The sequence below is a fragment of the Artemia sp. Qi Xiang Cuo genome, chromosome 3, assembly GCF_049724085.1.
Source record: "Artemia sp. Qi Xiang Cuo chromosome 3, ASM4972408v1, whole genome shotgun sequence".
Lineage (NCBI taxonomy): Eukaryota > Metazoa > Arthropoda > Branchiopoda > Anostraca > Artemiidae > Artemia > Artemia sp. Qi Xiang Cuo.
The window spans coordinates 21,058,363-21,513,362 of NC_142796.1; the positions used below are offsets into that span (position 1 = coordinate 21,058,363).

Genomic DNA, 455,000 nt, shown 5'->3' on the forward strand with positions numbered 1-455,000 from the left:
TAAAAACAGGGATAAAAAACTGCTGGCTAACATTTAAATTACACGATTGATGCGCAACCCCCCTAAAATTACTACCCCCCGAGGATATTTCCTGCCACAAATGGTCACGGTTTCTGACTTTCCCCCTCCCCCCTCATGTCTCGTTTGTCCCCTTAACCCCCTCTACGCACTCCCTCGTACACAACCCCCATATTTTTTTATTTTTAATCTCCAGACGATCCTCTGCAGACAAAACCATTGGATAATGAGTATTTCTGAAACGAGAAATAGCAAAATTAGCGATGCCAATTAGTTTAATCAATGCCTTGACCATGCACTCCCGCTCATTCAATGTTTCAAATATTTCTAACAACTGCATGGTGTTAGAACTGTCTCTGTGTGCTTGGGCTTATGACACCGCAATAGCCAGACATTCTTTGACTCGATATGAAACGTGTGGGTCAATCATCTCCACCAGCTTAGCTTCAAAGTCCCAAGATATTTTAATGCGCTGGAGAAGGGTATTCTGAAAATTTTTGAAGCGTAAAATAGCCCTATCCCCTAAAACTATTTCCACTGTCTGATATCCGTGACGGCTACAATGCCTCATATGATTTTGTAACTTTAGTTCAGTCCAAAATCTAGAGAGACATGTTGGACAGTAGAAACATACCCCCTTATGCTGACCATCCCCCCGAACTCTACGCCTGTCAGTGATCGGGTTAAAATGCCCGATTGTGTTCGGTTGACTATGTGGCGTGTAAAGCAACCAAACCCAGTGTGTAACCAAATCAACTGAGGGACCCCTTACGGGGAAGACCACCCCCTTCTTTTTAGAACGAACCCCATATTCAAATTCAGTTTCGTATTGTACCACAGTAACGCCGATATTTAAATGAGTATGAGCCATTTCAAACATGTCAATAGCACGAAGCGTCACTGGGTATTTTCCCTCTAAACATGAAAAATCTACAATGGGGAAAAGGAAACCTTCCTTCCCGTGTACGGCCCATACGTCCAAATTCTTCTTGCTAGCGTCCCGAGCTAGAGGCTCGAATGCTGATATGAGGAAAGCATATCTGAAACACTTTTGATCTGTTTCAAAACAGATCCGCTGGACACCTTGACAACCTACTAGATCTGGATTATATTTTAAAACTGTATCCCTTTCAGCCCCACCAGCCCCCCTCTTAAAATAAAATCTTTCTTAAATTTACATATATTTACGCTTAAATTTTCAACAAAAAAAACTATTGATCCACTTCCATTTTCGTTATAGTTCTCAAGATGCGTTATAATTTGATTGACCCAATCCATGAAAACACCACCAAAATTTTCTAAATTTGAATAAACCAAAACGCATCTCGGAATTTATAAAATGATAGTACACCTCGCTTTTTCCCTCATTCAAATAAAACACCTTTAAAACAATGGAGACCTTAATTGAATCCCTACCCCCCACAATTGAATTTGATTCTCCAGAAGTGCACGAATTTTTTCTACATAGGCATGCACAATTTCTACAGGGTCAAAAACAAATTTCCCCGCCATAAGTGTATTAAAGGGGTCCCCAAACGTTGCAGTGAAAACAACTATATTATTTAAAATTCTGTTGGACAGCTGAAAATCGGGGAAAGATGTACCCCCTCTTGATATTACCCCTCCCCCCAGCTGTTCAACAATCATGGGTGAATGTCTTTTGTCATTTGTTTAAAGTTGCCTCTTGATTCGATAGCATTTTTGAGGGGCAAATGTTAATTCCCGGGTAACCACGGCGATACATTTTCATGTGTTTGGCCAAAGTATCTCAGCTCAGAAACACTACTATCTAACATTAGATAGAAAACAGTTAATAAAGTCATCAATATTAGATGGAATTCAATGTAAATCGTCCCATGTTAAATTGTTGGGGGACTCCACGTGTGCCTCCTCTTCCTCCCCTTCTTCACTGGACGGCGAATATGGGACCAATGCTCGCCCAATCTATAAATGAAAACATAGCTTATTTTCAAAGTTTTCAAATCACCCTTAGTGTTAAAATTTGGATTATTATTTTTTAATAACATTTGGTTAATGCAACTGAAGATAATCTAAGATATGACATAGAAGGCAACAATTTGTTCGTTTATTTTCAGTGTTCAAAAATTTTTTTTTTTTTCGGCGCTTCCCCCAGCGCCCCTAACCTTCCCACAGCGCTTCCCGGACCCATCGTGGCTTTTCGGGCCAGCGCATCCCGTGGCGCTTCTCGGGGCCCGCATCGCTTCCCGCGATGCTTCTCGAGCCGTGGCGCTTCTTGGCCCCGGCGCTTCCCTAACCTTGCCCCACAGCACTCCCCGGACCCATCGGCGCATTCCGGGCTCCACAGCTCCCAGCCGTTTACACAATGTCCGCCAAAAACCATATTGTTAGGCGGCATAAGACCAAGTTTCTCTCTAATTCCCTTCTGCAGGCTTGGTGAACTCTTCAGTAGCTCACAATTATTGTAAGCCACCACGCTAGTGTTCCGATTTCTACGACCGAACTTCAGACAAGGAAACAGTACACACAAATGCTGTAAGCCGTTAACTCGGTATATCGTCAACAATGTTTCCCGATCACTAAAATATTGGCAAGGGTTTGTAAGATTGAACGCTATTTTAAAATATCCTTGCGCAAATTACGGGACCCATATGTGACAAATAGATAAATGTGAATAATCTCTCTCTCAGTTCCTTCTCTTGAAACTTTGTGATATTCAATTGTGAAAAATAGGGGATTTTGAGTTTCAAATGGTGAGCATTAATTGACTGTAAATTACCCATGAAAAATATTCGCTTATGAGATAACGGCGAAGAGATAGGGGTGAATGCATAGAAAATAGCAAAGATTAGAAAAAATAGCATTTTGAGTTTCAAAGGCGGTGATTATTAATAGAAATTACCTAAAAATATTCGCTTATGAGATATCGGCGAAGAGATAGCAAAGATTAGAAAAGGGTGGTTTCTTTGCAAAAAATTATATTTAGATATCCAGTAAATAGTGGGGGTTTAAGATCTCACAGAGATAAGTTTATATTGGGATTGAAAAGGACTAAAAATTGGAAGAAATAGAAAGGTAGGAAAAAATGCTTACATTTTTATAATCCCGCTGGACTTGGGTGCCAGATGGACCAGGTAGTGCGTGTTGGAGGGTGGACGGGACGGCGTCGCTATGTTCTTGCGCGACTGGGCCGGCTATTTCACGATCTTGCATAGCTATCGGCAGGGTTCACCATATTATAAGAAGCCGCCCACTCTCTCTTAACTTTCTGCCAGGCTGTATTGGAGCCGGCACTGTATGGTGGCTGGCTTGTCCTCTCTTGCTTTTTTGGAAGGAGGGGGCACATATTCTTCATAATTGGCCTTAAAAAGAAGAGAAGAAAGTTATATCAAAATAATTTCCCCCTTTTTTACAGAAAGAAAGTTAGTAACCACATCCATATAATTTTATTTAGACAAAGCATTAATCACTTTACAGTAAAGCACAACGTAAAAATTTCGCGAGAAATATATTTGGCTTAGAAATCAAACGTTTTTATTAGACAATCAGTAGTCTATAGCCATAGGATAAGAATCATTGTTTCTATTTTTACCATTTAGAAAAATATTAAATTTTCTGGTCTATAGGCTTTAAATTAGATCGTTAACCCATCGACCTGTAGGCATATATTTTGCAAACATAGGTTAAAATGCTATTCAATTTATACATAATATTAGCTTCATGCAACTCACAAAGACTTTTCTAGCCCTGCTTGCTTAATTAGTGTTTTAATTTGACAGAAAAATAGTTCCTTTGACATGACCGCGTTTGTAAACAAAACCGGAAAAAGGGTGACAGCTAATTTTAACCACGCACTGGAGTCTTGTGTCAAAACAGAACGGCATTTTCACTAAAAATTGACAGAAGTCAGCGGTCACTTTAGCTGGAAATATAGAAGGAAGGATAATTATTTCTTTTTGCGAGAATTTGATTGTAAAACAATGGGGAGGGGGGATTTAGCTGGAAATATAGAAGGAAGGAATTTATCAAAAAGTATTTCTTTTTGCGAGAATTTGGGGTTGTAAGACAATGGGGGAGGAAGGGGGATATTGTTAGACCCTAATTCGAAAATAACTTGTTTCCTACTTCCACATGTTGTGTAGGCTTTAGCTAATTATTGCATCATTGTGTTTTAATTTGACGGAAGAATAGTTCCGTTGACCACGTTTGTAAGCCAGAAAGGGTGATAGCTAATTATAGGCCTCACATGGGAGTCTTGTGTCAAAACCAGAGCGGCATTTTCATTAAAAATTTACAGCAGTCAGTGATCGCTTTAGCTGGAAATATAGAAGGAAGGATAATTATTTCTTTTGCGAGAATTTGGGATTGTAAAACAATGGTGGGGGGGGTTAGGGTAAATAGAATATATTTATGTTTTCCATTGATTATAATGATGTTTGTATGGTTTGGGGGGGGGTTTGGGGGTAAAGAAATATATTTATGTTTTAGCTGAATAGAGTTGAGGAGGTCCACGAAAAATAATAGTATGTGAAAATGTAATAAAACAGAAATTAATCTGTAAATTGTAGTTGACAAGGATTCATTTTCAAAGTTAGTTGTTTACATAGTTTTAAAATATTTTCTGATAATTGAATCACATTGCATGCCCATTATATATGAAATCACGAGGGTGAATTGTTATGTAACGGTGAAACCATATGTAACCATCCTTCTGATTGCTTGAGAAGGAGGATGTATCCGACTCGCTGATTGGCTGAGAAGGAAACACGTGATCTAACTGTTTCCGGGAAAGTCATAACATTTGGCTAGAGCAACAACAACAAATACTATTTCTGGACACCATGACATTCGCGATCGATTACGCAATCAAGTTCTCGGAAATTCACTTCCCCCTCGAGTCCTAGATCAATAACATTGTTCCCGTTAGAATTCAATGCGCATGTGCAACCTTCGTTCCGGAGTTATTACACATAGAAACATCAAATAAATCGACCTTGGAAAAAGAGGTCATTGACCGATTACGCAATCATTCTCCCTAGGGAGGCTATGCCCTTATTTGGGATGCAAAAAAGTTATAGGTGGCAGCAGGGGTGCGTGACACGATCAATAGGGGCATCTCTACTCACTTTTTATTTGTCATCGGACTAAATGTCATTGCTTTTCTATTACTAATCGTATGGATTATTGTATCATTCCTCGTTTTTGGGACACCGGTTTTGCAATTGTTGCCAAAATTCAGTAAAAAGTGTCACTTTTTATTTGTCATCGGACTAAATGTCATTGTTTTTCTATTACTACTCGTATGGGTTATTGTATCATTCCTCATTTTTGTGACACCGGTTTTGCAATTGTTGCCAAAATTCAATAAAAAGTGTCGCTTTTTGTTTGTCATCGGACTAAATTTCATTGCTTTTCTATTACTAATCGTATGGGTTATTGTATCATTCCTCGTTTTTGTGACACCGGTTTTGCAATTGTTGCCAAAATTCAATAAAAAGTGTCACTTTTTATTTGTCATCGGACTAAATGTCATTGTTTTTCTATTACTAATCGTATGGATTATCGTATCATTTCTTATTTTTGTGACACCGGTTTTGCAATTGTTGCCAAAATTCAATAAAAAGTGTCACTTTTTGTTTGCCATCGGACTAAATGTCATTGCTTTTCTATTACTAATCGTATGGATTATTGTATCATTCCTCGTTTTTGTGACACCGGTTTTGCAATTGTTGCCAAAATTCAATAAAAAGTGTCGCTTTTTATTTGACATCGGACTAAATGTCATTGCTTTTCTATTGCTGTAATAAGCGGCTAATCGCTTTTGAATGTAATGAATTTGTTTGTTGAGGTCCAATTGATTTTTATGGTTACAGGAAAATTAACCCATGAGCATTGCACCCATAGAAGATGGAATGCACCCATATTCTATGGGTGCAATGCACCATAGAATATGGGAGCATTGCACCCATAGAAGGCTATACCCATGGAACATGAAACTTGTGTAAAAATACAATCTTTCGAATCTTTCGATGCTCGTATAAACTTCAGAGGGGGCTCATTTGATTGAAAATTGAAAGTTCTAGTTCAGAGGCAACGCTATAGCGTTGCCTATAGTAAAGGCCATACGGCTCCAATGTTTAGTTATTTTTTTTTCCCAGAGGCACTTCATATGGAAGGGTTTATCGTATATACTTCAAAGGGGACTCATTCGATTGCAAATTGAGAGTTCTAGTGCCCTTTTTAAGAGTCAAAAGTGATCAGAGGGCAGCTAGCCAACCCCACGCCCTTTTCCCCCAAATCAGTTTCTAACATCGGGTTCCACCATCGGTTTGGTACGATCATCCCTGGAAAAAAAAACAGCAACAAAAACAAACAAATTAACACGCATCCGTGATCTTTTTTCTGGCCCAAACTACAAAGTTCTACATTTTTGTAGATAAGAGCTTTAATCCCATAATATAGGGCTCTCTGGTATGCTGAACCGGATGGTGTAATTATCATTGAGATCGCCTAACTTTCAGGGAGTGTTTCCCCTCTTTTTTGAAAATCAGGTATATTTTGTCAGGCTCGTAGGTTTGCATGGGTAACATTAAACTTAATTAATTTTATATGTTTGATATCAGAGGTAACGCTATAGGGTTGTCCATAGTAAAGGCAATACGGCTCCAATGTTTCATTATTTATTAATTTTTTTCCAAGAGGCACTTCATACGGAAGGGGTCGTCGTATAAATTTAAAAGGGGGCTCATTCAATTGGAAATCAAAAGTTCTAGTGCCCTTTTTAAGAGTCAATAGTGATAGGAGGGCAACTAGGCCCCCCCCTCCCGCGCCCTTTTGCTCCCCAAATACATTCGATAAAGATTTTGAGGTAGCAATTTTGTTAAAAATTGTTCAAAGATCATATAACAAAACTCCGGGTCAACACAACCCCCCAGGGCCCGGGGGCAGGTGTGTAAGTTATGCCCTGGGGGCAAACATGGTTCTTGTAGAAGGGATGCCCGTATAAATATCACAGAGGGCTCATTTGATTGGAAATTAATAGTTCTAGTTCACTTTTTCAGAGTCAAAAGAGATCGGAGGGCAACTACCCTTTCCCCCAGATGCATTAGATAAAAATTTTCTGATAGTCATTTAGTTAAAAATAGTTCAAAGATCAGATAACGAAAACTCCGGTGTTGAAACAACCCCCCGGGCCTTGGGGCTGACGTTGTAAGTTATGCCCTGGGGGCATATATGCCCTGGAAGGGATGCTCGTATAAAATTGAGAGAGGGCTCCTTTGATTGGAAATTGAAAGTTTTAATTCACTTTTAAGAATCAAAAGTGATGGTAGGGCAGCTAGCCCCCCCTCACGCCCTTTTTCTCCCAAATGCTTGAGATAGCCATTTTGTAAAAAATAATTCAAAGGTCAGATAACACCTACTCCGGTGTCGACACAACCCCCAAAGGCCCGGGGGCAGGTGTTGTAAGTTATGCCCTAAGGCATATATGGTTCTTATGGAAGTGATGCTCGTATAAACTTCAGAGAGGGCCCATTTGATTGGAGATTGAAAGTTCTAGTTCACTTTTTAAGAGTGAAAAGTGATCGGAGGGCAGCTATCCCCCCTCCCCCATGCCTTTTTTCTCATAAATGCATCAGATAAAAATTTTGAGCTAGCCATTTTGTTAAAAATAGTTCAAAGGTCAGATAACAAAAACTCTAGTGTCGACACAACCCCTCTGGCCCGGGGACAAGCGTTGTATGTTATGCCCTGGGGACACATGTAATTCTTATGGAACTCTTTAAGAGTCACTTTTTAAGAGTCAAAAGAGATCCGAGGGCAACTAGTTCCCACCCCCCACCCCCTCCCCGCTTCCTTTTTCCCCAAATGCATCAGATAAAATTTTCGAGATATCCATTTTGTTAAAAATAGTTAAAAGGTCAGATAACAAAAACTGTGGTGTCAGCAAAAGCCCCTAGGGTCCTGGGGCAGGCGTTGTACGGTGCAACGTAACTTCGGTGTACGGTGCAAGGGCTGTAAGTTATGCAAGTTGCTTATTGATATTTTAATACCTTGTTTATTTTGATGCTTTCTTTGCTTGTTTTTTTTTTTTACTTTGATATTGTTACTTTGATACCAGTTTTGATGCTTTGATGAACGTTGATGTTTAAAAAAATGGTTGATTTTGAAATAAGGAGTTTTTAAAAACTTGAAACTTTTTGCTATCAAAAACGATCAAAAATTAATTAAAACAAAAACTTTCCGAAAAAGAAGTTTTTCAAAGAAAAGTAAAGGTCATATTAAACTTGGGATCAGCAGATACAAATACCTGTTAAAATTCAAACTGAAAACGACCAGAAATTACTATTAAAGAATAAATGAAACCCAAAACAACCAGAAATTAAATAAACAATCATAGCAAAAACATACAGCAAGTAATAACATACATGAATAAATAAACCTCAAAGCGAGTAATGCTTATAGATAGATATATAGATAATTTATTCAGCCGCTAGGCCATACAAAAACATTACAATGATTATATAAGACAACATCCAGCATACACTTAAATAAATGTATAACTACTAACAACAAACAAAAACCTTAAATCCATTGTTTACATCTTTTTAAACCCTCTTTTATAAATCCATTCACTGGTATAATCGTCTCCTGGATGAAGATTTAAGGGTCACAGGAAAAAACACTTCCCCATCACCTAAATACTTCGATCTCAAATCTGAAAGCCCCTGGCACATCGTCAAAAAATGGAGTAAATTTTCTTCCCCCATACCACATAAAGAGCAAGTATAACATGATTTCGGGCCCTGAGCATTTCTTTCAAATACTTTCAATCTGCTTTTTAAGGGCAAACCATTTGCTGGGACCTGGAACCACAGACGCAAGTTTTCCGGTTACAAGTGCAGCTTAAAATAATATTCTAGGCCAAAAGAATCTTCTATCATAGAATGCTGGCACAAGGTTTAAGATTTTCAAATCTGTTCATGCCGGAGTTGGATGTCTTGATCCTCCTGAACATGTTTTAGCTTCCGATAAATTTCCTGTGGATCGCCTGTTGGACCAAGACCTTCATTCCAAGCGTATGAAAGTCCGGCTTTATCAAGGAGGGCTTTAACATGGAACGGCCAAGATCTTTTTCTACCTTGCTGGAATAATTCAAAATATGCGGCTTTCATAAGCCTCTCATCTGGTAGTTGGATAATTTCAGCCAAAATTTTACAACTTGTAGTAACCTTTCTTTATCCAGCGAAAACAAACCTAGATCTCCCTTAAGAGCCTGTGTATGAGTTGTAGCATGTACCCTAACCCATTTTTTATAATATTGTAATTGAACCATTTCTAATTGCGGGGTCACCTCATATCCCTAAAGCTCCATACCATAATGAATAGTAGGATGAATTTTCGATTGAACCAAATATTTATGCATTTTAATATTTTTAATTTCATTTAAAGCTGAATTTCTTAAAACTGCTGAAGAAACCGCTTTACCTCTACCCACTATTTCTTTCACGTGATCCTTCCAATTTCCTTTATTATTTAATACAAACCCTAAATACTTGAAAGTTGTACTTTTTTCCAACTCAATAGCCCTAAATAAAAATTTATCATTATTTTTATTTGTCCCAAAAACTACAATTTCAGTCTTTTGGATATTTAGTCTCATTTTCTTTTTTTCCAAAAAACATCTAATATGTTCAACAATATTTGCAGATCTTTGGCGCTTCTAGCTATCAGCGCCGCATCATCTGCAAATAACAACAGAGACAAAGCTAAATTTCCTAAACTCACTGTTGGCGCCAATTTTTCCTTGAAAAACTCAACAATATCATTGATAGGCTATATAAAAAATAGCCTCGTTGACAAGGTGCAACCCTGTTTAACTCCTACCTCGCAACTAAACAAATCCGAAAACCCTTCGGTGGCGTTACGACACTTCGGCGGCGTTCGACCGGGCCTCTCGTCTGCGGCGTTCGGTCGATTCGCCGGCGCGGCAAAGTCTAAAACCTACTGCGTCATTGGTGCTTTACTGAAAATGAATTATATTACAAATATTTTGTTTTGTACTTATTATTGAAAGTAAACATAAAAATTACGGCAAAATTAAATTTTGAACTGATGAGCTTTCAGCAATTAATATCATTATACATCAAATATTCAGTTTAATTTATTAGTTCTTTCTAAGATTGTTCACGGATACTGTTTTTGGATACTGCCCCTTCCTTAACTGTTAAAAATCTAAAGCCTACTGTGTCATTGGCGCTTCACTGAAAGCAAATTATATTACAAACATTTTCTTTTCCAGTTATTACAAGATTGAAAATGAAAATAAAAATTACAGTGAAATAAAATCTTGAACTATTGGTCTTTCAATAATTAATAATATATATACCAAATATTCGATTTGATTTGATTTTTACTTTCCAAGACTGTTCAAGAAATATAGTTTTAAGTAAAGCGCCAAAGTTGCAGTAGGTTATCAACTTTTACAGTTAGAAAAGGAGGCGATACCCATACTCTTTTTTATAGTTATTTTTGTTCGTTTCAAGCTTGGTTTGCATTTTCTATTTAAGTTTCACTCGTTTTAAGATTTATTTATTCATTTACATTAATATCTATTGTATGTTTGTTTGCATTGATTGCTTATTTAATTTTTGTTCTTTTTGGGTTTCATTTATACTTCAATATCAAGATATATTTTTCGTTTTAAGATTGATTTGCATATTCAATGTAAGCATTACTCGCTTTAAGATTTATTTATTCATTTATATTAGCACTTGTTGCATGTTTTTTTTTGCTTTGATTGTTTATTTAATTTCTTTTCGTCTTGTGTTTCATATATCCTTTAATAGTAATTTCTGGTCATTTTTAGTTTAAATTTTAACAGGTATTTGTATCTGCTGATCTTAAGTTTAAAATGGCCTTTGCTTTTCTTTGAAAAACTTCTTTTTTGAAAAGTTTGTTTTAATCAATCATCATAAAAAACCAATTCTTTTGATGCATTAGTTGTTACCAATCTCCCTTTTTAGAGTTTCGGTTACTACTGGCCTGATTCGTTCCTTGTTTACAGTTCGTCACCACGCACTGTTTGAAATTGTACCAAATGCTGAAACTTGAATATATTTGCTAGTAAGTTTTTATGAGGCTGAATAGCAAGGACAAAAGCTTACAATATTAAATTATGTCGACATTATACGAGACCTGAGAAAACATAGTGTATTCGGAATTCAAAATGCGTTTTTTGGAATGTACATTCAGTTTTATACTCACATATATGGAGCCCTATGCTGACTACAAGGAGTTATGCTCTCAAAGCATGTGTATTGATTATTAATAAAAGTATTTTACATATCTAAAAGCATACGAGGGCGCTTAAAAAACTAGTCGCCCTTCTGCACCGCTACAATTTATTAGCTAGGAACACTGTAGTATATTTTACAAACATAAAATTTTATTTTCTATTGACACGAGACCTGAGAAAAGTTAGCACAGAACCCTACAATGTTCAATGATGAAAGCCTTACACGAGATCTGAGAAAACAACGGGCTTTTCGGATTACACATTCCATGCTCTCTATACCTGTGTGGCATGAGTAACGCCAGGAAATATCTTAAGAGGGGGAGATAAGGGGGTAAAGCGCAGCCAGGAGCTTTGTTTTTAAGAAGATTTAAATGAGAATGTTTATCTTTTCCTAAATTTATATATTTTTTAATGTCTTCTTTTTTACCGAAGGGGGTGGGTATTGCCCTCTCCCTACTTCTTGTTGCACCCATGTGGGGCCCTTAACTGACTGCAAGGAGTTGCAGCTCGCAATGTATTTTTATTGACAATTAACAAGAATAATATTCTAAGTTCTATCAAGACCTGAACTGGGGTCCTTCAGAAAATTTAAACCTACATTTCCGCTGCGCTACAATCTATTGACTAATACCATAAAACACTGCAGCATATTTCTCAAACAAAGCATTATATTTTCCATTTAAATCCTCATGGGACAACTTTATAAGAGAAAAGTGCCACTGCTTTCAACGAAAGTCAGTATAAAAGAACTTGAGTCGAAAAAGCGTCATTCCTTATTTACTTCAACCTAACAGGTTCTTTGAACTAATTAAAGCAGAAAGCAATTTAGGAAACCAACAACTTTAGGAAAAAGCTTTCTAAGGCCTTAGAATGGTGAAGAAAATGAAACTAAAACATCTATTGACCAGGGGGGAAACGAGTTCAAATTCCACAGAGAGAGAAGGAATGAAAATTACTGGAGGTCTAGATGAGATTTTTCGTTGCGAAAGCCAAAACTGGTTGAGAGTTTGGAGAGAGAAAAAAAGGAAATTCCAGACGACAGGAAATTGTCCCTTCCAGTCCAATTTTAACAACAATTGTCTCAAAATGAAAGATTTCACTCAAAAAAGAAGAAAAAATATGTGAGTAAAATAGATATTGAAATAATCTCTCAGCAGAGACAGTTCTAGACCGGGTTCTAAATAAGATTTTCCTTGAAAACAGATATAATTCTATGAAAATCTATAATTCTATAACAAAAAGATACAAATAGGGCACTATAGGGGACAAGTAACGGTCATTTAAAACCTGGTTTGATCAGGACAGTCTATATTGACAAGCTTAGTGTAAAATACCTATCTTTAGTTTTGTAATTTGATTTCACCACATTGGGAATTTTGAAGTTATACGTTTTTGTTAGAGAACCGTATCTCCCATTGAAATGGAGTAAGAAAAAAAACGTTAAGACGTATCTAACGACACGTAGACATACAGTGTTTAGTAAAACAAATCTATATTGTGTAATGTTGCACAAAGTTGTTGCACAATCTAGCACAAAAAGTTGCACAATGATGGTCTTATCTTAACATATTCGGCGTATTCCGTTAAAGTAAGTCAAACACGTTTAAATTCTTACAAATAAAACATGAAGCAAAACTACTTGTTTCTAATTTAAACCGTGTGGTTAATAAGAAGTTCCAATTATCTCGACAAAAGAAAAATATTCAAGAATGCGTAAGAGAATCCCCAGTGGGGTACGGTAATAGAATCCCCATTACTGAAATTAAAATTTTACGTGTTGATATGCAGCATTTACACTAAGCACGGCAAAACCAAAGATTTTTACGGAAAATTTTATCACTGTTTGTGAAAATCACTGTCTTAAAAGGATTTTATCCCTATTTGAACTTTTATTTAAGAATAGCGTAAAATGATAATACATAATCCCGATTTATAAATGGTTGAACAGCAGATTGATAAATTGCAAAAACAACGAACGGAAAAATTAGTAGACAGGTATAGAAAAACTTAATGGGGGGGGAGTAGGATAATTCAATAAGACAAAAAAGGGCAAACTTTCTGGTCGATATAATTTATTTAGATGAAATCATAAAAAATTAAGATTCATGGGGGAAGGAGGAGATACAGACCCGAAGGCCCAAAACCCTGCCTACTTGCCTGTTGTCATAGCCCAACTTACGACAAGCATTGGAGGAGTAGTAGGCTAAAAAAAAAATCCAAAATTGGGTGATAGTGCTACCACGCTAAGCCATGACGATTGACTCCATGACGTTCCACGATGATATGTTCCACGTATCACGTTCCACGATGATAGGACGAGTAGTGATGTTCCATGGGGATAAGGACTTGGGTAACTGGCTTCAAGTTTCATCGATAGTACAAGACTCAGTAGAAAGCATTCCAGTTTTGTGTGTAGCATCTAAAAATTACCTGCTGAAAAGATGCGATGAATATTTAAATATACAAAAAAACAAGTTTTTTCAACTGAAAGTAAGGAGCAACATTGAAACTTAAAGCTAACAGAAATTATTCCAGATGTATGGGTGGCTCCCCCCTCCACAGCCCCTCGCTCTTTACATTAAAGTTTGACTTTTTTGTCCCAATTTTTTAAGAACGACTGCTTAAACACCAGGGAGGTTGATTTTTAATAAGAAGCTTTTTTAAGCACTAAACAACTTTAGCGTAACGAGAGAGGGGGCGAGAAATTAAGTTTAAATGCTACACCTTACTTTCAGTTAAAACAATTTTTTTTCTTTGATCGTCTTTCAATTATTTTGTTTATAGATTAGACTAATAATTTATTTGGTGTATACAATTCCGGGAAAATGCCGAAAGAACTATCGTACCATGCACATATGTTAATAATGCCAATACTGATTTTTATTTCTAAGGGTATGGAGCCCTTACAATTATCATTTAAAAGGATGCTGATCAAGACAAAACAGTTCCAAGTTTAAAAAGAATGCTGTTGCTATATTTTTTTTTAAAACGTGTAAAAAAAAACTTCGAGGAGTACACCAGCCTTACTTCTGAATATGAAAATCATATCCTGTTTAGAAATGATATATTACCGAAGAAAAAAGTATGGAGGGACTCAATAAAAAGATTATCACAAAGACTAGTTTTTTTTTTAGAAATGCCTTTTATTGTTAGAAGGGTAGAGTGTTTCCTTTTTTTTATCTTATTTCGTTTTATTAATGTTTACATTCTTGAATCAAGGATGTCTCCGAATGTCCTCGAGTGGAGTGGGGAGAGGTCATAAGAAATGATTTAACAGAAATACTTATTTATTTAAATATTATATTAACGGACATTGGAACTTTATGGGAGGGATTAAAGAGTAAAACTTTGAACAAATTCGGGAGGAGGAATAGCAAACGTAGCTCTGATGGCCTCAGGCAGAATGGTGTTGCAGTAAGTTGTAAGTAGTAGCAGTAATAGTAGTAAGGTCGTCATTGGTAATTGTCAAAATACATGGAAATTTTTAATTATGGCGAAACGGAGAAACATGCTTTTTAATTAGAGAGATGAACACTATCTTAAATAACAAATTATATCGAAAGCAGAACGAAGAGATGACACTAAAAATTTATAAATTAAGTACTAAGTAAGACTAGACAATGTAAACAAAAAACTGATACAATTTTTTTTTTAAATCTTCCCAAAATGGGTTTATACTGGTATTTTTTTTCTGCCACAAAACTCTCACGTGTTGTATGCAGGAAATATACTAAACCCTCTGCACCAAATCTTTTTTTGTTGTTGTATCTGTTAAAATGTAGGCGGCAAAAAAGGGACCATACGACTATGAATTACAACCATCTTTATATCAGTATGCAAATAAAATGATAGATACAGTATAAATATCTGGCACAGGATGCCTTCTAACAAGTGGCGTTGTTGTTGGGGGGGGGGGGGTTCAAGGGGGTAGTTTCCCTCCCCCAATAATTTGGGGAAAGCTATAATTTATTAAGTAACTTTAAAACTGTTGCTTTTTTTTAACGTCAAATTTGCTCTTTAGGCCTACTTTGAGCAGATTTTTTTTTTAATTAATCCATGCCCGTTTTTAACAAAAGGAAAACGAGAAAAATTAAGGTCCATTACACTTCATAATATGTTCCACATTAATATTTTTCCAAATTTTCTTCTATTGCAAACTTTTTATCAAGTAAAAATGTGAGCCTAGTTAATGGCAAAATTGAAAAATGTTCTATGCTTCCTGTTTCGCCACATTTGCCTCTTGTTTTAAAGGTTTCAAAAGTGGTAATGAATACACCCTGAACATCTGCAAATAGGACAGTAATAGAATCATTGAAGAATCAGAAGGTAGATATACACTGAATATAATTTCCTGAATGAAAAAGAAATCATTGAAAAGAAAATAAGACTTAGTGCTTGTTATAATGATATTTGTACTAGATAGGCCAAATCAGTTGTAGTTTGGTCATGGAATTTGGTAGAGTGGCATCCACTTCAGGAATGCTTTAATTGTTTTAATTTTTGTTTCCAGTATTTAATTGAAACTCTTATTCTTGTATTTGTCTTTGAACTGCTAGTACTTGTGTATTATACGCCACACACTCAAGTTTACGCTGGGTAAAACTCGAGAACAAACTGGTTTCTTCGTTAGTTTCTTTCAGCTTAGCGTGAGACAAGACAAATAAAAATGACAGAATAGATGGGAAATATATAACTTGGGCTATATATTTGCACATTAGGGACAGATGGAGGTGAAGTATTTGGACAGTTTGAAGTTAGAAAACAATTCTTACTTTGTAATATGCAAAATAATCGCACCTAACACATTTTGCATGCAGACCCGCTGTACTTTACCCCCACCCCCCTCATGTACAAATATACAGCCCAAATTTGTTTCTAAAGTATTAGGCCTATATCTGTATCATATTTTGTGATATTTCATTAGGATTGAGCGGCGAAGAAACAGGTCCTAATTAAATGAAGCACTTGTGTGTGTGGCGTATCATAGGCAGCGCAATATCGCTGCCTAAGTAAAGAACGATGTTAGCACAATGTAGGCCTATTATTTATTTTTATTTTTTTGGTTTCTTGGTCTAGGACCAGGGCAGATCGTGTCGAAGGAGTTGTCGTAGAAACTTCGAAAAGGGCTCATTCGATTGGCAATTGGAGTGGCTAGTGCCCTTTTTAATAGTCGAAAGTGATTGCAAGGCAACTGACACCCCTTCCACGCGCACTTTTTCCCCAAAAATATCCGATCAAAATTTTGAGATAGCTATTTTGTTCAGCGTAGTTAATTTCCAGATAGAGATTATGTATTTAAGGAGGGCACTCCCCCACAGCCCTTAGGGCAAGGGTTGTAAGTTATGCCCTGGGGGCATATCAAGTTTTTTTCTTATAGAAAACATTGTCGTAGAAACTTCAAAAAAAGCTCGTTCGATTGGAAATTCAAAGGGCTGGTACCGTTTTTAATAGTCGAAAGTGATTTGAGGGAAACCAACTCCCTTCTCACGCACACCTTTTCCCCATATATATCCAATCAAAATTTTGAGATAGCCATTTTGTTCAATGTAGTTGAATGTTCTGGAAATTAGGTCTTTGAGGATGATAACTCCCCCACAGCCCTCAGGGCAAGGGTTGCAAGTTATGCCCTGGGGGCATATAAGGTTTTTTATAGAAAGGGCATACCTCAGGGTATGCCCTGGGGGCATTTAAGGTTTATTGAAAGGTTTGTCGTAGAAACTTGAAAATGGGCTTATTCGATTGGAAATTCAAAGGGCTAGTGCCCTTTTAACAGTCGAAAGTGATTTGAGGGCAACTAACTCCCCTCTCATGCCCACCTTTTCCCCAAACACATCCAATCAAATTTTTAGATAGCCATTTTGTTCAACGTAGTTAAAGTTACAGAAATTAGGTCTTTGAGGATGATAACCCCCTCAGAGCCCTCGGGGCAAGGGTTGTAAGTTATGCCTTGGGGGTATATAAGGTTTTTATAGATAGGGATGTTGTAAAAACTTCAAAAAGGGCTCATTCGATTGGAAGTAAGAAGGGCTAGAGCCCTTTTTAATAGTCGACAGTGATTGGAGGATAACTAACACCCCTCTCACACCCACCGTTTCCCCAAACACACCCAATCAAAATTTTGAGATAGCCATTTTGTTCGACGTAGTTAAAAAGTCTGGAAATTATGTTTTTGAGCATGGCACTCCCCCCACAGCCCTCACTGCAAGGGATGTAAGTTATGCCCTGGAGGCATATAAGTTTTTTTGTATAAAAAGCGTTGTCGTAGAAACTTCAAAAAGGGCTCATTTGATTGGAAATTGGAATGGCTAGTGCCTATTTTAATAGTCAAAAGTGATCGGAGGGCAACTAACCCCCCTCTGATGCACACCTATTTGCTAAACAAAGCCAGTTATACCTTTAAGATTAAAATTTAGTTGACCTTAGTCGAAAGTTCTGCAAATTATGTCATAAAGGATGACACCCCCCCAGCCCTCAGGGTAAGGGTCTTAAGCAATGCCCTGGGGGCATATACGGTTTTTATTGAAAGCGTTGTCTAAAAGCGCATTTACACTTTACTGAAAAAAAAATACTAGTGAATGTGCATTGTCAGTTTAATATACATATACTGATATTTAGTAATCAAAATGTTAATATTATTTGATTTATTAAAGTTATAAAAGTAAATAACATTTATATTTTTCAGTAAAGTGCAAGTTATGTTCTGGCCTTGGGAAGGCATGGGGGTTTTGAGCCCTACTCAGGTTAATTTCTGCTCGTTTTGAGTTTGATTCTGTTATTTATTGTAATTTCTCTTCGTCTTGGGTTTCATTTATTTATCGATGCTGATTTGTGGTAGTTTCACGCTTGGTAGATTATTTGATTTTCTTTTTGCTCATTTTTGGTTTAATGGAGTTCTTTGCTTATCTTTGAAAAACTTATTTTGTGGAAAAAGTTTTTTAAATTAATAATACAGAAATACCGAATTGCCTAACAAGCGTTGGTAATAATAGCTAATATAAGCTCTAAATTCTAATTTTGTAAGCTCCAAATTCTGTTATTTGTAATTCAAATGCATACCAAGTGACGAGAACGTCCTACTCCTTACGTTTCGGATGCACATACAATCCATAAATGTAGAACTGCCTCTATGTATAATTAAATAAAAACACGAGTTTTTTTTTAACTGAAAGTAAGGAGCGACATTAAAACTTAAAACGAACAGAAATTATCATAGGCAGCGCGCTAGCGTTGCCTAAGTAAAGAACGATGTGGGCACAATTTGTTGTTTTTTGGTTCTCCATACCCGGGAACTTCGTATCGAAGGAGTTGTCGTGTAAACTTCTAAAATGGCACATTTTATTGGAAATTGGAGTGGCTAGTGCCATTTATAATGGCAAAAAGGGATTGGATGATAACTAGCCTCCCCCCACGCCCATCATTCCTCGAAAAATAACTAATCAAAATTTTGTGCTAGCCATCTTGTTCGGCGTAGTAGATTTCTAGATATTAAATATGTTTTTGAGGAGGACACTCCCCCATAACCCTCAGGGCAAGGGTTTTAAGTTATGCCCTGGGGGCATATAAGGGTTTCATAGAAGGAGTTGTCGTAGAAACTTCAAAACAGGCTCATTCGATTGGAAATTCAAAGGGCTAGTACCCTTTTTATAGTCAAAAGTGATTCTAGGGCAACGAGCCCCCCTCCCCCACGCCCATCCACCCCCAAATACATCCAATCATAATTTTGAGATAGCCATTTTGTTCAGCGTAGTTGATTTTCAGATAGAAAATATGTTTTTGAGGAGGAGACTCCCCCACAGCCCTCAGGGCAAGGGTTTTAAGTTATGCCCTGGGGGCTTATAAGGTTTTTACACAAGGTGTTGCCGTAGAAAGTTCAAAACAGGCTCGTTCGATGTAAAGTCGAATGGCAAGTACCCTATTTGAAAATCGAAAGTGATTGGACGGCAACTAGCCCTCCAACGCCCGTCATTCTCTCACACACATCTAATTATAATTTTGATATGGCCATTTTGTTAAGCTTAGTTAATTCCTAGATAGAAGATATGTTTTTGAGGAGAACACTCCCCCACATCCTCAGGGCAAGGTTTTTAAGTTATTTCCTTGGGGTATATAAGGTTTTCAAAGAAGGCTTTGTTGTAGAAACTTCAATAAAAGCTCATTCGAGTGAAAATTCAAAGGGCTAGTGCCGTTTTTAATAGTCGAAAGTGATTGGAGGGCAACTAGCCCCCCCTCATACGCATCATTCCCCCAAACACATCCAATAAAAATTTTGAGATAGCCATTTTGTTCAGCTTAGTTAATTTCCAGATAGAAAATATATTTTTGAGGAGGACACTCCCCCACATCCTCAGAGCAAGGGTTTTAAGTTATGCCCTGGGGGTATATAAGGTTTTTAAAGAAGGCGTTGTCGTAGAAACTTCAATAAAAGCTCATTCAACTGAAAATTCAAAGGGCTAGTGCCGTTTTTAGTAGTGGAAAGTGATTGGAGGGCAACTAGCCCTCCCCCATACCCACCATTCCCCCAAACACATCCGATACAAATTTTGAGATAGCCATTTTGTTCAGGGTAGTTGATTTCCAAATAGAAAACATATGTTTGAGGAGGACACTCCCCCACAACCCTCAGGGCAAGGGTTTTAAGTTATGCCCTGGGGGTATATAAGGTTTTTATTGAAATCTTTGTCATAGAAACTAGATAAAGGGCTCAATTGTATCAAGTTTTCTATTTCAGGTCAACTAGAGGAGGTATGAAACTAAATTAAACAGGACTATTTGTGTCTAGATTTTTAAAAGGGTGTATGCTGTTAAAAATTGCTGAAAATTTTTGTCCAGCATACAAATTGCAGGCCAATCTATAAAGTCTTAAAAAACGAAAAGATTTAATGTATTATTTTGTTTTTGCCTGAAAAGACTATGTCAATATAAACAAACATAAATTAATTAAAAAAATTTCTTTTTTTAAAGTGTGAAACTACCACAAATCAGCATCAATAAATAAATGAAACCCAAAACGAACAGAAATTACAATAATTAACCGAGTCAAACTCAAAACGAGCAGAAACTAACAGAAGTTGGGTGCAAAACCCCTATGCCTTCCTAAGGCCAGAACAAAATTTGCACTTTACTGAAAAAATACAAATGAATGTGCATTGTCAGTTTAATATACATATACTGATATTTAGTAATCAAAATGTTAATATTATTTGATTTATTAAAGTTATAAAAGTAAATAACATTTATATTTTTCAGTAAAGTGCAAGTTATGTTCTGGCCTTGGGAAGGCATAGGGGTTTTGAGCCCTTCTCAGGATAATTTCTGCTCGTTTTGAGTTTGATTCGGTTATTTATTGTAATTTCTCTTCGTCTTGGGTTTCATTTATTTATCGATGCTGATTTGTGGTAGTTTCACGCCTGGTAGATTGTTTGATTTTCTTTTTGTGGTTGGTTTAATGGAGTTCTTTACTTATCTTTGAAAAACTTATTTTGTGGAAAAAGTTTTTTAAATTAATAATACAGAAATACCGAATTGCCTAATAAGCGTTGGTAATAATAGCTAATATAAGCTCTAAATTCTAATTTTGTAAGCTCGAAATTCTGTTATTTGTAATTCAAACACCTAGCAAGCAACAAGAACATCCTATTCCTTATGTTTTGGATTCACATTCTAATCCATAATTGTAGAACTGCCTCTATGTATAATTAAATAAAAACACGAGTTTTTTTTTAACTGAAAGTAAGGAGCGACATTAAAACTTAAAACGAACAGAAATTATCATGGGCAGCGCGCTAGCTCTGCCTAAGTAAAGAACTATGTGGGCATAATGTGTTTTTTTTGGTTCTCCATACCTGGGCACTTCGTATCGAAGGAGTTGTCGTAGAAACTTCGAAAAGGGCTCATTCGATTGGAAATTAGAGTGGATAGTGCCCTTTTTAATAGTCGAAATTGATTGGAGGGGTATTAGCCTCTCCCCACGCCCTTCATTCCCCGAAACACATCCAATCAAAATTTTGAGTTAGCCATTTTGTTCAGCGCAGTTGATTTCGAGATACAAAATATATTTTTGAGGACGACACTCCGCCAAAGCCTTCAAGGCAGGGGTTTTAAGTTATGCCCAGGGGGCATGTAAGGTTTTTATAGAAGGAGTTTTCGTAGAAACTTCAAAACAGGCTCATTCGATTGGAAATTCAAAGGGCTAGTACCCTTTTTATAGTCAAAAGTGATTGGAGGGCAACTAGCCCCCCCCCCCCACGCCCATCATCCCCCCAACACATCCAATTATAATTTTGAGATAGCCATTTTTTTCAGCGTAGTTGATTTCCAAATAGAAATTATGTTCTTGAGGAAGTCACTCCCCCCAAGCCCTCAGGGTAAGGGTTTTAAGTTTTGCCCTGGGGGTATATGAGGTTTGTATACAAGGCGTTGTCGTAGAAAGTTCAAAACAGGCTCCTTCGATTGGAAATTCAAAGGGCTAGTACCATTTTTAATAATCGAAAGTGATTGGACGGCAACTAGCCCCCACGCCCTTCATCCCCCCGAATAAATCAAATCATAATTTTTATATAGCCATTTTGTTCAGCTTAGTTAATCCTCAGATAGAAAATATGTTTTTGAGGAGAACACTCCCCCACATCCTCAGGGCAAGGTTTTTAAGTTATTTCCTTGGGGTATATAAGGTTTTCAAAGAAGGCTTTGTTGTAGAAACTTCAATAAAAGCTCATTCGAGTGAAAATTCAAAGGGCTAGTGCCGTTTTTAATAGTCGAAAGTGATTAGAGGGCAACTAGCCCCCCCCATACGCATCATTCCCCCAAACACATCCAATAAAAATTTTGAGATAGCCATTTTGTTCAGCTTAGTTAATTTCCAGATAGAAAATATATTTTTGAGGAGGACACTCCCCCACATCCTCAGTGCAAGGGTTTTAAGTCATGCCCTGGGGGTATATAAGGTTTTTAAAGAAGGCGTTGTCGTAGAAACTTCAATAAAAGCTCATTCGACTGAAAATTCAAAGGGCTAGTGCCGTGTTTAATAGTGGAAAGTGATTTGAGGGCAACTAGCCTCCCCCACACCCACCATTCCCCCACACACATCCGATACAAATTTTGAGATAGCCATTTTGTTCAGGGTAGTTGATTTCCAAATAGAAAACATATGTTTGAGGAGGACACTCCCCACAACCCTCAGGGCAAGGATTATAAGTTATGCCCTGGGGGTATATAAGGTTTTTATTGAAATCTTTGTCATAGAAACTAGATAAAGGGCTCAATTGTATCAAGTTTTCTATTTCAGGTCAACTAGAGGAGGTATGAAACTAAATTAAACAGGACTATTTGTGTCTAGATTTTTAAAAGGGTGTATGCTGTTAAAAATTGCTGAAAATTTTTGTCCAGCATACAAATTGCAGGCCAATCTATAAAGTCTTAAAAAACGAAAAGATTTAATGTATTATTTTGTTTTTGCCTGAAAAGACTATGTCAATATAAAACGAACAGAAATTAATTTAAAAAACTTTCCAGAAATTAAATTTTTCAAAGAAAAGTAAAGAACTCTATTAAAAAAAAATGAGCAAAAATAAAATCAAATAATCTACCGAGTCAAACTCAAAACGAACAGAAATTAACATAAGTTGGGCGCAAAACCCCTAGGCCTTCCCAAGACCAGAACAAAATTTGCACTTTACTGAAAAAATATAACTATTTTTACTTTTATAACTTTAATAAATCAAATAATATTATCATTTTGATTACTAAATATCAGTGTATGTATATTAAACTGACAATGCACATTCATTTGTATTTTTCAGTAAAGTGCAAATTTTGTTCTGGCCTCGGGAAGGCCTAGGAGTTTTGCGCCCAACTTATGTTAATTTCTGCTCGTTTTGAGTTTGACTCGGTTATTTATTGTAATTTCTGTTCGTTTTAAATCACAAGTTAATTTGAATAGATAGCTTTTTTGAAAGTGCTAAAAAAAGCTAGCGTAGAGAGCAAGGGGGTAACATGGGGTGAGCCCCCTCATATACGTAATAATTTCTGTTCTTTTTAAGTTTTAATGTTGCTCCTTGATTTCAGTTGAAAAAACTTGTTTTTTTATTTAATTTCTGATCGTTTTTTAAATAATACTGGGAAATCTGGCGCCCCTTCATAGAAAAGTCCTTTCCCCTAAGGAAAAATCCTCTATGGAAATATTCTCCCCTGTACCCCCATATTCTGACCCCCCCCCTCTCACCAGAAAAAATCCCTCCTGAAAACATCTGTATACTTTTCAATAACCAATATTATATGTAAACAATGGGCAAAGTTCATGACTGGCAGCCCTTCCCCCGGGAACTGTGGGGGATCAAGTCATCCTCAAAGACATATTTACTAGATTTTCGACTATTGTGAACAAAATAGGTATCTCAAAATTTTGATTGAGTGACTTCGGGAAAAAATGAACGTGGGAGGGGTCCAAGTTGCCCTCCATTTTGGTGGTCACTTAAAAAGGGTACTAGAACTTTAAATTTCCGTTCGAATTAGCCCTCTCACGATATTCTAGGACCACTGGATCGATGCGATCACCCCTGAAAAAAAAAACACGCATCCGTAACCTTTCTTCTGGCTAAAATACAAAATTCTACATTTTTGCAGATAGGAGCTTGAAACTTCTATAGTAGGGTTCTCTGACACGCTGAATCTGACGGTATGAGTTTCATTAAAGTGCTATGACATTTAGGGGTTATTTCCCCCCTTTCTTCGAAAATAAGGTAAATTTTCTCAGGCACGTAACTTCTGATGCGTAAGACTAAACTTGATGAAACTTATATACTTGAAATCAGCATAAAAATTTGATTTTTAATGCATCTATTGGTATCAAAATTTCGTTTTTTAGAGTTTCGGTTACTATTGAGCCGGGTCGCTCCTTACTTACAGTTCGTTACCACGAACTGTTCGATACCATGCTGACTTCTCGCTATTATCGCTTTTCCAAATATTTCGATTAACTAGCTCCAAAAAAAAGAATTGACTTAAATGTGCTAAGAATTATGACTGAAATTAGTCGCATTTCACACAATGCCAGTACTACTTATGGGACATTTACCTCTGCATCAGCATGCTGTACGAAATGTCTGCTGTGAGAAGAATAACGTGAATTTCAACAAAATATGTATATATTGTACGCAGGTATATTTAGACATCACAATTTAGAAACTTTGTACGCACGTATAAGCGGTACCAACCCATTCGATTTTTCTATTGCCATCAGTTTTATCATGCTACGCTAGGAGACCGAACTTTGCTTTTGAAGGGGATTATAAACACAAAAACGATAGTCAGTGTAACCCCGCTCCGGAAATGTGATTTACCTGAATTTCCTGAATCTCCTGATTTACATGAGAAAAACTTTTATGTAATTTTTGTAGAATTCACTTTTTTAAAACAAATATACAAAGGGGAAGGTTCAAACTCTAGTAGTCAATTTTCCCTTCCAAACGGCATCCCTTGCAATTTTTAATTAATTTAGGGTTTCTGGCGAAAGGATTCCAAGAATTGTTCAGATTTTCTGGAAGTTCTTTGTGAATTAATGCCCAACTGATAAGTTAATAATTTTAGCTTTATTTTGCGAATACTTTCAAATTTGATATAAGGTCGCTGTTTACATGTGGGGAATATGTTACAATAAAATGTTACACCATCTGTGGTAATGCTTTGATTTATCCTTTATCTTTACTTAGACAGCGCTTTTGTGCTACCTATGATTTTTGTTTTGGCTTTATGTGGCCCACTGATACAAATGTTTTTTATTAATATAAATTGGTGAGCCCAAAAACAAATCAATTTAATAAAAAATCATAAATAATATTTCAATAAAACACGTATATTAAAAGTTTAGTACAACAAATTAAATCTTACTGAGTCATTAAATCTAATGATTTAAATCCATTCAAAATTACGAGCAAAAGAATAGCGTAATAACCGGGGCTGTTAGAATAGAACTTTGTTCAATTCTGAGGCTCAGCAACCTGTGCTGGGCATGGGGGTTGGTGGAAGTGGAGGGGGATATGTATTGTAGCATTAATGGTGACTCTGACTGAAAAAAGCCGGGTGCATACGACATTTACCTTTGCCCACCTGAAAACTTGTTTATGCTATACTACCATCGTCTGCAGCAGCTCATTGCTGGCAATTTTAGTAAAAGTCAAGCACCAGTACTTATATTTATGATTGTTTAATATGCGTTTATTGTCTATAATGTATTGCATAATGTTTTAAATTCACCAAGTAGCGTGTTTGTTAATAGTAACTTTTCTTCTCTGCTGCTTGAATAGGACCTTTTTCAACAGCACCCCTTCTTGCCCCCCCCCCCCCAATAAAAATACGGTAGCTATTCCCCTGCTTCTAACCAAAGACTTTATAATACAAGAGACCAAATAACGATACTTAAAGCAGAGTCATCGTTCGTCGTCTTTTTCGGGGTGAAACAGAACGTTGTTGATTATAAATTAAAGCAAAATTGGAACATAAAACACAGGCCCAAACTGTTTAATTGGTTTACTGTGGATGTTTGGGAAACTTGTCTTCTAAAATGTAATATAAGTAAACCGCAAGTTCGAGTCTCGCTGGCGATGGGTTGGCCGCTTTCTACTACCTGGTTTCAATATCGGAGTGTCATGTGGACAGCTCCGCCACGCTTTGTATACATTCCTCATGCTTAGCACAGACCATTTGGTGTACGTGATTTCTGAATATTAAATTCATTGTTGGAATGAAGTGCGGAGGCCAAATTCTATACTTTATGTATATTCTCGGCTCAGTTATGCTTGCAAATTATGCAGAGTTTTATGTTAATGTGTTCGTATGTAATTTTGCCTATATTTGTATTGGGTTCATGAATACCTAATACGTGTATTCAGGTTCAAATTTTGAAAGCAGTTTCTTTAATTGAAAGGGGAGGTATGGGAGCTCATATACCCCCCCCCCCCGGATTTCCTCCTCCCCTAGACTTAAAAAAATATCTTTATTTGGGTGTTTCCATTGAAAAATTCCTTTTTTGGTATTTTCATAGAAAAATCGACAGAAACAGTAAATTTGTCCCCCCCCCCCCATTTAGATTTTGAAAAATACGTTTTGCCCACCTCTGAATTTTTGTGAATTGACGCCACTTTTTAAAAGGTGTCTGCAAATTGTTTCTATGAGTAGATAACGGTCTGAAACACAAAAACGAATGTAGGTAAACATTTTTTTTTCATTTCATGACAGGAATTTCTCACATCCCCCCTCCACTGTTTAGAGTTATATATGCTGATTGATATCCAGTCCACTTAGACTCTTTATGTATCTAAAGGGCTGTTAACAGCGCAGTTTTCTTTTTTAGGAAAAAATTTCTGAAATTTTTTTTCAGAAAAATGGTGTAAAAAGGTGTTTCCGGGCGATTGTCTACTGTGGTATTCGTTTTAACTGTGTTTTAAAAATGAGGTTTCGTTTAAACTTGAATTTTAGCAGTACTAAAAACTTTGTGCGTGAATATTTCGACTCTCCAAGTTCAAAATATAGTATATTATGCAGATATAGAAAGTTTAAATATATATAGTAAGTTTAAGAAACTTTGAGAGGTTTCATTTTCCATTTGGTCAGACTAAAATTATTTTCAACTTAGATATATAGGCTAGGCTAGTAACTTCGAACTGAAGTTGCTCTAAACTTAATCTTTGCTGCGAATAGATATTTATTTTCGATGATCTTTAAACCCCGGCGGGTTGCTAAAATATAAAGTTTCTGCAATGCTATAACTATTTAATTTTATTTAAACTCCAACTTATGAGTTCACCACTTATTACCTTGGATAATAATTGAACCTATTCCAACTCGTTTTATAACTTATTTCTAACAGCTTCTTCTAGTTCCTCTTTAGTCAGCCATGCTTACTTTGTAATGAAATGTTGTTGGCTGATTTCAAAACAGATGCTGGGGACAAAACTTAAGTTTTCATTAAAGAAAGTTGCATTTCTTGAGTTTCATCTTCAATAATCGTCTTCAGCCAGGGAATTTTTATTAAGAGTTATATAACCATTAATAATGTAAAGGAAACAGGCGATGTGTTCCATCAGACTATGTTTTCTGGGATATTCTCTTCTTAAACTATAGCAATTTCTACTTAGCAATAACAATAAACCAAATTAAATTGTAAAGCAGGGACTGAACATAAGTTTACTTGAAAAAAATTGTCGGTATTGCTAGGCAATGCAGTTTTGAATTGAAATAAGGCTTAATAATAAAGAAAATGTTGCAATCTGTGTCATAACAAGATTTGTGATGCCTTGAATTCCTTAAAAATTAGTTATGAGGGTGAGCCTATGTGACACATAAGAACTCTCCAGATACACCGTTATTTCCTATGATGTGGGAATGTGGCTGTAACCTCAAAGATCTGGAGCGAGTATTCTGGCGAAGACCGTTCTAACAGGATCCTGAGATGCTTGCAATACCCTTTCTGCCCCCAGGTACCCCTTGTACAATCTCACATGGTGTCAGATCAATTTATAAGATAGAAATTTTCATCAAGACTGTCGAATGTCCAAAGAATGTATTCTTCAGGGCTAAGGGCTGTGTTAAGTGCGTCTTCAAAGGTTAAGGGCTCAAGTTTTCACAAACAGCCCTAATAAAGAACAAGTTCTATAGACGAACTTAAAAAAATGTGGACGTGTTACACTTTGTTGAAATCAGAGTCAGGCACAGGGCTTCAGGCTGTATTATTGGAGATTCTAAAGTGAAGCCCTTGGGCCTTTGCCCCCATCCACAGATCCCCCTGCATTCCCCAAAAAATTTTCGATCTGTATGATTCTCAAACTGATTTTCAATCTGTATGATCGAAAGATCCCAAAGGACATGTTACACCTGGTATTCAGTGGAAATAACACTTTAGTTTCGGGAGAGGGGGATTTGAGGGGCAGAAATGCTTCACTCGTTTATTGTGTTTATGTTTGTTTTAAGTTTGGCTTCACTGCTCGTTTTAGGCTGGACGTCTTATTTAAGACCAAATAAATGCTTTGGCTATAAAATCAGAGTCCAAGAAAGTAAATGTATTGGCTTATTTACGTTTGTCGATTTTATACAAACAGTCCTGAGATTAGAACTGGTTTGACTCTGCTGGGCTAACGAGAGTCTGGTGGGCTTGAGATAGATTTGGAATATGTTGACGTTGACTCATATCTTAAGGGAATTGAGATTTTTAAGATTTTGTTGAAAATTGGAGGTTATATGCATTGAATATCGTGTTCTTTGTATAATCCTCTTGATGATACTTTCAAGGAATCTTCATCTGTCATTGACCTCTTAAAAAGGACTTTACTTTTAGTCTTTAATAAATTTATGCCGTACCGTAAAAGACTTTTTATTTGACAAAACCAGGTTGTTTTTCCCTCTTTTCAGGTTCGATAAACTAAAAAGAAAGTATCTCTATCGAAAGTGAAGACTGAATGTATTTAAAACAAACGTTCAAATTGGACAACTTGACCTTAAAAGGTCAAATTAGCTGAAATACCGTAATCATGTGTACTTGATCCATACGTTCGAAGTTCCTGTAATTTGTTGAAAACTGCCTCCCGATAGATTTTTTTTTTTTTAAGCTGACAAAATTTTGAGTTTCTCGAGCACGGCAACGTACAACCAGAGGAAAAGATGACTGATGGTCTGTGGAAAATCAGGTCTCCAATAGATACTATTTGCCGAAATTGATTAACCACGAACAGGGACAGTTCCTTAGAATTGCTGAGCAGATGATCCCATTTGCTGTAAGATATAATCTTACACTCTATGTCTTAAACAAACCAAGTCCAATGAGACTAAAGAACTTCTCTTGACTGGAGCACAAGGTCTGGTTCCAGGGAAAGATATCGTTCAATCCAGATCTGCAGCCTAAAGGTTTAGAAACAACTGCTGTATTGCACCCCACACAGATTGTGAAAAAAGGCTCGTAACTCGTTTTTTTTACAGGTATATCACTAGCATCCAGCTACTTGAAGAGCTCTTAGTTTTAGTGATAAATGCTACAGCGACAATCATAAAGAATTGACTAGAAGGCACTATAGAGAAAAGTGAGAAAGAGCTAAAGCGCCTAGGGAGAGGCATATCATTCAGCTTCGTCAGGGAGGACAAGGCTGTTGTAGTTACACAGTGGTTTGACAATAAACTAATTTTTGCATCGAATTGCCATGCACATGAAACTGAAATGCCAGTATCGAGGTATGGCGAGTCTTTTGAGATTGCATAGATATACCTAGCTCCAACGATGATTGCGAATACAGTAAGTTGATGATAGGAGTAGACTTATGTGGTAGAATGATTAGTTATTATCATTGCAGCAGTCGTGCCAGAAAATTGAAAGTGCGCTGTCTTGCATCATTTTATTGATCTCGCTTTTTCAAACGTCTGGCTTCTTTACAGAAAGGATGCTATGAAAGCTAAGGCTAGATATGCACAGTTGATCAACTTAGGCTCCAGGTTGCGGAATACTTGACTTTCGAAGCTGATCGAATGTCACAGAACAACTTTCACAACTTTGTTGAACGAGAATGGCCTCCGATATGATGACGGGGATATAGAGAGATCTGCCAAGAGGAGGAAACGCTGTTTTGCCTTCACACCAAGAAAGAACGGTTAAGCACATGCCGAGGTTACCCTGTAAGCTTCAGTGAGATGTCGCTTACTCGGTTGTGACAAAAGAAGCAAAATTCTTCGGTGGGAAGTGCTAGTTATGTTTACAAGTTACATACTTGTGATGGGAATCATGCGTTTTTACCTCGCCCGGCATCGATTATTTTGGAGACCTCTTTGTACCATGCAGAGCGATCTTTTGCCAGCTGATCCGCAGATTCGAGCCATTGGGTTAACCATCAATGACCAAGCTTTCTGAAGCCCCGATAGGTTCAAGGTCTGACTTAGCCAATTTCCACCAGTTCCGTCTCTGTCCATCTTGGTATCTCTTCCAGGAGATCAGAGGATCGGATCTGGAAGTATTTAGCGAGGCAGTTACTCTGGCGGCTTCCTTGATTTATGGCCCAACCGTTTCTAACGGAGTTGGTAGTGACCGCAAAACCTTTCTGTATATTGCACATTTAATGTAAATCTCTGTGCTTCCTGTATTGACTTTCTCCATCTGAACTTGAATAGCAATTAGTGAGAATGGTCCTGGGTGGTTAATAGCCATGTCTTTTGTTTTCTTTGTCCGGACTTTCAAGCTGATTAGGTCTGCCCAGACCACCACTCATGTTTTGGGCTCCTTGAGGTCTCAGAAGAGGCCAACATGGTCCGCGTAATCGAGGCCAGTCAGTGAAAGATTTTGTTCGATTTGAACTCCTGGATGAGAGGACAGTGCATTTTTAAGCCCTCAATTGACGTAGTAATTGAACAGAGTCAGGGTATGGTTGCACCCTTGCTAGTTATTAAATAAAAAAAAACAAGTTTCTTTAACTGAAAGTAAGAAACGACGTTAAAACTTAAAACGAAAAGAAATTATTCCGTAAATGAAAGGGGATGCCCCCTCCTCAACGCCTTACTCTTTACGCTAAAGTTTTTATTGTTTGAAAAAATAAAGTTGTGAGAAAGTCAAACTTTAGCGTAACGAGCGAGGCGTTGAGGAGGGGACAGCCCCTTTCATTGACGGAATAATTTCTGTTCGTTTTAACTTTTAACGTCCTTCCTTACTTTCAGTTAAAAAAAACTTTTGTATTTAATTTTTGAACGTTTTTGAATTAATGCAGGTTTTGATTTTGGCTCACCGTACATGAATAATTAAAACAACATTTGAATATTAATTTTACTTTTATTTGGTTAAATGGCTTTCTCGAAACTTGTTTAATTTCATTTACGAACGCTTTTATTAGTAATAAATATACGTAACTTACGAATTAAATTACGTAACGATTTTCTATATTCATATATTTTTAATACGTATATTAGAGGGTTCGCCCCCTAGTCAATACCTTGCTTTTTAAGCTAAAGTTCGAATTTAGTTCCAATTCTTTAAAAATGACCTCTTAATCACAAATGCCGTTAATTAGAATAAATAGCTCTTATGAAAGTACAAAAAAATCTTTGGCTTAAAGAGCGAGGTATTGACAAGGGGGTGAACCCAATCATATACGTAATGTTTTCTGTCGTTTTAAGTTTTGATGTTGCTCCTTACTTTCAGTTGAAAAACTTGTTTTTTTTATATAATTTCTGATCTTTTTTTCAAGTAATGCTGGGAAATCCGGCGCCACCTTCATACCGATGTCCCTTCCCCCATGAAAACTTCCTTCATGGACAGATCCTCCCACATAACCCCCGACCCCCCCCCCCCCTCCACTGCCAAAAAAAATCCCCCCTGAAAACGTCGGTATACTTCCCAATAACCAATACTGTATGTAAACATTGGGTAAAGTTCAAAACTTTCAGCCCTCCCCCCGGGAATTTAGAGGGATTAAGTCCTCCTAAAAGACATAGTTATTATATTTTCGACCATGCTGAATAAAATGGCTATCTCAAAATTTTGATCGGGTGAGTTTGGGGAAAAATGAGCGTAGGAGGGGGCCTAGTTGCCCTCTATTTTTTTGGTCACTTAAAAAGGGCACTAGAACTTTTAATTTCTGTTCCAATTAACCCTCCCACGATATTCTAGGACCACTGGGTCGATACGATCACCCCTGAAAAAAAAATAATTAACACGCATCCGTGATCTTTCTTCTGGCAAAAAAATGCAAAATTCCACATTTTTGTAGATAGGAGCTTGAAACCTCTACAGCAAGGTTCTCTGATACGCTGAATATGATGGTGTGATTTTCATTAAGGTTATATAACTTTTAGGGGGTCTTCTCCCCTTTTTTTGAAAATCAGCCAAATTTTCTCAGACGCGTTTTGATGTAGAGTTTCGGTTACCATTGAGCCGGGTCCCTCCTTACTTACAGTTCGTTACCACGAACTGTTTGATAACTAAGCTTCTATGTTTGCAAGGATTTGGTTTGTGCAAGGGCTTCGCACTTTCCCGCAAATAAGAAACGAGCAGCAACGATGCAATGTGTAAAGCTTCATAATTTATCTTGCAACGGATGATCTGGAAATATAACCATGTTCCTGAAACTCACTGTCCAACTGGTTAAACACCCCCCCCTTCCCCACCAGGAACAAAACTCAAATTCTGTTAAGATCTTGTTAATTTTCTTTTTTTTTTGTCGGGCAATTTGAAGTTTGCCAAGATCAGTCACTGAGAAGCCCTTCGGGTATCGAGAGGATTAAACTTATAATTGTGAGACTACTTGAAACGGTTCCTAAGTGGTTCACCTGCTTTCTGAAAACACAATGCTCATCAATTTTCATGTTGTGGTATACAACATAAAAGCACTAACAAAACAGACAGGGGTTTGATCTTCCTAACTAAAGATTGACCGTAGGAGCAAGCGACTAGCGTTTCAATTAAGTTTCATTAATTTTGTTGTTTGGGTGTTTCTTTTAATTCTTTTAATTGTGTTTGTTCCAGGAATTTTTCTTTTCTTTTATTTCTGCTGCACACTAAATGCTAACCGGAGTGATCTAATTTTTGACGTTGAAAGTTCCCCTGTCATCCGATAATGAATTCTGCTGTCAAGGGGCCTCACTTCAACTTCGAAGAAAGAACAAACCTGTTTCTGAAATCTGTCAAGAAAAGTTTTCATCATCGTTTTCTGACACAAAATCCCATCGTTCTTGGAAAAAGACAATTCTTAAGCGTTCTAAAGTGGTCGATAAGAGAAACGGCACTCAAATCCTCAGTTGGGATTTTGTAACGACAAAGTCGCCTTTCAATCATCCCCACGGACGCCGGCACTCTTTGAGACGCAATCAATAATTTTTTTTCGAGAAAAGAGACCAAACGAACATCATTTTCTTGGAAGTAAAGAAACTTTTTCAGATGGAAAATTACCGGTTCGCCGCGTTTTCCTTTCCCCATGACGCAGTGAAAAGGAAGTTTCTCATCGAAAAATTAATTATTTCTTTACTGGACATGCAACGGAGAATGATTGCTAAAGCGAGACCGGAGATGAACTTGGACCATCCAAGACAAAATGAACAGGATTAGGAGGTCCTCACTCTGAAATGTTTAAAAGTCAATTCATTCGTTTAATTATGCATCTGACAACGGTTCGATGCTCTTAATCAAAAGGTGGTACCTGAGAGTGAGTAGATATGTCTTTAACTGTAAATTTATATAATTGAACTTTGATTTTTCAGTTGTGAATTTTGAATCTCTTATTTATTTCTATTTCTGGAGTTTTTGCTCTTTTTTGTGTTCTTTGTTGACGCGGGGGACCTAGAAAATAGGTTGGAAATATTTCTCGTCCGCAAAATATTAGTAAAAACATTTCATAACATGAAGTTTAAATAAAAATATCTTTTGGAAGCTTTCTATCAAGTTGGAACTTGGACCATCTAAGGCGAAATGAATAGAAATTCAGAGATTAAACCTATACGAAATCATCGTCACTAACGGGTTAATCGTCACTATCCGTTAATCTGGGTTAGTCCTTCAACTTTTCAGTCGCTTCAGATATTTGAAACATTAGAATAGTCATTTTACTTCTAAAAATTAAAAGAAAGCATATTCTTTCTAGAACGAAGATTCAGTTTTTAAGTTTTAGTGAGTAAATCTGTCTTTGATCACATCAACTATCGTTGGAGCAGTAGCTCTAACATAGTAAAGAGCGAACCACATCCCATAGTTACCGAAAATTAAAAATATGCTTTTTTCAGAGACTTTATAGTGACTAATATTTTCCGATTGACCCTAATTTAAAATATTGTCTTTTATCCACATTCAACTGAACATCAACAAACAAAAAACAAAATCAGACAGTTACAAGGCACTGATCCCCTCAAAGCATCAATGGTCCGTAAAGGAGAATTGTGATCACTGGCTTCTGTAAACGTATACAATTTCATGGAAAATAAAAGAAATTAATCTGTTATGCCTCTGAACACAAGTATTCCTCTTTTCTTAGAACGTAAACATAGGGCATCCCTGGACGGATCTAGTTAATAATTTTAATCTGTCTGCAACTAATCTCCTTACTTCTGAGTACTGTTATGAACTTTTCATGCTTCTTGCTAAATCGCCACTTTTCTAGGGCCCATTTTCAATTTGCGATTAAGGATAATACAATTTCAAAATGATCGTATTTTTTCAGGATACAGTTTCGGCATCAGCGTTTTGAAGTTTGGCAAAGCTACGTCACTCTAACATATTTTGACGTGGACCTCCCTTTCTTCTTCGCCTTCTTCTGTCTTTCTTATTTCATTACAATAAGGTTTAAAAGAGCCTGGAACGTACCTAGGACTTAGGTCTAGATTATTTCTGTTTCTTTGCAATGGCTTGTTTGTTCCACCGCACTTGACAGTTTTATTATTTAACAACATCCATTTTTTCCGCTTTTTTGTTTAAACACTTCTCTTACATCTTTGTTTGCTCCTATAAAATACACATTATCCTAAAACAAAAAACTATTTTAAGTGCAAAAAAGAAAATATCTTCACCCCTCTTATCGATTTATCTATTAAGGAGAAATTCCTTTTTTCTAAAGCGTAGTTTTTCCACCTTATCCCTTTCTAGAATTAAATGTGAAGTTTTTGATTTTTACCCAGAAGAAAAGCTATTTATCCTTGTTAAGAAAATTTATAACCTTTAGCTATGAATGACTTTAGAGTATGGATTTTCCCCCAGTTCTCCTGACTGGATAAGTGTTATAACTGACCATCGAAAAGAAAATTTCATTTAAACATTTCAGGCGCTTCAGAAAAGGATTGATTTGAATGGCAAGGCATATTGTCTCGTTTTCGCTTCATAGCCTAGGGATTTTTTTGACATTTTTTGCACATTTTTTAATGGAACAGGGTGTTCCAAAAGACTTTTAGTTCTTTTGTTTTTGCAATTTAGATGTACAAGTTTTTATATCAAATTGATACTTTAATATCGTTTTGCCATGACTGGGTTTTAGACTAACTACTATATCTCTCAATCCTCATATTTCTTTTTTTTGTAATTGTATTACAAAAGATTTTAGAATTTTAGAATTTCAAAGTGCCCTGGTCTAAACAAATACGAAATATACAATTTAGAATACAAAATGCCCTGGTCTAAACAAAAACAACATCAAAAAAATAATACATTATGCCCTCATCGATCTTTACTATAAGAATGTCACTTTCAATTATTAGCAAGGGCACTAAGCGTTTCGGTATCCATTTAAATAAGCCCTTTTTTTGAGAATCTATTGCAATGATTTCCAAAATCACCTTTTATGCCCCCAGCTTATAAAAAACAACTCTAAGCTCAAGAACGGTGAGGGTGGTTGTCATTTTCAAAGAAATAATTTCCAGAACTACGTTAAACAAAATGGCTATCTCAAAAGTTTGATTGGATGTGTCTGGGAAAATGGTGGGCGTGAGAGGGGCGTTAGTCGCTCTCCAATCACTTTCAACTACTGAAAAAGGCACTAGCCCTTTCAATTTCCAATAAATTGAGCCCATTTGAAGTTTCTACGACAACACATTCAATACAAACCTTATATGCCCCAGGACATAACTCACAACTTTTGTCCTGAGGGACGGGGGGTGGGTGGGTGGGGGTCGTCATCGTCAAAGACCTAATTTCCAGAACTTTCTGCAGCATTGAACAAAATGGCTATTTAAAAATTTTGATTGGATGGGTTTGGGGGAATGGTGGGCATGAAAGGGGGGTTAGTTACCCTCCAATCACTTTCAACTATTAAAAGGGACACTAGCCCTCTCAATTACCATTGTATGAACCCCCTTTGAAGTTTCTACGACAACGCTATCAATAAAAACCTTATATGCCCCCAGGGCATAACTTACAACCTTTGCCTTGGGGGCTCTGGGGGGTTTGTCATCCTAAAATGCATATTTTCCAAAACTTTCAACTACGATGAACGAAATGGCTATCTCTAAACTTTGATTGAATGTGTTTGGGGAAATGGTGAGCGTGTGAGGGTGGTTAATTACTCTCCACTCACCTTCGACTATTAAAAAGGGCAATTTCAATTTGCAATTAAATGAGCCCTTTTTGAAGTTTCTACAACAACTTTCTATATAAACCTTATATGCCCCCAGGGCATAACTTACAACCCTTGCACTGAGGGCTCTGATGGGGTTATCATCCCAAAAGACCTAATTTCCACAACTCTCGACTATGTTGAACAAAATTGATGTCTCAAAATTTTGATTGGATGTGTTTCGGGAAATGGTGGGCGTGAGAGGGGGGGGGGTAGTTGCCCTTCAATCACTTTCGACTATTAAAAGGGCACTAGCCCTTTTTATTTTCTATTGAATGAGCCCTTTTTGAAGTTTCTACAATATCGCTTTCTATAAAAACCTTATATGCCCCCAGAGCATAACTTACTACCCTTGCCCTGAGGGCTCTGGGGGTGGAGGGTTGTAATCCCTAAAGACCTAATTTCCAAAACTTTCAACTACTTTGAATAAAATGGCTATCTAATAATTTTGATTGGATGTGTTTGGGGAAAAGGTGGGCGTGAGAGGGGGTTAGTTGCCCTCAAATCACTTTCGAGACTATTAAAAAAGCTGGGGGCGTAATTTATAACCCTTGCCCTGAAGACTGTGGGAGGAGTGTTATAATCAAAGGTATAATTTCCTGAACTTTAAACTGCGTGGAACAAAATGGCTATCTCAAAATTTTGATTGGATGTTTTTGGGGAAATGGTGGGCGTGGAAGGGGGGTTAATTGACCTCCAATCACTTTTGACTATTAAAAAGGGCACTAGCCATTTCAATTTCCAATCGAATGAGCCATTTTTGAAGTTTCTACGACAACGCGTTTTATAAAAATCTTATACGCCCCAAGGGCATAACTTACAGCCCTTGCCCTGAAGGCTGTGGGGGGGGGGGGTTGTCACCCACAAAGACCAAATTTCCAGAACTTTCAACTACGTTGAACAAAATGGCTATCTTAAAATTTTGATTGGATGTGTTTGTGGAAAAGTGGGCGTGAGAGGGAGGTTAGTTGCCTTCCAATCACTTTCGACTATTAAAAGGGCACTAGCTCTTTGAATTTCCAATCGAATGAGCCTTTTTTGAAGTTTCTACGACAACGCTTTCTATGAAAACCTTATATGCCCCCAGGGCATAACTTACAACCGTTGAGGGTTGTGGGGGAGTATCCTCCTCGAAAACATAATTTCTATCTGGAAATCAACTACGCTGAACAAAATTGCTCTCTAAAAATTTGGATTGGATATGTTTGGGGAAAAGGTGGGCGTAAGAGGGGGGTTAGTTGCCCTCAAATCGCTTTCGACTATTAAAAAGGGTGCTAGACCTTTGAATTTCAATCAAATGAGCCTTTTTTCAAGTTTCTACGACGAAGATTTCAATAAAAACTTATATGCCCCCAGAGTCAGAACTGATATCCCTTGCCCTGAGGGCTGTGGGGGAGTGTCCTCCTCAAAAACATAATTTATATCTGGAAATCACCTACGCTGAACAAAATGGCTATCTCAAAGATTTGATTGGATGTGTTTCGGGAGATGGTGGGCGTGGATAGGGTGTTAATTGCCTTCACATCACTTTTGACTATTAAAGGACACTGGCCACTTCAATTTCCAATTGAATTAGCCCTTATTGATGTTTCTAGGACAACTTCTTTGATACGAAGTGCCCTGGTCTACAGAAAAAAAAAATTGTGCCAACATCGTTCGTATGTGCCCCCAGGGCATAACTTAAAACCCTTGCCCTGAGGGTTATGGGGGAGTGACCTCCTCAAAAACATATTTTCTATCTGGAAATCAAATACGATGAACAGAATGACTATCTCAAAATTTTGATTGGATGTGTTTTGGGAAATGGTGGGCGTGGAAGGGGTGCTAGTTGCCTTCCAATCCCTTTCGACTATTAAAAAGGGCAAAAGCCACTGCAATTTCCAATTGAATGAGTCCTTTTCAAAGTTTATACGACGAATTCTTCGATACGAAGTGCCCTGCTCTAAAGGAAAAAAATAATAAATAATACATTGTGCCAACACTGTTCTTATATGCCCCCAGGACATAGTTTAAAACCCTTGCTCTGAGGGGTTGTGTAGGAGTGACCTCCTCAAAAACATATTTTCTATCTGGAAATCAGCAACGCTGAACAAATGGCTATCTCAAAATTTTGTTTGGATGTGTTTAGGGCAATATTGGGCGTGGGGGGGGGGGGGGGGCGAGTTGCCCTCTAATCACTTTCGAATATTAAAAAGGGCACTAGCCACTCCAATTTCCAATAAAATGAACCCTTTTCGAAGTTTCCACGACAACTCCTTCGATACGAAGTGCCCTGGTGTAAGACCAATTAAAGAAAAAAAAAAATTAACAATACATTGTGCCAACATCGTTCTTTACTTAGGCTATGAATATAATTAGGCTTAGGAACTGCCTATGAATAAAAGGTCGCTATTTCTATTTCTCGTCTTTATGGAATTCTAGACCTTTAGACCTGACAATGGATTTCCCCTATTTTTCTTACTGAAATAAGTGTTAAGCTGTTCTTTGAAAAGAAACTACTGGTGCCCTTTGCAAGAAATTTCGTTTTCTAAGTTAAGTGACAGTCCTGACTTCCCCTTTAGTCCTGCCCGAAACCTATTTCATCTGAAAGATTCATTTATTTCAAACGGTTCTCACTCTTAAAACATTTAGCCAAAATAACAAGCATTTGATTCATAAGAATTAAACAACTAAAGTGTCAATTTTTGTTTATTTTCATTCTCCTGTCTTACAACACTTTCTAAATAGTTTTGCTTAAACTAGCTATTCCTTTACGAAACATGCTATGCTCTCAATAATTCTCCAGTACATACCAAATAGAAGCTCACTACACTTTTCTCGTCATTATGACAATTTATCGCCTTTAGACCTGACTATGAATTTTCCCCAGGTCTCCTGGCGAAGCAAGTGTTTAACTGGCGATTAAAAAGATAATGTTCGTATGGTTTGCAAAGAATTCCTCCTAAATCCACTTTTCAAGTTAGAATACACATCTTTTTCCCCTCCCAACATTACTGTTCGAATTTGAGTAGGTATACCCCAACACCAACCAATACTATTCAAAAGGACTTATTTCTGATTTGGGAAAGTACTGTGTAATTCTCTCCTCCGGGTAATCCTTCTTTCCAAATATTTCCCTAACCAAACAATCTCCTCCTCCTTTCAGTATAAGGTTTGGCCTGAAATCAAATTTATCCGAAAGTGAATTTTTTTTTCAATTAATTTTACTCTTAATACATTTAACCAAGGTAACAAACGATTGAATCAGAAAGATAATAGCAATGACAATATTAGTTTCCATCCAATTTTATTATTCTGTCGCATTGCATTTTCATAATATTTTCTTGAATTTACGAAACATATTATAATATCAATATTCTCCATTATACTTGGACCAGATTGGATTTTCCCCAGTTCCCTCGGCGAAACAAGTACCGTACTTCAACTCGTCGTTAAAAATAAATTACTGTTTCCCTTTCCAAGAAGTCTCTTTTCTAATTTTAGAATGCACAGGGTAACACCCCGCCGGGTAATCCCCTTATATGGGTCATCTTCCCCTCCTTTCGGGATGTGACCCTGAACGAAACCTAGTATATATGAAAGCGTCAATTGCTGTTCAGTTATTCTTTGGCATAATATATTTAACCAAAGTAACAAATAATTTAATAAAAAGGAGAAAATCCAGTGCACCAGTTGGGGCGGGTGGGGGGGGGGTGGCAGAGGCATTTGCCTCTAAATATTCTCCCCCTAGATTTCAGAAAAATAATATCTTTTGATATTTTTATTGAAGAATACCCTTTCTATGGTATTTGTGTTGACAAAAAATAAAAAAAAAGTTAAAATGCCCCTCCTTTCAACTTTTTGTAAATAGCGTCATTGATAAAAAAAAAAAAAATGTCAATTTTCGTTCAATTTTTATTCTCCTGCCACATAGCATTTCAAAAAAAAATCTTGAATTTATGAAACATCCTAAAATATCAGTATTTCTCCATTAAGCACAAAATACAAGGTCGCTATTCCTATTTCTCGTCATTATAGAAATTTATCGCCTTTAGACCTGACTATGGATTTTCCTCAGTTCTCCTGGCGAAACAAGTGTTTAACTGGTCGTTAAAAAGAAACTACTGGTACGCTTTGCAAGAAATTACGTTTCTAATTTGTCATGCGATCCTGGAATTTTCCAAGAAAAACTACCAGATTTCGTGTTGTACAAATACTAACAAAATTGACTCTAAGGCAAAATTTTTCGAAGGAAGAAAATGGAGAAATCGATTTCTTAGTGATGAAGGAACGTGGTTCCATTAGAAAATTTTTGACTGATGTGAAATGAACAGGAAACTGTGAAGTTTCTATTTGAAAAAAAAAAGTAAAATAGAAAATGTATAGCACGAAACAGTTATAAAAAGTGGAACACTTTACGTAAAGAGATAGCATGAAAAATCCCCTTTTCAATTCTTCGAATAGTTTGAACCAAAGGTTCTGAGAGTCAATTGTCTAGGTATCACTCCATTTTTTGAGGGATTTCGTACAAAAAAAAAAAAAAAAAAAAAAAAAAAAAAAAAAAAAAAAAAAACCTGGAACAAATAAACAGTGAAAAATTTTGGCGGGTGAGAACCTGAAAATAATGTAAATGTTTCGGCCGAGACCTCCGCTCAGCCGTCCTCAATGCAAAAAAAAAAAAGATAACATGAAAAGTAGAATAAAACACGCAAAACGTAATAAAAAGACACACCTGATAAAGAACAAACTTAAAAGAGCCGTCTAGTCACAACCACTGTAAAAAGGTGACTGACGAATGAATCTGTATAGCGAATGAATGATTAAACATTCTTTGAGAATGTATTTTATCTAAGGCCCTTAAAAGAGTAAGCCCCTTGGTAAGGCATGAAGTATCGGAATTTTCTGTAGGCTACAATATAATGTGTGTTCGCATCGATACGTGTAGGGTTAACTAGATAAGCACGTAATTACTGCATATTGACAAAGATAATAAATGTGGCCACATGGTGACGAGCGAAATCCTAAATCTGAGATCCTAGACACATATCTGGGCTATAGAGCTGTATACGTATCTTAAGTTCACTGAGTACTCAGCCATCTAACTGATTATGTGTGTGAATGGGAACTACTTATGCAGGGATATCTTGTAGATAACACATGTTAAGGAGTGAACATCTACGTTGATAGGCGAGTGAGTGCTACTAAAATTTTGTCTCAGTTTTTTTTACATTTCCAAAAACTAAGCTATTTGTCTTAAGCCAAAGGTGAAATATCATAATAATTGAACATGCCTTGCTAAGGCATGACGTATTGGAATTTTCTGTAGGCTACAATATAATGTGTGTTCGCATCGATACGTGTAGGGTTAACTAGATAAGCACGTAATTACTGCATATTGACAAAGATAATGAATGTAGCCACATGGTGACGTGCGAAATCCTAAATCTGAGATCCTAGACACATATCTGGGCTATAGAACTGTAGACGTGTCTTTATGTTCACTGAGTACTTGGCCATCTAACTGATTATGTGTGTGAATGGGAACTACTTATGCACGGATATCTCGTAGATGACACATGTTTTGGAGTGAACATCTACGTTGATAGGCGACTGAGTGCTACTAACATTTTGTAAATATACTAAGACTTATAACGTCTCAGTTTTTTTTTTACATTTCCAAAAACAAAGCTATTTGTCTTGAGCCAAAGGTGAAATATCATAATAATTGAACTTCTTTTTGCAGATTCTGTCGCGTCAATTCAACAAAAGAAGAAACGAAAAAGTGAGTGAAGTTTTGTTTACAGATTGAAATGAGCAAGCGCGAAAGGCTATCCGCTTGCGCAGTAAGAGTCTTTTGTAATGAGAAATTTTTCGCTTTTCCACAGTTTTTATGTTATGGCTGATGGAGGTTGCAATGAAAGAGAGGTTAAGATTGCTAGGGCTTTTCGGCTGTTCATCTGCGGTCAACCGAAATGGGGCGAGAAGAAGTTGTAAGAACGGATAAGAGAATTGAAACTTTACGGGAGGGAGTTAAGAGTTCAGCTTTGAATAGATAGGGCTGGAGGTGGCGTTATTGATCTCAGGCGGCTTAATTAAATAAGTTAGTAGCAGTAGTGCTACCACTAATGACAACCTCATTACTAGCAAATTATGTACTTATTTCTTGCGCGTCCCAAAAAATATGTATTCTGTTTTATATAAATTTGGTACTAAGTAGTTATAATTTAATGACCAATTACATTTTTCGTTTCTCATCAAAGAAGCAGATGATTTCCCTTCTTCAACTACTGTAGTACTATCAGCAAAAGCCTTTATAGAATTAGCATCACGGTTCACACAATTAGCAAGGCCATTTGTATAGACCAAGAAACAAAAAGACCGATCGAGCCTTGTGAGACTCCAATATTATTAAGAGTTAGAATGCTTGATAAAATGTTCTTGTACATATACTCTATTTTCACGGTTATGCAGATAAAATCTTAATAAATAGAGAACTTTTCTATTGGTTGCATTGTTATTCAACTTATATAATACAACACCCTGATTAGGAGAGTAACAGGCCTTCTTTATATCATAGCAATGGGTAGCATGTGATTATATTTTTGACTATTCTTTAACATTCAAAAGAAGAACTGTCACTCATTATTCTGTGGATCGACCGAATAAAACCTCAAGCTGGATATTTGAAAAAAAAAGAATTTACTAATTTCTCGAACTGTTTTGAAATTGGTCAATTAATTATTACCACACGTTTCTCTCCTTTTTTATAGAAAGAAACAAGCCGAGGATTTTTCTATTTTTCTTGTAACAAATTACAAATAAGAGTCCATATATGAATAAAAGGCACAAAGATAGCATGCAAAATATCCTATTAAATAGAATTAGATACTTCGTTTTGTCCTATAAATTTATCTCTTTAGAGGATCAAAATTATTTTTGTAGCTCATGAAAACTTATTGATTGACGAAAAAAAAAAGCTACAAGCACCAAGTTCTTTTGATTGAACAACATGATGAATTTTCTGGTTTTAGCTCTCAACATTTCCTCACTGATGTATTTAGTACATAGGAAAAGTAAAAAGTAAAAGTCTTAAAAAAAATCGCATCGGTGGGCGTCGAACTCATGAGCCCTCCTAAGCATAAGCCAAGACATACCAGGCAGCGTTTCCATAGCGTTTAATGAAATGTTAGCTGTTAAATATCGGTGATTCAATCGATCTTTTTGCTGTTGGTGCGAAATCAAGTGGTACAGGCCGGCTCTCAGGCGGTATCGCAATCCTTGCTTCAAAATCTTCAAAAAACGCGCGACAGTTTTCCAAGTATCCGATAATTTTATTGCGATCAAATTTGAACGGACAATAATCTTCTCAGTTTATTTGCGTACGGACTCAAATCATCTAGATCAGATTCCAAGTTCGATAGGGCTTGTCGGAAATTAGCAAACGCTATTGCCAATTGTCGCACCCAAGATTTGTCATACATTGTTGCCGGAGATATGAACTGTGATTTGATGAATCCGGAAAGACCTAGATCCCAAGTACTCTTGACTGCATGCTCTGATCTAAACATAATGGAAAATGATCTCGATTTCACGTATATGCATAACTCTGGAGCAACTTCATCTCTTGATTTTATAATGTGTTCACATCAACCAGTTCCTTTTTGCCAGTCACATGTGGATCAGCGTATCTGACCACTTACCAGTTGTTAATGTTTTTCCACCTAATACATCTTCGAAATCCCACCCTGATCTGCCCAGTGGAAGAAAATGGCATCTGAAAGTTATGTGGGATAAAATTAATACCCCCTTGTACCAGAATGTATATGATTATATTTTAGCAAGAATTCGCTTCCCTTACAATCTACTTCATAAATCTTCTTCAGTTGCAGCTAGTGATAAACAAGTACTGATCAATATATACTGTTGCGAAATAGTTCATGCCCTGTAGTGTGCGGAAAAGGCTGCAGTACCGATTTGTTTTCGGATTGGCTCGGAAATACCCCACTGGTCTGATAATTCGGATCTTGTAGATGCGTGTGCGGACGTGAAGTTCTGGTTACGCATGTGGATAGATAACGGCCGACCAAGGCATGGTATAGTGAACTCCATCTTAGAGAAGATTCGCAAAAACCCTCGCTACACATCGTGCTCTAATTATTTAATGTGATAGTAAATCTGTAAAGCAAGACCCCAATCGCATTTGGAAATTCCTAAAAAAGAAGAAACGTAAAAAATCAATTAATGTTCTGCCCAGTGAGAGTGAGTGGGTTAAATATTTTACGTACGAGTTGCTGATCTGGAAAATAAAAATTCTATTGAGCTCGATGCGAGTCTTGCGGAATGTGAACGGGAAGTTGGTTTTATTGTGCCTAATTCGTCAGTCAGTGAGGCACTCTCGAAACTGAAGAAGAAGTTGTCGAGGGGGGTGGATAACCTGTGCGGATTGCATCTGCAAGCGGGAAGTCAGAACCTTGTCGAGCACCTTTGTCTCCTGTATCAAATGATTTTTAGTGCTGGGATTGTTCGAGACCTATTCTGCACGGGTGTAATTACTCCTGTACTAAAAAAGGGAAAAGACGGGGGGCAGTGTTCTTCTTACCGCCCGATAGCTGTCGCGCCTGTACTGTGAAAGTTATTTGAATTGCATGTTACAAATAGACTTAGTGCTACTTGTAACGCGCCGGATAACCAATTTAGTTTCAAAAAGAAAATGAGTAGAGAACACGTGCATTATATGATTGCTAATTTGTTGATTGACGCCGAAGATTCAAACGAGACACTGTATTTTGCCGGTCACGATTCAACCGCTCGTTCGACTCCGGTGTGCATCCTCAGATATTGTTGTCTGATCGGAACCGTGGCGTGGAGTCTATTCTACGCGCACTGAGGAATATGTATAGTAAATTAAAAGCGCGTGTAAAAGTACCGTGTGTATTATGTCATCGCAAGAACCGGTTCAGTCTACATGTATCTTTAGAGGTCTCAATGTTTCGCTGATCGATTATGCCGACGACATCTGAACGCGAGTAGAACACCTGTAGGCATCGAAGAGAATTTCCGTGTTTTGAGTAAGGAGTACGGTAACATAGGTATTTCTTTCAATCCCCAGAAAAGTGAATTTCTCGTATATAATAGCCGCGTTAAAGATAGTGTACCAGTTGATGTTATTTTTGGAACTTATACGATTAAGTCTTGGTCTAAGATTACGTACCTCGACCTTCCAATATGTAGCGATCTTAAGAAAACTCACGATTGCCTTGTTTCGTTGTTTGCTGTAAAGACACACAGAGCTTTTGGAATTCTTGCTTCAATGAAGTGCCACTTTAATCGTTTTCCACTCGCAAGGGTGTATAACGCTTTTGTTTGCCGTATGTGCTAGCCCTATAATGCCTAAGTAAAGAACGATGTGGGCACAATGTGTTTTTTTTTATTTCTCCATACCTGGGCACTTCGTATCGAAAGAGTTGTCATAAAAACTTCGAAAAGGGCTCATTCGATTGGAAATTGGAGTGGCTAGTACCCTTTTTAATAGTCGAAAGTGAATGGAGGGCAACTAGCCCCCCCCCCCGCCCATCATTCCCCCAAACACATCCAATCAAAATTTTGACATAGCCATTTTGTTCAGCGTACTTGATTTCCAGATAGAAAAAATGTTTTTGAGGAGGACACTCCCCCACAACCCTCAGGGAAAGGGTTTTAAGTTATGCCCTGGGGCATATAAGGTTTTTATAGAAGGCGTTGTCGTAGAAACTTCAAAAAAGGCTCCTTCGATTGGAAATTCAAAGGGCTAGTACCCCTTTTAATAGTCGAAAGTGATTGGAGGGCAACTAGCCCCCCCCTTCCCCACGCCCATCATTCCCCCAAACACATCAAATCAAAATTTTGAGATAGCCATTTTCTTCAGCGTAGTTGATTTCCAGATAGAAAATATATTTTTGAGGAGGACACTCCCACACAACCCTCTGGGCAAGAGTATTAAGTTATGCCCTGGGGGCATATAAGGTTTTTATGGAAGGCGTTGTCGTAGAAATTTCAAAAACTGCTCATTCGATTGGAAATTCAAAGAGCTACTTCCCTTTTTAATAGTCGAAAGTGATTTGAGGGCAACTATCCCTCCCCCCCCCGCTTATCATTCCCCCAAACACATCCAATCAAAATTTGAGATAGCCAGTTTGTTCAGTGTAGTTGATTTCCAGATAGAAAATATATTTTTGAGGAGGACACTCCCCCACAGCCCTCAGGACAAGGGTTTTAAGTTATGCCCTGGGGGCATATAAGGTTTTTAAAGAAGGCGTTGTCGTAGAAACTTCAAAACAGGCTCATTTGGTTGGAAATTCAAAGGGCTAGTGTCCTTTTTAATAGTCGAAAGTGATTTGACGGCAACTAGACCCCCCCACGCCCATCATTCCCCCAAACACAGCCAATCAAAATTTTGATATAGCAATTTTGTTCAGCGTAGTTGATTTCCAAATAGAATATATGTTTTTGAGAGTGACACTCCCCCACAGCCCTCAGGGCAAGGTTTTTAAGTTATGCCCTGGGGGCATATAAGGTTTTCTTAGAAGGTGTTGTCGTAGGAACTTCAAAATAGGGCTCATTCGATTTGAAATTCAAAGGGCTAGTGCCCTTTTTAATAGTCGAAAGTGATTAGTGATATTTTACGTTGTTGTTGTTGTTTAGACCAGGGCACTTCGCATCGAAGAAGTTGTCGTGGGAACTTTGAAAGGGGCTCATTCGATTGAAAATAGAAGGGGCTGATGCCGTTTTTAATAGTCGAAAGTGATTGGAGGGCAACTAATCCCCCTTCAACTCCCAACCTCCCACGCCCCCCCTCCCAATTGCCCAATATGTTTAAAAACAAAATGTTTCCATAAGATTAAATCAAAATTCACAGTGATAATGCTAATTCCCAATAAGGCATCTCAGCAGTATCCCAAGAAAGACTGAGGGTACCATGCTTAAACTTTCGGGTCTACTTCTGCTCTTAAAATTTAACCAAATCAAAATAGCGTAAGTGTATCCAAGCTATCCAAGAACGTAAACAGATTTTTTTGCGAATGGTATCAAGTTTTCCATTTCAGGTTAAATATAAGAAATATAAAACTAATTTTAACACTACTGTGGGCGTCCAGATTTTTAAAAGGGCGATTTTGTTACAAATTGCTGAAAATTTTTTTCCAGCATACAAATAGCAGGCCAAACTATAAAGTCTTAAAAAACGAAAAGATTTAAAGTGCTATTTTCTTTTTCCCTGAAAAGAGTATGTCAATATAAACGAACAGAAATTAATTAAAAAAGCTTTTTCCACAAAATAAGTTTTACAAAGAAAAGTAAAGAACTCCATTAAACCAAAAGCGAGCAAAAATTAAACAAAACAATCTACCAAGCGCGAAACTACCACAAATCAGCATCGATAAATAAATGAAACCCAAAACGAACAGAAATTACAATAAATAACAGATTCAAACTCAAAACGAGCAGAAATTAACATAAGTTGGGCGCAAAACCCCTATGCCTTCCCAAGGCCAAAACATAATTTGCACTTTACTGAAAAAATACAAATGAATGTGCATTGTCAGTTTAATATACATACTCTGATGTTTAGTAATCAAAATGTTAATATTATTTGATTTATGAAAGTTATAAAAGTAAAAACATCTATATTTTTTTAGATGTTTTTTTATTTTTTAGATCTATCTTTTTATTATCTTTCTATATTTTTTATTTTTTAGATCTATATTTTTTATTTTTTAGCTTATTGGTTTGGTGTTTTTCTCAGAATCGGGTACATTTGTCACAAAAAAGATAAAAGATGCATTTAAATTCTTGAAATTAATAAAAAAACAGGTGTTCGAGACGGTGTCTTTGCCGTCTTTGTCCTAATGGTTCTCGTAACCCCTCTAAGTCTCCCCTTTTTTTGCGTACTTTCCTTTTTTCTTTTTATAACAAAGTGAACGGCTCCAGCAGTAATAATGAATGTGACTTTTCATAGCAGTAATGAATTTTTAATTTTTTTTACTATATCAGATAGTTGAAAGCTCTTTTGAATGAGTCTGCACAAGGCATTGAGGCTTTTATTACAGGGGAAAATATACATCATTACATTAAAGAAAAAAAAAAAATACTAGAAAAATAACTGATTTTCATAGGTTTCCTGTTGCTAGAGCATGGTTGACTTAAAGGAAATAGTGCAGAGATGTAGATGGTATAGCTGTCCATGAAAGACTTCTTAGAATTTCTCTTTAATTTATACATTCCTTAACTTTGGATCTTGGACTTGCCATAGAGAAACCAGAAAAAAAATCCAGTTAAAATGAAACACAATATACAAGCTGGCGCGAAAAAAAAAATGTAATTCTTTAGATGGGAAGACTAATATGGTTCAATTAAATAAGCTATTTGAAAGAGAAGATAATATAAAAAAAGAAATTTAAAGTTTAAATGTAGTGCCGTCTAAAATCTTTATTTTAATTCACCATTAAGAAAACAAGCTCGCGCGTGCAATGAAGGGTCGGTTGTTGGTAATGTACCCCTCGCCAACCTGTACCCCTCGTTTAATGGAGCTGGTTGTAATTAATTGGGTTGACTTGTTGAATACACGTAATTATTGTGTTTGATTGAACACGGTTTGAACAACAACATGAATTTCTTGAAAAAAAAAAAAAAAAAAAAATATTGCAAACCCATGGAACCTTCGAAATTTACCAAAAATAATTGTAATTACCTATTGAACGACAAAATTACAATATTTAACGCGAGGCTAGTTTCAGTGGCTACGGAGAGATAAAAAAGAATGTTTTTTTTTGGATGATCCTAAATAACAGCAAATGTGCCGAATTTTTCTCCTTTCGACTTTTTCTTAAAGTAGCATATCAATTCAGAAGTTTTTATTCGACAACTCTACTTCCCTTGAGAGTTGTATCATAGGGCTGAAACCAATATGTCATTTAACCCTTAAGCTTGATTCGAATTTCCAGTCTGATCGGGTTTCTCTTTCCCTGTTTTTCAGAAACATGTCATTTTAAAGACATGTGTTTTGCTAGATATCGCAGTGTACGTAATGGTGGATCCAGGATTTTGGAAGGGGATGGTGCGACATAATTTTGGACACCTACGTTAAGAATCCCTCCCCTTCTTCAATGTTCCGCTGCTTAACGCAAGTTGATGTCACGTTGCATATTTGTTGTTTAAGCAGTGTTATATTTACCTTATTTTTATTATGCACAATACTGTGTCCCCGATCTTCCAGAAATCTGTTGTGGTTTTCTTTCAGTCGAAAGTATTTTAGTTTTGTAATGTTGAAGCTATTGTCAGCAAAGATCTTCAAATTTTAAGGTAGAGGAGGTCGGGGTTTAACTGGACGTGGGTTGAGCCGGAGACCCTCAATTACTCATACACCATTTGGTGAAAAATTCTATAATAATTTGTAAGAGTGCCATTTTACCATCGAGCCGGACACCCTCAATTACTCAGACGCCATTTGGTGAAAAATTCTATAATAATTTGTAAGAGTGCCGTTTTACCATCGAACCGGACACCCTCAATTACTCAGACGCCATTTGGTGAAAAATTCTACAATAATTTGCAAGGATGCCATCTACAATAATTTGTAAGAGTGCCATCTTACCATCGAACCGGACACCCTCAATTACTCAGACACCATTTGGTGAAAAATTCCCTAATAATTTGTAAGAGTGTCATCTACAATAATTTGTAAGAGTGCCATCTTACCATTGAACCGGACACCCTCAATTACTCAGACACCATTTGGTGAAAAATTCTAAAATAATTTGTAAGAGTGCAATCTACAATAATTTGTAAGAGTGCCTTCATATCTCAGGGACGAATTCCTAGTTTGATTGAGTGATTCTTTCAAAAGTTCAACTGCAAAAGCCGTTTTAGCTTGGTCAAAATTTTTTTTCCGGCACCTTGCACATTGTTGTGCCAAGCTATAAGTATAATACCAGAAATTTTTCCGCTTGTTCCTGTAAATTCTTTCGTCATTCTAGAATCGTAAAAATTTGCGCTTCTGCTTTTTCTTTGATGCTCTTTGTCCAGATGGATTTCTCAGTCGGATTGCGAAGGAGAGGTTAATCCGGATATTTTTTTTCGGGTTGAACGGGATGATGTCTTAAAATTCAAGAAATTAGTAAAGCGTATCATCCCTATGCTGTGGATATTTATCTTAAGTGTATGTTTTGTCGTTTAACTGATTGGTTATTCTTTGTTTTAGAGAAGCTAAAAGAAACGAAGAGAAAAAAGAAGAAAGAAATTAAGGAAAAAAAACCGGCTGATAAAGAAGAGAATGATAGTAAAACCCTGATGGAGCTACTCGAGCTTGAAATGCGCGCGAAAGCTATTAAAGCTCTTCTTGAAAATGAAACAAAAAATAAAGAAATTACCGAAACTGAAAAAAATTCCAATACGGACATCAAAACAGAAGTACATGAAGAAAATGCTGAGGAGGAGGCGACGGAAGTTGGAATAGCTGATGAAGACGCTGATGAAACAATTAGTGCATCTCTAGCTGACAATAGAAAGATGGATGTTGTTAGTCATGAAAGTAGTGAAGAAGAAATTGGTGAAATTAGAACAGGAGATGCTGATAAAGGAACAATAAGGTGGATATCAAAAGAAACGAAGAAAGTGAAGCAAAAGAAGAGACGGAAGGAAAAATCCGAAAAGATTGAAAAAACAAGAAGGCAGTACAGGAGGAGAGGAGCAACATTATCTACGCCATCTTTATCATCTGAAGAAGAAGAAAGAGAGGTCTCTGAAATCAAACATACAATCCCAGTAGGCAACGAAGACCAAATAGAAAATATTGAGTCAGAAGAAGGGGAATTTTTGAGTGATGAAAATGAGGTAAAAATCGGAAGCAAATTTGAGATGCCTAAGTGTAGAACAGAGGTAGAAGAAATTGAATCTGAATCAGAAGAAACGATGGATGAAGATTATGATGTTCATGTGGAATCACCCTCATCAGACGAAAAGGAAGAATCAATTAAGGTAATAAAAAAGTTAAACAAAACGTTTTCCCTCGAAAATTTCTGTGAAGTATTTCAGTAAAAAAAAAAATTAGAAACGAACACAAAAATTCATATTTTTACTTTTACTGGTTATTGTTCTTTTCTTTTTTTTTTCTTGTCTGAAGTATTGCAAATTTGACGAAGAATCGTAAAGATGGAACATTTAAGTAAAACTTGGTTTTATATTTAAAATTTTAAAATTTCGTTAAAAGACGCTTATAAAGAAAACTATTCGTTCAAAATTGAGACCTGCGGAATCCAACTGTTTACTAATTCAATTTGGCACAAAACGTAATCGGAAACAACTGTGGCTGACATAATAACTTTTAATTTCAATTCTAGAAATTCACTATATGACTACTGCTACTATTACTAAAGCCGAGTAGTTAGCACGCCAGACGTAAAATTCTTCGTCTGTGAGACAGGTTCGAGTCTTGGTGTCCCTGGTTATTTGGTTTGTGATATGGTCACAAACAAAATACATGGTCAGCCAGAGTGGGTGATAGTGGGTGATATGATCAGTGGGTGACTCTTAAAGCTCAGCCAGAGTGGACCCAGCTCTAAATAGGTGCCTAGAGAAATCTGGGAACGTAAACAGGAAGGGTGTGCGAAAGCACTGGATGGCTGAACGGGTATGAAACGGAGAGCAGTACTGCCTGTAGGGACTGCAAAGTCCAGTTCCGTATTCTTTACCTTTTCTTTTACTAATACACACTCATTCCAGCCTTAAGTCCCCTGAGCTGCGCATACTCTTTCTCCATCCCAATCTATTCAGAGCTACACTCTTTAACCCCTCCCATGAAGTTCCAATTTCCATTAAATTCTTCCCTGTGTCTTCTTCTCACCACCTCATTCGGGGAAGACCTGTTTATTATTTTGCCTCAGATGGATGGCCAAAGAGCACATTTTCAGCCATCTGTCATCTTTCTTACACTAAACAGGGCCTATACATCTTACCCTTGTTCATCACGGTCCCAGAAATGGGGTTGAACCAAACATTTGACATATCTTCCTCAGCTTTTTCAAGGGCCAATGTTTCCAAACCAAACTTAATCTCTGTCAATACCGTGGCTGTCGATTTCTAATCCTAATTTGCAGGCCTATGCTTCACTTACAATTTCTGAATAGCTTCATAATTTTGTTGATTTAACTCTATGCTCTGGTACGGTCGGCTCTTTAAAGTTTTTCTTTCAGTCGCTTTGTTTTCCTAGCTGATTTTAATCTTAGCAAACGAAAACATAGGAATTATAATTTTTCAAGGAAATTGAGTAGCCTATCCACAAGCGAATTTGCTGATCAAACTTAAACTGTTTTGCCTGTAATTATATGTGTATTATTTAAGAAATTACACTAAATTTCCTAATGTTGTAATAGCCTAATGAGTTATCAGTCTCAAAGGCTAACCCTTTTGTTAATATTCTTGTTTATTATATGATATGCAAATATCTATCTTGTCTCACCTAAGCACTAACACCCCGTCTCCTTCTGAAAACTATTGGCTACGCCACTGGATGGATCTGGTAGTGCTTGGAAGCTGTGATTATATTTTAATTATTTTTTAATTTCTATTCTACAAAATAGTAAGGTTAAATAAGAATTTTCTGCTTTCGAACAAAACTGAAAAATTATCAGTTGTTATTTTTTTTCTTTTTTTACTAACTTTATGATTTGTTTGGTTTTGTTTTCATTGAATTTCACGCACTTTCAATAACAGTTATGTTATAAGTGCAAAAATACAGCAAATAAATAGTTATCAAAATTTAAAGCATAATTTCATTAAGTTGTGCGTAAAGTAGACTGTCATTGAAGTGTCCACTATAACCGCTTAGGTAAACAGCGATCTAGAATTCAAATTACAAGTACTTAAACATATTTTAGGACTTTTATAGGTCTAAAGTCGTTGGAAACTTTGAAGTTTGATTGAGGCTGGTCTACATGCGTAGCAGTGTTGATCTCGGGTAGCTTGATGGTGCATTGGTTTGATAGTAATAGTTTTATTAGTAGTAGATGTAGTCATGGTTGACACTTGAGTGAAATTTATTTGCAATATATGGTAATAGTTATAGATCGTCCTTTAAAAAAGAAAGAGTTTGAAAGGAATAAAAAAGAATTCTGGATAATTTTCTTATGAAAAATCTTGCCTTTTACGGGTAACCATTTGGACAAAGAGAAATTGACGAAAGTTAAAATTGACGAGTAGTTAAAAGGGAACGAAAATAAAAGCCAAACTAAACCGTTTTACTGTAGAAAAGAACAGAAAGTTTTTAAGCAAAAACATAATAATGCCATGATTGTTATTCATATGGATGGGAGAGTATTCACGCTGACCCTTACGCCCTAAGTTTCAAAATTGCACTTTTTTTCCAATTACAATTATACGTAATTTTCCTTTATGTTCATATAATATGTCAGTTTCCGATTGTTTTGATCCCCTTCTTTCCTCTGAAAATAATTTAATGAACACTTTTCTTGTTTAAATATAATAAATTGATTTTTATTTTAACTCAAACCATAGATTGTTCAAAGTCAGTAAATCTAATGCAAGACAGAGTACTAAATTTGGAATATTTCTATGTTTCTTCTTACAAAGATATAGAAAGCATTAATACTGTATATTTCGTAGAATGAATTTTTGAAATAGCATAGAACTAATGCCCGGTCGACATCGATAACTTTGAACTGTAGAAGGATTTCTTTGCTTATAGTCGGGACAGAAAAAACTTCTGTAGCGAAAATAATCAAATTTTTTCATCTATCAGTGTTCTACGTTTTTTTTTTTTTTTTTTTTTTTTTTTTTTTTTTTTTTTTTTAAATCCCACCTCCTCTCCTCTCGGTGACATAATAATCTTTTTCACTTAATTTCAAACTTTAATGTCACCTTGACTAATTTAAAAACATCTTTTATTTTTTATTTTTGGATTTGGGTGGCCAAACATAATTGACGAAGAAAAGGTATACTACAAAAAATTCAAAACCACAAAAAAAATACCATTCCCGGTTTTGCAGGGTGCCCTTCCGCCATATGGCACCCCTTTCACCGTGGAAATACACTAATAATGCACAAATATTGTTATACGGTTTCCGTACAACTGAACCCTCTTTTAACTGAATCCCGTGCAACCGAACCCATTTAACTGAGCCCTGGTGCAACTCAACCCCGTTTAACACAAATTCGATTAAGTAAATCCCCATTCAACTCAACCTCCATGCAAATCAACCCTTATTCAACTCAACCACCGTGCAAATAAATCCCATGCAACTCAAACCCCGTTTAATTCAACTCTGATTTAACTCAACCCCCATTCAACTTAACACTATAGTATCTATAAAATGTAATTCAGCCCGTTTTGTTGGAAGTGATAAAATTTGCCTCGAATGAAATGGTCTTTATTCATTGATTAATCATTATTTAAGTGTGTGTTTTATCTTTTTGATACAAAACTATTCCTCTACCCCTTTAAAAAATAACAATTTATCCTTTTGTCGTATGTATTTGAAATTAGCAAAAATTTTCATGCCCAGGGTCCGAACACACATGAATTGTGTGTTTGGTCACACACATGAACACACATGAAATACTGAGTCAAGTAGGGTTAAGTTAAAATGGGAACGAATTGCATGAGGTTGAATTAAATAGGGTTGAATTGCAGGGGGGTTGAAGAAAACGGGGGTTCAGGTACATGAAGTTGAATAACACGGAGGTTGAGTGAAATGAGGATTGAATTGCACGGGGGTTGAGTTAAGCGGGGGTTCAGTTGAACGAGGGTTAAGTTAAATTGGTTGAGTTTAACGGGGGTTAAGTTACACGCATACCGTATTCTATTATCACATTTTTACTCCTCTCCTCTGGGTACTACTGATATATTTTACTTCTATGATTAATAACTGCATGTATTTACCACTTGTACTTACAAATAAACGAGTTTGAAATCTTTACAATATTGGTTAATCCTTAAATTCGAGCAGTTAAAACCAAACAGATTTAATTTCGTGGAATTTACCCAAAAGAGCCGTTTACCATTATCAAAAATCTGCTCAGTCGCTTTTTCCTTCCGTCACAGTGCACCCCTTTGCAAAGTGGAATCAAAAGTACAAAATTCAACGAAAATGCTATCAATTTTAACAGTTTTTTTTGTCATTCTGCCAGCGATTTTGTTTTAGTGTGGATAGGTAGTTCTAATTTAAAAGAATACAAATCTTTTTACTAGGAAAAAACTTTTAAAAAAATTCCAGTGTTCCCTTCAAAAATCCAATTGTGCACAAAATTGTCTTTTTGTATGTGTAAAATTGACAATTTATCCGCTAGGTGGGTAATGTTTTTTATTATTTTTTTTTTTTAACTGAGGTAACTGTTAGAAAAACGCAGTTATAGCTTCATGAGAATACTGATTGTTTATAAGACTATTTTTGTATGTGTTAATAAAAATCGAATTTTTTTCACATATCATTTCCAATCTATCACGCACTTATCTGAAATTTACCAACTTTTTTCTTTAAGGAGATGTCTGCGTCAACTGACGAGTCTAGCCGCAAAGAAGTGGAAAAACAAAATGTTTTTATTACTAGCAAAGAGGAAATTGATGGTTCGTTATCTCCTTACATCCTACAAAAAAATGCAGAATCTGTGAAATCAGAAGAACAAATTCAACCAAATACAACCAATACTAAGACTCAACAAGCTGTAGACAAAAAGAAGTCTTCAAACGAAGACTATTTTTCTGATCAACCTAACAGCAGTGACTCAATCCCGTCCTCTACAGGTAGCACAGAAAGCTTGGACGATCGAGTGGAAGAAAAAAGTATGCAAGAAAAAGAAACTTGTGGTGAAAGAGACGAAAGTATAGATGGTAAATATTCAAAAGATCAAAGTACAAAAGAAGATACTTCGTGTAAAGGTGAAAACCAGGGTATTGAAAAAAAAGAAATATTCGATGTTAGAAATACTGAAGCTCAAAATCTGAATGAAAGTATAGCTAAAGGTAACAATCGTAAAAATGAAGATGTTTTAAAAAAAGAACAAGGTCAGTGTGCACAAAAAGAAGCTTCAATAGACAAAATAAATGAAAAAGAAAATATTCTAGATGACAAACAAGCCAATCAAGATTTTTTAGATGATCATAGGAAAGGGAGAAATAAAAATACCAAAGGGGAAAATTTAGAAAATAAAGAAGTGGTCGATGAATATAAAGACTCTGTCAATGATAAACAGCCCGAAAAAGAGAATGTAGATAATAAAAAAGACAAGAGCCGAAGTGACAAAATTTTAGAGGATAAAGAACCAGTTGAGATAAATGAAGAGAATCTAGAGGACAAACGAGCTGACAAAGAGAGTTCGGATCATAGAAAAGGGGAAGGTAATAGTCCAATGAAAGAGGTCTCACTAAAAGAAAATGAAAAAGCTGAACAAAGTGTAATAACAGTAGATGATAAACATGTAGAAACTGAGGGCAAGAAAGATAAAACTATACCAAAAGAGGAGGAGTCAAATGAGTCTGAGGCCCCAGCTGGTGATGATGGTTTTTGGAAAGGAGATTATGATGACATTGATATAGAAGAAGAGGTAAGAGAAGAAGATATTTTAAATGACTTTAACTTTAATACCGATTCAGCGCCATTGGAAGTGGAATATACAGTTGAAAGACCATTAACGAAATTTACGTTTCAGAGTGGTAAACGAACTGTCCCAACTAAAGGAAAACTTAAAAGGATCAATTTTGGTTCAAGCAGAAGTGGGTCTCTTGAGGGGCCTGTAGTAAAAAAGCCACTCTTTATTAAGGGCGCTAAAGAAAGCAAAGAGTTGTGTGTTGCAGAAGAAGGCAAAGAAATAAAGGAAATCGCTGTAGAAACTATCCAAAAATCTGTTCCTCCTCTTATCGCCAAAACTCATATAAGCCCTAAAAGGTTGGACTCTGGTAAAACAAAGATTAAAAATCCTTCAACAGAAGAAAGTTGGAAAAGTCGTTACGTTACTAGTGATAAGGTTAAAAAAATAGTCGAAACGAGTAAAATTCTTTCGAAAGTCAGGTCTAAGATTAAAGAAAAGGCAACAAAAGAAGTGGAAAATGAAGAAAAGAATTTAGAACAGGTTGAAGATAAAATAGTGGTCATCGGAACTCTTGAAGAATATGAAAGAATATCTGGCAAGAAAGTGGGAGCGACTGCTGAAATAATTGACGATAATGAGGAAGAAGATGAAGAAGAATCTGCTCTTTGGAGTGATATATTTGGGAAGTGAAATTTTCATTTTAATAAAAAAAGAATTTATTCATTCCAATTCTATAAACCCGTAGTAGATTGTTTTTTAACTCGCCAATAGGAACTCTAGGAAAGCTGATAGCTCCCACAAGCTAATATTTGTCGAAACTCTTACAAGTAAATACATATATATATATATATATATATATATATATATATATATATATATATATATATATATATATATATATATATATATATATATATATATATATATATATATATATATATATATATATATATGTATATATATATATATATATCATGATTTTGAATGTGCAAAAATCATTAAGTTTTAAGTTACCCACCAGAAATTATGAGCCTTTGAAATTTTGCTCTATTTTAGAAAGAGGCGAAACGTTCCCAACAGGGTAAGGGATCTCAGGGAAAATTACACCATCAAAGTCAGCATATCTGAGAACTTTATTGAGAAGTTTTCAAAGTCCCATCTGCAAAAAAATGGAATCTTGCATTTTTTCAAAGTAGAAAGATCACGGATGAGTTTTTATTTCTTGTTGTTTTTCCAGCTCTGGTTTCGTCGGTTTTTTCAATGTTTTTAATTTAGTTAGCTTTTGAAGCTGATACTTCTTATTATAAACCTGATATGCTCAATGGTTGAGCCTATCAACCATTGTTGTTTTGCTAGAAAGTTGTTGTTGGAATTCAACAGTTATTTTCAAGGGAGGGCCTTTCCCTCGTCATCACGATTCAGAATTCCCACTTCTATTTAGCATTTATTGCTCTCTCCCAGCTTGTTTCAGTTATTCGTTATGTGATTCTTTTATAACAGATTTTGCCTAAGTATCTTTTTTGGTAAAATAATCAATGTCTTGATTCCCCCCAAAGTTTTGATGTTCCCTCTTGTGACAAATGTGTCTACTGTGCAGGATGTCTCGGTGATTTTGTCTGTTAACAAAATCACAAAGTTTTTGTTGATACTTTTAGGAAATAACTATTTTTCCTTATAGCTATTGCCTAACATTGTATGGCAAGCGGTGTAATTTTGTAGTGCAAACATGTAACCTAAGTTATAGGAGCAAATAAGGCAAAGCAAAGATAATAAATCAAGCTATAAGGAACATAAAATTTACTATTGTGTTTGAAGAAGTATGGGACAGGGGTCTTAATCAATCGTTGTTCTTTAAATGTCCACTATTTCATATTTTAAGGGTTTTTTTTTACCAAACTGTAGTCGATAATTTCTTAAATTTCTCTACAATAGAAAATATGCTTTGATAGGAGTGTGAGTCAAGTTAAATTGTCCAAAATCAAAGTCGTTTAGTCTGATGTCGATCCTGGTGTTGAATGCGTTTATTATGTGCAAGGAAACTCTGACCATGGGAATCCGCAAAAAGTTAACATGATTTCAAAAACTATGACGCTGCAATTTATCTTGAACAACACTTGTGGAACAAACACCTAAGCCCTCTCTGTCACCAATATACAGCAACAGTCTAGGCTAAATAGCATCTCCTGTTTGAATGCCCAGAGTGAACATCAATCTCCTCTGAGCTTAAAAGAACCATCCAGAACTTGAGATTTCAGGAAGATATCAAGTTGTTGCAAGACATCCCAGCCCAATAAGAAAGATGAATTTAGGATGTGCATTGTCAGTTTAATATGCATATACTGATATTTATTAATCAAATATTAATATTATTTGATTTATTAAAGTTATAAAATTAAAATCATTTATATATTTTCAGTAAAGTGCAAATTATGTTCTGGCCTTGGGAAGGCATAGGGGTTTTGAGCCCACTTTATGTTAATTTCTGCTCGTTCTGAGTTTGACTCGGTTATTTATTGTAATTTCTGTTCGTTTTGGGTTTCATTTATTTATCGATGCTGATTTGGGATAGTTTCACGTTTGGTAGATTATTTGATTTTATTTTTGCTCATTTTTGGTTTAATGGACTTCTTTACTTTTCTTTGAAAACTTATTTTGTGGAAAAAGTTTTTTTAATCAATATTATATAAATAACTGTTGCATTGGACACTCAACAATCTCATTTATGCTATGCATGACATCATATAAGAAAATACTTATATGATGTCATAAGCAAAGCTTATATAATGTAATAACATAGTACATGACGGCATTTGCAAAAAACCAAAATTAAGGCTCTTAACGAATTTTCTCTTAACGACTTCTGACCTATCTAGATCGTTTTTTTATGCGAGAATATTCCAAGATACCAATTTTTCCGAAAAATATGGAGCCGTTTTCGAGAAACATAGGGATAGGAAGGGGCCATTGAAGACTAAAACTTCCTCAAAAAAGTCTTTTACAAAATTACAAGCAGCGCAATCGCGCTGCCTAAGTAAAGAACGATGTTGGCACAATGTATTATTTATTTATTTATTTTTTCTTTATACCAGGACACTTCGTAACAACTTTTTCCAGAAAATAAGTTTTTCAAAGAAAAGTAAAGAACTCCATTAAACCAAAAATGAAAAAAAAAAATAAAATCCAATAATCTATCAAGTGTGAAACTTCTAGAAATCAGCATGGATAAATAAATAGAACCCAAAACGGACAGAAATTACAATAAAAGACCGAGCCAAACTCAAAAAAAGAAAAAATTAACATGAGTAGGGCTCAAAACCCCTATGCCTTCCCAAGGCCAGAACACTTTACTGAAAAAAATACAAATGAATGTGAATTGTCAGTTTAATATACATCTACTGATGTTTAGTAGTCAAAGTGTTTACATTATCTTATTAATTAAAGCTATAAAAGTAAAAACATTCATATTTTTTCAGTAAAGTGTAAATTATGTTCTGGCCTTGGGAAGGCATAGGGGTTTTGAGCCCTACTCATGTTAATTTCTGCTCGTTTTGAGTTTGACTCTGTTATTTATTGTAATTTATTGTTTTTCGGAATTGGTCCTGCTCCAAAAATGCATCCCCTATAATGTTTTATATTTCCTAAACGACGGATGCTTTTATTTCACTCAATATCAATTTTCTTTTTATTTGTTGTTTTCATTCTAATTGTAAGTTTACTATACTCCCATTTCATGTTTATGAGTATTTAAATGTACAATAACTCCTGTATATAGGGCCAGGAAAGAGTTCCTTCAACGTTGGTTAGAAGAGCACCTCCTTCCTAGATACAACGTATTGACGTAAGCATATTTTTTGGGGGGAAAGGGGGGGGGAATCAATCACTATTAATAGTTTTTCAGTAATTATTGTCAATGGCAAATAAGAACAGTGTTCATTCACTGAAGCTATTAATCACAAAAACGAAAACATTTAATTTTTTCAAGTCACAACCCTCCTAATTTGAATTGAGCTCTAATAACAACTAGGCAGAAGCACTTTACACTACTTATTCAGATCTGCTATTCAGGCCTAGCCAATTCTTGTCTTCTCATGAATATCAGTGTAACAGCTTTTTGTTAGTTCTGAATATGAGACAGAAAGCCAAACTGGCTTCATTAGCCAGCTTGCAAACAACACCCGTTAGCCAATGTGTATTAGACTAGCCCCTTTTAACATGGCTTGACAGTTTGAGCATAATTTACACACATCGGTAACTTAAATCAAATCAAAAATAGCTAATACTAGCTGTATTTGGTCGACCAGACTACAAGATTCCACAATATTTAACCTGTAAACAGTTGAGTAGTAACTCTACAGACCCTCAAAATAGAAAATAACACATAAATTATTTGGAAACCTTAATATAAATAATTTTTTTTCATTTTGGTATTATCAATCTAGTTTCTCCTTTAGCATTTAATAGCACCGTTAGCATGACGTCATATTCAGTGATAAAATCATTTCAAGTTGTCTTAACACATTGTCAATGCAAATGTTATGACATCATCTTGGAATAATCTGATCGTGTGATTTTCATCAAGATTCTATGACTTTTAGGGTGTGTTTTACCCTTTTTTTGAAAATAGGACAAATTTTCCCAGGCTCGTAACTTTTGATGGATACGAGTAAACTTGATGAAACTTATAGATCTAAAATCAGCATAAAAATCCGATTCTTTTGATGTATCTATTGATATTAAAAATCCGGTTTTCGGTTACTATTGAGACGAGTCGCTCTTACAGATCGTTACCACGAACTGTTTGAACTACAACCTACGATTATGAAGTCATTGATCAATATTGTACACGAAAAATAAAGTTTTTCCAAACAAATTTATTTTATTATTTTTTTTTAGTTACAAAAGGCACTAGATCTAAAAGTTTCCTCTAAAATGAGCCATTGAACAACTCACTACTATGTTCCAGTGCCAAGCTATCTGTGGAAAAGAAGAAAAATACCATTGAGGCAGAATGCTGTAGTAGCTGCCACTTTTCTTGATTTTTTAGCCAATGTATTTCCTTTGCTGTTCAAGCCAAGGTACAGAAAGTTTGCTATGTAAGGATTTCAGACTTGGCGGTTCTAATGGTGTACTTTTTGTTTTGATCGGACTCTATTTTTAGGATTGTTATATTTCTCAACATTGGCCGTGATCGTCTCTTACTAGGTTGCTAGCTACCGCTGCAACCCGGACATGTGTTAATTTCGAAGTTGCTCGTCGTTGCTATTAGCACATGACAAATTCGTATAATTTTAGGAATAGGAAATCCTCTTAATGAGTTAAAAAAAAAAAAACTACGATGGACACTCCACTACTCTCGAATTCAAAGTGTTCGAAAACCTGAGTGCAGAGGTATTAAGACCCTATATACAAAGCTAGCTCTTTCCTGAAGGCTTAAAAATTTATATCATGGACCAGACCATGGAATCACATACGGGAAAATCAGAATTAGGGCAGGGGTAGGGCCGGATTTAAAGCTTTGACGCTTCTAGGCCCAAGCGTTTTTGCCGCTCCGTTTTCCTTCCATGGCAGGAAGGGTCCATTTTCCTTAATAAAATAATCCTTAGAATGACAATTTTTATTTTATCGCAGGATAACATTACTTATGATAACAATTTGAGGATAGAATATTCGTATGTTGGGGGTATTAAGTAAACTAAATAAACCACCAAGGCATTGAAATAAGTTTAATTCGCTGGTAAATAGCAACACATAAATACATGTGCGCATTATCTATTATTTTGTAAGTAGGGTTGTTTATCTTCAAATTCAAACGATAACGCCCTCCCCTTAACTTTGTTTCGTGCGAAGGTATCTATCATGTCATCGTACGGCATCGCTTGAGTAAGCCTTCCCTCACTAGAGAGCAGGAATAATGATCTCAATCTGTCATGCCAGATTGAGAATCTTGGGTAGTTCTTCACCCGAGAAAGGGTGGAGGAGGATCGTTCTCCTTTGCAGTCTGTGGAAGGCACACTAAGAACCATTCTTAAGGCAATGTCAATGTTTGGATTGATTTCAGCAGTATTCAAGTGACGAAAAACTTTGCAAACGTCAGTTAGAGTCATGCTTTTTTTTCTTCGTGAATATTTTGTACCAAGAAGGGTTTCAAACTTAAGTATTCATCCACAATCATAGACTCAATACCATCTGGACAAAAACTCAATAGCTCACTTGCGTGTTTCGTGATTTCTGAGGCGCGACTTATGCGGTGGCGGAGTGCACCCGGCCTTTTTAAGATAATTCACATCAGTCCCGTTTTTGCTAAGAAAACAAATTATCAGTGATAATTTATTGCACCCCTTGGCATTGTGCGTCACTAGGCCCAGGCCTATTGGTAAATCCTGGGCATGGGGTAACGTAAGTACAATATATTGCTTTAATGTTTTCAACTGACTTGAAGCGTTTACAGAGCAAACGCCCATAAAACAAAACAATAAAAATTAAACCAAAAGGATTGGGCAATTTTTTTTATAATTTTTTTTGTAGGATATAGTAGCGTTTTTTTTGTTGACCATTTAATTATAAGATTTTTGTTGACCATTTAATTATTCCTTGCATATTTAACATCATTTTTTTATTATAGCTACAACGAAAAAAAATTTGTCAGTTTTGATACGTACATCATGGTACTTCAAAAACTGCTTTGCTATTTGTATTTGAGCAACATAAAAGTGTGTCTCAACCACATATTAAGACGAACTTTGCCAAATTGGCTTCAAATTTTGTTATTTTTCTTCAATAAACGTTTTTTGGAGTTAAAGTATTTTGGAGACAGAGAAAATCTATTACAGTTTAAGTGCGGAATTCAAAAGACGTCATGGGATGTTTTTTTGTGATAGTGAGTGTTCTAGTGCACTTGCTTACATTCAACGGGCTTGATATAAATGGGCTGTACTGTCATCTTGCATTTCATTTAGTTATGAAGCCCGTAATAAGCACTTGATTTGAGCAGCGCTGTTAAGGTTGTATTTAAACAATGCAGTTGTATATCTTCCAAGTACATATTAAACTGCACTTTGTCATAATGGCTTCCATTTAATTCTTTGTTCATTGGGAAAATAACTTTTAACGAAATAACTTTTGGAAAGTTCTAGACTAATACGCATATTTCTGTAACTGAGATAGAAGTTCAGTTTAAACGTAATCCTTTACAAAATTTTACAGAAATACTTATCTATTCTACTTGGAAATAGTTACACATAGTTATAAAAACACCCAATCCAGGTGAAAAATAAGAATAAATGCTTCAATTACAGCAGTACGAATCGATTGTATATGATAGCTATAGTAGTTGAGGCACAAGCTTGGTGAAAAGTAGGCTTTATGAAGAAACGTAGAAATCGAACAACAACCTTGAATTAGACTTTAGTTCCTCAAGTGCCACCAGAGGCGCCCACTAAGAGCCATCACTCATATGTGTTGCTACCCAGAGATACAGGAAAGCAGAAACGTATTTTTCGTCTTTTTTGGTCAAACAAAAACAAATAAACAAAATTAAATATAATCTCAAAAGATCTTGGCTTTTTTATGAAAACGACGTTGCCTAAGCAGAAGGAAGGCGGATGTTTTCTGTTTACTAAGAATTTGAACTTGGAGCAAAGTTTTCCTCCTAATTTTATTTACTATTATTGCCGTTTTTTCTTAGTATTCTATACCTACCTATGTCCAGTCGAAATCTTCTGAAAGTTTGTGTGAACAGGAAAAAAAGCATCTCGTCTAAAAATAGTTTATCCCAAGAGTACATGTAGAAGTAAACATTAGTATGAGGAGGAAGAGGGGGGGGGGTTAAACGTGTAAGAAAGATGCCACTTTACCATACACACCTTATTTATACGGAACTTCAAACAATTTAGCATTCATCATGTCTTGATCTCTGAGTTATTCCCTTCTTTCTTCCACTTGTGTGACCTTGGCTAAACTTTGCATTTTTCTTAAATGGAACTGCTATACTTAAGCCAGCCTATGCCTTTTTTCTTCAAACTCATCAACAAATGAAAATAAAAAGAAGAGGTTATGTTTCCTCCTTGCGAAATTTTTTGAGTCAAGTCTTAGGCTGCTTAAAAAATTAAATTAATTAGCCACATATCTCAGACATGCTTAGGTCCTTTTTGACCAAAAGCCATGTCTTAGTGGCCAAAAAGTGCCAGTCGTGAAAAATCAAAGGAAAGCGAAGTCAACTTATACGTTCGGTCGTTCGTGTTCGTTTACTTAAATAGCTATTGTAGCAATCAAAAATAAACGCTAAATTATGCTACTGTTACAATAACAAGAGAAATAGAAAAAGAGAAAAAAAAGGCCACTTGTTAAATACGCCTACAAAATGTGACCCGAAGGATTTTACAAATCTGTTTGCACCGCTCTTAAAAGGTTGTAGTTTATTGTGATGCCCTGTAATTCCGCTGATCTGTGCAGATGGTGGAAACAGATCAGTGCTTGTGGTTTGCTAATAGTGTTTTCCCAAATTTCATTATTAAATCATGTCTTCGAGCGAAAAATGTGGGTAAGTTCAAGAGTCTGACAGCTTTCTGCAAGTAGCGAATAATGAAATAAACAGTGAAAAGCTAAGTCGGCTTCGCTTTATAGCTTGCGTTTAAGTTCCAAATATTTTTATTTAAAGAAGAATATAAACACATTAATAGATAACGTACTAAATTTGAAGGGTAAACACTAGTTGCTAAAGTGGGGTCCGAGTATTATTTTAATATTAAGTTCTTAAACCTGTTCTAATTCTGCTGACATATGAGCAGTGTTTTGAGTTTGGGGACCCCAAACGGGATAGCAATACTCGAGGATAGGCCGGATAGGTTGTATACGCTATTAGGAGTAATCTGAGAAGCCCAACCTGCGCATACGACAGGGTAGTGAAAATTTTAGCGGCTAGTCACGAATAAAGAGCAAAAAAGCGAATTTTTCAGAAAAAGACCACGCTTCCATTATCATAAGCAATTAAAAATTTTTATAGTATAAACCAGTGATAACAATCGGTCTCATCATTATCCTGCAAGTTTTTCAAAAATGTTATTTATTTCTTGAAGTAATTGATAATAGCAAGAAAAATAAGTCAAGGTTTTATTGAAGTAATGAGCATAATAATTCAAATTTAGCACCAAAAACCACTAGCCAGAATCACTTTCCACTAGAGGGCTGGAATTTCTCTCCTGATCTAGCCAATTTTTGTCTTCTCGCGAATAACAGTCTGACAGCTTTCTGCAAATAGCGAATAATGAAATAAACAGTGAAAAGCTAAGTCGGCTTCGCTTTACAGCTCGCGTTTAAGTTCCAAATATTTTTATTTAAAGAAGATATAAACACATTAATAGATAACGTACTAAATTTGAAGGGTGAACACTAAAGCCGAAAACAAAACATGAAAAGACTCAAACTAATGTCTCAAATTTAAGTTCCCTTTTGACTTTTTCACTCACATGAAAAAAAATGTAATCTTTGAGACCTAAACACGCAGTAATTCTAGAAGAGAAAAGCTCGAAGGTTTTTATTACGAAATGATTTGAACATTTTTTTTAACATTATAATCTTTTTTATTAATACAAAATTGTAGTAAACGCAAGATTTGTAGGAAATTGCTGAGTTTCTCGCCATTAATTTTATTTCTTAACCTAACATAACCTTCTTGTTGATAAAGACTTGCTAATAGACGAAGAACGAAGAAATGCGCCGACCACCATTTAGGGATTAAATTCTAAACAATTTATGTTAGTTCTTGCTATTTGACTTTAAAATAATTGCAAAAGAATAGAAGTTCTTATTTATGTCAAATACAACAATTTTATCAATCACATAAATTGTTAATTTATGTCACAATCACATAAATTTATAAATTGTCACATAAACATAAATCACATATAGGGTAAGAATAATTCAGTCATTTTTTTTTTCTAAAATAAATTCAGTGAATTCCCTTGCATAGACGCACGTTCCAAAACATACGATCTTAGAATATGCCAAGATAGAAAAGAAATGGTATGCACAACTGCAATACTCAACTGCAATACTTTGCAGTTGTCAATATACAACTGCAATACTTTGCCCAGTTCGTAAATTACTAATGTTGCAAATGCTTTATTTTTTACTTGTTTTTTAATTTTATTGTTTGAGTCAAGTAATTGACTCGGTGACCCTGTCTACTAAATAAACTAAATAATCTCATTGTCAGTTCAATCACTTTAAAATTAATTCATTTTTGCTTTATTCTCCCCATATTGGCAAGAGTCGTTCTTGTTTCTTAATTAAATAAAAGAAACAAGTTTTTTTTAACTGAAATTAAGATACGACGTTAAAACTTAAAACGAACACAAATTATTCCGTATATAAAAGGGGCTGTCCCCTCCTCAACGCCTCGCTCTTTACGCTAAAGTTTTTTATTGTTTAAAAAAATAGAGTTGTGAGAAAGAGAAACTTGAGCGTAAAGAGCGAGGCGTTGAGGAGGTGACAGCCCCTTTCATATACGGAATATTTTCTGTTCGTTTTAAGTTTTAACGTCGTTCCTTACTTTCAGTTAAAAAAACCTGTTTTTTTATTTAATTTTTAAACGTTTTTGAATTAATGCAGGTTTTGATTTTGGCTCACCGTACATGAATAATTAAAACAAAATTTGAATATTAATTTTACTTTTATTTTGTTAAATGGCTTTCTCGAAAGTTGTTTAATTTTATTAATGAACGTTTTCATTACTAATAAATATATGTAACTTACGAATTAACTTACGTAACGAACTTCTATATTCATATATTTTTAATGCGTATATTAGATGGTTCGCCCTCTAGTCAATACCTTGCTCTTTAAGCTGAAGTTCAAATTTTGTTCCAGTTCTTTAAAAATGACCTTTTAATCACAAATGCCGTCAATTAGAATAAATAGCTCTTATGAAAGTACTAAAAAAATCTTTGGCTTAAAGAGCGAGGTATTGACTAGGGGTTAACCTAATCATATACGTGATGTTTTCTGTCGTTTTAAGTTTTGATGTTGCTCCTTACTTTCAGCTGAATTTTTTTTATATATATAATTTCTGATCTTTTTTTTAAATAATGCTGGGAAATCCGGCGCCCCTTCATAGCAATGTCTTTTCCCCCATGAAAACTTCCTTCATGGAAAGGTCCTCCCACGTAACCCCCGACACCCCCACCCCACTACCACAAAAATCCCCCCTGAAAACGTCTGTATACTTCCCAATAACCAGTACTATATGTTAACATTGGGTAAAGTTCGTAACTTTCAGCCCTCCCCCGGGGACTTTGGGGGATCAAGTCATCCTAAAAGACACTTATCATATTTTCGACCATGCTGAAGAAAGTGGTTGTCTCAAAATTTTGATTGGGTGACTTTGGGAGAATAATTAGCGTGGGAGGGGGCCTAGTTGCCCTCTATTTTTTGGTCACTTAAAAAAGGCACTAGAACTTTTAATTTCCGTTCCAATGAGACCTCCCACGATATTCTAGGACCACTGGGTCGATACGACCAGTGGTCCCTGGAAAAAAAAAAAAAACAAAAAAAACAAATAAACACGCACCGTGATCTTTCTTCGTGCAAAAAATGCAAAATTCCACATTTTTGTAGATAGGAGCTTGAAACCTCTGCAGTAGGGTTCTCTGATACGCTGAATATGATGGTGTGATTTTCATTAAGGTTTTATAGCTTTTAGGGGGTCTTTCCCTCTTTATTCGAAAATCAGCCAAATTTCCTCAGGCGCTTAACTTTTGATGGTTGGGACTAAACTTGATGAAACTTATATATTTGAAATCAGCATTAAAATATGACTCTTTTGATGTATCCATCGGTATCAAAATTCCGTTTTCTAGAGTTTTGGTTACCATTGAGCCGGGTCACTCCTTACTTACAGTTCGTTACCCCAAACTGCTTGACTAACTTGACAAAAACTGCGTACTTCAACTTAAGGCAACTTTTCACTTTGCAAACGCATTTAGTTGAATTCGTGCGCGATGCTTCTGAAGATGATAGAGCGAGCTTCTCAACTTCTCAATCAGATCCGTAGGGTATTTCTAAGGTGGGAGACTGGATTTTGTTATTTCGTTATTTTTTTGGTATATTATTTTTGTTTCTTCCCTGTTCCTTCCTGGCCACGCAACCTTACGGGGGAGACTATGTTGTAGTGTTTTCGTTGAACATTTATAGTTGAATTAGCTCTGAAGATATTCAGATACAAATGAAAAGTTTATACTTATATATTACATTGTTCAAGAACTAGTCTTACAGGCAGATTTCACTAAGAGCGTCTTAACCATTGATATTTCAAGGTTCCCTTTTTAAATATCGCGCCATTTACTATAAACAGACTACCAGCTGACATTTCTGCTTTTGCGCGGTAGCAAGTATTGATCCCAGACAACCTCCACACTACCATTCCAAATTTTACAACTAACCATGTTTTTATCGTTTTAGACAAGACTGGTCTAAAAAAAGTCTTTTGGTTACATTGTTTTGGTTATGATAACATTTCTCCCTTCCCTTAGGTCACTTATTCAACACCAACTCGATTGTCTTACGTATTTTTTTTTGTCAGTTGAAATTATAGTTGGTGGTATTTTGCCTGAGGGACCCTTTACATTTGATTGAAATGAAAAATTTAATCAAAACTATTGATTAGATCTTCAGCTCTGTTTTTAACATTTTTTTAAATATCACAATTTCGTTTCTGTATTAATTTGGCAAATATGTATTTTGCGAGTTACAATCAACCGCGAGGGGTGGGGATGGGGGGATTCTCCATCCGTTTTGATTGCTCAAAGCTGCCTAGATCTTTTTGTTATTATTGCTGTAACATGAGGATAAATATCTTGTAAAGAAATAATCTATATGCTAGACCAAGAAGGAGTAACTTACGAGTTTAACTTCCAACCTATTTTGACTCGTTTGCGAATTCTAAAACTGAATTCGCAACATATTGTCAGTGGTGTTAATATGAATTATTTCATACATGCACCCTGTGGCGATAATCTACAACAACTTATTCGCTGATAATGCCCTTCTGCAGGGTAACAACAAATATAACAGCTAAGGTATGTGGAGTAGTGACCTATTTTTAAATACTGTTCTTTTATTGACAACAGACAGGACTCCGAATTGATTTCATTATTGATTTCATTAATAAGACTTAAGTGACGATTCTGATGCAGAAAAACCTGAAAAAAAATAATGTTACTGTACTTCAAACTTGAAAGCATCTGTGCTGATTTCTAACACTTCTTAGTCATTTGAATCAAAATTTGACAGAAAACAACAAATTTTTCAGCGTGAAAACTAGAATCAAATTCAAACCTTAAAATACACAGAAGTTGTCATAAATATGAGGAGAACTACCACCTCCCTCCAATCCCCCAATCCTTAGGCTAAACTCTTAACTTTTTGTAACCATGCTTAGAGGATGAAATGGGGTCAGTAAGTTGTATTTGCTTTGTACAATAAAATTTTCTGTTCTCTCTTAAACACTAGCGTGAATTAGGGTGTAGGTGGTGGGGTATTTACCCCCTCCCCTATATTTTGAAAAATACATTTTATTATATTTCCATTAAAAATTCTTTTTGTATTTTCATTGAAAAAATTGAAAGACACAACAAATACCCCCCCCCCTTAATTGTCCTGGATTGACGCTATTGATCTATATCCTCAAAATCATAAACAATATAGTTGTCTAAAGTACATAGCTCAGATTATTCGTATTTGGTCCTTACTTGAAGACATTTACTAGTTGGGTGTTACTACATATTAACTTTGAAATGAATATTATTTAATATCCTAACAAAAATCTCATACATGAAAATTTTATAATAACATAAATTGCTAAAACATAGACTATGGATGTGTTCTAGAACTCAAGTATCATAAAGAAGCACAAATCAATTACTATCATCTTCGTTCTGTGAAAAGGGATAACACCAAATTATACACATTTTTATCACCATAATTGCGGAATGGACTATGATATTAGCCTATTTAGTGTATTATAAGCATTTCAGAGGGTAAATTTGTTTTCTGCTTTCTTAGACTAGAGATAATAACAAATAATTAATGATCGTCATCCATCAATCAGTTCCAGAACACACCCTATGGCTAAGGCAGAAGCCAAATCAGCTTTTCTTACGTCCTTCTCCCTTCTTCAAGTTCTCCAACTCCTTTTTCAACTCCTCCTTAAAGGTCATTTTAAATTTGTCAACTCTTTCGGCTGCGTTCGCAGCAGTTTCTGATCGGACTAAATTTTCACCGGCTTCTTTCCCTTTAAGATAGGCGCCAACAACAATCTGTGCTGCTCTCTTCATTAATGGGGATTCTGACAGTTTATGAACTAAGTGGGGGTCATTTAAGAAACGACCCATTAGAATCCTGGTAAGAAAACGAAGTGGCATTATTGCTGTTCGTTTTGTCGCTCAAAGTTGCACAAAGATCTGTACTTAAGAAGAAGAGACCGCTTCAATTCAAGTTGCTGACGAAGATTTTCAATTTGTTTGAGTTGATCTTCAGGAGTCAAATAAATTCCTTCAATTTTCTTAACCTAGAATGACAGTTTCCAATCAAATTTCAAAACTTGGACCTCAGAGATGCCCCACTCCATAGATCAATTATTTCATGAATAAATAAACCAATTTTTACTTATGCTTGAGCAATCGGTGTGGGGGGGGGGGAATTTCATAGAATATACACTGAAGCCGTTATTTTTAAAACAGAAAAAATATTAACGGCATGGTGCCTTAATTTGAACAATTCTGATTCAAATTTTGGGTCAGCTTTAATTTTTTCTTTTCCTGATTTCAAGCATACTTAATAATATTTCCTTAAAGGCTGCTTATCAATAACTATAAGATTAGGTCACATTACCTAATCAGGTTCGGTATTGGATATTTTTCTGGTGCAACAGTTGAGGGCTGGTCCCAACCCCCTTCTTATCTGCTTCAGTGAATACTGTACTTCCAGCTTTAGACGAATTGGATCATTAAAAAACAAAGAAAGGTCTAATCATTCGTTTTTTGTTGCACAAACTGACTTACACAGTAGAATTAGCAGAGACAATTTCATAAATGATGGAAAAAATGCTGAATCCTTTATATTGAAGCCCAAAGATTATATCTTGAAAATTGTTGATTTCATTTGAAAATGGCTCAGATAAAACGTATTTAATCAGAATTTTCATATTCTTTTTAATATGCCTACTGAATAAATTATGATGAAGCTCCAAAATAATTTTGATGATTGAAATCATTATCGGGACATTTTGAAGCAAATAAAAATAGAAGGTAATTTGTTCTTCAAAACAAGGTCACTCATCGATTCCTTTGGCATTGCGTTTGTCTGATCACATGAGTCAATTTTTAAATCTGTATAGCTAGCCATGATGGATCCTTTAGGGGAGGAGGCTAACAAGAAGTAATCGAAATGGTTGCAATGAGCTGCAAAATGGTCCCTCAATAGTTAAAAGTACGTAAAACTGTAGCGCCTTGCTTTTACATGGCACATTTTAGAGAGATGACATCAAAGTTCAATAAAAGAGGAGAAACATTGGAATTTATCAGACACAACCAAAAGTAATCAAATCGACACAACAAAAAAGTTACCTGTTTTCGATGCAAGTCGGAACCCAATTTGACACGTGTCGAAATACTTGGGGAATACTTGGGGGCGGAACCTGGTGTATTCGATACGTGTCGAAATACGTGTGGAATACCTGTGGGTGGAACCTGGTGTATTCAACACGTATATTCTTGTTTCTTTGTTTTTCTTCAACTTAATTTAATGTATAAAAGTATAAAACACTATGCAAAAAGTAGAAGTAATAAAACTAACAAAATCATTTCAAGTATTATTTGGTATAACAAAATTGGTTTAACAAATTTCAATATACATTAATAAATACAAATAGTATTTAGTATAACAAAATTGTTTCACTGGTATTTCGGAAGGGATATGGTCTAGGAAAACGGGAGTGGATTTCAAGAAATTTAAGAAGTTTATTGTCATTATATTTGATTTAGTGGATTTTATTTTCAAATGCAGATTCTTGGTTTCATCCAAAACACAGCTTAGGATTCTTTTTTTTTTGGGGGGGGGGGGTAGCTTTTGATATTTCTATGACAGGGTTCTAGACGTTTGACCCCCCCCCCCCCCAGAAAATAAAATTTTCCCAATTTGATTTTTTTTTAGTTTCATAGATAAGTGCTAAGGAAAGGGAAAAATGACTTCCATGTGAACACTCTGCAATTTTTGGCAGTAGTGGGTACCCATAAATTCGACAGCTATATTTTCGTCAGTGGACCCTGGAATTTCGACATCAATTATTTCTCATTTGTTTTACATGTTCAGTGATGTTTCAACAGAGTCACCTATATTTCGACGGGGCCTGTTGCTGTCTATAAAAAATATCGACAAGGTTACTACAAGATATTCGCAAAAAAAAAATCAATTCATAGAAGCCATTATCTACGTTTGAATTTGACTGAAGGAATATTTTTAGTGCGCCTGGTATTCCACTACATTAAACAAGATTTTCGACGCATGGAACCTAGTTCCGACAATGTAAAATTTATTGCCATTCTAATTTAATTTTATCAAGAAAAAGCTAATGTGACTAGAATTCAGATAAAATCAGATGTACGTATCTTGATGCTTTGGTGCTAATCCCAAATTTCTTTTGAAATAAATAACGAAGTAACAGCAGTTTGAACAATATATACATGAAAAATTGTCGGGAGCCCCTTTTTTGTCGAAAACAGGAAACTGACTGAATTAAATGTTATTTTCTTATCTGGGTGTACTGGATATTGTGTCAACGTTTCCGATCGTTGAAATACAAAAACGGCTTAGAGATGGCGTTCCAAGTCACGGCTAAGAAGAGTTATTCCGTTTCTAAGGAAATTTCGACAGGGGTTCCAAAATTGCACTGTCGAATCATTGGTACCTTTACCCTAACACAACAAACTGAATTTGTAGAGCCTCTTTATGTCTAAGGACTTTTAATAACACATTCGGATAAAAAATAAACTTCTTGCTTTAATTCACATTTATAAGAATTCTTTAAACAATTTGATGACATTATAGATAACCAGTGACAAGTAATGGAAATTACTATTTCTGTATTTCAGTTTGCTTAACATTAAAACAGATTTTTATTTGTTATTCTTGAAAGTTACTTTCTGTTTCTACTGGGTCATTAAATCTGTATTTTGAAAGCTTTTACTTTGTTCATGTTAAAATTAGTATTCACACATTACCAATGGCCCTAGCAAAGATACAATAAAGAAAAAAATAAAATAAAAAAGACATATCGCCTAATTTCGCTTTTACAGAATCAATCCACTTGTTCGAATTTACCTCCTTACTCTGGGAGGAGGGCACATTTCTGGAGACAAAATGTCCTTTACGAGGCAAGAAATGTGGTACAAAAGATGGGATTCTATTCACTGTTGCATCCTCTTCCTCAACCCGTCGAGGAGAAGAATATGCTGGGTATATGAGTCATACGGTAAATTTTTACGGTAAATACGGTAAATGGCTTCATACGGTAAATTTTTGCATATTATAAAATTGGTCGGAAAAATTCTATTATCTTTTTTCACATCTAGGCAAATCGAACCTTCCGCATCCAATTTATGCCTTGTTACACTAGTTAAATTGGGAATATTAAAATTCTTCTGTCGCCTAATATTCGAGGGTTATTTGTTGAATACACTTGAGTTTATTATAACAATTGTCGCACGGGAATCCACCAATGCTCTAAAACGCAAAGAAAGAAAAACGAGCAAAAATGGGGTTTTTAAAGGCCAAATGAAAATATTGAAAAAACACAACAAAGCGAAAATTTTGAGAGAACAAACGCCTTTCTTCTTCAGTGCCAAACAAAATAATGTATCCAAGGAAAGTGCCAAAGAAAAAAACAAACGCGGAAAGTCAGTGGGAAAAGAACCAAAAAACCAAAGTAAAAACCAAAAACTTAAAATATGAATAACATTCAATAAAAACCAGAAATTATAAGAATTAAAAACAAATACCTAACAACCATAAAAGCGAGTTATTCGCCAATATTCGTGATTTGCACAAAATAAAAAATTATGAACCGCCATCGACGGATACTAGCTTGTTGTTCACTAGTATCCGTCGATGGTAGTTCACAATTTTTTGGATTTTGTGCAAATCACGGATATGTGCGAATAACTCGCTTTTATGGTTGTTAGGTATTTGGTCTTAATTCTTATAATTTTTGGGTTTTATTGAATTTTATTCGTCCTTTAAGTTTTTGGTTTTTTCTTTGTTTTTTTGGTTCTTTTCACATTGACTTTCGGCGTTTGTTTTTTTCTTCTGCACTGTCCTTGGATACATTATTTCGTTTTTTGCTGAAGAAGAGAGGCATTTGTCCTCTGGAAATATTCGCTTTGTTGTGTTTTTTCAGTATTTTCATTTGGCCTTGAAAAACCCCATTTTTGCTGGTTTTTCTTTCTTTATTTTATGTCAGGCCAATGTGGTTTAGGAAATTATCTTAGTGCTCTATAATAAATATTTGCCACACCAAAATCATTGGATATAGGAAACATTTTCACTAAAATTAGTGAAAATTATTATCACTAAAATACGGTACCATTATTGGATGGGACTTATAAGAAATTCTGGTTCCCTTCTACTCTTTTAGGGGGCCTGATTCCTTTCCCTGTGGGTTAATTTGGTATGTTGGTGCTTCCAATAGAGGTTCCGTAGACATTTCCCCGGCTAACTGATTGACATTTATCTGCCAAGGTTTCTATATATTGTTACGCGGGTTGGGATTTCTTGCGCCGGTGACTCGCGGTATTTGTTCATTTCGTGCCGTCAAAAAATTTGCCGACGGGAAAAATTTCAGCTATTGTTGCTCGTATTCCTTTTAAATCTAGCAGGATGTGCTGTCCTTGCACTATACTGGTATATGTTTTGCCGAGTATTTGAGTTCGGGAAACGATAGTTATTTTGTCTGTTGGGGAAAGGGTTTGTATGCACCAAGCCCTGTTGGTAGGCGTTGCGGGGTAATCCTCTAAAGCTTCCTGACCCATTGGCATTTAAAATTGTTCCCCCGAACAAACGGTTGTCATAATTTGGTGCTGTTGAGCCATAATTGTTTCGAGAACGGAACTCCCTTCCGACATGACCGGGAAGATTACACGTAAAGCATCTTATTATTGTTGAATTGTTTCCATAATTTGTTGGTTTAGTAGGCTGAAAGCGTACGGTTCTTTGCCTAACAGATTTGCTGTGATCTACTTTTATTTGGTGCTGGTGAATTATCTCTTGAAAAGAAAGCAGGAGAAACTTCACGTGACGGTTTTGTGGTTGATTCACCTACGCTATTAATTGATGATTTTTTGTGTTGTAAAACTATTGCATCAATTTATATCGCTCTTTCTATTTCTTGTACGACTTGGTCTAATTATTCAATATTTTTAGCTATCAATAAGCGATACAGTTTAGGATTAAGCCCCTGCTTGAAGGCACACAGAATAATTTTCTCATATAGTTCCCCGGACCCTTTTCCGAATTTTGCTTCAGTTTAAACCCTCACGCTGTGTAGATGTTCTCTCACAGTCTGTGTTTTGTCAAAGCATACTGTACCGTGTTTTAATTTATTTGTTGAACCTGTTTCGATAAACCTGTATCGGAACGCTGTTAGTAATTTGTCTACCGAATTTATTGGGAGATTGTTCTCTTCCCCTACAATATTTTCGATTTGCTTTGGGAAGGTTAAGGCTTGCCCTCTTAATCTTAGGAGTAACATGCTTACCAGTGGTTTTAGCTCTGTTTTAGTTATCTCTACAAATTGGGTCAATTGTATATTGAATTCGTCTATATCTGACAATCCGTCATATTGAGGAAGATATTTGATTATTTCAACATTTTTTGCGATTAGTTTTTGGGCTATTCGTAGTTCGCTTAGTTCTACTGACATATTGGCGGTTTTTTTGAAATAGTTGATCTGTTTTGTAACTTTATAAAATTACATAAAAACAATCAGTTGTCTTTTTTTACTTAGCCTACTCAGGGGGAAAAAATATTTATCTCCTATGTGAGATATTCTAAGAGGGTATTCTATTATTAGCTTAAGGGTTCTAGGGTTAGACACTTTTTCTTAAAAGTCTGTATCTCTCAGTAGATTGTAATGAGAAAAAATATATAAATATTTTTACTGTAGTATAAAAAGTTCGTGTTTACCTCAAAGAATAAAGAGGCCACACCAAATCTGCCGGGGGTATTTATTTTAGTTAATGCTTCCGGGGAAAATTTAAACAGTTATTACTAAAAAAGGATTAACTCTTGATCTTACTGTTGAAAAACTCCTAATGTAGAAGAGTAGTCATAATATCTAGAGTCAAACTCTTTACCAAGTTCCTTTAATGTTTCATGAAGATCAGATTCCTTTTGGGAGCGAGTTCTGGATACACAGAGAATAAGCTACCTACTAAAATTCGAGATACTGACATATATAGAAGAAAACACAATTGAGAAAATAATAGGTTTATTGTGACTTACATTGATACAGACAGCAGTGTACGAATATAAGACAAGAATTTCAATCTCTGACAAAAACGTACAACTTGAATGTTAGATCATACCTCAATGCTCTACATTTATCCAAACAAGTCTGATCTCCGAATGTTGCAAAAACATATTTTCATTCAGATATATCACTGATTTCGCTTTTGATCACTAAAAAACGAATTCAAGATTGGACCAACTCATTTTGGGGCATCCCCCATATCTTTATTATGTAGTCAAACTATTCTTATTATGTTGTCTCACAGTCTTATAGTTTTATCGCAATTTTCAATCATTTTAACTCTCACATTCCTAACGAACTCTGTACTTCGTTTAAAACAATGTTCTGCAATTTGTCAAGTATTTTCGCGAATATTCCTATCACTTTAATTTCTGATGTCAAAGGAATCCACTTCTTTTGTATTTTTCGCTCTTTAAAATGCGTCTAACTGATTTGGGAATATTCAGAACTTTTTTGTTTTCAGAAACAAAGAAATGTATGGCTCTTGTATAAGACAAAGTAATACACCTATTCTCGCTTAAAGTTCATCAAGCTAGTATGTGAATATTCAAATCTCTCTTTTTCTTTAGGATTGCAGGTTTTTTCTCCTCGTTAGAAATTAGACAGAAGTTTGAAATAGAATTTAAAATGAAGGATAAAATAATTCCTGAAATATTTGGGGATATTTTTATCAGCAAGGCTGTTCCTTTCTTGATAAAACTGGGGGGAAATTATCTTTTAAATTTTTTTGAAAGGAAAAGGTTTCTGTTATCTTAGAAGAGGAAAATTTAAGTTATTTTATTTTCTTCTCACGGTACACTGGGGGCTCTGGGGGGGAAGGGGGTTCTCATCCTTAAATACATAATTTCCAGAACTTTCAACCACGTTGAACAAAATGGATATCTCTAAACTTTGATTGAACGTCTTTGGGAAAATAGTGGGCGTGGGAGGGAGTCAATTACTTTTCACTCACTTTCAACTATTAAAAGGGGCAATTTCAATTTCCAAATAAATGAGCCCTTTTTTAAATTTCTACAACAATCTTCTATATAAACCTGATATGCCCCAAGGGCATAAATTACAACCCTTGCACCGAGGGCTCTGAGGGGGTTATCATCCTAAAAGACCTAATTTCCAGAATTTTCGACTAATTTGAACAAAATGGATATCTCAAAATTTTGATTGGACGTGTTTTGAAAAATAAGGGGCATGAGAGAGGGGTTAGTCGGCCTCCAATACCATTCGACTATTGAAAAAGGCACTATCCCTTTGAATTTCCAATCGAAAGAGCTCTTTTTCAAGCTTCAACGACAAATATCTCAATAAAAACTTACATGCCCCCTGGGGATACCTTATAACCCTTGCCCTGAAGACTGTGGGGGGAGTTTCCTGCTCAAAGGTATAATTTCCTGAACTTTAAACTGCGTGAAACAAAATGGCTATCGAAAAATTTTAATTGGATGTGTTTCGACTATTAAAAAGGGCACTAGCCCTCTGAATTTCGAATCGAATGAGCCCTTTTTCAAGTTTCTATGACAAAGCTTTTTTAAAAACCTTATATGCCCCCAGGGCATAACTTATAACCCTTGCCCTGAAGACTGTGGGAGGAGTGTCTGATCAACAGGTATAATTTCCTGAACTTTAAACTGCTCAAATCACTGCCCTCAAATCACTTTCGACTATTAAAAAGAGCGCTAGACCTTCGAATTTTCAATCGAATGAGACATTTTTCAATTTTCTACGACAGAGAATTGAAATCTTTTTATTGAAGATTTCAATAAAAACTTATATGCCCTCAGGGCATAACTTATAAACGTTGCCCTGAAGACTCTGGGGGGAGTGTCCTGGTCAAAGATATAATTTCCTGATCTTTAAACTACGTGGAACAAAATGGCTATCTCAAAATTTTGATTGGATGCGTTTGGGGAAATGGTGGGCGTGGAAGGGGTTTTAGTTGCCTTCCAATTACTTTCGACTATTGAAAAGGGCACTAGCCATTGTAATTTTTAATCGAATGAGACCTTTTTGAAGTTTCTACGACAACGCGTTCTATAAAAATCTTATATGCCCTTTGGGAATAACTTACAGCCCTTGCCCTGAGGGCTGTGGGGGTTGTCATCCACAAAGACCTAATTTCCAAAACCTTAAAACTACGTTGAATAAAATTGGTATCTCAAAATTTTGGGTGGATGTTTGGGGAAAAGGTGGGCGTGAGAGGGGGGGGTCAGTTGCCCTCTAATCACTTTCGACTATTAAAAAGGGCACTAGCCCTTTGCATTTCCAATCGAATGAGCCTTTTTTGAAGTTTCTACGACAACGCCTTCCCAGGGCATAACTTACAACCCTTGCCCTGAAGGCTCTGGGGGAGTTTCCTCTTTAAAAAAAATAATTTATGCTTTTGACTATTAAAAAGAGCACCAGCCACTCCAATTTCCAATCTAATGAGCCCTTTACGAAGTTTCTACGACAGCTTCTTCCATACGAAGTGTCCGGGTATGAAAAAAAGGAAAATACATTGTGCCAACGTCGTTCTTTAATTAGGCAGCGCTATTGCGCTGCCTATGACAATTTGTGTCTTAATGGCGAGAGAGTGCCAGTCGTAAAAAAATCAAAGGAAAGCAAACTTGGCCTATACTACTGGCTAGGTCAGTGAGAAGGTCAGTTATTCAAAAATTAACAATTCTTCCATTGTCATAAACAATGTTTTCCCATACTTTCTAGCTGGTGTTTAAGTTTCAAATATTTGTGTTTGAAGAAGAAGATAAACACGTTGAAAGATAAAATGCAAAATTTGAAATGTTAAGATTAAAACTGCTTAAAAAAACAGTGACAAAATTCAAACCAATATCTCAAATTTAAAGTTCGCTTTCGAATTTTCCACTCAAACGAAAAAAATCAGTCAAATCTCTGAGACCTAAATACGTAGTAATTCAAGAAGAGAAAAGTCCAAAGGATTTTATTACAGATGGATTTGAATACTTATCTATGACAAACGTGAAACTAGCCTAAGAAGTGTTGCAAATTGTAGAGCTTGTCGCCATCATTGCCATCTATTTCAGCTCTTAATCTAAAATGATCTTTAAAAAAACTGCAAAGAGATTAAAATCGAAGGAATGTGCCATCGATCTACTTCTATCAATCTACATCATCGACCGAAGCTTCTAATCGAGAACTTCAAGCTACTAATTGTGACTTCAAGTTTCTAATTGTGACTTAATCATGACTTAAAGCTTCTAATCACGACTTCAAGTTACTAGTGATAACTTCAAGCATCAAATCGTGTCTTCAAGATTCTTATCGTCAGCTTCTAATCGTGACATCAAGCTTATGGGAACTTCTAGCTTCTGATTGTGACTTCAAGCTTCTAATCAAGACTTAAAGCTTCTAATCATGACCTCAAGCTTCTAATGATGACTCCAAGCTTCTAATCATTACTTCAAGCTTCTAGTCGTGACTTCAAATTTCCAATTACGACTTAAACATTCTAATCGTGACCACAAGCTTCTAATTGCGTCTTCAAGATTCTAATCATCATTTCTAACATTTAATCGTGACCTTTAAGCTTTTGATTGCAACTTCAAATCACAACTTCAAGCTTCTAATTATGACTTCAAGCTGCTAGTTGTGACTTCAAGCTTTTAATCATGACTTCAAGTTTCGAATCATGACTTCAAACTTCTAATCACGACTTCAAGTTTCTAGTAATGGCTTCAAGCACCAAATCGTGTCTTCAAGATTCTTATCGTCAGCTTCTAATCGTGACATCAAGCTTATGGGAACTTCTAGCTTAAAATCGTGGCTTATAGCTTCTGATTGTGACTTCAAGCTTCTAATCAAGACTTAAAGCTTCTAATCATGACCTCAAGCTTCTAATCATGATTCCAAGCTTCTAATCATAACTTCAAGCTTCTAGTCGTGACTTCAAAATTCTTATCACGAGTTAAACATTCTAATCGTGACCACAAGTTTCTAATTGCGTCTTTAAGATTCCAATCATCACTTCGAAAATTTAATCGTGACCTTTAAGCTTTTGATCGCAACTTCAAATCATAACTTCAAGCTTCTAATTGTGACTTCGAGCTGCTAATTGTGACTTCAAGCTTTTAATCATGACTTAAATTTTCTAATCGTGACTTCAAACTTATAATCTTGTTTTTAAGCTTCAAATCGTGACTTCAAGCTTCTAAATGTGACTTCAAGCATCTAATTGTGACTTCAAACTTCTACTCATGACTTCAAGCTTCTAATCGTGACTCACTTCAAGCTTTTAATCGTGACTTCCAGTAATCGTAACTTCAAGCTTCTAGTCGTGACTTCAGGCTCTAATCCTAACATTAAACTTCTAATCGTGACTTCAAACTTCTGGTCGTGACATAAAAATTCTAGTCATGACATCAAACTTCTTATTGCGACTTTTTATGCTTGTAATCGTGACTTCAAGCTTCTAATCATGGCTTCAAGCTTCTAATCGTGACTTCAAGCTTCTTGTCGTGACATCAAGCTTCTAATCTTCAAGCTCTAATAGTGACTTCAAGCTTCCAATGGTGACCAAGCTCTAATCGTGACTTCAAGTTTCGACTCATGACTTCAAACTTCTAATCAAGCTTCTAATTGTGACTTCAAGCTGTTAGTTGTGACTTCAAGCTTTTAATCATGACTTCAATTTTCTAATCGTGACTTCAAGATTCTAATCTTGACTTCAAACTTCTGGTTGTGACATCAAAATTCTAGTCGTGACGTCAAACCTCTTATTGCGAGTTTTTATGCTTATAATCGTGACTTCAAGCTTCTAATCATCACTTCAAGCGTTGGATCCTGACTTCAAGGTTCTAACCTTGATTTCAAGTTTATAATCATAACTCCAAGCTTCTAATTGTTGCTTCAAGCTTCTAATCGTGGCTTCAAGCTTCTGATCGCGATTATTTCAGTTGCCAAAAATGGTGTAGGACTTTTATTGCTGTGATCTTCAAGCTACAAGAACTCTCTTGTCCTCAAAAAGGTAGAGGTTGCTTTAGTTCTCATCTTATAAAATTATACTACTAATTTCTCAATAACTTTATTGAGCTGTCGTGTTAAAGAGAAATAATTAGTTTCTTAATAACTCCTTCCAAAAATTGTCCAGTTTTTGGGGGCTCTAGTACAATTTATACATTTGGAGAGCAGTTTATTTGGTTGTTTATTTGGAGAGCAAAGACTTTTTGCTCCCATTATTGGAATTCCGGTTTTTGCGTCGGTTTTTCCAGTGGTGAATTTATTGATTTTATCTTCACAGTCCTTGTCCCCACAGAAAGGAGCAAGGACCATATTTTTGTTTTCCAAGGTTTCCTTCATCTTACTCAGACTAGAGCACTCCACAATTCGATTATCCCTTTCTTTGGTGGCTTTTTTTAGCATGGAGGATTGAATTTCCTCTAAAATAAACGCTATTTTCGAGACAGTATTAGTCCGAGATAAGGTAAACTTAAGACCTGTGTCCCTGCGTACACAGGTGACTTCATTTTTCTCTTTTTCCTTATCTCCCAGTTCCACTCTCAAAGGCACACCCTTGAGAGTCCAATGGTTATGCTTCCACCCTATTCCTAGAGTGGTGTTGTAATCGCCCTGTGTACGAATATTGTTGAATATAAGTTCTTTTTCTAATTCTATGGCGTCATGGATATTTTCACCCTTTACAGGTATTATAATAACCTGTAGAGGAGCCACTCTTGGGGGCAGAACTAAGCCCATGTCATCACCGTGGATCATGGTCATGATGCCTATGGTTCGCGTGGTTATCCCCCATGAGGTCTGCCATACGTGGCCTTTTTCCGTTTTTATGTCGTAGATTTTGGAAAACCTTTTCCCCGGCATGTGCGTGGTCGCTCCCTGAACGCCTCTGCCATTGGAGGGAACAAACGCCTCAACCGTTTCCGTGTAAACAGCACCAGCAAACGTTTCTTTTAACGTTTTTTTTCCCGATAGCACCGGGATTGCTAACATGTCTTCGTACAGCTTTTCATAAAGCTTCATAATTATGGAAATTTCAGATTTTGCTTCTTTTTCACTTGCAAAGACGCTGTGACCTTCTTGCATCAAGAACTCTTTTGTCCTTATAAAAGGGGTTGTCTGCTTGGTTTCCCACCTTACGGCACTCCCAAACTGGAAGACACGAAAGGGAAGTTTTTTTGAGGAATTAATCCTCTTTGCAAACCACGGGTAGATAATGGTTTCAGAGGTTGGGCGGACTGCCATGGGTTCTTTAAGTTCTTCTTTACCGCATTGAGTTACCCAAGCAACCTCTGGCGAGAAACCATTATTGAGCTCTTTTTCTTTCTCAAGGGCTGATTTGGTGGAAAATAGTGGAAAATAATGTTCCTTGACCTTGAGTTTCTTTAACTCCTCTGAAAGGTGCTTTTCTATAATTTTCCATGTTTCCATCCCCCACGGCAAAATTGCGTACAAACCAGGAATCTCACTGTAGTCAAACATTTCACTATTTAACAGTACTTGTCGATACCATTCATTGAAATCTTCTTTGCCTACTGTAAGACAATCTTCTGTTTTTTTATTAATTTTATTCTTCCTAGGGAAAGGTCGGGAAAGGTTAGTCTTCTCTTCAAAATCTTTACTAGGTGATGCGCAAGAAGTCTCCCTCTTGTTTTTTTCAGATGGGGCTTCTTCAGCAGGCCCAAACCACTTGCTGAACCAACTCCTAAACATCTTCCTCGTATCGATTTGATGGGATGCCAAGAATACCAATGGGAAGTATAGCATAGATTAATCCCAAACCTTGATCAGTAAAGTAAGAGGGAAGAGGTCAAAGTTCATTTTGGTTTGTGACTGTCTCTGATAATTTAGCACTGTCCTTTGTTTTGGATGCCCTTATTGGTCTTGTCATTCTTGATGGTCTAGGTTTTGATTTTCACCCATTGTGAATTTAATTTGTTCGGGCCGTTCTCTCGGTCTTATTCGGTTTGATAGTTCAGGGGGTGGTTCCGATTATCATCATTTTTAATAAATGCAAATTTTCCTTTTAGGGTCTTCCTACTGATATTACATAGTTGGTTGCGTTCAAAACTGTAAGCTTAATCACGTATCTAATAGATTTAAATCTAACGAAAAACCAAAATAATTTTTAAATTTTCAGGTGTTTTTCTAGTTTGGATTAAAACATTTAAATTGTTGTTCAGATGTCATAAATGTTTTTGCAATCTATATAATAACTGAACGCAGTAACTGAATGCAGTAATTCTGGATTTTCTAAAAGAAGCGAACAAAAGTTCAAGTTCTCTTCAGAATTTTCCCAAAAAAGAGAAAATAAGTTACAGTTAAATTCTGAATTTTTCCAAAGAAGAGAAAAAAGTTCCACTTCATTTCTGAATTTTCTCAAAGAAGAGAAAAAAATTTTTAAAGTTCTGTTCTGTATTTTTCTTCATTGTATCATTTCCCTCATAGTTCTGTCATATCTTCCTTAAAATGTATATGACTTATTATTAATTTTAACTTTATTCATAACCCAAAACTAAGCAATCCTTTTCAACCGGTAATATTCTACCATTTCCCTCACAGGGATATCATATCATTTTTTCCCCAAGAAGAGAAAACAGTTCCGCTTTAATTCTGAGTTTCTCCAAGAAGTAAAGTTCAGGGTCTCTTCTGAATTTTCTGAACAAAAAGAGAAAAAGTTACAGTTAGATTCTGAATTTTTCCAAAGAATAGAAAAGAGTTCTACTTCAGTTATGAATTTTCTCAATAAAAAGATAGAAATTTCTAGTTCTGTTCTGAATTTTTCTGTAAAAGATATAAAAAGTCATGCTTCGATTCTGAATTAAAAGAGAAGAAGTTCCGCTTTAATGAAGTGAATCAATAAAGTGAAAGAAAAGTTTAAGTTCTCTTCCGAAGTTTTCCCCGAGAAGAGAAATAGTTCCACTTTTAATTCTGAGTTTTCTCAAAGAAGTGACGAAAAGTTCAAGTTCACTTCTGAATTTTCTCAAAGAAGAGAAAAAAAAGTTATATCTCAATTCTAAATTTTTACAAGAAGAGAAAAACAGTTCCACTTCAGTTCTGAACTTTCTCTTCTGAATTCTTTCCCCAAGAAGAGAAAAGGTTCCACTCTAATTACGAGTTTTCTCAAAGAAGAGAAAAAAGTTCCATTTTAATTCTGAATTTTCTCAATGAAGTGAAGAAAAATTAAAGTTCTATTCTGGATTTTTCCTCAAGAAAACAAACAGTTTCACTTTTAATTCTGAGTTTTCTCGAAGAAGCGAAGAAAAGTTCAAGTTCACTTCTGAATTTTCTCAAAGAAGAAAAAAAAGTTATAGCTCAGTTCTAAATTTTTACAAGAAGAGAAAAACATTTCCACTTAAGTTCTGAATTTTCTCTAAGAAGAAAAAAATTTCAAGTTCTGTACTGAATTTTTTCGTCAAAGATAGAAAAAGTTCCACTTCACTCCTGAATTTTCCCCAAGAACTGAAAAAGTTCCATTTTAATTCTGAGTATTTCTCAATGTAGTGCAGAAAAGTTGAAGCTCTCTTCTGAGTATTTCCCCAAGAAGAAAAACAGTTCCACTTTTAATTGTGAGTTTTCTCAAAGAAGTGAAGAAAAGTTCAAAGAGAAAAACAGTTCCAGTTCAGTTCTAAATTTTTCCGTAGAAGATAGGAAAAGTTCCACTTCAGTTCTAAATTTTTCCCCAAGAAGAGAAAAAAGTTCCATTTAATTCTGAGTTTTCTCAAAGAAGTGAAGAAAAGTTAAATTTCTCTTCTGAATTTTTCCACAAGAAGAGAATCAGTTCCACTTTTAATTTTAAGTTTTCCCAAATAAGTGAAGAAAAGCTCAAGTTCTCTTCTGAATTTTTTCAAAGAAAAACGTTACACTTCAATTCTAATTTTTTCCAAAGAGAAAAAAGTTCCACTGCAAATCTGAATTTTCTTAAAGAAGTGAAGAAAAGTTCAAGATCTTTTCTGAATTTTTCCCAAAGAAGAGAAAAAGTTCCACTTTAATTCTAAGTTTTCTCAAAGAAGTGCAGAAAAGTTTGTTCTCTTCTGAATTTTCTCACAGAAGAGAAAAAAAGAAACAGCTCAATTCTAAATTTTTCCATAGGAGAAAAAAAAGTTCCACTTTAATTCCGAATCTATGTATTTGCTGCATTTTTGTCTCTCTCATTCACTTTGCCTGAGTGTCTGGGCGGGTGTTTACATGTCCCACTGCCTTTTTTGTCTGTTTGTATGTCTGAATCTATGTATTTGTATGTGTTTTGTCTCTCTCACTCTCTTTGCCAGTATTTCTTGGCGGGTGTCGGCCTGTCCCAGTGCTTGTCTTAGTCGGTTTGTGTGTCTGAATCTATGTATTTGTATGCGTTTTTGTATTTCTCTCACTCTCTTTGACTGAGTGTCTGGGGGGTATTTGGTTATCCCCATGCCAGTCTTTGTTAGTTTGCATGTCTGAATTTATGTGTTTGTATGAGTTTTTGTCTCTCTCACACTCTCAGCCTTTGCGTCTGAGCAGGTGTTTGCTTGCCCTAGTGTCTTTGTCAGTTTGTTTGTGTGAATCTATGTGTTTGTATGCGTTATAGCCTCTAACTTCCTTTGACTGTGCGTCCTGGTGGGTGTTTGCATGTCCCAATGCTTGTCTTTGTCAGTTTGCATGTCTGAATTTATGTGTTTGTATGCGTTTTTTTTTCTCTCACTATCTAAAGCCAATGTGTCTGGGCAGGTGTTTGCTTCTCCTAGCGCCTGTCTTTGTCGGTTTGTTTGTCTGAATCTATGTATTTGTATGTGTTTTTGTCTCTTTCACTCTCTTTGCTTATGTGTCTGGGCTGGTGTCTGCCTGTTCCAGTTCTTGTCTTTTTCAGTTTGTATGTCTGAATCTATGTGTTTGCTTGCGTTTTTGTCTCTCACTCACTCAGCCTATGCGTCTGGGCAGGTGTTTGCTCGTCCTAGTGCCTGTATTTGTCGGTCTGTTTGTCTGAATCTATTTATTTGTATGCGTTTTTGTCTCTCTCTATTTGCCTGAGTGTCAGGGCAGGTGTTTGCATGTCCCAGCCTTTGTCAGTTTGTATGTCTGAATATATGTATTTGTATGTGTTTTGTCTCTCTCACTCTCTAAGCCTGTGCGTTTGGGCGGGTGTTTGCATTTCTCAGTGTCTGTCTTTGTCGGTTTGTATATCAGAATCTATGTATTTGAGTGCCTTTTGTCTCTCTCACTCTCTAAGCCTCTGTGTCTGCGCGGGTGTTTGCATGTCCCAGTGCCAGTCTTTGTCGGTTTGTGTCTCTGGATCTATGTATTTGTATGTGTTTTTGTCTCTCTCACTCTCTAAGCCTCTGCGTCTGGGCGGGTGTTTGCATGTCCCAGTGCCTGTCTTTGTCTGTTTGTGCGTCTGAATCTATGTATTTGTACGTATTTTTGTCTCTCCCACTCTCTAGGCCTGTGCGTCTGGGTGGGTGTTTGCTTATCCCAGTGTCTATCTTTGTCGGTTTACATGTCTGAATCTATGTATGTATATGTTTTTTATCTCTCTCACTCTCTAAGCCTGTGTGTCTTGGCGGATGTTTGCTTCTCCCATTGCCTGTCTTTGTCAGTTTACAAGTCTGAATCTATGTGTTCGTATGTATTTCTATCTCTTTTATATTATTTTACTGTGTGTCTGGGCGGATGTTTGCATGTCCTAGTACATTTCTTTGTCTTTTTTTTTCATATTAATCTATTTATTCGTATGTATTTTTTTCTGTCTCACTATCTAATCCGGTGTGTCTTGGCGGTTGTTTGCATGTCCCAGTGCTTGTCTTTGTCGGTTTTTATGTCTTAATCTATGTATTTGCATAACTTTTTTTCTCTCTCACTCTCTCAACCTGTGTGTCTGGGTGGGTGTTTGCTTGTCTCAGTGCCTGTCTTTGTCGGTTTAACTGTCTGAATCTATGCGTTTGTATGCGTTTTCTGACTCTCTCAGTCTCTTTGACTGTGTGTCTGGGTGGGTGTTTGCGTGTTTCTATTTCTGACTCTGTGTGATTGTAGGTGTTTTCGTCTCTCTCTCACTGTGCCTGTGTGTCTGAGCGAGTGTTTATATGTTTCCGTGTCTGACTCTGTGCGATTGTAGGTGTTTTTTCTTTTTTGATTTATTGAAGCCAACTTTACTAAGACCATACCTGAACAGTCTGTATAAAATCAGATTTATTGAAATCAATTTTACAAAGACCTTACCAATATTTTCTAAAAAGCCAAGAAATTCCATACTTATATATGATTTTGATCTTTTCGGTTGATTGTTTCATTGGACTTGGTCTAATATGCCACTGAACTTGAAAATTAGAAATTTTACCTATATTAAATGTCCTCAATTTGTTTTATTTAATGTCTAATTAATTATAATGTCTTTGTTTTTCTCTAAGGAAAATTTAAAGTAAATTTCAAAAATGTGCTCGGGTGAATGGCTAAAACTGACTTGGAACTATCAAAAAACAATAAAATATTATTGTTCTACTGAATGTAAATAAAAAGTGTTGTTCTGAATCAGCTTCCAGTTGGCCTAAATTTAACATAAATGTACATTTTTGCAAATAAATTCACACGCAACAAAAGTCACGCTGCACTGGTTTAACTTTTCAGTTACTTAAAAAGACAGTATAGTTATTTTTAATGATAATAGCCTTATGCAGAAAAGTGTCACGCAATTTTTTTTCTGTTTAACATTTGAGTGATTTCGATGTGCTACCGCATCACTCGAAATGCGAATTTAGCTTCCCAATGACTTTCGGTAATGCTATTTTAACGTTTTAAGAACATGAAAAACGTGATGTGACACTTTGAAAACATTTTTATGTAATGTTCTTTCTTTTGTTTAGATATTCCTTATGGTCCTTTGCTATCCCTTTGTCAAACAAATGTAATAAAATTCGTCCATTCTTTCTGGTTTCTCTGCCAGTTTTGGTAGGTGATTTCTCTCCAGGATTTTTTTTTACAAAAAAGTTATTAACTCATGTTTTTAATTCTGTTGCTCTACCTCAAAACCTTCCTTATTTAGTATAGTTACCATATTTTACTGCTTTAAATCATTCAGACATTAAAACAACTTTTTTTAATTATGGAAAATTTTAATGTCGGCTTTCAAAATTTCATTCTATGTCATCAGTGATAAAACAATCCAACCGTTTGAACATGAAAAAAAAAATAATATAAACATTTTCCTATTTCCGAAAATCAATAAGATGCTTATTATATATTTATCAATCTAAAAAATCCCCACCAACATTTTAGCATAAATTTTATAACACGTTTACTACCTTTCTTGCATCTCTGCAAGTTTTGGTAGGTAATTTCTCTCCAGGGTTTTTTGACAAGAAAGTCATTAACTCATGTTTTTAATTCTGTATCTCTACCCCAAGACCTTCTTTATTTAATATGGTTACCATATTTTAGTGTTTCAAATCGTTCAGATATTAAAACAATTTTTTTTTAATTATAGAAAATTTTAATGTAGACTTTCAAAATTTCAATCTACGTCAACAGTGATAAAACAATCGAACTGTTTGAACATGAAAAAAAATAACATAAACCTTTTCCTATTTCCATATATCAAAAAGATGCTTATTATATATTTATAATTTTAAAAAATCCCCACTATAATTTTAATACATATTTTGTAACACGTTTAAGTAAAGATATTTAAATTAGATCGAAACATATTTTGGTGGAATCTGTCAAAAAATCCAAAATGCTAAACAGTTTAAAAGTCACCCTATTTCACCCTATTTCACCATATTTCATGGTCTATTGAAGTTGATACGAGGTTAGCAAGAGACAAAGTTTTGGAGAATAACAGATAAGTCAAACGGAAGTCAGTAGTTTAGAAAGCAAGTACTTGAGGATAATAGCTTAGAAAAAAAGTAATATCTAAATTAATTATATACAAACTATTTAATTATAAAAATCAACTTACATTGAAAAATTGGTTAACTCCGTTTTAATTTTCTATAATATTAATTAAATATTGTTCAATCTGAAAACCAGGCCGTCCAGAACGCATTATATTAAATACCTAACCTAAATTAATCAACTCTATGTAACATGTTTCCCCAACCGATCAGCTTTATCGCCTAAGTAGATGTTAGAGGTACTGTTTCACATGTCGGTGTTGTTTTATATTCCTCTCTATAAAGTAGATCAGATTTTTTAACCCTTTTGTCTCTTCGGAAATTTAAACAATATTATTGCTCTTACATATTTGAATTCTGGTTGCTATGAGCGATTGTTAGGGCCTCTTGTTTTTTTTTTTTTAGTCCACCTTATTTGGAGTTCTCTTAGTAACATGCGTAGATTTATCGTCACAGGCTGTTTTTAGTTATTAACTAAATAACTAACGAACAACTTATTCGCTGATAATGCCCTTCTGCAGGGTAACAACAAATATAACAGCTAAGGTATGTGGAGTAGTGACCTATATTTAAATAATGTTCTTTTATAGACAACAGATAGGACTCCGAAATTATGTTTTAACTTGATTCTCAAACTCGATTTCATTAATTAGACTTAAGTGACGATTCTGATGCAGAATAACCTGACAAAAAACAATGTTACTGTACTTCAAGCATCTGTGCTAATTTTCTAACACATCTTAGTCATTTGAATTAAAATTTGACAGAAAACAAGAAATTTTTCAGCGTGAAAACTAGAATCAAAGTCAAACCTTAAAATACACAGAAGTTGTCATAAATATGAGGAGAACTACCACCTCCCTCCAATCCCCCAATCCTTAGGCTAAACTCTTAACTTTTTGTAACCATGCTTAGAGGATGAAATGGGGTCAGTAAGTTGTATTTGCTTTGTACAATAAAATTTTCTGTTCTCTCTTAAACACTAGCGTGAATTAGGGTGTAGGTGGTGGGGTATTTACCCCCTCCCCTAGATTTTGAAAAATACATTTTATTATATTTCCATTAAAAATTCTTTTTGTATTTTCATTTAAAAAATTGAAAGAAACAACAAATACCCCCCCCCCCCCGTTAATTGTCCTGGATTGACGCTATTGATCTATATCCTCAAAATCATAAACAATATAGTTGTCTAAAGTACATAGCTCAGATTATTCTTATTTGTACTCTTACATTGGTCCTTACTTGAAGACATTTACTAGTTGGGTGTTAATACATATTAACTTTGAAATGAATATTATTTAATATCCTAACAATAATCTCATACATGAAAATTTTATAATAACATAAATTGCTAAAACATAGACTATGGATGTGTTCTAGAACTCAAGTATCATAAAGAAGCACAAATCAATTACTATCATCTTCGTTCTGCGAAAAGGGATAACACCAAATTATACACATTTTTATCACCATAATTGCACAATGGACTATGATATTAGCCTATTTAGTGTATTATAAGCATTTCAGAGGGTAAATTTGTTTTCTGCTTTCTTAGACTAGAGATAATAACAAATAATTAATGATCGTCATCCATCAATCAGTTCCAGAACACACCCTATGGCTAAGGCAGAAGCCAAATCAGCTTTTCTTACGTCCTTCTCCCTTCTTCAACTTCTCCAACTCCTTTTTCAACTCCTCCTTAAAGGTCATTTTAAATTTGTCAACTCTTTCGGCTGCGTTCGCAGCAGTTTCTGATCGGACTATATTTTCACCGGCTTCTTTCCCTTTAAGATTGGTGCCAACAACAATCTGTGTTGCTCTCTTCATTAATGGGGATTCTGACAGTTTATGAACTAAGTGGGGGTCATTTAAGAAACGACCCATTAGAATCCTGGTAAGAAAACGAAGTGGCATTATTGCTGTTCGTTTTGTCACTCAAAGTTGCACAAAGATCTGTACTTAAGAAGAAGAGACCGCTTCAATTCAAGTTGCTGACGAAGATTTTCAATTTGTTTGAGTTGATCTTCAGGAGTCAAATCAATTCCTTCAATTTTCTTAACCTAGAATGACAGTTTCCAATCAAATTTCAAAACTTGGACCTCAGAGATGCCCCACTCCATGGATCAATTATTTCATGAATAAATAAACCAATTTTTACTTATGCGCGAGCAATTGGTGTAGGGGGGGGGGGAACTTCATAGAATATACCCTGAAGCCGTTATTTTTAAAACAGAAAAAATATTAACGGCATGGTGCCTTAATTTGAACAATTCTGATTCAAATTTTGGGTCAGCTTTAATTTTTTCTTTTCCTGATTTCAAGCATACTTAATAATATTTCCTTAAAGGCTGCTTATCAATAACTATAAGATTAGGTCACATTACCTAATCAGGTTTGGTATTGGATATTTTTCTGGTGCAACAGTTGAGGGCTGGTCCCTCCCCCCCGCTTATCTGCCCCATTGAATACTGTACTTCCAGCTTTAGACGAATAGGATCATTAAAAAACAAAAAAAGGTCTAATCATTCCGTTTTTGTTGCACAAACTGACTTACACAGTAGAATTAGCAGAGACAATTTCATAAATGATGGAAAAAATGCTGGATCCTTTATATTGAAGCCCAAAGATTATATCTTGAAAATTGTTGATTTCATTTGAAAATGGCTCAGATAAAACGTATTTAATAAGAATTTTCATTTAATTTTTAATATTACCTTCTCTTTTAATATGATGAAGCTCCAAAATAATTTTGATGATTGAAATCATTATCGGGACATTTTGAAGCAAATAAAAAGAGAAGGTAATTTGTTCTTCAAAACAAGGTCACTCATCGATTCCTTTGGTATTGCGTTTGTCTGATCACATGAGTCAATTTTTAAATCTTTATAGCTAGCCATGATGGATCCTATAGGGGGGGGGGAGGCTAACAAGAAGTAATCGAAATGGTAGCAATGAGCTGCAAAATGGTCCCCCAATAGTTAAAAGTACGTAAAACTGTAGCGCCTTGCTTTTACATGGCACATTTTAGAGAGATGACATCAAAGTTCAATAAAAGAGGAGAAACATTGGAATTTATCAGACACAACCAAAAGTAATCAAATCGACACAACAAAAAAGTTACCTGTTTTCGATGCAAGTCGGAACCCAATTTGACACGTGTCGAAATACTTTGGGAATACTTGGGGGCGAAACCTGGTGTATTCGACACGTGTCGAAATACGTGAGGAATACCTGTGGGTGGAACCTGGTGTATTCAACACGTATATTCTTGTTTCTTTGTTTTTCTTCAACTTCATTTAATGTATAAAAGTATAAAACACTATGCAAAAAGTAGAAGTAATAAAACTAACAAAATCATTTCAAGTATTATTTGGTATAACAAAATTGGTTTAACAAATTTTAATATACATTAATAAATACAAATAGTATTTGGTATAAAAAATTATTTAACTAGCATTTCGGAAGGGATAGGGTCTAGGAAAACGGGAGTGGATTTCAAGAAATTTAAGAAGTTTATTGTCATTATATTTGATGTAGTGGATTTTATTTTCAAATGCAGATTCTTGGTTTCATCCAAAACACAGCTTAGGATTTTTTTTTTTTGGGGGGGGGGTCGCTTTTGATATTTCTATGACATGGTTCTAGACGTTTACCCCCCCCCCCCCAGAAAATAAAAGTTTCTCCATTTGATTTTTTTTTAGTTTCATGGATAAGTGCTAAGGAAAGGGAAAAATGACTTCCATGTGAACCTCTGCAATTTTTGGCAGTAGTGGGCACCCATAAATTCGACAGCTATATTTTCATCAGTGAACCCTGGAATTTCGACACCAATTATTTCTCATTTGTTTTACAGGTTCAGTGAAGTTTCAACAGAGTCATCTATATTTCGACGGGGCCTGTTGCTGTCTATTGAAAATATCGACAAGGTTACTACAAGATATTCGCAAAAAAAATCAATTCATAGAAGCCATTATCTACGTTTGAATTTGACTGAAGGAATATTTTTAGTGCGCCTGGTATTCCACTACATTAAACAAGAATTTTCGACGCATGGAACCTAGTTCCGACAATGTAAAATTTGTTGCCATTCTAATTGAATTTCATCAAGAAAAAGCTAATGTGACTAGAATTCAGATAAAATCAGATGTATCTTAATGCATTGCTGCTAATCCCAAATTTCTTTTGAAATAAATAACCAAGTAACAGCAGTTTGAACATTATATACATGAAAAATTGTCGGGAGCTCCTTTTTTGTCGAAAACAGGAAACTGACTGAATTAAATGTTATTTTCTTATCTGGGTGTACTGGATATTGTGTCAACGTTTCCGATCTTTGAAATACAAAAACGGCTTAGAGATGGGGTTCCAAGTCACGGCTAAGAGGAGTTATTCCGTTTCTAAGGAAATTTCGACAGGGGTTCCAAAATTGCACTGTCGAATCATTGGTACCTTTACCCTAACACAACAAACTGAATTTGTAGAGCCTATTTATGTCTAAGGACTTTTAATAACACATTCGGATAAAAAATAAATTTCTTGCTTTAATTCACATTTAGAAGAATTCTTTAAACAATTTGATGACATTATAGATAACCAGTGACAAGTAATGGAAATTACTATTCCTGTATTTCAGTTTGCTTAACATTAAAACAGATTTTTATTTGTTATTCTTGAAAGTTACTTTCTGTTTCTACTGGGTCATTAAATCTGTATTTTGAAAGCTTTTACTTTGTTCATGTTAAAATTAGTATTCACACATTACCAATGGCCCTAGCAAAGATACAATAAAGAAAAAAAATAAAATAAAAAAGACATATCGCCTAATTTTGCTTTTGAAGAATCAATCCACTTGTTCGAATTTACCTCCTTACTCTGGGAGGAGGGCACATTTCTGGGGACACAATGTCCTTTACAGGGCAAGAAATGTGGTACAAAAGATTGGATTCTATTCATTGTTGCATCCTCTTCCTCAACCCGTCGAGGAGAAGAATATGCTGGGTGTATGAGTCTGTCATTCGCTACGTCCAATAGCACTTCATTTGATGTTAGAAAATTGGCTCCAATTATGGCTTCATACGGTAAATTTTTGCATATTATAAAATTGGTCAGAAAAATTCAATTATCTTTTTTCACATCTAGGCAAATCGAACCTTCCGCATCCAATTTATGCCTTGTTACACTAGTTAAATTGGGAATTTTAAAATTCTTCTGTCGCCTAATATTCGAGGGTTATTTGTTGAATACACTTGAGTTTATTATAACAATTGTCGCACCGGAATCCACCAATGCTCTAAAACGTAAAGAAAGAAAAACGAGCAAAAATGGGGTCTTTAAAGGCCAAATGAAAATACTGAAAAAACACAACAAAGCGAAAAGTTTGAGAGAACAAACGCCTTTCTTCTTCAGTGCCAAACAAAATAATGTATCCAAGGAAAGTGCCAAAGAAAAAAACAAACGCGGAAAGTCAGTGTGAAAAGAACCAAAAAACCAAAGTAAAAACCAAAAACTTAAAATATGAATAACATTCAATAAAAATCAAAAATTATAAGAATGAAAAACAAATACCCAACAAACATAAAAGCGAGTTATTCGCCAATATTCGCGATTTGCACAAAATAAAAAATTATGAACCGCCATCGACGGATACTAGCTTGTTGTTCACTAGTATCCGTCGATGGTAGTTCACAATTTTTCGGATTTTGTGCAAATCACGGATATGTGCGAATAACTCACTTTTATGGTTGTTAGGTATTTGTTTTTCATTCTTATAATTTTTGGGTTTTATTGAATTTTATTCGTCCTTTAAGTTTTTGGTTTTTTTTTTGTTCTTTTCACAATGACTTTCGGCGTTTGTTTTTTTCTTCTGCACTTTCCTTGGATGCATTATTTCGTTTTGTGCTGTAGAAGAGAGGCATTTGTCCTCTGGAAATATTCGCTTTGTTGTGTTTTTTCAGTATTTTCATTTGGCCTTGAAAAACCCCATTTTTGCTGGTTTTTCTTTCTTTATTTTATGTCAGGCCAATATGGTTTAAGAAATTATCTTAGTGCTCTATAATAAATATTTGCCACACCAAAATCATTGGATATAGGAAACATTTTCACTAAAATTAGTGAAAATTATTATCACTAAAATACGGTACCATTATTGGATGGGACCTATAAAAAATTCTGGCTCCCTTCTTGGCCCCTTCTACTCTTCTAGGGTGCCTGATTCCTTTCGCTATGGGTTAATTTGGCATGTTGGTGCTTGCAATAGAGATTCCATAGACATCTCACTGGCCAACTGATTAACATTTATCCGTCGAGGTTGCCATGTATTGTTATGCGGGTTGAGATTTCTCTCGCCGGTGACTCGCGGTATTTGTTCATTTCGTGCCGTCAAAAAATTTGCCGACGGGAAAAATTTCAGCTATTGTTGCTCGTATTCCTTTTAAATCTAGCAGGATGTGCTGTCCTTGCACTAAACTGGTATATATTTTGCCGAGTATTTGAGTTTGGGAAACGATAGTTATTTTGTCTGTTTGGGGAAGGGTTTGTATACATCAAACCCCGTTGGTAGGCGTTGCGGGGTAATCCTCTAAAGCTTCCTGAAGCAATGGCATTTAAAATTGTTCTCCCGAACATACGGTTGTCATAATTTGGTGCTGTTGAACTATAATTGTTTCGAGAACGGCACTCCCTTGCGACATGACCGGGGCGGTTACACGCATAGCATCTTATTATTGGTGAATTGTTTTCATAATTTGTTGGTTTAGTAGGCTGAAAGCGTACCGTTCTTTGCCTAGCGGGTTCTTGTGATTTACTTTTATTTGGTACTGGGGAATTATCTCTTGAAAAAAAAGCAGGAGAAACTTCACGTGACGGTTTTGTGGTTGATTCGCCTACGCTATTAATTGATGATTTTTCTGTTGTAAAACTATTGCATCAATTTATATCGCTCTTTCTATTTCTTGTACGACTTGGTCTAATTATTCAATATTTTTAGCTATCAATAAGCGATACAGTTTAGGATTAAGCCCCTGCTTGAAGGCACACAGAATAATTTTCTCATATAGTTCCCCGGACCCTTTTCCGAATTTTTCTTCAGTTAAAACCCTCACGCTGTGTAGATATTCTCTCACATTTTGTGTTTGGTCGAAGCATACTTTCGCTTGTTTTAATTTGTTTGTTGAACTTGTTTCAATAAACCTGTCTCGGAACGCTGTTAGTAATTTGTCTACCGAATTAATTGGGAGATTGTTCTCTTCCCCTACAATATTTTCGATTTGCTTTGGGAAGGTTAAGGCTTGCCCTCTTAATCTTAAGAGCAGCATGCTTACCCGTTGTTTTAGCTCTGTTTTAGTTATCTCTACAAATTGGGTCAATTGTATATTGAATTCGTCTATATCTGACAATCCGTCATATTGAGGAAGATATTTGATTATTTCAACATTTTTTGCGATTAGTTTTTGGGCTAATCGTAGATCGCTTAGTTCTACTGACATATTGGCCGTTTTTTTTTGAAATACTTGATCTGTTTTGTAACTTTATAAAATTACATAAAAACAATCAGTTGTCTTTTTTTACTTAGCCTACTCAGGGGGTAAATAATATTTATCTCCTATGTGAGATATTCTAAGAGGGTATTCTATTATTAGCTTATGGGTTCTAGGGTTAGACACTTTTTCTTAAAAGTCTGTATCTCTTAGTAGATTGTAATGAGAAAAAATATATATATATATATATTTTTACTGTAGTATAACAAGTTCTCGTGTTTACCTCAAAGTTTAAAGAGGCCGCGCCAAATCTGCCGGGGGTATTTATTTTAGTTAATGCTTCCGGGGAAAATTTAAACAGTTATTACTAAAAAAGGATTAACTCTTGATCTTACTGTTGAAAAACTCCTAATGTAGAAGAGTAGTCATAATATCTAGAGTCAAACTCTTTACCAAGTTCCTTTAATGTTTCATGAAGATCAGATTCCTTTTGGGAGCGAGTTCTGGATACACAGAGAATAAGCTACCTACTAAAATTCGAGATACTGACATATATAGAAGAAAACACAATTGAGAAAATAATAGGTTTATTGTGACTTACATTGATACAGACAGCAGTGTACGAATATAAGACAAGAACTTCAATCTCTGACCAAAACATACAACTTGAATGTTAGCTCATACCTCAATGCTCTACATTTATCCAAACAAGTCTGATCTCCGAATGTTGCGAAAACATATTTTCATTCAGATATATCACTGATTTCGCTTTTGATCACTAAAAAACTAATTCAAAATTGGACCAACTCATTTTGGGGCATCCCCATTTCTTTATTATGTAGTCAAACTATTCTTATTATGTTGTCCCACAGTCTTATAGTTTTATCGCAATTTTCAATCATTTTAACTCTCACATTCCTAACAAACTTTGTACTTTGTTTAAAACAATGTTCTGCAATTTGTCAAGTATTTTCACGAATATTCCTATCACTTTAATTTCTGATGTCAAAGGAATCCACTTCTTTTGTATTTTTCGCTCTTTAAAATGCGTCTAACTGATTTGGGAATATTCAGAACTTTTTTGTTTTCAGAAACAAAGAAATGTATGGCTCTTGTATAAGACAAAGTAATACACCTATTCTCGCTTAAAGTTCATCAAGCTAGTATGCGAATATTCAAATCTCTCTTTTTCTTTAGGATTGCAGGTTTTTTCTCCTCGTTAGAAATTAGACAAAAGTTTGAAATAGAATTTAAAATGAAGGATAAAATAATTCCTGAAAAATTTGGGGATATTTTTATCAGCAAGACTGTTCCTTTCTTGATAAAACTGGGGGGAAATTATCTTTTAAATTTTTTTGAAAGGAAAATGTTTCTGTTATTTTAGAAGAGGAAAACTTAAGTTATTTTGTTTTCTTCTCACGGTACACTGGGGGCTCTGGGGGGGGGGGGGAAGGGGGGTTGTCATCCTTAAATACATAATTTCCAGCACTTTCAACCACGTTGAACACAATGGATATCTCTAAACTTTGATTGAACGTCTTTGGGAAAATAGAGGGCGTGGGAGGGGGTCAATTACTTTCCACTCACTTTCAACTATTAAGAGGGGCAATTTCAATTTCCAAATAAATGAGCCCTTTTTTAAATTTCTACAACAATCTTCTATATAAACCTGATATGCCCCAAGGGCATAAATTACAACCCTTGCACTGAGGGCTCTGAGGGGGTTATCATCCTAAAAGACCTAATTTCCAGAATTTTCGACTACGTTGAACAAAATGGATATCTCAAAATTTTGATTGGATGTGTTTTGGGAAATGGTGGGCATGAGAGGGGGATTAGTTGCCCTTAAATCACTTTCGACTATTAAAAGAGGCACTATCCCTTTGAATTTCCAATCGAAAGAGCTCTTTTTCAAGCTTCAACGACAAATATCTCAATAAAAACTTACATGCCCCCTGGGGATACCTTATAACCCTTGCCCTGAAGACTGTGGGGGGAGTTTGCTGCTCAAAGGTATAATTTCCTGAACTTTAAACTGCGTAAAACAAAATGGCTATCGAAAAATTTTAATTGGATGTGTTTCGACTATTAAAAAGGGCACTAGCCCTCTGAATTTCGAATCGAATGAGCCCTTTTTCAAGTTTCTATGACAAAGCTTTTTTAAAAACCTTATATGCCCCCAGGGCATAACTTATAACCCTTGCCCTGAAGACTGTGGGAGGAGTGTCTGATCAACAGGTATAATTTCCTCAACTTTAAACTGCTCAAATCACTGCCCTCAAATCACTTTCGACTATTAAAAAGGGCGCTAGACCTATGATTTTTCAATCGAATGAGACATTTTTTCAATTTTCTACGACAGAGAATTGAAATCTTTCTATTGAAGATTTCAATAAAAACTTATATGCCCTCAGGGCATAACTTATAAACGTTGCAGACTCTGGGGGGAGTGTCCTGGTCAAAGATATAATTTCCTGATCTTTAAACTACGTGGAACAAAATGGCTATCTCAAAATTTTGATTGGATGTGTTTGGGGAAATGGTGGGCGTGGAAGGGGTGTTAGTTGCCATCCAATTACGTTCGACTATTAAAAACGGCAATAGCCAGTTTAATTTTCAATCAAATGAGCCCTATTTGAAGTTTCTACGACAACGCGTTCTATAAAATCCTTATATGCCCTAGGGCATGACTTACAACCCTTGACCTTAGGGCTGTGGGGGGTTGTCTTCCTCAAAGACCTAATTTACAGAACTTAAAACTACGTTGAATAAAATGGGTATCTCAAAATTTTGATTGGATGTGTTTGGGGAAAAGAAGGGCGTGGGGGGGGGGGGGGGGGTAGTTGCCCTCTAATAACTTTCGACTATTAAAAAGGGCACTAGCCCTTTGCATTTCCAATTGAATGAGCCCTTTTTGCAGTTTCTACGACAAGGCTTTCTACAAAAACCTTATATGCCCCCAGGGCATAACTTACAACCCTTGCCCTGAAGGCTGTGGGGGAGTTTCCTCCTTAAAAAAATAATTTATACTTTTGACTATTAAAAAGAGCACCAGCCACTCCAATTTCCAATTTAATGAGCCCTTTACGAAGTTTCTACGACAGCTTCTTCCATACGAAGTGTCCGGGTATGAAAAAAAAAGAAAATACATTGTGCCAACGTCGTTCTTTAATTAGGCAACGCTATTGCGCTGCCAATGACAATTTGTGTCTTAATGGCGAGAGAGTGCCAGTCGTAAAAAAATCAAAGGAAAGCAAACTTGGCCTATACTACTGGCTAAAGAAAAAAATTCTAGCTAGTCGCGAATAGCGAGTGAGAAGGTCAGTTATTCAAAAATTAACAATGCTTCCATTGTCATAAACAATGTTTTCCCATACTTTCTGGCTGGTGTTTAAGTTTCAAATATTTATGTTTGAAGAAGAAGATAAACACGTTGAAAGATAAAATGCAAAATTTGAAATGTTAAGATTAAAACTACTTAAAAAAACAGTGACAAAATTCAAACCAATACCTCAAATATAAAGTTTGCTTTCGAATTTTTCACTCAAACGAAAAAAATCAGTCAAATCTCTGAGACCTAAATACGTAGTAATTCAAGAAGAGAAAAGTCCAAAGGATTTTATTACAGATGGATTTGAATACTTATCTATGACAAACGTGAAACTAGCCTAAGAAGTGTTGCAAATTGTAGAGCTTGTCGCCATCATTGCCATCTATTTCAGTTCTTAATCTAAAATGATCTTTAAAAAAACTGCAAAGAGATTAAAATCGAAGGAATGTGCCATCGATCTACTTCTATCAATCTACATCATCGACCGAAGCTTCTAATCGAGAACTTCAAGCTACTAATTGTGACTTCAAGTTTCTAATTGTGACTTAATCATGACTTAAAGCTTCTAATCACGACTTCAAGTTACTAGTGATAACTTCAAGCATCAAATCGTGTCTTCAAGATTCTTTTCGTCAGCTTCTAATCGTGACATCAAGCTTATGGGAACTTCTAGCTTAAAATCTTGGCTTATAGCTTCTGATTGTGACTTCAAGCTTCTAATCAAGACTTAAAGCTTCTAATCATGACCTCAAGCTTCTAATCATTACTTCAAGCTTCTAGTCGTGACTTCAAATTTCCAATTACGACTTAAACATTCTAATCGTGACCACTAGCTTCTAATTGCGTCTTCAAGATTCTAATCATCATTTCGAACAATTAATCGTGACCTTTAAGCTTTTGATCGCAACTTCAAATCACAACTTCAAGCTTCTAGTTGCTAGTTGTGACTTCAAGCTTTTAATCATGACTTCAAGTTTCGAATCATGACTTCAAACTTCTAATCACGACTTCAAGTTTCTAGTAATGGCTTCAAGCACCAAATCGTGTCTTCAAGATTCTTATCGTCAGCTTCAAATCGTGACATCAAGCTTATGGGAACTTCTAGCTTAAATCGTGGCTTATAGCTTCTGATTGTGACTTCAAGCTTCTAATCAAGACTTAAAGCTTCTAATCATGACCTCAAGCTTCTAATCATGACTCCAAGCTTCTAATCATAACTTCAAGCTTCTAGTCGTGACTTCAAATTTCTTATCACGACTTAAACATTCTAATCGTGACCACAGGTTTCTAATTGCGTCTTTAAGATTCCAATCATCACTTCGAAAATTTAATCGTGACCTTTAAGCTTTTGATCGCAACTTCAAATCATAACTTCAAGCTTCTAATTGTGACTTCGAGCTGCTAATTGTGACTTTAAGCTTTTAATCCTGACTTAAATTTTCTAATCGTGACTTCAAACCTATAATCTTGATTTTAAGCTTCAAATCGTGAGTTCAAGCTTCTAAATGTGACTTCAAGCATCTAATTGTGACTTCAAACTTCTACTCATGACTTCAAGCTTCTAATCGTGACTTCTAGCTTCTAGTTTTGACTTCATGTATCTAATCATGACTTATAACTTCTAATCACGAATTTTATAATCGCGACTTCAAGCTTCTCATTGCGTCTCCAAGATTCTAATCGTCACTTCAAGCTTTTAATCGTGACTTCCAGCAATCGTAACTTCAAGCTTCTAATCGTGACTTCAGGCTCTAATCCTAACATTAAACTTCTAATCGTGACTTCAAGCTTCTAATTGTGACTTCAAGCTTCTAGTCGTGAAATAAAAATTTTAGTCGTGACATAAAACTTCAATTTTCCATCTGTAACTTCAAGTTTTTAATCATGAATTCGATCGTCCGATTCTTAATTGAAGCTTTTAATCGTGACTTCAAGCTTCTCATCAAAATTTAAAGCTTCTAATAGTGACTTCAAGATTCTAATCGTGACTTCAAACTTCTGGTTGTGACATAAAAATTCTAGTCATGACATCAAACTTCTTATTGCGACTTTTTATGCTTGTAATCGTGACTTCAAGCTTCTAATCATGGCTTCAAGCTTCTAATCGTGACTTCAAGCTTCTTGTCGTGACATCAAGCTTCTAATCTTCAAGCTCTAAAAGTGACTTCAAGCTTCCAATGTTGACCAAGCTCTAATCGTACCTTCAAGTTTCGACTCATGACTTCAAACTTCTAATCAAGCTTCTAATTGTGACTTCAAGCTGCTAGTTGTGACTTCAAGCTTTTAATCATGACTTCAATTTTCTAATCGTGACTTCAAGATTCTAATCGTGACTTCAAACTTCTGGTTGTGACATCAAAATTCTAGTCGTGACGTCAAACTTCTTATTGCGAGTTTTTATGCTTATAATCGTGACTTCAAGCTTCTAATCATCACTTCAAGCGTTGGATCCTGACTTCAAGGTTCTAACCTTGACTTCAAGTTTATAATCATAACTCCAAACTTCTAATTGTTGCTTCAAGCTTCTAATCGTGGCTTCAAGCTTCTGATCGCGATTATTTCAGCTGCCAAAAATGGTGTAATACTTAGGACTTTTATTGCTCTGATCTTCAAGCTACAAGAACTCTCTTGTCCTCAAAAAGGTAGAGTTTGCTTAAGTTCTCATCTTATAAAATTATACTACTAATTTCTCAATAATTTCTTAATAACTCCTTCCAAAAATTGTCCAGTTTTTGGGGGCTCTAGTACAATTTATACATTTGGAGAGCAGTTTTGGTTGTTTATTTGGAGAGCAAAGACTTTTTGCTCCCATTATTGGAATTCCGGTTTCTGCGTCGGTTTTTCCGGTGGTTTTTCGGTTTATCATTTCTTCACAGTCCTTGTCCCCACAGAAAGGAGCAAGGACCATATTTTTTTCTTCCAATTTTTCCTTCATCTTACTCAGACAAGAGCACTCAACAATTCGATTATCCCTTTCTTTGGTGGCTTTTTTTAGCATGGAGGATTGAATTTCCTCTAAAATAAACGCTATTTTCGAGACAGTATTAGTCCGAGATAAGGTAAACTTAAGACCTGTGTCCCTGCGTACACAGGTGACTTCATTTTTCTCTTTTTCCTTATCTCCCAGTTCCACTCTCAAAGGCACACCCTTGAGAGTCCAATGGTTATGCTTCCACCCTATTCCTAGAGTGGTGTTGTAATCGCCCTGTGTACGAATATTGTTGAATATAAGTTCTTTTTCTAATTTTGTGGCGTCATCTATATTTTCACCCTTTACAGGTATTATAATAACCTGTAGAGGAGCCACTCTTGGGGGCAGAACTAAGCCCATGTCATCACCGTGGATCATGGTCATGATGCCTATGGTTCGCGTGGTTATCCCCCATGAGGTCTGCCATACGTGGCCTTTTTCCGTTTTTATGTCGTAGATTTTGGAAAACCTTTTCCCCAGCATGTGCGCGGTCGCTCCCTGAACGCCTCTGCCATTGGAGGGAACAAACGCCTCAACCGTTTCCGTGTAAACAGCACCAGCAAACGTTTCTTTTAACGTTTTTTTTCCCGATAGCACCGGGATTGCTAACATGTCTTCGTACAGCTTTTCATAAAGCTTCATAATTATGGAAATTTCAGATTTTGCTTCTTCTTCACTTGCAAAGACGCTGTGACCTTCTTGCATCAAGAACTCTTTTGTCCTTATAAAAGGGGTTGTCTGCTTGGTTTCCCACCTTACGGCACTCCCAAACTGGAAGACACGAAGGGGAAGTTTTTTTGAGGAATTAATCCGTCTTTGCAGCCCACGGGTAGATAATGGTTTCAGAGGTTGGGCGGACTGCCATGGGTTCTTTAAGTTCTTCTTTACCGCATTGAGTTACCCAAGCAACCTCTGGCGAGAAACCATTATTGAGCTCTTTTTCTTTCTCAAGGGCTGATTTGGTGGAAAATAGTGGAAAATAATGTTCCTTGACCTTGAGTTTCTTTAACTCCTCTGAAAGGTGCTTTTCTATAATTTTCCATGTTTCCATCCCCCACGGCAAAATTGCGTACAAACCAGGAATCTCACTGTAGTCAAACATTTCACTATTTAACAGTACTTGTCGATACCATTCATTGAAATCTTCTTTGCCTACTGTAAGACAATCTTCTGTTTTTTTATTAATTTTATTCTTCCTAGGGAAAGGTCGGGAAAGGTTAGTCTTCTCTTCAAAATCTTTACTAGGTGATGCGCAAGAAGTCTCCCTCTTGTTTTTTTCAGATGGGGCTTCTTCAGCAGGCCCAAACCACTTGCTGAACCAACTCCTAAACATCTTCCTCGTATCGATTTGATGGGATTTGTTTTTCGACTCCTTCTCACCAACAATTTTTTGTCTGTAAATGAACCACAAGCCAAGTCCAGTCAATGAGACTGGAATTCCTATTTTGATTATTGACTTCATTTTTATAATTGGTTGCAATTGCATGCAAAGCCTGTATATACCAACAAACTGACGTCATGGTATTCGAACTTTTATGATGTTTTTTTCCAAGAATGATGTCATTTTACCTGCATTGGGATGGTGTTTTGACAACTTGAAATGGTTTCATTACTGAATATGACGTCATTCTATATATACCACTATCTGAAATGCAAAAGGAGAATTAGATTGATAATACCAATATAAAAAAGAGAATAAAGATCCTCCAGAGCCATTGCTGGTACATAGGGCGTTGAATAGACGTTTTAGTTGCTGGGTTTGTATTGCAAAGAAAAGTAGCAAGCTTATTGCTCAAACTTTCTGCGTTAGGGATCGAGCCCCAGGCCCCATATTGCAAAGCAGAGCATCAATCTACTGTGCTACAGTAAGGTTACCAAAACATACGTGAGTAATCAGATTCTTTTATGCAAAACAATTTATAAAAATAATCAGCTACTTTTTTCTAGGCTTTATTCTCCATCTTCTTAGGTGTTCTTTTGGATTCTTTTTATTTAAGTATTTTGAGGTTTTAGCAGGGTGATATATCTTTACCAGGTAATTGTTGATATTTTTCCTATAATGCTGTTGCCTCCCCCCTCTTCTTTTTTTACAGGTTGGGTTGCTTTAGAAGGTCAAGCCACTTGTTAGAGAAATAACCAAACAGCTTTTTCATAACAGAAAGTCCATCCATTTTATCTGATTCTTTCTGTGACTCCTTCTCACCAACAATTTCTTCGTTCACCTTTAAACTTTCGTTACTTTTTTATCTTTTATACTTTTTAATGACCCACCAAAGTGCTAATCCACAGTGGGGTCATTTAGAGGGGGAGCTAACCCCCATCAATAATTTGGGGAAAAACTATTGTTCATTAAGTAAATTTAATTGATCCATGCTCGTTTTTAATAAAAAAAACTAAAAAACAAGGGTTTATTACACTTCCTAATATGTTCCGCATCAATATTTATCCAAATATACCGCCTTTGAAACCTGATCATCAAGTAAACATATGAAACTAGCAAATGGAAAAATTACTATTATACTTCATGTTTTTGCCATGTATGTTCAGGTCAAATATTTTCCCCTGATGGTAAAGGCTGTTTTTATTTCCTTAAATCTTTCAGTTGGAGGTTAAAATTTCTTGTTTTAAAACTTTCAAAAATAGATATGAATATACCCTCTGCATCTGCAATTAGGACAGAAATTGAATAATTGTAAATCAAGAAGGCAGGTTTACAAGAACGTATATCTACTGTCAGTGAATATAACATAAGTACCGAGAGACCGGCGGCGTTGCCGGTTTTGCACTCAGCACACGGCAGGCTTCTTATATGGATTTTCATTGTTACTTGCCTTCTAACCGCAGACAATTTGAGTCTTTTCTTCATGTCATGACGTCATCACAGGTTTGATACAACCACCCTGGGAAAAATATGAATTTTTTCTTAAAGTTGTGACCCATTTAGATCATTTTTGTGTCCAGAAATGTCAATTTGCCAGTTTTAAGAAGAAAATAAACTATGTAGCTGATTTTGAGGCCAGACCCTGTCACTGCTTCGCGACAGGCTTTTTTATATTGATTCTCATTGTCACATATCTTGGAACCGCAGGCAATGTGACCCTCTTCTTGATGTCTTGGCGTCACCATAGGTTAGATACAACCACTATGGGAAAAAGACAAATTTTTCTTAAAAGTCGTGACCTTTTTAGATCGTTTTTAGTGGCCAGAAATGTCAATATACCAGTTAAGAAAAATAATTATGTAGCCAATTTTGATACGGGCCCCGCACTCGGCAAGTGGTAAGCTTGTATACATTGATTGTTGTTGTAAATAACAACCTCCAAATGAGGGAGATCTGTTTGCTAATTCATCGTAGGGAAAATAAAGGGCTCCCCAGGGAGCAAATAGAACATTGAAGGGTCCAAATGACTTGTAATGAAGAGTTGTGCTGTTTATGGCATCTTTATCGATTTGCACTGGGTTTTGCGCCACATTTAGTTGACGTCGAAGATTATGATGGCGTTGTTCTTATATCGTAATATTTCTCTTGCTCTTCACTTTCATTTTTGACTCGGTCTGATTTTTGCTGTCTCTTTTCGTCTAACAGCACAACTTTTTGTTTTTTACTCCATTTTTGGCACGTTCTGATAATCGCTTTCTCGTGATTGTTTGTAATTATCCCTGCCGCTTATCTTTTAGCCACATCTTTTCTTGTTCTCGCTGTGGTATATTTCTTAGCCGCCTGATAGTTCAGGTGGTTCGACAGAATAGTTATTCGAACAATTGAAATTTTTCGTCTTTCTACGGGCAATTGATCAGAGGCTCATAGTCGTATCCAGGATTTTTCTATGGGCGGGGGGGGATTACAAAAGAACTTTAAAAAACGCATCAAAAATTCGTTTGTATTCATTTTGTTACGTTTTTACGAGTTGGACAAACATATCGGGGGAGGGGTGAAACCCCCTACCCCTCCCTTCCCTGGATACGGTTTTGCTTAGGCCAATTTAAAATGCTTTAATTCAATATACGCATTATACACATTATATCACACGCGTTATATGACTGGTTGCGTTGAAAACTGTTAGTTTACTGGTTTATTCTGTCGTATCTCTCTTTTTATGTTATTAGTTTAAAAAAACATTTTCTGCAAAATAAGTTTTTCAAAGAAAAGTGAAGAACTCCATTAAACAAAATATTAGCAAAAATAAAATCAAATAATGTACCAAGCGTGAAACTACCACAAATCAGCATCGATAAATAAATGAAACCCAAAACCAACAGAACTTACAATAATTAACCGAGTCAAACTCAAAACGAGCAGAAATTAACATATGTTGGGCGCAAAACCCCTATGCCTTCTCAAGGCCAGAACAAAATTTGCACTTTACTGAAAACATATAAATGTATTTACTTTTATATCTTTAATAAATCAAATAATATAAACACGTTGGTTACTAAATATTAGTATACGTATATTAAACTGACAAAGCACATTTAGGTGTATTTTTTCAGTAAAGTGCAAATTATATTCTGGCCTTGGGAAGGGATAGGGGTTTTGCGCCCAATTTAAGTTAATTTCTGCTCTTTTTGAGTTTGACTCGGTTAATTATTGTAATTTATGTTCGTTTTGGGTTTCATTTATTTGTAAATGCTGATTTTTGGTAGCTTCACGCTTGGGAGATTATTTTATTTTTGCTAATTTTTTTTTTTAATGGAGTTCTTTACTTTTCTTTGAAAAACTTATTCTGTGGGAAAAGTCTTTTAAATTCATTACTGTTCGTTTTATATTGACATAGTCTTTTCAGGGAAAAAGAAAATAATACTTTAAATCTTTTCGTTTTATAAGACTTTATAGTTTGGCCTGCAAAATTTTTATTGGATGTATTGGGGGGGCTGGTTGCCCTCCAACCACTTTCAACTATTAATTTGGGCACTAACCCTTTAAATTTCCAATCGAATGACCTTTTTTAGAAGTTTCTATGACAGCGCATTCTTTAAAACCTTATATGCCCCCGGGGCATAACTTAAAACCCTTGCTAAGAGGGCTGTGGGGGAGTATCCTCCTCAAAACATATTTTATATCAGGAAATCAACTACGCTGAACAAAATGGCTATCTCAAAACTTTGATTGGATGTGTTTGGGGAAATGATGGGCGTTGGGGGGGGGGGCTAGTTGCTCTCCAATCACTTTCAACTATTAAAAAGAGCAGTTTGACTCGGTTAATTATTGTAATTTCTGTTCGTTTTGGGTTTCATTTATTTATAAATGCTGATTTGTGGTAGCTTCACGCTTGGGAGATTATTTTATTTTTGCTAATTTTTTGTTTAATGGAGTTCTTTACTTTTCGTTGAAAAACTTATTCTGTGGGAAAACTTTTTTAAATTCATTACTGCTCGTTTTATATTGACATAGTCTTTTCAGGGAAAAAGAAAATAATACTTTAAATCTTTTTGTTTTATAAGACTTTATAGTTTGGCCTGCAAAATTTTGATTGGATGTATTGGGGGGGGGGGCTAGTTGCCCTCCAATCACTTTCAACTATTAAAACGGGCACTAACCCTTTGAATTTCCAATCGAATGACCTTTTTTAGAAGTTTCTATGACAGCGCCTTCTTTAAAACCTTATATGCCCCCGGGGCATAACTTAAAACCCTTACTGAGAGGGCTGTGGCAGAGTGTCCTTCTCAAAAACATATTTTCTACCTGGAAATCAACCACGCTGAATAAAATGGCTATCTCAAAGTATTGATTGGATGTGTTTGGGGGAATGATGGGCGGGGGGGGGAATAGTTGCCCTCTAATCACTTTCGACTATTAAAAAGGGGACTAGAACTCTCAATTTCCAATCGAATGAGCCCCTTTTGAAGTTTTTACGACGACCCCTTCCATATGAAGTGCCTTCTCTAAAGGAAAAAAAATACATAGTATAGTGTGCCAACATCGTTCTTATATGCCCTCAGGACATAACTTAAAACCCTTGTCCCGAGGGTTGTAGGGGAGTGTCCTCCTCAAAAACCTATTTTCTATCTGGAAATCAACTACGCTGAACAAAATGGCTATCTCAAAATTTGTATTGGATGTGTTTGGGGGAATGACTGGCGGGGGGGAGGGGTAGTTGCCCTCCAATCACTTAGGACTATCAAAAAGTGCACTAGCCCATTGAATTTTCAATCGAATAAGCCTTTTTTGAAGTTTCTACGACAACGCCTTCTATAAAAATCTTATATGCCCCCAGGGCATAGCTTAAAACCCTTGCTCTGAAGGCTGTGGAAGAGTGTCCTTATCAAAAACATATTTTCTACCTGGAAATCAACTGCGCTGAACCAAATGGCTATCTAAAAATTTTGATTGGATGTCTTTGGAAGAATGATGGGCATAGGGGGGGTTAGTTGCCCTCTAGTCACTTTCGACTGTTAAAAAGGGCACTAGAGCTCTCAATTTCCAATCGGATGAGCCCCTTTTGATGTTTCTACGACGACCCCTTCCATATGAAGTGCCTTTCTCTAAAGGAAGAAAGAATAATGCATAGTACATTGTGCCAACATCGTTCTTATAAACCCTCAGGGCATAACTTAAAACCCTTACCCAGAGGGTTATGGGGGAGTGGCCTCCTCAAAAACACATTTTCCATCTGGAAATAAACTACGGTTAATAAAATGACTATCTCGAAATTTTGATTGGATGTGTTTGGGGGAATGATGGGAGTGGGAGGAGGGGCTAGTTGCCCTTTAATCACTTTCGACTATTCAAAAGGGCCCTAAAACTCTCGCTTTCCGATCGAATGAGCCCCTTCTGAAGTCTCTACGACGACCACTTCCATATGAAGTGCCCTGCTCTAAAGGAAAAAATAATGAAGGGTACATTGTGCCAAGGTTGTTCTTATATGCCCCCAGGGTATAACTTAAAAGCCTTGTCCCGAAGGTTATGGGGGAATATCCTCCTCAAAAAGATATTTTCTATCTGGAAATCAACTACGCTGAACAAAGTGGCGTCAAAATTTTGTTTGGATGTGTTTGGGTGAATGAAGGACATGGGAGGGCTAGTTGCCCTCCAATAAATTTCGACTATTAAAAAGGGTACAAGCCCTTTGAATTTCCAATCGAATGACCCTGTTTTGAAGTTTCTACGACAACGCCTTCTATAAAAACCTTATATGCCTCCAGGGCATAACTTAAAGCCCGTGCCCTGAGGGTTATGGGGGAGTGCCCTCCTCAAAAACACATTTTAAATGGGGAATTCAACTACGCTGAAGAAAATGACTATCTCGAAATTTTGAATGGATGTGTTTGGGGGAGGGCTGGGGGTCGGGGGGTCTAGTTGCCCTGCAATCACTTTCAACTTTTAAAAAAACTCTGGAACTCTCGCTTTCTAATCGAATGAGCTCTTTTTGAAGTCTCTGCGACGACCCCTTCCATATGAAGTGCCCTGCTCTAAAGGAAAAAAAATAATAAAGGGTACATTGTGCCAACATTGTTCTTTTAAGCCCTAAGGGCATAACTTAAAACCCTTGCCACGAGGGTTATGGAGGAGTGTCCTCCTCAAAAGGATATTTTCTATTTAAAAATCAACTACGCTGAACAAAATGGCTATCTCAAGATTTTGATTGGATGCGTTTTGGGAAATGATTGGCGTGAGGGGGGGCTATTTGCCCTCCAATCCCTTTCGACTTTTAAAAAGGACACAAGATACTCCAATTTCAAAATGAAAGAGCCCTTTTCGAAGTTTCTACGACAACTCCTTCGATACGAAAGTGCCCGGGTTTGGAGAAAAAAAAAACAAGAAAAAACATTGTGCCCACATCGTTCTTTACTTAGGCAGCTTATGGTATTGATTGAATGTGTTTGGAGAAAAGATGGGCGTGTGAGGGAGGTTAGTTGCCTTCAAATCACTTTCGAATATTAAAAAGGGCACGAGCCCTTTGAATTTCCAATCGAATGAGCCTTTTTTGATGTTTCTACGACAACACCTTCTAAAAAACCTTATATGCCCCCAGGGCATAACTTAAAACCCTTTCCCTGAGGGTTGTGGGGGAGTTTCTTTGTCAAAAACATATTTTCTATCTAGAAATCAACTACGCTGAACAAAATGGTTATCTAAAAATTTTGATTGGATGTGGTTGGGATATGATAGACGTGAGGGGGCGGTGGTAGTTGCCCTGCAATCACTTTCGACTATTAAAAAGTGTACAAGCCCTTCAAATTTCCAATCGAATGAACCTCTTTTGAAGTTTCTATGACAACGCCTTCTATAAAACCATATATGCCTCCAGGCCATAATTTAAAACCCTTGCCCTGAGGGCTGTCGGGGAGTGTCCTCCTCAAAAACACATTTTCTATCTAGAAATAAACTACGCTGAACAAAATGGCTATCTAGAAATTTTGACTGGATATGTTTGGGGGAATGACGGGCGTGGGGGGATAGTCGCCCTCCAATGACTTTCGACTATTAAAAAGGGCCCTAGAACTCAATTTTCCAATCAAATGAGCCCCTTTCGAAGTCTTTATGAAGATCCCTTCCATATGAAGTGCCCTGCACTAAAGGAAAAAAATAATAAAGGGTACATTGTGCCTGCATTGTTTTTATATGTCCTCAGGGCAAAACTTAAAATCCTTGCCTCGAAGGTTGTGGGGGAGCGTCCTCCTCAAAAATTCTTTCTATTTGGAAAGCTACTACGCTGAACAAAATGGCTATCTCAAAATTTTGATTGGATGTTTTTGGGGGAATGGTGGGCGTGGGGGGGGGGGGTTATTTGCCCTGCAATCACTTTCGACAATAAAAAAAGGCACTAGTCCTTTGAATTTCCAATCGAATTAGCCGTTTGTTAAGTTTCTACGACAACACCTTCCATAAAAACCTTATATTCCCCCAGGGCATAACTTAAAACCCTTGCCCTGAGGGTTGTGGGGGAGTGTCCTTCTCAAAAACATATTTTCTATCTGAAAATCAACTACGCTGACCATAATGGCTGTTTGAACATTTTGATTGGATGTATTTGGAGGAATAATGGGCGTGAGGGGGGGGGGCTAGTTGCCCTCCAATCACTTTTGACTATGAAAAAAGGTACAAGCCCTTCAAATTTCCAATCGAATCAGTCTGTTTTGAAGTTTCTACGACAACACCTTCTATAAAAACCTTATATTCTCCCAGGGCATAACTTAAAACCCTTGCCCTGAGGGTTGTGGGGGAGTGTCCTCTTTAACAACACATTTTCTATCAGGAAATCAACTACGCTAAACGAAATGGCTATCTCAGAATTTTGATTGGATGTATTTGGGAGATTGATGGGCGTTGGGGGAGGGGAATAGTTGCCCTCCAATCACTTTTGACTATTAAAAAGCGCCCTAAAACCTCCGCTTTCCGATCGAATGAGCCCCTTTTGACGTTGTTCTTATATACCCCCAGGGCATAACTTAAAACGCTTGCCCCGAGGGTTATGGGGGAGTATCCTAATCAAAAAGATATTTTCTATCTGGAAATCAACTACGCTGAACAAAATGACTATCTCAAAATTTTGATTGGATGTGTTTGGGGGAATGATAGGTGGAAGGGGGGCTAGTTGCCCTCCAATCACTTTTGACTATTAAAAAGGGTACAATCCCTTTAAATTTCCAATCGAATGAGCCTGTTTTGAAATTTCTACGACAATGCCTTCTATAAAAACCTTTTGTGCCCCCAGGGCATAACTTAAAACCCTTGCCTTGAAGGTTGTGGGAGAGTGTCCTTCTCAAAAACATATTTTCTACCTCGAAATCAACTGCGCTGAACCAAATGGCTATCTAAAAATTTTGATTGGATATGTTTGGGAGAATGATGGGCGTGGGGGCGCTAGTTGCCCTCATGTCACTTTCGACTATTAAAAAAGGCACTAGAACTCTCAATTTTCAATCGAATGAGCCCCTTTTGAAGTTTCTATTACGACCCCTTCCATATGAAGTGCCCTGCTTTAAAGAAACAAAAAAATACATAGTACATTGTGCCAACATCGTTCTTATATGCCCTCAGGGCATAACTTAAAACCCATACCCAGAGGGTTGTGGGAGAGTTTCCTCCTCAAAACACATTATCTATCTGGAAATCAACTACGCTGAATAATATGGCTATCTCGAAATCTTGATTGGATGTGTTTGGGGGAATAATGGACGTTGCAGGAGGGGCTAGTTGCCTGCAATCACTTTTGACTATTAAAAAGGGTCCTAGAACTCTCGCTTTCCGATCAAATGAGCCCCTTTTGAAGTCTCTACGACGACCACTTCCATATGAAGTGCCCTGCTCTAAACGAAAAAATAATGAAGGGTACATTGTGCCAAGGTTGTTCCTATATGCCCCCAGGGCATAACTTAAAAGCCTTGCCCCAAGGGTAATGGGGGAGTGTCCTCCTCAAAAAGATATGTTCTATCTGTAAATCAACTACGCTGAACAAAGTGGCCTCAAAATTTTGATTGGATGTGTTTGGGTGAATGATTGGCGTGGGGGGGGGCGTGTTGCCCTCCAATCACTTTCGACTATTAAAAAGGGCACTAGCCCTTTGAATTTCTAATCGAATGAGCCTTTTTTGAAGTTTCTACGACAACGCCGACAACCCCAATTTCCAATTGAATTAGCCCTTTTCGAAGTTTCTACGACACCTCCTTCGATACGAAATGCCCGGGCATGGAGAAAAAAAAAACAAAAAAAAAACACATTTTACCCACATCGTTCTTTACTTAGGCAGCGCTAGCACGTTGCCTATGATATTGATTGGATGTGTCTGGAGAAAAGATGGGCGTGAGATGGGGGCTTAGTTGCCTTCAAATCACTTTCAACCATTGAAAAGGGCACTAGCCCTTTGAATTTCCAATCGAATGAGTGTTTTTTGAAGTTTCTATGACAACGCCTTCTATAAAAACCTTATATGCCCCCAGGGCGTAACTTAAAACCCTTGTCCTGAGGGTTGTGGGGGAGTGTCCTTCTCAAAAACATATTTTCTATCTGGAAATCAACTACGCCGAACAAAATGGTCATCTCACAATTTTAATTGGATGTGTTTGGGGGAATGATGGGCGTGGGGGGGGGAGCTAGTTGCCCTCCAATCACTTTCCACTATTAAAAAGGCACAAACCCTTCTAATTTCCAATCGAATGACCCTTTTTTGAAGTTTCTACGACAACTCCTTCTATAAAAACCTTATATGCCCCCAAGGCTTAACTTAAAACCCTTGCCCCGAGGGTTGTGGGGGAGTGTCCTCATCAAAAACACATTTTCTATCAGGAAATCAACTACGCTGAACAAAATGACAATCTCAAAATTTTCATTGGATGTGTTTGGGGGAATGATGGACGTAGGGGGGGGAGCTAGTTGCCCTCCAATCACTTTCCACTATTAAAAAGGGCCCTTGAACTCTTGTTTTCCAATCGAATGAGCTCCTTTTGAAGTCTCTACGACGAACCCTTCCATATGAAGTTCCCTGCTCTAAAGGAAAAAAATAATAAAGGGTACATTGTGCCAACATTGTTCTTATATGCCCTCATGGCATAACTTAAAACCCCTTCCCCGAGGGTTATGGGGGAGTGTCCTCCTCAAAAAGACATTTTCTATCTGGAAATCAACTACGCTGATCAAAATGGATATCCAAAATTTTTGATTAGATGTGTTTGGGGGAATGATGGGCATGGGGGATACTAGTTGCCCTCCAATCACTTCCAACTATTAAAAAGGACACTAGCCACTCCAATTCCAATTGAATGAGCCCTTTTCGAAATTTCCACGACAACTCCTTCGATACGAAGTGCCCAGGTATGGAGAAAAAAAAACACATTGTGCCCAGATCGTTCTTTACTTAGGAAGTGCTATCGCGCTGCCTATGATATTGATTGGATGTGTTTGGAGAAGACATGGTCGTGAGAGGGGGGTTAATTACCTTCAAATCACTTACGCCTATTAAAAAGCGCACTAGTCCTTTGAATTTCCAATTGAATGAGCCTTTTTTGAAGTTTCTACGACAACGCCTTCAATAAAAACCTTATATGCCCCCAGGACATAACTTAAAACCCTTGCCCTGAGTGTTTTGGGGGAGTTTCCTCCTCAAAAACATGTTTTCTATCTGGAAATCAACTACGTTGAACAAAATGGCTATCTAAAATATTGATTGGATGTGTTTGGAGAAAAGATGGGCGTGAGAGGGGGGTTAGTTGCCTTCAAATCACTTTCGACTATTAAAAAGGGCACTAGCCCTTTGAATTTTCAATCAAATGAGCCCTTTTTCAAGTTTCTACGACATAAATTTCAATAAAAACTTTTTATAACCCCAGGGCTTAACTTATAACCCTTACCCTGAAGACTGTGGGGGGAGAGTCCTGCTCAAAGGTATAATTCCCTGAAGTTTGAACTGGGTGGAACAAAATGGCTATCTCAAAATCTTTATTGGATGTGTTTGGGGAAATGGTGGACGTGCAAAGGGTGTTAGTTGCATTCCAATCACTTTCGACTAATAAAAAGGCCACTAGCCATTTCAATTTCCAATCAAATGAGCCCTTTTTGAAGTTTCTAAGACAACACGTTATATAAAAACCTTTTATGTCCCCTGGGCATAATTTACAACCCTTGCCTTGAGGGCATTGGGGGAGTTGTCATCCTCAAAGACCTAATTTCCAGAACTAAAAACTATGTTGAATAAAATGGTTATCTCAAAGTTTTGATTACATATATTTTGGGAAAAGGTGGGCGTTAGAGGCGGGCTAGCCTAGTTGCTCTCTGATCACTTTCAACTATTTAAAAGAGCACTAGCTCTTTGAACTTCGAATCGAAGGAGCCTTTTTTAAAGTTTCTCCGACAACACCTTCTATAAAAAACCTTACATGACCCCAGGGCACAACTTAGAACCCTTGCTCTAAGGGCTTGCCGTAAGGGGGACTGACCTCAAAAACATAATTTCTATCAAGAAATCAACTACGCTGAACAAAATGGCTATCTCAAAATTTTGATTGGATCTGTTTCTGGAAATTGTGGGCGTGGAAGGGGTGTTAGTCAACTTGCAATCACTTTCGACTATTAAAAAGGGCACAAGCCATTCCAATTGAATGAGCGGTTTTCGAATTTTCTACAACTTCTTCTATACGAAGTGCCCTGTTCTAAAGGTAAAATTAATGAATAATACATTGTGCTAACATCGTTCTTATATACCCTCAGGGCATAACTTTAAACCCTTGCCCTGAGGACTGTGGGGGAGTGTCTTCTTTTTTGGTTAGTCCCCGTTTCTTGTCTCGTTCTCGAGTTTCCCGTTCTTTACTTAGGCAGTGCGATCGCGCTACCTATGATTTATGCAGCAACTTTCTATATAAACCTTATATGCCCCCAGGGCATAACTTCCAAGCCTTGCGCTAAGGGCTCTGAGGGGTTTATCATCCTAAAAGACCCAATTTCCAGAACGTTCAACTACGCTGAATAAAATGAATATCTAAAAATTTTTATTGGATGTGTTTTGGAAAATGCTGGGCGTGAGAGGGGTGTTAGTCGCTATCAAATCACTTTCAACTATTAAAAAAGGCGCTTGTCCTTTGAATTTCCAATCAAATGAGCCTGTTTTGAATTTTCTAAGACAATGCCTTCTATGCCTGGGTATGGAGAAAAAAACAAAAAAAAAACTTTGTGCCCACATAGTTCTTTACTTAGGTAGCGCTAGCGCGCTGCCTATGATAAATGGATTTTACCTAATAGAAAATTATACTTCTTTTAAAATTTTCAGATATTTCACCAGTTTCAATTAAAAATTAAAATTTTTTATGAGACACCATAAATATTTTTGCAGTTTACATAATAGCTTTAGAGATTTGGAACTGAGAACTAAGATAAAACAACATTTAGTTAAAAACAAAATTTAACATACTTTTAATTTCAATTCAAAACTATGTCGGCACTTGACGTCAGTGCAATACTGATGAATGCAAAACTGACGTCACTGACATTGTTTTTTTTTCAAAATTCAGGCTCTTAACGAATTTTCTCTAACTTCTGACCTATCTAGCTGGTTTTTGTAGGTCAGAATTTCTCAGTGTCTTATGTTTTCCAACTACCCACTTTTTTGCTCTTCATTTTTATTTTTGATACGCTCTAATTCTCGATTTGGCATGTCTTCTAGCTGCTCGTGTCTTTGCTCTCCACTTACATTTTTGACAAGTTTCGATAACTCGCTGTTGCACATCTTCAAACCACATTTGTCTTTATTCCTAAACAACAAAGCCAAGAATACCAATGGGAAGTATAGCATAGATTAATCCCAAACCTTGATCAGTAAAGTAAGAGGGAAGAGGTCAAAGTTCATTTTGGTTTGTGATTGTCTCTGATAATTTAGCACTGTCCTTTGTTTTGGATGCCCTTATTGGTCTTGTCATTCTTGATGGTCTAGGTTTTGATTTTCACCCATTGTGAATTTAATTTGTTCGGGCCGTTCTCTCGGTCTTATTCGGTTTGATAGTTCAGGGGGTGGTTCCAATTAATCATCATTTTTAATAAATGCAAATTTTCCTTTTAGGGTCTTCCTACTGATATTACATAGTTGGTTGCGGTCAAAACTGTAAGCTTAATCACGTATCGAGTAGATTAAATCTAGCAAAAACCAAACTAATTTTTAAATTTTCAGGTGTTTTTCTAGCTTGAATTTAAACATTAAAATTGTTGTTCAGATATCATAAATGTTTTTGCAATCTATATAATAACTGAACGCAGTAACTGAATGCAGTAATTCTGGATTTTCTAAAAGAAGCGAACAAAAGTTCAAGTTCTCTTCAGAATTTTCCCAAAAAAGAGAAAAAAAGTTACAATTCAATTTTGAATTTTTCCAAAGAAGAAAAAAGTTCCACTTCATTTCTGAATTTTCTCAAAGAAGAGAAAAAATTTTTTAAAGTTCTGTTCTGTATTTTTCTTCATTGTATCATTTCCCTCATAGTTCTGTCATATCTTCCTTAAAATGTATATGACTTATTATTAATTTTAACTTTATTCATAACCCAAAACTAAGCAATCCTTTTCAACCGGTAATATTCTACCATTTCCCTCACAGGGATATCATATAATTTTTTCCCCAAGAAGAGAAAACAGTTCCGCTTTAATTCTGAGTTTCTCCAAGAAGTAAAGTTCAGGGTCTCTTCTGAATTTTCTGAAAAAAAAGAGAAAAAGTTACAGTTAGATTCTGAATTTTTCCAAAGAATAGAAAAGAGTTCTACTTCAGTTATGAATTTCCTCAATAAAAAGATAGAAATTTCTAGTTCTGTTCTGAATTTTTCTGTAGAAGATAGAAAAAGTCATGCTTCGATTCTGAATTAAAAGAGAAGAAGTTCCGCTTTAATGAAGTGAATCAATAAAGTGAAAGAAAATTTTAAGTTCTCTTCTGAATTTTTTCCCGAGAAGAGAAATAGTTCCACTTTTAATTCTGAGTTTTCTCAAAGAAGTGACGAAAAGTTCAAGTTCACTTGTGAATTTTCTCAAAGAAGAGAAAAAAAAGTTACAGCTTAATTCTAAATCTTTCCAAAGAAGAGAAAAACAGTTCCACTTCAGTTCTGAACTTTCTCTTCTGAATTTTTTCCCCAAGAAGAGAAAAGATTCCACTTTAATTACGAGTTTTCTCAATGAAGAGAAAGAAGTTCCATTTTAATTTTGAGTTTTCTCAATGAAGTGAAGAAAAGTTAAAGTTCTCTTCGGAATTTTTCCCCAAGAAGAGAAACAGTTCCACTTTTAATTCTGAGTTTTCTCAAAAAAGCGAATAAAAGTTCAAGTTCACTTCTGAATTTTCTCAAAGAAGAAAAAAAGTTATAGCTCAGTTCTAAATTTTACAAGAAGAGAAAAACATTTCCACTTAAGTTCTGAATTTTCTCTAAGAAGAAAAAAATTTCAAGGTCTGTACTGAATTTTTTCGTAAAAGATAGAAAAAATTCCACTTCACTCCTGAATTTTCCCCAAGAACTGAAAAAGTTCCATTTTAATTCTGAGTATTTCTCAATGTAGTGCAGAAAAGTTGAAGCTCTCTTCTGAGTATTTCCCCAAGAAGAAAAACAGTTCCACTTTTAATTGTGAGTTTTCTCAAAGAAGTGAAGAAAAGTTCAAAGACAAAAACAGTTCCAGTTCAGTTCTGAATTTTTCCGTAGAAGATAGGAAAAGTTCCACTTCAGTTCTAAATTTTTCCCCAAGAAGAGAAAAAAGTTCCATTTTAATTCTGAGTTTTCTCAATGAAGGGAAGAAAAAGTTAAATTTCTCCTCTGAATATTTCTTCAAGAGGAGAAACAGTTCCATTTTTAATTCTGAGTTTTCTCAAAGAAGTGAAGAAAAGTTCAAGTTCTCTTCTAAATTTTTTCAAAGAAAAACGTTACACTTCAATTCTAATTTTTTCCAAAGAGAAAAAAGTTCCACTGCCGATCTGAATTTTCTTAAAGAAGTGAAGAAAAGTTCAAGATCTTTTCTGAATTCTTCCCAAAGAAGAGAAAAAGTTCCACTTTAATTCTAAGTTTTCTCAAAGAAGTGAAGAAAAGTTTGTTCTCTTCTGAATTTTCTCACAGAAGAGAAAAAAAGAAACAGCTCAATTCTAAATTTTTCCATAGGAGAAAAAAAAGTTCCACTTTAATTCCGAATCTATGTATTTGCTGCATTTTTGTCTCTCTCATTCACTTTGCCTGAGTGTCTGGGCGGGTGTTTACATGTCCCACTGCCTTTTTTGTCTGTTTGTATGTCTGAATCTATGTATTTGTATGTGTTTTGTCTCTCTCACTCTCTTTGCCAGTATTTCTTGGCGGGTGTCGGCCTGTCCCAGTGCTTGTCTTAGTCGGTTTGTGTGTCTGAATCTATGTATTTGTATGCGTTTTTGTATTTCTCTCACTCTCTTTGTCTGAGTGTCTGGGGGGTATTTGGTTATCCCCATGCCAGTCTTTGTCAGTTTGTATGTCTGAATTTATGTGTTTGTATGAGTTTTTGTCTCTCTCACTCTCTTAGCCTATGCGTCTGAGCAGGTGTTTGCTTGCCCTAGTGTCTTTGTCAGTTTGTTTGTGTGAATCTATGTGTTTGTATGCGTTATAGCCTCTAACTTCCTTTGACTGTGCGTCCTGGTGGGCGTTTGCTTCTCCCAGTGCTTGTCCTTGTCAGTTTGCATGTCTGAATTTTTGTGTTTGTATGTGTTTTTTTTTTCTCTCACTATCTAAAGCCAATGTGTCTGGGCAGGTGTTTGCTTCTCCTAGCGCCTGTCTTTGTCGGTTTGTTTGTCTGAATCTATGTATTTGTATGTGTTTTTGTCTCTTTCACTCTCTTTGCTTATGTGTCTGGGCGGGTATCTGCCTGTTCCAGTTCTTGTCTTTTTCAGTTTGTATGTCTGAATCTATGTGTTTGTTTGCGTTTTTGTCTCTCACTCACTCAGCCTATGCGTCTGGGCAGGTGTTTGCTCGTCCTAGTGCCTGTATTTGTCGGTCTGTTTGTCTGAATCTATTTATTTGTATGCGTTTTTGTCTCTCTCTATTTGCCTGAGTGTCAGGGCAGGTGTTTGCATGTCCCAGCCTTTGTCAGTTTGTATGTCTGAATATATGTATTTGTATGTGTTTTGTCTCTCTCACTCTCTAAGCCTGTGCGTTTGGGCGGGTGTTTGCATGTCTCAGTGTCTGTCTTTGTCGGTTTGTATATCAGAATCTATGTATTTGAGTGCCTTTTGTCTCTCTCACTCTCTAAGCCTCTGTGTCTGCGCGGGTGTTTGCATGTCCCAGTGCCAGTCTTTGTCGGTTTGTGTGTCTGAATCTATGTATTTGTATGTGTTTTTGTCTGTCTCACTCTCTAAGCCTGTGTGTCTGGGTGGGTGTTTGCTTCTCCCCATGCCTGTCTTTGTCGGTTTATACGTCTGAATCTATGTATTTGTACGTATTTTTGTCTCTCCCACACTCTAGGCCTGTGCGTCTGGGAGGGTGTTTGCTTATCCCAGTGTCTGTCTTTGTCTGTCTATATGTCTAAATCTATGTGTGTGTATGTTTTTTGTCTGTCTCACTCTCTAAGCCTGAGTGTGTTGGCGGGTATCTGCTTCTCCTACTGTCTGACTTTGTTAGTTTGCATGTCTGAATATATGTGTTTGTATGTGTTTTTCTCTCTCTTATATTATTTTACTGTGTGTCTGGGCGGATGTTTGCATGTCCTAGTACATTTCTTTGTCGTTTTTTTTCATCTGAATCTATTTATTCGTATGTCTTTTTGTCTGTCTCACTCTCTAATCCTGTGTGTCTGTGCAGTTGTTTACTTCTCGCAGTGCTTGTCTTTGTCGGTTTGTATGTCTTAATCTATGTATTTGCATAACTTTTTTTCTCTCTCACTCTCTCAACCTGTGTGTCTGGGTGGGTGTTTGCTTGTCTCAGTGCCTGTCTTTGTCGGTTTAACTGTCTGAATCTATGCGTTTGTATGCGTTTTCTGACTCTCTCATTCTCTTTGACTGTGTGTCTGGGTGGGTGTTTGCGTGTTTCCATTTCTGACTCTGTGTGATTGTAGGTGTTTTCGTCTCTCTCTCACTGTGCCTGTGTGTCTGAGCGAGTGTTTATATGTTTCCGTGTCTGACTCTGTGCGATTGTAGGTGTTTTTTCTTTTTTGATTTATTGAAGCCAACTTTACTAAGACCATACCTGAACAGTCTGTATAAAATCAGATTTATTGAAATCAATTTTACAAAGACCTTACCAATATTTTCTAAAAAGCCAAGAAATTCCATACTTATATATGATTTTGATCTTTTCGGTTGATTGTTTCATTGGACTTGGTCTAATATGCCACTGAACTTGAAAATTAGAAATTTTACCTATATTAAATGTCCTCAATTTGTTTTATTTAATGTCTAATTAATTATAATGTCTTTGTTTTTCTCTAAGGAAAATTTAAAGTAAATTTCAAAAATGTGCTCGGATGAATGGCTAAAACTGACTTGGAACTATCAAAAAACAATAAAATATTATTGTTCTACTGAATGTAAATAAAAAGTGTTGTTCTGAATCAGCTTCCAGTTGGCCTAAATTTAACATAAATGTACATTTTTGCAAATAAATTCACACGCAACAAAAGTCACGCTGCACTGGTTTAACTTTTCAGTTACTTAAAAAGACAGTATAGTTATTTTTAAAGATAATAGCCTTATGCAGAAAAGTGTCACGCAATTTTTTTTCTGTTTAACATTTGAGTGATTTCGATGTGCTACCGCATCACTCGAAATGCGAATTTAGCTTCCCAATGACTTTCGGTAATGCTATTTTAACGTTTTAAGAACATGAAAAACGTGATGTGACACTTTGAAAACATTTTTATGTAATGTTCTTTCTTTTGTTTAGATATTCCTTATGGTCCTTTGCTATCCCTTTGTCAAACAAATGTAATAAAATTCGTCCATTCTTTCTGGTTTCTCTGCCAGTTTTGGTAGGTGATTTCTCTCCAGGATTTTTTTTTACAAAAAAGTTATTAACTCATGTTTTTAATTCTGTTGCTCTACCTCAAAACCTTCCTTATTTAGTATAGTTACCATATTTTACTGCTTTAAATCATTCAGACATTAAAACAACTTTTTTTTAATTATGGAAAATTTTAATGTCGGCTTTCAAAATTTCATTCTATGTCATCAGTGATAAAACAATCCAACCGTTTGAACATGAAAAAAAAATAATATAAACATTTTCCTATTTCCGAAAATCAATAAGATGCTTATTATATATTTATCAATCTAAAAAATCCCCACCAACATTTTAGCATAAATTTTATAACACGTTTACTACCTTTCTTGCATCTCTGCAAGTTTTGGTAGGTAATTTCTCTCCAGGGTTTTTGACAAGAAAGTCATTAACTCATGTTTTTAATTCTGTATCTCTACCCCAAGACCTTCTTTATTTAATATGGTTACCATATTTTAGTGTTTCAAATCGTTCAGATATTAAAACAATTTTTTTTTAATTATAGAAAATTTTAATGTAGACTTTCAAAATTTCAATCTACGTCAACAGTGATAAAACAATCGAACTGTTTTAACATGAAAAAAAATAACATAAACCTTTTTCTATTTCCATATATCAAAAGGATGCTTATTATATATTTATCATTTTAAAAAATCCCCACTATAATTATAATACATATTTTATAACACGTTTAAGTAAAGATATTTAAATTAGATCGAAACATATTTGGATGGAAACTGTCAAAAAATCCAAAATGCTAAACAGTTTAAAAGTCACCCTATTTCACCCTATTTCACCATATTTCATGGTCTATTGAAGTTGATACGAGGTTAGCAAGAGACAAAGTTTTGGAGAATAACAGATAAGTCAAACGGAAGTCAGTAGTTTAGAAAGCAAGTACTTGAGGATAATAGCTTAGAAAAAAAGTAATATCTAAATTAATTATATACAAACTATTTAATTATAAAAATCAACTTACATTGAAAAATTGGTTAACTCCGTTTTAATTTTCTATAATATTAATTAAATATTGTTCAATCTGAAAACCAGGCCGTCCAGAACGCATTATATTAAATACCTAACCTAAATTAATCAACTCTATGTAACATGTTTCCCCAACCCATCAGCTTTATCGGCTAAGTAGATGTTAGAGGTACTGTTTCACATGTCGGTGTTGTTTTATATTCCTCTCTATAAAGTAGGTCAGATTTTTTAACCCTTTTGTCTCTTCGGAAATTTAAACAATATTATTGCTCTTACATATTTGAATTCTGGTTGCTATGAGCGATTGTTAGGGCCTCTTGTTTTTTTGTTTTTTTTTAGTCCACCTTATTTGGAGTTCTCTTAGTAACATGCGTAGATTTATCGTCACAGGCTATTTTTAGTTATTAACTAAATAACTAACGAACAACTTATTCGCTGATAATGCCCTTCTGCAGGGTAACAACAAATATAACAGCTAAGGTATGTGGAGTAGTGACCTATATTTAAATAATGTTCTTTTATTGACAACAGATAGGACTCCGAAATTATGTTTTAACTTGATTCTCAAACTCGATTTCATTAATTAGACTTAAGTGACGATTCTGATGCAGAATAACCTGACAAAAAACAATGTTACTGTACTTCAAGCATCTGTGCTAATTTTCTAACACATCTTAGTCATTTGAATTCAAATTTGACAGAAAACAACAAATTTTTCAGCGTGAAAACTAGAATCAAAGTCAAACCTTAAAATACACAGAAGTTGTCATAAATATGAGGAGAACTACCACCTCCCTCCAATCCCCCAATCCTTAGGCTAAACTCTTAACTTTTTGTAACCATGCTTAGAGGATGAAATGGGGTCAGTAAGTTGTATTTGCTTTGTACAATAAAATTTTCTGTTCTCTCTTAAACACTAGTGTGAATTAGGGTGTAGGTGGTGGGGTATTTACCCCCTCCCCTAGATTTTTAAAAATAAATTTTATTATATTTCCATTAAAAATTCTTTTTGTATTTTCATTGAAAAAATTGAAAGAAACAACAAATACCCCCCCCCCGTTAATTGTCCTGGATTGACGCTATTGATCTATATCCTCAAAATCATAAACAATATAGTTGTCTAAAGTACATAGCTCAGATTATTCTTATTTGTACTCTTACATTGGTCCTTACTTGAAGACATTTACTAGTTGGGTGTTACTACATATTAACTTTGAAATGAATATTATTTAATATCCTAACAATAATCTCATACATGAAAATTTTATAATAACATAAATTGCTAAAACATGGACTATGGATGTGTTCTAGAACTCAAGTATCATAAAGAAGCACAAATCAATTACTATCATCTTCGTTCTGCGAAAAGGGATAACACCAAATTATACACATTTTTATCACCATAATTGCGCAATGGACTATTTAGTGTATTATAAGCATTTCAGAGGGTAAATTTGTTTTCTGCTTTCTTAGACTAGAGATAATAACAAATAATTAATGATCATCGTCGATCAATCAGTTCCAGAACACACCCTATGGCTAAGGCAGAAGTCAAATCAGCTTTTTTTACGTCCTTCTCCCTTCTTCAAGTTCTCCAACTCCTTTTTCAACTCCTCCTTAAAGGTCATTTTAAATTTGTCGACTCTTTCGGCTGCGTTCGCAGCAGTTTCTGATCGAACTAAATTTTCACCGGCTTCTTTCCCTTTAAGATAGGTACCAACAACACCCTGTGCTGCTCTCTTCATTAATGGGGATTCTGACAGTTTATGAACTAATTGGGGGTCATTTAAAAAACGTCCCATTAAAATCCTGGTAAGAAAACGGAGTGGCATTATTGCTGTTCGATTTGTCGCTCAAAGTTGCACAAAGATCTGTACTTAAGTAGAAGAGACCGCTTTAATTCAAGTTGCTGACGAAGATTTTCAATCTGTTTGAGTTGATCTTCAGGAGTCAAATCAATTCCTTCAATTTTCTTAACCTAGAATGACAGTTTCCAATCAAATTTCAAAACTTGGATCTGAGAGATGCCCCACACCATAAATCAATTATGTCATGAATAAATAAACCAATTTTTACTTATGCTCGAGCAATCAGAAAATATACACTGAAACGGTTTTTTTTAAAACAGAAAAAGTATTAACGGCATGGTGCCTTAATTTGAACGATTTTCATTCAAATCTTGGGTTTGCGTTATTTTTTTCTGATTACAAGCATATTTAATAATATTTCCTTAAAGGCTGCTTATCGATAACTATAAGACTAGGTCATATTACCTAATCAGGTTTGGTATTGGATATTTTTCTGGTGCAACAATTGAGGGCTGGTCCCAGCCCCCTTCTTATCTGCCTCAGTGAATACGGTGCTTACAGCTTTAGACGAATTGGATCAATAAAAAACAAAAAAAGGTCTAATCATTCGTTTTTTGTTGCACAAACTGACTTACACAGTAGAATTAGCAGATACAATTTCATAAATGATGGAAAAAATGCTAAATCCTTTATATTGAAGCCCAAAAGATTATATCTTGAAAATTGTTGATTTCATTTGAAAATGGATCAGATAAAACGTATTTAATCAGAATTTCTTATTATTTTCAATATGCCTACTGAATACGTTATGATGAAGCTCAAAAATAATTTTTATGATTGAACTATCCGCAGACAGTCCAAAAAAAAAAAAAAAAAAAAAAAACAGAAAACAAAGTTTCTAAACAGAAGGAGTTTCTAAAACTTCATTTATGGCTAGAAAAAGCTACTGCTCAAGTTTTGTGTTGTTTTTTTAGTATGAACACTAAACCAGATTTACTATTATGACACTTACTTAATTATTCTTTATCTTGTAGTAGCCCTATTACAACAGAAGGGATTGTTTTCTCTAACTCAAATAGGTGATAACACCAGAATAACAGAGACATGATGAGCAGCTTAAAAACTTAAATTACTGAAACAAAACTTAAATTACTGATGAAACTAAGCTTAAAAACTTAAATTACTGAAACAAAACTTAAATTACTGATGAAACTAAGCTTAAAAACTTAAATTACTGAAACAAAACTTAAATTACTGATGAAACTAAGCTTAAAAACTTAAATTACATCAATTCCTTTTACACAATAAATTTGTGGCATTCAAACGTTTTATGCATCCTTGGAAGTTCTTTTTTCTCTTTTACTCGTAACAGACGAAGAGGGGTTGAATTATTTTAAAATAGAGCATAAAAGATAAAAAATTGCTAAAGAGAATTCCTGTATTTAGCAAAACTTCTACAAAGCATTAGACTCAGTCTTTTGTATATCTCACACAGAATACTTAATTTGTGTTATAACATTTTTGCCTTCTTCTAAAGAATGTCAATCCACAGGAGAATTGTGCAATAAGCAACTTGTCCTAGACAATTTCAGCCTTTACAGCGGAATAGGTTGGGGGCCCCCCCCCCCCTCTGTTTTTGCCATCATTATCGGGACATTTTGAAGCAAATAAAAAGAGAAGGTAATTTGTTCTTCAAAACAAGGTCACTCATTGATTCCTTTGATATTGCGTTTGTCTGATCACATGAGTCAATTTTTAAATCTGTATAGCTAGCCATGATGGATTGTATAGGGGGGGGAGCTAACAAGAAGTAATATAAATGGTTGCGCTGAGCTGGAAAATGGTCCCCCAATAGTTAAAAGTACGCGAAACTGTAGCGCCATGCTTTTACATGGCCCATTTTAGAAAGATGACATCAAATTTCAATAAAAGAGGAGAAACATTGGAATTTATCAGACGCAACCAAAAGTAATCAAATTATTATGTTAATCAAACTTCAGTTAATCAAATTACTATATATTACGCAATCAACAGTAAAAAAAACACTAGTTTTCTCCTCTAACTAACTTTGTTAAGTCGCTTCTGAAAACCTGACAATTTATAAACAACTTAATCTTATGATATTAGAAAGGTGTAACTATTATGATATCAAGCTAGTGAAATTTGTGATACTATGCTAGTGTAAAAGTTTGGGGGCGCGATGAACCTTCAACAGTAAAGGTACCGATGATTCGACAGTTTTTGTAAAAAAAAACAAACAATTTTTCTACTCCAGACGTCTTTAATTTAAAGACTTTCGGTTTGAAAAGGGTTTCAGTATGTAGGAAAACCATCTAGGAATCTAATTGTTTGATGAGAAGTTTTATCTGAAAAGGGTAAAAAACTCCAATTTTCCAAAATTAGAGCATTTTCTCCTACAAATTCGACACAACAAAAAAGTTACCTGTTTTCGACGCAAGTTGGATCTAAATTCGACATGTGTCGAAATACTTGGGGAATATTTGGGGGCAGAACCTGGTGTATTCGACATGTGTCGAAATACTTGCGGAATACCTGTGGGCGGAACCTGGTGTATTCGACACGTATATTCTTGTTTCTTTGTTTTTCTTCAACTTAATTTAATGTATAAAAGTATAAAACACTATGCAAAAAGTAGAAGTAATAAAACTAACAAAATCGTATCAAATATGTATTACTTGGTATAACAAAATTGTTTCACTAGCATTTCGGAAGGGATAGGGTCAACGAAAACGGGAGTGGATTTTAAGAAATTTAAGAAGTTTATTGTCATTATATTTGATGTAGTGGATTTTATCTTCATATGCAAATTCTTAGTTTCATCCAAAACACAGCTTAGGATTTTTTTTTTTTGGGGGGGGGGGGTAACTTCTGATATTTCTATGACTTGGTTCTGGGCGTTTACCCCCCCCCCCCCCACAAAATAAAATTTTCTCAATTTGATTTTTTTTGGGGGGGGCGCTTTTGATATTTCTATGACATGGTTCTAGGCGTTTAGGCCCCCCCCCCAGAAAATAAAATTTTCTACATTTGATTTTTTTTTAGTTTCATAGATAAGTGCTAAGGAAAGGGAAAAGCTACTTCCATGTGAACACTCAACAATTTTTGGAAGTAGTGGGTAGCAATAAATTTAAAAGCTATATTTTCATCAGTGAATCCTGTAATTTTGAAATCAATTATTTCTCATTTATTTCACAGATTCAGTGATGTTTCTACAGAGTCATCTATTTTTCGAAGGGGCCTGTTGCTGTCTGTCGAAAATTTCAACAAGGTTACTACAAGATATTTGCAAAAGAAATAAATCAATTCATAGAAGCTATTATCTATGTTTGAATTTGACTGAAGTAACATTTTTAGTGCACCTGGTATTCCACTACATTAAACAAGAATTTTCGACATATGAAACCTAGTTTCGACAATGTAAAAATTGTTGCCATTCTAATTTAATTTATCAAGAAAAAGCTAATGTGACTAGAATTCAGATAAAATCAGATGTATCTTAATGCATTCCTGCTAATCCCAAATTTCTTTTGAAATAAATAACCAAGTAACAGCAGTTTGAACATTATATACATGAAAAATTGTCGGGAGCTCCTTTTTTGTCGAAAACAGGAAACTGACTATTAAATGTTCTTTACTTATCTGGGTGTACTAGATATTGTTTCAACGTTTCCTACCGTTGATATACAAAAACGGCTTAAGGAGATGGCGCTCCAAGTCACGGCTAAGCGGAGTTATTCCGTTTTGAAGGAAATTTCGACAGGGGTTCCAAAATTGCACTGTCGAATCATCGGTACCTTTACCCTAACACAACAAACTGAATTTGTAGAGCCTCTTTATGTCTAAGGACTTTTAATAACACATTCGGATAAAAAATAAACTTCTTGCTTTAAGTCACATTTAGAAGAATTCTTGAAACGATTTGATGACATTATAGATAACCAGTGACAAGTAATGGAAATTACTATTCTTGTAGTTCAGTTTGCTTAACATTAAAACAAATTTTTATTTGTTACTCTTCAAAGTTACTTTATGTTTCTACTGGGTCATTAATTCTATATTTTGAAAGCTTTTACTTTGTTCATGTTAAAATTAGTATTCACACATTACCAATGGCCCTAGCAAAGATACAATAAAGAAAAAAAAATACAATAAAAAAGACCCCCTCCTTTCTTCTACATTAAACACTTTTTGAAAAATATTTGTTTAAAATAGCATAATAAAATCATTAGGAGATTGTAAATAAGTTATGCAATGCTGTCTATAATTATGAACAGAAAATTAACTAAAACTTGGGTTTTCATTTCCAATATGTTACTTAATACAGGCGTTGAGTATATATGAGAAGGGGGACAGGTTCCACCTAAAATTAGTGCGAAAAAAAAACTTCTGGGTTAATTCCTGGAAACTGTTCTCCCTCAACTTAAAAGTTACACATTCGTTAAGATGGCTATCATAGTATAAATACTTGCACTCAACAGGTGTAACTCCCCTTAGATTGTTCCAAAGGACCATACCCCATCCCCCATGAGAAAATCATGACTTTAAAATGTATCTTTTCCTGTATTCAGGTACTGATCCACAAATATGCTAGCACATGAAACAGTAAGTTTTTACCACTCAAGTATACAATTTTCTTTGGAAGATAGGCCCGTCGCTCCAAAAGGCGGGAAATTTCCATGTGGGCAAGTATGGGGCCATGGGTCAACTAGAGCAGTGGTGATTGACCAGACCCCATTAATGATCCTAAGAAAAATATAGACCTTAAAGTAAACTTTTTAAGGCAGCAGGCACATAACCTTAAATAAATTCATTTAACAACTTCCCTCCCCCTGTCCCATTCCCAAGTGTATTTGGGTGAAATAACGGTCAAAATTTGAATGCAATTTACCAATTCTCGGGCTATGTCAATTTTCTTATGTAGTTCAAGTAATTTCTGTGAAGCCTCTTGGGAGTCTGCTTTCCTTTGACTAATATCAGCAGTATCTTTTTCAAATCTGTAAAACAAAACAATTTAAAGAAATCCAAATGAACAAGTAATTGTAATGATAAAATTTAAGAATATTTGATATTCTCTACACAAATTGGGAAACGTTCCCTGTAGTACATAAGTGTGTAAACATAATTTTGGCTGGTTCTTGCAGATTAGGCGAGAGGTGCAAACCTGGACATGATCTAAGTTCAAGCAAGTTCCATCAAAAAATCAATTCAGGAAGTACAAGTGAAAAAAAAATTGTCTTTTTCAAACATGGTAATTATAAATTGGCTAGAAAGTATCCTCACAACCGTGCAATTACGATTTCTAATCTTGAAAAGCGGAATGGATTTAGACCTAGAGTTTGTTCCTTTTTTTATAAGTGTGAACAAAAAAAAGTTGTTCTTTATTGTGTTTAGATTGATTTTTCCTTGTGTCAACCAGTCTTCTAAATTTAAGGACAATTTTGAACAAGCCCTTGTATCTAAATTAGCATCAAGTGGGTGTTGTATTAGTTGCAACAGCCTACATATTTGGCTCCAAATATGTAGAATCCCATGTAGCCCATGTAGAATCTAGTCATAAATCCAAAGTTGGAAAGTCTCATTTTCTTAGGCAATACTTTAAGAACAAGTTCCTCCCTTATCAAACATCCATCAATGACCACTACCTCATGTCAAGTTAATCCAGCCACCCAACCCTTGCAGGTCACTTTACTTTACTCAGACCCTTCTCTGATCTCCTCTTACTTATATTCATGATCCTTTTTTGGCTTCCCAGAAGTTGGCAACTGGTTTGAACCTTCATCCTTCATTTGCCAAAATAAACCCAGTCCCTCTCCTCTCAGACACACTCCACCCTACTTCCTTTTTCTAGAACCATCTTACTTTCTGTTCCCTCCTCTCAAGAACCCTCCAAAACTGACTTCTTCCTACCCTATCCCCATGACATCCCCTTCATTTTATCTCTTTTGGCTACTCTATCAATGTGACTCAGGTTTGAGGGATTTTACACATCGAAATTATCCTTTAATAAAAACTAATTATTCTCCCTTGCTGTCTGCTGATCACCAGTATTACCTTCCTGATTGCTCTTTGCCCTGAAGTTACCATCAATAGCCTTAACAAAGTCCTTGCTTCCATTGTCCAAAGCCTTCCCCATTTTTTACCCTTTATTTTTCCTTTGGAGATCAGAAGAGGAATTGGGAGCAGTAGCGTATCCAGGGGGGCCGGAGCGGCCCGGGCCCCTCCCGAAATTTCTTTTCTTCTTTTTTTTTAAGTGCCAATATAGTAAGTTCCGAAATATTCAAACTTTTAAGTTATTTGCAACACCCGTTCTTTTTTTCATTTCTTGTTAAATGGCTATCCATTTCTCCAGCAAGCTTATATCATTATTTTATCATCAAACGTGCAATCACCTCCTGTAATCATACAAAATGTCAAGAAATTTTTCTCACTGTTTAACCCCTGCAGCTATAAGCACTAGCTTCTCTACAATGAATGAATTGCGATAAGGAATCAGACTAAGAGGCAATAGTTCATTCAAAGTTACAAACGCTGCTATAATTCCAGTGTAAGCTAAGCATTGAAACGGAAAGGTCACACGAGAGGAAAGAAAGAAAATTACCTTAAATCGCATGTCCAGCGAGATAAGGTGGTGTTGAGCCTCCTGTAGAAATCTCGCTGGTGGTGTTTCAAGGTTATGATTTGACATCCCAGTTCAGCCTCCATTCGGCGTTGGCCGAGTCTTGATCAACTCCTTTCTTAAAGGCATCTAGAGTTTTAGATTGGACGGTGGCTTCGGATAGACTGTTCCAGAGTGGGACGGAACGGACTGAGAAGAACTGTTGGCGCTCTCGCTTGATGCAACGGGGGGTGCAGCTTCTTGGTGTGTCCTCTTGTAGTAGTTGAGAAGGACGGGGAAAAGACATGACTTAATAGGTCAATTTCTAGCAACTTACGAGTTGCTATTACGTCTCCTCTTTTCTTACGGTATACTAAGGTAGGGAGTTTGAGCAAGGTGAGATGGTCCTTGTAAGATTTGTCTGGGAATGCAGAAATAAGCTTAGTTGCTCTTATTTGGACACTCTCAATTAGTTTCACATCTGTCTTATAGTACGGAGAGGCTAGGGTCATGCCAAATTCCAGGTGAGGACCGACCATGGCTTTGTACAGTTTCGTAATCACTCCCAACTTCCTGGTGGTAAATGTTCGCTTTATGAGGCCAAGGGCTTGGTTTGCTTTTGCAATTTGAGCTTATGTGTTGCAGTGAAACTTCAGCTAATTGTGAACAATAACCCCCAGGTCCTTCTTCTCACTGACTGCCTCAGGCTGGGCATCTCCTATGTGATTAACTAAAAAAAACAAGTTTTTTTAACTGAAAGTAAGGAGCGACATTAAAACTTAAAACGAACAGAAATCATTCCGTATATGAAAAGAGTTTTCCCCTCCTCAACACCTCGCTCTTTACGCTAAAGTTTGGCTCTGTCTCACAAGTTTATTTTTTAAAACAATAAAAACATTAGTGTAAAGAGCGAGGTGTTGAGGAGGGGAAAGCCCCTTTCATATACGGAATAATTTCTGTTCATTTTAAGTTTTAATGTCGCTTCTTACTTTCAGTCAAAAAAACTTGTTTTTTTTAGTTAATTTCTGAACGTTTTTGAATTAATGTAGCTTTGATTTTGGCTCACCGTACATGAATAATTAAAAAGAAATTCGCATATTAATTTTCCTTTTTTTTGGTTAATTGGCTTTCTCAAAATTTTACTTTACTTACTTTTACTTTCGGCGGGAACCAGACGATGAACTGTCCTGCCCGGCACCAAAGGATCTTGGGATGACTTCCGAAGACCACTTGGACCTGTCGGCTGCAGCTTCTCTGGCGATCTTCAGCCAGTCTTTGTCCCATCTCCGACCGTGTCTCCTGAATCCTCCCCATGGTTCCAGATCCTACTTAAATTTTTGCCACAGTTTCTTCTTTTATCCTCCTGATTTCGTTTCCAGGAGGGGCTGGTTCACAGACAAGGACGTCTTGACACATCATGGCTTCGGGACGACGCAATGTGTGGCCGAGGAGCTTCAGGTGACGTCTTTTAATGATAAGCGATAGCTCTTCTGATTGGCCACAGCGACTCCTTACTTCACTATTAGAAATCCTGTCCCATCTCTTAATGCGGAGGATGTAACGAAGGCAGCGGTGGTTGAACACGTCCAAAGTTCTCGCATCTTCAGTCTTGATCGGCCATGTCTCGCAAGCATACAGAAGTACTGCTCGAACAGTTGCACCATAGATTCTGACTTTTGTTTTGGTTGAGATCTCCTGTCTGGTCCATAATGCTTTTTCCAGACTAGTAAACACTCCCCAGGCTTTTGCTATGCGGGCAGATATATCCCTTTCAGCTCCGCCATCAGGTGTTATGATAGAGCCAAGATACTTGAATTCCTCAACGCTTTCTATTGGCTCACCGTCGAGGGTAACTTGGCAAGGAGCAGGTTGGTTGAGAGCCAATACTTTAGTCTTTGCGCCGCTGATGGCCAGTCCGATGCGCTTTGAAACCTCATAGGTATCTTTGCTCTGACGTAACTTACGAATTAACTTACGTAACGAATTTCTATATTCGTACATTTTTATTACGTATATTAGGGACTTCGCTCCCTAGTCAATACCTTGCTCTTTACGCTAAGGTTCGAATTTTGTCCGAATCACAAACCCCTGAATCACAAAGGCCGGTAGAATAGATGGCTCTTTTGAAAGTACTAAAAAAACTGTAGCGTAAAGAGCGAGATATTGACTAAAGGGCGAACCCCCACATATAAGCAATAATTTCTGTTCGTTTTAAGTTTTAATGTTGCTTCTTACTTTCAGTTGAAAAAAAACTTGTTTTTTTATTTAATTTCTGATTGTTTTTAAATAATGCTGGGAAATCTGGCGCCCCCTTCATAGAAATTTCCCCTCCACCAAGGAAATATCCTCCATGGAAAGATCCTCCCACGTATCCCCTACTCTAAACCCGACCCCCCACCTAGAAAAAAAATCCTCCTGAAAACGCCTGTATACTTGCAGTTAACCAACACTATATGTAAACAATGGGCAAAGTTTATAACTTGCAGCCCTTCCCCTGGGAACAATGGGGGATTAAGTCATCCTCCCGTGGGAGGGGGCCAAGTTGCCCTCCGATTTTTTTGGTCACTTAAAAGGGCACTAGAACTTTCGATTTCCGTTCGAATGAGCCCTCTCACGATATTCTAGGATCACTGGGTCAATACGATTACCCCTGCGAAAAATAAAAAAAAAACAAAAAAAAACAAATAAACATGCATCTGTGATCTTTCTTCTGGCAAAAACTGAAAAATTCCACATTTTTGTATATAGAAGCTTGAAACCTCTACAGTAGCGTTCTCTGATACGTTGAATATGATGGTGTGATTTTCATTAAGGTTCTATAACTTTTAGGAAGTCTTTTCCCCTTTTTTCGAAAATAAGCCAAATTTTCCCAGGCGCGTAACTTTTGATGAGTAAGATTAAACTTGATGAAACTTATATATTTGAAATCACAATTAAAATCTGATTCTTTTGACGTATCCATTGGTATCAAAATTCCGTTTTTTAGACTTTCGGTTACCATTGAGCCGGGTCGCTCCTTACTTACAGTTCGTTACCACGAACTGTTTGATATGCAAGTTTTTAGGAGCTTGCAGTCATCAGCATATAGCGTCAAAGGATTCTTCAGGTTCGTTGTACAGTTATTGATACACATGCTGACAAGCCTAATTAGTTCTAGTTAGTTCTTGTAGTCAAATACTAATATGAAACCCGTGCTTTACTTGAAGAGCGGTTTCTTGGGTTTTCTGTTTCCGGAAATCTCACCAGCTCTGCAGTAGCGAAACAAATCATCAGCCAATGCATTACGTTTGGCTTAAAAATGGATAAATTTGTGGGGGCTGGTTTTGATTAGGCCAGCAACACGTCAGGCTGCTATTCTGGTGCACAGGCAGAAATTAGGAAAAATTATTCACATCTGATCTATACCCATTGTGCCTTGCACAGCTTAAATTTGGCTTTATGTAAAACTAGTAGGTTAGGACTTGTTAGGTCAACCTTTGCTACTATACAGCAGATTATATCATTTTTATTATCCTCACCAAAAAGAACGAATATGCTTATAGAAGCAGTCGCTGTCATTTGTCTCGATAGTCCTGTGAGGAACCTTGTGAAGTTGTGCGAAACGAGATGGGTGAAGTGTCATGATTGCATTTTAGTTTTTATTTCTTTGTATTGTGCGATTATTTCCGTACTAGAGGAAATAGTTGGTAGCATACAGTGCGATACGGAAGTTATTTCAAAAGCGAATGCGTTGGTTTCAGCAGCAAGCGAATTTAGTTCTATGTTCACAATGGCTATGCTAGAGTTTGTAAGTGCCATAATGCTCTCTGTCTCTAAGGCGCTGTAAGCCGAAGATTTAGACTTAGTTGAGTGCTGTCGGCATGTTAAGCTATGTTCTGATACTTTACTGCAGTCAAAACAAAATAATTTTGAAACCATTTTTCAGAAAGCCTATGAGCTGGCACAAGAGTTAAATGGCACTCCGACTGTTCCAAGGTCTATCCACCAAAAGTCCATCAACAATAATGAGTCCGTCAAGGTTTTTTATCGCGAGTCTTTGTTCGGACCTTACTTTGCTTCACTTATTGAAGAATTTGATCAAAGATTTTTGCGCCATCAGGAGGCATCTTTCAAAAAATCGGAAGGCTTTTGCCAGCTAACAGCAAGTCATTAAAAATTAATGAATTTGTGAACGCTGTTGCTGTTTACTAGGGATTTCACGGGGGTAGACATGCGCTCGAAAGTGAGTTAGTCCTTTGGAAACAAGTGGCTCGGAATGTCTGAGGAACCATCAACTGTTGCTTCGACTCTTGCGTCATGTGATGCAAAATTTTTCCCATGCATCTGAAGCCTTTTGACGATTTTTCAGACATTACCAGTGACTACCACTTCTGCTGAGAGGAGCTTTAGCTATCTTAAGCGATTCAAAACCTATCTGCGGAGCTCAACGGGCGAGGAGCGTCTGAACGGACTAGCTCACATGACCCTGAACCACGATATCCAGGTCGATGCTGACCAAGTTTTTGATCAATTAGCAGCCAAAAAAGACTGGCGGCTGTTACTGTGAGAGGTTAGGTCGTCTTTCGTTGCTCGTTTCTCTAAGTGCAGGTGATTCTGTTTTTTAAACTTTAATTGTGCTTCATCCTCTGTAAACAATGTTAATATCAATACATTTCTTGCTTTCATGGCTGCTATATTAGGTAGACTGAGGCCCCCACCCCTCTGAAACCAAATTCTGGGCAATTGTCTGATATAATATTATTTTTTATTTATTTGGTTCCCTAAAACAAGGGTCCTATAGGCAAATATAAGGAATAATGCACTTCGTTTTTTATATTTTCTAAATTCTGCTGCTTCGTGGCAGTTCCAAAACATCTACTCGCCCAAAATAGAAACTCTCACTGCTTCTAACTTTTTTTTTTAATTCTGACTTTGTTGGCAAAATTTTGTCATCCATTCTCAAACCAAAAAAGTCGACAACTAGAAATACTCACGACAAGTGTTTACTTTTCATTTCTTTACCTAGCTACCCCCCCCCCCATACTCCTCCGCCTGAAATCTTGCACTATGATAGATAATTTTCTTGCTCACATGACTGCTATAAAAAGGTAGACTGACGGCCCCACCCCCCTTGAAACAAAATCCTGGATACACCACTGATTGGGAGGGTAATAAAAACAAGTGTTTCCCCTATAGATATCCCTTGTCCCTTTTTTAGTACCTAAAGCTATTTCCTTTCAATATCCTTGTCTGTTCTTTTCAATGAGATTCCCAACTCTAGGCAATTTCTATAAACATGGAAGCAAAATTTCATAATCCCTTTAAGAAAAAAAAATGGAAAGACTGGTTTTGAAGGTATTTGTTCTATTTCTTAAACTTCTATATTCTTGAAACCTTATGAAGGATTCCTTGCACATGAGCTCAAGGAAAAAATCCAACCTGAGGCAATTTGGGAACTTCAAATCCACTTCAACTCCCAATTACCTTGTTCAACACCATTGGAATAACTCTTGAAGAACTGAATACTTGGCTACAATATAATTTCTATTGGTTTCGAAAAAGAATTTGATCTTGTTAATCAAAATAAATTAGTTGAAAAACTTGTCATTGAATTTAGTACTAACTCTACTTTCATTAAATTGGTTGCCTCCTTCTTATCAAATACATCAGAAGCAGTTAAATGTTCAAATCAATATTCCAATCCTTTCCCTGTACACAATGGAGTTCCTCAAGCTACTCTCCAAAGCCCCTCCTTCTCTGAGTCATGATTAACAGCCTGACTGAGGAGTCTTCTGACAGATGCAAACTCATTGATCACTCTACAGTTGTTGTAAATTGCCTTAGAAGTTTACATGAGGGTAAGCCCTTCTAAATCCATGACAATGCCAACTTGTTTTGTTAAATTACTTCACTATTTCCTGATTCTTATCCCTCCTGAAATTTCTGTGTCCTCCTCTAAATTACTTGGTCTCACAATTTGGAGTGAAAGGACTAAATGGTAGTCCATATAACCTTAGAAGCTACAAATTTTAAAATTGGAACTCTTCTAGTTTAAAGTAGGACATCCATGTTAAAAATATCATCAATATAGCTAATGCAAATATCCCCCTGCTTAAGCTTCCAAATAAACTTGGTATCCCCTTCCCCATTCTTTAAGGATATATACTCCTTTGTCCACCCTCATCTTGGATGTGCTTGTCCAGTTTGAAACTCTGGCATTTCTAGGATGTCCTATACTCTTCCACTCTAAAAAAAGGCTAGTTTAGAAATGCTTGATTTCAAGAGATGTATATTGTACCATCATTTAAAAGAATAAACAACAACAACAAACCCTTGTATAGAACACATTTTTCCAAAAAGACACTTTCCACCCAGATTGTACCCTTTCAGGTAGTTCCCCAGCCTGCTCCAACCTTATCCCCCATTTGTAGCTATACATCCAGATATGAGAAAACCTTTGTCTTTAATATAAATTAAGAAAATAGTAAACAAAACATCCTACTAGTTTCACTATTCTTATCAATTTGTACAGGCAATGCCCAAATTTTGGATTTGTTCACTTGTTTTGTTTTTCCTTCCTTTTTTTTAAATCCCTTTAATTTTTTTATTTATAGGACCTATTCTTGTTCATTGTTTTATTGACTTATAACAGTTTTTACCTTATGAGACATGCTATAATAATAAAAATAACAATAATTTATTTATTACCCACTATAAAAAAGAAGTAGAGTACATCAAGAACAAAAAAAAAAAAAAAAAAAAAAAAAAAAAAAGTAAAATTGCACACTTAACAATTATTTAAATAAAACGACGTAAATTATGGTGCGCAGTAAGACCTGCGGATAACGACAGCTTTCCCGCAAGCACAGTCACTTTTTCCCGTAAATCAGGGAGGCCGAATCGCGATATTAGATGCCGGTTCCGGAACCACGGAGGGAGGCACAAAAGGTACCGAGAAAATTTAAAATAATAAGTTCGGATAGAATTCAGATCTTTAGGCTTCAGAATTGGAAGAAAACCAGATGAAAAATAATATAATGATTGCAAAATGAATAATAATTTCCCACGCGCGTGTCTATTGTAACTCCCACTTTTTGCAAAGATTTTTGAATTTCCTACCTGATTTTTGTTGTTTTTTTTTTTTTTTTTTTCATTAGAAACTGTAAGCGCCCCAAGTGTTTTTTTATTTTTAGTAATTTGTATACCAAGCCCCTGAAAAGAAAAGACACAGGGAACAGAGGAAAAACCACAGTTAAGAGGGAGACTCGCACCCGAATTAAATGAAGTATATTCGCACTTATCAACGTTCAACGATACGATTACCCCTGCGAAAAAGAAAAAAAAAACAAAAAAAAAACCAAATAAACATGCATCTGTGATCTTTCTTCTGGCAAAAACTGAAAAATTCCACATTTTTGTAGATAGAAGCTTGAAACCTCTATAGTAGCGTTCTCTGATACGTTGAATATGATGGTGTGATTTTCATTAAGGTTCTATAACTTTTAGGAAGTCTTTTCCCCTTTTTTCGAAAATAAGCCAAATTTTCCCAGGCGCGTTACTTTTGATGAGTAAAATTAAACTTGACGAAACTTATATATTTGAAATCACAATTAAAATCTGATTCTTTTGATGTATCTATTGATATCAAAATTCCGTTTTTAGACTTGCGGTTACCATTGAGCCGGTTCGCTCCTTACTTACAGTTCGTTACCACAAACTGTTTGATATGCAAGTTTTTAGGAGCTTGCAGTCATCAGCATATAGCGTCAAAGGATTCTTCAGGTTCGTTGTACGTATCCCCTACTCTAAACCCGACCCCCCCCCTAGAAAAAAAATCCTCCTGAAAACGCCTGTATACTTGCAGTTAACCAACACTATATGTAAACAATGGGCAAAGTTTATAACTTGCAGCCCTTCCCCTGGGAACAATGGGGGATTAAGTCATCCTCCCGTGGGAGGGGGCCAAGTTGCCCTCCGATTTTTTTGGTCACTTAAAAGGGCACTAGAACTTTCGATTTCCGTTCGAATGAGCCCTCTCACGATATTCTAGGATCACTGGGTCAATACGATTACCCCTGCGAAAAAGAAAAAAAAACAAAAAAAAAACAAATAAACATGCATCTGTGATCTTTCTTCTGGCAAAAACTGAAAAATGCCACATTTTTGTAGATAGAAGCTTGAAACCTCTACAGTACCGTTCTCTGATACGTTGAATATGACGGTGTGATTTTCATTAAGGTTCTATAACTTTTAGGAAGTCTTTTCCCCTTTTTTCGAAAATAAGCCAAATTTTCCCAGGCGCGTTACTTTTGATGAGTAAAATTAAACTTGATGAAACTTATATATTTGAAATCACAATTAAAATCTGATTCTTTTGATGTATCTATTGGTATCAAAATTCCGTTTTTTAGACTTTCGGTTACCATTGAGCTGGGTCGCTCCTTACTTACAGTTCGTTACCACAAACTGTTTGATATGCAAGTTTTTAGGAGCTTGCAGTCATCAGCATATAGCGTCAAAGGATTCTTCAGGTTCGTTGTACAGTTATTGATACACATGCTGACAAGCCTAATTAGTTCTAGTTAGTTCTTGTAGTCAAATACTAATATGAAACCCGTGCTTTACTTGAAGAGCGGTTTCTTGGGTTTTCTGTTTCCGGAAATCTCACCGGCTCTGCAGTAGCGAAACAAATCATCAGCCAATGCATTACGTTTGGCTTAAAAATTGAGAAATTTGTAGGGGTTGGTTTTGATTGGGCCAGCAACATGTCAGGCTTCTATTCTGGTGCACAGGCAGAAATTAGGAAAAATTATTCGCATCTGATCTACACCCATTGTGCATCACACAGCTTAAATTTGGCTTTATGTAAAACTAGTAGGTTAGGACTTGTTAGGTCAACCTTTGCTACTATACAGCAGATTATATCATTTTTATTATCCTCACCAAAAAGAACGAATATGCTTATAGAAGCAGTCGCTGTCATTTGTCTCGATAGTCCTGTGAGGAACCTTGTGAAGTTGTGCGAAACGAGATGGGTGAAGTGTCATGATTGCATTTTAGTTTTTATTTCTTTGTATTGTGCGATTATTTCCGTACTAGAGGAAATAGTTGGTAGCATACAGTGCGATACGGAAGTTATTTCAAAAGCGAATGCGTTGGTTTCAGCAGCAAGCGAATTTAGTTCTATGTTCACAATGGCTATGCTAGAGTTTGTAAGTGCCATAATGCTCTCTGTCTCTAAGGCGCTGTAAGCCGAAGATTTAGACTTAGTTGAGTGCTGTCGGCATGTTAAGCTATGTTCTGATACTTTACTGCAGTCAAAACAAAATAATTTTGAAACCATTTTTCAGAAAGCCTATGAGCTGGCACAAGAGTTAAATGGCACTCTGACTGTTCCAAGGTCTATCCACCAAAAGTCCAGCAACAATAATGAGTCCGTCAAGGTTTTTTATCGCGAGTCATTGTTCGGACCTTACTTTGCTTCACTTATTGAAGAATTTGATCAAAGATTTTTGCGCCATCAGGAGGCATCTTTCAAAAAATCGGAAGGCTTTTGCCAGCTAACAGCGAGTCATTAAAAATTAATGAATTTGTGAACGCTGTTGCTGTTTACTAGGGATTTCATGGGGGTAGACATGCGCTCGAAAGTGAGTTAGTCCTTTGGAAACAGAAGTGGCTCGGAATGTCTGAGGAACCATCAACTGTTGCTTCGACTCTTGCGTCATGTGATGCAAAATTTTTCCCATGCATCTGAAGACTTTTGACGATTTTTCAGACATTACCAGTGACTACCACTTCTGCTGAGAGGAGCTTTAGCTATCTTAAGCGATTCAAAACCTATCTGCGGAGCTCAACGGGCGAGGAGCGTCTGAACGGACTAGCTCACATGACCCTGAACCACGATATCCAGGTCGATGCTGACCAAGTTTTTGATCAATTAGCAGCCAAAAAAGACTGGCGGCTGTTACTGTGAGAGGTTAGGTCGTCTTTCGTTGCTCCTTTCTCTAAGTGCAGGTGATTCTGTTTTTTAAACTTTAATTGTGCTTCATCCTCTGTAAACAATGTTAATATCAATACATTTCTTGCTTTCATGGCTGCTATATTAGGTAGACTGAGGCCCCCACCCCTCTGAAACCAAATTCTGGGCAATTGTCTGATATAATATTATTTTTTATTTATTTGGTTCCCTAAAACAAGGGTCCTATAGGCAAATATAAGGAATAATGCACTTCGTTTTTTATATTTTCTAAATTCTGCTGCTTCGTGGCAGTTCCAAAACATCTACTCGCCCAAAATAGAAACTCTCACTGCTTCTAACTTTTTTTTTTAATTCTGACTTTGTTGGCAAAATTTTGTCATCCATTCTCAAACCAAAAAAGTCGACAACTAGAAATACTCACGACAAGTGTTTACTTTTCATTTATTTACCTAGCTACCCCCCCCCCCCATACCCCTCCGCCTGAAATCTTGCACTATGATAGATAATTTTCTTGCTCACATGACTGCTATAAAAAGGTAGACTGACGGCCCCACCCCCCTTGAAACAAAATCCTGGATACACCACTGATTGGGAGGGTAATAAAAACAAGTGTTTCCCCTATAGATATCCCTTGTCCCCTTTTTTAGTGCCTAAAGCTATTTCCTTTCAATATCCTTGTCTGTTCTTTTCAATGAGATTCCCAACTCTAGGCAATTTCTATAAACATGGAAGCAAAATTTCATAATCCCTTTAAGAAAAAAAAATGGAAAGACTGGTTTTGAAGGTATTTGTTCTATTTCTTAAACTTCTATATTCTTGAAACCTTATGAAGGATTCCTTGCACATGGGCTCAAGGAAAAAATCCAACCTGAGGCAATTTGGGAACTTCAAATCCACTTCAACTCCCAATTACCTTGTTCAACACCATTGGAATAACTCTTGAAGAACTGAATACTTGGCTACAATATAATTTCTATTGGTTTCGAAAAAGAATTTGATCTTGTTAATCAAAATAAATTAGTTGAAAAACTTGTCATTGAATTTAGTACTAACTCTACTTTCATTAAATTGGTTGCCTCCTTCTTATCAAATACATCAGAAGCAGTTAAATGTTCAAATCAATATTCCAATCCTTTCCCTGTACACAATGGAGTTCCTCAAGCTACTCTCCAAAGCCCCTCCTTCTCTGAGTCATGATTAACAGCCTGACTGAGGAGTCTTCTGACAGATGCAAACTCATTGATCACTCTACAGTTGTTGTAAATTGCCTTAGAAGTTTACATGAGGGTAAGCCCTTCTAAATCCATGACAATGCCAACTTGTTTTGTTAAATTACTTCACTATTTCCTGATTCTTATCCCTCCTGAAATTTCTGTGTCCTCCTCTAAATTACTTGGTCTCACAATTTGGAGTGAAAGGACTAAATGGTAGTCCATATAACCTTAGAAGCTACAAATTTTAAAATTGGAACTCTTCTATTTTAAAGTAGGGCATCCATGTTAAAAATATCATCCATTTAGCTAATGCAAATATCCCCCTGCTTAAGCTTCCAAATAAACTTGGTATCCCCTTCCCCATTCTTTAAGGATATATACTCCTTTGTCCACCCTCATCTTGGATGTGCTTGTCCAGTTTGAAACTCTGGCATTTCTAGGATGTCCTATACTCTTCCACTCTAAAAAAAGGCTAGTTTAGAAATGCTTTATTTCAAGAGATTTATATTGTACCATCATTTAAAAGAATAAACAACAACAACAAACCCTTGTATAGAACACATTTTTCCAAAAAGACACTTTCCACCCAGATTGTACCCTTTCAGGTAGTTCCCCAGCCTGCTCCAACCTTATCCCCCATTTGTAGCTATACATCCAGATATGAGAAAACCTTTGTCTTTAATATAAATTAAGAAAATAGTAAACAAAACATCCTACTAGTTTCACTATTCTTATCAATTTGTACAGGCAATGCCCAAATTTTGGATTTGTTCACTTGTTTTGTTTTTCCTTCCTTTTTTTTAAATCCCTTTAATTTTTTTATTTATAGGACCTATTCTTGTTCATTGTTTTATTGACTTATAACAGTTTTTGCCTTTTTGACATGCTATAATAATAAAAATAATAATAATTTATTTATTACCCACTATAAAAAAGAAGCAGAGTACATCAAGAAAAAAAAAAAAAAAAAAAAAAAAAAAAAAAAAAGTAAACTTGCACACTTAACAATCAAACAGTTCGTGGTAACGAACTGTAAGTAAGGAGCGACCCGGCTCAATGGTAACCGAAACTCTAGAAAACGGGTTTTTGATACCAATAGATACATCAAAAGAATCAGATTTCAATGCTGATTTCAAATATATAACTTTCATCAAGTTTAGAGCTACCCATCAAAGGTTACGCGCCTGAGAAAATTAAGCTGACTGTCAAAAAAAGGGGGAAAGACCCCCTAAAAGTTATAGAACCTTAATGAAAATCACACCATCATATTCAGCATATCAGAGAACCCTACTGCAGAGTTTTCAAGCTCCTATCTACAAAAATGTGAAATTTTGCATCTTTTGCCAGAAGAAAGATCACGGATGCGTGTTTATTTGTTTGTTTGTTTGTTTGTTTGTTTATTTGTTTTTTTTTTTTTCCCAGGGGTGATCGTATCGACCCAGTGGTCCTAGAATATCGTGGGAGGGCTCATTCGAACGGAAATCAGAAGTTTTAGTGCCCTTTTTAAGTGACAAAAAATGGAGGGCAACTAGGCCCCCTCCCACGCTCATTTTTTCCCAAAGTCACCCGACCAAAATTTTGAGATAGCCATTTTGTTCAGCATGGTCGAAAATATGATAAAAATGTCTTTTAGGATGACTTGATCCCCCAAAGTCCCCAGGGGGAGGGCTGAAAGTTATGAACTTTACTCAATGTTAACATATAGTATTGGTTATTGGGAAGTATACAGACTTTTTCAGAGGAGATTTTTTCTGGTAGGTGGGGGAAGGGGAGGCTCAGGGGCGATATGGCATGATCTTTCCACGAAGGATGTTTTCATGGGGGAAGGGATATTGCTATGAAGGGGGCACCGGATGTTCCAGCATTATTAAAGAGAAAGATCCGGAATTAAATAAAAAAAAAACAAGTTTTTAAAATGATCAACTGATTGTGATTAAGAGGTAATTTTTAAATAACCGGAAAAAAAAATTAGAAATATAGTTTAAAGAGCAGCGTTATGACTAGGGGGCGAACCCCCTAATATACGTGTTAAAAATTTATGAATATAGAAGTTCGTTACGTAAGTTAATTCTAAGTTACGTATATTTATTACTAATAAAAACGTTCGTAAAAAAAATTAAACAAGTTTCGAGAAAGCCATTTAACCAAATATAATATGCCAATTTTGTTTTTATTATTCATGTACGGTGAGCCAAAATCAAAACCTGCATTAATTCAAAAACGTTCAAAAATTAAATGAAAAAAACAAGTTTTTTTAACTGAAAGTAAGGAGCGACGTTAAAACTTAAAACGAACAGAAATTATTCCGTATATGAAGGGGCTGTCCCTCCTCAACGCCTCGCTCTTTACGCTAAAGTTTGACTTTCTCACAACTCTATTTTTTTAAACAATAAAAAAACTTTAGCGTAGAGAGCGAGGCGTTGAGGAGGGGACAGCCCCCTTTATATACGGAATAATTTCTGTTCGTTTTAAGTTTTAACGTCGTTCCTTACTTTCAGTTAAAAAAACTTGTTTTTTTCATTTAATTTTTTTATTTACATAAAACGACATAAATTATGGTGCGCAGTAAGACCTGCAGATAACGACAGCTTTCCCGCAAGCACAGTCACTTTTTCCCGTACATCAGGGAGGCCGACTCGCGATATTAGATGCCGGTTCCGGAACTGCGGAGGGAGGCACAAAGGGTACCGAGAAAATTTAAAATAATAAGTTCAGATAGAATTCAGATCTTTAGGCTTCAGAATTGGAAGAAAACCAGATGAAAAAGAATAGAATGATTGCAAAATGAATAATATAATTTCCCACGCGCTTTTCTATTGTACCTCCCACTATTTGCAAATATTTTTTAATTTCATATCTGTTTTTTTTTTTTTTTTTTTTTTTGCAGTATAAAATGTCAGCGCCCAAAGTGTATTTATATTATTAGTAATGTGAAGACCAAGCCACTGAAAAGAAGAGACACAGGGAACAGAGGAAAAACCACAGTTAAGAGGGAGACTCGCACCCGAATTAAATGAAGTATATTCGCACTTATCACAATCAACATAAGCCCGATCCGTCTGAACTGGTCTAAGATCCAGCTGACAGAATGTGAGAGCCCAGCCCTAGAACGACAGACAAGGAGAACATCGTCCGCATAAGTAAGATACAAGACATCAATTCCATCAGAAATGAAAGTAGAAGGCAAAGATGAAAGGAGAGGAGCAATACAGAACTTAAAAATAGTTGTAGAAAGCACACCACCTTGACGGATCCCACGCCAAAGAAACACCTTTGAATCAGAACCTACTCCATTACATTTTACCTGAATAAAAAAATTAGAATACCAATACCGTAACAAAACAACAATAGAAAGGTTAATATTGTTGGAAAAAAGGGAATAGAGTGCATGTGAGTGGAATATGCTATCAAAAGCTTTCGAAAGATCAAGAGCACAGATATGAAGAGAGATTTATCATTAACAGATTTGCAACAGGAGGGAAGCTAGAACACAAAGGGCGTGCTGACATCCAAGGCTTTTTTGAAAACCAAATTGGTTTTCACCAAAATTAACATTTCTGAAATGAAAGGGAGAAGAATATAGTCAAAAATTTTGCTAAGAGTGCACGAAACAGTAATTGGTCGATAAGAACTACACTCTGACAAAGTTTTTCCATGCTTCAAAACCGAGTTGACTGCACCACAGAGAAAACTGTCGGGAACCATAGAAGTAGATAAACACATCTGAAAAAGTAGCTGAAGGTGATCTATCAAAGTTGGGCAAACTACTTTTAGATGATAAGAAGAAATTCCGTCTTGACCAACAGAGCTATATTGCATGTTCTTAATAGCTTGACCAACATCAACAGTAGAAACCGTTAATACATAACTCTAAGAAATACAATTAGGCAAACACGACTCAAGAAGGTTACTACAAAGCTTTTCAACTTCCAGGTTCACCTTGCCGAAAATATCATTATAATACAACACCCAAGTATGAACTGCTATAGGACTTTCAGAAAAATCACTACTAAGCTTATCAGAATTCAGAACATGAGACCACTCCTTTCTCGACGCAGGAAAAATCAAAACCAGATACCCTAGACTGCCGTAAACGTTTTTTATAAGCACGCTTGGTACTTTGCTTCAGATCAAAGACAACTCCTTGATTTGGCCGACTGCAAGACACCCATATTCATAGCCAAAAACTTAGCTTTATTCTTTACAACTTTTAATTCTGGGTCCAAAACCCACTCTGGTTTTCTAGTTTTAACTTTAATCTTTTCTAGAGGAACAGCAGTCTCCTCTGCTTGTTTTAAGCACCAAATTATTTTACCATAATATTCATTTAGAGATTGTTATCATTTGAAAAACGGTGAGTAACTTGAAGCAAATGGTAAGGAACTTTTATAGAGCCCAATAACGCGGACAACGTAGTAATATAAAGTGCAAAATTAGCTCTACTCCAGTTATTCCTGTAAAACCACTTAGAATTTTGTGTAAATGGTCTAATAGAATGGGAAGCGACTAGTGAAGCAGAGAACGAAATCGGGAGGTAGTCAATATCACGATCGTCTTCATGAACAAGAACATGTGATACATTAATATTTGGCAAGGAAACTACATGGTCAATATTAGACAAACTTCCAGATTGGTAAATATATGAATAATCAACACTTTTCTCGACTATTTTATAAGCAGAAAAAGCATCAAGGACTATATCAGATCGAACTGACTGACTTGTAATATCTGTGTTGAAGTCACCAACCAATATGAAATCATAACCAGTCGATACAACAGACGCAAGAATAGCCTTAAGATTTACTGAGGCTTTCATATACGCGTTTAAAGCGAAAATAGTTTTTTTGTTACATGGGAGATACACATTTATCAGCACAGTATTATCAAACCGAACCGCAAGGATGAATTTATCACTGTGAAAACACACTGGAGAGAGAAAACTCAGGTTATTCTTAACAATACACGCGAGGCCTACAGAAGGTCTACCAAAAGTAACCTCAGCATTAGTTGTAAAAATGGAATGATTACAACTTCTTTTTAACACGTTAATACTAGTAGAAGTCAGGATGTGTTCTTGAAGGCATACTATGTCAAACTGTGATGAATGTCAAAATTCATCAATCATATGCTCCTTTAAACGAGTACCATTTATATTAAGTGAAAAAATCAAAACAGGCACAATCATTTCTTCTTGGCAATGATATCTCTCAGCACTTTGCATCTAAGACTAAAGGAGGCATGATTTTCACCACAATTTGCACATCTTGCATCAAGCTGGCACGGAGAATTCTTGGTGGGAATTTGAGGGCCCACACAGCATGCACACTTTGCAACCAAACTTGCACAATCAGCTACTCTGTGGTCTGGAGAACGGCAAGCTTAACTGTGCCAGTGTCACCAAGCCACATAGCTTCCACCACACCTGGATATCCTTGAAAGAATGAGAGGTCTAAGTCCTCTGATATTCCTCTGACTATCCCAAAAAACGGCTAAGTCATCACCTTGGATGGAGATTCTGCTAAAATCACTGAAATAGAGTCTTTGAATTCTTCAGCAGCAGATTTTTTAACATTGATTAGCCATTTGTCACCTCGCAAACTCAGTTTGGTAACTGCATCATGACAGCTCACTTTATTGAGCACCTCTTTGCATTTTATCAGGTCATTTAGTGTTTGCAGCACTTTAGAGACAACAACAGTCTGTAGAAACTGTTCCATTCTATTCAATTTTGCATTGAAACTCGAATAAACCAAAGCAGGGATGACAGGTACATCATTTGGAGAACGAATTACAAACATTGGTAGGTCTATGTCTTCATTGTCACATTTCTCAAATATACTTAACATATCCTTCAGATGGCTTTCCAAAGCCTTTGGCCCCTGTCTTCTTGGAAGCTCAGTCCCAGGTACAGCTGCATCGTAGAGGAGTTTTTTTTTTTTTTTTAGCTTTGATTACACTCGGCAAGTCCAGAAAAAACTCCTTTACAAATTTCAGCAATCTATTTTCATTCACTCCATTATTACAGTTAAATTGCAAAAAATTTTAAAACATGCAAAAAAACAAGTCCATTATTCATTATTCCCTGTACATATCATAAGAACCAGATACCAATAAGCGAAGGCAGCCTAGTTTCCTGCTACCAGATCCCTGCAGGATCTATTCTATCTATGTCTAATTTAAATTTAAATATTGACTAATGAATGACTTTTCATGCTGATAATTCTAATTTTGGCACTTTTTGTTTGCTAGTCTTTCAGCTTTTGTTGCATTTTATGCTTTTGTGTTTGTCCTGTTTTTATTTACTAGCCCCAAATTTGAATTTGGCCATTTAGGACCTGTGATAGTAAGTTTTCGAAATAATAATATTATTGTATCCTAATTGTGTACAAACATTCTTAAAAAAGGCATCAAAGTTACCTTAATTAAAAACCAAGTTTTAAAATAAGAAAATGTCAGAATATACAGTTCTGTCAAAAGCAGAAGTAGTACAGGATGTCTAAATGCAGACAATGGATATTATAAACAAACAATTACAAGAAAAGATAAAATAAAACTCTCAAGGCTTAATGCAGTTGGCTGTTACAAAAAATTACATGGTACAAAGACTAGCTAGTTCCTTATTCACAGTAAACACAGCAAAAGTCCTGGTTTGGTGCTAAGTCCACAAACAATCAAGGTTATTTGTAGATGTAAAACCAAGCTTGGTGCTAATTTGAAGCAATGAAAAGTGAGGTCACTAGCATTTGCCTCTCTAGAGGGGTGCTTATACCCATAGGTCTTCCTGCCTTTGAGAATTAAATAATATTAGTCTAAAAATGTTCTGATTAATAATATTAATCAAATTAGATAAGTCCAGAGTTTGTACAAACAATCTAGGGGTTGACATGGCCAAAGACTAGTTAAGTCCTTGTTCACAGCAAACACAACCAAAGTCCCAGTTTGGTGCAAAAATAACTGAAGTCCAAAAATGACATAAGTCCTAACTTGATATAAAACTGACCTTGGTGCAAAGAAAAGTGAACTCGAAGCTGGAACTGACTTGGAGCAAAACAAATTAAATCTTAACCTAACCTAAAAAACCAGATAAGTCCTGATTTGATACTACATTCAGCTAAGTCCACACAAAGTGCAAAAGCAAGTCAAGTTCTGACTTAATGCAGAAGAGGATCAAAGACCAAGCTGCAGGTTTTTGCTGATGCAGTATCAGGACTTAAGGCAAATGTTAGTTAAGTCCAAGCTGTGGACTGACTTGGTACATAGAACTTTGTGCAATATTATACAAGAACAGGATAATTAGTTCCTCAATACATAATGAGCTAAATGTAGACTTGGTGCAAACAAAAGCAAAGTCCAGACTCACTGTAAAACAACTTAATTCATGTCTCTGTGTGAAAATGAGCTAATTCAACACTATGGAATTTGGGAGACCCAGTACAAAACCATGTGAAGTCCCAAATAGATGCAAAAACTAGTCGTTTCTAAATTTGGTTCAAAAACAAACTAAATTCTGCACTGGTGTAAAAATGACATGTCAAAGCTACAGGACTTTGGTGATGCTGGGCACAAGCAAGTTATTTCTGAACTTAATTTGACAACAGCTGGAATTAACATAGTTTAGATCTTGGCTAAAACATCTAGTGGTAACATGTGATGGTGCTGAGGTGAGATGGACAACATTTTATCAAAAGACATTATTAAGTGGTCATGCCTATCTTATAATAATTCAAGCCAGAGATTTTCTAATGTTTGAACATGATCTATTACTCTGTTTCCAATTATGATGGCTACTGCCTATTTATGAATACCTTCAATTTTGCCACATAAGAAGCTGATATTCTTGACAAAGGGGCCCCAAACAGGTGCATTATTTTGAGTTGTGGTGTTACATAAGTTTGAAAGTCCATTTTGCCACTGTTGCTATTGTACCTAAATCAGTGCATTGCAACAAAAGTTTGGATGGATACATTGCTGATTTTTTAAAGCTTATAAACAAACTCAATAAAAATACTATCAGACAAAAACCCAGCTCCAAGGATTTTATATGACAAAACAGTAGAAGGGGAGGGAGGAAATCAGTGCATTGCAACAAAAGTTTGGATGGATACATTGCTGATTTTTTAAAGCTTATAAACAAACTCAATAAAAATACTAATGGACAAAAACCCAGCTCCAAGGATTTTTTATGACAAAACAGAAGAAGGGGAGAAAAATCACATGTGTAGTTTTTTCCTGTGGTTGAGAGTCAATCTAAATCATCAAAGAAGGAACTTTGGAAGATATTACTGAACTATGGCTCTATAACTTGGTTAGATACTAAATACTTAAGAGCAAAATAGAGACCATCTACAAACTTGAATCACTCATCAAAACTTGTTGATACAAACTTTATCAAACATATGAAGATAAAACTGGCAAGTTTGGCCCCTTAAAAACTGTCGTGTCTTTTTTTTTTTTTTTAAGGGAGGCTAGAGACATTCCAACTTCAGACTTTGGACAAACAAGTCCCGTGTACAGAAGACTGATGACTTTTGAGGAGTGAGTGGAAAGGTTATGGTTTAATCAACCCCAGGGTTGAACTAGCACCAGCAGCAGATTTTTTAGCATGTATACTGAATTTTAGTTCATTGTCAATTGTGACTCCAAGATCTTATTTGTTATTTAAAGAGGAGATTGGGTGGCCTTAGAGAAAATAAGACCAACAAGGATTCATTTGTTGAAGAGAATGACATGGCACTTGGCAACAAGTAATTCAAGAAGCCAAGTCTCAGCCCATTAAGCAGTCCTGGATTATTTTGCAGAAATGCATGATTTGCACATTCCAAGGCTGGTCTACAAAGCTTTGAGCTATCAGCATAGAGTGTTAATTTACTACTAATAGTAGAAGAAGCATCATTAATAAAGATATTAAATAGTGTAGGACCCAAAACGCTTCTTGAGGAACCCCAATTATTTGATTCCTTATTAATATAACAGTCATTACCTTGATGATGCATCTATCCACCCTCAACAGACTCATATATAGCCCTAATAACATTTTTTGGTAGAATTCTAGTTTGGCTACTTTTTGCTATCTTGGAAATGGATTATGGTTAGGAAGATAAAACTTTTTTAATGAATCTAGGGCAAAAACCTACTCTGGGAAAGTATTGCCAAGCTTCCATGTTAACCCTTATCTGATTTCAAAGTCTTAGAAATTTGCCCACAACATTTTACCTTAATTTTCAGTTATCAGTTTCTTTTTCTCTGGTTTTAGTTCTAAAAATACAAATCCTGTTTTTGAGTAGAATTTAGGCCATATCAATGGTTTTTTTTTTCTGAATTTAGGAAATGAATTTGCAGATCTTTGAAAATTCATAAATTTAGTTTGAGCAAAGTTGTGAAGCTGAAAACAGTTTTCTTGTATTGCATTTAAGCAGTAGATCTGTTTTTGAAAATTTCAATCTTGTAACGCAACAATTATTAAAGGTAACTGTTCTCTAGAGGGAGAAGGAGATGAGCTAGGTAATTCAAAATACCCTCCCATAACATACTTTAGTCTTTATACCCATCCCTGAAAGTTTCATATCCCTAACCTAAGTCCTTTCCAAGATAGCAAAAAGTAGCTAAACTAGGATTTTACCAATTATTCCTTGTTGTAATTTTTACTATTTGATCTGTTGTACAATGGGTGTCTGCTGCATGGAGACTCAAAGATATCCACTCTAGGCTAGCCTGAGCACAATACCTAATTGAATATTGGATAAGGTGCTTTGGATTTCAGGTGCTGATTTCTAGAAAAAGAAGTATAAAAATACCATTTTAAATGAGTTTAAAATATGAGTCATAATTGAAGGAAACATGATAATTTGATTAATGTAACAGCCTAGGCTTATGCTGCATATTACAAATAGGAATAGCCTACCATTATACATTATAGCCTACATTATATATATATATATATATATATATATATATATATATATATATATATATATATATATATATATATATATATATATATATATATATACATATGATATATACATAATATATATATATATATATATATATATATATATATATATATATATATATATATATATATATATATATATATATATATATATATATATATATATATATATGTATATATATATATATATATATATATATATATATATATATATATATATATATATGACCATCTGGAGATGGGGGGGGGGATTTGACACAAACATGACTTAAGTGAGAAAAGAGCATAAAATTAGAAATCTAAAAATGGCTCTTCTTGTTCAAAGCAGGTCTCCTTCTGGAGAGCTCCTACTGTGCACCTTTACCATGTAGTGTTTCCATTAGAAGAGCCACAGCCTATACCAGGCTTACATGATACCAAGCATTGGTAAATATCTTGTGAGCCTAGCTCTAGCCTACACTCCATAAGGAAACATATTAAAACAAAAGAGTACTACCGTTTTCACTAATGAAGGAGAATCAATCTTCTCTGAGAGATGTGGAGTCACTAGTTGTGTCTTGCAGGGTAGTGTCTTAGGACCTATCCTACCCTATTCAATATCTACATAAATGACATTTTCTAGCAAACTATAAATCCTCTAACCCTCAATGCTGAGGACTCAAAGTTGTTTGGTGCAGTCAATCATGGGTCATTACACACACATCTTGACCATATAGAAAACTTGGCAACAGAAAACTATATCCAGTAGGTACAAGGCCCTTGCTAGGCCAGTGCTTGATTTTGGTATGTGCATAGCATCATCAGGGTACAGGGATGTTGTACAGCTTCTGGAAGGGGTGCAACAGAGAGCCACAAATGCAGTATCTAAGATGAGAGACAAGCCTTATGATGAATGTTTGAAGGAGAGGAAATTATATAAACTGGTTTACCCACAACAAAGAGCAATATGCTTATGACATATAAGCTTACTTCACAAGAGACCCCCTAATTCATTTGTCTATTTCCCAAAATTTTAGCATAGAAAGGAGGGGAAATTCAGAGAAGCTGTTCAAGCCCTCTGTCAAAACTCAACACTGACAACAGTTTTTCAGTAAATTTCTAGTGGGCTATATAATTAAGCTAAGATGAAAGTGAAAACATCATAAACTTACCATCATAACCTTCAGGGCCCCTTTAAGGGTTCAAGATGCAATTAGCCCTAGAAGCAATTCTTTATTTATGAAAGAACATAAAAAAAGGTGGTAAATATTTACCAAATCATATTATTGAGTTATAACCAAAATGAATATACTACTTGATGCTTTTTTTATGCTCTTATGAATATAATAATCATTTTTGTCAGAAATTAATTTTTGCCCTCCCCCCTAACCTATATATACCAATTCAGGGTATATATTTGCAGATTAGGGGTGGGGGGGGGAGTAAAGTTTAAACTTACCTCTCATTTACATCAGAAATAAAATTATCCCTATCCCCTTAATATGCAAATATATACCCTGAATTGGTATATATAGGGGTGAGGGCTAAAATTCATTTCCAACAAAAATGATTATTGTTTGTAGAGCATAAAAAAGGGCATATTCACTTTAGTCATACCTCAATAATATGATTTGGTAAATATTTACCAAAAAGGCATCCAATGACATTTTCCTTTCATCTTAGGTAAATTGGTCAAGTTCTACCAAATCATATTATTGAGTTAGAAATAAAGTGAATACACTATTTGATGCCTTTTTTTATGCTGATAACAAATATAATAATCATTTCTATTGGAAATGAATTTCAGCCCCCCCCTATATATACCTAACTTAACCCCAAATTGGCATATATAGGGGGGAGGGGGCTGAAATTCATTTCTGATAGAAATGATTAGGCCTATTATATTTGTAATCAGCATAAAAAAGGTATCAAATGGTGTATTCACTTTTGTCCTAACTCAATAATATGATTTGGTAGAACTTTACTGGTAAATTATCCTATAGCCCATTAGATATTTGCCAGTTTTTCTCCTGCAAGAAAATCACTAGGACCTAGAATAATCTCTCAAATGCAATAGTCTCAGCACCCATGACAAAGTTTTCAAGATATTCTTAGATGTCAAATGAAATGGTGTTCCCTGGAAACCCCTTCATCATTCACATCATCAAGTATGGAGCAATTAACTAATCAAGATGGATCTTAATTTGCTCCAAAGTGCAGATTAAGGTAATTAGGTTTATTAGGTATTTCCAAATATAATGGTTGCTTATCCTTAAAATTCAGTGAAAAATATCCTTGGCAAGACCAGCAGTTCAAGAGAAGTAGACTAGCCTAGCCAATTTTTTTTTCACACCAGGTAAGTAGGCTAGTCTTTCAGTTTGATAAAAGATTAATGATGAACCTTAATAGAACTTTCAAGAAGAAATCATTCCGAAGCATCACCTTACATTTTCAAGACTTCATAAATAGTTGGCAGTAAATTTAACTCTTTTTCATAAAGAAGTGACATAATTCTTTATAATTATTGCCAAATGCCAACTGCCAAATCTTACACCATCTAAAGCTGAGTTAACATTCTCCGTTTTCTGTTTAACTAGGACAGAATTTTAGAGACATATGAGGCGGCCCTATGCTAGAATTCCACCATATTAAGAAGATGAAAATGCAGCTGTGTGATATGTTTATCTGGGCTTTGCCTTAAATCAGGAGGATACGAAGCTGATTTGGACGACTTCTTAGATAGTTGTCCTCGGAGTGATTATCTTGTAACGGAGGGAGCTATATGCAAGGCCATCTCCCACCTAAAACCTAAACAATCTTTTGGGATTGACAGGATCAGTGCACTCCATCTAAAAAGTGGTGGGCCCGCTCTCATTAGTCATGTAACCCTCCAAATGCAGATTATCCTTATTCAGGGTATTGTCCCAACCACTTTCTCAATTGGAGATCTTACACTAGTTCCTAAAAAAGGAAATTTTACCGTGCAATGCTCCTCTTTCCGTTCAATCACCGTTGCTACTTCTCTCTGCAAGTCATTTGAACTTTTATTCGTAGATGAGTTTGAAAAACTGTCTTGCAGTCCACCAAGACAATTTGGTTTCCAACGTGGCATTGGTTGTGCGGAAGCGCTCCATGTCGTTGCATATGCACTCCTGGAGGCACACAAATCAGGAGAAAGTCTAGAGATCGGGGGCTTAGACCTGCAGAGAGCGTTTGATTCATTGATTCATGCGCTTACGTTGCTAAACTCAGCTAAAAGAGGAGTGAACTCAAATGTCATCCGGGCTTTCCTTGATCTTTATTCTCGCCTTCGCGTGCGACTCAAGCTCCCTCCCGATAAAGGCCTTCCGCCAGCCCCACGGTCAGCTTTGATACCAGTCGGTTAAGGTGCCCGTCAGAGAGCAGTTTTATCCCCCAATTTCTTCAATAACTACATTATTGATCCTCAAGACAGCTGTCCTTCATCATGCATTCTCAGTACCATTGACATCTCCCTAGTATGCTATGCTGATGACACGCTGAATCTCAGCCGGACGCTTAACCCCCTTTCAGAAATATTCTCATGTCTGCAGTCCAACTACGAGAAAGTCGGTCTGAGATTTAATTCCCAAAAGTCGGAAGTCTTGCTTTATAATTGGAAGAATGACCCTCCTACTAATATTACACTAGGTGATTGCTCAGTAAAACCAGTTGATAAAATAGTATTTCTGGGGCTGCCAATAGGTTCCTCATTACAGCATACGCGTTCCCTCCTGATCTCACATCTTGAACGGCGAATATCCAGCTCCTATGCTTTGATCGTTACATCCACTCTGAGATTTATCATCCACTACTGGCAAGTATTTACAGCGCTACCGCTCTGCCACATATATTATATGTGACCCTTTTCTGGAATTTATTGGCAAACCGTGAAAAGTCTAAAATCCGCTCTTTATTTTTATGTTTTACAAAGTACCAACTAAAATTGCCACCTTGGACATAAGATATTTTTCTGATTCAGCGCTACAACCTAGCGGACCCAAATCTAGCTGTTGAGACACTTATTAGCCGGCAAAAAACAAAACCAGCAATTCTAAAGCACGAGTGGGCAAGTTTGCTTGTTTAGTTTTCCCTCTTGTTTCCATTTTTTTTCTCTTTCAAAAGTCGTTGTCTTTGTCGCTATTTTTGAAGAAGTTGTTGCTTTTGTTGTTATTATTTTTTTTTCTTTAGTATATTATCCTTTTGTTTCCTCTTTTCGCATTTTTGTATACTCTGTCATTGTACATTTATTGTATATGACGGGTTTTCAATATATATTATTATTATTATAATATTATATATATATCAGTATATGTATATTAAACTGACAATTCACATTCATTCGTATTTTTTCCAGTAAAGTGCAAATTATGTTCTGGCCTTGGCAGGCATAGGGGTTTTGAGCCCAACTCATGTTAATTTCTGCTCGTTTTGAGTTTGACTCGGTTATTTATTGTAATTTCTGTCCGTTTTTGGTTTCATTTATTTATCAGTGCTGATATGTGGTAGTTTAACTCTTGTAGATTATTTTATTTTATTTTTGCTCACTTTTGGTTAAATGGAGTTCTTTACTTTTCTTTGAAAACATATTTTGTGGAAAAAGTTTTTTTTAATTAGTTTTTGCTAGTTTTATATTGACATAGTCTTTTCAGGGAAAAAGAAAATAATAGTTTAAATCTTTTCTGTTTTTCTTAAGGAATTTATAGTTTGGTCTGCTATTTGTATGCTGGAGAAAATTTTGAAAATTTTTTAACAACATACACCCTTTTAAAAATCTGGACACAAATAGTAGTGTTTAATTTAGTTTTATACCTCCTCTAGTTGACCTGAAATGGAATACTCGATACCATTTGCAAAAAAGTCTGTTTACTTTCTTTGATAGCTTGGATACACTTACGCTATTTTGATTTCATTAAATCTTAAGAGCAGAAGTAGCCCCAAAAGCTTGAAAATAATACCCTCAGTCGTTCTTGGGATACTGCTGAGATGCCTTATTGGGAATTAGCATTAATACAGTGCATTTTGATTTCATCTTAAAGCAACATTTAGTTTTTAAACATAATATGCAAATGGGAGGGTGAGCGTGGGAGGAGGATTAGTTGACCTCCAATCACTTTCGACTATCAAAAAGGGCATCAGCCCTTTCTATTTTCAATCGAATGAACCCTTTTTGAAGTTCCTACGACATCGATACGATGTGCCCTGATCTAAAAAAAAAAAAAAAAAAAATGCATTGTACACACATCGGTCTTTACTATAAAAATAACAGGCCTTCCAATCACTTTCGACTATTATCGACTATTTAAAAGGGCACATGGCCTTTCAATTTCTAATCAAATTAGCTCTTTTTGACTTTTAACGACAACGCTTTCTAAAACACCTTATATACCCTCAGGGCATAAATTACAAGCCTTACCCTAAGGGCTTTGAGAGGGGTTGTCATCCTCAAAGATCTAATTTCCAGAACTTTCAACTACGTTAAACAAAGTCACTGTCTAAATTTTGATTTGATGTGTTTGGAGAAGTGGTGGGCGTGAGAGGGGCGTTAGTTGCTCGCCAATCACTTTCAACTATTTAAAAAGTCACTAGCCCTTTCAATTTCCAATCAAATGAGCCCTTTTGAAGTTTCTACGACATCACTTTCAATAAATCCTTATATGCCCCCAGGGCATAACTTACAACCCTTGTCCTGAGGACTGGGGGGGGTTGTCATCCTGAAAGGCCTATTTTCCAGAACTTTCAACTACTTTGAACAAAATGACTATCTGAAAATTTTGATTGGATGTGTTTGGGGGAATGGTGGGCGTGAGAGGGGGGTTAGTTACCCTCCAATCACCTTTGACAATTAAAAAAGGCACTATCCCTCTGAATTTCCAATTGAATGACCCCCTTTTGAAGCTTTTACGACAGCGGTATATAAAAAAACCTTATATGTCCCCAGTGCATAACTTCCAACCTTTGCCTTGGGGGGATCTGGGGGGTTTGTCATCCTCAAATACATAATTTTCTGAACTTTCAACTACGTTCAACAGAATGGCTATCTCTAAACTTTGATTGAATGTGTTTGGGGAAATAATGGGCGTGAGAGGGGGGCTAATTAATCTCCATTAGACCCCGGCGCCGCGCCGACGGATCGACCGAACGCCGCCGACAAGAGGTCCGGTTGAACGCCGCCAAAGTGTTGCAACGCCACCGGTGTGCTGCAGGCGCGCCACCGCCGGCAAAGGCGACGGCGTTCGGTCGACTTTAAATTTTGTGGCTATTCTTTATTGCGTCAACTGCAAAGTCGGAGCTTTTCCTTCTCTTGTGGTTTAGCATTTCGATTTTCCTGATTAAAAATTAAGCAGGGCTTGCAATATCCCCAAATTTTCAAGTTTTCCCCCGAAAATCTATGCGTCACCCCGAAAAATAATTTGGTTCCCCGAATCCCGGAAAATAACGCAATCACGCTGTCACCCCTAGCACTTTATCACCAGTGACTTTCCCTGCCAAATATTACTTTGCGTACTATAGTTCTTCACTGCTCTCTGTTTCGTTAATTTTCGTCTCTTGTTACTTTGCATAAAAACCAGACAGATTCAATATGCAATTGCATTGCAAATATTGCAATATACACAGTTCTTCATATGTTGACAAAAAAAGTATCGTCTTTATGAAATGAGTTTAAATCATTTCAAATCCAGTTTCCCACTTGCAATTCCTTACATCATTCGTACTCAAGAATTTTATTTTCAAGTTGAATAGAATTATTTAACGCAACATTTACTACAGTTTGATTTGAAATTGATATCAGAAAGATCGTTTCCACAGCTGAATTGTAAGTTTGCAGAATTTTTTTCTTTTGCTGTTTTTAGATAAGATTTTCTTAATGTTTAATACTCAATTTTTGAACACCTGATAGATTAAAGAAAATACAATCTTCTGTCTAAAATTAATTTAGCCCCCCCCCACCCGAAAAAACCTATTGAGACAAAATTTAGCTATAGACTAAGCTATGTACAAGGTTGGGGAATTAAAGATGGAAACGGAAGTTACCCCAAAAATATGATTAACAAAAAATTGTAAATTGTTGCCTATAGGGGGGTATAGGGAGCTATCATTTTTAAATGATAATACCTCATTTTTTACATTGAAAGCAGGGATGCCAAAAGGATATTTAATTTTTTCATTTAAAGCGGAGATGGAAGAAAATACTATCAAATTCCCTTGGAAACCATTGAAATATTTTGATAGACCCAGGGCTTCCCATTGGGACTTGTTCATTGTCTTGGGTATTTTGCGATTTCTCATAGGCTACTGACCTAATTTGGCTTTTGTGTGTGCTCCCTTTTAATTAGATTCTTTGGATCTTATTGAAAACCACGGCGAATCTATGACTCAGTTTTCCAATAGTTTGAGGTAAATCTGAATAATTTCGCCTTTTTTCGTTGTTTTCTTTGTACCCCTTTACTCATACCCTCAATTTTTTTTCAAGGAACACTAAGCTGTTTAACGTTATTTCGCGTGTTTGTTGGAACCATATAGTGACCTAGTTAATTATTAAATAAATTATTTTTTTAATGTAAAGCTGAGACGGTATCCTAGCAAGGTGGTATCCAGAGGGGGGGGGGGTAGGGAGGTATTACATTTAAATGATAATATCACAATTTTTTTTTTATTGAAAGCAGGGATGCAAAAACGTTAATTTTTTTAATTTAAAGCAGAGACGGCATCCTATCAAGGTGGTATCCAGAGGGGTGGGGGGGTGGGGTGGGGTTGGGAGCTATCATATTTAAATGATAATACCTTGAATTTTTTTTTTGAAAGCAGGGATGCCAATAAGCTAATATTTTTTTTTACTTAAAGCAGAGACGATATCCTATCAAGATGAGGGTATCCAGAGGGAGGGCATAGTGAGTTATTATATTTAAGTGATAGTACCTTGATTTTTTTTTTTTTTTACTGAAAGCAGGGATGGCAAAAAGTTATTTTTTGAAATTAAAGTGGAGATGTTATTCTATCAAGGTGGTATCCAGCGGGGGGGTGGGGAGATATTATATTTAAATGATACCATGTCAAATTTAATTGTTTTTTTTAATTTAAAGCAGAGAAGGTTCCCTATCAAGGAGCATTATATCCAGGGAAGGGGGTTAGGGAAGTATTATATTTAAATGATAATATCTTGCAATTTTTATTCAAAGCAGGGATGCCAAAAAGCTATTTTTTTAAATTTAAAACAGAGACAGTTTCATATCAAGATGGTATCCAGAGGGGTGGCATAGGGAGCTATTATATTTAAGTGATAGTACCTTGATTTCTTTTTATTGAAAGTAGGGACGCCAAAAACCTATTTTTTTAATTTAAAGTAGAGACGGTATCCTATCAAGACGGTATCCAGAGGTGGGGAGCATAGGGAGTTATTATATTTAAGTGATAGTACTTTGATTTTTTTATTTATTGAAAGTAGGGGTGCCAAAAAAGGTATTTTTTTTTAATTTAAAGCCGATTTTTAATTTAGAGACGGTATCCTATTAAGGTGGTGTCCAAAGGGGGGGGGGCGTAGGGAATTATTATATTCAAATAAAAATGTCTTGAATTTTCTTATTGAAAGCAGCCTCAGTCCACACAAAGTGAATAAGTTGATTTTTATTCGTGACAATTATAGCCACATCCCGCAGTAAGAATAGACTTCCAAGTTTGACTGAAGGAATTTTTTTCGACCAGTTGACCGCTAGATTTTTTGTCTCTCTTCACTATTTTGAATTATGCCTTTTTTTTACACATACTAATGTTTGGACTTTTATTAGTATACCAGCTTACCCGTCGCGCGTTGCCACGATCTTAAAAGAAAGGAAATTCAATGAGAATACCCCTAAGGAAAATTTCTAAACGTTCACTGTCTTAGTTAAAAGTTTTTAACGTCATAATGCATTCATTTTAGTTTAATTATAATTGAGAAACATATTCGGATCATACATGATTACGTTGAACTGCTATGCATGTTCTTCGAAAAGCTGTTTAATTTTCTGATATCGTCCATTATATAAATTCATTTAAGTTTGACCAAGCTAATTGGTTGAGACTGACACATTGATTGGAAATTAACTTCCGTTTTCCTTCCAGTACCGAGGTGGGTCATCCACATTTAGTCATTGGGAACTGATGCTTGATTATTTTTTAAGGTGAAATTTTAAGTTATCCAATTCAAAATGATTATAAATGATTGCGGAAGAAGTTGGTAGGACAGGTTGATGTGTTTTACATATATTTTTGCTTGCAATTGTATGTTTTTTTGTGTATTGTAAATATTGCTTTATGTTTTATGCATGGTATTTTTCGACAGTTCGATAATGTTTGGAAATATGAATCAACACATGTAAACTAAAGAAGGAAGAAGCCAAGCAAAAATACTCCGTACAACATCTTTGTCCAATCTCTGTAACAATTCAAAAATTAACAAGCTTTTCATGAGTTATGCTTGATGTATTTTTTTTTAAATTGTCATCAAAACCCGTTTTTAATACAAAGAAAGCTTTTTAGCAATCTAAAACAGCAAAAAACGATCAATATCTAAGTCACCCATTTCAATTATTTTAAAGGTGACAAAGCAGATATTGGCAAAGGGCATTATGAAAAAATTAAGCTTCTAAGTTCAAACTTATATTCGAAGTTTTTACCCAGATAACTGACGAATTTTGTGATAAGGTATTTGAAGTTTTGTATGCAGTAATGCTGGATGAAAAAAACTACAAAGTTTGCTAATTATTTATGTTAAGAAAACATAGCTAATAGATACTTCAACTATTATGCAAGGGTTATGAAACGCCACAGCCATTTCGTTTCTACCAGATTTCTACATCTCTTGATGATTAACAAAGAAGACCAGTTTCCAGCCAGCGACTTGTGAAGTTTGAACTCACGAATAGGCTCGAATATGCTGTAAATTGAATCTGTGATTTGAGAAAGACTGATGAAAACATTAATGTTTGCGGTCAACATTGATCGCGCCGGCGGCGTGCCACCGACATCTTACCGGTGGCGTGGCGCGCTGTTTTTGGCCCCACCGCCATCAGTCTTCTCTCATTAGTGCGGCGCCGGGGTCTAATCTCCATTCACTTTCGACTATTAAAAAGGGCACTAGCCCTTTCAATTTCCAATCAAATCAGTCATTTTTGGAATTTGTACAACAGCTTTCTACATAAACCTTATATGCCCCCTGGGCATAACTTACAACCCTTGCACTAAGGGATCTGAGAGGATTATCATCCTAAAAGACCTAATTTCCAAAACATTTCAACTACGTTGAACAAAATGGCTATCTAAGAATTTTGATTCGATGTGTTTGGGAAAAAGGTGGGCGTGAGAAGGAGGTTAGATGCCCTTCAATCAGTTTTGACAATTCAAAAGGGCACTAGCCCTTTTAATTTCCAATCGAATGATCCCTTTTTAACTTTCTACGACAAATATTTCAATAAAAACCTCATATGCCCCAAGGCCATAACTTATAACCCTTGCCCTGAAGACTGGGGGAGGGGGGGATGCCCTGTTGAAAACTATAATTTCCGGAACTTTTCAACTGCGTGGAAAAATGGCTATCTCAAAATGTTTATTGAATTGTTTTGGGGAATTAATGGGTGTAGAAGGGGTGTAAGTTGCCTTCTAATCAATTTCGACTATTAAAAAGGGCACTAGCCATTTCAATTTCCAAACGAATGAGCCCTTTTTGAAGTTCCTACGACAATCCTTCCTACAAAAACCTTATATACCCCCTGGGTATAACTTACAACCCATGCCCTGAGGGCTGTGCGGGGGGTTGTCATCCTCAAAGACCTAATTTCCAGAAGTTTCATCTACGTTGAACAAATTGGCTATCTCAAAGTTTTGATTGGATGTGTTTGGGGAAAAGGTGGGCGTGAGAGGGGACTTAGTTGTCCTCCAGTCACTTTTGACTATTAAAAAGGGCACTAGCCCTTTGAATTTCCAATCAAACGAGCCTTTTTTGGAGTTTCTACGACAACAGTTTCTATAAAGAGCTCATTTGCCCCCAGGGCATAACTTACAACCCTTGCCCCAAGGGCTGTGGGAGAATGTCCTCCTCAAAGACATAATTTCTATTTGGAAATCAACTACGCTGAACAAAATGGCTATTTCAAAATTTTGATTGGATGTGTTTCGGGAAAGGGTGGGCGTGGAAGAGGTGTTAGTTGCCTTCGAATCACTTTCGACCATTAAAAAGTGCACAAGCCACTCCAATTTCCAATTGAATAAGCCCTTTTCGAAGTTTCTATGACAACTTCTTCGATACGAAGTGTCCTGGTCTAAAGGAAACAAAATAATAAATAATACATAGTGCCAACGTCGGTCTTATATGCCCCAGGGCATAACTTAACACCCTTGCCATGAGGGCTGTGGGTGAGTGTTTTCCTCAAAAACATAATTTCTATCTGGAAATCAACTACGTTGAACAAAATGGCTATCTCAAAATTTTGATTGGAAGTGTTTGGGGAAATGGTGGACATGGAAGGGGTGCTAGTTGCCTTCCAATCACTTTCGACTATGAAAAAGGGCACTAGCCATTCCAATTTCCAATCGAATGAGCCCTTTTCGAAGTTTCTATGACAACTCCTTCGATACAAAGTGCCCTGGTATGGAAAAAAACAAGAAAAATAAATAATACATTGTGACAACATCGTTCTTTACTTAAGCAGCGCGATTGCGCTGCCTATGAAAAGGGTGCCAGAAGTTTTAATTTTGAATCAAATTAGCTCCTTTAACAATTTCAATGATATTTCTAGCTATTATAGAGTGGTGTTTCCTATAATATTGCTTCTATGCTCCTTTGAAAACCTGCATGTACAGAGTTTTTTCTTTTAATTGAAACTCAAAGTGTTCCCTATAAGTTTCACCTTAATATCCTTAGTTTTAATAGCAGTAGTAGTAGTAGTAGCAGCAGTAAAATTAATTATAGTAGTCTGTGCTTTAGTGGCAGTAGTAGTAATTGAAGTAGCAGTAATAGTAACAGTACCAAAAGTATGAGTAGAAGCAGTAGCATTAGCATACAAATATTTTCTTTTGACTAGTTCAACATCCCTCAGAACCAGTCCTGTTAGTTTCAACTTCACACCCCAAGCTGTTCCTAAGATATTACTATTAAACCATTTTGAGAACCCGCATACAGAGGGTGTGTTCTGATTCACTTCATCTTCCCCTCTCAAAAATCTCTTGAAAATTTCACCTTCTTACCCTTAGGCATAGTTGTAATAGTAGTCACAGTAGTAGTATTGATATTAGTAGTAGAATTAGTAATATTGAATATCGGCAGTACTACTAGCAGCAGCAGTATTAACGTATTTCCTTTTGGTCAGTTGAACATCCTGTTCATCAATTTCCTGGAAGTTTCAATTTAATACAGTTAGCCATTGCTATGACATTGCTGATATGTAATTTGATAACCTGTATGTTCATATACTTCTTGAAATTATCATCTCAATGCTATATTGGCAGTAGTTTGCACATATTGCCTTTTGGTGAGATTAATTAAAAAACTTTTTCCGCAACATAAGTTTTTCAAAGAAGAGTAAAGAACTCCATTAAACAAAAAATTAGCAAAAATAAAATCAAATAATTTACCAAGCGCGAAACTACCACAAATCAGCATCGATAAATAAATGAAACCCAAAACGAACAGAAATTACAATAATTAACCGAGTCAAACTTAAAACAAGCAGAAATTATCATAAGTTGGGCGCACAACAGCAGTATGCGTCGTCTGGATTCTATAGAAGCTATAGGAAAACATTTCTATAGAAGCTCTACACCTTTTCAAAGAGAGTGAGTAGCCCCATGCATATAGGTAATACTTCTATAGAAGCTCTACACCTTTTCAAAGAGATTCAGAGCTAGGAATTCAGGTTTCTGGGCCAACCAGACAAGTCTCTAGGCCAACCAGACAGGTTTCTGGGCTAATAGGTGTATGGAAACACTGTGGGTACATATGGAATCCGGTTAATAGCCTGTAGCTTAAAGGTATCTGAAATCTCGCCCCAGTATTGCATACACTATTAGAGATATCAAAATGATATCTCATTTGCATTAAGCTAACTCAATTTGCGAAAAGAAATTCCATTTACACAACTCTGCTCTGATTGAATTGTCACCAGCATTGGGTCGAAAATGACACGTAATCACTGTTAAGCCTTTTGTTATTGCCAGAGGATTACCCAATTCACTTCTTAGTTTTAACTGACAGAGTTCCAAATACGAACATTTTGAAAAGCAGACAAGTTTTTTTTTTTGTTATTAAAAAATTGGACACTATAATCAGAATTATTTGATTGACATTTAAAAAGGGGTAATGAGATTTGCAAATTGGAGTGTAGGATTTGTCAATTTTGGAGGGAAAACCAAAAATACTCAGAATCGAAAATAAATGGGATCTGCCTCAAGGGGAAGACTCAGAGGCCCTTCGTTCCTCCATTTCTGAGGGGCAGGAGAGGGAGGGGGTCAATTTTGGAGGGAAAACCAAAAATACTGAGAATCGAAAATAAATAAGATCTGCCTCAAGGGGAAGGCTCAGCGGCCCTTCTTTTCCACATTTCTGCGGGCTGGGGAGGGGAGGGTAAATTTTGGAGGGAAAACCAAAAATACTCAGAATCGAAAATAAACGGGATCTGCCTCAAGGGAAAGGCTCAAAGGCCCTTCGTTCCCACGTTTCTGAGGGCAGGGGCGGGAGTGGGGGAGTCAATTTCAGAGGGAAAACCAAAAATACTCAAAATCCAAAATAAACAGGATCTGTCTCATGGGCAAAGCTCAGAGGTCCTTGGTTCCTCCATTTCTGAGGGCAGGAGAGGTGGGGGGTCAATTTTGGAGGGAAAATCAAAAATACTGAGAATCGAAAATAAACAGGATCTGCCTCTAGGGGAAGGCTCAGAGGCCCGTCATTCCCCCATTTCTGAGGGCAGGGGGGGTTTAATTTTGGAGGGAAACCCAAAAATACTCAGAATCAAAAATACACGGGATCTACCTGAAGGGGAAGGCCTGGGCTGATGTTTGCAAGTCGAAGAATTTGTCTTTGTTGGTTTGAATATCTAAAGTGCCAGTCTTTCTGTGAGAGGTGTGAGAGGGGCGATAGTCACTCTCCAATCACTTTCAACTATTAAAAATGGCCCTAGCCCTTTCAATTTTCAATCAAAAGACCCCTTTTGAAGTTTCTACGACAAAGCTTTCAATAAAAATCTAATACGCTCACAGGGCGTAACTTACAACACTTGCCCTGAGTGCTGGGACGGGAGGGGGTTCAGTCTGAAAGACCTAATCTCCAGAACTCTCTACTACGTTGAACAAAATGGCTATCTGAAAATTTTGATTAGATGTGTTTGGAGGAATGGTGGGTGTCAGAGGGGGGTTAGTTACCCTCCAATCACTTTCGACTATTACAAAGGGCACTAGCCCTCTCAATTTCGAAAAAAAAACCTTATTTGCCTCAAGGCCAGAACTTACAAACTTTGCCCTTGGGGCTCTGGGGGGTTTGCCATTCTCAAATACATAATTTCCAGAACTTTCAACTACGTTGAACAAAATGGCTATCTCTAAACTTTGATTGAATGTTTTTGGAGAAATGGTCGCCGTAAGAGGGTGATTAACTACTCTCCACTCACTTTCAACTACTGAAAAGGGCAATTTTAATTTCCAATAAAATGAGCCCTTTTTGAAATGTTTATAACAAGTTTCTATATAAACTTTATTTGCCCCAAGGGCACAACTTACAACCCTTGCATTGAGGGCTCTGAGGGGGTTATCATTCTAAAAAACCTAATTTCAAGAACTTTCAACTATGTTGAATAAAATGGATATCTCAAAATTGTGATTCGATGTGTTTGGGAAAATGGTGGGCGTGAGAGGAGCGTTAGTCGCTCTCCAATAACTTTCAACTATTAGAAAAGACACTAGCCCTTTCAATTTCCAATTGAACGAGCCCTTTTGAAGTTTCTACGCTTTCAATAAAAACCTTATACGTCCAGAGGGCATAACTTACAACCCTGGCCCAGCGGGGTGTGTGGGGGGGGGAGGGGTTGTCATCCTTAAAGACTTTGAAACTTTCACATCCTTAAAAACTTTCAACTACGTTCAATAAAATGGCTAAGTAAAATATTGATTGGATGTGTTCGGAGAAAAAATGGGCGTGAGAGGGGGGTTAGTTGCCTTCAAATCACTTTCGAAAATTAAAAAGGGTACGAGCCCTTTGAATTTCCAATCAAATGAGCCCTTTTTTAATTTTCTACGATGAAGATTTCAATAAAAACCTTATATACCCCCAGGGCATAACTTATAACCCTTGTCCTGAAGACTGTGGGGAGAGTGTCCTGCTCAAAGGTATAACTTCCTGAACTTTGAACTGCGAGGAACAAAATGGCTATCTCAAAACCTTTATTGGATGTGCTTGGGGAAATAGTGGGCGTGGAAGGGGTGATAGTTGCATTCCAATCACTTTCGACTATTAAAAAGGGCACTAGCCATTTCAATTTCCAATCGAGTGAGCCCTTTCTGAAGTTTCTACGACAACGCGTTATATAAAAATCTCATATGCGCCCTGGGCATATTTTACAACCCTTGCCCTGAGGGCTGTAGGGGGGCTGTCATCCTCAAAGACCTAATTTCCAGAACTTAAAACTACGTTGAATAAAATAGTTATCTTAAAGTTTTGATTAAATGTGTTTAGGGAAAAGGCGGGCGTAAGAGGCGGGTTAGTTGCCCTCTAATCACCTTCAACTATTAAAAAGGTCACTAGCCCTTTGAATTTCCAATGGAATGAGCCTTTTTTAAAGTTTCTACGACAACGCCTTTTATAAAAAACCTTATATGCCCCCAGGGCATAACTTACAACCCTTGCCCTAAGGGCTCTGGGGGACTGTCCTCATGAACATAATTTCTATCTGGAAATCAACTACGCTGAACAAAATGGCTTTCTCAAATTTTGATTGGATGTGTTTCGGGAAATAGTGGGCATGGAATAGGTGTTAGTCAACTTCCAATCACTTTCGACTATTAAAAAGGGCACAAGCCACTCCAATTTCCAATTGAATGAGCACTTTTCGAAGTTTCTACGACAACTTCTTCGATACGAAGTGCCCTACTCTAAAGGAAAAAATTAAAAGATAATACCTTGTGCCAACATTTTTCTTATATGTCCCCAAGGGCATAACTTAAAATCCTTGCCCTGAGGGTTGTGGGGGAGTGTCCTCCTCATTACTTAGTCCCCGTTTCTTGTCTCGTTATCGAGTGTCCTCGTTCTTTACGTAGGCAACGCGATCGCGGTGCCTATGATTTATAGAAAAACTTTCTATATAAACCTTATATGCCCCCAGGGCATAAATTACAACCGTTGCACTGAGGGCTCTGAGGGGGTTATCATGCTAAAAGACCTAATTTCTAGAACTTTCAACTACGTTGAACAAAATAGATATCTCAAAATTTTAATTCAATGTGATTGGGAAAATGGTGGGCCTGAGAGAGGCGTTAGTCGCTATCTAATCACTTTCAACTATTAAAAATGCACTAGCCCTTTCAATTTCCAATTGAATGAGCCCTTTTGAAGTTTCTGCGACAACGCTTTCAATAAAAACTTTATATGTCCCCAGGGCATAACTTACAATCCTTGCCCTGAGGGCTGTCGTGGGAGGGGTTTTCATCCTTAAAGACCTAATTTCCAGAACATTCAACTACGTTGAACAAAATGGATATCTTAAAATTTTGATTGGATGTGTTTTAGAAAATGATGGGCGTGAGAGGTTCGTTAGTCGCTATCCAATCAATTTGAACTATTAAAAAAGGCACTAGCACTTTCAATTTCCAATTGAATTAGCCCTTTTGAAGTTTCTACGACAACGCTTTCAATTAAAACTTTACATGTCCCTTGGCATAACTTACAACCCTTAAACTGAGGGCTCTGAGGAGGTTATCATGCTAAAAGACCTAATTTCCAGAACTTTCAACTACGTTGAACAAAATAGATATCTCAAAATTTTAATTCAATGTGTTTGGGAAAATGGTGGGCGTGAGAGGGGCGATAGTCGCTATCTAATCACTTTCAACTATTAAAAATGCACTAGCCCTTTCAATTTCCAATTGAATGAGCCCTTTTGAAGTTTCTGCGACAACGCTTTCAATAAAAACTTTATATGTCCCCAGGGCATAACTTACAATCCTTGCCCTAAGGACTGTGGTGGGAGGGGTTGTCATCCTTAAAGACCTAATTTCCAAAACTTTCAACTACGTTGAATAAAATGCCTATCTAAAAATTTTGATTGGATGTATTTTGAGAAAAGGTGGGCATGACAGGGGGGTTAGTTGCCCTCAAATCACTTTTGACTATTAAAAAGGGTACTAGCCCTTTGAATTTCAAATCGAATGAGCCCTTTTTCAAGTTTCTACGACAGAGATTTCAATAAAAACGTTATGCCCCTAGGGCATAACTTATAATCTTTGCACTGAGGGTTGTGGGGGAGTGTCCTCCTCAAAAATATATTTTCTATCTGGAAATCAACTATGCTGAACAAAATGGCAATCCCAAAATTTTTATTGGATGTGTTTGAGGGAATGATGGGCGTGGGGCTAGTCGCCCTCCAATCACTTTCGACTATCAAAAAGGGCACTAGCCCTTTGAATTTCCAATCGAATGAGTCTTTTTTGAAGTTTCTGCGACAATGCCTTCTATAAGAACCTTATATGCCCCCAGGGCATAAATTAAAACCCTTGCCCTGAGGGTTTAAGGGGGAGTGTCCTCCTCAAAACATATTTTCTATCTGGAAATCAACTACGCTGAGCAAAATGGCTATCTAAAAATTTGGATTGGATATGTTTGGGGGAATGATGGGCGTGGGGGGGGGGGGCTAGCTCCCCTCCAATCATTTGACTATTAAAAAGGGTACTAGCTCTTCGTATATCCTTCGTATTGCCCTGAGGGTTGTGGGGGACTGTCCTCCTCAAAAACATTTTTTCTGTCTGGAAATCAACTACGCTGAATAAAATGGCTATCTCAAAACTATTGATTGGATGTGTTAGCGGGAATGATGGTTGTTGGGGGGGGGGGCTAGTTGCCCTCCAATCACTTTCGACCATTAAAAAGGGCACTAGCCACTCCAATTTCCAATCGAATGAGCCCTTTTCGAAGTTTCTACGACAAATACTTCGATACGAAGGGCCCGGGTTTGGAGGAAAAAAAACACATTGTGTCCACATCGTTCTTTACTTAGAAAGTGCTAGCGTGCTGCCTATGCTGATCTTCCCCTTTAAGCATTTCTTACAGTTCCAACTTAATACTCAGATCAATTCTTGAGATACGTTTTTATGACAATGTGAATGCACATAGCATCTTTTGATTTAGTTCAAATTTCCTCTTAATGCTGTAAATGAAGTAGTGTGGTAGTAGTAGTGGTTGTAGCTTTAGTAGTAGTGGTAGCATGCGAATATTGCCTTTTTGACCGTCTCCCTTATTATTTTCCAAATTAATATACTCAGTTATTCCTGTGTTTCATCCTTTTGACATTCCGTATACAAATAACGTGTTTGATTCAGTTCAACACTCCTCTCAACATTCTCGCCTGTCAACAGTCTCGCCTGAATACCCTTCGTCTTCTTGAAAATTAAAATTCAAATATGCATACCTTTCTCAATAATATATGCAAGGCGGAAACAATGAATGAATTGCCGAACTTACAGCCCTTGTTCTGATGACTGTGGAGAGGTTGAGGTCCCAAAGATATAATTACTGGATCTTTTAACAAGGATTAACAAAATAGCTATCTTAAAATTTCGATCTGATATGTTTTGGGGAATGGAATAGGCTTGGAAGACGGGGCTGATTGCCCTCCATTTATTTTTGACTCTTAAAAAGGGCACTAAAACTTCCAACTTCCGATCAAATGAGCTCCATCCGATCCAAACTTTATGTGACTATCCGTTCCATAAAAGCCTTATATGCCCCAGGTTTAAATTACAATCCTTGCCAATGGGCTTTGGGGTATTGTGTCTACCCTAAAGAGTTTGCTATATAATTTTTTTATTATTGGTAACGAAATGGCTATCTCACTATTTCAATTGAATGCGTTCTGGAAAAAGAGGATGTCAGGGAAAGGGCTATCTGCTCTGCATCATGTTTGCTTCCTAAAAAGTAATTAGAACTATACATTTCAAATCAAATGAGCCTCTTCTAAATTTCACACGACCACGCCTCCCTTCCATGAAAACCTTATCTAAGGCATAACTTACAACCCTTACCCCCAGACTCTGGGGGATTCTTTCAACCTCAAAAGCCTTATTATAAGATCTTTGGACTATTTTTAAACAAACAGCTATCTCAAAAGTTCTATCGGATACATTTGTGGAAAATACAATGTAAGGTGGGGGGAGCGAGCGACCCTGATCACTTTGACTCTTAAAAAGGGAAGTAGAGCCTCTGATTTCCAATTCAATGAGACCCTTATGGAGTTTATACGACCACCCTTTCAAATAAAAGTCTTATATTCCCTCTGGGCATAAGTTACAACCCTTGCGCTGAGGGCTGAGAGGGTTGTCAACCTCAAAGACAGAATTTCCAGACCTTTCAACTACGCTGAATAAAATAGGTATCTCAAAATTTTTATGAGATGTGTTTTGGGAAATAATGGGCTTGTGTGGGGGAGGGAGGGCTTGTTGCCCTCCAATCACTTCCGACTATCAAAAAGGTACATTCAATTTCCAATCGAATTAGCTTTTTTTGAATTTTTCTACGACAACAAAGAGCAATAAAAAATTTAAATAAGATAAATTTCAAGGAAATACGAGTTGTGGGGTGGGGGGATCCGCCCTCCTTTCACTCTGAATATTAAAAAGTGTGCTAGAACTCTGAAGTTTATACAACCACCCTTTCTATAAAAACTTTATATATCACCGGGGCATAACTTACAACCCTTGCCCTAAGGGCTGTGGGGAGGGGGTTGTCATCCTCAAAGACATAATTTCAGGATCTTTTAACTAAGCTGAATAAAATGGCTATCTCACCCCCTCCAAAGTTTATACAACCACCTTCTCTATAAAAACTTTATGTGTCCCCAGGGCATAACTTACAACCCTTGCCATGAGGGCTATGGGGAGGGGGTTTTCATCCTCAAGGACATAATTCCAGGATCTTTCAACTACACTGAACAAAATTGCTATCTTACAATTTTGATTGGATTTGTTTGGGGAAATGGCGGGCGTGAGAAAGGGGTTATTTGCCCTATGATCACTTTCGACTATCAAAAGATACACTAGCCCCTTCAATTTCCAATCGAACGAATGTTTTTAGAAGTTTCTACGACAAAAAAATAGCTATCTCAAAACTTCTATCAGATGTATTTCAGGAAATACGAGGTGTGTGTGTGTGTGGGGGGGGGGGAGGGACTAGCCACCCTCAAATCACTTTGAATCTTAAAAAAAGGCTACTAGAACTTCTGATTATCAATCCAATGAGCCCCCTGTGAAGTTTATACGACCACCCTTTTTATAAGAACCTTATAATTATGCCCCAAGGGCATAACCTATAACCCTTGCCCTTTGGGCTGCAGGGGTTGTCATCCCCAAAGACATAATTTCCGGGAGTTCTAACTACACTGAAAAAAATAGTTATCTCAAAATTTTGACTGGATGTGTTTGGGGAAATGGTGGGGTGGTAAGGGGCTAGTTTCGACTATTAAAGGGGGCACTAGCTTCTTCAATTTTCAATCGAACGAGCCTTTTTAGAAGTTTCTACGACAACTCTTTCGATATGAAGTGCCCTGGTCTAAAAACAAAACAAAAAACAAACAAACGTCGCCCTTTACTTAGGCAACGCTATTGCGTTTCCTTTTATAGAATCGTGAAAGAAATCACACCATCAGATCTAGGGTATCAAAGAACACCATTGTAGAGATTTCAAGCTCCTACTCCAATCTGCCAAAATCTAAAATTTGTATACTTTGCCAGAAGAAAGATCACAGATTTGTATTCCTCAAAGAGTTGCATTATGCATCTCTCTGAGAAACGCACATCTGTGATCTTTCGTGACTAGCCAGAATAAAGTTTTGAAACAAAACGGGCCTAATTTAGCATTAAGATCTTACATCTAAGATCTTGAATCTTTCTGCAAAGATTATCGTTTTTTAACTCATCTTTGTTCTAAGATCTTACAGCTCACTTATGTTAGCAAAAAGTTTGAAGACCGCTATTGTTCTGCCATAAAGAAGAACAATGATGAGAGAACTTTGATGATATACTCATCATTGTTCTCACATGGCTGAGCAGAGCAGAATTATGAAAGATGTTTGCATAAACGACAAAAGATGTAAGATCGTAGTTCAAAGATTTTACTTTTAAGCGTTTTCTGACAAAAGATGTAAGATCCTAGTACACTTGATGAGTGAAAAAACAGCCCGAATCTTTTGAAATTAGTAAAGCTGGAACCATCAAACACATAAATGAATTCTACGTCCCTTTCAGCAATATTATTTTTTTGCCTATTCCAGATGGCACTAATTAGCAATGAAATTCAACCATTTTATACAATGGAAAGCAATAATTTGGTAATCAATCCCTTTTTTAGAAGTGAATCAGAGTTTGTTAGAAAATATGTTAAGAAATATGAAGAAATTTAAAAAATTGAATGCTAAATTTATTGACGAAGTATTTTTCCCTATCATTTAAAGCTGTGACTTAAGAGAATGATAGGCCTATATTTAGGCATAGAACCAGAGCCTATGTTAGCCTTTATTCTGACAAGGTGTTTCTGACATCTTATCTCTATTCAAAGCCTCTAGCCTATATCCTGAAATTTTTTTTCTGGCTCTCATATCTATTTGGATAGTTTAAACTTTACCTCTCATTTGTATCAGAAATAAATTTTACCCCCCCCCTAATATACAAATATATGCCCTGAATTGGTATAAATAGGGGAGGGGGTAGAATTTATTTGCTGCAAGAATGATTATTATATTTGGAAAGAGCATAAAAAAGGCATTAAGTAGTATGTTTACTTTATTTGTAAGTCATTAATATCAACTGCAAAAAATTTACCCAATTTTGGGTCAATATCTACCAAATCATATTATTGAGTTAGGAATAAAGTGAATACACCATTCGATGCCTTTTTTTATGCTGATTACAAATATAATAAGCATTTCTATCTGAAATGAATTTTAGCCCCCCCCCCCCCATATAGGCTATACCTAACCCAACATAACCTAACCCTGAATTGGCACATGTAGGGGGGGGGGGCTGAAATTCATTTTCAATTGAAATCTTTATTATATTCATAATCAGCATAAAAAAGGCATCAAATGGTGTATTCACTTTAGTCCTAACTCAATAATATGATTTGGTAGATATTGACCCAATTTTGTTTACTTCGTTTAAGCACAAGATCTATTTTGTAAGGTTTCACTTATATAACACACAGATTTTTAAAGGACCCTCTAGAGAGAGAAGGAGTAGAGGTAGGTATTTCAGAATACCTTCCTGGGACATACTTCAGCCTATGGACTCATACCTGAAAGTTTCTGTTCCTAACCTAACCCCTTTCCAATATAGCCAAAAGCAGCTAAAGTAGAATTTTACCCAGTTTCTTTTTTTATCTGGTTTTAATTCTGAAAAATGCAGTTCCTGTTATTTGAATAAAATTTTAAGCCATAGGCTATCAACAGGTTTTTATTTAAATTTAGAAAATATTTTTTTTTAGATCTTTGAAAACTCTTAAATTAAGATAAAGGTAGGTACTTCAGGTTAAAGTAGGTACTTCAAAATATATTCCAGCTCACATCCCTATCAGAAAGAATCACCAAGTCAACAAGCCTCCTTTCCCGGTGAATGAGGTCAGCCTGGCCCCCCTTCTCAAGAAGAAACAAACCAGAAACACTACCAGTAATTAATCCCTTAACTGACAAACAGGATGCACAACCAAACATGCAATCCCCAAATATATGCTTATTCATTCTAAACTGTAATGCAGTTCAGGCCATGAACATACATCAACCACAGAAAACAAAAATCCCTGCGGAATCGGCAAAAATCTACATCCCTGATGGTATGCTCGTTTAAGCAAATAAAGATCTTGCTTTACTTTTAACAAAGCTGAACATTGATACACAGTCATATGAAAAATAAATCAACAACACAACCCGTATCAATACTCCAATGGAACATAAGATCACTCACAGAAAATAAGCTAAATGAACTAATATGTTTTATGAATAATAATTCCATTAATATTGCTTGCCTCCAGGAAACTCATTTAACCCAAAATCAACAAATTAAGTCTCTGGGATATACTATCCTGAGAAAGGATAGATCATCAGAAAGAAAAGGAGGTGGATTAGCTTTAATAGTACAAAATAATATAAAATTTTGTGGCATCAACTTTCCAGATTTTGCAAATGATGTTGATGCAATTGGTATCAGTGTTTGGCTGAATAATACTAAAACCTACATAATAAGCTTTTATAACCCTAATAGCCAAACTACAGATGCCATGGATTTCTTTAATTATATAAATAATTGTAATATGATAAAAAATATCATTATTTGCGGAGATTTCAATGCCCACAGCCTTTTGTGGTGGAATAAACCAGCAAATATAGCTGGTAAATTGATTGAGAATATGACTTCAAATAATATTGAATTAGCTGTTGCTACCCCTCCAAACCTGAATACATATTTCAACCCCAAAAATGGTAGATTTTCTACAATTGATCTACAAATTGTGTCTTTAAATATTTTGAATAAAATTTGCATAAATAAAATTGATAGTCTATGTACTGACCACTTTGCTATAGTTTGCTCCATAAATGAACCTGCTGAAACCCAATCTCACAGTTCAAAATATATCAACACTAAAGCAAATTGGTCTATGTTCCAAAATAAGCTAAATGATGAAATTACAAGTTTCACCCAGTTTCATGCATTTCAAACACAACAGTTGACACACATGCTGAAGTCTTGGCATCTTTACTAATAAATACAGCTAATCATGCTATCCCCAGGACAACACCCAAAAAAACAACTTCCCTAAACACATTCCCAAAGCATGGTGGACAAATGAGTGCCAAAATAAATGGAGAACAAAAAAGGCAGCTAGGAGAGCATTCATAAAAAAACCATCACCTACTACATATTTAAAAAAAATTACAAGCAGAATCTAATCTAAAAAGGACTATAATAGATGCTAAATACTGGAATAATTTTGCAAATAATCTCTCCAGAGAGACACATGAGCCAATTATACATAAAGTCATAAGCCACATCTGTGGGAAAAAAGACTTCCCCCCACCCACTCCTGTATGAGCTTATACATAATAATACCCATTATGACAATAATAATGAAAAAGCCAAGCTATTTGCAACTCTATTTCTTAATAAGCTAACATCAAATAAACAAAGCAAATATCCCCACTTCCTATGAACCCAAGTTACCAACCATGCCCAGGATCTGAGTATATAACTAGTTCATTTTCAATCCAGGAAATGAATAATGCAATACATCATATTAGGACCAAGACTAGCTGCAGCTATGACGATATACACCCTACAAGGATAAAGACTCTCACCTCTTCATACAAACAGAAACTGCTAAACTGTTATAATCACGCTTGGGCATCTTCTATGTTCCCAATATATGGAAATGTTCATCCCTCCTACCAATCCTAAAGAAAAATAAACCCAAAGATAACCCTGAGTCCTATAGCATAATGATTACTCCTGTAATGGGGAAAATAATGGAGAAAATGATCTATTACAGACTCCTCTGGTTTGTTGAAAAAATAATACAATCCCTCACACTCAAACTGGATTCAGGAAACACCACTCCTCAACAGATGCTTTCATTTTGCTAACAAATGCAATAAATGAACCATTCTCAAAAAATAATGTCCTAGTGGCAGCTTTCCTAGATTTTGAAGGGGCATATGACAATGTGAACCACCAAACCCTTTCAAACAAACTTGCAAACCTTGGACTACCCCCCAAGCTAGTATCTTTTATAGAATCTTTCATAGAAGTGCAAAATTTCATTGTTTGTGTTGGTTCAGCCTCTTCACCCCAAAAGACAATAACCAAAGGCCTACCTCAGGAAGCAGTCCTCAGTTGCCTCCTTTTTGCCCTATATCTCTGGGACATGAACATCCCCCACACGAATCTACAATAAGCTGACGATCTGGTGCTATGGTCATCTGGCAACACCTTTGAGATAGCACAGTCAAATCTGCAAAAGTCACTTTTCCAATTTGAAAAATTCTCTCAACATTCAGATTTACCCATTGCACCTACCAAATCAAAAATAATCCAATTTCACCAAAAGCAAAACCATGTTAATGCAAAACTAACTCTAAATGGAACAACTATTCCAGAAGATAATCATATTAATTACCTAGGTCTCATGCTTGACCAAAAACTTAATTTCCACCTCCACATCACAAACACAATAAAAAAATGCTATAGGAAAACAAATATACTAAAAAGACTTCTTTCCACATCCTGGGGCTGTAAGGAGAAAACCTTACTCCAATTTTACACATCAAGGAGGCACACTTGTGCCTCTATAAAGAGGCGACCCATCACAATGTTAAGCGATTTCAGGTCCTAGAGGTCGCAGAGAGACGGCGGTAATCGCATTTTGTTGCCCATGCTCAAACTAAGAAACTTGCAAAACGTCATCCTCCTCCGACTTTATCTTCATGGGGTAAACTGGGCCGGAAGTTTGGACCCTCCCACCACAGCCCCCTTTAACGTTGTCCGATTGGGCTGAAATTTAGAAGTTAAGCTTTCCTAGGGCCCGGGAGCTTGTCCTCGAAATTTCAGCTCAATCCGATCACTCCTTCCCTGTTTTCAAAAAACCAAATATAGCCACTTAAAATTCATTTCTTTTTTTTTTTCTTAGCCACGCCTACAGGCCACAGTTGGCAACGGATCTGGTTGAATGAGGATTCATTTGAAGCAGAAGTTGACCTGTTAGGGCCTTTTGATATTTCACACCGAAAACATTATACACCAAATTTATAGTTATAGAAAACCTTCTTTTCACATATTAGCCCATTTTTCTTTTTCCTACCACAACCCCCCCTTTAACGTTGTCCGATCGGACTGAAATTCAAACCATGATCTTTCCTAGGACCTGGAAACTTATCCTCGAAATTTCAGCTCAATCTGATCACTCCTTCCAAAAACCAAATATCAAGTTTTTTGGGAATTTGCTTGCGTCGAAAATAGCTTACATATACTAAAAAACAATTACTTTTGTGTCTGTATAGTCTAGCGGTTACACTCCAGACTTTCAGGCGGAAAACCCGGGTTCGATTCACCATCAGAGCAATTTTTTTAATACTGAATTCAAACTTTAAAAAGAAACCCAGTTTGTTTTTTAAATTATTTGAAAAAAATTACGTTTTCTAAAGAGTTAAAGAGGCTGAGTTACAAGGAGCAATAATAAGTAATAAACTGTACAAAAACGTGCAGAAATTATTTGAAAAAAACTACGTTTTCTAAAGAGTTAAAGAGTCTGAGTTACAAGGTCGAACCTTAAAACGTACAGGGATTAGAGGCACAGTTGGGGCTGCCGCCCCCAAACTCCCGCTTTCGCAGCCTTTAAATAAAAAAAAGTTTTTTAAACTGAAAGTAAGGAGCGACATTAAATCTTAAAACGAACAGAAATTATTCCGTATATGAAAGAGGCTGTGCCCTCCTCAACGCCTCGCTCTTTACGCTAAAGTTTGACTTTCTCACAACTCTTTTTTTAAACAATAAAAACTTTAGCGTAAAGAGCGAGGCGTTGAGGAGGGCACAGCCTCTTTCATATACGGAATAATTTCTGTTCGTTTTAAGATTTAATGTCGCTCCTTACTTTCAGCTTAAAAAACTTTTTTTTTTATTTAAAGGCTGCGAAAGCGGGGTTTGGGGCGGCAGCCCCCCAACTGTGCCTCCTAATCCCTGTACGTTTTAAGGTTCGACCTTGTAACTCAGCCTCTTTAACTCTTTAGAAAACGTAGTTTTTTTCAAATAATCACATATAAGACCCCATATTGACTATGGGCTCATTGTCTATGGTGCATGTGCAAAGACCCAGATGCAAAAAATTGAAACAACACTAAATGATATAATACGTCTGATATTTGGTCTTAGAAAACCCACAAGCACCAAGTTTCTGCTTATGGAGAGTGGATTAACAACAATAAGGGAGAGATATAGCTTTTTCTTGACAAAACCTCTTACAAAAATTGAATCAAATAGCTCACACTCCCTACATAATTGGTTAAGAAATCCAGGCATGTATAGAGGCATTGCAGATGAGTATGCCAATATTCAGAAGAAGTTCCCTGTACCAGCAAAGTCTATTACACCTACTTTCCCCCAATCACCTCCATGGAATTGGTCCTTAATAAATACTGATTTCTCAAAGTGGAATAAAGATCTAACCCCCATTGCTTTTGTCCAGAAAAAATTTGCTGAACTTAATACAATTACTTATAAAAACCATTTCCAAATATTTATTGATGGGTCAAAAATGAATGAGAAGGTTGAAAGTGGTGTTTTCCTTCCTCTTCTGAAAATTGCAATGGGCAAGAGATTATATAATAATTGATCCATAATGTCTGCTTCGTTAAAAGTCTTAATCATGGCATTAGAACACCTTAAGAAAAACCAACCTTTAATTCCAAACTCAAATAATATTAGAGTATATTCCGACTCTTTATCAAGCCTTGATTTGCTGGCCTCTGCTCCTCAGTATAATTTCGACATTGACACTCATCATTGTCTCAGTATTATAGGTAGGGGAGAACGGGGCGAACTTGGACACTTTTTAGTTTTCCAAGCATAACTAGGTACTGGATTTTCATAAAACAATTTAGTGTGGGTCGTTAGAAAGGTAAAAGTCTGGCAAATAATGGTGAAATTTTTCCATATTTTAGATCACTCTAAAGCGTGAGTACCATGAAATTAGAACCCTGTCAAGTGTCCAGTTTCGCCCTGTACACAGGGTGATATGGGACAGATACGGGGCGACCTTGGACAAGACAGTTTTAAGCAATTAAACTTTATCCAAATACAGAATTTTCGTGTAAAATGATATATAATAACTCAAAATCATATGAAAACTCAAAATCGCATAAAAAAATCAGCCAGGAACATTGCACGGGCATCCGGGTTTCAACTAGAATTGTCATTTTAAAGCGTACATCGAAAGATCACAACCAAAAACAATCCCCTGAACTGCAAGACCAGTTCCACCAGCTGAAGAGGGGACAGGAAGCTTCAGTTCTATGTCGTTAATGTCTATCTCAGCAATATCGGGAAGCTGAGGAAACATGAATTTGTCCCCTTGTTTCCGAAGAAAGTTAACCCTCGCAAACTGCTTTTCTACAACATCAAGAACTTCGCCAACATAATACACAAGGGCTTTCTTCTTTCCATACTCGAACTTGACAAGAACAAAGTCTCCGGCTTGAATGTCCTTGTCTACGTCATCCTTATCAGCCTCATGAAGGTGCAGAGAATCGTCAGATGAATTGTCGTCAAGCTCAACGTCATCACCACTACTTTCCACTGGAGATTCAATTTGCTTTCTTTTCTTGGCAGTGGGCTGCTTGGCCTGCTTGGGCATAGGCTTTTTACTCTGCTTTTCCTTTCTCGCTCGTGCTTCAGCTTCTAAAGCATCTTTTTCGGGTGTGTCGGTAAGAATACGAGTTCGACCTTGATTTCTCGCATTCCTTCTGGGCTTTGTCATATCTGCTCTTGGATAGGGTCTTACTGCTTCAGGAGTCTGTTTTCCTAGCTCGCTTTGGGGACGAGAAGGTGGAGGAGGAGAGGGAGAGGGTATTGGCTCCATATCGAGTAACGAATCGTCTGGGGCTGGACGATTTGTCACCTCAGCAGGTAGAAAGTCTACCTCAGAAAATACACTTCTGTTGAGGGGCCAAATTCCAGCTTTCGTGAAACCAACCGTTATATTTTCCGGGTTGAACTTGCGAAGGACTGGTTCTTTGCAGAGCTGGGCAGTCTCGTGAATCGTAATTCGTTGACCTGGATGGATCTGCAACCAGGTGTTCAGTGATTCTCTCATCGCAAACTTGAATGGTCCGTAGACAGAGACGTCCAATGGCTGTAAGCGGTGGGAACAATGGGGAGGAAAGGTCAGGAGGTAGACCCAATTATCTTTGCACAGCCGCACTAATTCCACCGAAACATGGCTATTGTGGTTGTCAAGTAGCAGTAGCACAGGGTCTTCTTTTGATGGCTTCACCCGCTTGATGAAGTGCTCAATAGCAGCTAAATAGTAGATGAAGGTCATCCAACCACTCGGGTAAGAAGGCCCAAGACATCCTGGAGGGGCTTCTCAACAAAACTGTTCTATCATTATCGCCCGTGGGAATAAAAAAAAGAGGAGAAGAGCGTGACCTGTGGCTGAAATAAACCCAAGCCTTATAACATTTTACCCTCATTCTGCTGACACTATCTGGGAAACTTGCTTTGATCCTTTCCTTGCAATTACTTTTGGAGCTGGCAATACAGTAGGAACCCCAGTTTCATCACAGTTCCAGATGCGGTTTGGTGGGAACTTGAATTTTTTGGAGCGTTTCTGCAGGTTGTCGAAGAACAGATTCACAACCACTGAATTGAAGACAGCCGCCCTTGCCTGGCTGGTATTTTCAGGCTTGCGAATAGATAGCTCTGGGTTTCGTTTCATAAGGCCTGAGAACCATTCAACCCCAGCTATGTTGTTTCGCACCCAGCTCTCCGGCGTTTCGACGCCAATCAATTTGCCCCATTCAAGGGCAAGTTTCCTCCCTTCTTTCGGAGTGAGGCCGTGATTCATCAGCTGATATTTTAGGAGATACTCTACAAACTCTTTTTCTTGTTTGTTAGAGAAAACAGTTTTTCTCTTCAGGTTGGGCGATGGGCTTGGGCGACCTGGGGATGTAATTGGATTCGCTCGAGGTTCTTCAGTAACTCCTCGTCGATTTTTCAGAGCATAGGTGACGGTTGATTTCTTCAGTCCATAGGTTTTTGCGGCATTTCTAATAGATAGTCTACGCTCTAAGGCTGCATTCACTGCCTGCTCCATGGATTCGCCATCTGGTAGATCGTGTTTCCTGATGTATTTGCGAACCATTGTCCAACTAGAAAGAACAAACAGTAAATGCACGGGAAATAACCTGAAAATAGCTTTAAGAGGCAATGATATGAACCGGGTCCCTCCTTACTTACAGTTCGTTACCACGAATTATTTGATCATGTAAATCAAAAAAAAATTATATTATAAATTATAAAAAAAACTTTTTTTTAATTAATGGCTTTTGTGATTAAGGGGTCATTCTTAAAGCATTGGAACAAATTTTGAACTTTAGCGTGGAGTGAGGTATTGACTAGGGGGTGAACTCCCTAAAATACGTAATAAAAATATACGAATATAGTTTGTTACATGAGTGAATTCATAAGTTACGTCAGAACAAAATTTAGAGAAAGCCATTTAGCCAAAAAATAAATAAAATTGATATACAAATTTTGTGTGGATTATTCAGGTACGATGAGCCAAAATTGAAGCTGCATTAATTAAAAAACATCCTGAAAATAAATTACAAAAGACAAGTTTTTTTAACTGAAAGTAAGGAGCGTAAGTAAAATTTGAAACGGACAGAATTTATTTTGTATATGAAAGGGGTTGTCCCCCCCACAACGCCTCACTCTTTACGATAAAATTTTTTATTGTTTAAGAAAATAGAGTTGTGAGAACGAGTCAAACTTTAGCGTAGTAAAGAGCGAGGCGTTGAGGAGGGGATATACGGAATAATATCTGTTCGTTTTAAGTTTTAATGTTGCTCCTTTCATTAAGCTAATGAAACAGCCAACTTAACCTTGTTGTGTTGTGCGAAAAAAAACACATCTACACACAAGCAACACCATCTAGCATCATCGATCAAACTCCAAATATTAGTTAAGAAATTCTCTAAAAATTGCCTCCAAAGAGGCAAAGACATTCTCTAAAATGATAAACAAAAATAGCACGGGGGTGAAGCTGGACACACGGAGCGACCTTGGAAAATGACCAAATTTGCCCCCGAAGTGCTTTTCAATGTCACCCCTATCAAACCAATTTTAGATAATGGCGTCCTGAAAAAGACGTAGTCGGACTAGACAAATCAAAATCAGGGTATCGATAGAGGATGTATCTAGAAACTGTACAACATCAACAAAAGAAAAACTACCACCTTTTCTTACCGCAAATCGAGCTGATGTTGCGACTCCCAGATTTTTTTTTAGCATCAAAAAACTTTCTTACCTCTTATCCTGGTGCTAACAGTTCCGTTAGATTTCAAACTTCCCGCCAATGTAGACATACATAAGCCCTATCTACCCTATTTTTTGTTGATCGATAGAAGCAATAGGCTAGATGTCAGGTTCGACGTCCAAGTTCGCCCCTGTCCAGTTTCGCCCCGTTCTCCCCTAAACCTGCTTCAAGTGGCATAAGAACTTATTTTCAGTATATTCCTAGCCACTCTGGCATAAGTGGTAATCATCAGGTTGATGAAATAGCAAAAAATGCTATAAATATTGACCAGCCAAGTGGGAGACCAATCCCGATTAGAGATATTTACCAATGGAGGCTATCAGATATTAATTTTAATAAGAATAATCCTATCCTTTCCCCCTTTCCCAATAAGTATTTTTCTAAAATTTACCATATCTGGAACAAATGGACTAAATTTTCTTGCATTCTTGTATAACTTTTCCAATTCAAGTGGTTCAATTCCCATGTACCCTATTTGCAGGCATTGTAATATGAATAATGAAACAATTATGACCATTGCCTATTTGAATGTAATATGCTGACGTCTGCACAACATACCTTGCTTTGTAAAGTGTTAAAAGGCTTCACACACCACAAAATCTCACTATCAGCCAAGAGCCTAGCCAACTACCTGCACACAGAGCATATAAATCAACATCTACCATCTCATAATTGAACTCCTAGAGTCAAAAGATCTACTGAAAGATATCTGAAAATATCCAACAAATATGAGGCAATCAAGCCAGTAGCCCTGTAGCCCACAGAGCGAAGCAAAAGAAAAAGGGCTAAATAGTACTACTGGAAAGCCCGCCTGCTGTTAAATAGAAGAAGAAGAATTCTAGGGACATATTTTAGTCTGCAGATCCATCCCTGATAGTTTCATTTTGATAACCCAACTACTTTCCAAGCAAAAAGTAGCTTATCTAGAATTTTACCAATAATTTTTTTTCACAGTTGTGTTATTTTCACTGAGGGAAAACTAAATTTCATAAGTCAAGACTACATGAATCTGCTTCAACAAAGAACCTATGATGTATCACTAGTTTCAATTAACGCAGAATATATTATTAGGGTAATATCTACAACCATTGGGGGGGGGGTGCATTGTCAGAAGAGCAACCATGATATTTGAAAAAGCGCAAAAAATAACAAATTTAATGGTAGCAGACCTAATAAGCTACCTTTGTTTGTTTAGTGTTTTTCTTTCAGAAGTGTCTTTGCAATGTATACTTACTTGCAGTATGTCCCCTCTTCCAAAGGAAATATTCTAATCAAAAACGAATTATATGATTTGATTCCCCAGTCAAAACTCTTTCCTTATATGATGGTCACTACCATTACTAATACATACATCTCCTTCTCCCTAGTGGTGCCAAATATAGCCCAAAATGATATACTATACCTATTCATTGTTTTTTAATGTTTAAATTGTTGTAGACTATTTTTTTGTTAATGGGCTCTTATACTCTTAATACATTATCAGCATCAATCCTTGCAAAATAATTGAAAAAAGTTGGATAAATATATTACTTAAAAGTTGAAAGAATCATAAAAATCTGATTAATGGAACTATGCATATCATAAAATAAGGATTTTATTATTAATAGGTATAGTGTTCTCTTGTATTTTGTATGTAACCTAGAGCTATATCCAGCTATTAGCAGGATAAGGTCAGAATAATGACTATTATATTTGAAAATAGCATTGATTAGGAAATTAAATGGTACTACTCTTTTTTTATTGTAGTGTTTCCCTCAGAAGATCCTACATTTGGCAAAAAGATCATTTTGTCTAGTTTCAGCTTGCTTTTCTATGATTCCAGGCTTAGAAAACCAGTAGTATAAAGTATCTTGGGAAGTAGTAGAAATAGGTGAACAAAGCTTTCAGAAGCAATCTGGAACCGTAATTATGCCCCAGGAAGGTGTTTTCTTGCCCCTATCTCTTCCCCTTCCCTATTTCTAAGGCATAGAAAATTATGCGGAAAATAGGGCTTCAGGATCCAAACTTTTGTTGAAAAAAATTCAAGTAGACATGATCATAACTTTCAAATTACAGGGGTTAAGACCTATCTTAAAACATAAATATTTTTCTTCAAAACTAAAGGTTTTTATGTTACAGATAAATCAATCAATCAATTTATTAATGCTTAAAAAAACAATTAAAAACATAAAGTTTTTACATGCTCAAGAAGCTCAGTTTGTAAAGGGCCAACAAAACAAAATAAGACACCATTATAAAGCCACATAAAAAAAGACACATACATATACAAAAAAAAAAAAAACTGAATCAAGAGACATTTATGAAATCGGGGATTTAGAAGGAAACTTAACATATATCTGAAAAAAAATATTTAAAACAAAGAAAAGAGATGAAAAATTAAGATTGAATAAAAAAAAACTAAGATCATAAAAATTTATTAAATGAAGAAAGAGAGACATATAAATTAGGATGGAATTCAAAAAAAAGAAAATAGGGGAAAAAATACTTTACTGGAAAGACCCGATGAGAAACTGCCTTTGCAGAGAGAGATAGAGGGACATCAAGAGGGATGGAGTTCCATGGTAGAATTGATTGATAGACAGGAGATCTCTGACCTGCTGTTGATGATTGTCTAAGTAAAATGAATCTGTGATAAGAGCTATGTAAAAAAGAAGAGTACCTACCTGAGCCTGACAGAAAGAAAAACTGCTGCAGAGATGGTGGAAGTGTACCTAGAAAAGCAGAATGCACTAAATAAAGGTAACTTTTACCCACAATATGATCCAGTTGAGCTATTCCGGTATCATTATAAAGACCTGAGGAAGGGTAAAAACGAAGTAGAAGAAAAGAAGCCTTCACTGCCCTATTGCGGGGTCTTTGAAGTGAGCAGAGAAGAGATTTATTAGTACTACCCCAGACAGAACAGCAATAAGAAAGGTAAGCAAAAATCAAAGCATAATAACGAAAAAGCATAATATCTAGGGGAAGAAATGAGTTAACCCTGTATAACATTGAAGATTGGCAGAGGACAAGGGAACAGATATGAGTTATATGGGGTTTAAAAGAAAGAAAACAGTCAAGATACACACTAAGAAATTTCACTATAGTAGCTTGCAGTAAAATATCATTCCCATAAGTCAGGATGGTTGGCTCCCTTACGTCTCTTATGCAATAAGAGGTCCTGAAGTGTACAATGGCACTTTTTTGGCTGTTGAGAGTCATACCATTTGATTGGCACCAATCTTTTACTTTATCAAGAAGACCTTGAGCTAGGGAAGTGGCAGATGGCAGGTCCACTGCAGCAATGAAAAAGTTACTGTTGTCAGCAAAAAGAATAGGGTGCACAAGGGGATGAAGACCATCAACAAGATCATTAATATAAATTAAAAACAAAAGTGGTCCAAGCACAGAGCCCTGTGGGACACAAAAATAGGCAAGGAAGAGGAAGAAGTACCATTAACCAAAACATACTGAGATCTACCTGAGAGGTAAGACCTAAACCATTCAAGTGGGACTCCATGCACTCCAAATGAAGATAATTTAGACAAAAGAACATGTTGTGCCTGAACATGATAAAAGTTGTGCCTTTTTTGTAAAAATTAAAGGTTAGAGCACTGGGAGGTATAGATAGCTGTTTCCTATTCCTTTTCTTTAGCTTGCTATATGTTTTTCATTAAATGTTGATGGAAGTTTTGCCCAAAAAATAATTTTTTATCCAATTTTCAAAGAAAGTAAAAAGCAATTTATCTGATATTAATTAAAAAAACTTTTTCCACAAAATAAATTTTCAAAGAAAAGTAAAGAACTCGATTAAAAAAAATGAGCAAAAATAAAATGAAGTAATCTACCAAGCATAAAACTACCACAAATCAGCATCAATAAATAAATGAAACCCAAAACAAACAGAAATTACAATAAATAACCAAGTCAAACTCAAAACGAGCAGAAATTAACATAAGTTGGGCACAAAACCCCTATGCCTTCCCAAGGCCAGAACAAAATTTGCTCTTCACTAAAAAATATAAATATTTTTACTTTTGTAACTTTAACGAGTCAAGTAATTTTAATATTATGATTACCAAATATCAGTATATGTATATTAAACTGACAATGCACATTCATGGGTATTTTTTTAGTTAAGCGTAAATTATACTCTGGCCTTGAGAAGGAATAGGGGTTTTGTGCCCAACTTATGGTAATTTGTGCTTGTTTTGAGTTTGACTCGGTTATTTATTGTAACTTCTGTTCGTTTTGGGTTTCATTTATTTATTGATGCTGATTTGTGGTAGTTTCACACTTTAAAAAAAAGAAATTTTTTAAAAATTAATTTCTGTTTGTTTTATATTGACATAGTCTTTTCAGGGAAAAAGAAAATAATACTTTAAATCTTTTCGTTTTTTAAGCCTTTATAGTTTGGCCTGCTATTTGTATGCCGGAGAAAAATTTTCAGCAATTTTTAACAACATACACCCTTTTAAAAATCTGGACACAAATAGTAGTGTTTAATTTCGTTTCATACCTCCTCTAGTTGACCTGAAATGGAAAACTTGATACCATTCGCAAAAAATTCTGTTAATTTCTTTGATAGCTTGGATACACTTACGCTATTTTTATTTGGTTAAATTTTAAGAGCAGAACTGTGAGGGTCGGCCTGGGAGGGTGGGAGTGGAAGGGGAATTAGTCGCCCTCAAATCACTTTCAACTATTAAAAGGGCATGAGCCCTTTCTATTTTCAATCGAATGAGCCGTTTTTGAAGTTCCCACAACAACTCCTTTGATACAAAGTGCCCTGGTCTAAAAAACAACAACAGCAAAAAATAATTCATTATACCCGCTTCAATCTTTACTATGAAAATCTCAAGCCTTCCCATCACTTTCAACTATTAAAAAGGGCACTAGACCTTTCAATTTCCAATCAAATGAGCCCTTTTGAGGTTTATACGACAAAACTTTCAATAAAAATCTTATATGCCCTCAAGGCATAACTTACAACCATTGCCCGGAGTGCTGGGGAGGTGTCATTCTCAAAGACCTAATTTCCAGAACTTTCTACTACGTTGAACAAAATGGCTATCTGAAAATTTTGATTGGAAGTGTTTGGAGGAATGGTGGGCGTGACATGGCGGTTAGTTACCCTCCAATCACCTTTACTATTACAAAGGGCTCTAGCCCTCTCAATTCCGAATCGAATGAGCCCCTTTTCAAGTTTTACGACAACTCTATCTATAAAAACCTCATATGCCCCCAGGGAAGAACTTAAAACCTTTGCACTTGGGGTTTTGGGGGTTTGTCATCCTGAAATACGTAATTTCCAGAACTTCCAACTACGTTGAAGAAAATAGCTATCATTAAACTTTTATTTAATATTTTTGGGGAAAGGGTGGGCGTAAGAGGGGGGTTATTTACACTCCACTCACTTTCGCCTATTAAACAGGGCAATTTCAGTTTCCAGTCAAATGAGGCCCTTATGAAATTTATAGAACAACTTTCTATATAAACTCTATATGCCCCCAGGGCATAACTTACAACCCTTGCACTGAGGGCTCTGAGGGGGTTATCCTAAAAGACCTAATTTCAAGAACTTTCAACTACGTTGAACAAAATGGATATCTCAAAATTTTGATTGGATGTGTTTGGTAAAATGGTGGGCATGAGAGGGGCATTAATTGCTCTCCGATCACTTTCAACTACTAAAAAAAGGCACTATCCCTTTCAATTTCCAATTGAATGAGCCGTTTTTCAAGTTTCTACGACAAAGAATTCAATAAAAACCCTATATGCCCCCAGGGCATAGCTTATAACCCTTGCCTTGAAGACTGTGGGGAGAATGTCCTGCTCAAAGGTATAATTTCCTGAACTTTGAACTGCATGGAACAAAATGGCTATCCCAAAGGATACTAGCCATTTCAATTTCCAATCGAATGAGTCTTTTTTGAAATTTCTACAACAACGCATTAAATAAAAACCTTATATGGCCCCTGGGCATAATTTACAACCCTTGCCTTGATTGCTGTGGGGGGGGGGGGGGTTGTCATCCAAAAAGACCAAATTTCCAGAACTTAAAACTAAGTTGAATAAACTGGCAATATGAAAATTTTGATTAGATGTGTTTGGGGAAAAGGCGAGCGTGAGAGGCGGGTTAGTTGCCCTCTAATCACTTTCGACTATTAAAAAGGGCACTAGCCCTTTGAATTTCCAATCGAATGAGCCTTTTTAAAGTTTCTACGACAACGACTTCTATAAAAAACCTTATATGCCCCCAGGCCATAACTTACAACCCTTGCCCGTAGGGCTGTGGGGGACTGTCCTCAAAAACGAAATTTCTATCTGGAAATCAAATATGCTGAACAAAATGGCTATCTCAAAATTTTGATTTGATCTGTTCCGGGAAATGGTGTGTGTGGAAGGGGTGTTAGTCGCCTTCCAATCACTTTCGACTATTAAAAAGGGCGCAAGCCACTCCAATTTCCAATTGAATGAGCGCTTTTCGAAGTTTCTACAACAACTTTTTTGATACGAAGTGCCCTGCTCTAAAGGAAAAAATCAATAAATAATATATTGTGCCAACATTGTTCTTATATGACCCCAGCGCATAACTTAAACCCTTGCCCTGGGGGTTGTGGGGGTGTGTCCTCCTCTTTACTTAGTCCCCGTTTCTTGTCTCGTTCTCGAGTGTCCCCGTTCTTTACTTAGGCAGCGCAATCGCACTACCTATGATTTATACAACAATTTCCTATATAAACCTTATATGCCCCAGGGCATTGCTTACAACCCTTGCACTGAGGGCTCTGAGGGGGTTATCATCCTAAAAGACCTAATTTCCAGAACGTTCAACTACATTGAAAAAAAAAAAATGAAATTTTGAATGGATGTGTTTTGGAAAATGGTTGCCGTAAGAGGGGCATTAGTCACTATTCAATCACTTTCAACTATTAAAAAAGGCACTAGCCCTTTCAATATCCAATTGAATGAAGCCTTTTGAAGTTTCTATGCCTTTAATAAAAACTTTATACGCCCCCAGGGCATAACTTACAACCATCGCCCTGAGGGTTTGGGGGGGGGACGGGTTTTCATCCTTAAAGACCTAATTTCCAAAACTTTCAACTACGTTGAATAAAATGACTATCTAAAATAATGATTGGATGGGCTTGGAGAATCGGTGGGCTTAAGAGGTGGGTTAGTTTCACTACACTCGCTTTTGGTAATTACAAAGGGCTTTAGACTTTTAAATTTCCCATCGAAGGCGCCCCTTTTGAGATTTCTATGAAAAAAATCTCAATGTAACCCTCATATATCCTCAGGGCATGACTTATAATCCTTCCCCTGAAGACTGTGGGAGGAATGTCCTGCTCAAAGGTATAATTTCCTGAACTTTGAACTGCGTAGAGCAAAATGGCTATCTCAAAATTTGTATTAGATATGTTTGGGGAAATGGTGGGCGTGGAAGGGGTGTTAGTTGCTTTCCAATCACTTTTGACTATTAAAAAGAGCACTAGCCATTTCAATTTCCAATCGAATGAGTCCTTTTTGAAGTTTCTACGACAACGCATTCTATTAAAACCTTATATGCCCCCTGGGCATAATTTACAACGCTTGCTCTGAGGGCTGTAGAGGGGGGGGGGGTTGTCATCCTCAAAGACCTTATTTCCAGAACTTAAAACTACGTTGAATAAAATGACCATCTCAAAGTTTTGATTAGATGTATTTGGGGAAAAGAATTGCATGAGAGGCGGGTTAGTTGCCCTCTAATCACTTTCGACTATTAAAAAGGGCACTAGCCCTTTGAATTTGCAATCGAATGAGCCTTTTTATAGTTTCTACGACAACGCCCTCTATAAAAAACCTAATATGCCCCCAGAGCATAACTTACAACCCTACCTGTAGGGCTGTGGGGGACCGTCCTCGAAAACATATTTTCTATCTGGAAATCAACTACGCTGAACAAAATGGCTATCTCAAAATTTTGTTTGGATGTGTTTCGGGAAATGGTGGGCGTGGAAGGGGTGTTAGTCGCCTTCCAATCACTTTCGACTATTAAAAAGGGCACAAGCCACTCCAATTTCCAATTGAATTAGCGCTTTCGAAGTTTCTTCGACAACTACTTTGATATGAAGTGCCCTGCTCTAAAGGAAAAAATTAGTAAATAATACATTGTGCCAACATTGTTCTTATGTGCCCCAAAGGCATAACTTAAAACCCTTGCCCTGAGAGTTGTGGGGGTGTGTCCTCCTCTTTACTTAGTCCCCGTTTCTTGTCCCATTCTCGAGTGTTCCCGTTCTTTACCTAGGCAGCGCGATCGCACTGCCTATAATTTATACAACAAATGTCTATATAAACCTTATATGCCCCCAGGGCATAACTTACAACCCTTGCACTGAGGGCTCTGAGGGGGTTATCATCCTAAAAGACCTAATTTCCAGAACGTTCAACTACATCGAAGAAAATGAATATCTCAAAATTTTAATTGGAATTGCTTTGGAAAATGGTGGGCGTGAGAGGGGCATCAGTTGCTATCCAATCACTTTCAACTATTAAAAAAGGCACTAGCCCTCTCAATTTCCAATTGAATGAGTCCTTTTGAAGTTTCTAAGACAACACTTTCAATAAAAACTTTATATACCCCAGGGCATAACTTACAGCCCTTGCATTGATGGTTCTGAGGGGTTTTTCGTCCTAAAAGACCTAATTTCCAGAACTTTGAACTACGTTGAACAAAATGGATATCTCAAAATTTTAATTCGAGGTGTTTACAAAAATGGTGGGCGTGAGAGTGGCGTTAGTTGCTTTTCAATCACTTTCAACTATTAAAAAAAGGCACTAGTCCTTTCAATTTCCTATTCAATGAACCCTTTTGAAGTTTCTATGACAACGTTTTCAATAAAAACCTTTATATGCCCCCAGGGCATAACTTACAACTCTTGCTCTGAGGGCTCTGGGGGGATTGGTTGTCATCCTTAAAGACCTAATTTCCAAAACTTTCAACTACGTTGAATAAAATGGCTATCTAAAAATTTGTATTGAATGTGTTTGGGGAATAGGTGGGTGTGAGAGGGGGGTTAGTTGCCCTCAAATCGCTTTCGACTGCAAAAAAGGGTACTAACCCTTTGAATTTCAAATAAAAACCATATATGCCCCCAGGGCACGACTTATAATCCTTGCCCTGAGGGTTGTGGGAAGTGTCCTCCTCAAAAATATATTTTCTATCTGTAAATAAACTACGCTGAACCAAATGGCTATCTCAAGGTATTTATTGGATGTGTTTGGGGGAATGATGGGCGTGGGGTGGGGGCTATTTGCCCTCCAATCATTTTCGACTATTAAAAAGGGCAGTAACCCTTTGAATTTCCAATCAAATAAGCTTTTTTTGAAGTTTCTACAACAACACCTTCTTTAAAAACCTTATATGCCCTTAGGGCGTAAGGTAAAACCCTTGTCCCGAGGGTTGTGGGGGAGTGTCCTCCTCAAAATCTATATTTTCTATCTGAAAATCAACTACGCTGAACAAAATGGCTAAATCAAAATTTTGATTTTATGTGTTTGGGAAATGATTGGCGTGGGGGGGGGGCTAGTTGCCCTCCAATCATTTTCTACTATTTAAAAGGGCACTAGCCCTTTGAATTTCCAATCAAATAAGCTTTTTTTGAAGTTTCTACAACAACGCCTTCTTTAAAAACCTTATATGCCCCCAGGGCATAACTTAAAACCCTTGCCCTGAGGGCTGTGGGGGAGTGTCCTCATCAAAAACATATTTTCTATGTGGAAATCAACTACGCTGAACAAAATGGCTATCTTGAAATTTTGATGCGATGTGTTTGGGGAAATGATGGGCGTGGGGGGGGGCTAGTTGCCCTCCAATCACTTTGGTCTGTTAAAAAGGGCACTAGCCCTTTGAATTTCCAATCGAATGAGCCTTTTTTGAAGTTTCTACAACAACGCCTTCTATAAAAACCTTATATGCCCCCAGGTTATAACTTAAAACCCTTGCCCTGAGGGTTGTGGGGGATTGTCCTCCTCAAAAAAATATTTTCTATTTGGAAATCACTTACGCTGAACAAAATGGCTGTCTCAATATTTTGATTGGATGTCTTTTGGGGAATGATGGGCGTGGGGGGGGGCTTGTTGCCCTCCAATCACTTTCGACTATTAAAAAGGCCACTAGAACTCTCAATTTCCAATCAAATGATCCCCTTTTGAAGGTTCTTCGACGACCCCTTCCATATGAAGTGCCCTGCTCTAAAGGAAAAAAAAAAAAAATAGTACATTGTGCTAACATCGTTCTTATATGCCCTCAGGGCATAACTTAAAACCCTTGCCCCGAGAGATGTTGGGGAGTGTCCTCCTCAAAAACATATTTTCTATATGGAAATCAACTACTCTGAACAAAATGGCCAGCTCAAAATTTTGATAGGATGTGTTTGGGGGAATGATGGGCGTAGGGGGGGGGCTAGTTGTCCTCCAATCACTTTCGACTATTAAAAAGGGCACTAGCTACTCCGATTTCCAATCAAATAAGCCCTTTTCGAAGTTTCTACAACAACTCCTTTGATATAAAGTGCCCGGGTATGGAGAAAACAAAAAAAAAAACGCATTGTGCCCACATTGTTCTTTACTTAGGCAGCGCTATTGCGCTGCCTATGATACCCAATATTTAGGTCTGAATTTAAACAAAGTATAAATAATAGCCTACATAGGCAATGCAAAGTCAGGAATAGCATTACTAAGTGATCAAAAGTTAGTCTACTTGCAATCCTTTTATATTACAAAGGAAATTTCCTTTTTTTTTTAAGAGGATTGACAAGTATTTTGTGGTCAAACTAATATAACTTTGAGCTTGTGGAGTAACTTTAACAAATAAAGAGTGAAATTAGCCATTATTGTACAAGTACATTATTCCACAAATTTGGATACGAAGCAAAAGTGTTTTGCTGGAAGCTCTAACTAGGAGAGCCATGAAATTTTTGCTATTTAAAAAAATTGTGGTTTAAGAGAAGCAGTTTATTGTGTAAATCATAAATATTATCAGATATTGGCAGGGTATCAATGAAAATGACCAGAGCTGTTCAAAGGGGAAGGGGCAACTGCCCTGGGTGCCTTGGCTTGGGATTGCTCACTTTGATAAAATTTTTCATTTTGATTTGACTGTTTTTGCTTATATTTGAGTCAGGATAGGGGCACTGTTATTAACTTTTTCCTTGGGGCCACCAACCCTAGGAATGGTTCTGAAATTCGCATTGCTATTACAGATTATAAAGTAACTGTTGTCTCATTTGTTTCTATATCAAAGTGAGGGGTTGCAATAATAAGTCCACATTTGGAAAGTATCATCAGTGGTAATAAAAACTGGCTAAATTGTTTATTTGATCCAGGCATATCTAATAGAATAAGCAGACACTGAAGTATACAAAGACAAGCACATATTAAGGGAAAAGTATAAGACACGTAGTGTTGGGACCTTTGGCCCCTTTTGTTTCAGAAAAATTTCCCTTTTACAAATTTAACTTCATTTATGTTAAATATCTAAACCCCGGGAAAGCTTTTATTACGATGTCTGAAGAATCCACTAATTAGTGAGCGTCTGAAAAAGCCAGTTGAGCGATGACTCATAGAGCTTAAATTTACAGCTTTAAAAGCTTCAAAGGATGCTGGGACTCTAATTTGATTCGGCCATTAATCGCTTTTGGTCAGAGGTGCGCGTGCAAGCTCGCGTCTTAAAGTGTATTCGTTAATTTGTAAGAATTTTGTCTTTAATTACATTTTGAGTTCCATTTGAGTTCCGTTTAGAGTTCCTTTTGTAGCGTGTATTGAATGCAGTAAGATTTTTTATACTGTATAATCTTTGACTTTTCAGCCTAGGTAGAGTCTAGAGAGAGATAGTTAGAAATATTATCGGTAACCATTGGCCTTAAAAGTGGCCCCTGGGACCGTTCGATCACGATAGTAATCACGGAACCGTTGGAGTAACCGCAGGAATCCCGCTACTTTGGGCCGACAAGGGTTTCTCCCCCTCGAGTAAGTGGCATAGCAACCTTTTTGCGCCACTTTTGCATCAATAAGATGTGACCCCAGTACCTTACACCTCCAATAAGTGGCGGCAGCTAGAAAAGGAGCCATCAAGAGCACTGATAGCAAAGGAATTTTGCGTTTTCGAAGAGACGGGTTAATTTGGCCTAGAAAGTAGCCTATTGTGGTAACATATAAAAAGACAAAAATACGCAGTCAATTAATAGAATTTTGAAGGTCTATAATGGGCTATGTGCCTTATTAGACAAACATAAAAAAGAATAACGTGAAATTAATGAGTTGAGTTTACAGTGGGGGAATCTTCGTATTTAAAAGTATTATAGGGTTTAAGGACAGATAAGAGAACGTTGAAAGTTTGGTTATTATTTGAGTGAATTGGCGGACTTAGATATGATCTTCAGTGACGAAGGTTATAAGAGTATTGAGGACGGCAAATTAGGAGAATAAGTCAGTTTGTGCGCACATTGGATAAGGAAGGTAGGAGGCACCTGTCCTATTGAGTAATCTGCCCAGGAGGAGATTATAATTGGAATACGAGTATCCAGGGAGGATGCGTGATTTATTTTGCAGGGTAGTTCTCCTGTTTGAATTAGTCCAGCTAATTCACTAGTGGAATATTCGTGCGGGTTTTCAGTTTATTTTCTCATCCAACCCCTGTTATTTCGTCTTTCGGAGATATATTTCACTCGCGTAAAACTGCTTACTGTTAAAGAAGTCGTTATTCCCTAATGAAGTCTGGACATTCCGGCTATTTGAAAAATTGTTCAACTTGCCAAGATTGACTAATTGAATAAGAGATAATATAATTAGAAAAAAGTATACGCGGTAAAATGAGGGGGTACGAAATAAACAAGGAAGAAATAATATGTGAAAAAACAAGACGAACTCATCCCTCAGAGGCTGTGCCAAATGAAGGGGAGTTGCAGGATAGAGATAGTACAGATATGGAACAAATGAATTCAGAAAATGAATTGAGAAGAAACAATGACAAATGGAATTTTGAAATAATGTCGGACAGAGATAAGATTAACTCAAGACCGAGAAGGGCGAGTGAAGCCCATAGAAAAAGTAGGAAAACAGAAAGAAAGGCAAATAAGGAGGCCTTTGAGAGAGACCACCAAGAATAAGGAAAAAATGCAGGCTGAGAAAGATGAAATTAGAAAGAATAGAAAACAGGACGAAAGGGCTAGAGTAGCTTATAAAGAAAGAGACAATACGGATATAGAACGATTCAGAAAATGAATTAAGAAGAAATAATGATAGACGAAATCAAAGTAGTCCGAGTAGAAGGAGCAGTGTTGAATAGAGATCCAGCAGGGGCTCGCGAAAAAGTTCCCAAATAGAGATGACACAACGTATATTAGATTTCATGGAGAAAGAGAGAATAGCCAGAGAACTTCATCAGGCACATATGGAAAAAATTGAAAAAGATAGTCAAGCCAATGAAATACTTCATCAGGCCCATATAGACATAATTGGGAAAGATAGACAAGAAAGAGATAAAGATAAGAAAGCTAGAGAGCAGAGAGAAGAGAATATTAGGATAGATAGAGAACAAAAGGAAGAGGCTGATAGAACAGCCAGAGAACGAAAGGAAGAGGCTGATAGAATAGCCAGAAAACGAAGAAAGGAGAATAATAAAATAGATAGAGAGAAAGAAGAAAGACATCACCAAGAGTTTAAAAGAACCATGATAGGTGTAATAGAAGCCCGCTGGGGCGCTGGGGAATTCCAGAAAGTGAGATTTTATCACAACTAACTTCTAGGCTGTCAGATAGCCATAATAATTTGTCTAAGAATCAATCGCGAGAAAATGAAAATTACCAAACTTTAAACACTTTTACGAGAAAATATACAACTTCGCTGACTATGGGGGAAGGTGGACCGGCCCATAAAACAAATTGGGAGGCTGTGCCGCCCTATCGGAAAAAAGAAATGTTTGTTAGTCCAAATGATGATAATCTGGTAAAAAATGATTTCTCGGAGCCTTTTTCTAAAAATTGCCATAATAAAGATGAGAAAGTAACCTATAAAAGAACGAATTGGGCTATAGCACATAATCAAGGAAATATTGACGAGTTTGTGGAATCACATAAAATAGAAGGAAAATTAAACGGAAAATTGACGGAAATGGTAATTTTACTCAGGGAGTGAGCAAACTTTTGTGCGAATGGACTTAATTAAAAAGACGGAAATAGACCATAAAAATAAGATTACAACATTATGCTATTATGGAGACAAGCACCCATGCCCGTCTGCTTTGGTAAGAATAGAAATTGCAAAGAAGGACGGTATGGTCCAGAGAAAAACGATAAAAGTAAGCTTAGTACCTACTCTAGCAGTGGATGTCTTACTAGGAGGAGATTTAGGAGATATCTTTCCAGAAAATGGAAAACTTGAAAACACTTTTAATGAATATGAGACGCTAACAAGTACAGGCCAAAATAATACACAGCTTGTACAAAAGAAAAATGAGACAAAATTTATTGTACGCGCTTTTCCTTGAAATGTTCGGGAAATTTTAGTAGAATATGAAAAACAAAATGTCGGAGTTCAGTTCACATTTGATGACGGAATATTTGTATAGGTAGTAAACGAAAAGAAAACTAAAAGAGAGAAAAAAGATGCATAACGCAGATACAATAAAGAAATATAGTCGACGATAGTGGACACTGGAGTCCAATTCAGATTTTATGATAATTGTTTTAATGCTACTACAAAAGGAAAGAAAACTAAGAGAGAGAAAAGAAATATTAAGCGGAGCTACAATGAAGTAATGCAGGCAAAGATGACTGGAGTCCAAATCAGATTTAACGATGATTTAGTATTTTGCGCGAGTGGCAAAATTGAGAAAAGTAGAGATTAAAAGAGAAGTGTACAGAAGAGACAAAATTTGGAGATTCAGCTTTCAGTGGCGAAAAATAAAAAAAAATGTTGGATGGGCTGTGCCTTGATAACATAAATAATAGAGCAGACAAAGAGGTCCAAAATCCACTGGGAAGATTACGAAATTACAATAAGACGAAAAAACTTAGGAGGGAGGAGAAGACCCATGACATAGAATTGACTTGTCAACAACGAGTGACGGAAAGATTGGGAGATACTGAATTGTGGGTTGGATTGAAGAAAATTGGGAAGAAATCTGAGAATGGTTTTATTAATTCAAAAGAGGGTTTGTTCCTTTATGAGGGGGACGAATCCCTTGGGGAAGATCCCCTGTGGGAAGACGTGAAAGATTGCCCTTGTCCTCAATGCACAACTGGCCGACAAGTGGCGATCCTTTTACTGAAGCCTTGTCTTTCCAGTCTTCAATAATATTTTCATTCCTCATCGCCGAGCATTATTCACTCAATTATTTTAGGAAACAAGACCCAGAAAAAAGCGATTCAAGGTTCGCTCAAATTTTTGCTTCATTTTCCTGAAATCTTATCGTTTTCACAGGCCTGTGTATTTTCAGCCTGGGACTATTTCAAATTATGCCAAGGGGATATTTACTTTTTTGTTGAGATGTGGGGTTGTTTCCACAGATGGAAATTAAGAGGCTAGTGCAGCCAAATTTTTCATGATGGCTGGCATCATTGAAAGTGCCAGGAACTGATTCTCTGCTCCTCTCAAATGTAAATTCGTGAGAGCAAGAAAATTTTGTTCTTGATTGTGCTGCGCACAACGAATTTCTGCGAATTTTGGGAACTTCAATTTTCAAAACCAAATACGGATGCTATACGATCTAGACCATGGTGGTTCTTCGGTAGAGATGTGGGGATGACGTCGAATCCTGAGCCTAGCAGTAGAAGTACAGGCATTTGTGGAAGAAAGAAGAGAAGATAAACAAGTTTGGTGATTTTGAAGTTGATGTTATTTATTTTATGTTTCTATTTTGTGCTCTGACCCATGGCTTGATGGCGGTCATTTTTCTTAGGAGGGAGGTGTTGGGACCTTTGATCCCTTTTGTTTCATAAAAATGTCCTTTTTATAAATTTAACTTCGTTTATGTTAAATATCTAAATCCCGGAAAAGCTTTTATTACGATGTTTGAAGAATCCACTAATTAGCGAGTGTCTGAAAAAGCCAGTTGAGCGATGACTTATACAGCTTAAATTTACAGCTTTAAAAGCTTCAAAGAATGCTAGGAGTCCAATTTGATTCGGCCATTCGTCGCCTTTGGTCAGAGGTGCACGCGCACGCGCGCGTCTTAAAGTGTATTCGTTAATTTGTAAGAATTTTGTCTTTAGTTCCATTTGAGTCCCGTTTTCAGTTCCTTTTGTAGCGTGTCTTGAATACAATAAGATTTTTTATACTATATAAGTTTTGACTTTTAGCCTAGGTCGAGTCTAAAGAGATAGTTAGAAATATTACCGGTAACCCCTGGCCTTAAAAGTGGCCCCTGGGACCATTCGATGACGCTAGTAGACACGGAACTGTTGGAGTAAGCGCGGGAATCCACTAACCTTTGGGCCGACAAGAGTTTCTCCCCCTCGAGTAAGTGGCATAGCAGCCTCTTTGCGCCATTTTTGCATCAATAAGTGGGGACTCCCGTACCTTCGACCTCCAATAAGTGGTGCCAGCGGTATTTACACCTCCAATACGTAGCAATAGACAATCAAATAATGCATATTATTAAAGCAATACTATGCCTTCCACACTCTTAGAAGAATGCTGAGGCAATGATAATAACTGGAATGATTATAATAATAATAATAATAATTTATTGTTACCCTCTGTACACAACAAAAATGCTCTAAAGAGGAGTATAAGAAAATGAAAAGAAAAAAAAGGACCCAGCCAAAAATTGTGCACAATTCTTGACAACTTTATCTTTTAAACATTCATTCAGCAACCAGTTTCAGTTCCAAAATTTGTGTAAGGGTATATGGACTACCTAATTAGTCCATTCACCCCTTTGACTCCACAAAAGTGTCTTTGGATAGAAATAAAAATGTCCTCCAATCAACTAACAATGGGGATTCCTTATAAAATTACTTAATTCTAATGATGTGTTGTGGGAAGTGCGTGTAATTGAGCTGCGTGTCCCCAGCAGTTTAAGGCTTATAGGCCAGCTTGTACCTATACAGCTCAACCCACTCACTCCTGCACATTCTATAACTATTACTGAATCGATCCCTCTTCCATTGTCTTCTTCATGCTTTAGTACATGGGTCAAACATTATAAGATTTCACAACTAGCAATGCTAGGCACTTGATAGAAGGCAAGTCAGCAGAAAATTAACAAATCTGTTGCAGCGGTAGCAAATCAGTGTGACAGTTTTGACATTTTTTTTTTGACAAATCTGAAAAAAACCATACTGTTGTGAAATTGACATTACAAGTCCAAATGCGAATTGATTATTACAATTCCAAATGAGGATAATAAGAAAATACTTGCAGAACCTAAAGAACAGCAATCTGATTTGCTTTTTATCAGATGCAGCGACAAATTTCTAAAAAGGTTTCAAAAACAACACATGTGGTGCAAAAAACGCATTGTATAGCCAACCAAGGGTTCTCTTATCAAATTATCCTGGCAAGAAGACTATAAGATTTTCTTAGTTTTTCTTTCAAAGAATCAATTATAAACTGCTTATTGGATCTAATTGAAGTTCCAAATGGATGGCCTAAATACCTAAGTGAACTGGAAGATGAGATTCTGGCAGGACCAACTTGGATTGTACCATTGGAGGGAATTTTCAGTCCAAAGATAAGAAACTCTTTCAGTCCAGATTTCTTTCAGTCCAGAGGAAACAACATCAACAGCGATCTGGAGTGTCCCAAGATTATCAGCCAAGAGAAGAATGTCATCAACATATGACAAGTGACTTGCATCGATATATGGCTCAATTAAGTATGATGGAATCTTCCGAGTAACTACTCCAATATACTTATTAAATATTGCTGGACTAAGAACAGAAGCTTGCTTAACACCAGAGCGCACACGAATCCGATTACTAACAGTGCCAAACGTATGTAGATTGAGGAGTTCAAGTACCACTACCATAGGCAGGTGCAAACAAATGGATTAACTCCACTTTTAAAGAGAGTCAAAAGCCTTTGAAATATCAATGGCCCAAACATAGAGGTTGATCTTTGCCTTTTTATGCCCTTCAAGAATTGCTAGAAAAGTTGCATAGGTGATGTGCATGCCAAGTCCTTCCTGAAAACCAAGTTGGTTATTCCCATAATCACATTCCATGCTAATTTCATTATAGATAAGCTTCTACATTTTATGTATAAACAATTACATACAGTAATTGGTCTATATGTGTCATAGGATTTTGGATCTTCATTTTCTTGAAAAATACACGTTACTAGATATTTACATAGCACATCAGGAATATGCTGCTGGGTGATACAAGTTTGAAATAAAATTGCAAGATGTTCAAGCAAGTTTACTGTCCTGTATACCAGGTGTTTGGGTTGCAGGCCGTCTGAACCTGATGCTTTACCTGGTTTAAGATGGTGAATATGTTCCTGAATAGGTGCTGGCGTGATGGTGATACAGCTTTTAGCATGGTCAAACTTTGTAAAATGACCCAAAAGTATAAATTGAAATGTTGTGTCAAGAGGAGGTGAATTGTCAGAAAATAACGTGGAAAAATGACTTTTGCAAGAGCCTAAATCAATCTGATTGTCCTCAGATGAAGAATTCGAGGTAAGTTTTGACACGTGACGTCACAACAGCTGGGGAGTATTTTTAATTTCCCGCAAAAGATAGTAGATTTGACGCCGTTTCCATTGCCGCACAGTATTTCTATAAACACGCTTTGTATATTTGACGATTTGAATTAAACTACCTGATCTTTGTGTGACCAATTATGTAACTAAGTTCTCACATTATATGTTTAATGTTTCTTTTTTCAGCTAGAAGAATATATACTTGAGTCCACTAAAAGGCTACAGCAGCGGGAGGCCTTGCGAGGTATAAATCTGTCAGCTGCTAATAACAGACCAGATGAATCTGTTCTCAGTAATTTAGATTCAAACCTGAAAAAGAATACAGCATTTGTACGGAAATTGGTAAGTCCTTCTAGTTCATATCATGTATATTGGAATGTTTTTATTGTATTAAAGCATGATTCCTCACTATGCATCCAAACTGTGAAAAAATGAGTTGTTTTCTTATCATAGAAGTACATCTAAAAGACTACTGTATATGAGACCAAATGTGGTTTCATCCCACTTCCTAGGGCTTTAAGGAAAAAAAGGTTAAGGATGGCTTGGCCACATTTTATAGATGAAGGATGACAGATTGCCAGAAATTAGGCTTTTTGGCCATCCTTCTGGGTCAAGCAAAAAGCAAGTTGGCCTTCCATGAGTTGGGAAGAGGTAGTAAGATATAATTGAAAGGAAATTATATCTGCATGGGAGGGGGAAGGAAATATGAAGGTTTGAACAGATTACTGCAAAGAAGGAGTGCTTACAGATGTGTTGACTGCAGGCGGCTTGGTGCTGTCGTGGGTTGTTAGGGATAATAGTAGTAGTATAGAAGTTCAGTCATATTTTTTATGTGAATGCTTAATTATATGAAAACAAAAACAAACAATTGTCTCATATGGCAGAAATGAGTAATATTAAAGACTAAAAATATCACTAATTACGCGAGATATGAGGAGGCTGCTGCCCTCCCTAAATTCCTTTGTTCTGTTTGCTAAGTTTAAACCTGTTATCACAATGCTTCAAGAAGGAGTCAGCCCATTCAAGTTTATTTCAACTATATTGTAAATTTTAAGTTAACATTTTTTTTTAATGAATAGGCTCATAAGACAACTGCATTTGGCTATATTTTTCACGATTTGAGAAATTTCTGCAAAGCTCAAGTCAAGCTTTAGCATAAAGATAAGGGGTTAAGGAGGGAGAGAGACCAACCATCTTCTATTTAGAGTATTTATTGTTTGTTTTTAATCTCTTCAGTACAAATACAATTGCACAATGCTTTTAATGTACTTAGCACAATGCCATGTGCGCAGTAGAATTCTAAGGGAATATACCTCTTGGAAACGAACTGATTCTTATAAAGCTTTCTGAGACCTTAAGCGTTCTCGGCTTTCTCGTTAATGTTTAGCTCATGACAGTGAGGCTTAAGCTGGGAAAATATCTCCATTGTGGCAAAAAATGTTAAAACTTTATTGTATTGTCTCAATGTTTCATTGTTATTGGTTTGATACCATCACGCATGAAAGAAAGTTTATGGAGCAAGGAAGTTTTTTAAAGGTTTTCTTGTTTTCTGACCTTCTAGATTTTGGGGTGATGTCCCACTACTCTGTGCAGTTAAGTTGAAGAATGGAATCTTCCAGTTTACTCTCATAATAATTGTAGAGTTAAAGAAGGGCTATGTGCCCTCATTTTCAAAGATTCGTCTAAGTATATTGGTTTAAATGAAGGACAGTTACTGACAGATTACTCCCCCTCTAGATATGAGCTGAATAGCTTTTAATGAAAGTTGAAAAATTTGGGCCTTGAAATGCACGGGTGGATAATTATGTCAGTCTTCTCCCCACCAAAGGTCTGTAGAAAGATTAATCTGGCTGCAACTATGTAATACTATATATTTATTACTATATAATTAATCTACAGTCTCACATGAATCAACTCATTCAGATGAAGCTTTCAAAATAATGTCATGAATGAAGGTTCATTTTGTTTAGTTTATGTAAGTTTGTTTGGGGGAGAGATGTCTCTATATGTAGCCTTATATAATTGTTACTATTTGTAGTAATTTAGTAATTTACTGTAGTAATGTAGTAATTTTAGTGTAGTAATGTAGTAATATGTAGTAATTTACTATATGTAGCCTCATGTATGTTTAGGGGAGAGATGTCCCTATATGTAGCCTTATATAATTGTTACTATTTGTAGTACTGTAGTAATTTACTGTAGTAATGCAGTAATGTAGTAATATGTAGTAATTTACTATATGTAGCCTCATGTATGTATAGGAGGGAGATGTCCCTATATGTAGCCTTATATAATTGTTTCATGGCAGAAATATTCAATAACAGTATTTTGATGTAGTTTGGTTTCTTTTGTTTTTTGAAAAGTTTTTTTTTGAATTTTTTTTTCTTTCTTTATTCTACGAACATTATCTCTGGAAGAAGAATTCGGTTTTGTAGTTTTGATTACTATTGACATGGATAATGTTTTGCTTGTTGTCCAGTGAATGGTCTACTTGTCGTTAAATGTTTGATAGAAAAAACTAAACCTTCATAGGTGCGAGTTAAGGCTGGGGAATTGGGGTTGTATGTGAGCTATTTTCAGGAATAGTATTTCAAATGCATCGAAATGGGGGTTTTGAAAACAAACCTTCATAGGTGCGAGTTAAGGATGGGGAATTGGGGTTGTCTGTGAGCTATTCTCAGGAATAGTATTTCAAATACATCCAAATGTGGGTTGGGCAGTTAAGGACGGCAGGGGACTCTTCGGATTATCATCGGGGGGGGGGGGGGCTTGAACTTGATCACATCCCAGAATTGTTATTTTGGTAAAACAATCTTCAAAGAAAATTTGCAAAAAAAGTACATTGCTGATTTTAGTCATAATGTACCAGACATCTGTCAAATATTTTCTGAATTTTTTGTCTCTTTTTTTTTAAGTATAAGTGAGACCTTGTAGTACATTTCTGGCTGTTAACATTAGCTTAAAAAAAGACCAACAACCTAGTTTTCACCAACCATATGTATTTTGTCAGTCTGGGATAAGAGTTCCTAGTTTTATGGTATTTGCTTACGATCAGACAAGACTAAGACTCATTCAAGTGATTTAGCTCCAAAATATTCAAAATTTAAAAAGTTTATTCAATTAATTTGGAATCTGAGTAATACAAAAGGCGTAAGTGCTATTTTTTGGTTCTTAAACTAAGTAAATAAAAAAAAATTACCGGAATTCTTATGCATACCCTTTAGAACAAAAATTCGTTTGAAGCAATTATGAATCAATACTACATGTATGAATATTACTTTTTATGAATTTTTGCTCTTTTAAAAGCTAAAATTAAACAGAAAATAGTTAAAAAAAATGAACTGTTTTGGAATATACAATAAAACACAAAAAACTCAAATATGAATGTATATGCCCAAACATCCTTTAATATGATACGCCCTTTGCGACACAAGATGTTTAGCTTGGCAGGAACTTCTATAACATGTTTGGAGCTGTAATAGGTCAGCTATCATCATCAAGGATTTTGTAACCAGTGTAAACAAAATATTAGTCAATATACTCAAGTTTGTAGTATTTACTCAATAGTATAGTATATATATTATAGTAATAGTATAAGTATTAGTATAATATAGTATAGTATGTACTGAAGTTTGTAGTATTTGTTTTGAATATTTTTTTTTTCAGAAAAACTACACAGAGGGTCAAAGAGAGAGTATACTGAAAGACTGCGAAACGCTGAACCTTTCAAAATATATTGGCGAAATTTCTTCTGCTATCTGTGAGACGAAAATCAAGATATCTGATATTCCTGCGTTGATAGAAATTTGTTCTGTTATACATCGAAAGTATGCCGATTTTGGTCCTACATTTTTAGAAAGCTGGCAAAAAACTTTGAGTTTGAAAAAAGATTCTAAGGTAAGAAACGAAATAATATCTGTTTCTTTGTTTACGTGTCATTTTGCCAAAAATGAAAGGGTTCATCTTATTTCGGTAATAGGACAGAAATACTTCTTTACTAAATTAAGTACAATACCAACAAAATTTTTACCTTATAGGATTAACTTACCACCATTCAATATTGACCAATATTATTCATTATCACCTCCATTAAATATTTTTGTAAAAGTGCTTTGAAATGTGACTTCCTTCAGTTGCTTACAATTGGTTTTGAAGTTTTTTTTTTCAATCGTTTAAAACTTACCTAACATGATTTGTTTTTAAATTTCGTGCGAAAATATTGCGCTGGTGCTGTAAAGCCAGTCAGTTTATTCGAAATAAAAATACTGCACTCGATACAATGCTAACAAAATTCTTACAATTATAACATCCCTCCATTAAACATTGACCTCCACCCTTACCTCTCTATTAATTCCTACCTTCATTCAACATTTTTTGTGGAAGTGTTTTGAAATGTGACTGCATTTAGTGGTTTGAATTGGTTTCAAAGTTTAGTTTTTTTCATTCATTTAAAACTCACCTGACATGAGTTGTTTTTAAAAACTTGTGCGAAAATGTTGCGCCGGTGTTGTAAAGTAAGTAATTTAATTTGAACCAAAACATCCTAAACTAAGTATAATACCAACAAAATTCTTACCTTATATTATTAATTTACTTCCGTTAAACATTGACCTCTACCCTTGGCTCCAGTATTAATTCTTTCATCCATTAAGCATTTTTGTGAAAACGTTTTGAAATGAGACTTTGTTTAGTTGCTTAGAATTGGTTTCAAAGTTTAGTTTTTTTCATTCATTTAAAACTCACCTGACATGAATTGTTTTTAAAAGTCTGTGCAAAAATGTTGCGTTGGTGTTGTAATGTCAGTAATTTTATTTTCACTAGAATGTACTAAACTAAGTACAATACCAGCAAAGTTCTTGCCTTATATTATCAACTTACTTCCGTTAAACATTGACCTCCACCATTGCCTCCATTATTAATTCTATCCTCCATTAAAAATTTTTGTGAAAACATTTGAAATGAGACTTTGTTTAGTTTCTTAGAATTGGTTTCGAAGTTCACTTTTTTTTACTCGTTTGAAACTCACATAACATGATTTGTTTTTAAAATTTCGTGCGAAAATGTTGCGCCGGTGTTGTAAAGTAAATCATTTCCTTCAAACCAAAAATAATCTTTTAATAAGTACTGCTTGCAGTTGTTTGTCCCCAGAAGTTTTTCTGCCTATAAAAAACATGTCACGAAGTTATGCTGATAGAATTTTATTGCTAATCTAGCTAGTTTAGAAGGGGGGTGAGGTTTCTGTAAAATAACCTTTTTTATTATGAGCTAAATAATGAAGAAGGCGACACTGCCTTTCCATCATACAAAACATAGGAAGTTGATGAGAAATTTTCTGAAGGCAGTTAATATAGTGTAATGCATAACCTAAGCGAATATTTCGGCCAAATATCTAATCCTCAGCAGAATAAAGAATTAGAATAAAGATACAATTCAACTTACGATTAAAATCGAGAAAATTAAAACTATATAAAACAGTCCTTACATCATTACAAAAGGACTGTATTACATCATTACGTAAGGACTAAATAAGACTCTCATAGTTGGCTTTTATCCATTGTTTTATTTGCAGAGCTTTGTTTACCTCACGGTAGCTAGGAGACAAAAATGTTTCAGTACCTCTAATTCAAAGTCTATCATATATAATTTTGCGTACTATATGTCTAGTTCACGCTGTATTATTAGGTTTCATGATTAAATTCCTATAAAATCTTTATTTAACTCCTTAATTTTTTATCTTATGAAATTTCATTTAATTAAATCCTTAAAAATAAGTTCGCACTAAAAAGGTTGAAAATATTATTTTGGATCTCTTGGAAAACAATAAAAAGAGATTTGTCATTTGGTTTTGGACAGCAGTGTACTATCTTATCATGGTTGCAGTGCTAGCTGTGACCTAGTAAAGGACGAACCACAGCCCATAATAATGAAACATTTTAAAACGTGTTTTAAAAAAACTGGTTAGTGAGAAAAAAAATTCTGGCTGGTTCAGGAATGGTGACTATTATCTAAATTAGTCTTAATAGTAAAATGTTATTTGGGAAACAAATATTATTGAAACCAACAAAACAATTAGATAAGAAATGTAACTGGATGAAATGTGTTTGTTGTTCTTTCTTTTTCATGAATGTATCTCTGTATCAAAACTAGAATGTTCGCAGCCACTGAATACGAAAGAAGCCGATATGTAGAAATGCTTATGTTTTAGCAAATGTTCTTCGTTTTAGGGTCCATGTTTAACAAATTAAATAAACTTGCCAAAAAAGCTGCACTTTCTTTGAAATAGTCAATTTGTCATTCACAAGTGTACGCTTTTAAATAGCTGGACGAAAACGCTTCGTCTTTCCAGCCCTTAAAGCTGTAAATACAAGAGATGCGTTATATGGACAATAACAAATTAGACCGGAAAATAGGAGGTTATGCAGCCTGTAAATACGAATAAAGGTAGAATTTCATTCAGGATCTTGGTAAAGCTATCCTAAAAATGAAGAAAGAGAGAAAAAAAAATAAGAAAACTGAAATTACGATCAAAATATAGTAAGAGAGAAAAAAAAGAATACAATCGAAAACAAAGTTGACCCAGAGAAAGAAAGGACGCTTAGTGACTTGACGATAAAAACATCAAGGAGAAAAATAAAAATATAAGAGTAATTAAAGAATTTTCAAGCGAGGCACTGGTCAGTATTGGCACTGGTAACAAATCAGCAGTGGTCAATATCAAACTGTTCGTGGTAACGAACTATAAGCAAGGAGCGACCCTTGTTTTTTTGTTGTTTTTTTTCCCAGGGGTGATCGTATCGACCCAGTGGTCCTAGAATATCGTGGGAAGGCTCATTCGAACGGAAATTAAAAGTTCTAGTGCCCTTTTTAAGTGACCAAAAAAATGGAGGGCAACTAGGCCCCCTCCCACGCTAATTTTTTCCTAAAGGCACCCGATTAAAATTTTATATCTCTATTTTGTTCAACATTGTCGAAAATATAATAGATATGTCTTTTCGGATGACTTAATCCCCCAAAGTCTGTGGGGGGAGGGCTGAAAGTTATGAACTTTGCCCAAAGTTTACATATAGTATTGGTTATTGGAAAGTATACAGACGTTTTCAGGGGGATTTTTTCTGGTAGCGGGGGGGGGGGGTCGGGGGATATGTGGGAGGATCTTTACATGGAGGAAGTTTTCATGGAGGAAGGGAAATCGCTATGAAGGCGGCGCCGGATTTCCCAGCGTTATTTAAAAAACGACCAGAAATTAAATTAAAAAAACAAGTTTTTCAATTGAAAGTAAGGAGTTTAGTCAACATGAAAATTTAAAACGAATAGCAATTATTACGTATATGATTCGGTTCCCCCCCTAGTCAATACCTCGTTCTTTAAGCCAAAGAGTTTTTAGTACTTTCATAAGAGCTATTTATTCTAATTAACTGCCTTTTTGATTAAGAGGTCATTTTAAAGAATTGGAACAAAATTCGAACTTTAGTGTAAAGAGCGAGGTATTGACTAGGGGGCGAACTCCCTAATATAATTGACGAGAATAAACGAATATAGGAGATTTCAACGTAAGTTAATTTGCAAGTTACGTTCCTTTATTGCTAATAAAAACGTTCTTAAATAAAATTTAAAAAGTTTAGAAGAAGTCGTTGAACTAAGCGAATGAAAAATTAATATATAATTGGTGTTTTAATTATTCATGTGCGTTGAGCCAAAATCAAAACCTGCAATAATTGAAAAACGTTTCAAAAATTAAATAAAAAAACTAGTTTTTTAACTGAAAGTAAGGAGCAACATTAAAACTTAAAACGAACAGAAATTATTCCGTATAGGAAAGGGACTGTCCCCTACTCAACGCCTTGCTCTTTACGCTAAAGTTGGACTCTTTCTCACAACTCTATTTTTTAAAACAATAAAACACTTTAGCGTAAAGAGCAAGGCGTTGAGGAGGGGACAGTCCCTTTCATATACGGAATAATTTATGTTCGTTTTAAATTTTAATGTTGCTCCTTACTTTCAGCTAAAAAAAGCTTGTTTTTTTTTAATAGGTTCAATGTTTAAGTTCAATTTTGCGGTGCTTCCCTCTCTTGATCAATATGATACACAGTTGTGAATTTGCTGTACAGCGGTGGTATACGGCTAATTGTAGGCTTCAAGGGCTCCCTTTCTCCAATTTTTATAGTCCATAGTATTCTGAAACTATTAAACGGTTTAAAACTTGACAGTTTTTCAGCAAATATTCCACTTTTGCTCTTTTCTAACAACCCACAAGTAGTAAGTTACCAACATGTGTATTCTAACCTGTTCTTTTTGTACTGTGGGATTCTGAATCCTACGTTACTGAGATGCTATTCTACGTTATCCCGGATATCTCTGCTAAGCAAATTATTAGTTATTCACAACAGATCTTCCATTAAGTTGTTGATGCGGACAAACAACATAGCTTGAAAGGGAACACAGCCAAAATCAAATTTCCTTACCATTATTTTCCATAATCCACTGTTTTTGGGGGGATTTTTTTTTCTGAAATGACTATTACCACTGCAAAACTTCTCGGTGTTACAATTTTAAATGATCCCAAGGGGCGGGGGGACACATATTACTAATACTGTTAAGCAGATTAATGTAACGTTATCTTCCCTTGGGTCTTTGAGTAAATTCAAGCTCTCTAGGGCCTATTCTTTCCTGTTTTAGTATCTTTTGCACAACTAATTTAGCTAATGTTTTGAACTCCCGCGCCTGCCTTAACTCACGCCCGTTTCAAGTCACTTTTCTATATTCTTCACAGCCCTGTTGACTCCCCTTTCTCACTTAACCTCGTCAAGGTACCCATGTGTACCAGTTTGCACCCTCATCAAACAACACCTAAAAGCTTCATCTCTTTGTGACGGAGCTTCTAAATAAACAATCCTTCTTATTTCTTCCGTTCTTAGTTCATCTATCTATTTTGTTTCTTTTGGAGGTGGGGGGTGGGGCTATTACCCCCGCTTCTTCTCCTGGTTTATCAAATTCCTGTTATTGTTTATATATATATATATATATATATATATATATATATATATATATATATATATATATATATATATATATATATATATATATATATATATATATATATATATATATATATATATATATTATATATATTTATATATATATATATATATATATATATATATATATATATATATATATATATATATATATATATATGTATGTATTTCAATTTTTTCTTGTTGTTCGATTCACATTTTATCCGGTTTTATTTATTGGTTCCAATTTTGCCTTTTTAGTTTGAAGTAAACTGCAAATTTGGACTATACGTGCTATATGCCAATAATAACCATTTTAAAATGCAGTTTTATTTTTCTGTTGGCTTTCCTGTGTATCAGGCAGAAGTTGTATTTCTTGCGAAATTTCTTATAATTTTCTCACATGACTTGACGTCAGATTGTCATATATTATCTTTCTTAGATCAGGCTCTCTGTTATTCACCTCTGGCGAAAAATTATCCCATTGAAGAAGATCATAAATCTTGGGACGCGTTAAAAAAAATATGTCAGATAGTTTATCCGTATAGTTTAGTCATATTTCAGATATTCAGAGTCTAGTGTATTTAGAAATATTGGACTAAGAAAACTGAAGGATAAAATTGGATGGGGAAGAGGGAGAGAGAAAAGGGGATATGTATTTTCTTCCCTTTTTGACAAGAGAATTATTGTTGATTAGTACTAAGGCTTTTTTTTACGTGAAGAGTGCTGTTCGTGTTACCACTTACACAAAAAAGAATAGTGAGTTGGAGCTCCCACCCCCCACAAGTTTGGTCGATTTTATCCCTCCCAGTATAATCGGAAAAATTTTATTTTAAAAATGTACGAGTTTTGTTCCCTTCCCCCAGGGAATTCTCCTGAACCTCCTCTGCAGGGATTTGACTCGTGTGCAACCTGCCATATGCCAAATAAATAATAGTCCTACCATACTAGAGTCTCTCTTATTTACAGATATCAAATTTAAGCAAATTCCGTGTGGATCTTCGATTCTATGCTGAACTTATTTCTGCTGGGATTTTTACTCTAAAGGATGGATTACCCCTTCTCGGAAGTGTTCTCACAACATTAGTTCAGTCAGATAAGGAAGAACATTCAAATATATCGATACTCTTGTCTTTTTGCAAGGCTTGTGGAGACGATTTTGCTGGTAAAATTTTCTTCACTTTGTTCGTTAAAAAAATCCTTCATTTTATTCTATCTTATAAAGACGCGATTCTGTTGTGTCCGCTGTTCTGGCGTGCTTAGTGAAAAGTGCATGTCATTTTTTAATTATTTCTTACGTGTGCTGTAGTAAGCAACAACAGTTAACACTTTTAATTTAGACAATGTAATTAATTAAGAAAGCCTGAATATTTAGGTTTCACATCTGGGAATTTTTATCAAAGGAAAAAAACTACAACAAGGAGCTAAAATATATAAGAAAAAATGCAAAAGGTGGAAAGCTTTTCAAATAAAAAAAGAGGAAAAATATGAAAATAAAATCTACATCAGGAAATTTTGCACAGAAGACAGAACACTTTCTTCTGAAAAGAACACACAAACAAAGCTCAAAATGATGTTCCAATCAATAATAATGCAGAACTGTGACAAAATGGTCAATATCTACCAATATGAAATTCTAATGAAAATAATTTATTTATTTTGTAAAAAGTTCTCACATAGCCTAGTTCCTTTGTTTTGCTTCTAATTTCTATTCAAAAGTCTATTTTAAAAGAACTAAGAAGTGTCTATTTTATAATAAAAAATGAAGAAAAATGATTGAAGCAGATATCGTTACGAATAGTTATGCATTCGTAAAAAAAAAAAATTCAAGATTTTTTTTGGAGGGGGAGGGCTGTTGGTGGTGGCAAAATGAATTGTTCAACATGTAGCGGAGGGAGGCAATTACGTTTTTGTTTAATTTTCTCAGGCCCGCCCTGACCCACCCCCCATAATTTACTGCACTGATATTGAAGTACAAATATGAGACTACCGCTAAAACAGCGTGCTCAATTTGCTGTTCCCAGTTGACACAGAAAGGTACATTAAACGCTAAAGGCTAACGCTAAAGAGTCGATTGACAGAAAGGTACGCTAGTGAAAGACGCTTCAGAAAGATACAAATTAAACGCTAAATGTCGGTTGTCTGTGTCTGTCGTTATTGTAATGCTATATCTAACGCTGCTTACACTGTTCTACTAGTGCCGTAGTATCAGTAGTGCCTAGTGCCGTAGTGCCGTAGTATCAAAACAACCTATAGGTTCAGATAATAAATCAGTCTTGTTACTAACAGAAATGATGTTTGCAATAGAATTAAATGAGCATTTTGTTATTATAGAGCTTCTTTGTAGAGCTTCAAGTAATGTGTCTTGTGTCTTGTTCTTTAGACCTTGATAATTACGGTACTAAGGGAATTCTACCATGTTTTGCTGATGATGCCCATTTCACTGTAGCTGCTAGAACTGAAAATGAGCTGATGACTATGTTGAAACAAGGTATTTCTTCGATTGAAAAGTGGATGCGAGTAAATAAATTGAAACTGAATCATAATACGTCGAATTTTTTGATTTATGGTAGAATTACTGGACATTATCCATGGATTAATAAAATAGAAGTAGGGCACCATACTATTGTAAGATCTACTAGTACTAGATACCTTGGTGTTATAATTGATGAAAGCCTTAGTTTTAAAGACCATATTGCATCTGTTAACAGCAAATTGTCTCGTAATATTGGTATTATGCGTAAACTTAGGTATCTTTTTCCGTGTGAAATTCTGAGAATGTTGTATTTTTCTATGGTTCACCCATATCTCATTTACTGTTGTATGGTTTGGTCAAAAACATTCGTAACTCACCTTCATCCGCTCTGCGTAACACAGAATATGGCAATTAGAGTTCTTTATGGTAATCAATTTGACCTATCTGTATCGGTGAGGCATCTTTACAGCAAGTATAAAATTCTACCGTTGGCAGGAATATGTGTATTCTATAATGCTCTGTTTATGTTTAAATATTTAGCTTCGGAGTTACCATCATGTTTTTCAGGAATGTTTAGTCTTGCGTCTACTACTCACGATCATTTGACACGATCTTCTCAGTTGGTGCGAAGACCAGCTATGGTCACGTCTAGGTCTAGGTTTTCAATTCGCCATGTTGGTCCGTTAGTTTGGGAGAGTTTGCCAGAGGATTTGAGGAATGTTGGGGGTTTGCAGGATTTTCGTAAGTCGCTAAAGAACCATTGTTTTGATGTGTATATTTTGAATGCATTATTCCACGCCACTTAAGTTTTGTTTATTAGGAGGGCTTAGTTGCAGCTGAATATGATTATAGTTATTATAATTTTGTTGGGTGTTGTTTGGAGGTTCGTTGGTTTTCGGGTCCGGTAAGTTGAGCTCTAATTTTTTTTTTTTTTTTTTTTTTTCTTTATTTCTTTTTTTTTTGTTTTTTTGTTTTTGTTTTTTTTTTCTTTTTTTTCTTTCTTTTTTTTGGTTTCTTGGTTTTTAGATTTATTAGGAGGGTTTTCTCCCGCACAAGCATTGCTTCAGGGACTCGATGATGTATATATATTTTTTTTTAAATAAACACAATGTTACTTACTTATTCCCGTTAGCATTTAAGACGGAATTTTTATTTGAAACTATAAGTTGTTTTTGATAAAGTACACAATGGTTTATTGCAAAGTAATATAGGCTGTGTCTGATTTAGTATTGCAAAGTATAAACGAGATAGACAACCATTGACTTTTTTTTCTAATCTGAAATTCTGCGTATTCATAAAATTTTGGTTGTTTAGACGGGCTAGACTAGGCTTATAAACAAATATTGTAAGGAAACTAGTTTATCGATATGTAAGTCACCGTAAGTTCAAATAAAGGGTATATTTGGGTATAATAAAAGGTATATAAAGGGTAAACGTAGAATACAATTCTTTTTTATACTGAGTTTCTTTTATACTGCTTTTTTCTTCGTTCGTTTTGGTGAGGAAGGCCCTTGGATATAGGGTCGAAATATTCATTTAAAGTTGCGTTCCATTGTCTTATATAAAAATTTTCCTATTGTTCTACTGATTGTTTATAAGCGTTCATTTGTTTGCTAGACATTGTTCCAACGAAAAATTTAAGAGAAAAAACCTAGGACTGTACTGTCGTGACATAATTGATAATGAAAGCATGTAGGCCATTCAAATACCAACTTGATTTCGCGATCAAATAAAGTCCACAAACAACGTTGGATTTTTTTTTTTAATTCATTATATAATCGGAGAACGGCAAAGAAAGAAATGGGGCTAATTTTAAGACAGTAGAAAAAAAGAAGAAAAATCAGTTTCTGAATTCATTTAGTTTACAAGTTGGATGTATCTTCCGTCAAATTTTCCATTGAACAGTAAGTAACGATCAACATTCCCGTGTATTTTTATTGTCCCTGAAATCTAGTTTAAGTCCTATCGTTTGTTATTTAATATACATTGATATATATGATTGGCCCTATGAAGAGGCAAGCTTGTGAAATTAAGCTGAATCTGAAACTTGAACAAAATCAACCGGTAGTATGCTTTTGAGGTAATCTAACTATAAGAATTAGAAAAAATGAATCTTGTGTTTCAGATTCTACTGCCTGCCACCTATGATTTTGTGAAAAACTATATGGTAATACTAGATGCTTACAATAATTAGTGTAAGATGCACAGTGCATTGTGATCTTAAACACTCAACAGCGAAAAACTGAAGAATAGCTAAAAATTAGACATTTTCAGAAAGCTGAGATTAGAATCTATGGGTAATATTTTGTGATAAGTGTTTTTGAAGGGGTTTTTTGTTACACATTCAGCTAACTCATATTATAAGAAAAAGGAAAAGTTGTTTTATTTTATTGCTAGTTTTTGGCGTTTCGTAAGCCACTGCCCTCTGAATAGCGAAAAGGGTTGCAATTTATTTTTTTAGACGCACACAAGTTTTTATCAAGAAGGATGCTTTCCGAGTTTTCGCCCCCCTCCTATCCCTTTGGAACAGGAAGGATTAAATAAAATGGGAACTTCTCAGTTTTAATACAATAGCCTAGCCTTCCTCGGCTTTTGGCCCTCACAGATGGCTCTCGCTTCACTCGAATGAGTGCTTGGGCGTTCGGTTATTGGCTCTTTTTAGTCTTCATTTTTTTCAGGTTTTAGCCTTTTTCTGTATGCCTCTTTTTCTAATTCCTTTATTTTTTGTAAGTTGATTATAATATAGACTCTTTTAACCATGTGAATGGACGGAATTCTATCTAAAGCGAAGCAACAATATTTATTGCATATAAGCATGTGCAACATTTTTACTTAAAACAATTTTGTAATTAGTACTCCTTTTCAAAATACATGAAAATGCTTACAATATGTAACTGCCATTAAAAAAAAAAAAAAAATAGTTCTTTCCATTGCATAATTGGTATTCTCATGGTTCTAGGTTCTAGCTTGAATAGTTAGTTGCAAATCATTGAACAGATAAAAATAAACTAAATCTGTTGATATCCGTTTTATAGGCATTCAGCCAAGAAGTGCAATGGGGGGCTGGGGGCCAGCCATCCTGTGCTTTCGCACATCTTTCATGTTTTCCTTTCTCGGATTTCTCCAGGTACCCATTAAGAGCTGGGTAACTAATTTTGAAAAAGACACAAAGACTGTCAAAGTTATTCTGATAAGTCAAACGTGGCCAGAACATTTAAGATGTGGAATGAAAGGAGGAGGGGAATTGCCGGGAGTGTAAGAGAATTGTCAGGATGTGTAAGAGTTACGTTAAGCTCAATTTTATTTTTAATTTTAGGATATTAATCAAATTTCAAATTGAAATAGCGAAAGAGTAAAAAAAACACATCAAAATTTAAAGAAACATCTTTTGTTCCTTTTTGGCAAAAGCAAGTCTTTTATCTTTCGGCTCAGTGCAAAATAGAAGTAAATAGAAGAGATAAATAAGATGGTATTTTTATTTAGCTTCAGGATTTTACTGGGTAAAATCACTGGGTAAATCGGAGGCAAACTTTAGGTTCCTCTCTTCTCTTATTCCATACTCTTGCTCAAATTGTTGCCAAGAAACAGCTTTATGGTTTTTCAAGAAGATACCAAGAAAAAAAAGTATCTCTGTGACAAAAGTAGCTTAAATATCTGACAGACATGGCTTCCTAAAACTTCCCAAAGTATCTTGATTGCCAAAGTATCTTGAAAATTCTTGAAATTTGGTTAAAAAGATATTTCCTAAAGGAGAATCCGTGTTTAAATCTAAATTAGTACTTGCACATCTAGCGTGAAAAATTCCTTACAAATCATGCTTTATTTCAATTGTCTTTAATCGCACTATTTATGAAAAATTTCCTCTCTTCTCTCCCTGCATTGTTTATATTCATGACCAACAAAGCCCTAAAAATATTTATTTCCTTTGCTAGAATAGCTCAAGTTTTTCGTCAGGCGAAGTATGCACGCGATGATTGTGATATGTGCTTTCTCCTTTCCTGCAGCCGAAGGGTTAAAAATATTTATTTCCTTTTCTAGAATATTCCAAGTTTTTTGTCAGGTGAAGTATGCACGCGATGACAGTGATATGCGCTTTTTCCTTTCCTGCAGCCGCAGGGTTAAAAATGTTTATTTCCCTTTCTATAATATTTCAAGTTTTTCGCCAGGCGAAGTATGCACGCGATGACTGTGATATGCGCTTTTTCCTTTCCCGCAGCCGAAGGGTTAAAAATGTTTATTTCCTTTGCTAGAATAGTTCAAGTTTTTCGTCAGACGAAGTATGCACGCGATGACCGTGATATGCGCTTTTTCCGTTCCTGCAGCCGAAGGGTTAAAAATATTTATTTCCTTTTGTAGAATAGTCCAAGTTTTTTATCAGGTGAAGTATGGACGCGATGACCGTGATATGAGCTTTTTCCTTTCCTACAGCCGAAGGGTTAAAAATATTTATTTCCTTTGCTAGAATAGTTCAAGTTTTTCATCGGGCGAAGAATGCATGCGATGACCGTGATATGCGCTTTTTCCTTTCCTGCGGCCGAAGAGTTAAAAATATTTTTTTCTTTGCTAGAATAGTACAAGTTTTTCGTCAGGCGAAGCATGCACGCGATGACAGTGATATGTGCTTTTTCCTTTCCTGCAGCCGAAGGGTTAAAAATATTTATTTCCTTTGCTAGAATAGTCCAAGTTTTTCGCCAGGCGAAGTATGCACGCGATGATTGTGATATGCGCTTTTTCCTTTCCTGCATCCCATGGGTTAAAAAATATTTATTTCCTTTGCTAGAATAGTTCAAGATTTCATCAGGCGAAGTATGCACGCGATGACCGTGATATGCGCTTTTTCCTTTCCTGCAGCCGAAGGGTTAAAAATATTTATTTCCTTTGCTAGAATAGTCCAAGTTTTTCGTCAGGCGAAGTATGCACGCGATGTCTGTGATATGCGCTTTTTACTTTCCTGCAGCCGAAGGGTTAAAAATATTTATTTCCTTTGCTAGTATAGTTCAAGTTTTTCGTCAGGCGAAGTATGCAAGCGATGTGCGTGATATGCGCTTTTTCCTGTCCCACAGCCAAAGGGTCAATAATGTTTATTTCCAGTGCTAGAATAGTCCACTTTTTTCATCGGGCGAAGTAAGCACGCGATGACCGTGATATGCGCTTTTTTCCTTCCTGTAGCCGAAGGGTTAAAAATATTTATTTCCTTTGCTAGAATAGTCCAAGTTTTTCGTCTGGCGAAGTATGCATGCGATGACTGTGATATGCGCTTTTTCCTTTCCTGCAGCCGAAGGGTTAAAAATATTTATTTCCTTTGCTATAATAGTCCAAGTTTTTCGTCAGGTGAAGTATGCACGCGATGACTATGCGTTTTTTTCTTTCCTGCAGCCGAAGGGTTAAAAATATTTATTTCCTTTTGTAGAATATTTCATGTTGTTTACCAGATGAAGTAAGGTTGGGATGTGCGTGATATGTGCTATCGCCCGTCCAGTAGCCGCAGGGTTAAAATATTTATTTCTTGTTCTAGACTATGCCAAGATTTTCATATGGCGAAGCAAGCGAGGGATGTGCGTGAGATGCGCTTTTTCCTTTCCTGCAGCCAAAGGTTCAATAATGTTTATTTCCTTTGCTAGAATAGTTCAATTTTTTCGTCAGGCGAAGTATGCACGCGATGACCGTGATATGCGCTTTTTCCCTTCCTGCAGCCGAAGGGTTAAAAATATTTATTTCCTTTGCTAGAATAGTCCAAGTTTTTCGTCAGGCGAAGTATGCACCTGATGACCGTGATATGCGCTTTTTCCTTTCCTGCAGCCGAAGGTTTAAAAATATTTATTTCCTTTGCTAGAATAGTCCAAGTTTTTCGTTAAGCGAAGTATGCACGCGATGGCTGTGATATGCGTTTTTCTCTTTCCTGCAGCCGAAGAGTTAGCCTATTTCTGTGTTAGTGCCTCCGCTTGAATTAGCCTATTTCTGCTTACTGATTATGTTCTTTTAGGTCTCGTACCATATAAAGTCCATGTTTTGGCAGAAGAGAGGAAAGCTCCACTTCCGCAGAGTGACTTACTCCCTCTTGACAAAAAGAAGAATGTTCGACAACTTTTGAAAGATTATTATGCTTCCGTTGTTGCTCATATTATGAAGGTAAGAAATATCCTATTTTTCTCATACGTACATAGGACGGTCCTCTCCCTTCCTCAGGATTAGGCAAAGGGACCCAGGAAATTGAAACATTTGGGAGTAAATATTCCCTTTTTGAGTCTCCAAAGCCCCTTTCTCCTCCAAAGAGAACTTTAGCTTAAAGTTGGAGTCTGTATGTAATTATATATGTACCTGATTGCTCAGAGATTGTGTTAGCTTTATCGGGTTTCGCTATGACTGCATTCCGAAAATTGTGAGATGTGTTTAGTGCACTTTGAGAAGTTTGGGAAATACTGCTATGCCTAGACCCCCCAAAGTGTCATGAGTATTACATTTTCCTCGTTTTTTCACTTTAATTTTGCTATTATTCTGCTTTTTTAGGTTTTAAAAATATTTAGTTTCACAATTATTGGATTCTAAAGCTATGGGTGTTAGTTTGGGTTTTGGACTTTGGGATGTTTGAACATACTGTCTTTCCCAGATTTTTTTTTAGAAGCCACAGGTTTTATATTCACCTATAATTAAGCTTTGGTTTTCATGCAGTTTGCATTTATATTAATTTACCTGTTGTTTTAACAAATATAGAGAGGGGGGATGAGCAAAAGAAGGCAAATGTTATGAGGAATATGGGAAATTGGGTGGCAAATTGCATAAGTTTTTGCATACCATGGGGCTTTTTGTTATAACTGGATCCTAAGAGAGTATCAGCGAGGTTTGGGACACGCTGTCATTTCAGGCCGAAAAGATTCTCCTGATTTTTTTTTTTTTTTTTTTTTTTTTTTTTTTTTTTTTTTTTTTTAAGTCTAGAAACCAGTTAGTACTAGTCCTGAATAAAAAATGTATAAATTGAATAGAAAATGAATATCACTTATAAATTAGGCATTGAGTTTGAAGGTCCCGAGAAGTGTTTCAGCAACTTTGACCTAGGGGATCATTGTCGAAAAGCAACAAAAGCGACAATGTATGTGGGATTAGCCTCGAACCCTCGGTAAGACAGAAGTTAGAATTTTTACCTGATAAATGTGGGATGAGTTGCAGACATTTCAAGGGCGCCATAATGAACGTAGTTTTAACCTCTAATTAAACTTGGTTTTGATCTCGTGCTCCTTTCTTGTAGAAGGGGTTATAACAAGTATTTATGAACAGCCATTTGCACAGTTCCACAGAGTTCGATCGATTTGGTTGAGTTTTTCCGACAATCCTTTATGATTCATATATCCTGGTGACAAGAGATTAGGGACTCCCCATCTACATATAGGCTGGATCGGTCACAAACTCCAGACAGACAGAACCAGGGTACTTACTTTTACTTCCCACTAAATTTAGTTTAGACCCAACTGCTAGTCCTGATAAATTATATAATGACAAGAATTTAGGGATCCGCACTAGCCAAAAGGATAAAATGGATACGGACTCCCAATAGGCCCAACTAGGACAGTTACTCTTACTCCGACCCGGGTATGAGGAATATACGTGGTCTCACTTATTAGAATTTATTCGAGAGGGTCACTGTAACCCGTAGAGCTTTTTCATCCACTAAGTTTGAAATGTTTAGGCATCAACGCGGTATATCATTATAGATAAATTTTCACACCTCTTATGCTGTATGTGGTCCCAAGGCCGTACCCAGAGGGGGAGTTAGGGGTGTTTGACCCCCCCCCCCGCGAAATGTTTGTCTGACTCGTAAAAACGTAACAAAAATAGATATAAACAGATTTTGTATGCGTTTTTTGAGTTTTTTTTTAACTCCTCCCCCCCCCCCTCGAATTTTTTTTGAGTAAAATCCCCTCCGAAAAAAAATCCTGGGTACGGCCTTGTGTGGTCCCTCACTTTGCTCACAGCCCTGCCTGTAGACCCAGTATCCGTATATGGCTTCCTCACGGCTATGTATTTTTTTGCTAAGATCGGTCTCAGTAATGTGCTTAAAGTTGGTTTCACGGAGTAGACCAAATATAGAAACTGGTCAAACCCAATTCTGAAATCCTGTACATTGCAATGTGCTACCGTAAGCAGGTCTGATTCGATTGTCAGTGGGTGCTCCTAAGATCTTCTACGGGAGAGTAGTCTTATCCGAGGCTTGTTCTGGTGAATTGTAAACAGGTGAAAGACGATCTGCTCGGCAGTCAGCCTGATAGATCCTATAATTCCATCCTCAACGCACTTCTTGGACCGGGAACAACGTCAAAGCACCTTTATCTATCTTCAGCAGTTGAGGTGGGACCATTTAATAGGCTATGATGTGGAATAGTGAAGTACTTGTACTTGAGATGAAATACAGACTGTTCAGCCCACCTTCGTGCCGACAATTGGCCACGTTGTATTTGCCTAGTTGTTTTTATAGTGGCAGGTAACAAGTCTGTCGCCCAATTCTGCGGCTGCTGGGACAGAGCCATGGGCCCCGAATTGCTGAGCAAAGATTGATGTTATTGTGACTATGATGAGTGATGGAGACTGGATTTGTTATTAATATTTTTGCAAGATTTGTCTAATTATTTGATCTGTCAGGTAAGTAGTTATGTAGACTTTTATGCGACAGCAAACCCTCATAGGTTTATCTAGAGCGCGAAAGTGTGATTTTTTTGTTTATTCATGATTGTTGAAAATAAAATTTTAAATTGAATACACTGTGCAACCACAAGGATAATAACAAAATACCCCATGTTTTATTGCCCTTTATATAGCCTATAATTACTCACTAAATTGAACGCACTTTAAATAGGTGCGTCATATTGCTTCAATAAGATAGTCAAGGCCCGGGATCCATGAGGTTTGTTTTTAAAGGGCTTAATATGGGATATCAGCCAGAAAGAACACTGTAAACTTGTGGTTTTTGTGACAAATAGTATAGGTAGATGACCTCGCTTGTGGTGAAACTATTTTACATAAAAAAAAGAAAGTGTTTGATTAAAATGAAAGAGTGATGTGAAAAATTAAAATGAGAAAATAAAAAGCTCTGAACATCGAGGGAGGCTTCCGTCACTCTTAACTCCTCCGTTCTTAGAACTAATTTGTTGCGTGCGTTTTCCTGAGAACATACTACGGTATGTAGCGCATGACATGTTATCAATTATTTTTTTTTATTTTCAAAACAATACGATTATTTTCTTGTTCTTCTACGAAATGATGTTGTTCTCGGTAAAGTAAAACTAGCACTAAATCATTGAGTGGTGGACTGGATGAACGGTAGCCCCCCCCCCCCCCTCTCGGGGTATTTTTTGCTTATTTTCCACTCTCTTTGTTTTATTTGTGAAACTTGTTTTTTCTTTTGTTTTGTCTAATCATAAATGAAGATGTCTAATTTAGCCTACACTGCCATGACGCCATACTGCAAAATACTAAAAACGTAGCTACTACGATTTCTCGGGCATGTGAGGGCTACTTAGATGGAACTAAACCAAGTGGAAAACCGAAAAAGAAAATGGACGAAGAGGTTCTTTTGTAGATACCTTACTTCTGCCATGAAATGCAGCTAATAATGAACTTATCGAACACCAGTGTAATAACTGGCAAGAAGAGAAAGGCCAACACAACCGACTTGAACAGATGGAACATAATTGAGCTAGGATGTTATAAGAGGTGCTCGAGTTTCTCGTTAACTATGTGGGAGATTGAAGATCGTAACCTTGTTACAATAAAATCAATTGAGGGCTTCATGGGAGCAAAGGCTGAAAAAAATTGAGGTTTTCTGGTTGCTGGCTCCTGGGATAGTAGTGCATAAAAATTTGTTGGATAGCCTTTGTCCAATTATTGTCCAAGGAAGCCTTTGTCCAAGGAAGCCTAAGCCTTTGTCCAAGGAAGTCCAATTATTTTCTCTATTTAGGCTTATAAAATTGAGGTTTTCTGGTTGCTGGTTCCTGGGATAGTAGTGCATAAAAATTTGTTGGATAGCCTTTGTCCAATTATTGTCCAAGGAAGCCTTTGTGCTAAAGGAAGTCCAATTATTTTCTCTATTTAGGCTTATTTGGCTTTCTTTTTATGAAAGAAATTGGCATTTGCAAATGTGACTTGTTGAACTTGCTTCATAACCAATTGAACCGCTCTTTAGTTGAATTGGAACCACTGTTTAGTTCAAGGTGCGACAAAATATAGTAGAACCCGCTATTGGAAGGTATATGTGTATGTAAATTGGTGTTTTTCTGAGTGGCTATTGTAGCTTTATTTTTTTTTCCAAGTTTGTCCGAAAGCTTGGCCTATTCAGCTTTGCTTCAGACAAAGGAAATGAAAAAACCTGTGGTTATATTAGAATTTTGAAAAGTTGGCGCTATTTCCACAATTCCAAAAATTTCCACAGCATTCCCATTTAAACTTTACCTGTTTTTGCATATTCATTTAGTTTTAATTGTATGTTAAATCCAAATGGATTTATGTACTTTGGGAGAACAATTCTTAGATAAATGTACGTGCAGTGCTAAATCCGCTATTAATTAGGCATAATTTAAACCTTCCAAATGTATTTCTAGGAATATCGTGAACTGCATTTGCTAGAACGGCAGGCTAGGAAAATCCTAAATTCTCGGGGCGAATTAAGTCCAGAACGGAAGGAGGCACTGGACGCGAAGAAAGAAGCATTTGACCGCCTGTTTGGCATGGCTCTTCAGTTCTCAGAAGCGATTGAACAGCCACCTATAGTGCTGCCTGAAAGTGGTAACTAAATATTAGCTGTGTTCTCTTTGTACCAATTCTACATACTGAAGCTGTAAGATTTTGATACCCCCTAGTAGCTGTCTTCATTTTTTCATTTCAAAAATCTTCACATTTTTTTCGTAATTATAAATTATTCTTATGTTAAAACAGTATAATAGTCACTATTTTCGAATTACCGTCGATTGATAATTTTTTTTTCACTCGACAGTTTCTTTGAGGGTGTTTTTAAAATTTTGGTTAACATGAGCAGCTGTTCGCTCTTTACTACGTTACTGCTACTGCTGCAACCATGATGGGAGACCATAAACCTCGAGTGAAAGGTTTTGAACAATGGTGAAGTCACTAGTAAAGCAAAAAGTTTTGTTGACATAAGGCACTCATATCTGGCGCTGTCAAGAAAAATTCATTAATAACATGTACATGGATAGATAGATATAGATAGATATTTATTGCAAAACAAAAGCCTCTTTGGGCCATGGCAATAACAAACCCAGTTGCATATATAGTTAGAACACATGATAATAACATATATAACAATAACTAAACATAGCCCATAGCAAATAAAAATGAAATAACATAACAATTACAGCACAAAAGCACACATAATACTATAAAACTAACTCACATAATCACACACAATGTCACACACATAATAATAATAATAATATGAGCATACATATGAGCATTAGCTTTCAAGTGAGCCGTTAGTCTTCTCTCTACGGTATTCCATTAACATGCTAGCGCTCGAGAGTAAAAAGACACGCAAGAATGCTTCCCAGGTGTTACAAAAATGGGATTTTCGCTCTTTTTCAAGACAGGATACAGTAAATACCACGTTACAGGTTTTTCATGATGGTAATATCAATGGTGTACTTTTTACACCATTTTTAGGCTTTTAACTACGTCAAATTTTAACTATGTCAAATAAACTACATCAGGTTTTAACACCTTCGTTGGTTAAGCACAAAGCAATATTCGTTTTGTATTTTTACACAATTTTGCATTTATTTTGTTTTATTACTTCTTCAATGGTGCAATATCAATGGTCGTTTTATTGTTTAAATAATATATTAATGATCAGTAGAAATAATATAAAGCGAAAATAAGGAGAGTTTGTGTGAACAAACGTAATTGATGCTTAGACAGGATTTGTCGTTCAGAGACCTTACATTCGGTTTTGCCCTGATATTCAATAACCTATATTAGGAATTGAACCATGACATATTATAGGAAAAACAAATGGTATGTTGTATCAGCAGCGGATAAGCAATCTGATAAGCAGGATTATTCACATTCACCCTTTCTCTTTTAAAAGAACTTTTAAGAACAAAAATTGAGATTACTCGCTTCATGTGTAGCTTGAAGGATAGACAGTTTATTCTTTTGAGTTAATTTGGAAAAGGAAATCTTGTCGAAAGAATCCAAGATACGTGCTAGTGCTTTATACGTAGAAAATATAAAAAGATGAATACTTAAAATTTAAAAGTTAAGAAAAGGAACACATCAATGCTTCGTATACAAAAATGAGATTGTTGCTCTTTTTCAAGACCGGGGAAAGTAAATATCACGTTGAAAGTTTTCAAGGATGGCAATGTCAGTGTTGTACCTTATTATTTCGATTTTACATCATGTTTGAGAGTGTTTCAAGCAATTTTTTGAAATTCCTCCAAAAATGTCCATAATCAAAAATTACCATTCGAACCGAATAATTTTTGATTAATTTATGTTGAACTGAATAATTTTTACCATTACAGAATCAATATTAACTACCTAACAAATTAGAAGAGTAGGAGATTAGGTAGAAGATTTTCTTAACAAACAGTTTGTTGGAAAATGGGTTTTTCAGCTTCCGGTTTCTATGGGTTGTGGTTTACTCTTTAATTGGTTGCAGCTATTGCTTCAACCACGCAATAACATAGTTAAAGAAAATAGTGAAACTGTTTCAAAAAATTAATATACTCATAAAAAAATAATTAAACATTAAATCAATTTTCATTACACGCCTAGGGAGCAATCAATAAACGCAAAGACACAAATTACAAGCATTCTAGAAAACGCAATAAAACAAAAGGAACGCGAAATTTAGTAAAAATAGAAAACAAATATTGGTTTTTACTTTACCGACGAAGGTGTTAAAATCAACATGGTTTATTTGACATAGTTAAAAATTGACATAACTAAAAATAGACATAGTTTATTCGACATAGTTAAATGTTGACATAATTTTTTTTGAATAGTTAAAAACTGACACAGTTGATTTGACATGATTAAAAAATTGACATAAGCATTTTGGTTGCGAAAGTTTCGCAAATTTTGAAAAATTGTCTGCAATAAGCGATAGTGGAATAAATTGTAATTGTATGGTATAATATTGCAATCTGTCGTACTTGGCTAATTTGGCCTGATTTCCAGTAGGTAATCTGTACAGATTACCTACATAACATTAGCTATATCAATTCTATTAACTCTAAAAAGTCATCCCTTTGCTGTTTCTTGCTGCTGTCAAAAGTCAGAGTTTTAATACTTTTATTTTCGTGTACTACTACTAGCATATACTACTAGCAACTCACTGCCACCAAGTCTTCTGAGAGTAACACAGCTGTGCACGCTCTTTTCCCACCCCAATCTATTCACTCTTTACCTCCTCTCAAGTAGTTTTAATTTTCTTTTAATTCTCTCTTATGACCTTTTGTCTCTCAATTCGGGGCAACCTATTCTTCGTTTTGTTACAGATGGATGGCCAAAAAGCACAATCTTTGGCAATATGTCACCCTCCATGTAAAACCTTTTTAACCATAGCCCTAGAAAGTGGGCTTTCGTAATAGCGTACATTTTTTCTACAGTTTACTGTTTGATAAACGGTTATTCTTGACCACTGTCATGACAACGGCTTCCAGTATTCTAATCTTGATTGATAGACTTATCTTCTTAATCCTCCAATTTTTTTTTTCAACTAGGAACAAATATCTTGCGCCTTGGTCATCTGCTTGTTACATCTTCACTTCCAAAATTTCAATACTATGCTTGTATATCAATTTGACATGTTTGAGAGGTTTTCAGGCTCTTTTTCTAAACTCAATTTTTTTACTTTGTAAAGATTTTAGTGGGTTAGTCTCTTATTTTTCTATCTTGGCTATGGAAATTATCTCTCTTAAACTGGAATTCTAAGAAAAATTTCAAGCCAATTATTATATTTGATTTAATTTCAACAATGTGAAAGTAGCATGCTAGTCATAAAATACATGCTATTTTTATATTTTCTGTACGATACGATGCACGATATACGATACGATGCGCAATATACGATATATGATACGATGCACGTATCTTGGATTTTATTGACAGTATTTCCTTTTTTGGATGAACTCAATTATATAAACAATCAGGAAGCGAGTATTCTGGATTTTTGGTATCGATATGCTCTTGTAAAGGTGAAGAGTGAATACTACTGCTACTACTACTAACAACTCAACCCGGCACCAAGCCGTCCAAGGCCAACACAGCTACGGAAGCTCCTCCTCCATCCCAATCTTTTCAAAGCCTCCCTCTTTATACCCTCCCACGAAGTTCCGATTTCCGTTAAATCTATCTTCATGACGTTCTCCCACCCTAGAACAGGGCGACCTGCTTTCCCTTTAGCTCTAGACGGTTAGTCAACAAGGAGAATCTTCGGCAATCTGTCATCCTTCATCCGCCCAACGTGCCCTAGCCATCTCAATCCTTCTTTCATTATAGCCCTAGAGCGTGATATTGAACCACATTTTTCGTACAACCTATTGTTTGAAATACGGTCAGTCAGCCGGATACCCAGAACAATCTGTAAGCAATTTCTATGGAAAACATCTAGCAAATCTTCATCTGCTTTTCGGAACGCCCATGCTTCAGAGCCATATTTGACCTCTGTCATCACTGTAGCGTCTAATATTCTAATCTTTGTTTGCAGACTTATCTTCCTATTTTTCCAAACTTTTTTTAACTGTGAAAAAACACCCTGAGCCTTGGCTATTCTACTTTTAACATCTTCACTGCTCCCAACATCTTTACTAATAATGCTACCAAGGTAAGTGAAGCTGCCCATCTGATCAAACTTTTCGTTACCCAACGTCACTTTTTCTTCTTCATTTACTCCTAGCACTGACGATTTAATCTTCGTGATCTTAATTTTCAAATCTGTGCTGGAATATTAGGTCCATAAAGTCTTTAAGAGTTAATTAACTTTGCTCGGACTTTCACCAAGGACACCTCGGTCACCAGCGTAATCTAATTCCGGGAAAGTTTTTCCTCCCCATTTGATTCCGTGTCTCCCATTGCCTTTTCTGTGCTCCTTAAGACAAAGTCCATCAAAATAATCTATATAAAGGGGGATAGAAGACAACCCTGCTCCTGATTTAATGCAAAACCAGCTGCTAACCTCATTTCTTACCTTAACCGCAGCAGTGTTATTCTCGTACATAGCCCTAATCACTTTAATGTATTCGTCTGGTATACTATAAAAGGTCTGGTATACTATAACCTTTACTAAAGCTCTTCTATCAACAGAATCGAACGCTTGCTCATAATCTATAAAACTGAGGACCAAAGGTGTTTGAAAACTCAGGCACTTCTCAATTATTAATCTAAGAGTGAAAATTTGGTCGACACATCCTCTACCTTCTCTAAAACCGCACTGTTCTTCTCTTAAAACTTTGTTTTCGGTATCTCTCAGTCTAAAAAGTATCATATTGCTTAGTAATTTGCTACCTACAGTGACCAGACTAAGGCCTCGATAATTACCACACTCACTTTTATCACCTGTCTTATAAAGTGGCTTAATTAAGGTTTTCCTAAAATCGTTAGGTACTTTCCCTTTTCAAAAATCCTATTCATAATCTTCGGTAACTTATTCTGACCTCATAGCCACCATATTTAAGAAACTCATTTACCACACTATCAGCACCTGGAGCCTTATTATTTTTAATCATTTTAGTTCTGTCGCTAGTTCTTCCTCACAAATCAGATATTCCTTCATATCCAATGTATCACAAACTTTTTCATTTACCTGTATATCTTTTCCTGCAACTCTATCTCGATTTAGAAAATTCTCAAAATGTTCTACCGATCTCTCTTTAACCCTTTCCTTATCGCTAATTGTGGCCCCATTCCTGAATATATGTAAGTATATTCAGATACCGTTATATTACCGCAGTAGCAGGTTATATTCAGGTATCTTTTCAGATAGCTGATCCATTGCTGATGCAACAGACTATTTTTTTTTTCCTTGTTCTGTCATGGTTCAATCCGAATATAGACGTTTGAATAAGAGGTCAAAACCGAATGTAAAGTTTTTGAACATCAAGTCTTGCTTAAAACTCAAATATATTTGTTCACACAAGCTCATTATTTTTGCTTTATATGTTCTTAATGAATACTATTTTTTGCAAATTTGATTTTCTAGATCTGTCAAAAGAGTCTGAGATGTCTGATCAAGGCTCAGTTTATGTTGAATCCAAACTGAATAAAGATGATGAAATGTCATCAAAAATGATGTTGCACTCTATTTGGGATGATGAAGAAACGCGCCAATTTTATGAATCCCTTCCAGATTTGAAAGGATATATACCACACTTACAGAGAAAAATTCCTCCTGATGAAGTATCTAAAACGGTAAGAGACTCCAAGATTCGTTTCATGTTTGCGCTAAGATCCTTGAGCTGACAAAGTAAAGATCATAATGGGCTAATCATAATGTGATGTTAATCTTAATAGGCTGCTTCTGGGTAAAATTAAGATGGCTAATTATAAAGGGCTATTTTGGACAAAATTAAAATGGGCTACTTGGTTTGTCAATTTCAAGGAGACTGGGAGTTATTCTAAGTTATTATAAAGACAATTATTTCGTTTCTTTCAAGAGGGGGGGGGGGGAAGAGGCTTCTGCTTCAAAAAAGCAAGCTTCTTTGATGGTTCACTGAAACTCGAAAATGCAATTTCGACCCCTTGCTTCAGCTTTGATGCTATCTCTTTTTATATTCCCCGTATGCACAGTATTTTATTGACAAGCAGTGGCGGAGGTGGGAAGGGGGGGGGGTCAGGGGAAAGGCTATCCTTGACGCAGCCTCTGATGGAGAGGGGGGCATATTGAGTTTTTTTTATCGTCAATACTATGGTCTTTGTGAGTGGCGACGAGGGGGGAAGGGAGTCGGACGTTAAAACCGACATTGTCCCCGGGCGCTCAACACCCTAGCTACCCTACCGTCGACAAGATTTCCTTTTTTGAATCTTTTGATCTAACTCGAAATTAGGAACTTATATAAATTTCATACATATTCTCATTTTTTGATCTTGATACGTCGTTATAAAAGAGGAAGTGTAAAAATAATACAATTTACAATTCCGAAGGTAATGCAATTATTATTTTCTCAGTTAATTTATTGAACGGATTCGTACAAATGCTTAAAATTCTTCAAAGTACTGTCCTTAGGCTCTGCACATTTTTTTTTCAGCGATTCTGCTATGGATGGTACACGCCCTGGAAGGCATCTTCTTGGAACTCTTCCAAGGTCTGGTCTTCATCATGACTGATTGGATCTTTTCAATTGACAAAAACAGATTCTTTTTAGAGCCACCTTATCCCCATGGGAAAAAACGAAGTCTGCTGGGATGACATAACAACTATATGTGGTTGGGGGGGGGGGTTTAGTGCTGGCACCTGGTGTTTGGTCAGAAACTCTTGGTCTTGTCGTGCTTTGTGGCAAGGCGCGTTGTTGTGGTGGAGTTGCCGCTTATAAACTGCATCTCTTTTTGTGTCCTCTGGATTGGTTAGTTTGCCACTCGGAACTTTGACGTTTTTCTTTTAAGTCGTATTCAAAAACCTAGGTTTATCACTGATGATAACGTAATTCAAATAATTAGCTTCATTTTCAACACATTGTAAAAGCTCAGTTGAAATTTCAGCTTGGTCGGTCTTATGGTCGTCTGACAACACCTTGGGCAAGAGCTTTGCGCATACTGTCCTCATCCCTAAAATCTTCAGTAACAATACAAAACACATCAATAGACGACAAGTTCTGTTCATTGGCAGAATGAAGTCCAATTCGACACGAGCCAATTCTTTCGAGAGTCCAATAATTGTCAGACACGAGCAACATTATTGTCAGTTTTTACTACTAACAACTCACCACATCACCAAGCCGCCTGAGGCCAACACAGCTATGCACGCTCCTCCTCCATTCCAATCTATTAAAAACCTTCCTTTTTACACCCGCCCAAGAAGTTCACATTTCCTTTAGATCTTTCTTTATGACGTCCTCACACCCCAGACCTGGGCGACCTGCTTTCCTTTTAGCCCTAGACGGTTGGCCGAAAAGAACAATCTTCGGAAATCTGTCATCCTTCATCCGCACAATGTGCCCTAGCCACCTCAACCTTTATTTCATTATAGCCCTAGAGAGCGGTATTGAACCACCGTTGATCGCTTCATGCTGATTTTCATCCAAAACAAAACACCTTTGATCTGAAAAAGAAATGGAAACTTAAGTGAATCAGTTCATCTTAGAGCATAGATTGACAGCAAGATCTCTTCCCCACCAAGCTTGTACTTACTACAGGAATTAAATATCTTTTGTGCCTATGCTGAAGGCTTTCATCTATGACGAAAAGAAAACCTCTGAAACATCTGGAAATGTGGCTGCTTAATGTTTGCGTTGCAATTATGAATGTATTACTAAGTATGATTTCAAAATTGTTTTGGAAAAATCGCAAAGCTGAATACCCAAAAAACCTACGGGAGAAACATTCTACTAGAAGTAGGGTATTGCGGGAAAACTTTTCCATAGAGGAGGGGATTTCCGGCATGATTTTGAAAACGAACAGAAATTGAAGTCTCCCAAATGAAAGTGCGCTAAGAAAAAAATTCAGCTGAAATCATTCGCAAGAAAACTTCCTTAGGGAATTTTCAGCTAGAATAGAATTTTTTTTGGTGGGATTTTCCCGGTTGGGGGGGGGGGTATTTTACGTGTGAAGAACGTTTCATGGAGGGATTTTCCGTGGGGAGGGGGAGGAATTTCCATGGAGGTGGAGCTGTATTTCCCGGTATTATCTAAAAACAATCAGAAATTGAATAAAAAAAAGCTTTTTTCAACTGAAAGTAAGGAGCAACATCAAAACTTAAAACAAAATTTTTTACGTATATGAGGGGGGGATTACCTACTCCTCAATGCCTAGCTCTTTGAGCTAATTTTTTACTTTTTGTCCTAAATCTTTAAGAACGACTACTGAAACATAAAGGCTGTTTAATTAGAATAATTCTAAAAGTTGCCTTTCTAAAAGTTCTAAAAAACTCTAGTGCAAAGAGCGAGGTATTGAAGAGGGGCAACCCCTCTCATATACAAAATAATTTCTGTTCATTTTAAGTTTTGATGTTGATCCTTGCTTTTAGTTGAGGAAAACTTGTTTTTTTATATTTAATTTAAAAGCATAGATACATGGACAGCAGGAAATACGGCTGCCAAGACGCTGAGGCCGTTAAATTGGAACATGAAGTTTTTTTAAAGCACTAAAAAGCTTCAGCAGGACGGTTGAGGGATTGAGGATGGCCCCCCCCCCCTCCTCAAATACGCAATTATTTAGTTCGTTTTAAGATTCAATGTTGCTCCTTACTTTCCACTGAAATAATTTCTTTTTTATATTTAATCAAACAGATCGTGGTAACCAACTATAAGTAAGGAGCGACCCGGCTCAATAGCAATTAAAATTCTAAAACCGGAATTTTTATATCTATAGATATATCAAAAGAATTGGCTTGTTATGCTAACTCCAAATACATAAGGTTCATTACGTTTAGTGCTATATATCAAAATTCAATTCAATTCAAACTTTTTATTTCCTCCGAATACGAAGAGTAAAAAAAGAAATAAATAAAAATAATAACCGCTAATCAACAGGCCATAAAATTATCTTAAACTATATAACAACAAATACGCAAAGGCCTTCAATCAAAATTATCACACAAATTAACACTTCATTCAATAGATAATAAATTAACACTCAACAAATTAAAACTTCATTCAAAAATTAAATCAAATAAAATAAACTAAGCTTCGTGTGCAGCTCTATATAAATTATGAGAAAAAACATTTAATTTTGATAAAAAATTCTTTTGCTTTTTCTCAAAAACATCAAGAGTGTTTTTTATTTTGTATTCATTAATTAAAAAAAGTATTTGATTAAGATTTAGAAAAACGTCGAATTAACTTAGCAAAATTAAAAAACTGGTTTTTTACCTGCGTAATTTTACTCTTTCTAAAAAACTAAAGAAGCTATGTAAAACCACACATCTTAAGCAACGTGCCTGTATTATATCCACAAGCTAGTGATTTCCAAGAAAAGAGATCGCGAAGACAAATTACAGCCTCGAAACTAGACGCTATTCTACTTTTAACTGCTTTAGAAACAGAAGCACGGCATAGAGCTAAAGTTGGTCCATAAGGTACACCAAGATATAAAAAATATTCCAAATTTTTTAAAATACTATCATAAATACGAACATAAATTTCTGAATTAACGAGATCATTAGCCTTAGGACCAAAAATTAAAAACTGACACTTTTCAGGGTGAAAACGAAGTCCATGGTCGCTAAAACCCTCTTATAAAAAATCTTCATTTTGTTGAAGTGACTGAAGTGATCAACACAAAAGGAGCAAATCATCTGCATAAGCAATCCACGTTAGAACATAACGTTTACCAGTAATAAAAGTTAACTGAATTTGATCAATTAGCCCCAAACCAGTAATATTGAAAATCAAAGGAGAAATAATGCTTCCTTGTCACACTCTCCTACATAACTTAACATTATAATCACTGAACCGATTATTCCACTTAATACGAATGCGAGAGAAGCCACACCACTTTATTAAAATCCAAACTACTGGAAGTGGGGTATTATACTTCAGAAGTGCAGTCAAAGCTCAAGAATGAATAATTGAATCATACGTAACTACAAAATCTAACGCAAGTGTATAATCTCTATCCTATTACTTACAAAAGGATATTATTCTTGAAAGGAGGGTATGAGCAACATCCATGCTTAGACCCTTACGGAACCCAGTTTGATTCAGGCCTTGGTTACAAGACTCCAAATACTTTAATAAAACTAACTCAAAAACTTTGCTAATCTGGCACGAAACAGTAATTGGCCTGTAATCAGAACATCGATTCGTATTCTCTCCTTTTTTTGAAAGGGGTGAAGTGGTAGCACGAGAAAAGCTAGTTGGAAGAACTCCAGAAGAAAGAATAGTAGTAAAAAGAGTAGCGAGGAGAATGATTGCTTTGGGGGATGCCCATTTTATATGGTTTGAATGTATACCATCATGATCAAAAGAATGCTTACTTTTTAGAGCTTTAATTGCTACCGTTACATCATCAACAGAAACAGATATTTTACTATTTGGGCGGGGCTTTGAAATTTCTTCCGATAATAAAGAGTTAAGCCGTGATTCAACTGCCGCATCACCGGGTGAAAAAACTTGATTATAATGAGTTATCCAATCATCTAGTTTCAGAGAACTATTAGAATCTGGTGAATAATTATTATTACGACGTCTAGAATTAACCAAACTCCAAAGCTCATTCTTATCACCAGTAATCCTTGAACCAATTTCATCTTTTATAATTTCATTATGCAAACGCAACTCAGCCCGAAAAACGCGTTTAGTTAATTTCATACCATCATAAAATGGTCCAGATCGCGGTTTTCTCGCGCAATTCCAAAGGTAACAAGCTTGAGATGCATTCATTTGGCTTTGCTTTAAAATCGGGTTAAGGTTCCAACCTAAAACACGAGATCCACGACGGAAAGAATCAGTTCTAAATGCTTTATTAGCCCCGAATTTTAAACTATGAACAATTTCAAGGTAAAATATATCAATATCAATTTGATAAACATCCTTAGAATAATTTACAATTATTCTAGCTACAAGTGCATCTGATTCTTCATATTTGCACATTTTTTCCCGATCCCAGATCATTTTATTTACAATTTGACTAGAACGATGGATAATTTTAAAAGATGGAATTTGAATATTTAAATGAAAAGAAAGGTAAAAATGGTCACTAATAGGCATATCCAACCCAATATGAACAGGCTGTGGTAATAACGCTGCATTTGAAACCAGCACATGGTCTAGATTAGAGCAAGAACCAGAATTATGGACATACGTAAAATCCGCATCTTTTGAAACTATAGTAAAAACCGAAAACAAAGATAAAAGAGCGGAGGAGCGGACATCAGAGATAGCAATGTTGCAGTTAAAATCCCCGCAAATAAGCCAATGGAAATCTGATGGAACTTTCGCCACACATCGCGATAATTCTAAAAATGCAAAATTGAAATAAAAATTCGAATCAATATTATTATAGTTTTTTTTTAATTAGCACTAGAAAACGATACAACCTGGGATTCGGACAGCAAAAAAATAATGAATAACGGCAAACACTGAAACTGGACTATTCTCTCGAATAAAAATGCAAACGCCTCCAGATGGGCGTCCACCCGTAGGTGTTGCTGGAGATAAAAAACACTTAAACTGGTGCGACAGGCTCGAAAGAAGACTAGTAGAGTGGTCCAGAAGATGATGCTCTTGCAGACACAAAATATCCAGATCGCGCAGCATAGACTGCAATACATGTTGTTTATCACCAAAACCATTCAGATTCAGAGATATAGTCTTTGCACTAATCATTTTTTATTCTTTACAACTTTTTCGGTTAACTGTTTGCAGCGAAAGCTAAATCCAGTATGCTCATGAGATCCACAATGGAAGCAACAAGGTTCATTCTGGCAAGGGTTGTTCCTAGAATGAGAGTGTCCACTACCAAGGCACTTGAGACAACGTTCCACGCTAGAGCAGGCTGACGATATATGCTCTAGCGACCCGCATTTGTAGCACATTCGCGGTAAAAACTTATATTCAGTAAGCCAGAAATGTTCGTAGCCAATGTGAATCCCATGACGCAAATAATGAGACTTGGCCGTCACCGAACGGAAGTATACAAGATATGATTTCGAAACACCGATGCACTGTATCTCTTCGATACCATGGTTAGAAGCACACAAACTCTCTGGGTTGATCGGGAAGTCCACTCGTGATAATAAACCGACAATTCTCGATTTGCGAACCTCAGTTTTACCGAGCTTTTCATTCAAACAGGCTTTCAAGTTTTCGGCGTTTTGTCTTTTCGTATGAATGACCCATTTCTGTTGCTGGGATCCTGATTCCTTAGAAAGTGAAATCCGCACTATACCATCAGCTCCATCCAACGATTTCAGAAAAGCTTCACGCTTTAAGGGATCATCACAATCTTGTGGTGGAGAATCTACTACAAGACCCACTGTTTCTGACTCGTTATTCAGCGGAGGCCAGGATTTATTATTAAGTTTTTCTTTATTTATACAGCTCAAAACATCGCTCTGTACTCCGTCACAACACTCTTTCACCAAAGCAGGAGTCTCTGCTACCTTACTTGTGACGTAATCAAGTTTATCAATTATGCTAAAAAGATGCCGGTCCCAGGTTTGAATGGCACGGCTAAAGTGAGCATTTTAATCCGTATCTATCGCAGGTATCGCACCACTTGCAGTCATAACGAATTTCAGATTTGGCAAGCAAGGGGTTGCATCTTCAGAAATAAGGATGTCTAAAATATCCTCTGACAGGCTTTGCTTAGCAGAGGGGCCGTGACTTGCAAGGAGTTTATGCGTGGGGTTTACTAGAGATGTTAGGAGGCTTCTAGCTTGATCAAGATGATCATAAGAATAGAAGTTTGTACACGAAGATATACAGGAGGTGGACGAAATTCCTGACTGTAGACAGTGCCGGAAAAAACTTAAAACTGGTGAATAAACAAGAGTCTCTGAAGGAGGCGGGATCTGCAGGGAAGCAGGTTTATCAGAAAATTTCTCCCAGCAGTCAGAGCACTGATATATTATAATACTGTCTTTCTCAATACTCTGAAGAATTTCACAGCGGTTATGGCAGAGGCGACCACAACCCTCAGCAGATGTGTTGCAAATAACTGTTCCTCTGGTTGCGAGGCTGAGGCTCTCTTTGCAAACTTTGCATCCTGTCTTGTACAACTTTTCAGAAGCCACGGCAGCCATTTATCAATTAGTAATGATAACATGTAAATATTGACTTGGTACTATGTGCTATGGGAATGGAAGGGGACTATCCCAAACTACTACCCCACCTTCGCTTGAGTAGAATTATTACCAGATAAAATCTCTGCTTACGGAAGGTGTTCTCCTCGGTGATCTTATATCCAAAACAAAACAGTTCGTAAACGCTTACAATCTATCACCGTGGATTGCACCAAATTTCATTTTATTTCACATAGCACCCTCCTTCGCGCAATTTAATTTACTGAAATTTATTTCAAACTTAATCCTTATTCCAAACTAAGTCACTGAATTAAATTCAAGCTCAAGCAGTGAATTAATGAATATCAATAATCTAGGTTAAGTTCAGGTCAATTCACCAAAAGCTACGAATTTGAGAAAATTTGCCTGACTTTCGAACATAGGGGGGGGGGGGGCACTCCTAAAAATTAAAGAATCTTAATGAAAATCGAACCATCAGATTCAGCGTATCCGATAACTTTATTGTAGAAGTTTCAACAACATGATTGGAGGGCAACTAGCCCCCTCCCCCTCCTTTCTTCCTCAAAGTCTTCCGATCGAAATTTTGAGATAGCCATTTTGTTCGGCATAATTCAATTGCCCAGTAACTGTGCCTTTGGGGATAACATGACCCTACACAGTCCCTGGGGAAAGATCCGCAAGTCATGAAAGTTACCCACTGTTTACACATTGTATTTGTTATTTGGAAATAAAAAGATATTTTTTTTTTTTTGGGGGGGGGGGGGTTCTGCTTGAGGAATTTTCTACGGGGATAATTTTCCGCGGGGAGGGAGGTTTCCGGGGGGGGATGAACTTTCTGAGGGAAATTTTACACTGGCGGTGTCTGCCAGAATACCTCAAGGAAATTCTTTTTACTCGTCTTACTTTCTCTTTGCCGATTCAGTTTTACATGTGGAGATGTTCAGGGAAATTGTCCAGAGGAAATTTTTACCGGGTTGGAATTGTCTAAAGTATAAGCATCTTTCCGTAGGGGGGAGGGGATTTTTCACCGGATAAATTCTTGATAGGAAATTTTTTGTGGCAGACACTTTCTTCTAGGGGGGGGGGGGGAGTAGAAAGGCCTTATTGAATCGTGACGGGCACCACTGCTGCCATCTACAATTTAGTCTAACTCTGTACGAACACCAAATATGGGCATAGAGTCCCTAGGGAGAATGATTGCGTAATCGGTCAATGACCCCTTTTTCCCAGGTCGATTTATTTGTTGTTTTGGCCAAGTGCACGCTCGGGGCGAATGTCAATAATTCCCCTTAGAAACAACAAATTAATTCCCCTTTCTTGACAAATCAATCAACCATGACATCATCTGTCAGACATTAAAAAACTTCACCCAGAAACAATTCACCTTGACATCACCTGTCAGATATTAATAAACTTTGCCCCGGAAACAATTCTGGTCGAACTCCAAAGATATTAATAAACTTCGCCCACGGAAACAATTCTCCAAGAAACTACGGCGAATGTTTTGATCTTAGAGATTAAGATATTAACGTGGGAAAGGGCTTCTTAGTAATTTCAAATGTGACAGCGCAGGGATGCCAAAAACAAAAGGAACATGCAGAAATTAAGTTTAGGGATTATTTGGGCGAAATCGTTATAGACATTTTATGGAATTATTTTGGCGAAACAGTTAGAGACATTTTAAAAGATGATTTTAGAAGATGTTTTAGAAGAGGTTTTGAGTGTGGTCGTTATAATACACAAGTTCCATCTGAACAGTGTCGTGAGGTCCCCTACCCCAACCCCAAAGGGCTCCGATCCCCCTACCCCAACCTCGAAGGAAGCCCCCGGCCCCCAAAGGCTCCCCCGGGCTCCCAAAGGGTTCCCCCGGGACCCCCAAAGGGCCCCCGGCGCCCCAAAGGCCCCTGAACCCTCATTTTTAATATTTTTTTAAGGCTACATTATATCTTTTAAGAACAAGTTCCTTTCTTAATGTCCTTCCTAAACCATTTTTACAAGTTGAAGTACCAATCCTTTCACCACAACTTTACTTTACAGCTTTTTGGATACCTCAACACCAAGAAATACTTTTCAAAAGACATTTCAGAGCAACTTCTTTTCTTAATGTTCCCTTCTCCCATTTTCCAAGTTGAAGTACCCATCTTTTTCAACCACAACTATACTTTAGAGCTTTTTGGATACCTCAACACCAAGAAATACCTTTCAAAAGGCATTTCAGAGCAACATCCTTTCTTAATGTCCCTTCTAAACCCATTTTCCAACTTGAAGCATTCATCCTTTTCACCCAGAACTATACTTTACAGCTTTTTTGGATACCTCAACACCAAGAAATACTTTTCGAAAGACATTTCGGAGCAAGTTCCTTTGTTAATGTCCCTTCTAAACCCATTTTACAAGTTGAAGTACCCATCCTTTTCACCCACAACTATACTTTACAGCTTTTTGGATACCTTAACACCAAGAAATATCTTTCAAAAGCCATTTCAGAGCAAGTTCCTTTCTTAATGTCCATTTTAAACCCATTTTCCAACTTGAAGTACCCATCCTTTTCACCCACAACTTTACTTTACAGCTTTTTGGATACCTCAACACCAAGAAATACTTTTCAAAAGGCATTTCAGAGCAAGTTCCTTTCTTAATGTCACTCCTAAACCCATTTTACAATTTGAAGTACCCATCCTTTTCACCCACAACTTTACTTTACAGCTTTTTGGATACCTCAACACCAAGAAATACTTTTCAAAAGGCACTTCAGAGCAAGTTCCTTTCTTACTGTCACTCCTAAACCCATTTTACAAGTTTAAGTACCCATCATTTTCACCCACAACTTTACTTTACAGCTTTTTGGATACCTCAACACCAAGAAATACTTTTCAAAAGACATTTCAGAGCAAGTTCCTCTCTTAATGTCCCTTCTTAACTCATTTTACAAGTTGAAGAACCCATCCTTTTCACCCACAACTTTACTTTACAGCTTTTTGGATACCTCAACACCAAGAAATACTTTTCAAAAGACATTTCAGAGCAAGTTCTTTTCTTAATGTCCCTCCTAAACCCATTTTCCAACTTGAAGCACCCATCCTTTTCACCCACAACTTTACTTTACAGCTTTTTGGATACCCCAACACCAAGAAATACTTTTCAAAAGACATTTCAGAGCAAGTTCTTTTCTTAGTGTCCCTCCTAAACCCATTTTACAAGTTAAAGCACCCATCCTTTTCACCCAGAACTTTACAGCTTCTTGGATACCTCAACACCAAGAAATACCTTTCAAAAGACATTTCAGAGCAAGTTCCTTTCTTAGTGTCCCTCCTAAACCGATTTTCCAACTTGAAGCACCCATCCTTTTCACCCACAACTACACTTTACACCTCTTTGGATACCTCACCACCAAGAAATACCTTTCAAAAGGCATTTCAGAGCAATTTCCTTTCTTAATGTCCCTTCTAAACCCATTTTCCAACTTGAAGCATCCATCCTTTTCACCCACAACTTTACTTTACAGCTCTTTGGATACCTCAACACCAAGCAATACTTTTCAAAGGCTTTTCAGAACAAGTTCTTTACGTAATGTCCTTCCTAAACCAATTTTACAAGTTGAAGCATCCATCCTTTTCACCCACAACTTTAAATTACTGCTTTTTGGATACCTCAACACCAAGAAATACTTTTCAAAAGGCATTTCAGAGCAAGTTCCTTTCTTAATGTACCTTCTAAACCCATTTTACAACTTGAAGTACCTATCCACTTCACCCACAGCTTTACTTTACAGCTTTTTGGTTACCTCAACACCAAGAAATATCTTTCAAAGGCATTTCAGAGCAATTTCCTTTCTTAATGTCCCTTCTAAACCCATTTTCCAACTTGAAGCATCCATCCTATTCACCCACAACTTTACTTTACAGCTCTTTGGATACCTCAACACCAAGCAATACTTTTCAAAGGCTTTTCAGTACAAGTTCTTTACGTAATATCCTTCCTAAACCAATTTTACAAGTTGAAGCATCCATCCTTTTCACCCACAACTTTAAATTACAGCTTTTTGGATACCTCAACACCAAGAAATACTTTTAAAAAGGCATTTCAGAGCAAGTTCCTTTCTTAATGTCCCTTCTAAACCCATTTTACAACTTGAAGTACCCATCCATTTCACCCGCAACTTTACTTTACAGCTTTTTGTTTACCTCAACACCAAGAAATACCTTTCAAAAGGCATTTCAGAGCAATTTCCTTTCTTAATGTCCCTTCTAAACCCATTTTCCAACTTGAAGTACCCATCCATTTCACCCACAACTTTACTTTACAGCTTTTTGGATGCCTCAACACCATGAAATACCTTTCAAAAGGCATTTCAGAACAAGTTCCTTTCTTAATATCCTTCTTAAACCAATTTTATAAATTCTAAATTTTTTCTTAGGAATATTTCAGTAGTGTTTTGTTATGGTTTACCTTGTCACAGTTACATTCTCTTGATTTTTCAAAATTAATTTTGGTTTTCTATCATTGAAATGCAAGAGTTGGGATATTTCAATAGTGTTTTGTCATTGTTTTCCTTGTCATACTTACATTCTCTTAATTTTTTAAAGCTCATTTTGGAATTGTCTCGATGAAATGCAAGAGTTGGAATATTTCAATAGTGTTTTGTCGTGGTTTACCTTGTCACAGTTACATTCTCTTAATTTTTCAAAGTTCATTTTGAATTTCTTTCATTGAAATGTAAGAGTTGGAATATTTCAGTACTGTTTTGTCGTGGTTTACCATATCACACTTATATTCTTTTGATTTTTAATAGCTCATTTTGAATTTCTTTCGTTGAAATGCAAGAGTTGGATTATTTAAGTAGTGTTTTGTCGTGGTTTACCTTGTCACAGTTACATTCTCTTAATTTTTTAAAGTTCATTTTGGTTTTCATTCTTTGAAATGCATGAGTTGGAATATTTCAGTAGTGTTTTGTTGTGGTTTACCTCGTCACAGTTACATTTTCTTGATTTTTCTAAGTTCATTTTGGTTTTCTTTCGATGAAATGCAAGACTTGGAATATTTCAATAGTGTTTTGTCGTGGTTTACCTAGTCAAAGTTACATTCCTTTATTTTTCAAAGTCCATTTTGAATTACTTTCATTGAAATGCAAGAGTTGGAATATTTCAGTAGTGTTTTGTCGTGGTTTACCTTATCGCAGTTACATTTTCTTGATTTTTCAAAGTTCATTTTGGTTTTATTTCGTTGAAATGTAAGAGTTGGAATATTTCAGTAGTGTTTTGTTGTTGTTTACCTTGTCACAATTACATTCTCTTAATTTTTCAAAGTTCATTTTGGATTTCTTTCGATGAAATGCAATAGTCGGAATATTTCAATAGTGTTTTGTCGTGGTTTACCTAATCATAGTTACATTCTCTTAATTTTTGAAAGTTCATTTTGGATTTCTTTTGTTGAAATGCATGAGTTGGAATATTTCAGTAGTGTTTTGTTGAGGTTTACCTTGTCACAGTTACATTCCCTTGATTTTTCAAAGTTCATTTTCAATTTCTTTCGTTGAAATGCAAGAGTTGGAATATTTCAGTAGTGTCTTGTCGTGGTTTACCTTGTCACAGTTACATTTTCTTGATTTTTCAAAGTTCATTTGGATTTCCTTCCTTGAAATGCCAGACATTAAGTTTTTTAATGTCTGGCAGATGATGTCATGGTTGATTGATTTGTCAAGGAAGGGGAATTAATTTGTTGTTTCTAAGGGGAATTATTGACATTCGCCCCGAGCGTGCACTTGGCCAAAACAACAAATAAATCGACCTGGGAAAAAGGGGTCATTGACCGATTACGCAATCATTCTCCCTAGGGACTCTATGCCCATATTTGGTGTTCGTACAGAGTTAGACTAAATTGTAGATGGCAGCAGTGGTGCCCGTCACGATTCAATAAGGCCTTTCTACTGGGGGGGGGGTATTTGCGGGAATAATTTTTGACTGAGGGGAGGATTTCCGGCGTAATTTAAAAAAAAAAATCAGAAATAAGTCTTTTTCAAATGATTAATAAAAATAACTTTTTCCACAAAATAAGTTTTTCAAAGAAAAGTAAAGAACTCCATTAAACCAAAATGAGCAAAAATAAAATCAAATAATCTACCAAGCGTGAAACTACCACTAATGAGCATCGATAAATAAATGAAACCCAAAACGAACAGAAATTACAATAAATAACCGAGTCAAACATAAAACGAGCAGAAATTGACATGAGTAGGGCTCAAAACCCCTATGCCTTCCCAAGGCCAGAACATAATTTGTACTTTACTGAAAAAATGTAAATGTTTTTAATTTTATAACTTTAATAAATAAAAAAATATCATCATTTTTATTACTAAATATCAGCATATGCATATTAAACTGGCAATGCACATTCATTTGTATTTTTTTCAGTAAAGTGCAAATTATGTTCTGGCCTTGGGAAGGCATAGGGGTTTTGAGCCCTAGGAGGGGCTCAGTCTGGATTAAAATACGCCTGGAAAGCTCAGCGTCCCACTTACTTCTTCCAAGCGGTCCGATCCCGCTTTGACTAATAAGAGCGATACGAGAAATTTAATTTAATTCCGAAATGCACCTCGTCTACAGCTCAAACTATCTTTCAGGAACATATTTATAAGCTTTTCCATCATATCCATCCTTGCTTGTAAAGCTTGAAAGGTCCAAAGAACCCACAATGAGAACCTGATAGTTTATTTCTAAATATATTTTTTCAAGGTGTAAGACCAGGGAAATAATCCGATCCCCACCACACGGCCACGGAATAAATTCAAAGAAAAGAAGAAAAACACAAAAACTAATACGTCACCCTATTTAAAAAAGAGGAAAAGAGGGCTCAAAACTTTTTATGAGTTTATAACATAATCTGAATTTTGTACAGGAGCAACCTCTTCTGAAATGTGAAAAATTACACAGATAACCTAGAAAAGTGCATTATTTTGCACCCAATCGGGTGTATCTTACGCATTTCATGTCTAGAATAACCATTAGAGTGTCTATAATGTTTAGAGTAGACACAATAAGATTCGACATCCACCTTGCTAAACACATTTCTGAGCTGCTGAAAAAGCCACTAGCTCTGCTCTTTAGCTTTTAATCAATTATTTAAGGGCTGTTGTAATTTATCGACAAAAATTAAATTGACATTTTATTGGCAAAAGTCTGCAGCTACTTCTATTCAGGGACTCATGAAAAAGGATTGATGGTTGTAAATTGTTGAAACTTAAAATATTCTATGCCTCGAAAGTTTTGTCTATGTAACAGTGGTGATGACTAGAAGAAGGATTTGCAAGTATAGGAGTGAGTAGCACTCCTCTGTTTTTACTAATCTAATTAAGGCCCATTAAATCACCTAATCTAATTAAGGCCCATTTCTTCTTCTTTTTTGTCTTTTTTTTTAAGAAAAAGGGTTTTATTAAAAGAAACAAACACATTAACAGCAAACCCGAAGTCTTAATGATTAAGTCAGATGCAATTTTGCATACTGATCTGACGTCTAAGGAGATAGGCCAACTGATTTTCTAATTTAATGGTTGGGGAGGGGGATCTATAAGAAAAAGGTGATTACAAGAAAAAGATTAATCATCATGAAAGGTGAATTGATTTTTGGTGTTGAGCAGAACCTCGTTTAGGGGATCTGTTTTACCTAAATCATGGAAAGTTTTCAGTTGTTTTGACTAGAGAACCAAATTGCCCTCCCCCACTACCAAAGAAAAACCTTAGCTTCAACCAAATTTATTTGTTTTTTTTATCTAGAAGGAAGAACCCCTTGCAAATGAAACTGAAGAGGATAAAGTTGAAGCAGAGATTGTACCTGAAGTTGAAGATTTGGCCTTTGAGAAAGGAGATTCAGGACCTGCAGCAGCGGATGATATACCAGAAGACATACCGGTACCAGCATTAGACGGTAAGTAATTTTTTTCTATTTGTATATACAGAGGTTTAACATCCTATAATACCACGGCTTAGAGTGTTACGGTTTAGTTCGAATTCATGGTTGAGTCAGACCATCCTTAATTGTAGAAATATGTTCGTAACGAACGAAGGGCGACTTGTATATCTGTGCTTTTTATAGCAAAGACTGCGGCGCCAGCTCTTCAACGATATACGGTCTCTGTTAGTTGTCCGATATTATCGTATGAACTAGGTGAAACTGGTTCTCAATGACTTTAAAGAAGAAAATTTCTGACGGGATTGTTTCTGCTATGAGAACGTATTACACTGCAATCGATCGCTTGATCCTGATGAATGGTATAGCACATGTTTGTAGAATTCCTACTGCTGCTACGCCAAAACGTGTTTGAAATTACTAAATTGTTGGAAAAAAATTACAAGAAACCTTCGAACTTATTGAAACCCTTTAGCCAAGCTCTGACAAAAGACAGTAAATTTTGTCAAGCGGAAACGAAGAATTAGCGTCCTTGAATTCTGGCCGTTATTTCTGATTGAAAGTAATAGCTAGTCAGAGGCAACGTTATAGCGTTGTATATGGTAAAGAGCCATTAGGCTTCAGTGTTTTATCATTATTATTTTTTCGGGGGTACTTCACATGGAAGGGTGGTCGTATAAACTTTGGACGTGGCTCATTCGATTGACAATTGGAAGTTCTAGTGCAATTTTTAAGAGTCAAAAGTGATCAAAGGGCAACTAGCCCCCCCCACGTCATCTTTCTCCAAATACATCCGATCAAAATTTAAGAAAGCTTTCTTGTTTAAAGTGACAGAAGGGCAACCAGCCACCCCCCCCCCTCCACACCTTTTCCCCCAAATGGATCTAATCAAAATTTTAACATAGCCATTTTGTTCAAAATAGTCCAAAGGCAAAATAACTGTGTTTTCGGGGTTGAAGACCCATAGCCCCCAGGACAAAGGCTATAAGTTATGCTAATTGCCCATTTTAACATATAAGGTTAACTTTGGAAGGGGGTCATTCCATTGGAAATCGAAAGTTCTAGGGTCCTTATTAAGAGTCAAAAGTGATTGATAGGCAACCAGCCCCTCCCCCCCCCCCCCCCCCTCACCCTTTTCTCACCAAATGCATCCGATCAAAATTTTGAGATAGCTCTTTTGTTCAAAATGGTACACAAGTCAAATAACTATGAATCAGGGGCCGACAAAAACCCCTACAGCCCTTAGGCAAGGGCTGTTAGTTATTCAAGTTGTCCATTGTTAGGACATAAAGATTTTTATTGGAAAAGAGGGTATATTTGATCCCGGGTCTCTAAAAAGGCTTAGAATATTAAGGTGAAATTTTAGAGAAACGTCAAGAAGGATGCCGAACAGATCAAAACACACTATGTGCTTGCGGGTTGTGAAAAAGAAATATCAGCACTATCTAAAGAACGACTGATGGTATTAAGTTGAATCTTTCAAGATATCAGTTAATCACTCAATCTATATGTTGAAAAGATGTTCAAGAGAGATTCGAGGGCAACTACCCCCCTTCCTTTCCCTTTTTAGTTGCCCCCTCTGCTCAAAACTAATCGAAATTTTGAAATTGTCATTTTGTTCAAACTAGTCAAAAGGTAAAATAGCTACACCTACGGGATACAATCCCCCCCCCCCCATAGCCCTGGGGCAAGGGTGATAAATTATGCAACTTGCCCATTGTTTACATGCAGGATTTATCGTTAGTAAAAGGGAAAGTATTTGATTCGTGGTGTATCCGAAAAGGCCAAAGGTGAAACTTCGTAGTATGTTAAGAGGTATGTTAAACTAAATCAAAAGGCTCTTTTGTATCCAGTTTATCAAAAAGGAAAATCTGCAATATTTTTAGCGTGGCTTATTGTATTAAATTATTACTTTCAGGACATGTTGAGGGGGATATTGAAAAATGGCTAGAGGGCTGCCAGCCATTTTTCATATCCTTTTTAGTTGCTATTCATCCAAAAACATTCGATCCAAATTTTGAAATAACCTCTTGTTTAAAATAATCTAAAGGTCAAATAGATATTTGCATGGGAATGGCATAACCTCCCACAGCTTTTGAGAGGAATGCCGAACACATTAAAGCACAGTATGTGCGTGCTGGTTGTCAGAAGGGCGTATCAGCAATGTCTAAGGGACGGTCAAGAGCATTGAATTAAAAATTTCAGGGGATATCGGATAACAACAACAAGAGCTATCGGATAACAACCAGCCCCTCTTGCCCTTTTTAGATTTTCTCTCGTTACCGATCAAAATTTTCAAAAAGCGATTTTGTTTAAAACAGTCAAAAGTTATAATAATTATGCCTCATTGCCCTCTCCCCCCACAGTCCCCAGGGCAAGGATTGTAAATATGCACTTTGTCCTTTCTTACATGCAGGATTGATCATTAGGAAAAGGGAAAGTTTGATTCTGGGTGTATTAGCCGGAAAAGCTAAGGGTATTAAGGTGGAAATTTGGGGAATATTGAGTGGCATGTTAAACTAAATTAAAAGATATTGTGTGCATCCGGTTTATCAAAGAGGCGAATCTGCAATATTTCAAGAACAGGTGAGGTTATTAAGTTGGAATTTTCAGGTCTTGTTGAGGAGGATGTTAAAAAGAAGATGGGAGGATAACCAGTCCCCCTCCCATTCCCTTTTTAGCTACCCTCCTGTCAAAGATATCTGATCAAATTTTGAAATAGCTATCTTGTTGGAAACAGTCGAAAAGTCAGTTAACTATACCTACGGTGATGACGTACCCTTCCCCTGGGGTAAGTGCTGTAAGTTATATACAAGGGTGGTTATTGGGAAAAGGGGGCCTTTTTGATCTTGAGTCTCCAAAAAGGCTAAGGGTATCAAGGTAAAACTTTTAGAAAATGTTGAGGGGGATATAACCCTCTTCTGTCTTTATAATTTAACAACCCTACTAGAGCCTTATCTTAATGATCAAGTCAGATACGTTTTTGCATACTGGTATGACCTCTAGGGAGATAGGCCAGCTGATTTTCCAATTTAATGATTGGCGAAGGGGATAGAAAACTTGATGTCTTAAAAAATTTCTCTTTAGGTTGAAATTTTAGAATTTCCCAGAATCCACTGCAGAAATTTTTTAACGGGCGGTGGGAGTAATTTAGATTTCTCTACACCCATCGGTGTACAAGTACGACTGTGCAATATTTTACATAAATTAGTATTTCAAATTACAGGTAACACCTTCCTTTCGTTTGGCCTCCATTTCAATCATCAGGGGCAAAAATCTGTAATAACATGGCAGCATGTCAATCAAGTAACGAGTAACGTGTAAAATTTTTCAGTTCTACAGTTATTTAAGACCATGGCGTTTTTTTTAGAGAATGGTCATTAACAAGCAGAACATGAGGTTTTCTTACATGCCTTACCGTATCGTATGAGTTTAATCGAGATTAGACCGCATCCTCTTCGAGGTTTTCCCTATGCAACTGCTTTGCTTGTTCCTTTATCAGACTTTCGATTGAAAATTTGCTGCTCTCTTTTTCCTATTTGCTCATCTTCATTGACGCCCTGATAAATGAAGCTGACTTTCTTCAGCAAACATCTTCTCTAGTTAATTCCTATCTAGGTGAAGGTTATGTGTTTGGATCACAATAAAGAGTGCATTTGTATTACCATGCAATGCTGGTCTCTTTTAATACTCTATCCCACAATAGTGTTGACAAGCATACTTACAACTTAATCCATACTTATACTTCTGAAAATATTGCACTCAAATCCCAAAGTTTTGTCGTCCAAAAAAAAATGTTTTTTTTTTGTCGTCTCAGCGTCCTTCAGAGTAAATCAATTTATCTTATTTTTCTGTTTTGGTAAATTATTTTCATTGGTGGTGGCTTATGTTCTTTGAAACTGAGTGATTTTTAATTTTTGGCTTCCAGTTTTGGCTGTAATTTGAAATTGACTAGTTCTAACTTCGAGCCGGCCTAGATATACTGTGAAGGACTTTTTGAAGTATCCTTTGCAGTTTAATTGATGCCTGAATTTTCCAGAGCTAGAGGTGAATAATGGTGTCAATTCACGAAACGGCAGGGGGGTGGAGCAAAATGTATTTTTCAACTTAGGGGGGGGGGGAATTTCGTTTCCTTTTTCAATTCTTTCAATCATAATACCCTCTAAAGGGTATTTTTCAAAGTTTGGAGGGTCCCTCCCAATTGACGCCACCGCAGATGAGCTCAAAACTTTTTCCATTAAAAATGCTAATTGCTCTTTGCCAGGTGTTCAGGAACGCGAACACCATGAGACAAATAGTATATCATTCCCGTATAAGAGCTCTCAAAAGATTGAGGTAATAGTAATGGACCTCCTTTACCTCTGACAAGGTTTGACATACAGAGTTAGTGTGTCACGGGAATATTTTGTATTTAATTTGGTATTTCATTTGTCTATGCATGCATCTGCGCATACTTGTCTTCATTATTTTTTTAGGCACTTTAAAAAGATATTCTTAGTGTTTTATGTTCGTCACATGTGCTGTATGGATTCTACAAGGTCATATAGCACAATACAAGCACTATACAAGCGCGATTCTGCCATCAGTAATCCCTGGCTTGTTTATTTTAATTTTTATTTTATTTTGCTTAGTTCAATTTTGACAATCTGTTTTCTGTTTGACTTTCTTTTAATTATTTTTCTTCGTCTTTGTCCAAATTTTGTATTTGGTCTCAGAGTCTCCTTTGCACCTTCTAATTTATTTATTATTCCAGTTTCCTCTCTGTAGCAGCTAAAGAACTTACTAATATTCCTTGACCTAACACAAGAAAGTTCTTTCCAGAGGAAGAGCTTGACCCTGGTGACAAAGCAACGACAAATAAAATTTTGTTGGATTCCTTTCTCAGTAGTCTCCCCAATTGTGTAAGTCGAGAAAAAATCGATAGCGCAGCGGTTGAATTTGCTATGGCCTTAAATACACGCTATAATAGAAAAAGATTGGTCAGGTAGGTTCAATTTAATTCTTCTGCTTGTTTCTATTAATTTACTCCTCGAACTAAAAATAAATATATCAGTACAACTGTGGTCTTTTTTTTTGCCTATTTTCTACCTATTTATAATTGCTACTATGCTAAATTAGTAACTTTCAATCGCTATCAAATCTTATATAATAAAGATTTTGTCAGGGTACTATTTCCCAATTGTGTAAGTCGTGAAAAGATTGATGTTGCAGCAGTTGCAATAGCTATGACCTTGAATACGCGCTGTAACAGAAAAAGATTTGTCACGTAGCTTCAGTTTCATTCTTCTTAATTTTTTTTTTTAAATAACTTAAAAGTCAACGCTGGTGCTCATTGATTTGAAAATAGACATTTATTAACAATATTTGCCTTATTCGTCTTTTCGACGACTGTAATTGCTATTGCTTTTATGCTAAATTAACATTTTATAATCTTTATTCAATCTTTTTGGTATCTTTTATACTTGTATATAATTGCTATTATGCTAAATTAGTAATTTTCAACCACTATCAACCCTTAGAAAATAAAATGTTGCCGTGAAAATATTTCCCGATTGTGTAGGTTGTGATTGATGATGCAGCAGATGAATTTTCTATAGCCTTGAATATCCGGCTGTTGTACAAAAAGATTTGTCATGGACGTTTAGTTTTATTCTGCTATCTCTTCGATTAATTTTGAAATGACTTCTAAGGCAACGCCGTAACTTAGTTTGTTAGTAACTTTTTTTTTTTTTCAACTATTAAAAAAAATATTATCCTGTGTTGTCTTGAAAATATTCCTTTATACAGCATTAACAGTGTTGACTAATAATTTTTATTTACTCTCATTTTGATTGTGGGTTTTTATCATAAGTTTCTTAAATTGGCTCTGATATCGTTAGAGGATCTTTTTCCCCCATAATTGAAGTGATATTATTGTGAAATTCTGTAATTCTGTCTAACCGAAGGAACTAGATTTCTAGATATACTTGATCTAAAAAGACTTTTATTGGGCTAATGGCGTGACGTGTTGATGGACTGTAGGGTGGCCAATTTTTGTGGCTTAGATCCCTGATTAATAAAAATCAGGTCTTTTTTTGATTAGTCCGAAAGCCTGCCGAGGTGGATTGGTTTGAAAATCCCCTCTAACTTGTGTCCAAGCTTTCCATAGCAGTTTCTGTTTTTTGCTTCTTATAGTGATTTCTAGTTTTTTTTTTTTTTTTTTTTTTTTTTTTTTTTTTTTTTTTTTTTTTTTTTAATTATCCCATTTTTTCCTGAAGACTGTTTTACTTTTGTCTTTACGTCATTTTATTTATTCCTAAATGCACTGTGAGGAATCAAGAGTGAATAATTGATTTAAGCCTTTTTTTTAGATCCATGTTCACTATTCATCGAACAAGGCTGGACCTATTGCCTTTTTACGGACGTTTTGTCGCGACTCTTTACCCTTACGTTCCGGATGTTGCTCTTGAGCTGGTTCAACTTCTAAAGCATGATTTTAAATATCATGTTAAGAAAAAGGTATGATACGTTTTTACTTTCAAGAATTCATGAACAAAACATTTTTCTGTAAAGAAAGATAGCGCTGCAAAATTTTTCAAAACCTTTAAATACTAGACTTTTTAATCTTCACTTTACCTTAAGTCTCTCGCAGTGAATTATACGTTTTTGAAGATGTAGAACAGGATTACCGCCTCGGGAAATGATTACCGCCTCGGGTAGAACAGGACTACTTCCCTGCGTGGACGTTGGATTCAAACGCCCTTCTCAAATAAAATAAAAACATGTCAAAGAGTACTTTGAGAAGCTATAAGAAATTCAAAAGCAAACTAATTGATTATATTAAATCTTTGAAAATCAAAGATTGCCTTTCTCTCTAAATTGAAGGATGGACATTTTCAAAGTAAGGATAAATAATGTAAGAGATATATCCAAGAGATGAAATGTAACGCTAGAAGAGAAGTTAGGTTCATTATTTATTGTTTACTTGAAATTTATGGCGTTAGTAGACACGTATCTAAAGGAGCAGGGGGGTAAAAGGTGGGACTATGAAATCTCACAATTTTGTGAGATCTCACAAAATTTTCATGTAACTTGCTGATCTGTGATCATTTTGACGAATATAAAGCATATACTTTCGCGATAGGTATATGTTTACCTATTGGTATATTTGTATATTGAAATATTTTACCTGTTGTAATGTATACCTATCGGCATATTTTTACCAGCACGGAGTTGAACACAACCCGTGTCTAACTCTGTGCTGGATGTGGGGTGGCATGAAAACTGGGGAGTTTGAAATTATTGAATTGAAAAAAAATATTCCATGATATTTGAATTATCTAAAAATGTGGATCTGATTGAGAAAACTGATTTCATTTTTAGATTCAGTATTGCAGGTATAGCTAGAATCCGTTGTAAAATACTAGACACCTGAAATATTTTTGTAGGCCTGATTGATAAAAGAAACTCCAATTTAAACGGGAAATATAATTCCCTGTGCATATATTTGTTATTCATAATTGAAAACAGCTAGTTGCGTGAATATTAACTTCCAAACATGCTCAGAATGCAATTGGAGATTTCTGTTATGTTGGGATAGATATGTTGAATCTTAATTCTAAAAATATACATGAATCCATTACTGACACAGTGACAAGATGAACAAACTACTCGATGTCTTTTTTGTGGTTTTTCCAAATATAAAATATTTTTACTCTCAAATGCGTCCTCCCCCTTGATGGTCTCATATATCCCTTAGGATATAGGTTTGTACAAAACTAAAAAACACTTATACAACTCTTACTTTATAATATACAGCATGTTTCTATTAATCGCATTATCATGTTTACTTCCATTGCTATCCATATTCGTAGGTCTAAATCATTTATAAATAATATTCTATATCCAACGTCTGAAATTCTTTTAGAAACAGACATAGGCCTAATGGTTTTGACGGGTTAAAGAACCCATCAACCAAGAAATCAAAGCCTTGACAGATGCAGGATGACTGAGAAATGTATTCTTTAGGGCTATATAGGACCTTCAGGGGTGGGTGGGGGGATGGTGCATTTGCGAGTGAAACAGGTATTATATCTAGAAGGAGCATGAAGAAGGCATCGAGTGGTGTGTTCACCTTCTCCCTCCCTACTTCAGTAATGGAGTCCTGTATGTATCCTGTAATATATATGTATATATTACAATTAAAAGCGCTTTATATTTTTATAAAGCACTTTAAATTGGATTATTAACAACTTTGTTCAAAAGTTATATCTAAGGCCACGTGGGCCATATAATTCTCTGCCAGACAACATTGCAGGGAGTTAGTCTTGAAGTCGTATTAAAATAATTTGTTCGCTCTATACAATATAATGCCATTTTAACTACTTCAAAGATCTTGAAGCTTTCAGTCCCGGTACAACAGTCCTTTCTAACAAAAAGGAGATAGAGGGTCAAGTCTGTTTTAAGCTTTCTGTTCGGGTACAACAATCCCCTCTTACAAAAAGGACATAGAGGGTCAAGTCTGTTTTAAGCAATTCATTATCCTTTTCCGTTTCCATAGATATATTGTTAAGTAGCTTATCCAGATATAAAATCATACTCTTATCGTTCTACTTGGCATGAAGTCGGGGCTTTCCTGTCATCCTTGAAGTCTTTCATATAGAGCTCTTGGTTCAGGTGTGATAACAATGATAAGTATTGATTTAGAATTATATCCTGGTAACTGAGTCTACTTAAATGATAAGAAACAATACTTAGTATTTGAAGTATAGGTAAAGCTCCATTTCAGGAAAAAAGTAATATAGGTAGTCTAGACCTAAAGGACAGTATTTTGAAGTTTATACTTTTTGTCCAATATATTATATACTTTTATAGTTTTTGTTAAGTATCTATTATTTTTGCGGCTTCCTCTGTGTGTTCTTTTGGAAATAGATTTTATTGTAAAAAATGAAAAATAAAAAGTAAACATATTTCAAAAAACGACCTGGCTGTGAACACTTCTTTTCCCTGCTATCCATTTGTTGGGCTAAAGGGCTGAATTCCTTCCTAGAATATTATAGGCCTACATTATAGTGTTGAAATGTTTCAGAAAACCATGGTATTTTTCTAAAATCAGTATTTTATTTCCCTTAGAAAATTGTTAGTTGGTTATTTAAAACTGAGCATACTATGATTTTCTTCCCTCAACAGAGTTATAAAATTTGGTGATACTGTATCCCCCCCCCGCCACCTCTCGACTGAAATATTAGGTACGCACAAAATTAAAAAAATATATGTCAGAATTGATTAATAAATAAGAAAATAGATTCTACTGCACAAGTCTCTTTATCGTTGTTATAATAAAATTTTTGGTCCTGCCAAGTTCGTTAGTAATATCTTTTCAGCAAAATCGCTTCTATTTGTACTTAGTCCGTGCATTTTAAAAGCCTTTTTATTGCTAGAAAACTAGACAAGTCTTAAGTAAATACTAATATTTGTCCAATATATTGAGCTTTCTGTGCATTATTCCATAGCATAAGCAAACAAAACCAGAATGGTATTTTAAACAGTAACATGTTTTCAATTTTGGGAAGTTTTCATATAAGAAAAGTTTTTTTAATGATCCTGCTAGGTAGTCTTAACTTTTATATAATCAATGAGTTCTGAAGCAATCTTTGACTGTTGTGTTGAATACGCTTAGTTGTCATTCAACATTTTGTGTATTCTAACATTTTGTAGAAGACTGGTAGGAGGTGCCACTGGTCGAGCTTGGCTACTCGGCCATACAAATTGAAAATACTTGCGTGATTCTGGCTCAAAATGGAGTAATATGTCCATCTTTTTTACCGAAAATCAGGATGAAGGAATGACGGGGGTTGTTGCGGCTGAGGGTTTATAGGCCTATTTTGCTTCCTCCACTTGTTTTTGCAACAAATCAGGTCTCAGCTTTTCAGCTGCGTATCATCCTTTTTTTCAGTGTGTACCACTACAATTAAATTGTTAGCCCCACGAAATTCTCAAAATGTATCTCGTGGACGAATTTTTCTACCAAAATACCGATAAATCTAAATTCATCGGTTCTTCAAGGAGCATCAGTCAGTGTTAAAGACTCGCACAATTTGAGAAATAGGGAATATATAATATTAAAGAATGTTAAATGTTTTATTGAAAATTGAATATTAAAGAATATTTCACTCATACAATGAGAGAAATATTAAAGTTTAGAAGACGCACGCCATACCGATCTTTACCCTATGGCCCATCAATAACAAGATTTTATTAATACCATTTAGCCAGCGCTAATTTGAGCCATTCAGAATTTTTTCATAGCTTTTTTTCGCCAATCACAAAGTTGTATGAAAAATATGAATGGCTCAAAATAGTGCTAGTTAAATCTTGGCATTAGTCAAATTCATTGTGAATGGGTATTTAGTCTATAACAGTGTATTCAATATATGATGAATACACTTTGTCTTAATGAAGCAGATCACTTCTATTCTAAGAACTTGTTTCTGAGCCACTTTTCCCACTAGTTTTAAGGTCCGCAGAATTTTATCAACTTTGATTTAAGAAACTAAACAAAAATAATAAGGGAAAGACAAGAATAATAAATAAATAAATCATGTCTAAGCCCAATTTTGAAAGTTTTATTGTGCATATCACAACTCGTAAATGATTTAAGCCCTTAGACATGCCACGCTAAACTTGCTTCAAATGAACAAATAATTGAAAACTTGAATGGAAATTGAGATCATTTAAGCTATACAAAATCCCCAGTTAAATTAATTAAAAACAACTGGTAGAAGACAACCTGCTATAAATGCAAAACTGATTATTTTCATCAACAAATTAATGCGTTGTAATTTACAACGCCTGCATAAGTTTTTCCTGAAGCTTAGGACTTGAACTGTATATGTAGCTCAATTAGTGCAGTATCGTATTGCCATTCTGCTGCATAAGATTGTAAAATGGTCTATGAATGGTCAGCTAAAATAATCAACCAATCAAAATCAAGTTTTGCAATCTAAGGACAGTGGCGTAATTTTGTCAAAATCCTGGAGATTAGGGGTGGGGGGGGCAGGATAAGTTGGAGCTTATTTTCCCAAACCAAGTGAAAATGACAGTGAAGACTGAAAAATCAGTCATATATTACCATAAAGGCAAAGATATCAGAGGCAATGCAGTTGCGTTGCCTGTAGTAAAGGCCATATGGCTCAAATGTTTTTTTTTTTTTTTTTTTTCCAGAGGCACGTCATATGGAAAGGGTCATCGTAGAAGCTTCAAAGGGGGCTCATTAGATTGGAAATCGAGAGTTCTAGTGCGCTTTTGAATAGTCGAAAATGATTGGAGGGCAACTAGCCCCCAGAAATTAAATAAACAATCATAGCAAAAAACATACAACAAATAATAATATAAATGAATAAATAGCGCCAATGACGCAGTAGGTTTTAGGCTTTTGCAGTGAGACGATACCCAAACTCTTGTTTGTAGTTATATTTATTCGATTCAAACTTGGTTTGCATATTCAATTGAGTTTCACTCGTTTTAAGATTTATTTATTCATTTACATTAATATATATTGTATGTTTGTTCGCATTGATTGTTTATTTAATTTCTGTTCGTTTTAAGTTTCATTTATACTTTATTAGCAAAATATTGTTTTCGTTTTAAGCTTGATTTTCATATTCAATCTAAGCATTACTCGCTTTAAGATATATTTATTCATTTATATTATTACTTGTTGTGTGTTTTTTACTATGATTGTTTATTTAGTTTCTGTTCGTTTTGGGCCTCATTTATTCTTTAATAGTAATTTCTGGTCGTGTTGAGGTTGAATTTTAACAGGTATTTGTATCTGCTGAGCTTAAGTTTAAAATGGCCTTTACTTTTCTTTGAAAAACTTATTTTTTGGAAAGTTTGTTTTAATTAATTCTAAAAAACCTGCCATGTTTCTCTGGATACTCGAATTACGCAGGCTTACCTTAATTTTGACAAGATATTTTGCAGAAACTAAATTTCAACTGGGGATGGGGGCAACCTGAGGCCTGGGGGGGAACTTGGGTCTAGAGGGGCCCCCCCTTGCCGCATAACAAATTACGCCCCTGTCCAAGGACCTTACGTGACCCAGAGTAAAAGACCTATTGAGCTAATATGAATTTGGCATAATTCTAGTCAGTTTCTGGATTCGACGGGCGTAAATATTGTGTATTCGCTATATTTTATTTGTAATTCTTTTTACTTAATTCGAATTTTCCTTTTAATTTTCCGTTCTTATTTTCTTGATTTCTTATTCTTCCCCTTGAATTTTCATTGGTCTTGGTTTTTATTGTCTTAATTGTATTTTTTTTTTCTACAGCCACGGCAAGGATGCTTTGCTGCTTCTGCAAGCGAAATAATCGTGTTTTTTTACTTTGAATTCCACTGTTTTTTTTCTCTACTCTGACATTTTTTTCTAGTTTGGCTTTAAATCTTTTGTAGATTACAAATGATTACCAAATTTACTCAAGCCTATCCAGGTTTTTGACATACGAAGCCTCTTCATTTCCAATTCAAAGTTCTTTGCTGATTTTGTACATGAAATAACCCTGGTAGTTTTTTTTTTTACTTTGTATTTCCCTGTGTTTTTTATCTACTGTTTGAGATTTTTTCTAGTTTGGCTTTAAATCTTTTATAGATTCCAAATAATTACCAAATTTATGACAATCCTATCCAGTTTTTTGACATTTGAAGCTTCTTGATTTCCAATTCAAAATTCCGTTGGATTTCTCACCCTTTTGGTATTTTTGATTTGTTGATTTTAATGCTAATTCGCCTCTATCTCTGAATGCCACCGCGTTTTCCAAGCAGTCTTTTGATATAAAAATAACTTTGTTTTTTTGTAGATTTCATGTACGTAATGTATTTTGGATCGAATACGCAATATAAGTAATCCGATTGCCTTTCCAAACTTTTGAATTTGTTCCAAGTATTCTCTGAAGGGGAATGTATGCCCTCCCAAAAATCAAATTATTATCTCTCTCTACAGAAAATAAGCATAAGAAAGACTATGTCTGGTCCAGTGCTTGGTTTCTAAGATATTGAATTGTCACGCTTTACACTTATTGATGAGTCCTAAACGTTCTTATCGTCCTAAACGTTCTTATCGTCCCTTTTACGGTGTTTTTATTAACCATAGTTCAAGTCGGAACGAAAATCATTTTAACCATTTTATATGACCAACGCCTATATTAGGCTTTCTCTCTATAGTTTCCCTTTCCCGGCCTCAATAGTCACTGTTCCTGATTTCAGTAATTTGATTTCCTGTCTCATATCCTGTCTAGAGTGTAAGCCAAGTGTAAAAGTTTGATGAATGATACATCTTAAGAAGAATTGGCCAACCATGACAAAAAACAATAAGCAACAACTACGCGCGTCATCCGTCTTCATTAATTGTGTACATAATGTGGCGCGTGCCACATGTCATGGAAGTTTGCCTTGCGTACTGTGGTGTGACGCAACATGGGAGAAGTTTGCCAATGCGCAGCACGGAGTGTGCCACACATAAACGGTACTACAAGATGTACACCCTATGGCCGAGAGCGGGCTAACCCCTGCTACTAAGAGACTGGACTTAAGGTTAAGCTCAATAGATGAAAACTACATCGCGACTATTTGACTTGTATAAGCAGTAACGTGTTTTCAGGTCAAATAAAATGCGAAAGTTTAGCCCAGAAGAAATAAAAAACAACACAAACTTAAGACAAAGCATATTTAAAAAGAATAAAGCCAAGAGAAGGAAAAGAAAAAAAAGTAGCAACGAATTAAAATAAGGGTAAGACGAAGATGAAAATAAGAAGAAAAACAAAATGAAGGGAAAAAGGGGGTGGTCTGATTACGCTACAAATGCTTTGAGTAGACGATCGAAACTGAAGCGGAATTCAGATATTTTATTTCAATCTCTTGTTTTCAAGAAAAGAAGAATTAGCATGCTTCTTGAACCCGGAGTGGTTCCCAATGATTTTCACGTCAAACCTATTGTTATAGAAAGCTAGGGGTAAGGGGAGGTGTAATTCATATGCTGCCAAACTTGTCACGCAAGAGAGCGATCTGATCCAAAAAGAAATTTTAGCCATTTGAGTAAAATCTGATACCTGGAATTTTTCTTTTTTATGCTCTTTGGGGAAAGTGGGCCTAAAGTGACCCAATAAGTGCTGCAGCCGCGTCGGATCTTTTTTATTCTTCTCAACTCCTGTTACCTTTGTGCGACAATGAGTTTGGCACGGTTGGCTAGGGGAAATTCCCTTGAATTACTCTAAAATAGGTCTAATATGTTTTTGATCTTTTTAATTTGCGTTACTCATCTGCCACTCTTACTAATTGCTCTTTCCTCAAACATTGTCCTTTCTACTTGACCTTTTGCTTTTCTTCAGGGCCGCAGCATCATTGTTTCTTTGTTACTGTTCTGCTTTTTATCTGATATTTTCTTTTTCTTTTTTTTTTCAATCTGTCTTCACTAGTCTCATCTCCTACATGCTGAGGAAGTCTCTGTCCTTATATAGGTAGTTTTTTTTTTAGTTATTTTTCAAGATTTGGATGCTCAAAATCTGGGCCACTCGATTTGGTTGCTGATGAATAAAAGATCTAAGGCCGAACTGGCCAGCCATGACAAAACAAAGGGAGAAAAATCTATAAAAAAAAACATGAATCTCAAAAACATGTTAAAAAACATGCAATTCATCAAACCTTCATAAAAAAATTGGAGTTTTTTAAAAATGAGGTAAAACAAGAATTAAACGAGTTAAATTACTAGTTAAGAAATTACAGTTGTAAGTTAGAATCTTTGTTTTATTTTATAAATCCAATAATTTAGTTAATTGTTCATGATCTGGTAACAAAAAGAATTAAATTTTATGAAAAAGAAACATCAGTTGCGCTAATCTGTATTACAGCAATCTGAAGGAGAGATATTAATTCAGAGGAATGAAAATTCTAGCTCTTTCCTATATCTTTCAGGTTTTTTTTTTCTGTATACAGCCAAAAGCTCGGATTCATTTATAAGCACAACTGGTAAGTGTCTGTCACACTCTTCCAATAATTATTTTTCAGCTCTAAGGAAAATTGTGTACCTTGTACAACGGGTACCTGGATCAATAGTTACACAGATACAGTCAGTAGGATCTAATCCTCAAGAGAGAGTATACGTTGCGTTTTTTTTTCTGTCGTCCAACTGGCTCTATTTATACTTGTGGCTACGACCAGCCCATTCACAATAGATGGAACACACATCGGTCTTTATGTAATCCATGCCACTACGTTGGTGAACAACATAAAGGGTGCAAATTTATTAGGATCAAATTGCCATTGCCCAAACTGCCCAGTAAGTTGAAATGGATGGGGAAGAGTCAGAATTTTACAGATAAGATGAATATTGATCGGATTGAGGAAAAAATGCAGTAGTTCGAAATTGAAGTGGGTATGGAAAATTTGTAAATTGGAAAAATAGTAACAAAGGAAAAAATGGTTTTTATTAGAAACACAAAAAGAACATATTGACTGGTCTTAAAGCCCAGCATGCGAGGTCATATACTTAATCAATGGGAATAAACTGTGTTTAACAGACCACATGATTTTTGAAGATTGTTGTAATGATTTTGATAATCATTGAAGCAATGAAAATCATTTTCCATTGGGATCATGATGATAATAATAATCGTCATTGAAATAATAACTATGATTTCAATAGTTTTTAAGAGTTGGATATGTTGTCCCTAATCTAGTACCCAACCTCTTATTAAATTCTTATCTCTTTTTCAGGATCAGATTAATATCGAAACAAAAGTGAAGGTAGTTCGATTCATTGGGGAACTTGTTAAATTTGGCCTCTATCCGAAATCAGAGGCTCTTTCCTGTCTAAGAATGCTCTTATTCGACTTCACTTATCACCACATAGAAATGGCTTGTAACATGTTAGAAACATGTGGAAAGTATTTATTTCATTCTCCCGAAACTCATCAAAGAACTAAAGTATATCTGGTAAGCACTTTTTCTTTTTATTGGGACTTCTTTTTTTATAGGTGGATGTTTTCAAGCATGTTAAAAAAAAACAACTAATATATTATTTTTTTAGACCGTTTTCGATAATAAACTATTGAAATTATGTCTTTCCTTATTTTTAAATTTTTTTTCTCATAAAGTTCTTCTTTTGTGCACATTGTATACTCATGGAATTTAGGTTGCCAATTTGGCAACTGAGCAAGAGTAGAAAACACTGTTTATAATAAATGAGTTTAATATTTCTAAACTGCATCCTAATGGTTATTGCCTAAACTGAATTAAATTATTGAAGCTTTTCTCAAATGGGGGTAATAAGAAGATGAAACTGCCTAATAGTAGTTATAATGCTAAAAAAAACACCTTTTTTCGAAGTTGTACATTTTTCAAGGAAATACACACGAGAGAAAACCAAATTTACAGATATTTTACATTCCGAATGTTTACGAATGTTTACGTTTAATGGATCCGATGCTCACATAGTCCCAGAACCAAATTATGTTAGAGATATTTTACGTTCCGAATGTTTACGAATGTTTACGTTCCGAATGTTTACGTTTAATGGATCTGATGCTCACATAGTCCCAGAACCAAATTATGTTAGAGATATTTTACGTTCCGAAAGTTTACGAATGTTTACGTTCCGAATGTTTACGTTTAATGGATCCGATTCTCACATAGTCCCAGAACCAAATTATGTTAGAGATATTTTACCTTCCGAATGTTTACGAATGTTTACGTTCCGAATGTTTACGTTTAATGGATCTGATGCTCACATAGTCCCAGAACCAAATTATGTTAGAGATATTTTACGTTCCGAATGTTTACGAATGTTTACGTTCCGAAGGTTTACGTTTAATGGATCCGATGCTCACATAGTCCCAGAACCAAATTATGTTAGAGATATTTTACGTTCCGAATGTTTACGAATGTTTACGTTCCGAATGTTTACGTTTAATGGATCTGATGCTCACATAGTCCCAGAACCAAATTATGTTAGAGATATTTTACGTTCCGAAAGTTTACGAATGTTTACGTTCCGAATGTTTACGTTTAATGGATCTGATGCTCACATAGTCCCAGAACCAAATTATGTTAGAGATATTTTACGTTCCGAATGTTTACGAATGTTTACGTTCCGAAGGTTTACGATTAATGGATCCGATGCTCACATAGTCCCAGAACCAAATTATGTTAGAGATATTTTATGTTGCAATGGATATCCTTCACTGTTGCTGGAATCTATCTTCAATATTGGTGGGGAACGCAGAGAGACGTAAGCAAGGTGGAGAACGATGCATTAACGCCACAATGCTTAGATGAAAATATTGCTTTAGAGGGTAATAAGAAGAATTTACTCTATATTCCAGAACTGTGGACTAAAAAGGAGATGGGGGGGGGGGGACGCAATCCTAATGTTATTTTCAAAATCCGAACAAAATACAAATACAAAACTAAATTTCTATCCAGTTGCTTGTTCAAAACTTCAGATAACTTCAGAAGGGATCACTTCTCTTTTATTTTGTGATTTTATAGGTGTGTTTGTTTGTCGTTTCGTTTGGATGTAGCTTCGTATTTTACGGGTTTCCCGCTTTTTCATTATTACGATATATATCATCGACTATTAAATATCAAGGGACGTTTTAATAATGACATCAGTTGATATACTTATTAATATTATTTACCCATTTATTTACCGATCTCTCGTCTCCAACTGGCTCCATCCCTTCATTTCTAAAGATTCTTGATGAGCTTTTGGAGACGACACGAACTCGTTCGTGTAAACTTATGATAATGGGGAATTTTAACCTTTATTTGATCTTGCATCTTCAGTCACGTTGGATTGTCTATCATTTCTGCTCACAGCTGGAACTTTACCGAGAGTAGGCCTTCCTAAACGTGTAACTATGACTATGGTATCCTTGGTAGATGGTATTTTCTGCTCTCTTAATTTTGTGCAGAATTTTCTATTAGGAAATGATTTATCCGACCATTGTCCTGTATTTTTTCTTCTGAATTTAATGCTATTAGGATGGCGAGTCAGAGGGTCCCTACTTTGAACTCAGCTGCCTTTAAATGTGGGAAAAATAAGCTAATTCTTCTTAGATCCAAGTTAGTAGAGACGTCATGGGATATATTTGACGGAGATTGGGATTTCAGGTCACTGTTTGACTCCTTTTATAAATGTATCTTCTTTAATGTAAAAACTCCTTTTTAATGTACATATTACATCCACTTGTGGTTCCTGATCTGAAAGATTTATTCTCCTGAATTCATGGCTGACCCCAGGTCTTCTCAGAAGCTGGAGAAGAAAAAATAGCCTTCGGGAACCTTTTAAGTCAACTAATTTATCGACGAGTGCAGCTGCTGCTCGTCTTGAACATTTCAAACACTATAGAAATATTTATTTTTCTTTGTTTCAGAAGGCTAAACGCCTTTATTATTTTCAGGAATTTTGCAATTGCGGAAAGAATATTCGGAAAATATGACAAGTGAATAATTCTGTCCTCAAGCCTTTATATCCACCTTCTTGTTTCCCTCCAAGCTTGATGGTTCCATCAACCATCAAGATTGCTCGTTTGTTCAGGGTGAACTTAATATTCAAGAGGCATTTACCTCCTATTTTGCAAATGTGAGGAAAACAGTTTGATGTTGCTGTTGTTGTCTTTATTATACAATGCTATTTATGGTTTAAACTTATTTTTGAATATATCTATCTATCTAATCATATATTGATATTATTGATGATACACAAGTCTATTAATTTATCCGTTATGACTCTGTGACAAAGCACAGGATTTCATATTACATTTACCAATGAGCACCAATAGATGAGTACATAGGATGAAGTGTGTCGTTTTTTTTGGGGGGGCAGGGGAGGGGGTGGGGCATTTGCCCCCTCCCAATAACTTGGAGAAAAAACAATTATATAGCCCATGCCCCTTGACTATTTGGATATGGACCCCTCTTGCCCCCCAATAAAAATGCTGGAGCTACTCCTCTGCGTATGATTCTACCTGAAAATACGTACGAACTTAAAACAATTAAGTTTTCTATTCAACAAGCTAAGTTTTTAGTTGTTTTCAAGTTTTATCCGCATCCTCATAAAAAAGTCGCTGTCCTGTTTTACGTCATAATTTATGTACACGGTCTGTGTATGGGGGGAAGGGGTATACAGTTTCTATCCTCCCCTTCTGGGGGATTCAATTTTGTCTGAAACGTAAAAAAGTAACAAAAATACATGTAAACAAATTGTTGTACATAAAATCATTGATGATCACTAATATTTTTTTGTAAACTTCCCCCCTCCTCCATTTTCTTGGTAAACCAGTTCCCTCCTACACCCGGAACCTGGATATGGCCAAAATCTGAAGTTCCGCATTTGATTCATTTCCCTAAGCAATAATTTCAAGACATGAAAGAAAATAGGAGAGTAGCTTTTTGCTATTGATGTGAAAATCAGGCTAATTAACGGACATCTTTTTATCTTTGTCCTAAGTATAATTTCTTTTTTTATCACCCCCCCCCCTCCCCCTTGAAGTTATTTTTTAGAAACAAGTTGATGAGTGGACATTTATGTTTATAAATGTTGTATCAAGTCTCTTTAGTTTCCGCCGGTTTTCGGGAAAGTTTCTATTTTTAAAGATAGTGTCAGAATTTGTCAGCAGAAATATTCCTTTGGAACTCGAGATAGGAGCTTTTTGAATGACCCAAAGACATATCTCTGTGGATAAAGGACTTATCCAACAGCTCGTGGGAACAAACTGTGAGTAAGGAGTGAATCGGCCCAACAGTAATTGAAACTAAAAAAAGAATTTCGATAACAATACATTAAAAAAATTGGCTATTTATGCTGATTCCAAATATATAGTTTAATGCTACTCATCAAAAGCTACAAGTCTCAGAAAATTTGTCGGATTTTCGAAAAGGAGGGAAAGATCCCAAAAAAGTCAAGCAATCTTAATGAAATCACACAATCAGGTTCACCATATCACAGAACCTTGCTGTCGAGGCTTCAAGCTCATATCTACAAAATATGGAACTACAGGAATAAATGTGGAACTACAGTATTTTTAACGGAAGAAACATTATTGATGCCTGTTTATTTGTTTTTTGTCCAGGGGCGATCGTGTCGAACCAATGGTCCTAGACGATCGAGAGGGCTCATTCGAAAGGAAATCAAAAGTTTTAGTGCCCTTTTCAAGTAACCGAAAAGATTGTAAGGCAGCTAGACCCCGTTCCACGCCCCTTTTTTCCCCAGAGACATCCGACCCAAATTCTGAGATTATCATTTGATTCAGTATAGTTTAAGGTTCAGTAATTATGCCTGTTTGCATTAAAACTTTAAATTTTCTAACGAACAAAACTGTCTCAGTTTATGGGCTTCTAAACAGGAAGATGTTATAATGGAGGGCTTAAGCGACAAAAATGTATTGGGGTGTTAACAACCAAATATAGAATATCGTTGCTAGGTCTAAATTGTTTTTTTTTTTTTTTTTTATTCTCCTAGGTGGCACCTTGTGGTAGCCTCGAATAGCGTAATATATCATTTTCCTAGAATTTTAGTAATGTTATAATCATAATTATCACGAATTAAGAAATCCGTTTTGTCGCATTAATAGACAGAATACCTAGCAAAACATACAGAATTTATGCATCCGATTTGACTTAATGGGACCGTAAGTACTTATTTCTATTCTGATGGAGAATTGCAATATATAAAGAAAAATAAAGATAAATGTTCATTTAAATATTTTTATTAATCTTAGGGAAAAGAGGAAGTGAAATCACTAAAACTATGAATCGCCGGAGGCGGCAATATTGACCAGGAACATTACGAATTATTTATTAACATTCCTTGGCAATTATGACAGCTTAGATCGGGTATATGCTTGCAATTATTACTACTACTACTACTAACAGCTCATCGCACCAACAAGCTGCCTGAGCTGAACACAGCTGCATACCCACTCTTTCTCACAAATCTACTAAAACCTTACTCCCTTAGATGAATTTCTTATGTCCTTTAAATTTTTTTTTTTTATATATCTTTTTACTTCATTTGAGGACATTCTGCCCTTTTGTTTGGCCCCAGATGGATTGCCAAAAAACACAATTTTAGGCAATCAATCATCTTTCATCCGTTGAACATAACTTACGCATCTTAAATATTCCTTCACTGTAGCCCTAGAAAGTGGAGAAATTGCCAAAAAGCACAGTTTTTGGTAACTGATCATCTTTCATCCATAAAAGACCTAAACATCTTAATTATAGCCCTAGACAGTAGAGGGATTGCCAAATAGCACAATTTTTGGTAACTGATCATCTTTCATCCGTTATACATGGCCTAAACATCTTTAAGTTTCTTTCACCATAGCCCTAGAAAATAGAAAAATTGCCAAAAGCACAACTTTTGGTAACTTATCATCTTTCATTCCTAAAACATGACCTAAACGTCTTAAATATTCTTTTCCTATAGCCCTAGAAAGTGGAAAGATTGTCAAAAAGCAAAATTTTTGGTAACTGATCATATTTTGTCCGTTGAACGTGACCTACACATCTTAAATATTCTTTCATTATATGCCTAGAAAATGAAAGAGTGTAAAAAAATACAATGTTTGGTAACCGGTCATCTTTCATCCGTAATACGTGACCTAAACATCTTTAAGTTTCTTTTACCATAGCCCTAGAAATTGAAAAGATTGCCAAAAAACACAATTTTTGGTAACTGATCATCTTTCATCCGTTATGTATGGCCTGAACATCTTTAATTTTTTTTACTATAGCCCTAGAAAGTAGAAAAATTGCCAAAAAGCACGAATTTTGGTAACCGATCACTTTTCTTCCGTAGAACATGACATAAACATCTTAAATATTCTTTCCCTATAGCCCTTAAACTTTCCTAGAGTTTCCAAAAAAGCACAGTTTTTGTTAACTGTTCATCTTTCATCTTTTGAATATGACCCGTACATATTATATATTGTTTTGCTGTAGCCCTAGAAAGTGAAACGATTGCCAAAAAACGAAATTTTGGTAACTCATCATCGCTCTTCCGGTAAAAATAATCTACAAATCTTAAACATTTTTTCAATATAGCCCTAGAAAGTGGAAAGATTGCCAAAAAGCACATTTTTTGGCAATCGATCATCTTTCATTTCAACTTGACCTACACATCTTAAATATTCTTTCACTCTAGCCCTAGAAAGTGGAAAGATGGCAAAAAAGAACAATTTTGGGTAACTGATCATCTGTCATCCGTAAAACATGATCTAAACATCTTAAACATTCTTTCCCTATAGCCCTAGAAAGTTTTGGTACAGATTATAATTTGATATACGGTCATTCAAACAAGAACCTAAAACTATAAGAACATTATATTTATTATAAAAATAATTTTTAGCTAAATATATATAATAATAATGCTACTTTATTTTTAAATTAGTATAAGCCTCAGAGACTTCAAGTTTTTTTCGTAACAGAAATGAAATCGGGGGGATTTGTGATGTCTCGAGTTTTTTGCACGGATGACTTGACAAGAATTTCATTCTATGACATTTCTACCTAAAGCTGATTCCTTTTTAATAGACGAGGAGGGGGTGGCTTAAGCTGCTCTTCGTTGACGAAGTAACGTCATTAAGGAAAGGATTAAGTTTCTATTTTCAAATAATTTAATATCAAAATAGGATTTGATTAAAAGGGGGAGATGTAGAGTAAATTGGGATTTTAAAGAAGATTATGTTCTATTTGCCGGACAAAAAATAGATTATATTTAGATATGCTTTGATAATATGGATCAGTGTCTTAGGAGGATGAGGGGTCTGTTGCATGGCCGTATCCAGAAGCGGGTTCATGCATTTTTTGAGTTTCGTTGCATGGCCGTATCCAGAATGCATTTTTTGAAGTTTCTTTTTGTAGCACCCCCCTCCCGAACAAAATCCTTTTGAAACCCCCCCCCCTAAAAAATCCTGGATACTGCCCTGGTCTGTTGTGAATTAATCAGTCAGTAGCTTTTTTTGTCTTGTTATGAGATTCTTTGAACGAAGGAATTTTTTTTTTGCAGTGTTTTGTATGAATTAAGAAAACATTTCACCAAAAAAAAAAAAAATTAAGAACTACATTAGTCATTAGACAAGCAGAAATGAAGTCAAATAGTAATTCTAGTGCAAAACGAACATAAATCACTGTCAATAAATATGTGAAAGGCAAAGCGAACCGAAATTACACAAAAAAAAATCAAGTTAAACTTGAAAAGAAAAGAAACTACACCAAACACGAGTAAGTTCAACGCCCCCTGTGCCTTGTAAAGGCCAGAATCTCATTCGCAATTTATTGAAAACAATTCTTTTTATTATTTCATCTTTTATCATATCGTGTTTTTATTTATCATAATGTCCAAAAAACATCACTAAATTTATCAATATTACTGAAAAGATCTAATGAATTGCAGATTGACAATTTAACATATATTTATATTTATCTCTGAAAGTCTCAGCAGTTTTGTTTTGATTAACGTTATAAAAGAAGAACGTCTAAAATTTATTTTGTTTTCAGTGAAGTGAAAATGACGTTCAAGTCTTTACAAGGCCTAGCGTTAGCCCTACTCCTGTTTGCTGTAGCTTCTGCTTGTTTTAAGTTTGACTTGGTTGTTGAAACAAAATACATTTTAAATGTTTTCACGTTTTTGACTTTAATAAATGAAAGACTATGACGACTTTAAGGAATAAATATCAGTATATGTATACTAAATTAACATTTCACGTTAATTTTTTTTTTATTTTTTTTTTAAATAGAGTGCAAATTATGTTCTGGTCTTGAGAGGCGTGGGGGTTGTCAGTCCTACTCATGTTAATCTCTGCTCGTTTTGAGTTTGATTCGGTTATTTATTGTAACTTCTCTTCGTTTTGGGTTTAATTTATGTATTGATGGTTAATTTTTGGTAGTTCTATGATTGGAAAATTATTTGACTTTATTTCTGCTCATTTTTGGATTAATGGAGCTCTCTACTTTTCTTTGAAAAACTTGTTTTGTGGAAAAAGTGTTTAAAATTTATTTTTGTTCGTTTTATTTGATATAGGCTTTTTCATGGGATTTGTTTTTTATTTTCTTTGTTTTTCTATAAGAATCGATAGTTTGGCTTGCTATATGTACGCTAGAGAAACTTTTTCAACAATTTTTAATCCTGACACAAATAGTAGTGTTTAATTAGTCTTGTACCTCCTCAACTTGATCTGAAAAATACAAGTTATATCCATTCCCAAAAAATTCTGTCTATGCTCTTTGACAACCTGGATATACTTACACTCTTTTAATGTAGTTAAATTGTAAGAGCAGAAGTAGTAATAGTAGTAGCCCTGAAAGTTTCAACTTAGTACCCCCAGTAATTCTTGAGATATTGCTGAGATATCTTATTGGCAAGCAGTATACACACAGTGCCTTTTAATTTAGTTTTAAAGTACCATTTAGTTTTTAACCATAATAGGTCAATTTGTTTTTAAAGATCGAGAGAATTTGCGGTTTAAAATAATGTTCAAGTTTTAGGCCTATTTGGCGCTGAAGAAAATTGCCAGAAGTTCAAACAACCTTATCATAGGCAGCGCAATCGTGCTGCCTAAGTAAAGAACAATGTTGGCGCAATGTATTATTTCTTTAGACCAGAGCGCTTCGTATTGAAGGAGTTGTCCTAGAAACTTGGAAGAGGGGTCATTCGATTGGAAATTCGAGTGGCTAGTGCTCTTTTTAATAGTCGAAAGTAATTGGGAGGCAACTAACACCCCTTGCACGCCCATCATGTCCCCAAACACATCTAATCAAAATTTTGAGATAGCCATTTTGTTCAGCGTAGTTTATTTCCAGATAGAAATTATGTTTTTGAGGAGGACACTCCCCCACAGCCCTCAGGGCAAGGGTTGTAAGTTATGCCCTTGGGGCATATAAGGTTTTTTATAGAAAGTGTTGTCGTAGAAACTTCAAAAAAAGCTCATTCAATTGCAAATTCAAAGGGCTAGTTTTAATAGTTGAAAGTGATTGGAGGGCAACTAACCCCCCTCTCACGCCCACCTTTACCCCAAACACATTCAATCAAAATTTTAAGATAGCCAAGTTTTTTAACGTAGTTGAAAGTTCTGGAAATTAGGTCTTTGAGGGTGACACCCCCCCCCCCACAGCCCTCAGCGCAAGGGTTGTAAGTTATGCTCTGGGGGCATATAAGGTTTTCATAGAAAGCGTTGTTATAAAAATTTCAAAAAGTGCTCATCTGATTAGTAATTGAAATGGCTAGTACCCTTTTTAATAGTCGGAAGTGATTTGAAGGTAACTAACACCTTTCCCAAACCCACCATGTATCCAAACAAATCCAAAACAGATTTTGAGATAACTGTTTTGTTCAAAGTAGTTGAAAGGTCCACAAATTATATCTTTGAGGATGACACTCCTTCCACAGCCCTCATGGTAAGGGCTGTAAGTTATGCCCTGGAGGCGTATAAGGTTTTAATTGAAAGTATTGTCGTAGAAACTTGAAAAAGGGCTCCTTCAATTGGATATTCATAGTCGAAAGTGATTTGAGGGTAACTAACCCCCCTCTCACGCTCACCTTTTCCCCAAACACATCCAATAAATAATTCTATATAGCTCTTTTTTTCAACGCGGTTAAAATTTTTTGAAACTAGGTCTTTGAGGATTACAACCCACTCAAAGTCCTTAGTAAAAGGTTTGTAAGTTGTGTCTTGGGGGTATGTAAGGTTTTTATAGACAGCGTTGTCGTAGAAACTTAAGAAAGGGCTCATTCGATTGGAAATTAGAAGGGCTTGTGCTTTTTTAATAGTCAAAAGTGATTGGAGGATAACTAACATCCCTCTCACACCCACCATTTCCTCAAACATATCCAATCAAAATTTTGAAATAGCCATTTTGTTCGACGTAGTTAAAAAGTCTGTGCCCTTTCTAATAGTCGAAAGTGATTGGAGGGCAACTAACCCCTCTCCCACGCCCACCATTTCCCCAAACACATCCAATCAAAATTTTGAGATAACCATTTTGTTCAATGTAGTTGAAAGGTCTGGAAATTTTGTCTTTGAGGATGACCCCCCCCCCCACGGCCCTCAGGGCAAAGGTTGTAAGTTATGCCCTGGGGACATATAAGGTTTATATAGAAAGTTGTTGTAAATCATATGCAGCACGATCGCGCAGCCTAATTAAAGAAGAAACTTCAAAAAGAACGTTGTCTTAGAAACTTCAAAAAGAACTTAGTCGATTTGAAATTGAAAGGGCTAGTGCCCTTATTAATAGTCGGAAGTGATTGGAGGAAAAAAAACAAAGGAAAAAAAATACAAATGAATGTGCATTGTCAGTGTAATATACATATAATGATGTTTAGTAATCAAAATGTTAATATTATTTGATTTATTAAAGTATAAAAGTAAAACCATTTATATTTTTTCCGTAAAGTGCAAATCATGTTCTGGCCTTGGGAAGGCAAAGGGGTTTTGTGCCCTACTCATGTTAATGTCAGCTCGTTTTGAGTTCGACTCGGTTTCTGATTTGTGGTAGTTTCACGCTTGGTAGATTATTTGATTTCATTTTTGCTCATTTTTTTGTTTAATGGAGTTCTTTTTTTTCTTTGAAAAAGGTATTTTGTGGAAAAGTTTTTTAAATTAATTTTATACTAGGGCTATGTACTTAGTACAGACACGTTACCTTTTCTTCGTCAATGTCTTATCTAGGTGCAACAAATACCAACGCTACATTTTCAGTAATTTTTGGAGGTCTCGGTGGGTGCTTCACGGATAGGGGCAATAAAGAATCGTCTGAAACAAATAAATAACCAATAAATGGAAGCCACGTTGCTTTTTTATGCCTCCTACCCGGGATCACTGGATAATGATAAAAAGAATGTGGAACATCATCCCCTTTTATCAAGTTTTTGCCAAGGTTTCTTATATACCCTCAATGTTGACTGATGATTTTACATCAGTATCAGCTTTTATGAATTTTGATTTGGTTCCTTAGCGGTAAAAATATATCCGTTAACAGAAATGTTATATCTAAGGAAATTAATGAACCAACTTCTTAATTTTTGAGAAAAATAACTCAGCCTTGTAACCCTGATCGTTTTTTCACGTTAAAAAAAAGGAAAATCTTTAGGAGGTGATTAAAGAGTTGGTACAGGGGCGTGCATATCTGTGTTAGGGGTCTTGATACAATGAGGTATCATTTAGAATTACATTTGGAAAAAATAATCGAATTCAAAGGAACTGATTAAAGAGTAAAAAAAAGAGTGTTTGCCTTTTACTGAATATAAAATATATTAATTTTTTCATTACAGTTACAACGTTGAAAAGGAGGATTGAGCATAATTACTGTTTTTAAGAAGGGGGGATGGAGTCATCTAGCTTCACTCTTATTTATAAACCTTGATTAGCATTGAGATATAATTATTATCTTTCACCAGTCCAAAACACTGGCTTTAACTAGCATTAACTTTGGCCCACTGTAAGCTAAGTTTTTGCGATTTATGAATGATGGTAGCAAATCCAGGTGTAGTGTCTTTCTCATGTCCTAATATTTTTTTCCAATTTTGGTTCTTGTGTACGATTTTCTAAGTTTCAGTTGACCTCGACAATGGTAGGATGTCATATCAACTGTTACCTGTTTTATCGTGGAAAGTGCGGTTGATAGTTTAGTTGCGTTGTTTGTCAATACGAAGTATCCTATTTTCGCTATAATAATAATAATAATAAATCTGATAATAATAATAATAAAAATCCAATGAGATTAATCAATAAGCTATTTTCATAAATTACTAGCTTTTCAAGAAAATAACTTTAAAGTCATGATTGTATTTCCCGAAAAGAGTGCCTCTGTTGCTTTCAATTTTTTTTTAATTTGCTTTTCTCATTTTCTAAGGCCTTTAAGAATTCCATGAAAGCTATACTTTTACGAAAAATAGATTAAAGACTTTGATTAATCTCGTAAATGAAATAGAAAAATTATCCCTGGGTGATGTATAACGATTCTCTCTTTCCCGGATGGATTCTAATAAGATAGCAAAGTGATTCCTAGATTATTATCTACTATCCCTCTCTAATTAAATCAGGCTCAGGGTTCTGAATCTTTTGTTTTGAGACTTGTTGCTTTTCTTCCGTCTATTTGGACTTAATCGTTTTTGGCTAATTGAAAGTGAGTGGCATTCGAAATGTGCTGAAACAGGAATTTTGGGAATTTATGAAAACAAAAAATTATCTGTAATTAAATTGAGATGTTTTTAAAATTGACTGCATGAAATATTATATAAACATGGAATATTTCTTGAAAATGGACTCATAATGGAGGGATATTTTAATGTAAAAAAAAAGGTTACCAAACTACTTTTATATCATACATATAGTGGCCACATTCTTCTTTACTTAGGCGGCGCTAGTGCGCTGCCTAAGATAAATATGTCTGAGCTCTTTTAAATGAAGTTATGGATTTGCTACATCCTTGCGCTTTATTTATTTATTTATTGCTTGTAGTTGTTTTTTTTTCTTGTATACTCTTTTTCCTTGTTCTGGTCCACCCTCTTTTTGATGGGTAATAAATTAATTGAATGATTATCCACTGAATGTTATTCTTTAGAAATGGTTTTACTTTTGATTTTGGTCCAATTAACTGTATAAATCTGATTAGGTCTCTTATCAATAGATTGTGGTGCTGGGGATCCTCTTTCAGGGACTTGTTGTTCAAAGCGGAATTCTGGAACACAAATTCCAACTCTAGTTACTGTACATCAATTTTTATTTCAAACCCACTTATCCCTTGTCGCATCTGTTGGCGGCTCTTGTTGATGGCGACTTTTACTTCAAGTGTTGCTAGAACTAGAGTTTTCTGCCTGATACTTGCAAGGTTTATTGCCCTATTCTCTGTCGAAATGGCTTATGTAGGTGGATATTGGTTTGGCACTTATAGCTCTTTCGGACAAATGGTTTAATTAATCTTCCAGAAGGAAAGGTACTTTCTTGAAGGAAGAACTTTGTTTTTGTGCACACATTGTAGCGAACCTTGGCCAATTTCTTGAAAATCCCTACTGTAATGATATATTCTGGGCTCTGGTGCAAATCTTTAATTGCAGGTTGGGACTTAGTTAGCACCATATCGCTCTGTTTGTAGTGATTGACTAATGAGAGAAGCTATAAAGATCTAAAGATAGTAGTAGTAGTAATAATTTATTTTTAAAACCCACAAACTAAATCAATCAATAGCACACTAACGTATTGCTTGCGAGGGGTGCTTCTACCGAAAAAAAACAAACAACATACATGAGGTATGAGGAGCTGGAGGATGAAATCCACCAAGCAGAGGATGAAATCCAACGAGTTGATAAATGTTCATAACACACTTATCTACTCGTATTTGTATGTTTTTACATCCCTGAATGTCACTTGAATAAAAGGGGCCTGGTAAGCATAGCTCATACTTCAACTGTAATTTGTATAAGTTGCGAAAGATTTAGGAGACTGACTCGTTATAGTTTTTTTCAGAAGTGAAAGATTATATAAAGATTCAGAAGTCCAGGATTGATTGACTATGAAATTTCACTTTATTGTCGACTATTACGTCGCTGTGTCTTTCTTCATCTGAGGGTATTGTGTGAGGGTATATTGTAGGAGTTTCTGTTTTTGGCACAGATCACTTAAGCCGATACTAACTTGCAGATCATTATATAGCGTTGTAGCCGAACTTTGGTATTCATTGCCAAAACGTATGGCTGAAAATTTGAAGAAATCGAATGGAAGAAGCAAATTTTTAAACCAAGTTTCTACTGCGTCACATCGGCTAATAGTCTTATTGGCCTCATAAATTGATACTAGATTGGTCCTAGCATAAAGTTGGCCTTAGCACAGCTGATATATGAAGAAGTTAAATGGGAGAGGCTAATTTTTAGTCCACGTTTCAGCTGCGTTACATCGGATATGAGTCTTATTGGCCACACCGAAATTGGCCCTAGATAGTTCCTAGCACGGTCGGCCCTACTACGGCTCCTTGGGGTACGCCATTTTCAAATGTCGGTAATCATAAAATATCTTTTTCACCGTGAGTAAAAATTTGATTATGTGAGCCACTTGCACAAAGCTATCTCTGTCGACTGCTGTACGTTTAAGGTGAAGACGCTTGTAGGGCCGCTATCAAATGTCTTGGGTCCCTAAATTCTTGTCTTCATATTATCTATCTGAAAAGATTGTTGGATCTGAAGATAACTTGATGAAAAATAACATTTAGCCTCCTTTTGTTGGTCTTATAGCGGTCTATGGCCAACCCAATGCTTTCGGGGAAGAGGGGTCCCTAAATTTAAACTAGCATGAGATTTACAGAAGGGATTGTCGAATCTCTACCAAACACAGTCAGCTGACGATTTTGTGGTTATATTTTTTTTGGAGTTTGGTATTGATTCAACCCCTTATTGTACAGTAAAACAAGGTTAACTATAAAGCATTCGTCAAGTAATGCTTTGACAGAGTTGTAAGTCTGTGGAGATGTATTTTAACCGCCATAAAAATGCGGACTTTCTATTGGTTTTCCAACAAGATCTTACTATCCCAAAGATGTCCAAGCAGGGCGTCATGAATAGCAAGTTCAGTTACCCTGCCAGTAATCGAGCTGAAGCTGGTGGTTTTGCAGTTTTTGCATTCATCGTCCTACCTTTTCTGTGGACTGCTGCTATATACTTAGTTTTTCCCTCTTGTGGTGCTTTCTTGATGCCAAGAGACAACTGGTGGGTTTTTTAGGAGTATAGATATATAGGAAGGAACTTTCTTGAGCTGTCGTGATGATAAGGCATTTGGACCTGCTCTTTTATATTAGCTTCCTAACCCAATTTTGAACAGTTTCTAGTGTAATCTTATTCACTACTATTTTGCTAAGCATAGCTCGTAACCCAAGTTGCTATATTACTCTGAATAAATTATAAATATAAACCTACTTTATTTTGCTTCCGGCCCAGTTAAAGAGTTAACTTTGAGTCATGCCCCTTTGATTAAATTGTATTTATATTAATAAAAAATAATATGCTGTCGTTAGATCTCAACTTGTGTACAGAATTTGATTCATGTATAATGACTCCCTGTCTTGTGCCTGGAATCCACAAGGATAACAAAATATTTTCTAGATCATTTCCTGCTATCCTTTTTTAATTAAATTTGGCTCAGTCTGATGAATCTTTTGTTTTGAGACTTGTTGCTTTTCTTCTGTTCATCAGGACTTAATTGTTCTTGGCTAATTTAGACTAAGCTATGTGCCAGCTGTGCCGACGGAGGGATATAAAGAATTTTCGAGAAAAGTCCTTTTATAATTAAAACTGAAAATGGGATATACGATGATTAGCCTTGAGTTTTTTAATTTGTTCAGCTATTTATGCATACACCACGCAGTAAAGCCTCAAAATATAAAAGTTAATTCAGCCTTTTTGACTTACTTTTGTTGGTCCAAAGCTGAGGTTAAGGCTAATGCTCCCTCTAAAACATGCAGTTTTACAAGTGCACTGTCACAACTTACACCAAGTGCCAAGATATTTGAATTGTCAGATTCAGCACTTTCAGATTTATCAATTGACGCTACCGAAACTATGATATTACTTAGAATTTTTCTAAAGGGATTGATCTAAATTTGCTTAGAAAAAAAGAAAATTCTCCTTTTTTCAACGATCTTCAAAAAATTTTCAACGTATTTTTCGGTCTAAAGGAAAATTCAAAGCAAATTTCAAAAATATAACTCAGTAAGTTGATAAAGCTGACTCTTTGCTATCTTGTGCAGTACCATATCCAAGATTTTCGTTCGGATGTTGGTTACAAAAAAACTATAAAAAAATACCTAAAAAATTTGTATTTAGGGGCTTATGCATTTTTGTTACGTTTTTACGAATCGGAAATCATTCGCGGCGGAGATTGAAAACCCTCAACCCTCTGGATACGGCCTCCCGTCTTACGTTGACTAAAACCATAGGCCTGCTTCCAAGAACTTGCACCAAGAATTTCCCCAGGGAACATTAAAATGACAATAACATTAAGTTGAGGATTGAATTATATTTGCTAATACAATTGTTATATTGACAATTAAATTTTAGTTTGAATAATAACAAACACAAAAATGAATGTATTTAGCGAGGTGCTCAAATTACTGACAGTTTCAGTCTATGCAGCTTTGAATTTTGTCCCTTAAGCTTCGGCCAACATATTTTTTTTCTGGAAATATTTTATCTTGATACTCATTGAGTGCTTTTAAGTAATATGGAAAAGTGCAATCAAACAATGTTCAACTTGTTCATTGCTCATTGTTAACATTAACAAAGGTTAATGAATAATTGTTGTGAGAGTAAAATCTTTCTATCATTGTAATTAATATAAAGTACTTGCAATGCATTAATTTGCTGTCATAGTTTTTGTCTAAGGTTTATTTTCTGTCTGGAACATGCAACTTTGTGACCTGCAGCTGAAAATTACACTGAAAGGAAATGATATTTATATCATTTGATTCATTAGTTTTATGTCCACCCATTCTCCGAGCTAGAATTATGACGTTGCCTAGAGAAGGATACGAAATTGCTCAAAAATGTGAAATTTTTACTATTCTAACTTGTTTATCATGTCTTTTATGCGAATTGTTCAATTTAAACAAAAATGATAAACAAATTCACAATTTTAATTTGGTAGATGTATTTAACCCTTGGACTGCGGGAAAATAGCATACCATTAACTTGCACATGAAATATAACACTTACGCAATTAATTCTACGTTCATGATAATGCTGATAAAGCCTTGTCAACCGAAACTATTTATTTGCAATTTATTTGCTTAAAAATATAATTAATTTGGAATTTTAAAGTATTGCTCAATTTCAATGGAAAGTGTAGGCTACTTGTCATAAAATGGACTTCAAAAAGCAGATTTAGGTTATATAATGTGAATATTTTTTGCTTTTATTATTTTTTTCGTATAATTTTTTAGTTATTTCACGAAGGTGTTGCCTTTTCTGAAATTCATGACTCAACGGAAGTTTATTGAAAGTTGAACCCGGAAACAGAAGAAGATATTGACCTAGGTTTTATGTACCGGATAGCCAAAATTTGATATAAAAAGTAAAGAAAAAGAATTTACTTTAATGTATTAATGGTAGCTAAAAAGCTAGAACATAACAATATTTGCCTCTTTTTAAGTCCTGCTAACTCTGTCCGACTCTAACGGGAGCATCGGTAAATGCCTGTTTTACCTTGTGTTGGCTCGAGCATTTTAGACTTGAATTAATGTATGGGCAGTGGTGACAGTGAATAAATTACTGTGGTGGAAAAGTAAAAAAAAGAAACAACAGCAACAAAACTGTGGCATGGATATTAAGCGTGCATAAATTAATTATCAATTTAGTGAGATTATCTATTTATCTGTTTAGAGTAGGCCTATCCAATTTTTTTTAGAAGATCCCTAGTCAAATCTACTTACAAATGTCACCTGCTCTAGAAATCCCTCTTTGACCTGATTTTTTTCCCTTTTTTTGCTCCTTTTTGTGCCAGATTGCAAAAATACTGCTATCTTTGAGGAGTGTTGATGCATGTACACGAGTTGCTTGGCTCGTAAAACAATTGAATTATGTCAGCTCTATCTTTGTGCAGACTTGCTAAATATAGCAATCCTTCGTAAAAATACGATAAAATATTCCAAGTGATTTGCAGCAAGCTAGGACACGCACTGAATGCAAAAATTTAGGTTCGAAATACCGCAGGAATCGCAAAGAAATCTATGTCGGATTTGATTCGGTCAAATTTCATTAAGGAGTGGTTGAGCTGAGACTTTATCGTTAGGGGTCTTAAAAACCATTTAGTTCAGTTGGCTTACTTCTCATATTAATGTTTACATATATCCTGATTATTTTTAAGTATTCTCATTATATATTTTCGTACATCGAATATGACTCCTGTAATTCGATGAACGGTTCAGGTGCCAAATTAACTAAGCATACAGAACACACAATAAGAAAAAAATGATAATCGATTTTTGGGATAGTTGGTCTAGGGCTTTTTGGGCGTTAATTTATATTCCCGAGTCCTGAACTCCGTATTGAAGTACATACTTGAGTCCTGAGCTCCATATTGGAGTACATACTTGAGCCCTGAGCTCAACATGGTCAAATTACTACTACTAATAACTCACCGCAGCACCAAGCCACCTGAGGCCAGGACAGCTACGCACGCTCCTCCTCCATCCCAATCTATTCAAAGCCTCCCTCTTTACACTCTCCCAGGAAGCTCCCATTTCCTTTAAATCTTTATTTATGACATCCTCCCATCCCAGACGAGGAGGACCTGCTTTCCGTTTAGCCCTAGACTGTTGGCAAAAAAGGACAATCTTCGGCAATCTGTCGTCCTTCATCAGCAGAACGTAACCTAACCATCTAAACCTTTCTTTCATTATAGCCCAAAAAAACAGGAGTAAACCACATTTTTCGTACAGCGCACTGTTTGAAATACGGTCAGTGACCCGTGTATCCAGAACAATCCGTAGGCAATTTTTCTGGAAAACATCTAGCAAATCTTCATCCGCTTTTCGGAGCGCCCATGCTTCAGAGCCATATTTGACCGCTGTCATCAAATTGACCATATTTGACACTTTTAGCCATATTTTAGCACTTGTCATCAAATTGACCACTGTCATGTTCAGATTGACTCGTAAAAACCATTTGATATTATTACTAATGGTGATAATTTTTTTCGTAATGATATATGATTTTCCCGAATCAAGTCATTTGAGTAATTAATTAATTAATTAATTGAATTAATGTATATGATTTCTGTTTAAAATATAATTTGTTTGACAAAATGTCCTGAACTCCATATTACTGCAGACTCGGTTAAATTTGCTTATAAATGTTATTTCATGTCCAATGGTAAAAAAAATAAGCCTGTGTAATTTAACTTAATTAATTGATTAATTGAATCAATATATGATTTCTGTATAATATTATGATAACAATTATTATCATAATATAATATTTATATTATATAATAATAATGTGATTTTATTGGTTTTGTTATGTTTATGTTCTGTTTTTTTTTTCTATGGTCCAACGGCTTTTTTTGGAAATACATACATACATATATATATGACATACATATACATACATATATATACATATATATACATAAACATACATATATATATATATATATATATATATATATATATATATATATACATAAACATATATATATATATATATATATATATATATATATATATATATATATTATATATATATATATATATATATATATATATATATATATATATATATATATATATATATATATATATATATATATATATATATATATATATATATATATTATTTTAATTATGTATTTCGTGGTAAAACAGCGAAGAGGGAAAACGGGTGATAGAAACTTCAAAGAAAACGTTTTAGACAAGTATTGCATCTCCGCGTCCTGAGTATAGCCTGTATTTTGATGTCCGTATTGTTTCTTTATAAAGAGTGTAATATCTTTTTGAAGGACCAAGTAATGCGAAAGAAATCTGTAATAGCTATGGACAGTCGATATACAACAATGATTGAAAACGCCTACTATCAAATTAATCCTCCAGAATTTAGTCCCGCTTCGACTAAGCCTCCTCGTCCACCAATTAAGGAATTCCTGAGAAAACTCATCTATACTGATCTGAGTAAGGTTACATCTCGTCGGATTATGAAGCTTCTACGAAGATGGAACTGGGAGGAGAAACAAATGGCATCGTATGGGATTAAGGTTCTTTCATCAGCTCATAGGATTAAATATATGAACATTAAGATACTTGCTGGGGTTGTTGCTGAACTTTTTTCATATCAGGTTGGTGATTCTTTTCTATCTTTTTTATTTTGTAATTATAATTTTGCTGTGTTCATAATCATTTTACTCTACAAGAGCCAAGAGTGGAATAATTTTCAGGAATGAGGACTTTTATATACTACCTCAGTGAGAATCAACCTTTTAGAGATTATCAAGTTAGTATTTTCACATATAAATATCTTAATAATTTACTCTCTTCTTTCGAAAATATTTTGCGATTAATAGTCATGATACACGAGGAGCATCAAATCTAGTACATCAATTTAGACATACGACTAGACCTTCATTTTAGTAAGAAATTTTGCTCCCTGCGTATGGGATATAATACCAGTTGCGATTCGAAATGCGAGTCATCTGGTAACCTTCAAGGCCGCAGTGAATACTCAAAAGAATAGTAATTATAAAAAATAGTAATAGATTTCTATAAAAACCTTATATGACCCCAGGGCATAACTTACAACCCTTGCCCTAAGGGCTGTGGGGGAGTGTCCTCCTCAAAAACATAATTCCTATCTGGAAATCAACTACGTTGAAAAAAATGGCTATCTCAAAATATTTATTGAATGTGTTTGGGGAAATGGTGGGCGTGGAAGGGGTGTTAGTTCTTCCAATCACTTTCGACTGTTAAAAAGGGCACAAGCCACTCCAATTTCCAATCGAATGAGACTTTTTCGAAGTTTCTACGACAACTCCTTTGATACGAAGCGCATTGGTCTAGAAAACAAATAAACAATACATTGCGCCAACATCGTTCTTTACTTAGGCAGCGCTATTGCTCTGTCTATGATAAGAAATTTTGCTCCCTACGTATGGGATATAATACCAGTTGCGATACGAAATGCAAGTCATCTGGTAACCTTCAAAGCCGCGGCGAATATATTTTTTCTTTCAAAAGAATAGTAATTATGTGTGTATTTTATGTTTGTTGTATATGTGTGAATTAAGTATTATTGCCATATAGAGTAATATAAAATAGTGTTTTTAGAATATCTAGAATACAAGACTCCAACCTGCTGCCAACAAGTTTTTGAGTTTTCCTAGCAGGTGCTGCAAAGATGTTCTGTATGTATTTGTCAAATAAAATTATCTTATCTTAATTTACCAATATTTCGGCTGTATTGTTTCACCTTACATATATTTGTATCATTAAAAAGTTTTAGTTTCACTCTGTTTAGATTATTTCGAATTCCATTATTTACATAATTTTTTTCTGTCCAGTTGCGTATAAATTTATATGACGATGGCTATGGTTCTGATTATTATATGTTTAGTGTCATATCTTTTAATGTGACAAGAACCGCCATTGATTGGCATGACCGTGTAAGGCCTTTGATAATAAAATCGTTTGATTTTGAAAAGTAAAAAGGAGGCTCAAGTCAACTAAGACACCTAGTCCCTGTATATAAAAAAAAAAAATCTGTTCCTCTACTTTTTCTTTTGCAAAATAACCAATCAAATTTTAATTGCAGATTTTGAGTATAGAGGTTCATCCTAAGGTTGCAAAAATGTAAAGAACAACCATTGTCGACAGTAACCGAAACTTTAATAATCAAAATTGTAAAAAATATATACATTAAAAGATCTACTTTTATTTAAATCCCATACTTGTAAAATATGCAAAACGATCCTAATGTTTTGGTCTTCATCTTCTTTAAAGACCCGGGGCAACAAGGGCTACTTTCCAAGCTTTCGGACAAGATACAGCAGTGAAGACTGTAAGTTTTTTATTGTTAAAAAAAATAGAGTTGTGAGAAAGTCAAATTTTAGCGTAAAGAGCAAGGCGTTGAGGAGGGGACAGCCCCTTTAATATACGGAATAATTTCTGTTCGTTTTAAGTTTTAATGTCGCTCCTTACTTTTAGTTAAAAAAACTTGTTTTTTTAATTTAATTTTTGAACGTTTTGGAATAAATGCAGGTTTTGATCTTGGCTCAAAGTACATGAATAATTAAAACAAACTTTTCATATTAATTTACTTTTATTTGATTAAATGGCTTTCTCGAAACTTGTTTCATTTTATTTGCGAATGTTTTTATTAGTAATAAATATACGTAACTTACGAATTAATTTACGTAACCAACTTCTATATTCATATATTTTTAATAGGTATATTAGGGGGGTTGCCCCCTAGTCAATACCTTGCTCTTTAAGCGAAAGTTCGAATTTTGTTCCAATTCTTTAAAACTGACCGCTAGTAGAGAGCTATCTTATACCCCCACGATTCACCCCTGCTGCCACCTAAAACTTTTTTTAACACCATATATTGGCACGAGAACCACGTGGTTTATGGTTTTTTTTGTCAATGAGAATTTGAAAAACAGGAATTTTGTCACATTTATGTATGTTTTCATGGATGGTTATGTGTGTTGGTCGATTTATTTGATGTTTTTCATGGATGTTTAATGGTTTTTGACAGTGAGAATTTGAAAAACAGGAACTATGTCACATTTATGGATGTCAACAGCAATTCATGTCTGTTATATGGTTTTCTCAGTGAGAATGAAAAAACAGGAACTTTGTCACATTTATGGATGTCAACAGCAATTCATGTCTGTTTTATGGTTTTCTCAGTGAGAATCAAAAAACAGGAACTTTCTCACTTGGAAAACCATAAACCACGTGGTCCTGTCACGAGTAGCACCTGTGAACTTGATTTACATAATCGCTAGGGGAAATTATTGATTCACGAAGGGGAGAATTAAGAAACATTAAGGCTTCTTTAATCTTAGGTCTGAGGGATAAACGTTCTTTAGGTCAGAGAGAAAAATTAATATTCTATTTTTAAATAGGGCTTCATTGATCTTTAGTGTCAGGAATTATAATTGACATCACTTGTTATCTTGGAATTATGCGGGAGTCTAAAGAGATAGAAATTCTATTTTTAAATACGGCTTCACGGAGCTTTAAGTCGGAGAGATAAATTGATATTCTAACGAAACCCTAATAGTTTAGCTAGGAAAATTTATGAGATGAAGAGATTAACGTAGGAAAGGGTTTCCTAGAAATTTGAAATGCGTTAGCGCAGAGATGCCAAACAAAAGGAACACGCTGAAATTACGTTTAGGGATTATTTGAGCGAAACCGTTTTATCCATTTTATGGGATTATTTCGGCGAAACAGTTAGAGACATTTTGAAAGAAGATTTTAGGAAAGGTTTTAGAAGAGAATTTGAGGGTGAAACTCTGTGGTCGTTATAATACACAAGTTCCATTTGAACAGTGTTGTGAGGTCCTCTACCCCAACCCCAAAGGGTTCCGATCCCCCACCCCAACCCCGAAGGAAGCCCCCGGTACTCAAAGGTCCCCCAAGCTCCCATAGAGCCCAACCCTCCAAACGCCCTCCTCAGACCCTCAAAGGCCCTCCTCTGGTCCTCAAAGGGCCCCCCGGACCCCCAAAGGGCACCCCGGACCCCAAAGGCCCTCCCCCCGGTCCTCAAAGGTCCCCCGGTCTCCCAAAGAGCCACCGGCGCCCCCAAAGGCCCACCCAGACCCCCCAAGGCCATCCCCGGGCCCCCGAAAGGCCCAGCGAGCTCCCAAAGGACCTACGGGGTCCCAAAGGCCCTACACCGGTCCCCAAATGTCCCCCAGGCCCCCAACTGTCCCCCCGGACCCCCAAAGGCCCTCCCCTTGACCCCCAAAGGGCACCCCGGACCCCAAAGGCCCTCCCCCCGGTCCTCAAAGATCCCCCGGGCTCCCAAAGAGCCACCGGCGCCCCCAAAGGCCCACCCAGACCCCCAAAGGTCATCCCCGGGCCCCCCAAAGGCCCATCGAGCTCCCAAAGGACCAACGGGGTCCCAAAGGCCCTACACCGGTCCCCAAATGTCCCCCCGGCCCCCAACAGTCCCCCCCGCCCCCCCAAGGCCCTCCCCCGGCTCCCAAAGGGCCAACCGGCTCCCAAAGGACCAATCGGTCCTCAAGTGTCCCCCCGACTCCCAAAGGCCCCCCTGTGCCCCAAAGGCCCTCCTCCGGGCCCCCAAGGTCCCCCGGGCCAGAGAAGCGCCGCCGGGATGCGCCGTGGGCCAGGAAAGCGCCGCAGGATGTGCCTCAGGGATGCGCCGCGGGTCAGGAAAGCGCCGCGGGGATGCGCCGCAGGGAGGCACCGCAGGAAAGCGCTGCAGGATGCGCCGCAAAAAAAAGTAAACTAGAAAGTAAAAATTTCGAAATGTTACCCCCCAAACTCCCTCCTCAGATCCCCAAAGAACTTCCCCGGGGCCGCAAAAGTCCCCCGGGCTCCCACAGGACCAACCGGTCCCCCCCCGGTCCGCCAAACACCCTCCCAGGGCCCCCCACAGCGGCCCCGCGCCAGTTTTTTTAATACTTTTTTATTGCTTTATTATATCTTTTCTGAACAAGTTCCATTCATAATTTCATTCCTAAACCCATTTTCCAACCTCAAAGAGTCCCCTCCCAAATTCATAAATACTTTCTTGAATTTTTTAACATGGTATTTTTCTAACTTTTTTACGTATATTAAAATGACATGAAAGATGCTTACGGCTCTACCAATCGTACTCTGTGCTTGTTCATGGACACGACGCAGCTTTTCCACTGATACTCTATGGCAGGTTATCGACACTACCGAGTTTATTGCATGCATTAAATCAGTATTTTTTACTTAGTGGAAGGATCAACACACAATTCATATCTGTAAAAATTGAACATGAATTATTCAACTAAAGTATGTGCACATGAAAAAATCATTGTCGTGTTGAACGCTGACAAGGAGAAATACCTGAACTAGGAAACGAGTGCAAGCGGTAACACTATTGGAAATGTATGCATGTGTTGTCATGACAGCGAGAAGTTAGATTTCTTTGGACTATCGAAATCATTCAAAATTGCTCAAGGTGGGTATGCGAGAGTGAGAGCACCAGAGATGATAGCGCTAAAGGAGAATGCCAACTTAAAAATAATTGTCGATGATCGGGGACAACTTCTAGCTAATGGTTCTGGTAGCACGATACCTATTGATAGATCCTTTTCCCATCGTTCTGGTATTACTATTCAAATGAAAGCAAAGAAGAAAAGAAAGGCCTACTGCTGCACTAGTGTAATAAATCATATCATGTCCACCTGCCAGAACTGCTATCTATGCAAAAATAATGTGAGAATAGACAGTGAAATCGCAGGCAGAATAAAAAGGACATTAGCAAACAATATCATCAATGAATATAAAGATGAATTGACGGAAAGTGAAGCGCAAGTGTACTAATAATGTATAATAATGTATTTAACATATTTTTATATCAATATTCTACATGTTCTTATTTCATTAAAAATGTCTTATACATTATTTTGTTAAGTGTTCACTATTTTTAGGGTATGCTAGAACGTCAAACGTTCAGAATATCTATTAAAAAGGTCAGAGATGTAAGAAAAATAATTTTAGAGATACTGATACTACTATCAGGCTCAATGTTTCATAGAATATAGAAAAGTTCAAGATCTCTTCTGAATTTTATGAAAGAACACGATTCAATTCTTATTTCACCAGAGAAAATAAAAATCTTCCACTTAAGTTATTTATTTCACAAAGACATAAAGAATTTAAAGTTCACTTCTAAGTTTTTCCGTAGAAGATAGGAAAAGTTATACTATGATAGTGATTATTTTCCATGGAGATAAAAAGTTTCACTTTAATTCTAAATTTTCTTAAATTCAATTCCGACCTTTCTCAAAGAGTCAAATTTAAAGTTCAATTCCAAATATTTTCCCCGAAACAAGAAAAGTCCCAATACATAAAAAATTTAAAGTTCACTTCTAAATTTTTCCGTAGAAGATATGAAAAGTTATACTATGATTGTGATTATTTTCTATGAAGATAAAAAATTTCACTTTAATTCTAAATTTTCTTAAATTCAGTTCTGACCATTCTCAAAGAGATGAAAAAATTTAAAGTTCTATTCCATATATTTCCCCGGAAGAAGAAAAGTTCAACTTCGATTCTGAATTTTCTCAATGAAAATGAAATAAGTTATTGATCAATTCTATTTTCCCAAAATAATATAAAATTTAACACTTCAATTCAGATTTTTCTCAAAGATATAAAAAATTTAAAATATTGTTCCAAATTTTTCTTAGAAGATAGAAAAGATCAAGCTCTAATCTGAATTTTACCAAAGAACACAATTCAATTCTAATTTCTCCAGAGGAAATAAAAAGCTTCCACTTCAGTTTTAAGTTTACCAAGACATTAAAAAATTTAAAGTTCAGTTCTAAATTTTTCCTTAGAAGATAGGAATAGTTATACTTTTTTTGTGATTATTTTCTATGAAGATAAAAAGTTTCACTTTAATTCTAAATTTTCTTAAATTCAGTTCCGACCTTTCTCAAAGAGATGAAAAAATTTAAAGTTCTGTTCAATATATTTTCTCGGAAGAAGAAAAGTTCCACTTTGATTCTGAATTTTCTCATTGAAAATGAAATAAGTTATTGATCAATTCTATTTTTCCAAAATAATATAAAAATTTTCCAATTCACTTCAGATTTTTCTCAAAGAGATGAAAAATTTAAAATACTATTCCAAATTTTACATAAAAGATAGAAAAGTTCAAGTTCTCTTCTGAATTTTACCAACAAACACAATTCAATTCTAATTTCTCCAGAGAAGATAAAAAGCTTTCACTTCAGTTTTAAGTTAACCAAGACATAAAAAATTTAAAGTTCTGTTCTAAGTTTTTCTGTAGAAGATAGGAAAATTTATACTATGTTAGTGATTATTTTCCATGAGGATAAGAAGTTTCACTTTAATTCTAAATTTTCTTAAATTCAGTTCCGACTTTTAACATAGATATGAAAAAAATTTAAATTTATGTTACAAATTTTTCATATAATATTGGAAAGTTATTATTTGATCGTTAATATTCAAGTTATCTTCCGAATTTTATCAAATAAAAAACTTCAAGTCTTATTTCTCCAGAGAAAACAAAATCTTACACATCACTTAATTATTCCCCAAAGAAAGAATTATATTTAAAGGTAAATTCCAATTTTTCGTTGGCATATGGAAAAAGTAATATCATACTTGTGAACATTTTCACGGAAGATAAAAAGTTCTAGTTCAATTTAAAATTTTCTCAACGAAGTCAAGGAAAGTTCAAGTTCGCTTCTGAATTTTCTCAATGAAAAAAAAATTAGTCATTGATCCTTTCTTTTTTTTTCAAATAATATAAAAATTTTCCACTTTAGTTCAGATCTGTCTCGAAGAGATGAAAAATTTAAATACTGTTCCAAATTTTTCACAGAAGATAAAAAAGTTCAAGTTCTCTTCGGAATTTTAGCAAAGAACCCACTTCAATTCTAATTTCTCCAGAGAAAATAAAAATCTTCCACTTCAGTTCTTTATTTCACAAAGACATAAAGAAATTTAAAGTTCAATTCTAATTTTTCGGTGGAAGATAGAAAAAGTAATAGCATACTTGTGAATATTTTCCTGGAAGATAAAAAGTTCTAGTTCAATTTAAAATTTTCTCAACGAAATGAAGAAAAGTTCAAGTTCTCTTCTGAACTTTACCAAAGAACACACTTCAATTCTAATTTCTCCAGAGAAAACAAAAATCTTCCACTTCAGTTCTCTATTTCACAAGGACATAAAGAAATTTAAAGTTCAATTCTAATTTTTCGGTGGGAGATAGAAAAATTAATACCATACTTGTGAATATTTTCACGGAAGATAAAAAGTTCTAGTTCAATTTAAAATTTTCTCAACGAAGTTAAGGAAAGTTCAAGTTCTCTTCTGAACTTTACCAAAGAACACACTTCAATGCTAATCTCTCCAGAGAAAACAAAAATCTTCCACTTCAGTTTTAAGTTCCCCAATGAAATAAAGAAATTTAAAGTTCAATTCTAAATTTTTCGGTGGAAGATGGAAAAAGTAATACTATGACAGTGATTGTTTTCCATGAAGATCAAAAGTTTCACTGTATTTATAATTTTTCTTAAATTCAGTTCTGATTTTTCTCAAAGAGATGAAAAATTTAAAGTTTATTTCTAAATTTTTCTCTAGAAGATAGGAAAAGTTATACTACGATTGTGATTATTTTTCAGTGAAGATAAAAAGTTTCACTTTAATTCTAATTTTCTTAAGTTCACTTTTCGATTTTTTGCAAAGATGAAAAATTTAAAGTTCTGTTCCAAATTTTTCATAGAAGATAGAAAAAGTTATACATTGATTTGAATATTCGACATGAAGATAAGGACCATCACTTTAATTCTGAGTTTTCTCGAAGAAGTGCAAAATGTTCAAGTTCTCTTCTGAATGTTCTTAAAGAAGTAAAAAAGTTAGCTCAATTCTGAATTTTACCAATGAAAATGAAAAAAGCTTCCACTTCAGTTCTTAATTCCTCAAAGACATAAAAAATTCAAAGTTCTCTTCTGAATTTTACCAAGGAACATAATTCAATTCTAATTTCTCCAGAGAAAATAAAAAGCTTCCACGTCAGTTTTAAGTTCACCAAGACATACAAAATTTAAAATTCAGTTCTAAATTTTTCCATAGAAGATAAGAAAAGTTATACTATGATTTTAATTATTTTCATGAAGATAAAAAGTTTCACTTTAATTCTAAATTTTCTTAAATTCAATTCCGACCTTTCTCAAAGAGATGAAAAAATTTAAAGTTCTGTTCCAAATATTTGTCCGGAAGAAGAAAAGTTCAATTTCGATTCTGAATTTTCTCAATGAAAATGAAATAAGTTATTGATCAATTCTATTTTTCTAAATAATATAAAATTTTCCACTTCAATTCAGATTTTTGTCAAAGAGATGAAAAAATTTAAAACATTGTTCCAAATTTTTCATAGAAGATAGGAAAAGTTATACTTTGATTGTGAATATTCTTCATGAAGATATGGAGCTCCACTTTAATTCTGAGTTTTCTCGAAGAAGTGCAAAATGTACAAGTTCTCATCTGAATTTTCTTAGAGAAGAGAAAAAAAAGTTAGCTCAATTCTGAAATTTACCATTGAAAATGAAAAAGCTTCCATTTCAGTTCCTAATTTCTCAAAGACATAAAAAATTTAAAGTTCAATTCTAAATTTTTCCATAGAAGATAGGAATGACTATACTATGATTGTGACTATTTAACATGAAGATAAAAAGTTTCACTTTATTTCTAATTTTTCTTAAATTCAGTTCATTCATCTAACCACCAAAAACAATAGGTTAGGTTAGGTTAGGTATAAATAAATATTAGTAAACAATTAGAAACATTTCTCCATGTTCAAGTTAGGTTAGGTTAGGTAAACTTATCACGAGCGCTCATGATAAGCTAACCTAACCTAACTTAAACATGGTAAAAAGATTAAATTAGGTTAGGTTAGGCTAGATTAAGTTAGGTTAGGTTAGGTTAGCCTACGTACGCGCGCGTACGTAGGGTAACCTAACCTAACCTAACTTAATCTAGCCTAACCTAACCTTAATCTAGCCTAAAACTGACGTGGAAGCTTTTTATTTTCTCTGGAGAAATTAGAATTGAATTAGATTCTTTGGTAAAATTCAGAAGAGAACTTTGAATTTTTTATGTCTTTGATGAATTAAGAACTGAATTGGAAGCTTTTTTTCATTTACATTGTTCAAATACAGAATTGATCTAAATTTTTTTACTGCTTTAAGAAAATTAATAAGAGAACTTGAATATCTTGCACTTCTTCGAGAAAACTCAGAATTAAATTTATGGTCATTATCTTCATGTCTAATATTCAAATAAATGTATAACTTTTTCTATCTTCTATGAAAAATATGGAACAGAACTTTAAATTTTTCATCTTTTTGCAAAAAATCGGAAAGTGAACTTAAGAAAATTATAATTAAAGTGAAACTTTTTATCTTCACTGAAAAATAATCACAATCGTAGTATAACTTTTCCTATCTTCTAGAGAAAAATTTAGAAATAAACTTTAAATTTTTCATCTCTTTGAGAAAAATCAGAACTGAATTTATGAAAAATTATAAATAAAGTGAAACTTTTGATCTTCATGGAAAACAATCACTGTCATAGTATTACTTTTTCTATCTTCCATCTAAAAATTTAGAATAGAACTTTAAATTTCTTTATTTCATTGGGGAACTTAAAACTGAAGTGGAAGATTTTTATTTTTTCTGGAGAAATTAGAATTGAAGTGTGTTCTTTGGTAAAGTTCCGAAGAGAACTTGAACTTTTCTTCACTTCGTTGAGAAAATTTTAAATTGAACTAGAACTTTTTATCTTCCGTGAAAATATTCACAAGTATGATATTACTTTTTCTATCGTCCAACGAAAAATTTAGAATTGAACTTTAAATTTCTTTATGTCCTTTGTGAAATAAATATCTGAAGTGGAAGATTTTTATGTTCTCTGGTGAAATTAGAAATTAGTTTTGTTCTTTATTAAAATTAAGGAAGGAACTTGAACTTTTTTTCAATTTGTTGAGAAGATTTAAAGTTGAACTAAAACTTTTTCTCTTCCGTGAAAAAATACGCATGTATGGTATTACTTTTTCAATCTTCCACCGACAAATTTTGAGTTGAACTTTAAACTTCATTATATCTTTGTGAAATAAAGAACTTAAGTGGGGGATTTTTATTTTTTCTATATACATTAGAATTGAATTGTGTTCTTTGGTAAAATTCAGTAAAGAACATGAACTTTTCTTCATTTCATTGAGAAAATTTAAAATTGAACTAGAACTTTTTATCTTCCGTGAAAATAATCACAAGTATGGTATTAATTTTTCTATCTCCCACCGAAAAATTTAGACTTTAACTTTAAATTACTTTATTACATTGTGAAATAAATAACTTAAGTGGAAGATTTTTATGTTCTCTGGTGAAATTAAAATTGAAGTGTGTTCTTTGGTAAAGTTCAGAAGAGAACTTGAACCTCCCTTAACTTCGTTGAGAAATTTTTAAATTGAACTAGAACTTTTTATCTTCCGTGAAAATATTCACAAGTATGGTATTACTTTTTCTATCTACCACCAAAAAATTAGAATTGAACTTTAAATGTCTTTATGTTTTTGTGAAATAAAGAACTGAAGTGGAAGATTTTTGTTTTCTCTGGAGAAATTAGAATTGAAGAGTGTTCTTTGGTAAAGTTCAGAAGAAAACTTGAACTTTTCTTCACTTCGTTGAGAAAATTTTAAATTGAACTAGAACTTTTTATCTTCCAGGAAAATATTCACAAGTATGCTATTACTTTTTCTATCTTCCGCCGAAAAATTAGAATTGAACTTTAAATTTCTTTATGTCTTTGTGAAATAAAGAACTGAAGTGGAAGATTTTTATTTTCTCTGGAGAAATTAGAATTGAAGTGTGTTCTTTGCTAAAATTCCGAAGAGAACTCGAACTTTTTTATCTTCTGTGAAAAATTTGGAACAGTATTTAAATTTTTCATCTCTTCGAGACAGATCTGAACTAAAGTGGAAAATTTTATATTATTTGGAAAAAAATAGAAATGATCAATGACTAATTTCTTTTTCATTGAGAAAATTCAGAAGAGAACTTGAACTTTCCTTGACTTCGTTGAGAAAATTTTAAATTGAACTAGAACTTTTTATCTTCAGTGAAAATATTCACAAGTATGGTATTACTTTTTCCATCTTCCACCTAAAAATTATAATTGAACTTTAAATTTCTTTATTTCTTTGTGAAATAATGAAGTGAAGTGGAAGATTTTTGTTTTCTCTGGAGAAATTAGAATTGAAGTGTGTTCTTTGGTAAAATTCAGAAGATAACTTGAATATTCACTATCAAAGTTTAACTTTTCCAATATTCTATGAAAAATTTGGAACAGAAATTTAATTTTTTTTCATCTCTATGTGAAAAGTTGGAACTGAATTTAAGAAAATTTAGAATTAAAGTGAAACTTTTTATCTTCATGGAAAAAAATCACTAACATAGTATATCTTTTCCTATTTTCTACAGGAAAATTTAGAACAGAACTTTAAATTTTTTATGTCTTGGTGAACTTAAAACTGAAGTGGAAGCTTTTTATCTTCTCTGTAGAAATTAGAATTGAATTGTGTTTGTTGGTAAAATTCAGAAGAGAACTTGAACTTTTCTATCTTCTATGTAAAATTTGGAATAGTATTTTAAATTTTTCATCTCTTTGAGAAAAATCTGAAGTGAAGTGGAAAATTTTTATATTATTTTGGAAAAATAGAATTGATCAATAACTTATTTCATTTTCAATGAGAAAATTCAGAATCAAAGTTGAACTTTTCTTCTTCCGAGAAAATATATTGAACAGAACTTTAAATTTTTTCATCTCTTTGAGAAAGGTCGGAACTGAATTTAAGAAAATTTAGAATTAAAGTGAAACTTTTTATCTTCATAGAAAATAATCAAAAAAAAAGTATAACTATTCCTATCTTCTAAGGAAAAAATTTAGAACTGAACTTTAAATTTTTTAATGTCTTGGTAAACTTAAAACTGAAGTGAAAGCTTTTTATTTCCTCTGGAGAAATTGGAATTGAATTGTGTTCTTTGGTAAAATTCAGATTAGAACTTGATCTTTTCTATCTTCTAAGAAAAATTTGGAACAATATTTTAAATTTTTTCATCTCTTTGAGAAAAATCTGAAATGAAGTGGTAAATTTTATCTTATTTTGGGAAAATAGACTTGATCAATAACTTATTTCATTTTCATTGAGAAAATTCAGAATGGAAGTTGAACTTTTCTTCTTCCGGAGAAATATATGGAATAGAACTTTAAATTTTTTCATCTCTTTGAGAATGGTCAGAACTGAATTTAAGAAAATTTAGAATTAAAGTGAAATTTTTTATCTTCATAGAAAATAATCACAATCATAGTATAACTTTTCATATCTTCTACGGAAAAATTTAGAAGTGAGCTTTAAATTTTTTATGTCTTGGGACTTTTTTTGTTTCGGGGAAAATATTTGGAATATAACTTTAAATTTGACTCTTTGAGAAAGGTCTGAATTGAATTTAAGAAAATTTAGAATTAAAGTGAAACTTTTTATCTCCATGGAAAATAATCACTATCATAGTATAACTTTTCCTATCTTCTACGAAAAAATTTAGAAGTGAACTTTAAATTCTTTATGTCTTTGTGAAATAAGGAACTTAAGTGGAAGATTTTTATTTTCTCTGGTGAAATTATAATTGAATTGTGTTCTTTGGTAAAATTCAGAAGAGAACTTGAACTTTTCTATCTTCTATGAAACATTGAGCCTGCTAGTAGTATCATTATCTCTAAAATTCTTTTTCTTACATCTCTGACCTTTTTAATAGATATTCTGAACGTTTGACGTTCTAGCATACCCTAAAAATAGTGAACACTTAACAAAATAATGCAGAAAACATTTTTAATGAAATAAGGACATGTAGAATATTGATATAAAAATATGTTAAATACATTATTATACATTATTAGTACACTTGCGCTTCACGTTCCGTCAATTCATCTTTATATTCATTGATGATACTGTCTGCTAATGTCCTTTTTATTCTGCCTGCGATTTCACAGTCTATTCTCACATTATTTTTGCATAGATAGCAGTTCTGGCAGGTAGACATGATATGATTTATTACACTAGTGCAGCAGTAGGCCTTTCTTTTCTTCTTTGCTTTCATTTGAATAGTAATACCAGAACGATGGGAAAAGGATCTATCAATAGGTATCGTGCTACCAGAACCAAAAGCTAGAAGTTGTCCCCGATCATCGACAATTATTTTTAAGTTGGCATTCTCCTTTAGCACTATCATCTCTGGTGCTCTCACTCTCGCATATCCACCTTGAGCAATTTTGAATGATTTCGATAGTCCAAAGAAATCTAACTTCTCGCTGTCATGACAACACATGCATACATTTCCAATAGTGTTACCTCTTGCACTCGTTTCATAGTTCAGGTATTTCTCTTTGTCAGCGTTCAACACGACAATGATTTTTTCATGTGCACATACTTTCGTTGATTAATTCATCTTCACTTTTTACGGATATGAAATGTGTGTTGATCCTTCCACTGCGTAAAAAATACTGATTTAATGCATGCAATAAACTCGGTAGTGTCGATAACCTGCCATAGAGTACCAGTGGAAAAGCCGCGTCGTGTCCATGAACAAGCACAGAGTACGATTGGTAGAGCCTTAAGCATATTTCATGTCATTTTAAGATACGTAAAAAAGTTAGAAAAATACCATGTTAAAAAATTCAAGAAAGTATTTATGAATTGGGGAGGGGACTCTTTGAGGTTGGAAAATGGGTTTAGGAATGACATTATGAATGGAACTTGTTCAGAAAAGATATATTAAAGCCATAAAAAAGTATTAAAAAAAAGGGCGCGGGGCCTGTTGGGGGGGCCCTGGGAGGGTGTGTGGGGGACCCTGGGTGGACCGGTTGGCCCTGGGGGAGCCCGGGGGCCTATGGCGGCCCAGGGGAGGTTCGTGGGGGAACTGAGGCGGGCGTTGGGGGGAAAACATTTCGAAATTTTTACTTTCTAGTTTACTTTTTTTTTGCGGCGCATCCCTGCGGCGCATCCTGCAGCGCTTACCTGCGGTGCCTCCCTGCGGCGCATCCCCCGCGGCGCTTTCCTGACCCGCGGCGCATCCCTGCGGCACATCCTGCGGCGCTTTCCGGGCCCACGGCGCATCCCGGCGGCGCTTCTCGGGCCCGGGGGACCTTGGGGGCCCGGTGGAGGGCCTTGGGGGCCCAGGGGGGGCCGTGGGGAGTCGGGGGCACAGGGGTGTACCGTTGGGGCCTTGGGGAGCGGGGGGGACCTGGGGGGCCGGGGGGCGGGCCGTGGGGGGTCGGGAGTCACTGTGGGGGGCCGGGGAGACATTTGGGGACCGGTGTAGGGCCTTTGGGACCCCGTTGGTCCTTTGGGAGCTCGATGGGCCTTTGGGGGGCCCGGGGATGGCCTTTGGGGGTCTGGGTGGGCCTTTAGGGGCGCCGGTGGCTCTTTGGGAGACCGGGGGACCTTTGAGGACCGGGGGAGGGCTTTTGGGGTCCGGGGTGCCCTTTGGGGGTCCGGGGGCCCTTTGAGGACCAGAGGAGGGCCTTTGAGGGTCTGAGGAGGGCGTTTGGGGGGTTGGGCTCTATGGGAGCTTGGGGGACCTTTGAGTACCGGGGTCTTCCTTCGGGATTGGGGTGGGGGATCGGAACCCTTTGGGGTTGGGGTAGAGGACCTCACAACACTGTTCAAATGGAAATTGTGTGTTATAACGACCACAGAGTTTCACCCTCAAATTCTCTTCTAAAACCTTTCCTAAAATCTTCTTTCAAAATGTCTCTAACTGTTTCGCCGAAATAATCCCATAAAATGGATAAAACGGTTTCGCCCAAATAATCCCTAAACGTAATTTCAGCGTGTTCCTTTTGTTTGGCATCTCTGCGCTAACGCATTTCAAATTTCTAGGAAACCCTTTCCTACGTTAATCTCTTCATCTCATAAATTTTCCTAGCTAAACTATTAGGGTTTCGTTAGAATATCAATTTATCTCTCCGACTTAAAGCTCCGTGAAGCCGTATTTAAAAATAGAATTTCTATCTCTTTAGACTCCCGCATAATTCCAAGATAACAAGTGATGTCAATTATAATTCCTGACACTAAAGATCAATGAAGCCCTATTTAAAAATAGAATATTAATTTTTCTCTCTGACCTAAAGAACGTTTATCCCTCAGACCTAAGATTAAAGAAGCCTTAATGTTTCTTAATTCTCCCCTTCGTGAATCAATAATTTCCCCTAGCGATTATGTAAATCAAGTTCACAGGTGCTACTCGTGACAGGACCACATGGTTTATGGTTTTCCAAGTGAGAAAGTTCCTGTTTTTTCATTCTCACTGAGAAAACCATAAAACAGACATGAATTGCTGTTGACATCCATAAATGTGACAAAGTTCCTGTTTTTTCATTCTCAGTGAGAAAACCATATAACAGACATGAATTGCTGTTGACATCCATAAATGTGACAAAGTTCCTGTTTTTCAAATTCTCACTGTCAAAAACCATTAAACATCCATGAAAAACATCAAATAAATCGACCAACACACATAACCATCCATGAAAACATACATAAATGTGACAAAATTCCTGTTTTTCAAATTCTCATTGACAAAAAAACCATAAACCACGTGGTTCTCGTGCCAATATATGGTGTTAAAAAAAGTTGTAGGTGGCAGCAGGGGTGAATCGTGGGGGTATAAGATAGCTCTCTACTACCGCTTAATCACAAAAGCCGTTAATTAGAATAAATAGCTCTTATGAAAGTACTGAAAAATCTCTGGCTTAAAGAGTGAGGTATTGACTAGGGGGTGAACCCAATCATATATGTAATATTTTCTGTTCGTTTAAAGTTTTGATGTTGCTGCTGTTGCAGTCGAAAAACTTGTTTTTTTATATTTAATTTCTGATCTTTTTTTAAATAATGCTGGGAAGTCCGGCGTCCCCTTCATAGAAATGTCCCTTCCCCCATGAAAACTTCCTGAAGGAAGTTTTCATGGGGGAATATAATTATATTTAATTATATTAAATATAAAAAAACAAGTTTTTCGACTGCAACAGCAGCAACATCAAAACTTTAAACGAACAGAAAATATTACATATATGATTGGGTTCACCCCCTAGTCAATACCTCACTCTTTAAGCCAGAGATTTTTCAGTACTTTCATAAGAGCTATTTATTCTAATTAACGGCTTTTGTGATTAAGCGGTCAGTTTTAAAGAATTGGAACAAAATTTGAACTTTCGCTTAAAGAGCAAGGTATTGAACCCCCTAATAGGAACCCCCTAATATACATATTAAAAATATATGAATATAGAAGTTCGTTACGTAAATTAATTCGTAAGTTACGTATATTTATTACTAATAAAAACGTTCGTAAATAAAATGAAACAAGTTTCGAGAAAGCCATTTAATCAAATAAAAGTAAATTAATATGAAAATTTTGTTTTAATTATTCATGTACTGTGAGCCAAGATCAAAACCTGCATTTATTCCAAAACGTTCAAAAATTAAATAAAAAAAACAAGTTTTTTTTAACTAAAAGTAAGGAGCGACATTAAAACTTAAAACGAACAGAAATTATTCCGTATATTAAAGGGGCTGTCCCCTCCTCAACGCCTTGCTCTTTACGCTAAAATTTGACTTTCTCACAACTCTATTTTTTTTAACAATAAAAAACTTACAGTCTTCACTGCTGTATCTTGTCCGAAAGCTTGGAAAGTAGCCCTTGTTGCCCCGGGTCTTTAAAGAAGATGAAGACCAAAACATTAGGATCGTTTTGCATATTTTACAAGTATGGGATTTAAATAAAAGTAGATCTTTTAATGTATATATTTTTTACAATTTTGATTATTAAAGTTTCGGTTACTGTCGACAATGGTTGTTCTTTACATTTTTGCAACCTTAGGATGAACCTCTATACTCAAAATCTGCATTAAAAATTTGATTGGTTATTTTGCAAAAGAAAAAGTAGAGGAACAGATTTTTTTTTATACAGGGAATAGGTGTCTTAGTGAAAAGGGAATACTTTTCAAAATCAAACGATTTTATTATCAAAGGCCTTACACGGTCATGCCAATTAGTGGCGGTTCTTGTCACATTAAAAGATATGACACTAAACATATAATAATCAGAACCATAGCCATCGTCATATAAATTTATACGCAACTGGACAGAAAAAAATTATGTAAATAATGGAATTCGAAATAATCTAAACAGAGTCAAACTAAAACTTTAACCCCTGACCCCCCCCCCACTACCAGAAAAAATCTCTCCTGAAAACGTCTATACTGTATACTTCCCAATAACCTATACTATATGTTAACATTGGGTAAAGTTCATAACTTTCAGCCCTCCTCCCGGGAACTTCGGGGGGTTAAGTCATCCTAAAAGACATACTTATAATAATTTCGAACATGCTGAACGAAATGGCTATCTCAAAATTTTGATCAGGTGACTTTGGGAAAAAATGAGCGTGGGAGGGGGCCTAGTTGCCCTCCATTATTTTTGTCACTTAAAAAGGGCACTAGAACTTTCAAACACGCACCCGTGATCTTTCTTCTGGCAAAAAATGCAAAATTCCACATTTTTGTAGATAAGAGCTTGAAATCTCTACAGTAGGGTTCTCTGATACGCGGAATATGATGGTGTGATTTTCATTAAGGCTCTATAATTTTTAGGGGGTCTTTCCGCCTTTTTTCGAAAATCAGCCAAATTTTCTCAGGCGCGTAACTTTTGATTAGTAGAATTAAACTTGATGAAGCTTATATATTTGAAATAAGCATTAAAATCCGATTCTTTTGATGTATCTATTTGTATCAAAATACCGTTTTCTAGAGTTTCGGTTACCATTGAGCCGGGTCCCAATAACCAATACTATATGTTAACATTGGGTAAAGTTCATAACTTTCAGCCCTCCCCCTGGGGGCTTCGAGGGATTACGAATAGAAAGGCCTTATTGACTTGTGACGGGCACCCCTGGTCTGGGTACATTTAGAATGGTGGCAATTAGACTAACATTTTTGGAAATAAAACATTGAAAGGAACATCAAATTATATTCTTTTAGCCTACAAGTTAATGTAAACAGCCTAAGTTTTCCAGATATACTTTGCAATGTACATCACCATCAACCTTCTTCTTAACTGTACATATCCTGGAAAAAATAAAAAAAAGTCACTGACTCTGTCGAGTTTTGCTTTATAGCAACAGTTCTAGAATCAAGTCTACTATTTAGCCTAGGGGTACCAATCGAAATCTGAAGGTAGGGTCTAGGTACATTTAGAATGGTGGCAATTAGACTAACATTTTTGGAAATAAAACATCGAAAGGAACATCAAATTATATTCTTTTAGCCTACAAGTTAATGTAAAAGCATAAGTTTTCTAGATATACTTTGCAATGTACATCATCATCAACATTCTTCTTAACTGTACATATACTGGACAAAATAAAAAAAAATAACTGACTCTATGGGTTTTTACTTATAGCAACAGTTCTAGAATCAAGTCTACTATTTAGCCTAGGGGTACCAAGCGAAATCTGAAGGTAGGGTCTGGGTACATTTAGAATGGTGGCAATTAGACTAACATTTTTGGAAATAAAACATTGAAAGGAACATCAAATTATATTCTTTTAGCCTACAAGTTAATGTAAACAGCCTAAGTTTTTCAGATATACTTTGCAATGTACATCATCATCAACCTTCTTCTTAACTGGACATATCCTGGACAGAATAAAAAAAAATCCCTGACTCTATGGGTTTTTGCTTTATAGCAACAGTTCTAGAATCAAGTCTACTATTTAGCCTATGAATACCAATCGAAATCTGAAGTTAGGGTCCGTGTACATTTAAAATGGGGGCAATTAGACAAACATTTTTGAAATAAAGCGTTGAAAGGAACATCAAATTGTAGTCTTTTAGCCTACAAATTAATGTAAGCAGTCTAAGTTTTCCCAATATACTTTGCAATATACATCATCATCAACCTTCTTTTTAACTGGACATATCCTGGATAAAATAAAAAAAATCACTGACTCTATGGGTTTTTGCTTTATAGCAACAGTTATAGAATCAAGTCTACTATTTAGCCTAGGGGTACCAATCGAAATCTGAAGGTAGGGTCTGGGTACATTTAGAATGGTGGCAATTAGACTAACATTTTTGGAAATAAAACATTGAAAGGAACATCAAGTTATATTCTTTTAGCCAACAAGTTAATGTAAACAGCCTAAGTTTTCCAGATATACTTTGCAATGTACATCACCATAAACCTTCTTCTGAACTGGACATATCCTGGACAAAATAAAAAAAATCACTGACTATGGGTTTTTGCTTTATATCAACAGATGTAGAATCAAGTCTACTATTTAGCCTAGGGGTAACAATCGAAATCAGAATGTAAGGTCTGGATACAATTAGAATGTTGACATTTAGACTAACATTTTTGGAAATAAAACATTGACCATTAAATTATATTCTTTTAGCCTACAAGTTAATGTAAACAGCCTAAGTTTTCCAGATATACTTTGCAATATACATCATCATCAACCTTCTTCTTAACTGGACATCTCCTGGACAAAATAAAAAAAATCACTGACTCTATGGGTTTTTGCTTTATAGCAACAGTTCTAGAATCAAGTCTACTATTTAGCCTAGGGGTACCAATCGATATCTGAAGGTAGGGTCTGGATACATTTAGAATGGTGGCAATTAGACTAACATTTTTGGATATAAAACATTGAAAGGAACATCAAATTATATTCTTTTAGCCTACAAGTTAATGTAAACAGCCTAAGTTTATCAGATATACTTTACAGCTTTTTGGATACCTCAACACCAAGCAATACTTTTCAAAAGGCATTTCAGAGCAAGTTCCTTTCTTTAAGTCCCTCCTAAACCAATTTTACAAGTTGAAGTACCCATCCTTTTCACCCACAACTTGACTTTACAGCTTTTTGGATATCTCAACACCAAGCAATACCTTTCAAAAGGTATTTTAGAGCAAGTTCCTTTCTTAATGGCCCTCCTAAACCAATTTTACAAGTTGAAGCATCCATCCTTTTCACTCACAACTTTACTTTACAGCTTTTTGGATGCCTCAACACCAAAAAATACCTTTCAAAAGGCATTTCAGAGCAAGTTTTTTCTTAATGTCCTTCCTAAACCCATTTTACAAATTAAAGTACCAATCCTTTTCACCCCCAACTTACTATACTGCTTTTTGAATGCTGTAACACCAAGCAATACTTTTCAAAAGGCATTTCAGAACAAGTTATTTTCATAATGTCCATCCTAAACCCATTTTACAAGTTGAAGTACCCATCTTTTTCACACACAACTTTACTTTACAGCTTTTTGAATGCTCGTACACAAAGCAATACTTTTCAAAGGACATTTCAGAACAAGTTCTTTTCATAATGTCCTTCCTAAACCCATTTTACAAGTTGAAGTGCCCATCTCTTTCACCCACAACTTTACTTTACAGCTTTTTGAATGCTCCAACACCAAGCAATACTTTTCAAAAGACATTTCAGAACACGTTCTTTGCTTAATGTCCTTCCTAAACCCATTTTACAAGTTGAAGTACCCATCCTTTTCACCCCCAACTATACTTTACAGCTCTTGGATGCCACAACACCAAGCAATACTTTTCAAAAGACATTTCGGAACAAGGTTTTTCTTAGTGACCGTCCTAAACCCATTTTAAAAATTGAAGTACCCATCCTTTTCACCCACAACTTTACTTTACAGATTTTGAATGCCCCAACACCTAGCAATACTTTTCCAAAGGCATTTCAGTACCAGTTCCTTTCTTAATGTCCCTCATAAAACCATTTTACAAGTTGAAGTACCCATCATTTTCACCACAACTTTACTTTACAACTTTTTTCTTAATGTCCCTCCTAAACCCATTTTACAAGTTGAAGTACCCAACTTTTTCACCCAGAACTATACTTCTCAGCTTTTTGAATGCCCCAACACCAAGCAATACTTTTCAAAAGACATTTCGGAACAAGTTCTTTTCTTAATCTCCCTCCGAAACCCATTTTACAAGTTAAGGTACCCATCCTTCTCACCACAACTTTACTTTACAACTTTTGTGCACGTCACAATATCATGCAAGTTTCCACTTCAGTTCAGATTTTTCTCAAAGAGATGAAAAAATTTTAAATACTGTTCCAAATTTTTCATAGAAGATAGCAAGTTCAAGTTATTTTCTGAATTTTATTAAACAACTTACAGTTCAATTCTAATTTCTCCAAAGAAAATAAAAATCCTCCACTTCAGTACTTAATTTCACAGACACAAGGAAATTTAAAGTTCTATTTGAAATTTTTCCATAGAAGGTAGAAAAACCTATAACATAGTTGCGAATATTTTCTCGGACGATGAAATTTTCTACTTCAATTTTAAACTTTCTCAACGAAGTGAAGAAAAGTTCAAGTTCTAGTCATCATGCACGATTCCACTTCAGTTCAAATTTTTCTCAAAGAGATGAAAAAATTTAAAATACTGTTCCAAATTTTTCATAGAAGATAGAAAGTTCAAGTTATCTTCTGAATTTAATAAAGAACTTACTGTTCAATTCTAATTTCTCCAAAGAAAATAAAAATCTTCCACTTCAGTTCTGAATTTCACAAAGACACAAGGAAATTTAAAGTTCTATTTAAAATGTCTCAATGAAGTGAAGAAAAGTTCAAGCTCTCTTCTGAATTTTCTCAATGAAAAAGAAATTAGTTTTTGATCAATTCTATTTTTCCTAATCATATAAAAAGGTTCCACTTCAGTGCAGATGTATCCCCAAAGACATAAATTTTAAATTCTCCTCCAAATTTTATGTAGAAGATAGAAAAAGTTACACATTGATCGTGGATATTTCACTATGAAGATAAGGAGCTAATTTTCTCATTGATGTGAAGAGAAGTTCAAGTTCTTTTCCTAACTATCCATATGAAAAGAAATAAGTTACAGATCAATTCTATTTTTCAAGAAAAAAAAGATTTTCCACTTCAGTTCAGATTTTTCTCAAAGAGATGAAAGAATTTAAAATACTGTTCCAAATTTTTCATAGAAGATAGAAAGTTCAAGTTATCTTCTGAATTTTATTAAAGAACTTACAGTTCAATTCTAATTTCTCCAAAGAAAATAAAAATCTTCCACTTCAGTTCTTAATTTCACAAAGACACAAGGAAATTTAAAGTTCTATTTAAAATTTCTCAATGAAGTGAAGAAAAGTTCAAGCTCTTCTGAATTTTTGTCAATGAAAAAGAAATTAGTTATTGATCAATTCTATTTTTCCTAATAATATAAAAAGGTTCCACTTCAGTTCAGATGTTTCCCCAAAGACATAAATTTTTAATTCTCCTCCAAATTTTTTGTAGAAGATAGAAAAAGTTACACATTGATCCTAAATATTTCACTATGAAAATAAAGAGCTAATTTTCTCATCGATGTGAAGAAAAGTTCAAATTCTTTTCCTAACTATACATCTGAAAAGAAATAAGTTACAGATCAATTCTATTTTTCAAGAAAAAATAAAAATTTCCCACTTCAGTTCAGATTTTTCTCAAAGAGATGAAAAAATTTAAAATACTGTTCCAAATTTTTCATAGAAGATAGAAAGTTCAAGATATCTTCTGAATTTTATTAAAGAACTTACAATTCAATTCTAATTTCTCCAAAGAAAATAAAAATCTTCCACTTCAGTTCTTAATTTCACAAAGACACAAGGAAATTGAAATTTCTATTTGAAATTTTTCCATAGAAGATAGAAAAACCTATACCATAGTTGTGAATATTTTCCCGGAAGATAAAAATTTCTACTTCAATTTTAAATTTTCTCAACGAAGTGAAAAAAAGTTCAAGTTCTAGTCATCATGCAAGATTCCACACCAGTTCAGATTTTTCTCAAAGAGATGAAAAAATTTAAAATACTGTTCCAAATTTTTCATAGAAGATAGAAAGTTCAAGTTATCTTCTGAATTTTATTAAAGAACTTACAGTTCAACTCTAATTTCTCCAAAGAAAATAAAAATCTTCCACTTCAGTTCTTAATTTCACAAATACACAAGGAAATTTAAAGTTGTATTTGAAATTTCTCAATGAGGTGAAGAAAAGTTCAAGCTCTCTTCTGAATTTTCTCAATGAAAAAGAAATTAGTTTTTGATCAATTCTATTTTTCTTAATAATGTAAAAAGGTTCCATTTCAGTTCAGATGTTTCCCCAAAGACATAAATCTTAAATTCTCCTCCAAATTTTTTGTAGAAGATAGAAAAAGTCACACATTGATCGTGAATATTTCACTATGAAGATAAGGAGCTAATTTTGTCATTGATGTGAAGAAAAGTTCAAGTTCTTTTCCTAACTATCCATATGAAAAGAAATAAGTTACAGATCAATTCTATTTTTCAAGAAAAAATAAAATTTTCCACTTCAGTTCAGATTTTTCTCAAAGAGATGAAAAAATTTAAAATTACTGTTCTAAATTTTTAATAGAAGATAGAAAAAGTTATAAATTGATCATGAAAAGTTAACTCAATTCTGAAATTTATTAAAGAACTTACTGTTCAATTCTAATTTCTCCAGAGAAAAATAAAAATCTTCCACTTCAGTTCTTAATTTCACAAAGACACAAAGAAATTTAAAGTTTTCTTCTGAATTTTCTTAGAGAAAAGAAAAAAGTTATAGTTCAATTCTAATTTTTTTCGAAGAAAATTCCCAATAAGATCTCAACTACTATTTGTCCCATAGTTCAAATATATCTCTTTGTCAGCATTCAAGGCAACAATGACTTTATCATGTAATCACACTTTCTTTGAATAATTCATTTTCACGTATTTTTGTTTAAATATGGTGTAGGTGTTTATCCCTCCAATGCTAAAAAATTACTGATTTAACACACGCAATAAACTAGATAGTCTCGATAACCTACCATGGAGTACCACTGGGAAAGCCGCTTCCAATGTAAGAGCAACCATAGACTACGTTTGCTACACCCGCAAGCATGCAGAGTGAGAGAGAAATACAAAGTCGACCTGGGGGGATTTTCCGGTGAGTATGGTTAGGTTAGGTTAGATTAGGTTAGACTAGATTAAGTTAGGTTAGGTTAAGTCAGGTTAGGTAAGTTAGGTTAGGTTAGCTAAGTTAGATTAGGTTAGCTAGTAAACATCTCTCCATGTTTAAGTTAGATTAGGTTAGGTTAAGGCTAGATTAAGTTATGTTAGGTTAGGTTAAGTTAGGTTAGGTTAGGTTAGCCAACGTACGCGCGTACGTAGGCTAACCTAACCTAACTTAACCTAACATAACATAACTTAATCTAGCCTTAACCTAACCTAACCTAACTTAAACATGGAGAGATGTTTACTAGCTAACCTAATCTAACTTAGCTAACCTAACTTACCTAACCTGACTTAACCTAACCTAATCTAACCTAACTTAATCTAGTCTAACCTAATCTAACCTAACCTAACCATAATTGCCGGACAATCCCCCCAGGTCGACTTCGTGTTCCTCTCTCACTATGCATGCGTGCGGGTGTAGCAAACGTAGTCTATGGTTGCTCTTACATTGGAAGCGGCTTTCCCAGTGGTACTCCATGGTAGGTTATTGAGACTATCTAGTTTATTGCGTTTGTTAAATCAGTAATTTTTTACCATTGGAGGGATAAACACCTACACCATATTTAAAAAAAAAGACGTGAAAATGAATTATTCGAAGAAAGTGTGTGCACATGATAAAGTCAATGTTGCCTTGAATACTGACAAAGAGATATATTTGAACTATGGGACAAGTAGTAGTGGAAATCTTATTGGGAATGTGCGCTTACGTTGTCATGACATTGAGGAGTTAAATTCCTTTGGAGTAGTCAAGATTTTTCATCGTTCAAAGGGTGGATATGTGAAAGTATCATTTCCAGAAAAGTTAGTGCTCAAAGAGAATGCCAACTTAAAAATAATAGTTGATGAAGAAGGGCAACTTCTAGTTTATGGCTCAGGTAACAGGTTAGACGTTGATAAGTTTTATTGGCATAAATCCGGTGTTAGCAGTCAAATGAAATCAGAAAGGAAAAGGATGGCCTACTGCTGCAACAAGATTAAAAAGAATATCTTGACAACATACCAAAACTGTTGCCTCTTTAAAAGTAAAGAGATAATAGACAGTGAAATTGCTGTTAAAATAAAAAGAGCATTGGCAGACAATGTTAATAATGTAAAATAATGTCTATAGCATATTTTTATGTTGTTACTACATGTTGTTACTTCAAAAAAAATATTTTACGCATTACTTTGTTATATGTTTGTTATTAAAGGAAATGTTAACATGTTACGCATTGAGAACGTTTGTTAAAATATTAGAGATTTTTTATTTTATGTGAAAAAAAATTAGAATTTACATATAAAATTTTTACTTTATCTGATAAAATTAAGAAGAGAACTTGAAATTTATTTGTTCCTTTGTTAAATTAATACCCGTAGCGTAAGATTTTTATTTTTCTCTGGACTGTAAGTTCTTTAATAAAATTCAGACTTGAGTTAACTTTTCATGATCAATGTATAACTTTTTCTATCTTCTATGAAAAATTTAGAACAGTAATTTTAAATTTTTCCATCTCTTTGAGAAAAATCTGAACAGAAGAGGAAAATTTTTATTTTTTCTTGAGAAATAGAATTGATCTGTAACCTGTTTATTTTCATATGGATAATTAAGAAAAGAACTTGAACTTTTCTTCACATCAATGAGAAAATTAGCTCCTTATCTTCATAGTGAAATATTCACGATCAATGTGTAACTTTTTCTATCTTCTACAAAAATTTGGAGAATTTAAAATTTATATCTTTGGGGAAACATCTGAACTGAAGTGGAACCTTTTTATATTATTAGGAAAAATAGAATTGATCAAAAACTAATTTCTTTTTCATTGAGAATATTCAGAAGAGAGCTTGAACTTTTCTTCACTTCATTGAGAAATTTCAAATAGAACTTTAAATTTCCTTGTGTCTTTGTGAAATAAGGAACTGAAGTGGAAGATTTTTATTTTCTTTGGAGAAATTAGAATTGAACTGTAAGTTCTTAAATAAAATTCAGAAGATAACTTGAACTTTCTATCTTCTATGAAAAATTTGGAACAGTATTTTAAATTTTTTCATCTCTTTGAGAAAAATCTGAACTGAAGTGGAATCTTTTATGATGACTAAAACTTGAACTTTTCTTCACTTCATTGAGAAAATTTAAAATTGAAGTAGAAATTTTTATCTTCCGGGAAAATATTCACAACTATGGTATAGATTTTTCTATCTTCTACGGAAATATTTCAAATAGAACTTTAAATTTCCTTGTGTCTTTGTGAAATTAAGAACTGAAGTGGAAGATTTTTATTTTCTTTGGAGAAATTAGAATTGAACTGTTAGTTCTTTAATAAAATTCAGAAGATAACATGAACTTTTTATCTTCTATGAAAAATTAGGAACAGTATTTAAAATTTTTCATCTATTTGAGAAAAATTTGAATTGAAATGGAAAGTTGCATGATATTGTGGCATTCACGAAAGTTGTAAAGTAAAGTTGGGGTGAAAAGTATAGGGACATCAACTTGTAAAATGGGTTTAGGAGGGAGATAAAGAAAAGAAATTGTTCTGAAATGCCTTTTGAAAAGTATTTCTTGGTGTTGGAGCATTCAAAAAGCTGTGAAGTATAGTTCTGGGTGAAAAAGTTGGGTACTTCAACTTGTAAAATGGGTTTAGGAGGGACATTAAGAAAAAAGTTGTAAAGTAAAGTAGTGGTGAAAATGATGGGTACTTCAACTTGTAAAATGGTTTTATGAGGGACATTAAGAAAGGAACTGGTTCTGAAATGCCTTTGGAAAAGTATTGCTATGTGTTGGGGCATTCAAAAGCTGTAAAGTAAAGTTGTGGTTGAAAAGAATGGGTACTTCAACTTGTAAAATGGGCTTAGGACGGTCACTAAGAAAAGACCTTGTTCTGAAATGTCTTTTGAAAAGTATTGCTTGGTGTTTGGGCATTCAAGAGCTGTAAAGTATAGTTGGTGGTGAAAAGGATGGGTACTTAAATTTGTAAAATGGGTTTAGGAGGGACATTAAGAAAATAACTTGCTCTTAAATGTCTTTTGAAAAGTATTGCTTGGTGTTGGAGCATTCAAAAAGCTGTAAAGTAAAGTTGTGGGTGAAAAGGAAGGGTACTTCAACTTGTAAAATGGGTTTAGGAAGGACATTATGAAAAGAACTTGTTCTGAAATGCCCTTTGAAAAGTATTGCTTTGTGGTGCATTCAAAAAGCTGTAAAGTAAAGTTGTGTGTGAAAAAGATGGGTACTTCAACTTGTAAAATGGGTTTAGAATCGACATTATGAAAAGAACTTGTTCTGAAATGCCCTTTGAAAAGTATTGCTTGGTGTTGGAGCATTCAAAAAGCAGTATAGTAAAGTTGGGGGTGAAAAGGATTGGTACTTTAATTTTTAAAATGGGTTTAGGAAGGACATTAAGAAAAGAAGTTGCTCTGAAATGCCTTTTGAAAGGTATTTCTTGGTGTTGAGGCATCCAAAGCTGTAAAGTAAAGTTGTGAGTGAAAATGATGGATGCTTCAACTTGTAAAATTGGTTTAGGAGGGACATTAAGAAAGTAACTTGCTCTGAAAAACCTTTTGAAAGGTATTGCTTGGTGTTGATATATCCAAAAAGCTGTAAAGTAAAGTTGTGGGTGAAAAGGATGGGTACTTCAACTTGTAAAATTGGTTTAGGAGGGACTTTAAGAAAGGAACTTTCTCTGAAATGCCTTTTGTAAAGTACTGCTTGGTGTTGAGGTATCCAAAAAGCTGTAAAGTATATCTGGAAAACTTAGGCTGTTTACATTAACTTGTAGGCTAAAAGAATATAATTTGATGATCCTTTCAATGTTTTATTTCCAAAAATGTTAGTCTACTTGCCACCATTCTAAATGTATCCAGACCCTACCTTCCGATTTCGATTGGTACCCCTAGGCTAAATAGTAGACTTGATTCTAGAACTGTTGCTATAAAGCAAAAACCCATCGAGTTAGTGATGTTTTTATTTTGTCCAGGATATGTCCAGTTAAGAAGAAGGTTGATGGGGATGTACATTGCAAAGTATATCTGGAAAACTTAGGCTGTTTACATTAACTTGTTGGCTAAAAGAATATAATTTGATGGTCCTTTCAATGTTTTATTTCCAAAAATGTTAGTCTAATTGCCACCATTCTAAATGTACCCAGACCCTACCTTCAGATTTCGATTGGTACCCCTAGGCTAAATAGTAGACTTGATTCTAGAACTGTTGCTATAAAGCAAAAACCCATAGAGTCAGTGATTTTTTTCTATTTTGTCCAGGATATGTCCAGTTAAAAAGAAGGTTGGTGGTGATGTACATTGCATAGTATATCTGGAAAACTTAGGCTGTTTACATTAACTTGTTGGCTAAAAGAATATAATTTGATGTTCCTTTCAATGTTTTATTTCCAAAAATGTTAGTCTAATTGCCACCATTCTAAATGTACCCAGACCCTACCTTCAGATTTCGATTGGTACCCCTAGGCTAAATAGTAGACTTGATTCTAGAACTGTTACTATAAAGCAAAAACCCATAGAGTCAGTGATTTTTTTCTTTATTTTGTCCAGGATATGTCCAGTTAAGAAGAAGGTTGATGGTGATGTACATTGCAAAGTATATCTGGAAAACTTAGGCTGTTTACATTAACTTATAGGCTAAAAGAATATAATTTGATGTTCCTTTCAATGTTTTATTTCCAAAAATGTTAGTCTAATTGCCACCATTCTAAATGGTGATGTACATTGCAAAGTATATATGGAAATTTTAGGCTGTTTACATTAACTTACAGGCTAAAAGAATATAATTTGATGTTCCTTTCAATGTTTTATTTCCAAAAATGTTAGTTTAATTGCCACCATTATAAATGTACCCAGACCCTACCTTCAGATTTCGATTGGTACTCGTAGGCTAAATAGTAGACTTGATTCTAGAACTGTTGCTATAAAGCAAAAACCCATAGAGTCAGTGATTTTTTTTTTATTTTGTCCAGGATATGTCCAGTTAAGAAAAAGGTTGATGGTGATGTACATTGCAAAGTATATCTAGAAAACTTAGGCTGTTTACATTAACTTGTTGGCTAAATGAATCTAATTTGATGATCCTTTCCATGTTTTATTTTCAAAAAATGTTAGTATAATTGTTGCCTTTATTATTTTACCTTAAATTTAAATTCTTATATCGGTAGGTGAACCTATGAGGAAGAGTATACTTGATTATAGAACTGTAGATATCAAGTAAAAACCCATAGAGACAGAGATTTTTTGTTATTTTGTCCAGGATATGTCCAGTTAAGAAGAAGGTTGATGGTGATGTACATTTCAAAGTATATCTAGAAAACTTAGGCTGTTTACATTAACTTGTAGGCTAAAAGAATATGATTTGATGTTCCTTTTAATGTTTTATTTCCAAAAATGTTAGTCTAATTGCCACCATTCTAAATGTACCCAGACCCTACCTTCAGATTTCGATTGGTACCCCTAGGCTAAATAGTAGACTTGATTCTAGAACTGTTGCTATAAAGCAAAAACCCTCAGAGTCTGTGATTTTTTTTATTTTGTCCAGGATATGTCCAGTTAAGAAGAAGGTAGATGGTGATGTACATTGCAAATTATATCTGTAAAATTTAGGCTGTTTACATTAACTTGTAGTCTAAAAGAATATAATTTGATGTTCCTTTCAATGTTTTATTTCCAAAAATGTTAGTCTAATTGCCACCATTCTAAATGTACCCAGACCCTACCTTCAGATTTCGATTGGTACCCCTAGGTTAAATAGAAGACTTGATTCTAGAACTGTTGCTATAAAGCAAAAACCCATAGAGTCAGTGATTTTTTTTTTATTTTGTCCAGGATATGTCCAGTTAAGAAGAAGGTTGATGGTGATGTACATTGCTAAGTATATCTGGAAAACGTAGGCTGTTTATATTAACTTATAGGCTAAAAGAATATAATTTGATGTTACTTTCAATATTTTATTTCCGAAAATGTTAGTCTAATTGCCACAATTCTAATTTTACCAAGACCCTACCTTCAGATTTCGATAAGAAAGTAACTTGTTCTGAAAAGATATAATCAAGCCCTAAAAAAGCATTTAAAAAATGGGGCTCAGGGGCCTTTGGGGATCCGGGGGCCCTTTGGGATCCCGGGGGACCTTTGAGGACCGGGGGCTTCCTTCGGGGTTGGGGTGGGGTATGAGGGCTCTTTGGGGTTGGGGTAGAGGACCTCACGACACTGTTCAAATGGAACTTGTGTATTATAACGACCACAGAGTTTCACCCTCAAATTCTCTTCTAAAACCTTTTCTAAAATCATCTTTTAAAATGTCTCTAACTGTTTCGCCGAAATAATTCCCTAAAATGTCTAAAACGGTTTCTTCCAAATAACCCCTAAACGTAATTTCTGCGTGTTCCTTTTGTTTTTGGCATCCCTGTGCTGTCACATTTCAAATTACTAAGAAACCCTTTCGTGAATCAATAATTCCCCTTAGAAAGAACAAATTAATTCCCCTTTCTTGACAAATCAATCAACCATGACATCATCTGTCAGACATTAAAAAACTTCGCCCAGAAACAATTCTCCAGGAATAGACCCAAGACATTAATAAACTTCGCCCCGGAAACAATTCTACTGGTCGAACTCCAAAGATATTAATACACTTTGCCTCGATTATGTAATCAATTTCTCGGGAATTCTCTCCCTTCGATTACGCAATCATTCATCGACCTTTGGAAATTTAGGTCATTGACCGATTATGCAATCATTCTCCCTGGGGATTCCATGCCCTTATTTGGTGTAGTGACAGAGTTAGACTAAATTGTAGAATGCAGCAGGGGTGCCCGTCACAAGTCAATAAGGCCCTTCTACTATTAAGTCATCCTAAAAGACATAGTTATAATATTTTCGACCATGCTGAACAAAATGGCTATCTCGAAATTTTGATCGGGTGACTTTAGAAAAATATGAGCGTGGGAGGGGGCCTAGTTGTCCTCCATTTTTTTGGTCACTTAAAAAGGGCACTAGAACTTTTAATTTCCTTTCGAATGAGCCCTCCCATGATATTCTAGGAACACTTTGATCGATACGATCACCCCTGGTAAAAAAACAGCAAAAAAAAACAACAACAAATAAACACGCATCCGTGATCTTTCTTCTGGCAAAAAAATGCAAAATTCCACATTTTTGGAGATAGGAGCTTGAAACCTCTACAGTAGGGTTCTCTGATACGCTGAATATGAGGGTGTGATTTTCATTAAGGTTCTATAACTTTTAGGGGGTCTTTCCCCCTTTTTTCGAAAATCAGCCAAATTTTCTCAGGCGCGTAACTTTTGATAGGTAAAATTAAACTTAAGGTAAGATGAAACTTATATATTTAAAATCAGAATTAAAGTCTGATTCTTTTGATGTATCTATTGGTATCAAAATTCCGTTTTTTAGAGTTTCGGTTACCATTGAGCCGGGTCGCTCCTTACTTACAGTTCGTTAATACGAACTGTTTGAAAAAAAAAAAATCTGTTCCTCTACTTTTTCTTTTGCAAAATAATCAATCAAATTTTAATTGCAGATTTTGAGTATAGAGGTTCATCCTAAGGTTGCAAAAAATGTAGAGAACAACCATTGTCGACAGTAACCGAAACTTTAATAATCAGAATTGTAAACAATATATACATTAAAAGATCTACTTTTATTTAAATCCCATACTTGTAAAATATACAAAACTATCCTAATGTTTTGGTCTTCATCTGCTTTAAAGACCCGGGGCAACAAGGGCTACTTTCCAAGCTTTCGGACAAGATACAGCAGTGAAGACTTTCTATATTAATGGAGTAGGGTTGACTAAGTAAAAAGCTATATGTTTCCCATGTGTCATTATTTTTTCCCGGCCACTTTGTGTAGAAGGAATAAAAATGATTATAATTTATTGTAAACCCGAATACAAAATTTAGGACAAGTGTGGAGCACTGAAATAAAAAATTAAATCAAATGATTTCTATAGATACAGCAAAAATAACATACTACAACAAGGCGCAATTATTATCATTCAAATTTCAAGGAGGAATATCAACTGTATGTTAAAGGGCACGATTAGGTTCTTTTCTATCGACCTTTTTTCTTAATAATAAAAAAAAAGGATCATCAACTTGGTACTTTTTCAAAGCAAATGTGTTTCGTAGATACAAAATAGTAGAAATAGAAACTTTAGGTTTTTGCAAAGGCCTGAACGAATACGAAACTTGTTTGCGTTTGAAAGCCAGTGCCATCATGGGCCATCAATGCCATTACTTAGGAGTGCCACTGCTGGGATCAAACGAGCTAAAATATGTTTGTTAAAATTAAACTTAAGTGCTACCATGAAGCGCAACGCAAGCGCAGACTAGAAATAACTTGGCCAACCACGAGGAGCCTTGAGTTTCTCAAACCACCTCCATAGGTGACACTGAATTTTTTTCCAGTGGAAAACCTTTTTTTGTCAATCTTAGCGAATAATATGTTTGGGGTGATGTTTAAGATGTCGAAGACGGTTCAAAAGCAAGAAATTCAGTTTTGGCTGGATTGACCCTCAGGCCGATATTCGCGTGACCCTTGAGTGGAAAATTAATATTGATTTATAGGTCAAAGAGCAAGGTTTCAGTGAAAAGTACATCGTTGGCAAACACAGTAGGCTGTAGTTTATACCATCCACGGAAAACTGTCTATAAATATCGAGTTGCGCTAGATGCTGACATATTGGACAGTATCGGGCTCAAAACCGAAATTCAAAATTCCAGTGCCCTTTCTAATGGCTAAAATAGATTATAGGGCATGTAGTCTTTCCCATTCTTACGCCTATTTTATCCCAGGCTCTACTGTTAACTCCCATGACATCTGCTAGTATTCTGAAATAATCATTTCATTCCTAAAAAAAATCCCTAAAAATATACATCCTGGGGGAACACAACACATGCAGCCTTAAAGGCAAAGACCCCAAATTACACAATAGGTTTATTCTGCACATGAACAATTTTTCAGTTTATAATATATATATAGCTTTGTTTGTAGGCTGTATTTTGTGTTACTATGGCCTGCAGGCTTTTTGCAATAAATTTTACCTTATTTATCTGTAACATAATATAAAATATGACATATAATAATGCTTCTAACATATGTATATGAATATGTTTGTTGCAATTTTTATTTTTATTTTTTTATTGGAAATGCTAATTTGGCTTGTAATGGTCATTTTAAAGTAAAGGCGCATCATATCTGGTTTTTTTTTCACAGTATTTGACTCTAACACGCATAACGTGAAAAAGATTTGAAAAATGAAACTTAGGATGCACAAATAATGTTGGTTTTCTTTCCTTTATTCGTGGTAAAGTGCGACGCCTTTGTTCTGCAGTTTTTGACCCAGATACAAATTACTTGAAATCAATCGAACAAAAAACAAAAAATTGTATGAATGGAATTTCTTTTTTTTTTCTTGAATTGGTTTGTCAATTAAAGGAATTTCTGACATGTAAAGTCAAATAAAATGCGACGAAAAAATATTGTGGGTATACACAAACCCTTTCTCTTTCTTTCTTGAAAACCTAGTTTTAATAAGTTCATTTTGAGTATATGGTTAAAGTATTATCTCCTTGTCAGAAAATCTTAACATCATCTGGCACATCTGCTTTCTTTTTAATTCCTTTTGGCGGCAGATGTTTTGAATCTGAAGTTCAACTTATTGCCTCTTTTGTGAATTAAATTTTGGTGAAATGAGCCTATTCCAATGATGCAGACGCCTCTTCATTTTTCGCCAGAAGTTTCCTATAATTGATTATTTGGAAAACAAGTGAAACATCTTACAAGGGTCTATGTAAGAATTAAATGAAGAAAGTGGCTGTCTTAAATTTGCTTTCTCCTATAATCATGTGGTTCTCACGAGAGTGACGGGCAAGTGAGGGTTAGCCTCCTTCTTAAGCAAGTGGAAGTAAAAGAGATAGCTCAGCTAAAATTTATTTTGAAACATAATCGGTCTTCATCCGCGGCACCCCCTACTTAGACAGTAAAGTTTAAAGTTGTCGGTATGTGATTGTCACTTGTTTAAACTTGTTTTAAAAATACTGGTATTAATTAGTATTGTAGATGTCCTATGGTTTTATCCAGTAAAGTTGTGACATGCTTTAGCTTTCATAAGAGGACGAACAGCCACTATTAATCAACTCGAGTTGATCAACTCAAGACTATTACTATTCTCGATCTGTGCTGCTCCAGAATATTTACTGTGTAATTGTTTTTATGTAGCTTGTTAATAATTTTAGGTTCCTTTTAATTTATAATTCAAAATTAATTAACGTTTTGATGTTTCTTTTTCTCTTCTGTGCTCCCTCGTTGTGTATTGTTTCTATTGTTTGATGGGTTAGAAATAAATAAATAAGATGTAATTTAAAAAGGTAAATGGAAAATAAGAGACAAATAGATTTGTTTATTAGAACTGAAAAATAAAAATAGATAAATAAATTTATTTATAAGAATAATAAATAGTTATCTTATTTACGAAAATAAATAGATCGATTAATCGTACATTCTCCTATGCTCCCTCGACTTTCACGATGGTGATAATTGACTCCTGTACTAAATTAAAGTAAAATAATTGAAGACTTAAAAAGTATTAACATTGTTACAATGGTTACATGGGTTGGAAATAAATAAAATGCAATTTAAAAAGGTAAATATGAACTAACAGATCAATAAATTTATTTATTAAAGCTGAAAAATAAAAATAAATATACCTATAAGAATAATAAATAATTATCTTTTTTACGAAAACAAATCGGTCGATTTATCGTACATTCTCCTGTGCTCCCTTATCTTTCACGATGATAATAATCGACTCCTGTACTAAATTAAAGTAAAATAATTGAAGACTTAAAAAGTATCTAACGGAGACAGAAAAAAATGGTCACATATATGGAATGAGTGCATTCCAGCAATCCATAATTGCTTTTTTTCCATGGGAACAACGTTTGAAGAAAATTGTATGAAATAAGCCTATTCCAGTAATCCAGGTGACTCATTTAATACAATTTAGCTTTGTTTTCTTTTCTTCTTTGTTTGCTGTAGCTCTTGTGGGCCCATCTGACGGGTTTTCTACTGTTCTGCAGAGTTTTGAAAATTACAATGCTAATTGTTTATGAGCTAATTGTAAATGATTAAGCTAATTGTTTTATATGATTAAAAATTCGATTGTCTCATTAGTTTGGCTAAAAACGGCTCCTCAGGTTAAAGAATTTCTGAAAAGCAATTAATTTAAGTTACTTCCCATTTAGTGATTTAATTGATCTAATACATCCGGCATATCCTCATGGGGAGGGTATTTAATTTCCTGGGTAAATGTGATAAATTATGATTAAATTTGAAGGTATTCGTCATCTTTTTTTTTATTTTGAACAATCTATGTCTCCTTTATTGGCCTCTTGAGTAAGGAGGTTACACGGGACAGGTTACGGAGATTGCAACATTTCTCTCTCTAAGAAAAAGTATTTTTAAGAAACATCATTTTGGGCGGATAAAATCATATGGTAAACTTTCTTGACGTTTTATTCATCGTCAAGAGATTGTGATCCTTGTTTTATTTATATATTCACCCCCTGGCTCTAACTACAGTTTCCAATATAATTTATCTTGTTGATGTTAAGAAAGATACGCTTCAAGATACTATTCCTTTTTTCCTCGCTTTTTAATAATGGACTTCTTGTGCTCAGATCTTCCTTCTCTCTTCTTCTTCTTCCTTGCTAGGCTTTCTCTTCATCACCCGACAACATTTTGCACTGGAGCAATCAGTTCGAATGTTAAGTCGGGTTGACCCTTATTAACTAGTGTATTAGTGGAACCTTTGCCTTACTAAAATCTGAGTAGGCACAACTCAGTCTTGAGTTAAATTGCGTTAAGTTCGAAGTTGTTTTCTTCTACTTGTGGCAAAAGCTTCCAGGGGATATTTCTCTTAGAAATGTAACGATGAAGCCAGTTGATCACATCACTTATCTCGGCATGTTTATTGGATCTTCCATTTGACATACTCGACAACTTTTAATAGCTGCCATCCATCGGCTGGTTGGGATTTTCTAAGTATCTTATGTTACAAATAAGCTGCATTTCATTCATAGTCTCTTTTTTTGGAGCATTTTAACTTAGTAACTCTACCACACTACTTTTATGTTGTACCAGGAAGGTTTTTTGGATAAATCTGGACACAGTGAAAGCTGAAATTTTTTTTCGTTTTCTGAGCATAGTTTATAATTCCCTTCTTAAACCCGTAGTGTGATGATCATATTATTTTTGTAGAAAAGTAAGAATCCAAACTGTAAGAAAATAATGAAGAATTTTCTATAGACATAATAAAATAAAATATTGATATTGATAAAATTGATGAATAAAATATTGATATTGAAACTAACCGAACCTGTTTACAAGGATTTTTACAATATAAACAAGGATCTGTTTACAGTGCCCATTTGTCCTGGCTAAACCGTCCAAAGTATTTGGTACTTCCCAGTACACTCTTAATCTTTCTATTTCTGGAAAGCTTTATCAGTGTTGTCGATACTGCTTGTTTTATTAATATTTACTATAAGGGTTCTTTGTAATTAGCTTACCGTAGACCTTAGTTCCTAACTCGTTTACATTTATTTGTGCTACAGTGTACTATGTTGTAAGTTAATAGTTATAAATTGGGATATTGATATCAGTTGGTCATTCAGCAAATTTCGACATCATATTCTCATCTCATTCTCATAGTTAGAATACGCTAACTATTAGTAATAATGGTGCTAGGCTAATTCTCCCTTAAAAATCCCCAACCCTCTCCTGGAAGATTCCCCCCCCCAATAAGAAGGGAGGTATCACCCTGCAGTACCCTTATTCAGACTTAGTCTAAATGGAGGGAGATGAGAGATTAATTACTACGCCCTCCCTCCATACCCCTTCCTATATTTATCTGAAGGGTCATGTATATTTGGACAATTTGAGCATTGAAGTCCGCTCTATTAGACATATAGTATCCCCCACCCGCCTACAGGATAACAGACCGCCCCTCCTTCATAATAGCCGATGTATAATTGTACACTTTTCTCCCTTCTTTTTATTTGTCTTAATTTCTATTTGGCTGCTCAGTTTTACATTTTGGATCGAATTTTCTAGGGAAAATTGTCGGTGGGGGGAATTTCTGGAGGTTATTTTCTGGGGGGGGGGGGTATATCCTGGGTGGGAATAAGCCGAACCCAAACAATAACATGATCTATGGTGCGAGTTGTGTTTTTTTCTTTGCTTCGTCGTTTGTTTTTGTCATGTGTTTATAGGCGAGTACTTATGAGACTTGATATCGTGTTTTTTGACACTAAAGGATTACTGTAATCAATGCTAATCATAGATATATTAAGTTTACAGGGACATCCAGCTAAGTGGTAATTTACGACTCAATTTCTCCTTTTATGGGATCAAAAGATTCTGGTAATCAAAACTAGTGTGGTTCTATAGCTGTTGATTTATCCATCCCTGAAGTTCTTTAGCAGAAAAGACAAAAGTTCTGAAAAGTGTCTATAACATCTACTGTGTACTGAAGTATAGCAAGCTATTTTCTTTTTATAGGAGGGCATTGTCATTCAAATAATAGATTCTGTACTGGAAGACATAAGACTTGGAATTGAAACAAATATCCCCAAATTAAATCAAAGAAGGATTGCAACAGCCAAGTTTTTAGCTGAGTTGTACAACTATCGGCTGATTGACAGTGGGGTAGTTTTTAAGGTATTCTTCTTTATATTTATTTGTATCTTATTTGGAGGGGGGGGGGCATATTTATATCTTGGAAAAGACAGCTATTCTCAACTTGAAGACACAAAAGTGCGACTACTTTGAAATTTAAACGGGATTTGCTACTGTTGTATGTTTAAGATTTGTATTCCCGGAGATAAAAGGTGTGTCTTGTGCTAAAAGAAAGGTAATGAAAAGATTTCGTTTGTGAATCTCCATCCACTGGTTACATTTCCTGAGATATATTTAGTTCATGGGGGACCGATTCACGGGAGTTCAGAAGATCGGCCGAGGTTGGGTCGAAAATTTTTTCTGTCAGTGATATCAGATTGGACACATTTGAGCCATTCTGGCCTGTATATGACTTGGTTATTTGTTGAATTCTTCAAATCAGCATATTTTCCCATCGCCGTTTTTTTTTTTAATTGTTCCTTTGGGGAATTTTGGCTAGAAAAATGGTAACTTCGGCACATTTTCGATTTTATAGCCTTGCTATCTGGTTTGAGCATGTTTAACTCAAGGATATTGTAAGATAATTTAATAAAATGACTAGAGTTCTTAATAAAACATGTGACACAAGAACGAGGTTAAAACACACATGAATGATTTTCTGAAAGAAGGACTCGGTTCTTTACCCATAGCATTGCTGCAAGATGGGGTGCATTTACACCGTTTAAACGTTTTTTGTGACGGCTATGCGTTGAATTGGGATTAAAGAGTTTTTTTTAAAAAAGAATTCCGTTAAGAATTGCACCTTTAATGGATTTTTTTTAGAAAAATTGTGTTTTCAGAACATTTTCGATTTTATGGCTGTACTGTCTTATACCAGATATCTAGCAACACTAGTTTTAGTACCTCTAGTCCAAAGACCTTATAAGATAATTTAATAAAAGACTAAAGTTTTAATAAAAAACGTGACCCAAGAACTAGATTAAAACAATGGAACGATTCCTAAGAAAAAACAAGACTCCGTTCATTATCCAAAGCGTTATTGTAAGTATTTGCGCAGTTTGGACGCTTTTTCTCGGCGGAGGCTTTGCATTGAATTAGAACTAGAGCACTGTTAGAAAATAACACAGTTAAAAATTGCACCTTTGGCTGAGTTTTGCAACAAAAAAGGTGTCTTCGCCGCATCTTCGATTTTATTGCTGCGCTACCTTAGACTTCGCGTCTGGTATCACTGGTTTCCGTTCGCCTAAGGCCATCTAAGGGTATTTTATTGCCAATATAACAATTAAAGCCAGGCTATTAACCTAAATACTGTGATTTTTAAGACTTGCTCTTGTTTAAATTCGCTAAAATGACTATTCCTGTGAAAGCCCTTGAATTTTTTTTTGTTTTCTGGGAAATTGCGAAAATACCAAATGTGGCCTAATATTTAGGCACAAATACTTTTAAGCACTATGCCTTTAAAGTACCAAGGACACCAAAATGAAAACATATGTAGCCCTCTTAATCTATTTTAGATCTATTCATACCTGAAAATCCGGGTTTCCTACGAGTTCTTGTTTAGCTGCTAAAAGCATTTTTAGTTAGAATAAATTCGCAAAACAGTGTTGTCAATAATAAAATAATCATAAACTGTAGAACTGAAAAACTTTAGCGGAAACTATTTCCTATGAATCCGACAATGTTTTTCATTTGTGAAAATTCAAATTTACAAAATCTGTTGATTGTTATATATATTAGTGAAAATACATTTTGTGAAAAAATATGACCTCAAGTTCAGAAAGTGACTATTCCGATGTGTCAGAAAATATTTTTGATAATGACCAAGCACAAGATGGTATGCAAGATACCATTTCAGGATACTTATTCCAGCTAGACGCCGACGCCGCACCGGCGGATCGACCGACCGCCGCCGACGAGAGGCCCGGTCGAACGCTGGCGAAGTGTCGTAACGCCGCCACCTACAGAGGTGGCGGCGTTTGCTCGACTTTAAATTAATTTGCGGCAATTCTTTATTGCCTCAACCGCAAAGTCGGAGCTTTTCCTTCTCGTGTGGTTTAGTATTTCGATTTTCCTGATTAGAAATCAAGCAGGGCTTGCACTATCCCCGAATTTTTGGGTATTTCCCCGAAAATCTATGCGTCACCCCGAAAAAAAAATTTGGTTCCCCAAATCCCCGAAAATCACGCATTCACGGTGCCACCCCTAGCGATTTATCACCAGTGACTTTCCCTGCCAAATATTACTTTGCATACCATAATTCTTCACTAATTTTTTTTTCATTAATTTTCATCTCTTTTGTTACTTTGCATAAAAAAGTGACAGATGCAATATGTAATTGCCAATATTGTAATATACACAGTTCTTCATATGCTGACAAAAAACAGGATCGTCTTTATGAAATGAGTTTAAATCATTTCGAATGCATTTTCCCAATCACTATTTCTTACATCGTTTGTAGTCAAAAATTTTATTTTCAAGTTGAATCCCAAAAAAAATCTTCCGTTGTGACAAAATTTAGTTATAGACTAAGCTATGTACAAGGTTTGGGAATTAAAGATTGAACTGGAAGTTACCTCAAATTATTGCCTATAGGCGGGGGGGGATAGGGGGCTATCATTTTTAAATGATAGTACATCATTTTTTTTTGAAAGCGGGGATGCCAAAAAGGTAATTATTTTTTTTCATTTAAAGTGGAGACAGAAGAAAATGATATCAAATTCCCTGGGAAACCATTGAAATATTTTGATAGACCCTGGGCCCCCCATTGGGACTTGTTCAAGTTCTTGGGTATTTTGCGATTTCTCATCGGCTACTGGCTTGATTTGGCTTTTGTGTGTGCTCCCTTTTAATTAGATTTTTTGGATCTTATTGAATGCCAAGGCGAATCCATGACTCAGTTTTCCAATAGTTTGAGGTATATCTGCATAATTTCGACATTTTTGTTGATGTCTTTGTACCTCTTTACTCATACCCTCAATTTTTTTCAAGCAACACTAAGCTTTTTAACGTTATTTCGCGTGTTTGTTTGAACCATATAGTTACCTAGTTAATTATTAAGTAACTTATTTTTCTAATGAAAACTGAGACGGTATCCTATCAATGTGCTATCCAGCGGAGGGGGGGGAAGGGAAGTATTACATTTAAATGATAAAATCACGAAATTTTTTCTATTGAAAGCAGGGATCCCAAAAAGTTTTTTTTTTTTAATTTAAAGCAGAGACGGCATTTTATCAAGGTGGTATCCAGAGGGGGGGGAGGGTAGTGAGAAATAATATTTAAATCATAATACCTCGAATTTTTTTTTTGAAAGCAGGGGTGCCAATAAGTTAAATATTTTTTTTATTTAAAGCACAGACAGTATCCTATCAGAGGGGTATAGGGAGCTATTATATTTAAGTGATAGTACCTTGATTTTTTTTTTATCGAAAGCAGAGATGCCAAAAAGTTGAAAAGTTGACAAAAATTAACAAGATTTTCGTGAGTTATACTTGATACAGCCCTTGCATGGTTTTATCGCCCAAAGGGAAAGGGGCATATGCGTCCAACCCGTTTTTTTTTCTTATTGATGAAACGGGTTTAATTTGAAAACATTCATTCATAAGTACCAGGCAGATTCACACTAAAACGAATTGGTGTAACGAAAGCGATATCGACATCCCCTCCTAACGTTGTGCTCGAGTGACAATGGCACGCTTGGCCCAGTACCCAAGTTACATTAAAAAGGCCAGGTCTTAATGAAAGCTTTCAATTTGGGTGGTTCAAGGAGGAGTCTTATGACCTCAGGTTACTAGATGTCGCAACGTTTTCACGTATCTACAGTGGTTTAAAAAATTCGATCACTCCACAAATGATTACCAAAAATATGTACAAATATAACAAATGTAACACTTATATTGGAATATTATCCAAAAGAGCAAAAAAAAAAACAATCAATATCAAACTCGCCCATTTCAACTGTTTTAAGGTAATAGGCGAAGGGCATTATGAAAAAATTAGGCTTCTAAGTTCAAAGCTATATTCAAAGTTTTTACCCAGATAACTGACGAATTTTGTGGTACGGTATTTGAAGTTTTGTATGCAATAATGCTCAATGGAAAAAACTACTAATTTTGATAATTATTTATGTTAAGAATACATAGCTAATAGATAATTCAACTGCTCGTATTATGCAAGGGTTTTGAAACGCCACAGGCATTTCGTTTCTACTAGATTTCTACTTTTCTTGATGAATAACGACCAGTTTCCAGCCAGCAACTTGTGAATTTTTGAACTCATGAATAGACTCGAATCTGTTGTAAATTTAAGCTGTGAATTGAGAAAGACTGATGAAAACATTAATGTTTGTGGTCAACATTGATCGCGCTGATGGCGCGCCGTCGACCTCTTACCAGCGGTGCGCCGCCGACATCTTACCGGCGGCGCGACGTGCAGTTTTTTACCCCGCCACCACCGGTCTTCCTTCATCGTCGCAGCGCCGGGGTCTAGTTCCAGCCTCTTGTGACACCCAAAGTAGCTTCTCTTGTTGTCCAAGATCATAGCACAATTCCCGAGGAGCCGAGAAGTTCATTTGAAGATTCATCATCATGGTATGCAATAGAATAAAAAAATGCTTCATTTCATGTAGATTAGCCTATGCCTAGCCTATAGAAATGTAGGTAACCAAGGCCTATTTCACAATTAGGTTCATTAGCTTACAAAGGAAAGGCTATAGTTTTAGAACACCTTTGTATTAGTTTTGTGCTATCACCCTTTATAAAGAAACATTATAAGATTCTTTAGACTAGGGCACTTCAAAAGAGATAAATTTTCTGATTAGCCTAATTTAATATTAAGATGGTCTAGCCTAAAAAATAGACACACGTATAGTCAGAATTTTATTGTGAATCCATATATAGCTAAATTTATCAAGACCCCCCCCCCTCCCTCCCTCCATACTGCTGAAAAATATACCCTGAATTATAAATAAACACCATATTTTTGGTACATAGCCTAGACGGCAGTTTTCAACAAATTTTAGCGTTTCATCACAAGTCAAAATAATGAGTATTTTTCATGCTCTTGTATAATTAAATAATCACTTGACAGGGACTATTAATTTTGAGCCCTGGAGGGTCTAGAAGGCTCAGAACAGCCCATAAAAACCTAGTAACCTTATGCTCAAAAAATTGCTTCTTTAAATAACTGGCTAGGGAGAAAAATAGGTTATTTGTAGCTGACTAATGATTGAAGCTGACTTAGGCTTTTTATTTCCATATTAGGGGGGGGGGGGTAAAGTATAGGCTGGGGGTATCAACTTCAAAGTCTATTAACTATAGCAATTTATTTATTATGAAGTAACTAAGTAAGAGTCTTTTATTCAGGCTCCTCACTAAACAAAATATAACCCAGTTGTGCTGATGATTTGTATCTAGTAATTATGTCAGTGATTCCAATTCCCAAATGTAAATGGGGCAAAAATAACCAGTTAGCCATGATAAAATAAAAAGTAGCAAAATAGAAATAAGAAGGTATTTTTCAAAGTCTAACTGAGGCAACTGCTCCCCCCTCAGATAATTGGCACCCCAAAGTTATGTGGTCTAATTCCGAATTAGAATAAACAGTGTACATTGGCAAGTACAAACAATACAATAATATATTGTATATGATTCATAATACAATGATATATATTACATAATGACAATGACAGATAATGATCTAATAGTATTGCTTCATTTTATCAACATCTGTCACTCAGAGGAGCACTGACAGACATCCTAGAAACAGCAAGACTGGGCCACCCCCTCTCAGAGTCGGATAACGTGCAAGGCCAAAGGTGCCTATCCGTGAAGCTGTGCAAGGACTGTGAAGAAACCTGAAGAAAGCAATCGAAAATCTTGAAGGGTGCACCAAATCTGTAAAGATCCACTGACAACCATGTCCGACAAAGCGTCTATGTGAATCCAGATCTCACGCCAATGCAAAGAACTGAACAAGCTGCTAGACGCCATGCAAAGAGATCACAGTCCTCTGACAACCAACCAGATGCAGGCTCTTTAGCTGCTGGTCAACGCTATCCCAGCCCACGTCGTAAGTGACATGGCGTAGGCCGCAGGTTCCAGAAAAAGGCCTTGACTGGAATTAAATGTCTTTATTTTAATTCTGATTCTCTGCTAAACAAGATGGACGAAGTGAGACATATTGTAAGTGCTGAAAATCCCCATATAGTTGGAATAGCTGAGGTGAAACCAAAAAATAGCAGATACCTGCCTACACTCCCAGAGCTACATATTCCAAATTACAAGGTCCTAGAGAGAAACATTGAACAGCAAACTGGAAGGGGAATTCTCTGCTATTACAGACAGGACGTCCAAGCTACCCCAGTAAGTCCCAGAGGAAATGAATTATCCCAAGAAAGTATCTGGTTAAAAATAACAGCAGCTGATGGAGTAAATATGAAACTCGGAATCTACTACAGAAGCCCCAATAGCAGTCTTGAAAATGACTCGCACTTGCTTACAGAAATTACTGAGATCTGGAGTCAAAATTTATCAAATGTAGTCATCGTGGGCGATTTCAACCTACCGAAAATCAACTGGTCTAGACAGCACATGCAATCGCACAACCCAACATCACCCGAGGCGAAATTCTTAGAAGTGGGGAATAACTCTCTGATCTTAGAACCCACCCGAACCAGAGGTACGGATAGACCAAGTATATTGGATATGCTACTGACAAACGATTCAGAACTGATATAGGACATCTGCCTACTAGCACCGGTGGGAAAGTCTGATCACCGTATAGTAGGCTTCCAGGTTTTGGCTAATGGCAGCAAAGACAAAAAACACCAAGAATAAATTACAACAGAGCAGACTTTGCTGCGATTCGCAATGACCTCAGCACAGTGGATTAGGGAAAAGAGTTCAGCTCGACTGAAAGCTGTGAGGAAATGTACTCCATATTCCTCTCCGTCATGTCTCAGGCTGAGGAAAAACACATACCAGTTGCTAAAAATTATAAAAGACCAGCCCTACCACATGCTGTTTTGGTCCTCATTAAGAAAAAGCAAGCCTGTTGGAAAAATTATTTAGCTGACCAGTCGAGCCCTCTCAAAGCAAGAGCCTACAGAAGGCTACGAAATGAGGTGAGGCGACAAACCAGGCAAGCAGCTAGCATGCGAGACCAAACCTTTCAGAATCTATCAAGACAAACCCCAGAATGTTTTGGAACCACATAAATTCTAAACGCATTGCGAAGCCAGATATTCCAAGCTTAAAAAACCCTACGAAAGGACTCCTGATTGAAAGATCTGCAGAAAAAGCAGATTTACTAAACACGTATTTCACTATCGTTTTCACCCAGGGACCTATTCAGACATCACTACCAACCCTCTAAACCATAGTCTCTGACCAAACACCCAGGGTCAAGATAGACCTACAGGTGGTCCTTAAGAAACTCAAAGAGCTAGGGATAAGCAAATCGCCAGGTCCGGACGGACTTCATCCTAGAGTGTTAAAAGAAACAACAATTCTAATTGCAGAGCCCCTACTGATGACTTTTCAAAAATCCTTACAGTCGAATGAACTCCCTAGTATCTGAAAAAAGGCAACGGTGATACCATTGCACAAAAAGGAAAACCGCCAAGATCCTCTAAACTACCGCCCAATCAGTCTAACCTGCATAACCTGCAAAATACTGGAATCTATCATATCTGACCACATCCTTGAGCACATGAGCAAAAGAAAGATAATCATTAGCAAACAGTTTGGGTTCTTGAAAAGAAGGTCAGCGGAGTCACAGCTTCCTCTGGCAGTGGAAAATTGGAAAATACACACAGACAAGGGTTATCAAGTCGATTTCATTTACATAGACCTTAAAAAGGCCTTTGACAAAGAACCTCATCGTCGCCTTTTATACAAACTCCGCAACCTTGGTCTGGGAACCACAGTTGATTGTATTGAACAGTTTCTTATTGGAAGGTCTCAAACAGTATCAGTAGACGGAGTTTCGAGCACACTTGAAGTAGAGGTAATCAGCAGCGTTCCCCAGGGCTTAGTCCTTGGCCCTCTTTAATTTAACCTGTATCTCAATGATCTAGTAGAAGGAATCAACTCTGAGATTATACTGTACGCAGATGACACCAAGCTGCATAAAGTAATCAAAACAGCTGCCGATGCACTATCTCTGCAAGAGGACCTTGACAAGCTCAATAGTTGGATGTCCAAGTGGCTGATAGAAATCAATATTGATAAAAGGCACAAGCTAATGAGAGGGAAACCTACTATCCACTATGAATATAGACTAGGAGACTTACCAATCACATCATGCCAGGAGGAGCGTGACTTAGGAGTTGTCATTGACAACAACCTCGACTTCCAGGCCCACTACAACAGTATTATTGGGAAAGCAAATCGTATTGCAAGAGTTTTAAGGCGCAACTTCACTTTTGGAAATGATAAGACCCTTTGCCTTCGCTACAAAGCTTTGGTACTGTCAATCCTTGAATATGATCATTGCACTACACGTCCCTTTTACAACAAAGACATCGAAGCTCTTAAAAAGTTCAGAGACAAATAACAAAGTTCTGTCCGACTCTGAGAAACTTACCCTACAAAGATAGGCTCTGCAAGCTCAAACTTCCTTCACTAGCTTATCGACTGCACCAAGAAGACCTCATTGAGTTATGCAAGCTTTGCTACGACACCTACGAAAACATCCAGGTTACCGATGTTCTCAGCTTCAGCCACACGAACCTTTGTGGTCACAACCTCAAGTTTCAAGAGGAGAGGTTCCAAAAGGACATCGGCCATTGGGCGGTCAAGAACCGAGTAACACAACACTGGAACAAGCTCCCCTTTGAAGTCATCAGTGCCAACTCATTAAACTCCATCAAGCAGGAACTGGAAAAAAAACTACAGTGAAAGTGCCTACAATTTTTTTCAATTTAAAAGATTTGTGTAGAGACCCTGTGGCCTATTTGTTTTGCATTATATTATTATTATTATTATTATGACTCTCTGATTTTGTTCTTAATATAATTCATGTTTTTGTTCCATTAAATTGTATTTGGTATTGTTCTAATATCTGGGCAAAATGCAAGAATGTAACTTGAGAAAAGCAAAAATCAGGTAACATTACCTAATAATTTCCTATTTTACGCTCTAAAAACAGGGGGTTATCACTCCAGGAACTATATTTAAGCTTTAGTTTTTTTGGGGTTTAGGAGGAAAAAGGGCACCTAGGTCAGTTTAGGTTATGTATTTATCATATGCTATGCTTTACCCCCACCCCCCTAAATGTGCAAATATACGGCCAAAACTTGTTTCTTAACTATTATATTTTTATTCTATTTTGTTTTATTTCACTAGCATTAACCAAACTTCACTTCTCGCATGTTCCCCAGATATTAGAACAATACCTTTTTTCCTGCATTGCTTTAGTATAACAGTGTGACATCCTTTTCACTAATAAGTATCCATAATTTTTAGAAGGCCTATAGGATATATATTCTGAAAATTCAATCCATTATTATTATGGTTGCTGGTTTGCCTGTGAGTCCAGGCAATTTGATGTTCATATGTTAATCCTAAAACTCTATAGGCAGGCAGACGTTATGTCACTTGTTCTCCTGCAAATCCAGGCAACTTGTTGGGTCAACCAATTTTGAATGAATTTTGTGTTAGTGTAACTGTTTGACCTTATAAACTGGGTTGCTTGTCTAAGACTTTAGGCGGGTGGACCCTATGCCACTTGTTTGCACACAAGGCCAGGTAACTTTTCAGTCAACCAATTTTCAATTAATTCTGTTTTAGTGTAAATGTCTTAGCTTATAAATTGGGTTGTCTGACTAAGAACTGCAACTCCAGGTGACTTAATGGTCATGTTAATCCTCATACTTGGTCAAACTGACTTAGACTCTAGGCAGACAGGCCTACTTGGAGAGTCTATGCTATTTGAATTACAAAAGAGATGACTAAGATTTTTGGGTTGACTCGTAACAGACAATGTCTACTGAACTTGCTGATGAAGAAGCATCCTAAGCCTAATTTCCCTGGCCATATAAATTCTCAGGTAGGTTGACTTAAGTTTTAGGATTGACATGTGACCACCAAGTTGCCCGGACTACAATTGGAACTATGAAAAGCCATCTGTATAACTTTGTTGTTTTCTGTATGTATCACAGGAGTAATTTTATATATTTTGTATGAGATTTAAATGGATCAAGTACAAAATAAGAAAATCAAAAAGTATTCTGTGTGACTTTATTCATCTTTCTCTATAACAATTAAACGTTTAAAAAGTTATAAAAAAAACTTTATATCATTCTCCACGCATAAAGGAAACTTGTCTATTGTTTAACTCTATATAAGAGTAAATAACAATATTTGTTGCTTAGACTATAAAGAACCAATGACTTTAATAGTCAAACAGTGCTCACCCAAGTAATTTGTATATCTAATATAAAAAAAAGCATAAAAGGCATATGCTACTATTACATAATAGCTATGAGGTAGCTTTATGTCTAAATAGTTAAGTAAATCATACAGCCTACTATGTGTCTTACCGTAGCCTACATAAGGTAGGCTATCAGTGGAAGGCATTAGGTCTGCAAAACTACCAATAGGTTAGCCTATCCTATAAATTGATACTTTCTTTTAGAATCATTAATGTTTACCTTTAAACTGCTTCATGGTTAGAAGATCATGGAGTGCCAAAAATCCTAGTAACATCAAGACTAGGTCTAGTCTAGCCAAGCTCTTTTCAAGAAGCATTCCTTAAAAGTATTTTTCAACCAAAAGAGCTTTGCTGAACTAGGTTCCGATTTCTGTTTTACCAGAACATACAAGAAAACAACACTTTCTAAGGCAATATGCTGATTTATTTATTTTTTGCTCATTTCCTGGGGTTTGACAGCACACGTTCTTTATTTTTGATATTGGCCACGAACTTTCCTATTGGAATATATTATGTAAACTGATGATCTTTCTCTTTAAAAAAATGAATTATCGGTTTTTTCACACTAATTTAAGACGTATATGGCTGTGTAAGTTTGCGCTTGACCAATTTAATGAATTAGTTTTCATTTTAGGCGTCCTTGGTACTTTAAGCATTGTCAGCGTCATGACACCTATTTATGTTGTTTAGAAATACCAAGCGTTTATGTGTTTTGTAATATTTGAGAGTACTTGGGAAACTGCCTTAAAACGTTTCCAACATCGTAAAAAATAAACGTGCGATATCGGTCATTATGGGGTAACATGTTGTCCCACGGGAGACTATTTGGGAACCACTCATTTGCATAATTGTACTATATGTTAAAGATAGAACTCAGCTCTTTGTGTTTTTTAGTTTTTTTTCTTCAGTTCAAGAAATGTAAAAAACTCCACCATTCTTGTTCAAGGCCAAAAAATAAGCCATAATTCGCTCAGGAATGACCTTCAGTTAGTGATAAGACCCGATAAATCTTAAGAAAATACAGGAAATGCAGCATTTCTACATTATGCCTCTACCTTCACGCCAAAAGCTCCCGCGAAATGTAGCTCAACCGGTACCGAAAATTCAGCCGGTACCAGCACGGCATATGTGGTACGCAAGTAGTTTTGTTCCCTTGTTCGTCAAGATTTTCAATTCTGCACCCATTCGTCAATAATTTATTATATTTATTTTCTTAGTTCATTATTCTTTTATTCGTTTGACTCTGTTTAGTTTGAATCTGTCATATTTCGAATCAATGTATGTATTTGCATGACGATGGCTATGGCTGTGATTTCATGTTTTATACGTTTAGTGCCTTATTATGACAAAAAATGCCGCTGATTGGCATGACCGTTTTTATGGTGTTTGAAAATAAAATCGTTATTTATTTACCACTTTATAACCTTATGTTCAAACAGGGTTATTTTGAGTATTATAAATCACTTTCCGTTCAAGGATTGGATTGAAGGTATTTTTTGGGTCTCGGATCTTGGCATGGGAACTGTGACTCTTCTCTTTCAGTTCCTTGCAATTTCTGATTTTCTGCTTTTAGAGTTTTCTATTTAATCTGTGCCTTCTAAATGCTGTAATGAAACTCGAAGCTGTCTAATTCTTATCGTTTAATCGGATAAATATTGGCTTTTGGCTCATTGTTATTATTATTATATATTGACTCTATATAAATTTCTGTAAAACGAAATTATCTACTAGCCAAAAACACAAAACTGCGAATAGTTGCACTTGCAAACAGACTTCATTTTTAGACGAATCTCATTTTCAAGGCATAAATTTTCTTTTAACATGGCTAAATCTTTCGAGGTCTGAAAAAAAGATCCAGTCAAATATTAACGGACTTTAAAGTGGTAGAGCGTTGCACATCTCATTGATCAGAAAGCAAGGATTCTCAAGAAGGCGCAGATGTACCAATTGGTAGATAAACATCTTATTAATAATTTAGCGATTTATACATGCTGTGAAGTTAATACAAGATGACACAGATAATTGAAAGTTGACCATTAAATTGAAAAAAAAGAAAAAGCCTCAAAATATTAGCTCCAAGAGGCAAGGGAATAGAGCCAAAGCTTTTATCATTAAAGCCTTGATAAATAACTTTGCATTCAGAGGTTGGATTGAAGGCATTTTCTGGTTAGGATCTTTGTATGGGGACCGTAACTTTTTTTTTTACTTATCATAACTTCTGATTTTCTCATTTTAAAGTTTTCTATTTCAACCGCAATCTCTAAATCTAGTAATAAAATTCAAAGCTATGTAATTTGTATCGTTTAATCGAATGTATATTGACTCTTCGCTCTTTGTTATCATTAAAAATAACTTTATTTTTTTTAATTTTCATAAATCAAAATTTTTTACTAGCCAAAAACACAGCACTACCAAGAGTTGGACTTTCAAAGAGGCATCTATGCAGCAGGGATTTATTTTGAAGGCACATATTTTTATTAACTGCGTTGAAGCTTTCAATGCAGCTATCCATGGGTCATTGTATTTTTTTTATTACTAATAACTTTCTATTTATATCATTTCAATTTCTCTCTTTTCCAAATGCAATCATTTCTTTTTACACGAAGTTCGTTGCAGATCAACAATGCGTCGCATAATTCAAAAGCTATCAAGTCTCAAAACAAAATTTTTTATAAGGAAGTTAAAAAACTAAAAATTAACATCTGATGTATTTGTCTCAGTGTGTCCGTGACACTGATAAGTATTTTTCAAGAAAATTTTAGTTCGAGCCCGTAAGGCGGGAGGAAAACATTAGTACTAAAACCTACATTTGGTCAGTGAGCGAGAAAATTGCCCACACAGAAAATTCGGAAGGAAAAAATAAAAGTTTTGAAGAGAAATGAAAACATTTAAATGTCATAAGAATTTGATTAAACTCCGATAAACCAGGGTGAACCAGTTGATGCATTGTGATAAGAGAGAGATGGAGATGAGAGGTGCAGGGTGATAAGAGGGAGAGGGCAAAGTTTTTTTTTTTATATAAAACCATGTAACGAAATGTCGTTTGAATCATTAGAGCTGGAATGCAACGAAGAAGTACCATATTTATGGACATACTATCAGACGAGGCTTCAAAAATTTCATTGCGGTTTCATGAATGAATCTAATTTTGTTTCTGTTTCTTTTTGCGTTATATTTTGGGTTTAAGCAAATCTTGCTCACGGTAGCGTAATTTCCTCAAAATGTTCGTTTTGGAGTAAAATCCACTTCAAAGTTTTATTTGTTTTAAGTTATGGGCCTGCAAAATGTAGTAATTTTCTTTTTAGCATTTTGTTCCTACCTCTTTTTTAACATCTTTTATCTTTTAAATACCCTGAAAACCGCTTTTTGTCCACTCGTGGGCAGAGAAACCCCCAAGTATCAGCCTATCTGTCATATGTTTACGCATAGTTTTCTTATAGCTTTGATTTCCAGTTTACAGTTTGTATTTTGATTTACAGTTTTCAAACCAAATAATATTCTTTTCGCCTATATAAAAGATTCTGTGATGCTCAGAAAAACTTATTTTGGGGTTCCGTCTTTGCTTTGCCTAAGCCTAACTCCAACGTTTCGAGATTTCCCCCATACTGTCCCATAGTTTTTTTTTTCATAATTTGTTTTTGATGAGTTTTTGGAATCTCCCCTCAGTTGAAATTTTGTTCTATCCTTCATGTTTCTGTAAATATTTGAAATTACACCCATTCATATCTACTCTTGGGTATCTCAATGGAATGACGCTCTGTTTGGTCATACGGGGCTGGGGTTTCATTGCAGCTGCCGTAAGGCTGGGTGACCGACTTGCTACATATCCCCCTAAAATTACTCGGCAACTGAATATTCGATTTGACACCCTACGCACCATCAACCGCTCTCGATGATCTTCATTCTTTTTAACTGGTCATACCCAAAGTATTGTTTTGGTGTTTTGAAGGGCAAAGTAAAGCATTCCCTTAAAAAACGAATCGGTAACATTAGAAGAACACCCTGTGCCTAGGCTATTGTAAGTTGTAGATTTCCGTTGCATCAAGCCTCCTTACTAATAGGATTTATAAGAGATTGTTAGGTGTATAAAAGATGAAAGATGGGTAATCTAAGTGAGAAAATTCCCTTTTTTTCATAGAATCACATACTTTTTCTCTTAAAACCTTATCTACACATGTCTCAGTCTAGTAAGCATCACCATTCTAAAAGATTTACTTCCTAACAAAATAAAGCCAATGTCTTCTGTAAAACCTTACCTTTTACTCTCGTAAGATCTATAACACATGAGCCTCTTATACAAAACCCTTCTATCTTCAACTGAACTTAAAGCTTCTCTAATATAATTTCTAGTTATTTCTTCCTTCCCAAAATATGAGCCACTTTTTCACTTGACTTCCTCTCTTTTAAATTTTTGTTACGTGATGCCTTTTGAATTATCCTCAGCTGAACTGATACTTATTACTACTTCAGATTTTGTATGCCCTTATATCATTTGGAGTGAGCTTTGACCCCGAACATCCTTCAGAAGCAGACCCTCCGGACAGCATGATGAGGTTAAGGTTGGCGTGCACTATTCTTGAAACATGTGGCATATATTTTACTAGTGGGATCAGTAAAAAACGACTGGATTACTTTCTTACTTATTTGCAGGTAACTTGAACTTATTTAAATTAAGAAGAAGTAAGTTGTTCTTCAAGATCGCTTTCTGAAGGTTTCTTGTGGAGCTGGAGCGGGGGGTTAAGGATTTAAAGTGGCCTCTTTGCAAAAAAGCAGCTTTTTGAATGTTGCAAAAGTGTGTACTTTTATATGTAATTTTGCTGTTCCAGTAGTTGAGTAGCTAACCTCCTACTTTTTCCTGTGAGTTTCCTTGACTTCTTTTTCAGATCCCACTTTTTGTATTCATTTGCCCTGTTTATCTGGGTTTTATGAACACCTGTGTGCATGGTATATGCTGGTATCTTTCTTAGGATGCCACTAGTTTTATCAGATCCACATGATTTTTCAATCAGCTGAACTCAGATGAAGGAGTTCTCAAGTTCTCCTGCCTTTGCATGGTAGACTATGGCAGAACATATCAAAGTTTATCTAGTTGGAAAATAACTCTGATTTTTTAGGAAATTCATGGTCGCTTGAATTTGAAAATATTGAGGAAACTCAGCGAGGAAAACATCTGGAGTTCTGAAAACAAAGGGTAAACTGAAACCTCTGAAACTTTTTAAACTGTTGTTTTTCACTACATGATCATTTCTCGCATTAAATTTTCCCCTTCCTCATCCTTTCGCTTTCAACCCCCCCCTCTCTCTCTCGCTCACACGCTATCTGGCTACTTCTCAGTCTGTTTGAATCTCTTATCTAGTGCCATTAATTTGCTAACATTTATCATCATAGGCTTTAAATTCTTAACCAACTATTTCGTCAAATTTTCTGTCTGTTATATTTTAGATTTTTCTTGCTAATAGTTCAAATTACTAATAAAAATGCAAAAACACTAGTTTAACGTCTTTTCTATATATCTCCTAGGACGTATTTATCCCCAAGGCTTTCTATCCCTATTTCGGTTTTACTGTTCCAATATTCGAAGGACGTCTTATCGTAAATGCGGACCGATTATAGGTAATTAGTTGGCGAAGTGGGAATCAGAAAAGTAATCAGTTAAGCTGGCGAAGTAAACCGTATTTTAATTTGTGCTGAAAGTTGGTCTCATCAGGATTTCTTTAGACGTAGCATATTTGCCAATTAAAAGACTTGAGTTGGAGAGACTGGAGAAAAAATTAAAGAGGGAACGTTCATGATTAATTATCCTTCCGTCTCTTCGTTAAATATTTGTTTGGCATGTTTTATATGATGTTCTTGTTTTGTTCCTTTAGAACTTCCGAAACAGTTATTTTTTCGTTTAAATAGGTTTAGCAGGTATTGAGAACTTCTGCTAATCTATGAAGAACAATAAAATGAAGTAAACCCGCCAGTAAGCCAAATTAATAAGAACAATAATAGTAAAAACAGAAAAATTCAAAGTAAAATATAAATTATAAAGTTAAAAGCAATAAACAATGATGTCGCCACTGCATAATTTATTTCTGTTGATATTATATTCTCATTAAATCATTGGAAATTGTGGTATATACGTGGGGTATAGGCTATATAGAGGTATATAAATTTAGTTCATGCTTATATATAGTAGCCAAGGCCGTATCCATGATTTTGCGGGGGGGGAATTTGGGGGGGGGGGGGAGGGGGCACAAAAACAATAGGAAAAAGCATCAAAAATTAGTATATATGCATTTTTTGTTTTTAACGAATCGGTCATAATTTTTTTGTGTTTTTTTTTTGGGGGGGGTCAAATCTGACCCCTTTCCCTGGGTATGGCCTTGATAATAGCTAAAAAAAATGGTGGCCCTGGTTACGGCCTTGATAATAGCTAAGAAAAATGGTGTCAAAGGGTATCACAATAATACTGGGTGTCAAATAAATGGTGTCAAAATGATTTAGCCGTACAACATGTATAAAAATGTAATATTTATTGTTGTTTGTCGAACAAGGTTTGAAAAAACATTTGTCTTACCTTGTTTGTTGTAATCCATCAAGTTCAAGGGGTTGTAGCTCTGGAATAAAGTGCCAAATAAAGAATTTTTCTTATACTGAAAAGCTAAAAGGGGCATTATTTTGATTTCAGATTTTTTAAATGCTAAAGTTGAAAAATTTGTCAAGTTTGCAATAAAAAAAAGCCAAAACTTATTTGCCAATGAAAATCCTGCGTGGGTGGAGGCAGGAGGAAAATGAAGAGTTATCTGCTACTAATACTACTCCTACTATTATCAACTCACTGCAGCACCAAGCTACCTGAGGCGAACACACCTACACACGCTCCTCCTTCTTTCCAGTCTATTAAAAGTTCTTCCTCTTAATATCCTCCCAGTCAATTCCCATTTACCTTAAATCTTACCTCACGACATCCTCCCACCCCAACCGTGGACGATCTGCTTTTCGTTTAGCCTTAGCCGGTTGGCCCAAAAATAACAATCCTTAGCAATATGTCATCCTTCATCCGCAGAATATGGCCTAGCCATCCCAACCCTTCTCTCATTATAGAACAGCGCGTCGGCAGTTTCTCTGGGAAACATCTAGCAAATCTTCTTTCGTTTATAGGAGCGCCCATGCTTTAGCACCATGCTCAGTTTTTCGTTAACGCTTATGAGTATTTATCAGCCTGTCGTCTTGTTCTCTAGTTATTTGATTTGGTCTCGTTGATTTTTTTTTTTTTTTTTTTTTTTTTTCGCTCCCTTAGAACATTGAACCAAAAAAAGTATTTTTCTCGTAGGCCCGACGAGCCTTTTTCATGGCATGAATATATGCTATAGTATACCATCAATAGCTGCAACCTAGTAAAGAGTAAACCAAAGCCCATAGTTAAAAAATCCCAAAGTACCATGCTTAAAAATACCTTAAAAAAAACTGTTCAGTGTGAAAATTTTCTCATTTAATTTCTCAAATTTTCTCATTCACGGAATGATAAATTTTATGCATGTTTGGCTTAGTGGTTAAAGTTTACTATGAAAAGAAATTTACGGGGATTTGAGCAAGAAAACCCTCAAAAAGGGTGGAAGATCCAAATGAAATGTATACCATTTTACAGTGCCCTATCTTTAACAACATGGAAATCTACTTTTTGTATTGGTGATTTGCATGGGTGTGGGTAGTACTGGCACTTCTCATTTTTGATGAAATGCATACCATTTTACAGTGCCCTATCTTTAACAACATGGAAATCAACTCACTAAATCTAATAACATCTAAACCACATAAAATCTAAACAACATGGAAAGATATTCGAAGAGAGCTAATTTGCTAGAAAAGCGTGATAGCTGAATCAGCTACGCATTTGGAGGATGTAGTCCCAGTGCAGCAGCGCGTTGGTCTACATAATCGTCCACTTCTTCCATCCTCATATAGCTATTGGCATGATTGTTTTGGTTTTGCAATATTTCTTCCAGCAGATACTATAATTTATGAGATTATTCATATAATTTAGAGGATGTGCAAGGCGTTCGTCAACAGCATTATTGCTGTCCAAAAAGTACAATTGGCCGTATAAAGATGGGTCTAAATCGCCTTGAATGGTTTGTGTCGGATGTACCGAGAAATTAGTTTTGCGATATATTTAACCCGCTTTTTTTAAGTTAAAAGTATTTTGACCATTGATTGTTCGATTGTTACTTACGTTGAATGCAGCTAATGTGAAACATAAGTTTAAGTTTTGGATTCGGTTTTGGGACTCATTTGTGAGTGGATGACGTTGCAAAAACGGCAAACCAATTCGTTTAGAAACTGTGCAAGTAATAGTATAATTCGACCTTGGAAGCAGTAATTTCCAAATACATTACATTTATTTACTACTTTTTCTCAAGGGAAATAGAGGGCTGCGCAGTGAATACTTGCAACGTCGAAGGGTCCCAGTGACAATAGCGTGGTAATTAACATTTCCGTAGTTTACCGCATATTTTCAGGTAGGTGGTGGATTCGGTTCCATTGCAACTGAGCCACTGTAACTGAAACACCGTGCAACTGAACCACCGTGCAGCTGAACCACCTTGCAACTGAACCCTCATGCAACTGAATTCCCGTGCAACTAAACCCCATTTAACTAAACCCCTGTGCAACTTAACCCCCGTGCAACTGAACCACCGTGCACCTGGACTACCGTACAACTGAACCCACCATGTGACTGAACCACCGTACATTTAAACCCTCGTATAACTGAACTCTCGTGCAACTCAACCACTGTACTTACATTGGGTGATACACAAGTTTCACCCTATGTTTAAATGTTCAACCTTGTTGGAATTGTTTGATTTTTGAAGTCGTGATGTAAATGACAGTCAATATGATTAATAAGAAAGCTCTGTTTTGTTGTCACAAAAACAAAGAAAACCGGACGTCAAAAACTCTTAAAGCCAGATTTATTTCTCATTTTTATGTCTGTTAATGGGGCCTTCGCCCTATCACTGTCTACGGGTCTAGGCGTTTACCCCCCCCCCCCCTCCTCTTCTCCCATGGAAAAACCCTCCCCTAGAAGGTATCCCCTCACGGAAAATATGGTTTTCCAAATTTGAATGTTCTATTTGAGTTATTATTTTTTAATTTAGTTGAGAAGTACTAAGAAAAGTGGAAAAGAGGAATTTATGTGTATGTCTTACCCCCCCCCCTTTTCTCTGTGGAAAAAATTTTCTTATGGAAAATCTTCCAGAAACTTCCCCCCCCCCTTCAGAAAACTCCCACGCGAAAAATGTACGTATGTTTCCCAATAACAAACTATTGGCAATGGACAAGTTATAAAACTTAAAAAGGTACTTAAACTTTCGTAATGGGGCTCCCTGATTGTTTTATAGCTAGGGAGAGAGGGGGATACCCCAAAGGGTGTATTTTAATGCTTAAACATCTCAGCTCTCATTGAGCCTTCGGATAAATAGAGTTAGCTCTAGGGGGGAGACGAGAGGAGGATGGAGGTAGAAATAGTCTACTCGTTTTTTATAAGTCGAAAGTGATTGGATACTAACCAACCGCAAGGGGTGTTTTTGGGGGGAGATGTTTTACAGGGAGACATTTTCCAGGGAGGGGGGATTATCTGCGAGGTGCTTTCCGAGCTGCAAGCAAGGCTATCCAAGGCGTCTTTTGCCATCGGCAGGTTGAACCGCCATTTATGGCGAAAACCGAATATCAGTCATTCAACCAAACTTCGAATTTTCAACGCTCTTGGTTATGTGATACTTTATGGAGCTGAGACTTGGCAAGCATCAGCTACAACCCTAATGGCTATCGATAGATTCCAGTCGAAGAGTTTGAGAAGGATAAATGGTCTACGGTGGGTCGACTTCGTGAATAATGAAAAGCTGCTGCGTCTCACTAAGCAGTCCCGTTCTTCTACCCAAGCAGCCGAGCGTACGATGGTTTGGACATGCCCCCGCACTTACCGCACTTATTTTGGATGTCCCCGCACTTACCTGCAAAGACGATCTTTGACTTTGACCCTATCAAAGCCGGTTGGACGCGACCTCGTGGCTGAACAAAGAAGCGATGGTCTGATAGCGTATCTGAGTTCCTAATGATGGCAAATATCAGACCAAGTGAAGCGCAAACCCTTGCAATGGACTGAAGTGGATGGTGGAGGCAGACGTCACTCTTTACGCCGAGTAGCACCCGGCAGAAGACTTAAGTCAAGTCATGTCAAGGTGTTTCCCGGAGGTATTTTCCACAGGAGGTGTTTTTCCCGGGGTGACTGGTTGCCCTCCAGTCACTTTTGAATTTTAAAAAAGGCGCTAAAACTTTAAGTTTCCAAGCGAATAATAAAAAGTAAATAGTAAACGTGATTAACGAAAACTCCCACTGTCCTCAGGGCAAGGGCTATAGTTTATTGCAAGTTACCCGTCACCAAAATTTAAGGTTTATTAAAGAAGGGATGGTCTTACAATTCAAAATGGCCTAAAGGTCAAATAACCATGCCTCTGGGGTTAACAGTCCCACCAGCAGCTCCTGGAGCAGGGGCTGTAATTTAAGCTAGTTACTCAATGCTAACGCATAAGGTTTTCATTGAAAGGTTTTATGGGGGGGGGGGTAAGGGGCTCATTCGATTGGAAATCAAAAGTTCCATTGTATTTTTTAATATTTAAAAATTACCGAAGGGCTTCCACCCTCACCCTCTTTTTACCTAAATATATCCAATCGATAATTTTGAGACGACTATTTTATTTAAAACAATTCAATGATTAAATAACTATGCCTCCATGGTTCATAACCCCTAGCCCCTTGTGCAAGGGCTGTAAATTATGCAAGTTGCCTGTTGTTAACATACAAGGTGTTTTTTCTTACCAAGAATAGAGGGAAGGTTAGATCCTATAAATAAAAAAGCATAGAGCATTAAGGTAAAACCTAAGAGAAATTTTAAGAGAAATGCCGAACACAATCAAAACATTTTTTTTTCCTTTATTGGTTGTGAATAGCAAATACCAGCAATATCTACAATGGCAGATGGTATCAGCCGTCACATCGTTCGGAAAATGTTTAGGAGCAGCTTCAACTAAATCTTGAGGTACTTTGTGTATCCACTTTTACAAGATGACGTATCTGCAATGTGTTGAGAACAGCTAAGGTATAAACGTGAGGGTATGTGGTTTAAACTTTCAGGGCATGTTGAAGGGCTGTTGAAAAAATTGCTGGAGTGCAACCAGTCCCCGTCCCATATCTTTTAGCTGCAATCTCCTTAAAGACATCGGGTCAAAAATTTTTATCTAGATTCACAAACCTTAGATATTTTCAACACATACTTTATTACTTAACGTCTAGAAAGGTCTGATTCATCTGAAAAAAAAGAGAAATAAATCAGCTTTAATGGTTTGTGACATCGGATCTTCTTTTTTTTGCAAAAATAAAACAATGTTTTTTTTTTATAAATGATCTTGACCGCCCTTTATATCATGACTTTAAAGAAGAAACAATTCCGACAAGGTTTAACATGTAAAAATTCTAACTTTTGTTTTACCCAATGATATTACATTACATTTTAAGAATACCGAAAAACTGAGTTCAGTGGTTCAGCTGCACGATGGTTGAGTTACGTGAGGACTCAGTTGCTTGGTGCTTCAGTTGCACGGTGGTTCAGTTACACAGGGGATTACACCCGGTGATTCAGTTACACGAGGGTTCAGTTGCACGGGAGTTCGGTTATACAGGGGTTCAGTTGCACGTGAGTTCAGTTACAGGGGTTCAGTTACTTGTGGTTCAGTTACACGCACACCGGTGGATTCTGTCCACATAGATCGTTGCCGTAGTCTATTGTGACGGCACTGTTCTTCTAATCGTAGATTCGTGCGATTCGTTGCGCTTCTTGCTTTCACTTGTCTTCTAACCGCAGATTTGCATGTGCTACATTTTTGTTTTTGATACGCTTTGATTCTCGCTTTAGCTTGTCTTTTAATTACAGATGTTGTTTTGCTTAATTTTCCTGTATCATTGCCTCAGACCTTCTTTCCAAGCCCTTTTCTATCATCCAGTCAAAATTTTGAGATACCTATTTTGTTCAATGGAGTTGAAAATGTCACGGGAAAATGGCCCTTTAAACAATTAAAATCTACTTAAGGAGATTCTGCCTCGTTCCCACCCCATTAACTGCTAAACCGTCCAAATGCGACTTACTAGTATCATATCTTGAGCGTTTATGCCCCGCCGCAAGGACAGAATATTTGAAACTCTCCATGCCCTTGTCAAAACGAAAGTGTTGTACACCTCTCCACCCCTTTAAATTTCCATTAGATTTTTTAAAGTTACCCTTCCCCGTCTCTCCTCTTAAAACAAATTATTTTTTAAATTTAGTTATATTCGCCTCTAATTTTAAAACAAATGAACCGTCAACCCATTCCCATTCTCATTATACCCCTCCATCCTATTAAAAATTTCAGCCGCCCAATCCGAAAAAAAAACACCTTTAAAATTATGCAATTCTGGGTGAAGCGTCTGCATCTTTGTTTTTATATGGTATTCGCGCAAAACACCCTTACGTACATTTAAATTAACTAGTTTAACTGTATTTGATGATTATATACTTTTCCGCCCTCCCGCTTATGGTTTTCGAGAAGTGCTCGAATCTCGCTGACATACGGGTGGAGTAGGTCATTAGGTTCCATATTGATACTACCACTTGTGAGGGAATTAAACGTATCTCTGATTTCAGCCCGACAAAATGTTGTGCAAAGCTTTATTGGCTAAATACAAATTAGGTAAAACTGGAGGTAAGCCGGCACCACTTTATCCTGTTCCCTCCTGGTCACTTTCATTGTGAGGGACGTTTGGTGAAATAGATGGGGGAGGGAGATCCTCCAATGCCAATAGCATACCTTCGAGCGTGTTGGGGGAAAGATTGCCCATCCATGCGAAACCATCCCCCTCTGATAAAGTTGGATTTTCGAGGGTGCCTGATATTTGTTCATTTTGTTCCTCTGCACCTTTACTGCTGTAAAGAAGGGAAATAGACAGAAGATTTCTGTTGTTTACCAGTCTTTCGATTGTTTTTGGCGATAAATAATAATCGACCCATTCATAATCTTTATCGAGATCTATGTCAGAAGACACTACACTAGCCGGACTCACCTCCGCACTCGGAACCCCGTCGTGTTCACTTTTCGTATATGGATTGTCACAAAATTGAGCTGGTGTTGATGCTGTATGAACCTAGAAGAATAATAATAGAATACTAGCTCACTGGAACACACTGTCCTATGAAAGAAAAACGGTTATAAAATCATAGACAGCATCCTACTTGTTGGAATGCTTCATTGTATTACGGGCCTAAAGGGTACGTTCGGTACTGTAGCCCCCCTAACAAGTGATCATGGCCTCACTGCTTGTATAAATAAACCCTTTTTGATGTATAATATTTTTAGAAATAGTCATAGAAAACTTACCGAGGGGGAATTGTGATTGGCCATTAGGCTAGAAAGCCATCATCTCATGCCATTAATTCGTCGGAGGCTTCCTTGTCTGCGGGTGCAGGTCCTCCCCAATGAATTAGGCCATGAGTCGATTGATCTTGTTATCGGCCGGAAAAAAAGAAACAAAATTTAGGTATGAAGGGCAGATGGAACTAACAGGGGGTGGGACCCTGAGAGGGAGAAAATAGCCCCCCAAGAAATTAGCAAGTACGCATTTATTAGCATAAAAATTCCCTTCAAAGCTAGAAAATGGTGAAACGAGACTAAAACAGGGGAAAATGTCTGTAGTTGGCTAAGAACTTAGGTTGAAACACAATCTTATTTTAGATATCTCTATAGCTTGGTCTTTCAATATTCTGGGCACATGAAAAATAGCGAAAAGAAAAACTAAATGATAAAAATTCCTTCAAGACCTGAAAGGCCTCTCTGAGAGCTGAGTAGAAAAATTAGCGAAATACATCATTATTAGATTTAAAAAATTAGTGAAAGGATAGCTTTATTAGGTTGAAAAAAAATTTATCGAAATGACATTATAATTAAGTTTAAAAAAATATCGAAAGGATAGCTCTGAAATTAGGTTGAAGCGAATAGGTTAAAAAAATTACTTACTTCTTGAAATTCTGGTGGCGCTTGGGCGCGGCCCTTGGATGGCACTGACAGCGCCCAATGGCGGGCAAATGGACCAGCACCTTTAGTGTGGACTTGTGTTAGCAGTGCTGGTGGGAGTGCGATTTGAATGGTGCCGTCACTGCGTTGCGCAGATGGACCAGCGCCTTGATTGCGAGCTCGTGCTGGCATTGTCGGTCTACAAAGGACATGGGGGACTCCGAATGTTCCAGGCATCACAAGATGGGAGGTCATGGTAGGGCCGACATATTTGATAACTGATGGCCTTGAATAGTTGGATGCCCCAGCCATCTCACTTCGTTGCACAGGTGTGGCGTCGTCCCCTCTTTCCCTCTTTCTTGGAGGGGGAGGGTGGGGAAATTATAGAAGAGAAAATAGGATTTACTATAAATTCTCTTCTACTGGAGAAAAAAATATACTATAAATTAGTGCCACCTTCTAGAAACCGTTTTTTTCTCTTTTTTTGTTATAAGATCCCTCTCCAGCTTTAAAAAATATGGTATTATCGTCTAGGTGCTGGACGGAACTCCATTGCCCAGGCCCACTGTTTACTCATTGTCAAAAACCCTCTCTGATGACATTACATCAAAGCTAAGGGAATGCTAGAATTTAACTAACAGTATGTATACGATGAAAAAAGGGAATATTTTGTGGTACGTGCCCATGGAAATAGCCACCCAGTACCGATATTTCTAATTTTCTTAACCCTCCAGCTTTATATACAGCTATCTCAAGCTTTTATTTTTTATTTTTTTAAACTAGTATTATTCAAGCGTCTGAGGGTAAAAAAGTGCTTCAATTCCCGGCGAATAATTTGAAATCTAGATCACAATTGAGACCATTTAAATAGCCACTCCCTCCTTTCCAATTTAGCTAAACTAGAATTTTATGACAAAACATACTATAATTAAAAGCTAACCAATCACTTAGCTTCAGAGTTTCATTTAGGAAATTATTTATTTTGTCAAAAGGGGCACATGTTTGCATAATGAATCCATCCCCTTACATTTCACTTGAAGAAACAGTTTGTTTCATCTTACAACGAAGCTGTTCGAAGTAGACCTCGGTGCCGCGCCGGCGGATTGGCCGAACGCCGTCGGTGTGCCGTCGGCGCGCCGCCGCCGACAGAGGCGGTGGCGTTTGGTCGGCTTTAAATTAATGTTGCGGCAATTCTTTATTGCGTTACCCGCAAAGTTGAAGCTTTTCCTTCTCGTGTGATTTACTATTTCGATTTTCCTGATTAGAAATCCAGCAGGGCTTGCACTATCCCCGAATTTTCGGGTATTTCCCTGAAAATCTATTCGTCACCCCGAAAAAAATTTGGTTTCCCGAATCCTCAAAAATCACGCAATCACGGTGCCACTCTTAGCGATTTATCACTAGTGGCTTTCCCTGCCAAATATTACTTTGCATACCATAATTCTTCATTACTCTCTTGTTCATTAATTTTCGTCTCTTGTTACTTTGCATAAAAACCAGACAGATGCAATATGCAATTTATGATGCTCATTTATGAAATGAGCTTAAATCATTTCGAATGCTTTTTCCCAATCGCTATTTCTTACATCGTTCGTTGTCAAGAATTTTATTTTCAAGTTGAATAGAATTATAGAACGAATTTACTACTATACAGCTTCAGTCTTCAATTGGATTTTGAAATTGAAAGCCGATAGATTGTTCCTACAACTGAATTGTAAGTTTGCCTCTTTTTTTTTAATGTTTTTCGATAAGATTTTCTTAATGTTTAAATCTCAATTGTTCAACGCCTGATAGAAAATACAATCTTCTTTCTGAAACTTTGTTACCCCCCCCCCCCTCCCTCCTAAAAAAAGGCTTCTATTGTGACAAAATTTAGCTTGAACTAAGCTATGTAGAAGGTTGGGGAATTAAAGATTGAACCGGAAGTTACTTCAAAAATATGATTCATGAATAAATTGTAAATTATTGCCTATAGAGGGAAGATAGGGGGCTATCATTTTTAAATGATAATATCTCATTTTTTTTTTTTTTATTGAAAGCGGGGATGAAAAAAAGATAATTATTTTTTTTCATTTAAAGTGGAGACAGAAGAAAATTATATTAAATTACCTGGGAAACCATTGAAATATTTTGATAGACTCAGGCCCCCCCCCCGTTAGAACTTGTTCATTGTCTTATGTATTTTGCGATTTCTCGTAGGCCACTGGCCTAATTTGGCTTTTGTGTGTGCTCCCTTTTAATTAGATTCCTTTGATCTTATTGAATGCCACGGCGAATCTATGACTCAGTTTTCCAATAATCTGAGGTATATCTAAATAATTTCGACAGTTTTGTTGTTGTCTTTGTACCCCTTTACTCATACCCTCAATTTTTTTCAAGGAACACTAAGCTGTTTAGCGTTATTTTGTGTGTTTGTTTGAACCATATAGTGACCTAGTTAATTTTTAAATAACTTATTTTTCTAATGAAAACTGAAACGGTATCCTATCAAGGTAGTATCCAGAGGGGAGTGTAGGGAAGTAACACATTTAAATGATAATATCTCGAAATGTTTTTATTGAAAGCAGGGATCCCAAAATGTTATTTTTTTAAATTTAAAGCAGAGACGGCATTTTATCAAGGTTGTATCCAGAGGGGGGGGGGGTAGTGAGCTATAATATTTAAATCATAATACCTCGATTTCTTTTTAAGTAGGGGTGCCAATAAGTTAATTTTTTTTTTTTTAAATCAGAGACGGTATCCTATCAAGATAGTACCCAGAGGGGGGGGGGGGCATAAGAAGCGATTATATTTAAGTGATAGTACCTTGATTTTTTTTTTTTATTGAAAGCAGGGATGTCAAAAAGTTGAATAGTTGACAAAATTAACACGATTTTCGTGAGTTACACTTGATACAGCACTTGCATGGTTTTATCGTCCAAAGGGAAAGGGACATATGCGTCCAGCCCGTTCTTTTCCTTGACAGTATTTGGTACTGTCAGGAGGAGTATTTGACAGACTTATGACCTCAGGGTACTAGATGTTGCAACGTTCTTACGTATCCACAGTGGTTTAAAAAAATCAATCACCCCACAAATGATTACCAAAAATATGCACAAATATAACAAATGTAACATTTGGAATATTATAACACTTTTTTCAAAGCTTTGAAGAAAAACCCCTAACTAAATACCCCTAACTACGCTTGAAAGCTATTTTAAAAAGAAGCTCTTTGGAGATTTCCATGGATATGACAATAGCAGATGCTTTGAGCCGGGGTGGAAATCAAAGAGGAGTCTTTGAGTATTTTGACCACAGGTGACTTATTCTTGCGACTTTCTTAAATTTGGTAATTTTTGTGAGCATTTGGAAATCAGAGCTTAAACTCAATAACTGATACTAAGTGTCCTAACATTATGCTTGGATTAAAAGTAACGAACTAGGATGAAAATCTCAACATCATCCCGGACCTACTTCAGTCGGCATATTATTTCATTTAATTACACTTAAAAGCGATGAGCTTTTCATTTTTTACCAGAAAATAGCTGGCACTTAATTTTTCTTCCTACCAAATAAACCATTAAGTGTTTTTTGTTTCATTGTGATTGAAGTGTTCTCATGTATTTTTGAATTTGATAAATTTACACCTTTTAGATGCAGTTTATAATTTGACTGATATTAGGTATTTATCAGTTTATAATTTGGAATGAATCCCCAAAAGATAAAAGAAAAACAATGTGGGCATAATGTGTCTTTTTTTTTTTTTCTCCACCCGGGCACTTCGTATCGAAGGAATTGTCGTAGAAACTTCGAAAAGGGCTCATTCGATTGGAAATTGGGGTGAGTAGTGCCTTTTTTAATAGTCAAAAGGGATTGGAGGGCAACTAGCCCCCCCCACGCCCATCATTCCCCAAAACACATCCAATCAAAATTTTGAGATAGGCATTTTGTTCAGCGTAGTTGATTTTCTGATAGAAAATATGTTTTGAGGAGGACACTCCTCCACGACCCTCAGGGCAAGGGTTTTAATTTATGCCCTGGGGATATATAAGGTTTTTATAGAAGGTGTTGTCGTATAAACTTCAAAACAGACTCATTCGTTTGGAAATTCAAAGGGCTGGTACGCTATTTAATAGTCGAAAGTGATTGGAGGACAATTAGCCCCCCCCCCCCACGCCCATCATTCCCACAAATACATCTAATTAAAATTTTTAGTTAGCCATTTTGTTCAGCATAGTTGATTTCCAGATAGAGAATATTTTTTTGAGGAGGACACTCCCCCACAACCCTCAGGGCAAGCGTTTTAAGTTATGCCCTGGGGGCATATACGGTTTTATAGAAGGTGTTGTCGTAGAAACTTTAAAACAGGCTCATTAGATTGGAAATTCAAAGGGCTAGTACCCTTTTAATAGTCAAAAGTGATTGGAGGGCAACTAGCCCCCCCCCGCGCGCCCAACATTCCCCCAAACACATACAATCAAAATTTTGAGAAAGCCATTTTCGTCAGGGTAGTTGATTTCCAGATAAAAAATATGTTTTCGAGGAGGACACTCCCCCACAACCATCAGTGCAAGGTTTTTAAGTTATGCCCTGGGGCCAAATAAGGTTTTTATAGCAGGCGTTGTCGTAGAAACTTCAAAACAGACTCATTCGATCGGAAATTCAAAGGGACAGTATCCTATTTAATAGTCGAAAGTGATTGGAGGACAACTAGCCCCCCACGCCCATCATTCCCCCAAATGCATCCAATTAAAATTTTGAGATAGTCATTTGTTCAGCATAGCTGATATCCTGATAGAAAATATGTTTTTGAGGAGGACACTCCCCCACAATCCTCAGGGCAAATGTTTTAAGTTATGCCCTGGGGGCGTATAAGGTTCCTATACAAGGCGTTGTCGTAGAAACTTCAAAACAGGCTCATTTGATTGGAAATTCAAAGGGCTAGTACCCTTTTTAATAGTCGAAAGTGATTGGACGGCAACTAGCCCCCCCCCCTCCACGCCCATCATTCCCCCAAAAACATCCAATCAAAATTTTATGATAGCCATTTTGTTAAGCGTAGTTGATTTCCAGATATAAAATAAGTTTTTTAGGAGGACACTCCCCCACATCCCTTAGGTCATCGGTTTTAAGTTATGGCCTGGGGGCATATGACGTTTTTATAGAAGGCGTCGTTGTTGTAGAAACTTCAAAACAGGCTCATTCGATTGGAAATCAAATGGATCGTATCCTTTTTAATAGTCGAAAGTGATTGGAGGGCAACTAGCTTCCTCCCCCCCCCACGCCTATCATTCCCAAAAATCAAAATTAAAATCATTCCCAAAATCAATCTCAAAATCAAAATTTGGAACTAGCCATTTTGTTCAACGTAGTTTTAGGTTCTGGAAATTAGGTCTTTGAGGATGACAACCTCCTCACAGCCCTCAGGAAAAGGGTTGCAAGTTATGCCCTGGGGGCATATACAGTTTTTATAGCGTTGTCTTAGAAACTTCAAAAAGGGCTCATTTGATTAGAAATTGAAATGGATTATGCCCTTTTTAATAGTCAAAAGTAATTGGAAGGCAACTAACACCTCTTCCACGCCCACCATTTCCCCAAACACATCCAATCAAAATTTTGAGATAGCCATTTTGTTCCAAGCAGTTGAAGTTCAGGAAATTACACCTTTGAGCAGGACCCTCCCCCGCAGTCTTCAGAGCAAGGGTTATAAGTTATGCCCTGGGGGCCTATTAGTTTTTATTGAAATCTTTGTCGTAGAAACTTGAAAAAGCGCTCATTTGATTGGAAATTCAAAGATCCAGTGCCTTTTTTCATTATCAAAAGTGATTTGAGGGCACCTAGCCCCCCTCTCTCGCCCACCTTTTCCCAAACACATCCAATAAAAATTTTTAGATAGCCATTTTATTCAGTGTTTTGGATTTCCAGTTAAAAATTATGTTTTTGAGGAGGACACTGCCCCACAGCCCTAAGGGCAAGGGTTGTAAGTTATGCCCTGGAGGCATATAAAGTTTTTACTGAACGCAACATCGTAGAAACTTCACAAATGACTCATTCGATTAGAAATTGAAATGGCTAGTGCCCTTTTTAATAGTCAAAATTTATTGGAAGGCAACAAACACCAGTTCCACGCCTACCATTTCCCCAAACATATCCGATCAAAATTTCTTGATAGCCATTTTGTTCCACGAAGTTTAAAGTTCAGGAAATAATATCTTTGAGCAGGACACTCTCCCCGTAGTCTTCAGGGCAAGGGTTATAAGTTATGCCCTGGGGGCATATAAGGTTGTTGTTGATATGGGCAATTAACCCCCCTCTCACGCCCACCATTTCCCCAACACATCCAATCAAAATTTTGAGATATCCATTTTGTTCAACGTAGTCGAAAGTTCTGGAAATTGGGTCTTTAAGGATAAAAACCCTACCAGAGCTTTCAGTGCAAGGGTTGTAATTTGTGCCCTGGGGGCATATAAGGTTTATATAGAAAGTTTTTGTAGAAATTTCAAAAGGGGCTCATTTGATTGGAAAATGAAATTGCCCTTTTTAATAGTCGAAAGTTAGTGGAGAGTAATTAACCCCCCTCTCACGCCCTCCATTTCCCCAAACACATTCAATCAAAGCTTGGAGATGACCATTTTGTTCAACGTAGTTGAAAATTTTGGAAATTATGTATTTAAGGATGACAAACCCCCGAGAGTCCCCAGGGCAAAGGTTGTAAGTTATGCCCAGGGGCATATAAGGTTTTTAAGGTTAGAGTTGTTGTAAAAACTTCAAAAGGGACTCATTCAATTGAAAATTGAGAGGAATAGTGAATTTAATAGTTGAAAGTGATTGGACGGTAACTAACCCTTCTCTCACGCCCATCATTCCCCCAAACACATCTGATCAAAATTTTTGGATAGCCATTTTCTTCAACGTAGTAGAAAGTTTTGGAAACTAGGTCTTTGAGGATGACAACCCCCCACCCAGCCCTCAGGGCGAGGTTTGTAAGTTATCCCCTGGGGTTATATAAGATTTTTATTGAAAGCGTTGTCGTAGAAACTTCAAAAGGGCTCATTTGATTGGAAATTGAAAGGATTAGTGCCTTTTTTATAGTTGAAAGTGATTGGAGAAAGACTAACGCCCCTCTCACGCCCACCATTTTCCCAGACACATCCAATCAAAATTGTGAGATAGCCATTTTGTGTAACCTAGTTGAAAGTTCTGGAAAGTAGGTCTTAGAGGATGAAAACCACACTCACAGCCCTTAGGATAAGAGTTTAAATTTATGCCCTGGGGTCATATAAGGTGTCTATAGGAAGTGTTGTCGTAGAAACTCGAAAAAGACCCATTCCATTGGAATTCGAAAGGCCTAGTGCCCTTTTTAATTGTCGAAAGTAATTGGAAGGCTTGACATTTTTATAGCAAAGATTGATGTGGATATAATGTTTTTTTTTGTTGTTGTTGTTGTTTAGACCAGGCCACTTTGTATCAAAGTAGTTTTCGTAGGAACTTCGAAAAGGGCTCATTCGATTGAAAATAGAAAGGGCGGATGCCCTTTATAATAGTCGAAAGTTATTGGAGGGAAAATAATCCCCCTCCCATCCCACCCTCCCATTTGACTTTATGTTATAAAACTAAATGTTGCCATAAGATTAAATCAAAATGCACTGTGTTAATGCTAATTCCCAATAAGGCATCTCAGCAGTATCCCAAGGACGACTAAGGGTATTATGTTAAAAATTTTGGGGCTGCTTCTTCGTCTTAAAATTTATTCAAATCAAAAAGTGTAAGTGTATCCAAGCTATCAAAGAAAGTAAACAGATTTTTTTGCGAATTTTATCAAGTTTTCTATTTCAGGTCAACTAGAGGAGGTATGAAACGAAATTAAACACTACTATTTGTGTCCAGATTTTGAAAGGGTGTACAAATAGTAGGCCAAACTATAAATTCTTAAAAACAAATGAAAAGATTTAAGGTAATATTTTCTTTGTGTCTGAAAAGACTTGTCAATATAAAACGAACAGAAGTTAGTTAAAAAAACTTTTCCACAAAATAAGTTTTTCAAAGAAAATTAAAGAACTCCATTAAACAAAAAATGAGCAAAAATAAAATCAAATAATCTACCAAGCGTGAAACTACCACAAATCAGCATTGATAAATAAATGAAACCCAAAACAAGTAGAAATTACAATAAACAACCGAGTCTAACTCAAAACGAGCTGTTGGGCTCAAAAGCCCTATGCCTTCCCAAAGCCAGAACATAATTTGATCTTAACTAAAAAAAATTACAAATGAATGTGCATTGTCAGTTTCATATACATTTACTGATATTTAGTAATCAAAATCTTAATATTATTTTATTTATTAAAGTTATAAAAGTAAAAACGTTCATTTTTTTCAGCAAAGTGCAAATTATGTTCTGGTCTTGGGAAAGCATAGAGGTTTTGAGCCCAACTTATGTTAATTTCTACTCGTTTTGAGTTTGACTCGGTTATTTATCGTAATTTCTGCTCGTTTTGGGTTTCATTTTTTTATCGATTCTGATTTGTGGTAATTTCACGTTTGGTAGATTCTTTGATTTTATTTTTGCTCATTTGTTTGTTTAATGGAGTTCTTTACTTTTTTGAAAAACTTTTTGTTGTGGAAAAAGTTTTTTAATCAATTTCTGTTCGTTTTATATTGACATAGTCTTTTCAGAGAAAAAGAAAATAATACTTTAAATCTTTTTGTTTTTTTTTAATTTATATTTTTTTTTTTTTTTTTGCTATTTGTATGCTGTAGAAAAATTTTCAGCGATTTTTAACAACATCATTTACAAAAGAGCAGCCAAAAACAAAAAAAGCAGCAAATCAGCCTTAACCTACTTGGCATATTTTCTATAAAGAAACCAAAACAAAACTTTAAAAAACTTTTTTTTATAATTGTTATTAAAAACCAGTTTTTAATACTAGAAGTCTTTTTAAGAATCCAAAAGAGCAAAAAAAAAACAATCAATATCAAAGTCGCCCATTTCAACTGTTTTAAAGGTGATAGGCAAAGGGCATCATGAAAAAATTAAGCTTCTAAGTTCAAAGCTATATTCAAAGTTTTTACCCAGATAACTGACAAAAATTGTGATACGGTATCTGAAATTTTGTGTGCAGCAATGCTCGGTGAAAAAAAAACTACTAGTTTTGATAATTATTTATGTTAAGAATACATAGCTTATAGATAATTCAGCTGCTCCTATTTTGCAAGGGTTCTGAAACGCCACAGCCATTTCGTTTCTACCAGATTTCTTCTTCTCTTGATGAATAACGAAGAAGACCAGTTTCCAGCCAGCGACTTGTGAATTTTTGAACGTATGAATTAGGCTCGAATCTGTTGTAAATTTAAGCTGTGATTTGGGAAAGACTGATGAAAACATTTATGTTTACGGTCAATATTGATCGCGCCGGCGGTTCGCTGCCGACATCTTACCGGCGGCGCGGCGCGGCGTACTGTTTTTAACCCCGCCGCCGCCGGTCTTCCTTCATCGGCGTGTTGCCGGGATCTAGTTAGAAGCCTCCTTTAACTTACACACAATCCCCGCCCTCTTGGTTCGAATAAATGATTACCACTTAAAAAGGGAAACACATTTTCCGTGTGAAAATATTAATCATAACTAACACCACCCCCCATTGTAAATCAAAAGATTTACTGTATTTCTATTGTAAGTCTACTCGTTAAATAACACGTCAATTTCACCAGAAAAAAACTTCTTTTTTGTCAAACCATTTGCTTGTCTTAAGCGCTAATTTAGAGAATTTACCAGACAAGAAATGTATTTGACGGAACTCAATAATTAAAGTTTTATGCCCATATAACTGTTTATAGAATATTAATCCACCTGTCAGCTTGGCAATAAAGGATACAATTTGCATCCCATTTGTGAGAAATAAGTGGAAAAGTACATCGAAACTGCTGACGGGGGAAAAGGTACAAATTTGACACGATAAATCAGATAAATTTTATTCTTGATAGGAGAAGAGAAATGGCCTTTTAAATGTGACTTACATGTAGAGAACTATACCTCCCGAAAAGGGAACATGGTCATCTTAGTGTGGGGGAGGGGTATAGAAAAGGAGATTCGCTTTGACTACTTAAAACCTGGAGACAGGAAAAGTTCTAATAGAGAAACAAGAACTTACAACTTGGTATGTTCGTCTTTCCCCGGGGTATTTATACAGTTCTCAGAACATACAGGGACTTCTAATTAGGGGGAACACCTGGACATATTCCAGAAAAGCTGTCTAGACAAGTATATGGGAAAATAGAAAAACGATGGGTGTTGCCAGGGGGAATAAAAACACCTGGAAATATTCCAGGGAAATCGATAGGGTAAATACTAGAACACCTGGACATATTCCACAATAGCCGTCTAGACTCTTATATGCGGTAAAACAAAAACATTAGGGGAAATAATAGAACACCTGGGAAGTCTGCCCCCTGGAAACAGGTATGTCGTGATGTCATAGTGCTTTGTTTAAAATCCTATGGAAAAAGGGATAGGGATGTCTTTAAAACCCCATTTTAATTTCCTAGGGATAACTTTAAAATCCTATGCTATTTTTCCTATGGATGACTTTAAATCCTATGGGAAAAGGGATAGGGATGTTTTTAAAGTGCCTATGGAGATACTACCATTTGCTTTTTTTCTTAATACACGGTTTAAAACTTCTGAATAGTTTTAAATTTTGTGGTAATAACATTCTTTCTTGTTTTTGGTTCCTCTTTTGCTTTAAATCTAGGCTTTGACTTTTTCTGTATATTCAATGTCTTTGGATGATGCCAATGTCGATTTCTAGTCAAAAAGTCATCGGTTCTGTTCTGTTTGTTGTTTTTCTTCCTCTTGTTAAAAGTTTTTGTCTTTCGGGTCCTCTTTCTTTTGTTTCTGGGTGGTCCTTATTCGGTCCGTAAATGGATTCACTGAAGTTTTGGTCCACTCGATTCAACATGAAGTGGCTTGTTCCATGCTTCTCAAAATACTTTGCCAGTATAGGAAGTATCTTGATTTTAGTAAATTTGATTTTCTCTTCGGACATAGCAAAGAATTTCAGAATCCCAAATGCATTGATTGTACTGCTGTCATTACTCTATAAATTTTATGACAAACGTGGTTGGCCTTCTTCCCAAGGACCACGGAAAACTGAAGGGTTTTCTTCCAACTGTTTGTACAAATCCTCTTACTGAACTTTGTAAGGGAATTTTGCATTACCCATGGCATTATGCAACTTAAATTTCTGGGACTTTGCCTTTAGATTTCCTAGTTTTTGAATTAGCCATGCAATCTTTCGTCCACCAATTCAGATGTCTGATTTCCCAAACCTTTACCTATCCTGTCTCGTATATACAAGCTTTTATTATTGGCTTTCTCAGTACTATTAAGCACCGTTGTGGATTCTTTGTGTCCTGTCTCGTGTTGACGAAATTTTTTTAAAAGTCTTTTGTATTCACGGTGTACATCCGACAGAAAAGATTCCCAAAATGTTTATTGTTTAGACTTTTAGATATTGTGATTTAAAGCTAGTCTGACATTGGTGTCAGAGGTTTTTCTTGGACTGTGAATCCTGGGTCTTTTAAAGGCGTAATTTTGTTGATACTCCTTTTCGTCTGTAGGCGTAGTTCTTGAGCCATCATGGACGTGTTGTTTTTGGGTGTCTAGTTCTTGTGATACTAAAACTTCCGATTCATAACAAGCTGCCAACTCATCGGTGCCTGCTGCTTTTCTTCCGCTCTGAACTGTGTCTCTTCTAAATTCAATGCATGACAAAGAATCAGAATCTAGCATTGAATTATTTAACTTATATTATAATTTTTCGTTGGAACATATGCACTCTAAATTTAAGCAAAAGACATCATATGAATCAAGGCTGGCGAAGATCTTGACATACATATCCTCATATATAGGGTTATTTTCAATAAACCAATTAAGTGATCCATTTTGATGCTTTATTTCATCTATCGGCCTAGTTGTTGCTTGATCCATGGTTTTCATGATCCATGAACACGATGGGTGTTGCCTTGGTGAAATAAAAACACCTGGACATAATCCAGGGAAATCAATAGGGAAAATTCTAGAACACCTGGACATATTGCACAATAGCCGTCTAGACTCCTTAATGGGGTAATAGAAAAACATTAGGAGAAATAAGAGAACACTTGGGAATTCTGCCACCTGTAAACAGGGCTGTCGTTATGCCATAGTGCACCGTTTAAAATCCTATGGAAAAAGGGATAGGGATGTCTTTAAAACCCCTTGTTAATTTCTTAGGGATGACTTTAAAATCCTAGGCTATTTTTCCTATGGATGACTTTAAATCCTATGGGAAAAGGGACAGGAATGTCTTTAAATGAAGATACTACTATTTACTTTTTTTTCTTAATACACGGTTTAAAACTTTTTAATAGTTTTAAGTTTGTGGTAACAATATCCTTTTTTGCTTTTGGTTCCTCTTTTGCTTTAAATCTAGGCTTCGACTTTTTCTGTATATTCAATGTCTTTGGATAAAGCCAATGTCGATTTCTAGTCAAACAGTCATTGGATCTGTTCTGTTTGTTGTTTCTCTTCCTCTTGTTAAAAAGTTCTTGTCTCTTGGGTCCTGTTTCTTTTGTTTCTGGATGGTCATTATTCGGTACGTACATGGATTTACTAAACTTTAGCTCCACTCGATTCAACATAAAGTGGCTTGCTCCATGCTTCTTAAAATATTTTTCCAGTATAGAATGCATCTTGATGTTAGTAAGTTTGATTTTCTCTTCGGACCTAGCAAAGAATGTCAGAGTCCCAAAGGCATTGATTGTACAGTCGTGTTTTGTGTTACTGTTGATATTACTGTCGATAAAATTTATGGACAAAATTTGTTGTTGTTGTTGGTCCTGCTGCAGAGTAGGTGTTACAAGTGAAGGGTTTTCTTTCAACTGTTTGTACAAATCCTTTAACTGGATTCTGAGATGACTTTTTACAATACCCATGAATAAATGGCACTTGAATTTCTTGAACTGTGCATTTGAATTTGCTAGTTTTTGAATTAACCTTGCAATCCTTCGTCCACCAATTCGCATGTCTAATTCATTAGTTCCCCAAACCTTTACTTTTCCTGTCTCGTATATACAAGCTTTTATTTCTGGCTTTCTCAGTGCTATTAAGCAGTAGTGTGGATTTTTTTTGTTGTGTCTCGTGTTGACGAATTTTTTTGTAAACTCTTTTGTATTCACGGTGCATCCGACAGAAAAGACTCCCATAATGTTTTTTATTTTGACGTCTACATCTTGTAATTTAAAATAAGTCATCTTATTTCTGTCGGGGGCTTTTCTTGGACTCTCAATCTTGGGTCTACCTAAGACATAGTTTTGTTGATACTCCATTTTGTCTGTAGGCGTAGTTATTGAGCCATCATGGACGTTTGGTATTTTGGTGTCTAGTTCTTGTGATTCTAAAGCTTCCGATTCATAGCAAGCTGTCAACTCATCAGTGCCTGCTGCTTTTCTTCCGCTCTGAACTGTGTCTCTTCCAAGTTCATTGTTTGACAAAGAATAAAAATCTAGCATTGGGTTATTTAACTTTTGTTGTATATTTTCGTTGGAATATATGCACTCTCCATTTAAGCGAAAAACATCATCTGAATCAAGCCTGGCAAAGTTCTTGACATTCTTATCCTCATATATAGGGTTATTCTCATCAAGCCATTTAAATGATCCATTTTGATGCTCCATTTCTTCTATTGGCCTAGTTATTGGCTGATCCACGGTAATTTGTATTTCGGTGCTCATGACTTGCGATTCATAGAAAGCTGCCAACTCATCGCTTCCTGCTGCTTGTCTTCCATTCTGAGCTGTGTTTCTTCCAAACACATTGTATGACAAAGAATCACAATTTAGCATTGGATTCATGCCGTATTCATACTGTATTTCTTCATTGATCCATATGTACTCTGTATTTAGGCGGAAGACATCATCTGAATCAAGGCTGGTGAAGTTCTTGACATTCTTATCCTCATATATAGGATTACTCTCAATAAGGCAATTAAGTGATCCATTTTCATGCTCCATTTCGTCTATCAGCATAGGCTGAGCCAACTCATCGCTTTCTGCTGCTTGTCTTCCACTCTGAGCTGTGTTTCTTCCAAACACATTGTATGACAAAGAATCACAATCTAGCATTGGATTCAGGCCGTATTCATGCTGTATTTCTTCGTTAAAACATATGTACTCTGTATCTAGGTGGAAGACACCATCTGAATCAAGCCTGGCGGAGTTCTTTACATTCTTATCCTCATATTTAGGTTTGATCTCAATAAGGCAATTAAGTGATCCATTTTGATGCTTCATTTCGTCTATCGGCCATGTTATTGCTTGATCCATGTTCATTTGTATTTCTGTGTTCAACACTTGCGATTCATAGGAAGCTCCACTCTGAGCTGTGTCTCTTCCCAACACTTCCCAACAATTGTTTAACGTAGAAAGCAAATCTAGTATTCCACTATTTGTTTTATATTGCATTTCGTTCATAGTAAATTACATAGCTTTTAATGAACCAGCCACGACTAAAAATTCAACTGGACTAAAACGCTACAAGTATTTACATTTATATATACTTTAGTTTTGACGTCATGCTTGGTGGTGATTGGTAGTGACACAATGATGTCATAACGATAACATAATGATATCATGATGTCATTTCACTCATTTTATCATGATGTCATAACCATAACATTGTTGTAAAGTGTATTTTATGGTATTTGGGGGTTTTAGTCGTAGATGACTTGATTCTCCCTTTATAGGGGAGATAAACTCTGGCCCTAAGGAAATTAAACTTTGGTAGCGTGCCTTAGGCTATGACCGGACTAATGAGACGTACCGACTGGATATGTTCAAGGGGCTAAAGGTAGATCTTAGAGAGGTTGTCTAAAATACGATACTTTTATTCAATTTACATATAATATTTCAGATATAGATATTCTAATGGGACTGGCTGTCCCAAGTAGACCATAAGTCTCAGAAACTACAATAATATATAATAAGATACTTAGACACTTACAATGATACGGCAAGATTCCAAGATATTTCTAAAAACAACGCACCAGAGGTCAGTCCGGCATAAAGTTAGTATCAGATCACCCCTTCCGATAAAATGTATCTTTTATACATTTTTATCAACCACACCTTCCTTTAACCAACCCACGTAATCGCTAGGAAGTGGTAATTTCTCAATTTCCCGTTAAACAGAACTTGACAGGATATGCTCCTTATCTTAATAAAAAGTGGTATTTCCAAACTTCGTATTTAGTCTTATACATTTTTACTAAATTAATAATTAACTAAATTAGAAAGCTTTACCACAATACTACCCATTTAAAGAAAAATTGTCCCAATTCTCAATATTTTACTTGTAAAACAACTTAATTTTGTTTGCAGCTATTATGCTACCATCTTTGGGTCATTATGTGCATCTACCCTCAATGGGTTTCCTTAGGGTCATGTTTCTGGTACAATATAGGCCATGTTCTTTTTTGTCGAAGGATTTCAATTTGAAATTCATCCTTGTTTCTCTTTTTCTCTGTCTCTTGGACTGAAAAATACTCTTTTACCCTTGTTCATATGCATCTTCTGTTTTAACTTGACCCCAAGCGGCTTAAGCATTATATTATTGGTTCTGCTTAAATTAGATTTCAAGTTATATTAGAGAAGTTAATGAATTATTTGAGTTTTAATTTAATTTATCTGTGTGATGTGGTTGATATACCGTTTATTTTTCGTTTTAGAAATATTTTGGGTAAATTACACATAACATTTTTGATTTTTAAATTTTCACATATTTTTCCAGCACAAAGCATTTTCACATATTTCAATAAAATAAGCCATTGCGCTATGTAGCACATTTTCTAGGCCTAAATTAAGTTCTGATTTTATCTCACTTTCTGACGAACTTGTAGTAAAGTCTGTATTACTGCTATAGTTTCCAAAATATCAGTTGATCGAGTATGGTTTGGTTTCTGATGGTATGAGATGATAGTATCAGGATACATTTGAAGTGGCTTCAAAATTTTTTACTTTCCAAAAATGTGTCAAAATATGATTGAAAAAAATGGATCCGAAACGATGCTACGAAAAATTTGATTTCCAAAAAAAATAGCTAAGGCTGTATCTAAAATAAATATTCACATTAGAGTACATATAAAAGCATATAGTTTTACATATATAGTAGAAAGAAACACTCAAAATTTGTATATATCAATGTATTCTTTTTTTAACGAAAGTTAATCACTTTTAATTACTTTCTCCTCTTTTTACTCTTAATATATAATTATTAATCACTGGACAGATTGTTTCACAATAAAACTATATTTATATGTTGACTCGATGTCAAACATTTATGTATTGTATTAAATCTCTAGTTAAAACTTAAAGAAAATAAAAATATAGTATATATATGTAAACAAGCATTGTGTAATAGCTTACACAAGTATTTTTTTTTAATTCGCAAAACTAGATAGGATATTTAACTACTGTTTAAAACTTAAAGCATAAAAAAATAATACACGGTATAGATTAGCATTGAAATTAATTCCAATTATTATTTTGTTAATTGCTTATGAAGTATTAATGTAGGATACTTCTTGAATGATATAAAAATAAAAAAACACAAATACTCAACATTCAATTGACTATATTTACATGGATAGTTTAGGATATATATATATATATATATATATATATATATATATATATATATATATATATATATATATATATATATATATATATATATATATATATATATATATATATATGTGTGTGTGTGTGTGTGTGTGTGTATTTATATATATATATATATATATATATATATATATATATATATATATATATATATATATATATATATGTTTTTTTTTTTTTTATATATGTATATATATATATATATTATATTATATATATATATATATATATATATATATATATATATATATATATATATTAACAGAAGTTGTGTTGATACATAACTTAATTGTTAAAAACAAATAATAATTATGTATTCTAATAATTTATTTAATCACTGCAATATTTATTCTTTGTACAACTTTTAAATAAGTCTGTCAAGACTTTTATATGATTTCTGCAATTAAAATATTTACAAAACAAAATCAACTCCAACATATAGATTTATGCACTATAACTGATAACTGTGTTTAGCGTTTATATAAGGGCTTGGAAATAGTTCATATAACATAACTTGCTGTTTGCATTTCTATATTTACAATTTTGTTTCTATTTCGAACCCACTTGTGTCATTAATTGTCATTAGCTTACTATATGCCTGTTTATTTATTCAGACTTTTGAGCTTTTTAATTCTTTTCGAATTTTTTAAGTACTTGAGACAGTTTTATAACGTTTTTTTGACTGTAATTTCTTTTTTTCAGCTTTAATGTCCTTTTTAGATAAAGCTCCATTTGCAGCTTAGATCTGATAAGTTAAAAATTTTGCTGTTCACCTTATACCTGTTATACCATTATCAAATGACTTTGCTTGTACTCTGAAGGTTTGCTTACCAGGACTGCCTTCTGGTAGCTCCTTATAACGTTTCCAGGTCCTCTTGTCATGGCTACAGCTAAAAGGACTATTATGAACCTGCACACACAATAATTAATTATTTAATAATTTGTGGCCACAATTTTCTCTTGGGCTATTCTTTTTTCAGAAAAAGTGGCCCTTCTGCAAAAAATACTCGGCCTTCATGGCACACAGTAATTCTGAATTACTGTGTACCATGAAGGACGGGTGCCTTTTCTATATTTTCAACTTATCAGATCTAAGCTGTGAATGGAGCTTTATCTAAAAAGGACATTAAATCTAAAAACAAAGAAATTACAGGCAAAAAAAACGTTACAAAACCATCTCAAGTACTTAAAAAATTCGAAAAGAATTAAAAAGAAAACCTTGAACTACTGTGGTGCGCTTGTGACGATGAGGTTTTTTTTGGCTTATTTTTAATGGATTCTGTCCTTGGCTTTTACCTACGCGAAACTTAGAAACAAGCTTAGAAAAGCAAAAAGTAAGTGCGGTAAAAGAAACAAAAAACAATATAAAAATAAATTATAACCTAAAAACTTATCGGCTAGGCAAAAGCCAAGGACAGAATCCATTAAAAATAAGCCAAAAAAAAAACCTCATCGTCACAAGCAAACCACAGTAGTTCAAGGTAATAATTTTAACTCTAGTGATATATTGGATCTCAGAAAACGAACCAATACAGGAGAATCCTAGTTTAAACAATTGGTTTTCATCTGTGCCAACCCAAACACCCAAATCCAAAGCCGTCGAACCCTAACAGAAATTAAACGTATCCACTTTTTTCTTTGAAAATAAAATATAACATTAAACAACAAAAGAACTTGCAGTAATGAACAGAAATTCATTCAAACAACGTTCCCAGATTTAAGCTTATCAATAAACCACAGATAGTGGAAATCGCATTCAAAGCTTCGAAGCATTGCCAAGGGAATTATTTTCTCTCTTTCTTTGGCAAATAAAATAGTAATTAAAGCTAGGATAAAATTAGCGATCAGGATATCGTAAAAACTTAAATTTTTATAAAGAAATGAGAACTAGCAAACGCGGGAAAAAACTTTATTAAAAGTGTTCTAAGAATCAGCTGAAAAAAATACAGTAATTTTCTAACATCGAACACTTTCGGATGAAGAAATTTAAATAATTTCAAAAAAATACAAGGTGCAACAATAGACACCTCCACCCCTTAAAAATAAAGGGATAATGAATTGGACCATAGAAGGGCAATTAGCATAAAAACTTGTAATAAGGTATTGATAAAACATGAAACATATCAATATAGGCTTAGAAAAGACCTATCTTACTGAAAAAAAACGGAATAAAAACTTGAAAAAAACCCATTAGGCTTCATTGAAATAAAGAAAAAAGGGAGAAGGGTTTCAAGTTAAAAATATAGCCAGACGAAATTAAAGGAAAATAAACTGAATGAAGTCAGCTAAACTCTGTTATACGCACTTATTGAACTTGCCAAACAGAAACTAGTATAAAAATTGTACGAAATAAGTACAAATCAGTAGCATTAATACTACGGATCCGCCGTTACATTGGTTAACGCGGGCCGAGATTAATAGAAATATTGGAGAAATGCTCAGAGTAGTCAAGAAAAGAAATTTGGCTTTCTTATGGGGAAGTCGTTTTCAGAAAAATTACTAACATGGCAAAAAAATTAAAAAAAAGTACATAATATCCATAAGGACTTAATTTGAAGTTGAAACCTAAGACAAGACCAATAAAAGTAGGGAAGTTAAAGGGATATCAATGTATTCTTTTTTTTAACGAAAGTTAATTACTTTTAATTACTTTCTCCTCTTTTTCCTCTTAATATATAATTATTAATCACTGGACAGACTGTTTCACGATAAAACTATATTTATACATTGACTCGATGTCAAACATTTATATATTGCATTAAATCACTAGTTAAAACTTAAAGAAAATAAAAATATAGCATATATGTATACAAGCATTGCTAGTTCTCATTTCTTCATAAAAATGTAAGTTTTTACGATATCCTGATTGCTAATTTTATCCTAGCTTTAATTACTATTTTATTTGCCAAAGAAAGAGAGACAATAATTCCCTTGGCAAGTGCTACATAGCTTTGAATGCGATTTCCACTATCTGTGGTTTATTGATAAGCTTAAATCTGGGAACGTTGTATGAATGAATTTCTGTTCATTACTGCAAGGTTTTTGTTGTGTAATGTTATATTTTATTTTCAAAGAAAACGTGGATACGTTTAGTTTCTGTTAGGGTTCGACGGATTGGGAAGTCAATGTATTCTTTTTTTAACGAAAGTTAATTACTTTTAATTACTTTCTCCTCTTTTTACTCTTAATATAATTATTAATCACTGGACACATTGTTTCACAATAAAACTATATTTATACGTTGACTCGATGTCAAACATTTATATATTGTATTAAATAACTAGTTAAAACTTAAAGAAAATAAAAATATAGTATATAGTATAATAGCATTGTGTAATAGCTTACACAAGTATTTTTCTAATTCGCAAAACTAGATAGGATATTTAACTACTGTTTAAAACTTAAAGCATTAAAAAAATAATACACGGTAGAAATTAGCATTGAATTAATTCCAATTATTATTTTGTTAATTGCTTATGAAGTGATAATGTAGGATACTTCTTGAATGATATAAAAATAAAAAACACAAATGCTCAACATTTAATTGACTATATTTACATGGATAGTTTAGGATATATATATATATATATATATATATATATATATATATATATATATATATATATATATATATATATATATATATATATATATATATATATATATATATGTATATTGACATAAGTTATGTGGATATATAACTTAATTGTTTAAAAACAAATAATAATTATGTACTCTAATAATTTATTTTAATCACTGCAATATTTATTCTTCGTCAACTTTTAAATAAGTCCGTCAAGACTTTTATATGATAAGTCCTAACTGCAATTAAAATATTTACAAAACAAAAATCAACTCCAACAAATAGATTTATGCACTATAACTGATAACTGTGTTTAGCCTCTATATAAGGGCTTGAAATGGTTCATATAACATAACTTGCTATTTGCATTTCTATATTTACAATTTTGGTTCTATTTCGAACCCACTTGTCATTAATTGTCATTAGCTTACTATATGCCTGTTTGTTTATTCAGACTTTTTAGCTTTTAATTCTTTTCAAATTTTGAAGTACTTGAGATGGTTTTGTAACATTTTTTTTGCCTGTAATTTCTTTGTTTTTAGATTTAATGTCCTTTTTAGATAAGCTCCATTCACAGCTTAGATCTGATAAGTTGAAAATTTTGCTGTTCACCTTATACATGTTATGCCATTATCATATGACTTTGCCTGTACTCTGATGGTTTGCTTACCAGGACTGCCTTCTGGTAGCTCCTTATAACGTTTCCAGGTCCTCTTGTCATGGCTACAGCTAAAAGGAATATTATGAACCTGCACACACAATAATTAATTATTTAATAATTTGTGGCCAAAATTTTCTCTGAGCTATTCTTTTTTCAGAAAAAAGTGGCCCTTCTGCAGAGAAATACCCGTCCTTCATGGTACACAGTAATTCAGAATTACTGTGTGCCATGAAGAACCGAGTATTTTTTGCAGAAGGGCCACTTTTCTGAAAAAGAATAGCCCAAGAGAAAATGTGGCCTGGAATTAGTAAATCATTAATTATGTGTGTGCAGGTTCATAATAGTCCTTTTAGCTGTAGCCATGACAAGAGGACCTGGAAACGTTATAAGAGCTACCAGAAGGCAGTCCTGTTAAGCAAACCATCAGATACACAAAGTCATTTGATAATGGTATAACAGGTATAAGGTGAACAACAAAATTTCAACTTATCAGATCTAAGCTGCAAATGGAGCTTTATCTAAAAAGGACATTAAAGCTGAAAAAAGAAATTACGAGTCAAAAAAACGTTACAAAACTGTCTCAAGTACTTAAAAATTCAGAAAGAATTAAAAAGCTCAAAAGTCTGAATAAACAAACAGGCATATGTAAGCTAATGACAATTAATGACACAAGTGGTTCGAAATAGAAACAAAATTGTAAATATAGAAATGCAAACAGCAAGTTATGTTATATGAACTATTTCCAAACCCTTATATAAACGCTAAACACAGTTATCAGTTATAGTGCATAAATCTATATGTTGGAGTTGATTTTGTTTTGTAAATATTTTAATTGCAGAAATCATAGAAAAGTCTTGACAGACTTATTTAAAAGTTGTACAAAGAATAAATATTGCAGTGATTAAATAAATTATTAGAGTACATAATTATTATTTGTTTTTAACAATTAAGTTATGTATCAACATAACTTCTGTTAGTGTATATGTGTGTATGTATGCGTGTAGCATATATATGTGTGTGTGTGTATATATATATATATATATATATATATATATATATATATATATATATATATATATATATATATATATATATATATATATATATATATATATATATATATATATATATATATATATATATATATATATATATATATATATATATATATATATATATATATATATATATATATATATATATATATATATATATATATATATATATATATATATATATATATATATATACATATCCTAAACTATCCATGTAAATATAGTCAATTGAATGTTGAGTATTTGTGTTTTTTTATTTTTATATCATTCAAGAAGTATCCTACATTAATACTTCATAAGCAATTAACAAAATAATAATTGGAATTAATTCCAATACTAATCTATACCGTGTATTATTTTTTTTATGCTTTAAGTTTTAAACAGTAGTTAAATATCCTATCTAGTTTTGCTAATTAAAAAAAAATGCTTGTGTAAGCTATTACACAATGCTTGTTTACATATATACTATATTTTTATTTTCTTTAAGTTTTAACTAGAGATTTAATACAATACATAAATGTTTGACATCGAATCAACATATAAATATAGTTTTTATTGTGAAACAATCTGTCCAGTGATTAATAATTATATATTAAGAGTAAAAAGAGGAGAAAGTAATTAAAAGTGATTAACTTTCGTTAAAAAAAGAATACATTGATATATACAAATTTTGAGTGTTTTCTTTCTACTATATATGTAAAACTATATGCTTTTATATGTACTCTAATGTGAATATTTATTTTAGATACAGTCTTAGCTATTTTTTTCGGAAATCAAATTTTTTGTAGCATCCTTTCGGATCCATTTTTTTCAATAATATTTTGACACATTTTTGGAAAGTAACAAATTTTTAAGCCACTTCAAATGTATCCAGATATTATCATCTCATACCATCAGAAACCAAACCATACTCGATCAACTGATATTTTGGAAACTATAGCAGTAATACAGACTTTACTACAAGTTCGTCAGAAAGTGAGATAAAATCAGAACTTAATTTAGGCCTAGAAAATGTGCTACATAGCCCAATGGCTTATTTTATTGAAATATGTGAAAATGCTTTGTGCTGGAAAAATATGTGAAAATTTAAAAATCAAAAATGTTATGTGTAATTTACCCAAAATATTTCTAAAACGAAAAATAAACGGTATATCAACCACATCACACAGATAAATTAAATTAAAACTCAAATAATTCATTAACTTCTCTAATATAACTTGAAATCTAATTTAAGCAGAACCAATAATATAATGCTTAAGCCGCTTGGGGTCAAGTTAAAACAGAAGATGCATATGAACAAGGGTAAAAGAGTATTTTTCAGTCCAAGAGACAGAGAAAAAGAGAAACAAGGATGAATTTCAAATTGAAATCCTTCGACAAAAAAGAACATGGCCTATATTGTACCAGAAACATGACCCTAAGGAAACCCATTGAGGGTAGATGCACATAATGACCCAAAGATGGTAGCATAATAGCTGTAAACAAAATTAAGTTGTTTTACAAGTAAAATATTGAGAATTGGGACAATTTTTCTTTAAATGGGTAGTATTGTGGTAAAGCTTTCTAATTTAGTTAATTATTAATTTAGTAAAAATGTATAAGACTAAATACGAAGTTTGGAAATACCACTTTTTATTAAGATAAGGAGCATATCCTGTCAAGTTCTGTTTAACGGGAAATTGAGAAATTACCACTTCCTAGCGATTACGTGGGTTGGTTAAAGGAAGGTGTGGTTGATAAAAATGTATAAAAGATACATTTTATCGGAAGGGGTGATCTGATACTAACTTTATGCCGGACTGACCTCTGGTGCGTTGTTTTTAGAAATATCTTGGAATCTTGCCGTATCATTGTAAGTGTCTAAGTATCTTATTATATATTATTGTAGTTTCTGAGACTTATGGTCTACTTGGGACAGCCAGTCCCATTAGAATATCTATATCTGAAATATTATATGTAAATTGAATAAAAGTATCGTATTTTAGACAACCTCTCTAAGATCTACCTTTAGCCCCTTGAACATATCCAGTCGGTACGTCTCATTAGTCCGGTCATAGCCTAAGGCACGCTACCAAAGTTTAATTTCCTTAGGGCCAGAGTTTATCTCCCCTATAAAGGGAGAATCAAGTCATCTACGACTAAAACCCCCAAATACCATAAAATACACTTTACAACAATGTTATGGTTATGACATCATGATAAAATGAGTGAAATGACATCATGATATCATTATGTTATCGTTATGACATCATTGTGTCACTACCAATCACCACCAAGCATGACGTCAAAACTAAAGTATATATAAATGTAAATACTTGTAGCGTTTTAGTCCAGTTGAATTTTTAGTCGTGGCTGGTTCATTAAAAGCTATGTAATTTACTATGAACGAAATGCAATATAAAACAAATAGTGGAATACTAGATTTGCTTTCTACGTTAAACAATTGTTGGGAAGTGTTGGGAAGAGACACAGCTCAGAGTGGAGCTTCCTATGAATCGCAAGTGTTGAACACAGAAATACAAATGAACATGGATCAAGCAATAACATGGCCGATAGACGAAATGAAGCATCAAAATGGATCACTTAATTGCCTTATTGAGATCAAACCTAAATATGAGGATAAGAATGTAAAGAACTCCGCCAGGCTTGATTCAGATGGTGTCTTCCACCTAGATACAGAGTACATATGTTTTAACGAAGAAATACAGCATGAATACGGCCTGAATCCAATGCTAGATTGTGATTCTTTGTCATACAATGTGTTTGGAAGAAACACAGCTCAGAGTGGAAGACAAGCAGCAGAAAGCGATGAGTTGGCTCAGCCTATGCTGATAGACGAAATGGAGCATGAAAATGGATCACTTAATTGCCTTATTGAGAGTAATCCTATATATGAGGATAAGAATGTCAAGAACTTCACCAGCCTTGATTCAGATGATGTCTTCCGCCTAAATACAGAGTACATATGGATCAATGAAGAAATACAGTATGAATACGGCATGAATCCAATGCTATATTGTGATTCTTTGTCATACAATGTGTTTGGAAGAAACACAGCTCAGAATGGAAGACAAGCAGCAGGAAGCGATGAGTTGGCAGCTTTCTATGAATCGCAAGTCATGAGCACCGAAATACAAATTACCGTGGATCAGCCAATAACTAGGCCAATAGAAGAAATGGAGCATCAAAATGGATCATTTAAATGGCTTGATGAGAATAACCCTATATATGAGGATAAGAATGTCAAGAACTTTGCCAGGCTTGATTCAGATGATGTTTTTCGCTTAAATGGAGAGTGCATATATTCCAACGAAAATATACAACAAAAGTTAAATAACCCAATGCTAGATTTTTATTCTTTGTCAAACAATGAACTTGGAAGAGACACAGTTCAGAGCGGAAGAAAAGCAGCAGGCACTGATGAGTTGACAGCTTGCTATGAATCGGAAGCTTTAGAATCACAAGAACTAGACACCAAAATACCAAACGTCCATGATGGCTCAATAACTACGCCTACAGACAAAATGGAGTATCAACAAAACTATGTCTTAGGTAGACCCAAGATTGAGAGTCCAAGAAAAGCCCCCGACAGAAATAAGATGACTTATTTTAAATTACAAGATGTAGACGTCAAAATAAAAAACATTATGGGAGTCTTTTCTGTCGGATGCACCGTGAATACAAAAGAGTTTACAAAAAATTCGTCAACACGAGACACAACAAAAAAAATCCACACTACTGCTTAATAGCACTGAGAAAGCCAGAAATAAAAGCTTGTATATACGAGACAGGAAAAGTAAAGGTTTGGGGAACTAATGAATTAGACATGCGAATTGGTGGACGAAGGATTGCAAGGTTAATTCAAAAACTAGCAAATTCAAATGCACAGTTCAAGAAATTCAAGTGCCATTTATTCATGGGTATTGTAAAAAGTCATCTCAGAATCCAGTTAAAGGATTTGTACAAACAGTTGAAAGAAAACCCTTCACTTGTAACACCTACTCTGCAGCTGGACCAACAACAACAACAAATTTTGTCCATAAATTTTATCGACAGTAATATCAACAGTAACACAAAAAACGACTGTACAATCAATGCCTTTGGGACTCTGACATTCTTTGCTAGGTCCGAAGAGAAAATCAAACTTACTAACATCAAGATGCATTCTATACTGGAAAAATATTTTAAGAAGCATGGAGCAAGCCACTTTATGTTGAATCGAGTGGACCTAAAGTTTAGTAAATCCATGTACGTACCGAATAATGACCATCCAGAAACAAAAGAAACAGGACCCAAGAGACAAGAACTTTTTAACAAGAGGAAGAGAAACAACAAACAGAACAGATCCAATGACTGTTTGACTAGAAATCGACATTGGCTTTATCCAAAGACATTGAATATACAGAAAAAGTCGAAGCCTAGATTTAAAGCAAAAGAGGAACCAAAAGCAAAAAAGGATATTGTTACCACAAACTTAAAACTATTAAAAAGTTTTAAACCGTGTATTAAGAAAAAAAAGTAAATAGTAGTATCTTCATTTAAAGACATTCCTGTCCCTTTTCCCATAGGATTTAAAGTCATCCATAGGAAAAATAGCCTAGGATTTTAAAGTCATCCCTAAGAAATTAACAAGGGGTTTTAAAGACATCCCTATCCCTTTTTCCATAGGATTTTAAACGGTGCACTATGGCATAACGACAGCCCTGTTTACAGGTGGCAGAATTCCCAAGTGTTCTCTTATTTCTCCTAATGTTTTTCTATTACCCCATTAAGGAGTCTAGACGGCTATTGTGCAATATGTCCAGGTGTTCTAGAATTTTCCCTATTGATTTCCCTGGATTATGTCCAGGTGTTTTTATTTCACCAAGGCAACACCCATCGTGTTCATGGATCATGAAAACCATGGATCAAGCAACAACTAGGCCGATAGATGAAATAAAGCATCAAAATGGATCACTTAATTGGTTTATTGAAAATAACCCTATATATGAGGATATGTATGTCAAGATCTTCGCCAGCCTTGATTCATATGATGTCTTTTGCTTAAATTTAGAGTGCATATGTTCCAACGAAAAATTATAATATAAGTTAAATAATTCAATGCTAGATTCTGATTCTTTGTCATGCATTGAATTTAGAAGAGACACAGTTCAGAGCGGAAGAAAAGCAGCAGGCACCGATGAGTTGGCAGCTTGTTATGAATCGGAAGTTTTAGTATCACAAGAACTAGACACCCAAAAACAAAACGTCCATGATGGCTCAAGAACTACGCCTACAGACGAAAAGGAGTATCAACAAAATTACGCCTTTAAAAGACCCAGGATTCACAGTCCAAGAAAAACCTCTGACACCAATGTCAGACTAGCTTTAAATCACAATATCTAAAAGTCTAAACAATAAACATTTTGGGAATCTTTTCTGTCGGATGTACACCGTGAATACAAAAGACTTTTAAAAAATTTCGTCAACACGAGACAGGACACAAAGAATCCACAACGGTGCTTAATAGTACTGAGAAAGCCAATAATAAAAGCTTGTATATACGAGACAGGATAGGTAAAGGTTTGGGAAATCAGACATCTGAATTGGTGGACGAAAGATTGCATGGCTAATTCAAAAACTAGGAAATCTAAAGGCAAAGTCCCAGAAATTTAAGTTGCATAATGCCATGGGTAATGCAAAATTCCCTTACAAAGTTCAGTAAGAGGATTTGTACAAACAGTTGGAAGAAAACCCTTCAGTTTTCCGTGGTCCTTGGGAAGAAGGCCAACCACGTTTGTCATAAAATTTATAGAGTAATGACAGCAGTACAATCAATGCATTTGGGATTCTGAAATTCTTTGCTATGTCCGAAGAGAAAATCAAATTTACTAAAATCAAGATACTTCCTATACTGGCAAAGTATTTTGAGAAGCATGGAACAAGCCACTTCATGTTGAATCGAGTGGACCAAAACTTCAGTGAATCCATTTACGGACCGAATAAGGACCACCCAGAAACAAAAGAAAGAGGACCCGAAAGACAAAAACTTTTTAACAAGAGGAAGAAAAACAACAAACAGAACAGAACCGATGACTTTTTGACTAGAAATCGACATTGGCATCATCCAAAGACATTGAATATACAGAAAAAGTCAAAGCCTAGATTTAAAGCAAAAGAGGAACCAAAAACAAGAAAGAATGTTATTACCACAAAATTTAAAACTATTCAGAAGTTTTAAACCGTGTATTAAGAAAAAAAAGCAAATGGTAGTATCTCCATAGGCACTTTAAAAACATCCCTATCCCTTTTCCCATAGGATTTAAAGTCATCCATAGGAAAAATAGCATAGGATTTTAAAGTTATCCCTAGGAAATTAAAATGGGGTTTTAAAGACATCCCTATCCCTTTTTCCATAGGATTTTAAACAAAGCACTATGACATCACGACATACCTGTTTCCAGGGGGCAGACTTCCCAGGTGTTCTATTATTTCCCCTAATGTTTTTGTTTTACCGCATATAAGAGTCTAGACGGCTATTGTGGAATATGTCCAGGTGTTCTAGTATTTACCCTATCGATTTCCCTGGAATATTTCCAGGTGTTTTTATTCCCCCTGGCAACACCCATCGTTTTTCTATTTTCCCATATACTTGTCTAGACAGCTTTTCTGGAATATGTCCAGGTGTTCCCCCTAATTAGAAGTCCCTGTATGTTCTGAGAACTGTATAAATACCCCCGGGGAAAGACGAACATACCAAGTTGTAAGTTCTTGTTTCTCTATTAGAACTTTTCCTGTCTCCAGGTTTTAAGTAGTCAAAGCGAATCTCCTTTTCTATACCCCTCCCCACACTAAGATGACCATGTTCCCTTTTCGGGAGGTATAGTTCTCTACATGTAAGTCACATTTAAAAGGCCATTTCTCTTCTCCTATCAAGAATAAAATTTATCTGATTTATCGTGTCAAATTTGTACCTTTTCCCCCGTCAGCAGTTTCGATGTACTTTTCCACTTATTTCTCACAAATGGGATGCAAATTGTATCCTTTATTGCCAAGCTGACAGGTGGATTAATATTCTATAAACAGTTATATGGGCATAAAACTTTAATTATTGAGTTCCGTCAAATACATTTCTTGTCTGGTAAATTCTCTAAATTAGCGCTTAAGACAAGCAAATGGTTTGACAAAAAAGAAGTTTTTTTCTGGTGAAATTGACGTGTTATTTAACGAGTAGACTTACAATAGAAATACAGTAAATCTTTTGATTTACAATGGGGGGTGGTGTTAGTTATGATTAATATTTTCACACGGAAAATGTGTTTCCCTTTTTAAGTGGTAATCATTTATTCGAACCAAGAGGGCGGGGATTGTGTGTAAGTTAAAGGAGGCTTCTAACTAGATCCCGGCAACACGCCGATGAAGGAAGACCGGCGGCGGCGGGGTTAAAAACAGTACGCCGCGCCGCGCCGCCGGTAAGATGTCGGCAGCGAACCGCCGGCGCGATCAATATTGACCGTAAACATAAATGTTTTCATCAGTCTTTCCCAAATCACAGCTTAAATTTACAACAGATTCGAGCCTAATTCATACGTTCAAAAATTCACAAGTCGCTGGCTGGAAACTGGTCTTCTTCGTTATTCATCAAGAGAAGAAGAAATCTGGTAGAAACGAAATGGCTGTGGCGTTTCAGAACCCTTGCAAAATAGGAGCAGCTGAATTATCTATAAGCTATGTATTCTTAACATAAATAATTATCAAAACTAGTAGTTTTTTTTCACCGAGCATTGCTGCACACAAAATTTCAGATACCGTATCACAATTTTTGTCAGTTATCTGGGTAAAAACTTTGAATATAGCTTTGAACTTAGAAGCTTAATTTTTTCATGATGCCCTTTGCCTATCACCTTTAAAACAGTTGAAATGGGCGACTTTGATATTGATTGTTTTTTTTTTTGCTCTTTTGGATTCTTAAAAAGACTTCTAGTATTAAAAACTGGTTTTTAATAACAATTATAAAAAAAAGTTTTTTAAAGTTTTGTTTTGGTTTCTTTATAGAAAATATGCCAAGTAGGTTAAGGCTGATTTGCTGCTTTTTTTGTTTTTGGCTGCTCTTTTGTAAATGATGTTGTTAAAAATCGCTGAAAATTTTTCTACAGCATACAAATAGCAAAAAAAAAAAAAAAAATATAAATTAAAAAAAAAAAAAAAGATTTAAAGTATTATTTTCTTTTTCTCTGAAAAGACTATGTCAATATAAAACGAACAGAAATTGATTAAAAAAACTTTTTCCACAACAAAAGTTTTTCAAAAAAAGTAAAGAACTCCATTAAACAAACAAATGAGCAAAAATAAAATCAAAGAATCTACCAAACGTGAAATTACCACAAATCAGAATCGATAAAAAAAAATGAAACCCAAAACGAGCAGAAATTACGATAAATAACCGAGTCAAACTCAAAACGAGTAGAAATTAACATAAGTTGGGCTCAAAACCTCTATGCTTTCCCAAGACCAGAACATAATTTGCACTTTGCTGAAAAAAATTAACGTTTTTACTTTTATAACTTTAATAAATAAAATAATATTAAGATTTTGATTACTAAATATCAGTAAATGTATATGAAACTGACAATGCACATTCATTTGTAATTTTTTTTAGTTAAGATCAAATTATGTTCTGGCTTTGGGAAGGCATAGGGCTTTTGAGCCCAACAGCTCGTTTTGAGTTAGACTCGGTTGTTTATTGTAATTTATCATTTCAAGTCAGGGGAGACGGAAAAGGACATCACAAACAAAAGATTCCAACACTAAGTAGCCTACCCGTTTGCACCCTAAACTTGGTCAGGGGGGGGGGATAGAAATCAGAGTCGTAATTTGTGCTGAATTCGCACACAAAATTAACACCAAAATGTTCAGAAAAATCTGTTTAATAACTTATACAGAATATCTTTCAATCGCCGGTTTAGAAATATCCCTTTTATCAGGGAAAAGTAGGGGAAAAGATTGGGTAATTTAATAATTCTATATTGTTAGAATTATACAGCCTGGGAGCTAAATTGTACAAACCTGCCCGAAAGTTTTTCTGGCTAGGCTACGCGCCCTGCCCTTATGCACACCAAGTCTTTTATTGTCAGTCGGGTCGGTACTAGTGTTAACGTAAATTTGAGGAGAAAACAATACTACTGATTGAAAATACCATTTTTAGTCATTGAATAACATAACAAGGTAATATGACTGCCCCCTAGACTTTAAGAAGCTATTGCGTGGTTCGTGTTTTACTTAAAACAAATGTATTTTAAAATATTTCCTTTTATTGTTATAACATTGAATAATCAAAAATGAGAGAATGGGGAAGTAGCACCATTCTTATTTTTAAGTCCTAAATAGTGTTTTGATATAATATTTCTTTATGATGCTCTTGATGCTGGAATACAAAAAAACGATGCTCAGAATACAAATTGTTTTCAGTAAAGCGTAAATGACGCTATAGCCTGTGTCATATTCTTGGGGGCAGTAGCCCTACTCCTATTTTTGGTAGTTTTATGACTGTAATAACTTTGGGTTGACGATTCATTTTAATTTCTGTTCTTTTTATTATTTATTTATTCGCCTATAATTGTACCTGTTTTTTTTATGTTTGACTTTGTTTTCTCTTCTTAACTGATTCTCTACAGAACGTAAACTGATCTGAAACTTGAAATGGGTTATGCACCATATGGATATTCAAGCTTCGCAACTAGTGTTGTCTTTGCACGAAGAGAGGCTATATTCCATAAATTCGAATGGAAATTAAACAACCGCAGGGTAGGGCAGAATGAAATGTATAATGCTTTTTAGGTGAAGAAGAAAACAGTTGGCTAGATCCTGAGAATGCGTGCTTCAACTTATATTTGATGCCCAGACACCTGAAAATTCCAACTTTTATTGCATTAATACAATTATTCGTAAGGTTGATTCTCATCAAGAAGTATTCCAGGAATCAGACATAGCCACTTTCAGATCTAAAGAGAGTACGAAATGGAATGACTTTTTAACTTTGAGGCTTCACTCAAAGTTAACTTATGCTTTAATCTACCAAGTATATAACCTATGCTTTAATCTACCAAGTATAAGGTAATGGTAACACATTATCAGCTTGTTATTGCTCATTTGCTACCCAACAGCAGAACCTAAAATTCGACTGATATTTAAAACCACCCGAATTATGTAGTTTAAGAGTAAACTTGAGAATGTGTCTGTATTGCATAAAAGTGAACATTTGTATAAATAATTTGATGTTTAGGACCATTTCCAAAGTCATTTGTGAATTTAGAGGAAGGCCAGTTGGCGCATGGACCACAGTGGCTCGCTATGTTCCAAACACATTTTTAGTCTTTTTTATTGCCCTGATTAAAATGACTATCTTTAGATTTTGGTCCAATTTTACACGAGTCAACGGGGCCCATCACGAGACCACACAAGACGTTAAAATCTGAGTAGTAATGCATCAACGGTTACAACCGGGAGTCCATATATGGAAGACAATCGGACTCCAGCCAGAGGATCACCCTATATTCCGACCCTAAATATATTTACAGATGAACGGGAGTCAAAATATGTGAGGCTAAAACAGCCTATTATGATAAGTCTACTCATGTTACTAACGGAACTCCAAATAAGGACTCTCTAAGAATAATATATTCTAAAGTGTTTTATGTAATATGACAGAAATTCTATTTTTAAAATATTTCCCTTTGAATTCGAGCATTTAAATAATTGTTACAACTGCCAGTATGCTATCACTTTTAGTTCTATTCTTGACTGAGCGATACACATATTATGGACAATCAAAATGGCGATTCTACGATGTAAGTTTCTTTTATATTATTAAGTAGAGTCTATATAATTAGTTATTTCTCCGTTCAAATAGTTTCGATAGACCTTGTATTTTAAAAGTACACATATTATGGACAATCAAAATGGTGTTAACCAATTCTTCGATGTAAGTTTCTTTTATATAATTAAATACCGTAGTTTCTATATAATTAATTAAGATGTTTCTCCACTCATATAGTTTTCATAGACCTTGTATTTCGAAAGACTAAGAGCTATATTTGTCCACAAAAATAATAAAAGAAATAAAGAACAGAAACATGGTAATTTAACGGAAAAAAATATAATGAAAATGCGTTCTGGGCGGCCTGCTTTTCAGATTGAACAATATATAGTTGACACTATAGACAATCAAAATGGTGTTAACCAATTCTTCGATGTAATAAGCTCTTGTATGATTAAATAGTTTATATATAATTAATTTAGTTATTACCTTTATTCTAAGCTACTATTCTTAAGTATATCATTTATACTTTCTTTCTAAACTACTGACTTCTGTTCAAGTTATGTTTTTCGCCAAAACTCTGTCTCTTGCAAATTTCGTAATAGTTTCATTAGACCGTGAAATAATGGAATTCTAAACTGTTTTGCATTCTTGATTATTACCAGATTCCAATATTACAGTGCTATGAGGGAAATTCCCAAACAATTCCCAAACGAATTTTGAATAATGGCATTTGCTTATTTCATAAAACAATATAATTTGAGCAACACCATTGCATATTTCCTCGTTTTATTTAAAGCATAATAGTATTTCAAATAAAATATTTGATATTTTGAATAAAGCATTTGCTTATTTCATGAAACAATACGACTTGAGCAACACCATTGTATATTTCTGCATTTTATTTCAAGCAACATAGTATTTTGAATAAAATATTTCAGCTATAAACAAGTAGCAGGGCCAATTACTGTCGAATTAAAGGCTTTACATAGATGTAAATATATAATTCTGGGGGGATGGAGGAGGGGGACATCCAGTTTATTAAGAATATAATTATCAGTAAAACTGAAATACAATTTTTATTCAAGGAAATTTCTGAACAAGAGCCTATAAGCATATATAAGCAGAGCTGATTGAATTGGGATTTATATATATTAAATTACAAGCTTAAAAGGGCTGTACATGGCTTAAGTTATGGTATTTTAATATCTTGGATAAAAGTTATGAATAATATCGTAACAGCTATTATGATGTTGGTTTTACCTGGAAAATACACATAATTCTGTTTCGACGATAGGAATTCGCTTATAGTAATAATTTTTTTTTTAGTCTATTTAAAATAATTAGTTAATTTAGTTTATTTATTCTAATTTTTTCTATAGTTTCTATTTTATCTATATTTTCTTTTCTTCTCCTTCATATTTGAGTAAGTGATCATTTTAAATTTTCTTTTGTTTTTTATCTCTGAGTTTGTAATTCATATGTCTTCCCTCTTTGTACAGACCAATGAGCCTTTGAGGGATTAATAACATGTAATATTGTATGTGTATTTAATGAAGAATAAAACTTATCTTATCTTATCTCTTATCTATGCCAAAGAAGGCAAAATTATCAACTTCCGCTCAAATAGAAACATCAACATCAAAATCGAAAAAACAATCTTTGATAGTATATGCGTGTCCTAGCAGACATTAACTTACCTGTACTTCTGTGATGACTTGTACAAGGCAGTAGCATTAAGCATGATCTTCCATATTATGAACCGTCAATGCACAAGGTAGGTAAAAATTATATTTTTCTGTTTTCTTATTTATAATTATATTTTCTAATATAATGAAAAAAAAACTAAATTTCATTGAATAATGTTTGAAAATGATTATTATTTGAATTTTTTATAATTCAATCTAAAGATGATTTACGGTTCTTCTAGAAAACGGAAAATTTATCGGATGGCGCATTACTAAAAAAGCGCTGCTTTTGGTATGGACATCATATTAGAAAAAAAAGCGCCGCTATGAGTATTTTTTATTATCCTTTTCTTTCCAATAGGTCATCTAGCATGAAAGGAGTTAGCATAGAAACTGATGGTATAGTTCATTGAATATTCTAGTACACTATTTAAAAGATTATAGGAAGGCACTCAGTCTCGAAAAAATTTCATTCGATAAATTTGAAAGTTCAATCAACTGTTTGTGTGTGTACGGGAAGGACATAAACTCCACGGTCTATTGAGCATAGTTCATAAGCTATGCAAATTGGTATTTATTTAAAAAGAAGTTTTATTATGGTGGGAGGGCGGGAAGATGGTACTTTGGTAGGGAAAGTATGATTCATGGTTTTCCAAAAAACAGATTTATGAGTATTAAGATGAAACTAAGATGAAATCAGAACACACACACTATGTGCATTTAAGTTGGCATTATTTATGTGTAAGAGCATTACATATATTAAATTGAAACTTTCGTGAATATATGGGGTGGTAGGGTAAGGATGGGGTTGACAGTGAACTGTTAGTATATATTTTTAGTATGTAAACGTTTCTAAATAATATGAAAATATAGCTCGCCAATAATCCAATATTTTTACTTTTATAAAACAGGGACAATTACACAATAAATTTAAATTCTATTATTATTGTAGATTAACATGGATGACTTACTACCGCCACTGCCAACTCAAGGATTGGGTGACCTCGTTGAGGATACATCTTTGATTGCGCCGCCGAAAGATTTTAGCGGTTGTCAACTCATTGAGCTACCATCTGTCGACAATGATCGTGGGTGGTACAGCACGTTTTTAAGGGAACTTTTTGAAGGTAGTGAAAATTTGGATGATTTTCCCTCTAATATGAACAATGATATGGATGATGATGACCCTGAGTTGACGGATAACTTTTAAAAGAATATTTTAGCAATACTCTTGTTACTACTTCGTTTAATATCCCTCCTAGTCCATTTGAAGAGGGCTTAAAGGTTAGTTTTGCCCAACCAGATGTATTGGAAGATCAAGGTGTGTCGGGGGACGATTTTGGTTGGGTATTTTAGATAATTGTAGAATTTTAGATAATTTTTTCCAGAGTTAAATGAGAACCCTCCCCCCAATGATTTAATAGACATTGCCCCAGTTCAACCGAGTTTAATGAAGTACAAAATAGAGTTGCTGGGGTAGATTCTTGCAGCCCAGATACACTCGAGGCTATGTTGAGCGAACTGGGGGATTTTACTCCACGCATCATCCCTCATGTTGAGGTTGAATAGAGTGGTGATGGTGGAGATATGCAAATTTTTCTATCACTACCTGAATTTTACTTAACAAATTCTGTCTTGCACACAATAGATGTTTATACGGCGATATTTAGGGACCCGTTTAATTCACTAATAGCAGGGGATATTATAACAGATTCAATAAATATTGTCCATTTGTATTTGAGCAAAATTCGAGCTCTTCTTGAACGACAAATTCGGGTTTGGGGAGGTCGTAACAGTATAAAAACCTCAATAGCACTCAAAATATTTTATTTAAATGAAAATGCCGGTGAAGTTTATTCACATTTTCTTCATACTGAAATGTTAGTCTTTCATCTTTATTTGGAAAATTATGAGGGTGTACTTTTGAAATGGATAAATAGTATTGTCACAAAACTGGATAATTATAATTTGAAAGGTAGTGGGTCAGTGGTTCTATTTATTGAAAATTTAAATGTAAATATATATGTAAATTTATATTTTAAATATAAGTTTTATTTTAAAAGGTAGACATAGGGGGGAGGGTGTAGTTTTAAAATATAGGGGGGATGGTTTAGTTTTTATAAGATTTTATTTTAAGAGGTGAACATAGGGGGGAAGGTGTAGTTTTAAAATAGAATCAAGATTTGGAAGGACGTCAGGGTGTACAACTAATCTGTTTCGAAACAGAGCAACAATGTTTCATGTGTTTTATTTCGACGTTAGTTATTCCTGTTAATGAATAGTGCACTTGATTGACCCGCTGGAGAAGAACATAATATCTGATTTTTGATTAATGACAAACTTCAGTGCTTGTTGAAAAGGATTCCATGTCTCATACCATTCACTGCAGCATTAGTGATAAATTCAATATCACAGTCTAGTAGCAAGTCACCTTTTGAATTGACCTGGAAGAGGAATGGAACCCATTAATTAAGTTTGAGGAATAAGGAGTGAAGTCAACAAGATTCTTAACCTCCTCTCCTTGAAGTAAATCATTTAATCTTTTGTCTTCATTTAGGCTTCAGAGTGGAAACACCTTTTTGGATTCACTCACTTTTGACATGAATTAATTAAGAGCTTTAAACATAAATTAATTCTGTGACCCTTGCTAACTCATCTTTAATCAGTGATAATATTTGATAAAATATCAAACCGATTCCGGTTCAAAAAAAGGCAAAGAGAGTATGCCAGGAATGCAGATTAAGAGTTACTATTAACTCTATTCAGTGCAGTAGCTGTGAGTTTACTTCCATGAACATTGCTCCGGTATAGAACGTTCTAAGTGGTCAACAAATTGGCTTTGCAACAAGGTTGTACCTTTTGATGACTCTTTGTGTTGTTCTACCCAGACGTCTGCTCTTAAGACACCTCCGCGTCACCCATCGGGAATTGACCTAGTCAACATTTTGAAGGAAGTGAGGTCATCACCCCTATCGCTTACCAAATCAATTCCTTGACAAACCAGTTTCATGCCCCAGGACAGTCCCCCCTCAACTACGTCTGATGTGTCCTGCCAACCCAATTTTGCTTCAAAAACAACTGATTTCAGTTGTCAAACCCTTGAGCAAGCTATAGTATTCAAGACCTGTGGTTCCTGTCAGTCCGACTTGCTAAACAACGTTCCTACCGCTCCTAAAACAAGACACCTCCTCCCTACAATACAGCGGTTATTATCATTGATGAGTGAACTTGAAACTGTTACTATAGAAATGTCCACCCTAACCCCTTCGAAAAGTGTTAAGAGTTGGTAAACCCCAGTCTTTTCCAATCCACGAAAAGGAGAAAGTTCTGTTAAACCAACATTAAAACAAGACTTATTGATGCTAATGTTGCTCCTGATGAAATCATCAAAAATCAAAATTTAAGAGAAGACAAGGTCAATGACGAAATAATAGATACGAGTTCAATGATATCCGGTTCAACTAAGATAAAAAGACAAGTTTGTGTATTTAAAGGATTAAACTGTCTTGGTCCTAATCCCCTCTCAGGCACAAGTGTTCAAGGTCAAGTTCATTCTGAAATTGGCCTTAATTATACATGTAAAACCGGGTGTGAGTTCAATACTAGTGATGAACTATCCAGGAAGCAAGTTAATCCTAATAAAGGTATATGCAAATATGCCAGGAGATGGGTTTGTAGGAAGGAAGAGTTGTGAAAATACCGTCATTTGTGCAAGAATTATTACTTGAAGAACGAATGTAGTGTCCTGGGGTGCAAACTCTTGCATTCCAGGGTGTGTGACAGTTTTAGAAGTTGGCTTTGTTTCGGTGACTGCAGTCAAATCCACTTGAAACATGGATACGAATCTTTTAAAAACCTCTTAAATAGTGACGAAAAAAATTTAAACCCACAGTCAGTACCCCCTCCTGTTCCTTCTCTCATCAGTTTTGACCTGTCAAAAAACGATTCACATCAAGCCTTCCCACCCTTACATCAAAGGTCAATGAGATACCGCAAGCACTTCAGCTCAATGAAAACAAATTCTCGCCCCTTCAACGGTGCCAAGAAAACCCTGTAAAAAAACGAGAGTCACCGAGCCGGTCAAGTAACACACCAGTGTCCATTGAAGCATTACCACCAGCTCATTCTTTGGAATTTAAGACCCCACCGTATTCTATTACCACAAAGAAGAACCTACTACCGTCAATTCGTTCCCGGGTACTTAAGGCTATGGAAGTATCGAATTACGTGACTCTAGTGTAAACCAGTGTTTTAGCTTTAACTTATGTCCCCCCCCCCAAATCTCAAATTAAAAATATTCCCATAATTTGTCCGCTGTCCTCTTTTTCTCTCAAGCCTGGTCTAGCCCCGCCTTTCAATCCTGTTTCTCAAACGAATCCCAGCCTTCATCCCAAAAATGATGCCTCTCCTCTCCCAGATCCAAGTTCCTCCCACCCTCACTATCTCCTACAATTAACAAACAAAAAATTGCCTTCTTTAGTAACCATTTTACTTTCCCAAAGTTGCTTGTTACGAACGCCGAAAGCCTGAATTTTGACAAATTGATCAAGCTAGAGGCCCTCTGTCAAGTACACAAAATTGATGTAATTGCCGTAACTGAGGTCCAAGCACAGAACAGGGATTTATTGAAAATTAAAAACCACTCCCAATTCATAAAACATCGTATTAATGATCACCCCCTAGGTAAAAACGGAGGTGGAATACTATTATTTGTAAATAATTATCTCTTTCCTAAATTAATTCATGCTCCCAACCTTTCAGATTACGATGCAATCATTTGGGTAAGTCTAAGACCCAAAATTTTACCACGCCCCTTTAATTTGATTGTGTTTTGCTGCTTCTATTATTCCCCAAATCAAAATGTTGTACAAAGACAGCGATTCTACAAACAACTGTATAGTAGTGCCGACTTTTTTCTATGCAAATTCCCCAACGCCGGTATTTTCTTAGTAAGTGATGCTAATGATCCAAAGTTGAATTCCCTTTGTAGTTCCCTAAACTTCAAACAAATAGTAAAAATACCAACAAGAAAAGGAAATCTACCCTTGATTTGATTAGCACCTATATGCAGGCATTCTATGCTCCTCCTGTCCCCTTGCCTCCGTTCGGAGGAAGTTACCATTTTAATTATTAACGAAATCTCAACAGCTTTAATCATACTTTTCTGTTGCTGAGTTCTCTTATTGCAAAATTTCCAATGATGGCCTTTACACATTTGGATCTTGGATTACCAATGAAAACTGGCTGGCTCTCAAAGGAAAAAATGCATTCATTTTCAAATCTCTAAATTCTAAAATCTGATTAAAACAAAATACATAAACTCCTTCCCTGTGAGAAAAGCAAAAACTTCTTCTAATGACAAACCATACACTACTAGCCAATTGAAAAAATTAATTAGAATTAAATTGAATCTACTAAAGAGTGGTAAAACATCCAAAGCGAACTCACTGTGTAAACATATAAAAAAGAAATACGTAAATCTGCTTCTTCGTATTACAAATGCAAAATCTAGGATTTATTTACTACAAAATCAAACAATGGTATAATAGAATAAAGAAAATTTTGTGGGAAAACACATAATAATATAGATTTATATTTCCAAGAAGACCCTTCAGTTACAGCCAATGATCTGAACAGGTTTCTTTCTTTCATAGTTCAGAACGTCCCTCCCCTTTCTTTTGACACTCCTTATGATTTGGGCTCTCTCAATTTTCCCATTATTTCGCCTTCGGATGTGAAGGCAAAAATTAAGAACCTTAAAAAGTTTAGTAATGTCCACTAGACACCCCGTTTATACTAATTAAAGCCTTTGACGACAATCTCTCAGAGCCTTTGTCTTTACTTCTTAATGAAATTACGTCTGTTGGTAAGTTTCCAAATAGTTGGAAATGAGGTTTTATGGCTCCCGTAAAAAAGAAAGGTAACAATCAAGATGTTGATGGTGTCCGTCCCATTACTCTTACTCCAGTTTTTTGAAGTTATATGAAAACTTTTTAGCTGAGTGGTTGAAAGTAAAGATAATCCCAAATGTTGACCAAAGACAATTCTGAAACCTACGCTCTACATCTGCTACACACTACTTTGTTCACCCTATGGACACAATATGTATCACACTCGAAAAACCCAATACCTGGTTCAATGTTATCGCTGTTGAATTGCAAAAAGCTTTTGATTTAATCAACCACAATATACTATTAGAAAAATTATCTAATGACTTTCAAGTTGACCCTTATGTAGTTAGAATAATTGTGTCTTTCCTCTCTAATAGAACGCAAGTCGTGAAATACCTGAATGTATATTCTGATCCCCTCCCAATTTATAATGGTGTGCCGCAGGGAACCCTTAGGTCCAATTTTATTTCTTACAATGATAAACAACCTTGGTATTTATTTTCCAGATAGATGGAAATTCGTTGATGATTTAACCGTCTTAGAGACATGTTTCAAAAATTCAAAAAGCAACCCCAATGGACATCTCGGAATCGATATCAGTCGAAGCTCATACTAATGATATGAAAGTCAACCCTTTAAAATCAACTGTTCTTACTATTAATTTCCTTAAAACTTCCTCTTCTTTCTCATGTCCAATCCCCCCTGAAATGTCTGTTACCACTATGAAATTACTGGGCGTTACCATCTCAAGCGACTTAAAATGGGATTGTCATATTAATGGCATCTTAAAACCTGCTAATGCAGCATTTTCCCTCCTTAAACTACTTAAAAAATTTAAATGCCCTAAATCGCATTGTTTGAGGATTTTCCTGTCATTTGTACGGCCAACCCTTGAGTACTCCTGTCCTGTTTGGCATCTTGGCATTTCCGTTGAATTGTCGGAAAGAATAGAGACCGTCCAAAAAAGGTGCCTAAGAATTATCTTCAATGAGGGTAAAGTACCTTATATTTACCTTCTTAGGAGAGCTAATCTTGTCATCCTTGAGGAAAGGAAAGCAAAAAGTACCTTGCGTTTTGCTAACAATGCCCTTCATAGCCTTCAAACAACTTCCCTTTTCCCTGGTCAAAATTCACCCCTTCGATCCCGCTTTCTGTGTCAACAAAAATCCCCCTTTTTGCCCCAATAAGAGTCTGCACTGAAAGATATAGAAGAACTTTTATCCTTTACATAGGACATTTCCAGCCACTGAATCTCCGCAGCTTCTCTCCCCCACTCACTTTTTATCTCATAGCTATAATTTTAATGACCATTTTGCAAATTTTGATGTTTTTTATTTATGTTTTAGTCACTAACTAAGTTATGTTTTTGTTTTAATTTGACTATATCCCCTTGTTAATTTTACGAGTTTTCGTTTTTGTGTCACATTTGTTGACTTGACATTGGCCTTCTAATTTTATGAGTTTGTATTTGTTTTTGTTTTTAATATTTTTACGTATTTGACATTGACTCTTTTATAATTTTCTGTTGTTGTTTGATTGTTTGAGTTTGCTGTTCTTTTTTCGCTTTATTTGACGCTAAAGTCTGAATTCAGCCCTTTTGGGCTTGTGATATCTGTTTTTTAGCAATAAATATTATATTATCTTATGTATGCATTTCTTATAGAGGCCTTCCGACCCCTACAAAATAATGTATCTTAGACAAACTTGGACAAATGGGTAGCTAATTGGAGGATGGGGAGGGATCAGATTTCCCTAAAGGAGATTTCAGTTGTTTTTGAACGGGCTTACGAATATTTAAAGATTGATGTTACTGTGTTACAATATTAATCAGAATTTGAGGATGGTGAGTACAGTAATGAAAAAGTGATAATATTTCCAGTGAGGGCTCGTTCGATTGAATCAGTGAACCATTGGGTATGGCTTCTTTACACGCCACCTAAAGAGTCTTTCAATGGGACATTTTATTCCAATTACCGATATTAGTAGGGTTCTGAAGGGAGGAAAAGCAAATGGAGAACGCTACTATTGTCATACATGTCTGTCCAGATTTTTGACTGAATTAAAACTAAAGAATCACATGAAACACTGCAAACGTCTTGGATATCAGTCGGTTGAAACCGTTAGGTAATTTTACGTTTTAGAAATTTCAGAATTCACTACTTTAAAGTGATTAGATCAGCTTAGACTGTGAAGCTAAACTCAAAAATGTGATTTGCCCACGAAATTCAAATCATATTAAAGAACATCAACCAATAGCAGTGTCTTACGCCCACGCTCAAAAGGACTCATGCGAGTAACACTACCATGTGAGTGTTAGATGTAGTTGAGACATTGGAGGGGAAGGATTGTATGGGCACAGCATTGACAAAACTAATAATAACAGTAAATAAGGCAATCACCCAGTTACGGCTCAGATCATCCTATGATTCTATCACCAGAGGATAGGTTAGCCATTAAAAACAAGAAATATGTTGGGTTTGCAAGGGGAAATTTTGTTAGAGTAAAGGGAAAGGGGGTAAAGCAAAAGTCTGTGACCATGATCATTTATGGCAAGAAATATCATCAGGGGGGAGTAACTTTCGTGGAGTGGTCTATCAATCGTTCAATATAAACGTAATTCAACAGTACTTTTTACCGGTTTTATACATAATTGCAATTACGATATGAAATTTATTTTACCAGCATTGACACGTATGGAGAAAGGTGAAAATGTAGATGGGGCATGGCTAGATGGTTCTTTTTTCTGTAATAACATACCCAAATCATCTGAGAAGTTGCTGCTTTTAGAATCCAAATGGAAAATATTAAATAATGGACATACTTGCTCGAATAAAATCCGTTTTTTAGACTCGTATAAAAGTACAGAAAAGCGACAATTTTGAAAGTTTTCTCCTTCTTAAACAGCGCTTTTCAGATGATGAAATATACGACTTATTAACGAGTTGGGGCATATATGGATATGATTACTACAACTTTAGCTCGAGGCTAAGTGAGGAGAACCTTCCGCCCATTGAAGCATTTTATAATTCACTTACTGATAGTCAATGCACCACTGCCGACTGAATTTGCAAAGAGGGTTTGGGCCAAGAGGGGATGTAAAAATGGATGGGATTATTGTAAAATGTACTTGACAAGTGATGTATTAACTCTTTTGGACATGTATGTAAGAACATGGATAAAATTTATTTGGAATTTGGATTGGATTTAGGTTATTATTTTCAACTTCTCATCTGGTGATGGATTTAATTCTAAAAATCAGTAAAGAGGAAATAGGCCTGATCACCGATGTGGATGAGCAATTATTTGTAGAGAGATCAATTATAGGAGGATATGTTTTTCATGGAGCTCGTATCATGAAAACCGATCCAACTGGGCAGAACTCTGTCCGATGTAATTTTTTAAACATGAATTCCCTTTACCCCTCGGCAATGTCTTACTGCTGTTTGCGGTTTGGTAATTACAGGTAGCTGGACAATCCCTGTGCCTTAAATTTCCCCGACATTCATATTGTTGAGGAGAATAGACCACATGGATGGTTTTTTTAAATTGATGATGAAATACTGATGAAGCTCCATGTGTCGGTAAAAGATTTGTTTTCCTGTGCATAAATAGACCTGTGACCAAGGCCTCTTTGAATCCAGTCAACTTGTCTTTAGTCGAGGATAAGGGTTTGCACTGAATCCCTTCAAAGCAAAAACTAATTGCCGACCTTGATCCAAAACAGAATGTAGTTGTACATCATGTGCTATTGTGATGGATTGTAGCCAATGGTTTCAGGGTTGCAAATAGACCCTGGCGCCGCGCCGGTGGATCGACCGAACGCCGCCGACGAGAGGCCCGGTCGACAGCCGCCGAAGTGTCTTCACGCTACCTGCGCGTCACAGGCGTTCCGCCGTTGGCAGATGTGGTGGCGTTCGGTTGACTTTAAATTAATTTTGCGGTAGTTCTTTATTGCCTCAACTACAAGGTCGGAGCTTTTCCTTCTTGTGTGGTTTAGTGTTTCGATTTTCCTGATTAGAAATCCAGCAGGGTTTGCACTATCCCCGAATTTTCGGGTATTTCTCCGAAAATCTGTGTCATCCTAAAAAAATTGGTTCCCCGAATCCTCGAAAATGACGCAATCACGATGCCACCCCAACCGATTTATCACCAGTGACTTTCCCTGCCAAATATTACTTTGCATACCATAATTCTTCTCTACTCTCTTGTTCGTTAATTTTTGTCTATTTTTTACTTTGCATAAAAACCAGACAGATGCAATATGCAATTGCAAATATTGCAATATACACAGTTTTACATATGTTGACAAAAAAGTATCGTCTTTATGAAATGAGTTTAATTCATTTCGAATGCAGTTTCCCAATTGCTATTTCTTACATCATTCGTAGTCAAGAATTTTATTTTCAAGTTGAATAAAACTATAGAACGCATTCACTACTATACAGAATTGTAAGTGTGGAATTTTTTTCTTTTGCTGTTTTTAGATAAGTCTTTCTTAATGTCTAATACTCAATTGTTGAACGCCTGAAAGAAAATAAAATCCTCTTTCTGAAACATTTCCCCCCCCCCCCACAAAAAAAACAAGCTATGTACAAGGTTGGGTAATTAAAGATTGAAACGGAAGTCACCCCAAAAATATTATTCATAAATCAATTTTAAATCATTGCCTATAAGGGGGATAGGGGGCTATCATTTTTAAAGGATATTGCCTCTTTTTTTATCGAAAGCAGGGATGCCAAAAGATAAATATTTTTTTTTCATTTAAAGTGGAGACAGAAGAAAATGATATCAAATTCCCTGGAAAACCATTGAAATATTTTGATAGACAGAGGGCCCCCCATTGGGACTTGTTCATTGTCTTAGGTATTGTGATTTATCATAGACTACTGGCCTAATTTGGCTTTTGTGTGTACTCCCTTTTAATTAGACTCTTTGGATCTTTTTAAATGCCACGACGAATCTATAACTCAGTTTTCCAATAATTTGAGGTGTATTGGAATAATTTCGACATTTTCGTCGTTGTCTTTGTACCTTTTTACTCATACCCTTAATTTTTTTTTCAAGGAACACTAAGCTGTTTAACGTTATTTTGCGTGTTTGTTTGAACCATATAGTGACCTAGTTAACTATTAAGTAAAATATTTTTTAATGTAAAGCTGAGACGGTATCGTATTAAGGTGGTGAACAGAGGGGGTGGTAGGGAAGTATTACATTTAAATGATAATATCTCAAAAAATTTTATTGAAAGCAAGGATGCCAAAAAGCTCATTTTTTTATTTAAAGCAGAAAAGGCATCCTATCAAGGTGGTATCCAAAGGGGGGGGGGGAAGTGAGCTATCATATTTAAATGATAATGCCTCGTTTTTCTGAAAGTAGGTACGCCAAGAAGTTAATTATTTTTCTATTTAAAGCAGAGACGGTATCCTATCAAGATTGTATCCAGAGGGGGGCATAGGAAGGTAATATATTTAAGTGATAATAACTTGATTTTTTTAAGAAAAGCAGGAATACCAAAAAGTTGAAAAGTGGACAAAAATTAACAAGATTTTTGTGAGTTTTCACTTGATACAGCACTTTTGTAGTTCTATTGTCGAAAGGGAAAGGGACATATGCGTCCAACCTGTTTTTTCTTATTGATTAAATAAAAAAAAACAAGTTTTTTTTAACTGAAAGTAAGTAACGACGTTAAAACTTAAAACGAACAGAAATTATTCCTTATATGAAAGGGGCTGTCCCCTCCTTAACACCTCGCTCTTTACGCTAAAGTTTTTTATTGTATAAAAAAATAGAGTTGTGAGAAAGTCAAACTTTAGCGTAAAGACCGAGGCGTTAAGGAGGGGACAGCCCCTTTCATATAAGGAATAATTTCTTTTCGTTTTAAGTTTTAAGGTCGTTCCTCACTTTCAGTTAAAAACACTTGTTTTTTTTATTTCATTTTTGAACGTTTTTGAATAAATGCAGGTTTTGATCTTGGCTCACCGTACATGAATAATTAAAACAAAATTTGTATATTAATTTACTTATATTTGGTTAAATAGCTTTCTCGAAACTTATTTAATTTTATTTACGAACGTTTTTATTAGTAATAAATATACGTTACTTGCGAATAAACTTACGTGACGAACTTCTATATTCATTTTTTTTTTAATACGTATATTAGGGGGTTTGCCCCCTGGTCAATACCTTGCTCTTTAAGCTAAAGTTCGAATTTTTTTCCAATTCTTTAAAAATGACCGCTTAATTAAGGCCGTTAATTAGAATAAATAGCTCTTATGAAAGTACTAAAAAATCTTTGGCTTAAAGAGCGAGGTATTCACTAGGGGGTAAACCCAATCATATATGTAATATTTTCTGTTCGTTTAAAGTTTTGATGTTGCTGCTGTTGCAGCTGAAAAACTGTTTTTTATATTTAATTTTTGATATTTTTTTAAATAATGCTGGGAAGTCCGGTGTCCCCTTCATAGTAATTTCCCTTCCCCCATGAAAACTTCCTTCGTGGAATTATCCTCCCACATAACCCCCGACCAACCCCCCCCCCCCACTACCAGAAAAAAATCTCCCATGAAAACGTCTGTATATTTCCCAATAACCAATACTATATGTTAACATTGGGTAAAGTTCCTAAATTTCAGCCCCCTCCCGGGACCCTCGGGGTATTAAGTCATCCTAAAAGACATACTTAAAATATTTTAGGCCACTCTGAAAAAAATATCATTCTCAAAATTTTAATCGAATGACCCTAGGAAAAAATGTGCGTGAGAAGGGACCTGGGGATTTTCTATTTTTTGGTCATATAAAAAGGGCCATAGAACTTCTAATTTCCATTCCATTAAGCTCCTCTTTAATCTTCTGAAATAACTGAGTCAGTAAGATCATCCCTGGTAAAAAGAAAAAAAACAAATAAACACGCATCCGTGATCTTTCTTCTGGCTAAAAATGGAAAATTCCACATTTTTGTAGATAGGAGCTTGAAACCTCTACAGTAGGGTTCTCTGATACGCTGAATATGATGGTGTGATTTTCACTAAGGTCCTGTAACTTTTAGGGGGGTCTTTCCCCCTTTTTTCGAAAATCAGCCAAATTTTCTCAGGCGCGTAACTTTTGATGGATAAGATAAAACTTGATTAAACTTATATATTTGAAATCAGAATTAAAATCTGATACTTTTGATGTATCTATTTTTATCAAAATACCGTTTTCTAGAGTTTCGGTTACCATTGAGCCGGGTCGATCCTTACTTACAGTTCGTTACCACGAACTGCTTGATGAAACAGTTTTACTTTGAAAACATTCATTTATAATTTACAGCAGATTTATTCTAAAACGACTTGGTGTGACGAAACCGATATCGACATCCCCACCTAACGCTGCTCTCGAGTGACAATGGCGCTTTTGGTTCTGTGCCCAAGTTACTTTAAAAGGCCAGGTCATAATAAAAAATTTATATTTGCGAGGTTCAAGGAGGAGTCTTTGACAGTCTTATGACCTCAGTGTACTAGATGTTGCAACGTTCTTACGCATCTACAGTGGCTTAAAAAATTTGATAACCCCACAAATGATTACCAAAAATATGCATAAATATAACAAATGTAACGTTTGGGATATTATAACACTTTTTTCAAAGCTTTGAAGAAAAGAAAAAAAGGCTAATTACCCCTAACTACGCTTGAAAGCTATAGCCTATTTGGGGATCAAAGAGGAGTCTTTGAAAATTTTGACCACAGGTGACTTATTGTTGCGACTTTCTTAAATTTGGTAATTTTTGTGAGCATTTGGAAATCAAAGCTTAAACTCAATAACTGATACTAAGTGTCCAAAGATTGATACTAATTGACAAACTAGGAAGAAAATCTCAACATCTTCCTGGAGCTACTTCAGTCTTCATGTTATTTCAATTAATAACATTTAAAACGGATGAGCTTTTGAATTTTAACAGGTATATTTATCTCCTGAGCTTAAGTTTAAAATCGCCTTTACTTTTCTTTGAAAAACTTATTTTTCGGAAAGTTGTCTTTTGATTAATTTTTGTTCGTTTTTTATTGCAAAAGTTTCAAGTTTTTATGGCATGATGGGGGGGATGCTTACTGTCCGATCATGCTTGACTTTAAAAAACGGATCTAGAACTTTCAATTTAAATCAAATGAGGTTTTTTTCAAAGTCTATACGATTACCTCTTTGATAAAAACCTTATATATGAACAATAGACAGCTTGCATAACTTGTGGACAGCGATTGACAACAATGAATGGATTGAAAAAATGGCTCCAATAAGGGGGTTTAGACCATTTCACTTGCTGACACAAAGGGATCAAGACTGTTTGGAATTGACCTTAATAGGATTTTGTGTGCCAAAGCAATTTTATATCTATCTCAGAGTATATATTTTAACCTTGTAATTGGATAATTATAATAGGTTTCCTATGTGTTCTTCCCATACAAAACCCCTTCCCATAAGTTATAAATCCCCGTAATAACTTATGCCCCAGGGCATAACTTACAACGCCTACCCCCGGGCCCTGGTAGGCTTTGTCGACACCGTAGTTTTTTGTTATCAGAACTTTGAACTATTTTAACAAAATGTCTATCTCAATATTTTTATCTGATGCATTTAGGGCGTAGAGGAGGGGGGCTAGTTACCCTCCAATCTCTTTTGACTCTTAAAAAGTGAAAAAGAACTTTCAATTTTCAGTCAAATGAGCCCTCTCCAAAGTTTATACGAGCATCCCTTCCATAAGAAATAACGGGAAGGATTCGGAGAATCTTTAAATTACAACCCTTGCCCTGAGGGCTGTTGGGGAGTTGTCATCCTCAAAGACCTAATTTCCAGAACTTAAAACTTCGTTTAACAAAATGGCTTTCTCAAAATTTTGATTGGATGTGTTTGGGGAAAAGGTGGGCGTGAGAGGGGGGTTAGTTGCCCTCCAATCACTTTTGACTATTAAAAAGGGCACTAGCCCTTTGAATTTCCAATCGAATGAGCCTTTTTTGAAGTTTCTACGACACCGCCTTCTATAAAAACCTTAAATGCCCCCAGGTCATATCTTAAAACCCTTGCCCTGAAGGTTGTGGGGGAGTGTCCTCCTCAAAAACATATTTTCTATGTGGAAATCAACTACGCTGAACGAAATGGCTTTGTAAAAATTTTGATTGGATGTGTTTGGGGGAATGATGGGCGTCCGGGGGGGGGGCTAGTTGCCCTCTAATCACTTTCGACTATTAAAAAGGGCACTATCCCTCTGAATTTCCAATCGAATGAGCCTTTTTTGAAGTTTCTACGACAATGCCTTCTATTAAAACCTTATATGCGCCCAGGTCATATCTTAAATTCCTTGCCCTGAAGGTTGTTGGAGAGTTTCCTCCTTAAAAACATATTTTCTATCGGGAAATCAACTACGCTGAACAAAATGGCTATCTCAAAATTTTGATTGGATGTGTTTGGGGAACTGATGGGCGTCGGGGGGGGGGGTTCTAGTTGCATTCCAATCACTTTCGACTATTAAAAAGGGCACTAACCCTTTAATTTCCAATCGAATGAGTCTGTTTTGAAGTTTCTACGACAGCACCTTCTATAAAAACCTTATATGCCCCCAGGGCTTAACTTAAAACCCTTGCCCTGAGAGTTGTGGGGGATTGTCCTCCTCAAAAACATATTTTCTATCTGGAAATCAACTATGCTGAACGAAATGGCTATCTCAAAATTGTGATTGGATGTGTTTGGGGGAATAATGGGTGTGGGGGGGGGGCTAGTTGCCATCCAATCACTTTCGAATATTAAAAAGGGCATTAGTTTTTTTAACTTCCTATCGAATGAGCTTTTTTTGGAGTTTTTACTACAACGCCTTCTATAAAAACCTTATATGCCTCCAGGGCATAACTTAATACCCTTCCCATGAGTTTTGTGTGTCCTCCTCAAAAATATATTTTTTGTCTCGAAATCAACTACGCTGAACAAAATGGCTATCTCAGAATTTTGATTGGATGTGTTTGGGGAAATGATGGGCGTGGGGGGGGGGGCAAGTTACACTCCAATCACTTTAGACTATTAAAAAGGGCACTAGCTCTTTAATTTCCAATCGAATGAGTCTGTTTTGAAGTTTCTACGACAGCGCCTTCTATAAAAACCTTATATGCCCCCAGCGCATAACTTAAAACCCTTACCCTGAGGGTTGTGGGGGAGTGTCCTCCTCAAAAAATATTTTTTCTGTCTGGAAATCAACTACGCTGAACAATATGGCTATCTCAAAATTTTGATCGGATGTGTTTGGGGGACTGTTGGGCGTGGGGGGGGCTAGTTGCCCTCCAATCATTTTAGACTATTTAAAAGGGCACTAGAGCTCTCGACTTCCAATCGAATGAGCCCCCTTTGAAGTTTCTACGACGACCCCTTCCATATGAAGTGCCTCTGGGAAAAAAAATAAATAAATAATAAAACATTGGAGCAGTATGGCCTTTACTATAGCGTTGCCTCTGATATATAGATATTTCAGGGGTAAGGGGTGTAAATTATATTTACCGAAATTTAGGGTTGGATAACTTATTGTTTTGTCATCTTTTATCGATGAAAATACCCCAAAAAGATATTTTTCAATGAAAATACATAAGTTAGTTATAATTTATATCGATCAATTGTGAAAGCGACTCCATCCATCTTTCATTAAAAAAAAAAAAAAAAAAAAAAAAAAAAAAAAAAGGGTAGAAAGGCAAGCCTATTTAGCATTTCTATGATGCTAGCTTATCCCTTTCTTCTTTTACAATAGGTCAATCCCATCATTGATCTTGGACTTAATGTCCAAGGGTTTTTGAGAATGTTTGGTAATTACTTCAAAAAGAAGAAGAAGAATCGGTCTTTATTGTCAGTCTTCACTTGCACGCGATGACGTTGTTGTCATGTGTACTCCTTGTTTGCGGTAGTTTTGTTGAAAATTAGATAATCCAAGGTGAAGCACGCGATGCTTTCACCACGGGGCCTTTTTTCACAGTAATCTCCTTTTCTGAAAGAAATTTATATCCATTGGATCGTTTTAGTTCGCTTCCTTCTCTTATTGTCATCGTTTCCAGCCTAAAGTTTTGTCCTTTTTTTCTAAAATAGAAGCTTTTCCCTGCAGTATTCTGATCTTATCATTCCGTAGCATTATTACTGGGTGAAGAAATCATCTCCAATCTGGGGCGAGGATATGTCATGGCCAGTGGATATTGAACACTTTTATAAGGGCACTTTATACGCCCTCCGGCCAAAATTAAGACCTTTCAAAAATCTGGAAAAGGCAGAGGAAGAGGTCGATAAATTAGAAAAGGAATTTTTTAGTGCAATGGAGTCTGCTAGTCAAACAACGGCTGATGGACTTGCCACGATTCGAGAAACGGCTGAAGGTAAGCATAGGCTATGCTGGGTATCATGGACCTTTTAATGAGGTTACTTCTCAATAATTATTTTTCTTGAATTTTTGAAATTTTGAATGGAGATATTTGAATTTCAAGATCATTAAAAGACTAAAGATTTAAGTTAAATGCAGTCCTACTTGAAACAAGTTGTAAAATGTCCCTTAGTTTTCTGAATTAAGTGAAAATTGGACACAATCGAAGTAGAAAAAACTGTACCTGTCAGGTACATCACCTGATCGGTAGAGTTGACTATATCGGAATTCAACATCTGATTATTACCAACCACACTGATCACGATTTGGGAAGAAAATAGGCTACGAGACTTATAACTCATGCATGGTTAAGTAACGAGATAAATCAAATGACACTATGTGCTGCCATGTTGTCAAAATGGCGTATCTGCAACACCTCAGTAAAGGCTAAGGGTACTTAGTTGAAATTATCTAGGAATGTATTCTAGGAATTTGTACTATCTAGGAAGTTGAAATGTATCAGAGACGGACATTATCGGATTAAGGGATCAAGTTGAAACCATGAGGAATTATTTGAGGGAGGTGGCCAAATGGACTTCAAATTTCGTCGTGAGAAGGAGATTAGAGATTGATAAAAATAGGGGTAAATATAGCAAAATATTTTTTATCTCCAATGTTCAATTCGAGTAATAATATTAATTATCTGGTTTGTTATATTGTTGTGCAGGGCTGCACAGCACAATTGTTTTTAGTTTTTCAAATAACTAGAATCCTCTTTGTTTGTATCAAAATTTCGTTACCATTATAATCATACGTTTTATTAATATTTTACTATCAAAATGTCTTCAATGGTAAAATCTAAAATAAAATTCTATGAAATGGTTTATTGGTGGACCGGATAATCTACGAGTAAAGGCTTCAGTTAGTTACTCGAGGTCACTGGGCTCAACTTTCGCACAGATAGCGGTTTTTTCTAGCCTTTTCCTTCTATTAGTAATATTGGTCAGAAGAGTTGTGTAGTTTCTATATAAACTACTCTAGACCCACCTATCCTTGTCGAATGTGCAATGCCGAATCATGGTAATATATTTTTATACGTGTTTCCTTATCATTAAAACCTTGTGTTTAATTATTATTTTATTTATTAAATTTTCTTGAACAGCAATGTCGGTAAAATGAATGTCTATGAAACAGTTTCCTAGTGTGGCACAAGATCTTGGTTAGGCAGGGGCGTAATTTTCTATGGGGTAGGGGGCAACTACCCCTCCCAGACCCCAGTTTGCCCTCCCCCAACTGAAAAACTGAATCACATGTACGGTGAGCCAAAATCAAAACCTGCATTAATTCAAAAACGTTCAAAAATTAAATAAAAAAAACAAGTTTTTTAACTGAAAGTAAGGAACGACGTTAAAACTTAAAACGAACAGAAATTATTCCGTATATGAAGGAGCTGTCCCCCTCCTCAACGCCTCGCTCTTTACGCTAAAGTTTGACTTTCTCACAACTCTATTTTTTTAAACAATAAAAAAACTTTAGCGTAAAGAGCAAGGCGTTGAGGAGGGGGACAGCCCCTTCATATACGGAATAATTTCTGTTCGTTTTAAGTTTTAACGTCGTTCCTTACTTTCAGTTAAAAAAACTTGTTTTTTTTATTTAATCATCCACAGAAACGGGTCAGTTTTCTTTAGTATATCTTTGCCCTTATACTGTATTACAGGTAATTACTTGGTAAAAAAAAAAAAAATAATAATAAATTATGCCACTGAGGTTAGGTTAAAGATTGTCGGCTTGTGGGGTTAACTCACTATTGGATCGTGGGATGAACTTCCAGGCTGTAGGCGATTTTCCCTTACCTTAGAGCTTAGTTCCTCCAGTGCCTCCGGAGGCAAACGGGGCGTCGGTAAGTAGCCTCCAATCTTCCTTCGTGTGAGCCGCTACATATATGTCTTACCACTCTGTGATGAGGCACGTCTGGAGGGCTCTTCTGTCACGTTCATCTGTCCTACGAAGCGTGTTCTTTGGTCTTCCTCGGCAACGGGTGCCTTCCGGTTGCCAGCGGAGGAGCATTTTTGGAAGTCTGTAATCTGGCATGCGGAGGATTTGTCCAAGGCATCGCCATCTGCGTTGTCGTACAACGGTTGCGATATCTGGATGGCCTGATCTGGTCATGGCTGACACGGTCTTTCCAACTGATTCTAAGGATTCGGCGAAGACAGTTATCCTCGAAGGCGTTAAGGCGTTTCTCCTGTTCCACGGTTAGCTTGAGGCATTCCCTAGCGTAACTCAGGGCAGACAGTACATTGCTCTGGAACAACTTGAGCTTTAACTTCAGCGAGTATACGGTGGATTTCCAGACTGGTGGAAGTCTTGGAAATGAGGCGTTGGCCAATGCTATCCTGGTACGTAATTCTTTTTTAGAGTCACCAATAGAAGTGACTGTACTCCCGAAGAACTTGAAATCTGTCACCTGTTTGATGTCCTCTCCTCTTAGTTGGATTCCTGTGGGTGAACTATTGATTCACAAAGCTTTTTTTCTCTGGGGTGTTGATGTGTAGTCCGATTTGTTCAGCTGTCTCTGCGAGTTTGTCCAGGAATTCCTGAAGCTTCGGCTTGTCGGCTTCTATGAGCCCAACATCGTCGACGAAGTCAGCGTCCTGAAGAAGTTTCCCTGCAATCCGGATTCCATGCCCACTTATCTGTCTGAAGATGTAATTTACAACTAGGACGAAGAAGAGAGGTGACAGGACACAGCCCTGCTTGACGTCAGTCATCACCTTGAAGTAGCGTGTGTTGCCGTCCGACGTTTTGAAATAGCATTCTGTCTCTTCGTACATGGCAACTAATAGACGGATTAGCTTCTCGAGAATGCCGTAAAACTGGAATACTTTCGAAGAGTATGCACAAGCGCTGTCTCCATTCGTTAGATTCCTCCAGCATGGTGCGTACAGTAAAAATAAGGTCGGGACACGATCGTTCTGGCAGAAATCCGTGCTCTTCTTCACGTAAGTGAAGAATCTAACGAATGATTCTTCGATTATTGGACTTCAGCTTAAATTTTAGTGTGGTGACTGCTAGTTCGTGGTCTGAACCAACATCGGCGCTTTCGGAAACTTCGAACGTCTTGTAGGCTTATTTGACATCTCCGGCGGATCAGGAAATGGACAATTTGGTTTTTGACGGTGCCATCCCGGGATGTCCAAGTGTATTTGTGGACATCTTTATGCTGAAAGAGCGTACCGCCGATCAGAAAATCGTTCCCCATAGCAAAGCTGACTAGTCCATCCTTATTTTCATTCACGGTGCCAAGTCCGTGGTGGCCCATCACTTCAGGACAGTAGGATCTGTCTTGGCCATCCTTTGCGTTGAGATTGCCTTCGATACAGGTGATGTCGTGGAGTGGGATTGAATCGACCACAGACTGGATGTTGTCGTAGAACTCATCTTTACGGGTGTCATCAGTATCATTTTTGGGGGCGTAGCACACGATCAACGGCAATTTTGCGTGGTTAGAAACAAATCTTGCATAGAGTATATGTTTCATTGACCAGTTTCCATGAGCAGAGGGCCTTTGTCGGTTTTGGACCTAATATTGCTGCAATTCCGGCAGATTGACTTTCAGTTTTTCCACTTTATAAGACTTTAAACATCGTACGGTCGCCACCGATTTTCTGCTCGCCGCAGCCTTTCCATCTTGCTTCTGAAATGACGACTACGTCAAGTGTAAACTTCTCGCATTCGCGAAGGACTTGCTCTGTTTTTGACAGTGTCGACATGGTTCTAATATTTCATCGGCCGATTTTAAACGGTTTATTCGCATTCAAAATTCTGGTCCGGGGGCTTGCATGGGTCGTCATCAGATTTAGAGGCTCGGATCCGAGGTTTAACGTTGACGTTTCGTTAGCGGTCTTGGTTTTACGGGGATAGCTTGCTAGGCCAATGTCTAATCGGTTTCTTTGGCTCGGCTACGGGTAGGGACGCCAGTCCCAGGCTATTACACCGGAACCCAACAGGCCTACCCAACATGCAGAGACCGTTGTCGAACCTGGATCATCCACCCTATTTTGCAGTTGTCCTCCTGGAGAAGATCCTCCCACGATGGTATCCTGCTGTGCCATACAATTTAACCAATTGCTGGAAGAAGGTTTGCAACAAACGGGACGTGTCCACACGCTGGTGAGTGTGCTCAGAAGAAGGCCCCTGCTCAGAGGGGCCTTCTTCCTCCTCTACCTGTATTTATGAACCCTGGGCAAGTGTTTACCAATTTCAATTTATGGATCCCAAGGGGCTGAGTCCCCCCTTGGTCCTTGCCTCCCTGTATGGGTGGTACCCTACATATCTGTAGGACGTTCCCCTATCCGCCACCTTGGGACGCGGTGAGTGGCCTGGAGAGGGCCCCTCACTGAGAAATAGGGGGGACTAGGTGATTTCGCACGGGTACAAATTTTCATGGGGAGAAAAGTTTCCAGGATAAATTCTACACGGGTAAGGGGATTTTCTGGTACGATTTGAATAATTTCAGCTGAAAGAAAGGCAAAACATTAAAACTTAAAACCAACAGAAATTATTCCCTTTTTAAGGGGGCTGGTCCTTCTTCAGTCCTTGCTCCTTATGCTAAAGTTTGACTTGCGAGGATTCAAATGCGTTATTTTAAGCGTCCGGTTTAGCATCTCTGGCCATGGAGATTTTAGGGGTGTAGTTATTGTACCATATGCTTCCTTACGAAGGCACTGTCAAGGCTGCCTTCAGTGTTTAGGTGCCGTGCTAGTGGTGGCGGAATAAAAAGATTAAAACAGAGACCTGTCAGAGTTTTAAGCTATGACGAATTTGCAAAAAGCGTGGAAATTTAGCTAAAGATTTAAATGAATCTTTAAAACTATCTACGATTTTGTATTAGCCTGCTGGTTCTAGTAGTCAGCAGACGACTTATGAATAAACACGGACTTATTGCGATATTTACATCTGTCTAGTTTTTCACATTATTTTCTGCACTTGTCGGGGGGGGGAGGGGGCTTGAAACCTTCAACCAAGAGTTTTCAGCAATAAAGATTACAATGGTACCTTTTTATGCTTCCCAGTCCTTCAATCAGAAATAGAATAGCAAGTACATTTTTGGTGTCAAATTAAATTGACGATGGCGCAATCAAGACGATTTTAAAAAAAGAAAGAAAAAAAAACGTAGATATGGTCAAGGGCTAGTGAGCAGACAATTTATTAAACTTAATAGGGAGGATGGGAGGGGTGTATATAAGAAGGAAAGTATGCACTTCTGGTTATGTATTTTGACCATAGAGATTATAATGTTACCTTTGTTGTACTTCCCAGTCTTTCTGATCGAGAAATGACATGAATATTGCTAATTTCTTTTCGAATTTATAGAAGTGCGTGGATGTGAGCAGTAGCTTCTAAATGAGTTGTAAAATATCTGATAGCCGTGATAACAGGCTATCACGATATTGTAATAGCCTGTTAGCCCTTGTAGAAAGAAAAAGAAAAGAAAAAAAGGGCATATGGCAGTACTATTAATTCAAATAAGTAATTTTCTCTGTCGTTCAAGGTGGGGGACTGTGATTATCCCATAAGAGTTTTTGACCCTAGTTATTCCAATGGTGCATTTTTATTCTGATATACTATCATTTTCGAAGGATTTCTTGCTCATATTTAAAGTTCTGATACATTTGTTTATGCAAAAACTTTTATTGTTAATATTAACCGAAAAAATAGGTACCATTTCTGAATCCGCTTCAAATGACAGATTTCTCACTAGACAGTTGTTTTAAAAACGTGTTTTTAGACTCCTGGTTACAATGCGCCGTGATTCACTCTTTACTCCGTTGCTGCTATTGCAGTAATCATGATCGTAAAATAATTTCTCCTTCTATCCTCTTTCACTAAAAAATGCCTCCCGTTCCTATTACAAGTCAAAATTTATTGGAAGATGAATTGTGGACATTGTGGTCTTTGCGGTTTTACCAAAAGTCAATATTGATGTTATAAATTAATATTTACATCAGAATAAATCTATGGTTTCTTTTCTGTTTTAGAAGAAGAGCTTTATTTTGAGGAAAATGAAGAAATTTTAGAAGAAATTGTTGAAGATGATGAAGATTTACGAGAAGAAAGAGAAATAACACTTTCACAAAGTCAAAGTAGTCAACCGCACTCCCTGCAAGAAGATACATCGCAAGTGGTAATTCGTTTTTTCCTTTTTGTCCACTATCCACTTTTTCTGTCATTAATCAATGTTTTTGCTCTTATTCCATTTAGGGGGTTTCAACATTTTACACCTCTAGGCTCAAAATTAGGCTACTGAGGATTTCACTTTTTACTTGGCTTTTACAAAGAGAGAAACACGGTGCACCCATGAACGGCTGCCGTTAGAAAATTCTATATAAGAAAACAATAAACACAAATCACTGGAAAAATAACTAGTGTGTAAAATGTGAAGATGAAAATGAAAAATACTATTTTAGCTGCTAAACCAAGCTGACGGTTAAATTTTAATTTTTAAGCTGTGATTGTATGAAGCTCTGGGTACAAGTAGATCGGGTTTTCTCTATGACGTATGGGGTCGAAATAAGAACCTGAATAGATTTGTCTTACCTGATGGACTCCTGCGGATTATAGCACTTAATGATCGGTGTTGAAGACGAGAATCAGAGGAAACGACTGAGAAACACAAATCCTATGAAAAGAAATGTATGAAATCCCAAGGAGGCAAAAAGGTGTTTGCTATATTATTTGATAAACTCAAAAAGGAAAGGTACAAAAGGAGCTCATAAAGAAATAGTTGATGGTGTTCCGACGAATAAAGAGATTAAGCAATCATTGTAAAGATATTGAAAGCAGATATCTACTAAATTCAGACTGAAGGAGCAGTAACATTAATCGATAAGAAGATTCACTTTCCCTCCTCCACAAAAATTGCTTCGGGTCAAAATATCATAAAACCATAGCAAATAATTGGCTGATAAGCAACCCCCTTTCCTGAAAAAGGAAGGATCGGAGCAGTCAAGGATCTTGACGCAAGCAGTCAAGAAGCAAATGCCCAAATAAGGGCAGATACTGAAGACCCACTGATGACATCGTGATCTAATGAGGTGGAGGTACTGGGGCATATAATCCTCATGAATGAAGGACGTCTCTCACCCGATGTGTACTGTTGAACCCTACCCAGCGTTATAGGACGGGAAGACAGTGAAAGACGCTATGTAAATTCATGGAGAAAGAGGCCTCCAGATCTTCAAGCAACGCGGAATGAATTCTGGTGCCTGGCCAAAGATAGACTGAATAGGAGGTCTAGTATTTCTGCCTTAAGGGCTTCTAAGCGTGAGAAGAAGTAATACTGAGTAAGTGTACTCTTAGATGTACAAATGAAAAGATTCTAAAGAATCCTCCCCCTCCACCTACAAGTCAGATTGTATAGGGATTTTTCTAGCTGTTTTTGGGTCCAAGCTGTGTATACATACGCAATTTTTGATAATTTGAATAAAAACGAGAATTTCACTTAGGAGAATTCAGAATGTAAGAATTATAGACTGGCTTCTTAATAATTACTTTAAATCCTAATAAAGATGGAGCATTTTGATCTCTGATTTCGAGGAGATAATTCCTTTTCTATGTTCAATGCGAGGCCGTCATTAAATAATCGTTAAAAAGTCCACTTTTAGAGCTAAAATATTTTGCTTTTGCTTCTTTCTATCTGGTAAAAAATCTATCTGGCGGAAATGTTCTCACCCTCCCAATTGACACCCCAATGCAAAGTAGCAGTATTGCTCTAAGACTTGCTTGAAACCACCAAAGAGTATGGCTACTTGAATTAACAGTTAAAAGAAGGATTTTTTACTGAAACCCTTATGCCCTGATTAACATTTTTTCACTTTTAAACCCTATATATCTGATTAATAAACTATAACTATAGCCGCCCTGGCTTCATAATAGCTGGCGACTTCAACCAAACAAAGAAACAATGGCTTGCTAATACGCTGGGTTTGTCACAAGTGGTCAAGATACCCACCCATGTGACCGGGAGCACCCTTGACCTTATTCTTACAAACCTTGCTCCATATTACAAAGACGTGTCTTCGAACGGGCCATTGGGCAAATCGGACCATCACACTCTGCGTATGAAGGCAAAAAGTGAAATCAGGAAGCTTAAGAAAATGAAAGTACTCCGGAGACCTATCACGAAGTCTGCTATCAATACGTACGGAATGTGGGTCGGTACTCACTGCTTCAGCGAAGTATACAACGAAAGCGATGTCAACAGGAAAGCAGAAATATTTCAGTCCCTAATTACGACAAATACTTAGAAGTTTTCCCGGAAAAGTAATTTGTCGTGAGCGAATCTGACAAGCCCTGGATCACTCCAAAAATAAAACAGCTGATTCGCGAAAAAACCACTGTAAGGCAGTCAAGTGGTGACGCAACATCGTTACGATTATTAAGAAACAAAATCGTTAGCCTTTGTCGCGAGGCAAGAATGTCCTTCGGAAAATCCCTTTCGGACCCTGGAATAAAAAAGGATCCTCGTAAATGGCACCGTCTAGTATGGCAGATTGCTGGAAAAACAGTTTCATCCAGTATCCGTATTCTGAACGATGATGGGTCACTCGTGAGTGCAAATGACGTCAACAATTACTTTACTGACATTTGTACATTCTTTCCTGCCCCAACTAACACTGAAATAGAGAATCTACTGTCAATATGCCCTGACGAAGGTGAAATCGAAATAGTTGAGTATCAAGTTTTCAAAGAGCTGAACAAGTTGAGTCCATCCAGTAGCTCTTTTCCTGAAGAGCTGCCTATAAGGTTAATACGAGAGTTCTCTCTTTTCCTGGCGAAGCCACTTGGACACATCATCAGAGAATGTTTCGCCCAGTCAACTTTCCCTTCGTGCTGGAAACGCGCATTTGTGCGTGTTATACCGAAGACTAAAACACCCAAGTCTTGCAACGAGCTACGACCGATATCAATCACATCTACCTTTCCAAAAGTCACCGAGTCATTCATCCTGCGTGAATTGCTCAAGCAAACACGGGAAAACATAGACCGTTACCAATATGGCGGCCTCAAAGGTTGCAATACCTCGATATACCTCGTGCGCCTAGTTGACATTATCTTCAAGTGACTTGACAAGGGCAGTACCTTCATCGACCTAGCTCTCGTCGATTTCAGGAAGGCATTTGACCTGATCTGTCATCTTACGGCAGTGAAAAATATGCGAACAATGGGCGCACAGAAGCGGTCTCTTGCATTAGTGATGAGCTTCCTTCAGGACAGAATGCAGTGTGTATTTCCATTGCATGAAGGTGACTTGATCTCATACTGGTCTAAACTTTCCTGTGGAACCCCTCAGGGTACAAGACTTGCTGGTTTCATATTTATCTCCCTCGTCAACTTCCTCCTTCAGAATTTCGAAGAGCGACTCAAATTCGTCGACGATTTATCATTTGTCCTCAAATACCTCGTGAGAGAAGGTGTAATCGAACGTAAGTTCTGCGAGACCCTTCTGGCATCCTTCTCTGAGGACTGTGAACGTTACAAGCTGACACTGAATGCAGATAAATCAATGATCCTCAGGTTTTGCCCCTTAAAACGTGATCTGGAATTCCCGCAAGTCCCTTTCTCTGTTGTTCCATCTGCAAAAATCCTCGGAGTCACATTATCGATGGACTGCACATTCACCGAACACGTGGAGAAGGTTATTAAGGCTGGTAATGCATCACTTCAGACCCTAGTCCAGATGCGCAGGTTTGGCTGCGACACTCAAAGCCTAAAAAATGCCTATGTTACGTATATGAGACCTCTACTTGAATACGCCGTCGCTGTCTGGGGACCTTTTGTCCAGAGCACCCACTACCTTTGCGATGACCTTGAATCTTTGCAGAAACGAGCTGTTAACATAATCGTTGGTAACAGAAGTGACGACTACAACAAACTCTTGCAAGAACTGAACCTTGAATCTCTCAGCGACAGACGATTATCACTGATTATGTCCCTCGGCAAGTCACTGCTATCTTCGCCCCATCACAGACCGATCCTCCCACCCGATGCTCCTGTTAACTAAAGAGCCAGATCCCAGTCGAAGCTACAACCTCCGGTCTGCAGGACCAACCGCTACAAAAACACGTTTGTTCCCTTTTTCGTAGAAGCATACAACAAGACTTAGTGTTATTTGTATTCACGTCTTAGTGTTCTTATAGTGTTATTTGTATTTTTTTTTCCCATATTGTTGTAAAGACGACATAAATTAGCCATGGCTACGCTGTTCGATCTTAATAAACCTATGTCTATGTCTATGTCTATAAGAACATAAGCCCTGGATTATGGTCGATACAATGAAGAAACCAGCAGTTGAATTCAAAAGTTTGATAAGCATGACACACATCCTTAGACTGACAGTATGATAAAGCTGGGGGCAGATAATTATCTGCCTCGTCTGACTTTATATTTTTCAGCAGATAATTATCTGCCTTTATATTTTTCAGGAAATTGAGTTTTAATTAAGTTAATTAAAAATGTTATCATTTCAATAAAATTTAGTTTACTTAAAAATTTTCAGGAATTTAAAATAAACTAATTAATATAAATTTAACTGAATTAATTCAAAATTTAATTTAACTTGTCAATTTAATAAAATTTTCAGGAAATATTAATTTAACTTTCAGGAACTAGTCAGAAACGAGTCAAATTAATACCCGGAAAGCATTTATAATTTTCCATCTTAGGAGTCGGGACTTTCTGTGGACGCGGAAAATTATTATGGATCTAGGCTATAGCACAAGTTAGGCCATGCGACCATAGCTGTAAGTTCCGACATTTACCTATTCCTATCTTGTAAGACTTTAAATATTCTATTAAAAAAGATCATTTTAGGTTTCTTATTAGGCCTATGCTGTTAATAATTTCTGAACAAACGTCAAGTTTGGCTTGGACTCTGATTTAAAGACTGGGAACCAGTTTGTCAAGATCTAGCGCCTGAGAAATGTAGAGTTGAAACCTGAACTGATTCACTGGTTCATGATGGCCTTTACACCCATTGCCAAAACTCTGAAGAAACAAACGGTTGAATAGTTGCTTTTTGGCTTTTTCAGATCTTAGAAAGTAATTAATTGAGATATAATTTAATTTTCACTCTGATTCCTCATTCAGTTTTCCGCCTAAAGCCTATTGTTATTAGAAAGAATTTGAAATTAAAAAGTTTGTACTCTTTTTACTAGTATTTATCTTGTTTATTAACATTTTTGTAAAGGATCCACTTGGAATAACATTTGATGAAAACCGTGAGTTAGAAGCGAGACAATCCCCGGAAGATGAAGATTTCCTAGCAGCTTATGAGAAAATTTTAACTGAAACACATTATGATGCTGGAAGACTCCATGTGAAGTCGCATCAATCTGACATTGCAGTCCCGTATCATTTAAAAAGCTCTACAAAGAAAACTATCGGTGAGTTCTTTAACCATCTTTTAACTGCTAGAAAATTCTGTGAAAAAATGAGGCCTATATAGATTTTGCCTTTGTCCTAGAAAAGGTGTAGCCTGGGTAAGTGACGAAGGTGGAAACGATTCTTTGTTTCGTGGGAAACATGCAACTTGAGCTTAGCTTACTCTCACAGGACAAGAATCATATTATGGGCTGATTGCTTTCAGATCTTTTCATTCACTAACCCAGAATTTAGATGCTACCTATAATTTTTGTAACAGAATAATTCAAACTTGCTTAACAATGGAAAAATCGGCCTATTTTTATGTTTCTGGAAAGTATTTATGCGTGTTTTCATTATAAACTTAAAATTTGTGGTAAATTTCAAAGATCCAGTTCAATAGATGGATAAATCTGAGTCTCCGCTATTGAGTGATAGCAAAATATTATTGTAAGTTGAAACACATAAACTGTAGGATTGGAGAAAAAACAGCCTACCAAAAAACCCTAAATAGAAAAAGCCTATTTATAAACCATAAATGGAAGTTCGACAACAAGGGTTTACTTTAATAATATTCAAGTATATTTCCTTTATTAAAACAAAGCATAACACAATCAAAAGATAACTCCCACCTTGAATAAGGTGGGAGGATGTCGTAAGGAAATATTTAAAGGGAATTGGAACTTCTTGCGTGTGTGTAAATAGGAAGGCTACCAAAAAGAGAGGCTACCCCATTTGAATAGATTAAGATGGAAGAGAAGCGTGCGTAGCTGTTTTTTTCCTCGGGTTACTTGGTGGTGCAGTTAGTTATTGATAGTAGTAATAGTAGTAATCTATGTATTTGTATACTATATATTAGACCACCGAAAAAGAAGCTAGGATAAGGAAAGTAATCTACTGGCCCCGAAATCATTGGCTAGTTCCCCAGTACCATTAGAGGATATTTAATTAGAAGCCTGAAGGATAAAGATCCTCAAGTGCCAATTGATTGCTCATAAGACGTCAGATTGACGTTTCATGGCTGGCTCATTTTACAGGAACAGGTAGCAAGCCAGTCCCTCGTTCTTGTGGCGCCGGGAATCAATCCTTAGACTCCGTATTGCAAGGTAGAGCGTCAACCCACTGTGCTACGAGATGGCTCCTACCCAATTACGTTTGTCACAATATAACTAGTCACTTAGAGGGCTTCTAAAAAGTCCCTAGCTGGCATGACAGAACGCAGAATAGAAATTATCAAAATATCGGAACAACTAGTGACGAAACTAGTCAATCAAAGACTTTCTAGAAAGTCTCTAGCTGTCATGACAAAATATAGAATAAGAATGATCAAAATTTCGGACAAACTAGTGACAAAACCAGTCGCTTTGACTTTCTATTAAGTCCCTAGGTGTCAAGACAATATTTAGAATAGGAATGATCAAAATATCTGACCAACTAGTGACAAAACTAGTCACTTAAAGACTTTCTAGAATGTCCCTAGCTATCATTACAAAATGTAGAATAAGAAGGATTAAAATATCTGACCAACCAGTGACAAAACTAGTCATTTCCAAACCTAGTAAGTCCCTAGCTGTCATGACAAGATTTAGAATAGGAATGATCAAAATATCTGACCAACTATTGACAAAACTAGTCACTTAAAGACTTTCTAGAAAGTACCTAGTTATCATGACAAAATATAGAATAAGAATGATCAAAATTTCGGACAAACTAGTGACAAAATCAGTCGCTTGGACTTTCTAGTAAGTCCCTAGGTGTTTCGTAAGACCTATTTAGTATAGGAATGATCAAAATATCTGACCAACTAGTGACAAAACTAGTCACTTAAAGACTTTCTAGAATGTCCCTAGCTATCATTACAAAATGTAGAATAAGAAGGATTAAAATATCTGACCAACCAGTGACAAAACTAGTCATTTCCAAACCTAGTAAGTCCCTAGCTGTCATGACAAGATTTAGAATAGGAATGATCAAAATATCTGACCAACAAGTGACAAAAATAGTCACTTAAAGACTTTCTAGTAAGTCCCTAGCTGTCATGACAAGATTTAGAATAGGAATGATCAAAATATCTGACCAACTAGTGACAAAACTAGCCACTTAAAGACTTTCTAGAATGTCCCTAGCTATCATGACAAAATATAGAATAAGAAAGATCAAAATATCTGACCAATTAGTGGCAAAACTAGTCACTTAAAGACTTTCTAGTAAGTCCCTAGCTGTCGTGACAAGATTTAAAATAGGAATGATCAAAGTATTTGACCAACTAGTGACAAAACTAGTTGCCCAAAGACTTTCTAGAAAGTCCCTAGCTGTGGTGGCAAAAAATATAGAATAAGAATGATCAAAATATCTGACCAACTAGTGGCAATACTAGTCAATTAAAGACTTTCTAGTAAGTCCCTAGCTGTCATGACAAGATTTAGAATAGGAATGATCAAAATATCTGCCCAATAATGGACAGGAAACAGAAGACAATGCGAAACAGTGGGACGAAATAGCGAGTTGATATCTGACGTCACATAACGTCCTATCTAAAGTGTAATTTCTAAGAATTCAAGGAAATTTATTGAATTTTTTGAATTTCGAACATATGGATTTGCAAATTTTGAAGCTATGCTTTGGAGTTAAGGTTTCATAGTTTAATGGGAGATAAATAGATGTTTTATATTCACAGAGGGAAAATAGACAATTAGGCTTACGAGAACGAGTAATGTACAAGAAAGAAGAGTAATTGAAAGCACTTCCAAGGATTTGTTTTATGTTTAAAATTCACAGAGTTCGTGATTTTCAGCTTAAGTTTTGAATTATTCATGCATCGGTCTATTATCTTTTTAGCAAGAAATAATATAGCGTTCCCAGAATGGAAAATATCTAAATATTTTGATAAAAAATTACCTTTGTTAAAAATTGGATTAGAACTATTAAAGGTAGAGACAAAAAAATAATAATATTTACAGCTTCATTGCAAATTAAATCTATAACAACAAGCCGTCAAATGAAAGTAAAGATGACATTAAAACTCAAAACAAACATAAATTTTGTCTAATTCCTGTCAGTTTTTAATGTGATGTGCAGGGTTTTCCAGGCAGTTTACATCCAGAAATCAGTTGGCTGTTATAGCATTCCAGAACGGATGGATTTTTATTCTGATAATTCTAATTTTGGCATTCTTTTCCAACCTTTTTGTATTTTAAAACTTTTTTTGTCCTGTTTTGTTTATAGACCCCAAAATTCGAATTCGGCCCTTCGAGGCTTGTGATGGTAATTTCTTAAACATAGATAACCTATCTTAAAAATGTTCAAAATTCAAAAAGGTTTAGATAACACTTTGAGGGACATCATTTTTTTTGGGGGGGGGGGAGTTAAAAAAATTTAGGCATCAAAAAATTTTTTATATGCATTTTGTTAGGAGTTTTTAGAGCGCTTTTAGGAGTTGGGCAGAAATTTCGGGGGGTTCAAAGAAAAAAAAGAGGATTGCACATGAATTTTATTTTATATAATATTAGGATCCTGTAATTGACCAAGCTAATTGATCAACTATAGGAGAAAGATTTTGATGACTGATGAAAGATCGTCACATTTTGATGACTATGCTTATTCGCTCTTCCTAGTTGGTTTATTTCTTTCTTTTATTTGCATATATATAGATATTTTGGTTTTTGTGTTATTTTTATATTCTGTTCTTTTTTTATTGGTTTTATTATCTGTTATTTGTGGGTTTTTTGTTTGTTTATTTCTATATTTCTATGAACGTCATTCGTTCATACATTTATAACTATTGTGGTTTCAAATCCCACATCATGTTTTGCCGCTATAGGACCCAGGTTTCGCCCTGACAACTGTTGACTTACGACTTAAGATATGGTGCATATTCAACGTAGTGAACCTACCCATGATGCTCCAGAAGAAAAGTATGGCTAGTTAAGAAAAATAATTAACAACACGTATGGATTATTTTCCATAGCTTTATGGTTTTAATTCCCGGCTTTATGGAAATTAAAACCATATTCTAATATGGTTTACCATTAAATATTCGTATTAACCATTTTCATAACTATGGTATGATCTTATTAACTATGGTCTAACTATAACGTATTAACTATCTTCTTTAACCATATTTTAATTTCCATTATAAACATTAATTAGGAGACTCTATAGTTTTGATTTCCAACGCTTTTTTATCCGCTAAAACTTAGACAATAACGGCTTAAGCAGAATGCCTTCCTATTGACTTTAGAGCCAAAGAGACAGCTCTCACCAGATATCTAGAGAAAGAAAGGCCTGATTATTGGCTATCCCTGAATAATTTAAATAGCCATAAATTAAATGAACATACATACTATACTGACTCGCAAACAAATTATGTGTTTGGTGATTCCTTTTCTACATGTAATTCTGTAAATGAAATTCGGAAAACTCCGCAAAAACCTATATATGATATGGTATTAGTTATCTTGCCAAGCCCTGGACCCTTCAGTTTGTTACTGGTCATACTGACCTTCATCAAGCTGCAAAGACTTCTAATTATATAACGACACAAATTGTTGCTGGTTGCTCTGAATTAAATTCATTTTTATGCAGAATTAATAAAAGTAATTGTTCCATTTGCGATTGTGGTGATGAAGAGACTTTATATCACTATCTTTTTGAGTGTAAACTTTTTTTTTAATGAAAGAACCGGACCTGCAATTTAAATTAAAAGAGTTTTCTTACCCTGATATTTTTAGTATTAATGTTATTTGGTTTATTAAAGAGGCTCGGTATGCCGTTTTAGCATACTTGAACCGAACAAAGAGGCTGGATATTGTTTAGTAGGTGCTATTTAGTAGATTGTATTTTGTAGCTGTATTTGTGAAATATTCTACGCGCTGTATTTTGTAGATTAGATAGTGAAATACTCTCTATGGTTAGTCACTGAATAAAATCATTCATTTAGGACAGACGGGAAACTTTAAATATTCATTGAAATTTAATAACGTACGTTGGTAACGGATGAATACCAGATCACATTATATATCCTATAAATATCTACATTTACGAATTCGACTATTGCTGATAAATTTGTGGTTGAACGTTTTTCTGAAGCTGAAGATAGTGCTTTGCAACACTCGACAGAAGATTGTCCAAAACTCAAAGTTTGGTATTAGCTTCTTGTTGCTCAGAAAGGGCTTGTTTCAACTGTAAGAAATAAAAATGTAATGGTCAACAGATAGATTTAAAAAATGTACTACATTAGGGGCTAACCAAAATAGCATCTATAAGAGGTTTGCCAATAATAAAAAGATCATTATCAAACACCCATGTATTTGGAAAATATTTCGTATTTCAAATACAGAAAAAAAAAAATTAAATACGAATTCCAAAAAAAAAACAGAAGAAAATGTGGTTAAATATTGGTTTTGAAATGAATGAAAGAAGTTTAATACGTATTGGAAATGGACGTATTTGAATACATAAACCACGCTTGTTTGTTGCCCAAATTTTGCTTAGAAATGTATAGCAGACCGCCCTGCTAAGGAAACTCTTTGTAGTAGATTATGATGTCACTTATGCATTTTCGTTTGTTTTCAGTGTCTATTCTCTAAGATATCAAAGTTTTGTTTTAATTTATTTTTATTTAGATTGAATTTTAAGCCGAATTTCATTTGTAAAATAGTCTCTTTGTCAGTGAAAACGGTCACAGAAATTGTACGTTGCTCATGCTCAGGAACGTGCGCAGAAGCGGGGGGGACTAGGGACCCGGGATCCCCCTAAAGCATAAACTTCCCCAAATCTCTGGAAGCTTTATTTAAATTATAAAGTAAAAATTCGATTTTTTATTATTGGACCCCTCCCAAAAAAGAAAAAAAGTCTTGCGTGCGTGCCTGTTTTACGCTATGATGATCCGCTATATGACGAATTGGATTGAAACAGGTACATTGGAATGCTAAAAATAAATTACAATATCCTTGGATCGTTGTCAATGGCCTCCCTACTTGTTCAAACGCTACCTCAAACTTACTCAAACAAACTTAGTTGTAAGTAATTAGCAGGGTCTTTTTTGTGTAAAAAAGGGACACGTCAGTGCTACCCATGCAAAAATGTGATTTTCCTTGTTGTTCAATGTGCGGGACTATAAGCTTCTCATCTGGGGTTTCCGACAATGAAGATTCCGATGTTGTACTTTTATTTTCGATCCAACACCATTTTCAAATCTTTTCACCTACGCCGTATCCAAGGGAGGAATAGGTTTGACCCCTCCCCCCACCCAAAAAAAAAATGTTTGTCCGACTCGTAAAAGCGTAACAAAAATGAATATAAACCAATTATTGATGTGTTTAAAAAAAAAGTTGTACCCCCCCCCCCCCGAGAAATGTTTTTTGTAAAAATACCCCCCCCCCCCCCAAAAAAAAAAAAAATACTGGATACAGCCCTGGTTTTCTCGCTATTGTTTGAAATTCTCTTAGATTTGTTTTTGCATTGAACTATCAAACAGTAAGGAGTAAGGAGCGACCCGGCTCAATGGTAACCGAAACTCTAAAAAACGGAATTTTGATACCAATAGATACATCAAAAGAATCAGATTTTAATTCTGATTTTAAATATATAAGTTTCATCAAGTTTAATCTTACCCATCAAGAGTTACGTGCCTGAGAAAATTTGGCAGAATTTTGAAAAAAGGGTGAAACAACCCCTAAAAGGCGTTAAACTTTAATGAAAATCACATAATCAGATTAACCGTATCAGAAAATCCTACTGTAGAGTTTTCAAGCTCCTATTTACAAAAATGTGGAATTTTCTATTTTTTGCCAGAAGAAAGATCACGGATGCGTGTTTATTTGTTTTTTTGTTTTTTTGTTCTTTTTTTCCCCAGGGGTGATTGTATCGACCCAGTGGTCCTAGAATATCGTGGGAGGGCTCATTCGAACGGAAATTGAAAGTTCTAGTGCCCTTTTCAAGTGACCAAAAAAAATGGAGGACAACTAGGCCCCCTCCCACGCTCATTTTTTTCCCAAAGTCATCTGATCAAAATTTTGAGATAACCATTTTGTTCAGCATGGTCGAAAGTATTATAACTATGTATTTTAGGATGACTTAATCCCTCGAAGCCCCGAGGAGGAGGGCTGAAAGTTATGAACTTTACCCAATGTTAACATATAATATTGGTTATTGGGACCCGGCTCAATGGTAACCGAAACTCTAGAAAACGGTATGTTGATACAAATAGATGCATAAAAAAAATTGTATTTTAATTCTGATTTAAAATATATAAGTTTCACCAAGTTTAGTCCTACCCATCAAAAGTTAAGCGCCTGAAAAAATTTGTCTGATTTTCGAAGCAAGGGGAAAAGACCCCCTTAAAACTATAGAACCTAAATGAAAATCACACCATCATATTCCGCGTATCAGAGAACCCTGCTAGAGAGGTTTCAAGCTACTATCTACAAAAATGTGGAATTTTGCATTTTTTGCCAGAAGAAAGATCACGGGTGCGTGTTTATTTTTTTTTTTTTCCCAGGGGTGATTGTATCGACCCAGTGGTCCTAGAATATCGTGGGAGGGCTCATTGGAATGGAAATTAAAAGTTCTAGTGTCCTTTTTAAGTGACAAGAAAAAATGGAGGGCAACTTGGCCCCCTCCCAAGCTCATTTTTCCCAAAGTCACCTGGTCAAAATTTTGAGATAGCCATTTTGTTCAGCATGTTCGAAAATATTGTAAGTATGTCTTTTAGGATGACTTAATCCCCCGAAGTTTCCGGGAGGAGGGCTGAAAGTTATGAACTTTACCCAATGTTAACATATAGTATTGGTTATTGGGAAGTATACAGTACAAACGTTTTCAGGGGAGATTTTTCCTGGTAGTAGGAGGGGGAGGGGGTTCGGACAGGGACGTACGCAGGGGGGCCTCCGGGCCCGCCCCCCCCCCCCATTATGGGGGGGAATGAAAAAAATCTCACGATTTTTTTCATTTTCCCATAATTTTCTGATTTTTTTCACAGAATAATGGCTTTGAAGGATTCCCCCCCCCCCCGAAACAAATTCCTGCGTACGTGCCTGGAGTCGGGGGTTATGTAGGAGAATCTTTCCATGAAGGAAGTTTTCATGGGGGAAGGGACATTGCTATGAAGGGGACGCCGGACTTCCCAGCATTATTTAAAAAAAGATCAGAAATTAAATATAAAAAAACAAGTTTTTCAACTGCAACAGCAGCAACATCAAAACTCTAAACGAACAGAAAATATTACATATATGATTGGGTTCAGCCCCTAGTCAATACCTCACTTTTTAAGCCAGAGATTTTTTAGTACTTTCATAAGAGCTATTTATTCTAATTAACGGCCATTTTGAAGAATTGGAACAAAATTTGAACTTTCACTTAAAGAGCAAGGTATTGAATAGGGGGCGAACCCCCTAATATATATATTAAAAATATATGAATATAGAAGTTCGTTACGTAAGTTAATTCGTAAGTTACATATATTTATTACTAATAAAAACGTTCGTAAATAAAATTAAACAACTTTCGAGAAAGCCATTTAACCAAATAAAAGTAAATTAATATGGAAATTTTGTTTTAATTATTCATGTAATGTGAGCCAAGATCAAAACCTGCATTAATTCAAAAACGTTCAAAAATTAAATAAAAAAATAAGTTTTTTTTAACTGAAAGTAAGGACCGACATTAAAACTTAAAACGAACAGAAATTGTTCCGTATATAAAAGGGGCTGTCCCCTCCTCAACGCCTTGCTCTTTACGCTAAAGTTTGACTTTTTCACAACTCTTTTTTTATTAAACAGTAAAAAACTTTAGCGTAAAGAGCGAGACGTTGAGGAGGGGACAATCCCTTTCATATGCGGAATAATTTCTCTTCGTTTTATGTTTTGATGTCGCTCTTTACTTTCAGTTCAAAAGACTTGTTTTTTTTATTTAATTTTATCTGATCAATCGAAATCATAGTTACCATTCCTGAGTCAGCTTCGAATGACAATTCTTCGGTGATTCCTTTGAAAATGCATTCTAAAATATTTGGTTACTATGGGCCTTCGTTCTTCATTAGGTTACAAAGAATGCTGCAACCAGAAAGTAGAGATGAAGGAAGTGCAATGAGGACTTTAGCGAAAAAGATTCATCCCGCCCCTGTTTTTTTTTTTTTTTTATATTATATATACATTTTATGTATTCGTATATTAGAAGTGTCTGTCTTGTAACAATTGGTTAAAATGGTATAGTAACACTTATATTTCTCAATAGACGCTTTGAACTTTATTAGGGTTATCACCCGTACTAGTTTCGGTTTGTTACAGCAGCGTTCCTTCAGCGATATTTTATTATATTGATCATATCACTTACTAGTATATTTTTTACTCATTAATATAGGATCATAACTTATCTTTTATTTTTCTTTTTAGAACAAATCACTGAGAGATCCTTAAGTCCAGAGGAGTCCAAAGCTGTTTCATTCGTTTTGATGACAAGAAAAGGGAATAAGCCTCAATACAAAAACCTCACGGTGTCGGTCGAGTCAGACTTGGCAAAGAATCTAATCAACAGAGAAATGGTAAGGATGTAAAACGTTATTTTTATGTCGTGAAGATTATTTTTTGGGAGGAGGGGTTTTATTAAATTTATTCTCGGTTCTTGTGTATTATACGCCACACACTCAAGTTTACGTTGTGTAAAACTCGAGAACAAATCAGTTTCTTTGTTGGTTTCTTCCAGCTTAGCGTGAGACAAGACAAAGACAAGGGACGGAATAGATAGGAAATATATGATTTGGGCAATATATTTGTACATTAGGGGGGGGGGTATTTGAACAATTTGAAGTTAGAAAATAATTCTTACTTCATAATATGCAGAATAATTGTACCTAACACTTTTGGATGCAGACCCGTTTACTTTATCCATACTCTCTCTAATGTGTAAATATATAGCACAAATTTGTTTCTAAAGCATTTTATTTTCATCATATTTTGTGATATTTCATTAAGATTGAGTGTCATAGAAACAGGTTCTAATTAAGTGAAGCACTTGAGCTTGGGGCGTATAATACACAAGTACCTTATTTTCCTTACTTATCATTTAAATTTTATTCCATTTGTAATTAAATATTTAGCAAAGACTTCAAGAAAGCCAGCTATAGTTGCAATTTTAGTCTTATTTATCAACTTTTTTACTTCAACAGTCCTTAAATTCTAACTTTGGTGGAAATCAAACATTATGAAAACACTTATAATGTTTTGATTATGGAAATCATCTGGTCATTTAAGATCGTATCCCTATATGATCCCTGAACAGTGACAAGTCAAAAATAGTGGTTTTTTTTACCAAAATCTTTGCGCACGATCCTGATTTCTATATATTAGCCTATAATATTTCCACCTTTCTATTAAAATGAAGTGTTTCGTTTTAAATATAGCATTTTCATATTTTGAGACCCTTGTGTCTAGGGTTTCGCGGATCATGTTATCCCTGGAGGCACAGCATTTTTCGGACTTCTAAACAGATCTGAGTGAAGTTCCTATCTTGGCGATTTGATGCTATGTTTGACTATAGGGATGTGCGAGGCACAGAGAGATTTCAAAAAGCAGATGATTGCCCTCTAATTACTGTCTATCCTTCTCTAGACCGCTAGAGCTCGGAATATGCGATCGAATCAGCGTCCTTGAGTTTCCTCGATCGTTCGTTATATGCAGTGAGATCTAAAAAAAACAGCTAATGTATATGAGACACATCACTCTTTACTATGTCAACAGTTCTGTATTGTTAGTATATAAAGGAGAAATTTGTTCTTTTCTTCCAATTCGGGAGTAAAAAAAGCATAATGATCGTCCTTGGGTTTATGAACGAATCCCAAATAAGTTGAGTACCCCTAACAATAAGACATGTTTTTCTAACAAGACTTATTCAAACCCTTAAGTTTGAAATATTAAATTGTTTATTTAAACAAATGGTCTGTTTGTTTGTTTTTTTTTACATCTTTTCCTGTTCTTTTTTTGTAATTCATTTTTATGTACTTTTAGGGTTACAAAATCTTTAGTTTCTTTTATGTTATAGGCCGAGCGAATGGAAAAAGAAAAGGTAAAGCGGCTTACTTTAGACATTAACGAACGACAGGAAGAAGAGGATTATATGGAGCAAATAACTCAGGTATTTTTTCGATTTATATCTCTTTTAATTCTCTATTTAATTCAGAATATTTTCTATTTTCTATTTGATCTAATTTTCTAATTAATTAGAAATAAGTATGAAATGTGCAAAGAAAGCTGAATGAGGGGATGGGTTGTTTTTAAAGTGATCAATTATAAAAGGAGTTTAGATAAAGGATAATTTAGAAATGTAATTAGAAGTTATTTAATTTGATATGCTCTCCAAAAATTTTCCAAGGTCATTGTTTACCATGAAGCTATTTGATGAGCCTTTACCCGTCATGTTTTGTGAAAATTGATTTGACTCCCCTTAGTACCGCGGCATAGTGGCTTGAAGGTCTTGACCATGCCCCCAACATACACAAAGATCATATCCATACAATAGTTTTACCACAGAGCAACAGAAGCTTTACTTGTAAGAAATGTTGTGTCTAAAAACTGTTTGTTTTTTTAACTGGCTTAAAATTTCGTACACAAGAACTGGTCAGGTTTTGCCTTCTTTTTACTAGCTAAAAGTTCAACATAAAGACAACGGATAAAACTGGTGGGGTTGTTCAGCCTTTCTTTCGGCATACTGTATGCTTAAGAAATATTAGCTTAAGAATTAGTTAATTATTAGCTTAAAAATGCGTCTAAAAAATAGGCCAATGGAGTTAAAAACAGTTTTTAACATGGAAGTGTAGAAAACTAATATATCTAATTCTCTTACTTTTTTGTATTTTAAGTAAATAAAAATCTCACCTTCACTTCTTTCATGGACGATAACTTTAAAAATAATTGCTTGAAACGTTAGATGTCGTTTCTTGAAACGTTAGATGTCGTTTCTACACTTTTTTTTATTGAATAGCAGCTGAACCGGACTGAGTTCAAACCACGGTATACCACAAAAGCCATCCCATAAGAAAAAATGCTCTTATTCTTGGATCTTGGTAAATATCCAACAATTGGGTTGAAGAAAGGTTGGATTAAGGCTACAAAACAATTATGTACAAATTTTGGTGTTTCTAAGAAGGCAGCCATTGCTAAATCTTGCAACAGAGCGGGAGGAAGGGGACTATATACTGTTGTCTCAACCTCGATGTCCATATGCTGTGATATGCTTGTAATAATAGTTAATTTTCATTTATTTCTCTTTATTTACATAAGTAGTGTGTATGCTGTACAGAATGTATTGTACATATATATATATGTATAGTACCGGGAGCCCGGCGGCTTCGCCGCGCCCCGGCACCCTGCATTTAGTACACCGTGTATAATGGCAAGTCAATAATATAGTTTCGTGGGAGTATCCCTTTCTTTAAACATTTTCTTCGAAAGAATGACAAATCTCTGTCGAAGTAATTTGAAGTCAATTGAGGTGATCTTCAGTTCAATTGAAGACATTTAAAGATATTAAATGTTTAATCGAAGACAAAATCTTTTTTTTTATGTTTTGGCGCTAATAGTAGTAAATAAATGTGGTCTGAGATTATGGGCTATACAGTGAGGTAGGTCCCAGTAACTTTTGTTTTCATGTATTTTCTTTAGTCACATTTCCATTTTAAAAGTAAAAGTTGATTGATGGTTCGTTAAATCGCACCAAGCAGAGATTTTCAAATTTTCGATGTACTCACACCACAAGATGGCTTAAAATCTATATTGTCAGTACTTTTATTAACTAATTCCTACAGAGAGACAAAGATACAGAAAGAGTCGATGTGGATACAGAAGTAGAAATACTTGCAGAAATTAAAACACGAATATCTTATAATTTTTATTTGGAAGAAGTAAATGCAGAATTTTAGGAATGACATCATAAAAATTCAAAGCTTCATAGGATGTATTGAAAGTACTCTCTGTGAACTGGTGGATTGTTCAGTAAGATTGCTCAGAAGCTGGTTCAGTAAATCAAATCGAGCATGAATTATCATATTTTCATAGTAATGATACCACAAGATAGCTCAAATTCAATATCTTCAGTACTTTCATTAACCAAGTTCTACAGAAAAGCCAAGATAAAGAAAGAGCCGGTGTGGATACAGAAGTACAAATACGTGCAAAAACTAAATTACTATTATATTGTAGTTTAATATATTACTAATATATTATATATATTATAGTTTTATTTAAAAGTAGTAAATATAGAATTGCGGGAATAACATTGTGAATATTCAAAAGTTCAAAGGAGGCATTGAAAGTGTTCTCCGTGAACTTCGATGCAAAAACTATTATATTACACTATTATATTAAACTTTTATATTAACTATTACACACATTTAATAGTTGACTTAGAATTATAGTGTTTAAGGTCTATAAAAATAACTTTTGATATATGGGCCCCCCAAGTCAATTGGCTATGTCTGAAAGTGCACACCAAAAGGCTATGTTTGCATCGTTGCATCAAACATCTATCTGCATCATGCAGAGGCGTCTCTAATTATTCGTTGTAATACTGTTCAAATAGTTCCATCCTAGAATTATTTAAACTTAGGCGTTATGAAATTGCGTTAGTTTAGCCTCCTGAGTCGTATTTCCAACATACAAAAGCAAAACACACAGCTAATAGTTGACTTAGAATTATAGTGTTTAAGGTCTATAAAAATAACTTTTGATATATGGGCCCCCCAAGTCAATTGGCTAAAATTCGGCTGTCCTTAGGTAAAACTTAGTATTGGCACAAAAAATTCGATTTGAGTTTAAGAGGCAATCTAGTCCTGAGTTGATCTAGTTGATGTAAATTCGATTTGAGTTGAGCTAGTCTTGACAGGGCATGTTTCAATGACACAGTCAGAACCTTTTTATCTGCTATACTTTCTGAGATGCGACCTAGTACCTACAGGGGTAAAAACAGGTTTCACTTTTTTTTTTTTTTTTTTTCTTCTCTTTTTTTTTTTTTTTTTTTGCCCAAACCTAGTAGGGAAACACTAAAATTACAAAATTCTCTAGTATCTTCGCCCAATAGAAAACGGGGTGGTGAAGACAGGAAGAAAACGAATTTTGGGAAACCTATTGACGAAATTATATATGCTATGTTTATCCATTTCTCTCGTTCCAAAAAAGAGAAAAAAATAGTATTTTTGAATTTTTTGAAAACTTGTAAATGCAGATACTAATGTTTTGGCAGAGCGCGTAGTTTTTTTTTCATATTCCTGGTCGTGAAGACTAGTTAATACTTGTATACGTGATTCCTAATTATAATTATGGTAATCATAGGCTGTTTGCACTGCCTAAATAAAGAACGATGTTGGCACAAAGTATCATTTTTTTTTTTTTTTTTTTTTTTATAGACCAGGGAACATCGTATCGAAGGAGTTGTCGTAGAAACTTCGGAAAGGGCTCATTTAATTAAAAATTGAAAGGGCTAGTGCTCTTTTTAATAGTCGAAAGTGATTGTAGGTCAACCAACCCCACTCGCACGCCCATCATTTCTCCAAACACATCCAATCCAAATTTTTAGATAGCCATTTTGTTCAGCTTATTTAAGAAGTATGGAGATTATGCCTTTCCCCAACAGCCCTCAGGACAAAGGTTGTAAGCTATGCCCTGGGGACATATAAGGTTTTTTATAGAAAGGGGGGTCGTATAAACTTCGGAGGGGGCACATTGGTCTGGTAATCAGAAGTTCTAGTGCTCTTTTTAAGATTCAAAGTGATGGGAGGGCAGGTACCCTCTCCCCCCCCTCCCACACGTCGTGTTTTCCCGAAATACAGCCAATAGAAATTTTGAGATAGCCATTTTATTAAAAATAATCTAAAGATCATATAACAAGGCTTTTGGGGTTGATAAACACCACCAGAGTCTGGGGGCAAGGGTTTTATGTTATGGCCCAGGGGCATTTAAGATTCAAATGGAAGGGAGGGTTGAATAACCTTTAGAGATGGCTCATTTGGTTTAAAATTGGAATTTCTAGTTCCCTCTTAAGAGTCAATAGTGATAGAGGTCAACTACCCAACCCCTCCCCGCCCCCCGACTACCCCTTTTCACCAAATGTATCTTTTTACCAAACACATCTTATTGAAGTTGTGAGATAGCCCTTTTGATTAAAATAGTTCAAAGAACATATAACAAAGCCTCCAGGGTTGACACAACCCACCGGAGCCCTGGGGCAAGGATTGTAAGTTATGCCCTGGGGGCACATAAGGTTTTTATGGAATAGGTGGTCGTATAAACTTCACTTGATTTGAAACTTGAAGTTTTAGTGCCCTTTTCAAGAGTATAGTTGATTTGAGAGCAACCAGCCATCTCCCTTCCCATGCCCATTATTTCCACCAACTAAATAACATCCAAACAAAGCTTTGATACATCTATTTTTTTCATCATTGTTGAAAGGTTCAGTCATTTTGCGTTTGGGGATGTCAACCCCCCCCCAGAGGTCTTAGGCTGTAAGTTAGGCAGTTTATTCATTGTTTACGTATAGTATATATTATTGAGAAAAGGTAAGCATGTTTGGCTTCTACTTCCCAAAATACGAAGGGCATTAAGTCTTTCAGGAGAGCGTTGAGGAGAGCGTTGAACTAAATCGAAACATGTTATATGGGTTGTCAAAATGGCATAAATCAGGAATGACTGAGTATATTAATTTGGAACTATAAGGAAATGATAAGAGATAATCAATCGACCAAAAAGGTAATATTTGCACGCTACTACTACTGCAACTACCGCTGCTTCTACTGCTACCACAACCACTAGTACTACCACCACTATCACAAAACTACTATTTCTGTAGCGAGTACTACTAAGGATAAGGATATTGAAATAAACATATGAGGAAATGTTGAGGGGGAAGTTGAACTAAATCAAAACATACTTTGTATATACGGATTGCTGATACGGGCACATCAGCAATATTTTTGGAATGGCTTATCGTATCAAAAGGAAACTTCAGGGGCATCATAAGTGTGAGGTTCAGTTGAACAAAAGGCAAAATATACCTGCTACTACTGCTACTGCTGCTACTACTGTTACTGCTATGATATTAGTATAATTAAGGCTGAGCGTATGAAGGTGAAAATTTGACAAGTTTCTGAGGGGAAATTTGAACTAAATTAAAACACTTTATGTGAATGCAGATTGTCAAAAGGGCGTATCTCAAGAATGCATTTGGGTATTAAGTTGGAACTTTCAGAGAATATTTAAAGGGGAAGATCCTTTGACAAAAAGGTAATATATGCATGTCACTACAAACGCTATTATTATCACTGCTACTTTTACTAATACTACTACTACTACTAAACTACTCCGACTTCTACTTCAATTGCAATAACTTGTAAGGGTTAGAGTATTAAGGTGAAAAGGACGTCAAAAGGGGGTGAAAAGTGCATATCAGCAATATTTTGGGAACGGCTGACCGTGTCAATGTGAAATTCCGGGGCATCATGAAAGGGAATCTCAACTGACCAAAAGGCAAGATGTACATGCTTCTACCGCTGTTGTTGCTGCTGCTGCTATTGTTACTACTACTACTAATACAATACTAACACTGCAACTACTTCTCCTACTACCACCACAACTACCGTGATACTAGTACTATTAAGGCTAAGTCTATGAAGGTAAAATTTGAGAGAATATTGACGGTACATTCGAACTGACAAAAGACACTATGTGCATTTAGATTGTCAAAATAGTGTATCTTAAAAATTGGGTTGTGTATTAAATGTGTATTAAATTAAAACAACTGTACCTAAGGGAATGAAGGCGAAGCTTTCAGAGAATCTTTAGGGAGAAGGTAAACTGGATCACAACTCATCATCTGTATGGAGGTTGTCAAAAGGGCATATCAGCAATATCTTAAGAACAGTTTTGTATGTGAAATTAAAACTTACATGGTTTGTTGTGGGGGTTGTTGAACTAACCAAAAGACAATATTTACATCATAGTATTACTGCTACTACTACTACTGCTGCTAAAGCTAACACTACTACTATTAATTCTAGTACTACCACTACTACTGCTACTACGCTACTATGACTATTGGTGCTTCTATTACTGCTGCTAAGGCTAAGGGTATTAAGACGAACAATTTGGGCAATGTTGAAACAGTATTGAACTAAATGGGAACCCACTATGCCCACACAGGTTGCCAAGAGGACGTACCAGCAATGCTTCAGGAACGGTTGATGATATTAAGTTCAAACTTTTCTCGTGTGTTGAAGGGGATGTTGAAAAAAAAACCCAAAGGGGCTACATACATACTGCTACTTATGCTACTATTGCTACTATAACTATTGCTACTACACAAGCTAAGGGTATGAAGGTGAAGCTTTCAAGGAATATTTGGGTGGATGTTAACTCCTACTGTTACTGTAACTAATGACACTAAGGTCATAAAGTTGAAACTTTTAGGAAACGTTAGGGGGAATTTCAACTAAACGAAAAAACTATATGCATGCAGGCATTAAAAGGGTATATAAACAATATCATAGGGAGCGCTGCTGTATCATAGCTAGTAATATCATTGATATTTTAAAGAAGCTAATTTGATTTGAATTTAAAAGTTCTACTGCCCTTTTTAAGAGTCTAAAGTGATTGGAGGGCAATCAACCCTTGTCTTTAGCTCATAATTTTCCAAAAACTTCCCATCAAAATATAAAGACATCCATTTTGCTCATCATAGCGGAACGGTCTAGTAACTATATCTCTAGCGATATTGGGTAGGTCAATCCCCCATAGTTGTGCAATTTGCCCATTATGTTTAAAAACTGTATTGTGCTTTAAAAATTAAATCAAAACGCACTGTGTGTATGCTGGTTGGCAATAATACATCTCATCAATATCCCAAGAACAACTGAGGGTATTAAGTTCAAACTTTTATGCTTTTGTTACTACTTCAGCTCTTAAAATTTAACTAAATCCAAAGAGTAGTGTATCCAAGCTATCAAAGAGCATATATCGAATTTTTTTGGGAATGGTATTAAGTTTTATTTTTAGGTCAACTTGAGGAGATCTATAACTAATTCAAGCAATACTATGTGCGTCCAAATTTTCAAAAGGGTGTATGTTGTTAAAAATTGTTGAAAAATTTTCTCCAATATACAAATAGCAGGCCAAACTATAAATTCTTAAGAAAAAATCGAGAAGATTTAAAGTATTATTTTCTTTTTCCCTGAAAAAGACTATGTACAAAACGAACAGTTCGTATTGTGTTCGTATAAAACGAGCAGAAACTGATTAAAAACTTTTTCCACAAAATAAGTTTTTTGAACAAAAATAAAGAAGTCCATTAAACCAAAAATGAGCAAAAATAGAATCAAATAATCTACCAAGCATAAGACTACCACGAACAGAAATTACAATAAATAACCGAGTCAAACTCAAAACGAGCAGCAATTGACATGAGTTGGGCTCAGAATGTCTATACCTTCTCAAGGAAAGGACATAATTTGGGCTTTACTGAAAAAAAAAAATTTTTAATTTCCCTTTACAGCTTCGATAAATCAAACATTATCCAGATTCTAAGAAATAAATATCAGTATATGTATATTAAACTGACAAGCACATTTATTTGTATTTGTTCAGTAAAGTACAAATCATGTTCTTTCCTTGAGAAGGCATAAGAATTTCCTTGGGCAAAATTTTGATCTATCCGTAGAGCATCTGTACGACGTCTTCTGTCAAACCTCATGAGAAACAGTATTGTGCAAATAAAAGAAGAAGGTCAACGTGCGTCAAGAGCGTGTTATATCGCTCATATACGCCCTCTTATCGCCCTCTTATTAACAACAAAACCAACAAACAAGCACCTGTGGATGTAGACATCTGTTTTTGCTTCCTATTATTGAAATAAATTCAAATTCTATCGATAGTATAATCTTAGTTCTCCAATGCTGTTCTTACGTTTAAAAATAGTGACTCGACAAATTAGACTGTTGGGAAATCGAAAGTAGATTCAAATATATTTTTTTTTCAAACAAAAGGAAAAACAGGTGGACTAAGTTCACTTTTATCATGAAACGAATCTGATATTTGTAGGGGGGTCATCAGGGATTATTGGCAATTGAAATTGAACTCTTAAATGTGTTAAAAATATGAGGTTTAGAATTGCTGGTGTATAGGTATTTTGAAGATACTAAAGCATGAATCTCATCTTACTAAAGCATGAATCTCATTTCAGAGTTAAAGATACGGCATACAAAAATCTTGGGTTTAAACGCAGGGGCACAAAAGTGCCTTTATGTCCCAATCACCGTCTCGTACGTTTTTTTTTTTTTTGCTGCTGATTTTTCTTTAGTGCTTCCTCTCCCTTTTTTAATCTATTTTATTGTTGTATAATCTTATGTATAATCTATTTATTGTTTATTATTGTAATCTATTTATTGTTGGATTGTCTCGGCTATTAGTAAATTAATTAGTCAACCCTCTAAATATATTTCTGCATCATCAACTACAAGATTAGAAGATTAGAATTCCGCGGAAAATCATTTCTATACTCCCAGAAATGTGTTTAATTAAACTCTACAACCTTGAATGCTTTTAGTTAAGCTTTTATCAACTGTCTTCGAGCCATTTTTCAAGTAAAATAGTTTAATTGAGTGTCAAGCAATGAGAAAACTAGAGGCGGGTTAAATAAAAAGCTAGTCGGAAGCGAACGTCTTTAAGCAGGACTCTGATGATTTTGTCAAAGAAATTTACGTAATTAAATGCGCTTTGTGTATATAACTCTGAAATAAATTGTCTTGCTCAAAACCAAAGGGAATATCAGGTATTCTGTAATTTGAATTCTATAAATTATAGGATGAATAAGAATTATAAAATGAATAGAATTATAAAATAGGATTATAGACTTAAATTATAGAATTAGTCTTGTAAACCTATAGGGAATTTCTGGTATTCTATAATTTTAAATGATAGTAAAACAAGGTTTGTAGGTTTTCGAGGTAGCCGCTTTCTTAGAATTTAGCGAAGAAAATGAATCTTTAAAAATTAAACTGTACATGAACCAACAAGAAAAAACGACTTTTTACCAAGACAATGACAATAAACTTTCGCAGCCTTTTTGGGGGGCTAGCCAAAAACCGATTAGCAAAATCTTACAACAAAATATTAGGATTATGTAGGCTGACTTTCAGAAACTTATAATCCGTGGTGTACCTTGTATATAAATCTAAAATCAATTATTTGCCGAAAAACCAAAGCCTTAAATCCAAAGGCCCAAAAGCCAAAGGGAGTATCTAGCGCTCTATAATTTTATGACATCAAGTAAAGGTTTGTAGTTTTTTGTCGGAAACAGATTCTCGATAATTTTCTTTCAGTTCTGCCTCTGGCCACCCCCTCCCTCCTCCAAGAAAATTAGTAATGAGGAAAACCTAAGCTTAAACTTTCGATATATTTGTATTTATAATTTTGTTTTCTGCGTCTTTGTACTGACTTGCATTCAAAGATGCATATACTCTGCTAACGTATTGATACTAATATTTACTTTGGAAACATGTCATGCATAGAAAGGGACATTTTATTCATTGCAGTCAATTGATCCACCCCCACAAAAGATTGCTTTGATGAAGCCTTTATGTTGGAGCAAAAGGCGAATATTATACTCTTTTCTTCTGGGAACTCAGTGACTGGAATAAATTGACACTTTGATAAGGAAAGCTCCCCCTTTTCAGCTGCGAAGACTTTCAGTGGCTACTATCAATAGAGAAAGGGGACCAACGTATCAGTATCCTATAGGAATTGCAGATACTGATGGTTATACCTCAAAGGATATTGGGGAGTAGCGCTGTTAAACAAAAGCTTTTTTCTAATCTTTGGTTGAAAATATTTGACTAGTGCTTAGTGTCTATTTCAGACTGATTATTTTAAAATTGCTCAGAATGTGTCTTTTGTATTTAAAAAAAAAAAAAAAAAAAAAAAAAAAAAAAAAAAAAAAAAAATGAGATATGAGATAAAAGTGTCAGTATCCAAAAGAAAAGCCATCGGGGTTTTACGACTTAACTTCCTATTATTTATAAAAGGTTTCAGCAACATTCACTTTTTCTTCCGTGCTTTACAAACTAGAACAAACTTTCTGAATTTTGAAGTGTATGGTTTAGAAGGATTTTACTATAACTTAAAATAAATGTTAAGATTGTGCTTTACTCAAGGCTGTAACCAGGGATAAGGGGTTTCAGAGCTGCCTTTTTTAGGCTTCAAGTATGAATATTCGACAATTGCTGAATGTCTTTTTTACATTGAACATCTTAAAATTACTGAGAACCTGCATCTTTCCAAGAAAAAGTTTAGTATAATGTTTAGAATGTAAAATTAAGACTAATATGTTCCACGCTACTCAAACATTTGGTAGGCTAATTTGTTCTTCCATTGATTCACTTCCACTTGCAAAGAATTAATAGCTCCTATGAAACTAATAAACGCCACCAAATTATCAGTACTGAAAAGGAAACCCAGATGGTGATCTGACATTCAATTTAATGATAAGTAAAGAACTGTTGTGATGTCGCTTAGAAAACTATTTTTAAAGGTTTAACAAAAGCAGCTAAAATGAGGCAAATTGAACAATGAACTCTAATTGGTGCAACGAAAAGGCATTAAATAATCTGTAATCGCTTGAATAGCGAAATTCAAATATTTGTGGGAAAGTTACAAATGTTTTATTAAAGAAATCTTTTCACAACTTTTTTGTAACTAACATTGGCTTTTGCAGATTAGAATGGAAATAGTCTCTGTACTTTTGTTTAGGAATTTGTAATAAAATTTGTGGGTAATATTTGTTTTTCCTGTGATCATAGAACTAAACAAACTGAATTATAGGGTGTTTGGTGTGTTTCTACTAGTGGCGATTTCTATAATTTTTTCTTTAGCCAATTAAGGGTACTCATTAAGAAAATTCAGTATTCCCAATACAATTCATGACATTTTTCTTATTAGGAAAATTTTAGGACTAGAGCTTTATCAAAGTAGGGCTTGCGTTGGGAACTCATTTTCATCAATTTAAAGGAAATGTTTCCTTTTCAGTTGCAAAGACCGTCAGTAGCTACTGTGAATAGAGAAAGAAAACCAAAATACCAGCACCCAAAAGGAACACCAGATGCTGATTTGATATTTGGCTCAAAGAAAAGTGGAAGATAGCAGGCTTGTCCCTCTGAATATTTTTTCGGGCCTTTATAATGAAGTGCGACGAGTGATGTAGTTTACCAACAAAATCAGTTTGAACTTTTGGAGTTTTTGAAACTTTGAGAGCAAAATTTTGGAGTTTCCGACCGGTAGTTGCCTTGGGACGTGCTTTTTTCTCTTTTTCCGATGTTCTTGTTTTTTTCTGTGTGTTTAATTGGTAAGGGGTGCAGTATATTTCTTCGGTCGTTCTTTTCCCTAGTTACTTTGTATTTTCTCGGGTAAATATGTCGTTTCTACTCCTTGTCGTTTCTCCTCCTTGTCTTTTCTCGGTTAAATATGTGCGTAGTATGAATACGCCTGTCATACAGCAGAGTTTTCTTTAAAAAAAGACAGAGATTTTGAATTTTACTTCAAAACGCTTCAAGTTAAAATAAACTACAGAGACATTTTAAAATTGCCCTAATGTACAGTTGCCCTCGTCACCTACTAATTCTCCTAATAACCGTTTTATAGTTTTGACTGCAACGTTCTGGCACTTGTTTTCCACCTTTGCTAACTATTTTTGTTAATTCAACTTAGACGCATTGTTTAATGGAATTTTGTAGCTCAGTGGGTAGAATCTATAAGAGAACCTTGGCAATTCAAAATTTTTGGTTTTCGAAAGGTCGATATTTTGGAATCCCTTGGTAAATCAAATCACACCCTGGATAAGTTGAACCTTGATAACAAAAATTGCTTAATTGCAAGAGAATGGGGTCGCTCCCCTCAAGGAAACATCTCCTTACCGAAAATTGGTAATCTAAAATCCTAAAATTTGCTTTGCTGTATATCTGCCCCGCTCCACTCATAAAACTAAAATAATGTAGCATGATTATTATGTGTTGTGAAGTAGCGTTAATAAATTCAGATTTGCTAAATTTCAAACTTGTGCTGCGACTCATTTTCCAAAAACTAAAAATACTAATTATTCCTTAATTATAGAAACTAGCTTTTTTTCTGTATCCAGTACCCCCAGGCACTTACTAAATTTTCTTGAAATGACACAGATAAATTAGAGGCATATTTGCATCTCATTTGTATCCTAAAAACATTTTTTGCTTTAATTGTTTGTTTTGGGGATTCCCAAACGTTCATACTACCGCCCAGATCAACGGGCCAAACACCTGACTTGTACTTCTTTTAGAGACAAGAAAATTCTAGATCATGCAAGATATTTTTTCTTTATCACAAGTTCAAAATAAAAGCACATATTTTAGATAGTATTGTCCTTTGGTTGTCTAAAGACAGCGAAACTAATCTGGTCGATGAGTGAAGTTTGGATTTCTTGTCAGGCAAACAGTTATAGACAATTAGTTTTGAGTTGTCATATTTCAAGTAATTTGTAATATATTAGAATTCTTTTTTTTAGTATTATAACTATTGCTACATTTAAATTTATATTGTAAAAAAAATTAAATCAGTTCTGGTCTTCATGAAGCACTATTCCATTGTGTTTAGTGTAAAAAAAATCTCGTAAACCGTTTATCTCTTTTCTTTCTTTTTTTTCGCATTCTGCTGACTTTGGGGGGATCAATTAAACTTTTCCTGAATACATAAAAGCCATCCCTCACTTAGAATGGATTATACATTACTGACCAATGTTGAGGTATTCAAGTCACAGCAGGTGATTCCGTTAAAAGGGACGCTAAGTCTCATTGCCGAATTACTCATTATTAAGGTTTTCGTTCCCTGTGTAATATTATATTATGCTATTTTACTGCTTTAATTCATCAATGTAAAACAACAATTTTGCTATCAGTGTATATCTGAGGTTTTGCTTTGACAATATGGTAAATCCTTTTTTGTAAATATAATTGGATTTTACCTTCTAGATTTAAAAACAGTATGAGATAGATCAGAAACCTCTGCAAAAAAGGAAAATTAATCCATATTCTATGCAATTTTAGATCGTTGCCTGTTAAAAAGGCTAACAAAAATTATAATTTGGGGTCAGTGAATAGATCTGAAACTAATTAATCCAATGATGTAAGTATCTTGTCCTTTCGGAAAAAGTTACGGTTATAGACTTGTTGCAAAATTAAATATTTCACAGGGCACATAAACCTTAAAAGCTAACGATTGCTTGAAATGCACTGTTCATACCTAGGACGAAGGCTGAAAGGCTTTAAATCTTATAAATAATAGAACAATCTCACAGATAAAAATGACAAAAAATCTTAATAGAAGAGCCGTCACTCATTTAGAATGGGTCAAAGACTATTGACCAAATTTGACGTTCCTTAAGTGGCTACTGTAAATGTTTCTATTCCAAAGGACTCCAAGTCTCATTGCCGAAATGTTATCTGTGAAAAGATGCGTTTTTTTAGGTGTGCTTTTCATGCTTAGAAGGGTATTTGAAAAGGCTTCAAAACGTATTAACATACCAGGGTGCCAAACTGGACAAGCATATTCTAGATGCGGGCGGACAAAAGACGTGTAAATTCTTAAGGAGTGGGAAGGGGGGACGCTGAATTTATTTAGAAGCTTAAGGAGGGCGATAAAAACATTAGCTCTATGGATGATGTCTCTAATGTGGATATCCCACTTTAAATTTAAAAAAATTGTGACCCCAACTAGTTTAACTGAGGCAACCGAAGTTTCAGGAGGGAGAGGATTAAGAAAGCAGGACAAGGATGTGAGGAAACAAATGGGCATTATCATGGGCTTAGAGGCGTTTTCTGTCATGTCTAGGTCTAAGGCCTCATCTCCAATTTCATTGAGGATACTCATAGGGTCCTAGATCATAATCATACTCATAGATTTAAAATTTTAATTGAAAAGCCATTCCTCATAAAGGAAGGATAAAAAATTTTGACCAAATATATTTTGTTTGGCAGCGATGGGTTTCACTAGATGGAACCTTAGATCTTGTTACCAAAATACTTATTACTAAAAGTAACGGTTTTGAAAATGTGCTTTTCGTTCTTAGTGCAGAAGTTGAGAATCTAGTTCACCGTTTTAGGGAATATTTAAAATTAGTACCAATCGTGTGCTAATTGTATGCTGTGGAAAGCCCCTTTCAAACGATTGCTATCCGAAAACCGGATTTATTATTTTACTTTCGTTTCGCTAAATTATGCCTTACCTTTTACAACATTTCTTACTCGACTAATGATGGTCAACATAAAATCAGAACGGGTTGCGTCAAATGACTCTTTCCGAAGAGTTCTTTAGATTATGCAGGCCCATTGCAAATATGGACGCCTGTTTAGCATGCGCAGGCTATTGCTATCTAATCTTGTATTACTCTGTACTAATATATTTTGGTTGGTACTGAGGCTGGCCAAAAAAAGTGCGTTGCTCTTAATATTTTTCGATTCTGTTTGCATTCGTCCTAACATATAGCAAAAACATGTATTTATAAGGCACTTCCTGGCTATCTGGTGCCGAATCCCATGCAGGGGCTACATTTTGAAGATATTTGACTTAGAGGAGGAAATATCAAGTATGTATGAAGCTCCTAGGATATCAAACTATTTCTTGAATTGTGTATCTACGCTTACTTTACAAAACTGATTCCTGGTCTAATCTTTTCTAAGTTGTTTGAAATAAATAAATGTTCACCGCAGAACGCATTTCGAGTTATAAGTATATTCGTTCATCTTAGCTGAGGTGATTAATCCTTTTAGTGTTAGAAGTCCATGGGAATCTAACATGACTCAGCTGTGAATAAAGCCGGGCCTGATTCCCCATGGAGAAGGTGTAAAAATATCATGTATGACATAGGCCTGTCATTTCCCTTTTTTGCTCTAGCCAGTACCGATCAATGGTGCCAGATGGATCCTAACAACACCCCCCCCCCCCCGATTTTGAAAAATATTTTTTGTCTATTTCCAATGAAAAGCACTCTTTTTGGCATTTTCGTGTGAAAAAAGGAAACAAATTCCTACCCCTCTTAGATTTTGAAAAAATCACTCCCCCCTGTCCCCCCTCAACATTTTTATGAATCGGCGCCACTGCTACCGACTAGTTTGGAAAACTGTGTTATTTGGGATTTTGTTCTTCTTTTGCTATGTTTAGAAAAAAGTCTATATTCAGGGGGCGTTAGTTGGCGGGGTTGAAGGTAAGGTTGTTTTTGCTTCCTTTATATCCACCCCCCCAGTAGTATTTTTATCGAACAAAATGAGAAAAACAACAACAACAACAACAACCCCTCCCCCTACTCTTACATTTTAAAAGACATATTTTGCTCTCCAATCCCTCTTCCCCTACATTTTTATGAATTGACGCCACTGGTCTTGTTTTGAAGTGTTTGACGTTGAAGTGTCTTGATTATGTTTTACGTTTAGTTAAGCAAATGGCAGTTAGCCTTCTTTTTATCATTATTTATATAGTTAGAAAGCTTATTTGGAGACAAATTATTGATAAAATGACATTTCTAATTAATATCTCCCTATTTCTTATTCAGAGAATATCTCTTCACATAAATCATAATTCTAATAGAATCAGCTAAGGTTCATATCGTCCCATTAAGTCCAATCAGTGAGTTACTGAAATATACGTTCCTCTTGGTTTTATGGTCCCCCAAGAAGGAAAACTATCTCTAGTTTTAGAGCAAGTAATAATAACATCAAATGGTCCCATCATTTCCGCTTGGTTTATCAAATTCTTAATATCGCACGTTATGGATGACTGGAGAGACTAGGGCTTTCTTATATAGAAATTATTTCAAAGCTTAGTTTTGGAAAACTGCTCAAGGACGACTCTTTAGAAAGTCATAGGAACTATTATTAAATATTCCTATTCTTGAAAGTACAATAGCTTTTGAGCAAACAAGTATGCCTATCTGTCAAACAAACTGATTTGTATGACAATATTTTTGAAAGGAAACAGAAATCACAATGTTTACGTAGGCGTCACTCAGGGCTCAGGAGAAGGGTATGGCTCCAGGAAGAGATTCTATCTGACTAAAGAAATTATGAAATCTCAGCTTTCAAAAGTCAAAACGCATTTTACTCATTTTTGTGCAAGGACCACGTTTGTATTTACATAAGCTGTAGCGGTACCATTTAGCGCAGGAGTGCAGCTGGGGGAAGGGGACTCCCCTCCCCAAAGTTCCATGGCGTCGGCACGCAGTGCCGCCACCTTGGAACTTTACTGCTACTACTAAAAACTCACCGCAGCTCCAATCCGCCTGAGGCCAACACAGGTACGCACTTTCCTCTTCCATCCTAATCTATTCAAAGCCCTCCTCTTTACATCCTCCTATGTCTTAGACCAGGGCACTTCGTATCGAAGGAGTTGTCGTAGAAACTTCGGAAAGGGCTCATTCGATTTGAAATTGTAGTGGCTAGTGCCCTTTTTAAATAGTCGAAAGTGATTAGAAGGCAACTAACACCCCTTCCACGCCACCATTTCCCCAGACACATCCAATCAAAATTTTGAGATAGCCATTATGTTCAGCGTAGTTGATTTCAATCAATCAATCAATTTGTTAATACTAAAAGAAAACAATTACAAAACGTAAGGTTTTTGCATGCCCAAGAAGCTTAGCTTGTAAAGGGCCAACAAAACAAAATAAAACACTTTTATAAAGCACATAAAAAAGCACATGCATTTCCAGATATAAATTATGTTTTTGAGGAAGACACTCCCCCACAGTCCTCAGGGCAAGGGTTGTAATTTATGCCCTGGAGGCTTGTAAGGTTTTTTATGGAAAGCGTTGTCGTATAAACTTCAAAAAAGGCTTATTCGATTGGAAATTCAAAGGGCTAGTGCCCATTTTAATGGTCGTAAGTGATTGGAGGGCAGCTAATCCCCCTCTCAAGCCCACCTTTTCCCCAAACACATCCAATAAAAAATTTGAGATAGCCATTTTGTTCAATATAGTTGAAAATTCTGAAACTTAGGTCTTTGAGGATGACAACCCCCACCCCACAGCCCTCAGGGCAAGGGTTATAACTTATGCCCTTGGGGGCATATAAGGTTTTTATAGAAAGCGTTGTCGTAGAAACTTCAAAATGGGCTCATTCGATTGGAAATTGAAATTGTTAGTGCCCTTTTTAATAGTCCAAGGTAATTGGAGGGGAACTAACCCCCTTTCCACGCCCACCATTTATCCAAACACGTCAAATAAAAATTTTGAGATAATCATTTCGTTCAACGTAGTTGAAAGTTTTGGAAATTAGGTCTCTGAGGATGATAAGCCCCTCAGAGCCCTCAGGGCAAGGGTTATAAGTTAAACCCTATGGGCATATAAGATTTTTATTGAAAGTTTCGTCATAGAAAGTTGAAAAAGGGCGCATTTGATTGGAAATTCAAAGGGCTAGTGCCCTTTTTAATAGTCGAAAGTGATTGGAGGGCAACTTAGGCCCCTCTCACGCCCACATTTTCCCCAAAACCATACAATCAAAATTTCTAGATTGCCATTTTGTTCAACAAACTTGAACGTTTTCGAAATTAGGTCTTTAGGGATGACAACCCCCACAGCCCACAGGGCAAGGGTTGTAAGTTATGCCCTGGGGGCATATAAGGTTCTTGTAGAAAGTGTTGTCGTAGAAACTTCAAAAAGGCTCATTCTATTGCAATAAAAAGGGCCTGTGCCCTTTTTAATAGTCGAAAGTGAATGGAGAACAACTAACCCCCCTCTCACGCCCACCATTTCCCCAAACATATTCAGTTAAAATTTTGTGCTAGTCATTTTGTTCAACGTTGTTGAAAGTTCTGAAAAATATGATTTTGAGGATGACAAACCGGTCTTTATAGAAAGTATTTTCGTAGAGACTTCAAAAACGGCTTATTCGATTGGAAACTGAAAGGGCTAGAGCCCTTTTTAATAGTCGAATACTATTGGAGGGCAAATATCCGCCCTCTCAAGCTCACTATTTCCTCAAATACATCCACTCAAAATTTTGAGATAGCCATTTTTTTCAGCGCAGTTGAAAGTTCTGGATATTATGTCTTTGAGGATGATCAACCCCCCTCCCCCCACACCCTACCGAGAAAGAATTGTGAGTTTGGCCCTGGGGGCATATATGATTTTTAAAGAGCGTTGTAATAGAAACTTCGAAAACTTCAATGGCCTAGTGCCCTTTTCAATAGTCAAAATCGATTGGAGGAAAACTAACACCCCTCCCATACCCACCTATTCTCCAAAAACATCCAATAAAAAATTGTGATAGCCATTTTGTTCAACGTAGTTGAAAAGTCCGCAAATTATATCTTTGAAGATGTCACTCCCCCCACAGTCCTCGGCGCAAGGGCTTTAAGTCATGCCCTGGTGGCATATAAGGTCCTATAGACGATGATATCCTCGAAACTTTAAGAAGGGTTCGTTTGACTTGGAATTGAATACACTAACGCCCTACTTTACAGTCGAAAGATGATTGGAGGACTAATAACTCCCCACCTACGCCCACAATTTCCCCAATCGCATTCTCTAAAAATATTGAGGCAGCCACTGTATTAAACACAGCGGAAAGTTCTGGAAATTAGGTCTTTGCCAGTGTTTACGTAGAAACTTCAAAAAGGACTCATTCAACTGAGAGGGCTAATGCCCTTATTAATAGTCAAAAGTGATCGGAGGGTGAATGCCCCATCCCCATACCCGTCATTTCCCCAAACACTTCCGATCAATATTTTGATATAGCAATTTTGTTGAACGTTGTAAGTTATGCCCTGGGGGCGTATAATGTCATATAGAAAGTGTTGTTGTGAAAACTTCAAAAAGGACTCTCGATTGGAAATTGAGGGGGCTATTACCCTTTTTAGTAGTCGAAAGTAATCAGATAATCCCCCCCCCCCCAACGCCCATCATTTCCCCAAGCATTTCCTATCAACATTTTGATATGGCTATTTTGTTCTACGTAGTTGTAAGGTCTAGAAATTTTGTCTTTAAGGATGACAACCCTCCCCCCATAGCCCTCAGAACAAGGGTCGTAAATTATGCCCTTGGGGCATATAACGTTCTACAGAAAGTTTTGTCGTAGAAGCTTCAAAAAGGGCTCATTCGATTGGAAATTGAGAGGACTTGTGCCTTTTTTATTAGTCGCTTCCAATCAAAATTTTGATATAGCCACTCTGTTAAGCCTATCAGAAAGGTCTGAAAATTATGTCTTTGAGGATAACAAATCCCCCCCAGCCCTCGGGGCAAGGGTTGTAAGTTGTCCCCTGGGAAGATATAGGGTTTTTATAGAAAGTGTGGTCATATAAACTTCAAAGAGGGCTCATTGAATTGGTAATCAGACGCTATAGTGCTCTTTAAAAGTAAAAGTGATCAGAGGGCAGCTCTGATATTGTCCCGAAATGCGTCTAATAGAAATTTTGAGATGGCCATTCTATTAAAAATAGTCTAAATATCATATAACGAGGCTTTTGGGGTTAAAACAAAACCCAGAGATTAGGGACAAGAGTTGTAAGTTATTTCCAGAGGGTATTAAAGGTTTTTCGGGAAGGCATGGTTGTTTAACTTCAGAATAGGCTCTGTCTTTCTCCCAGAAAAAGACTATGTCAATATAAAACGAACAGAAATTAATTAAAAAACTTTGCACAAAATAAGTTTTTCAAAAAAAAGTAAAGAACTCCATTAAGCCAAAAATGAGCAAAAATAGAATCAAATAATTTACCAAGCATACAACTACCAGAAATCAGTATCAATAAATAAATGAAACCCAGAACAAATTAGAAATTAAAATAAGTCAAACTCAAAACGAGTAGAAATTAATCTGAGTAGGGCTCTAAACCCTTTGCTTTCTAAAAGCCAGAATAGAATTTGTACTTTACTGAAAAAAGTTCTTTTAAATGTTTTCACTTATGACTTTAAGAAAACAAAAATTCATTAAGATTTTAAGGAATAAATATCAGCATATGCATATTAAACTGACAATGCACATTTTTTTCAGTAAATTCATTTGAATTTTTTTTCAGTAAAGTACAAATTATATTCTGACTTTTAGTAAGCATATGGTTTAGAACCCTAGGCTACTCAGGTTCACTTCTGCTCGTTTTGAGTTTGACTTATTTTAATTTGTGTTTATTTTGGGTTTCATTTATTTATTGATACTGATTTGTGGTAGTTTTATGGTTGGTAAATTATTTGATTCTATTTGTGCTCATTTTTGGTTTCATGGAGTTCTTTACTTCTTTGGAAAAACTTATTTTGTGCAATAAATTTTTTGATTAATTTGAAATACGGTCAGTCAGCCGGGTACCCAAAACAATCAGTAGGTCTTGGCAATTTCTCTGGAAAAAATCTAGCACATATTCTTCCGTTTTTTGGAGCGCCCATGCTTCAAAACCATATTTGACCACTGACATCACTGTAGTTTCCAATATTTTAATCTTGGTTTGCAGACTTATCTTCCTTTTCCAACTTTATTCAACAATTTTCCAAACTTTATTCAACTGTGAAAAACACCCTGAGACTTCGCTATTCTACTTTTAACCTCTTCACTGTTCCCAGCGTCTTTCACAATAATGCTACCGAGGTGAGTGAAGCTGTCCACTTGATCAATCTTTTCGTCACCCAACGTCTCTTTTTCATCTTCACTTATTTCGTGCATTAGCAACTTAGTCATCTTAATATTAATTTTCAACCCTATTCTAACTCCCTGAAGTCACAAAACCTCCAAAAATTTATTCATTTTGTTCACACTTTCATCCAGGATGCTTCAATCATCAGCATACTCAAAGTCCAGGAAATTTTTTCCTGCCCATTTAATTCCATGTTCTCCCATTGCCTCTCCTGTGCTTCTTAAGACAAAATTCATTAAAATAATCAATATAAAAGGGGATAGAACACAACCATGCTTAACTCCTTATTTAACAAGAAACTAGCTATTAACCTCATTTCCTACCTTAACCGCAGCAGTGTTATTCTCGTACATTCTGTCAACAGAATCGAAGGCTTGCTCATAATTTATAAAGTTGAGGAATAAAGGTGTTTGATAGCTCAGGCACGTCTCAATTATTAACTTAGAAGGAAAAATTTGGTCGGCACATCCTCTACCCTTCCTAAAACCGCACTGTTCTTCTCTTAAAACTTTAGTTGCAGTATCTCTCAGTCTAAAAAGTATCCTGTTAATAACTAATTTGCTACATACAGAGACCAGGCTAATGCCTCTATAATTACCACAGTCACTCTTATCACCTTTTTTGAACAGTGGTTTAATTAGGGTTTTCCTTGAATCGCTAGGTACTTCCCCTTTTTGAAAAATCATATTCGTAATCTTCAGTAACTTATTTTTAACCTCAGAGTCACCATATTTAAGAAACCCATTTACCACACTATCAGCACCTGGAGCCTTACTAATTTTTAATCCATTTAGTACTGTTGCTAATTCTTCCTCACAAAACAAATCTTCCTTCAGATCCAAGGTGTCACAAACTTTTGTATTTTCCTCTATCTTTTCCTGCAAATATATCCCGGTTTGGCACATTCTCAAAATGTTCTTCCCATCTCTCTTTAACTCTTCCCTTATCACTAAGCGTGGCCCCGTTCCTATCTTTAACTGGGACAAGTCCGGATTGGCTACTACCTCTCAATTTATAAAAATGCCAATATAATATTTTACTATTAGGTCGTCTAGCCGCATCTTCTAGATCCTCGAGCAATTTTATCCATGGTCTCCACTTCGCACCTTCTTAGTTCATATTTTAACGCTTTCTCCACTTTCTTTACATTCCTCTTATTTTCGTATGATCTTTCACTCATATAATTGTTATACTTGATAATTCTAAATACCCCCCCCCCCCAACTCAAAACCCTAGATTCGCCCCTGGCAGGAGGAGTGCTACCCTAGTAAAAGATTCCGTCCAGACAAATGGAATAGGACACAAAATATGTTTTAGTACTTTGTGTGTTCTTCAAGGTTCTGAAAGAGACGTGTCGTGCGTGATAATTCGCTCTGCTGTAATTAGCAATGCTTGGAAAACCGCTGGACATTCCCGTTTTAGGTTTCTTGCTAGTGGTGTATGCAAGGGTTTCGCCTCTTCTTCTTTAAGCATTATATAACTTTTACTGCTGAAAATATGAAAGCATAAAAAGCTAATATTTGTTTTCTAATCTACTGATGGACGATCTGGGGGCAGAGATAAGGTTGTGACTGTACTTAATTGACTATAAACTCAAACTGGTAAGGATGTCGTCATCCTAATATAAATTTATGTCTCCAGAAATATTTAAATGCGTCAAAATAACAACAAATATTATCGTTCCGCATACTTTTTGGTCGCAATTGTCTTGTCACAATGAACACCAGAAAATTGTAAGACATTGACAAAGCCCCTCGCCTTAAGGTAAGGGTCTATTTTCACGAGGATGAGAGCTGGATTAAAATAAAAACTAAAGTTACGGTCCTATTTTCACGTAGATGATACCTTGATTAAAATTAAGAATCAAGGTAAGGGCCTATTTTCCTGAAGATGAGAACTGGATTAAAATTAAGACTAAAGGTAAGGGCCCCTTTTCCTGAGGATGAGAACTGGATGAAAATTAAACCTTAAGGTAAGGGCCTATTTTCCCGAAGATGAGAACTGGATGAAAATTAAGACTAAAGGTAAGGGTCTATTTTCACGAAGATGAGAACTGGATGAAAATAAAAACTAAAGGTACGGGACTATTTTCACGAAGATGAGAACTGGATGAAAATTAAGACTTAAGCTAAGGGTCTATTTTCATGAAGAGGAGAGCTGGATGAAAATCAAACCTTAAGGTAAGGGTCTCTTTTCCCGAGGATGAGAGCTTGATGAAAATTAAGACTAAAGGTAAGGGTCTATTTTCACGAAGATGAGAACTGGATGAAAATTAAGACTAAAGGTAAGGGTCTATTTTCACGAAGATGAGAACTGGATGAAAATTAAGACTAAAGGCAAGGGTCCATTTTCACGAGGATGAGAACTGGATGAAAATCATACAACAACATGAACCTGTTTTTTCAGGATGGATTTGTTCAAAAAAAGTGTCAAAAACGTCAAAAAGTGTCAAAGTGTCAAAAAGTGTCAAAAACATGTTTCATGTTTGCTTTCATCCATCCCTTGCTGAATTTAATGAAGAACTGAAGTTCACTTTTGACTTGAGACCAGAGTAGAACTGGAAGGAGAAATCAACCTTTTTTGAACGAAGGGTTGCTTTCACTAGGGTTGCAGAAGAACACGAGTTCAACTGCTAATCGTGTGAATATGGGTTCCAAAAGTAGCTCTAAAGACTATATGACGAATCAATCCCCAGTTGTCATTTGTATGTCATGCAGCCGATTTTTATATACTAAAAATTATTGGGCTAATTTCTAAATATAATTTGATTACTAAATATAATTACTAAAAATAATTTACTAAACTCTAGTGAACGTCCCTAGAAGACACTGTAAATCTACTGTGATGTTTCGATAAAATTCAAATACTGCAGCACAGATGTGATTGCAGAGACTAGTGACAATGAAAATAAGATACTTCAGGAGATCCTTTATGTGAATAATAAGAGGAGCGATCTGAATTACTGAAAATGTCAGTTTTTGTGCAAATTTTGTATTCTCAAGAAAATTGATGAACCCGTGCATTCCTATATGTATAGCTTTTGATTGGCTTTCGGCTTTCGATGTGAAGCTTTCTATGCTTACAATCCGCCATGTATCATTTGACTTTATTTGTTCCCGAAGATAATATGTATGCCCGTGAAAAATATTGTCAGTGTGAAGAAAGACACACAGAAATATCGCGAAGACAGACGACAACTATTGACCATGGCACGGTTTCAGTCAGTGATGTATGTTCCTACAACAGTATACAAGAAAACATAGGTAACTGTGCAAATTCTTTTTTTCTTTTATTAAGGTAAATAATCGCCCCACTAGGCCTAAATACACATTAACTTACAATGAACCACAGAATTGCTTTAAGCACAGAAACTTCCCTAGCTGACAGACTGCAACTTATCAGACGCTGATCTAGACCATTAACATATATCAAAACATTAGGAGGCTCAAAACTGACCCTTGTGGAACGCCACATCTTATAAATTTATCAACTGATTTCAGATTGCCTATTTTCTCGCACTGTGTCCGCTCATTCATAAAAGATCTTCGCAACTAAAATAAATTACCACGAATATCACAATTCTCCGACTTTTTCACCAATATTTTGTATAATCAATACAGTCGTAAGCTTTCTTTATATCTAGACAGAAATACACAAGTTCTTTTGTTGTATTGTACTTTTTCTCGGTAAACTACACTTTACACCAGTTCTATTACTTAAAAGACCGGCTTTCTGTGTGTTGTATTCAAGCGTTATGGGTGACCATAGAAACTCCAAAGCTCTATTATAAATTGTTTTCTTAGCTTGGTTTCCAAAACTATTCAAGGATTACACGTTAGAAAATAAACGGAGCAAATATTGAATATCTTTTCCCTAAGAAGTACAAAAGCTTTTGAATGAAGAAGTGTGACTATACATTTTTAGATGTTGACTTTTATGGAGGAAATCAGTGTAGAAGATAGTAATAGAGAAGGAAAACAACAGTCAGGGATGTCATTGAAGATCTTCGAGATAGCATGGATCAACCTAATAATAAACATCATCTGATCACAACTATTTTCCCTTAACATTTTTTTTTTTTTAGAATCATCTCATTTGAAAAAAATCTAATTAGCAACACAAAATACGCCATTTTTCGTCGCAGTCAACATTCAGTGGTAGTGCTAAATTTTATGGTCGTGTCTCGGACGATAGTTAAAACGAATTTTAGACATATATATATTTGTATCAAAAGGGTCGATACTTTTCAAGACTGTTGATCAAACTGTACGATATTAAAGAGTATCGATGTTTCTGGTTCTGGGCCGCGTATCAGCCAATGCTGTACGCATTCCGCAGTAGTTCTCAAAAGTTTTTGTCAAATATATTTAGTTAAAAGTCATTTAATGGATTTAAAGCGTTGGAGATGAAAGTTGTGCTGTTTTAGCTTTGGAACCTCAAGAAGTATTTTGAGACCGGCCTTCTTCCTAAATTACTGATGAGATTTTCTTGCAATTGCTTGAATAAAAACGTTACTTGTGTGATGTTCTACTCTAACATGTAAAAAAAAAAAACAAGATTACAAATCTAAATTAAAAAATAAACAACTAACAAAAGCTTTGTGTTTTGAATGGTTCGTCACTAAATAATTTAATTACTTTCTACGCAGTTCAGACTTCTGCATTGAGGGATATGCCGCTAAATATGGTAACTACAAAACATTCTTTCCGTTCGGTAGCAATTTATATTAGCTTAAAGAAAATTTAAAAAAAATATAACTTCAATTTTTACTGAAAACACTGTTGAATAAAAGAGCACTTCTTTAAGAATTAAATTTCTTCAGGGGCCAAGGAGGAATTTAAACATCGAACTTTTTATAAATACTGTAATATACTTATCTTGCAGTCCCTTGGGAAGAAACTTTGAAGAATCTTCGGATTGGAGTTAAATTTCCCCTTTAAATGTTCTTGAGACCAGAGAAAAAGAGATGAACAGAGAGTAGCGCAATTCAATATGGTATTTTCGAATGGCGAGGATCTTTCTGTCTGTGTGTCTGTCTCTCACTCTCTCTCTCTCTCTCTCTCTCTCCCTCTCTCTCTCCCTCTCTCTCTCTCCCTCTCTCTCTCCCTCTCTCTTTCGCCCTCTCTTTTCTCTCTTTTTCTATTCCTTTATCTCATGAACATACACAGGACTTTTTTTGGGGGGGGGGGCAAATAATAAACAAATAAAACAAATTTTATTTGTTGTTTTAAATAAAAAATACCTAGCTATATAGACGAAATTAGGTATAAGTTCCAAATAGTAAAAGTAGACAATGAAATAACATTGCAGGAACCGCAGTGCTCCATACTTCTTAGCTAACCTGTGGTTCTTAAGGAATAAAGTAAAAATAATCAATTAAGATAATGATTTAGAATGATTAAATAATGATTAAGAATGGACAGGAAATATGGCAGTATGGTTGTTTATCTCTGATATTCTTAAACTGTTCCAGATTTTTTTTCATTTATGGCTTTGATTCCATTCTTACCATTCCATTTATAAGGGAAATAAAATGAAGATGTGTAAATAATGGTAAAATTTTTAATTAAGGCAAGGATTTTTTATTGTCATATTCAAAAGTTTTACCCATTATTTACATATTTTCATTTCACTGTATTTATTAATAGATAAACAGCATGGTATAACCAAGGATATATCCTGGATTTTTCTTCAGGGGGAGGGGTTATTTTCTTAGGAGGGAGTACAAAAATAACACATAAATTTTTTTTTACAGGTATTTACGTTACGTTTTCACGAGTCGTATAATTTTCCTTCTTTTGTTGGGGGAGGGGTCGAACTCCGTAATCCTCCTGGATACGGCCTTTGGTCTATGGAACTATTTATAAATTGCTTTGTAGGGGAAGCTAGTAAATTCGTTTAAACTATATAGAAAGATGTTACCATTTTCACAATTACATTTCCATTTTCTGGGTTACTCAATAACACAATCATTTTTTGTCACCTTTTCATGGTTGCACCATCCACCGAAACCTAGTATAAAAAAAGAAGAAAAAAAGTAGTATATCAAAAGCGCGGTGGATGGATTAGCGGAGGTCTTTGCCGAAATATCTGCTTTGTCGTTTTTTGTTTTTTTTTTCTTTTTTTTTATCGGCTGAAAATAACCCTTCGTTTGTTAATTTTTCTTTCATCCTTGTTTTTTTTTTTTGTCAAGCATTATGCTTAGTCAGTGCGGTATGAGGACAAATTTACGGAGAGGGGGGCTGTACACCTGTACCCTCTCCAAAATGTCAATATCACATAAAGCATTAAATGTTATAAAAGTATTTCCCCCGCATAGTAGACTGGCTATCATTATAATTGCTTTTCCGTATTAAGTGCCTACTTATAAAAGGCTGTTTTTGAATACTTTGGATACAATTTCAGTTTTCTTGAGCTTTCAGTCCTGAATGGAGCTTTATTGCTATATCTCTGCTTTCATTTGGGTTTTAGGCTTTCGTCCTTTACTTCTCATTAAAACTCAACATTTACAAGTCTACTCTTGACAGACCACATCTTTATTTCGTAGGATATTTTCATTTTCGAGAAGATTTAAATCTCCTGAATGAAATGACGTTGGTCCCTCTCCGGCTGTCGTCAAAGATCAAACTAGGGGATGGAAGTAAGTCTGTGCTATTACAGTTTCCCCATTCATTCTTTGAAACGAATACCATTCACAAAAAGACCTAGCCGGGAAACAAATGTAAGGGATAAAGATAGCTGATAGGCAGAAATTCTTTTTTAAGTAGATCTTATATGAGGGTTTTGTAATATAAATGGATTTTTTCCTTGAGAGAGATGAGGCAAAGAAACCAGGACTGTTCAGTATAATTTAATTATGATTCCGGTGCATTTTTGAAGAATCAACCGTAATTGGTGGTCAATTAATGTTTCTCTATTTTCTAGTGGTATCTAATTATATTTTCGTACTTTTATCTCCGTAAAGTTTGGGAAAGGAAACTAGAAAATTTCTGAATGAGTTGTAATCAGAAAAGTTATTTCGGTGTTTCTGCGAAAAATAAATGCAAGAACCGAAAACTGCTGGGAGGGGCTGGGGGTCTTAACTCCATAGAAATGTATTATTGTACTATTTAAAAAGAAGTTTTACCTTTTAATGTGTAAAGCAAGTTGTATATTCTTAGAGGCAAGTGAAGGAATCAGAGGCACCACTAGTAACTTTTTTTTGGAGGTGCAATGGGTCTTACCAACTGGTTGGCGATTTTTACCGCCTGATTTGGGTGTTATTGCTTTTATAATTACTTCCCTTTTTTTACTCAAATTGACTTCTGTTTTATTTGTTTTACGTCATATTTTTCGATCAGCCCATTTACCCTAATAAATTTTTTTTTGATCCAGCAGCCTAAAATAGTGGCACTTCGCGTCACTATTTTACCGACTCAAATTTTTATTGACTGGCTGGAAATATTTTGAGAAAGTTTCTCCCCACCTATACAAGACAGCCATGAAAGAAATACTCTTCTTTTGTAAGCCTAAATTGTGCAATGAAAATATTTCAAAAATGAAGAAAAATTGAAAAATTTGTACAGTTTAGATTCTTCAGAAGTTTTTCCCATATCCCACCCCCATGTTACCCGAAACGGGAGGAAAGGGGGTTTTATGTGTCCTCCTGGACGACACAAAAAATTTAGAATTTGAAAAAAATGTCAGATTTGCTGTAAAAGAAAAACAAACTGTTTTCCGAACCACCCACAACTTTAAAAACCAAACAACCTTACTCCATCGAAAATTATAAAAACCCCTTCCCACCTTCGCTTCTTTAAAAGATTTGTGCGGGCTGTCTTGTGTGTACACACTTTACAATTTAAACGAATTAATTCCTGTAAATAGGGGCAGCCAGCAAAGAAAAGTTAGCAGAATTCAATCAGCATTAGAAATTCTACCATTTTGTACTAAATATAAAATTAAAAAGCAAATTAAGCTCAGACGCACTTGACTTATGTCTCCTGCCAGATGTTGCTGGGCCCAGCATGACGTCTGTCTCCTCCATCCCCTTCGGTGTACGGTGAGTGTGTATGTTTCACTCTGTCTGGTGTTTGCCATCGTCAAGAACTCGGACAGGCTGTCGGCTATGTTAGACTGCTAGTCACAGACTGCTTTTGCAACAGATTGTCAGTAGTATAGCATATATAACTCTGCCGGTAAGACCCCTCAGGCCATTTGAATGGCTATGCAATACAGAGGATACAAGTAGTGAAGGCTTATAAGATTCGAAAGGGAGTGACGTCAGACCTATAGTTTCTAACCTAGATTTACGCAATAGCTTATGACGAAAATCTACTTATGTAAGAAACTAAACATCGATAACGTAACAGGGCTTGGAATGTGTTCTGATAAATTGCAGATTAAGGTTTCCTTTAGGGTGAGCATTAAATTATTTCTTCCGGAATTTATCAAATTTAATAAGGTTTCCTTTAGATTCAAGTGTATAAGTTAGTTGTAAATCTGTGAGATAAACCTCATGCATAAATCTCATGAATCTCGTAGCAATAATTTTTGTTGATTCAGATTGAGAGAGATTGAGTGAGATTCAGAGAGATTGAGAGAGATTGAATATATTTGACGTGGGAATTTGAAATGTATAAGTGCGGTCGGTATAATACACAAGTACCAAACGAGGAGCTACGCTTTATTCAGAGTTATGTGAAGCGAGTTCAACGTAATATTTAGAATAGATATAGGTAAGTAATATTTTGGAAAAATTAAGAGAGATTGAGTGAGATTCAGAGATACTGAGAGAGATTAAATATTTTTAACGTGGGAATTTGAAATGTGTAAGTGTGGTCGGTATCATTTTGCAATTGATACCGAATCAATTGAATCATTTTGCATTTTGCAAATCATTTTGCACCAACAATTTGTTTAGAATGAAGTATTCTTTATAGGAGATATAAAGATTTTTGTTATTAGCCATTCCGAGATATCCAAACCCATAAATTAAGGGCGTATAAATTTTTTGGGCACCTACAATTTGATTAGAATTCAGTGATCTTTATGGCAGATTAAAAAAATTTTCAGCAGTTCTTAGCCATTACGAAATGGTCAGACCACTAAATTAAGAGCATATAAAACTTTTTGTACCTTTAATTTGTTTAGAATGAAGTGTTTTCTTATGGTAGATATAAAAGTTTTTAGCAGTTCTTAGCCATTACGATATAGTCCGACCCCTAAGTTAAGGGACTATAGATACTTTTTATACCTACAATTTGTTTAGAATGAAGTAATTCTTATGGCATATATAAATTTTTTAGCAGTTCTTAGCCATTACGAGATAGTCAGACCCCTAAATTAAGGGCCTGTAAATCTTTTTCTACCTACAATTTGTTTAGAATGAAGTGTTTTTTATGGCAGATATAAATTTTTTTAGCAGTCCTTAGCCATTACGAGATAGTCAGACACCTAAATTAAGGGTCTATAAATCTTTTTGCATCAACATTATAATGAAATTAATAAAGTCGAATAAATTTTAAGCAAAGTTACGGTGATACTATGAGGGTAATGATACAAGCCCCTAACATTTTTACTGGTTCAGAAGTGTACAGCTGATTCAAAAAGTGCTATACTGGCTTATTTTGAACTCTGAGAAGTTAGTGGAGACATTAATTTTAGCTCTAGGATAGCGTTTGAAAAATGAAGATATTTTTTTCTGAAAACGAAATAAGCTTCTTAAAACATTCTAATGAAATTAATAAAGTCGAATAAATTTCGAACAATATTACGGCGGTACTATGAGTGAAATGTTATAAGTATCGAACGTTTTTAACTGGTTCAGAAGTGTATAACTGATTCAAAATTGCTTAACTGGTTTATTTTGAACTCTGAGAAGCAACTGTAAATATTAGGTTTTAGCTCTAGGATACCGTTTAAACAGGAAGGCACATTTTTTCAGAACAATGATTTTATCTTCTACGGAAAAATTCAGAACAGAAGAGAATCTTGCATACTTGCATATCACGTATCTTGCAAAAGTATCATCCCATTCAAGGCTTAGTCGATATCCTCTTGTAATTTCTACTGCTACGTTTGGTACTCTTGTCTTTGTATCATTGCTGCCGCTGTTACCAGCTAAACTGTAAACTTCTAATAGTGTAAACAAACCACTCGTTTTTGCTAATACATATCTTGTCAAATAAAAAACTTGATGATAACTGTAGTATATTCAAACTGTTCTCTCCCTCTGAATTCTATTCTCTTACTAATAGGAATTACATTGAAAATCCATCCTTATATTGGATCTGGTTGCTATGACTGGTTGCTAGGCCCTCATAGCTATAGTACCATGTACATAGGTCATTGCTCTTGTTTAGTTGTGACAAAATAAGGGTGTACCGTCTGTATTGCAGGATAAATTATGTACTCCCAGTAGTTAGAGACCTTACACTAATGGCCTGAGGGGTCTTACCGGTCGAGTTATATATGCTATACTACTATTATCTAGAGAATTAAAGAACGATATAAAACATAGAAAGGACTAAACCTTAACCGAAACAAGAAATAAACTAAAACAAACAATAACTAATATGAATGAAATAATGAAACGCAAAATGAGCAGAAGACGCAAGAAAACTATACCAGGAAACTTAAAATAAATTAAAGAGCTCTTGATAAAGTTTACCGCCTTATTAGACTAATAAAACTAAACTGACTGTCACATAGATTTAGTTTTTCCAACGCTTCAATATTTTAACGTTTTGCACGTTATAAAAAAAACTATGCAAACGTCTTTTTCAGTTTAAAATATATATGATTTTCGGTAGAGCGCAAATGATCCTCTACCCTTTACAGAGATTCAAAAAGGGTGGATACTTATTTTTAAAAAAAGATCGAACTTATTTTCGGTAGTTTAATTCATGTTAAGATTAATTCATTTCAACATTCGTTTTAAGGTTCATTTTTAGATCTGTTTGTTTTTAGGTTTAATTGTGGTCGGTTAGATTAGTTCATTTTAAGATTAATTGTATTCGTCCTTTCGTTTCAATCTGTTCGTTTAAGCTTTCATTCGTCTTTCACAGCGATATTTGTGTATTTTAAGTTTCATGTCTCAGAAAGATAACTAAATATAAAAACACAATTTTTTTCGACTGAAATAACAATGATTGTCCATGGGGGGGGAAATTCCGTAGGAGGGAATTTTCCAGGTTGGAATTTCTCACGAGGGAGAAATTTTCTGGGGAAACGCCGGCTCCCGTAGTAGTTGTATGCCCTGAAAGTATTAACTTAATATTCTAAGCTGCTTCTAAGATATTCTTATACGCCCTTTTGACAATCTGTAAGCACATTGTTTGTTTTGATTTATTTCAACTTTCGCCTCAACATTTCCAGCATTTTTCACCTTAATACCTCAGCCTTAGCAGCAGTCGCAACAGAAGTAGTAGTATTTGTAGTAACAGTGGTGGTTCTAACGGTATTAGTAGTAGTAGTGGTAGTAGTAGTAGTAGTAGTAGTAGTAGTAGTAGTAGTAGTAGAAGTTGTAGTAGTATCAGTACTAGTAGTAGAAGCAGCAGCAGTAATAGTAGTTGTCAGCGGTGCAACTAGGGTTTTGAATTCAGAGGGGGGTATAAAGAATTTGCCGACAAAAGCGACACATGAGCTGGACCAAACTTAAAACATAAGCTAAATTTCAAGGTGTCGGCGAGCAGTGTTGTTACCTTGGAAGTTTTTTTTTTTTGGGGGGGGGGTCTCCCTTAGCCATGCCCTAGTTGTAGTAGCAGGAGCAGCAGTAGTAGTAGTAGTAGTAATAGTAGTCACAGTAGCAGTAGTAGTAGTAGTAGTAATTTTAGTAGCACTAGTAGTAGCAGCAGTAGTAGTTGTATTAGTAGTAGGAAAACAGTAGTAGTAGTAGTAGTATTAGTAGTAGTAGTAGTGGTAGTAGTAGTACTTTGGGCTGAAGTAACGGTGTAGGGGAGACCTAAGGGCTTGGAATTCCTAAATTTCATGGTATTTAGGGATGTCCCATACGTTTGTGTCATTAACATATCATTCTCCGTTTTGATGTTGTTGTTGTTTTTGCGAAATGGACTACCTTTCCTTTTGAATTTAAAACTTCCTCTGCGAGTTTATTTAAATAGGTGATAAAGAAATATTTCAGGTTAAATACTAGTAACCTTTTTCTTCTTTTTGCATACAAAGAATAAACTGATTAATATTAAGGTAGTCTTGAAGAGATTTGAATATTTTACAGAGAAACAGAGAAAATCATCACCTAGAATCAAACATTTTTCCAAAATCACAAGATTCTGCTTGACTTTTTGTTTCTCAAATCCATCCGTTATTTTTTTCAATCCTAATACTCTCATAGCTGATTGCAGACTAACTATAATTCTTTATAGTTCAAGAATATTCCAATAAAGGTACGGTAACCTACTGAAAAGTATCTAACAAGAAAAGCATTTTTGATTTAGAAAAATTTTTATGGTATATAATTACAACAATAATATATCACACATTTACTGATACACCTTATTAGTAGAGGAGGGGGTCCGACTCCGAACAGTACCACGTGGTTTATGGTTTTCTCAGTGAGAATGAAAAAACAGGAATTTTCTCACTTGAAAAACCATGAATTTTGTCACACTTATGGTTGTTTTCATGGATGGTTATGGATGATTTATGGTTTTTGTCAGTGAGAATTTGAAAAACAGGAACTTTCTCACTTGAAAAACCATGAATTTTGTCACATTTATGGTTGTTTTCATGGATGGTTATGGATGATTTATGGTTTTCGTCAGTGAGAATTTGAAAAACATGAACTTTGTCACATTTATGGATGTCAACAGCAATTCATGTCTGTTTTATGGTTTTCTCAGTGAGAATTTGAAAAACACGAACTTTCTCACTGAGAAAACCATAAACCACGTGGTGCTGTCACGAGTCAGGACACCTGTGCTGTCGACCTCAATTCACCTATCGTGAATCAATAATTCCCCTTAGAAACAACAAATTAATTCCCCCTTTCTTGACAGATCAATCAATCAATGACATCATCTGTCAGACTTTAAAAATTTTCACCTAGAAACATTTCTCCAGGAATAGATTCAAATCATTAATGTCTTTGCCTCGGGAACAGTTCTACTGGTCGAACTCCAAAGGATATTAATAACCAAAGGCCATGGAAACAATTAGGCAAGAAACATCTTAGCGATGAATTGTTTTAGCGCGCGAAAAGGTTTCCTATTAATTTGAAATGCGTTAGCGCAGAGATGCCAATAACAAAGGAACACGCTGAATTTGCGTTTAGTGATTATTTGGGCGATCAGGTTATGGAACTATTTCGGCGAAACAGATAGAGACATTTTAAAAGAAGATTTTTGAAGAGATTTTAGAAGAGAATTTGAGTGTGGTCGTTATAATACACAAGTTTCATTTGAACAGTGTTGTGAGGTCCTCTAACCCAACCCCAAAGGGTTCCAATCCTCCTACCCCAACCCCGAAGGAAGCCCCCGGTCCTCAAAAGCCCCCCAAGCTCCCAAAGGCCCTCCACCGGTCCCCAAATGTCCCCCAGGCCCCCAACTGCCCCCCGGACCCTCAAAGGCCCCCCAAGCTCCCAAAGGGCCACCGGCGCCCCCAAAGGCCCACCCAGACCCCCAAAGGCCATCCCCGGGCCCCCCAAAGGCCCATCGAGCTCCCAAAGGACCAACGGGGTCCCAAAGGCCCTCCACCGGTCCCCAAATGTCCCCCAGGCACCCAAAGGCCCTCCCTGTGCCCCCCCCCCCAAAGGCCCATCGAGCTCCCAAAGGACCAACGGGGTCCCAAAGGCCCTCCACCGGGCCACAAATGTCCCCCCGGTCCCCACAAGGCCCTCCCTGTGCCACAAAGGCCCACCGGTCCCCAAATGTCCCTCCGGACCCCCAAAGGCCCTCCCTGTGCCCCAAAGGCCCTCCATGTGCCCCCATTCAATTATCAGAAAGTATTTTGACACAATGGATAGAACATTTGAAATTATTGATTAACTTGAAGCCTTGGCAGCCTCAATTATCAATTTAATTTATTTTTTCATTTTTTATTTTAAAAATAAATTTTTTTTCCGTTGTCAACCGCTACCTTATTCTTGTAACGGCCCCCCTCCTAGACCCACAGCCATCTATGATTTTTTTGAGCGATAAAAAGTGTCACAGACGCTCTTTTGTGGTTAAGTACTCCCCATCCGTCCTCCCCCCTCGGTTTACGACCTTAATTCGAGCAAAAAGATATAATTTTCTTTCGTTAAATTTATGCAATTTTAAGTGTCTATATCCTAGCTAAAAGCGATCATTGACTTCCGTCACTGTTGTTATTAACCGAACCTGG

General features: G+C 35.7%; 3 protein-coding genes and 2 pseudogenes across 5 annotated transcripts in view; 2 read left to right on the forward strand and 3 right to left on the reverse strand.

The window, feature by feature from the left end:
- Positions 1-57,612, forward strand: part of LOC148953848 (uncharacterized) — a 160,700-nt gene extending 103,088 nt beyond the window's left edge. For both annotated transcript variants that reach the window (XM_089086842.1, XM_089086843.1), the window contains exons 6-8: positions 42,065-42,103; positions 50,555-51,330; positions 55,849-57,612. In XM_089086842.1, coding sequence (XP_088942968.1) covers positions 42,065-42,103; positions 50,555-51,330; positions 55,849-57,585 — 2,552 coding nt within the window. In that variant the 3' untranslated portion in view covers positions 57,586-57,612. The remainder of the gene's footprint in view (positions 1-42,064; positions 42,104-50,554; positions 51,331-55,848) is intronic.
- Positions 57,613-82,546: 24,934 nt separating this feature from the next.
- LOC148953849 (uncharacterized) lies at positions 82,547-84,151 on the reverse strand (annotated as a pseudogene).
- A 19,653-nt stretch (positions 84,152-103,804) lies between these two features.
- On the reverse strand, positions 103,805-104,779 carry LOC148953850 (uncharacterized; annotated as a pseudogene).
- Positions 104,780-126,153: 21,374 nt separating this feature from the next.
- Positions 126,154-156,557, reverse strand: MED9 (mediator complex subunit 9). Of its 2 annotated transcripts, none has more exons than XM_089086844.1 (3): positions 156,431-156,557; positions 131,174-131,279; positions 126,154-126,434 (listed from the first exon to the last, which is right to left on the reverse strand). In XM_089086844.1, the coding sequence occupies exons 1-3, from the start codon at positions 156,490-156,492 to the stop codon at positions 126,288-126,290; spliced, it is 315 nt and encodes a 104-aa protein (XP_088942970.1). In that variant the 5' UTR covers positions 156,493-156,557; the 3' UTR covers positions 126,154-126,287. The 2 variants fall into 2 exon arrangements, with proteins under 2 accessions (XP_088942970.1, XP_088942971.1); XM_089086845.1 differs by having other exon boundaries at positions 156,385-156,483.
- Positions 156,558-175,537: 18,980 nt separating this feature from the next.
- On the forward strand, positions 175,538-433,584 carry Upf2 (UPF2 regulator of nonsense mediated mRNA decay). Its single transcript, XM_089085931.1, has 20 exons — positions 175,538-175,555; positions 204,157-204,312; positions 207,637-207,867; positions 213,954-214,149; positions 221,444-221,589; positions 226,047-226,230; positions 231,665-231,873; positions 247,132-247,282; positions 252,086-252,248; positions 253,615-253,762; positions 263,015-263,233; positions 282,781-283,113; positions 321,235-321,393; positions 336,253-336,432; positions 397,363-397,603; positions 403,629-403,774; positions 408,839-409,034; positions 418,404-418,552; positions 420,049-420,141; positions 431,070-433,584. The coding sequence occupies exons 1-20, from the start codon at positions 175,538-175,540 to the stop codon at positions 431,181-431,183; spliced, it is 3,432 nt and encodes a 1,143-aa protein (XP_088942057.1). The 3' UTR covers positions 431,184-433,584.
- The last annotated feature ends 21,416 nt before the right edge of the window (positions 433,585-455,000 follow it).

What these genes read in the sequence shown, in the direction of transcription:
- MED9 (XM_089086844.1), bottom strand. Translation starts at nt 156,492, where the DNA reads ATGTCACTTCTTTATGAAAAAGAGTTAAATTTACTGCCAACTATTTAT. An exon ending in ATTTATGAAGTCTTGAAAAT is followed by an intron (nt 131,280 to 156,430) that starts GTAAGGTGATGC and finishes TTTGTTTTACAG; the next exon opens with ATTTGAAAAAGATACTGCTG. An exon ending in TTGACATAGCCCGAGAATTG is followed by an intron (nt 126,435 to 131,173) that starts GTAAATTGCATT and finishes CTGTCATTCTAG; the next exon opens with GTTAAGAAAATTGAAGGAAT.
- Upf2 (XM_089085931.1), top strand. An exon ending in TTGTGGAGACGATTTTGCTG is followed by an intron (nt 214,150 to 221,443) that starts GTAAAATTTTCT and finishes ATGTTCTTTTAG; the next exon opens with GTCTCGTACCATATAAAGTC. An exon ending in CTGATGAAGTATCTAAAACG is followed by an intron (nt 231,874 to 247,131) that starts GTAAGAGACTCC and finishes TTTTTTATCTAG; the next exon opens with AAGGAAGAACCCCTTGCAAA.